A 567,123-nucleotide genomic window follows, 5' to 3' on the forward strand; every position below is an offset into this window, starting at 1 on the left:
GGCACGGCGGGACCGCAGCAGCACTCGGCGCACTCCGCCCTGTGTGCTCCTCTCCATCCATTTACCCTTTTCCAGCACCAGAAATTGAAACTTTTTACCGGATCCTTTACGAATTTTTACGAGCCGGCTGGGCGGGGACTGGGGTGGGCGTGGCTTATTGTAGCCCCGCCCATTCCCCCCCTCGGCGCCCCCCGCCCTCCTCGGTTCCCGTGGTGCCGCGCGCGGGGCTGGCACTGACGTGGCCGCCGAGCGCCGCCATCTTGTGTGCCTGGGCGGAGAGCGGCGGAGAGGCGCGGGGGCAGCCGGCTCCGAGCGGGACAGCCCGAGCACAGCCAGACCCACTGCCCGGGGCAGCAGCCGACGCCGGTGGGTTCGCTGACACTTTCCCCTTCCTTCCCTTCAGCCCTTTGCGCCGCCCCGCTTCCCCCGCCCACACCCTGCGGCCGCCGGGCGTGAGGCGCCGCGGCCTTGGCGTGAGGGGACGGGGCGGCGGGTCGCTTCTTCCCGGGCCCGGCCGCTTCTTCCTGCCCTTCTTTTCCCCCTCACCGCCGCCCTCCCGCTGCAGCTGGCGGCGGGACGAGGAAGCCGCTGCCAGGCCGCGGCGCAGGCCCTGGGGAGCGGCGGGGCTGGCAGGGACGCTGCCCCACCCGCTCCCCCCTCGCAGCTTTGGGGCGGGGTGGCCGGGCCAGGGTCGGGGGTTGGCAGCCCTTTCCCTTCGCTGCTGGGGAGGCACGGGCGGGAGCGGGGGAGCGGCCCAACTCCCCGGCAGCTGCACAAGGCCCCGCGCCGCTCCCCCTACCGGAGGAATTAGGCGGGATGCGGCGGGATGGGCTTCTCCTCCCTTCCCCAAACTCGATCATTCCGGCCTCTGCCCCGCCCGTGAACGGGCCTGAGGAAAGAGGTCCTTCCTCGTTTTCCTCTCCCCTCGAAAACCCTCTCCGGGTGGACCTCGGAGATCTGGTAGCCCGGCGGGGGAAATGGGGCTTGGATGAAGCTGGTAGGAGAGAGGTTCTTTTCCTGTAAGCCCTCGGCTGCTGAGTTGGACTTTCTGCTGGGCCGAGGGGGCGATGGTAAGAAGTTGAGCTTTAGCCTAGAGCAGACTGTTTGCCATCCATGGCCTGGGTTTGATGGTCTAGGAGATCAGTTTTCCTTGGCGTAGCAGCTCCCAGTGGGAGGATATTATATTGTGTCTGAAAATACTATATCCTGTCTCTGTGAGTAGTTAACATGATACTTTGGGCTGATAACCTCTGTCTGATAAAGTGATAGGCCAACGATGCAACCGTTTTTACTGAGGAGTCTGCCCCGGCAAAGAAGAACGACTAAAACTCTGCTGGGTCATAAAACTGCCTAAATGTTGTGTTTGACATTGACCTTGTTGCTTTGCTGCTAGGCTCTTGCCAAACCAAATTCCACAGGTTGATTAGTGCTGTATCCAGCAGTCTTGAAACGTAGCTTTGTCAATAACTAAAATGCGAACTATTTATATAATACTTTGAACTTTGTTTTGCAAGCAGCAAGGCTTACAACACCCTTTTGCAGGATATTCTGTTAACCTTATTTTACAGGCAAAGAAATCAAGTCAAAGTAAATTGTCCAAGGTCGTTTGACAATATAGTTACTACTATTTTTGCTACTGATTTGGAGCAGTTCTGTAGGAAAAAGGAGCTGTAGGTGAACTAGAGGATTGCTTCTTGGGTTTTGTTCATGAGTTTTATAATCAAATTGTCAGTAGAAGTACTCAGGGCCTTACAGATATAGAAGGGGATTCTCTGAAAGGGAAGTTGGCAAGGTTGGTGTGATGCCACTGGATTCCTCTGTTAAAAACACGTCTGCAGTGCTCGAGAACCCTGTTGGACTGCTTTCCCTCTTGTAGTAATTGCATTGGGTGAAAGGGTGAGGAAACTCACCTCACTTGAACCTCTTAAACTCAGTTGCTTTGCCAAGTTTATTGATGCTTCTACTGTGGTAGGGCATCAGGAGTAAAAATGGCCCGAGCAGATGTTGTCCCCACTCAGAACAGCCTTCACTGCTGCGATAGTCTGTGATATACATGATAGTTGCTGGGTCATGTTAAGAGGCAAACACTTAAACATAAATCCGTCCCCAGTGGTCTGAGGCATTTGCTGAATTGTCAGGATTGCCTAGTTGTGAAATACAGTTGGAATCTGAAAAGGGACAGGGCAGGAGCGGTGCGTTTTTGCTCAGTGTGTGTAGTTCCCTCTGTGTGTTAGTCATGCTGACCAAGTCGGGGGCAGGACTAGTCACAGCTTTTCAAGGTGAACAAAGTGTACGTGGGAGTAGGGAGCTGGATTGTAGTCCTTAAAATTCACTGAATTGTGTTTTAGCTCCAGTTACACTTGTTTGAAAATCTGCTTTAAGCAGTAGCATTCGTACATCTTGCCGAGGCACAACTACCAGATAAGCTATTGATTACATTAATTGGTGGAAGGAGGAGAAGCTCCTAACCCAAAATTCCAGCTGAATTTGCAGTGTTGAAGTTTGAAGAACCACCTTTGTTTAAAAATAAAAAATCGCTTTAGAAATAAAAGCTGCCGAGTTGTGTAAAGATGGACTTTCAAACAATATTTTTTTATGGATTTCAACAGCCTTCACAAGCATCTAGGTTGCCTTACAGTGGATAAATTTGGTGAACATAAGTTAACTTTTTCTGATAAGGAACAGTTATGATTCTTTTTTAGAAATCTCTTGAAAGTTTTGCTACTAGAATGCTGTAGAGCTTATTTTAGAGCTAACACTGTCCTCAGCCATTATTCCCTTTCTTTGATGAGTAAAGAAGTTTATAATCAGCTTCCTACTACAGCAGCTGTTTTTCTGTGTTGTTCAGCATTTTTTTTCGTTCTGCTTGTGAGTATCCAATTTTATTTCTTGTTCCTAACACATGCAGACATTGAAGGACTGTGGTACTACTTCTGCTGATGTTTCAATTCTGATAACACTCTTGTGTCTGATATAGCTCTTGTTCCTGTGTGAATCTTGTAGCTCACAACAGGCTGCATAGGCTCAGCTTTGACATTTTCCCCAAACCAAAAGCCAGTTTCATTACCAGTGCTCTCGTGTGAGTTCTTGCCATTTCTAATATGAGTGTAAATGTTGACTTACTGCCCAGCTACTGGGAATGAATAACAGGATATTTGGCTTAAAATGTAGGATTTTGAGTTTGTGAATAGTTCAGCCTCAAAAACCTGCAAGGCTTATCTGAAGAGAAATGCTTTGTGGTAACTGGTTCTCCCAGCAGGATGCCCACTGTTGAACAGGTAAATACAAAGCCACAGTCCAAACTCGGGTGTCACAACTCCGTTGTCTGCACTGCTTTATTTCCTGAGCAGCTACAGGCAGTCTGCAGGGAGGTGATGGATGGGCTTTGTCTCAGAGCATGCACAGTGACACCTGTACTTTTCCACCTGTCAGCCTATCCTTCAAATAAAATATTTTTCAGACCAGATGTGTTTTTTTCCTATGTGTTGGTTTGCATGCTGTTGAGTTGTAACTGCTTAAAATGAGATTTTGCTGTGAAACAGAAGTAGCTTGCTCCTCCTACTTCAAGGTGAGAATGAGGCAATAACTCTGGTTTGGATTTTGAATATCAAGTCAAGCAACCTGACCTCTTTGCTTAATACTGACTCTTTTTTTAAATTCTAATCAGTATTTCAGGACTGAGTTCTTTTGTCTGAGAAATAGGCGTGACGCCAAAGGAAATTTTCCCTCTTTTGCCCTTGTTTTGATCTTGTAAGTGGAAATATTTTCTGTCTTCCTGCCATTCTGAGCCCCATGCTCTCAAGAGAATGTTACAGCGTGCGGAAAATGCACTATCTGGGGGATGTGTATGGGCAGCAAGATGTTCAACCTACTTAGATTGAGTAAAGGTGCTACATAAGGAGCAGGCTCTGTGTTGGATTTTCTCACACCTAGCTTCTTGCCTGCATTTGACATGTCCTTCATCTGCCTGGAACATGGAGTATGCACCTGGGAGCTTTTTAGTTGGTCACGGTGAGCCTTTTGTGGCCAAATCCAGCTAGACCTCTTTAGATGCAAGTGCAGTTATATATCTTTATCTTTTATTTCACTTGAGGCTTCAGTGCCAGTACCTCTCCTCTGACCTCCCCTAAAAGACAAATAACAAGGTCATGATCGTTTAGGGCACCTTTTCCATCTCGTGCTTGGCAGAAACACCTCCAGTGTGAAGTGGGGAAAATGGTTGCAGTGGTAGGTTTTGATCTCCACAGTTACCACTCCCCTAGTTGCAATAGATACAGCTATAACGGAGTTGGGACTTACTAGTAATGAAGAGCTCTGAGAAGATGTTCTTGAGGTGGCCTTTAGTACAATAGTATTTACATCCAAGATAATCCCCTGTTGAAGAAAGAGCCTAGCCTAGTTGTTAGCTACTATTAAATTTTGCGTGCAGTCTATGCCATAGTGATGTCGTATGGTCTCAAGTCTCAGGTAACTGAAATCAAAATTATTTAGGCTAAATTCCACTGTTAAGGCCCCGAAGTTCAAGGACTTGAGGTGATAACGTGGTCATCTTTCACTCAGGTTATCAGATGGGGAAGGCCAGTAAAAAACTTGTAAAAATAGTTGAATATAACTGTACTTGAATAGTCATGTATTGGGCCACCCTGGCCATATATAAAGAAATGCTTTGATCAACAGCGTTTTTCAGAATTTCCTGTAACAGAACACTTTAATCTGCAAAGAAATTCCTTCAAGTTCAAAAGAATGCAGCTGTACTTAACAGGCTGTGCCTGCTGAGTGGTGCTGTGAAATGCTGTGGCCCTGGATTAATCCTGAATTTTAGCAGGGTTCTGTTCTTGTCGGATCACTTCGCACATTCTCTTCTAAATCATGCTTTATATTGTAGAGAAAAAGCTGCCATGGTAGATTTGCACTTTAAATTATTTGCCAGTTGTTCTAGCATGTAACACCAGTAACAGCTGTTGAACTTGATTGCTTTTTTTAAAAAAAAAGCTTTCTCACCTCCTGTTTACATGAGTAGGAATATTTTGCTTCTCTGGACATTTTAACTAAAAACCTTCTAGAATGATGGAAAATAAAAACATGACACAGACTAACTAGCGATAACTGACTGGATTTCAAATCAATGTTTCTGTTAAATAATGAATTAATGAATTTTTGTTCTTTGAGATCAATGTAACTGGTGTGTTAGTACCAGGTTAGGAATTAGGGGTCTGAGGTTTCTCTGATTGTGTTGGAGGTGGAGTTCATGCTTAGGCCAATGTCAAATAGACTTCCCTTTAGATGGAGATGTACTTTTGGTAGTAAATCAGTTGTCTTTGAAAGCTCACCAGTTCTACTTGCCTTAGGTGTCTGAACAAATAGAACAAGATGCAGAATGCTACTAGGAAAAAGCTTTTTGGTAAACCTGCAACTGTTAGTTTTGTGTGTGTTTTTTTTTTTACCCTTGTGCTTTAGCATTAGTATTTTGACTGATATTAACTGTGTAATCCAGTGTGTCATTGGTAGTGGCACCATGTTCATCTGTCCTTGAAATGGGCATTTAAAAAAAGATAGGAACGTCCCAAGGAGACGTAGTGGTTCCCAGAGACAACAAATTCCCTCTGTACCTTGGTGTGCTGTGCAGAGAATGGAGGGAATTAAGCTTTTCCTAACTGATCTTCATCACTGCTGGTGTTTTTCGACTGCGGAGAATGGATTGCCAAAACAATTGTGCCCAGCAAGTTTGGTTGTGCCACTTGAAAAGTTTTAATCGTTTGTTCCCTGTAGGAGCCTTCTGTGATAAGTGTTGGTACATAGAAGTGAAATAAATATATTTCTCTACTGCAGGCATAATTTGACTAATGCATATGGCATGAGCTTCTGATTTTGTCTCCTATGGTATGGTTAAAGAAATGGTGTAAACCTGAAAGAAACCTGGCTCGGTGAAGTTTTTAGTCTCTCCGTGGTCAGAAAGAACTTTTCTGGAGGTTCAAAATAAAGATTATGCAGAGAGTTGAAGGTGTAGCTATACTTTCTGTAACTTACTGCATACCTCTCTGGTCATATTTGTGTGGGATGGCTTGTTAACTAACAGTTCATCCAAGAAGTTTGGAGGTCAAGAAGTGTGTTTGTCTTCTCAGGATAAGCAGCCTGAATGAAATGACATTAAAATGCATTAACGTACGGTTAAATGCCAAATGCTGCAGAAGATGAAATGTTGAATGATCTTTGGCCTGGAGATACTCCCCAGAACTTTTATTCTAACCACCTACAATTAATAAAAGCAAATTCTCGTTCTTACTCACGGGCCATATCGCTTTAACAGACATCAGCCTGCCCGCTGTTGCAGACGCTCATTCATTTTTAACCCATTGCACTGAGGCTTTCTGAAAAAAGGCTGCTCTGCTCCTGGTGGTTTATCTGAATGTGTCACTTACTGGAAAACCGTCTGCTGAAAATACCTCGTTTCCAGAAACAAAACTGCCGTCTTATCCAGGGGATGTCTTTCTCACTGTTTACCAATGGCACATTGTATCTTACCTGAACCTGCCTAACAGGTTCCTACTGCTGTGAGGATCTCGAGGTGGAGTAGATGATGTGCTCCAATGGACCAGGAGAAACACAGGTCAAACAGTTCAGTTTTGGGATGATCCGGGTTTGTTGCGGGGCGGTGAGCTTCCATTTCTAGAAACGGCAGTCCTGCTGAGGGAACGAACTCAGCAAAAATAGTCCGTGCTGTTCATTCAGATTGTCTTTCATACACAAATCTTCTCACTTAGCCCGATGGATATGTCTTCTGAAGATGTGCTGGAGTACTACGAGCAGCTTGCAAGCCACAGCCTTTTATGTTTTCAGGCGTTTTATTGAACTCGTGCTGCTCCGATGATCAGTGGAGGAATTACTGGCAACATTTGAGTGGAGGAAAAGAGAAGAGTAAGCTCCAGTGTGGAATACAGGCAATACCTCAGCAAGTCTTGTATAGACTGGAAATATTGAGGATGTCTGAAAAGCAGCAGGATTGCTTGGTTAACCTAAACGGGCCTTAAATTTCCTTGTGTTTTGAGACTGTGTGTGTTAGTTCTCTAGTTCTCCTAGTCCAGCTAATGGCCTAAAATGAGAGTTGCAGGAAGCAGCTTCGGCTCAGAAGTTTGCTGGAAGTAATCGCGTGATCCCACAGCTGAGCTGTATTAATGGGAGGCAGTTTCTGCTGCTGTAGCGTCTGCACTGGTGGACTGGAATGGTCTGAAAAGCAGAGACCTGATGGCTGGTCACAGCCATGGTGATGGTTTGGTTGAGGATTTTATTGACACTGGGAAAGGAACTTGAGGTGCCTTTGCTTGGATGATAGAAAATAATGGAATACTGGCACGGGCAGTGCAGGCAGAGGAGTGCAATGTGCAAAAATGTGGGAGTGCAATTTCTTTTTCTGTGGCAATAGATGGAGGTGATTCTAGCAGCTGGTCAGAGAATGGTCCTGCAGATGGTGAAGGCAGAGGCCCTCTGTTTTGCCCCAGCAGCATCCAACAATTAACTGGTGAGACCCACAACAGTTTAAAGATTCTGCAGATGGATTTCTCCTAGTATTTTCCTTTTAGACAGCAATGATACTGCTGCTTTCTAGTCAACATCTAAACACACTCATCTTGCAGGGGTGGGCTGTAAACTGCACTTCACTGCCTGTAAAAATAAATTGGATGTTCTGCAGTGTCACCTACCCTGAAGTACCAGATAAGATACAGGAGTGGTTTGGATAGTAGGAGTGTGGAAGGGAACAAGAAGGAAATGGAAACCAAGTGCTTAAATGTATCTTAACTTCTTACTCTTCACAAAAAGTAGAAATAAGGGAGGATGGGTGGTATAAAAGCAGCTTCAGTGGTGAAGGGCAGGCTTGACCTGGAAATAGCTGCCAGAAAAACAAGGATCTAACGGGATTCACTATCATTAGTGCCAAGTATAAGCATCTCTCAGCAGCCTGTGACTTCTCCAGGGTGTAAAAAAACTTCGTGGATGTAAACGCCAAGATTTTCCTGTTACGTGTTACTGCTGTTGATCATTTAATAACCTATTATGCTTTTAAACATGCAGAAACACAAGAAATGCATTCTTTTGCAGGACTCGTACAGTTCTTTTGCTACAAAAGTTCTTACACTCATTCTGGAGGGTTACAGGAGCTCTGGTAAAAGGTTACGGTTCAACCCTGTTGATTGGTTTTCAGGTGAAGTAGAAGACAGTGGTGGCACGAGCAGCCAGAGGAAAGCTTTACAGCCTCCCTCCCCTCCAGCCCAGTAAGAGCTGCTGCTGTGGGCTGGGGAGTGAGATTTCCTGCTGTGTGAGCGATTTGGATAAACAGGGACTCTAGCAAAACTGTTTTTTCTACTTCCTAATTAACTTTCCTGTTTATATAGCTTTCATATATTCACGTGGGAGTTGAAAATTCATGGTCGTCCTTCGGAAATATGAAGGAAATAGTGGAATAACAGAGCTTTTAAACCTTCCCTTTAGTTTTAATCCGCAGGCTGCCTTGTCTGGTTTACAGCAGAGCTTAGTTCTACAGTTTTGATTGCATTGAGCTTCAATCATATAGAATAAATAAATCTTTGACTTGAGTTACTGCAGCAAGTCGAAGTGGTGATTGATGTCATTCAGGAACTCTGGAGTGGACTTTGAACTTCACTGTGGAGCTGCTTGTGCTAAGACATGTGACTTAGTTAATGTTACAGTGCTTCTGGGTTAAAAATCGGATCCAGCCGAGCTTCCTGAGGAGGGCCGGACTGCTCAGACCTTTGACAGTGCCGAGTGAGGAGGCCAGACTCGGTACATCCCTAGTGTGGAGCTAAGCAGAGCAAGGACAAGATTTCTGTTCCGTGGTGTGCTTTGCAGTTACTCTGTAAAGTCTGTTTCCAGAGAGAGTTTTGCTTCAAGCACACAGCTTCATCATGAAAGAATATTTTCAAGAGATGGAGAGGGACTTTTTACAAGGGCGTGTAGTGACAGGACTAGGGGCAATGGCTTTAAACGGAAAGAGGGGAGATTTAGATTGGATCTAAGGAAGAAATTCTTCCCTGTGGGGGTGGTGAGGCACTGGAACAGGTTGCCTGGAGAAGCTGTGGCTGCCCCATCCCTGGAAGTGTTCAAGGCCAGGTTGGATGAGGCTTTGGGCAACCTGGTGTAGTGGAGGATGTCTCTGCCCATGGCAGGGGGGTTGGAACTAGGTGATCTTTGAGGTCCCTCCCAACCCAAACCCTTCTGTGATTCTATGATATGATTCAAAGTTTATGTTGAGCTTTAAATTGAGTGATTTGGTTTACAGGAAGCCCATCCTTTGAATGTTACACGTCTTGGCTGTATGTACTCTCACTGTCTGAAGCTTGTATTTTCAGTTCAGTCTCTTCTTTTTAAACTGACATCTGAGAGCTTCGAGACAAAGCAGCAGTGGAGATGTGTGAATCTTCACTATCACCGTGTAACATCCTCATCTACAATCCACTGTAAAGCTTTTTTTTTTTCACGCCTTGTGTGAGTAGAATAATAGTTCTTGTGGTGATTTCAAACTGGCTGTAAACTGTGTAGTAGGAAGCTTGGAAAAGGGGGAGAAACTTGTGGAAGAAGGGAAGAAGTGGACAAGTTGTGGTAGGGTGGATCCCATCCCAAGGGCGCAGGGAGCGGCTGCAGAGAGGCAGTTTCTCCAGTTCTGAAACAGGAAGCTCCTGATGGTGTTAATTGCTTCTGAGTGTCCAAGCAGAAGTGTTTGCAGTGAAGGAAGAAGCATTCGTTTCTAAACTGGCCTCTTTTAATGTGGCTATTAATTTTTGATAGTTAAGTGTCAGTAAATGTGGATTTGCTTCCTAGAGAAGGTTTCCCTCCAACGTTAATGAAATTAATACTGCTTTGTGTTTACGTTGTGTTTGCAGGCCCCTTCCTCAGGGTTTGGGAGGAAGGAAACTCTTTTGAGTAGGAGAGAATCCAAGCTGTGTTCTGAGTTTCCTTTGCAAAAGGAGTAGGTATTGGTGCACTGAACAGCAGAGAGACGAACACGCTTTTAAAAACTTAACTGCAGGTCGATGAGAAAAAAGTATTTTATGGTGACGCTTCAGGCTGCACATAAATTATCCCTTAACAATGAGGGGGGACGAAGTCCCCGAAGTGGTCAGTGGCATTGAAAGCAAACCACAAATTTTACAAACAAAAGCTTGAGAACAGCATTTAGTACCAAACATCTCTGAAAGCATATTTGAAAGATACAGAGCACTCAAAGCTGTGTCGTTTTACAAGCACTAAGTTTTGGCCCACCTGTTCATCTTTGTGTTGCTTCAGTGTGGGGAAAAGTCGCGTGTGTAAAGGATTCGTGTTATCTGACACTTTTGTGGTGGTTGATTATGACTTGGTAACTCATGAGTGACACTGTGATCTTTTTCTTCTAGACTTAACTGGCCAGTGAGAACATCTCTCAAGCATGGGAAATATTTTTGCTAACCTCTTCAAAGGCCTTTTTGGCAAAAAAGAAATGCGTATTCTAATGGTTGGTCTGGATGCTGCAGGAAAGACGACTATTTTGTACAAACTTAAACTTGGTGAAATAGTAACTACTATTCCTACTATAGGTAAGATTTTTCCGTTTGTGTAGCTCCTTGCTTTGGGATTTGGGTCTTGTTTGCAGCAGTATCTTGTCTCAGCTGCTGCTCTGCTGATTTAAGTGATTTAGTGCTGTGCCCCGACTCGACTGTCAGAACAAACACTTGCTCAAACCCTGGTGTGAAGGCAGCACAGCCAAATGTTCTGGCATGGGAGGAGATTCCATGACACTGTTTTTTCGCTCCATTCCCTGTCTTCAGTCACTTGTGGAACAAGCCACAGAAGGGCTGGCTGGCTGCCCTAAGCGTGTTGTGACATCGAGTAGATTAGACTGAGAAGCAGAGGGTGACACTGGTTGGTTTTTTTTTTTTTTGAGGGTGACTGCAAGAACTATGTGATCAGAGACATACCTTATTTGCAGTCCTTAAAGCCCGGGATTTTTTGATGCAGCATAGTTTGCTGTGCATTTTGTGGCTGCTCAGGTAGCAGTTAGAGCTATTGTTCATTATTTGATGGCAGTGGGGTGGTGGTGGGAGCAGGAGTTCCAGACAGCCCATGTTTGTCTGCTTCGAGGGCTTCAGTGTAGGATTCTGCTTTCAAGTAGATTTAAATTTTAAGATAACTCTTTAATGATGACGTTCTGAGTGTGACTTGGTAAATACAAGAGGTCCAAGGCAAGCTATGTTTAACTGAGATTTTTGCCACCATTTCTATTTTAGGTTTCAATGTGGAAACAGTAGAATACAAGAACATTAGCTTCACGGTCTGGGATGTAGGCGGTCAGGATAAGATCAGACCACTCTGGCGCCATTATTTCCAGAACACACAAGGTGAGTCTGAACGCTTAAATCACAGGTTTCCAGAATCTAGAAAGTTCGTTGGTTTTTTTTTTAATGTCCATACTATGATAATCTTGTGAGTGTCTTGGGAGGCAGGGGAAATATTATTATAAAAGGGTGTGTTTGTGTGCTGGTCTGGCTCTTTTGTTTAGCTAGTGCAGGTTCAAAGAGGGGTGGGAAGAAATCTAGAAACCAGTCTTCCTTGTCTATCTGACTCAGAGCGAGTTGAGAATTTTGCTTTTCTTCTGGAAGCGTCACAGCTCTCTGCCTTCACTTCAAAGCAGAGTCTTTACTACAAGCTCCAGCAGCCCCATGAACTGAGAGCTTGTCACTTCTTCCACTGCTGCACCTTTTGAGTCCTATCACAGGATTTTAAGAGTTGCTACTCACTGGGCAATATTAGTAGTTACGTAGATGAAGCACACAAGTTCCAAAACCACAAAACAACACCTGCTTTCACCAGCTTTCAGCAAGAAAAGACTTTCTCTGAGACATGAGATTACAATAACAAGAAAACTGTATTTTTCTGATGTATACTGAATTGTTTTGCCATCATCTTGTCTTCAAAGCTTAGTTCTGTCCTCCAGAAGTAGTTGTAATTTGTAAATAACTTTTGGTGTATGCTCATTCTCATTGTTTATTTCTAGGTCTGATTTTTGTGGTTGACAGTAATGACAGAGAACGAGTGAACGAGGCCAGAGAAGAGCTTATGAGAATGTTGGCAGAAGATGAGCTCAGAGATGCTGTTTTATTAGTGTTTGCTAACAAACAGGTATGCCCAAGAAAGGTGTCTTTCTGTAAGAACTCTTGAAAACATGCAACGTACTCGTGAGTACTAGATCTTGAACTCGACGTTCGTGTTTTCTGTGTAATAATAGATAAGCTCTCAGTTTATGTCCATTGAGTTTGGCAAAACAGCAAACCCATAGATTAAATTACCCCGTTCTCACCCGAAAGGAGCACCCTTCTAAACAGTCTTGGCTAATAGAAATTCTTGTATTTTCAGTTTTAGGGAGGAGTTCTACTAGTTTTGTTTTTTGAGGTTGACTTGACTCAAGTACGGCACCTGCCCCGGCTTTCTCCAAACAGAGAGGAATGCCAGAACCTTCCTGAATTCTTCAGTGAGGGTGTTTGAGGGCACTGCTGGTGTTGGTGGCAGCACTGGGGTGACTTTTAAATGTCCTTGTGACTCTCCTGGGCCACAAAGCGAGTACTGAGACGAGTAGTACTTTGTGATCAAAGCTGAGCTTGAATCGTAACTGCAGTCGCAGAAAACATTTCCTGAGTGGAAAGTGCATCACTTTCCATGCCCTTTGAGTCGTAAGCAGTTTTGGGTCAGCCCTGAGGGGCTTGATGACTTGATGCCAACGTCAGCAGTCTCATTTCTGTTTTCTGAAGAGAAGTGTCCCATAATACGCGCTTTTGGTCGTGGTGTTAAACCTCTGAGGCTTTTGTCAGTACAGGGGAAGTAGCTCGAATACGTAGAGGTGACTTTCTGAAAGAGAAGCTCCAAGAGCTCTCAACTTTCTTTTAATGGCTTTAAAGCTGATGATCAGAAAGGGTTTAGGGAGGTGGGCGTTTCTTCTCAGCGAGCAGGGGAGAAAATGACTCTTCTTCCTTCCCTCAGGACCTGCCGAACGCCATGAATGCAGCAGAAATCACAGACAAACTCGGACTGCATTCTCTTCGTCACAGGAACTGGTATATCCAGGCAACCTGTGCCACTAGTGGAGACGGTCTCTATGAAGGACTGGACTGGTTGTCCAATCAGCTCCGAAACCAGAAATGAAACCATAAACCTTCCTCTTCCCTCTTTTTCCACCCCTCCCTCTTATTTCCTCCTGTTCGCCCTTCGCTTTACTCTAATGTGGCAAACTGTGCTACTTTGTGGTATCGAGTGCCGGAAGCTGTTTTCATTCCTTTTGTCACAGTATATATTGCATCATGCTGTAAATGTGGCAAATACAAGCCTGAAAACAGTTAGGTTTCTTATTTAATGTAAATAGTTTTTGTTTCCAATGAGGCAGTTTCTGGTACTCCTATGCAATATTACTCAGCTTTTTTATTGTAAAGAATCAACTCACTGTTCAGTACGTGGAAGGGATTTAAGTGGGTTACCATAAGGGTTGCCAGTGGTCCTTGTGCAGTAGAGCTGAACACTATCTCAGCTGGGTTGTGAGATCTGTGAGATCCATTTTGGGGGTTGGTTTTTAACCCAAATTCTGTATTTTTTTTAAATAGTCAAGGAAAAGTAAAAACACTTCAACACGCAGACGTTTGACGCAGCTTCTGCTGTTCTAAGCTCTAACGCGGTGACTTTCGATTCTTTTGAAATGGTGAAGCGATGATCGACACCCAGTTAGCTTCATCTGGTTAAAGAACAGATCATAACTGGTAGATCTTTGGCTCTTTCTGTGGCTCATGGTATGTGCTCATGTATTTGTTCACACTCATTAAAAGATGTGTCGGACCCGGTTTAGATGAGCTTGCAGACTCACGCTAAACTTGTGACCGTTGGTTCAGGTGAGATTTATCGCTTCCGTTGAACTTGAATAATTTCCAGAAGTCACATTTTTAGCCTGTCGTCCTCGTCAAAAGTGTTTTGTACTTTTCTTGTGTGTAAACCACTCCAGAAGGCAAACCTTTCCACAGAAAGCACAGCCTCTACTGGTCCTAAGCTCTATAGGCAGAAAGTACTGTACTTAACGTTAGAATTGCCATGAAAACCACCAAACATCTATGTATAGCATCTAGGAAAAAAAAACAAAACAAAACAAAAAAGCATGAGAGTTTGGAGAGTCATTCCACTCTAGAAGTATTCAATCCCATTCTGGAACAATCCCATATCTGTATATGTGTGAAAACCCTTGGCATCCCTCATACTGCAAGGTTCAGATTTGCCATCAGTAAAAAGACCTCTTTACTTTTCTTTTGTATTTTGATAAACACTGAAGAAGCTGGAGCTGTTCAAACTTTAACTCGAGGAACTATCAGAACTGGTTTATTTAGTGTTGTGGAAACCTTTATTGCTTTCAGTACACGATTAGTAATCAACTGTTTTGTATACTTGTTTTCAGTTTTCATTTCGACAAACAAGCACTGTAATTAAAGCTATTAGAATAAAATCTCTTAACTATTTCATGTTTTTTATGCCTTGCTGTTCATTCGATCATCTTGGCAGAATCATAATGAAATACTTGTTGAATAAAAAGTTTCATGAAACTTGCACTGGTATCGCGTTGTGTATCATCCTTGTGCGGTACCGTCTGGCAGGTTAACGCAAATCCCGCCAGCGTTTTGCCACATCACGATTTTCATGCAAGTTTCAGCATGTCTCCCGTGTTTTCCAAATAATGTATCGTTCCCAGTTGGAGTCCTGCAGGTGAAGAGATGGGCTGGTGAGAGTTGGCTTCTGCTGGAGTCCCTTTTTTGCCTCAAAGGCATCTGTCAAGCTTCTTGAGTAGTCCCACTTCCCACAGTAGATCGTTCTTCCTGCTGATCCCATTTAATAATAGGCTCTGTGAATTAGTGGGGTTTTTTTGAGGGGGTGAAAAAACATGAAGTCTGCCTTCCTAAACACTTTGTTTTGGATTTTTCCATTCTGTAGTTCCCCTCTGGAGCTGGGACAGAGCTACTCCCAGCTGATGGTCCTGCCTTCCCCGGTCAGCTGCCCCTTCTCGTCACTGATGGTCACGCTTGGGCTGCTGGCCAGCTGCTGGCTCTTTTCCTGGCTGGAATTGCAGGAGATTCCCCTGTTAACTGTAAGATGAAAGGTGTATTATGCAGCTTGGAGAGCAACCTCACGGGTGGGGCAACCTGGGACTTTGGGTGGGTATGGGAGGGGACCAGAGCTGTGCCCTTTGTAGGCTGTTGACCTGGCATCTGCTTCAAGTGAGAGCTCTGATGACCTCCTGCTCTCTCTGGTCAGCAGATGACACTTGCCCACACTCCCCAGGTTTTGTTTCCGAATACTTCCGGCAGCTCCCTAATGCGTGTGTGCGGACTGGCCCTTGGCCTGAGCACAGGTTTAGTCCAAGACTTCTGTTATGGAATGAAGCTCATGGAGTGAACTGTGTGTCTTCTCTGCCCTGTCTTCAGCTGGGGGAGCTGCAGGGGGGGCAGGTTTCCCAGCGAGGGCTGCCTGAACCATGTGTCTGCTCCTTGCACCTGGTAGTAACGAGCAGATAGTATTAGGTAAACGATTACAAAACTGTAAGTCAGGTTATTCCTCCGAAGCCGTTCGCCTGGCCTTGAATTTCAGGCTCTGAATCGGGACCTTCGCATGCCTGATGGGGCAGGACATGGATTTACTCCTGTTCCGGGAGGGAATTGAGCTTGAAGAAGAAGCTTGATGAAGAAGACACCATCTCTTACGATGGTGTCACTTTGCACCACTGAAACAAGCAGAGCCCCCCACTCCATTCCCACTCCCTGTCCCTAAAAAGGTGGGTGCCCTGCCAGGACAGCACCCTGACCCCATCGGCAGCAGGAAGGCTCCTCCAAAGCGATGGATTTTACCTGGGGCACGTCAGCGCAGGGGCCGTGCGGTGGCCAGGCTGCCCCGGCCACACCGCAGATCACGGAATTTGCTTCTGGCTGGGGCTGGAAGGAGGAAGAGATGGGGAATGTGCTGATGTTATCTGGGATCAGTGAGCTGTGGGAGCCTGTGCCTCAGCTGCTCTGGGCAGTACAGGCTTTTCTGTTCCAGGGATTTTAGCCACCCGTCCAGCCAGGCAGGAGGCAGCTCACGCCCTGGGGAAAGGGTGAGCACGAAATGGCAGCTCTGGTTGGCAGCCGGTGTGGTTCCTCCTCTGTCCACCCAGGAACCGGTGCAACTGCTCGGCAGGGAGACAGGTGGGATATGTAGCCATGGGGATGGGCAGAGGTTTCCAAGGGGTGAGAGCAGGAGCAGCTCCTGCCTGGGGGATCCGGGGGGGGCATCAGCCCACGGCAGGAACTGCAGCAGCTGGTGGGGAACGGGTGTGAGCTCCGCAGGCGCTGGACCAGACAGCGGGAGGTGCAACTTCCCCACAAAGGAGGCAGGAGAAAGCCTGGGGAGAGGGAGCCCTCCGGGCCAGGCCGAACTGTGCCGGGGCAGCCATTCCACAGCCCCTCCGGCATCGGCCTCGGCAGACGGAACACCCTCCGGCACCCTCCTGGCTGGGCTGTGTGCTGAGAGCCACGGGTGTGAACCACCTCGCCAGATCCCAGCTCTGCCAGCAGCATCCATCCCACCCACTTGGGAAACGAAGGCAGGGGGAAGCGGGAGCCCACGGAGAGGGGAGTGTGGCGCAGAGCAGGATGCTGGGATTTGCGTGGGCTCTGGGTTTTTTCTCTGCTTGGTGCACAAACGTGGTGTTTAAGCTCTCCCGTAGTTCCCTGTTTCAGCCTGGAGCTCCCGACACCGAGTTCCTCTTAAGCACAGCCCTGTTCCACCATCCCCACCGCTGCCCTGCACTGGGACACTCCCAGCAGGCACCAGTCACAGCCTGGACCCCAAAAATCCCCAGGAGGTGACCCCGAGCTTGGTCTGGTGAGTGCCAGCAGGGTCAGAGCCTCCGGCCCAGGAGCGTGCGGGCTCGGGGCCACCCCACTTGTGCCACATGGGGTGCACGTGGGCAGCCGTGCAGGGGGTCCCTGGGCTGGATCTGCATCTGCTCAGGCCAAGAACAGCCCCATCACGCTGCCAAGAAGTTGTCAACCCCCCCCAAAAAAACATCCTGGGGGGCAGGCAGGGGGATCACCAAAGCTTCCAACCGCTCTGGAGTATCTCCCGCTGCTTGAGCGTGCGCTCGCAGCCCGGGAGGGCATCGGGACAGAAAGGCTTTATTTCAGCTCATCGCCCTGATCCCGCCGTGCCGCCCCCCACGATGAATGCTGCCCTTGTTGGACACCGGGCACGCCTGCTCCTACCCCGCACGCCCGTCCCTGAGCCGGGCAGGGCGATGGCACGGCCACCCAGATGGCAGAAGATTCCTCGCTCCGACGCTGCCCAAGTGCAAACCGAGGCTGGTCACCAGCCCCAGGCTTTTGTCTGCCCAGATGCACAAAACTGCCCTGTCTTAAGCAGGAGAAATTGCATCATCAATGACACAAACGAGGCCCTCGTGCTTGGTGCGGCCACTCTGGGAGCCAACCCAGAGCTGCTCGGGACAATCCCTTTCTATTTGGATCAATATTTCTACTTATTGATGGAAAATTCCTCTTTCTCAGGACACCAAGCACATAAATACTCCGAGGTTTTGAGGTTTAAACTCCTGACTGGGAACAGAGCTCGCTGCTCCGTGCCCTGTTGTGGGGTGGACATGACCAGGGCAAACGTCTATAGGAGATGGCCAAACCCCACCTGTCTCCTTCCACCATCATCCAAGAAATTATTCCAGAGGTTCTCCTTGCAGTCCGTAACTAGGGCAGTTTCCTTTTTTTTTAAATCAAAAAAAAAGCTCTTTTTCAACCAAAAGCAACATCCATCACCCTCACTCGCAGCTGCTCGAGTCATAAAGTTCCCGATTTTCCCCAAACTCAGGCTGGGAAAGCACTTGGCCTGGGGGAATGGGCTGCTCCATCCCCACACAGGGGACATGGACACAGGGGGGACGCTGCCAGGGGACCCCATGGCATGGCCATTGCTGCGGTGATCTCTGCCACCCCACAGGAGTTTGGGGGTGATGGGGCCACCTCTGCTTCATGTCCCACCAGGATCTGCCCAAATTAAAAGCTTTTGGAGGACAGGGGTGGTGAACATCACCTCAGGACAGTCCTGCCAGGGCTCTGCCCTCTCCTGGGGGGGGCGGGGGGGATGTCCCGAGTGCTCCCCTGCTCACATATGTACGTGCCCTAGGGAGAGTATGTGATGTCACCCTATGGAGAATGCCCATGACCCCTGGAGAGCACCCATAGCTCCTGGAGGGCATCACTGCTCCACGGTGAGCGCACGTAGCCCCATGGAAAGCACGTGTGGTCCCATGGGGAGCACCCTTGTGACACGACAGCACTCACCACCCCACGGAGAGCAGAGGTGGCCCCGTGGAGAACCCCACAGTCTGGCCATCATAAAGCCATCGGGTCCAAAATGCAAAACCCTCCCCGCGGCGTGCGAGCCCCGGGTTTTATTTTGCAGCTGATGAACTTGGAAGGGCGGGTTTAAGGAAAAAAACTCTCCTCCAGCCTCTTCACCGGCAGTTATTTGAGGGCATTGAAAGAAGATAATTAAAAACCATAATAATAATAATAATAATAATAATAATAACTGCATCCAAAGTCTCTCCACACAAACACGAAGCGTCCACAGCGTTCCCAGCACCGCAGCTGGAACCGTCCCAGCTCCAGCACCCAGCCCACAGCATCCCCCGGGGCTAAATCATGCCTGGGTGGACAGATCCAGGGAGGGAGAAGGGTGCCTGGGTGCCTGCTGCCCCCGCTCCACGGCTGGGATCAACGTTGGGGGAGGCTGCCAGTGCTGCCCCAGGAGCTGTGGGCAGGGAAAGGGCAGCTGGCATCGCAAAAAAACGTCCCCTTGGCCAGACTCAGCCCCAGCAACCGCAGAGCTACAGCTTTTTTTTTAATTTAACAGCTTTAAAAAATATATAACCTGTGTGAGATTTCCCTGGAAAAAACAAAAAAAAACCAACAAAACAAAACAGGCTCCCAGTCAGTCATCCGAATCGGTGTCATGGCGTTGCCTGACCCCACGGGACACGGGGGACCTGCTCCTGCTCCTCTTCCTCCCCTTGCGCCGCGGGGACGGGTGCCGACCGTGGCCGTCTCTGCTGCGGCTCCGCCGCCGGGTGGGATGGCGCGAGGGGCTCCGGCCCGAATCCCGGCCGCTGGCAGAGGAATCCGTGTCGTGTCGCCGCCGTCCACCGTGCCGCGCCATCTCAGGGTGATGTTGGGTTTTCCTTCGGTGGGTTCTATGGGGAGGGAGGAGAAGGTCAGATGGGGAACCTTGGCAATACCAATGAGCCAATTCTGGGATGAAAAATAGGATTTTAGAAAGGCAGAAGATGCCAACAGGGCATCCTGATGCCAACCATGACCATGTGGTTCTCCTAAATCCTTCATTCTGTTTTCCAGTGATGATGCCCTGTGAGCTCTGGTCTTGGGGTCCTCGTGACCTCCCCGGTCCTGGTCCCCCTCCCCAAGACCAGGGCTCAGCCTTCATCCCAACCCAGCTACCTCTCATCCTGGTCCGGAGAAGAATCAGAGGATGATGGAGCAGCATCCCTCTTGTGATGCTTGTCCTTCTTCTTCTCCTTCTTATGTTTCTTCTTTTTCTTCTTCTTTTTCTCCTTTTTGGATTTCTTGTTGCTCTCCGGTCTGCAGGGAAGAGATCAAGCAGTGAGGATCCCTGCCCCACGCATCCCTCCAGCTCCTCCGAAAGCTCATCTCCATCCCCTCCTCCATGTGCATCCCACCACTTCCCTCCTTGGCCAAGGAGAAGCCCCCAGTAAAAAAAAAAAAAAAAAAAAAAAAAATTTAGGGGCAAAGCAAAGGTTTTAGGGAGTGATTGAGGCAGATGCAGAACAAGCCCGATGCCAAACAGAGCCAGAGAAGCGTTTTGCAAAATATCATCCTCCAAAAAAGGCCATTTCTGGTGGTTTCCCACCAAAGCAGTGGTCCCCATCCTCACCGTTTCTCCTCTACCTTCTCCTCCTTTTCTGGCTTCTTCTTGGAGGCAGACGTCTCGGGGCTGCTGGAGACTTTCTGGTGCTGGGGTTGGAAGAGGGAAGGAAAATAGGGATTGAGTCTGTGAGCCCGTCACTTTGAATGACAAGAAAAAGGGACCTTCTCCCTTTAAAAATTTAATTTAGAAAAAAATTTAAAAAAAAATATTAAATTTGGAAAAAAAAATTTAAATACCCGCCAAGAGCTGCTTCCAAATTAAAACTCCACAAATTAACGCTGTGCAAACGGGACACTGGGAGCTCCTGCACTACAACCACCAGCTTTGCTTTGGAATAAAACATTCCGAACGCGAGGCTGGGCTTTTCGCCTTTTTCCATCTTTCTTTCCATCTTTTTTTTTTTTTTATTAAACTTCACGAGGAAGACGTGAGCCGTGCCGGTGCCTTACCGTGAAGACGGAGAGCCCCATCTTGGCCGCTTCCTTGTCCTCCTTGGAGAGCATCACCCGGCCGGCGCTACCGCTGCGGAGAGACGTCGCCGAAATGAAATTAAAAAAAAAAAAAAACAAAACAGAAAAAAAAAAGCAAAAAAAAGCATCAAAACGGTAAAATAATTAAAAAAATAAAATCTAATTGCTGTGAAATGGGGCATTTTGGTACGAGACCCTCCCTGCCCTGTACCTGGAGCTGCCCAAGCCCACCACTCGATCCACGTCCTTCTCGTCCCGCTCGGCGCCGTCCCGCTTGCACACCTCGGCCAGGTCCTGGGGAGGGGGGAGAGCACCCTGTGCATGTCCCCCCCCCCAAAATAAAGCAGGGTACAGGGTACACCTGCATGGGGCACCACGTGCCCCCCTTACCTCCCTGCTGAGGCCGGTGGGCTGCCTCTTCACATTCCTGTAGCCCCTGTGAAACCAGAAAGCGGTTGATGCTGGGGTGGGGGGAGCGATGCTTTGCACCCCCACTTTTTTTTTTTTTTGGGGGGGGGGTGGACTCACAGGGCTGCCATCATGGCCTCCTGCTCGGCCAGGCGGACGGCGGCCAGCTCTTCCTCACGGGACAGCGGCGGGGCCGTCTCCTTCTTGCCCTTGGCGTACCAGGTCAGGTCCTTCCCCTTCTGCCAGCGGCCCACCGGTGCCATCAGGGAGTTCCCTGCGGGGGGAGAGACACCCCCCACCCCCCCAAAAGTGTCACCGCACCCCAAAAACACTCCATCCCCACCCCCACGCCGTGCCCGCCCAGGTCAGCCCTTACCCAGGTAGTTTCCCGTTGTTTGTCCGTTTTGACGTCCTCCCAGCTGAACTGGTCCTGGCCCCCCCGGACCCCCCCTCGGGATGAACCGAACATGGTGCCGGACCCCGCGGCTGGGGCGAGGGGGGGGCGGCTGATGACCTGGAAGAGGGATCAGTGGCGGGATTGTTCCCGCCGACCCCTCTGCGGAACCCTGGGGGGGGGCAAAATGGCCCCCCCAGGTGCCAGGGGGGTAACCAAAGCCCGGGGGGGGCGGGGGGAGGACACAGAGAAGCAGAGCTGCGCTGAGGGGGGGGGGTCGCGCTGCAGCGGGGTGCTGCATGGTCTGGGGGGGCAGGGGGGGACACGATTTAGAGGGGTGGACGGTTTGGGGGGGGGGAGCACGGTTCGGGGGGGCGTGCAGAGTTTAGGGGGGGTGTATGGTTCAGGGGGGTGCACGGTTTGGAGGGGTGCATGGTTTGGGGGGTAGATGGTTCGGGGGGGTGTGCACGGTTTGGGGAGGGGATGCATGGTTCAGGAGGGTGCACGGTTCGGGAGGGTGCACGGTTTGAGGGGGGTGCACGGTTCGGGGGGGGTGCACGGTTCGGGGGGTGCACGGTTCGGGGGGGTGCACGGTTTGGGGAGGGGGTGCACGGTTCGGGGGGGTGCACGGTTTGGGGAGGGGGTGCATGGTTCGGGAGGGTGCACGGTTTGAGGGGGATGCACGGTTTGAGGGGGATGCACGGTTTGGGGGGGTGCACGGTTCGGGGGGGTGCACGGTTTGGGGAGGGGGTGCATGGTTCGGGAGGGTGCACGGTTTGAAGGGGGTGCACGGCTTGGGGGGGTGCACGGTTCGGGGGTGGGTGTGAACGGTTCGGGGTGGGGGGGGACGGACACGGCCATGGACGGGGGGGTGGGAAATGCGCGGCCCGGGGGGGGGCTGCACGGCGCGGGGGTGTGTGAACGCAGCCCGGAGGGGGAACACGGCACGCCCGGCGCTCCGAGACGCAAACGCGGCTGCAAACCGCGGGGCCACACACGCCACCTTCCCCCCCCCCCCCCCCCCCCCCCGCTCCCGCCCCCCCCCTCACCCGCACGCACCTCGCGCGCCGCTCCGGCCCGCGCGCCCTCCCGCCCGCCCCGCCCCGGCCGCTCCCACTGCGCGCAGCCGCGGGGGTGACCCGCGCCGCGGGCGGTACCACCGCGCCAGCGAGCGGGGGGGAGGGGGGGGGGAGCCGCGGCGAAAAAAAACCCCACACTTTCACCACGAAGGCTCATTTCTCGGCTTTATTTATTTATCTATTATTTTAATTTAAATTTCAGCTCCTCACTTCTTCCAGAACTGCCTGTAGGTGTCCAGGTCGACGCCCTCGAAGGTCTCCTCCGTCTCGGCCTTCGGCTTGCTGGGGAAGTGCTGCCGCAGCCGGGCCCGGCGCTCCGCCTCCGGCAGCGCGCTGCTGTCCAGGGGCAGCTGAGGGCGGCGGCGTGCAGCCCCCCCCGCCGCCCCCTCCGCCGGCCCCCCCCCCCGCACCTCCCGCCTTACCATGAGGATCCTCTTGGGCTCCTTGTAGCGCAGGCGGATGGTGGAGCCGTCGGTCTTGACCAGGAGGGTGGGATAGAGGCGGCCGTAGAGCTGTCTGTGGAGGTGCGAGACGGAGGTGCGGTTGGAGTTGCTGCGGCTGGAGGCGGCGATGGTCGGCGGCAGCCTGGGGGCGGCGGCGGGGCGCAGGGCGCTGGGAGGGAAAGGGGACCGCGGTCAGAAGTCACCGTGGCGGGTTAAACCAAACCCAGACCCGCTCCGGCTCCTGCCGAAGGACCCGGCTGCGCTCCCCGGCATCGCAGCCACCGCCGCCGCGCTCACCTCAGCGCCCTGCTAGCGGCCGCCATCCCGCTGCGGGTGAGGGACGCCAGGTCCTGCACGGGCAGCTGCAGCAGGAGGCGAGGCGGCCTCCTGGGGACACCCTGTGGGACAAGGGGCGCTCCTGGGACAGGTGATGGGTGGCGGCCCTGGGGCCCCAGCACAGCGTGGCCCCCCGGGCTCCTCCCCATCATGTATCAGCCCCATGATGGCTCCCCCTGCCACGGTTCAGCCCCACTATACACCCCCTCCCCCGGCCCGTGCCATGGTTCAGCCCCACCGTGGCTCCCCCCGCTGCCCCGCTATGGTTCAGCCCAGCCAGGACTCCCCCCCCATCTCGGTTCGGCCCGACACAGCTCCCCCCCGCCCCGCAATGGTTCAGCCCAGGGTGACTCCACTTCCTCCCCCCCCCACCAGCGCCTCTCTCCGCCGCAGCGCGCCGCCCCCATCATGGCGCGGCCCCAAGCTGACACACCACCCCACACATCCCCCCCCCCCAGCCTCCATGACCCCTCAGGCGCCCCCCCGGCACCACCATGTCCCTCCAACCCCCGTACCGCTCGATCCCGGCGCTGCCGCCCTCCCCCCCGCCCCGCGCTGGTGGTCTGCCCCGCTCACGTGACCGCACCCTCCGGCGCGCGGCGCTCCTCTTCCCCCCGCCCCCCGGCTGACGTCAGGGCGCGCGGCGGCGGCGGGAGCGCGAGGGCTGACGGGAGCGCCGCTCCCCGTCCCGTTCCCCCCCCTCTCCCCCCCCCCCCCCCCCCCCCCGCCGCCCCCTCATGAGTTGGCGGCGGCTGCGCGGCGCCATCGCCCGGGCGGCGGGTGAGCGCGGGGCGGGGGGGGGGGGGGGAGCCGTCCTTCCGCCCTCCCTGAGGGGCCCGGCCCGGCGGGAGGGAGCGGGGTGAGGCGCCGGGACCCTCGGCTGAGGGGGGCCGGCCGGTTCCGGGGCGCCGGTCCCGCCACAGAGGCCCCTTGGCTGAGGGCTGTGGCTGCTAGGGGTGCGGAGCTTCTCCCGCCGCCCCTCCGAGCGACTCCGTGGGTGCTCCGCCCACGCAGGGCGGCCGTGGGTGTGCGCTGGGACGGGCTTGGACCCTACCGGGCCGCTCCCGGGCCAGCGGCGGCCCCTTCCCTCCGGCCGCGCCGGGTCCCCATCGCCGCGCTGCTTGGGGGTGGCCCTGGGGTGTCCCTGTCCCCCCTCTCCGCTCAGAGAAGCCGAACGGGGCTCGCACGCTGGATCCGGTGGGGTTTGTGGGTCCCGTGAGATGGTGAGGTAAGACACGGGTTTTGGGGTGAGCGTCCGTCAGACACTCGAGAGTAAAGCTCTGTGCGTCATGAAACACAGCGTACGAGAGGGGAAGCGGGTGGCAAAACCACGCCTGTCTGAGCATCACCTCTGTAGAAATGTATCCAGCTGGGTGAGCTGGCTCAAGCCAGTTGGATGGTTAAACTGGTCCGATTTTGCAGCAGGACATGGTCTTGGAGTGACTCCTGGCCTCCCTCATCTGTGGCCTGGACCTGGATGATTCCTGCAGTGACCTTGAGCAAGTGGTTTGTGTTCCTCCTGCTGCATCGTTGCTCCCTGCAGAGCGAGGAGTGCAAATCAGTGCAGTGGCTCATTAGTGCTTTTTAGGTAATTGCTTCCAGGGAAAAGGTGGCTGAGTGGTCCCGTCAGCTCTGGCTACCGCAGTGAGGATGCTCTGCTCCTGTTTCATTACTGCAAATAATTCTCTGTTTAAGCGTGATGTCGGATGACACCAAGGTGTGTGGTGTTGTGGACACGCTGGAGGGAAGGGATGCCATCCAGAGGGACCTGGACAGGCTGTAGAGGTGGGCCTGTGAAAACCTCATGAAGTTCAACAAGGCCAAGTGCAGGGTCCTGCACGTGGGTCAGGGCAATCCCAAGCACAAGTCCAGGCTGGGTGGAGAATGGATTGAGAGCAGCCCTGAAGAGACGGACTTGGGAGTGCTGGTGGATGAGAAGCTCAACATGAGCCGGCAATGTGTGCTGGCAGCCCAGAAAGCCAACCATGTGCTGGGCTGCATCCAAAGCAGCGTGGGCAGCAGGGAGAGGGAGGGGATTCTGCCCCTCTGCTCTGCTCTCATGACACCCCACTTGGAATACTGCGTTCAGCTCTGGAGTCCCCAACATCAGAAGGACATGGAGCTGCTGGAGCAGGTCCAGAGGAGGGCCACGGAGATGATGACAGGGCTGGAGCACCTCTGCTATGGAGACAGGCTGAGAGAGTTGGGGCTGTTCAGCCTGTAGAAGAGAAGGCTCTGGGGTGATCTTATAGCAGCTTTCCAGTACCTAAAGGGGGCCTACAGGAAAGCTGGAGAGGGACTTTTTACAAGAGTGTGTAGTGATAGGACACAGGGAAATGGCTTTAAACTGAAAGAGGGGAGATTTAGATTGGATATAACAAATAAATTCTTCCCTCTGAGGGTGGTGAGGCACTGGCACAGGTTGCCCAGAGAAGTTGTGGCTGCCCCATCCCTGGAAGTGTTCAAGGCCAGGTTGGATGAGGCTTTGAGCAACCTGGTGTAGTGGAAGGTGTCCCCGCCTATGGCAGGGGGGTTGGAACTAGATGATTTTGAAGGTCCCTCCCAACCCAAACCATTCTATGATTCTATAAGCAACCCGCTGGCCATCAGGGCAGAACCTCTGAGCCCAGCTGTCCTGCATTGTCTCCGCATGCTGGGACACTGCAGGTGAAGGCCTGGAGCCTTTGCCCACCCGTTCCCTGACCGAGCGAGTGCAGATCTGGGACTGTGGCCTTTGGTTCAGCTAGTGCCATCTTAACTGCCCAGGGGATGTCCTGCCCTTAGGGCTCCTCGCAGATGTGGAGGTGCTGAGTGTTTGCCTTGTCCTCCTTCAGATAATGTTAAACTTTGTTGTGTTACTGTAGCTGGGTTGGATTATCAGAAAGCGGCACAAAACTTAGAAAGCTGAGAGTGGTGGCTTTGTAACGAACCTGCTAAAAATAGGGAATGGGATTATAATCCTAACCAGGAGACCTTTCTTGGCACTCCAGGGAAACTGTCCTTTAATCTTCTTTTCTGCTTTGTAAGGGGGCTTTACCTTCTCTTCAAAGCCTCTCTGCTGATCAGCATCAATTTTGTTTAACTCCTGTGATGTCTGTCCTGCAATTCCCTGGTTGTGTTGCCATCTCCCAGTTAAAATCCAGGGAGACTTTAGCAGGCAGGAGGGGAGCGAGAAACATTCCTTGCCTTAGTGACGACCTCCTGCATCCTCCTTAGACCCCACCGGGCTGCAAAAAGATGAGGTGGACGATGTAGCCACTTGTCCTCAGTCCCAGGTGTGGCACCTCCTCAAACATGAGGGTCTTTGTTAAATAGTCATGCTGCTCTCTTGCTGATTGACTCCAGACTGCTGTGGTTTTGGTGGTGTGTGGTGGTTAGGCTGGATCCAAAACGGTTTCACGAGTATCCCAGTGGAGGTGAAAGACCTTCTGCACTAGATATTTGCAGATTGGCTGCTCTGAAAATCCAAAATCTGAGCAAAGGGGGGAAAAAAATGAGCTTCTGCTCAAAATAAGTATGTACCTGTAATGTTACTGCTACAGACAGCTTGAAAATATGCTCTGTGGGTGCCTTACTGTGCTGGGAACCAAACTGGAGATTTTGAAAGCCCCATATCCACCTTTCTGGAGGAGATGGTGCCCGCTCCCACTCTGTGCTGCTTGTGTCTCGAGGCAGGGATTGTCTCCAGGACATCTTAGTCCTTCGGCTCTCTGGCCCTGAGCAGCTGCCCCCAAAGTCCTGTGCTGGGCTGGGTGGTGGGTGCCTTTGGAAAACGCTTCGTGGGAGCTGGTTTTGCTCCGGGCTGCCACAGATTCCCAGTGTGCCAGCTGGGTGTTTGCCGTTTGCTGCCCACGAGGCCCCAGCCCCTTCATCTGGCAGTGGAAATGCCTTTTTTTTTTTTTCCTCCCCCTCTAAATTATGTCTTGCTTTCCTCTGCAGATCTCCAGCAAAAGAGGAGGGATGTGTTTGGAGGGAGGCAAGGAAGCACCTGCAAGTCTCTTGGTTTATTTTTAGCCTGTTTCCCAAAGAAGCAAGAGCTGTGATCACAACCCACGTGTCTTTTCTTTAGTTCTGAGTATTTTTTTTGGGGGGAAAAAAAAGGGAGTAAGATAAAAGAGAGCATCTCCATCTTCCCCTGACACCCCACCAGTACCCTTTCAGGCAGAAAAGCACCACCAGCACCAGAGTGGTGCAGATCCTGCAGGGTCCCACCCTTTTTTCCAAGGGTGTGTAGTGACAGGACAAGGGGCAATGGCTTTAAACTGAAAGAGGGGAGATTTAGATTGGATATGAGGGAGAAGTTCTTCCCTCTGAGGGTGGTGAGACTCTGGAACAGGTTGCCCAGAGAAGTTGTGGATGCCGCATCCCTGGAAGTGTCCAAGGCCGGGTTGGATGAGGCTTTGGGCAACCTGTTGTAGTGGAGGGCATCCTTGCCCATGGCAGGGGGGTTGGAACTAGATGATCTTTGAAGTCCCTTCCAACCCAAACCATTCCATGATTCTTGGTGTCCACCTGTTAGGGCTGGATGTCTGACTGCAGTTTTGCCAACTGGGAGAGCAGGGAGCGGGGAGAAACCACCGGAGAAGATTAAAGCCCAGCGAGCAGTTTTCATTGGCCATGTAAAATCACAGCTCGGGAATTAAGGCTTCAGGCAGCTCACAAATAGCCCGGCTTTCTGCCGGCGCGCTCGTGTCGCCAGCCCGGCACCGCTGCCAGGAACTGGGCTTGGGAGCTGGGCTGGAAGGGAGGAAAGCAACAGGTAAGGGTGCGGTGTAGCCTGTGCCCAGCTGGCACGCTGCCCATCCCTCTTACCCCTTCCCAGTTTGTCTGGGGTTTGATGAAATGGTTGTAAGGGATTTGGGCAGCTTAAAATTCCCCTTTTCCTACTGGTTCCCGCTAAAGAGCGGATGAAGTTTTGAGGGAGGAGAGGGAGGAAAGCTCTGTTCCCTCGGGCTGGGATCTGCAGGCAGGGGCTGGGATCTGTGCATCCAGAGAGGTTCTTGTTGGCACAGCCAGGCCACGGCAGAGACGGAATTGCGGAACACCCGGTGCTGGTGTCGGAATGCCGTGTGCGGGGACCTTGGGGGCAGCTGAGGAAGCTGACGTATGATGAAGGAGCATCGTTTGGGAGCAGCTGTGTTACGGAGCATGCTGGGATGACTGGAAGGCAGTGGGTGGACTTTGTGTAGCTCCTCTTCTGGATTTTTTTGCAGGCAATTGTTGGGGCCCATCCGTTTGATTTAGGTGGGAAGAGGAACTGGCAGGGGCAGAGGAGAGGGGGGTGCTCTGGGCCCCTCTGCTTCCTCGCTGCGGCACCGAAGAGCATTTCACTGGTGAGGAGATGCAGGAGGAGGTCATGCTCTCCTCTTTGCATCGAACATCTAGGCAAAACCTGGGATAGTTGGAAATTATCAAAGCTCAGTGGCTAAGGGGAAGGTGGGACAGGTCCCCAGAAGGACTCCCTAGAGGTTTGTTCAGCTTTCTTGGGTTTTTTTTGGATGATGGAGCCTAATCCAGCAACGTGGCCGTGCACATACGATGGGACTGATCCTCTGAGGTCCCTGGAGAATGCCTGATCCGGGGAGGTCTGACAAGGAAGAAGCATCCTTGGGGAACGGAAGGAAAACTCGTGTCACTTTCTAGCTGGTAGATGTCTGTGCAGGAGGGATTTAGGGATAAGGAGGTGTCCAGCTTGCCCAGGCTGGGGTCAGGGAGGCAGCCTGGATTAGCCCGCTGCGCGAGCCGCGACTGGCTTTGTAAGAGCCGGCTTTTGGCTTAAGGCTGTTTGAAAAGTGATTTCTGAGGTCAGGGTGACATTGCCATGATCTAATTTCCAATGGAAAGGCGTTTGCTGGCTGGCAGCTGTTTGCTCTTCGGGCCACACCCAGGCCATGAGGGAGAAAAAAGGCATTTCTGGGGCTTTTCTGCTTGGAATAGGAAGAAGAGGCTTGTTGGATTTGTCCTGCTCTCATCAACACCTCTTGTTGAGAAGCTGCTGAGTTGCTGCTGATGGATGAGGGTCCCCAGTGACACCCCCTGCAGTGTTGTACAGGATTTTCTTCTTTATTCCCGTGTTGATAATTAACCTTTCTTCCTCCTCAGAGAGGCAGACACGTGAAAACACGCAGTTTTTCCATCTGGCTGAAGGAACAGCTCCAGAAAGGTCTGTGTGGCCCCAGGCTGCCTGTTGTTGTTGTTTTTTTTTTCCTGTACCAGGAACCAGACCTTTCTCTTGCCACGGGACACTTTGAGCTGTAGTTAGTGCTCCAGGAAATATGGAAATAAACCCCAAAGCATGTTCGTGTCCCAGATCACACCCATGTTCCGACCGCTGCTGCAAGGCTTTGGGGTTTGGTGGTGAAGGACGTGCTGGGCTTCTGGGTCTGGGCTTCAGAACGTTGTCTGCTTGTGGTAAAGGCTTTGCACATGGATATTTGTCCCAGGAATGATAGGAAACATCTAATGGTCTCTGTGGATGTTTCTAGATGCCACCAGGCACAGACAGCGTTTTCCTCCTGTTAGAGAACGTCTTCCACAGGATTTAGGTCCTAGAGACACCCAACCCTGATGACAGAGAACAGAGCTAGGACAGAGCTGGCTTGAATTATCCCAGTTTACTGGCAGCTGGAGCCCAGTTTCCTCCTCCTTTGGGTTATGTCCTATGAGTTTAACCTGAGAGCTGAGTGTTCACGCTGCAGCGATAAATGTCCTTTATTTGTCTGATGTATTTGTTCCCCAGGGAAGAACTGGGACCAGCAGCAAAGCAAGGTGAAGCTGTCCTGCTTGCATTGCTGGTGGCCTCCGCTGTCAGCTTTCCAAAACGGTGTCTGACTCCTCAGGCCTCCCAGCTCAGATCTTCTGCTGTGGTACAGAGGTGGCAGCTCCTGCTGGGTGCTGCCAGTTTGCCAATTTAGTAGCTGTTTGAATTTCCCTGGTGTTTCCTGCACTCCCAGTTACTTTCTGTCCGCTCTAGGTTTGTGGTTTCGCGTGATTTCAGATTTACCTGTAGAAACTTGGAATCGAGAGCAAAGGATAGATGCTGTTTTGTGGGAACCCATAGCTGTGACCTTTTTTTCATGGGTGTTTCTAACCAGACCTGTATTTTTCTGTCTCTCTAGCCATGCAGGGGCCGAGACCAGTGGTTCTGAGTGGCCCATCAGGTGCAGGGAAGAGCACTTTGTTAAAGAAATTGCTTAAAGATTACGAGAACATCTTCGGCTTCAGCGTCTCCCGTGAGTATCTGTGTCTCCCTGAGGAAGGGCAGTGGAGGAGTTCAGGGCCGCTAGCCCAGGGCCTGCTTTAGTGGCTGCATTCTTGCCTCAAACAGTGGGCTTCCATGGCTTGCCTGTGTCCTAGTCTGTCTGTGGGCTCTTTGGGATATTTAAATAAATCAGGACGCCTTTTATTACTGGTGTTGAGTGGTAAGTCTAAGATTTGTCTGGAATAGCACCCTTTCCAGGCTGGTGACTCCCCACACCTCTAAACACAGCTCAGAGATTTTTCTGAGTGATTCTTGACTCTGAAAGTAACAAAATCCACCCCCCACCCACTTGCTTCAAAAGCCAACTCTTTCCATCCACCTGCAGGAACTGGTGGGGATTTTAACATCCCAGGGGCTGCACCCCAGAATCTCAGCCTTAAAATTCAAGTGTTTTGTGAAGCCCTTCTCATTACTGGGTCAGTCAGTTTGCCCCATCACCTGCGTACGTTCCTCCTCTTGCCATTGCTCTGGTGGTTTGCTGACTTATTCTACTCTGGTAACCAAGTGCTGGTCCTTTTTTCCTACCTGGGATGGTTCCCTGGGATATGAAAATAACCTCTGGCCGGCCGGCTCGGACCGCTCACGCCTGCCTGTGACCACAGGAGAGTTAAGTGCAGGGAATTTCTTCAAGCAGCTTGCCTGGTGCAATACTGATTTTGTTTTCTTTTCCTTGGCCAACACCTTAAAGGTTACACATGGAACCTGGGCTGTGTCCACAGCTCACCTGCCTGATTTTCCTTGGAGTTCTGCAAGGTGTTTTTAAGTACATTACCAAAATGTGTTCTACTGTCCCAGCACTTTGGATACTGCGAGTGAAATCCTTGCATCAAGATCTAGATTTTTTCTACCATGAAAGGGCAAATACTGGATGTTTAAAAATTTAATGTTGCTGGAGATGAAAAAAACTTATTGTGTTTTGTCTTGTGCTCTTGATTCGACTGAATCTCTCATCGTTTTCCCCAAGGTTGCCTCTGGATAGATTTTTTTTTTTTTTTTTTTTTTCCTAAATCTCCATAGGCACTTAGACCTTGGCGACTGGTGCTTTATAAAAACTTCCAGGTGATCAGAGCCTCATTGCAGAACTTAACTCCTGCCAGTCCTAAATAATCCGTGATGACCATCAGTTCCTCTCTGGTTTGCAGAGCATGTGCTTAAAATACTACTGGTTTGCACGACTTCCAGCAGGGCTCCAAGGCTGCCAGATGGGTTCACCTGGCTCCGGCAGGAGGTTGCCCATGTTGGTTAAATCTGGCTATTTTAAGCACTGTGTGGGTGCCGCGTGATCTTGTAAAATGAAGGGAGCTGTGAAGCAGGGCACTGCTAATTCCCCTCGGCTGAGGCAGAGCTCTGAATAACTTGTCTAGGATTACACAGGAATGCTGGAGCAGAGCTGAAAACTAAGCCCAGCCTGGTAAGTCATAGAATCATAGAATGGTTAGGGTTGGAAGGGACCTTAAAGATCATCCAGCAGCAGCACTCCCAAGTCCTTTTCCTCAGGGCTGCTCTCCATCCATTCTCCGCCCAGCCTGTACTTGTGCATGGGATTGCCCCGACCCACGTGCAGAACCTGGCACTTGGCCTTGTTGAACTGCATGAGGTTCTCACAGGCCCATCTCTCCAGTCCAGACTAACTGCTCAGCCCCTGACAATCTTAATTGATTGTTTTCAGATTATCTCGGATTCTTCAATTAAAGGCCGAGCCTGCGTGTCATTGTGTGTTACACTGGCTGATTGCAGAAACTTTGATCATTTTAACTAGAGCATCAGCTTACGACGTGATTGGGTTAACCTACTGCATACATGATTTTATTTCTGTGATAATATTACCTCCTCAGGTGATCTACAAAATTTACAGGGCTGTTTTTTTGCTTACAGACACCACGAGGCAGCCAAGACCTGGAGAAGTAAATGGCAAAGGTGAGTCTGTGGTGGTTGGGCCTGTCTCAATCAGACTCAGCAAACAATTCCTCTGAAAAATTTTAAGTTTTTACGTGGAGTGCATGCATGAATCCCCACTAGCAGGTAAGTTAGTCCCACATTTATGTTTATAAGGAGGAGGAGTAGGCATTCAGTAGTGATATATTTGAGTGTGTGTGTGTATACGCGCACACACACAATTTTGTTCTGAATCATAGAATGGTTTGGGTTGGAAGGAACCTCAAAGATCATCTAGTTCCAGCCCCCCTGCCATGGGCAGGGAAACTCTCCACTACACCAGGTTGTCCAAAGCTCCATCCAACCTGGCCTTGAACACTTCCAGGGATGGGGCAGCCACAGCTTCTCTGGGCAGCCTGTTCCAGAGCCTCACCACCCTCAGAGTGAAAAATTTCTTCCTTAGATCTAATCTAAATCTCCCCTCTTTCAGTTTAAATCCATTGCCCCTTGTCCTGTCACTACACACCCTTGGAAAAAGTCCCTCCCCAGCTTTCCTGTAGGCCTCCTTTAACTACTGGAAGGCTGCTTATCTCAGTGGCAATGAGACCACAGCCATTTACTGCTGTTCTACAGCACGTGCCGTGCCTTGGAGAGAAGATAAGAGAGATGGACTTGGCAGAACAAACCCAAAATTGAATGAAGTAGTGAAGCGTTAACAGAGGCAGAGTGTGTGCTGCCAGTTTTGTTTTCTAGACACAGTCTCTGACTTGCTGGCTGAGGTTTTCAGAGTGAGACTCTCAGTTTAAGCACCCTGATCTGTTCTCAGGCATTGAGTGGCTTCATTTTCCAAAGTGCCAGGTAGCCCTGGTGAGATAACTCGGATGCTTTGCGAAATCCGGCTGCTTAGCGAGATGACTTTATCTCTATTAATAGCTCAGCCAGCTGCTTTTCTGCTTTCTGGTTTGTTTGCATATTTTAGAAAATCAAATGATGTTTGCAATTAATTTCCAATGTCAGTTTTCACTCTGAAGTCAAAGGGAGGAATTTCAACAAAAGATAGAGAAACATTCCTTTTTAGTCTGTTTGGTTTTGATGTTCCCTTTTATCTACTTCTCTCTCTCTCTTTTTTTCCCATTCCAGTCTTTAATCATAAGTGCTTTCAAATTAAGGGCCTTGGCGGTCCTGCTGTAATGTGTTCCACACCTGTGAGGAGGTGGGGGAGGTTCCCACTGCACCAGAAAGGGGAAAGGATGTGAGAAAGGGGGTACAGCAGCATTTCTGGCCACACAGAAGGCTCCAAAATAGCTTTGAGCAGGTGTCTGGGCAATTGGGGTGGAGAGGGGATGCCATACATCATACTTGGAAGGTAGATACCTGCAGTCTGCCAACGTGACCCAAAGCAGATTTTAAGGTGCTTCTCCCCTAAGCACCCATGGGTGTCATTTTGACCATCAACTTTACCTTTCAAGCTGCTAATTTCTGGCTATTTTTCCTGTTTTCCCACTACAGATTACCACTTTGTGACCAGAGAGGAAATGCAGAAGGAAATTGCTGCCGGTGAATTCATTGAGCACGCGGAGTTCTCCGGAAACATGTACGGGACGAGGTACGCGGTTGAGACGCTGTTGCTGCTGACCCAGGTGGTGCCGGGAGTCGAGGTGATGGTGAAGGAAGAAATATTTGAACCCAGTGACACTATTTTACCCCAAACCTGCAGAGTCTTGCCGTGAGGAAAGCCTTTTGTTTGGATAGCGGGCTCCTTGTCAGCTTTGTTAAAATGGCAAAATTAACTCTTGCCAAGAGTTAACTCGTCATAATTAAATCATCACTGCATTGTGAGATTCTCTGCAGCCTCCAGTGTTTGAGGGCTGCTGAAGTAGTTCATGTGCTTTTTCTTGTACAGGATTGATTTTCACAGACTATTTATGCTCCTTAGTCATAGAATCCTAGAATGTTTCGGGTTGGAAGGGACCTCAGAGATCATGTAGTTTCAACCCCCCTGTCATGGGCAGGGAAACCCTCCACTACACCAGGTTGCTCAAAGCCTTGTCCAGCCTGACCTTGAACACTTCCAGGGATGGGGCAACCACAACTTCTCTGGGCAACCTGTTCCAGTGCCTCACCACCCTCAGAGGGAAAAATTTCTTCCTTATATCTAATCTAAATCTCCCCTCTTTCAGTTTAAAGCCATTGCCCTGTGTCCTATCACTGCACGCCCTTGTAAAAAGTCCCTCTCCTGCTTTCCTGTAGACCCCCTTTAGGTACTGGAAAGCTGCTATAAGATCACCCCAGAGCCTTCTCTTCTCCAGGCTGAACAGCCCCAACTCTCTCAGCCTGTCTCCATAGCAGAGGTGCTCCAGCCCTCGCATCATCTTTGTGGCCCCCTCTGGACCCGCTCCAGCAGCTCCATGTCCTTCTGCTGTTGGGGACTCCAGAGCTGAACACAGTATTCCAGGTGGGGTCTCACAAGAGCAGAGCAGAGGGGCAGAATCACCTCCCTCGACCTGCTGCCCACGCTGCTTTGGATGCAGCCCAGGACATGGTTGGCTTTCTGGGCTGCCAGTGCACGTTGCTGGCTCACGTTGAGCTTCTCATCCACCAGCACTCCCAAGTCCTGTTCCTCAGGGCTGCTCTCAATCCATTTTCCGCCCAGTCTGTACTTGTGCATGGGATTGCCCCGACCCTCGTGCAGGACCTTGCACTTGGCCCTATTGAACTTCATGAAGTTCTCACAGGCCCACCTCTCCAGCCTGTCAAATGTTTTCCAAGTGCTCGGAGAGAGCAGTGGGCGGAATAGAAACGTGCTCTCGTTATTCCTGTGTTACCTGATGGTCTGAATAGGATGAATTCCGGAGCAGAGGTGATGATGTCTGTGTTGGCTGTTGTGAAACAGGTGTGCATGCTGCTTCGGTAAAGGGGCTGCTTAGGGACAGATAAACTGCACCCTGGACTGGGGTTAAAGAGTTAGGTGGGGTTTAAAATAGCATTGCCCTGGGCGTTGGAGCTGGTGGTCAATAAAACGTTAAGCTGCAATGTTAATTAGAAGTCAGATATAATTACTGTGAGGAAATCGTGGCGCTATGTTAAAGCACCTGCTAAGGAGGGAAGTTGAATGCTTCCTGAGAGATTTTGTGAGTTGCATTGGAAAAATTTGCCTGAAACAGTTTTCAGGAAGACTTAATATTTCTTAGAGTTGAATGTGGGTTTTTTGAGGATTTTTTGGAGATGGCAAAGTTTCTTTCTGAGGATGGTTTCCTTGTGGGAGGTACCTACATAAGGCCCCCAGCCTGAACGTGCTGTAGGTGTACAGCTCTGAAGGAAGGGTTGGTGGTTCTGCATTTCAGCAACATGGCTGTTTTGGTGGGACATGCAGAAGCACCACTGCTGTCCCTGCAGCCTCGCAGGGGTCTGGCTGGGTTCCCTCTGAGGCTGATGGAGAAGCACAGTCCCCTGCCCTGGCCTTGATACTTCCAGTGTCACTCGTTTGGCGAGAGAAAACTTCTGACAGCTCGTCTTGCAAATACCCAGCACCAAGGAGAAATAGAGTTCAAGCTCCTTAATCCCTGGCTCCATCCTGCGTAGGACAGCCGTCCTTCCTTCGTGTGTATCCTCCTTAATCAGGCCAGCCACACCGTGGAGGAGACGGCTGCTTTCTGATGTCTGAGCCACAGGTGGAGTTGGGCTTGGTGCCTTTTCCTCAGGGTGAGTGCTGAGAAGACATCTCAGCAAATTTCCTTGAGATTTGCAGGAATTTGATACTCGAACCAAATTAAATGACGTGCTTGGGTTTGTTTCCGAGGTGCTTTTTTCCCTGGCCCTTGCTTTCTCTGCACGTTGTCCCCTCTGCGTATTCGTGCTGCCTGTGCTCTGTCTGTGGTGGTGGACGTGCAGGGTGGGAGGCCGAAATAAACTCAAACCATCTCAGCAATAAGGACCAGTTTGCAAACAAAGTAAGTACAGAAACTCTCCAAGCCTGTATTTCCTTTATTTCCTCTACCAGTGCCTAAGGATGTTTCTGTTCAGGTGTGTTATAAAATGGAGACAGTCCCTCACGTGTATCTGAGTAGTGGAAGTTTTTGCTGGTCCTTTCGACTACCTGAATGTCACCAGCTAATAATAATGAATAAATAAAAATTAGTTGCTTAATTTAAGAGCCCTGAAAGGGCCTTGTCTGTGAGTTTCTGCCCACAAAAAAAAAAAACAAAACAGGATTTCTTTGAAGTTGCTTTAAATTAGAGGCTGAAGTCAGAGTGCAGGCTTGGAGTTGTCTTCTTGAGGCTCTGAGAGCTGCTGGCTCTTTGTAGGTCGGTTGTAGTGGGAGTCAGTTGATACCTGGTGACACCAGATGAAGCCTGCAGCTTTCACGTGGCAAACCAAGCTGTTTTGGGGAAGTTTTGTGTCTTGGCAGTGGATGGGGCTCAGATCTGGGCTCTCGCTGCTGCCCACCCAGGCAAGGCAGCAAATCTCTGCATGTTGTGTAGGGCGCAGTGCTGATCTCACAGCTTCGCTTCAGCTTTCTCCTTCCTGTTGGGGTTTGTGACCCTGTGGTGGGACTCCCAGGGCAGGAGGAAAGTCACCGGCCACCTCCATCCTCCTTCGTGTCCCCATCACGGCAGTGTCTCGACAGGCAGTAGACCCTGCTGCACGGACTGGGCCAGCTGCCGCACCCAGCTCAACGTTGTGTCGAGCTGCTCCGTTGCTCATCTCTGTTTGCCAGAGCTTTTCTGGGCTTTCAGGCTCCCAGAAATCTTTACAGCTTTCCCCATCTCAGCTTTGCTCCATATCCCTCCAAGAGGCACCTTCTGCTCGTGCTGCCTCTGTCCTTTCCAGCTGTGTTTGCAGAGGGCTGTCAGGAAGCTGTGGTACCCATGAGTTCAGGACTCTCCATCTTCCTCTGCACACCCTGCCAACAGCAGCACTGTGGCCGTGAGCAGCTGCCGTGTGACACCCGTGGGTGCTTTCCCTCTGTGCCAGTGAAGAACCTTGTCTCCTCCAGCAGGCACAGCCAGGAGGGGGGCTGGTGAGAGCTGTGGGAGGAAGGCTGGGGGTCCCAAATCCTGTTTCACTGGAGCTGTGCCTCCTGTTTCCTGGGGTATAGGACAATACAGGAACATTTGTTTAAGGGAGTATGTTTTCAGCACATTTTACAGAAGGCATCAGGGAGCAAACCTTGGTGGTGCATGGTGACGAGGTGAGGTCTAAAGAGATGCCCTAGGTGTGGGCAGGGAACTGAGCAAGTTGGAGGCTGGTTGCAGGGCAGTGTTTTCTCTTAATCTCTGCTGCCATTGTGTGACCTCTGGAATTCATGACCTCAAAACCTGCAGTGCTGCCTCTGAGCTCCTGACAGGGCTTCCCTCCACACTGCCCATCATGCCATGGAGCTCCGGCTTGAAGAACCACCTGTGCCCAGCACCGTGCAAATGCCAACTGAATAATCTCCCAAGAGGGTGGCTACTCAGTAACTACCCCAGGTACCTGCAGCACACTAGGAGAGGGTTGGCATTGCTGCTTTTCAAGGGAGAATTGTAGGTGTTCAGGAAAAAGCTGGAGGCAATTCCCCCATGTTGGGGAAGAGATACGGTCTGTAATGATATACGAGAACCACCACTTAAAAAATATTTTCTTAACTGTGCGTCTTGCGACCCGGGGAGGAGCATCCATCTCCATCAAGCATCCTTCAGGAGAGTGCATAGGTACAGAAATTGATGGATCTCTGGAGAAAGAAAGTTTTCAGTGTTTTTGGTGAAGGTTGCTCCTGTGTTTGTTGAAGGCAGGAGCTTTATGGACTGTCCCTGGGCCACACTGCTCATGGGATAGTTGTGCATTATCCATTTCCACACCTTCCGTCATGGTTTTTCCAGTCTCTCTAGCAGGTGACAGCAGGTCTCTGCTCCACCCCAGGGACCCAGAGGACACTTGAGGAGAGAGAAACTGTTTAGCAAGAGCAGAGCAGGCTCTCCCTTCTCTCCTGCCACAATTTGGGCACTGGGGAGTCCTGTGAGGTGGACAACCGCTGCTGGAGGGAGACTCCGCAGATCCCCACTGCTGTGGCTGGATGCTCTGACCCCTTCCCTCTTTGCTTTTTCCCCAGTAAAGGTGCAGTGCAGGCTGTTCAGGCCCAGAATCAGATCTGCGTCCTCGACATCGACATCCAGGGTGTGAAGAACATCAAGAAGACAGACCTGAACCCCATCTACATCTCCGTGCAGCCTCCGTCCATAGACATCTTGGTGAGCGACCGCCTTCCTTTGCCGTTAGGCCGTTAGAGGTAATCAGCATCTTGCTCTGAAGCCATCTGGGTTCCCCCTCGTTGATTCATATGTGGGTTTTTAAGGGCTGTAGAAGAGGTGGGGAGGATGTTTCTGAGCACAGTTACCTCTGCCCAACCTGACTCCCCAACCTCTGGCTCCCAGAGGGATGCAGATGCGTATATGTGACTTGCTGGAGCCGTGCAAGGAGCACGTGGCAGAGAAGCCCATGGCTCCTGGCTCTCTCCTCTTGTTATCAGCGGATCAGGCATTCTGTGTTTCTCCTTGAGTTTGTGGAGGAAGAAGCCAACAGCACGGGATGCCAGAGCCCAGCAGAAAGATTTAATCTTCCAGCAGTACCTGAAAAAAAAAAAAAAAAAAAAAAAAAAAAGATGCAGAGTGGAGAAAAGAGACTGGGAACTTGAGCTCTGGGCAGGACATCTTGAGCCCAAACTCAGTTTGGCCACTGGTTTGTGCTGGGCTGTAAATGAGGTCATGCACCCTTTGCAAAGTGTTGTTTCACGTGGTCACTGGCAGTAGGAAATCACAGAATCACAGAAGGGTTGGGGCTGGGAGGCACCTTGAAGATCATCTAGTTCCAACCCCCCTGCCATGGGCAGGGACACCCTCTACTACACCAGGTTGCCCAAAGCCTCATCCAGCCTGGCCTTGAACACTTCCAGGGATGGGGCAGCCACAACTTCTCTGGGCAACCTGTGCCAGTGCCTCACCACCCTCAGAGGGAAGAATTTCTTCCTTATATCCAATCTAAATCTGCCCTCTTTCAGTTTAAAGCCATTGCCCCTTGTCCTGTCACTACACACCCTTGGAAAAAGCCCCTCTCCAGATTTCCTGTAGCCCCTTTAGGTACTGGAAGGACAAACAGCGCTGGCTTATGGGGTGGGTGGTGGTTTCTGCATGCTGCATTGGGAACACTCATTTCTTTATGATGTTTGTCGTTGGGTTTAGGAGAAAAGACTACGTGACCGAAAGACTGAGACAGAAGAAAGTTTGCTGAAGCGTTTGACTGCGGCCCGCGTAGATTTGGAGCTCAGTAAGTCCAAGCACCTCTGAGGGGTGTATCCGGGGGAAGCGAGTGCGATGGTGGTTTAGGAGCTGTTTTCTGCATGAACATGGAGCTGGTGTTCCCCGAGGAGCGCTGGCAGTAGCTGGATTTGATCCAAGGACTGTACTGCGTCGTTTCCGCTGCGGTTCTTGTGGGCAGCTGACAGAGCAGTGTGTTAGCAGTGGCTGAAATGACGACATTAAAATGTCACAGGTACTCAGGCTGGGTTGGATGAGGCTTTGGGCAACCTGGTGTAGCGGAGGGTGTCCCTGCCTGTGGCAGGGAGGTTGGAACTGGATGATCCTTGAGGTCCCTTCCAACCCAAACCCTTCCATGATTCTATGAGACGTGACACAGGGAAGAAGCGTGTTCTCCTCTAACTCCTTGTCCTTGTCTCCTTCCCTAGGTAAAGAGCCTGGCCTGTTTGACCTGGTCATTATTAATGACGATTTGGAAAAAGCCTATTCCGAACTGAAGGAGATACTCCTGGAGGTGAGTTGTTGAGGGCTTTTCTGCCTCACTGCCCAGGCAGGGGTGGCACCTACCCTGAGCAGGTCGGCCTCCGTCTGTAGGCAGCCACAGAAACGTGCCCACGTGCCCACACTTGATCTATTTTGAGCTGCTGAGTGACACAGTCGGGCACAGATGGCGTATGAGTGACGATGGGTCAGCAGCCTAAGAGTGGGAAACGGATCCAGCGCAGTACGGAGTTAGGAGCAGAACAAACATACGTCCCTGGCAGTATGGAAGGGTGTGCTCTTCCTGAAGAGCCTTGGAGGCAAACCTTGCCTTGTCCCTCAGGGTTTGTGTGTGAACTCTGGGCGTGGTCCTGCGACACTGCAGAGCTGGTCTGAGATGGTTGCTCCTGGAGCTGTGAAACTCCGAGTTGTTCCCAAAGAGTGGCAGGTACTCAGTCGTTTTCCTGATCTCCTTGCAGGAAATCAAGAAGACCCAAGAATCCAGGAAGTCCTGAGCTGAGCCTGCTTGGACGTTTTAACTTTGCACATCATTCCCGAAGCACGCCGTACCATTTTATTCCGAGAGACATTCCCTTTAGGCTGACCCTCCTCCTGAGTTACTCTAAGATGTTTCTATTAAAAGGAAGGAAAACGAAACGTGGTCACGGGTGTGTTTCTTTTCGCCCCGCGCTCGGCGTGGGCTCTCCCGGGTTTGTACCTCAGGCGGGTGCTTTGGAAGCCAGAGGGCAGAGCCGCTCTGCGGCCCTGGCACGTGGCTTGGGATCCCACTGCAATATTTGTGGAGCTACATGTCGTGCCCAGCTGATGCCACTCTCAGAAGGGGAGCCACTTGGATTGATGTGACCCCCCACTTCCACCTTTACTGGCACCTGATGCCACAAGTGTTGGCATCCGCTTGCTCCCTCTGGTTCCTGCTTTTGCACATCTGGCTACAGCTTTTCCAGGCATTTCCCGTCTTCTGTGCCCGGCAGCCTCCGGGGTGGTTCGCCGCATTGCTGTGGCAGAGCAGCCGACTCGGCTGCTCGAGCCGCGGTCCCTGGGAGCAGATGGGTTTGTTTGATATGCCAGGAGAAGGGAATGGTTGCAGGGTATGATCTGTTCGTTGCCTTTTTTCCTGGGAGAAAAGTACTGTGAGCTTCTCCTCCTCTCTGCCAGCCTGGCAGCAATCTTGGAATTCACGTGTATTTGGTTTTTTTCCACTTGAGTTTAGGTGCAGGTGGATTTTTGGATGCTCTTATACCTACAGGTTGGAGGAGAAAAGATTTCCTTCCTGAGCTGTGCAGCCGTTTTGGATGGCAGGCTTGAGGGCAGCAGTAAATCCCTTTTCCTAGGAGGGAGATCCATTTGATCTGGTCACTGTCCCTGGCACTGCTCTGGCTTGAGATGTGGCGAGCTTTGCCTGGCACATCACTCCGCAGCTCTTCTCAGCTTTCACGTTGATGCTTTCGTGTATCTTCTGAGCCCTTTGGTGCCTCCAGCAGGTCGCTTCCTGAGCCTCCTTGGAGGGGGTGGTTCCTCACTGGGCCCCTGTACTCGGGGCACCCAGCCTTCACCAGAGGTGAGTGTGGGTGGGAGACAAGCCACGGTGCTGCTGGTACCTCCAGGTGGTTAACCTGGTTCGGGGCTGCAGAGAAGGAGCAGTTGCTGTAAACAAGTGGTTTGTGTTTTGTCCGTAAGAAATGGCGAGTCCTGGCAGAGCTGCTGTCCCACAGGTGGTGGCTTCCAGACGTCTCCTCCCAGATCAAGCTGGGACCACGAGCAGCTGGACCGTGCAGTGCTGGGCTGGGATACCTTCTCACCAAAACCATGTCTGATGAGAGCACGATTGTAACTTAAATTCAACTCTTGGATTTCATCCTCTTCTTATCCCATCTCTCCAGTTTATCCAGCTGCTCTGCTCCAGCCCACCTGCAATCCCTCTCAATCCAGCTCACCTCCTAATTTACCAAGCTCCATCCTCTACGTTGTGGACACCAATAAGCAGAACCAGGCCTTGGGCAACCCTTTTAGTATCTCACTTGCTTTTAGAAAGATGAGAGTTGATGGTTATTTTGATCATTTGCCTCTGTTTGGGCGTCTTAAGTATATCTTTTATAAAGCATACTGGGAATTTTATGGATTGTACTGTTACCCCTTCCAGCAACCTTCCAGTACCTAAAGGGGCTACAGGAAAGCTGGAGAGGGCCTTTGGACAAGGGTGTGTAGTGATAGGACAAGGGGCAATGGCTTTAAACTGAAAGAGGGGAGATTTAGATTGGATCTAAGGAAGAAATTCTTCCCTCTGAGGGTGGTGAGGCACTGGAACAGGTTGCCCAGAGAAGCTGTGGCTGCCCCATCCCTGGAAGCGTTCCAGGCCAGGTTGGATGGGGCTTTGGGCAACCTGGTGTAGTGGAGGGTGTCCCTGCCCATGGCAGGGGGGTTGGAACTGGATGATCTTTGAGGTCCCTTCCAACCCAAACCCTTCTAGGATTCTATGAAATCCTCCTTTCTGTTGGCATGAGTCTCATGTGAGGTTCTAGCTTCGGTTAAACAAGCAGGAAAAAATGCTCCCTCAGAATTTCCTGGGGATCTACCTGCTTCACAGCGTCGGGCTCTCCCCACCCTGACAATGTGAATCGCTGCAGCCGGGCTCTTCCTGTGGTGGTGAGCAACAGATTGTGATTTATTTTTTTAATACCTTTTTTTCCTTGAATCGTGGGGTTTCGTTGTCTTTTGAAGGACACATTTGCAATGGGAAAACGTTCCCTCTAGATGGCAGAAACGACAGCAGGAAAGCGCGGAGGCCCGTGCTGCAAGCGCCGAGGTGCAGGACACGGAGCTGGCCTCAGTCTGGTGGTCTCCAGCCGTTGCGTGGGACCTGCAGTGCTGTCACCGGATGGAAATGCCCAGCTGCTGCCCGCTCAACCCCCCTGCCAACGCCCCGAGAGCTGCGCGGCTGCCAGCCCCGAGCCCAGCCTTCCGCTGTCTCTCCGGGAGAGGTGAGCGCTACCCGGGAACGGGAAGGGATGATGCTTCGGCCATACGGCAGCACTGCCAGCGCTTGGGAAATGGGAGAAAAAAGTCATTTAGATCATTTACATCCTCCTTCCCTGGTGGTGACAGCGAGGGAAGTCCTGAATAACCCGCTCTGTGCCGGCTGACCTGTTTTTAGCGGCTGCCGCTGCGTCTGCCGGCGCGGCAAACGGGCGGATGAGCGGCGCTGATGCGAGGTGATGGGGTGGCTGTCAGGATGGCGATGGGTGGTGGAGGGACGGGGAGAGGGCTGCTGGAGCCGGGCTGGTCACCGAGCAGGCGATCACGGCTGCTGAGCATCTCTGGCGGGTCGTTTTCAGGCGCTGTCAGCGGTGCCCCGCTCCGTGTTGGTGCCTTGGAGGGTCCGTGCTGCACATCCAATCTCCTAACTGGGCAGGCAGAAGCACCTGTTGGAATGAGTTTAATTTCTGCGTCCTCAAAACCGAGATGTTTAATTTATTAATTGCATTTGCAAACATAAATACCTCTCTGGATCCGTGTTTTCGGTACTGGCTGGTTGGGGATGCAGCCATCCTGCATCCCTGAGGCAGGTGAGGACCGCGCTGAGCATCGCGGCTGCCGAATTCAGAGTCCTGCACAACCACTCGATGTGGGACTGGGGATGGGATCGAGGGATCCCACTGTAGCAAAGTGAGGGGACAGGAGTCTCCCTGCCCAGGGGATTTCTGTGATTAAAGATGCTGGTCTTGGGCCACCCTATTTCCCACCTAGGAGATCTTTCAGGCAGGAAGGTGCTGAACAAACCCACCAACAGGTTTGGGGCATTTTGGGGTGAAGGCGGGCGAGATGAAGGACAAGAGGGACATAACGCTGTCTAATGTGGTTCTATTTAGATGTCCCAATAGCTGCTAAAAACCTTGTCACCGAGCCCCATGGGACCACAGGGATGAATTTCTGCCCCTAAGCATGGCTGTGACTCCAGCTGGGATGTTGGTCATTCCCTCTCGGGGTACACCCAAGTGAAAGAATGGGCTTGCTCCTGGGTTACTTGCAGAAATTTCAGAAAAAAGGGTTTGATTTATTTTTTTTAATATATATGTACACGTACATATATATATATATATGGCAGGGGGTTTGGAACTAGATGACCTTTAAGGTCCCTTCCAACCCAAACCATTCTGTGATTCTATATATACTCACTATTCCATCAGTCTGGGATAAAATCGAACAGATTTCAGCTTTTCCCAGCTCTGCAAGATGCTTTGGGAAGCATCGCGGCACCTCATCCTAGATCCCCGCAGGAGGAGGATGCTGGGGGAGGAAGGCTAATCCCCCTGAGAAGGGTGCGTGGGATGATACGAGGAGCTCTCCCCAGGGGCTGTGAGGCTATTTTGGAGCTGATGCCAAAAAAAATAATAAATCCTCGTCACACTTTTGCTTCAAAGCTTCTCTGTTTTTTACTGAATCCGGGCTGATGCGCCACTTTGGGGGCAGGAGCTGATCACTTTTCCCACTCTTCCATTCGTTCAAGGTCTTTGGGGATAGAAATACCCTTTCAAGGGGTGAACGTGGGGCTGGGGGCTTGAGGTGGAGAGGTGACCTCTGCTCACCCGCAGCACTGAGATGCTGCCTGGGAAGGACATCCCACAGGGATGCATGAGGGCAGGCAGTCCCTGAAGCCAATGCCCAAATCATCCCGGGGGAAGCCAAGAAAGGCCGGAGCCACATTCCAGGATAGCTTCAAGCAGCCAAAATTAGCCCAAAGCCCATTCACCCATAGCTTCTTCCAGCATCACACCCCCCCACCCCGATGATCCCACGGTCCAGAGACTTGTCCTTGCCGTGGCTTTTCTTGGCATCTGGGTGCTTTTGGAGGCAGCTCTGATTTTCAAGCTTCCTTCCATGCGATTGCAAAAAGGCACCGCGGGGCAGAGCCGGCCTGGGAAATAATTGGGCGACCGGCGTATAAAACAAGCAGAGAGGGGGGTGGAAAAAGAAGCAGGAATAACGGTGGTTTCCTTGCTTGCCCGTCGCTGTCTGGCTCGGTCTGTGCGTGGTTCCTATGGCGATGCTGGGATTTAGCATCCCGGGTGCGAAGGTGTGGTGGGATGTGCTCACGTCAGTGCACAGGGACGGTGTGTGATGGATGGGGTGGTGGCTGCAGTGACCTGGGTGCTGTCAGAAGTAGTTATTGGGGGAGAAAGATCTGGTTGCAGGCCAGCCTGGGCTCCTTGCACTGGTTTAGGACCTTCCAGAGAGAGGTCATTCAGCGTGTCAGGAGGGTCAGTGCTGCCTGGCCTCGGTACCACTGGGGAGTCTGAGGCCACCAGTTACCAGCTCTTCTGGCAAAACCTTTTTTTTTTTTTTTCTTCTGCTATATCCAGTGCCTGTGTTTCCATCGGTATGGAAACAAAGAAGAGGTATGCAAACCTCTTCTAGGAAATCCTCTGGCAGCCTGCATGACCTTAAAACAGGAGCGGAGAGCCTTACTGCAAGGGGTTCAGGGTGTCATCCTTCTCCTTGGGGTCCCCCCTCCACAGTGGAGCTGTGGGATGAGACTTGCTGGGACTCCTCAACCCACCACGGTGTAAAATCACCCAGCATCCCACGAGCCATGTCGGGTTGTGGGCTTTTTTTAGGGGGCTGAAGCTGAGATTGGTCTTATGTTGGGTGACGTGATCCCCACCCGCGGACGCTGATGCCCTTTTTGTGCTCTCCTGCAGGACGCTGAGGTGACCACCACGTCCCGGCTGCTGCCACCTTGCACTGAGACACCTGCCAGCACCACCAACCCTGACAAACAGGTAGGTCCCGTAAAACCACCACAGCTAATAACACTCGTTGGGGCTAACTGACCCCGGTGAGACTTGAGCCGCCCCGTGTTGGCATCCCTCAGCCAAGACATCGCTCCTCCAAGGCTTGATTTCCCTGACTGTGCTGCTGCTGGAAAGCAAATTGTGGGGGAGGATCGAGTTTTCTCTCTAGCACAGGGATTGGGGAGCATCCCGTTGGTACGTGATGCTCCACGGTGCTTGTAGGAGTCATGCCCTCTCCAGCTCTGTTGGCTTGGCAAGGATATGAGCCGTCCTGGCAGCCAGACCAGGAGCTGGGATGTGTCTGCCTTGCTGGGCGCTGTATTTGGGTCACCCTCATCGACTCGATGTGCAACTGTGTCATCCCTGGAGAGCGCGGGACGCCGATCCATAAACCTGACCGGCTCCAGACAGAGTGGCACGCATCACGAGGAGCACCGGCCGGGGCGAAACACTGCCATTGACACCGTGCTCCATGTTTCTTGAGCTCAGTCCTGCTCCCGGGCTCCAAAAATGGAAAAAAAAAAAAAAATGGGGAATCCAGTACAGACTTGGCTTTTTCCAATAATAGAAGCTGTGACTCTGCTTGTCCGGGACGTGGCTCCAGCTCCGTAAATAGCCAGAAGCCATCTGCAATTCAGATTGCGTGCGGCGGCAACTGGTACAACCGGATGCTGGTGGAATCAGGGATGCATCCCCATCCTGACGCCTGATCTCCTTCTCCCCAGGCACAAAAGGAGGAGGGAACAGGATGTTTTCCTAGATTTTACTTTCCCCATCCCATCTGCCAGAGATGTGAGGAGGTGATAAAAGAAGTGAGGCAGAAAAAGCAAAATGTGGATGCCCACATTGAGCTTGAAGAATTTATTTTAGTGAACCCACATAGGGAGAAGATCCTTGGGAGCTGAGACCAACAGGCACAGGGAAGGATGGGGTGACCGTCCCCCCACCATCAGCCCCGCGGTGGCCAAGTCCTCAGTCTGACATTAAGCCATAGATATTCCCTTGAAGCACTGGGATTTTTGGCCCTGTTTGCTATCAATCAAGCCTTGCTGATGGAAAGCAGGTGTCTATGTGGTGGGCATCCAGCTGCAGGGATGTCCCTAATGCAAAGCCAGCACAGAGATGATGGGGACTGAGTCCTGTTGGGAAAACTCTCCAAAAAGCCAAGTGCTGACTTGGGTATAGAAAGAGAAAAAAGGAGAAGGTTATAATTTTTTTTTTGTGATTGGAAGTGCAGGATACTCGAGCTGCATCCTTTGCTTTCAAATGTCATGGTGGTCCCACAGATGCCTTCTGGACATGGTGACGTGGACTGGAGGGAGACAACACTACCCAGGTTCAGGTGGAGAGGGGAGACTGGTGTCACTGCCCATGCCAGGGTGGAATTCGCCCTCCCTGGGGAAGCACGGCTGGTGTCCGTGGGATGAGAGCGCTTGCCAGGCTGTTCCCCTGAGCCAGGAGGATGGTCTCATGAGCTTCATCGATTCAGTGTCTGATTGCCAATTATGACAGTAGCTTGACCTGCGGAGGCCAGCAAACCGTAATGCCTACGGTCATCTCGGCCAGCACGGACATCCTCATGGCTTCAAACCTGGGCTGAACGTCCCTTCTGTTCCCTCCTCCCAGCCCCGGGCTTCCAGGCACTGCCAGCACACCCTGCCTCTTCCAGCATCCCCAGGGAGCAGCCCAGCTCCATCACAGCAGCTTTTCCACATTTAATTTGCCTTTATCTATTTTTTTTTTTAAATGCACTACAGTTGTTTGGGTTTTTTTCACCCCATCTGCCCTCCAAAGCATGGGTGCTCCTGCTCCTTGGGGCCACCAAGCTGCAGCTTCACTCCATTGGCTTTAGGACCTACTCCTAACCTGCAGACAACAGGAACAAAAATAAAGCAGATGGCAGTGAAGCATCTCTGGGCTCTTTGCTGTCTTTATTGCTGAAATCCAACTTGATCCCCCTTGTTCTACCCACTGTGGTCATAGGGAATAAACTTCCCTGGGCTTCTTCTAGCAGCTCCTGGTATTTCTAAAGACAGGCAGGATCTTCCTTTATGCCTTGTCTTGGCTGCAGCAAACTTGCTGCCTCTCTGGTCCCTGGTGCCCCTGAGAAGAGTTCAGCTCTGTTTTCTCACCACCTTCCCATTTAATAGTTGCATTTATCGAGAAGGTCTCCCTTGCTCTTCTCCTTGCTTATCAGACTCAGCTCACCCTCCCCTCGTGCATCCTATCCTGTAGCCCTGACCATCTCGGTGGCCACCACTGCATCTTCTCCAGCTCCTCCATGTGCTCTTCCACTGGATGCAGCATCCAGATGCAAAGTCCCTGGAAAGTTCCCTACAAAATACCACCCAGAGCATCCCTCTGTTTTATCTGTGTGACGGTTTGATGGGGGGGGGGTGGTTCTGGTGGCAGGGTCTGGCCACCAGATCGGACTCCCATCCTGCTTGGGGTTGAGCCAGTCGGCGCCTCTGCGAATTGCCCTATTTACGTTGGGACAAAGGAGCCGGAAAAGGTGCTTTGCCCAGGAGGAGAGGAGAGGGGAGGGGAGCGCTGCCCCCGGCTCCCTGCCGGGCGCTGCCCATGCCGGGGCCACCCGCTGAGGATGGCGGCAGCGGAGCCACTTGGGGAACTCGGGGAGAGCCCCGCTCCTGGGGTGCCCGCTGGGCCAAGTTCACCCAGAGAGACTGAGATCTGGGAGAAACGGCCACAGTGACACCGGGTCAGTGAAGATGGAGCGGGACGAGGTGACAATCCACGAGCAGAACTTCCACAGCCAAGTGTTTTCTCCTATTTGCTGTTCTCTACATAGTTTCCTACTTCATAATCACAAGGTCCAAAAGGAAAGCAGATGAGCAAGAGGATGAAGAGGCCATCGTTACAAGAATATCGCTGTTCTTGAGCACCTTCACTCTAGCAGTTTCAGCTGGTGCAGTCCTGCTTCTACCTTTCTCAATAATCAGCAATGAGATCCTGCTTTCTTTTCCACAGAACTCCTATATTCAGTGGTTAAATGGCTCACTAATTCATGGTTTATGGAATCTTGCTTCTTGTTTTTCAAATTTATGTTTGTTTGCATTGATGCCCTTTGCCTTTTTCTTCCTGGAATCGGAAGGGTTTGCTGGCTTTAAAAAGGGCATCAGAGAGCACATTTTGGAGACCCTTGTAATGCTTATTCTTCTTGCGCTGCTTATCCTTGGAATCGTATGGGTGGCTTCAGCACTCATAGACAATGATGCTGCCAGTATGGAGTCTTTGTATGACCTCTGGGAATTCTACCTCCCTTATTTATATTCCTGTATATCACTGATAGGATGCTTGTTACTTCTGTTGTGCACGACAAGGTAGAGACATTTTAGATGCATCTAGAGTCCGTGGGATGGCCCATGTCGGTGGGGATGTGTTTTGTTTAGAGGAGATGCCTGAGCCTGGTTGTGGAGCATGGGACTCACGACAAGGTAGAGACACATGGGATGACCCACGCCAGAGCAAGTGGCAACAACTCCCTAAGAATCCGGGACTGCGGTAAAGCCCACACTGGAACAATCCGATGGGGAAGGATTGCATCCTGCGGGTAGGACTCACACTGGAGAAGTTTGTGGATTTTCCTCGTGAGTAGGGGATCCACTGGAGCAAGGGAAAAGGGTGTAAGGGCTCCTCCTCCTTTAAGAAAGGAGCAGCAGTAACAACATGGATGAACTGACCTGCACTCCCCCAGTCCCTGTCCCCCTGCACCGCTGGGGGGAGGAGGTAGAGCCGGGAAGAAAAGGAAAGGGGGGTGGAGAGGTGTTGTTTTTAAGATCTGGCCTTGTCTCTTTTTATCCTCTTAAGTAACTGGTTTTGCCTGTCTTTATTCTTTTAAGTAACTGTTAATAAATTGTTTTGCTTTAAAAAAAGCCAAGTCATTTTGCCCGGGACCATGGTCGGTGGGTGCTCCCTCTGTTCTTGTCTCGACCCTCAGCTCTTTTGTTATATTTTTCTCCTCTCCACTTTACTGGAGAAGGAGTGAGAGAGCAGCTGTGTGGAGTTTAGTTGCCGGATTGGCCTAAACCACGACAATCTGTGAGCTGTTAACAGCCATTCTCAGACCACTCTCCCCATCACCTTTCTACCCCTGATGTATTTTATCCAAGATCCTATTTCCTTCCTCTCTCGTAGGAACCTCGCGCCAGGCAATAGCGTTAAGGGTGTTGGCAAGGCAAAACTGAGATCTTCTCCTCTCCCCAGGTCTGTTATCCTCCCCTAGGAGGAAAACAAAGTCTCCTGGTCCTCTCCCGTGGTAGGACGAAGCCTTTGGGAGCTTGCAGAGGAGCAGAAGCTTCACCCTGTGCCACCGCACGCAGGAGCTGCGTCTCCGGAGGGGACAATGACGGCATTGAGCGCGGGCGCTGAAACGCTGCCGTATTGTGCCTGGCAGAGAGATGCCCGGGAATAATCGCCTCCTCCTTGGCTTTGTTGCAGGGCTGCGGCGGGTCGTGCTGCAGGGCTTTCCCCCCCGCCCCAGAGAAGGTCTCCGGTGATGCGGTGAAGACCCGCAGCTCAGACGCACCTTTTTTTCCCGGCTGTGAAAGGTACGGATCGTCTTATCGCCTCCTTGCCCAGCCACGACTCTGGGGGTATCGCTGATGGGGAGAAAATGTGGATTTGGGGACAAAAGGATGCTCTGTTCCTCGGCCTGGGGGGGGTATGTCACTCTTTCATTCATCCATGTAATATATTATATATATATCATATTGTATATATTTTATATAGTATATTTTTACATATTTCATATAGACATATATATATAATGCATATATAAAGTCAATATATATAAAGTCAACATCAAGAGCCATGAATATTGTCTTATTTCTTTTTATGGCCATAAAAAGTTTCGTATTAAATAGATGCTTAAGCTACAGAAATCCAACTCCACTCGGGCTCTGGGCGATCTTTTAAAATTTAGATCCAGGGTTTTGCTCGAAACTGTTTTCGACGAGGCTGAATGAGATTTCGCTCCGGGTCTGAAACAAAGCAAGGCTGAGATTTTTTTTTATTTTTGTTTTAGAAACATATTTAAGGTTGTTTTCAAGCTGGGCGCCTACAAAAGGATTTTCCTAAAGGGTTTGTGTTGAGGGTGTTTTCCTCACTCAAAATCTACTTGAAAAACTTTAATCTGGGCTGAAGTTTCAGCTCGTGACTCCGTCAAGGGCAGCACTGGCTGCAGGAGCACACGCTGCGGTGATGCCTCCCTTCTCCCTCCTCCTCAGAGCATCCTACGAGCTAGTTTCCTCTGGAAAAACCCCTTCTGGGAACGCATCCCCCCCGCACAGCCAGCCAGGCTGTTTCCCAGCTCGTTCCTCCCTGAAAGCAGCTGGAGAGAAGAAACACACTTGAAAAATTCAATCAGAGGATGAAAACTTGGCTGCTTCATCCTAGCTGTGCTGGGAAGCATCCCTTCTCTTTAAATATCCCTTCTCTTTAAAACTGGGAAAAACAAGTTATTCTGAGTAGTTTCACATGGTGGGTGCTGGTTAAGAAACGCCGAGGGATGTGCACTGGGTCCCTGGATGGTTGGGAGATGGAAGAATCACCAGATTTTAAAGGTTTAGAGCCATCTTCATTGTGGGGTTGCCAAGTTTAAGGGGGGGGGGCGTTTCTTTAATTGCAGCAAGCACAACCTTGCGGATTGGAACCCCTGGAAGCCAAATCTCGCCTGGCAGCACCGGGGGCCTTTAAGGAAAACATCAATTTTTGGGAGGTCAGCCAGAAAATCATGCGAGTTGGCAACGCGAAGGAACAGGGAACAGCGCGCCAAAGGTCGCAGCCTCCGGACGGGGGCAATTATTTAATCCCCACTTTTTGTGTTCCCGTGCGGAGCAGCATCGCCCCCTCCTCAAATGGAGACCTGCGTGGTGGGCAAAACCCTCTATCCGAGACCAAGAGGGGCTGGAGGAGGAAGAAAATGTCCTCTCTGTCCCCTTCCAGCTGTTTTTCCCTTCCAGCTGTTGTCCACAGAATGGATGGGAGCAGGGGGATGCTTCCAGCTGTCCCCCCCCCCCCCCCCCCTTGGAAAACAGCTCTGGGAAGGGAGCAAAGGGATGAAAAAGGTCTGGAATGGGGCTGGCAGGGAGCCCCTGGCCAACATAAAATACCAAAAAATACAAAATTTGAGGAAAAGGTGCTGCTTTAGGCTGTTTGTTTTGACATAAAAAGTGGGGCGGGGGGCGGGGAGAGAGGTTTCGGCTGCTGCTGGGACGTGTCACCATCACTGTAAGGACAGGTCGGTTCGCAGCCGGCTTTGCTTTCTGCTTCACCCCTGTTTGAACAGAAAGGAAAAGAAAATCCAAACGAGAAGGAAGCGTTTCTTATCCCATCCCATAGCAGCACGTCCCCTCTGCTGCTCCAAGGAGCATTCTTTTCGCTATTATTAGCCCTAAACCCTTAGACTGTTTGAATTATTTGATTTTTAAATTTTTTTTTCCCCACCTAAGCGTTGCTCTTGGCTCCTGGAAGCATCGCTGCCTTGGTGTTTTTCCCAGACTTTCTTGGGTGCTGATAAGGAAATGAAAAGCTAAAAGGAAGGGAAAGAAACCCTCGGCGTGCCGGGGAACGGCAGGTTTGCAGCGTCAGGCTTGGAGGAGCTCTCCCGTCTCTTCCCCGTGGTGGAGGAGGTCTCCACGTCATCGTCTCCGGGCTGGTGCGGCAGGAAGAGAGCTGGGTTCGAAGGGGTGGGAGGGCGGGAAAAGCGAGGAGCAGGGACGGGGCTCCGCACCACGGCAGGGAAGGATGGGACGTTTTGGCAAAGGACTTGAGCCCAGCGCTTCTCCGTATGTTACTTCTTGGTTTGTCTTTTTTCTTTTTTTTTTTTTTCTTCCCTCCACTTTATTTTGATGTTTTGCCGGATGGTTTTAGCTTGGCTGATTCCTGGCACTTTGCGGTAGCCCCCCCCCAGCTCCCTCTGCTTCCACCTCGCTCTTCCCTGCTCTTTATTTTCCACTCTTTCCCCATCACTTGGGTGGGGAACGTATTTGCCGTGACCTGACTGTTGTGAGCCGCCTTTCCTGCCGGCGGTAAGGGACACAACATCCCTATTTGGCACCAGTTTGCGTGTGCTTTGTCGGCACAAATCACCCCCCCGGCGCGCGGGGCGGTGCGAATCCGTCTCCAGGGAGTTTGGGATTAAAACATCGATGTGTTTAACTTGTTCCTGGTGGAAACCTCCATGTGCTCTGGGACCTTCTGGCTAGTCCCCCGTCCTGAACCACCTCCCCATCTCAGGCCACCAGAGGTGGGGAGAGGAAGATGCTTCAGGATCATAGAATCATGGAATGGTTTGGGTTGGAAGCGACCTCAAAGATCATCCAGTTCCAACCCCCCTGCCATGGGCAGGGACACCCTCTCTGGGATGTGGTTTTCCTGCTAGTCCTGCTCTTGGTCCCTTGGGTTATGTTTCTGAGTCTTCTGCTCATACAGCAAATTTTAGGGTCTGGGGTCTGCTGATGCTTTTGGAGCATCAGCTCAGGTGGTACATGCTCATGCATCATGAGCTGGTCTTTAAAGGCCAGGCATGGGCACACAGACCAGTGCCCGGGGGAGCTCACCCCAGCAGAAGATGCAGTTTTGCAGCTGGTGTCTCTAACGCAGGGACAAAAGGTCCATTGATAAGTTTGTTCTCTGTAAGGTGCTTTTGTGTTGTGTTGGTTTTTAAATAATATCTGAGGATGTGAGCGTGCTCTTCATCCTCGCATCTCAAAGTGCTTCACAAAGGGTGTCTTCTGACGTGCGCAGCTGGGGAAACTGAGGCACAGGGAAGGCAGTGGCTTGGCAGCATCACCACCAGCAGGAGCTGAATCTGCTCCTTGGTGGCCTCATCTTCTCGGCCAATGGGCCTTCCTTGAGAGAAAACTCTCCTGTTGGCTACCAAACACACCGGGTGCTCCTCTGGTGTGGGATCTCTTTCTCCAACTTGTATCCGAGGGCTGGAGCACCTCTCCTATGAAGGCAGGCTGGGGAGATTTAGATTAGATCTAAGGAAGAAATTTTTCCCTCTGAGGGTGGTGAGGCACTGGAACAGGTTGCCCAGAGAAGCTGTGGCTGCCCCATTCCTGGAAGTGTTCAAGGCCAGGTTGGATGAGGCTTTGAGCAACCTGGTGTAGTGGAGGGTGCCCCTGCCCATGGCAGGGGGCTTGGAACTGGATGATCTTGAAGTTCCCTTCCAACCTAAACCATTCCATGATTCCACATCAACATCTCTAGGTCCTTAGATGAATCTTCTTTAGAGATGCTGTTCCATTTCCATAGACTTTATCAAATCCATTTTCATTAAAACACTAAGATCTTCCTTGTGGTTAAAGGATGACCATTAGCTGCATCCCCACTACCTGCAGGTCGCTGATCTAGTCATAGCAAACTTGGTTGCAACCAGCATTTGTCCAAAGGTATCCCCTGCGAGTGGGGCTAGAAGGATCTCCTGAGCTTTCCTGGTCTCTGCCTCATGCATGATAGGAGGCATTTCTTTCTCACACCCTGGGGGATCCATCTCCTCCCATCCCAAAATGCCCTTTCCATCTACACCAAGCACAGGAGCTTGGCTTAATAAATGTATTTAAGTTGTGCCTAATGAGGGAGCCCAGTGTCCTCTCCTGGCAGAGGGTGAGTGAGCACCTCCAAACCCCAACCAGAGGGAAGCAGAGAGTCCCTTGAGTCTCAGAAGGCCACCTTCTCCTTTCACCCAAATTACCTCGAAATGCCACAGGAGGGCAATCCCTCCTCTGTACGAAGCCTCCTTAGAAGGTCAGAGGAAGGAAATCCAATGTAGCCCGGCTCAAGTGAGTCACGGGCGGGTGGGATCCGGGGAAAGGGACACGTCGGTGATGGAGAATCTGCGCCTTGTACTCTTGCAAGCCATGAGAGCTATTTCTGAGACAGTCCTTGGATGTTGTCCAAGAACGAAATACCAGAAGGGTTTTTTTTTTTTGGTGTGTGTTGTAAGGAAACCCCTCCTTCCCCTGTAACGCACCGCGAAGGTGGACCGTGGCGTCCGGCACGCACCGTATTTCTGCCGATCCCAGTGCTGCAGAGGAATCTCCCGTCTCGTAATTTAGGGCTTGTTTGGAGCTCTTCCAGCCAAGGTTCTTCCAACCAGGGCAAGGTTCATTCTTAAGCCTGTGCGGCTCCCTTTGACCCTGTCCGTTGCTCTTGGTGACCGACCACGCAAACTGCCATGGTTTCTGCTCCTGGCTGCCAGGAAAAGGGAAAATAAAGGAGTTTGGAGCGGGTTGCTGCATGCCATCAGTGCAACCCAGGGCTGTGGCAGTAGGGGACAGGGGAAATGGGTAGAAAATGAGGAGCTCTGTCCTATAAGTTAATTAAGACATACGGGGGTAAACTGCTGTTTCTTCGCTAGAGCAATTTGTTCATCTCCCTGCCCTCTGCAGAGGAGCCCAGTGGCATTTTTTGGCTCCGTAGTGTGTCCCATTAGCTCTCTGGCTGCCTCCCCAGAAGGTGCAGACCCTGGGGCTGCCTGCCAGGTGTCCTGGGTTGTCTCTAGGGCTGGAGGTGGCTCTATACAGGGTCCATTTACATCTCGAAGAGTCTCAGAAGACCTCCTCTGACACCTCTTCTGTGGTCTGTCTCTGTGCTCTGAGGGCAGAGCAGTCTCCTGGGGAGGATGCCAACTTCTCCTGGCCACTGGTGGCTGCAGAGGTGTGGGAGATGTTGAGCAAGGGGGGACTGATGGGAATCTCGATGGTGAGTTATGCAATTGCAGGACAACAGAGGCTTGAAGGTACCTCAGGAGGTCATGGAGCAGGACCAAGTTTGATGAAGCTGCCTAGGGCCCTGTCCAGTCGAGTTATCTCCAAGGGTGAAGATGGCACCAGCTGCCTGTGCCAGTGTTTGTCATGGAGACTTTTTATTTCATAGCCAGCCAAAATTTTTCTGGCTGTGACTTGCCCTTTCATTGTGTGTTTTTGAGAAGTATCTGGGCCATCTTCTCTTCTCAACCTCACATAAAGCAGCTGCAAACACCCGTAAGATCTTCTCTTTCTCTTCTCCAGGCTGATCAGACCCAGCTCTCAGCTTCTCTTTGGACATCCCATTCTCCAGCCCACAACCATTTTGGAAGCCTCTGTAGGACTTACTCCAGTACCTTTCTTGTACTGGAGAGCCCCAGACTGGACACGGTATCCAGCTGTGGTGTTACGAGGGCAGAACGGAGGGGATCACAGCAGCACCTTTTATATAGGGTGACAGGGTGGCATCAGCTGCTCCATGGGGGCCAGGATGGTGATGAGGTCACAAGACGTTATTTTCTGGGTGAATTTACATGCAGTGTCCCCATTCTAACTGAGATAAGACCTGTTGTGACACAGCAAGGACTTGAGGGATCTCGGTGTCTCCTGAGGCTGTGTTTCTGCTTTGCTTTGTTATTTTTGACCAGAATTTCTAATACCCACTGAAGCACTCGCTTGGCCAAGAGCTTCACAAGTGTCTGCTTTGTGCAAAGTGCCTTTTGGACATGAGGTGGGGGCCAGCAAGGCAGCGAGCTGCAGATGGCACATCCGAGCCCACCAGCAGGCTGCTGGCAGGACATAAATGGACAAAATCACGGGAAAACAGCCCAGAAACGTGGCTCATCCCCTGTCGCCATTGAGCCACCGGGCTGAAGCATCGCTGCCAGCTCCTGCCCATCCCTGAGCATCTTTGGGTGCTTAAATCCCTTCCCCATCTGACCCTCTGGGTCAACGCAGAGTTAATCCAGAGGTTTTCAGCCCTGGCGAACGCCCTGCCGTGCATCCTTAACCTCTGCTTCTGAAACCTGATGCCGATTCAAACGTGAGCCTGAGCCAAATTCCTCCAGGCACGTTTTTATTATCCCTTTTTTTTTTTTTTTTTTTTTTTTTCCTGCCAGAGACAATGGTATTGCTGGCTGCTCTGCCCAGCCCTTTCCTCTGCCTTCCCAGACAGAAATAGTTAACGGAGTTCACTACAAAATTCATGCCCTCGTTTCCTTTCCAGGGCAGGCAGCTCCCCCGCTGCCTCCCCCCTGCCCGTCTCCCTGCTCCGAGCCCCGGGGAGGAGCTGCTATGGAGCTTCTATCTGGTGTCACGATGCAAGGGCAGCCATCGTCTCCCTTGCCCTGGCAGCGGTTCGGTGACCCAATGGCCTGTGCAAGTGCTGCCAGGTCCCCTGGGGCGTTCTGGGCACGAGAGCAGCCCTCTGCTCTCCTCCTGTGATGGGTGGCATGGTAGCACCTCGCGGCTCCAGGGAAGACGTGAGCCAGCCCCAGCTCTGGAGAGTTTCAAGTCAAAACAGATCAAGTTCATAAAAAGGAAGCGATGCGGGAGAAGAGGAGGGAAGGAGAAGAGTGAGAAAACATGATGCTACGGGCACTGCAAAGCAATCCCTGCTGGAGAATCTCATTTGGTAGTGTGGCTTCTCCTGGGCTTGTGGTTGGGGCCCCCATGGAAGGGGGAAACCACCAGGGTCAGGACCCTGTGCTGACCCCAGCACCCGGACTCCACGGGCTGCATATGGGACACCCCAGGCGGGTTACGGTTGCCCAAATGTTGGTGTTTAGGGTCGTCTGAGATGCCACAACCCGTTAGTTTTACCAGGGCGAGCTGCTGGCTCGTGCGATGCTCCAGCTGCCGGAGTGGCAATATGGGAGTCGGGAGGAGCTGCTCGGTGCTCGTGTAGCCACTTCTCCAAGGGCACCCGGAGGAAGACTGCCTTTCAGTGGGGCTTTGTTGCATCCTTGGCTTGGCTTCGCAGGAGGTGGTCACTCTCCGGCTGCAAACTCCCCAGACAAAGAGTTTTTCATGCCGAAGAGAGACGAGTGGGGAGGTCTTTGCTGAAGGGGTCAGCCGTAGCTTCAGCTCCTGGTTGAACGGACCTAGAGGTTTGGATGGGACAGACACAGCATCTGGTGGGGAACGCTGGTTTGATGGAGCATGAGATCCCACCACCCCGGATGGGGCCTCCTGGAGACCTGCCCAGCAACCCCGTGCGAGCGGAGAGGTGAGTAGCTCCAGCAGGAGAGCAAAGCTCCTCTGGACATCCCCGGGGAGGTGAGATAGATTGTATGCCCCTGTGATTTTGGGAGAAGGGGAGGATGGCTGTGTCTTCCCCTTTGGCCCCAGCCAAAAGACCAGTGCTGCTGGTCTTTCGGCAGGTGGGACCCACAGCAAAGAGACCAGAGCTGGGGCTGGTCCCTGCATGGGGGCTGCTCCAGACCTCTCCAAGCTGCTGCAGGGTTTGACCATGGAGATCGGAGAAAGCTTCAGTGGCAGATGCAGGAGGACAGGACTTGTAGCTGTGATCCAAGGACATCCTTGGGAAGGTTTTGATGTCCTGCTTTGGTCCTCTGGCACTTCTGCAGCTGGTTTGTGAGATAACCGTGCTCCTTGCGGGTATAGCAGAGAGGGATGCCCTGGAAAGTGGGAGGAGATGGATGCAGCCAGGCCAGGAGAGCGGCAGGGAAGAGCAGGCAGCTTTCTGCAAGAAATGCAAACACGTGCGAGGTTTTGCACGCTGGCCAGGACGCGTGTGGGCGTGGAGCTGATTTATTGAGTCCTCCATGAGCAGAGCTCACCCGGAGATCCCGAGGTGGGAGGATGAGGAGGAAGCTCAGCTCTGAGCAGCTGCTTTCTTGCAAGCTTTTGCACCGCAGCTGTCTCTTTCTCCCAGATCTGGTGGCCCGCAGAGCCTCCTGGCAGCCCACGGCGCATTTTTTTTAGCCATTCCAGAGAATTTTAATAGTTCTAGTAAGGGTGAGCCGTGGCGCGTGATTTATAGGGAGCGTCTTTACGGTGTTTACGTTGGCAGGCTGTGGTTTACGTAGGGTTTGAAATGTTTACTGAAACCTCTTGTCGCTGGAGCTTAAAAACAACAGAGCGCTGATGAAAGTCCCGCGCTGATTGAAGAAGAGTTGATTTTAGGGCTCGGGCTGCTCAGCAGCTCTGCAAAATGCCTGGCTCAGAGAGGTGGCTGCAGCTTGCAGTCCTCATGGGGAAGGAGAGACAGGTTCACCCATCAGCGTGGTGGGGGTCATCCAGATTTAGCTGTTATGCTGAGGAAGGCCGTATCTGGCACCGAGAGAGATGGATCGTGATGCCTGAGGCTCCTGTCCGCACTCACATCAACAAGATGATCCTAGATGATCCGAGCCTGGAGAAGAGAGGCTCTGGGGAGATCTTCTAGCAGCCTTCCAGTACCTAAAGGGGCTACAGGAAAGCTGGAGAGGGACTTTGGACAAGGGCGTGTAGTGACAGGACAAGGGGCAATGGCTTTAAACTGAAAGAGGGGAGATTTAGATGAGATCTAAGGAAGAAATTTGTTACCTTGAGGATGGTGAGACACTGGAACAGGTTGCTCAGAGAAGTTGTGGCTGCCCCATCCTTGGAAGTGTTCAAGGCCAGGTTGGATGAGACTTTGAGCAACCTGGTGTAGTGGAGGGTTGGGGGTGGGAACTAGATGATTTTGAAGGTCCCTTCTAACAGAAACCATTCTGTGATTCTATGATCAGCAGATGCAAGAGGCATCAGCTTGGGAAACATCCAAAAGCGATTGCTTAAATGTGCTTTTTTTTTTTTACAGCCCAAACCAGCTTGTCCATGCACTCAGATACAGGGGCAATACCCTGTGCTGGTGTCAAAAACACAGCTGCCTTCCATTCCCATCACTCCTCTCTTTGTGCCTTCGCTAGGATCTCAGTGGCACAACTTATGTTCTAGTACAATCAGTGACTTGAGTGAGATCTCATCAACATCTGTGGGATTTGGAGTAACCTATCTGCACAAAAATCTCACAAAAATCACCTTCCTGCCCTTCTAACATTTTCCACTGAAGGACAGGACTGTCCTTCTCCCATTAGACCTGCAGTCAAGGTCTGAGAGCCTGAAGGTTCTTCTGGTGCCAGCAATGGGTCATCTTGGAGCATAAGGAAGCAATTTATCCATCTGCTGTAAGACACCTACTTTATGGTCAATTCCTGACCCCTTTGGTTGTGTCCACCTTTCCTCCTCCAGCATCACGGCTGCTGAGGAGAAGTGGGTGAACAGAGGGGTGCAAGCAGCACCTTTGCATGGGACAGGTGTTTTTAAGGGTAGTTAAAAATGTGAACTAGCCAGAAAGATTTGCAGGAGGATACTGTGTCTTAGACAAAGGGTGTGCTTCTGGTCTCCTGGCTCCTGAGAGCACATAGGGAGATTTAGAGGAGCAGAGAAAAGAGCTGGAAACTGAGCTGTGTCCCAGACCAGCCCTCGGAGGCCAGGCAGACATTGAGCTTATCACCAAAGAAGGCTAAACACCTAAATTTAGGCAATTAAAGCCCACCCAAGTGCCTTAAAAACAGTCTTGGAGGAGACGATGAGAGATCTTTTCCTTTTGAGGAGAAGCCACCAGGCTGCACATGCTGCTGCCTCCACATTACCCCACGATTGCTCCACACCCCTGCAACCCTTTTCCTAGAAACATCTACTGGGACTCCCCTTCCAGGCAAAGGGCACTTGATTCCTGGCCAGTTGGTTAGGAAAGATCCTGACTTGCTTTAGGCATCCTACTAGGCATATCCGACTAGAAGTATCCTACTAGACATATCCTACTAGGCGTATCCTACTAGGTGTGTCCTACTAGAAAGGGAGGGAGAGGAAGCCACAGCATTATAGGCACATCTACGTGCCTCCAATCTAAATATGTGTACTAGAAAATTGAGCAAATTTGGTTGAAATGGGTTTACTGGAGCAGGCATCCTTCTATTTTGAGAGATTTCTGGTATCTCTGTCTGCACTGCACCACACATTTAAAAAAAAAAAATCAACCAACCAACCAAAAAACCCACCCACTTCTGCTACTGGCAGTAAAATTTTGGCTGGAATGTGTGAACCTCTATTAACCTGTGGCTCCTGCTAATGTGCTGGTACGGAGACAAGCATTACAGTAGGAGAGTCCATCCTGCTGTTATTCCTTGTAATGGGAAGCTTCCAAAAAACCAGAAGCCAAAACAAATATTTGCTGCAAAGGCAGGGGCTGCCTGGAGGAAACCGCGGCATGAAGGAACGCTCCTGCCACTGGGCAGGAGGTGACATCATCTGGATTCCTTTGCTGAGGAATGCAGGATTTGCCTTCTTTGCCAGTAATTGCTTTTCAAAAACAGACCTGCCCAGGGATGCGTGTTGAACCCGTCCCCTTCCACTGCATAGCAGAGAGGCTGAACGTCCTTCATTCCCCTTCTCTTCTGTGGTGTTATCGGGGCTGTTGCATGGACAGGCATGAATCATGGGATGTTTTGGGTTGGAAGGGACCTCAAAGATCATCCAGTTCCAACCCCCCTGCCATGGGCAGGGACACCCTCCACTACACCAGGTTGCCCAAAGCCCCATCCAACCTGGCCTTGAACACTTCCAGGGATGGGGCAGCCACAACTTCTCTGGGCAACCTGTTCCAGTGCCTCACCACCCTCAGAGGGAAAAATTTCTCTCTTAGATCTAACCTAAATCTCCCCTTTTCCAGTTTAAATCCATTGCCCCTTGTCCTATCACTAAACACCCTTGTCAAAAGTCCAGCTTTCTTGTAGCCCCTTTAGGTACTGAAAGGTGCTGGAAGGTCTCCCCAGAGCCTTCTCTTCTCCAACTCCAACAGCCCCAACTCTCTCAGCCTGTCTCCAGAGCAGAGGTGCTCCAGCCCTCGCATCATCTTCGTGGCCTCCTCTGGACCTGCTCCAACAGGTCCATGTCCTTCTTGTGTTGGGGACTCCAGAGCTGAACGCAGCACTGCAGGGGGGGTCTCACAAGAAAAAGGATTAAATTGGTCATTTCCCACATTGCAGGTAAAAGCACTCGAAATTTCAATAAGCGGGAGCTGGACAGAAGTCTGGGCAGGAACTGGAGCTGGTGGGGAAGTGATGACTTCTCCTCTGGGCTGGCCAAGATGGGGCAGATGATGGGCTGAAAATGTCCGTGGACTTCTCTGCTGGGCAGAATTTGCTGAGAGCTGCAAGAGGAGGAGGCCATGTGCACTGCTTGGTCCTATGGAGCCCAGCCGACCACGTCATGTGCTTTTGAATACAGGACTTCAGTGTGATGACTGGGATAGACATGCTGACCTACGGAGTGTCCTGGCTAACCAGCCTACACCTTGCTTAGTTTGGTAGGGCTAACTCTCAAGCAGAGCCATAATTCCCCCTCCACATAGCCCTTGGCTTCTCCGTTGGGTTGAGCATCCCCGTGTCCCACCTCCAGTCCTTTGAGCTTACGTCCCTCCACCCCTGACTCTGCATTGGCTCCAACTTCAGCAAACGCCACTGGAAATTTAATAACGGTCGCTAATGTTCATATGTCATCAGCACTTCCACCAGCATCGGTGACGGTAAAGGGGTCAGTTCCTGTGGGATGGAGACTGTTGCCGTCATTTCAATAGCTGGAACTAGGTGTAGTTCAGCTGCCCCCGTTATGAGTCCAACAAGGTGATTTAATGGTTGGAAAGGCTCAAAGTTTTTTGCTCTCAGTGCCTGAAAGAGGATGGCTGGCAGGAAACGAAAGTGCCGTTCTCCAAGGCAGGTGTGGTTCTGCTCCTGCACTGATTCTTTAATTTTTCCACCAGGTTTTGGAAATTCTTGACTGTTACAACTGGACAATTAAATCAGGAGCAGAAAAGAAGGGCTCCAGCCAAAGGACAAAACCCACTTGGTCAGCTGAATTTTTGAAGCGGGGATGGAGTGAGGACCTTTGAACGGACAGCAGCAGAGCAAGGGCTGTCTGGGGTCTGGATCTACAATCCTGAAGGTGATGAGATGTGACATTGGGTGTGCCAGGAGAAGGCCTGCTCATTTTTGGAGCCAGCAGCATAGATAAAACCGGTGGGGATGGATGCAAATGGGAGCCTGGGATCATGGCAGAGCAATACAATGACATTTTGTCAAGGGTGTAGGCAGGAGAGACACACCCAAGTGAGGGGCCATGATGTAGTTGGTTGGGGGTAAAGTCTCACACAGGACAGGGTGGCAGTGCCGTGGGATAGACCCTCTGTGGGACCTCCCGGACTTGGTTCGGTTGTTCTCTCCCACCAGGCAAGTCCCTTACCTCATCATGTCTCTGCCATCTTCTTTCCTCAGCTTCTGGGAATGGCCAGGTCACTGACAGCAGCTATTCAATCCAGAAAATTTCCAGGGGGTTTCCTGGAATACCAAAATGTGGTGGGCTGGGTGCCCAGCCAGTGACCACCATCAGACCCGCAGCAAAGAGGATGGACCTCAGTTGACCAGCAGCAAACCTGGATGTGTCCCAGTAGCTGCCTGTAGGTCGGAGACCCTGACTTGACGTTTCTAAGGGCTATTTAGTGCAAAATGAAGGAGGATCAGGGTTTTTCTTTTCTTTTGCACCCTCTTTCCGCAGTGTTGTCCATCCTCTTTAAGCTTCTCAATGTTCAAATTAGTAGAGGAGGCTCAACTGGCTCTGGGCTGGCAGAGAGCGTGGAAGAAAAGAAACGTGAGGACAAGACTAGGAGACTGGGGAGGGGGATTTTAGTGTTACTGCGGATCAAACTGTGACTGTAGCATCCTCTGTGTCCCATTTATCCCCAGTAATGTCAGGGGTACCTGCCCTGGCAGCAGGAGCCCACCACATCCCCGTGGGTCGTGGAGGGTTTGGGGTGAGCAGGGTAGCATGTACCCAAGCCACTCCTCAAGCAAAACCATGTGCCTGGTGCTCTCTTGGGAAGATCTCTACCTTCAGGACCAGCGTGTTGTATAAGCAAAGAGAGAAAAACCTCATCCAGCTGCTGCTTGTCTCAGGTTGTGGATCAGCCCCAAGCACTGGAACATCATCGGCTCAGCCCCACGGCCCTGCCTCTCCATGAACTGCAGAGGTTCCCCTGGGTAAAAGGTGTGGAAGGGCTGTCCACCTCTTCCTCCTCCCGCACTTCCTCCCCTTCCCCTTCCACCTCAACGTGCTCATTCATGAAAAAATATCTGTTGGATGGACGTGGGGAGAGGAATTAACATTGGCGCGTTTTTTCCCGCGCGTTGGCCAAGGGAGGTTGTAGGCTCAGAGGGTTTTAATCTTTGTTTTCACAGCTGGACTTGGTGTTACTCTTTCATCTCTCCAACTTTTTATTGCTGCTCGCTCCCCGGAGCAACCTGTTGCAAAGCAGCGTGCGCGCTCACGTTGAAGCACAACCTGCTGCCGGCTTCCCGAGGGGCAGCGAGCGTGGCTGTCCACCTTGGGACCAACAACCTGCAAAACCCCCTGTGTTCGTTAAGGATTGAGACCATAAGAGATTATGGTCTTCTACAGTGGGGGTCACGCAGCAGGTTCTGTGTCCAGGAGGGTAATGCTGCAGCAAGGAAGGTGCCATCCCATGATGGTCTTCTGCACCTGGCTGCAGCCCAGCTCTCCCAGCTCCTTCCAACCTGGCACTGCGTGGGGTGCTGCAGGGTTTGGTGGTGGTGGTGAAGGGTTTGGTGGTAGTGGTGTAAGGTTTGGTCATGCTGGTGTAGGGTTTGGTGGATGTTGTGTAGGGTTTGGTGGAGGTGATGTACAGTTTAGTAGTGGTGGTGTGGGGTTTGGTGGTGGTGATGTAGGCTTTGGTCATGCTGGTGCAGGGTTTGGTGGACGTGGTGTAGGGTTTGGTGGACCTTTTGTAGGGTTTGATGGAGGTGGTGTATGGTTTAGTGACAGTTTGATGATGCTGTTGTAAGGTTTGGTAGTGGTTGTATAAGATTTGCTGGTGCTGGTGTAATGTTTGGTGGTGCTGGTGCAGGGTTTGATGGTGCTGGTGTAGGGTTTGGATAGCTGGATGCCCAGCACAGCAGACAGGCAGGTGTGTGTTCATGCACAGTGTGGTGAAGGGATGGAGAAGGTGCTGCCAGCACCCAATTGGATGCCCAAGGGCTTAGACCTCTAATGCTGCAGATCTCAGAGTCAACCTTTGCTTTGATGCATCAGCATGGCCCAGGGCCAGATAGGACTGGCTCCATTCCCACCTGGACACCAGCCTGATGGCACCTTCTCCACCCCACTATCTACCTCTGGAAGCAAAGGAGGGACACTGATTCAACACCCCTCCAGTCCTGCGAGCTTTGAGGACAAAAAAGACACGTGGTCTCTCTTCTTGGCACGGGGGACCCAGCGGCGTCCAGATGTGAGGCATGAGCTGCTGACCTCTCTGGCATCAGTGGGTGGGGGCCTACCTATGTAAACACGTCCAGGAAGGCTCCCGTGCTTTTCCCACCCTGCGCTCGCCTTCGGATCAGATCGGCCAGTCTTCGCCGATGCTTCCATCCCCAGGGCTCCCAGAGAAGGTACCGTACCGCTCGCCTGGCACCGGGCGCTCCTCCGGGCATTCCTCTCTCATCTTCCTCTTCTCTGCATGTAAACATGATTGTCTAATTATCTCTGTGTATAATTACCGAAGCAGTTATTTAAATATTTACTGGTGATACTGGTATAACAGTAAATCTGGGTGAGCAGAGTAGAAACCTGTCCTGGTCATGCCGGGAACCCAGCCAGAAGGATAGGAAAGCACTTGTTTCCTTTTTTTTTTTCCTTTATTTTCTGTTTTGTCCGTTATCTAAGAACAGTTGGCAAGAGCACGTCGAACCCGTTTGTCTCCTCATTTATCACGTTCGAGTCTTTCTCTCTTCCCTTTTAACGATGTTTGGATCTTATTAGTAATGGAAAAACGGGCCGTAAAGTCGCATCCAAGTGTCTGGCGTTTTCACTTTGCTGTTTGCTTTCTTGTCTTCAATATCCTTGAGCTGACATTGGTTTTTTTTTACTGTGAGGAGGGGTCTGGTGTCCAGGGCTGAGCTCAGGAGGACGTTTTTTGTGATTAAGAGCAGCAGTTTTGCAGCACAGGGTTTATTTGGGGAGAGTGTGGAGATGGCTTTATACAGCGGAGGGAAGGGTTTGGCAGCCGTCCCCAGCCCTTTTCCCCATTTGCACAACACTTGGGTCATGGAGTGGCCTCACTGGTATGGCTCTATCTGACCTAGCAAGTCAGAGGCTCTTCCAAAGCCAAGGGGTTGGGAAATAGATGCTCCAGCGACGAGTGTTGAGATGTTCAGAGAGGTTTAGTATCTTAGATGCACACATCCTGGTTCAGATAAGACTTTGCCTCATCTTCCAAGTCCTGCTCCCTGACCTTAACCTCAGCTCCTGCAACCAGGCCACTTGCTGAGGTGCTGGATGATGGTTTGGGAAACCATCGTTATGTTCTTGGTAGAGCAGAGCGCAGGGTGGGACTCAGCACCCTGAGCAGATGCCACACTAAAGCAAAAGGACTTAAATCTGCTCACGAGCATAGCAGCTCTTCCAAATCACCCGCACGTGGTCTTTAACCACATCATTGTTTCAAGCAGTAAGGCATGAGTTCTGATCAGAGGACAGCATAGGACAGGGCAGTCGCTCAGCAACCATGATTTCATAGATTTCATAGATTGCTAGGTTGGAAAAGACCTTAGAGATCATCCAGTCCAACCGTCCTTAATCTCCCATTAAACCATATCCTTAAGTAGTTCATCCACCCTTTTCTTAAACACATCCAGGGATGGGGACTCAACCACCTCCTTGGGCAGCCTATTCCAGTGGCTGACAACCCTATGCATGGCCAAGGCTGGATGAAGGAGCGTCACGTGAAGACGCTTGGACCAGGTTCACATAGCTGGGCTGGATCCTGTGGGTCCCGTTCCTGCACCGATTTGTGGGGCACTTGCTCACTGCAAGCTCCTGTCCTTGTTAGGGTTGAGACAAGTTCCTCTAACCTGCACTTTGGTTGGCAAATCACAGATATTTTTGGGGTAGTAAAGAAACAAAGATAACTTTGGACCTAGTTCTCATGCTGGGCTTCTCCTGTAGTCAGAGGTGAAAGAAACCTCCAGCAAATCCCCAATCCAGAGCCTTCTTCCCTATTGCACTTGTGGTTTGGGCAGGTGCCTGTCAGCCCAGGATGGAGCTTGAACCTACACAGCTGAGTCTTCACTTCATCAAATGGGGCCGTGGTTCGTGGTGGGTCACACTGTCCTTTACTAGGGGCAAAAGCGCCCTTCAGCCAGGGCAGTGGCAGGGTCTCCTTGGGTTGCTCCAACCCATATGAACCTCATTTTAATCCTGGTGGGAGGGTCTGTCCTGGGGGTTGCTGTGTGTAATGGGGTTGGTTGAACACCAGTGTCCTGGCCAGACTATCAGTTGCGTACAGGTTGTCCCACCTGTTGCAGTGGCTGTTGGACTTCTCCATGTCTGACAGATGAGGCGTGTGATGACAGAGATGACACCATCATTTTTCTCAGTGGAACTGCTGCAAGAAAAGAGTCAAACTCTGAGAGTCAGCAGCCTGCCTGTGTGGTTGCATAGAATTTTCCACAAGAAAATCAAAAACCTTCTCTGTTTGCAGGTATTTGCAAGAGGGGTTTGATGAGGAAAACTGGAGAAGCTCTTGAGCATGTCCCGCTTTGCTTGTGTGGGTCTGCAGATGCACCTTTGCTTTGGGGGGTTGCTCCTCAAGCTGTGTCTGAGATGTTCATCCCTATGCAGAGTTGCTGGCTGCTCCCGTCCCCGTCCCTCTCCCCCCACCGACACTGTGCACATGGTTTTCACGCAGCGGAAAAACAGGGAAACCATTCTTCTGGGCCGCTCGGTGCGAGCCAGGGACCGGGACCTCACCCAGCAGCTCTTGAACGGAGCCCAGAGGCCATGACTTGAGCTTCCAACCTCTGCTCCGCTCCCCTCGCTCCTGCCTCCTTTTCCTGGGGCTCTTCCAAGCTCCTTCCTAACACACCGTCTCTGCCCATCCACAGGTGTTAGGGGGGGGAAAAAAACCACAAAAAAACAACAACCCACCACCTTTCTGGAGCAGCCAAAAGTGTGTCCCCTAATTTTTTTTCCAACGTTCTCCAATCCTTCCCATGCACCCTGACCTTCTTCCTCTGCCCCTGCCTGCAGTAACACACCGCTGCTCGCATCCAAAACGGCGGAGCGGCCACGGGGGCAACGGCAGGAGGAGGTGATGTGCCGGGAACTTTTGCACGGCTGTTTTGTTGGGTTCTTTTTTTGCCAGAGGATGGATTTCCTCTGTTTTTTATTGAATTTTTCAATTTTTTTTTTTTTTTTTTTCACTCTTTTGTATAAATTCAGGAAGGTCTACAGCAAGTCAAGCCTGGCTTGGCTTCACAGGGTTGTGGTGCAGCCCAGCCGGGGCTGGGAATGCTGGCTGGAAAGTTTATTGCTTCCTGTTATGAGAGCTCGGGGAACCACGATGGGTTTGCAGGAGAGACGTGGGTAGCACGAACACCGGGTCCGACCCCAACGGGCGCGGTTGGAGATGTCCTTTCATTCCCATTGCTTCTCTGGCTACTTCAGGAAAGGGAAGCAAATAGAGAAGGGAGTAATTGCTCCATCTGACCTCTGGCTATTGAGGCAGATGCTTTCTTTGGAGTAGGAACAGAGGCAGGGAAAAAAAATGCTATAAAGGGCTTTGCTGAGCCACATCCCTGGGGATTCCCGCGAGTCCCTTCTTGCCACCTTTCCGTACGTCGGCCCGTGTTATCTCACCGGCCTTGAAAACTTCAGCAGAAAGGTTCCTGTCAGAAAAAAGATGTGGTTTGTCAACACTGAAATTTATCTCAAGAATGTGTCCATCACGGTGAAATTTTCTGCTGGGAAGGGTTGGAATAAATCACTTCTGTTCTCCAGCCCGGGCTTTAATGCTTCCTCTGGGCTTTGGTACTTTGTAATTTAAATCTTAGTGTTATTTCATCGTATCAGATCATTTTTTTGGTCATTTTCAAAGTGAAATGCTTTTACCTTTCCACGGTCATGAGCCAGTGATAGCCAATGGAAACATTTTGCTGTTTTTCAGCAGAAATATTATTCATTCTGCTAACATCATTGGCTTTCTGCTCCAATCACAAGCCAATGCAAATTTAACAGAAATTCTGTTTTCTGACCTATCTTCTGAGCTAACTGAGGCACAACCGTGGTCCAAATTTCATGGCAATTCAGAGCTAGAGTTTATAATTTCAGAATGCATGAAGGAAAGCAGCCTTCACCTCGTTTTCAAACATCCTTACATTAGGCAGCCAAAATCCCCACGGGCTTTGGAAAAATGTGTGCGGCCAGATTTTCTCCATTTGGTCCTTGCAAGAGGCAGAGACCAGCTGCAACATTCTGATCCAAATCAAGACCTTCTTGGTCCAACCGCAACATCTTGATCCAGATCAAAACCTTCTTGGGTTCACCCAGCAAGCAGAGATGAATGCAGAAAAAAAATCAACCTGATGATGATTAGGTAGAGACTCTGCCTCTCTGTTGTTCAAATGACACATTTGTGCTAGAGTTGTCATCACCACCGTCCTCAAAAGTCCACACAGAGATTTGTGGTGAAGCAGATTTTAGGAACAAATCACTGGCACAACTTTTTCTGCCGCCTATACGTTTGGTTTTTTTTAAGAGAATTGAGGTTTTGGCTGAGTTTTTACGATGCCAGACCTGATTAGTCCCAAATCTTGGAGAACGCCCAAAGCTCTGGGTGAAAGAGGGAAGTTTGCACAAACGAGACTTTATTTTCTGCGTTAAGCTAGGGAGCATGGTGGGACTGAAAAGGAGCCTGGAGGCCCTTGGCCGGAGTGGTTGAGTTGAGCAGCACTGTGGCCATTCCCACCTGCTCCCTCCTGTCTCTGCATCACAGCTCCCAAACGGGTCCCTGGGATGTCCGCAAGTGGCCCCGATGCCATCAGCCATAAATGGGGGTGTTGGTTCAGTTAATGTTTCATGAGCGAACGGCTGTTTCTGTGACTGGGAACATGTTCCCAAGGCATGGTCCTTCCACCCAGAAACCCAAATCCTACCCCAGTATGTTGCTTCTGCCTTTGCTGGAAGGGGCTGGCCTGTCCCAAAGCACCTTAACACAAGAGACATGGCTCAGCAGGAGTCTCCAACCCAGCCAGCATGTCACCAGGGCAGTGACACAACTTGAGTCCTTGAGTTGCTGAAGCCTCTGGAGACTCTAGGCATGAAGCAGAAGCTCTGATAAGTACTGAAGGCCTCCTTCCCATTAGAAAACGGAAGGCAGCCTTGAAAGTCCCCAGTGAGATACACACTTGGACCTCTCTGCAGCTCTTGGTTTACCTGGTCCTATCAACCAGGCATGTCCCTGGGGCGAGCCATTAGAATCATCAAAGTTGCAATGCTGACCTCAAAAAAACTTGTCAAAAATAAGTCTGAGTCCTCTTCCAAACCCCTCAATCCCCCCACACTTATGTGCTTGAGGACCAGCAGCTCTGAAAACAGCAAGGATACGGGCAGGATGAGGTGGGTCAGAGGTAAGGAGGACACGTTGAGAAAGGAGGTTGCCACTCCCTGAAGCACATCTTTACGTCTAGGGGAAAAAAAAAAATCTCTTGTTTAAAGCCATTTCCAGAACTGTGGTGCTCTGCTAAAAGCATGAGGCTGTGAGTAATGGTCCAGCCAAACCAGGGACACTAATGAAATTAAAACCTGCCTCTTCTTCTGCGTAGCTGCAAAGCTGTAACCCACCCCGATCCCTTTTTATCTCTAACTGCCACCAAATTACTGAATAATATGAATAATAACAAAATTCAGCAGTTTTGCAGTGGACTGATTATGCAAAAGGGGCAGAGTATTTTCCAAGTAGAAATTTCCTTTCAGTCAGTGCCTTTGCCAGCCTCTCCATCACAAACCACTTTCCAAGCGGATGGCACCCGCAGCCTCCAAGGGTGAAGATGTGTCCCGCATCCCACGTCCGAAAGTCAGTGAGAAAAGTTTAGTGAAGTTAGTCGAACAAGAGAAGATACAAATTAAAACTTCAGTCTTTGCCCTCATTTGTGGTATTGAAATGTTTTACCTTCTCAGGCACAAAGTTCTGTAGTCTCCTAACCCCAAATCCAACAATTTCCTGTAAGGTAAAAGCGTGATATTCTGAATTTTTTTCAGTTTTGTGACACTTGTTTCAACAGAGTGATATTGCTTCCTGGGTTTTGTTTTAAAAAGCGAGCTTATCGCTTGGCCAAAGATGTGCATCTTCATTTAGTTTAGTTTTAAAACAGAGGGAATGAAAATCCAAAAGGGGAAAATTCCAGAAGAAAATGAACCGTCAGCACAGCGCAGTACAGAGCCTTGTTGATTTGTGTTCAGAGGGGATAATTATGGTTGCTTCTCATCACTGATGTAGCAGGGAGATGTGATGCCAGGTCTTCTTATCATTAGTGACAGCACCTACTTACTCCAATAGGACATCTAAGAGAAATGTGTGTAGATCACTGCTCTGAAACACGAGCGGTGCCTGGGTGGAGAGGTGGCTTGGGGAGATGACTCCCACCATCAGCCAGAATCATACAAGGCTTCACCACGTCCATTCCCCCTCTGTCTCCACCCTCTCTTTTCTTCCCTTTTCCCAGCGTCAAGCACTAAATCAAGGACATGGGATGCTGCAGGGGTGGGTTGGGAGTGAAAAGGTGCCTGTTGTTACTGTTTTAGCTTGTACGTTCATTTATGGCCAGGAAACCTCTGTTTGCTCTCCAGTGTCTTCCATGGGAGGAAGAAAATACAAACATAGTATTTCTGTGTGCATATTCGTAGAATGGTTTGGGTTGCATCATCTAGTTCCAACCCCCCTGCCATGGGCAGGGACACCTTCCACTACACCAGGTTGCCCAAAGCCTCAACCTGGCCTTGAACACTTCCAGGAATGGAGCAGCCACAACTTCTCTGGGCAACCTGTTCCAGTGCCTCACCACCCTCAGAGTGAAAAATTTCTTCCTTAGATCTAATCTAAATCTCCCCTCTTTCAGTTTAAAGCCATTGCCCCTTGTCCTGTCACTATATATCCTTGTCAAAAGTCCCTCTCCAGCTTTCCTGTAGCCCCTTTAGGTACTGGAAGGCTGCTCTAAGATCTCCCCGGAGCCTTCTCTTCTATGCTACTTCTTTAGACTCAGTGGATACACCTTAAAGTGTCTTTAATCCTCCCTCTGGTTTGTGTCGCCATTCAGATATGGAGCCTCTCTCCTGCTCTTCTCCTTCTCTCTCGTCTCTTTTTTGACTCCTGCCATTCTTTGTTATTACCCACTCAGTGAAGCTTTTGGTGTTCACACACCCTGTTCAGACGGTGAAAAGCCAGATAAAGCGTGCAGGAGAAAATGCACATGTCTGGCTCTGCCTCCAGCCTTCTACCTCCTTCCCTGGGTGATGGCTTGGCCGATGGTTTGGTGATGGGAACCACTGCATCCCGACCGGTGTGATGGCTGGACCTGCCGGGCAGGAGGCTGGAGCAGCAGCAGATGTTGCTCAGCTCGCCTGAAGCACAGATGCCCCAAAAAAACTTCCACCAGGCGAGATTGCTGTGTGTATAAATAACCTGCACAGTTAGAAAGCGAAGGGCCTGGAAAGGCTGCGTGACCCACGGGACAGGGACCGTGCTGAGCTGCCTTTTATCTCCGAGTTGCTGCCCGCAGTCCTGCAGAGCCTGGAAGTTGTTCTCAGCTAGTTATTTTTAAATAACTAATAATACTTCTCCACAGCTTCATCCTGCACCAGCTGGAGCGGGTGGAAGTTTCACCACAGTTCTTTGGTGGGAATGAGATCTTGGTGACCGTCCCTCAGGTCTGATGGATCTCATAGGACTTGTCTTATAGAAATAGATGGTGTGACAGGTGCTGGAAGCTGCAGGGTCCCTGCTTGGGGAGGATGCACCCAAGGACCACGCGGTGGCCCCTGCGGAGGTGACCCACTGCTCTGTCCTCAGATATGAAGGACCATGCAGGAAAGGAGGTTGCTGCTTCAGTACGCTGGAGGTGAAACCTCAACATGCAAGTGGAACGTGGTCTTGGTTCATGGCACGTTTTCTCGTTCTCAGTGGGGTCCCCCTGCAATGAGGTCGTGTCATGCAGCTGAGCTCTGGTGTCCACAGAGGCTCACATGCTCCTGGGCTCTCAAAGAATGACTTTCAGCAGTATGACCAAAGGCTCAGCCAGTGTGGAGCGGTGCAAAAGATGCTGCTGCTTCCAAGAGATGCTCCAGCGAGCAGGAATGGCCCCTTCATGTCCCTTCAGGGTCTTTGGGAAACCAGAGGTCTGACAGCAGAGTGAATTTCCTGCTTTGTCAGGACCAGGGATGAAAGTTCCCAATAAACCATATGGTTTTGAATGTCCCCTTTGAGCAAAATGTACATCTTCCCATGCTTTCTCCCCTCAAGGCTGGGTCTGATCCTTTTCATGACTTGTTGGGTGCTGCTGCTGCCTCCTTCCATCCCCTCCTCACTGACCCTTGAGGAGACTTTCTGCCTTGACTCTCCATTTCCATCTCAGCAGCCACCTGGAGCCCGGACCCCACTGGGGTGGCAATGCCAGAGCTCCCTGCAGACAGAGCAGGGATGAGCTGCAATCCTTGGACCATCAGGATGAAAGTTTTCTTCTCCACTTGCCTGAGGCTTCATGTACATCTCCATACTACTTCTTATTTCTTCTTGCTTCTGCAAAGAAGCCAAAAAACTCCACGTGCGCTCAAAACCCCTCATCCTTCATCTGCTCTCTGCTCCCAGAGCTCACCAGCTCGCAGAGAGGTCCACCACCTCTTTCAGAGAAAGCCATCCCTGGGGGTGCAGCAAAGCAGGAGCTTCAGAGCGGTTTTTTTCTCACTAGTGAGCCTTACCTCTTTTTTTTATTTTTTATTTTTTTTCCTCCCAACGCCCAAGGAACTTTTGCCAAAATGTGTTTTCCACATGTTCCCTATTAGTCATGCTCTCTGTCTTACAAATCTGTTACCAGTGCCACTAGCTGATGCTATTCATTTACTTCCAACCGGCTCAAGAGCTCGGCAGCAAAATTCCAGGCAGCGTTCCTAAAACCAGACCCAGCAGCTTGTTTGGATTTAAAACCAACTCCTCTTTCTTCGCTGGTGTATATATATATATATATATAGCACCTTCCCTCCTTCTCCCAAGGCTGGGCGAGGGAAAGAGGGGCTGGGAACAGTGGTGGGACTGGCCGTAGGGGTGCAGGACCTCCGGCGGTGGGTGCCCAGCAGAGGCGGGGTTTGACAGCACGTTAAATACTTCCCTTGAGCTCCAGTTTCCAAGTGCTGGAGCACGGCTGGACTGAGGCGGCGGGAGTTTATCTAGGGCAAGGCGGAGGGCTGGCGGCACAGGAATGTCGGCGGAGGCGGGAAAGCGGCTGCGAGAAGCACCATGTCTCTGTAAGTAGAGTTTTTTCCTTCCTGCAGCTTAAGCAACGGTGTGGGAACCATGTAGAGAGGAAGGACGTCCACCTCGCACAGATATTTTTTTTTCTATTTATTTTTTTTTCCTTCTTCTGCTCATTTTAGACTCGGGTTTTAACGTTTTCCAGGTTCCAACAGTTGGGCTTGCGATTGCACGGAGGGGGTCAGTGAGTTTCAAGATGTAACTGTGATGAGAACGTGGAGCCGACAGCTCGTTCCTGTCCCTGGCTACACGCAAATTTCCTGATTTTAAGGCTGAGCCAAAGGCACTGGAAATGCTGCTGGCAGGTTGAGAGGTCCGGCCACCCCTTTGTAGCTGTTTTGGAAGGAATCTCGTACCCCGCGTGCATTTCACGCACTGCACATCACGTGGAGGTGATGAAGACAGATGACTTAATGAATGGTTTTCCAAACCAGAGGGATGGTGGGTCCTCCCATACAATCTCTCTGGTAGGTAACTGAGCTACATGAACCATCTAATCTAATCCATCTACCTGCTGTAGATCCACATAGGTGTTTTATTTTTTCCCCCATGGAACTGGACTGTGTAACTTTTCCACTGCACGGAGCAATTAGGTCTGAAGCACACAGAAGATGCAAAAATCCATTTTTTGCGCTTTGGTAGTTGGCATTGTGAGGAGATGAGATGTAGTCTTTTCCTATCCTATTCCTTTTCCATCCTATTTAGCAGCAAAAGTGATAGAATCCTAGGAAAGGAAGGAAGTTGGTGTAAATTTACAGGGTGGCAGTTTCTCTTTGAGTGATGTTTTTTCCAGAAAATCTATGATTCTGTGATTATATGAACTCTTTCCTGATCTTTATCCTTAAACATCTTTGAATGCCTCTCCTTATTTGTACTTCTCTTTCCTGGAAAAACCTTCAAGGAACAAATCCTTCCTTCCAAGTTCGTTTGCTTATAATTGATTCCAAAATATAATGGTGTATTAACCCTCCCAAACAATTAAAGGCATTGAAATCTCCTAGTATAGTCTTTCCAGCCAGTGAGTCACAAAAGTAACTGGAAGTTTAACTGGACTGACTGTAGGAGGGTTTTTGAACTCATTTCCTTCAGCTCCTGCTTTCAAATAGAGTGGGTGGACACACCGGAGTGTAATGTCACGGTGTGGTCACACACAGAGGCAATGGGGGGTCCCGGGGGCGCAGAAGCAGCTCGAGGCTGTTTCCTGCAGATGTTCCTGCAGGTCCAGATGTGCACGGAAGGCTGAGCTGCGGTGTCAATAGCAGGATCAACAGCTCGGGCTGGTGGCTGGTAACAGGAGGTGGTCTTCTCAAAGCAACAACCCACCGCTTCGGTTATTTTGCTCTTTCTTTCCTTTTCCCTGACTCTGGAGGTTTTGTGAGGGCTTTGAACCCACGCTTTATCGGGTGCTCCTTTCCAAAACACGTTTCCCAGAGGAGACAGTGGGTGCTTTGCTGACAACCCTGACAAATATCAGATCAAAACTTGAATATTTACTCCAAAAGCCATCATTACCTTGGTTAGACCCTCCTGGCTCCAGCAAAACTGCCGTTGGGTGGTGACTCCAAGCTTTGGGAACTGTGTCCTTGAGTAACACGCGCAAAATGGTAAATCATCCCCGGTGTAGACTTCATAAACCCTTTAGGTGAGCACCAAAATGATGAATGTTCTACAGGACATTTGAAGCCTGTGTTTTAGAACAATTTGGGGCTTGCAGCTAATTGGGGATGCAGATGGGAGCCAGGAGGTGGTTGAACACCCACGTGGGACCAGCCGACCTGGGGCCGATGTGTGCTCAATCCAAGCCCCAGCCCTGCCTCGGCCAGACCTGGATGCTCCGGAGCCAGATGCGCCGTGTCCCGCAGCGGGCCATGGCTGCACCCAGTGGGGTCTTCCCTTCCCAGCCCCATGTCCGCTGGAGCTTGGCCGAGCACCCAGATTCATCCTGCAAATCATTTAACATCCCATTTTGCCTGTATCCGAGTGGGGACACGAATCAGAGGAAGGGTTAAAGACGCTTTAAGGTGTATCCACTGAGTCTAAAGAAGCAAAAAGGCACTTTCCCATCTCGCCCCTGAATAAATCCAATTTCCTCAATAAATAAAGAACAATTCTGTGGCGATTGCTTTCTGCAGTGGCTGAATTGTACCTGCAGCAGCGTTCCTGTACTGACCGTTGGGTCTAAGGCATCACTTTTGGGGCAGGAGATGGAGATTTTGATCCCAGCAGCCTTGAGGGCTGTTGTTCTTTGCCAGATAAGTTGAGGGCAGAGAGGAGACCTTCCCCACATCCCCTCTGGCTGGAAGAGCCTGGAATGAGCTGTTTCTCTGCTCCCTGCCTCAGTTTCCCCAGCAACAGGAAAAGAATAACACCATCTGCGGAGCACTCCTGCAGTCTCGGTCTGGCGTGTGAAGACTCGGGGGTTTGGGTTCGCAGAGGATTTGTTTGATCTCGAAATAGCAGGGTTAGAAAATTCCATCCGCCTGCTCTCGAGAGCCCTCGACAGCGGAAGAATTTCACTGCATCTCGAGCCTCGGACCACGCTGCTGCCTCCCGGGGCAGCGCCAAGGCGAGCGCTGAGCAAACCAGCCCCGTTTGGCTCCTGTCCTGGGAAGGAGCGTGAGCAAAATCACATTCCAGAAAGGCTCAACGTGGAGGACAGGACAAGGCACTTTCCCTTTCTTGTTCTGGCGTGGGGCCATGCCCACCCTGCGCCTGGCACGGGTGGATGGGCTCAAAGCCCGGCTTGTGCCGTGGAAAACTTGGGGCCTTCCTGAATTTTGTGTCTTCGTGTAAAAGTGGTGCAAAGCCAGTTTGGGACCAGGCTCATGTCTCACGGCATCATTTTCCCTCCTGGACATTTACCTCTGCCCAGCCATGCTTAGCCAACACGGAGGGGGCGGTTGGGTGTCCGTACTCTTTTGGTGGATGGACAACAGCTCCTTTCTCTTGCCGGGCTTGGTCGTGGAGGACCATGGGGCAGTAGCCTGTGCCAGGGCAGCTACTGCCAAGCCATAACACACCACTGCCACGTGCTGCTCCCCACTTACTTGTGCCCGTGCCCATGTGCTTGGCTCCTACATTTGCCACCAGCACATCTGCTCTTTGCTTCTGGGTGCAGTGGTAGGCATCACTTCGTGGGTGGGATTGGGTTCACAGATGCCTGATTTACTGCTTCCAGCAGGTGTCTGCATGCAAACGAGGTGGGTAAACCCCATGACGAGCCTGAGGATGATTCAGAGGAGGATGCAGGGGAGCAGGAAGGATGGTCCCATTCTCCGCTGCCCTGGAGTGAGAGCCCTGCTGTCACCCACCATGGTGCTCTTTGGATCTGGGTGCTTTCCCTATTGCTCTCATCTCTGGGTACCTGTCAGGGCTGCTGCCAGTCAAGCAGTAAAATTTCCACCTGCGTTTACTGATGCCTGGGATCACCCAAGGAGCTCGGGCTGAGGCCCCACTGCAAGTTAAGCTAAATACAAAATGGTTATTACAAGCTCTTCCTCTCCAGCTGTCCAGGTCTTCTAACAAACACATGGTTTTCTCTGAAAGCTTTTCCAGGTTTATTTTTAAAACAGTCTGCATTTGATTAAACGTTTGTTTTGTTTTGCTTTTTCAAAAGGAACTTGAAAGGGCCATCAGCCTGTAAACATAAATATTCCCATTCTTTAGCTGATTCTTTGCATTTTTCTGGGTTTGCTAGTGAAAGACATTTCAGCGGCGCAAGCCTCTGTGATGTGGGCAGCATCCCCTACGCCCGTGGTGTGCAAGCAAGAGACGAGCACGTCGAGCACCTTTTTGGGCCAAGGTGTCTTCCGTGGTGCCTTGCGTTCACTTTTACCGTCACCCAAACCCTCCTCACAGCCGAGCAACGTCTTGAAACAGGCAACGAAGCGGGTAGTGGTGAGTCTAGGAGGTGCTGTGGCTTGCTGTGCCATCAGTCTGTGAGTATCCAGTACCACCAGCTGTCCCTGCCTCCCATGGTGGTGGCACGGCACATCCCAACGTTGGCCATGACTCATTCCCCGATGCTGCGCCCTCATGGTCAGCCCCATGTCATGGTCCTTCCCAGGTCCTTGGGAGACGGCTGCAGCAATGAAGGGTGCCTCTTCGAGATAAGACGACCTCATCTGTCACAGATGTGCTGTTGTCACAGCCGTATCGTTGACTGGAGCCACAGACGTTGACTTACAGCTATGTTTTCTTCTTCTCCCTCTTCCTGCAGGTTATAACTGAGTAGCCCTTATGACCAACATGAGCTGGAGCTTTCTAACCCGCCTGCTAGAAGAGATTCACAATCACTCCACCTTCGTGGGGAAGGTCTGGCTCACCGTGCTCATTGTCTTCCGCATCGTCTTGACGGCCGTGGGGGGGGAGTCCATCTACTCCGATGAGCAGAGCAAGTTCACCTGTAACACCAAGCAGCCCGGCTGCGACAACGTCTGTTACGATGCCTTCGCGCCGCTGTCACACGTCAGGTTCTGGGTCTTCCAGATCATCATGATATCCACCCCTTCGGTCATGTACCTGGGCTATGCCATCCACAGGATCGCCCGGTCAGCGGAGGAGGAGAAGAAGTTCAAGGGGTTCAAGAAGAAGAAGCAGTTTGCTTTGAACTGGCAGGCAGTGCGCAACATGGAGGACCCCATGGAAGCTGACGAAGAGGAGCCCATGATCTCAGATGATGCAGCAGAACGCGAGAAAGCCAAAGCCAAGCCCAAGAGCAAAGAGCAGCAAAAGCACGACGGGAGGAGGCGCATCCAGCAAGAAGGACTGATGAAAATCTATGTCTTCCAGCTACTTACCAGAGCTTCGTTTGAAGTTTGCTTTTTAGTAGGGCAGTATTTGCTCTATGGTTTTGAGGTAGAAGCCTATTATGTCTGCAACAGAGTCCCATGCCCTCACACCGTGGACTGCTTTGTGTCCCGGCCAACAGAGAAAACCATCTTTCTCCTCGTGATGTACGTCGTGAGCTGTCTGTGCTTATTGCTGAACATGTGTGAGATGTTTCACCTGGGGTTTGGGACCATCCGAGATGCCATTCGCAACCGGAAAATCAACAGCTTTAGACAGCCTCCCTACAACTATGCCTACCCAAAGAACATCTCCTGCCCTCCTGAATACAACCTGGTAGTGAAATCAGAGAAGTCCACCAAGATCCCCAACAGCCTGATGGCTCACGAGCAGAACTTGGCCAACGTCGCTCAGGAGCAGCAGTGCACCAGCCCAGATGAGAACGTCCCAGCAGACTTGTCCACCCTTCACAAACACTTGCGAGTGGCCCAGGAGCAGTTAGACATAGCGTTTCAGAGCTACAGCAGCACCCAGGCCAACACGCAACCTTCTCGAACCAGCAGTCCCGCCTCTGGCGGCACGGTGGTAGAGCAGAACAGGGCCAACACTGCCCAGGAGAAACAAGGTGCTAAACCCAAGGCCTGCTTGGAGAAAGGGAGCTCAAGCAGTAAAGATGGAAAGACGTCTGTATGGATATAGCTTCGTCTAAGAAGGAGAGAGGGCGGCGTAAGTGGGGTTTTTATTTTGGTTCGTTTCGGTTTTGCAGTGTTGTCTTGCGTTCGTTTCACAGGGCACAGGCGCCATTTTTGTATGGAAGTCAAGAGAGGAAAGGAGTTTCAGACCAATATAGTGCTGTCTTCCAGTGTGTTAACAAAAAACGTTTCTTCCCTCTTTCCAATACGTTCTCCAGCTGGGAACCTCCAGCAAGCAACAGCAAACCCCCCTGGATCTCCCACCCCTTTGGTCACCACCGGAGCCCCCAACGGAGACTGGACAATGCGCTGTGATGGGAAGCAGAGCTGCTGGTGGCTCAGGAGAGAAGTCAGGTTGACAGCGAGCAGCTCTACTCCTGCATGGCTGGGCTGGAGTGCCGTAGGTCAGGTGGCATTTAATTACTAAATACCCTTAATCAAAATTAATTTCTGATCCCTCGATGGAACAAGAAGACGACTGACCTTCACGACACACTTACAGCCGGTACCTTGCCTGAATTATTAGATGCTCCAGCAGGCATCCTTCGATTCCGCCAGCTGGGACCCATCTCAGGTTATGGGGCAGAAACATCGCGACCATCTTAGAATCACAGAATCATAGAATGGTTTGAGTTAGGAGGGACCTCAAAGATCATTTCCTTCCAACCCCCCTGCTATGGGCAGGGACACTCTCCACTACACCAGGTTGCCCAAAGCCTCATCCAACCTGGCCTTGAACACTTCCAGGGATGGGGCAGCCACAACTTCTCTGGGCAACCTGTTCCAGTGCCCCAAAAGCGCAGCATGGCGCTGAAGGTTTTCGTCTTTTATTCCCCTGCATCGCAGCAAAAAGTAAAATAGAGGAAACGCTACGGAGTGGGAGTGAACAGAGACGTTGTGTCATACCAGTGCCTGCACAGATGTGGTGGGAATCGCCGCAGTTACTGGGTTTATAACAAACTGCTGCTTCACACCGTCAGAAAGTGCCTTTACCCAACCGGGAAAACAAAATCGCGAAGGGTTTAGGCGTCTTTATTCGCCGAATATTAGTAGGGGTTGGAAGACGAGTGTTGGCAAATTTGTTTTCCTGTTTAATCAGACCCTTATAATTAGTGGCAGATGGCGGATCTATGCATAGTGTGTATGTAGGGGGGTGTGTGTACGTATAGATACAGGCACATATGAACGTGTGTGTGAATATAGACATAGAGAGATAGATAGAAATGGAATATCAACCCTCCGGTAATTTTACAGCCTTCCACTTCCCCTGGGAAAACCCGGCTGGTCCAGGACTACGGCTGATCTCCTCCTGAAGCAGTCTTTGGGCTTCCAGCCTCACCTGGAGAACCAGCAGGTTTCACACACTTGCTTGGGGGGATTAGCAGAAGATCTGGCTTCAGTGGGGACAGGACCGGGACAGTAGCAGGAACTTTTTCACTAGATTATGGGTTTTTTTTGGAGCTTGGCTTGGCTTTAGGGTGGTTTCCATGCAGCTACAGGAATCTGGTGGCATGTTGAAACCAAGCTGCTGAGCTCCAAGGCTCCCACTGGTGCTGAGGACGTGCTTTGTCAGGGTGGTTTCATCCCGTGTCTCTCGCACAGCTGCGGGGCTGTGGCTTTGTAACACACAATAGAAAGAAAAACCTCATCACCGGGAGCACACGGAGCATCTCCTGCCGAACAGTAGAAGCTGAAACCAGTCACTGCCCCACTCTGCTGTATCTCAGAGCAGGTCTCATCCCTGAGGTGTTCCCAAGATGCCTGTGTCTTGGCAGACGCTCTCTCAACCTCCCAAGAGTCCAATGGTTGATTTGCCACCATGGAGAACCCAAATAGGCAGAGCCTTCAAGATCAAACCTGATGTGAAAGAAGTAAATCCTCACCGTCCCTGTGCTGAGCTGTTCCCTCAGGGCCATGCCGGCCACCCAAAGTCACATGCCGGTCCCTGTGCCAGTATTTCTCATCCATTGGGTTTACATGGCTTCTTGCTGGGCATCCTTCTCATGTCCTTGAGATCGGTCCCTGAAAGCCTTGAGGATGCTTGTTTGCAAGGTGGCCAGGCCTTTTGGCCAGTCTTGGGAATAGGCAGAGAATGTGAGTATGGCCTTCAGCTCCTGGTATACGAGGTATCCAGCTGCAAATATTCAGTGTGGCTTTGCGTAACAGTCTGGGAACACTTTCAGGCTTGTTCCTGGTCCTGCTGAAGGCATTGGTGAAATGCCTGGAGTCTTCCTGCTCTCGCTGCTGGAGATCTTCTCCTTGAAAATGGACAACTACACCCAGGAGGAGGGTCTGTGCATCCCCTCAGCAGCAACGGTCAGTAGTAACACACGTTTGTTGCGTGGAGGGACAGCCTCCCTGCGGGGACTTTTGGACGAAAGGCTCAGAAAGTTCACACCACAGTGGTGGGGAGACAAACATATCCAACTGCGCTGTTGGTCCTTGTCCCACGTGCGGGAATGTGTCCTCCTCCTGGGCTGGGGCTGCGCTGGGCAATGCAGGAAAGGCTGGTTGCTGCTGGTGGTGCTATCATGAAGATGAGTGCATCCACAGCCCAGGACTGTGGGAAGGAGAACAGAGGTGCTGCTGGGTGGGAATTTGCTCCCTAGTCATTACTGACGTCCAGGGCACAAGCTTGTCCTCCACATCAATGTGACTTCTTGTTTATCGCCAGTCCTGTGTCCCACGGGAAAAATTGTGTTTAAAGTCATGATCCCAAGGGAAGGATGGAAGCTCTGAGGAGAGCGATGGTTGGATGCTGCCTGGGTTCTTCTGATTCCTTTGAGATGAGCAGCAGTATCACTGGATAAACTTATCCAGTTTATCACCGGATAAACTCGTCCTTCCCACACAATGCCGGAAGGCGCTGTCCCATGCAGGAATCTGGATTTTGGATTCCTCCTTCCCACACCAGCAACACCTCCCTCAGCTCTGAAAATGGCCTGAGCATTTTCTGATGACTCAGACCATCCCCTTGGCTCTTCCTGACCTGCAGATTCACCTGCAAGTCGCCAAATGCAGGAATGGGCATGTGCCCCCCTCACTCCTGCTTCAGGAAACCATCCTGGCAAACACCTCACCCTGGGGAAAGCAGAGGGCAGATTTTAAGCCAAAACCCCCAGAACTTGATCACAGGGACCTTACTGACTCGTTGAACCCATTTTAGACACCCTTCCCCAATGATACAGCTGGTCCGTGCTCGATGGGAGGAGATCCCTGGGCTCCACGGCTGCAGGTTCATAAACACTGAGAGCAACAGGGCTGGAAAGGACCACGGATCTTCTCGCCAGCTTGCCACCATCAAATGCTTCCTTAATGGCTAACATGACCCCACCTTGCTGCAATCCCTGGCATCTCCTCTCCTCAGCAGACATGGAGAACATCTCATGCCTTTAATGTCTGCAGAAGCTTTTGGGGTGTTTGAAGATTATTTTCGTAGAATCATAGAACGGTTTGGGTTGGAAGGGACCTTAAAAATCATCTAGTTCCAACCCCCCTGCCAAGGCACGCTTCCAGGGATGGGGCAGCCACAGCTTCTCTGGGCAACCTGTGCCAGTGCCTCACCACCCTCAGAGGGAAAAATTTCTTCCTTAGATCTAATCTAAATCTCCCCTTTCAGTTTAAATCCATTACCCCTTGTCCTATCACTACATGCCCTTGTCAAAAGTCCCTCCCCAGCTTTCTTGTAGCCCCTTTAGGTACTGGAAGGTGCTGGAAGGTCTCCCTGGAGCCTTCTCTTCTCCAGGCTGAACAGCCCCAACTCTCTCAGCCTGTCTCCATAGCAGAGGTGCTCCAGCTCTCGGATCATCTCCGTGGCCTCCTCTGGACCCACTCCAACAGCTCCATGTCCTTCTTGTGTTGGGGACTCCAGAGCTGACTGCAGTACTGCAGAGGGGGTACACTGCATCCACTGCATTAATTCTCCTCAAGTCTGCTTTAAGCTAAACAACTCCAGTCTCATCAACCTTTCTCCAAGGGCTGCTTTTCAGCATGATTTTCCTTGGTGTCTTTGAGCCACCATGAGCCAGTCCATGTCCTCTCAGCGGTGTGGCAGTGCTGGTTCTCGGGCCACTTTTCCACTCTGCTCCTCTTTATGCGCCCATCTGTCACCCTGGTCCTCCCCAAAACCCCATCTGCTGCAGCCATGGGGATTGCTCCCCTCTCCAGATGTGTGCTTGTACAGTCAGGATCCTCCTGCCCTCCTGCAAACTGCCTTTTTATTTTCACACCACAAACCCAGTGCACCGAGGGGGTTTTGAATGACCTGTCGGTCCTGCAGCAGATTTGCAGCCCCCTCCCCGTTGGTGTCACCGTCACATTTAATACGCACACGCTGTTTTCCATAGTGGGAATCAATAATCGCAATATCGATGAGTGCTAGAGCCAGGGCAGACTCTTGGGTGATCAATACAACCTCCTCGTCGGGCAGGGAGACAGGATAACCGCTCTCTCCGCCGTCCTTCCAGCCATCCCTGCTCATCTATCAGGCAGAAATACTTCCTTGCATAAAATATTATATGAATAGGAGCTGATCGTGCTTTCTTATGTTTTCCAAGTGTTTTGACAGGGATAGAAGCACAAGGGCACATTCCCAGCAGGGCTGCTCCAGTGTCGTGGGCTGCCTGGGAGAGAAGCAAAGTTGCCTGCGAGGTCCCAGCCAGCCTGGAGGACACTGCTGACTCCTCTGACCCTGGGGAGGAGGGACCCCAGTTCTCCCAGATCCCGTCTGAGCTGCACACAGCAGCCAGCATGAGTCAGGCAGCCCTAGAAATATAAAGGATTATGATGATGATGATAGTGATGATGTATATTGAGTTGCTCACTTCCCCCCTTCCTCCTCCACTCCTTGGCTTCTAAAGCCTTTAGGATATTGCGTGTTTCCATCGAGTCACACCAAAAAGGTGACCGACAGACATTAACATCTCTGCAGGAGCAATCCCTTTCTGGGCAGGAGCAAAAGTCCCTTCTTTTATCGGGTCAGTTGGGGAAGAAAAAGGATAGAGAGGCAAAATAAGCACAACCACAAGCAAAATTCCCATCACAACTAAACCTGCGTCTCGAGAGATTTCGATGAGACGACAGGCGGCATCGGCCACGGAGGAAACACCAGTAGTGTAATTAATGCTTTGCTTTTTTTCTTTTTGTTTACAGGGTAGTAGTTTTGCTCACACACAAGAGGGGTTTAGCTTTGTAGCTGGACTAATCGTGATCATAAATGTTCACTCTCTCGCTAAACTTGGTCGGATAAAGTGCCCACACTTGTGTTTCTATTCTTACCCTTCAGGGCCAGGAATGTCCCACGTAAAAGCCAGATTACCTTGTTGCTTGCTTTGCATTCCACTGGGAAATACTTGAACTTAACTCAAGGCCATAACCAGTCTGTGCTGTTATGAAGTTTCTGGGATTGTTATTTTTATTTTTTTTTTTAAAATGTACTAACTGTATTTGTACTAGAAATTTTTTGAGGATGAGGTCGAACCTGTAAGTATTTTTCAGTGTAAATGTTACATCTGGACTGTAGTTAGAATATTAAACACTGGTCAAAAGAGAAAGATACATCAGTCCAACTCTTCAACCGGCTGTTCCACATCCATTACTAATAAAACGGAATAAAACTTAGCTTTTGCTACAGTACGTAAAGCGTGTGATGTTTCTCTGAGAAGGGCGCTGAGTGTTGATGACGAGAAGTTCTTCTCAACCTCTCATTTGCCTGTTTTAGCTATGTAAGAGCTCTGTTTTCCCAGATATGGCTATAAATCACTGCAAAACATTTTTGCCTTAAGAAGCAGTTGACCTTCTCGTTGTTTGGGATGCGTTGTCTCTCTGATGAATCACTGCCTGCAGTTCCTTCAGGCGTGGAGCTGAAAGTGCTCAGGAAAGCCTGTCCTTTCGAAAGAGAACTTTGCAGAGTCTGGGAGAAACTGATGGTTCCAGCTGAGCAAACAATGGGAAAGCACTTGTGAGAAAGCCTGCCTTTCCGAACGACCTCAGCGTTTGCTCCTCCCATTAAACCATAGGCACGTTCGCTCACACCCACTGTCCACAGAGTCTTCAAGAAAGGAATTCAGGACAGAAACATGTGGGTTTTCTGTTTCTCTGGCAGTTGTGGTACCTTTACAACTTCTTTGGTATGAGCAGGAGCAGCTCCCATCAAGAGACAGAGAAGAACAGGATCCTCCAACAAGTCCACAAGGAAGGTCAACAGAAGCACTTTAGCCTCATAGGTCACATCCTACATAAAACACCCAAAAGAAAGGAAAACTGCTAAATAAAAAAGCATCCTTCAAACCAGCATGGTCTGAGGAACAGGGTAAACTCGTACTTGCTGTTGGCTGCTGGGTTGGTACCAGACTTACTTGGACACAGAAGCACCCATGGGTGGCTGACCTTAGCTTGACATGGGTGTTAGCCACAGTCATGCAGAAACGACCCCTGTAGTGAGTCTTCCTCGCTAGCAGCCTTCATCCCTTGCCACCAGGCTTGCTCGAGGTCTCTGTGCCCCAACCTACGGGCAGGCACATCCTGCCCCAATGGCTCAGGGGGCTGGCATCAGCGAGGAATAAAAGAGTGAGGAGCAGTGTCACATCTTGTCCCCAAGCCACCTCCAAACTGCTGCTTCTGGAGAACGTGGTGGGGACACTATCCAGAGAGGGACAGCAGAGCCAGAGGGGGACAGGACCCCAAATCTAACGCTCAGTAGAAGGAGGAACGGCAAAAGCAGCCTCCATCTGCCTGGATTTTGGGAAACACGCAGAGCAACAGCAAAGCCCCTCATTTCTTTAGCAAGCCAGGCTGCAAAACACCAGCGACATCCCATTCTCTCCGGGATCATGAGACCCAGAGATGAGCTTTCTCATTCCTGTCAACACCAGCTCGCCTTGTCTTCACTGGCCTTTGCATTGCTCAGGCCGGCCACAAACCGTGTTTTCCTCTCCAAGGTTGTGGGATATTGTCCCCGTGGCAGAAGTGCTGCTCTAGTTTACTGCAGCCCCGTGTCCCGGCTGCTTGGCTGCCTGGGACTGACCTCCTGGAGCGTAGCTTGGGGAGTATTTAACGTGCAGGGTTAGGGTTGAGTGATTGGAGCTCATGTGGGTTTGTGGATGAGAATTCGTGCTTAGCACCCCGAGAGAAAGCTGGAGAAAATGAGTTTATTATAGCAGCAGTAACCCCCAGGGTGCAGTTGAGTTATGGATGAATAAACGGCGAGGATGAGCCCTCGCGGGTGGGAGCCCTGGGCTGTCCTGCTGCTCCAGCAGCCAGCAAGCCCCAGGCACGGCAGAGTTTGGGGCGATGGGAGAGCAGAGAGCGGAAAGCTGAGGGAGCACGAAGCCGCCGGCAGCTTGTGCAACCGCCCAGGGACTGGTGAGGAACACAGAGAGAATCTCTGTCCTTTTTTACCATTTTCTTAGCTGTCAGAAGGGTTTCTGAGTTGCCCCCACACACGTGCCTGGGTGAGAGATGTTCCACCAGAGGAGGGATTTCAGGGAATGTCCCCATTGGGATAGAGTTTAGCCGGGGATGTTGCGTCTTGTCGCCCTGCCACCCTGTGCCACCAGCTCTCCTTCCACAAATGCTGCTGGGAATGACAAAGCTGGTGGGGGACGATTCATGAGGCTGATGTGGGTGCAGTATCATGGATAAGAGGGACCTGCAGCTTTCGTGGTCTCACCATGACATGGAGAGCCTTAGGTACAGAGGAGAGACTGATCTCCACTACCATCAGATCCCTGCATGGAGCTGGGCCCCCAGGACCACCTGGAGTCCATGGGGAGAAGAGGCACGTCTTCGGTGCCACTGAAGTGATTCAGAGGCTTCAGAGTGAAGCGAAGCATCCTGAAAGTGTCTTTTTATCTCATCTCCATCACCTACAAAGGAGCCCAGCCCCCTCGGCTGTGGATGTCCACATTTGGGTAGATGAACCCAATGTAAGAGAGGGCCGTTTTCCCAGTATAACTTTAGATATTTTACGCCAGAGACTCTGGCAGATGTGGACTGAGCATCGCAGAGAATGTGCTTTTCCAAATTCCCTCTGCCTTTGCCAAGCCCACTCAGCACCAGGGCGTTTTGATGCTCCAAAAGTGCCTTCAAAGCATAGAAGCAAAGTGAACTGAGGACACAGACTCCTTTTATCGTGCTTTCCTTTTTGTTCAGTTGCTGAGCTGAGACTGTGGCTTCAGAGGGCAGGGAAGAGAGGATCCATGACCATATCTGGGAGCTTTAAACGCAACAGACAAGTCCCCAAAATGCCATGCTTGCTGCTCAAAGCACAGCAGGTCAGATGCAACCTCTGCACCAAACGCAGGTACCAGCAAGGGAGATGACATTACTCAGTCCCACCATATTAATCCTACAGGAGAGCATCAGCCAAGTGCAATATTGCTCTCATGAGCAAAGGCAGGATGATTTGATCCCACTGGAGACAGATCCTGCTGTGCTAGTGGGCATAAAGTCACCGTAACTTCGTAGAATCAGAATGGTTTGGGATGGAAGGGACCTTAAAGATCATCCAGTTCCAACCCCCCCTGCCATGGGCAGGGACACCCTCAAAGCCTCATCCAACCTGGCCTCGAACACTTCCAGGGATGGACATCCACAAAGAGCATTGAGTGATGGATGTGGATGGGGAAGACTCACCCAATGTATGCCAAATTAATCTTATGGAAAGCTCTGGGAACCACGTTGTCCCTCCAACTGGGTTTCAGGTCTCCTACTTTTGGTTAAGACAGACACACACTCAGCGAGGGCTGGCACCAACCTCCCCCTGACTCTCAGCGTTGCAGGTCTTGACCACACTATGGCTTCCCTCCAAGCATTCCCTGAGCCAATTTAATGCACTAAACTGGCAGAGTTATATTTTCTGACCACTGAAACATTTGAATACTACTAAACTGGCAGCATAACTCTGTGCCAAAAGAAAAGGAAACCCAGAAAAAAGTGAATAAAATTTGTAGGAAGTGAAAAACCAAATAAAGGCTTAAACTGTTTTCATGACTCTTTTCCATTTTCACTTTTCTTTCCATTGCCACCCTTTCAAATTCACTCTGTGGGGCTTCATGCAACACGCATGATGGTGAGGAGGCAGCATGGGAATGGGCGAGATGGCAAAGGGCTGCACGTGGCATGGCCACCGCCTGTCCCTGCATCTTTGTGGGTGCAACCGGGATGTAGCCCTGGGCAAAGAAGGGGCAAAGCTGGAGCCAGATGTGGGTCTACAGTGCCTGTTGGACCCTAGGGTCTCAGCCCAGCTGTGATTCCAGCTATATGACCTTCCCCTTTTTCCCAGATCTCTAAAAAGCAAAGTGTATCTCCTGCTTTTGGCATATTCCAATTTCCAGGGAGAGAAAAACAAAAAAAACACAGCGGGCACAAGCTCTCTGCATCTTCAGCCCTGGTTTAAAGGAAAGCGGGTTTCCTCAGCCCCATTTTTGCCACGCGGCACGTGCCAGCAGCCGGGCAGAGCACGTTCACATGCCAAGGTCATCTGGAATCACATCCGCCGCCTGCTTTTATTTCTGCACCTGCTCTGCTGCCTGACAAGCGTCGCCTCCGAGCAGGGCCAGTGAACACGCCGCATTGCTCGCCACCGCCGGCAGCGGATCCGTGCCCCCACACACGGCACTAGGTGATAAGGTTATCACTGCCAGGGCATGTGGGGACAGCCCGGTCCTGCCCAAGGGCCAGCTGCCGTCACACTCACAGCTCCTGAAAAAAAAATGAGCCCCTCGGTTCATGGTTTTGGGTTCGGTGGGTTTGAGCTGGGACTTGGCACCAGTGCTGCCTGTTGCAGTGTGGGCAGCAGGTTGAGGGAGGGGGTTGTGCCCCTCTGCTCTGCTCTCGGGAGACCCCACCTGGAATATTGCATTCAGCTCTGGAGACCCCAACACAAGAAGGACATGAAGCTGTTGGAGAGGGTCCAGAGGAGGCCACAAAGATGATGCGAGGGCTGGAGCACCTCTGCTATGGAGACAGGCTGAGAGAGTTGGGGCTGCTCAGCCTGGAGAAGAGAAGGCTCCGGGGTGATCTTCTAGCTGCCTTCCAGTACCTAAAGGGGCTACAGGAAAGCTGGAGAGGGACTTTTGACAAGGGCGTGTAGTGATAGGACAAGGGGCAATGGCTTTAAACTGAAAGAGGGGAGATTTAAATTGGATATAAGGAAGATATTTTTCCCTCTGAGGGTGGTGAGGCACTGGCACAGGTTGCCCAGAGAAGCTGTGGCTGCCCCATCCCTGGCAGTGTTCAAGGCCAGGTTGGATGAGGCTTTGAGCAACCTGGTGTAGTGGAGGGTGTCCCTGCCCATGGCAGAGGGGTTGGAACTGGATGATCTTTGAGGTCCCTTCCATCCCAAACCTTTCTACGATTCTATGATTCCCATGAACACTGACGGCTCCTTTTTACAGGGTTCATTTCGGGCCAGCCGAGCCCTCTCCCTGCAGAGCGGCACATGTGCTGGGGTTGGCAGCAACAAGGGGCAGGACGGCCTTAAACCGAGCTGCAGCGACTGGAGAAAAGCAAAATCTCAAATGACAGGCATGACTCACGGCCATTTCTCGAATCGTGGGATGAATTCCAGCATAACGAGCTGCAGCTGAACCCAAGGCCCTTCAGAGCCCTCTTCCCATAGCACTAACAAACATCAAGGAGGCAGGAGAACGGCACCTTCAGCTCCACACTTTTAGCACAGCGACTTTATTTCTGTGTAACTTTGCTTAGTAGAAATTCCCACTGTCAAACACTATCAATTTATTCCGGAACGGAGCTACTGCCCGTTTTTCCAGGAGTGTTAAATGAGGTTGGGGGGTAGCTGAGGGGTCCTACAGACACAGAAGTAGTAACAGAGCATTAAAATCGAGTGGAAAACAGGAACCTTTGGAGCAGCAGCGTTTTCCAGCACGCTAGCCAAAATATTTCTGGAAGAGAACGGGTTCGTCCCCTATCTGCCTGCGGTTTCCAGGGGATTAAAATCTCAGCGGGGGGGTAAAGGAATGACTAAGGGGGCAGGAACGCTGGGAGCAGCCAGGAGAGCAGGGGGGAGGACTCGCACCGCAAAACCGCAGTCGGTGGCTTTGTTTTAGGCTGATTTCTTCCCGCTCCCCACGGCGGGGGCCACTGCCCACCCCCCGCCTTGGCAGGGGCACCCGAGGGCCAGCGGAGTGCCCGGCACCGGCGCTACAACCGCGGCCAGGGGCGGGAGGGGACGGAGCCGGCGGGAGGGGGGCGGAGCCGGCGGGAGAGGGGCGGAGCCCGCGGCTCCTCCCTCCCCGCCCGCAGGTGGCGCCCGCCCCGCCGACACACACAAGATGGCGGCGGCGGTGGCAGTGCGCGGCGGCGGGCCCTGCTGACAGCGATTCGCCTGCCCGCCGCCATGTTGGTGAGGGCGGGCGCGGCGGCGGCGGCGGCGGCGGCGGGAGCAGCAACCACCGGGCTGCGCCGGCTGTGGCGCGGCGGGGGCAGCGCGGCAGCCGCCTGCTTCGCGCTGGGCCGGGCGCTGCTGGGCGTGCGGGGCGCCGAGGCCGCGCTCTTCCTCCAGGGGCTCCTCACCAACGACGTCACGCGGCTGGTGGCGGGGGACGCGCCGTGCGGCGCCGCGGCGCCGCCGCGCGCGCTCTACGCGCATGCGCTGAACGTGCAGGGCCGCTGCCTCTATGACCTGGTGCTGTACAGGTGAGCCCGGGGGGGGGGGGGGGGGGGGGGGGGGGTGTCCTGTTGCCATGGAAACGGGAGCGCGCGGCCTTGGCGGGCTGCTCCGCGTTCGCAGGGCGCTCCTGTCAGCCGCCGTGTCACACAGCAGCGTCTAAGGCGTTTCTGGCTTGTCTTTAGGAATTAATGTGCAAAAAAGCGCTCGCTCTGCGTATCGTTCGTTACCGGCTGCAGTCTGTGGGTTGCCTCGGCAGAAAAGAGTAATGATCGTAATGTTCTTAAAGCGGCCCTCAGGGAGCGCCCCGAGTGCAGCGTCTGTGAGTGTATTCGGGCTGTATCCGAAACGAGCGGTTTGTGCTGTGGTCACTGACGCTGTGGCACACCCGGTGATATTCTCCACCTGGAATACTGCGTTCAGCTCCGGAGTCCCAACACGAGAAGGACATGGAGCTGCTGGAGCGGGTCCAGAGGAGGCCACATAGATGATCCGAGGGCTGGAGTGCCTCTGCTATGGAGACAGGCTGGGAGAGTTGGGGCTGTTCAGCCTGGAGAAGAGAAGGCTCCGGAGTGATCTTATTGCAGCTTTCCAGTACTTAAATGGGCTACAGGAAAGATGAAGAGGGGCTTTTTCCAAGGGCATGTAGTGATAGGACAAGGGGAAATGGCTTTAAACTGAAAGAGGGGAGATTTAGGTTGGATATAAGGAAGAAATTTTTCCTTCTGAGGGCGGTGAGGCACTGGAACAGGTTGCCCAGAGAAGTTGTAGATGCCCCATCCCTGGAAGTGTTCAAGGCCAGGTTGGATGAGGCTTTGGGCAACCTGATGTAGTGGAGGGTGTCCCTGCCCATGGCAGGGGGGTTGGAACTAGATGATCTTTGAGGTCCCTTCCAACCCAAACCATTCTATGATTCTATATGCGATGATGACACCGTATAACCACCTCATGTGGGTGTGATGTCCATGGAAAACAGGGCTTGGGTACACTCATGGATCGGGTTAACAGTGTGATAACTAACAGAAGACACCGCTGAACGAAGCTTCTCCTGCTGAAAGTCACCTGGCTTTAGGTAAGCATGAGCGATGGAGCAGACCTCAAGGCCAGACATGTTTCTGTCCTCGAGGGCAGGATTTGCTAGGAAATAGTGGAAAAGAAGGCAGAAAAAGTTCAGGTATTTCACTACAGGAGGGGCCTGAGCGCTGCTCTCATGTGTGCCAGCAGCCTTCAGTGAAATTCCGCAGATCTCTGGATTCACACCAGGATCAAGATAAAGCGTGTTGGCTTCCGCTGCTGGTGGGGTTTGTTTTTCTGACCTTGTAGGTGTTACTTTTTTTAGGCTACACGAGAGTCCAGAAGAAGAGCCGCACATCCTGCTGGAGTGTGACAGCGGCGTGCTGGATGCCATACAAAAACATCTGAAACTGTACAAGATCCGGAGGAAAGTAAACATCGCCCCTTGCCTTGACCTGTCTTTGTGGGCTGTCGTCCCTGGGGAGCAGGCTGGAGACATTACCAGTTCCTTGGCTAAATGTGCAGGCCAGACTGTGATTTTAACTCCTGACCCCAGAACAGAAGTCATGGGCTGGAGACTGATTACCAAGAAAGGAGCAAATCTATCGGAGATTATCCCTGGGAGTCATATTGGAAATATTCAGGATTACCACAGGCACAGGTATCAACAAGGTAAAGCCAAGTCCTGTTCTGCACTCTGTGTCTCTGAATTTTTGGGAAATGTATTTATGTATGTATTATCATAGTTTCATCTTATCAGAGTCCATACGCTGATGTCAGACAGAGGGAATGATAAAAGCCACATTGGTAGGTCTCGGTGTGTTTAACTTGTTAACAAGTACAGCTATTATTTGCTACTTTGAGGATAAAAAAAAAGTGATCTGGTACTTATAATACTGCCTGGTGGCAGAAGCAATATTTGGGTACAGTTTCCTGTTACGGAGATGATGAGGCAGTGGGTCAGGAACACTAACAGCAAAAGAAAAGCAGGATTATTCATTTTCCTAGAGGGAGACTTGTTTGGTTTGAGTAATTCTGGTTGTTTGGGGATTACGCACAGTCTGTGTGTTTTCCTTGTTGCTAAGGAAGGGAAAGGAAACACCCTAACTTACTTTCCCAAAAATGTGTGACTGGATTCGTGGAGTTAACTCAGAGGCCAAGGGGCGGATGATTGATTTGAGTGGGAACTCGATCAGAGCTCCCATTGATTTTGCTGTGTCCACACTGATAGTGGTTTAAATTAATTGTCAGACTGAAAGTTGATGGTCTTCTGCTTATAAACAGTGACCTGAGTCCATCTGATTGAGAAGAACAAGCTGTTAATGGGTCAGACTGGGCTGGGCTGTGGTGGTGTGCCACCTCCCTGGAACACTGGCACTCGATGTGCCGCCGCAGGAAGCTGGGTGCAAAATTCTGCTTGGAAAAAAAAATACTGTTTTTGTGTCATTGGTCACAAAAAGAAGGGCTAATGATACAGACGTTTGGCATTTGTGCTTTAACAAAGACAGTTGGCCAATTTATGTTCTTTAGCTCTCAAGAAAGTAACTCTTGGTGACATCAAGGTCTTCTTGTGGGGTGTGGGCGAGAAGGATTTTGGCCTTACGGGTACGTTGATGCCTTTGTGTGGGCGTCTGCATCGTTCTGGGTGCTTTGAATTTCCACCGGGGTGCTTGTGAGCTCCTGTGAAATGAGGTTCTAGTGCAGTTTCTGTTTACATCGTTACTGGCTAACGATTTCACTCAGGCCCAAACTGGAGCACTGGGAAGTTCATTATTTCACGCAGCTTCTTGCGGGTTATGACTCACAGAGGAGGCGTATTCCAGAAATCTTAAATACTGGAGATCTTAGCACATTTACCCATTGGTTTTACTTTTTTCCTAGGAATTCCTGAAGGCGTGAAAGATATCCCTCCTGGAGTAGCCCTCCCACTGGAATCAAACCTGGCTTACATGAATGGCATCAGCTTCACCAAAGGCTGTTACATTGGACAGGAGCTGACAGCCAGGACCCACCACGTGGGTGTCATTCGCAAACGTCTGCTGCCAGTCCGCTTTTCAGCTCCTCTTCCCGAGGATGGCATTCCGGAGGGTGCCGAGATCTTAACTGAATCGGGAAAGTCGGCGGGCAAGTTCCGGGCTGGAGGAGGTGAAGTTGGCATAGCTTTGCTGAGGTTGGCGAATATAAACGAGCCACTTTGCCTGAATGTAGCGGGTCACAAAGTGAAGCTCACGGCGAGCATACCCGAGTGGTGGCCAAAATCCACGAGCAAATAAACGAGGAGCCACCACTCGCACGTTTGCCTCGTTCAGATGAAATTTTCCCTGATAAATTTGGGAAGGCGACTCTGCCTTTAGCTGGTGGTGGTGGTGTTTGATGGAGGGTGTTACAGGATTCTTTAAATGTGATCGAAACAGCAAGAGCCCAAACCAGCGGCCGGTTGCTGAGGACAGGAGGATAATCTGGAGTACACAGGGAAAGGCACCTTCTCCTGGGGGTGCCCTGTGTTTGTTTGGGGGGTGCCCCATGTCGGTGGGTTGGGCTCCTGGGGAATTTTCAGTCCACCACTTGCTCAGTCAGACTGTGCTCTGCGTAGGGCGCGATGTGTGCTCGGACTGAGACGAGCCGTGGGAGCAGGAGTTTCCCCGTTGTGTGCACAGAATGTTTCTGTTCAGAATAACCATTCTGTGGTGTTATAATGTTGTGGGTTTTTTTGAAATGGAGAGCATGCAGCTCTTACCTCGCAGAAGATACGTACTCAGGCCAAAGTGTTCACTGCAAATCACTCCTTGCATTGAGCTGCTTCTTCAACTTGCTGTTTTGGGAGGGTGTTTTTTTCCCACCACTCTAGCTGCTAATTGTGTTCAAGAAGCGGAATACCTCGTGCTCCACACTTCAGACCTTGATTTTAGTAAGTCATCCCTGGTGGGAAAGTTTGTGAGCATCTTGGTCCCCGGCTTCAGCGCCAGCAGAGGGGGCAGAGCCAGCAGCAGCTGGCACCTCTGCCCCTCCTGGCCTCGGTTCTGCACAACTTCCTTGGCTCACACCGCCGTTTCAGAGAGGAAAGTGACGTTGTACAGAAATAAAGTGCATTGGAGCGTGCACCATTGTAGTGTGGCTGTTGTACTGGTGTGCTGGTGCTTGGCAGAATAATCTCTTACTGGAAGCACGTGCCCTTCCGTTGCCAACAACAGTTGAAGGGTGGATTTTTTTGGCATCTTCCATCTTTTCCCTGTCATAGAATCATAGAATCATGGAATGGTTTGGGGTGGAAGGGACCTCAGATCATCTAGTTCCAACCCCTCTGCCATGGGCAGGGAAACCCTCCACTACACCAGGTTGCCCAAAGCCTCATCCAACCTGGCCCTGAACACTTCCAGGGATGGGGCAGCCACAGCTTCTCTGGGCAACCTGTTCCAGTGCCTCACCACCCTCTGAGGGAAGAATTTCTTCTTTAGATCTAATCTAAATCTAAATCATCTTGTAGAAAAACCCTGTGCACTTGCCTGAAGCCTTTGGCAGGGGTTACCTCCCTCTCTCCACAAAGCTGGTGGAAGGACAGCGCATCCCCATCTCAGACCTCTGCTCCTTCTCTCAGTGTCAAGCTGCAGTTCCCGGAGAAGAGGTTAATGCCACACGCGCTCTTGGCTTAGCCCAGTGTTCCCGAGGATTTTCACCACCCTTGTTTCTCTGGCTGCTTCACTGCCACACTTGTTCCGAGAGCTCTCTGTACCCCGCACACAAAAACCTGTCCCTGCTGCTGTCTCTAGCCACAGTTTTCTCCATCACCCATCCCTGGGTTTTCAGAGCAGCCCAGTACTTCAGCATTTCTTTGCTGCATTTTCCTGCCTCCCACTGCTCTTCTATCTTGGCATTTTCTTGCTTCTGCAATCAATGTGTTCCTCTTTGCATCCCAAAGCCAACCAGCTCTGTGCCTCCTGACCCTGTCAACCTGCAGTAATTTACAGGAGCCCTCTGTATTTTTGTGTTAAAATAAATCCATTGCACACGTGCTCTTGGAAGGGTGCGTGTGCAGAAGCGCATGATGAGAGAGCTGAGATCCCATTCTGACCCCCCAAAAAAAGGCTCTTGCATGCATGTTTGTAACAAAAACCGTCTAGAGCACATTCTGCCACTGTTTTAGTGTCACTGTGAATGGCATTTGTGAGAAATGCAAATTGGTCAAAACTCTATGCTTGGTGTAAAATGGGCTTGTGGAATACATTAAAAGTTTATTGTGTCAGTAATTTACATGTGACTCGTCTGAAAGAGAAGAGGTGCTGCCTTTTATTCACCTTGTGTGAAGGTACACAACAGAAACTTTTCTGGGTTGCTTGCTGACAAGAAACATGGAATCACAGAATCATGGAATGGTTTGGGTTGGAAGGGATCTCAAAGATTATCCAGTTCCAACCCCCCTGCCATAGGCAGGAACACCCTCCACTACACCAGGTTGCCCAAAGCCTCATCCAACCTGGCCTTGAACACTTCCAGGGATGGGGCAGTCACAGCTTCTCTGGGCAACCTGTTCCAGTGCCTCACCACCCTCAGAGTGAAAAATTTCTTCCTTATATCCAGTCTAAATCTCCCCTCTTTCAATTTAAAGCCATTTCCCCTTGTCCTGTCACTCCATGCCCTTGTAAAAAGCCCCTCTCCAGCTTTCCTGTAGGCCCCCTTTAGGTACTGGAAGGCTGCAATAAGATCACCCCGGAGCCTTCTCTTCTCCAGGCTGAACAGCCCCAAATATGCACCGTTTATCCATCTCTTACACTGTTTGTCACCCCTTTGTCAGGTTCGAGGTTATTAACAAAGTTTTTCTGCTGGAAAAATAAATGAAACCGCAGTGCTTCACCCTTCCTGGATCCTCCGAACGTGACAAAGACGAGACTGTGCTGCCCGTGTTGGTGCCGCTTTGCCAGAAGCAGCTTTTCCTCTGCCACCAGTTGCACAAAGCCTCCTTGGAATAGTTATATTGTACTGGTGCGTGCACAGCCTGGATAAACACCATGTTTCTCCCGCTTGGAGAAGCCCTGCGTCTTTCCTGGTGCACACGCATTTCTTTTGTCTTCTAAACGGCTCTTCTGTTGTCAACAGCTGCAGATGGTGAATGTGGGTGCTTGGACACAAACTGTGCACACAGGTTGATTTTTTTCCAGAGGTACTAGCTCGCTTGCAGAGGAAGGATGCAGCAGAAATTGGAAAGGGCATCCCCAATCCATGCTCTCCTTTTATTTTTTTATTCTCCCTCACGGCCTGCTCCATCATTAATGGCTGGGTGAGCGTGGGCTGGCAGGCCGGGTGTTGGTGCAGGGTTGGTTTTGAAGGGTGTTTGCCTCGCTGGTGATCCGTGATGGCGCACATCTCCTCCAGCCAAGGTGGGACGGCAGCGAGCAGCTCCGCCGCCGAGCGAGGCCACCGCGGAGCCGGGCAGAGAGGGGCGAACAGCCACCCGCCTGTTCCTCACGGCAGCCGAGGGGCTGACATCTCCTCAGCGGCACTTTTAGTGACCGATTTCTGCAGGAAGGAGGAAATGGTGAGAAATAAAACACCGGCACCAGACCCAGGCAGCCCCTCCGCCGCCCCGGGCGGGAAACGAGACACCTTTATGGTGCGATCCTGGCAGGTTTTCCTGCTTTCCTCAGCACGGGGCGATCATGGCGGCGCAGGTGTCAGGTAACCCGCTCAGCTGCCTGTCTCAGACGGAACACAGCCGGAAAATGGGCGCCCCGCTCTCCCGGAGGCCAACCCCTTCCCGATCCTCGTTTTCTCGGTGTTCCCCCTCGCCCTCCCCGCTATGCCGAGTCCCCCCTCCCGCTCGGCGATGGTTCGCCCCCCCCCCCCTTTCCCCCCGCGCAGTGGTTTCTCCCACCGCCGGCCGTTGGCCGGGCGTTCGCTGGCGCGCGGCGGAGCGCGGGGGCGCTCGCGCCCTTCCCGCCTTCGCCCGCTCGCGGGGGTGTGGGGAGGCGGCGCGCGCCGCCGCGGCCCCTCAGGGCGGGAGGCGGGAGGGAGGATAAGATGGTGGCGGGTCGCGTTCAGCCGCCGGCCGTTCGGCCTGGCGGGGCTGCCCGGGCAGAGGTGAGGCGTCGGAGCTGCCGCCCCTCAGCCGCGGCCTGGGAGCTGAGGGGGTGAGGGGGGCGGGAAGGGCGTGGGGCGCCGCGCTGCGCTCCTGTGAGGGGAGGAAGCGGCCTCCGCGCTGTGAGGAGCGGCGGCGAGTGTTGGTGGGGTCCGTGGGAGGGAGGGGAGCCCCTGCGGGTGCTGGCGAAGCAGAGCCGTGTAAATAAAGGACATGTCTGCGAAAGTGCGAGGCTGTCGTCCTCTTCCGCTTGTCTGTCTGTTGGGAATCTGTGCGCGCTCGGAGTTAGAGCCGGGGAGATGGGGAAGGGAGTGAGTACGAGCCTGAAATCCCTGTAGCGGGGCAGGAGTCGCTTTCTGAGGCTGCAGAGGGGAATACATCGGAGTGTTTGGTTTCAGGAAAAAAAAAAAAAAAGAAATTGTAGAAATTGTTCTTCCCCCCACCCCCCCCCCCCCCCCCCCCCCCCCGTTTTTTTCTTTTTTTCCCCTGGAAGCAATGTTCGATTTCACTTTTACGGTTTTTACAATTCCTGCCATACTAAAAAGCTGCAAAAGTTGTCTTGGTGTGGTGTTGGGTCCGGAATAATGGCTGCTAATACTTAAGTCTACTGTTTAAACACATGTTCTACCGAGTGATTAAAATCACTGCAATCTGCTATTTAAAATGCATCACCGAATGAATTCATAGTGCTTTGGCAAGGCTGGCACCAGTATGAGCATCTTCTTCACACTGACTTACCTGAAGTTAACAAGTTTAAAAAAATCCGTACGGATACTGTGGCTTTATTAATGTTTTGAGTGTGTTTGCCCGCTGTTAACACGTCACTGAAACCTTTGGCATCTTCAGGGGGTGTCAGAATACTGCACAGCTGAGAGTCACAAACACAATTAATTCTTCACAGTCTGTGGTGCTCCTGCTTTTCCAAGTTTTTTCAAGCTCGTTTTCTCCAGCGTTTTCAGGGCAGGGGAATTTGGCAGCTTTGGTCTCCCTGTTCGCAGCCGTTGCTGTGGAAGCCACGCTCTGTTTATGTGCACTTGGGGGCATTTTGCGTGTTACTTTGGGACGAGGGTGTAGCTACTGCTTCTAGTGACTTTGTAAGAATATTGTTGAGAGCACAGTTTCTACTGGGTGGCAGCAACAAGATGCGCTGTTTTGACTTCAAACTATTCTTTCACTCTTTTTATCTGTGCAATGATTTGCTTTTGCACAGGCTCTGAGTCCTTCAGAAAAGACTGTCTGGTTGGTTTGTTTGGTTGGTTTTCCTGCAACGCTGTTCTCAAGCTAGTGGAAATAATTTATGCCTAAACTGTTTTTGTGGATTTGTGTCTGGGTTTCCTCTCTTTCTTGCTGTCTTGCCCAGGCCAAACGAGCGTGAAATTCGGATGTCGAACTTCATTCAATGCAATTGGAGGCTACTCATATCACTGAAATTATTGTGTGGACTTTAGTACTGTGCTGCCGTAACGCTAGAAATGTTTGGGCTTTCTCTGTTTTCTTTAATCCCTAGTCAGAGCATGGCTGTGCATTTTTGATGCGGTTTTGTTGTTGTTTTTTTTTTTTTTTTTTCTCGAAACACTGGAATTTGGTGTGTACAATCAGCAGCACTGGTGCAAATAAGCAATTCTAAAAACCTAAATGTGGAAATGGGTATCAAAGCTTCTCGTGTTGTGTTCGTATGTGTTGTCACTCTCAAACTGTGCTTACATCAGGCTGTTGTACGATCCAGAGAACAGTTGCCGTCTCTGACGACTGTTACAGCTTTGCAGAGAGAAAATAGTGATAACGTAAACCAAGGCTTTGCAGAACAAGTTACTGTAACTTAGTGAAAATGCCTTGGGGACAGAGGAAAACTTTGGAGAAAGTCGTTGGATTTTTTTTTTTCCCCCACCGTTTTAGGATGTTTTGCTTGTAGTTTGCCTGCGTTAAGTCGTTGAAGAGCTTCAGACCAAATGTTTTTTTGATTTCCACTGTGACGCTTCTAGTTCTCATAGGAGTTTGCTCATATTACGTAAGATGGATTGTGGGGCAGTTTTATTGTTCAGGGTGAAAAACACGTTTTTTTGGTTTTACTCGGATGACTTAGGTGTGTGTTGAAGGGCAGCTTGAGTTGTTTTTTTTTTAAAAAAATTTAATCAGAACTTGTTAGCGTTCCGCTTTCTGTTTTTTTTTGTAGTCTCAAGACTGCAATTAATCTGATGATGGACTACACTTCCCAACAGCTGAACTGTGTTATATTATACTTGTTTTTTTTCTCTTGCTCTCTTCCAAAGATGAAAATGGCTCTGTTGCATTGTCTCTGGATTTCTTAATTTGCTTAAATTATGAGTCTTCATTCTTTTTGGAGCACTAAAAAGATGATGAAGTGAGGGAAGGGTCAGGGTTGGTTGTCTGAGTCGTGGGAAAATAATTACTTTATTAAGGACAAATGTGTAAAAGGTGATAAAATGTAACGGTTAATGAGATGTTTGACTGTGGGGAGCAGCTAAGTCGAGTGCAACACTTTATCATGAGAGAAAGCCTTTAACTAAAACAACTTTTAGTGCTTGTTATGGAGAGTATAGGGCTTGATTTGCTCACACTGCAAGTCCTTCATAGTTACTTCACTGGGGTGGGCGAAACGGCAGCTTTCAGTGGGGAGACAGGAGTAAAAGTGGCAGGTGCATCATCACTACTGACAAAAACCACTCATTCCAGTAAACTTTTTTCATACCAAAACCCCAGAGGTACAAGAGACAACCAACTTCTCATAAGAATTCTCCTACTGTTAGATACGATGTTGGTATGGATATATTGTATATTACAGCAATTAAAATGTCCTCCCTGGGTCGTGCTTCATGATTGCAACTTACATGGTTCTGGATGTGTGTGATCACCTGAGGATTATTGCTTAGGAATTACTTCTTGTGTGAGTGGGAGGAGAAGGTGCATTTCAAAACCTGCCACGTGCTTTTCTTCTTTCCCACCTGAGATAAAGAAGTTCAGCTGTGTTCCTCTGCGTGAAGGAGACGGTCCCTACGGCTCGTGGTTGCAGCCCTGGATCCTGTGCCTCCTAGCTGTTGCACAAGAGAGGAAAGACTACAATTCCCATAGTACTTCCACATACTGGTACTCCAGTGACATCAGACGTTACATGGCTGAGACTGGTTGTAAAGCAAGAAGAGCAAAAATGTAAGCTTGGTGTTTCTTTCACTTGTGCAGCAAGGCCTTTGGCAGCGCGATGGCTTTGCTGGCTAGGGGAGGGTTTCAGCTGCTGCAGAGATATTTGGAAAAAGGGAGCGTGTCTGAGGAAAACACGAGGTGACGTTTAAGGGCAAGGGGTTCGTGCTGTTTCTCGTAGTGCTGGTGCAGCTGAGAGACTCCTCTGTCTAGGAGTAGCTGCACGGAGTAACTGCTTAACGCCGGCGCTGCTGGTTTGTCTGGAAGGGCCGTTTCCTTCCCGGCGGCCCCAAATCTGTTTTGCTTCTTTTCTGCCGTTGTCGTCCCGCGGCTTGGAGGGGCGGAGGAGAGACGCTATCCATAGCCTGGCAACAGCTTCCGTGTGCGTGTAGTAACGGGGGTGTGTAGCGTGCGTCCCATGGCAGCCACGCTGCGGGGGGAAAGGAGGTGCTGGGTCAGCGCCGCATGGGCTACACCACTGCTCTGAAAGGCTCAGGGATCCGCCTGCCGCAGCGCTCTGGTGGGTACGACTGGCGCGTCTGAGTGCCCCTGCTTCCCCAGTGGCCTGTGCTGGTGGGGGGAACGTGTGCTGGGCACGGCGGGTGGTAACAGCTGTGCGGGTTGGTCTCGGTGCAAGTCTCACAACGGGGTAAGAATCATGTGGGTTTTGTTGTTCAGGAGAGGTGCCGGGTGTCTGGAGTAATACTGGTATTTTAGAAAGCTGGAAAACAATCCAGCAAAGCGATTTTTGCAGTGTAATATTTGCTTAGGTTGCTGTGGTGCTGTAGCTTAAAGAAAGTGTGATGACTTTTTTAAGACAGGCTGAGAGAGCTGGGGCTGTTCAGCCTGGAGAAGAGAAGGCTCCGGGGTGATCTTATAGCAGCCTTCCAGTACCTAAAGGGGCTACAGGAAAGCTGGAGAGGGGCTTTCTACAAGGGCGTGGAGTGATAGGACAAGGGGCAATGGCTTTAAACTGAAAGAGGGCAGATTTAGATTAGATATAAGGAAGAAATTTTTCCCTCTGAGGGTGGTGAGGCACTGGCACAGGTTGCCCAGAGAAGCTGTGGCTGCCCCATCCCTGGAAGTGTTCAAGGCCAGGTTGGATGAGGCTTTGGGCAACCTGGTGTAGTGGAGGGTGTCCCTGCCCATGGCAGGGGGGTTGGAACTAGATGATCTTTGAGGTCCCTTCCAACCCAAACTGTTCTGTGATTTATTCACCTGATAGTGGCCAGCCTTTCCAGTGATCACATATGGTGAGCGCCTGACAAAAACCATAATTCTCCAAACACAAATGTCTCTTCATGTTGACCACCAAAGTCTTCTAATAGAGACGGTGAGGAGAGACTCACAAAGCGGGTGGGAAACTCGGGAACACTTGCTGTCCTCCTTTCTCTGTGAAATTTAACAACTGCTCAAGCATTTAATAGATCCCTTTTGTTTCTCTTTAGAAACAGTTTCAATCTGTTTAATGACGTTGTGACAACGTTTGCTCAGTCTGCGATCTTGAACACATCTGCTTAGTACTTGAATCTCACAAAGTGAGGAGCTGCTCAAGTAGGAAAAGTAGCTTCATATCTAATTGTGGAAGTCTGATGGAATTAATGCGCAAATCTCTGTGTGACCATGTAGAGTGTGTCCAGATCCTCGAGCAGCTCATTTAAAAAATTCTATTTGGCCACGTGTGCTGGTTTGTAACTTCAAAGAGTTTGTTCTGACACACTGAGTAATTGGCAATTTCAGCGTTTTTGTTTGTTTAAAAGTACATTTGGAAAGACGTTTTGATTTAGAGGAGTTTCAGTTGTATTAGATGGTCCATCTGAAAATGAATCTGGAAAAATATTTTGTAGCTTAAGCTGGAATTTTATATTTTGAATGGAAAAGATTTATACTTAGAGTATATTAATGACAATAATCCTGTTTTACAGAAACATGGGTTTGAATGGACATAATCTACAAGTCATGTACTCAAGCTGCCTTTGGATTAGGTGACTCCAAAGCGGGTGCAAGTTCAGCTGGAAACTCTGTACCTGTTTGTTTAACAGTCTCTGCGTTTCCCTGATTTAACAGAGTCGGGGTGTGCCACCTGGTAGGAGTCACAAGTGAAGGTGAATAGATGGAGATGGATGCTCTGAAGTTCTCTTTAATTTCCACGGAGCCTCCACTGAACACAAATATGTTATTCAAACACTCAAAGTGTCTTTGCTGACGAGATATTTTGCACAGTGTGGGCTATTTAGTGATAGATGCATTCAGTAACTGTCTTCCACCACCTGTGGAAAACTTTCCCTTAGCATTCCCAGATTTTAACTTTTGAATAATGACGTGTTGCAGCTTAGTTGCATTTGCAGTTTTTGCAACTTACAAATTTTGTGAAGAGTGTTTTTGCTTTTTTAATTGGGGAGTAGAGTCTTATGGCTTTTATAAACAAAAAAAATCCTCTGAAACTCCAGAGTAAGAGCAGGAGGCTTCAGTCATTTTTGCATGCAAAAGTATTTGGAAATAGTAGGACTGCGGTGTCCGGAGTAATCCTGGCTGTGGACCACAGTTAGAGTGTGCAGATCTATAAAAATCTATCATTAAAACCACTATCAGTAACTTTTGTTGATATTTTAAATGAATTACAGATCAGGACTTTGTTTCTAAGCTGCCTACTGGCAAATTATTCCTTATTTTTTCAGATTAATAAAGCAAGAATTGCAGGGAGTGGGGAGGTTACAAACTGGAATTTCTGAAATTACTGACTTCAGGAAGAGTGGAGTGACGATAACGGCACAGACGTCACCACAATTCCCGCTGGATAAATCTGTATCGCGCGGTTCCCAGAGTGCTTACCGTGCTTAATTGCTTGTCATTGACATTCCAAATTTTAATATACATGTTGCAGAAACATTCTGTGTGTTTGAGGTTTTTCTGGCTCTGGAAGAAGTACCTCACTGTTATACTGGTGTGCTGTTTCGAGGGTAACACTCCGTAAGGGTGGAATTGAGGACTTCAAGACCCAAAACTTGCGACTTACTCTTCCACAATGGCATCAGCGTGTGCACATGTGCATGCTGCATCTCTCTGGAGGTGCAAATAAATCTCCTTGAAGATACTACTGTTTGTTTTACCGTGAAAAGGAGGCATTCAGATTAGAAAAATTCATGTTGATTCCAAGTTAAGTTTCCTATTTACTGTGGCTTCTGTTTCTGTTAAATGAGTGCAAGAAAACTGTGGAAAATGTGCGTGTGTCCATACACATGTACGTATGTATATGGGGAAAACGTTATTCTTGTCTTCACCGAGGGACAGGATACATCCCATGAAGGACCACAGAGACGATGGGAAGGCTGGAGCGCCTCTGCTCTGGAGACAGGCTGAGAGAGTTGGGGCTGTTCAGCCTGGAGAAGAGAAGGCTCTGGGTTGATCTTATTGCAGCCTTCCAGTACCTAAAGGGGCTACAGGAAAGCTGGAGAGGGACTCTCTACAAGGGCATGTAGTGACAGGACAAGGGGAAATGGCTTTAAACTGAAAGAGGGCAGATTTAGATTGGATATAAGGAAGAAGTTCTTCCCTCTGAGGGTGGTGAGGCACTGGAACAGGTTGCCCAGAGAAGCTGTGTCTGCCCCATCCCTAGAAGTGTTCAGGGCCAGGTCGGATGAGGCTTTGACCAAGCTGGTGTAGTGGTGGGTGTCCCTGCCCGTGGCAGGGGGGTTGGAACTAGATGATCTTTGAGGTCCCTTCCAACCCAAACCATTCTATGATTCTATTTGGGGATTGTTTGTCCTGTTGTAATGGGGATGGACGTTCGGTTCTGTGGCACATGTGTGTTGTTGAGCAGGATCAGGGGGTGAGCATGGTAGATGTGGACCTGTGCGATGTATCTGACAGGATAAAGCTGAAGAGAAGTCTTGTCAGGCAACATGCCTCTGCCTGTGTGATCCTAGGTGCAGCAGGGCACAGCTGGCTTCCTCGTTCTGGGATTTGGTGTGAGCTGTGGTCAGCAGCTCTTGTACCTGCTGAGCTGTTCTGTCATGTGGGATCTTCCCGTGATAAAGCAACATCATCATTGTCCTGCCAATGTGTAAGACGTAGGTGGTATTGGAGGAGCTGCGGGTGACGTGATGTGGAGACGTGGTGGGAGGAGCAATGAGGGGTGGCCAGAAATGAGTTTCATGCATAATAAGTACAACTTTGACAAACTTGGTAATGATGGCTTTTTTTTTCTCTTTTTAATTGCTTTTAAACAGGTTGACTCTGTCCTTAAGAATCTAAATTTTTGCTTGCATGGCAATGCTGCGTGCTTCAGAGAAGAGAACTTGTGCACTGATAACAAGGACGTGGTCAACTAAAGCACTGCCTCTGGTCATCACAAGTCACAGGTGAGTCCAAAAAGTGAATTTGCAAAGGTAAACAGAAATAAATACTTGTCTGATGCATGGTCTTTCTCACTAAATGTATTGAATAACCACGTCACAAAAAAAACCAATCCACACGTGTAGAGAATGCTGCACTGCACATGGAGCAGCCGACACTGTGTGAGTAAATCCTCTGCGGGTGGAAATCAGCAGCTCCTCGTTCAGTTGGCTTTGAATGCCTCTTGCCAAGGGCATTTTTGAGACTTATTGCCAAGTCTTCTGAAGAGCAACTGCTGGAGGTTGGCATGGACCAAAAAAAAAAAAAATCTTGTGTTACATGAATGTATTTAGATGGTAGTGTTTAAAACAAACAAACAAAAGATGGCCCAGTAGCCCCTGAGTGTTCTTAATGGAAATTGGGCTATAGAACCCAAATATTGAACCAGCATCTCGTAAATGTGCTGCTTCTCCCTCTGCCTTGCCTTAAGTGGTGCTTTTGGAGATGGTTTTGACTCAACTGTCCAAGAGAGGTCTGACACAATTGAGTCATTTTTCTCAGACAAAAAAGTGTCTTAATTGTTTGACTGCTGTAAAGGAACATGTCCCTTTGCTGCTGCCACAAGCCTTTTTGATGCTATGAAATTGGGATTTAGAATGAAGTCTCCAGTAATCTCCCGTTTTTATGGTTTTGTCTCTGATACTAAGAGGTATCTGAATAACTGACCTATTTTCTCCCCTGGTTTTAGTTGTATACACATCCTGTCACCTGTTTACTTCTGATTAGTTTCCCAGGTAACCCAAGAAGGCCATTTATAGAATTCTGATTTATTTCTTTTTTTTACTCGTAAGTTTCAGAGAATGGAGAGAATGCTACAGGGAGACCTTCTAGCGGCCTTCTGGTACCTAAAGGGGCTGCAGGAAAGCTGGAGAGGGGCTTTCTACAAGGGTGTGTAGTGACAGGACACGGGGCAATGGCTTTAAACTGAAAGAGGGGAGATTTAGATTGGATCTAAGGAAGAAATTCTTCCCTCTGAAGGTAGAGAGGCACTGGACCAGGTTGCCCAGAGAAGCTGTGGCTGCCCCATCCCTGGCCGTGTTCAAGGCCAGGTTGGATGAGGCTTTGGGTAACCTGGTGTAGTGGAAGGTGTCCCTGCCCATGGCAGAGGGGCTGGAACTGGATGATCTTTGAGATCCCTTCCAACCCAAACCATTCTGTGATTCTAAGAACAGGTTAACCAGTTTCAGTGTGCTATAGATTGAGATGGATGTAGGTAAGAGTTATTAAAAGTCTGAAGTCAAAAACCAGAAACAATGCTTTTTCTTATATTTGCTATATCTTGTCAAGAAAAACAAGAAATAAACAGGAAATATTTATCCTGCCAGGAAATCGGAGAATATAGGCAGTGTAGAAGGAACAATATTGTGCAGTGCTGTTGTTCACTGTTGTTAGAACAGATGTTTATGAAAAGCATCTGGGAGCAATGCTCTGCAGCTGTGAGTTCCTGCACTTTTAGGATAACTGACTGTAAAGGTTTTTTTCCTAATTTAGCTCAGATGCTTTTGGAAAATCAAGAACTTTGTCAGGTGGAACTTTATGTCCAGGAAAGTAATTTCTTCTAATTGTATAATGACGCAAATATTTAACTCTGATTGACATTAGTTTTTTAGCTTACAGTATATCTTTTCAGAGAATTGTTGTGCGATATAAGGCAAAGACAGGTCTTACCTCCAAACAGGAGGAGAGTGAAGCCTGTTGAATTTTTTTTTTTAGCCTTTGTTCTCTAATGCTATAGTTCAGCAAGGTACCCCAGATACTGCAAACGTTTCCTGGTCCAGAGGCACTGGCACAGGTTGCCCAGAGAAGCTGTGGCTGCCCCATCCCTGGAAGTGTTCAAGGCCAGGTTGGATGAGGCTTTGGGCAACCTGGTGTAGTGGAGGGTGTCCCTGCCCTTGGCAGAGGGGTTGGAACTAGATGATCTTTGAGATCCCTTCCAACCTGAACCATTCTATAGAATCATAGAATAAAATCTATGATTTTATGATTCAATGATAACGGCCTTCCTCAGGGTCGTTGCCCTCGCTGCTGGAGCAGCGAAACCATCTGTGCAGTAACAGCAAATCCTTAGTGCACAGCCTGGAGCAAGCAGAAGCACAGAGGAGCCAGGTAGCAACAAGTGAGTCCATGTGTCGTAGAACACAGGACTTATGTCACAGGCACCATAATACCTGACAGCTTTGATACTATTTAGTTTCAGATATGTTTATAGTCGAAATATTAATGTTACACTGTCCAAGTTCTACTCGTTTATTTCTCCTCAAATAAAAACTTTGGAAGAGCTTCTAAGTACAAAGAATTGCATGAGGCTTTTGGGAATAGTGCATGGTTTTTGTCAACACTTTAGTTTGCTTCCTCATCAGTTGTGGTGAGCTTCTTGCAGAAGTGAAAAGCCCTCTGTGTGCATGAGAGGTGACTTAATAATGGAATTAGATGTCTTGGAAAAAAGTGTGTTCAGTTTCGTGTGCAGGGAGAGAGTTTAGTACAAGAACGTTTCTGTTTTACAGAAAAGAACAGAAGCTGTGTCTTGTTATGTTTTGGAAAAAAAAAAATCCATCGAGATAAGGTATCTGGGTTTTAGAGGTGTTTTTTTTGTTGTTTTCAGAGGTAATTTAGTGAGAGCAGCAGCTTTCCCATGATTTGATGATAGAAAGAATTAAATAAAAGCCCTGCTGAAAACTGTAGGAGTTGTCAATTGATTTTTTTTTTATTTTAATTCTTTTTTTTTTAAGCCAGCATTTCATCCATTGATTTTGAAGGTTGGAATTCCCAGCAAAACCCATCTCTGCCTCTGCAGGCGGTCCTTTCTCTGCAAAGCCAGTTATGGAGGTTATGACTCTGAAATTCAGTGAAGAATTTGGAACTAAAAAAAGCTATAGGAGACAGCTCAGTGTTTTATCCTTTTCTTTTTTCCTGTAACTTGTTGGTAGCTCACATGTAAACCCCAGGTGAGAGTTTCTTGGTTATTTTGAAATTTTAACTGGGTGGAGGGACAGACTCCAGTGCTGAGTGCCCAGGCTGTGTCTAGGGTACACAAAGTACCTCCTCTACTGATCCTTGGTCACATTGTCCTGTACAACTCCCATTGGCACTGATTAATGGCTCCGAAAAAAAGATAAATCCATTAGTTACAGATCCTATTTTTAATCCATGCAAAAGCATTTTCTGCTCCAGCCAAGGAGCGCGATTTATGTCCGGGTGTTTAAACAGGACCAGGGCCTGGGCACTGGCACCTGCTTGTTGGTGCTGCTAACTCGTTACTGATGTTGTAGCCTTGGGCAGTGCTGCTTTCCAAAATGATACTGTGTGTGGTGCCCGAGTCACCTGTAGCAGGTAATTTGGATACCACCCTCCTCCTCTCCTGCAGGGTAAGACTTCACCTGGGCACTGTGGTGCCATTTCGTCTCTGGGGCAGAAAGTTGTTCTTGTCTCTTGTTTAATGATGTGGATATTGAGTGTGTTTGTGTGGAATGTTACAGAGTACGTGCCTAGCCTCTGCAGGGCTACAGTACCTCGGATTCTGTTGTTTAGTAGGAATTTGGATGTGTGAGGGCAAGTTTATAGCAAGTGATAAGCCTTCAGTGTAAACTTTTTTAATTAAAAAAAAATAAGAATCACTAAGGTTGTTCTGTTCTGCTCGTGGTAAGGGCACCCTTGGCCGGGTAATATTTCTTTACTACCTTTGAAGACAAGACCCAGAAAGGGAGACCTGCTCTGGGACAGCTTTCCCTAACCCAAATCCCGACTGAGGATTTGTAGTAAGCAAGACTTCACTGTTCTGCTTTTGAGAAAAGAGGGGAGAGATAAAAGCCTGAGGCGTGAGAGAGTGAAATGATTGGTGTTGAAGTTTTGTCCTTTTAGTTTATTTAGGTGCGAATCACTTTAAAAGTTTTCTACAGCTAGAGGTTTTTTAAAAGTGGCTCAGACAGACTGAATGCATAGGACATACTGAGACAGCATAAATTTCCCTAAAACCCTCTGTTTTCTGTTGGCGTGTTCAGGTATTTCTCCAATAATTTCTCCAGTCCCACCGAGCTCGCAATATGGTTCCCAGTGACAGTGCAGTCGTTATCTCAGAAGCAATCAAAGGAGATTTTAGTAGGTGGTTTAAATGTTTTTAAGCATGAGGACCCAGTCATCACTGCAGCACCGTTTGTTCCTTTCACACTGTGTTTTTTAGCCTTTTCAGAAATTCAATAAGTATATGGCTGAGATCTTTCTGCAGTTATTCGATAAGGATTTAGCAAATGGTTTCATTTGTTTGATGCAAGGCTAGTTTGACTATCCTGATGGAAGAGCTTTTTTTTTCAGCTGTTTTTTTGTACCTATTCCAGCTGTATTTGCAGTGAACGATGTGACAGAAGTTAATTTCATCTTCCTAGTCCTAAAAAAAATTCTTGCTTTCCATCCTCAGCAGTCAGGTATCCAGAGTTCTGCATGTTAGAGTCATAGAGTAAGCTAACAACTCCTTTTTTTTTTTTTCTGCAGCAACTCTTCCTGCTGCCAGGCTGTATATGCAGGACATCTGCCAGCAGCAGCTCTGCAAATTCCTGTTTATTAGAATCATAGAATCATGGAATGGTTTGGGTTGGAAGGGACCTCAAAGATCATCCAGTTCCAACCCCCCTGCCATGGGCAGGGACACCTTCCACTACACCAGGTTGTCCAAAGCCTCGTCCAACCTGGCCTGGAACACAAGAGGGGTTTGCTAGAGGAGCGACATGCACAGCACCACCTTTTTTTAACCTCTTGCTTTTGTTGAAAATCTTTGACTAACACATCCAAGTGAAGCTGAGGATCATCAGACAACCTCCAGGTTGTCCCACGGCCTCAGATGTGTTATGTGTAAATATACTGGAACTCCCAGTCATTTAGTCTGCAGTTCCTTTCCATTCTCCCAGGCATTGCTGTCAGTATATTAGTAGGCAGTGTGGTGGCAACTCGTTGTGCTCCTTGGGGGCTGAAGATGAAATGTATTTGTAAGGAAGCAATTCCTTTCCTGCCTTTCCCCCTCAAAAAAAAAAAAAAAGCTTATGTTTTGAGTTGGCCTACTAACAATTTTTTTTTCCCAAGAACACAAAACAACTTCAGAAATGGTTTCAGAAAGAGGGACTGAATTACTCAAAGAAACTGAAAGGCAGAAATATGCCTTGAAATAGGAAATCCCCTCAATGGATTCATTTAAACTGCTGTAGTGATGTTTTCCTTTGTGCTTATAGGAACAAGTTCGCTAAGAAATGCTCCTAGAGTTGGGAGGGAACAGATGCTGCTAGATGTTCTCCTTAGGACAATTCTGCTGGTTACTGGCTGCCTCAGGAAGGTGTAAGGCACAGGGCTGTGTGCTACAGTCAGCCCCAGTCTGCATCCGATCTCCTGGCCTCTTGCAGCTACTGATACATCTAGGGTTGTGGGGTATTTGGATTTTGTTTTTTTTTGGGGGGGTGGTTTGGGGTTTTTTGGTGTTTTGTTGAGGGTTTGTGAGTTTCTTGAGTCTCCCAAATGTTATTTTCAGAACCACAAGTACTCCATCTTGACTGGATGTCTTTTCTTATGAGAATTAAACGGCAGCTAGTTCAGTTCTCTGTCATAAAAGGATTGTTTTTGAAGAAAACATGAGGTTTTACTCCTAGAGTCAAAACTTGCCAAAGTTCATCAACAAGGATTGAGAGTCCAGATGGTCAAGTTGGGCATTAATCAGCCGTGTGGGCTTGCGGCAGAGGTGGCCACCCCTGTGCTGGGCTGTCTCAGCACGAGCATGGCCAGAGGGGTGAGCGCTGCTGTGATCCCCTCTGTTCTGCCCTCGTAACACCACAGCTGGATACTGTGTCCAGTTTGGGGCTCCCCAGTACAAGAAAGGTACTGGAGTGAGTCCTGCAGAGGCTTCCAAAATGGTTGTGGGCTGGAGAATGGGATGTCCAAAGAGAAGCTGAGAGCTGGGTCTGATCAGCCTGGAGAAGAGAAAGGGAAGATCTTATGGGTGTTTGCAGCTGCTTTATGGGAGGTTACAGAGGAGGTGGTTCAGACTATTTTTAATTTTATTTTTTTTTTTTTTTTTTTAACCAGGACAGGAGATAGATATTAAAAAATTGCCCAGAGGGGAAGTAGGTTTCTGATATTCTACATAAACCTTTGTCAATCACAAGTTCTGTTGTGGCAATTCCTTGCTGAGAGATCTCATGAGGTACAGCTCCCCATGCTACTGAGATCTCCTGTTTGAATTCAGAATTCTCTCCGTTCTTGGGATGAATTCAGTCATTTATCTATAATAGTCTTTTCTGGACCAGTGCTTGAAGAGACATTCCTTTTCTTACCCACGTTTTGCTCTGTGATGCTTAAAAATGTCTCTTCCTGCTTACTGTGGGCACTTTGTTGGAATATTTTGTTTTCAGGGATAATTGCTGTTCCCTTTGTTTTCTCAGAAGCGATGTGTCTGCCTGTGCCATGCGTGTTTCCAGTCATATAGGCTAGAAGATTCTGAGCTTGTGAACGTGACACGCAAACACCTACAATGTGAAATCTGTAGAGAAGTCCTGTTATTGTATAGTAAGTAATTTTTATTATTTACTTATTTTTAGAAGATGCATAGATTTGTCAGAATTGGATTATTTTAAGGCAGGGGAGGGTTTTAGGCTGTATCCTTTTGTCATAGCTACGTTTCATTTTCCTGAGAAATTATTTAGCTTCAGATAGAAAAGGAAGGGTTTGCTTTGTTGCCTTTACTGCTCACTTACCTAAACATCTAATGTTAAAAATATTTCCTTCCCTTTTCAACGTAGGTAACTAGCAAGAAACAAAACATGGACGCTCAATTATTTTCCCCATTATTAGGAGCAATTACCAGTACGCCACCTCCACTGGAATCTTCCCGTCTGTACAGTGACTGGTCAGCATGTGGAGAGGACATCAGCTCAAAAACTTCTTTTCAAGACTGCACAAAGAAACGGTATGAGCGTTCTCGCTATAATCTTGTGGTAGTGTTCTGGAACACTGACGTTGCTATGGAGCAGAGCAAATGGGATTCTGGATCTTTTTAGGATGAGTTTATGGGATAACTAGAAACTCAATAAATATTCTTTGCTGTATAATAGTTATTACAGAGGTTGTGGAAAAAAAGGTAGGGGCTCTGTGTGTGTCTACATGTAAAAACGTGTTAAAAGTCAAAGAATGCTACATTTAGGGAATTAAATGGGGATCTGCCATATGTAACTGAAAACCCCTTAAGGGAAAAAAAAACACTCTCCTCCTGTGCTTCCCGTCCCTCAGTACCGTAGCTCGACATGATCCTGCTTGATAATGTAGAGTGTTTCCTGGAACACGAACAATGCAGAGAGTGTTAGACACAGGTCGAGTGTAAGTGGTAACTCAGAGCTGATATAACGCCCTTGAGTTTGATTTTGTGTTTAAAAAAAAAATAAAATTATTTTGCAGTTTTGGGTGCTGAATGAATGCAAAGGGTCTGTGTTACTTCAATCATGAAACGTTTCCCTGGAGAAATCCACTCTGCCCTAGTCTTGACTATTGCAGGAACTTCTGATCATCCAGTCTTAATAATGCAGTAAAATTATTAAAGGTGCAGAGAAAGGCAAGGAGTTTCTCCTGTGTGTTCTTTTCATGGATTCTTTTCATGTTGCTTTGGCTTAATAGCCAGTAAGTCATCTTATGGCACTGGAACGTAAAGATTTGACTCCTTGATGCTGCAGAATTGCAGGAATTTACAGTTTTCAGGTACCAAACCAGAAAGGATAATAGCTGCCTAACTTGGACTTGAGAAAATGGAATGCCTGTAACGTTGGGATTTTTGTTTTAAACTTTGGTTGTCCTGATGTTGATAGAGGATATTTCATTTGGAGACCAGAAGACAAGAATGTAGCTGACTTCTTTTCCATATGTGTCAGTGTGTTTCATGGGAAGTGTCTTCCTTTCAGGGTGGATCAGGATTTTACCATACAAGATGCTTCTTGACACGTTGCATTACCAACAATTTTCAGATTGCTCGTGGTGAACAGTACTGGCTCGAGATACCAGGGGTGGGAGATGGGTGGCTCCTGGTCTCCTGTTTGAACACGACTGCATTAAGGAATAGAATTAGTCAAGGATTCGGAGTCTCCTGCCTGGAATTGCATTGTAGTACTTCTGGTGCGTGTGCCTGAAGGAACAGCTGAACATCTCATCTCACTTCTTTCTAAGTCTGTAAAATTTGTTTGGGCAATTTTTAATCTTACTACTGTCCTGTGCTTGTTCTTTCCTAGGACTTTTTTCTTTTGTAGTCTACCCAGCTTCATGCTGACCAGTCTGCAGTTCTAAAATGGCCAGTAATTTTGTTTTTAATTTCTATGCCATGTTGTAAATTGATCTCTCCCTTGCTGAAAATCATCGTCTAGATGCAAGCTTTCATCCTTGATCTCCATTTGGTTGCAGAAATTGGAAGTCTATTTACTTCTCCTCCTTTTCTTCGCCTCCTTAAAAAAAAAAAAGACAAAAGCTTGCCATCTGACAAACACACAGAAGAGATTGAGTTATCAAATTTCAGTTAGAATTCTACACTCCTAAACCATTTTCAAGAATCTTTGCACTTTATATCCTAAACAAAACCACATAGACCATATTCCTACAGAAGAAACTGAACAGTCAGGAAGTAAATGACAGGGGTAGTCAGAAGTCAAAATTTAGGGAGGTCTTAAAAGCCTAGTAAGGCCTAAGTGGCTAATTTTCACTCTGGCAAGAGATTAACAAGGTGACAATCTTAACAGTTTAGCCCAGTTTTACGGTCTTTGTTAGTCTGCACAGTCAGCAGGAGGAGTTGTGTGGCAGCACTAGCAGATGATGTAGTACTTTGGATAAAGTGACACCAGGGAAGACTTGGGAGATCTTCAGGGACACTGGAACAAATCAGCTGAGTCAGAATGGGATGGCGAAAGAAACTTATTGAAGCAAAACACAGCATGTTAAAGGGAAGGAGATCTGAAGTGTGAATTCCCAGTTAACTTGTGAGGAAGAGTTACGTGTCGTTACGGACAGCCCTGTAAAGATCTCGTTTTGTGTCTGAAGTAAACGATAAAAGTTGGGCTTGTGCAAGAGTAGTGATGGTTGAACACCTCTGGTATTTATCAGTAATATTTAATAAAGTTTTGACCAACTCCTTTTGAAAAAGGGATCGAAAAGTGGCTCAATTTAATTCTCTTTGAGATTAAAATAATAGTTATTATTATTAATAATAGTTATTATTATTATTAGTATTTATTTATATTACTTCCATAATTATGGAAGTAGATAAATTAGAATCCTCAAGGTTTTGAGAAAATTTGTCGTATTTACCCTCCAAAGGAGATAGTCAAGATTTGGAGAAATGTCTATAAAATCGTTATGTTGATTGAAAAGAGAGAAAAGACTTTTGCTGGTGAAGCAAGAAGTCAAGAAATTTCTTCTACTTCATTTGGGCTAGAGAATTCACGAATGTAGGAAGAGATTTCTATATATGGGTGCTGAGAATACATTAAATTCAGAACACTTAGCAGATGCTGCTAAAATAAATTAAAGGTTTAATGCTTTCTTTTCCTTTTGCCTGTTTTGTTTAGGAGAAAAAGACTTTTATTTGGGCTTTTTTTTTTTTTTTTTTTTCAGGGCACCAATAAATCTTTCTTATTCTGGCAATGGCCCTGATATGTTCGGACTAGTGTCAAGCATTTTAGAGGAGCCAAGCAAGCCAGAACCAGTCACAGATTGGTAAGCTTGTTCTGAAAGTTCTTATATGTTGCATGTTGGTTTTTACATCCTTTTGTCACACAAGTATGATACACATTTTGAATTATTTCACGCAGTTGAGTTAACAAAGGTCTTATAAATGCCCTTGAAACGTGGAAGTGTTTTTCTTTGCTTCAACTGACTGTTTAAAAAAAAAAAAGGCAACAAACTGCTAGAAATGCAAATTTTCTAAAGTCTTCCATCAGCCTACAGCATTTGGTGGGAGGGAAAGAAATCTCGTTTTAACCAGTAGGGAGCTGACTGAATACTAAAATATTTAATAAATTCAAATTATTCTGCAGTCTCGAATATACATATGAAAAACAGTGTAGAACACTGGAACAGGTTGCCCAGAGAGGTGGTGGATGCTCCATCCCTGGAAACATTCAAGGCCAGGTTGGACGAGGCCCTGAGCAACCTGATCTAGTTGGAGATATCCCTGTTCCTTGCAGGGGGGTTGGACTAGATGACCTTTGAAGGTCCCTTCCAGCCCTAACCATTCTATGATTCTATGATTTAGAGATCAGCACTGGTAGTCAGATTTCACATGACATTTACTAGACTGCAGCAGGAATATTTCTTCCTTCTCCTTATATTTTGGAAGAGGGCTGTGTATGTTTAGCCAAGAACAGGGAAATATGGAGGGAGGGCATATAACCATGAGATGTGGATTGTTTTAATGCAAGAAATGTTTTAAATCATGACAGGAGGTTTGTTGAACTTTGTTACAGGAATTCTCTTTCAAGATTGTTTCCGCCTATGTGGACACCTGATCTTGGAAGCAAGGGTGAGTCCTCGGGGCTCTTATCTAAGCCTTCCGTTGAAAGGAAGGATTTTTCAAACCTGATGGGCACACAGAACTACTATGAGGAACACCTGCAAAAGTCTCACGATGTGGAGATGTTACACAGAGGTTTGGAAGATCTTCATCTCATAGAGTCTTGGCTTCCTCCATCTGGCCCTTGCGTTCAGCCCGATAACAGTCTGAAGAACGGTTATCCTGAAAATTCCTCTTTGCAAAATAATAACACAATTCACCAAGAAGGGTTTTCGTTTCAAAATGGAAACTGTAACCAGCATTTGGGCAGTTACGACCACATGAGGTTAAATGGAGATTATGAAAAAATCAGTTCCAGTTTTAACATTTTTTCTTCTCAGAACAGAATGAAAGAAGGCAGTAGCGTTCAGGAAGACTACTGGAAAGCTGAAAGAGCAAGAGGCAAAGTTATGAAAAATGATGCTCAAGAACAAGCTAAGTATTCCTCTGATCTTTCCAATCAACCCGTTGATGACTCTTGGGATAAAGTGTCCCAGGACAACCAGTTGTTTTTTGAGAGACATGGAAACTTCGCAACTGCTCATAAATCACAGTCGTCTCTTCATCCAGCGCTGTATTTTTTCAGTCATCTCCCTAAAGAGAATAATTTTTCTGGAGGGACAAACAGAAAACCACAGGAAACTCATGTGCAAAATGGTCATCACAGCTTTACTTTGAGGGATGCTTTTAATAATAATGGATGTAAGATCCATATTAGTCCTAAAGAATGCTCTCATAAAGTTTCTCAGTATGATTTATCTGTAAAAAACGTTATGCCAAACGGGAGTTGTTCATCATACCATGGATGTATGTGGCTAGATGGGAAAACTGCAAGTCTGACAGCTGCATTGAATACCACGTATGGAAAGCAAGGGGTAAGGAGTCCCCAGTCATCTTCAGGGGTTTCAACCATGTCTGGTGCTTCTCCCACCCATCAGTCTATGATACAGTCCTCTTACTACTCGCAGGTCTTACCTGTCCTCCCTTCGAGGAAAGATGGAAGGTTACAAATATCAAACAGTGTTTCTGATAATTTGGGAGTTTCTAATTTCCTCTCAGAAAATCAGAAGCAAACGAAGCCCATTGGACAACCACAACCTGATTCATTGACTAATAAGGAGGGGCAGTACCGTAAATTCCCCATTAATTTTTCATCTGACTGGTTAACGCAGCAGAATGCTGCAAGTGAAGACCCTGAAAAATACCACGGATTTCCAAAAAAGCAGACCCAAGAAAACAGTAATAAAGATGATAGAAGGGGCAGAAGGAATTGGATTCCTCATTTTGGGCATACAACCCCAAACCGTCAGCAGTTCAATATGTTCCAAAAAAAGCACGAACAGAACGGTGGTAGCATGTCAGATTTCATTAATCCTTCTTTTCTTCCTTCTTTCCCATTCGTGTCTGATTTTAAGCAAAACCCCAGCTTTCCTCCATTTAATCCCCATCTGTTTTCATCAGCAAATAACTTCAGTTTTCCTCCGTCGCTGTTTCCGTTCTCCGAACTTGTTGACCTTTTACATTACGATGACTTCCACCCCCTGAATCCCTTCATCAGCGATCTGTTTCGGGGGGAAATAGCTGCTCCGTGTTTTGCCTTTCCGACACCATTTAACAAGTCCAGACCTCCAAGAAATCGCAGCGGACCTGCTAACGAGCTTCACCTCCGACTGGAGGAGTGCTATGAGCAGTGGAGAGCTTTGGAGAAAGAGAGAAAGAAGGTGAGACACAGCTGATAGTAACTTTCTATCAAAGCTGGTGATGGCGTGAAATGATTTATAGAGAGTAGATCCTCTGGGCTGTCCCTGAGGAGGTGAGGATTCCGATGTCACGTTGTTAATTTTAAATACCTGGAACATCACCTGCAGCACCTGCTTTGAGTATGATGCTTGTAAAGCACTGAATTATTGTTAGCTTGTATGTTTTTCATTTACGTGAGCAATAAAAGATCATTAGCTAGTTGTCATGAATTCAGTAGACCTTTGTTATGATTCCAGAACCACCAGCCATGTATGATGGGATAGCAGGACCCTCACTACCGCGGGTGGTTCTTAAAGTACTAGTGTTTTATGCACCTCAATACTCCTCTCCAACTAAATCTTTAACTCGAGTATTATACACCCAGACTCTCCTTTTCCCTGCACAGTCATTTAAGCAGAGAAACTTTTGGGGTGTCTCTTGGTTTTTTGGTTTTGTTTTTATTTTTTTTTTTTTACTGCCAGGGATGTAGTGGTGTCTTTCCCTGTTCTTTTGGTTTCTTGTTTTACTGAATCTTTGATAGATTTATGGTAGATTTATTTATGGGTATAAACTGTTCTCAGCCTCACAAGCCAGCTGCCATAGCATGGCTCTCATTCCTACCAAAGGGATTCCTCAAAAAGGGATGACTGCATCCCGACTGCCTGATGGGAATGTGCCTGGACTGCGTTAATCACTGTTTATAGGTTCAGTTTGGGAGAATGCTACAGCTCACCTGTGCATGTGTGTGTAGGAAGGGACTTTCTTTGATGTTCTCACCCTACATTAATTTCTTAAGAGTGTGGACAGAAACTCCCTGCAGCGGGACTTGCATTTAGTTCTGTCTTAGCTTGTCCAAAAGTCAGCCCTTGCAGCTCCCAGAAATCTGTTCGTTGCAGCTTGTTCTTCATGGGCAGCAGGTCAAGGGAGGTGATTCTGCCCCTCTGCTCTGCTCTTGTGAGACTCCACCTGGAATACTGTGTTCAGCTCTGGAGTCCCCAACAGCAGAAGGACATGGAGCTGCTAGAGCGGGTCCAGAGGAGGCCACGAAGATGATGCAAGGACTGGAACACCTCTGCTATGGAGACAGGCTGAGAGAGTTGGGGCTGTTCAGCCTGGAGAAGAGAAGGCTCCGGGGAGACCTTCCAGTACCTAAAGGGGCTACAGGAAAGCTGGAGAGGGACTTTTGACAAGGGTGTGTAGTGACAGGACAAGGGGCAATGGCTTTAAACTGAAAGAGGGCAGATTTAGATTAGATATAAGGAAGAAATTTTTCCCTCTGAGAGTGGTGAGGCACTGGAACAGGTTGCCCAGAGAAGCTGTGGCTGCCCCATCCCTGGAAGTGTTCAAGGCCAGGTTGGATGAGGCTTTGGACAACCTGGTGTAGTGGAGGGTTTCCCTGCCCATGGTAGGGGGGTTGGAACTGGATGATCTTTGACATCCCTTCCAACCCAAACCATTCCATGATTCTATGATTCTTGAGCAGCTGCTTTGGAGTTCAAGGTGACAGTGCGCTTCCTTGTTTCCTTTTATAAATCTCACTTTTCCAGGGACCTCTCATTTAAAAAAGTTGTACGAATTGTCTGTTTGGAATGGCCTGCCATATTAAACGTGCATATTGATTAGTGCTGTGAATTGCTTGTTAGTTGTAATTCTCAAATACCTGGTGTCATCAGATGAATTCATGATCCTTTCTCCATCCATTTTTTTTCTGAGTGGCTTCCAGGCTTCTCAGATGGATGCAAGTGGAGTCAGTCAGCTCTTGTAATTCACTTCAGATGAGGGCAAAGTCTAAGTAATATGATTTTTTTGCAGTAAAGCAAAAAGAAAAGGTCTTAGAATCATAGACTTCAGCACATACTTTCAGTACAAATGTGCATAGTGCTTTCCTGTAGGCCCCGTTAGGTACTGGAAAGCTTTTATATGATCTCCATGGGGCCCTTTCGTCTGCGGGCTGAACAGCCCCAACTCTCTCAGCCTGTCTTCAGAGGGGAGGTGTTCCAGCCCTCGGATCATCTTCATGGCCTCCTCTGGACCCGCTCCAGCAGCTCCATGTCCTTCTTACATTGGGGTCCCCAGAGCTGAACACAGCACTGCAGGAGGGTCTCCCAAGAGCAGAGCAGAGGGGCAGAATCCCCTCCCTCTCCCTGCTGCCCACGCTGCTTTGGATGCAGCCCAGGACACGGTTGGCTTTCTGGGCTGCCAGCGCACATTGCCGGCTCATGTTGAACCTCTCATCCACCAGCACTCCCAAGTCCTTTTCCTCAGGGCTGCTCTCCATCCATTCTCCACCCAGCCTGGACTTGTGCTTGGGATTGCCCCTACCCATGTGCGGGACCTTGCACTTGGCCTTATTGAACTTCATGAGATTCTCACAGGCCCACCTCTCCAGCCTGTCAAGGTCTCTCTGGATGGCATCCCTTCCCTCCAGCGTGTCCACAACACCACCCAACTTGGTGTCATCTGCAAACTTGCTGAGGGTGCACTCAATCCCACTGTCCATGTCTCCAACAAAGATGTTAAATAGCACTGGTCCCAGTACTGACCCCTGAGGAACACCACTCGTCACAGGCCTCCACTCAGACATCAATCCGTTGACCACAACTCTTTCAGTGCGACCATCCAGCCAATTCCTTATCGACTGAGTGGTCCACCCATCAAATCCGTGTCTCTCCAGTTTAGAGACAAGGATGTCGTGTGGGACAGTATCAAATGCTTTGGGTAAGTCCAGGTAGACGACGTCAGTTGCTCTTCCCCTATCCATCAAGGCTGTGACCTCATCATACAAGGCCACCAAATTAGTCAGGTGGGATTTGCCCTTAGTGAAGCCATGTTGGCTGTCACGAGTCACTTCTTTTTTTTCCTGTGTGCCTCAGCATAGTTTCCGGGAGGATCTGCTCCATGATCTTGCCGGGCGCAGAGGTGAGACTGACTGGCCTGCAGTTCCCCAGATCTTCCTTTTTGCCCTTTTTAAAAGTGGGGTTGTGTTTCCCCTTTTCCAGTCAGTGGGAAGTTCACCGGATTGTAATTTACTAATTCCAAACATTTACAGTGGCTGTTTATTTCCCCTCCAGACTGAGGCTGACCTTGCAAGACATTTTCCAGGAAAGCGCGTCTCGAGCTCCAGTAACACTCCTGTGTCCCGACTTCCTGCTAACCCATCCCGAGTTGATCGTTTGGTTGTGGATCAGTTACGAGAACACGCCAGGGTAAGCTTTCCTGAGCTAGAATTGCTGCCTTTCTTTTGGGTTTTGAGCTTGTTTAATGGGAATTTATAAACACTTGGCGATTTTGGTCTTTCCAATGTATCTGGCAGGTGCTCACGTTAATAGGAAAAATGGAAAAGCTGCGTGGTGCCCCTGTGCATGGTAACATATCCACTGTGTTGGAACACCACATGGAAGCCATTCAGGTGACGCAGGCGAGGCGTAAGGATGAGATTGTTCATGCTGCTACTCCTCAGAGACAAGGGGCACCGCGTTACAATCACGAGAAAGGTAACTGCTTCCCGTTTCGGCAGCTCAAAAAGCTTTTTCAAAGATTTAGCTGTGAAAACACGCCGTTTGGAACCCACAAATTCGAAACAGGCAGCCATTCCTGTAACATCAACAAAAAAAGGTTGTAAATCTAAACTTGTTGTCACTTTTTGAACGACTTGAAATTACTGTAAGAGGTCTTTTTTCTTTTCCGTGTTTCTGTTTCTAAACTTTGAAACGTTTCTAAACTTTGAAACGTTTCTAAACTTTGAAACGTTTCTAAACTTTGAAACGTTTCTAAACTTTGAAACGTTTCTAAACTTTGAAACGTTTCTAAACTTTGAAACGTTTCTAAACTTTGAAACGTTTCTAAACTTTGAAACGTTTCTAAACTTTGAAACGTTTCTAAACTTTGAAACGTTTCTAAACTTTGAAACGTTTCTAAACTTTGAAACGTTTCTAAACTTTGAAACGTTTCTAAACTTTGAAACGTTCTCCTCTTGACTAAAAGAGAGGTGTAAAAAACACTTGTTCAGTGCTACTATATAACCATAAGTAGTTGTCCCAATAGTAAAAATGTACTTGTTTTTAAACAAGTTGAACTTTTTTAAATTTTTTTATTTATTTTTAGTTTGTATCCTTTAGTTTGTATCCTCCTTTAGTTTGTATCCTCCTTTAGTTTGTATCCTCCTTTAGTTTGTATCCTCCTTTAGTTTGTATCCTCCTTTAGTTTGTATCCTCCCTTAGTTTGTATCCTTTAGTATCATAGAATGGTTAGGGCTGGAAGGGACCTTCAAAGGTCATCTAGTCCAACCCCCCTGCAAGGAACAGGGATATCTCCAACTAGATCAGGTTGCTCAGGGCCTCCTCCAACCTGGCCTTGAACGTCTCCAGGGATGGAGCATCCACCACCTCTCTGGGCAACCTGTTCCAGTGTTCTACAACTCTCATGGTAAAAAATTTTTTCCTAATATCCAACCTGAATCTACCTCCCTCTATTTTAAAACCATTACCCCTTGTCCTATCACAACAGGCCCTCCTGAACAGCTTTTAGTTTGTATCTTTTAGTTCTACTTTTTTCAATTTTTTATTTTTTTAATTTATTTTTTTATTTGCTAGTTTTACTTTATAAGCTGAAGAGAAAAGAAAAAGAAATATGTTGGTGCCATGTTAATCGATTGTGTCTCTCTACCTTATATAAATCACGAAAACTCTGGAAATTGCATTTCGTGATTCCCAACTTCTGTTGAAGTAAAGTCAGAGTAATTTGTAGCAGAACTATGTACTTCTGTAGAAGTAATGCAAAACTGAGACAAATTGTATTCCCTTCTAACAGCATAGTGTAAGTGGTAACTTGCTATGCAGTATAACATTGTACAGCTCATACATGTAGGAATTTGGGGTTTGGAGGCAAAGATCATATTATTTTTCTTCAGAAAATATCTGTGTCTTGGAAAATGATTTCCAAAGAGGAAAACACTGCCCCTGCCTCACCCCCATCCTCTTTCAGGTCATAGAATCGTAGAATGGTTAGAGTTGGAAGGGACCTCAAAGATCATCCAGTTCCAACCCCCTTGCCATGGGCAGGGACACCCTCCACTACACCAGGTTGCCCAAAGCCTCATCCAACCTGGCCCTGAACACTTCCAGGGATGGGGCATTCACAACTTCTCTGAGTTGTCTTATTTCCTGCAGTGAAGCTGACAGTGTGTGGTTCCTTTGTCTCCCACCAATGTGTATGGGATGGTTCTTCCTTCTAAGAAGGGAAAATAAACTGTAAAGAGTCAAAATGTTTTGCTTTCACAAGTTAGGTGTTTAGCACCTTCCTTCTTAATGATGTCATATACTTAAAAGCAATAGTCCTGTATGCAAACCAACTTCTAAAATTACTCCTAAAATTGTGAAATGTGACATTAGCTCCAAGTATAAGCTAGGAAGCAGGTGGTGATCATCTTACACACATACACAGAAAAAAAAAAAGTCACAAACCATGTTTTTGGTAATTCTTTATAGCAAAAGTCTATGGAAGTATTATTTGAACCATCTTGTATCATACTTGTAGTTAGAAAAATTGCAATTAGTCTTTCATGGTTAGTGGCAACATAGAATCATAGAATGGTTAGGGTTGGAAGGGACCTCAAAGATCATCTAGTTCCAACCCCCCTGCCACGGGCAGGGACACCCTCCACTACACTAGGTTGCTCAAAGCCTCGTCCAGCCTGGCCTTGAACACTTCCAGGGATGGGGCAGCCACAACTTCTCTGGGCAACCTGTTCCAGTACTTCACCACCCTCTGAGTGAAGAAATTCTTCCTTATATCCAATCTAAATCTCCCCTCTTTCAGTTTAAAGCCATTGCCCCTTGTTCTATCAATACGTGCCCTTGTAAAAAGTCCCTCTCCAGCTTTCTTGTAGCCCCTTTAGGTACTGAAAGGTGCTGGAAGGTCTCCCCGGAGTCTTCTCTTCTCCAGGCTGAACAGCCCCAACTCTCTCGGCCTGTCTCCAGAGCAGAGGTGTTCCAGCCCTCGGATCATCTTTATGGCCTGCTCTGGTCCCACTCCAGCATACATTCATAGATTTCATAGATTTCTAGGTTGGAAAAAATCTTAGAGATCATCCAGTCCAACTGTCCCTAATCCCCATTAAACCATATCCCTAAGTAGTTCATCCACCCTTTTCTTAAACACATTCAGGGATGGGGACTCAACCACCTCCCTGGACAGCTCCATGTCCTTCTTGTGCTGGGGACTCCAGAGCTGAACGCAGTATTCCAGGTGGGGTCTCAGGAGAGCAGAGCAGAGGGGCAGAATCCCCTCCCTCGCCCTGCTGCCCATGCTGCTTTGGATGCAGCCCAGGACACGGTTGGCTTTCTGGGCTGCCAGGGCACATTGCCGGCTCATGTTGAGCTTCTCATCCACCAGCACTCCCAAGTCCTTTTCCTCAGGGCTGCTCTCAATCCATTCTCTGCCCAGCCTGTACTTGTGCTTGGGATTGCCCCGACCCACGTGCAGGACCCTGCACTTGGCCTTGTTGAACTTCATGAGGTTCTCACATGCCCACCTCTCCAGCCTGTCCAGGTCCCTCTGGATGGCATCCCTTCCCTCCAGCGTGTCCACAACACCACACACCTTGGTGTCCTCTGCAAACTTGCTGAGGGTGCACTCAATCCCACTGTCCATGTCACCAACATCTGCAGTGCAGTTACATTTTGACGCAGAGCTGTGCTAAGCACAGTCCAAACCACGTGCAGAAAAGCCTTTGGCCTGTTTTCCGCTGTGGAATACGTGTTTCTTTGAGTTCCACTGTTGGTGGTCATTCACCCAAAGGTCAGCAGTGAGCCCTCTCTCCCTGTGAGGCTGGGGGGGGTATCAGTGCCACTGCAAGGAAGACAAAGGAGGAAAGGATTGCATCAAGCTCGTCTGGCTGGAATTGAGTAGGTAGTTTTACTAATCATACTCTTTGAATATCATTATAGATAGTCCCCTTTGATAACGTTAATTAAATGGGCTTAATTGTTATATCTCAGGCCTGATGGTTATGCTGCTGAATTTTGGACACAATTATCAGTGTGAGATGTTATAACTGCTGTTTGCAAGGAAAAAAAAAAAAGCAAACTGATGGAATTCCACCAGTACAGTACCAGGGTACAGCATTAACTGTTTCCTGAGCAAACTTTGCCTGCTGGTGATGGGTTGAACAAATTTGCAGATTCTTTTAGTGTGTTCATGTTGTACAAGGCTCATGTCCTGGTTTAACTTGGGATGTGTTTTTCTGCCGTAGATGTCCTGGCTCTGGCCGCGGCTGTCAGGGAGCTGGCTGCTTCCACGCGCAGGGCTCGCACCGCTTTGTGGTGTGCGCTCCAGACCACTTTGCCCAAAACCTCCCCGAGCAGTCCAGTGAAACCAGGAGCTGTTGAAAAGGCGTTGCAAGAGCTTTCTCCTCCAAACACAAGCATCCAAGAAAAAAGCGACGCGGAGCATGAAAACAAAGGAAGCGCAAAAGAACAACCTGAGGAACCCATGAGGATTCTGGAATAATAGCAACAAATAATAACAACAAAAGAGAGGGAGAAGGCTGAGGAGTGGGAGGGATGGGAAAAGTGTCCCACAAAGTACTGCGGAAGGTTGTCAAGAAGCAGAAGGGGTTGATGTAGCTGGTCAGTGCTGCAATTCTGTTACTGTGGGTCTGGAGTTGAGACACATCTCGTGATGGTGTCAGTGCAATTCTAATATTGCTGCGTCAGGATTTTACCATTCAGAGGAACTAAAGAGTTGCTGAGCGTTTCCTTGTGCGCTTGTCCAAAGCTGTGTCTCAGCTGGGAGTCAAGCCATGACCTGAGAAATGTGGTTGAACTTAATTCTCTGTTTTTTTTTTTTGTTAATGACAAATTTAGTGCACTTTAAAAAAAAATCCATTCAAAAGATATTTCGTAATTGTTCAGGTTTTTCTTTTTTCCACCATCATATAGTTGTTTTACGTGCCAAAGTACTCACTGAGTAGTTTGCATCCCATCGCTCCGTACGGAGCAATCCATGCTCCCGTATTATTTTGGTTTTGACAGGGAGTCAGGTCCTCCAGGTTATCGCTGACAGTTTTGACAAGAATAATCAGTTTAATGCTGGTTGTGTCAGATGCTTCAGCAGTTGTGCTGCCAGTTCAGTTTCTGGCTAAACCAGTGTAAACCGAGCTTTTTCCAGAGCGCAGCCCATTTAAAATTTTCCATTAAAGAAAAAAGATTTTGTGGATTTGCAGTAAGTACTGCACTGAAGTACACGTCAGCAGGTGATGCAAAATTGTCACTCAGGATTAGAAATTGGATTTGTGGATTCCTCAGAGGGTTAAAAACCAGTAACTATGTAACATAGTATGCACTTAATTAAAAAATGATTGTCTGTTGTTAATGTACGGTCATGGTACTATACTTTTCAGAAACATTCCATATTTATTTTAAGGTGTTTATTGAATGTTTATTTAAAATTCTATTTTAGTAATATAAAGTTGGATATTTTGCCAAATCTTCCAAATAATCAGATTGAACGACTTACTCAGGAAATATATATATTATTGTATAAATATACACATGGCATATAGAGATTTTTTTGGGGGGGGAAGGGATGTTTGCAAAATATTTACACAAAGCTAACTATATACTAGATTACCAAAGCTGTTTAACCAATTAATTTTCGCATGGAAGATTTAATATATTTAATTGCTGTTAACTAGTCTCTAATCTGTGGCTTAGACAATCACAAGTTTTACGTATGGGTGTGAATGTTCAGGGTGAGAATTAGAAAAGAATGAGTAATTCCAGTTTTGTTCTTAGGGCACTTATAAATATTTTAATGCTCTAACAACTGTCTTACACAATCTCTTAGCATGTACTAAAACCCAACTGGTGTTATTAAGTACCAGTGTATTAATGACTGGCTTTGACAAGCAGTTCATATTTTAAAAGTGAGTCAACTTGGGGATATGAGCAAAGTTTGCAAGACAAAAATGGAGATTTTTTTTCCGTTCCATAGTGTTCAATGTTGAATTAGACGTTTTGTGGATAATAGATAATCGTTTCCATATACGTGCACTTGCAAGATGTTCCAAATGCAGTTCCATAGTGTTGGATCTGTGGATGTTTCTCGAGCAGATGTTGTCTCAAATTGTTAACTGTAATGAGGCATTAGCTCCATAACTTTGTAAAGATACTTTGGCAAAAGTTACCCAAACCTCATCGTAGTCCACTGAAAAAAGTTTAAAAGCAAGAGTTAATGGAAATCAGAATCTTAGGATAGCAAGATACTTATTTTTTTTTCTCTAAAGAAAGTGAATTCAAATTCAAAGAATATTTTCAGCCTTAGCCTAAAAAGCAGGTAATGGAGAGAGTTATTTCAGTGTGTTTGCTCTGTGTGCACATGCAATTTATTTGCACAAACTGATTTAAGGAGGTTAAATTTGCATTCGCGAAACTAATTAACTGTTCTCCGCGGTTTAAAAAGTGGAGTCTACGAATTTCAGTTAACGAATAGTTTTGGGGTTTAATGACGGTTACTGTGTCGACAGGAAATGAGAATTTGGAAGTTTTCTGTTTACTTGTAGTCCTGCAGGACTGTTTTGTGGTGGTGAATGTACAGGGCATCCTCGTAGTCTCGCTGTGTGTTAATTATTGTGAAGGAGTGTGGTCCTAATCGCTTCCTAATATAGTTCATGTGCCTTTAACAGTCTTATTTTTCAAAAAATGGTATGTATGCTCCCCTCTGTTTCCAACTGCAGTTTAAAAAAGCATTTAAAAAGGGTTAAGTGTGGCTGCGTTTGACTAATTATTAACTAATTGTTAGTTAATCAATCGTTAATGGACTAATGATTAACGTACGCTCATCATGTCGTTCTTGCACACCCTTAGACCGTCCCATTATGGAGCACAAAGCACCACAGCTGTGGAGTCACCACAGCTCAGATGGGTTAAGGTCAGATTTTCCTTGGCATGACCAGCACGCGCTCGTGGTTTCACTTTACCTCGTTCTGTTTTCTTCATAAAAACTCTGGGTCTTCACATCAAAGTGATTTTGTGCCCATTTCTTTAAATGGTGTGATTATGGACAGCATTAGACCTACAGAGACAAAAGTCCTCTCAGAATGCTTCAGTTCTCTTGCTTTATTACACACACTCTTATATTTCAGGGGAAAAAAACGCTGTATTTTGTAAAATAACCACCTGGAGTCGCAGCAGCTCTGTTGAAGTTGTAAAATATTTTTTGCTGCCTGATGTTTCGTTTGACAACAATGTACAAATTGCTTAAGGATTGCACTGAATTGTTGGTTTAAATAAGTATAATGCTGCTGGGTTTAGGGACTAATTCACGTTCTGCTGACTTCAGTGGAAGCAGATTTAAGGTGTTAGGTCACACGTAAGCCAGAGCGGTGGTTTTGGCTTGGAATGTGGTTTGATTCCTACCCCACCCTCCAATTTGTGGAGCAACCAGGTAGAACTTCACTGATACCCCCTCACACCCGTTGATATGTAGTTGGTCTTTTTTCTGTTTTGCTTTTTGCGGTTTAAATTTTTAAACGGGGTGAAGGAGATAGCAGAGTTGTTGCTGGTCGTGGTAGCAGTGGTACTAAATTGCTCCAGTTTAAGAAAAAGGAATACTTAAGAGTTCCCTTCTCAAGTCTAGGTCACTGTTAGGGTGTATGTTTTGATACTAGTGAATCTTTAATGCTTTAAAATCCCAAATTGGTAGTCCAATACAAAATAGATTTAAGAATTACAGTTATTTCTGTATAAATAACTGGAGGCTTCTGGTGATTCAACCTTGATTCCCAGAAGAGAGACCAGCATCAGAGTAAGAACTTGGTTTTTCTGGTTATAGGTTTGGTATCTCGGCTGTTCTGTATCCACAGAGTCCCTCTGGCAATGAAGTTAGTCTGTTGGTATCTATATAAACCAAAACTAAGAAATTGCTATTAGTTGGTCATTTTTTTTATTAGAACAGCATACAGGAGATTCTCCAGGTTCATGGTGCTTGTCTTGCTGTGGCCTTTCCATGACTGTGTATAAACTTTTAGTTCCCAAACTACTGCTACTAGGGTTTTTTTGTTGTTTCCAGACTAAATATTCTTTGTTGTTCTTGATATTTACCACTGCTAGTAATCTTTTTGTCTGTGTCTGGATATGTATAATTTGGAAACAATTTGCCTTACAACTTGGAAACTGATGCTCTGGTCTTCGTAGGAAGTCATCTCTTAAATTTCTGGTGTCTTTTCTCTTTGGTGAAGTAAATGAATAGTAGAAGATGGAGATCGTGCGAGTGAGAGGCTTTGTTGAGGTTCTTACTGGTCATTTCCATTTAGCCTTTTCTGCCTTTTTGGAGAAGTGTGGAGATACTCCACAATCTTGTGGAGACCTTCCTAGCTTTAGCCCTGTGCACTTTTCCAGAAGTGACTGTGGGCACAGCTTCTTGGGGTTATGTTTGATCTGCTACCCAGAGCTGCCTGTATTTCCCCAAACAGAGTGGGGGACAGAAAGGGGAGGACAAGAAGGAAGGAAACCCTGAGCCACAGGAAACTCGACTTCCAGAGAACAGGATCGGTCCTTGTTGTGGCTTGGGCAGTCAGGAGGGTGTAAGCCTGAGGGGCCAGGAGCCTTTCTTTGCTTAAACTGTGTTTCCCTTTTCCCTGGGAAAACCTTTTCTGGTGCTCCCACATGTAGTCCGGGTTCAACTGCTGAGACTTACGGCAGAGTTGACTTGTTCTCGTCCTGCTCTGGTGGCCATCCTCCCACCACTGTATGTTTTCATCACATGGCATCAAGCTGTGTACCTGCTTGAGGGGCTGGAATAGGGCTTGGGAACAGCTGGTTCAAACCAACAGGGTATGGTCTTCCCTTTGGGATTGAGATCACCACCTCTGGCCTCTCAGCTGCTGTCTGTAAGGGAAGAGAATGAAGAAGGATTTAAGCTCTGAAAATGAGAAATGTCAAGGATTACTTGGCATAAAACTTCCGTTGAACTGTTTGGGTTTTAAATCTGTTCTTCCTCAAGCGACAGCAGTCAGCTTTGCTCAGCACGATATTCTCAGATACACGGTTTGTATTAGGTCATAGCTCTGATTCTGTAGGAAGTTGGATTTTTGGGGTTTTTTTTGTTGTTGTTTGTTTGTTTAAATGCTGTGAAGATTATGCAACAAGCAGACTTTAAGCCTACATGTATTTTTAAAAAAGTTATAATGTTACTTTATGCTCTGAAAGCTCTGGGGTTTTTTTCCGTTCTATGTTTGGGAGCTGTGATGACAAAATGCTGCATGTTGGAGCAACCCAAAGCAGTAGGGTTGGGTTTTTTTTTGTTCTTTGCATTTTTATTGCTTTGACAGTGTACCTGGTCGTGGTTGTAAAACGAAATTTTAAATTCTGCTTTATGGCCACAGTCTTATATAGATCCTGCCCTGAACAGAGTCATTGGAGTAGAAACACTTTTTCCTGATTATTTAACTCTTCAGGCTTGTAGATTATGTTGAACAAGAACTAATTCTGCACAGCAGTGAATACGAGAGCGGTTAACTTTGGAATGTGTATTTTCCTAATAATTTTCAAATAGGTGCATTTGCAATTAGGCTACTGAAAAGATGGGTGTGGTCCTGCTTCTGGCTTTGCTTTCCTGGCATGATCTCTCCAATTCAGTAGGCTCTTTGTAAATCCAAGCTCAGTAGTTCACCTTGAACATTTGTCATCAAGAAACTCCCGAAGGATGTGGTCCCTACCTTTTTTTGTAAGGTTTCTTCTCACTGCACTGACAACTTTAAATTAGCAGGATAATTTTGCTTTCTTTTAAAGCTGAGGAATGTACCTACTGCAGAAATTCTGGCTGAATTGGATTTGTGGGTTTCTGAGCATTTTGCACCTTGTTTTATCCTGATCTGCCGTGATGGAAATACAGCCTTAACCATACTAAGACCTTGATTTATTTCCCATGCAGCTTATCCATCTCGGTCACCAGCATTTTTTTTGTTTTGTAGAACATTATATAAACCCCAAGCATCTCTTATTTTTCGGTAGATATTGCTTTCTAAGTTCTTTTTTTTAAAAAAAATAATGTTGCCAATCAATTTTGTCAGTTGTATGGAATGGAAGGTCCTTATTTTTCTTCATTAGCAATACTGTAATCAAAGGTGCAAGAAAAACAGGATGCATTTAATGTATGTAGTCTGTGCTGTTAGAGATTGAAAAATGTATCAGGTTAGGAGCAACTTTTTAAAAAAATGAGCAACTGGAGCTATAAATCCTCTTTGCCAAATGTTAGAGAGAAAGAATAAATCAGAGTGAACTTAAAATTGTTGCCAGACAAAGATTGCTTTACGTTTTTTTTTTACTGTATAAATTACAACAATTTCAAACTTGTTTATGCACAGTAATAACTTAATGAGCATAGTTTTTTCACAGAATTAGGTTATTTCCAGTATATATGGGAAAAAATAAGTTTCCTTTTATTTTTTATGACAGATATACAAAGATTAATAGTGTCTATATTTTAATATACTGTTTGGTGTCTGATGTATCTTTTACATGTTTGTTGGTCAAACTCATTTACTTAAAATAGCAAATTTTTCACTGCTCGTGAGATATTACCGAAGGAGGATTTTGTGAGTTGATCCATTTGGCAAGCCCAACAGAAATATGTGGAAGCATAATTGAGCTTAAAAAAAGAAAAAGTCTAATTGTTGATTATAGAAGATTTTAATCATTAAATCCGTGTAGACGTATTTAAGTATTTCTGTAAAACATCTGTGGATGTTGGAATGAACGCTGCAAAAATCTTACTTCTACCTCTTGTGTAACACTTAAAATTATGCTTTGTGGATCTCTTTGGGATGTACTTTGATATTGCAGGGTGTTGGTGCGCCTTAACTTGTGAATTTCTTCTGCTTTTCCTTTTTTTTTTTTTTTTTTTTTTCCCCGATTAGTTGTTTTCTGTGGCACACCAGGATGCCTTGTGGCTGGGGCCGGATCATGTTCCGTCGCCTAAAGTAGCATCAGGCAAACCGTGCACATGAGCATGTGGTTCCTTTTCAGCAAAAGGTACAACGGTCAAAAGAGGTTGTGAGGTTTATGTTACGTGTGTGAGAGTCTCCGAAATCTGAGAATTCTGTAATAAATCATGGCCAGTGTAATTTTCTGGTATTTTGATGTATGTGATTGATTCCTTTTATTTAAATAATCAGCTGTGTGGTATGTGTGTCCCTAATAAATACTTACAGCTCGATTTGTTCAGTTCAGCTCACAGTTTATCAGCTGCTGTTCTCCACGTGGGATGAATTTGGGTTTGGTAATTCTGCCTTGAAAAGGCATGTTACGTGGTCTGCTTTAATGCAGTTAGAAAAATTAAAATTCTCCTTGTTTTATGACTGTGGTTTTATGACTTTGTGGAATTCTGTGGGAGAAGAGCGGGCGGTTTTGGCTGGCATTTGTTGTCCTTGGGTCTAAGGTTGTGTCCCCAACACAAGAAGGACATGGAGCTGCTGGAGCGGGTCCAGAGGAGGCCACGAAGATGATGTGAGGGCTGGAGCACCTCTGCTCTGGAGACAGGCTGAGAGAGTTGGGGCTGTTCAGCCTGGAGAAGAGAAGGCTCCGGGGTGATCTTATTGCAGCTTTCTAGTACTTAAAGGGGCTACAGGAAAGCTGGAGAGGGGCTTTTTACAAGGGCGTGTAGTGATAGGACAAGGGGCAATGGCTTTAAACTGAAAGAGGGGAGATTTAGATTAGATCTAAGGAAGAAATTCTTCCCTCTGAGGGTGGTGAGGCACTGGAACAGGTTGCCCAGAGAAGTTGTGGCTGCCCCACCCCTGGAGGTGTTCAAGGCCGGGTTGGATGAGGCTTTGAGCAACCTGGTGTAGTGGAGGGTGTGCCTGCCCATGGCAGTGGGGTTGGACCTAGATGATCTTTGAGGTCCCTTCCAACCCAAACCATTCTATGATGTCACCTCTCTTTCAGATTCAGCCTTTGACACAGTCATGGTTGGAATGTGCTCAGATAGCTGCATAATAGGAGTGTTGGAAGAAATTAGAGGTTAGACATCAGTATTAGCTTCTCCAGCATGTCCAAAATAAGTAATAAGACATGCACTCAATTAGGTAATCCCTGGAAAGCAGAACTCGCCTCATCCAATAACAATGTAGTCATGAGAGTTTTATTTTTGAGTAAAACATTAATTGTCATTGATGACAGGGCAGGGTATTAACAAGGAGGATGCTGTTCTCTGCCACTACACGCTCTGCTTGTGATGAAGTACAAGAGACAGGTGAGCTGGAGGGGCAGAAGAGAAGGCTCCGGGGTCATCTTCTAGTAGTCTTCTAGTATCTAAAGGGGCCTACAGGAAAGCTGGAGAGGGACTTTTGACAAGGGCATGGAGCGATAGGACAGGGGGCAATGGCTTTAAACTGAAAGAGGGGAGATTTAGATTGGATATAAGGAAGAAATTTTTTATATTGAGGGTGGTGAGGCACTGGAACAGGTTGCCCAGAGAAGCTGTGGCTGCCCCATTCCTGGAAGTGTTCAAGGCCAGGCTGGATGAGGCTTTGAGCAACCTGGTGTAGTGGAGGGTGTCCCTGCCCATGGCAGGGGGGTTGGAACTGGATGGTCTTTGAGGTCCCTTCCAACCCAAACTGTTCCATGATTCTATAAGAAAACCTGAAGTGATACTCAAGTGTATTTCTCGAGCATTCATCTGTCCATAGCCAGACAGTGGTGATCTGTAGACATTGGGATGAGCTGAGTCACTGGGCAAGGTCTGGAGAATGCTCGGGATGAGGAAAGGAGACAAATTTATACATGCCGACACCTCTCCCTTATCTGAAACCAGTACCAAGGAAGAGGTTTATGCATATGACTAGCTTAGGGCGTCTCTCTCCTCCCTTTGACATCACTGATACTACTTCAGCACCTAAAAGTAGACATTAATTTTAGGGGACTTTCTGAAATGGATAAAACTTCCAGTTTAAAAGACATTCCATAAGGCAAATCAGCTTCTAATTTCTTCTCATGTCCTACTATTGTCTGAATATTTACATATAGAATCTTCTGAGCTGCTTCTCTCTGGTCTTTTCAGTTGGCTGTGTGTGACCCAAGATATTTGGATATTAAATCTTCACCACTCAGCAAAGAAGTTGTCCATAAAAAAAAAAAAAAGTACTTATATCAGGCTTAAATCCAAAAGTATCCAGTATAGCACCTTTTAACCTTGCTATAAAACCTTGCTGAGTAGCCAGGCGATACTAGACAGCTTTCACGGATGGGTTTAAAGAGGAAATCTTCAAGAAACATGTTCTAAGAGAAGAACTGATCAGCTCATAGGATCATAACATAAAATAACTAAGATGGTGAGGAACTTCTGAGGTGTTTACTCCCACCCAGCTCAGAGCAGGGCCAGTGTCACAGCTCGGAGCCTTGTCTGCTCAAATTCTGAGTATCTCCATAGGTGGAGATGCTACTCTCTGGGTCCACGTTCCAGTGCTGCACCACCCTCACGAGGAACTTTCTTCCTCTGTTACACGCAGTTCGGATGTGGGTGAATCTGAGTTGCGCTTGGAGAAATGGCGATACCCCGTGCTGGGCTTTGGGTAGCAGGGGAGGGGCTGCAGAGATGGCCCCTGTAAGAAGCTGCGAGAAGCTTCCCTGGCTCCAAAACTGGTTGGGCTGGTCTCTGACCAGGTCAGACCCCCTCCTCTCAGGCCAGGGCTGAGCCATCAGTGCCTCTGCAAGTGCCCTATTTAAGATGGGGACAAAGGAACATGAATTGGGCTGGACCTGTGCAGTGGAGAGAGGGGAGAGGTGGGGGCTGCCTCTTCCCACCCCCCAGCGGAGGCTGCCCGTGCTGGGCCAGCACCACCTGACTGGACATGGCTGCTGCGGCACGGCTGGGAGACCTCGGAAGCGGCCCGCTGCCGGAGTGCCATTGGGCCGAGTTCATCCAGAAAGGACTGAGGTCTGAGACAAATGGCCACACAGACACCGGGTCAGTGAAGATGGAGCAGGAGGAGGCGTGCCCAAGCTGGGATTGCCCTCAGCCCGTGGTGAGATGGCAGACAGCCCCCTGCAGCCCGTGGAGATTAACGATGGAGCAGACACCCACACTGGAGCAGAGATGCCTGTGCCTAAGGGAGTTTGTAAAGGACTGTTTCCATGGGAAGGACCCTCTACACTGCTGAAGACTGACGACAGAGCAGAGATGCACCGGCAGTCTGTGGGAAGGGACTCCACGCCGGAGCGGGTGGCTGCACCCTAAGAAGCTGGGTCTTTGTGGGAAAAGCCTGCGCTAGAGCAATCTGATGGGTAAGGATTGCATCTCACATCGCAGAAGTTCATGGAGTATTTTCCTATGAGGAGGGGCCCCATTTTGGAGCAGAGAAAGAGTGTGAGGAGTCTTCCCCATTTAAAGAAGAAGCAGCAGAAATAGCGTGTGATTAACTGACCCGTAACACGTCGGGCTGGACCTCACAAACTTTGTGGTAGAGTACTTGTGATAATCCAGATGGTGAGGAGATCTGCAACAGCATTAAAAATGAAGCTCCTGATGGTGGCCAGCACGCCAGGAAACTAATGAAAGACAAGTGCAGTTCTGTCTTTAAAATAGAAAAAAAAAAAAAAAAAGAAGGGGGTGGGGGGGTGCAGAAAAAAAAAGAGAATTATAAATCAGATATTTGAGCTTCAAGTCCCAAAAAGATATTGGGACAAAATGTAAAAACCTACCTTGTAAGTACTGAAAAGATGCTGAAGAGGAGAGTCACAGTGAACCTGTGTGAAGCTTTGTCAGTCCCATCTAATTCCTTCGTGCGACAGTGTTACAGACAGAAAGGAAACGAAGTCATAGAGATTGAATTAAAAAATAAGTTTGGCACGTGTTCTATGACAGTCTTGTAAACAGTTTTGGAATGTGATCTAGAATGAGTGCTGTAGAACGAGTGCAGAGCCTTATTCCATGTGTAGCTATTGAAGATTTGATGTCAAAACAGAAGAATACGTCAAGCAGAACCAAACAGGCTGTGCCATGGACGCACTTGATACTATTTTTACCGAAAATCTGATTTTGGCAAGATGTCTCAAGACTTTGGGAAGTCAAGCTTAAGAGTTCCACAATCACAAATTTGTGAATGAAAAAAATCTATGGAGTTCTCTGAAAGAGTTAAAAAATAACCTAGTGCTCAATGGCAGCTTAGGAAAACGCTGCTCTGGTGCAGTTCTGTGAAGGATTTGGGGATTACTGGGAAGCACGAGTGGATTTGGGATCAACGACATTCTGGATTCTGTTTTGAAAGAGGCAAAAGTCTGTAATGGGATGTACAAAGGCAGCAGTAGGCAGGAAGCATGTCCCAAGTAATCCTTCTGAAATCCTTCTGATCTTCCCTGATAAGGCAGCAGCCGGAGAGCCGTGCATGGCTTTGGTCCTCGCTCCTCAAATCCATGTGGACAACTGGAGTCAGTCCGGCTGAGAGTGATGGAAATGGTCAGCAGGTCGGAAACAAGTTTGGGGCATTTGGGACAGAGGAGACGGGTGGAGACAGTGGTCTTCAAACATCTCCAGGCGTTCTGCCAAACGGAAGAGCACCACGTGGCTTTCCTGTTGGGGGTATGTAGGGTTAAATTACAGGAGGAATTTTCGAATTTTGGAATTTAAGTTAGCTATTTAGGAAAAGTTTTAATGTTAAGGGCAGGAAAGCACTTAACAAGATGTAGGAAGCTTTATAAGCTTTTTAGGAAGCCTTTAATACGAAGCCAGGCAAGCATGGGTCGCTTTGGCCTTTTTGTTGTCCGCAAATCAATTTTTCCTAAAAATCTGAAAAGCTGCCTTTAAAGAAAAAAAATAATCCAACACCTCTGTGTTTTTTTTTTTTTTTAACTCAACATCACATTTAGATTTGCCTTTGTAATATCGTAATTTTCTGTGTCCTCCATGACTCCCTCAATTAATGTTGCCAGACATATATAACCTTTTTTTTGGGAATATGTTCCCCTACGTTAGGAATGCTTTAGGGAACTGCTAGTGATCTAGTGATGTTTAACACAGAATTAGGTGGTTTTACCTCTCAGGATTCGATGTGGTAGGAAAAATGTCTTACTTTGTCTGTGGGTTATTTTTGTGTGAAATTTTTATTAGCATTGATTTTTCTTCTCTTTTCTGAATTATTCTTGATGTTAGATGGGGAGACAAAACACCAGGGATTTTTAATGTTCTGTAAAAACTGAAAAAAAAAAACATACTGAGAAGAGAAAATGACATAAGCTTTTAAATTTTTGTGCAGTATCACATAGGAAAAATATAAAATTAAATTATCCTGTAGAGAGAAGCAGGAATTTTTTTTTTTTTCCAAAACCTGCCTTTGTATGGAAAAAAAATCTAGAACTTAAGAGGAATATTGAAATATGACCTAATGCCTCAGGCCTTGCTAGTCATAGTAATTCAAAGAATTTAATTGATTTCTTGGAGGAAAACCAAGCTTGTTTCAGTGTCTGTGTAATACGGTTATATCAGTTTGGCATCTTTTTACTTTCAACTTCAGAGTTTAGATGAGCAGTTTTGGAGCTCAAAGATAGAGATTTCAAGTGTAAGAAAAGATTTTTCTGTATTTTAAAACTGCTCGAGTATAAGTTGCTATGTGAAGCACATTTCCCTGATGTTTGGAGTGGGAAGAGAACATAATTATGGAAAAGCTGTCTGTCGGCTTTTCAAAGAAGAAGATGGATTTAAACTGGAAAAGGGGAGATTTAGATTAGATATAAGGAAGAAATTCTTCCCTCCGAGGGTGGTGAGGCACTGGAACAGGTAGCCCAGAGAAGTTGCGGATGCCCCATCCCTGGAAGTGTTCAAGGCCAGGTTGGATGAGGCTTTGGGCAACCTGGTGTAGTGGAGGGTGTCCCTGCCCATGGCAGGGGGGTTGGAACTAGATGATCTTTGAGGTCCCTTCCAACCCAAACCATTCTGTGATTCTATAAGGATCCTTTTTCCCATTAGGTAAAAGGATGACAATATGCTGGGACATTAAACCCAGTTTGGGCACTTTCTTCTGCAAGTAGGAAGGATTGTCCTCCCAGTGTGAAAGGATTGCAGAAGTTTGCTGGCTAAAGCACGTTTAACAGCCTTCCTTAAAATAAACACCACCTTTCCCATGTCTCGCTTCCTGCCGACAGACAAAATAAACAGACGTTTCCTGTCCATCTCTCTGGAAGGCACCAGGCGAACCCTGGAAACAAGCTGCACCGCTGGAAGCCCGTCGAAAAAATTATTCCTTCATTCCACAAGTGAGCAGGATCCGAGATGCGGTTTGGAAATCGTAGAGAGGCTTTTGTGTCATCACGGGGCTGCCGAGCGGAGCTGACCCGGTTGTGTTTGTGTTCTCCGGTGCTGGGTCGGTGCGAAGGGGTTCTGGCGGCAGGAGAGGGGATTTGCTCCCTGTGACCTCCCCGGCCCTGGCCGCCAGACCGGACTCCCATCCCCCTCGGGGTTGAGCCGGTCGGCGCCTCTGCGAATTGCCCTATTTACGTCGGGACAAAGGAACCGGAAAAGGTGCTTTGCTCGGGGGTGAGGAGAGGGGAGGGGGGCGCTGCCCCCACTCCCCGGTGCCCGGCCGGGGGCTGCCCGCGCCGGGCAGGTGCCACCCGCTGAGGATGGCGGCGATGGAGCCGCTTGGGGAACTCGGGGAGCGCCCCGCTGCCGGGGTGCCCGCTGGGCTGAGTGCACCCAGAGAGGGCTGAGATCTGGGAGAAACGGCCACAGCGACACCGGGTCAGTGAGGATGGAGCGGGACGAGGTGCTGGAGCTGGGTTTCTCCTGCAGCCCCTCCGCTGCAGCCAGGGATGGACTCGGTGGTGGCACAGACCCACTCGCAACCCGTGGAGAAGCCACGTTGGGGAAGAGATGCCTGAGCCTGAGAGAGGTCGTGGAGCAGGGGATGCACGACGAGTAACTGTTAATAATGGAGCATGGGACACACGACGAGGTCGTGAGGCATCCAGAGTCCATGGGACGACCCACGTCGGAGCGAGTGGCCACAACTCCCTAAGAATCCGTGACTGGTAAGAGCCCACACTAGAGCGATCCGATGGGGAAGGATTGCATCCTGCGGGTAGGATTCATGCTGGAGAAGCCTGTGGATTTTTTCCTCATGAGTAGGGGATCTACTGGAGCAAGGGAAAAGGGTGTAAGGACTCCTCCTCCTTTAAGAAAGGAGCAGCAGTAACATGGGATGAACTGACCTGCACTCCCCCATTCCCTGTCTCCTGCTCCGCTGGGGGGAGGTAGAGCTGGGAGGAAAAGGAAAGGGGGGTGGGGAGGTGTTGTTTTTAAGATCTGGCCTTGTTTTCTCTTTATCCTCTCAAGTAACTGGTTTTGTTTCTCTTTATCCTTTCAAGTAACTGTTAATAAATTGTTTTGCTTTATTCCCAAGCCAAGTCTGTTTTGCCCGGGACCATGGTCGGTGGGTGCTCCCTCTGTTCTTGTCTCGACCCTCAGCCCTTTAATTACATTTTTCTCTTCTCCACTTCACTGAGAAGGAGTGAGAGAGCGGCTGTGTGGGATTTAGTTGCCAGATTGGCCTAAACCACGACATCTCCAAACAGAGATTACCTGCATATTAATTACCTAACCCTTCTTCAGGGTTCTGGTGGTGGAGCCGGCACGGAGTTCATTATTTACATCTGGATGGATGGTGAGGAATTATTTGTTCTGTTTTTCAGAGAAGCATCAGCCGTGTGGGTCCAACAATCAGTTACCAATAGTCATGGAGCTGTTAATTATGACAGTGGTAAAAATGAACTTGTCATGACTTTGTAATTCTAGTACATGCAACTGGCCCCTTGTATGTGTGGTTTTAAAAAAGTGGAGTGCATCAAGTGTGGTTTCTGGGCTCCTCCTTGGAGACAGCAATATGATGAGAGTGAAGGACACTGCTCATTGAATCCCGTAAGAATCCACCTCTTGCCTCTGGCAATTGTTGGGCTCCATGTTTTCTGGATCTCACAGAGCAGGGAAGCATAAGCAAGGTTGCTTCATGGGGGTTGGAGAGCATTTAATTTGCTTTGGTTCGCTTTATCCAAGTTTCAGGTTGGGCGTAGACCTTGAAGTGCAAAGCAGGACTTGATAGGAAATAATTCCTTTTTATATTCAGCTTGTGCGATAGTACAAAGTATCTTATTCAGAAGTGAAATTGTATTGATTCCAAGGTGTGCTGAGTTTTGTTGCTAATGAAGCTTGGGCAACCCTTCTGTGTCATTGGGAGGTTGCTGTAAATTTGTTGGTAGGTATCTGCTGCTCCACCTGCAGCTAAAACTTAAAACCGTCTTCAAAACAGAGGGAGGAACCGAGCAGAATGGCCAACATCTTCATAAAAGGGGAGATGGGTTTCACAAAGCTGTCTCCAAACATCAGATGAAGTTACTTGGCCAATGCACAGACAGTTCAGATGTCAACTGAGATCTAGGTACCTTTGTTCCCCTCAATCCTATAACTTCATGGTCGGTTTTGCCCCACTGGGTAAATTCTGACTATTCTGACTCAAAAAGAGTGTGGAGCAGGAGGCAGCGGCGTGCCACCTTTGTGCAGTGTCTCAGATTTGGTCACTGGTGGGCAGCATATTGCTTATGGTTAGATTTGAGAGGCAGATCCTTCCATCATTGGAGAGTCACTAGTCGACACTACCTTATCTCTTGCCCCTTTGGAAGATGATGGTCCATCTTACACTTGCTGTGGCTTTTTCTCTTCCATCCCTGGGTCAATTTTCCAGCAGGTGACAAGCCTGCTCCCAGCAGGTCACTGCATGGGATGAAACATGATCTGCTTCTACACCAAACCACTGCCTAGATTCTTCCCTGTAGAGAAACCAGCCCTAGGACAGCTTCAGTGTCTCCTGCTGGCCAGTGTCCTTGATGATCCTGTTGCATTAAGTTAATGGAATCCTCCTGTTCTCACCACTTTTCATCCTTGTCACCTTTTCCGTGATCTCTGCTTTCAAGGAGATCCTACTAGCACTCAGGTCACCCTGGATCTCTTCCACGTTTTGTTTTTCGGTAGCCAAGTGCCCTGCAAACCCAATGCAAGACTTGGAGGCATCAAGAGTTGCGATTCCTGCTGTGTGCAAGGCAGAAAGAGCCATTCCTCTGCCCCGACAACAGGTCACTGCAGCTACTGCGATTCCCTGTCTTTGGTCCCTCTGACTCTTTCCAACTCCTGCTTTCAAAATCCTGAATAAAATTCCCTTTTTCTCCCCTGCTGGGGTTTTTGTGCCCTGAAAAATGAGTAAACGCAACATATTGTTGTGTCTTTAGCTGATCCATGCCCTGGGGCTCTGCAGCATGTTATCTGCTTTGTTTACTGCCGAAAATAAGCACCACTCCTGATAGCTGTGCAGAGATGAAGTGGTTGTGGGGCAGCCCACTGGGCTCTGTCCTAGCTCCTCTATCATTAAAAGAAATGGATTTTAAATTCTAAATACTTCGATTGCTAATAAGAGTTGTTGTGAACTCTGTGTTCGGGAAATTGTTAGAAAAATAGCAATTTTACTGGTAAATATAGAAAATATGACCTTGAGCCTCTGAGATGCGATGCAGGTGCAACTCATGCCGTTTTGCAGATGCTTCAGATTCATGTGGCAAAAAGGGAGAAATAACACTTAGGTTACAAAAGGAAGAGAGATATTTCGGTTTATCAACCTGCTGTTTATGCTCCATTGTATCAACTCTTGCCTGGGAGGCTATAAATAAACCTACTATTGATCTGATGCCTTCGGAGAAGAATTCCTCTCGAGTGCGCAACGCTGATAAGCTGGCAGCTGCCTGCTCCTGAGTCCCCACGTCATGGTTGTCACTTGGCTTTGGGATGGACCTTTGAGGAGCAGTTCTGACCCACCCCGTCCCCCACACCACCAAACACACATGCCTCTGATGGTTTTTGTTCCCCCATCCCTCTCCATTGCTGGGCAGTCCCAGCGAATTCCTAAACCGATGCCCTTTCGCCTCTCTCCTGCAAGAAACTTAATCTCCCCGGTAAATGACACCCAGAGCTATTTTGGAGCTGGGCTGCAGGGGCAAAGCAAAGCACGTCAGCAATTTGACTGGAGGAGGACAACCCAGAGGAGGGGTGGGGAGGGAGGGGTGGTGGCACAACCTAACCCCGAGCAGCGAAGCCACTGCCGGGGGACTTGGGGGGACCTTCTACTGCACGTCCCTGCCATCGCTGGGGTTTCTGTTTTATTTTTCTGGAGGGGAAAGGGAGGGGGGAACCAAAACCAACATGGTCTCCCCATGTCCTCTATTCCCCTTTTCCCTCTTCCCTCTCCCATCATCTCAATAGGAATCAGCTTTTTCTTACCCTGCCCAGAGCTTTTTTCCTCCTTGGACTCTGACAAGACTCCAGGTAAGACCTAAACCTTCAGCTAAAGAGAAGTGGACTTGGGGATGTTGGTGACCAGCAGAAAGTGGAGAATGTTGCTCGTAGCTGAGGGAGGGGTGAGGTTATTCCTGTGTCGTGCTGGAGTATGTTTTCCTTTATGAAACGTATTTGAAGACGGAGCTGAAGGTACAGGTATTAAATCTGTCCTTCTGGTCTGAGCCAAATGTAGGTTACTTTGCTTAATTACTTCTGGCCGTGTTATGGTAAGAGCAAAGATCAACCTTGAGAGGAGAAAAGAGTGGAAAAATCAGGTTTAAAGCTGTTGATTCTACTTGATACATTTTTGTCCCCAAACTGGAGATAGCAGTGTGCATGGAGAGCCTGGAAAAAACATGGTTCCTGTGGCGAGGTGGCAGCACAGATTGCTTTTAAAAGTTTTATTTCCATAAAGCATAGTCTCAGTGCTGCTCTTCTCTTCAGAAAGGGCTTTTTTTCTCCTCTGAGCGTCTCTCCGGCGTCAATACTGGTTCCCAGTGCAACCCCCCACCCTCCTTGCGTTTCTGCAAACGGTGAGAGACAGAGCCCGACAGCTGAGGCTATTTTCAGCCCTCCAGCTCAATGGGGTGGGGTGGCTGTACCGACAGTGATGTCCACTTGTGAAAATACAAGGGCTTAGGTCGGAGCCTCGCTGCCGAGTGTCACCGAGGGAATTCTCGGTCCCCGTGGGAGCTGTGATCCTGCGACTCCCTCGCGTAGGGAATCACACGTGCTAAAACCAGAGGCAGCGTTTCCAGCTTGGTATAAGCGAGTTCGTTCTTCTGTTAGTGCAAAGGATTTAGGAGTTGGGGTGATTTGGTTCGGTGCTGGTTTTATTGGTGCGAGGGAGAGAACGGCACCTGCGTCCATGCACGTGTGCGTGCGGAGAGGAAGGATTAGTGCAGCTGTAACGTAGTGCTGCCAACTTCAAGCGTGTCAAAGTCTGCCCTTCTAAACCATGAGACCAGTAAAGTAGAATAAACCAGTGCGAATCCACTGTTTCTCTGACCCTTTAAAGCTCACCTGGCTCAAGCTGCCTGCCATCCGAGCAGACATGGGTGCACCTACAGCTGGGATTTTGTCACAGCCGCATCTCCCCCGGGGCTGGGTGTTTAGCCAAATCCTTTTGGGTGAAATTTGTGATGAAATTGCTAGAATTTACATGGCTCCTTTTCTGTCCCCAGGGTGGCAAACCCAGAATCTTTGTTTTCTCCTGCCCTCTCACCCCCTGCTGTACACCCAAGACCTCCTCTATAGTGTAGCTTTTTCTCACATATTGTCAGAGCATCCTGGGTGCCTTTAGGCTTAGGAAAATAAAAGGAAAAGATGCAGTCGTGGAGTCTTGATTATCAGAGGGGCTGATCTGAGTAGTTTTAGTCCTTTGGAAGTTTCTGGTGTTGTTTTGGAGCTCCATTGAGGGGGGAATCCGAAGTGAAGCCCCTTTGCTGCAGCAAAGACCAGGTAAGAAGAAGTTCCTTCCTTGCATGGAGCTTCTTGAGTTGTACGTGTATTGATGGAAAGTAATTGCTAGCCATATGGTTAAAAGAGGGATGAGTTTTATAAGCAATAGGTCTGTCTCTGTATCAAAGAGGAAAGTTAATATCATGGAGTCACAGAATGGTTCAGGTTGGAAAGGGACCTTAAAGATCATCCAGTTCCAACCCCCCTGCCATGGGCAGGGACACCCTCCACTACACCAGGTTGCTCAGAGCCTCATCCAACCTGGCCTTGAACACTTCCAGGGATGGGGCATCCACAACTTCTCTGGGCAACCTGTTACAGTGTTTCACCACCCTCAGAGTGAAGAATTTCTTCCTTTTATCCAGTCTACATCTCCCCTCTTTTAGTTTAAATCAATTACCCCTTGTACTGTCACTTCACGCCCTTTCAAATGTCCCTCTTCAGCTTTCTTGTAGCCCCTTTAAGTACTGGAAGGCTTATATGTATATATATATATGTGCTTTAACCATATAAATGATCTAAGTGGCTTCATTCTCCCATGGTTTACATGAAGTTTATGCTGACTTACGTGACTGGAAGGTGATCTGACTGCCTTGCTCGGTAGGGTACACAAACCATGCATGTTCTGGTTTCTTGGTGGAATTTTCTGCCAGTCACTGGAAATATTCAGGTTATTGATAAAGGATTAATACCAGAAGCATGAGGTGATGCAGGTCCTTTCCTAGACAGCTGGTGCGTATTTAACCCTATCCTGAAGGTCAGAAATGTAAGACTGTCCTGCCTTCAGCTTACCCATCTTTTTGCTGAGGGCTGCATGAGGACACCATGTTAGTCACTGACCAGGTGTGAAATTTCTCTTCACATCTCCTGTGGGCTTTGGCTTACTATGGAGGCAATAGATGGCAGGGAACACAAACTAGCCTTACTCTGGTTTGAGTTAGAAGCTTATTGCAATAGGCTTAGTTCATTGCAGGTACACGGCTTCCTCTGCGTCTGACATCTCCTGCAGCGCAAGGAGACCAATCCTCCAAACCACGACGGAAAGCTCTACCATCTGCTCATCAAATGACCTTTGAACATGCCAAAATCTGTTGTCCCTCACTGAAGTGGAATTCAGAGTAGCCCAAGCTAAGCCCCGAGTCCAGCTCCTTAGTGACAGGCACCGTTCCTGCTCTGATGAAATGGGCGTCAGATAAACTCTGCCATCTCAGATCAGCACATCAGCGCAAATCTCTACTTACACCTGATCTGGAGACGTAATGTACGTGTAGCACAGGGTGTGCTGGTGTGCATTTCACCCCTAAAGCACCCTGTCTGGTGTAATGGCTTGTAGGTGACCGTCCGTGCCCATCTGATGTCACTAAGCTGGCAGCTGACACTGAATACCTGTGCGATTTCAAAGTTGTCCATTCCCTGGGAGGTTGTTAGAAATAATAGGGCAGCTGGGTTACTGCTATTTTCCCTCAGCAGGACTCTAAACATCAAAGGAAATCCATGCTTCCTGTTTTATGACCCATCAACTTCCTTCCCCACACACAGATGCCTTTTCCTGATGTTTTCAGATGGAACAACACATGTCAATATGTCATGTAAACTACAGTAATAGCAGCGCTGCCTTGGCTTTTATCTAGAGCTTCTGTTTCAGTGATGTTCTTTGAAAGCTGGGGAGTCAGAGATAGGAAGTTCACTGTGAATCTTACCTTTTCCATCAGGAGAGGACGGAGTGCGAGGCTTAGCAGTTTGCATTGTGGAGAAAGACCAGGAAATATGAACTCTAATAGCAAGAAAGAGACCCCAGATCAACAGTTTTCTGCTTGGGCAAAAAAAAAAAAAAGAGTAGAAGATACTTGAGAAAATGATCAAGCAGGCACATGACAAGTCTTAACGTGGTGTCAGAGACAACCTCTGTGTTCCTGATCTGGATTCAAACTTCAGTGTCCTCTTAAGTTGAGGTGTCTGCCCTCACATCTACTTGACATCCTCAGGTTTCTGATTGTGCCCGTGTTTGTCTTGGGAATGTTTTATGAGACGGATTGAATGGTGTCTTTTCTCAAGGTCAGGGTGGACAGGATTCCCTTTCTAACCATCAAGTTGAAGTGAATTGAAAGGCTTGGGCAGAGGGTAACCTGCCACCCCTGTCCTCTCTCACACCAGAGAGCATCGTCTCAGGCTGCGGACTGCTCGGGGGGGCTGTGTGCCATGGTGTGGGACCTCTACCCGAAGCAACCTGAAACCAACCCATCAACCAGTGAATCACAGGAGGTCAAGAGAGTGATGGCATGACCATCAGGATACTCCATCTCCTGATGACCACTACCTCAGACGACTCCAGCAGGAACTGGAGTAGTCCAAGGTCGTTCCCACCCCAGGAGCTTGCTCACTTGTCCATAGGAAAGCAGGTGTAGGACAGAGATGGAAAGCGATGAGGAAAGGAGCGGGTGGGAGGCCTTGACTGGCTGAATGACCACGTGTTGGTTCCTGAACAGTGATTTGATTTGTTTGCATTATCTGACTGGTCTGTGCTTTGTGCCTCTTTCCCCCAAACACAAACCAGTGAAAATTTGAAAGAATAAAGACGAAAGTAAAATTACAAGTGCCGCTGCTTTGCCTTCGGCATGCCCAGAAATACCCAGATGGGAATGTGATCTCTGCTGCAAATGATTAATCACAGAGGGGTTACAAGGAGAAATATGACACTGGTAAATGTCTGAGATTAATTGGAAAGGGCATCTGCATTGACTGGGTTTATTCATGCTTTGTTGTCGGTCCTATCATTTCCCAGGGAGCTGTCCTGGCACTTGCAGAGTTACTATTTTTTTTTTTTTTTTTTTATGTTTGAATGCACATAGAAAGAATCTGAATCAGTGTAATTGCTTGCTAAATATATTAACAAGTTACACTGTAGAAATATTAAATCTTCTCCTTTTAGTACGTCCACCAGACTATCCCCTCCCTCAAAATCCTTAATCTATTTCTCAGCCCAGTCTAATGTGATGCATTTTATCCCATTTAAACTTACACACCGTGGTTTATCTAGTGCAGCCCATCTAAACGGTTTGATCTGTCTGGGTGTGAGTTAGATACTTACTGCAGCTTCATCCTCACTGCACGTTTAGGATTTCATGCCTGTTACAGGATTTCATGCTCTCAACACCCGTAAGGAGAGATTTTTACCCCCTTTTTCAGACAGAGACTGAAAATATAAGAGTTTGAGCGGCTTTCTCATGGTTATAGAAGTAAGCCAGTGTCAGACCAAGGAATAAACCCCGTTTCTCCTTCCTGCCATTTCAGAAATTAAAATCATACTGATGAGCACCCACTGTTTTCACTGATCCATGGATTTTCTTCTGGCATCCTGGCCATTTGTAACGGTGTAAGAAGCATTGAGCTTCAGGGTACGTGGTGAAAGCTGGTAGAGAGTGAGGTGTGTTGTTGGTTACAGCTCACAGTTGGTGAAGACTTGGGGTCTTCACCTTGAACTAGGAGGTCTGTGGACACAGTGGCTTGTACCTGATGGAGAGAAGTGAGTTACAAACACTGGGTGAGGTTTGGGAGCAATGGCAGAGAGAGACTGGATGTTGAGGCTATGGCCACTGGAAATAAGTATCTGCGATGGCTTTGCTGCACCAGTCTGGTTCAGGGACAAGGGCAATAGGCACCTGATGCAGCAGCTTCCATGTGTTTTGACTCTTCTTGTCTATCAGAGATACCAGTGAGCAGCTGTGGCTTGTTTGGGCACTGTTTAGCACAGGAGGGCAGAAGAGGAGGAGGAGGCACAAGAGCTTTAAGGAAGTGAGCAGCATTCCTGTTCTTCCTCTTGTAAGAGCCAGGCTTTGAGAGCGCCCACCACGCTCCCACGGAGCAGAGCTTTGTTCCAGGAGTGGATATGTCTCCTGGAGACTTGGCAAGGAAAACTGCATCCAGGTGGTTTGAGGAAAGGTCTCTGGCTGGCTCCCAACCTGGCATCTCTTGTGATTGTAGCCATCTCTGTGCTTCAGGCACTTCTCCATGTTATGCAGAGCCCACTTTGAAGGAGAAGTGAAGCAACTTTGGTTTTTGCTCTTTTTGAAGCTGGAAATGAGTCAGAGTGACACATCTGTCAGAAACAACTGGGGAGCTGGGAAGGACAAGACATGGCAATGTCTTCTGAAGATGGATCCAAGTGCTTGGATGACACAGTGCAGCCTGAAATTCAAGCTAATGGCTGGGAAAGGTTAGGATGTGAGCTCTGGGTCTGTGTTTTGATTGTTAATTCTTAGTTACCGTAGTGGATGTTACTGCTGGATTCTCCAGAGATGAACTTGAATCCCAGCATCCCCCTCTGAACATTGAAATGGTCCTTCCCCAAATTAGCAGAAGACTCTGATTGTCAATCAATTGACTTCAGTGGAAATTTCCACTGACTTCAATGTACTTTGGCTCAAGCCCAAGGCTCGTATCTGTTGTCTTCTAACCATTCATGCAGCTCCTCTGCTTGCAGCTTTGCAAGTGTTTATGGAAAACACATTTTAAAGCTCAAGTGAGGACAGAAGTTGAAGGCAGTAAAAGGGACTAAAGAACTGCAAACTAGAAACCTGTTCACAGGTTTCTAGACCAGTTTGAGACCAAGGGAAAAATAGTTTGGTATATTCATTGCAACTAGTAGTGAAGGCGACCACGCTGAAAAAGGTCAGTTGGTCTTAGCACTACTGACTGCAAGTCAACCGTTCTCTGCTTTCTTAGTATTTATTAAGAACGATTTTTCCCCATTACTGGCTTTTTTCAGGTTTAAACTTTGAAAGCATTTTCTTTAATTTATAAAGGTTTTTGGTGGAATAGTGAAATTCGCTTGATACCAGAAAGAAACACCAACCAAAAGTGAATTGCTTTGGAACATATCAATTTTCTCTAAAGGGAAAGGTCTTTGATGATTTATTATGAGTTTTGTATGTGCTTTGGAGAGGGAGAGACAGGACAGGCTCGGAAGTGGGATATTTTTCCTGTTAAGTATAGAAAGACGGCTATTATTTCTTTTCTGCCTTAGATGGAAGTGTTCAGGGCCAGGTTGGATGAGGCTTTGGGCAACCTGGTGTAGTGGAGGGTGTCCCTGCCCATGGCAGGGGGGTTGGAACTGGATGATCTTTGAGGTCCCTTCCAACCCTAACCATTCTATGATTCTGTGATCTGTGGCCCAAATGGATTTTGAAGATTAGCTCAGTCATACCGTCTTCAATGCTAATAATGATTACGATGAATACTATTTTGTACTTTTGTGCCACCACTTCCCCAGTATTTGGTTTTAACATCAGTTTGTGTCTTTCAATCTCCAGCAGAGTAAACAGAATGAAAAATTGTAATCTGTTATTAATTTTCATTTACGATTTGTCCTAGACTCCAGCACATACATTGTCACAGGTACACTGTGTGCATAATAATTTGTGAGACCGTCCCTGTCCTGATATGAAGAAGAAACGGGAGGAGAGCCAAGAGGCAGGGAAAATCAGCAATTTCCCCAAGGTCATGCAGCAGGTCAATCCAACCCCCCCCTCCCTGGTGCCATCAGCGATTTGCACGTCAACGTCAATGTACCGCAACAGGAGCTGGAGGAGGAGGATGGAAAAAATATTGAAACCTCTGCTCAGATGGTGACTCAAGAAATGAAAGCAGGTTTTTGGCCTGCTCCTGCTGATTTCTGCTGGAGGTGCAGGGCACGGGGGGAGATTGTGAGAGCATCTGCCATTGGGTGAGAGAGTGGGTGGATTTGTGGCCAGCGGGGAAGCCAAACTGCTGTAGGATTAAGAAGGATATTTCTGTCGCGGTGACTGGTTATTATTTCCTTTCTGAGTTACTTTGAACACGCAGCACCCTGGTCGTTTTGCTTTCTGTGGCACTTTGAAGGTGAAAAAGCCCAGATGTGAGAGCAGCGCTGCAATCACCCCCGAATAGGGGCCCTTGATATAGCTTGGTGAGAACCTCTTTGAACTTGCTAAGACAGGACTGTCTGGCACCATGAGGCCAAAGAGATATAGTAGCTTGGAGAGAAATGGTGCACTTGAGTCTTCTGAGTAGGACTTCCAGAGAGGCTTGGAGCTGGGATGCTTGCTCTCCTTACAGAGCACTATCATCAGGTCTAATCCTGCTCCCGGGGAGTGTCAGCTGGTGCACGGTTACTGGTGCTAATGGGCTTGAGACCAGGCTTTTAGTTGTTCTATACTTATCAAAGTAAATGCTAGCCAATGCACGGAAAAGGGCTTCCTGGAGGATTAGGAGTAGACTCGCTCTAGCAGAAGGGAAAGGACATCCAGGAGTCCATGTAAGGAGCAGTGAAGAAGCAAGAAAAGTTTGTGTGTTTACATGGACCTTGGGGAGGACCCTGAAGGTGGTGATCTGAGAGAGTTGGGGCTGTTCAGCCTGGAGAAGAGAAGGCTCCGGGGTGATCTTATTGCAGCTTTCCAGTGCCTAAAAGGGGCCTGCAGGAAAGCTGGAGAGGGGCTTTTTACAAGGGCGTGTAGTGATAGGACAAGGTGCAATGGCTTTAAACCAAAAGAGGGGAGATTTAGATTGGATATAAGGAAGAAATTCGTCCCTCTGAGGGTGGTGAGGCACTGGAACAGGTTGCCCAGAGAAGCTGTGGCTGCCCCATCCCTGAAAGTGTTCAAGGCCAGGCTGGATGAGGCTTTGGGCAACCTGGTGTAGTGGAAGGTGTCCCTGCCCATGGCAGGGGGGTTGGAACTAGATGATCTTTAAGGTCCCTTCCAACCCAAACCATTCCATGATTCTATGATCTCTGTTGCGTTGCTCTCCAGCTGCACAGGGACGGGTAAACTTTGTGTATGAGTAAATATAGCTGTAAAGATTAGTGCCACTGATTGCTTTTGACTTTCTCGAGACACAAAGGCACCAGAATTGCCACGAGCTTTAGTTTTGAACTCTGCCTAAGCCTCAACCAGTCCCCGTCATCAAACAGCTGCAGGCTGGTGCACAGCTCCCTCCGAGAGCAGCTGAGAATAAGCGGGTGGTGAGACATCTTTCCTGCAAACCCTAAGCCACGTGGGGCTTTTTTGGAGAAGGCTGGCACTGTCTGGATTGCTGGGTGCGTTCCCACGGCGGTTCCTTCTCACAGCTTTGCGCTCCTGTGAACGTGATGCGTGTGCACCCAGCCAGCCATACGTGTGCACAAACGCTCATCCCTGCTGCAGCTGTGTCTGGCCCTGCCACATCTGGATGATGCTGTAGATAAGCCATAGATACCCACTGGCTACCATCGCCGCCAAAGTAGCTGTATCTTGGTGATTGTGTTGAATGGAAGCTGGGAATAAAGAGAAATATCATCAATAGTATGTCAGACATATCTGTGTGTCCTCCCAAAGTCTGGCTCTGGCAGGAAAGGGGTTTACTGTAAGGTCTGTATGAACATGATTCAGAGAGCAAGGCTGAGGGGTGGGTAATGACCAGACGGCAACGGGAGAGATGGAGCACGTTGTATAAACAGAATTTAAAAAAAAAAAAAGAAAGAAAAGGAAAAAAGGCAAGGAGAAAGAAAAATTGAAAAAAGCACAGACAGAAAAAGAGATGAAAAGGAAGAAGAGATGAGCATGAGAGAGAAGGTGGCTTGATGGGCAGACACATCTCTCAGAATTTGCTGTCCATTTGTTTCTCTGTGGCTGCAGAACCAGCCCATATGTTATGTAGCATTAGTGCAGATCACTTTCCCAGTGCCAAAGCTGCAAGGGACCATCATGTTCGTTCTCTATGAACTGACCCAAAGACTCGTGTCTTACCCAGTGACTCCTCTGGGGAGGTGAGCTACCTTCTCTGGCAGCAGTTTCACATTGCTGAGCTCAAATCTAAGATATCTGCAAGACCTTCTCACCCATAATGAGAAGGACAATGAAAACGTGCCCCAACTAGACTGTTCTGGGTGACAAACATCTTGATACCACGGAAGTGCAGCGATTCTTTGCCTGCACCATCTCATTTGCTCTCTCTTGACATGTTTGTGTTTTTTTTTTCCTCACCCTTTAGGAAACCAAGATGGATTACAGCTCGTTCAGCGGAGTCCCACGGTTCTTGACCCGGCCTAAGGCATTCATGGTGTCTGTGGGGAAGGATGCCACCTTGAGCTGCCAGATCATTGGAAACCCCATCCCAGTTGTAAGCTGGGAAAAAGATAAACTTCCAGTTCAGTCTGGGGGAAGGTTTAAAACCACAGAAGATGGGGATCTCTATAGACTAACAATCTACGATCTGAGCCTGGAGGACAGTGGCCAATACATCTGCCGGGCCAAGAACACCATCGGGGAAGCCTTTGCAGCTGTCAGCATCAAAGTTGGAGAGGAGACCACAGTAACGGAGTCAGCCCCGTACTTCATCCAGAAACCCTCCTCCATTAAAGTAACTTTGGGGGAAGATGCCATGTTCAAATGCAAAGTTCAGGGCAGCCCTCCCCTCTCGGTGAACTGGGAGAAGGATGGGAGACACCTGCGGAACCGGGCTGATGCCGGCCGCTTCCAGATTGAGTCTGCCGGGGAGTCAAACGCTCTCACTATCCAGTGTGCCAGGCTGGGGGACAGTGGCACCTACACCTGCCGGGCAGAGAATCCCATTGGCTCTGCCAGCGCTTCGGCCGCGCTGGTGGTGGAAACGCAGGGCTCTTCCAACCCGGGCAGCAGCAGCCACTTTGATACCAGCTGCGGCAAGACGGTGTCCTTGTTGTCTCACTTGCAAAAGAGGCGGGAGGAGATCAGGAAGATGGACATCTCCCATGGGACTCTTGATTCAACATCTGCCCAGTCTTACTCCACAGCAGAAGGGTTGTCCGGCATCGGCTACAGCCTCTCTCGGGATTACGAGAGAGCGGCTGGACTTACCACCAAAGGGGCTCGCAACGCAACTTTTGGGACGCTGACACGCACGTGCAGCGTGACGGAGGGAAAGCACGCCAAGCTGAGCTGCTACGTGACGGGCGAGCCCAAGCCGGAGATTGTGTGGAAGAAGGACAACGAGGTCATTTTGGAAGGGCGGCGGCATGTCATCTATGAGGACGATCAGGAGAACTTTGTGCTGAAGATCCTCTTCTGCAAGCAGGTAGACAACGGGCTGTACACCTGCACGGCCTCCAACCTGGCAGGCCAGACGTACAGCTCCGTGCTCGTCACCGTCAAAGGTGGGTGCTTATGTTTCTCACCGGGGTGGGCACGCCTGTAAGGAGACAGGCAATGCACTTCCAAATTGCTGTGGGAGAGTGAACAAAACTTCTGCCACCAAACTGCTGCAGAGGAGTGTGGGTTAGACATGAATGAAAGCCCTCCAGCTGTAAAGGGGGTTGAGCACTGGAATGGATGACTTGAGGAGAGAGTCCAATCACTGCGGGGTTTTAGGAAGGGCAACAAACAGGTCTCAGTCAGGGATGGATGATGTAGAACTGGCTGGTTGTGGGGCAGCTGGGATAAACCAGATCACTAAAGATCCCATCTGTCCTGGTTTTATGGTAATCTAAGAGATCCATTACCATCCTCTGCATCAGGGCCTGCTAAAGTCCCATCTTACCCTTCTTTATCTTCACTGTAGGTTTAGTCAGACTGGCAGACACATGCCATTTAAGTGGAAGCAGAGGAAACTCCTCCCTGCAAGATGAGTGTTTCAGGCTGCCTTTGATGTCTTGGGGGACCTACTCCAACTCTATTCACAGTCCATCTTGGTTCTTCTGTACAGAGTGACCCACCAGCAGCCTTTTTCTTGCCAGGCCTCATCAGCCTTTTCCCAGCTTGTGTTGCTGGGTAGCCCTATAGCCCTTGTATGCTCCCAGTACTCTACCAGGTCCAGGGTGCCTCTGTTTACTGTGGCTGGGGGTGATGGACTCACCTTCAGAAGGTCCCTCAATGCTGGTGGAGGTCGGATCAAGCTCTTCAGAGCAGTGACAAAAAATGTGACACATGTATTTTCACAAAGGAAGCTCTAAATTTTCAAGCTGCTCTCCCGTTTGGCAAGGTTACAGCAGGCAGTTGGCAACCGAGGCAGCACCTGTAAATTAACTCTCAGATGTAAAAGGCTTTGCCTCTTGAGTAGCAAAATAGGTTTTTTTGACTGGCAGCAAAATAGATTAGAAGTTCAAATGAGTAGGAATGATCTGTGTTTCATACTCGTCTTTAAGACTCTCAGCTCTTATTTGGTTTTCTGGTTTTCCTTTTCTGGACCTCTCCTTTCACATTCACCATCTTTCCCGTCAGTGACTCAGTCTCCGCGTCCATCGGTGACGCCTGATCTGTGGAACCTGCTGGCACTTGTCCAACTCGTTGCCATCCCTTGGAGGTGCTGAGTGGTGTTGGGAAGGGCATTCGTCCTCTTCCATAAAGCTGTGATTACCTCATGAGCCGGGACTCAGAACTGAAGACCGAGCCTGGCTCTTGGGTGGGTGCTCGCTTTGATGATGGCTCAAGCTCCATCACTTGCCCAACACCTGTCTTGCAAAGACAAATATCTTTCCCTCTGCCCATGCTTATTTGATTATTCCAAATGAGAGCAACCTGTTCCAAAGGAGATGGGGAAAGCATGCGAAGCAGCAGGTCTGGGAGCAAGCACCATGGGAAAAAGCTATTTGTCAATGTCCATTGTCAAGAGACAACTGTGAGTCAGAGGGTTTAAGTGCAAATGTTTATGGTCTGTTTCTTTGTTATACTATACCATGCTGGGCTTTCTGACCAGGCCAAGGCTGCCATGGAAAATCTACATGTGTTGGTTATAATTAGGCCCTGAATAATGACTCTCCTCTGTGTCAGCAGAAGTCCTTCTTAGGCCTCCAGAGACAGCTCAGAATGATGCAGCAATGAAGGGAGCTTTTAATTCTGCTGTTTATGCCATTGGTGATGCCATTAGCCCATCTGCCATCGGGTTTAGGGCGGCAGGTCATCTTGCCACACAACCTTCTTCTTGCTCAGTCATGCAGAAGCAGCTAAATTCTCCAAGCAGCCACCCTTGGTAGGCACCAGGCTGCTGTGTTGGTCTTTCTGCAGGTAACAGCATGTTTATAGAGCCTGTGATACTGCAGCTACAGTGTGTGTCTACACACATAGGTACCAGGAAAGAGAAACTTTGTTGAGTTTAAATATACTCTGGCATTTTGATTCACATAATTTCAATGCAAGAATCCGAGTGAGAATATTTCTAGGTCTTTTAAAGGTAATAATAAAAAAAAGACTATCTAACCCAGGATCCTGTCTGTAAAGTGACTTTTGGCAGTCTCTCAGGGCATAGGTCTGGGCACGGGTCAAACTTGTCCTCTAGCTTGGCTCCTATATTCTGCCAATCTAGATCCTAGACCCAGAGGCACAACACATTTGTTAGCATTTGCTGAACCCACGCCCTAAAGATCACTGAGCTGAATAAAAGAGATTTTTGAGCTGTTCCTAAATGAGATATGGTGAGTCAGATGTAAATCTCGAAAGTGAAGCTACGGGGCAGAGTATCACTCTCACAATTAAGGAAAACCAAGAGCTGATTACTCTGATTCAGCAACGTGCTGGATGCTGGTGGCTAGAGCAGGGATAAAACCACAAGCCATATACACTGAAACGTGAGATGCAGAAATAGTTAGGATATACTGCCCAAGAGTAAACCTTTACACTAGGGGAGGTTTAGATTGGATATTAGGAAAAATTTCTTCACCGAAAGGGTTGTCAGGCATTGGAAGAGGCTGCCCAGGGAAGCGGATGAGTCACCATCCCTGGCGGTATTTAAAAGACGTGTAGATGTGTCACTTAGTGGACATGGTTTAGTGGTGGCCTTGGCAGTGTTAGGTTAACGGTTGGACTCGATGATCTTAAGGGCATTTTCCAACCCAAATGATTCTATGAGTTTATGATTTTTGCCAAACCAAAGAGCAGAGAGGATGGGAGGAACACGAATAATTGACTCAGATGTCTTGGAGGGTTTTGGAGATGTCCTGAGGCCATGTGTGAAGTTAGTGAGAACAGTGCATGAAGAGTGTACAGGTCTCTGTCCTTGGACCTGGGCCAAGCAATGTTCATCTGAGCCCCTGAATACAGTAATCAGATACTGTATGAAAAGGTTAAAGGTTGCAAGCCAAACGGGGTAGAGATGGGAAAAACAGGCTGGTGCTGAGGCCACTTTATTCGTCTCTCACCTGAAGTGGTTCTGGATGACTGCTGTCATTGTAGTCACTTTTGAGATCTGAAAGAGAACTTGAGAAATGTGGAGGTAGAAAGGAAAGTTGGAAAGCATAGCAACTAGGAGGGAGACAAAAGGTGCAAGGTGGTGGAAGCTTGTCCATGTGCCTTTAGATCATAGGATCATAGAAGGGTTTGGGTTAGAAAGGACCTTAAAAGTCATCTAGTTCCAACCCCCCTGCCATGGGCAGGGACACCCTCCACTACACCAGGTTGCCCAAAGCCTCATCCAACCTGGCCTTGAACACTTCCAGGGATGGGGCAGCCACAGCTTCTCTGGGCAACCTGTTCCAGTGCCTCACCACCCTCAGAGGGAAGAATTTCTTCCTTGGATCTAATGGAAATCTCCCCTTTTTCAGTTTAAAGCCATTGCTCCTTGTCCTATCACTACGTGCCCTTGTAAAACGTCCCTCTCCAGCTTTCTTGTAGCTCCCTGTGGAAAGATTCTCCATATTCTTACTCTCTCTGGATCATTTTTGTTAGGTAGAGGGAAAACTTGCCTCTGGAATAATAAATGGAGAGCCCGTGAGAAGGCCAGGGATAGGCAAGAGGAAATGCAGGCAAGCGAGAAGATCAGGTCAAGCAGACAGATATGCCTTGAGAAGGTTAAGAAAACATTGGCTTCTTTGCAGGCTGCACCTATTCTTAGCAAAATACGTGTTAGCAGGACCTGCTTTTAAAAAATAACATCATCTCATTGCTAGTTTGGTTGGTATGGACCAAACAAAAAGCCTATGACACTCTGGAGAAATATGTTCTCAAGACAAGCAGCCAAATTCATATCTCATCTAAGCTCTTGCTGTTTCCTGCTGACTCCATGAGCTGCTCTTGCTCCGTGCTCCCTCGGGGTTTTGCTGTGTCTGTCTCATGTTTTTCCCAACAGACAGGTCTTTGTAGATCTCTTATTTCTCCTCCTTTAGAAATATTATTGTCTTCATTATATTCCTTAACGGGTATTTCTGCTCTGGCTAAAAGCAGAGTGATAGAAAAAAAATTGTACAGTCAAAAAAAATTTTTTTAAAAAAGGGTAAAAATCATGCTGATACTAAAGATGAATTTAAATTACCTCTCAGGGCACTTGAACTGCTCTTCCAGCTTCAAGATGGACAGTTCCCATGCCTCTTGCTTCCGCTCCCCCACTGCAGCCTGTGTCAGCTGCATCTAAGTTGTCTCTTCTGTGGTGTCTGGGACTCACGTGTAGGTGGAGCTCTGGTGACTTGAGCAGAGCTGAAAGTGCTTTATTTTGTGGAAAACACAGCCCAGCTGGAAAAGCATCCTTAGGAAAGGATGTGGTCAGGAAACCATCAAACCATGGCCTTCAAAAAGCACCAGAGCAGATCATATTTCTACTCTAGTCATTCTGACACAAGCCACCTAGATTTTCTTGAAGGAGATCTAAATAATTGAGTGTTTTGAGCAAAATCACTGTTTTGCTGTGAAAAGCTGTAAAAGATCAGAAATCACCTTTCTTGCTCAATGTTGAATAATTTTTAATCAGTTCTGGTATTTGTAGGAACTAGAGATGGGAGTTGGCGGCACTTCTTATCTGAAGCAGAGGGTCCCTGGGAGAATTATGTCACATGTAACCTCAACTGAACATACATTTTGCTTATCTTAGAAGGACATTTTCAGATATTATGAACATTTTGGATAATAAGGAAAATAGTTGATAGATAAATGGCTTTATCTTCTGTATTAGAATTATGCTTAACACGAGCTTACATTGAGAATTGCTATCATAGAAGGGTTTGGGTTGGAAGGGACCTCAAAGACCATCCAGTTTCAACCACCCTGCCATGGGCAGGGACACCCTCCACTACACCAGGTTGCTCAAAGCCTCATCCAACCTGGCCTTGAACACTGCCAGGGATGGGGCAGCCACAACTTCTCTGGGCAACCTGTTCCAGTGCCTCACCACCCTCAGAGGGAAAAATTTCTTCCTTAAATCTAACCTAAATCTGCCCTCTTTCAGTTTAAAGCCATTGCCCCTTGTCCTATCACTACACGCCCTTGTAAAAAGTTCCTCTCCAGCTTTCCTGTAGCCCCTTTAAGTACTGGAAGGCTGCAATAAGATCACCCCGGAGCCTTCTCTTCTCCAGGCTGAACAGCCCCAACTCTCTCAGCCTGTCTCCAGAGCAGAGGTATTCCCGCCCTTGGATCATCTTTGTGGCCCTCCTCTGGATTCGCTCCAGCAGCTCCATGTCCTTCTGATGTTGGAGACTCCAGAGCTGAATGCAGCATTCCAGGTGGGGTCTCCTGAGAGCAGAGCAGAGGGGCAGAATCCCCTCCCTCGCCCTGCTGCCCACGCTGCTTTGGATGCAGCCCAGGACACGGTTGGCTTTCTGGGCTTCTCACTCTGTCAAGGGCAGTGCATGACAAACAGGCATCTAGAAATGAACAGCCAATATTTGTGGAGCTCGTCAGACCGAATACGACACAATTATCCGCAGCAGCTCTTCCCGATGTGCCTGCAGCAGTTACAACACAGAATATTTCGGATTTGTGCCGGGTGCTGTACAAACAGGTGGGAGGTGGTGCCCGTGTTGGAGAGTTTGCAATGGAAGGGTTGTAATCTGACAGGCTGCAGGACAACGTGGGGTGAAGGAGATTAATGGGGGTCTCCGCTCAACTCACCACGCTGGCCAGTAGGAGAATAAGTGGATTTATTTGTTTTCACGTTTAACCAGTTAAGTGGAAAGTACACTGAAAGGCAGCTGTAAAGTTTAGTGCTTCCTTCCTCAGAATAAGTCTTCTCCGTGTAAATATTTTATGGTTGCGTACTCAGACTGTGGTGATTAGCCTATTAACAAGGAACATGAGCCACTCGCCTTTCACGGATCTTTCCTTGGGATCTGTGTGGCCTGTTGATCGGCTGGGACACTGTTCCCTCCTGGCCACCTCTCCGAGCATCTCTCAGATGGTTAGATGGATTGTTGGGGATGCCTATCCTAAAGAGACCTGTGGTCCTTCTGTAGTCCCCTGAGCAAAATTAACTCACTTTCTCTGACCAGGTACATGCTACATGATGTAAAGACCGTGGAGATACATTCAGGAAGATGGGGCTGGTGGGTTTTAGAGCCTCTCTCACATCTCCAAAGCAAAAAAAAAGCAGTGGGCTGGGTGAATCCCAGGCTTTGATTCGGTTTATCAGCTGCTGGCTCTCTGAAGCCCCATTCAGAGTGAGATGGGAAGTGTGCGCACATGTCAGTAGGACGAACACAAAGTTGTTTTCAGAGGATATCTGTGACCCCAACCTGTTGAAGATAGCCTTGCACTTACTTTCCCTGGCTGGAAAAACAGTGCTGTTACTGCAACACATGCAAAAGAATCAACCAACTCTTCTGCATTTGTATATTTAAAAGCTTTTCCCTAGAGCAGCTTTTTTTTTGTGTGTGTGTGTGTTGTTTTTTTAAGCTTAGATACTGCTTACTGCCTGTAAAGGGAGAGGGGTTAATGATATGGCCAGTTGCTCCCAGTATGGGAATACACTGGTGTGCTTCCCAGGTGCAGCTCGTATTTCCTTCTGGCCCTTGGGCATGTCTGTGTGTTCTCAGTGTCGGATCCAGACACCCTCCTATCTCACACAGCAGCACCGTATCCGGAGCCTGGCATCCTTCTGGTTAATGGTTTCTTGATCTCATCCTCTTGCTTTTTCCCGTGACGTGAGAATTACAATGTCTTCAAACCCCTTGACTACATGGGATGTTTCCAGAGGTGATGTAGAGGATTGCAGGGCAGGATTCTGAGTTGCCTGTTGGTTAAAGAAAAAACCATGTGGAGCGTGGGCAGAGCAGATCTGTGTAACCACAGCTGAAGACTTTTCAAGACAAGACTTTGACTTGCCTTCAACTGAGATGCATTGAGGCAAAACATTTTTTAAGGAAACAGTCAAGTCAACATGGTGAGCTAAAGTCATCTTCCTGTCCCTAAAGGTTATTGTATGGGTTCCTGTTCAGGTTTAAATCTCAGGATAATGACCAAGGTAGTAGACAGCATCACTCCCTCCAGGTGTCCTGTCAAGCCCTTAGGATCTGGTATCTCCATCCAGGCTGTGCTCAGCTGGAAATAATTGGAAGTGTTTGTGACAGCTGCAATTGTGGCTGTGGCAGAGGTGGAATGAGAGACCTGCAAAACTGAATTCATGAGTTTCTAGGGCTTGAGTTCAGAAAAGGGCAAACCTGATCAAAGACAGCACTGCTCCCATAGCAGCTCCTGTCCTAATGGTGGGGTAGGAGCGGGCAGGTGAGGGACTCAGTTAGACCCTGAGCTACCAGATCTGAATTTTACAAAATGAAGGCTCCTGGACATCAAAGCTTTGATCTGGGATGTTTGAGGGCCTTGATTTGTGTTTCTCCAGCCTATAGAGCATTGTGCCTCTGAACGGGATGTGCCACCATGGCTTACAAATCAAAGACAAGTCTGCTCCTGTTTGACTCTTGGACTAGCACTTGACATTACTGACTGGTAGCGATCACATGAAGTTACCAACCTGAGAGTCTGTTTGTGGTCAGGGAGAGTCACAAATAAAGGCTGGGAGCCGGTGCAGTAGTTATTAGAAGATGAAGGTACATGTCAAGACGTAATCTCTCGCGAAGCATGAGTGGTGATGCATCAGCACGGGCTAATCCAACACTGTGACATGACTGGTTGCCCAGCGAAGCTGTGGATGAGCCATCCCTGGAAGTGTTCAAGGCCAGGTTGGATGAGGCTTTGAGCAACCTTGATCTAGTGGAAGGTGTCCCCGCCATGGCAGGGGGGTTGGAAGTAGGTGATCCTTAAGGTCCCTTCCAACCCAAACCGTTCTATGATTCTATGACTGCGGCACCAGTCCCGTGGCTGTGACCATTGGCTGTCCTCTTCAGTCCAACTCCTCTTTCTCCAGTTTAGTGCTGGGGTATTAGGATGATTTCACAGCGCAGCTGTCACTGGAATTAAACATTGTTCTGTTCACAAAATATCTTCTCTCACTGCCGTGCAGCTGTTTTGCGCGTTTGATCTACACTCTGGCTTCTCCCTAAGCCGGAGCACTGCAGCCCCACTGCTGGAGGAGAGCAGAGGCAGTTGGGAGACGTGGGCTCTTTCTCTAGTTCTTTTGTTGTCATTGACAAAAGCTGTTACAGAGGCTTTGGGATTTGTGGGGAGACCAGAAAACTCCTCCATGAGTTCATAGATTCATAGATTTCTAGGTTGGAAAAGACCTTAGAGATCATCGAGTCCAACCGTCCCTAATCCCCATTAAACCGTATCGTTAAGTAGCTCATCCACCCTATTCTTAAACACATCCAGGGATGGGGACTCAACCACCTCCCTGGGCAGCCTATAAAGCACAGAGTTACTTCTGTGCTTTCCACCACGTCTGACCTTGTGTGTGCAGCTGCCTCTCATCTTTCTATGCCCTTTTGGATCCCTCCACTGAGCTGAAAGATCCCTAAAACATCAATTCCTGCACCAGCTGACCAGCTCAGCTGCTCACGCTCGCCTAGAACTGCTGCCCTGTGCCCTTTCCCTAAGACCAGCTTGTTTCCTATTTACCCACCTGTAGCATCCTTACTTTTAAGGGCTTTTACTCTGATGCGAAGTGACTTCTGCTATGTATGGAGTCAGGCTGGGTGGTCCCTGCCCTTTGTCTTGTTGGCATCACTGAATGGCAGGGTGTAATACAGAGATCTTCATGCTAGAGGACAAGTAGGCCACAAGAGCAGAATTCGTTAGCCTGATGCTTCACCACCTTGTTCACGTTACTTTGGATTAGAGCAAACTCCTCTGTGTGGTGTTGTGGGGCAGGTGCTGCAGTTCAGACTGGTACTGCTTCGTTTTAAATAAGTGTAGAAACAAACTGAGTCCATGGTTGGACTCAACTATCTTAAGGGTCGTTTCCAACCTAAATGATTCTATGATTCTAAGCCCGGAAAAGTACTTCTGCTGGGATCTAAGACCTTTTTTACAGGAGAGCAGAACACCTGCTGCAGTAGGGCTTGCTTATGGATTTGGACAGCAGCTCAGGACAAATCGATATCATTAATAAAGGGTGTTAACATTTAATATTTTTTCTATTGACTTATTTATTTGCACACCTCTTACCCCAGACCATTGCCAACTCTTGTTTCTCCTTTCCGTTTTTATCCTCTTAAGAACCTTCAATACCTTTCAAGGAAAAACTGAAGGACCTTGAAGTGAGGGAGAAGGAATCTGCCACCTTCCAATGCGAAGTGCCCGTTCCTAGTACGGAGACAGCTTGGTTCAAGGAGGAAACCAAACTCAGGCAGAGCAAGAAATACAACATCGAAGAGGAGGGCACGTATCGCCGTCTCACTGTCCAGAACGTCACTACAGATGATGATGCTGTCTACATCTGTGAGATGAAAGAAGGGAGCAGGACCATCGCAGAGTTATCTGTCCAAGGTAAGAAAGAGTCTTGCTATTTCAGATCTGCTCAAGTCTCACCTACTGAGTGTGAGATTCATGCATGGGGGCCCACACTTGACCTTGTGAATGGCATCTACCCCGTGCATGAGTGCAGTGAAGAACAGCAGACTCACCCATGGTGTGAGAGGAGAGCCACGTGTGGTGGGTCAGTGGGTCCCTGGGTCTTCTGCCAGGGTGTATCTGGGACACAGGGTCACAGAGCGGGGGCAGATTGTGTTGCTGCACAAGATATGTCACCCGGTGAGGCCCTGTGCTCAAAGAGGCTTTCTAGAAGGCAAAGTCCTTGAGTGTTGTCTAGCATTGTAGACTTTCCTTAACATGATCTCAAGCATCAGACATGTCCCCTGGCACTGTCTCACACAGGTCTTGTCTGGTGTCCAACGGTGAATCTTGTCTGAGAGTGGTGCTGACCGCACTGGGAAACTGGCTTAGCTGCTGTGGTTTATGGTCCGATGTGTGGTGCAGGCTGTGGTCAGCACCCGTATGGTTTCAGACTCGAAACCAGATCCACGCTCCAGATCTCTGACATCCGGAGCTGTTCTCTGGAGTTTGGAAAGCTGATTAGACAGTGGCCAAACATGGATATAGATTCACATCTAAGTCTTCTGAGTCAAGTGGTTTAGGACCAAAGTGCATGGAGATGTAGAGCCTGGTACGGTGTAGGTGTTTCACAGCCAGTAGACAGGCACATCAGAGACATAGGCATGCCTGCAGAAGGGGCCATTGGTTCTCAACTCCAAGAGTTCTGAACTCCAAGATACTTGTTGGATGAACAAGTATCTACCCATGCAACTCCAGGACCTATAATTTTGGTTTGATGGTGCTTACGCTGGTACCATTGATGTCTCCTGTAGCATGAATTGAAAACCTGTAATAGCAACAGGATTGCACTTGTCCTGTCTCATTTGAAGCCTGACTTTAGTCCCAGTGAAACCAGAAGAAATTCTCCGCTACATAAATTGGTGCAAGACAGTTAGATGCTGTGCATCCTTGTGCAAACTCCTTTTTGCATCACTAGAAAAAAGATAAGAGTCCACATGGCTGGAGGCAGAAGGGGAAATACAGTCCAGAAACATGGGAGAGTTCAGATAGACATCCTTTTGTTGCACCTTCTGTTAGGTCTAGACCAGCCAAACCGCCTGTGTTTGGCCCCAGTAGGACCACTGGTGTTTGTTATACTTGTTTGTGCTGTGGTACTACGACATGTTCCATTAAAAAACAGAGTGACTGAACCAGGAGGAGCTCTCAGGAGGAAAAGGAGGCAAAGCCTTCCTAGGGGAACCCTGTGGCTACCCTGGAGGGAGAAGATTCGAGAGAGCAGGATGTGGTTGGGAGAACACGAGAGCTTGACAGGATGCAAAGGGCTGCAGGGATGGGGACACTGCTGAAGGCAACAAGGAGCAGATACGCTGCCAAGCTTCGGCGAGGATGAGCAGAGAATCAGGGTCTTGAATCCCACTGATGAAACATGTGCCTGATCTGTTGTTTCATGAAGGAGTTCAATATTGCTTCTCCTTAAATAGCTCTAGGTGCTTTGCCTGGATGAAGGCACTTTTGCCTTGCAGGGGCTGTTTCAGGGCTTGAGCCAACTGTCAACAGGGGTGGTGTCCTGATGCTTTGTTCAAGCTTTCCTGTGAACAGTCACATCTTGTAATTTTGAGGTTATTTTAATAAGCCATAATCAGTTTAGCCACTTGGAAAGACCATAACTAAGTGAAGTTTATTGCATGTGAATTTCTGGGTTGACTTGAAAAAGAAATCAGGGATTTTCAGTGCATTTTCTATTAATTCAGGTGACTGGTGTGTTTGCCCTCTTGTTTATGTAACTTACTGCTCATCTGATGGAGGCAAAATCCCCAAAGGCTGGTTTAAGACTGACCTGCTTTAGCAAAGTTTTAATTTGAATTCCCAGTGCATGTGGTCCATGAAAGTCACATCACTGTCAAATCTATTCTTGGCAAGGCCACGCACCTTGTGTTTCTCGACAGCAGACTCTGTTGTTAGACTAAAAACATGAACAACTGTAGCCAAACGAGATTGTTTTTCTCTCTTTAATGACCAAAATGAGTCCTTGGGATTATCTGTTCTGTAGAATTCAGAGCCTAGGAATTCATTCAGGGATGAATGAATAGCATCTACAATGTTTTGATTAAGCAAGAGCTGTTGGCTGGTCCTGTTGTAGTCTGGATGGCCCAGTGTTGCCAGAGACTTTATTATCTGCTGTTTGCTGATCAAAATTAATTTATTATTTAAAGGGAACATCATTAAAAAACTTCCACGAAAGACTGCAGTCTTCATAAATGACACAGCCATCTTCTGCGTGGAGCTGGAAAATGAATGCCAGAACGTCCGATGGCTGAAAAATAAAGAAGAAGTGAAACCCAGTGATCGAATCTCCATCACATGCTCCGGCAAGCAGCACACCATGATCATCCGAGAGTGTAAGATGGAAGATGCTGGCGAGATTGCCTTCCTGGCTGATGAAAGCAGAAGTTCTACCCAGTTCACTGTGACCAGTAAGCTTCACTTTTATTTGGCATTGGTGTTGGGTCTTCCCTAGTAGGCAGGTACTCCCATGTTGGCACTGTGGTTTTAGGTGCTACCATGGTAGGTTTGTTGTCCAAAGACAGCAGAAGGTTTGATGTCTGCCACAAAAGCTGACAGCCTGAATGCTAGTCTTATGAAATGTCACGGAGAGGTCGAAACAGAGAGAAGAAGAGTCCTGGGGAAAGAGCATGGCACAGGGGTGTCTTCTCTGTGCCATTCTCATTTCGTGCTGCAGTGAATGTAAACTGGTAACTGAGTACAACATGGGGACATGTGTGTTCTCCCCATCAGGAGGTGCTTAGAAAACATCATATAAATTGCATACGTTGCAGTCACCTTCATCGTGCACAGAGTGCTGCGGGTGCTCCGTCTACGTGTTGACCTCCATTTTCCAAAATCGTTAGTTTCTTTGAGGGGCGTTTATCAATTCTTGCTATGGGGATAATAACTCTTCTAGCAAATAGGGGCCACTTATCTCTCCCTTTCTCTCTTTGCTGGGTATTTGGAGGGGAGAGTCAGCGAGCATTCAGTTCCTTCCCTAGGTCTTGAGTCCACAGAGTCATGAAGGTAGACTGGGGGTATGCTGGCTGTGATGGGGAAGCAGATAGACACCCTGAACATTTTTGGCAGAGTATTTCCATTCTAGTAAGCAAAAACATCGGTGAAGGAACATCTAGGCACACGCACATGAAGCATTGCAGGGGCAGTCAAGCGTTCACCAAACTTGAAACATCTTATTTTGATTTTTACTTCTTAAGTTGTTTGCATTGAAGTAAAACATATTAAAAAAAAAAAAAAAAAGGCAAGAAAAAGAGGAAATGCTTCCTCCTGAAAATATAGTTTCCTTCCTTTTGTGGAGAGCAACAAAGCCATGTCCTCTCTCCTCCTCTCTTTGACATGACAAAGTTGGGAAGACCCTGTGAATTGATGGTAGCTATGCTGAAAGAAGAGACCTTACTCTTGATTAGCTTTGCCTGGGGAAACTGATCCAATGTGCAGGCTGGAGAATTCCTTCAGCTGGCACATCTGATCCAAGCAAGGGTTTCTGTTGACAGAGCAGTAGGAGCAGGCACATTTTAGAGATCAGACCTGAAATGAAACTTTGGTGGAGCTACCTAATTTTATGATGCTTTATTTTGATGGTGTTGCATTTCCTAGGCAAGAGCTGCTTCTTCTAAGGCAGAGAATTGCACGTGGCTTCTGGCTCTGCTGCAGTTCCAGCTTGCAGGTGGTCAAGTCACCAACTCTTGTCACTATTTGGGAAGAACAATATTTCTTTCCTCCCACCGTCACCTCCTAATTGCAATTACTGAGTAGTAAAAAGAAATCCTTAAATAAAGGTTTATAACCGCTGTGTTATCTAATCTTGGTTGGGGCATTCTGATGCTATTGAGCTAAAATGAGTTGAAAATGGGGTAAAAGTGTCGCACTTAGCATTGTGACAGTCTTTAACATCCAACCAAGCACCTATTCAATGGGAACGGCAAAGTTCACTTTGGTTTTGGACTCTGCTGTTTATGTTCTGAAGCCAATGTTGGTTCGTGGAATAGAACCAGGTAAGCAGCTGCCTTCCCACAAACAGGTATCTCCAAAGAAAATATTCCATTACGACTTCTGGTGGTAAGGTCAGGAGATCTGATTCCAGCATCTAGCATTTGGCTTCATGCTGCACTTGATGAGACCTTTGGCATCTAGCTCTGACCAGCAGTAACTGCCAGGCTGGCAACTGTACACCCCAAAACACTTCTGTGTCTGTTTATGTAATGGAGAAAAATTGTATCACACTGAGATTTCCTATTCTTACACTTGGTGCTTATCTGATTAGCTGCTTGAAGAATCCTGTGTGCTATGTTTGCATCGTTTTCAATTAGCTGGACGAGATCAGTGTTGACTGTTTTAATAGCTTTTACCAGGCAAGCAATGTTTATATATCATTTGTGCAATAGCTTACATTGTTACTATGCCCATTTTACAGATGGGTAAACTGAGGCAGAGAGCTGCTCAGTTGTCTCAGAGCTCAAATTTTAGTCTAGGCTCATCGTACAGGCTCCCTCGACAGTCATGAATACTTGAGTATCTGTAAAGTGTGATTCATTTTAGATGTCTCACCCACCTCTTTTAAGCTGGGATGAATTGCTCCTGAGTGTGCTCCATGGGATCGCAGCTGGAGTCTGGATGACTGACTTAAACCAGACACCTAACTTTCAGATAGCCAGAATTAAATGAAATGAATCTTTTATCATGTCAGCAGATGTGTAATTCGAGCATATCAGGTAATTCCTAGCCTCTTGACCGTGTCAGTGGCAGAACATAGTGAATAACTCTGGGATTTCAGCCTTCTCTAAAGGTTTCAAGAGGAATGAGAGGGTCAACGTAAATCTTCATTATGCAAATACCTGCAAGGATACATTTGTGACCTCAGGTACCGTAAAATAACCGCATCTCATTGAAGGTAGGGTCTCATGGTGGTAACATTTCTTTATCATTTCCTTTTGAATTTAATTCCTGGCTCTGCATAAATTGCTAAAAGAGATCCGCAATGATAGCTATCACTCTTGGGAGACAAAGTTACAAAAGGGTCTCTGAGAGGAGACAGCACAAAATTCCAACGCAGGACGGAGGACAGATGCCCAGATGAAAGTGGCTGCAGAGAACAGCCAAGCCTGTGTAACAAACAACCCAGATCTCCATAACCCTAAAGCCCATGCACTGTTTATTCATATCTATCATCTCTGAAATGTCCCAGTTGTACAGTGTTGAGCTGCTCTTTGTTGAAACCCATTGAAGATCTGGGCAGAAATGTTCAAATGTATGGTTGGAACAGGTTCTTGAGAAGAAATGGAGAGCATAGACTGCTGGCACAGGCTGCTTTTTATGGAGGGGATTCACATGGCTGTGCAGGATGCCACTCTTTGTGTGTAAAGCATTGCAAAATGTCACCACGTTCTTCCTTGATGCAGTGGGACATTGCCACGAGTTGGTTCTCTCGATCCTGACTGTGGGGACACGAATGGTTGAAAATCTGACAGAAGATAAATAATAGCACACTTACAATGTTAGTGCAACTGTCCCTGCACAAGGATGTCTAGTAACCAGGTGGATGAAGGGCAAAGTTCTGCCCCCTCGCCAGACTCATCCCATTGATGCCTTTTATTTTCGTAGCTTGGATTCACACCAGGGAATTGGAACCGGAATTCGGTGCACAGAATTTTGAACAACCTCTGATGGTGGTTTTACCCATCTTCTGAGTGAAAATAACAGGCTGAGTGTCAGTCTGCTTTACCCAGGAGCTGTGCAGGGAGTGGTGTGGGTCTGTATCTAGCACTGAAATCTTAAGCCTATGAATTGTTCATTGTAGACTGTGCAGACAATTGTAATATTGTGTAGAAATCGCATAGGTTTAGCTGTGGAGACAGGAGTCTTGTACATCTTTGTGTAATGCAGCCCAAAAGCATCATCTTTCTTTCATTCATTCCATTTTTCATCCATTCTCTTGCTTTTCCACCTCACATCAATGTTTTACAGAGGATTATTAAGCTAGAGTAGCCTTTAGGCCAGCATAAACTCTAGTATTTTTCAGTGCAGCACAATGTTTTTTCCACTCTGACATAAACTTCTTGCTCCACTTTTTTTTTTTTTTTTTTCCCTTGTGCAGCTCCCAAAAAACCTCCCACACAACCCCCAGCTGACCCTGTGGTGAAAAATAAAACAGAAACCTCAGTGACGCTAGCATGGTCCCCTCCGAAGACGGACCGCCCCATTCCAATCGATGGCTACGTTGTGGAACGCAAGAAACTAACTGGCTTCACCTGGGTGAGGTGCCATGAGTCTCATGTCCCTGTCCCAGAGTTCACCGTGAGCAACCTGTCCGAAGAGGCTGACTACCAGTTCCGAGTGTCTGCAGTCAACACCTACGGACAAAGCCCCTACTTGGAATTCCCAGGGAGCACGCACCTCGGTGAGCACAAAACCATCGTAAGATGGGTCAGTCTGTGCCGTTCTGCCGCGTTGGCAGAAGTGTCTGAACATCTAAAGATGTTTCCCATGACTTTGAGGAGGACAGAGCATTAAGAGAGCAAAACCTCTCTCGTTTCAACCACTGACCATTGCCAACGTGATGGTGGTTGGGTTTCTGTGATAGAGCTGTGAGAAAGCTGATATTCCAATATCAGGCTGTGCGAGAGGCAGAGCTCTCTGCAGTGGACCGTAAGCCTGTAAGTGCTTCTTCTAGAGCTGGTATGAAAAGAAAAATTAAAGTAGGCTTATAGTATAATTTTCAGTGTAAAAATGAGATCTCAAACTTGCGCCTAGAGAATATTTATAGGTGATGATACTGTCATGAAAACCAGGTTCCTGTCAGTCTCTCTTTAATCTTAGAGTTACTAGGAGAACTAGGGGGGTTTACTTTATTTCTAGGGTGCCCATGTATCCATAGAATCAGTGTGAGCAGTGGGATTGCTTCTTCCTTTTATTCTTTGGTGGTTCAGGCTTGTTATGCCTTTATACATCTTAGGGAAAAAGTAAATAAAATATGCCTGTTGTTCTTTCCGTGCAGAAAGAGGACTTACCCTAAAGCCAGAGGTCAGTTACCTGCAGCTATAGATATCAAATCCTGTTGACCCAACTGCACGTCACCTTCAGCGCATGCAAATTGTCTAAGGCTGCAGGATTTTAGTCTCATATCTTGTTTACCCCAAGAGCTTCGTTCTTAGGAAGGACTATTCTCCAGCATGGCAATCTTGTGTTCTTTGGTCTCAGAGATATGTGTTGTTCTTCTTCCCCAGAACCAGTCCTGGCTGTGAAAACCCCCCTGACAACTGTTGAAGCTGCACCTGGAGGGGATGCCCTGTTTACTGTTGACCTTACAACAACCTGTTCTGGCACTTGGTACCTTAATGGTAAAGTCTTACAGGAAAGTGAGACCTGCATCATTAAGAGAACCCAAACCACTCACACCCTAATCATAAAGAATGTCACCACGAACGATGACGGAGCAGAAGTGAAATTTGTTGCCAATAATGTTGAGACCAGCACCAAGATGAGAGTGAAAGGTATTTAATTTGATCACTGTCTTGTCTTCTTCCAGTCAAGGGGCAGTTCTTGTGACCTGATGATTAGAACTGGGTCTGGAGGCTTTCACTGATGCCTGGACTGTAGGATGTACCTGAAATTGCATCATATGAACTAATGTGGGTGCTGGTAATGATGTAACCATGGTAGCACTGAGTTCAGAGTGAATCTGTGGATCTAGGATCTGAACTAGACTGCTTAACATCAGCTCATGAATTTCTATAGTTCACAACCACCGGTGAGTGGATCCTGTCACCAGATCTACCACTGAGTCACCTGGTACTGGTAACTTTAGCTCCAGATTTGGCTAGTCTTTCTGACTGTAGTGGAGTCATTCAAAACTAAAGGAGCACTAATTACTAACAGACATTGTTTCTTGGAGGTTTTTTAGTCTACCACAGACATGTGTGATGTAGAAGGTAGTATCACGTAACTCGATTTAGCATTGAGAGTTGAGTGCTCTGGCTTTTTCCTCCATGAAATGAGGATAACATCTGTTATCTACTCACTTTGCATGGCAAAAGATAGTGAAAAGACATTCATTCTGGAAGGATGTGCTTGAATTTGTGTGAAAACCTCTGCAGAAACATGTTTAGAATATTATTAAACAGTAGAAAAATGTGCTTTTTTTATTTTTTCAGTGAAAAAAAACAGACTAAGTCTTCTGAGCTGGAAAAAAACTGCTTGGTGTTGACATGAGTGTGAGGACAGGAGCAGGACCTAATATTTTTTCAAAGATCTCACAGTCTATAGCAGACACATAGGAGGGACATGTTAGCTCGATATAACTTGAAATAACGAATCTTTGGTCCTGACAGGTGCTGCAGTGAGATTTACCAACAAGAGCAGGGATATAGAAAAGGTCTCTGCTCGGCTGCGGGAGGAAGCCAAACTTCAGGCTGAGCTTTCGGACGCAGAGGCTACTGTGAAGTGGATGAAGGATGGGAAAGAGCTCAAGGCCAGTGAAAAATATGAACTTCAGACTGTGGGGAAGAGGCACATCCTGAAAATTCGCAGCACTGCAGCAGAGGATGCTGGAGCTTATGAGTGTGTTTGTGAAGGGGATAAAATGCTCTATCAGCTTTCAGTGAAAGGTATGTGACTGCCTGGGCTGCTTTCTATTAGTGACCTGTGCCTGCCCTAAGCCAATAAAGTCACCGAGGGACAGAAAGGGAGTGCTCCAGAGGCAGGGCAGGGAGTTGTGGTAACTCCCCATCAACATCTAGCGCTGACGGTACCTGTAGTCCCAGAGTAGGACAGCTTGGGAGTAAACCTGGGATCTCACACCGTCTCAGTGGTAAGAGCTGTGCTTCCACTCAAACTGACATCTTGCTGTTTCATGAGATTGAATGGTGGGTAGTGAAAAGGTGCTCCTGGGATGAAGGAATTCAGCCACAGGGGCAGGACATGATGCACGTGATCCCATGTCTGCCCTGTACTTGCTATATGATATTGGACAAGTCACTGAGGAGCTAGTTCAGCTCTGATTAAAGTCCCGATGGACCAAGATCATCTCGGCATTGTGGGATATTTTCGTTAATCGTTTGTTATTTTGTTTTCTGTCAATATCTTGGTGGATAAGAAGACCTTTCTAGGGCACATTGAGTGGCTTGACTCATATCTGTTTGCAAGGTATTCAGATGGAGGGCTGTACAGAGCAAATAGCAAACCATCATTTTCTTTTAATAATTCCCATTTGCTCGATTTGAACCAGTACTGGTTTATAGCTGTCCCATTGTTCAACTATTCTTCTTTTCATGGCCATTCCTTCCTTCCCACTTGCCTGCTACCTGGCTGTTGGGCACATCCACTCCTAGAGCAAGACATGGAGTCTTGAACATTTGTCAGAGACCAGCAGTGTTAAGCCTCCCTCTTAAAAGCCTTCCTATCTGTGTAAGCTTTTATGAACTAGTTCATGGGAGAGTTTCCTCTGCCTTGAATGGGACCAGTTTTTGGCTGAAAAGCCCCAGTGTATCCCCAGATCGTTCCTTATGGGTATCATCTGGGGGTCTTCTGAGGTTCAGAGTATAAAACCTGACTCCAAGACAGTCTAGCCTATTGTCAGACATTGTCTGGGATGGACCCTGTTGCTATTTTGCTTTGAACTGGCAAGTTCACTTTGTAAAGCCATTTGATTTCTTTGTTCTGTCCTGTAACTCACCCCTCACCTTCTTCCCAGCAATGATCTCACTGTTTCTACACTGAGTACGTATAAGGTGCTTCATCATCTTATTCTGCTGGCTTCTCACCCTCCTTGGTCTCTGTAGAAACAGCAAAGCTCCAGAGTAATGTGTGTGTTTTGCGTTTGACAACTTGCTTGGTTGGTTGTTCTTGAGCAGCAAAGTCAAAAGAGGCACAAAGAGATCTGAAAAGAATAATTTTAAAGTGTGAGCATGTTTATGGAGGGAGGAATTTGCTGTCTACACTTGGCAGCTGTTCTTAAGTTTAATTTTCTTCTCTCTCTCTGCCTCTTTGACATCATTTTTGACACTGGCAGATCTACGCACAGATTTAATTGAATTAGCTGATGGACATTTCCATGTGTTTTTCCCTGCAATGTGGTTATCAAATGAGTCATCAATGCTATTATTTTAGAATCTATGTTGACAAGCTATAACTTAAACATAGGCTGTGTGTAGCTTGATTCATGGAGAATCAGCTCTCATATATCTCATCCTTGTGAAGTGAGACTCACAAATGATCTCCCAGTATTTCACCTTTCAGCATCGCCACCTTTTATCTCTTCCTCCTCTAAATCAGACACAGCTAGCTGGTGAACCCTGCGATGTGCAGGTCAGCTGTGTCTGGCACATGGGCATCACGTGGCTGCTGAGGGGCCACCATGCTGACCCATGGTCAGAGGTGTGTCACTCTCTGGGCCTCCTGCCCAAAAAAGCCCCGCTAGAAAATGCACTTGCCATTTATCGCTGCAGCCCCGCCACTGCCATGAGACTTCACGCGCCAGGCGTCCTCTGACACATGACCTCCCACATCCAAACAGGACATCTGAGAAGTCTCCTTCAGACTGCCGAGGCCGTATTTTTCACTCTGGTTTTCTAAGGAAGTGAAAGGTGCATGAATGAACCCATCTCCCTCTTCTTCCTCCCAAATCTTTTAACCTGTGGGCTGAGTTCCAGTAATGTTGCTGGAGAAGTAGAGGTCTCAGCAGCGTTCGGGCCCTGTAGGCTTCATGGACATAGGCAGTTGGGTGGAGAAGAGGGACTATGGTGTTGTCTTACTGAAGGGAAAGCTCCACCATTGTGAGTCATTAGAAAAACAAGTGGAAACAGAAGCCCCAAGAAAAAATAATAAAATATGAGGCTTTCCTTGGTTTAAATCCTTCTGGTATGACATCTTTACCCATAAATACGGCTTCTAATAAGCAGAAAACAGGGCTGGTAGGGCCTGAAGAGGTGAAATGTAAGCTCCTGTCCCTGCCAGAAGCTGGTGATTGAATGGAGTCCTTTGAGGAGCAGAAGTGGAGAGGCCTTTGGCTGCACCATCACGTCTTTCTCTTTCCTTGTTTATTTGCTCGTTGGGTATTTCTCAGCCTTAGATTGGTGGAGATTTGGAACTGGGATTTTCTTTTTCTTTCTTACCCATGTACTGCTTGGCAAGTCAGTTCACTCTTCATTTTTATGTCTCCAGACTCTGCCACTCTACAAGCTGATGGATATCAGATCCCTACCAAATATTTGTCTGTAATTCAAAACACTACCACAGAATTGGAGAAATCGAATGTAGTTAAAAGCAAGGAAATGAAATGCAAAATCCATCTCTGTGGGGAGGGTCTTTGAGCTAAAGGAGAACCCCCGTGTGTTGCACCAGGACGTAGCACTGATAGTAACACCTTTGGAGTGAAAGTCTGAGAGAATCACACTTGGCAGGTCCAGACCATGGACTGTAACTGCTTGTTGCAGTAGCAGCAGTAAAAGCTAATAACTGCTTTTGCCAGGCGTTCTGCAGGGAGTTTTAAATTTGTATGGTGAAAGCATGTTCTTGAAATTTAGAAAAAAAATGCATTCATCATCAAGGCTTTGATTTTAGTAGCTTTGACTGCAGTCCTAGCAAAGTGACTTGATTGTATGTGTTGTTTCAGAATAATATGTTAATAAGTTTGAAAATTAATTGCCTTATCTAGAGTAAAATGAGACTGCGCTTTTAGGCTCCTATTTTTAGCTAAGATATTGGTGGGGTTTTGAATCTTTGCTTTGAGGCAATTGGTGACTCAATTATTCCGCTGTGTGTCAATCGGGTGCCAGATTTATTATTTACCTTCTATGCTCCAGTTAATTTCCTGGAAGAAATTTCTTTTCATTTCGGTCCTATGTGATATCTGTATAGATTTTTAATTTAATATAATTTAATTTATCTAGATTATATTTTAACTTCTTTTAGAGTAGATTTATTTGCCAGGTGGTCACAATACAATGGTTTGAATAACCTTCATTACTTTTCCTCCTATTTGCTTGTGTCACATCTTTCCTCACTTCTCCCAGATATTTTCTTAAAGCCCTGTTGCCTAGGACTTCCTCTCCTGTTGGTTCAGATTCCTGTGTTGTATATACTCTGGTTTTTGGATGTATGATAATCAGGTATACGGTTTTATAAAGGCTGGATATTGGCTGCTTCTGCATTAGAATCTACTAATTAGATCTATAATTCAACTTGCATATCTGGTCTTAGATAAATTAATATCTAATGTAGATGTAAACGTTGTTTATACTTAATGATGTCCACACAGCTCTTCATCAGTGCTGTGTCTGTTTTGTTTCAGCACTTCCAAACTTCATAAACAAAGAGAAAACTGGAGGAGTTATCAGGGCCGTCGCTGGAAAACAGGCTGAATTTGTTTCTGAGACCTCTGAGGCCAACATCATGGTTAAGTGGTATAAAAGTGGCAAAGAAATCACAGCCAGCAAGAAATTCACCATGGAAGATAAAGGAAAACTGCATAAGCTTGTGGCTTCAGCTGTGACGAAAGAAGATGAAGGGACGTACACGTGCAAAATTGGAGATGACACTCTTATTTTTGATTTAAAAGTCTCAGGTAAGCTCGTGATGCAAGTATGGGATCAGAGTCTGTGTTAGAAACTCAAGATTTGATTCATTATCCTCGTCTTACCTCGTAGATGGCCAGTTTTTTGAGCCATGCTGTTTCAGAGACCCTGACCCCTATTGTGATCTCTATGCAAATCCACAATATGGACAAATAATATAACAACGCTGTTGAGTATTCAAGTCAGCACAAGTTTTTACTAGAGTTGGAGTCAGGACTCAACACCCCATTGGCTGGACAGGCTGAGTGCCACATCCAGCCTTTATCCTTGCTGGATAAAGCTCCGGGATTGCTTCAGCATATACATCATCTTCGAACCTCCTGACCAAGGTGATCCTAAAGTCTTACTGTGAAAGCCTTGTATCTTCCTCTGACAAGTTTAACTCCTAATTTTGAGAGTTAGGCGTCTCCTGCTATTCCCAAAGGACACTGTGATCTCTGAGACATCTCCCTGCGGTGCTGTAAGTGAAGCCATTAGATCGTGGCACATGGCCATCAGCAGAAAGCATGTGATAAAACACGTGGCTGTCAGGTCAAGCCCAGAAGACAAATGTTTGTCATTGATGCCTTCCAGTCCACAATGGAGCTAAAGTCTAAAATGACACAAGAATTTATCTGTGAAATTCAACTGATAGAACTTGCATAGCCTGGTGGGAACCTTTTTTTCTAAAAGTGGTTTTCTGGCTTATGTATTGAGCCTAGTTTTTAACCCAGCCCTAAGTTCCAAATCGAAACTGTACTGAAAGCTTCTCATGGCGTGTCCACATGCTGCAGTACAAAGCAATTTAAGAGAAGTAACAGCTGAGAGCTTGTCACCTCTAACAGTACATCCATGTTACTATGATGCTGTCCATCAGCTAACTAAAATCAGCAGAGCTGGTTGATCTAGCACCACATGGGAGTTGAGGGATTGCTCCAGAGTTTGCTGAGCTGGAAGGATTACTGCCAGTTTACAGCTGGTGTTTGCTCAGGTATTCATGCTGCATCCTGCCTCCAGTTCTCTTTGGTTGAGAATCCAACATTATGCAATTTCACTTTGAGTGTAATTCATAATCCTGGACTCTACACATTGAAAAATTGATCTAAAAGAGCCAACCAGGCTCTGTTTGAACTGACCCCCCAAAGGGCAATTTGTACTGTCTGATTTACACTGTCTGATGAGAGCTGTCATTGACAGATTTAAAAAGTTTTCTGGAGCTGCCTTTGTCTGAACATCAAGTACAGAGGAAGCCTGCGTGATTATAGAATCATAGAATGGTTTGGGTTGGAAGGGACCTCAAAGATCATCTAGTTCCAACCCCCCTGCCATGGGCAGGGACACCCTCCACTACACCAGGTTGCTCAAAGCCTCAGTCAACCTGGCCTTGAACGCCTCCAGGGATGGGGCATCTACAATTTCTCTGGACAACCTTTCCAGTGCTTCACCACACTCAGAGGAAAGAATTTCTTCATTATATTTAATCTAAGTCTCCCCTCTTTCAGTTTAAAGCCATTGCCCTGTGTCCTGTCACTACACGCCCTTGTCAAAAGTCCCTCTCCAGCTTTCCTGTAGCCCCTTTAGGCACTGGAAGGCTGTTAGAAGTTCTCCCCGGAGCCTTCTCTTCTCCAGGCTAAACAACCCCAACTTTCTCAGCCTGTCTTCATAGCAGAGGTGCTCCAGCCCTTGCATCACCTTCTGATCACCAATCTCTGATTACCTGAGACTGGACACCTAACTTTTTGATGACCATGTGTAGGTTAGGTGAATCTCACCTGTAACTCCTATGACAAACTGGCACATGGCTTAGGCAAAGAAAGCTGGTATCTGCTAAGTAACTGTGTATCCCCTTTTTGATGAACAAGGGTTGTGTTACAGCCAGTTAACAAAACCTGAGCCAGGACAACTTCCACCTTGCTTCACGTGTCACCACAGAAAGTTTCCACAGTGCTAAGAAGAAGCACTGCACAGTCAAGGGATGGTTTTAGGACAAGGAATTAATCTCATTTTATGGTAATGAGTTATTGCAATAATCTTGAACTGCAGGGACCCTGGAGGGACTGTCCTTCCATGGTCATCTAATTTTTTAAAAATAGATTAGTCCTAATGATTACAATTTTTAATGAAATACTTATTCTCTGATGCCACAGACGTGCCTGGCATGGGTGTAGCACAGCAATTGTCCTTGGGATACTCGGTGACTGAAAGCAGCAGTTGCTGCTAAAAGAAATGCAATACTAAGCTAAGGTTGGTGATAACTGACAGCCATCAGCTTGCTCTTCAGGCAAGGGCTGGCTCGATGGAATGAAGGGTATGAAATACCTGACATGCTCATCAAATGCTGCTCGTTAGCTTGGGGACAGGGTGTGTTGGATAGGTTTGCTCACATTTTACACGCAAGGTGCCTGTCTCCACTTGCTTAGTTGCCTTCGCTTGTACCTTTACAAATACACTTGCAAAAAGCCTGAGTTGGTAAAAATGCTGCATTGTTGCTGCATACATGACACATGCTCTGTGTGTGTGTGTGCACACACAGCTCATACATGTGGCCACCAGCCTGTGCAGTCAACAGAGTTTGAGCTGAGATAAGGCCAGGTTGGATGAGGCTTTGAGCAACCTGGTGTAGTGGAGGGTGTCCCTGCCCATGGCAGGGGGGTTGGAACTAGATGATCTTGGAGGTCTCTTCCAACCCAAACCATTCTCTGGTTCTGTGATATCAAAGCAGGAACGTCTACCGCTTGAGCTATATGAGTTGTGAGCAGTTCTGAGTTCTCTACTGTGAAGATCCATTTCAGCAGAAAGATGTGGCACTGTTGGCTCATAAATTAACTTATTCATCTTGAAGCTGGAGAGTATCTTATCATTGAGATTGTCCCATACATACTCTGATCTGGTCTGGGGAAGAATTAGTTCAGTGGGACTGATATGGTGAACATGGGGCTGCAGGAATGGGCTCAGAAACATGTAAAAGAAAGCTCCTCATCACTTCTAACAAGACTTTCTGAAACTTCTTAGATCTTTTCAAAGCTGTTTGTGGACCCAGGCATCAATACACACTCCCTAGATCTTGCTTGAGATCAGAAACAAGGAGTGGTGATTAAAGTGTCAGCAACTTGAGCTGAATTTTAAAGTAGCTTGATTTAGAAGATCCAGAAGGATGTAGGAGAGACGAATGAGATTGCTCTGCAACTGAGAGCAATTATCTGAAGATCAGGGGAGGAGTTTGCACTGTCTATCAGTAAGTTGGGCATCAATGTTCATGCATGTGATGAAACAGGAGCTGTGAATTAAAGAACACCTCAGGCTTTATGGTCTCATGACATCAGGGCAGGTTCTGCTCATGGCTCTGTGCACATACAACTCTGGTAATACAAAGCACTGCATCTGTGCTCTGCAGCAGCTTTCATGCCTGACTTCTGAAAGGGGGACAGAAAATGGATGCACATCAGTTAGGCGGATTTTGGTCATGAATCCAGGTAGGCATAGATCCGTGTCTATCTAGAACTTCATCAGACTAGTATTAATGTCACAGTATAGACCTCATAGGCTGATACAGTATAAAGGATTCACCAATATCCAGCTCCTGATCTGGAGACCTTTATATACTGAATCTCTGGATGATTTAAAACTTGGACAATGAGTTCCCCCGTTGAGATGACGCTGCTGTATCTCAGGAGGGCCTTTTCTGACTCGTAACCACAGTTCATCACCATACTGTTAACACTGTCACAGTTACGTTGCAATAGTACCATGCAGACACACCTCCAGAGGTGAAACTTGATGACCCAAGTGTGACTAGCAATGAAATAAGATACAGTAATGACTGATAATTGACATCGTGCTCATGAGCCTGAATGGAGGCATAAACTACTTTCTCTTTTTCTTTTCAGATGAAGCTGTTAATTTTGTCAACAAGCCCAAAACAACTCCAGAAATATCAGTTAGTCCTTCTGAAAACCTTGAGCTGGTGTGTGAGGTGTCAGCTGCGAGCGGCACCGTGGTATGGAAGAAGGATCAAACTGAGGTGAAGCAGGACCAGAGGACAACAGTCATCTCCCAGGGGACACACCGCAAGCTCATCATCAAGAAGGTGACACAGAAAGACCAAGGGAGCTATACCTGTGAAACGAAGGATGACAGAACAACATTCCAAGTCAAAGTCAGAGGTGAGAAAATGCTGGAAGTATCAAAGATAAAAGAATATTTCATTTTGGGTAGTATCTTACATTTGGAGGTTCATCTCACAACCTCTCTGGGGTGAAATTATTCAGCTGTAGGACTTGATTTTCAGCTGACTGTCATACTAACATTTTACATGTACACTTTTGCATCCATTGCTAGTTGTAACCACAAAAAAATGATGGGCAAGGATGATAACTCCTGCACCTCTCACAATTAGCTGGTGTGTCCGCAGAAAAACTCTTGCAGAATCACAGTGTGAGGCCATAACAGAGGTGCAGGGGTAGATAAAAGGGAAGGGGGAGTTGTTGGAAGAGCTCTGATTAGATGGAAAATGACTGAATTTGAGTGACCCAAATAGTCAGAAAAAGAGCAAAGGTTCCTGGGTGTGAGGGTATGAGAGCTGTTCCCTTCGGATTCACTGGAAGCTTGGAGAGACGTAGGAAGAGAAAAAGAGAGAAGAAGGAGGAGGGTTCAGGTAGTGCATGTAGGTGCTCTAAGTTGCAGGTTCAAATCTGTGCACAATTTCTGAGCTTTAAAATTTATCCCAGAAATACCATACACCTACTCACCCGTTATCACCAAAATAGAGATGAAGATGTTTTCTTGTCTTAATGGGCCCTCATGATACTACCTGTCAGGGACCAGTATAGTGAAATTGATAGGAACTTGATTAAGCACCAGAGAAGACAACTGCAAAAAGCTGTGTGTGACTATTGTGGCTTTCTTACAGAGACAGAAGATGTGTTTACAAACAAGGACAAGGTCCAGAAGGAGGTGAAGGCTATACTGACACAAAATGCCACGCTGAGCTGCGAGGTGGCCCAGGAGAAGACCGATGTAAAGTGGTACAAGGAGGGGAAACTGATCACCTCGAGCAAGAAGTTCAAGGTGGAGTCGGAGGGCAAATCGCGTCACCTGGTGGTGGGTCAGGTGGAGAAGAAAGATGCTGGGGAGTACACCTGCGAGGCTGCTGGCCAGAAACTGACCTTCAAAATTGATGTCACAGGTGAGAGAAGATTCTTTGGCCCAGCCTTCTGATTTCTGGATTTTTTAGAAAAACGAATATAGTTATGACATATCTTCCATGTCAAACTTTGTAACATCCTGAAGACAGGGAGCTCCATCCTTGAAAAACTTTAGAAGCTACCCATCTCTATAGGAACAGGGCTATGAAAAGGAAACTGATGATTGCACATCTCCATCCCCATGTGTTGGTGCAACCAGAACAACTCTACAACACAGCTCAGTGTGTTACAGTGGAGAGCAGTTGGGTGTCTGCTTGATGTCTGCACTCTTTTCTTCCTCTTGGAAGAGCTCATTGCAGCCTGGGGTTGACTAGGACAGTAAGGCTGGATGCATGTTAAGATCTTTAAGGCACCAGGTAAATGGCAACTAGGGAAAGAAAATGTCATGGAGACTCGTTTCAGATGCACCACCCTATTGAGGCTGTAGAGTAGGAGAATGGATTCAGCTTTCCAACTCGCTCCCTGCCTCCTCATGCTCTCACAATTGGGATGATTAACATATATCTCTCTCTCTTCAGAGCCAGAAGTTGTGTTTACGAACAAGGACAAGGTCCAGAAGGACGTGAAAGCTGCACTATCAGAAAACGCCACGCTGAGCTGTGAGGTGGCCCAGGAGAAGACCGATGTGAAATGGTACAAGGAGGGGAAACTGATCACCTCGAGCAAGAAGTTCAAGGTGGAGTCGGAGGGCAAATCGCGTTGCCTGGTGGTGGGTCAGGTGGAGAAGAAAGATGCTGGGGAGTACACCTGCGAGGCTGCTGGTCAGAAACTGACCTTCAAGGTTGTCATTACAGGTGGGAGACATATTTCATTGCCTTTTCGTTGTGTCTGAGTGTTTTCTTCTGTTTTCTCTGTCAAAATATTAGAAATGTTGTTACAGTGCTTTCTGACGTTGTTCTAAACTACCATTCCAGTGAGGTCATGTAGGACTGGACAGCCTGCTGGTTACACGTAGGTATCTGGTATCAGCTCCTCAACTCCCTGTATGTGTCCTTAGGCTCAGGTGGTGAATCAGGAGTTTTTGTTAGCAGGCGCAAGAAAGATGGGGAGACGCTGTTCAGGAGGGCCTGTTGTGATAGGACAAGGGGTAATGGTTTTAAAATAGAGGGAGGTAGATTCAGGTTGGATATTAGGAAAAAATTTTTTACCATGAGAGTTGTAGAACACTGGAACAGGTTGCCCAGAGAGGTGGTGGATGCTCCATCCCTGGAGACGTTCAAGGCCAGGTTGGACGAGGCCCTGAGCAACCTGATCTAGTTGGAGATATCCCTGTTTGTTGCAGGGGGGTTGGACTAGATGACCTTTGAAGGGCCCTTCCAGCCCTAACCGTTCTATGATTCTATGAATTTGATCATCAATACTGGTATTCCTACTCTTGCTATTGCTATTCATCCATGAAACTCACTGTTTTCATAGAAAGATTTCTTTCTTTCCTCTTTGTTTCATCTCTTCTCTACACAACGTCCTTCCTCCCAAAACAGAGAATTGCTTCACTTATTCCACGGTCTGGCTGGGCAAACACACGTGTACACACAGCCTCGTAACTCCGTGCACCGTGAAAGTGCTGTGAATGATGAACAGAAATGGGTACAGATATGAGCAACTTAAATCATGATTTGTATTTAACAACTTTTCATCCAGCTGTTCCTCCACCACTTCTTTCATCTGTCATTGGATACCCAATTGTGATTTGGAAAGTTATGAGAAGTGGTACAAATATTTGTCTCCCAAGCAGCATTTAACCAGTAGTATTTAAAAGATCACTGCTTTATAGTGCCTGTATTAAGAGTGTTTGGGAGTTGATTGTAGTGTAATATCCTACAAATTGTGCATCCTCTGCACTGCACATATGTCATCTGCTGAATCCAAAATGATGACTGTTCATTGGAATTTCTACTCTGTAATGAGCAGTCACAAGGAATATTTATTTGTAGTTGCACTTTTCTCCTTACAGACATGATTTGGAGTCTGAGGATTTAATACCGAGGCTGTTCTTTCACTCTGACTACACTAAAGATTTCTTTGGCCTCAGTGCAAGAGGTCCAGTAAATTTTATCTCAGGCTCCAGGCAGCCATGGACATGTGAGATACATTCCGAGTGACCACTTCTGAGTGGATGATAAGAATCATAGAATCACAGAATGGTTTGGGTTGGAAGGGACCTTAAAGATCATCTAGTTCCAACCCCCCTGCCATGGGCAGGGACACCTTCCACTACACCAGGTTGCTCAAAGCCCCATCCAACCTGGCCTTGAACACCTCCAGGGATGGGGCATCTGCAACTTCTCTGGGCAACCTGTGCCAGTGTCTCACCACCCTCATAGTGAAAATTTTTTTTCTTATATCCAATCTAAATCTCCCCTCTTTCAGTTTAAAGCCATTACCCCTTGTCCTGTCACTACACACCCATGTAAAAAGTCCCTCTCCAGCTTTCCTGTAGACCCCCTTTAAGTACTGGAAGGCTGCTATAAGATCACCCTGGAGCCTTCTCTTCTCCAGGCTGAACAGCCCCAACTCTCTCAGCCTGTCTTCATAGCAGAGGTGCTCCAGCCCTCGGATCATCTTCTTGGCCCTCCTCTGGACTCGCTCCAGCAGCTCCATGTCCTTCTTGTGTTGGGGACTCCAGAGCTGAATAAGAAAGGGTTTTGTTTTGTTCTTATTCATAACACTCCACTGTCTTTGCAGCCAAATGCCTCTCTGTTAACATTACAGTTCTTGTCTCATGTTCTGAGCTGATCAGAACAGGGGATCTGTTTTCTCCTCTGCTTTATTACGACATCAAACACACTGGGACCATAATGGTGGTAGAGGTCTGGCATTTGATCAGCTGTGTAGAAGAGCAACTGCGTTGGGAGTCTATTGACTTTCCTGCTCGCTGTCGTGCTGGAGACCTGAAGTCCTTGCAGGGCATAGCTCAACTGCTGTTCCCGTGTAAAGGTTGTGGTCTTTACTGCTCTCCCACCGCCTTGGATCATCCCACTTCCTCCACCTTCTGTGTGCAATGTGCATCTGCTTCTATAGCATAACGATTTGCTACTCCCCATAGCATATATTGGAAACCATCAGCTCTTACGCGTCCCCACTCTGCGTGGGGTACTCGGGGTGTGAGTGGGGGCACTTTGGCTCTTTTTAATGAATTGTGTAGCTCACGCTTTTGTCTCAGGGAACTGCCAGTTTCAGTGAAGGATGGATTACTCTTAAGGTTAGATTTGAGAGGCATCTGTCAGAGAAAATGCAACGTGGACATTGATAGAAAGAGTATTGATGTAAACCAAAGTCACGCTCAGCTGCTGAAACCACTTCATACGTTATTGCAGAGGTGTAGCCAGAGAACACAGAAATTTAGTGCTTTTACACTCGAATTTCTCTAGCTGAGGGCTATTCTTAGCTGTCTGCCTCAGAAACCAAAGGTTTTCAGTTCTCTTTCAAACCGGATGACTTCATGGCTGCACAGGGTAATGTAACACCTTTCCCCCTCTGTCGTAAGCGGCGAGTGCTTGCCTAGCTACCGTTGCTGTATTTCTCATGGGTACAACTGTAACGTGACATGCAAGTCCAGCACTTACTGGAAAATGATCTGGTGTAAAAGTCAGGAGGGATTATGAGTACTCTGAGTGGTTGGCTCTTTCGCTGCAGAAATCCTCATCTTGCTAGATTATCCCGAAGTGCAGTGGCTTTCTGGGTCTTAATTTATCCTGTTGCCATTGCACTCAGAAGGCTTTTCGGGGTTCCTGTACTCTAGGGCTTCACTGGTGGCACAAAACCATCCCTATTTAAGGACAGCTTGAAGGTTAGATGCTCAGTGTTGAATATTGGGAAGCAGCTATAGCTTTTTAGCTGAATATAAAAAGAAGCAGGAGCTGCACACCTTGGGACTGGGCTAGATGTGTAGCCAAAAGAGCTGATTCTGAAATCTCATTGTTTCAAGATTCATGGTACCCAGTGAAATCCTTGTTTGAAGTTGGCAAAAGCTCCATGTCCTGAAAATGGTTTTGCTCAGTTTCAGTGGAACTTCACTAACAAATTTCAGCTGATGTTGGAAATGTCATCTGCACTGAATACTTGTTTAACTTTAAAATAAGTTTCCAAGGCAAATTACTGGATAGTGTAAATCACTTTGTAAGCTGATTAAAAGTTAGTCATGCTTCCTATCACTATAAAAATGGTTTATATCAAAGAGCAAGAATGCAGAGGACAAGTGAGTAACCCATCTGGAATATTCCTGCCCTTCTAACTTGAAATTTTAAATACAGTACCCATTGATACAGGCTGTTTTGTAACCCATTTGCCAAGTTGTAGATGGAAGTCGAAACGTTTATATTTTTGCAACCACTTTTGAATGCAACCCATGGTGTGTGCTCAAGCTCTTTTAGATATCAAAATGCTCCTTAATCTGCAGTGGGCTGATATGTCCCTTTGAGGAGTTTTGCATCACCTGGCGTTGGCCATGTATGCTGCCTCGTTAATGACACCTTAACGACAGTGACATCTCCTTATACCCCTTCTACAGCCAATATAAACCAAGGAGCACAAAATTTAGAGCATATAAGCTGAGTATCTGCTTCGGCTTGCTCCCTGCAGGACCTCTCTCTTTCCATGGACTGTGCAATATTGACGGCAAGCCCATGATGTGGCTCCCAGGACTGCATGTAGTGCCACAGTCAGCAGTGTAAGGACTTGACCTGAACTTACCCCAACACCATACCCTCCCAGGCAGCTGCTGCCACTCAGAATACAGACATGGCAGAGACAGTAGGCAGAGGGGAAAGATGCAAAAGAGGCTGCAGAGAGTGACTGTGGGAAGGAAGGCAGTATCACAGGTTGTGGAAAACGTTCACCATGACTGCCAGGGAGAACCAAGAGCCTTCCAAGTCACCTTAACCAGGTAACCCAGATGCCTGAAGCTGGGTGGATGAAGGCCAAGTGCAAGGTCCTGCACATGGGTCAGGGCAATCCCAAGCACAAATAGAAGCTGGGCAGAGAACGAATGGATGAGAGCAGCCCTGAGGAGAAGGACTTGGGGATGTTGGGTGATGAGAAGCTCAACATGAGCCGGCAACATGTGCTTACAGCCCAGAAAGCCAACCGTGTCCTGGGCTGCATCCAAAGCAGCATGGGCAGCAGGGCGAGGGAGGTAACTCTGCCCCTCTATTCTGCTTTCATGAGACCCTCCTGCAGTGCTGCGTTCAGCTCTGGGGTCCCCAACATAAGAAGGACATGGACCTATTGGAGCAAGTCCAGAGGAGGTCACAAAAGTGATCTGAGGGCTGGAGCACCTCTGCTATAGAGACAGACTGAAAGAGTTGTTGTTGTTCAGCCTGGAGAAGAGAAAGCTCCAGGGAGACCTTCTAGCAGCCTTCCAGTACCTAAAGAATCCTACAGAAAAGCTGGAGAGGGACTTTTTACAATGGCATGTAGTGATGGGACAAGGGGCAATGGCTTTAAACTGAAAGAGGGGTGATTTAGATTAGATCTAAGGAAGAAATTTTTCCCTCTGAGGGTGGTGAGGCACTGGAACAGGTTGCCCAGAGAAGTTGTGGCTGCCCCATCCCTGGAAGTGTTCAAGGCCAGGTTGGATGAGGCTTTGAGCAACCTGACCTAGTGGAAGGTGTCCTTGCCCATGGAACTAGACGATCTGCAAGATCCATTCCAATCCAAACTGTTCTATGATTCTATGAATTATCTTCCGTGCTTGCTCTGCAACTGAAGGACAATGGCAACCCCATACACTTGCTAGTCCAGCATTTATCTTTGGAGCTTGTGCTTCTATAGCAGTGAAATCACGTGTCGGGGGAGTTCCTGGCTGCTACATGGGAAGCACCTGTGCCTTGTCGAGACAGGTGCTGCGAGTCACGTGGTCAGCCGGAGACCACGTGACCTATGGGAGGCTTAAAGACGGGGCACTCCCAAGAGGGAGTGGGGCAGTTCCCTCCTGGAGGTTGGAGTGATAGGAGCTCCTGGAGAGCAGTGAGTCGGAGCTCTCTGTTGGAGATTAGAAGAGCCTTCTGATTGTGAGACACATCGTGGTCGCAACAGCCGTTTGGTTGCGACCCACTGTGGGAAGGTACAGGCGGTCCGCGACATCTGGTGACCCCGACGTGATTCGGTGAAACGTGAACCGTCTGGACTGCAGGGTGAACTGTGGTGGAGATAAAACCCAGCGAAGCTTGAGAGCGGCAGGAGCTGTGGATTGACCAGTTTTGACCTAGACACCTGGAACAAGGTGAGCCGCTGGGAATGGACATGAGACAGAACTTTGTAAAGGAAGGCCAGACTTTTGCATTTCTTGAATCTGCGATAATGGCTGCGGGGGCCAATATAAGAAGCAAGGATCTATATAATTTACTCAACTGGGCGGCGGAGCGTGAAGACCTAGTGAGTCTCAGTGCCTCCTTTAACCTAGAGCTTTGGAAAAAAATGGGGGATAAGTTGCTTTGTGAAGTAGTCTTTGAGAATGAGGACTTAACCAAAACCGACCTATTGCGTACATGGGGGGCCTTGGATAATATAATTCAAGCAACAGATTATGTATCAATGGGCAAAGGTTTTGAAGAAGATGACGAACTGTCTGAGGGAGGACTGGCCTCAGACAGCATGGAGAGTGAATCAGGTCTATCTTCACTGTTCAAGGATATCAAGAAAGTTGTGGGGACTGTGCAGGTTCTCTGCCCCACCCTGCAGGAGGTGTTAAAACGTCCCCCACCCTTTGCCCCAACAGCTCCCCCTTCCCCCGTTATTATGCCTACGGCTCCACCATTTGAGCAATTGGCCCCACCCTTGGCAACTTCATATCCCGCGGTATCTGGTTATCCGGCCCAGGTACGTTTGGAGCAGCCAATAATACTACAGCAAGTTATGACACTATTACAAGGAGTATCCCAGCAGTTAGCAGCTGTAGTGGAGATGCTGCAGCAGGCCATGACCCACCCTGCAGCAAGAGAGACTATAAGAAAGACCTCTGAAGCAAGTGATAGTTCTGCTGGGAAGTTACCAACCGCACCTAGACCGAGGAGAAAGTCGCCAGAATCCGCCTGTTTAGTGCAACCAGACCCCCTGGGAGCGACTACAGGAACAGTTCAACCTCATGACCCAGTTCGCTTCTGGGACGAGGTTAGAACAAAAGCAATAGAGGCCAGGGACTGGGACCTGGCTGAAGCTCTGGGGGTACCAGTTAACAATAAAGAATCATCTATAACAGAAATGGGGGGAGGGCCTAGTGCGTTCCCTGTGGCACTAGCCCTCCCGGGTTCCTTGCGTGTTAGGAAGCAGAAGTGTTATAGATGTGGAAACCTGGGACATATAAAATCGGAATGCCCAGGACGGAAGGGTCAAAGGCGGATAATAAATGCTGAAAAAGTTAATGGCCCAGTTACTCGTCATAAATGTGGGAAACAGAGATGTTACAGGTGCGGAAAGATGGGCCATTTTGCTAAGCAATGCGAGTCAGAGATTTACACTAACGGCTGGCTGAGAAATAAAAGAATGAGAAAGCGTATGCAGATGCATGATGGTCCGGACAAAGCTTTTGCAGGAGCATTACGGCAGCCACAGGTTGATCAACAGAAAAAGCAGCCAGAGCAGCCAGGGTGGATGTATCCATCGTCGCCGGATCAATGGATATATGCACCGTCATAGTATGACAAAAAATGAGAACGATTCCCCCATGATTTCGTTCCAAGGCATCTGACAAACGGTGACGAAAAATGGAATCGGAACATTAGAAACCCCTAAAGGCTATTAGGCCTTTTTTTCAAAAAAGAAAGGGGGAATTGGACAATCATGGACTTCAACGCTAAAGTAGGCTCCTTGGACCCAAACAGGCATAGGCCACCTATGCTAAACGCTGGATGGTAGTTGCTATGTGATGTCCATCACGTAGGCATACCAGAAATGTTTTACACTCCTGCAGTTATTTCTTCAGTAAATCAGTGGAAAAAAGATGTGGCAGCCCATTTATATAGGGTCTATTTGTCTTCCCACATCTCAAAGGTACACTAACATAAAAGGTAATGTTGGCCACACCAGTTGGTTGTAAAAGGAGAACCAAGTAATACAATTATTAAAGTAATCAATAAGAGGTGCAATTCATCAGTCAGTCCTACTTAGCAAGGTGACAACTGAAGCTTTTCAATGCATACCCCTAACGAGCTACTCATTGCTCACCATACTGTTCTGATGCCAACTCCTCTTGTTGAGATGGAAATTCTAAGTGTCACTGTGGAAGAAAGTGATTTTAAATACTTCATTCTTGTTGCTTATGTTAAGTATTAAAAGAAGGTTCCCTACGGCCAGTTTTCCAAAAAATCAGTTTTCCAAGGAAAGAAAAGTATACTTCAAATTTTATAGGCAAGTTTTATGTATAATGTATGCCAAGTTCTTTTCCGTATTAAGAACAGTACCTTTGTCATTCCTTTGGGATTGAGTTACAAGTTATTTTCCTGAACAACACCCAGTCTTAATCTAAAATACTGAGATGTTGATAAATTCCTGTAAATAACGTGATAGTGAAGGCGGCAACTCGTAACTGTGCTACATTTGGGTGTTTCTAAATGTGAGGTGTAGAAATATTGTAAAGACATAAAGGGGGAAATAATCTTTGTCTTTGTTATAAGAAATTTGAAGAGCAGGAGGTCAAGATCTTTGTGAAGACTAGTCAGAGAGGTATGATAATTATATGCACCATGTTCTGAGGGTGCATTGTTCTATGTGATGAAAAGAGCTGCAAAGCAATGTTACTTGCAAGAAATGATCCTGTCGAGCACCTACACAAAATACTAATATCTTCTTGTCACAAGCTATTTATATCTTATGTATTTTCCTTGATGTTTCCCTGTTTCAGAGGCAGAAGATGCATTTGTCAACAAAGAGAAGGTGCAGAAAGAGGTGAAAGCTGCACTATCAGAAAATGCCACGCTGAGCTGCGAGGTGGCCCAGGAGAAGACCGATGTGAAATGGTACAAGGAGGGGAAACTGATCACCTCGAGCAAGAAGTTCAAGGTGGAGTCGGAGGGCAAATCGCGTCGCCTGGTGGTGGGTCAGGTGGAGAAGAAAGATGCTGGGGAGTACACCTGCGAGGCTGCTGGCCAGAAACTGACCTTCAAGGTTGTCATTACAGGTGGGAGATGTTGGTTCTCATCACAGAGTGGTCCTTGACTTCCCCTTATGATTGAGCAAAGTCAATCACTCTCTGGGCTCCAGGGACTGTGTAGTGCAGATATTCATTAAGTAGTGAGGGAGACCAGGTAACCAACTTGCGTGCACCCACTGTCACACAGGCATCTGGAGCCAGTTGTCTTCATCTATGAGATGAATTCCACTCAGCAGTCCTTGCTGTTTTCTGTTGTCAGAGTAAAGAAGAATTAAAGTTTACATATACCGATTTATAGGGACAAAGGTAGGGCCGGCTCCCAGATGTGTAATAAAACAGGTCTGGAATTAGTAGGAACATAGGTCTGCTCAGGAAGTACCTAGAACGGGCAAGGCTTACATATGGGTCCCACTGGCAGATGAGATTGGTTGCTTATTCATGCACTACATTAAAGAACAAAAAGTCAGATTTCTTGTGGATCCATGGAGATCAGAAGAAACTAAACTCCTTAGCTGTGGATCACGTTGCTCAGAAGTGACTGATAGGTTTCCTCAGGCTATACAGAAGGCCATGTCCTGTCTGAATGTATCCTAGCTGTGAGTGGGAATGTTTCAAAATGGCAGAGCTGTGGAAGTTGTCATAAGCAGGATTTTTCATTTGGGTTTGGACACTTTGAACAGCATGAACATACGTTTGATTTTTAAATTGCTTCTCCCACCCTACAGAAGCAGAAGATGCATTTATCAACAAGGACAAAGTGAAGAAAGAGGTGAAAGTTACACCAACAGAAAACGCCACGCTGAGCTGCGAGGTGGCCCAGGAGAAGACCGATGTGAAATGGTACAAGGAGGGGAAACTGATCACCTCGAGCAAGAAGTTCAAGGTGGAGTCGGAGGGCAAATCGCGTCGCCTGGTGGTGGGTCAGGTGGAGAAGAAAGATGCTGGGGAGTACACCTGCGAGGCTGCTGGCCAGAAACTGACCTTCAAGATTGATGTCACAGGTCAGTGAATTTGCTGCATCTCTGTTTTACATCCTGAAAAAACTGATGGAGAGAAAAGTTACTGGCTTGGCAAATTCCATCTCAGCAGCCAGTGATGGAGCCAGTTTTTAAATTCTGCTGGTTTACTCATGCAGCTGTGTTCAAACTATTAGCTCTGCCTCTGTTCTTTGCAAACTAGTAACGCAGCGGATTGCTGTGGCCCAAGAGCAGGGCAGGCTGAAGGTCATTGGGGAATTTCCCTGGGACTCTGGCAGAGATGCACTGGTAGCAAAATGAGAATTCAGTAAGTGCAGGAGAAATTTAAGGACATATAAAGTCTTCTGAGCACAAACGTTCTCTTGTGAATGCTCCTTCAAATAAAGTGTCTATTTATTACGGAGGAAACCTTTTTATTATGGCCTCTGTCAATGAAAAGGAAATACTAGAACTGGTCTGAGAAGCAGTAGCTGAGGAAACCAGGTCTCTTCGCCATGACATTAGCAAGAACATGATTTAACCTTGAGATCCCTCAGTTGGATCTTGACGAGTTTAAAGCAACTTGAGGAGTTTATATGTTAAATTGCTTTTTGATTCCGGCATGGTGCAGTGCTTAGCAAATACCATGGGGGCTGGCTAATTTTCGTTCTGTAGAGAAACATAGTTCTGGGATGATGCAACTTTGGAACATTTGGAAAATAAAGATATAGACACAGAATAGGCTCAACAAGTTTGTTTCCCAAGACTAGCTTTGCTTTTGCTGACAAAGCACATTGCAGATCTTGGGTTGTTTGAACAATTTCATGTTCGTCCACTTACAGCAAACAGATGTCTTACAGACTGCATCCACAGGTGTGCTGCTGGACATTGTGATATGAGAATTTCTTTTCTGCAGTTTTTGGATAATGATGGAAATGAAAGCAACTTTGAGGCCAACTAACCTGTCCTGGACTACCAGTAAAGGTAGTCCTTCACAGGCGTTTGATGTAATTCAAATGTTAGCTTTCACTTCACAGTGTTAGCAGGGAATGTGAATGGGAAATCCATCTTCAGCACACAATCCAAACACTGATGTGTGCATTTGAGATGGGGTGTGTGTCTGGAAGATTAATTTTCTAAATCTGCCCATGTACCCTTAATTCCAGAAGCAGAAGATGCATTTGTCAACAAAGAGAAGGTGCAGAAAGAGGTGAAAGCTGCACTGTCAGAAAACGCCACGCTGAGCTGCGAGGTGGCCCAGGAGAAGACCGATGTGAAATGGTACAAGGAGGGGAAACTGATCACCTCGAGCAAGAAGTTCAAGGTGGAGTCGGAGGGCAAATCGCGTCGCCTGGTGGTGGGTCAGGTGGAGAAGAAAGATGCTGGGGAGTACACCTGCGAGGCTGCTGGCCAGAAACTGACCTTCAAGATTGATGTCACAGGTGAGAGAAGATTCTTTGGCCCAGCCTTCTGATTTCTGGATTTTTTTGAAAAATGAATATTATAGTTATGACATATCTTCTGTGTAAAACTTCATAACATCCTGAAGATAGGGAGCTCCATCCTTGAAAAACTTTAGAAGCTACCCATCTCTGTAGGAACAGGGCCATGAAAAGGAAACTGCTGATTGCACATGTCTATCCCCATGTCTTGGTGCAACCAGAACAACTCTGCAACACAGCTGATCCTCAGTGAATTTCAGAGCAGGGTCATGGTGAAGAGTCGTAGGGTGTCTACCCAATGTCTGCACTCAAAACCTAAAACAAAACACAAAAACTCAACGCAAAGCAGTTTGAATGTGCATAATTTTAGATGTGTATTGTCAAGTGAGAGGCTTGGTTTCCAGTGTTACCTGTAAGCTGTGATAAGGGGATTGGGCAACATCATATCTTGGAGATGCTCTGAATTTCTCTCTTTTCAGAGCCAGAAGTTGTGTTTACAAACAAGGACAAGGTCCAGAAGGAGGTGAAAGCTGCACTATCAGAAAATGCCACGCTGAGCTGCGAGGTGGCCCAGGAGAAGACCGATGTGAAATGGTACAAGGAGGGGAAACTGATCACCTCGAGCAAGAAGTTCAAGGTGGAGTCAGAGGGCAAATCGCGTCGCCTGGTGGTGGGTCAGGTGGAGAAGAAAGATGCTGGGGAGTACACCTGCGAGGCTGCTGGCCAGAAACTGACCTTCAAGGTTGATGTCAAGGGTGAGAGAAGATTCTTTTACGTAGCCTTCTTATTTCTAGAATATTCAGAATAATGAATGTTATTTCATAAGTTATTTTCCTGTTATGCTTCAAATTTTTGGTGAACATCATAGAGATGGCCTGGCTCTGATTGAGAAATAGGACAAAGAGTTACAAATACAGTTCTTTTCGTGTTATCTACGTAAAACTTTATAAAATCCTGAAGATGGGGAGCTCCATCCTTGAAAAACTTTGGGAGCTAACCATCTGTGTAGGAACAGGGCCATGGAAAGTTGGTTGGTACAACCAGAACAACTCTGCAAAGCAACTGATGCTCAGTGTGTTACATTGGAGAGCAGTTGGGTGTCTGCTTCATGTCTGCACTCTTTTTCTTCCTCTTGGAAGAGCTCATTGCAGCCTGGGGTTGACTATGACAGTAAGGCTGGATGCATGTTAAGGTCTTTAAGGCATCAGGTAAATGGCAACGAGGGAAAGAAAATGTCATGGAGACTCATTTCAGATGCACCACCCTACTGAGGCTGCAGAGTAGGAGAATAAATCCAGCTTCTCAACTTGCTCCCTGTCTCCTGAGGCTCTTGCAAATGGGCCGATTCATGTGCCTACTGCAGAACAAGGTGATTTCACCATTCAGATGTAAGAACGTGAGGAGGGCTGGGCTTTTCTCAGGTTTGCATGGGAAATCAGAAGACAGTCCCGAACACGTCAGTCTGGGTCTCACCACCCTTTGCACTGGCCGCAGTTCAGCCCCGCGGCAGCTCTGGCACCGCACGGCCGCTCACTGCTCCCCTCGGTGCGGGGAGAGGAGAAAAACGAAATGAAAGGGCTGAGGGTGAGACAAGAACAGGGAGGGAGCACCCACCAGCCATGGTCCCGGGCAAAATGAACTCAGTTTGGGGACAAGTCAATTTAATTTATTAAGAGTTATTTGAGAGGATAACTAGAAACAAAGCCAGATCTTAAAAACACCTTCCCCCCATCCCTTCCTTTTTCCCCACCTCTCCCTCCTCCCCAGCAGCACAGGGGATGGGAATGGGGGGTGCAGGTCAGTTTGTCACACGCTGTTTCTGCCACTCCTTTCTCAAAGGAGGAGGGCTCCTCACACCCTTTCCCCTGCGCCAGTGGATCCCCTACTGACGGGACAGTCCACAGACTGCTCCACTGTGAGTCCTTCCTGCAGGATGCAATCCTGACCCATGGGATTGCTCCGGTGTGGGCTGTTACCATGGAGTCACGGCTTCTCAGGGAGCTGCCGCTCACTCTGGGGATGGGATCCTGGCCAGAGACCAATCCAACCGCTTTTGGAGGTCGGGAAGTTACAGGAGGTGAAGCCTCTCTCCTGCTGCCAGAACCCTTTCACATCAACCCAGCACAGCACTGGGGAAAGTTACGTAGTGCCAATAGGACAGGAATGGCAGATACTGGGAACGGAAGGAATGAATGGTATGGGGCTGTGACACAGTAAGGGACAGTTCCTCCCAGTAAGAATTCACTACTTTGCTCTCAAATTCAACCAAAATGTATCTTGCCTTGACTGGGGACTGCCGTGCAATACTCTTATAAATGATCCAGACGATCTAGCTTGCTGCCAGAAATACACTAATCTTAGTGTGATTTGTGACAAAGCCACAAAAACCTGCTTCAAAACAAAACAAAACACACACAACAAACTCACCACAAAACAGTTTGCGTGTTCTTCTAACAGCTTTAGATGTGTATTGTCAAGTCAGAAGCTTGGATTCCAGTGTTACCTGTAAGCTGTGATAAGGGGATTGGGCAACATCATATCTTGGAGATGCTCTGAATTTTTCTCTCTTTTCAGAGCCCGAAGTTGTGTTTACGAACAAGGACAAGGTCCAGAAGGAGGTGAAAGCTGCACTATCAGAAAATGCCACGCTGAGCTGCGAGGTGGCCCAGGAGAAGACCGATGTGAAATGGTACAAGGAGGGGAAACTGATCACCTCGAGCAAGAAGTTCAAGGTGGAGTCAGAGGGCAAATCGCGTCGCCTGGTGGTGGGTCAGGTGGAGAAGAAAGATGCTGGGGAGTACACCTGCGAGGCTGCTGGCCAGAAACTGACCTTCAAGATTGATGTCACAGGTGAGTGAATTTGCTGCATCTCTGTTTTACATCCTGAAAAAACTGATGGCGAGAAAAGTTACTGGCTTGGCAAATTCCATCTCAGCAGCCAGTGATGGAGCCAGTTTTTAAATTCTGCTGGTTTACTCATGCAGCTGTGTTCAAACTATTAGCTCTGCCTCTGTTCTTTGCAAACTAGTAACGCAGTGGAATTCACAAGGTGCCCAAGCAGCTTTAAGTATGTGATGCTAAAGGGAGTGTTGATGCTGCAGCCTTGGGTACCTTGCCAGCCATGATCCTGGCCTACCTGAGTACTGTACAGAGAGCATATTTCTTTTGTCCCTTTGAAAGTCACATTTGTGACAGTGGAAGAGACCATGAAGAGTCTGTTCCAGAAGCCCATAGTGCTGTATTTGTGATCTTGAGTTTGGCTCTTAAGTAAAAGGCATTTGGGAGCTTTTGGTGAGATGCAGGACAAGATGTTCTTTGGGAATGTTCGAATTAAGTGTTTTTTGCCTGGTGGCTTGCAACCATAGGATTGATGTCAAGGATCCTCTTGGTCCTCTCTGTTTCTAGACTCTTGCTTCCCTAGTTTCCACATTGCAATTCAGTCACACAGAAGGGTAGATATTGCCCAGTGAAGGCAATTAGTTTTGACAATTGACAACCTAAATATTTTCCAAACACCTCCACAGAAATCTGTAAGACTGATCACGTTTTAATCCCTCAATCAATATTTTCTTCCCTTTCTGCATACAGAGCCAAAACCTGCATTTATAAACCAGGAAAAGGTCCAGAAGGAGGTGAGCGCTGTCCTGACAGAAAGTGCCACCCTCAGCTGTGAGGTAGCACAGGATGCCACCGAAGTGAAGTGGTACAAGGATGGAAGACTGCTCATTTCCTCTAGAAAATTCAAAACAGAAACTGTGGGCAAAACCCGGCGCCTGGTTATAGAGCAGGTGGAGAAGAAAGATGCTGGAGAATACATCTGTGAGGCTGCAGGCCAGAAACTGACCTTCAAGTTGGAAGCAACTGGTGAGGACTCACCTAAGCAGCTCTCTGTTTGGCTTAGAGGAAAACTGGATATTCCCTATCCAGTGGCCACGGTGCGGCCACTATTTTCCCTGGAGCAACATCAGTGAACCACATCACACATTAATTTGACCTTTTTAATCTAGTGGTGTGGAGGTGGGAAATCGGCTGGAGACCTTTTTTTGTCTATGGAAATGCTACATAGTTTTTTGTATAGTGTCTCCTTTGCATGCCCCATCACCCAACTTTTTTAAGTGGTGGGGAGCTGAAAGTGGAAGTGGGAAGTTTTGAAGAGCAGAAATAGAGCTGTGGAGAAAGGTGACTAAGAATAACTGGTCTGCTACAGTGTGTGCCCTCAAACTGCCCAGTTTTGTGGCAAAGCATTGTACAAGACAGAGAAGAAGCCAAGAGAAGGAGAATAGAGCAAGCAAAAAAGAAAATAGGCCACAAGTTCAGGTTTAGCATATTAATGTTTCTTCTTAATTAGATCTAATATCCTAAAAATGGGAGAGGAAATGATTATACAGGTTATTTTACTTCTAAAAACCAAACTTTTTGTGGGCAGCAGATAAAATGTATATTTTCCTTTCCTTTCCTTTGCTTCTCTTCTAAACAGAAGCTCTGGGTTGCCTGATGGATCATTGTCTTTCTTCCTGCTCAGCAAAAGGTTACACCAGCCACAAATAGTCAGCCCTATTCCCTGGGTCGTTACAGATTATGGATGAGCTGGTGTTGTGAGTCATGGAGAGAAGGAAATAGAAAATTGCTGTATTAAGGATTTGAGACTTAAGTTATTAGTTTTCCTATTTTAATGTCTTTCCTAGAACCAGAGGCTAAATTTGAAAAGAAAGTTGTCCAGAAAGAGCCTCTCATAGTTCAAGAACACGAAAGCATCACACTGACTACTTCAGTAACGCCTGAAACTGCTGCAGTAAAGTGGTTCAAGGATGGAACAGAAATCAAGGCGAGCAAGAAATACGGGATCAAGAGTGAGGGAGCATCCAGGACCCTGACGGTGAACCTGGCTGAGAGCACAGACACTGCCGTGTACACTTGCCAGACAAAGAATGACAAGCAGGAATTCAAAGTACAGGTGAAAGGTGAGCAGAGAGCAGCACACAGGTTGTGTCCTAACCCGACAGCTGTGTTTCCCTCGTGGTAGGATGGAGATGAAGTCCAAAATCTCTCTAAAACTGTTCTAACCTCAAGGCTTGAATTGCTGTTGCAGCTGCTGTGGCTGTCCCACCATGGGCCAGCAAAGTTCTCCTGCTTCCAAATACCCAATGTTGTCCTTTGCTGGCTACTCAGGGGGACAAGGAGTCCTACAATGGGGGCATTTTCTGGTGTCTGCTCCCCACTGTCATCATAGAAGCACAGAATGGTTAGAGTTGGAAGGGACCTCAAAGATCATCTAGTTCCAACCCCCCTGCCATGGGCAGAGACACTCACCACTACACCAGGTTGCCCAAAGCCTCATCCAACCTGTCCTTGAACACTTCCAGGGATGGAGCATCTACAACTTCTCTGGGCAACCTGTTCCACTGCCTCACCACCATCATGCTCTTTCTGTCTCCTTCTAACCCCATCTGGGACATGGCAGAGCCTTAGCTCTTCCCCACTCTGCTCATTAGCATGGAAAAGCTGATGAAGATATAGAGAGATGTTTTGTGAGAGGAAGATTTGTTAGTCACATGATGAAACAGGATCTGAATTGTATCCTTCTCTGGTCCTGGGATGCTGCACCTGGGATGCTGCACCTGGGATGCTGCTCCCTAGTCAAGGCCAAGGCTGTAAATTGACAAGAAGGATGAAGTTACAGCTGGTCCACAGATGGAGATGAGAGGGGTGATGTCCCAGAGAAAAGGCCTGCTCCTTTCTCTTCAGACACTCACACTGGAGATGTTCGCAGCTGAGATGAGCGCCTTCAGCTTCCTTTGGAGTCATTGCAGAGCAGCAATTGCTAATAGGTCATGCTACATCTGACCTATTGAAATGTCTTCTTCAGGATGAAAGAAATCACATCCTGGCTTTCTCTGACTCCATTGGCTGTGTTTCCAGTGACAGAAGAGACAAAGGTGCTGGAGCTTGTGCATCCATATGGATTTTTACATTTAGTCAGGCAAATCAAACTCTGATGTAAAAACATCACATAGTCTCACCGGGTATGAAATTAGAAAGGAAGGAAGGCAAAACCCAATCCTCTTTAAAGGCACTGCTATTGCTTCACAGAATGATAATGATATTAAAATTCCGTGTCAAAGCAATCTCCCCAAATTTCCACCTTTCTGGTCTGTTTCTGTCTACTCTGATCCCCAAATCTGTTGGGTTTGGTTTGGCTTGTTTTTTGTTTTATTTTAATGTTGGCCAGAAACTGTTTCTTAGAACAGGTTTCTTATCTTTTCCTTTCTCACCATTTTTTCTTCTTCTGCATCTCAGAAATCCCGGTGAAGTTTGCCAGAAAACTTGAAGCTGTTAACGCTGAGATTGGAGGCAGCGTCACTTTGAGCTGCGACGTCAGCCATGCCAAAGGCAAGGTGGTGTGGCGCAGGAACGGACTTCAGATCAAGCCCAGCAAACGTTTCCAGCTTCATGAGGAAGGGGTCAAGCGAACGCTGACGATAACAGGGATCCGCGCTGAGGATGAGGGGGAGTACTCCTGTGAGTCCAGAGATGACAAGAGCAGCGTTACCATCACCCCCAAAGGTATGTCTCTAGAACTGAATGGTGAGAACGTGGAGGGCTTCCATGGGTTTTGTCCTCAGCCATCACAACGCTGCAAAGTTGAGTTTGTTCATGTGTTTGTGCCATCTCCTGTGTTGACAGCAAAGTACAAAACTCCACTTCCTCTCTCAGTGTTGGTGGAACCACTATTTGTGAAGAACATAATGATTTTGAGACCTGTTGAGCTTAGGTCTTTTAATATGTGGGCAAATTGACCTTCATATTTCACTTCAGGCTGGAATTAAGTATCTCAAATCTAAGATTTTTTTTTTTCTTTCCCCCTCCTTCTTTGCCTGTCTCTTCTGGCATCTTTATACACAAAATTTAACCAGACATGGGAGACATGATGACCCATTACTGTGATCACTTACTGAAAGTAATAAAAATTGATGTTTCCAATAAGATCATTGAAGCTTTTGGCTCTTTGAAGGTGTTTATGCCACGTCTCAAACATATGCTCCTAAATGTTTTATTCCTCTCCATCAGCTCCCAGAGTGGTGAAATTCGTTACGAGCCTCAACAGCGTGGTCTCGGAGGAAGGAAAAGAGGCTGTGTTCAAGTGCACCGTCTCTCCCAGTGATGCCGTGGTCACTTGGCTCAGGAATGGTGTCAAGATTGAAGCCAGCAAGAAGTATGTGATCTCGCAGAAGGACACCAACCACAGCCTCACCATCACCGATCTGACACTGGAAGATGCAGCTGAAATCTGCGCCGATGCTGAGGGTGTAGAAAGCAAAGCCAATCTTAGAGTCCGAGGTAGGAGATGATAATGTCCCTTTGACAGGCTGTCACTGATGCTATGACCCATGCTGTTTTATGTGGCCCTCAGTAGGAAAATTTTGCTTTTGCATCATTAAATATGGATGCTCAGAATGCATTGGGACTGGAGATACATGAGCCACCATTTTAATTCTCTCTGGAAGCCCGTTTTATGGATCCTCTACATTCTCACTAATATTTCTTCTGCTTTGACAGAGGCCTCAATCTCATTCAAGAAGAAACTCGAGCCCAGAACAGTTGAAGAGAGGGACACAGTGACCTTGGAGGTAGAGCTGACCAAGCCTGCAGAGGTGAAGTGGATGAGGAACAGCGTTGTATTGAAGCCCAGTGAAAAAATAGAGATCAAAGCTGAGGGAACAAAGCATACCTTGGTGGTTAAGGACATCTCCTTTGCAGACAGGGGCTTCTACTGCTGTGAGAGTCCTGATGACAAGACCCAAGCCAAGATCAACGTGGAAAGTAAGTTGAATGATCTCCAGATCTATAAATAACCTGGACAGGGTTTGGAGGTGGATTCTGGTTTCTGCCGCTTTCATAATGGTCACTGACACCCCCACCTGCCATGGGGATATGGGGACACAACCATGGGCTTGGCCATCAGTCAAATGACTGAAAGGAGGTGGAAGCAAGAGCAGTAAACAGAACAACTGTCTGAATCTTGTTGCCTCCATCTCATCTCACCTCACCAGGTTTCAGTCATGCTGTTGACCACTAAGCTTCTTAGCTGATTCTTCTCCTTCCTCAGAAATTTCTCTCTCTCTGGTACACTGTTTTTTTTCCTTTGTATGGTTTTTAGCAAACGATTCCCTCTTCATCCACCCATTGCCCTAATTCTTCTCTGTAAACCAACTCTTTCAGAACATTTCTTGATATTTAGTGAGGGTTAAAAAAGCTGTAAAAGCAAATCTTCTATCTGAGGGTGTTGCCCTTTCAAGTGAGCTGATGGTGTCTCAGCTGTAGCCTTGTCCTTCTGTCCTTTTTCCTACATGCTTTTGTCACAATTGTTACAGGATAGATGAAGACAGGATTTAAGCACTTAAGGACTATCTAATTTTGTCTGTAAAGCCCCTGCCACCAACTGGTGTGGTGTAGGTCATAAAGTAAGGAAGGACTTGATAACAGACCAAGGACATAAAAGGCTGTTATAAAGTGAAAGGGAACAGTGTGTTCTCCATGTGGAAATAACGACAGGAAATAATGGACTTCAATTGCAATGAGAGACATCCAGGTTATATAATAAAAAAAGCTCATTAGTGGTTGGATGACTGAATGGATTGTCTGGAGAGGTTTTGGAGCCTCCATCATGGGTTTAAGAAAAAGTTAGTGAAATATCTGTGTGAGATGACATAAAGAACTGAGCATGTCCTAGAGCTGGAAGAGAAAGGCTGGATTATTTTCCTAGGTCGTTCCAGCCTTATAATATTGTGGTCTTCTGATGGTATCAAAGATATAAAAAATTGATGACAGACTGTCTCATACAGAGCAGGGTTTGTCAAATCACTTCCATGCACTGCTAAGACAGCTTCATCTTCAAAGTCTTCCTGGCTGACAGTTGGCAAAACCCCACTGCTTTAGCATCCTGATATGGGGCACTTATCACTTCTATTGACATTTGCTCATCTTTTTTCCAAACTGAACAGCTCTAGAAAAAAATCCCAACAGATACTACCAGTAACCAGCAGCAGGTATATTAGGCTTGGATTCACAGCCTAAATGTAGCACACCACTTTCAGCTCCTTCTGAAGTCAACAGAGAGAAAAAAATACCTCCAGAGAGTGTTTGAGGTCTTAGATGCATTGAGTTACCTTCTGAAGTCTGTCTGACTACTCAAGGAACCATGGGTGACTACTATTCTGGTTTAGAACTAGATTCAGGTTTACTGTCTCAGTTAAATGGGATGAACTGGGTCCACAGAAGATACAGAAATATAGCACTTCTGTGGTGGCAATGTGTTGGAAGAATCCAGTACGGGATGGGGCAGTTTGCTACTCCATCCTCTTTCACACATTGCATGCCATGGCTTTTTTTTTTTTTTTTTTTTTTCCAGATTCTGGGTGATAACTTAGTTTCCTTCCAGGAAGATGTTTCAGCAGTTAGTTGTAGATTCAGTTATACCTGGTTTTAGGCACTGGCTGTTGCTGTAGCCAAGCAGTAAAACCAAAAATGATGGAACAGTGTTCGTATAGGAAATAATTGGGTAGTCCTGACAGCTGCCAACAGTGTTTCATGCAAGGTGAGTCAGGCAAGCATAAATATGTATCTGTCTCTGGTTTACAAACTTCCTAATCTAGTGGAGAGAGAGGATTTTGGTTTGTGTTTCCCAGGCACTCAGCTGCCTTCTCATCACTTATGCTTAGTGTCACTATAAAAAGTAGCTCTGCTGATGAATTGGGTAGTTTCATGTAGTGATGGAAACTCAAATTGATCTGAGAGTGACCATGATCAAAAAGAGGAATTGGCTCACTGTAGCAGGGAATTATTTTTATGTATGATCATCCAGGCCTTTGTTATGAGATGCAGCAGGAAAGAGGCTGCATACAAGAATCTCCGACTAAATGTATTCTGCATCCAAGTCCTCCAGCTGAGATGGCACTGAGCTCTCACACTGCTTTACAGCCAAGGCAAGACTCTAAAAGCAGAAGTCTAAAATCATGCTCCATTTTTTGGCGTTTAAGCAAATGGTCTCTTTTCAGGACAATGTGTTAGAACTTACACTGAGGTCAGCAAAAGTTCTTTAAATGCTTGCAGTATGGGAAATTGAGCTATTACTACTATTTGGTACTCCACTTTAGTTCAGGAAGCCTGATTTTAGAGGACCTTTATTTAAAAAACATGAAGCTGGACTGATACTGTATGGTTTGAAATAGATTGCTTTCAGAGCAAGGTAAATAAGGATTAGCTGTGTGAAAATCTGTTGATTTACATCAGTGTAAAAGTTGCTTCATTAAAAGATAAACATCTGTTCTGATCTTAAGATGCCAGGAGATTCTAAAACCAACTGAGCTGCTCAAACCCAAAACATATCTGGCTGAATATCTATTTTCAGTTTTGACCAGGATAAGATGTTTGTGGAAGACTCAAGTAAGTCATGGGTAAAGTGGTTCTTCCTCTGATACACCTTTAAGCTTTCAGCAGGGAAAAGCATAATTAGGTCAATTAATTATAGCAGAAATTATACTGGGAACACGAGTATGAAATTTGAAATCTCAGGACACAATATATTGTCTATTAAAATAAATCCTGTAAAAATTCTACCATTCCCCAATTGTTGCTGCTTTATGACAAGACCTCCAAAAAAGATATTTTTTTTTTTTAATTCTATGTAGGACACCAGGTGAGGACATATCCAGGAGGCCACTTGCCGAGTTAGAAATGGCTATGCTATTTAGTTAATGTTTTTGCAAGTCCCTTTTGCTATCTCATCAGAAAAATTTCAGTTTGGTCTTCAGTCCATTCACTGTTTGAGAAATAGGGGAATGATGCAACTTCTAGTGAGCAAAGCAGGATAGCTGGGGTCTTAGTTTGGGAAGCAAAGAACAAGCTCCTGGAAGTGACTGTACTTCCCTCATTTGTCTGGTTCAAGATATGTCCTTGGGGCAAATCTGTGTTTAAGTGGTCGTGGCTTTGGAGATGGTCATTAAGAGAGGAATCAGTGTGGTTTCCTTGAGAGAGGAATTAGACAGGATCCTTCAATGGATGCATATGTTCCTCTGTAAACCTGCTGTGAAACAACAGCAGCAGAGGATATAGGAAAAGCATAAGGAACTGGTATTATGTGGAGTCCACCATCACCCTCCTGAGGCAAGCAGTACAGTGCTTCTACACGTTTTCTTAATAAAGTCATGGTCTACTCATATCATCTCTGTGCAACCTTTGGAGAAACAGTTTGTTCTCTGTTGTCCTCCATGTGACATAGGGGCAGATACCATCAGGAGATGCTTAAGCCTCAGAGAGGCCATGGTGTCCCCAGCCCAAGAGCTGGGTCCATGACCAGACCATGTCCACTGAACAGAGCCCTCAGCCCACTCCTGGTCAGGTTTGCATTCAGATCTTGTCTCAATGTGGATTATTTAATGACTTTAAACCGAAAGAGGGCAGATTTAGATTAGATATAAGGAAGAAATTTTTCACTCTGAGGGTGGTGAGGCACTGGAACAGGTTGCCCAGAGAAGCTGTGGATGCCCCATCCCTGGAAGTGTTCAAGGCCAGGTTGGATGAGGCTTTGAGCAACCTGATGTAGGGCAGGGTGTCCCTGCCCATGGCGGGGGGTTTGGAACTAGGTGATCTTTAAGGTTCCTTCCAACCCAAACCATTCCATGATTCTATAATTTTATGAAACATGTGCTAGGAAGGTCGAAATATTCTCAGGGGACTCATAGGGAGTTGAAGGTTTTTGTGAGTATTTTGTGGCTTTGTAGAGGTTTGTGTTTTTTTCAGTTGGCAGCTGAATTTCTTTTAAGAGTGAGACAAGTTTAAATACTAAATCCATTTTACTGGCTGATAGGGCACTGATGTCTTGTAGTGGGAACAGGTAATATCCACCCAAAACACAGATGCTTCATCCCCTAAGCTGTAAGGTGTCAGCACACTTCACACCATGTCATAGATTATTTTTTTTTCTTTTACTAAGAGCTTTCTCCTCTCCTTGCTACTTCCCTCCCTGCCTTCTTTTATCCTAGTTGAAAAGCTGAATAATATTGTTTATTCCTTTATGCTCAATTAATCTCTGTTGATCATCTCCTTTCTCTTGATCATGCCTGAAGAATAAGTATTTTTAGCAACTTCTCTCTTGCTGTACAGCACAAGGAGCCTGGTCCCAGCGTAAATAACAGCGTTATCATCTTCTAGAGTGTTTCTTCCTGATGGTTAATGGTGACCACCTGTCGTGATTTAGGCCAATTCGGCAACTAAACTCCACACAGCCACTCTCTCACTCCTTCTCCAGTCAAGTGGAGAGGAGAAAAATATAATAAAACAACTGAGGGTGAGACAAGAACAGAGGGAGCATCCACCAGCCATGGTCCCGGGCAAAACAGACTCGGCTTGGGAATAAAACAATTCATTTTACTAACAGTTATTTTGAAAAGATAGAGACAAAGAAAACCTGTTAATCGAGAGGATAAAAAGAAAACAAAGCCAGATCTTAAAAACAACATCTCCCCACCCCCCTTTCCTTTTCTTCCCGGCGCTACCTCCCCCAGCGACGCAGGGGACAGGGAATGGGGGAGTGCAGGTCAGTTTATCCATGCTGTTACTGCCGCTCCTCTCTTAAAGGAGGAGGAGCCCTTACACCATTTTCCCTTGCTCCAGTGGATCCCCTACTCACGAGGAAAATCCACAAACTTCTCCAGCGTGAGTCCTACCTACAGGATGCAATCCTTCCCCATCGGATTGCTCCAGTGTGGGCTTTACCACAGTCTCGGATTCTTAGGGAGTTGTGGCCACTTGCTCCAGCGTGGGTTGTCCCACGGACTCTGGATGCCTCTCTGCCTTGTCGTGCGTCCCATGCTTCATGACCGTCCTCAGGTCCAGACATCTATTCTCCAACGTGGCTTCTCCACGGGCTGCGAGTGGGTCTCTGCTCCATTGAGACCGTCCTGGCTGCAGTGGGGGCCACCTGCCATCTCGCCACCGGTTGCAGGTGAAACTCAGCTCCGGCACCTCGTCCCGCTCCATCCTTCACTGACCCGGTGTCTGTGTGACCATTTCTCTCAGATCTCAGCCCTCTCTGGGTGAACTCGGCCCGGTGGGCACCCCGGGAGCAGGGACCTCCCTGAGTTCCCCAAGCGGCTCCGCCGCCACCATCCTCAGCGGGTGGCGCCAGCCCGGCCCGGGCCGCCCCCCTCCCTTCTCCTCACTCCTGGGCACAGGCACACACCTTTCCGGTTCCTTTGTCCCGACATAAATAGGGCAATTCACAGAGGCACCGATTGGCTCAAACCCCGAGGGGGATGGGAGTCCGACCTGGTGGCCAGCTCCTGCCACCAGAACCCCCCACATCAAACCATCACACCACCTCAGCCAGCACAAGAATGTCTCTACTCCTCCGTGTGTGTGCGTGTACAACTTCAGAGCTTATTTCTGGCATAGACTGTGAGTGTGGTGCATCTTGCTAGAAAAAGGGTCAGTTTACTCTTTTTCTGCAATATTTGACTGACTTGTTTGTCCCAGCTGAAAGCAGCCATTTTAAGAATAGCAGCCATGCTGGCAGTATGGTCATGAACATTTTTTGTTTCCTGCAAAGGCGGTTGGTTGATTAGCAGATTTCAATTAATTGGCAGGTACCTGCGTGAGGAATAGGGAAATAATCTATTTTGGAAGTCCTCAGGCTGTTTCAAGGCTGTCAATGTGAGATCTCCAACTTGTCCTTGTTGTTTTTTTCCAGTGAGGCAGATCAAGCTGGTAAAAGGTCTTCAGCCCCTCGAAGTCTCTGAGAAAGGGACCGTCACCTTTGAGGTGGAGGTGTCGCATGAGGACGTGGAAGGGACCTGGCAGAAGGATGGCGTTCGGCTGAAGCCTTCACCAAATATCAGCATTGGTGTCCTGGGGAAGAAACATTCACTGACTCTTTCTTCAGTGACTCTTGAAGATGCAGGACTCATCTCCTTCAAAGCAGACGGCATTCATTCATCAGGGACGCTCACTGTGACAGGTACACAGACCCCAAAGTCTCAGGCCGTGGTTAGTTCGGGACACGGTTGTCTTCTTCTGACTCAGAGAGTGAGCTTTTAAGAGAGGAACAAGCTTTCTGAGTAACTGCAAAGGAAGTTAAGCACTAGACCACCATCAGTAACATATCCTTCTAATGTCAAAAGGATTATTGTAGCATCATTGTTCACAGAACAGCTCATGGTAATGTGCTTAAAACAATAGGATTTTGTTGTCACATGTTTTATTAAGCATTGAAACTAGGCTCTGCCCGGCTCGTGCTGGATGGTCTTGAAGACCTAATTCACCACTAACTGGAGTTTCTCCTTTTTTTGCAGAATTGCCTGTGAGAATCAGCAAACCTTTGGTGGACATCAGTGTAACTCAGAAGGACAAAGCCACATTTGAGTGTGAGCTGTCCAGGCCCAACGTGGATGTTAAGTGGTTCAAGGTACAGCACTTAACAGATAGTGGTATTTTAATTTCCAGCTTCTCTGGAAGGCAATGAGAGCCTTTAATTTCACTCCAAGGGGACACAAGTCTGAACCTTTGCTCTACAGCTCTTAGCATTGCTCTCTTGTCCTTACGTTCATTTACTCACCCAGTTCATCCCTGTTATTTATTTACCGGGTGTGTTTATCAGGTTGCAAGTTAAACTTTTCTTACACATTCTTGAAGAAACACATTCTTGCACAGAATGTGAGTGCTGCTTTTGAGAGCAATGCAGTCTTGTGCTCTACTTCACGCCCAGCAGTTCTCACCCAGGATTTATAGCTTTATTGGGAACTGTGATTTAAGGTGAAGCCTCAATTACTTTTGCACCTGATAGTCATTTTAGGGATCAGCTCAGTTGTTTCATACACTTTCCTTGAGTCTCAGCTGATTCTTCTCTTAAACGAGGATAACAGCGATTCGTCAAGGTGATATCTGAAGGGGCCAACCCTGCACAGTGCCTTAAGCCTTCAAATAGGTGTCTAAGGTCAACCAGAAGTTAAGCATGTTCTTCAGCCATTCCTCCTTCTTGAAAACTTTACACCATGCTGAAGTGTCAGCATATGTTCCAGTAAGCACTGTTCCATTAAATCCAATGAGACAGGTGAATTAAGCACAGATCTGAATGTTTGTTTTGCTTAATGCAGACATAGAAGTGTTGATGGTGATCTGGTTTGGCCTTTTCCCTTCTAGGATGGGAAGGATCTCCGGCAAAGTAAAAAAGTGGGGGTTATTTCCCAGGGAAATAAGAGAAGCCTCATTATTCACAAGTGTGAATATGAAGACCAGGGAACCTATACGTGCGAAGCAGCTGAAGACAAGACATCAGCTACCCTAAAGGTTCATGGTATGTTTGACTGAAGTAGGAAATTAAGTGCAGTATTTTTGACTATACAGCAAGAAATGCCTCACGGACAGTTTGTGTATTTTGCAACTACTCGTTTTGGTTAACTTTCTCTTCCTAGTGAGAAAGCACTGGCAGAGCTGTCCCATCCTTGCCCTATCCTTAGAGGAATATTTTTGGAAGAGGTGCTAACTTAGTTTTCCATTTATCATAAATGACTTTTGTTTTCTGGAATTTGAATGGTGTTTCTAGATTGGCAAGTTAGCAAATACCAAACAGCCAGGCACAAAGCAGGGATTCAATGGCTGATGCTGACCTGGTTTGGTTTAGTTTCTGCCATTGTCACAGGGGAAATTTGCCTAAATAGGGACTGGACAAGCCTTGGGTGTGTTCTCCAGAAGTGCCCTGCTTTTATGCCATAAATGCTAAGGAAAAGGTCATGATTCCTGACTGCACCTCTCCTTTATGCTCAAGACGTTCTTTCCTTCCGTGTGTTGCACCGTGCAACTGGTCAAGCACCAAACGTATTTTGTCACCAGGCTCTGAAGCACCAGAGATAAGCTAATGCTAAAGGCTGGTTACTGAACAGGCTGGTCTACTGTGCCCTGGCAGATGTTATTTTCCAGAAGGACATCTGAATAGACAGACCAGCTCTTTCTTATTGCTTACTCGATGCTGTCCTCATGTGGCCACTTGGGTTCAGCAGTATCTTCATGAACGTCTGTCCTATTCCGTTGCTCTGTTGAACTCCCTCTTTTCTCCCTGATTTTGTGACTGGGATGGGTTGCTATTTGAATGCTGGCTGGTTTGCATTTGAACTTTGCTTCTGAGGCTAATCCAAGGTATATAGAGACCTTCCCTTTCAAAAAGAAAGGGCTGCAGTAGCACAGAAATATGGGTCAGTTCTGACATATTTATGCGCACAGCTGCGGAGTTAGAGGATTATATCTCTGAATAAAAGGTATCTCCCAGGTAAAACATGTGGCTGAGGTCCCTGTGGCTGATACAGTCCATACACACAAGCAGGGGAGTAAGAGAAGAGAAGCACGTGAATGAGACAGGTTTATAGTGACACAAGAGGTTGTAGGTTTGTGTTTAATTTTCCTTGGCAGATTTTCGTCCATTAATATGTTTAACTTCTTTTAAAACCTGCGTAAAGTTCTAGCATCCATAAAATTCTCTTGCAGTGAGTTCCACTGTAGGTGGTAATTCTACCAGCAGGTTCAAGCATAAAACATATCTACTGTGTTGAAGAGAGAAACTACCCAGGAAAGGAGGCTGGTCTGGAATAAAACAAGTCCCATTGTTTTTCCACACAATTATGCAGGAGGTAAACACACCACACTCAGTTATGGAGAAACCCCAAATAAGTATTTGTCTCTATGATTTCACAGCCCGAGATATCAAGATTGTTAAACCACTGGAAGACGTGGAAGTGAATGAATACGAGAGTGCGTCTTTCGTCTGTGAGATTTCACACGATGAGGTCCAAACCCAATGGTACAAAAACGACAACAAGCTGAAGGCTGCCGACAATATTAGAATGCGTCAAGATGGTAGGATGAAAAAGGGGGATCTCATTCTTGAATGGGGATGGGTTGGAGTAGGTGCTGGTGTTGGAGAGTAGGCAGAAGGACCTGCCCTTCAAAATCAAGTTAAGAAGGTTTAGCAGAGAGTTTCCCTTTTGTTTAGGGGCTGCAGCTGGGCTGGGACAGTGACATGGTGGGAACTTAAATAAGGCAAATTTGGTGTCATGCCACCATCCCATGCTGCCAGCAGTGGGGAGCAATTTGAATCATCTGAGAGTGGGTGGGACCCTTCTGTTTCAAGGACTTTCCAGATGATGGGGACCACACTCAGTCAGACCTTGAAGGAGCTGAAGTTAGGTTATCCTTTGACACAGGGAATGGTCGGCCTTGCTGCCGTGAGAGTAGGTGGTGATGCACTGAAATGAGAAGAATGAGAAGGTAGAGAGCAGGTAGTGTGCCTTGGGGAGTGGAGCTGTTTGCTCAGGGGAAGCTATGTCTGGTTGCGTGTCTGTTCTCAGGAAAGACCTACTCGTTGACTTACACATGTGTCCAAGTCGAAGATGCAGCAGAGATCAAATTTGTAGCAGAAAAGGCAGAATCTCGTGCCCAGCTTACCGTGAAAGGTAATGATGCTTTTCATGCCAGTACTGCTTAAGCTCTCTACTGTTACAAACCAACCGACCAACTTACCTCACTTTTCATGTGAAGAAGGTTAAACAACACCTAAAGCTTTCAGGGAAAGAAAAATTCCTGCCTACCTTACTGCATCTGAAATGTCAGTCTGGGAATTTACTTTTGCTAAATAGCACAGTTTATTTTCTCAGACGGTTGGTTTTGTACCTTAAGACGTTAATAGTCGTGTTCAAATCTGAGAGACAAAAAGCTGCAGCTTTACTTTCTCCTGCGTTTTCTCTTTTTGGTGCATGTTTAAAAAGAATAGAACATTTTTTGTGTGTTTAACTTAAACAGTGTGATAGAGGCAGAGAGAAGGAAGACATTTGAATTGACACACTGATGAGGTGCTCAGTGAATCTGAGATCAGTCCCTGGTTTTGCTGTAGCACCACTGTGTAATGTTGAGTAAGTTACCTATTATCTCTGCAGTTTAGCCATCCATGGAGTAAACTAGGGATAAAAAGTTTTCCTTTCATTAGGTTTTCACTTGCTGTGTGTTAGCTGAGAGCTTAGGATCATGGAGGTTCCTGTCATTGTCCACAAAACTGACCATAAAAGAAATATTGTTAATGAGTTTTTTAATTGGCACCTTTCATGAAAACGGTACTGATTATTCTGTCTTTTTTTTTACTCCTTTTAGAGCTGCCTGTAAAAATTGTGAAGCCTTTGCGAGATAAGATTGCTCTGGAAAAACACCGGGGATTCCTGGAATGCCAGGTGTCTCGTGCCAATGCCAAAGTCCGGTGGTACAAAAAGGATGTTGAAATTCACCCTAGTGACAAATACGAAATTGTGAGCGACGGTGTCTATCGGAAACTCATCATCAATGATGCAGACTATGAGGATGAAGACACGTACACTTGTGATGCCTTTGATGACAAAAGCAGTGCTAATTTCTTTGTTGAAGGTAGTAAACCATTTTTTCCCCTTTAGAGTGCATTGGAAAGAGGATTGGTTGGTTTGAAAAGCCCTTGTCATTTACTTTGAAAACACAATGCTACTTAAAAACTATTTTAATTCTGTGCTTATTTCTCCTGAAGTCTGTTGACACTGCTTCCTTTTAGGATTATAAGAGCAGGAACATCCAAGAAAATGAATATATGGTACATTCTCCTAAGGAAATTCATGTTCCAGAGAATTTTATCAGATGTACTGAAGAAAGTTTGTTGTTCAGAGAAAATTTGCTGTAGCTAGCTGGTCTTTCCTATTTTTAACACCTGCATTTCAACAAACCTTCTTTTCCATGTTGTATGGTGCCAAGTGTTTGATATCAGAGTAGGAAGGTGGCTTTAGAAATAGGACTGAGAATCAGGAGATCTGGATTCTCTTGAGGCAGTGTCACAGTCTCACTGTCTGACCTGTGAACAGCAATTGAAGCTTATTTTTATGAAAAAAAAAAAAAGAATGTTTTAAGGCCTTTTGACCAATAAGTGCAGTATCAAAGTGCAGCAAAAATGGCATGAGTGTGCAGGATGCTAACGAAAGAGTTCTTTCATGCCTCCTAAATCCCTGCTTTCCCATTCCGTCTTTCACCCAGAGCAAGCCATTAATATTGTAAAAGAATTGTGTGATGAGGATGTGACTGAGCCTGAAGAAGCCAAGTTCGAATGCGAGATATCCATTCCATCTGTGAAACCCCCCAAATGGTTGCTACGAGGAGAAGTCTTACAGGCTGGCAGAAACATTATCATGCAGCAAGAAGGCACCATCCACAGGCTGACGATACTGAAAACCAGTACTGATATGACAGGCACCGTCCAGTTCTCCATTGGCAAATCAAAATCCACAGCAAACCTGCTTGTCAGAGGTAATGTGGTATGTCCTGGGTTGAATTAGATCACAAGAGATCATTCTTTTCACAGTCTCTAGAAAGTAATTTTGCAGACATGCTGTCTGATGTGCAGACTCCTCTGGCTGGAGTCTTGGAAATGTGTGTGTACCTAGAAGATCTTAGTTCCTGATTACAAGTTGTTGGGTGCAGTGCTGGCTGAACTAAATGAGACAGCAACGTCTCAGGAAGGGATCCAATTCAATGAGTTTGGAGTGCTTGATATTCAAATCTATTGGGCTAAGACTGGGGGATTTTCTCTTGACTTTCCCAAAGAGGACAAAACAGATAAATTTGCCAGGACAGTTTATTTTGTCCCATTTCTGAACTAGACAAGTTTGATAGCTCATTAACTTAATCCACTTTGTCATCGACTTGATGTGGGACAAAGCTTCAAGGCTTTTCATCTTCTGCTGTCACCTTAGTAAACATCTCCAGTCACATCCTGAAGTCCTTGTGTTGTCTTTAATTTGCTCTTATTCGAATAAAAATTTCAATTAGAGAGAAATTCGGTAAGCACTCAACCAGAACTGGACTAAGCATTTGATAGTTAATACACAGTATTATCGTAGAGAAACCAACATTTCCTATGGATCATCACGTTGGTTTAGCTTCAAAGCAAATCAGAAACCTGTAGCATCATCTGAGCAATTCACCAAACAGTTGAGCAACATACATGGAATTAATTGGCATGAAATACACATCGGAAACTTTATTCTCCTTCAGCTTGATCCTTTCTGGTTTCCCAATCCTGCTTTGCAGATTACCACATACAGATCACCAGGAAGATGGAGGACAAGACAGCTCTGGAGCGCCATTCAGTCATCCTCTCCTGCGACTTCAGGCCTTCTCCAAAGGTTGTGAAGTGGTTCAAGGGCCACGCGCCCATCGAGCCCTCCGAGAAGTACAAAATCAAGCGGGAGCAGCATTCGGCGGAGCTCAAGATTTTGAAGGTGAAGCCCGAAGATGCTGGTGTGTACAAGTGCAGGGCTGGAAACGCAGAGACCGAAGCCACGCTGACCGTTGAAGGTACGAGTGGCTTGCAGCAGGACGACTTGCCTGTTGCACGTCTTTATGGTTGAGTACTTCACTCTGGGTTTCTCTTCTTGAGCAGAGGTAGATTCCCAGAGTTTTTTTTCTGCTAATTTTATGTAAATGCAATATCTGAAGTGAACTGACTGTATCATGCACTGTCCTGATATTACACAGCACTGAAATCCAGCGCTTGCCATGACATAGGTAATGCACCTGGAAGGGCACCACCTAGGTAAGGCAGAAATTCCTGTGTCTTTCTCCAGGCACATTATTTTCCATTTAATCTAAGGAAATAGAGCTCTGGTACTTCTATTTAAAAACGTCCTTTTTGTTAAACTGCTGCAGGTCTCTGATTCTGGTGATCTTACTTGTGGTTTTAAGTTCCTGCCCACTCTGTCAGCTTTTATACCTGCTGTGTGTTTCTTATTCCTGATGTTGTTCTACCTCATCCGTGTATGGCACTATTTTTAGCCAGTTCTTCACCTCTGGTGAAACTGTGGGAAAAGATGATCACTGTGTCACTGTCAGCAAGACTTGGAGATGAGCCACGGAATCATTTCCAGAAGTCCAGGGCGCAGCTCTTGGTAACAGTTTGGCCTTGCGAAGGTTCATCCAAACACCAAAATTATTTAATACTCCCAAACTCTCCTCTGAGTTAGCTGGTCCTTGAGAAACAGCTGTTCACGAGTGGAGAAGCTGCAAAGAGAAGCCTCTGGCCAAGGACTGGAAAAGAATTCAATTCCTGTTGCTCCCTAATCCTAAGCAAGTTGTTTAATCTTTTTGTACTTGCTGTTTGTGGCCCAAACCATCACCTTCATCTCATCCTCTGTGTTTCCCTGGCGGTGAGTTAGGGACAATTTAGTTACAGAGTGTACGTGTGCGTGCAGTGACGAACACAGAAGGATTGGTGCTCTGTGGAGTATTTAGGCACCACTGTAACGTTATTACCATTTTAGAAAGACGGACTTATTTTTAAATTGAGAAGAAAAAAAAAGCGAAACAGTTTTATGTGTAAAAAGAGAACTGAGAGCTCTGGATAATATAATCTTTTTAACTGATTTTCTTGTGTTGGATCAAATGCAGAACCAAGTAAATGAAATGTAATCATAGAATGATTTATGTTGGAAGGGACCTCAAAGATCATCTAGTTCCAACCCCCCACCATGGGCAGGGACACCTTTCACTACACCAGGTTGCCCAAAGCCTCATCCAACCTGGCCTTGGTACACTGCCAGGGATGGGGCATCCACAACTTCATGCAAAGGCTACTTTGGGTGACCCATGATGTACAGAAGACCAGACTAAATCATCTAATAAACTCTCTAAACACTATGAAATCTATTTGTGGTAACAGTACGGATTTATGGTAACAGTGGTGATGGTGCACCTTGGTTTCCTACAGCCCGCAACGTAGAAGTACTCAAACATCTGCAGGACGTGGAAATCGAAGAAGAGAGTTCCGCTGTCTTCTCCTGCGAGCTGTCCCACGACGACGAGGATGTGGAATGGTTCCTCAACGGCACCCTCCTTTACACCAACAACTTCAATGACATCAGGAACGTTGGCAGTTGCTACATGCTGACGATGAAGCACGTCAAGCCTGAGGATGCGGGCACAGTGACAATGAAGTCAGACAAGGTGTCAGAGAGCGTGCATCTGAAGGTGATAGGTGAGTTGTGATCATACACCTCCTGAACGTAAATAAGAGATGCAGAGGAGCTCTTATTTACCATAGTCATGCAGCAGTCCTGCTCTTAAGCTTCACCTCTCTGGGGCTGAGTAATCAGTGCATGGGGGCTTTCTTCCAGCCTAAGTTTCTAGTGTAGCTGATGATTTTTCTGTGGAAGACTGTTTTGGTCTCCTGCCAAACTTTCCATAGCTATTTAGCATCCTTTTACTTGTCATCCGCATGGTCTCAACAGCAATTTCATTTACTTGCTCTCTTCAATAGTATATAGTCTACAAACTGTTATTTATAAAGATTTTTGTCTGTAAGGAGATGAGTTTCAGTGTACCTCCAAGGGTAGGGCACACCGTTCAGTACATCAGTTCTGGAGTTGGATTGATTCAGCAGAGAAAGCAGTTTGCTGCTGTCCTTAATATGCCTTAAACTTTGGTCACACATCTGAGTTGCTGTGGTTTAACATGTTCTTGTGCATCAGCTAAGCCACAGTAAGTCATATGAATTATTATAGGCATGTTAGAAACATGAAGTAAAACATTTTCTGCTCCTCCACGATGCAAACAAGGACTTCCTTAGATCTAATCTATCTTGTTGCGTAGCTATTCCACAGAAGCATGAAGATGTCTCTCTGGCCTTCATTAGGGCCCTTCATAGATTTCATAGATTTCATAGATTTCTAGGTTGGAAAAGACCTTAGGGATCATCGAGTCCAACCGTCCCTAACCCCCATTAAACCATGTCGCTAAGTAGATCATCCACCCTATTCTTAAACACATCCAGGTATGGCTTCATGCCTGCTCCAAGCCCCATTCCCTGTGATGGGATCTCCTGTGCTTGACAGATGCCCCAACACAGAGAAAAATGAGTCCTTGCAGCCTCCTAGGTGTGCAGCTGTAAGAGAGGCCACAATTTCAGCACTGAATGTCACTCCCCACCCACTGCAATGCAGGCTGCCTCTCTCTTTCCCTGCCTCCTCCCATTAATAAATTCTAATTTCTCTAAAACTCATTCCAATCATGAGGTGTGAGGCTTCTTTAGATTCTGCATTGGTATCATCAGCATTGCCAAGAGTTTACTTAAACTCTCTTTGAATATTTGGTAGCAACTGAAAATGCCTCAACTTAAATATCCTGGTTGTTCTGTTTTGCCCGTTAACCTTCAGAGAAACCTGCTGTCTTCATGAAGTCCTTGGATGATGTTTTTGGTGAGGAACGAGGTGTGATTAAACTGGAATGTGAAGTCTCCAAAGAGAAGGTCAGACCTATTTGGAAAAAGGATGGTGTGAACCTCACTTCTGGTAACAAGTATGAGCAGATACAGTCCGGGAAGACCCTGTGCCTCCTTATCCATGACCTCGAAAAGACAGATGCAGGTTTATACACATGTGATATTGGCACTGATGTTGCCAAGTCAAAGGTCAGCGTTCAGGGTAAGTATTGTAGATGATGGCCAGCCAAGGGGTGCTGCAAATAGGGGTGGGCTTGGCCACTTTGTCTGGCACCTGTTCCTCCATAAGTCTCATGTAACACAATGATGTCTGAACAATCTCTCTTATTCTTTAATGTAAGTATTATCTGGTGTTTCAATGAAAAATCACGTGTCAGGAATGTAGTGGCAATATTTCCTTCCTGAACATCCCTAAGGTGCAGAAATCCTCCCGGAAGAGCAAATAATTTCTAAAAAATAAACCCAACCAAAGCCACAAAATAAACAAAAAAACCCAAACAGCTTGTGTTTTATATTTTTCAGCTCTTAATTCAGAGTCTGTTGTGGGAACACAAAAGTAGGACAGCGTTGTCTATTGAAGAGCCCAGCAGTTCAGCCTGTCCTCTCATCCTTGTGGCTACTTGAAGGAAAGAGGAGCCTTCATGGCTTTCGAACTCAGATTGATAATGAGTCAAATTTTGAATTTCTCTGATTTGAACACCAGGAGGGGTGGGATGGTAACAAGTTAAGAAATTGGATGTTTGTCTCTTTTACAGCGGCACGGAGAAAAACCTCACGCAACATCCCAGAGGCTTCCTGTCTGACCACTTTTCTCCCCTCTAGCTAATTGAATCTTGACTCTTCTCCACCAAATGAGCTGTTCTTCATGCAGTCCTTCCAGAGCAAAGCCAGATTTACATTTCACTTTTCCTAAAACTTTGTGGTGATTCTGAGTGGATAATATCTGAGAAACCCTTCTCATCTCAAATACATCTGTAAGGGATGCAGTGTTGTCCTTCTAATCCAGTAGATAAACTAGTCTGATGAGCTAAAAATGTCAATACTACTCCTCATGTCAATCATAAAAGCCCTTTCTCCTTTCATTAACCTGCTTTTTGTCTTCCAGAACTGAACATTGGCATCACCAAACGGCTGAAGAACACTGAAATCCAAGAGGGAGAAGATTGCACTTTTGAGTGTATTTTGTCCCATGAAAGCATTGATGACTTTAACTGGACGCTGAACGGGAGCAAAGTGGAAAGTGGTGGGCGATTTAAAGCCTCTAACATGGGTCGGAAATATACACTTAATATCAAAAACGTGATTCCTGATGATGCTGGGGAAGTCCTTTTCACTGCCCGGGGTCTAACCTCCAAGGCTTCTCTGGTTGTGAAAGGTAATGAGATCAAAAAGTTTTCGCGATTTGGTTTCTTGGGCACCATTTCATAACGTATGTCAGTAAACCATGAGGGTAAACTCTTGTTATGGTCAAAGTGAATAGCAGCCTTCTCTGTCAGCCTTGAAACACTGAAATTTTTCCTTAAAAACAAGTGAAAGGCTTAAAATTGTATAAGTATTTTAGAATTGCAGAATGAACGGGGTTGTGTAATTGTACAGACAATTACTACCCAGAATGTGTGCACCTGAGATAATCACCCAAGGCTCCCTGGGTAGTCAATGGAGAGAAGAAATAGGTAGTTTTCAGACATGGTTCATGACCCACAGTTATTGGGATAAAATAAATTGTTCCTTGAAGTCCATTGCTTGTACTTGGCAAATAACTGCTGGTTGTAGAGTGGCCCTGAAGTGAGTGCCTCTGCTATATATCTTTATAGCGTAGATGTCTATATTTAGTGAGATAGATTCCACCATAAGTCATACCTCCAGTAGCTTCAGTCATGACAAAAATCACAGAATCACAGAATGTTAGGGATTGGAAGGGACCTCAAAGGACCATCTAGTCCAATCCCCCTGCCTGAGCAGGACCACCTAGATCAGATCACACAAGAACGCATCCAGGCGGGTTTTGAACATCTCTATAGAAGGAGACTCCACAACCTCTCTGGGCAGCCTGTTCCAGTGTTCTGTTACCCTTACTGGGAAGAAGTTCTTCCTCATGTTTAAGCGGAACCTCCTGTGTTCCAGCTTGTATCCATTTCCCCTTGTCCTACCATTGGATGCCACTGAGAAGAGCCTGACTCCATCCTCATGACAGTCATCCTTTACATATTTATAAACATTAATGAGGTCCCCCCTCAGTCTCCTCTTCTCCAAGCTAAAGAGACCCAGCTCCAAAAATGACATCCCTTGAAATGGATGCCATTACGTCAAGTCCTCAGTTCCTGTAAGCAATCATGAATATTCACTGAGAGCCCATAGCTGCAATTAATATGAACTAAAGAGCAAGACTACATTTTCCCTCTCTTCCCTAACATAATAAGAATCATTCATTGGAGAATGTGAAAACTCACTGGATATTTGAATTGCAAAAACCTCAACCTCAATCATGACCATGATTGGCAACCTGGTGTAGTGGAGGATTTCTCTGCCGATGGTAGGGGGATTGGAACTAGATGATCTTTCAGGTCCCTTCCAACCCTAACCATTCTATGATTCTATTTTTATTCCAAGTTCTGTTTATATTTTTTTCCCCTCTTCAGAAAAACCTACCGAGGTTATGAAACAGCTGGAGGATAAAACATCAGCAGCGGGGCAGGACATCAGCCTGAGCTGTGAGTTGTCGAAACCTGATGTGAGCATCAGGTGGTACAAGGATGGCAAAGCAATCCGAAAAAGCCAGAAATATGACTTGCACCAAGAGGGAACACGGGCCATTCTGATCATCCATGACTCCACGGTCAAGGACAGTGGGGAGTACACCTGTGAGACAGAGGTCTCTAAAACAAAAGCCAGGGTCACAGTGCAAGGTCAGTTGAAGCATGCGTAGGGGCTGGCATGTACAGAAGTTGGGGGTAAATAACTGCAGCCTATGGGAGATGTTTTTTTCTTATATTTCCCTAAACAGAATCAATTTTAGTTTTCAAAAAATGTCATGGATTAACAGCTTTTAAAAAAAAACTCTGAAAAAAACACATCGTAGGTACTAAAGAATCTTATGTGCTACACAATAAGCCAATCAAAATTGGCAGTTTGAATTAATCTTTTGTGAACATGGGTGATCAAAACCATATGCAGTCTGCTGGGTAACATCTCACCAGCACCTGTATAATGGCAGGTACAGGTATCTTCTGGGAATATTTTATCTGATATGTCCTGTGACATGAGGTGGACGTGGTGACCTTAGGTCCTTTCCATCTCTATATTCTGTGATTCTACAAGTGGAGGCAGAGGATATTCAAGACCACTCTGTATGCACAAGACTTGTTTGGGTAACAAATCTCTCTGTCTCTTTTTTCCTTCCAGAAAAACCTAATTATTTTGTCAAGGAACTTTCAGATCTAAAAGTCGATGAAGCTGGAACTGCAGTTTTTATGTGCCAGAGTGAAAAAGCTGCATCCTCTGTGGTCTGGAGGAAAGGCATAGCTGAACTCAGGGCTGGCAGGAAGTACGAGATCACGCAGAAAGGACAAGTCCTGCAGCTGACCATAAATAACTTGGAGAAAAGTGACAGTGACACTTACACCTGCGACATTGGTGACGCCCAGTCCAGAGCCAAGCTAGTCGTGCAAGGTATGCATGAGAGGAATACACTTGTACATCCAGTTTCTCCACCAGGAAACATTTTATGCATAGGCAGAACTGTTTCTGAGCTTACAGATAGCAAATCTTCTGATTTTTGGGTCTGTCTGAGTCACAATATATATACACTGCACAGCACGGGGACAAAAATGTAGCAACATGGAGATGGACATGCAGAACAATTTGTTGAGTTGAAGAAGTTACATCGAGAGTACTTTGGGTATGATTTAAAACCAAAAACGTTGATGTGAGGAGAGGCTGGTGTTCCTGTGTGAACATATGATATATATGATTCAGAGTGATTCACTTTATTAGAAGAGGAATAAAGTGTTCTGCCTCCCGGGCTTTCTCCATATCCTTGATGCCTCTTTCCAGTAGTGGTTTCTAAGAGGGGATGGGTGAATGAGTGGTCCAAGGATCTTTAACTGCTTAATGTCCTTCTACACCTTAGAGATGAAAGGGTACAACCCAATCTCCAGCTGGAGAGTGCAACCCAAACAGCTTTTCTTTGGTGCTCCAGGCAGTACATGAGCTGTGGTGGCCAACACCAACAGCAGAGCCGTGTTTAAGGGGAAGGAGTGATGTCTGGTTGTTACTGCTCCTCACAGTTCTCTCACTGGGACCCTGACTGGGAGAAACTCTTCAGCTGAAATAGATGAAGCAAGGAAGAGAACAGAAGGAACAACTCAAGAATAGTCACATGGAGATGCAGTGGTGGTGTTCACTTATTAATTATTATAGTTAGTTATTAGAGACTAGGAGGTAAAGCCAGACTCCTCCACCTCTGATCACCTATCTGCTAGAGCAGCCTTGAGAAGTGAAGAAGTGTGCTTAATCCTCGTCATGGCCTCAGGATCTGAGCTACCTGAACTCGCTCTGAGGTTTCTAACACCAACTTTTCTGAGTGAAAAAATGCTTCTCTGTTACAAAGCTCAAGATAAAAGTAAAAATTCCCTGTACTGGTTTGTAGGTAGGAGCAGCATCAGGTATATCTTTGTATACAGTGATAACCTTATTTTATTCATTTAGTTATAGATAGATGCGTGTCTATCTATACCTATACAAATGATATGTTTTCAGGGCTGTTGTTTCGAGTTTTTTTACTAAAGCTGTAGTCAGACACTCTCTCCACTTCCCACTGTGTTTATGGTTGGACTAAGCTCAAAGAAGGTAGGGGCTCGGTGGTCCTATCCCATAGGAAACAAGTTATATTTGCTCTAGAAAAACAGAGGGGTTGTCATGAGAGGGATCATCTGCTTAGTGATGTCTAGAGCCCAATGATGCTGTCGGAGTCCTATTCCTTTTGGTCTTTCCATATAATTCCACTAGGAGAAGCTTTATAAAGCTGGATTTGCATTGTACTGGCTACATGTTCTGCTATGTGTTCTGGTGCTTTGAAGTTGCCTTCATCCCACTTTGGTGTGTGTCCTGTACATATTATCTTCCTGTGAATGGTTTTTGTGTTCAATAACAGGGGAATTGTGTTTCAGTCTTCTGTACATGAACATGTTACTTTCTTTAAATACTTACGTGGGAAATCTTGGAGTTTTCCATATCGATTTTCCTGGTAGAAACTATAGATTCCAGTAATCGATGTATCTATGTTCCTTTCAGGCCAGAAAGTGCTAATAACAGAAGACCTGGAAGATGTCACTGTGTTAGAAGGAGAATCTGCCATGTTCAAATGCAGAATCTCTCCTGTAGACTATAGCAAAGTGCAGTGGTTTTTGGATAAAACCCCACTCCATACCAATGAACTTAATGAGATCCAGTCTCAGCCTGGTGGATATCACTTGCTAACGTTGAAAAAACTCTCACTGAAGGACTCGGGGGTCATTACATTTGAAGCTGGTGATAAGAAAACATCTGCCAGTTTGGTTGTTAAAGGTAATTCAAACATAAAAATTGCAGGAGATGAAAGAATGTGTAGAAATAAGTATGATTTCATGTAGGTAGGTGAAAAAAAAAGAACAAAAATGCTACAAATTTGGCCCCATTGTATGTATATCTGTGTATGTTCAAGAATAGCATTACCTGTACGATGAAGCTAGGGCTAGGGCGTGAACAATTTGTAATCCTGGACAGCAATCAGTGTGTTGATTGGATCTTAGATGGGAATGTTATACTGTAGTGATGGTACATTGGATGCCTTGTCCAGTTTTCCCTGAGCTGAGCTGATAAAGAAGGAGAAATCAGTTAGTTCAAGGAAAAATAAAAAAGTGCAACGATAAGTTTTCGATTTAGTTGTCATTGCTTGAAAGGCAACGTTATGTGTGTTCTCTGCTATGTATTGTTGAAAATGAATTGGTTTCTCTGGAAAAGTTAAACCGAGCTAAAACTGCAGTGTTAATCTACTTCAGCGAGGGGAAAAAAGTGAATTCCAGACAGCCCAAGAGTGCAGGATCAGAGAGGTGTTTTCTTACTGGAAACAAAAATATTTCTTCTTACCCAGAGGTGTAAAGCACACTGTGTCAGGTCATAGTCTCATTCTTTTCCGAATCACCACATTTCTTGCAAAGAACTTTTTTTTTTTTCAAAATTTGAAAGTTTGCCCAAATTTGGTCATGCTACAGAAATGCAACCAGATTTTTTTTTTTTTCTTTTTCCTGCAAGCAAATGAAAGGTCTTATTTGCAAAAGGCTGGTTCTTTTTGGTGACACTGATATGTGATGCTATGATACCAAAAGCATTACGCTAGAGGGGATAAGATCTACCTTGGCCAGTTTAGCTACTGATATCTAGCTTAGGCTACTTCTATAAGCTGTGTAGAAAGCCAAGTGCTTCCAGAGAGCAGTATACCTCCTCTGTCCTAACGACTTATTTTGGAAGTGAATATCTGGTCTCTGGAGATGTCTGCCATCTTCCACTGGTTATAGAGACACCCTACACGACCAGTCTGAGCTATCTGCCTCATTTTTAGATGACTCATACCAATGAGATGAGACCTGCTCTAGATGACTGACTGTGAAACCTGTATTGCACCTCACTTCATGTAGAACTAACTTTTCCACATTCACTTAGAAGGTTCAAATTAATCAACTCACATGTAAAAGACCTTAGGAAAAAACGTGTCTCCATTTTGTTCTATTCAGCGAGATGCAAGAGAGGTCTTATGTTCTTCAACAGGTGTATTTTCTTCTCAGTTTCTCCCAGATGACGTTAGTTATTTACTAAACGTTTTACGGCATGACTGGTGCCTTCCTGAGGGCTTTATGTTTGTGAGCATCAAATTATTTGTTACTAATCTTGACCTGTAATTATGATGCAAACAATCTTGGAGGTAAATCTCGCAGACTACTTGTGATCTGAAAATCCACACCTCTTTTGAAACATCTCAGACGTTTTTATGTGATTCTAGAGAAGCCCTGCATCTTCACAAAGGAGCTGGTTGATACTGAAGTCATTGAGGGAGAGGATGTGATCCTTCACTGTGAAACCTCCAAATCAGACAGCCCTGTAAAGTGGTGCAAAGATGGGAAGAGCCTTAGGAATTCTTCCAAGTATAACATCAGCCGGTCGGGATTTGAAGCCAAGCTTGTCATTCACAGGGCAGAAGGAAGAGACAGTGGCAGATATGAGTGTGAGGCTGGAGCAGCTAAAAGTAGTGCGGTTATTGCTGTCAAGGGTAAGAACGTTTGGAGTGATGGTTTGGGTCTTAACTCATCGTCTAATACCGAGGTCAGAGTGATAAATTGAAATGATAAAACCATGAAACTATCCTGAAAAGGAACCTCATGTCTTTGCAGCACAATGCAGGAGAAGTTCTCATCGAGTCATCTAGGACAGCACCCAGAGAGGGGACAGAATGTGAAACAGGAAAATCCTTCATCTTACCTGATTTTAGCTCTGCGGAAGTTAAGTGCCTAAGCTCTCTGGAGCAGAGAGCAATGGGTCAGTAGAGAACAGTGGGCATCTCTGTAGGAGATCCACCCAGTGTAAGAGGTGATCCAGAGGAAGGATGGATCACCTTCTGAAGCTGTCTCCACTGATGGCTTTCTCCAAGGAGTGAGCTCATACACCCACATTTGTCTGGGTAATCGCTTTAGGCAGCCAAATTTCTTGAGTAGTGCATCTAAAGTTTTTATTCCAAAGATGATGAACAGGCAGGAGGTGCTGTCTGAGCTGGAGCAAAAGTTCTCTTCTTAGACACATGAGAATGTACTTCCTTGAGCACATCAAGTAAGCACCACGTAGGTTAGGTAAGTGTTGGGTCTGAGCCATGTCAGAACCAGGCTCACCTGCTACCCATGTTATAACTGCTCAAGTCTGTCTTAAGTCACTGCTCCAGCCTGAGGCTGAGGAGGAGGTTGGCTCCTGTGAGCAAAATTGCCCATTCGAGCAGATACAGGCAGGCTGTTAATGGCACAGGCTGGGTTTAGCCTGACTGGTGGATATAGAATCACAGAATGGTTTGGGTTGGAAGGGACCTTAAAGATCATTTAGTTCCAACCCCCCTGCCATGGGCAGGGACACCCTCCACTACACCAGGTTGCCCAAAGCCTCATCCAACCTGACCATGAACACATCCAGGAATGGGACTTTTACAACTTCTCTGGGCAACCTGTTCCAGGGTTTCACCACCCTCATTGTAAAATACTTCTTCCTATATCTAATCTAAATCTCCCCTCTTTCAATTTAAATCCATTGCCCCTTGTCCTATCACTACACATCCTTGTCAAAAGCCCCTCTCCAGCTTTCCTGTAGGCCCCCTTTAAGTACTGGAAGGCTGCTAGAAGGTCTCCTTGGAGCCTTCTTTTCTCCAGGCTGAAGAGCTGCAACTCTCTCAGCCTGTCTCCATAGCAGAGGTGTTCCAGCCCTCGGATCATCTTCGTGGCCTCCTCTGGACTCGCTCCAACAGCTCCATGTCCTTCTTGTGTTGGGACTCCAGAGCTGAACACAGTATTCCAGGTGGGGTCTAATGAGAGCAGAGCAGAGGGGCAGAATCTCCCTCGACCTGCTGCCCACGCTGCTTTGGATGCAGCCCAGGATACGGTTGGCTTTCTGGGCTGCAAGTTCACGTTGCTGCCTATCCTGCATGCAGTTCCTCTCAACATGCTCTGGCGGGGCTGCTGGGAAGTTGCCACCTGGATTAGTGAAGTCAGTGAGAACAGAAAGCATTTGGATTGTTGGAATAGTCAACCTGAACATCAGAGCATGAAGAGGGAAGGCAAGATGCTCACAATATTTCTCTAGAGCACAAAGAAACAAGCCAACTTAAGGCTGAAATCTGCTGTGCAACAAAAGAGAAGACCTCGACAATGTTATGAAGAAGAGAGGTGGTGGTTGATGGCCCAGATTTGCTGTCTTTCATCAGTACTAGGATGCTTTCCCCATACCTGCTACACAAAAAGGAAGACCTACGTTGACTTTAGTAGGACCTGAATCTCACACATGAGAAGAGGAATGTTTTTGTTAGGAAATAATCCCATTCATAACGAGTGTTAAACAACAACTCCATTTTTCTCTTCACAAAGAAGGATGTGGATGGATGCAGGGTTTAAACATACGGATTCGGATCACCAGTAGATGATCAGAATCAAATCATAAGGATGCCTACAACAAATTATAGTGTTGTAGCTTTCCTTTATCTATTGGGGTCACATCAGAACAGCAGAATGCAAAAATAACAACAACAAAAAAAGCCAGTAGTGAAATGTCCCAAGCTAGAGGTAAAAGAGGAGCGGAAGAATAAGCTGTAGTTTTTCAACAACCACATGACAACTGGATCATGGATCAGTAGGTGACTTGCATGTTTGTAAGAGAGCAGAAGCCAGGAAGAAGTTGTGGTTTTTTTAATGATCTGAAGGGAAAACACTTGAGTTGAGGTTTTTTTTTTGTTCCCCCTAGTAATTGCCTTCTCTACACTGACTTACCTTAAAACCTTGAATCCCAGGCTGTGCTAGAGCCCTCATAGGAATCTCCCCAGGGACCCTTTCACGTGCAGCGGTGCTTTCCTCCCTGTGTATGCTCTGTGCTGTTTCTCAGTCTGTATTCATGTCTGACAAAAATATGTTGTAGGTTTTTTTATAAGGAGCAATCAATACTGCTGGCAATGACAGAAAGGGCTTCGCCGTTTCTTTGTGTCCTCTGTGTTACGTGCGAGTTGACCTCAGTAAAGTTCTACGTTTTTTGTGCCGGTGGTCCAGCTCTGACCACCCATCTGCAGCATTGCTACACGCTGTTTGTGTCATTAATAGCAGGGCAGCATCTGCTACTAATGGTAATAACGACAACTGTAATAGTCACCATGCCTTCAGTAGTACAGATAGTGGTTAAAATAAAAAAAAAAAAAAAAAATGGTCTCAAATATTTTTTGCTGCTCTAGAGTGCTGGCAGCCAGATGTGAGCTGTAAGAATCTATTTACTGTTTGATAAAGCTTTTCCATTCTTATAGTTTTCTAGTTGGATAACAAAGTTTGAAACAAAAGAGGAAAAGTGGTTTCCAATCTCTTCAGTGTTTCCTTAAACATTTGCAATATTCTTTTCCAGAAATACCAGTTCTTTTCAAGAAAGAGCTCCAAAGTGAAGAAGCTAAAGAAGGAAAACAAGTCAAGTTGACTTGTGAGCTCAGTAAACCTGATACCCCAGTGAAATGGATGAAAGGAGACACTGTCCTCCATGCCAGTGAGAAGTATGAATTCAAGCAGCATGGTACTGTGGCAGAGCTCATTATTCGAGATGTCAAATCGATAGATGCTGGGGACTATACCTGCAGCACTGGGGAACTGAAGACAACTGCTCGAGTGAAAGTGAACGGTAGGCACGGTTAGATACATTGCTTGATAGATCTTCTATTTAAAAAACACATAGCACTTCTCTTGTGGCAGTGCCATCTACAAATTCATACGTAAAATTTAAAGGTAATATTGCATACTCGTAACACCTGTGTAATTTCCTTCGTGTAATCTCACATTATGCATCTGGGATTTTAAATCTGTAACTTTCCACCAGGCAAAACATAAATTAGCACAGAGGGGTTCACTTTCTATACCCTACGTGCCAGAGTTCCTGCCCTATCAGCTATTTTGCACGGCTGTGATTAGGACTGGAGTTAGAGATGGAGACCAGGAGCATTGGAGAACAAGAACGTGAAAACATACGTCCTGTCCCTGGGAAATTGCAAGCGGCCATCTGATGAATGCTTAGACCCCTGAACTCCCCAAAACATCCTTTTTAAAGGCTCTTGGATGCCATCTGCACCCTGCAATGCTGTTAAACAAATACAGTACCCTTAGTAGTACAGCAAAAGTAATGTGCTGGAGCAGAAAGCAGGAGAGAGATGTAGGGCAAGAATAGTGTCTCAGAGCCCTGCAGCAATAGGGAGGCTGCCCAGAGAACTCTGAAGGGGTCCTTATAAAAGATGAGAGAAACTTCTGCCATGCTCCTAGGGATCCACAGTAAGATGATAACATCCAGGGGAGATATTTCTTCCAGCTCCCAAGCAGAGTCACTTTGATGCCACGTAGCTAAGGGAGGGTCTAGTGCTCTGCTCATTTGGAGAAGGACTGGTTTTAAGAGGTGACAGCTATCATGAGGCACTTGTTCTACAGCAGATCAAGAGGGCATGTCCTAATCCTTGGTTCTGTGTTCTAGCTGTGCCTGTCCTTTTCAAACAAGCCCTGGAGAACACGGAAATGGAAGAGGGGAAATCTGTTTCCTTGCACTGTGAACTCACAAAAGCTGATGCCACCGTGGTGTGGAAGAAGGGAGGAGCCCCGCTCCAGGCAAGTGCCAAATATGAAATGAAGCAGAAGGGGACAGTGGCAGAGCTGGTGATTCATAATGCAGAGCCAGAAGATGCGGGAAGATACACCTGTGACACTGGAGACCAGCAGACCACAGCTCAAGTCAAAATCCATGGTAGGAATAAGACACCTGCTTGTGACCATTTGTTATTTTTCTTGCAGTGGTCCTGCTAGGTCCTGCACACTTATAGTGAGCATTCAGAGAAAAAAGGGATCAGTAGAAACAGAAGGCAGCTCTGTCTGGGTCAGTTATGTTGACCGTTTTGTAGGACAATACCTTCATGCTAATGGATAACAATCAAATATACCTGATATCAAGATACCTTCTTGTCTTGCCTCTGAAATAACTGTTCTGCTTTCTGCTCTGGACAGAGGTGCTTGTCTGAGCTCTAAGCCAGGAGGTAAGAAGGGTCTCAGCTACACATTTTGTTAAAGAATATGCAATTCTCTTCTGCACTTTCTCAGCGAGTTTGTCACGTGTCCGCGACCGTCGGCATTTGGGCAGCAGAAGGGTAATTACCTGGATTTTCTAATTATTGGGAAATAATTGTTTTGGTTTTATTTCCTCCCAAACTTATAGTGTGCTATTGTAAATGCAAACAGAGTCCTGGAAGTGCAGGTAGGTCAGAGCTTATGAGCTGTGCCAAGAGAATTTGGTTTGAAGTCCCATGTGAGGTCACCAGCTGGTAATGATGCTCCTAAAGTAAAATGAGAATGCTTCGTTCCTCAGCTGTCTCTGCGCTCCTCAAAGAAGAGCTGAAGAGTGTGGAAGCTGTGGAAGGTGGGACCGCCACCCTCCGATGCCAGCTGAGCAGAGAGGTCCCCGTGGAGTGGAGGAAGGGGCACACTCTTCTGCGGCCGAGTCACAAGTACAGGATGAGGCAGGAGGGCACGGTGGCAGAGCTACTGATCCATGATCTGGAACCAAAGGATGCTGGAGACTATACTTGTGTAGTGGGGAATGAAAAAACCACAGCAGCCTTATCAGTGAATGGTAAAAAGCTGGAAATAACCCATGAAACTCTGGAATGTTTTTGTCCATCTCTTCCCTCCTCCTTTTTATATGTTCCCTCACAACATCTGCCTTCATGTCCTGCTTCTACTTTTTTCATCCTTCCGCGTTTTCATGTTCTCCTTCCCCAATCTTCATCCATCATTAGCTTTCATTGTGCCCAATGGGGTGTGTGTGTGTGTTGTGTTGTCTTCTCTTCTCACTTTTCCTCAAGCAAAGGGTGCTGACATGCATGCACGTTTTCCTGAATTAGTATGGAAACGTAAGATTCCTTGGGTTTTCTGTCAAAAAAGGTTCCTCACCTTTAATGCTGAGGGTGAGTTTGTCATTTGTATGATGTTTGCATGATCCCTATCAAGGTCACGCATACTTTGATTCCCACAGAACAATTTACTAGAGGCTTTTTTTTTTATCAGCCACACACACACAAAAAAAACGGGATGTGTTTAAGGATAAGGCTGTTGTTAGAATAAGGTACGATAAATCCCAATTCGGAGATCTGGGTTGCAATCCCTTTTCCTTCTGCATCTCTCAGCCCTGCCAATCCGTTTCAAAAAAGAGCTGAAGAACGAGGAAGGCACGGAGAGCGGGACGGCCACGCTGCAGTGCGAGCTGAGCCGGGCGGGGGGCTCGCTCGAGTGGAGGAAGGACGGGAAGGTGCTGATGCCGAACGGCAAATACAAAATGAGACGGGAAGGGCGTTTCGCTGAGCTGGTAATCCAAGACTTAGACTTGACGGATGCTGGGAGCTACACCTGCGTGTGTGGAGACCAGAAGACAACAGCTGCTTTGAGAGTGAATGGTAACCGTTCCACTCGTGTTTCTCGTTAGAGAATATTCCCTTCTGGTTTTATTTATTTTTGTTTGTTTGTTTGAGACAGTACAACTATGTTGCGTACTGTTTTCTCTAATTTATTTCTCTCTACCATAGGAGTTTTTATCCCCTTTTCAACTCTATCCACCTATCAGTAGTGCGTTTTTGGTTAAATGTGTGCGCTGTAGCCCAGTGACTCACAGCAGAGTCTGGTTCATTTCAATCTAGTCCTGATTCCTTCTCTGTTGGTATTGCATCCTTCAGCCTTGCCTATCCTCTTCCAAGAAGAAATGTTGAACAAGGAAGCTACAGAGGGAGAGGCAGTGACTTTGCACTGTAAACTGAGCAAATCGGCCCCGGTCGAGTGGAGAAAGGGGAATATGGTCCTCAAGCCAAGTAAAAAATACAAAATAGAGCAGGAAGGTCCCTTTGCGGAGCTGACAATCCAGGATTTGGATTTGGCAGATGCTGGTGATTACAGCTGTGTGTGTGGAGATCAACAGACTACGGCTGCTTTGACAGTAAATGGTAAAAAGAAATTCTCAGCACGTGCCCCAAGTAAACCTATGTAATTCCAAACTCTCTTCTTCTTTTTCTCCTGTTTCATCTGGTCTCTGTAAACTTCCTATCCTTCCTCCTGCTGATTAATTTTTCTATTCTGTTTTCCTTCTCTCTCTCCTTTCACCTGATGCCCTCTTGATGTGCTATTTGTCTTCCCAGGTGCTCTGTTCAAATGCCAAGTGTAGTACAGGTCCCCAACTCAACACAATCTCCCCAGTCCAGTGTAGCTGCTCGTTTAAAAGTTTTCCCATAGGGATTGACCTAGAAGTGGAAATAATAGTGATTTTTTTGTAACTTAGACTGTTACACTTGTTGCTTCTAAGAGGAACAAGTTTTCATCAATGTATGTTGCTACACAAGGACTACCTTAATGAGAAATTGCCTTTTTATTCTCCTGCTATTCCCAGTCCTTTTTTACCAATTTTGGCTTAACTCTTCCAAAGCATATACTTTATCTCTGCAGAAAGCTGACAGCATGTTTGTAGCCGCTCTCTTTTAAGGGATTTTATTTGTAAAAATACAGATAGCACCATGAATCAGGCACTTCTGTAGACCTGCTGTTTTTCTCAAAGGAGACAAAATGCTTTGGGTCTCATATTGAAATACAACTTCTAATTTTACTCCTTTGATTTTATGATGTAGAAAGTAAAGGATGGATGGCCTGTCAACTGAGTTTGCAGATGGACAGACTTGCTTTTAAAGCAAGTTCTTAAGTGTGAGGATAAAAAAGTAAAAATCAGACTGAAATATCTTTTGAAATATTAGAGATTAGAACAAAATCCTGGAGTGTGAAGGTCTTATGGCTCCAGTGACATGGAGGTTCAGGGAGCTAGAAGAATCAGTAGATGATGGTCAGGCTTTCTCAGCTTTGATGCTGTGTCCGTATTACATTTACTCTGCAGTCCTGCCTGCTCTTTTCACCAAAGAACTGACAGATGAAGAAGCCACAGAAAGTAAAAGTGTCTCTCTGCACTGTGAGCTGAACAAGGCTGCTGCTAAGGTGGAGTGGAAGAAGGGCTTCAAGACCCTCAAATCAAGTGACAAGTATAAAATGAAACGCGAAGGTGTCGTTGCTGAGCTTATAATCCAAAATCTAGACACGGCGGATGCTGGAAATTATTCCTGCGTGTGCGGAGACCAGCAGACTATGGCAGTTTTAACAGTACATGGTAAAACAAACATAACAAGACACGTACTAAAAGTAACTATCCTGTTTTCTCTGTTCGTTTGGACAGACTTTTGGTTACTCTATCATCTCCTCCTTTCTGCCAGACCCTTATCCGCAGCTCAGTGATGCCAATGAGGTGCTCCCGTAGGCATCAGTGTGGCCGGGGTGCATGGCACAAGAGGGGTATCAGTGGGCAAGCTCCGAGAAACATATAGGCAACCTGGATTGCTGCTGCTGTTTTAATTAGGGTCCATCATTTTGCATTTCCCCTTGAAAGTTCCTTCTTTAGACTCCCTGTTATGCTCATGCCCAATAAAACGAGTTGCCTCAAAGGGACTATGACTTAGGGATTTTCGTGTTTCATAAAATTCCCAAAGGGTAGGTTATTCCCTGGAATCTTATTCGCATACTCCATTCCTGGGACAACAAGGTGCTTTCATACATACGGGTCAGTTGTCATCTCGTTCAGTTACTCTTCTATGTAAAGCAAGCCCAAACCTAAGGGATGGCTGTTCCCAGGGAGAACTTTGATTTTTACTGCAACTGACATGTTTGAAAGGATATGTCAGTTCAGGTGAAAATGCTTTTTTTTTCCCCACCATGTATTGAAATGCACAATTTCATTTCAAACTGACATTTAGAATGAAACTCCAGTGTTTCATTTTTTTAATGAACGATGTGTTTCCATGTGCTTAAGTATGTGAAAACACAGCAAACATCCTCCCATTATGGTTTAAAACAACATATAAGAAAACCAGTTTTTTTCCAGAAATTTCAAATCAGTATTTATTCCTTTTGCTTGAAATTTCCTAGGAAAAAATTGGATTTTCTTCTTTTGTCTGTATTGATTTGTGACTGTGAGTACACGTAAAATATCCCTATGGATTACTGCAAGCATTGAATCCTTTCCTGGTGATGACATTTTTTCCTCATACTGATTTATGAAGACTATTGACAATCTCTGTTCTTGTGTTGAGAAATCAGTTCAAGATGAGAGGGAAAAAAAAAAAATTAAACAGCAATGTTTCATTTTAACTCTTTGGAGCACTACATCTCATTGCTCATATTGCTGTCCTTCAGCTTTGCCTGCATTTTTCAAAGAAGGATTGAAAAACAGAGAAGCCACAGATGGTGCTACAGCCACTCTGCACTGCGAGCTGAGCAAGGTCGGTGTCCCGGTGGAGTGGAAAAAAGGGGACAAGACACTCAAACCGAGTGATAAGTATAGGATGAGACAAGAAGATACCACTGCAGAGCTGTTGATCCGAGATCTGGAGGTAGAAGATACAGGAGAATATACCTGTGTGTGTGGCGATCAGAAGACCTCAGCTGTCTTGACAGTCCATGGTAAAAAAAACATTCTCTTTTATGATAGCACTATTTCAGGGACATCCCTTTTCTCCAAGAGGTCTCTTTCCCACTTGCTTTGATGTTTTGATTCTGCAACGTTTTCTTGCTTTGCTGGCTGTGTTTCATCCCATCTCCCACTGTCTATCAAATTGGAACTGATGGCTTTAGACCAAAGTAAAGAAGAGTTCTGAGAATTTCTCATCTTAGTCTTCACTTTTTTAAAAGCGAAAATGGCACCTGTACGTAAGGCCAAAAGTGCTCAGACCTCCAGCAGAAATCTTGTTCTCAGAGAGTTTTTCCTCGTGTCCCACTCATGTCAGTGGATTTCAGTGCTCAACTTGAAGGACCAATCTTTAAAAACGCTGAGCTCAGGTAGTGAGAGGTTTTCCCATTCAGGAATGAATGACTGTCCTCCTCCTCTGTGGGACTGTGATATATTCTGCTGAGAAAATGGTGCTTTCCAAAAAAATCCCAAACCATTATTCTGCAGGTCCTGATTTAAGGAGTAGTGAGACAAGTTTTATTCCTGTCTCTGCCACGGTGAGCAGTGACAAGCTTTGGTTGCCCCTCCAGCAGAGTTCCAATAGATGAAAGAATAGTTTTTATTTGAGATATATCTTAAGAATAAGCTGGTTCCAAGGACCATGGCAAAACCATGGAGGCAAAACTCTCTTCTCTCAGATTTTCTACATGCTTTTACTTCCTCTTCTTTCTCCCAGCTGGAGGTTCCTCAACTCCTCTGAGCTGACACTTTCTTCCCTCTGCAAGTCATTTCCTTTTTACTTTGGCAACACAGCACAAGGTGACTTGCTGAACGCTACTAGAAAAAAGGTGCACCTGAAGTTATACTATTTTTTTTTTTTTTTTTTCCGAACAAGAAAGATAAATTATGGTGTCAGGAAAGGTAGAGATCTCCAGCCAGCAGTGCCATCGTCAGGGCCAACGACTTTCAATCAAAAGTCAGGTCATTAATGTTCAAGATAGACGAATTCAGACTGAAATAGGTAGAGAACACTGCTGGAATCAACTGGGAAATGATGAGCGTGCTGCATAAGTCAACATCAGAGGCAGGTCATGGTGGCAATTGTCCCTGTGAGATCTTGCAGCGATTTTCTAACAGATGCAGTTTTCAAGACTCTATATGATTTGTTTTCCTGTAATAGTGAAGGGCTGGCCTCAGGACCTCATCCTGATTTCCTCAAGGTCTGGTTAATGGTTTGATGTGCTCTCTGTTTGCATTACATCCCATAGCTTTGCCTGCACTGTTCAAAAAAGAACTGGTCAATACGGAAGCCACAGAAAACGGGACGGCTGTTCTGCAGTGTGAGCTAACTAAACCCACTCCAGTGGAGTGGAGGAAAGGGCAAAAGGTGCTCAAGCCTAGTGAGAAGCACAAAATGAGACTGAAGGATACCATTGCTGAGCTGACAATCCATAGCCTGGAGGAACAAGATGCGGGAGATTACACGTGCGTGTGCGGAGACAAGATGACTACTGCATCCCTGACAGTGCATGGTAAAATACATGAGTTTAAAAGGGGTTTTCTGCTTTGTCATCTGTGATCTCATGCAGGATCACAAACTGATCTCGATCCCCTCTATTATTTTAAATTGCTTTGATGACTGTATCAATCACTGGGAATACCTTTTTCTGAAAGTCCTTCTCCTAGGACTGAGAAATAGCAGATACAGTCTTTTCTGTCCCTGTTCTTTCACGTTGATGGAACCTGGAAGCAGATAATGAAGACCTCGGTAAAGTCTTAAATAACACTTTCCTTATTTCCCTGAATTAATTTCTCTAGGCATATCACAGAGATTTCACTTATTTTTCTTGAATGGAATTGAAAGGTGCTCTGTAATGATAAAAACGGAGAAAGGCAGGTGAGAATGACACATTGCAGCCATAGTGTTCGTTTTCATTGTGCATCTGATCTCAAGACACGTCTATGCATAGTTCCTTGGAATCTTGGGATCAGCTTTCTGTTGTTATATCTTAAAATGTCTTTAAAGCACGCTTTCCAGTACTGAAATAATAGTTTTACAACACTGATTTCCGAATCAGCTGTGACATGCTGAATGTGGTATGTTGCAAAGTACAAGGCAGGGATGCCCCCAAATCATTATTTGCCTCTCAGGTACTGTATATTCTAAAACTTTTAGAGATTAAAGTGTTTTAATCCAGTGGAGCAGTCAAGACACAGTATTTCCTCAGTTTTAAAGTGCTTTCTCTTCACCTGTGACCTTCAGCCCTTCCTCTGCGTTTTAAAAAAGAGTTGAAGAACGTGGAAGGCCCAGAAAATGGCACAGCCACTTTCTGCTGCGAACTGAACAAGCCCGCAGCTGCCGTGGAGTGGAGGAAAGGAGACAGAGCCCTGGAGCCAGACGACAAGTTCACCATGAGATGCCAGGGCACGATTGCCGAGCTGGTGATCCGTGGTTTAGATCTGACAGATGCTGGCGATTACACGTGCTCTTACGGAGATCAGAAAACCACCGCTGCGCTAAAAGTGAATGGTAAAAAAAAAAAGAAAAAAAAAAAAAGAAAAATTTATGTAACAAATCAAACGGATTGTTTTCAATCAGCTGTTTTTTAAAGTGGTTTTTAGTAGCAGCTTCGAAATTACAACCTGGTTTCTGATGAATTTGTCAACAAGTGGTAGGACAAACGCATAAATGTATGAAAGCACGGGGTCAGTGTCAAGCACAGATCAGGTGTTCATCACAAAAATTTCAGATATTCTCTTAGTACTAACTCATTTCTTTGCTCATGTTCAGCAGTAGTTGCTAAAAAAGGAAAATCACATTATTGTGATGTTGGTTGTAAAGATGCTACAGTCAAAGTTGAGAATATTACAATTTGGTGACGAGATGTTTTTGATAGATTTTTCAGCTTTTCAGAATAATTTGACGGTCAAGTTCTGCTAGACCAGTATCTGAGGAGAAATTTCATGGAAAAGTGAGATTGATGCCTCAGATACAGTTTAATTTGTGTATTTTTTTTTCAATAATGATTTGCATTGTGGTAGAACGTAGATGCTGTAGGCTTTATTTTCCATTGTGGTGGGCAATACCCAAAGGAAGGTAGGGCTGAGTCTTGCAGAGTCTGAAGAAGTTGAGATTTGTGTGGGTCTCTATTTCATGCCATAGATAGACCATATCATAAAAAAAGCTCTTACTTATTAATAAGGTGTTTTCCAGCTTTCCAAAGTCACTTTTATGGTTCTCAGAGCGGTTATCAATCCTACTTGATTAGAGAAGGCTTTGCTTGTCACATGGGGTTGACAGACCACAGATAAATTGTTGCTTGAATAGCTGCCATGGTCATACATTCTGCTCATTTTGAACTCCTCAGCCTTGCCTGCACATTTCAAGAACGAGATGAAGAACGAAGAAGCCACAGAAGGTGGAACAGCCACGCTACAATGTGAGCTGTCTAGGGCTGCCTCTGTGGAGTGGAAAAAGAAACACAAAGTGCTCAAATCGAGTGAAAAATATACTATGAGACAGGAAGGTACTACAGCACAACTGCTGATCCATGCTTTAGAAGTCAAGGATGCTGGGGAGTATACCTGTGTGTGTGGAGATGTGAAGACTACTGCAGCACTGACAGTGCACGGTAAAGAAAACAGAAATGAGAAATTTTTGTGTGATGTTTCCCCTGTTTCCTCTGGAAGCCTCAGTACTGACACACAATGAGTTCTTTCTCTAATCTCGCCATCATTAATTCTGTTGGTAATGGATTTTCTTGGGTTTAGTGTGATTTTTGTTGTCTAGTTCTAACTAGAACTGTAGTTCCATTCATTATACTAATGTTTTCCCTGTGGTGTTCTCCTTGCTTTTGTTGGTGCACAGCTATACTGCTTTGCACCACACTGAAGGATTCCATGAGCTTGCGTTTCTTCATAGAATCATAGAAGGGTTTGGGTTGGAAGGGACCTCAAAGATCATCCAGTTCCAACCCCCCTGCCATGGGCAGGGACACCCACCACTACACCAGGTTGCCCAAAGCCTCATCCAACCTGGCCTTGAGCGCTTCCAGGAATGGGGCATTAGTGTTGCAGTTATCTGATTTTCTAGTATAACACACAAATACAAAGCAAAAGTTTAGGCTACAGCCTGTCAGGCTCTTTTTACAGAACCAATTAGGATTAAACATGGAATAAAAATTGCCCTCTCTTGACTTCTTACTCTTTAACAGTCTCCCATGAAAAGTCATTATTTGTTCTGTTTCCTTGCTTTTGACTGGAGCCTAGAGAGATGGAACAGCAGGAACATTCTTGCTTCTTAAAAAGAGAGATCTTGGATTTCAAGTTACATTAGGATTAGCCAGATAATTTTAAATAGTGCAAACAAAACTTGATTCAATGGAACGTTTTTGTGTAACTCTGACCAAGGATCATGTAGATTTGTTTTCTGATATTGCAGAATACTCAGCATTATAGTGTGAGATTATTTCACACTCCTCAAATTCATCTGCTAACTTTCCTTGGAAGAGATGGAAGCTTGATTTCCGTTATTAACATAGGAAAGTGAGAAGTGGTTTCAGCCATCTTTCTCACTGGAAATTCAGTAGGTCAATGAGTTGGTTTCTTTTTACTGCCCAGACTTTTTCATCTTGATATTTACCAATAAAACAAGGATGGCTTTTTTCTTGAACTTCCAGTTTAACCACGGGAAATAGAATTGGACAGGATCTCTATAGGTCATCTAGTCCATCCTTGAGCCTCAAGTCACCATCACGCCTACCTAGCCTCACTCCAGTACTCAAGAATTTGCAGTTCCCCTGGACGCTCATTCCACTGGACACTCATTCCACTGCCTTTTCATCAATACTTCCAGAAAGTTCTTCCTAATTTCAACAAGTCTTTCTTGAGCTGGCTTAAGTCATTACTTCTTGTCCCATATCCTGTAGAAATTGAGAAATATTTGTATTTTCCTGTCTGTGAAAGATTAGAAGACTTATATCATGTCTCCTTTCCTTTTTCTCTTCTCTGGACTAAGCACCTTCAATCCTCTTTCTTCGTAGGTCATGTTTTCTAGACTTCAGGTCTTATTTGTTGCTTTCTGGCCCATCTTCAGTTAATCCGTACCTTTCTGAAAGTGTGGTGGCCAAAAGTAGACTACAGTGCTCCATCTGAGACTTTGACAGACTGGAGCAGGACAGAAGGGCTTCATGTGTCTTGCATATGACCCTTTGTTTATATACTCTTATTAAGATATTTGCTTTATTCACATCAGAATTGCATTTTTTAACTTGCATTTTCTCCGTGATGCCTTGTAACACCAAATCTCTCTCTGCAGATCTGCTGCCTACTGTTCATCATCTTGTATTTGTGTTGTCGATTGTTCCTAAATGTGGTATTTTGCACCTGCTTTTGCTGAATTGTAGCCTATTTTTTCATCACTGCTTCATCAAGACCTTCCATATCCTAATCCTTTTTAGCGAAGTGTTTTCAGCTTCTCTCCCTTCCCAGCTTGAGATCATCTGCAAAGTTAATGACTACTCTGCATTTAATTGTCCAAGTCACTAAAGAAAATGCTGAATAATACTGGACTCTGGAGTATTGAGGAATTCTACTCAACTCATTCTTTCATTGTGAGGATAAATCACAGTTGAATATTCATTCTTTGACTGTGGTTTACAAACTTGTGGTGCTTCCTACCATGGTTCCACCTATACCTAAGGGAGGGTAAGATCTTTCTTGACTGTCCTGGGAACTTAGGTTCTTGATTTACATGGTGAGAACTCAATGTGTGCATTTCAATCTGAGACCTTTTTCACCTCTGAGTGTCTCTTTATTCTATACTTGTGGAACACCACCCATTCTCTTTGACTTCTCCAGTGTATGATATTGTTTGAGCCTGTACTTTAAGTATTTCAGGGCAAATTTCACCACAACAAGGTGCTTTGAGAATATTCAGTTTATTTAAATGTTCTCGAGTCTTTTTTTTTTTTCTTATCCTATCCAGAATTCCTATTACTTTCTTAGCTATCATTAACTCTTAGTATTAAAGAAGAAAAAGGGATTAAACACTTCACTTATTTCTTGCTGGTCAGAGTCAGGAATTGGAGGTCCTCCTCTCCTGTTCTTTATATCTGTTCTATGTCCAAAAGTGGCTGCCACCCCATTCCAAAGACTTAGCAGATATTGTCCCATCTTGCTGCTCCCTCAGTACATATTAGAATCATAGAATCATAGAATGGTTAGGGCTGGAAGGGACCTTCAAAGGTCATCTAGTCCAACCCCCCTGCAAGGAACAGGGATATCTCCAACTATATTACCACCTTACCATCCAGTCTCATGCTCTGAAAGATTCTATTAGTTGTTCCAAAAGGGATGGGGTGTTAGGATGCACCTGAACTTCCTGGTGTGAAGGTCTTATAGCAGATTTCCACAATGGAGACATCATCTTTATTTTCCCTTTTTATTGTTACCCAAGCACTTTCAAGAGGTCTTTCTGATTCTGCTCTTCAGCCTCATCCTGACTCTTGGGCCAGGTCTGTAGGCATCCTTAACATGTAAGGTAAAACCTTTTCATTTTTCCCTTTAGCTTTTGTTCCTGATCATGGTGTAACCTGCTATATCAATTTCCTGGGCTGAATTATACTGAGAAAATTACAGTTTTGACCATATATGAACTTTTCCCATTCTCCATGCATCTCTAAACCAATCAGCAGATTTATCTATGGTATAAGATCCTTTTCTGTCTATGATACGTATTAGTATCTTCCTTCTGTGAGATGATTTTCATGTCAATAACTAGACATGGATAGACATTGGTAGACATCAGGTTCATTTTTTTTGGTGGCCAAGAACTGCTTATCATGAAAATGTTTGCTCCTCTGTTTCTCAGCCCTTCCTGCTCTCTTCAAAGAAGAGTTAAGAAATGAGGAAGCCACGGAGGGTGAAGTAGTCACTCTGCACTGTGAGCTGACCAAGACTGCTTCAGTGGAGTGGAAAAAAGGACACACAGTACTCAAACCTAGCGAGAAATACAAAATGAGGCAGAAGGATGCCACTGCAGAACTGGTGATCCATAATCTAAATGAGAGTGATGCTGGTGATTATACCTGCGTGTGTGGGGATAAGCAGTCCACAGCTTCCTTAGCAGTACATGGTAATAACTAATTTCGTCTACATGTCCTCATTATCAAGTTGATGGTTTGAATTCATTTTTTTCCCTCCGTGTTTGTTGTTAACGCTGCATAATTCCTCTGAGTCTGACTTCGCGTGTCATAGTAATGAGAATTAATTTGCATTGTGTGATTTAAGGGAAAAACCTTTACCCCAAGTCCTTATAAAAAGTGGTTTTAGGACCTGATCCTTAAAGTAGATGTGAGATCAGGCCTGAGGACAGCTCCCCACTGTTGCCCTCAGCTCTCCTTCCCCCAACCCTGCCCTTCACCTGGAGGCTGTGTTTGCTGCTCCGTTTTAACCCTCTGTCCCTTGCATCCTCAGCGCTGCCTGCACGCATCAAGGAAAGCCTGAAGGACAAGGAGGTAACAGAAGGTCAAGCAGTCACTCTGCTCTGTGAGCTGACCAAGGTTGCTCAAGTAGAGTGGAGAAAGGGAAGCAGTTTGCTGAGAGCCAGCGACAAATACAAAATGAGACAGGAGGGCACGGTCGTGAAGCTGCTTATCCATGACGTAGAATTGAAAGATGCTGGAGAATACACTTGTGTGTGTGGAGAACAGGAGACAACAGCTGCCCTGATAGTGCATGGTAAAAAACATATACATGTATCTGTACTATTATGTTTTTCTCTACCAGCTCATCTCTATTGGTTGTGTGTTCACCTGTGGAGGAATTTTGGTTTTTATATTTGCAAACTGTCTCTAAGATCTGGTTGCATCCAGGTTGCTTTTCTGTTTCTGTCTATTGGTTCGTCCCATGTCCCAAAATTATGGGGAAAGGAAACTCTTTCCACCCTAAAATATTCTCTGTTTCTGTACCACTGTGTCCCTGTCATTATCTGTGTGCCACGTGTCATTTTTAATGTCCGTTGTCTGTTTTGTGACCTTCAGCCCTGCCTGCACTTTTCAAAGAAGACCTGAAGGACCTGCAAGCCATGGAAAGCCAAACAGCCACTCTGCGCTGTGAGCTGACCAAGGCTGCAGCTGTGTCATGGAAGAAAGGGAATAAAATACTCAGGACAAGTGAAAAATACATCATGCGGCAGGATAATGCCCTTGCCGAGCTGGAAATTTGTGATCTAGAGCTGCAGGATGCAGGAGATTACACCTGTGTGTGTGGAGACCAACACACCACGGCTTCTCTGACAGTGAATGGTAAATTCATCTTGCAGATGACTGTTCATTTTTTGTTTCTCTGAAATATCCTGTTGCTGTACGAAGTGCTGACCGATCAGCTTTTCCCTTGGAATTAATTTGTGTTCAGGAATGGAGAACTTCTTGTTCTGATGTTAAATTTTGGTCTGATATTCCTGAAAAGGTAGCTGAGGACATGATTATTTCTCCATGCAGACAAACTGCTATGTTATAAGTTTAAGGGAATGGTGCCTAGGAAATGCTCCTGTTAGACCAGGTGAGATGTCCTGCCCCCATGGAGGGTGGCCCTGTGATAAATTCTCTAAATTGCATCTTGAATCCATCCAGCCTGTTGTACTTTGTCCTGTCAGCTCAGCACTTCTTTTGTTACTGTCACTGCTGGATTTAGTTTTCCAGATCATTGTAGTGATAACCTCAACTTTAATGGCCAAAGACCCTGATTTGGCCAGATTTGAGCTTCAGTTGAGAATTCATGATGCTCATGGCATATGCAGAGATCCTAGTTTAAATACACTGTCTATTGACTTTCCATTCCCAGCCCTCCCGGTGCTTTTCAAGGAAGAACTGAAGAATGAAGAAGTCCAAGAAGGAGCATCAGTCTCTCTGCGTTGTGAATTAACCAAAGCAGCTCCAGTGCAGTGGCAAATAGGGTCCAAAGTGCTCAAAGCAGGTGACAAATATCAAATGAGACAGCCTGGCACCACTGCAGAGCTGGTCATTCATAACCTAGAAGTAAAAGATGCTGGAGATTACACCTGTGTGTGTGGTGACCAGAAGACAACAGCAACCTTAACAGTTCATGGTAAAAAGACCTTATTAAAATTGAGAAGTAGCTCTATAGATAGATATCACTCTGAAATTCAGCTGTTTCTGCCCTGGGTCAGTAACTTGCCTTTGTTTTTATCCCTTACTCTTCCTTCATTCTATGTATAACTCATATCTTACTGAGAAAGAATAGTTCAGGGCAAATTTTAGGGTCATTATTAATCTGTCTCCCTTTAAAAGAAGAAAACAAGATGTTGGTTTCTGTCCAAGTTCCCTCTTCTTGGACATTTACATTTTCCAGCTGTTTTTCCCACCTCATGCTCACGATTCACTTCCACCAACCCGTTGTCTCCAAAACACACATGTATGGTCTGTCAAGCCCTCTGCTCTCCAAGCACTGCTCAAAGGAGAAGTGAGGCTTGGGGGAGCAGAAGGAGGTGGAGATGTCACTGACTATGACTTCTGGGGGTACCAAATTCTTTAAACAAGTCAGACATGCAGAATGAGACAAGAGTTACCATTTCAGAGCTTGCTACCCTTAAGTTTGAAGGATGCAGGAGTCTACATCTCCGTTTGTGTGGATCAAGACTACCTTGACAGTTAGATATTAAAAAAAAAAACAACAGCAGCACGGGTTATCAGCAGTTATACTCTTTTTTTTTTAATCCTAGTAGGTCCCAATAAATCAATCCAGAAATAAGTCCTTGTGTTACATTAATAATCTCGTTACCTGGTGTCCTGCTCTGCTCTCATCAAGAAGTATCCATTTTAATGGAATAACAGTCCTTGCCTCAGAGGAACTTACTTGGTCGGAGAAACTCAGTTCTGTCTCCAACTTTTTTCCAAAACTTTTTGATTCCCCTCAGGTTTTGCTGAGACATGGACTTTTTCTGAGTCATTTGGGGAATACTGTTTGTATTTTGTACCCGCTTACAGTAGTGGTGTACAAAGCACAATGTAGATAAATGCTAATACCTAGTTTTCCTGTAGGTTGTTCTGTCTTTGGGTTATGATTTCCAAAATGAGGAATTTTGATAAAAGGAATATTAGATATAAGGAAGAAATTCTTCACTCGGAGGGTGGTGAGGCACTGGAACAAGTTGTCCAGAGAAGTTGTGGCTGCCCCATCCCTGGAAGTATTCAAGGCCAGGTTGGATGAGGATTTGAGCAACCTGGTGTCCCTGGCCATGGCAGGGGAGTTGGAACTAAATGATCTTGATGGTCCCTTCCAACCCAAACCATTCTATGATCCTATAGTAGGCTGAAAATGGAGGCATGAGAGGAAATAATCCCAAGCACAAAAAAGAAATTAGGATTTTTAGTTCTGGTTTTCTGATGACTGTTTGTCCCTGTTGCATCCTTCAGCTCTGCCACCACTCTTTAAGGAAGAGCTAAAGAACAAGGAAGCAGAAGAAGGTGGAGAAGTCGCCCTACGCTGTGAGCTCACCAAGGCTGCTCCGGTGAAGTGGCGGAAGGACCAGAGGATTCTCAAAGCGAGTGAGAAATACAAAATGAGGCAGGAAGGGACCAAGGCAGAGCTGGTGATTCATGAAATAGCTGAGGAGGATGCAGGAGACTACACCTGTGTGTGTGGAGAACACCAGACTACAGCTATCTTAACAGTCCAGGGTAAAAATTATCTTGATCTCCTATTTCCTAACTGGAAATGCCTGTCCTCTACCATAAGGTGTTCAATTTTCCATGTCTGTTTGTTCAACCTTATTAACAGAAGTTCCATTCATTTGAAATAGTATTCCCTGCTTTGATGACCTGCAGGCTGTGTATTGGAAAATACTGGTCTGTATTTTTCTGTGCCATCCTTTTGTCTTTTCCTTTCCTTAAACACAAACCTGCTATGCTTTCATCTTTCCCTTCTAGCATTCCTTTCCTAGCACATAAACCCACTATTCTTTTCTCTTTCCTTTCCTCCATTTCTTTTCTACTCACAACTGTTTATTCTTTGCCAACCCTTTCTGGCATTCTCAATACTTACTGGTTTAATGTAGTACTGGGTACATTAAGCAGCATCCAGAATCAGGCTGTGTTAATTAGAATTTCTTCTGTGCTGACTTACGTTTGTGTTGGGTTTTGTGCCCATAACTGCACAAAGATAAGTTTGGTCTGGGAGTCTGATTTTCTAAGCAGGAAAGAACAAATTCTTTCTGTGACCTCTTTCTGGTCTTATTTTGTTGCAAGAACCAGTTGCTATGCAACCCAAACTGGTGTTTCAGCTTGACACTGCTGGAGATGGGAAGCATGCAAAATCAAGGAGGCTAAACCTGCTTTCTAGCCTGGATGGTTTAACTTAGCTCCACCACTATGGAGTGAGTCATTAAGTTTGAGATCTGAGCTATCCAACCTTGTTAAGGAGGTGGAATATCCCATTATCCCACCTAGTTAATAGAGGGACATACGTTAAGGTCACCAAATTTATTTCAAGGAAATAAAAGTGAGGAAAATATGTTCTGGAATGTGAAAACAGGCTGGGAATTCAGCATCTGGAGACTTTCTTTGGTGTCAAGAGGCATCCGTGAGCCCTGGTTGCACCTTCTTCAAGGAAGAAGGAATGATGATGAGTAAAGGACCTGTGCCAACACTCAGAGGTCAGCAGAGCAGCTCTTTAAGTCAGAAGAGAGAGTACAAAGGCATGAAGTTTGTGGAAGTCATCAACACGTGTGAATTAAGGGGCTCAAAGATTATATTCTTAGTTCCTCTGACATGGAGACTGGTAGAAGGCAGGTGTAAATCTGTGGAGGACAGTGCAGTTTTGCTAGCAGGAAGCCAGCATAAACCCAAAGGTTTAGGGTATATCCCACTAGGATGTTTTCATTTCTCTTTCCTCTCTTTGTTGCTGATTCTCAACCTTCACAACTTTCCCCTGTCATTTCCTACTCTCACCCATCCCTGGAGATGTCCTCAGTTTGTAATACTTTTTACCTGCACCCTTCAGCTGTGCCCCCGTTTTTCCGAGAAGAAATGACCAGCAAGGAAGCAGTAGAAGGTGGAACGGCCACTTTGTGCTGTGAGCTCAGCAAGGCATCTGCCCGTGTTCAGTGGAAGAAGGGCCATCGCGTCCTCTCCTCGGACAACAAGTACAGCATGAGACAGGAAGGCTGTGTTGTGGAGCTGGTAGTTCACGATTTAGACTTGGAAGATGCTGGAGATTATACCTGTGCGTGTGGAGACAAGACCACCACAGCTGCATTAACAGTGCATGGTAAAGTAATCCTTGAGACTAAGATCCTCCAAGCCTTAGACGTTCCCAAGTCTCCATTGCTATGGTCTGTTCCCATTCCCTTTCTCTTTGCTTGGGCTTTTGTTCTCCTTTGGAATTTGCTCATGTTCTTCCTCCTTCTGCTAGAACTGGAAAAAGAATTGCCTGTTGGTGTTTGTCCTCCTCATCTGTGCTGGTCCTCCTCATCTGTGCTGGTCCTTCTCACTTTCCTTGCCCTGATGCAGAGTCCAGGGAAGTCAGGGAAGCTTTTTCTGTTGTGTTCCACTGACCTGGCTCAGGGCTCAGTAGTGCACCATGCATCCTCTCTCCCAGGACCTCATCTAGCTGCTTTTTTAGGAATATTCACGCTCTCTCTGGTAATTCTTTTACTCTTCAGCACTGCCTCCAGAATTCAAAAAAGACCTGAAGGACCTAGAAGCTGTAGAAAATGGGACAGCTACTCTGCACTGTGAGCTAACTAAACCTGCTGTGGTGGAGTGGAAGAAGGGGCAGGAGGTGCTCAAAGCAAGCAGCAAATATAAAATGAGTCAAGACGGTGCTGTTGCAAAACTGATTATCCATGAGCTGGATGTGGAGGACACTGGAGATTACACCTGCGTGTGTGGAGACCAGCAGACAACAGCCACACTGACAGTCAATGGTAAAAAAAAAAAAAAAAAAAAAAAATTAGAAAGAGGGAAAAAAGGGAAAAGGTTATAATATATTCTGAAGATGAGAGCTGTGTGTTAGTGTCACTTATGGAGAAGACTTGGCTGCAATTCCTAAGGAAGGCGTGCAGAATAGCATGGTCTATACAGCCTAATAGTGCAACCAGGTAGAAAATGGGAATTGCAAGGCAGAACTAAATGCATTTTGTCAGTATGTTACTTCCAGGATAATTGGAAACTTTCCTGCAAGCTGTCTGCCTTAAGAGGGAATCTGAACTCTTACAGCTTCCTACTGACCTCCAGAATATCTCCTCTGTGATCAGGGAAATGTGTTGACTACTTTTATAGTAGCAAAAATATTTTGCCATTTTTAGATGATAGATTAGATTATGCTTGTATATACTTCCTAGCAAACATCTTGAAATCAATTTCTTCTTGTTCTGCAAATATTCCTATTACCTCTCTGGGGAAATAGCCTTCTACTTTGAATCTAGAGCACTGAAGTTTAGAGATATCTGCAAAATCTCTTTTAGCACTTTGTTTTTCTTTCTACTTGCTCTTTCCCAACCCCCAATTGCAGCATGTTGCAAGTTATATTTCTATTTTATAGCCCTACCAGCACTTTTTAAACAAGAGCTTCAGAATACCGAGGCAGAAGAAGGTGGTACAGCAACACTGAGGTGTGAGCTTACCAAACCCAAGGCTCCAGTAGAGTGGAGGAAGGGAGATACTACTCTCTACCCTGGTTTGAAATACGAGATGAAGCAGCAGGGCTCCACTGCTGAATTGGTCATTTATGACTTAGAACTGGATGATTCAGGAAAGTACACCTGCGACTCTGGACATCAGCAGACAGCAGCTGTGGTCACCGTACATGGTAGGCAGAGTACCGACCCTTGGCTCAGTAGAGATGAAGTGGAAGGAGCATCTCTCAGTGTTCCCTATGGCCATTTATTTGTTTTCCTGCTGGTCCATGCCAGCAGATATATTCTACTTGAGCATGACACATAGAATCATAGAATGGTTAGGGCTGGAAGGGACCTTCAAAGGTCATCTAGTCCAACCCCCCTGCAAGGAACATGATCAAGTTAGGAAGGTTCTGCTTGTGGTATCTGGAGTGATTAACCAGCATCAAAACAATTAAATGTTGCCATGATGTCAAAATATGATGGACCCTCCTGCCCTCTGAGAGCAGGGAGTGTGGCTGCATATGGGAACGAATAACGGAAAATAAGCCAGGCAGGCTGATGATTATTTTGGGTTGTTGATTGCTTCAGTAGGCATAAGGGATGCCTAATTGGGCATAGTGCCCAGTTGGGATGGTAAGAGATGCAGCACTTGGGGAGAATGGATTTCTGTAGGATGTGAACGTGCTGTGTTATTACTTGAGGCTTTGAGCCTCAACTATAAACTTCGAGCGCAAATAACTGCATCCATATCTGTTTCCTCCACCCCTTCTACCACCCAGAGCAAGACCTTGCCTGAAATCTGAATTTCCTCTTCCATTTATCACTTTATTGTCATCTTTTACTGTACTGCTGCTTCTTGTGTTTTGAATGCTAACTTGATGTTTTATATATTGCTGGAAGCTTTATTTGGGGGGAAAATATTCTTCACTTAATATTGCAAACTCTCAAACCTTTATTAAAGAACAAGGATCAGATCACAGTCCAGGCCATTCTATGGAGCAGATCTAAGATCAGATCTTTCCTAACTTCACCATCTGTCCTCAGCTCTTGGTTCATGCAATGGTTCAAGAAAGTTTATACCAAGACAGACAGCTGCAGCCCAAAGATTGTGGAATAATTAGAATAGGCCATTTCTGAAGAATGATGGTAGGATAAGGTCCTTTCCAGGCTAAAACACTCTTAAAACCTTTTCCTCTCAAATTTTGCAGCACTGCCTGTCACATTTAAGCAACCCCTACAAAATAAGGAATCAGAGGAAGGAAGTACAGCTACATTCTGCTGTGAGCTGTCGAAACCCAATGCTGCAGTGGAATGGAGGAAAAGAGGAGTGGGGCTGCAGCCCAGTCAGAAATATGAAATGAGGCAGAGGGAGTGCCTGGTAGAGCTCTTAATACATAATCTCAAATTAGAAGATACAGGAGAATACAGCTGTGATACTGGGGATCAAGAAACCAAGGCATCTTTAAATGTGAAAGGTAGGTGGTGTGAGCCGACTCCTAAAGCAATAGATTTCATCCAACGTGCAAAGCAAGTTTGAATATGACTATTTTGAAGTATGTGATTTTTTTCCCCGTAAATATTTTCCTTTTCATCTGATATACTAGGATTTCTTTTCTTTTTTTTTTTTTCCAATGAGAATGGAAGATGATACTTCGTTCTCTCAGTGTTGTGTTTGATTCTTGGATTCTAAGGAGAAATACTTTCTGACTTTATGGCTGGAGAGAAATTAAAAAAAGAGCAATACTTTAACATAATGTCTGGACACTTCACGTGATATGTGGCTTAAATATTTTAAAAAAGATTTTCTTCTAAATCCTGGAAGAACACTGACAATAATCTTCCTCACCTGTCAAGGCTGTCCATGAACTTCTTTACTCTTGAGATCTTTGTTAGAACAACTGAAGGATAAATCCATTCAAAGAATTCAACCCTGGGAAGGATTTGAATCAAGGAACAAAGGAAATAAATGTTATAAGTGCTGAGGGCTGCTTCTGATGGAGCAAGATCTAGTAGCTCCAGGCAAATTAGAAAACATGGATCCTGCCTAGGAATATAGTACTTGCAAAGCACAGTATCTTGTTCTCCGAAGTGTCAGCCTAACTGTGTTAACCAGAACTTGACTCAGGTTTCAATAAAAGCTCCTGTTCCTTCTTCTTTTTTTTTTCCCTTTAGCTCTGCCAGTTCTTTTCAAAAAGGAGCTCGAGGACAAGGAGGTGGAAGAAGGAACTGCGGTGAAATTCCAGTGTGAGCTGACAAAGGATAATGCAACAGTGGAATGGAGGAAAGGCACGATGGAGCTCTTCCCATGTGCCAAATATGAAATTAAATTATGTGGTCGCACAGCTGAACTTGTGATTCATAATGTAGAACCAGAAGATACCTCTGATTACACGTGTGATACAGGAGACCAGCAGAGCACAGCAGTCCTCAGAGTGAATGGTTAGCATTGCTTCAAAATGGCACAGAGGATAAAAGGGGCTTGTAAAATTGTGTGAATGATATCCTTTTGTTTCATGTTTTCTATTTCTTCTATTTTTATTTTCAAGGGGTGAATAAGCCACTCCAAAAGTTAAGATAACGAGGAAAGCAGGTGCTCAATCATAAACCAGAATACAGAAAAGTGGATCTTATGGGACAGGATTTGTGGAATGGCTATTTCAGCCTGTAAAGCACACTGTACAGTGTGTTGACCCCTTCCTCTGATATGATAACTCTACATCAAGGGGATTTTGAAATTCTATTAGATCTTTATTTTTGGCACTTTATATTCATTGCTGGCTCGGTTGAATGAATAAGTAATCATAACTCGTTTACAAAAGCATTTTAAAAATCTATCATTTTCAATTTTTGTAATGCCTTCCCAGGAAGATCCTGAGGACACTGTGTTTAAACAAACCAGGAATAATGTCTGTGATTAATCGCCATCTAAGAAATGTTTGTGGTTGTCTCAGAGTGTTGGGTGCAACTTGTGGCTTTGATCTAAGCCACAACCTTTCAAACTACATCCTCTTGGCTGAACGTGACCCATGAAGCAGCCAGTGGGTCAACTATGAGTGAAAGAGCCCCGTCCTTGCTTTACATGTATCACAATAGGATTTGGACAAAAGGACCACGAACGCTGAGGTTCCTGTTTTCACAACTACTCACACATCACACATGATGAATTTTCCCTTCTCGTTTTCATCAGTGGCAAGCTGTTGTCTGAGCTGTTCCGTGCCCTGCTTGAATAAATGTAGTCCATTTGCGTGTGCATTGTCTGGAGGGACTCTCTGTTGGTGGCTTAGGGTCTTGAAAAGACAGCAGAGATGTAAGAGATGTGGTCAAAGCTTTACATCGTTTATGGTGCTGGAAGTCACAAGTATTTCTAGAAAAACTGACAGATTTACACTAGTTTTAATCAGAAAGTACCAGATTTTGTTTAGTAAAATCTTTACATATGTGAGACTTTTCAATATCCAGAGCAAATTTATAAAAGGTGTAATGTGGATGCCCTTGACTTTTTGGGAAACAAACATATTTGGGGAACTTTCTGATCCTCTCCTTTTCTGGATATACAGAACATAGGTCTGTTTCTAGAGAAAAAAGGGTTGTTATTGTCATACAACCACTTAATGCACATTTGTTCTGCAGCATCAGACCCCAGATGCCTTATGGTAAGTTGTCCAGACCTGGCACTCACGCTAATGAATCATGCACTGATTGTTTTCCACTTCGTAGCCATCAAACCCCGGCTGAAGCAGCAGCTGAAGAACGAAGAAGTGGAAGCGGGAGGAACGGCCAGGCTGCGCTGTGAGATTTCCACTAGCGAAGCAGAAGTGGAGTGGAGGAAAGATGGAGTCGTCCTTCACTCGAGTTCCAAGTATGAAATGTGGCAGGACGGCACCCTCCGCGAGCTGCGTGTTCATCGCCTGGAGCCTAGCGATGCTGGAGAGTATTCCTGCAAGGCTGGAGATGAGATGAGCTCTGCAAAACTGACCGTGAAAGGCAAGACCCATTTATTGGGGCAAGGGGATTTTCACTTTAGGATGCTAAGATTTTGCAATGTAATTGTTACTATTGTGATAAACTGTTGTGATTATTGTGATAAACACAGAGCAGCACACAAAAAAAAAATCTTGCAGTCAATGATTTTACTGAAGCAAAGATTCACTTGTTGGGCAGGAGAGGATAAAGCAGCTGTAATTTTGACTCATGGCTTGAAATGTTTGCTTGACATCAGATGCATGTGAGTGAACAGATGGTCCATCCCCACTGTCCAGTCATATGGCAGCTGCATCTGGCCTTAATGTCATTACAGACAGAGCTTGCTGTCAGGTTGGACCACTGGTGTGGAACAATCACTCCCAGCCACTCTACAGGCTACTCCATATTAGAGATGCTCTGTATGCCCTACCCAGCTGCACCATTTTTTGTGCAGAAAGTGACCTTAGTTGTATAAATATGTACTGTGTTTGCTGGGATGAAGACTGTGCTGCTTCTTCTTCAGCGCTCCCCAGCAGATCCAGGGTGCACACAGCTTTTGCCTGTTGCAGGCTGTTTGTGTGATCTCTGCAGAGATCTGTAGGTGCCCCGCTGTCCTAGAAGCAGGACTCAAGCAAACTGAAGCACAGATGCCCTGTGCTCACACTCATCCAGTAAGTCCTGCTGAGAGCACAGAGCCAACGAGATCCCCAGCCAATTTGGAGCACCAGCATGGAGTATATCCAATTCTGTCTGCAAAACGACAGTGGAGAGGATCAGATCCTAATGTTATTCTGTGAAGATATCTTAGTGCCAATGTAATAAGTTTCAAAATCCTGAATTTGATATCTAGCATTCATGTCTTATTCACCTAATTACATTATCAAATGTGTAATTAAAAAACTCAATACTCAATGTAACTCTGAGAAAGGGCAAGGAATAAAACCACTAATGGAAAGATACTGGCCATGTTACCAGTATGCTTAAAGCAGTGAACCAGAACCATTTGAAATGTGATTTGAGAAGTTGTGATGTGATTTGAGAAGGACATGGACTTGTTGGAGCAGGTCCAGAGGAGGGCCATGAAGATGATCTGAGCGCTGGAGCACCTCTCCTGTGAAGACAGGCTTAGAGAGTTGGGATTGTTCAGCCTGGAGAAGAGAAGGCTCTGGGGAGACCTTCTAGCAGCCTTCCAGTACCTAAAGGGGCTACAAGAAAGCTGGAGAGGGACTTTTGACAAGGGCGTGTAGTGATAGGACAAGAGGCAATGGATTTAAACTGAAAGAGGAGAGATTTCGATTAGATACAATGAAAGTACGGAAACAGGCTGCCCAGAGAAGCTGTGGATGCCCCATCCCCAGAAGTGTTCATGACCAGGTTGGATGGGGCTTTGAGCAACCTGGTCTAGTGGAAGATGTTCCTGCCCATGTCAGGGAGGTTGGAGCTAGATGATCTTTAAGGTCCCTTCCAACCTAAATCGTTCTATGATACTATGATCTTCATCCTTGGAGGTACTTAAAGCTTAGCTGGACAGGGTGCTGACTAATCTGCTGTAACCTGGCCCTGCTTTGAGCAGTGGTTGGACCAGATGGCCTCCAGAAGTCTCTTCCAACCTGTAATATTCAATGTTTCTATGATTTGATCCATGTTTTCCCTTTCATGACTTAACGACTGATGAACTGTTTGCAGAGCCTGACGTGACCATCGTGAGTGGCCTAAAGGACATGGTGGTGTTTGAAGGGGACGATGTCACGTTTCGATGCCAAGTTTCTCATGAAAACGCAAGGGATGTTGAATGGAAGCTACAGGATGTTGCTCTGCAAAATAATGAAATGAATGAGATCTCAGTGGAAAAAGGAAAGATTCACACCCTGACGTTAAGGAAGGTGACTGAGCAGGACATTGGCACCATCACTTTCCGAGTGGGACCCCACGTGTCAACGGCGGAGCTCACGGTAAAAGGTAAGGGCTTTCTGTGACGTGGGAGAGGAACAGGATTGGTGAGAACCGGTGATGTTTTGCTTATGCTAAGAGTAAATTCAAGGCCGTCAGCCACCCCTTGTTAGCTCACGTTAGTAGGGCACTTGTGCTTCAGAACCTACGTGATCCTACTGATGTGGTCTCATGTACTGTTGTCACTATGGATAGACAGTGGATATGTCACCGGGGTCCTGAAGCTTTCTAGAGCAATTACTGGGGTAGCTCCAGTAGGTAGATTGACACATCTGTCATTTTCATCGCTTCCACTTCCCCTTTTCTTTTTTTTTTCTTCTTTGGAGTCTTTCTTTCTCTAAATCCTGGATGTGTTTAAGAATAGGGTGGATGATCTACTTGAGGATATGGTTTAATGGGGATTAGGGATGGTTGGACTCGATGATCTCTAAGGTCTTTTCCAACCTAGAAATCTATGAATCTATGAATCTAAACCTTGTGTTGAAGAAATTCTCAGTCAAACATCCTCCTCCTTCCCTCTTTGAAGCCATTGGTCAAAGTCCCCATCCCATCCGAACCAGTTAAAACATCTGTTAAGTTTTTGATTAGTACTTCAGTAACTTCAACAAACGTTCGTGAGTGGGTTTCATCCAAAATCCATTCGCGTGTTTTAACCCCCCAACATATAACACAGAAATTAAAGTATTTTTTAATACTTAACAGTTCGGCTGGAGCTTTAACGCTGCGGGGAAACAAGATAAAGGTGACTGTAAATGCCTCTGCTGTGTTTGCAATTTCAGTGCCACCTCCAGTCTTCAAGGAGAAATTACAGAGCACAGAACTGCGGGAGGAAGACACAGCCATCCTCCGCTGCGAGGTCTCCCAGCCTAACGCTGCGGTGGAGTGGAAGAAGGGCACCCAGGTGATTTCCCCAAGCTCCAAGTATGAAATCAGGCAGGAGGGAACAATCCATACTTTAAAGATTTATCACTTAAAACCAGAAGACTCTGGCAAGTACACCTGTGACAACGGACATGAACAAACGACAGCCACTTTAACTGTTCAAGGTAGGTGCTTTTCTCTTCTTTTTAAAATGAGAAACTTGTTCCATTTCCTTAGCTTAGTACTATCAAGAGGATGTGATCTACTGTTCTTGACTTCAGATGTACTTTGCTGGCATAAAGCAGCTGAGTCCTTTTGCTTTCAGAAGTTAAGTCCTGTGGTGTCCTGAGCAATGCACATGGAGGAACCCAAGTGCAGTAACTGCTTCCACAATCTTCAACCCAAGGGCCTCTTTCTAGTCACTCAGAAAACCAAGACTGGAACTAAAATTAGAATGAGACCATTTTTGATGCTTAACCGTCCTTTGAGCTGTAATTCCACCTGGGAAAATGGTGCTCAAGAGTCAAAGTGCTCAAACTTACCTGGGCACTCAACTCCAGCTAACAAGCAAGGCACCTAAGTACTCCTAGTGCCTAGGACCTTAAAAATAGGTGTGATGTGCCAGTACATAAATTTTTTTAAACCTACTCTGGTACAAATACAATACTAGGGTGACTAGGGCCTTAAAAATAGGTGTAATGTGCCAGTATATCATTTTTTAAAAATCTACTCTCGTACAAATACAATACTAGGGTGACTTTTTCTGAATTACGAGATCAGCTAAAATAAAGAGGAGCCAAGAGATTCTCGTGAAATATCTTTTGAAATATCCCTTGAGGGCTCTCCCATGAAGGGCATGCACCTGCCTGCTATCCCACTAACTCCAGCATCCAGTGATACCAGAATAGTTGTGCTGTAAGTAGATCCTTTGATGGTGGCTGTCCATTTGTGTCTATGTGTGGTCTCAGCCACACCAGCACTCTTTGAAAAAAATCTCCAAAACCAGGAAGCTGAGGAAGGCTCTGCAGTCACCCTTCATGCTGAGCTCTCCAAACACAATGCATCAGTGAAGTGGAAGAAAAAGGTCAGTCTTGCTCCAAGCCAGTAACAAGTATGAGATGAAGCAGATGGGCTCTGCTGTGAAGCTACTCATCCACGATCTACAGCTGAAGGATGCTGGAGACTGCATCTGCGATTCTGGCAATGAGCAAACTGTGGCATCTTTGCTAGTGAAAGGTGACAAAAAGCTTTCACATCACCTTTGAAGTAGCTCTAGGTTAGTTTAGATGTTCCATACATAAGATTTGGGAACACTGTGGCAGAGAGTCTAGTCCTTGTGATAAAGACTTCTGAGTCAACAGTGACACAGTCTGACAGTCTTCGCAAAGACATACATTCTCTCTCCTACTTACTCCTTTGCTGGCTCCTAAAAGCCCTAAAGTTGCAGAACTGAGCTGCACAATGGGGTGACTTCCCTAAAAATGCAACTGTAGAAGAGCCTTGACCCCAGCCATCACCCAGTTGTCCCACAAAATACACCATCCATTTCTACATCATGTGCAAGCACCTTCAGATCTCTCTCCTCTTATACTGAATTCACTGTGACTTCCAGAATCCCGTTTCCTTCCCTTGTAAATACCAGTTCAGCTGTAACTGTGGAGCCACCAAGGTTCTTCTAGGGAACTGGACTTGAGGAACTAAACTTCTACATGTGGCGCGTTGTAAATCAACTCACCAGAACTCCGTCTTGACCCATCAGGGATATACATCAGTGCAGTGACATCCAGAGTTCATCTCTTTTCTGGGTCCAGTTTTCACAAGAGGGATGTTATATAACATGTTTCTCCATGCACCTTCCCAAACACCCAAGAACTTGGGTATCAGGTGTAGCCTTTTGAGTTGTGACTTTGTACCCATTTGGAGATATATGCAATTAGATGCTCAAGAGTCCATGACTGCTCCTACGTATATTCCAAGAGGTGCTTGGTACATGCAGTGTCCAGTGTCTCTTAGGCAGTGGAAATCCTGGAAGTAGATTGGAAATCTCCTGGAAATCATAGAATCATAGAATGGTTTGGGTTGGAAGGGACCTTAAAGATCATCTAGTTCCAACCCCCCTGCCATGGGCAGGGAAACCCTCCACTACACCAGGTTGCCCAAAGCATCATCCAACCTGGCCTTGAACACTGCCAGGGATGGGGGAATCCAGCATTTCCGTCATTCCTTGTTTGAGTTTTAAAGTAATTTTGGAATTGGGTTTGAACCAAATTTGGAATGGCACCACAGTTTCACTAAACACAAGACTTAGTGACACAGTCAGCGATGAAACATAAATTTGTGCTCTGATTTATCTCTGTTTAGCTTTGCCAGTGGTCTTCACACAACCACTTCAGAACCAGCAAGCTGAAGAAGGTGGCACCATTACTTTGAGCTGTGAAATCTCAAAATCAAATGCTGCTGTGCAGTGGAAGAAGGCTGGGACAGCGCTACGGCCAAGTGACAAATACAAGATGCGCCAAGCTGGGTCGGTGGCTGAGCTGACAATTCGCAACCTGAGTGAAGCTGATGCTGGGGAATACACGTGCGACACAGGGGACCAGCAAACCAGTGCAGCCGTGCTGGTGAAAGGTGAGGCTTCGAGTGGGGCAGAGCTGAACCGAGCTTGGTAACATGGCAGGGGCACATGGTTAAGTGATTTGACAGCTAGACGTTGTCCTGTGCCCAAAGAATACCACGGGGAACTCTGAGATGAGCATGATTTCAGAGTGATAAGAACTGGGCCGATTAGGGAAGCAGAAAAAATGGGTCTTTAGTCAATGGTTCTGTGATTTAATGTTAATGCCACCCACTAAAATCCGTTGTCAGTGTTTTCACAACAGGTAGATTGCATTATAAATATATATTTATTATGCACACGATACAGTATAACACGCATGCTTTATAGACTATCAAATATATGTGCATGGTATATATGCAATCATACATACATCATGCATCTGTAAGAACTTAAATTGTTACTACATGTCCTTGTATCTACATTTCCATACGTGTAGCATTTAGTGCCTTGTGGCTGTTCTTTCAAATAATATAGTACTGTCAAGAAAGAGCATAATGAAATGTTTAACCCAGAAAAAATAGGAAGCATCTCTTGAAAGTAGATACCAAACTCTGTTGACCTTTCCATAAAGAACCAGCAGCGACCATAGTGGAGACGCTGAAGGACATCACTTTGTATGAAGGAGAAGACGCAGTGTTTGAATGCAAGCTGTCCCGGGAAACAACTCAGGATGCCCAGTGGTTCCTGGGGGATGTTCCCCTGCAATCCAATGAAATGAATGAGATCAGAGTCCAAGGGACACGTCACACTTTGATCCTGCGGAGGGTGACACTAGACGACTGTGGGCCCATCAGTTTCAAAGTTGGGCAGCATACCTCAGCAGCACAGCTGACGGTCCAAGGTGAGCAACCTTCTCGGAGGAGAGATTGAGGAGGTACTGGTAAGCACTGTCGACATGGATATGGCTTTTGGAGAGGTGTACTGGGAGAGGGGTCCTTGGAAATTTTGAGAGATTCTGTTAACCTAACCTAGGCATTTAAGAGTTAGATATGTACATCTGAACTAGTAGTTTCAGTCCTTTTTATAGTCCATAAAGTGAAGTAAACATCCTTTGCAGACCATCCAACTTATCCTGAAGCACACAGCTAAGATATGTCGGAATCAATGCTGAAGAATGTCAAGAATATGCTCTGAATTAATCTCCCACTTGCGATGTTTATCCAAAAAAAATCCCAAAACGTTGAAAAACTTTTCACTAAGTTATATAGAATGATTTTGAAAGATGGGCCATGTCAGTGCCTTATCTTGTTTGCTCCTCTTTGATCTGGCTCAAAATGTAGCTATAGGCACCCGGTTCCGATCTGGGGGCAATGTTGGATATATCCAAGTGGTTGCAGCAGTGTTGGTACCCTCTTTCCCACAGTTTCTCCAGTCACCTTTGTAAAGACACTCCACAGCTTGGAGCTACAGGAGGGTGGCACGGCTCACTTGTCCTGTGAGGTGTCCAAGCCTGATATCCCAGTGGAGTGGAAAAAAGGCACGTCCGTCATCCGCTCGAGCCAGAAGTGCAGCATCAAGAAGGAGGGGAATGTGCACACGCTGGTCATTCACGATTTGAACCGTGCGGACTCAGGGGAGTACAGCTGCCACACGCCTGATGGGAAGACCACTGCCAAACTAGAGGTTAAAGGTATGATCTCCTCTTTGCTCAGCAGTGGTGAGAAGTGTGCTTGTCAATTTTTGGAGCTCCCCAGTACAAGAGGCCACCAAGTTTTTCAGGAGGCTGTAGCACATCAAGTATAAGGAGAGGCAGGGGTAGCTGGGTTTGTTCAGCCTGGAAGAGAGAAGGTTGAGGGGAGACCTCATTGGTGTTCTGCAGCTTCCTGATGGGGGTCTACAGAGGAGAGAGACAGACTTTCCTTGAGGTGCTTGGTAAACAGATTCATAGATTTCTAGGTTGGAAAAGACCTTAGAGATCATCGAGTCCAACCATCCCTAATCCCCATTAAACCATATCGCTAAGTAGATCATCCACCCTATTCTTAAACACATCCAGGGATGGGGACTCAACCACCTCCCTGGGCAGCCTATTCCAGTGGCTGACAACCCTTTCAGAGAAGAAATACTTCCTAACATCCAACCTGAATCTCCCCTGACTAAGCTTATACCCATTTCCTCTTGTTCTATCACCCAACACTAATGTAAAGAGCCCTTCCCCCACCTCTCCACCATCTTTTCTCAAGTATTTGTAGGCTGTAATCAGGTCTCCCCTCAGCCTCCTCTTCTCCAGGCTAAACAGCCCCAACCACCTCAGCCGCTCCTCATAAGTTTTATTTTAAGATGACAGGCAACGAGTGCAAGATGCAGCAAGAGAGATTCAGATTAGGATAAAACCCAACCTTTCACAACAAAGAGATGGTCAGGCACTGGAATTGGGACCCACAGGGGTGGAGAGTCTCCATCCGTGGAAGATCTCCAGAGGTTCCTTCAGCCTTCATTATGCTGTAATTGATCCCTGGCTGCATGGTCTGAGGTTGTTCATAAAATGGTGCAGCCTCAGGTCTGCAGGTGTGCATCCTTTGAGTGTTTTTATCCTGTATCATGGTTTTATTTTGGGGATGAAAAACCATCTGGGCTTCAGAACTTATTGGTGACATTAGTTGGGAATTCTTTGTGAAAAGTAATCTGGGATATGGGGAGAGAAATGCAGCTCCTATGAAATTATTTTTTTGCTGCTGGTTAACCCCTCTTTCTCCTCCTCCTCTGTCTGGCTTAGACCTGCCCCTGGCAGCTCTCCTTAGGTAAAGCTGGAATTGTGCATGAACATCGTGCATGGCATTATCAGTACCTTAAAACATTCCTTTATATCCTGTTTCTGCTTCACCCATTTTTTTCCCTTCTCGCCATCCCCCCTTTCAAGCCCTGCCCGTGCTTTTCAAACACTGGCTGAAGAACGAGGAGGTGGAGGAAGGGCGCACAGCCGTGCTGCACTGCGAGCTGACGAAAGCCGACGCGCGCGTGGAGTGGAGGAAAGGAGGTACGGTGCTGCAGCCGAGTGACAAGTACGAGATCCGGCAGGAGGGGACACGCGTTGAGCTCTACATCTACGACGCCGAGGCTCAGGACGCTGGCGAGTACACGTGCGACTCGGGGGACCAGCAGACCACTGCATCGTTGCAAGTCAAAGGTAGAAGCCTTGCTTGGAGGCTTTAAGAGCAACAAAACTAGTGAAGGGTTTAGAGAACTTGTCCTATGAGGAGTGGCTGAGGCAGCTGGGACTGTTTAGCCTGGAGAAGAGGAGGCTCAGGGGGGACCTTATTGCTCTCTACAATTACCTGAAAGCAAGTTGTAGGGAGATGGGGGTTGGTCTCTTCTCCCACTTTATGAATGACAGGACAAGAAGGAATGGCCTCAAGTTGCATCAGGGGAAATTTAGGTTGGATATCAGGAAAAATTTCTTTACAGGGAGGGTTGTGAAGTATTGGAACAGGCTGCCCAGGGAGGTGGTGGAGTCCCCATCCCTAGAGGTGTTTAAAAACTGTGTGGATTTGGTGTTGAGGAACATGGTTTAGGGACCCTGACAGTGCAGGGTGAATGGTTGGACTTGATGATCTTGAGGGTCTCTTCCAACCAGATGATGATAAGGCAGAGAAGTTGTGGCTGTGGCTGGCTGCCGTAGGGGTGATAAGGAAGTTTCATCACTGAGTTATCATCAACACTGTCTCTGTGTATTACAGTTGCAAGAAAGGGTTTGAGCAGTAGTCTGTGCCTTTGAAACCCTCCAATTCTATTTCTGCAGCTGCAATTTTGATCTCACTGTGAGAACTGGGAGCAAAACTGCAGCTGCTGCTAATAAGGGGTACGGACAAGAGCATTTAGAAAATTTGGCTGCTGCCTGACAGTAAGAGACTGGAGTATTTCAGTTGCCTTTGGGCAACCTGATGTAGTGGAGGGTGTCCCTGCCCATGGCAGGGGGGTTGGAACTAGATGATCTTTGAGGTCCCTTCCAACCCAAACCATTCTATGATTCAGCGTACCTAGAACAGGCTTATTTTAAATGGAGCCACTATACTTATTTGTGCCCAAGCAGCCCAAGAATCATGGCTCTTTGTCTTCTAGTGGCTACGTTTCTGGATTTTGTGGCTCTATTCATTTTATGCTGAGAGTGCTGTGTCTTTTGACTCAAGCAACAAGATCATGCTTTTAGGTCCTGCATTTAGCACTCATAACCGGTGTCCAGCTCAGAGGGTGTGCTTTTAGTGATTAAATGTCCAAATACTGTGATTGGTACTGTTGTGCCTCTAACTGCTTACACTGAAAATTGTGGGTATGCCCACATGAAGCCCTTTAGAGGTCCTGTAACCCATGGCAATCCTTGATGGAGCAGCAGTGGACACCCTTGCTGGAGCAGCAGCTGATCCCCATGAGTGGCTATGGCCCAACTCAAAAGTCCTGCTCTGGGCTTGGCATTGCCAGCAGGCAAGTCGTGGTTCAGAAAGAGGAGAACTGCCAAGACGAAGGACTTGCAAGCGAGTTTCTCACCTCTGAGCACTGTCACTGATGTGGTTGCTTCTCCACCGCAGTACTACCTGTGCTGTTTAGCGAAGAGCTGAAAAACGTGGAATCTGAAGAAGGAGGAACAGCTGTCTTGCGCTGTGAGATCTCCAAGCCGGGTGCCCCAGTTGAGTGGAGAAAAGGAGGGCTGGTCATTCAGCCCAGTGACAAGTACGAGATGAAACTGAAAGGCAGCATTGCTGAGCTGATCATCCATGGTGTAGAGCCTGATGACTGTGGGGATTACACCTGTAGCACTGGATACGAGATCACCACAGGTTCTGTGTATGTGCAAGGTAAGGCGAAACGTGATGGAAACGCTCTGATTTTCCTGCCTGGATTTCTTATGCCGAAATCTTTGACGGTAACTGGCCAAACTTGCCTCAGATGCAAACAGTTGAAAGTCCATTCGTTTCTTTCCTCATTTCAGTGAAGATATAGACACTTGCATCCAGGCTGAGGTCGGACCAATGCTTATAAATTTCGGTAGTTCAAAGTACTGACCATGTTGTGTGCCATAGCAGAGGATGGTACTGCTGAAAAACTATTTGCTTGGAGTAATAGTCATAGAAAAATACTGAAATTCTTGTTATGACCGATGACAGCTTCTCTCATTGATATTTTTATTACTCTTTGAAAGCACTGTAAGTGAACATCCCCTCTAAACCTGACGCTACCTCTCTGCCTCCCACCTCACACAATGTCAGCGCAGGTGGTTGCAACACAGAGGAGAGGCAGTCATGACCTGGTCATGGCGTAGAGGTTCCTCCTGATGGAACAGTGTTTGGAGACACACACACTTGCTCTTGCAAGCGAGTGAAGGATGGAAGGTGGTGTTTCAATCCCATAAAGAAAATTTAAGCTCTTTTTTCCCTGGGACAGCATTACAACTTTAACTCTCCCGGACAACTTGAGCTGTCACTTGGGCTGGTTCTGCAGGAAAGGACATGTATATGTTCATGATTTGTTTTCCTTTGGCACCTTCTCTTGCTCTGTTATACAGAAGAAGCAGCAGTCATAGTTTCTGGTTTAAAGAACACAGACGTCTTTGTGGGCGAGTCGGCCACGTTCACCTGCGAGCTCTCGCACCCGGGCGTGAAGAACGTGCAGTGGTGGCTCGATGGATCTCCCCTTCACAACAACTTTGTGACTGAAATCTCTGAGCAGGACGGGATGATCCACACTTTAACTCTAAATGACGTGGCGTGCCATGACTCCGGCACTGTCACCTTCAGAGCTGGGTCCCTAATATCTTCGGCTAAATTATTAGTCAAAGGTATTTCGTTGTTAGAAAGAAACACATGGCCACCTCTGGACTTGCTCAGTGCGCTAGTGCTTCTGCCTTTCTGGCTACCCTTACTAAATCCTTCCACAATTCTTCTGTGTCCTGCAACCCTCCACTTCTGCAAGTCACCCATACTCACGTCAGAAGTCTTACAGGTGCGACCGCATTGATTTTTTTATTTGAGTGCTTCCAGTGAGAAAGGGTTGCAGGGTCAGGGCTGCTACTTTCATCTGACATCTAAGTAGAGCTGAACATAAACTGCTGTGGTAGCACGTGATTTTTTTTTTTTATCCCCCTTTCAACTGTTTTTACAATACCACAAAATATTATGTAGCTGGAAATTCACAGCTGGTCCATAGCTACTCTACAGGTGTTGAGCTCTGTATGTTCCCAAAACAAGATTTGGGCTGTTATATTGATGGCTCCGGAGCTTTTTGTGGAAACCAAAGGGTACATGACGTTGCAGTAACACAGCAATAAAATAAAACTCATTTGTTGACTACCAGAATAGTAATGGTCATCACTGCACTAGCAAAGCTTTCTGGTCTGTTGGATGAATATTTTTCTCATTTGGTAAGGGTAGCCACAAGCTGCAAATAACACTGAGCTCCAGACTTGAAGCAAGCTCCTTCACATCCAGTCCTTTTGTAGCCATTGGGAAAAGCTGTTATTTTTCAGACAAAAGTAACACTTATTCCATGCTTGGAAAAGAGATTTGTATATGGAAGTATGAAAGGTTAAGAGCTCTTTATTAAAATCTACCCCCATGCTATAACTGCCTACTGTAACAGGAATCATCCACAATATGGAATTGCAGTCAGTGGTTGATGTCTCCTTCTGTATACCATGTGTCCTTTGTACAGTCAGAAAATTTAACTCTGCAAAGAGAAAATGCCAAATCACTTCTTCCTAATAGCAGAACGGTGCAGGAACAATGTAGTGTGCAAACCCCACAAATCCCGTGTCCGTTTGTATCAATTTTAAGTTTCACATTTTCAGAGACAGAACCTGGTTCTGAGATATCTGGGCAAAGAAATCCAGTGGACCTAAAACATAAACTAAAATTAAATACATCGTTAGTTATTCTACCCAGTCAAATAAAGGGCTGCTGAGAAGTTTTCATTTCACAGAATCACAACATCATTGATGTTGGAAGGGACATCTAGCCCAACCCCACAGCCCATGCTAGTACACATATGTATCTGGAGATTTTCTGCTTCTATTAAGGCAAGATTTCTTTAACGTGAACCTGAATCGCAGTAGTATGTGACTATAATTGGATTAAGATAGAAAGGTATTTAAAAAACACCCCAGTTACACTGTGCTCAGTAACACTTGATTCAACAGGAAAGTAAAACAGTAGTAAAATTCTGACTGTCCTTGTATTAACAGCCAATTTCATGCACTTTATTTTGTCCAGAAATTTAAAAATAGAATCATAGAACAATTTGGATTGGAAGGAACCATAAAGATTATCCAGTTCCAACCCCCCTGCCATGGGCAGGGACACCCTCCACTACACCAGGTTGCTCAAAGCCTCATCCAACGTGGCCTTGAACACTTCCAGGGATGGGGCAGCCACAACTTCTCTGGGCAACCTGTTCCAGTGCCTCACCGCCCTAAGAGGGAAAAATTTCTTCCTTATATCTAATCTAAATCTCCCCTCTTTCAGTTTAAAGCCATTGCCCCGTGTCCTATCACTACATGACCTTGTAAAAACAGATCTATCTTCAAACTAGGTGTATTTCAGTCCAGCTATCCATGGCTTGTTCTTCATCAAGGAACAAATTGTCTTTCTCTTTGTAACACGTGCCCCATTCTCCTGGTGTAAGGCATGCTTCTAACTGGATATATTCTTTAAGTGAGATCTCATGAGAGTTTTCTTGCTGGGCCTTCACAATATTATTGCCCTACAACTGCATTCGTTCTGTGGCCCAGCATGATGGCATCTTCATGTACGAGTTGGGGGAAAATGAAGAAGTCTGAAGGAGCTGCCACCTTCTTCTGACCCTTTTGGACAGTGAGAATTTCAGGCCTCAGTGCACACGTTGACTCCTAAGTCCCAAGGAGCTTTCTGCCATTCTGCATGGGTGAATAGGGCCACCAAGGTTTAGCCTAGCTGTGGCAAAGAGCAATGGGTCAGTGGAACCAGGACACATTTCTTCTCCAAGACCACAGGTGACATTTGCTGTAAGGAGCACATGTCTGCATCTTATGAAAGGAGATGTCATTGTACTCCCTGCACAGATACCTTTCTGCTTCTTCAGACCTGGTGTAACCAGAACTTCTCCATGATCTCCCTTTGAAGCTTCCTCTCCATAAACACACATGCAGACACACGGAGTGGTAGAGGGAGCCTTAGAGAGCAACAAGTTTCCAAAAGACATTTGCAAAACTGTCTTTGCTTCCCAAGGTCTGCTAGCAGCATCCCAAATCCTCAACCTGATGCACCAGTTTCAAGAGGAGCATTCCAGACAGTGGTTTGGTGTAGTTTATTCTAGCTGGATTGTGACCAGAATGACTATTTGAAAGATAAGGACATATATCAGCTTTCTCTGTCATCTTTTTATGTCCCATTGTAGCCTTATCAATTTTTTGGGGAAGTTGACCTAGTTCTGCTGAGAAGGATGCTGCAGACACGCTTCCAGTCTTCCAGATTTTATTGAGATTTTTCTTTTTCACATGTATATTGCAGTTGTGTGATAGTTGTGTCCTAATGTACCAGTTTTGCTTCAATCCTGCTTGATGCTGACTCAAGCACAGACTAAACTGCTAATCCCCGGTGTGCCCAGTCATCTCCCTGCTTGCACTGTCACTCTGCTTGCTCCCCACAGGCTCTGTGCTTGTCAAAGATCTCTAAGTTGCCATTTCCATGAGGATCCACTAATGCATGTCCTTCCTGACGTGTTGGTTAACAGATCCAACCATTGAAGTGGTCAGTCCCATGCAGGATATAACTGTTGATGAAGATGGCACAGCAGAGTTCATATGCCAATATTCTAGGCCAGTACACGCCATATGGAAGAAAAATGATCAGGAAATACATGCAGATGGGCAGCGAGTGATTATCGATCAGGACTGGAATGTAAGCATGCTAAAAATTAAACCTACGGTACCAGAAGACACTGGCATCTATTCTTGTGAAGCTGAAGGCACTAAAGTGATGGCTGCACTTGATGTTCAAGGTGAGGTCTTCCAGCCAAAGAGGAAGACTATCATGGGTTCCGAATAAAAGAGGTGGAAAAATCATGGCAGCATCTCACAATAAGTGACACGTCAGATACCCACTCTTTGGTGTTCACTCCAGTACTGATAACGATGCTAAAAGTAGTTGGGAGTTAATGGGAATTGAATATGGAACTGCAGCATTTCACTGGAGCTTAGTTCTAATTAACGCTCGCTTATGACACCACTTACACATCATACCTCTTCCACAATGAACTGGAGCATCGGTGCAATGGGATGTGTCCTGCTGAATTATTGTAAAATCACAGATGTGATGTTGGTCCAAAGGAATAGTAAGAGTAGTAAAAAAAGTTACTAAAAATAGTCACTTTTTGCTGTTACAGACTGCTTTCTACACACAGCGTGCCTTAAAATCAGTACCTGATGGAGAGTGTGGAATTTAATTTTGTTTCCAGCTAAGCTAAGGTAGCTTGATATTTTATTTACTACAAATATGGATCACTCAGGAATTGCCTTCTCATTTGGTGTCAGCATTTGTGAGGGCCCTGAGAAACAGTAAATAAAAATATCAAGTGTAGGTTTAGGATTTTATATTGATGTTTCTTATATATTCCTGCTGTGTGAGGAATTATTATTTTCAGTCACTGGGTGAATTAGTGTGATCAGCAAGAGCAAAGGTTCTGATTTGATTTCTGAATATTTGTGTTTTGTTGGGCAATTATTCCTTCTTGCTTAACCAGACTTGTGAGTACAGAAGAGCAGGGCATTATTTAATGTAATATTTTCTACATTGAGAAGAGCTTTCTATTTTAGGGATTTAAAAAGATGCTAATGAACATAATCTAAAAGCACCCATGAGGAGGTAGAATTTGCAATGGGCTGCTTTACATGGTTAGGGAAACCAGCTCTCCAAAAGTGCACAAATAAACAGCTCAGATTTGTTCTAACAGAATTATACGCTCTCCAAGGATTTACAATCCTTCATTGCTCTTCATAAGTGTGAATATTATAAAATACCATTAGAATTATAATCCAATACAATTAGAAAATAAATTATAATACAGAATTTTTTTAGTAAGTCATGCTTTTTTGTTGTTGCTGTTGTTATTAAATAAACTGTTCAGCTTTTTTGGTTTCGCTTAGAACAGTTCCAGATAGTGGTTACAGAGATCTGAACAGGAACGTCTCAGGGCATTGGTTTATATTCTAGATCGTAGTGACCATCGCATGGTATTTGTGTCAACTGAATTTACTCAACTGTGTGCTCCCACTGTCGTGCACGTAGTTTGTCCATGTGGCTGTCTAACACGAGTTATATTTGCATGCACCAGCTCACGTTTAATTTTGCATCAGGCTGATGTGGACTACTGCCAACTGATGCCCAACTGCGGGCGAATGGAGTGTGTAGATATGTGCACGTTTCTGACCACACGATTCACCCCACATGCATGAGAAAATAAAGCTAATTCATTATCACAGAGCTTTTGTGATGTTTCAAAAAGACTGTTCTTCTCAACTTTTTGTGTGTTTCCTAGAGGCAAACTTGTGAACTCAGATGGCAGTCGCTATAGCTTTGCCAGCTGTGATGTTCTCTCATATTTGCTTTGCGTGACAGGTAGTTAAGATTTTATCCTGAGCTGTCAGTGGATTCACATCTTCCCAATTATGATGATGATTGTGCTGCCTGGGAGATCGGTGGGAAATGCTTCCAGCTGTGGGACAGAAGGAATTTGATTATCTTCCTGAGCTATCCCTTCCTATCGACTATTGGCCTGACTCATATAAACACCAATATTTTTTTCTTTATTTGTAAAAACAGAAGTCAGGTTTCTGGAGGAAGTCTACATAATCCTAGAGGTTTATCATTATTTTTAAGCTATCTCACTACTAAAAGTGTTTTTAAGTGTAGTGTTGCGTTAGAGCGTGGTTGAAATCAACAACTAAACCTACAAGCACAGTCTATCATGTCCTCATCCTTTCCATCAGCTTTCCAGCAGTGGGAATCATCCAGTGCTCCAAGGCTTGTTAGTATTCAGATATGCGTGGCCAAACAATTCATACTGTTTGTTGTCCTTCTTTGGTAGCCAAGAACAGCATTGTCCAGGGCTTGGAGAATGTGGAAGCTGTGGAAGGAGGAGAAGCTCTGTTTGAATGCTATCTTTCCAAGCCCGAGTGCTACAATTACAACTGGCTGATTGACGATGAACCTGCCAAAACTACAGAAAACACAGAGATGGTTTACTTTGAAAATGGACGCAGGCATCTGCTGCTGCTGAAGAACCTAACTCCCCAGGACAGCTGCAGGGTGACTTTTATGTGCAGCGACGCAGTGACCTCAGCCTTCCTGACGGTGAAAGGTAACTGAAACACTTGTGCATGGGGAGTCTCAAATTTCTGGTTGGAAAGGGCAGATGAACCAGGAAAACATGATGAGTAGCAGAGTGGAAGAGGTGCATCTTACCTAAATCTCCTTCTTACACCATAAATGGATGATGTTTTACAATTTCTTTTTTTCCTTGTTCCGTATGTCACGACACGGACATAAGCAGCATCAGTTGGCAATGAGTTAGCAGCAAATGACTCGTACAGTTGTCATTATTGTGTTCAAGGCCAGGTTGGAGGAGGCTTTGGGCAACCTGGTGTAGTGGAGGGTGTCCCTGCCCATGGCAGGGGGGTTGGAACTAGATGAACTTTGAGGTCCCTTCCAACTCAAACCATTCTATGATTCTACGATTCTATGATTATTCTGATGAGTTGGGTTGTGTTTATAGATACTTCAGGTCTTTAGAGATGAGAGTTATGTCAGCAACAATATTTCTGCATCCTTGTATTTTCTGCTATTGCTGGAGATCCCTGTGCGGATCAGAACCCCTTTCAAAGTACAGGAACAGCCATCCTCTGTCATAGCATGTTATCTCCATGGTGGTTTTCTGCTACTTGGGAAAGAAAGACATTGTCAGGTTGGTTTTTGCTCCTAAAAGTTTTGGAAAGTTTCAGTCCTCAGTGATATCTCCTGTTCTAGAGATATACATAACCTCCCTTTTAATGGTCTCCTTGTTCCCCAAAGCCTGATTGTCCAGAGCTTCAGCATAAATATTCACAAAATCTCTTGCTTGTATTTGTTTCTGTAACTGAGGGCTTGATTACCTATTTTTATCTACAGGGTGGCGCCTACAGATCTTGCAGCCTCTCACAGATGTGGAAGTCCCTCTGGGGGAGAAAGCTACATTTAGCTGCGTTCTAAGTGAAGCTGTGCCAATTACTGAAGTTGCCTGGTATAGTAATGACATAGAGATCCATTCGGATGAGGACTGGGAGATACAAGCAGATGGAAACAAATACAAACTTATTCTGAAAAAAGCCCAACCACATCATTCTGGAGAGGTGACCTTTGCTTCCAGGGAAGCAATTGCTTCAGCCAAGTTATCAGTGATAGGTAAGTGTCTGTCTTTCTAGCCCGGTGGCACTTGAAATCTCAGAATTTGGTATTGAGCTACAACATCGAATTTTCTGATCTTTATACTGATCCTTTTCTCTTTGCCTTGCATGTCCCCAGCTAGTGTTCTTAGTTTGAGAAGATGCTTTGTTCTTTGACCAGAAATAGTCCACCTCAGCAGAGGAAAATTATATCAGGCTAGAGATGGTAGAGATGTTCACCAGCTTTCTTTAGCTGCAGTCTATTGTAAAATGTAGCACAGAGTCTAACGGAAATCAATTTACTCAGAGTTCAACATCACCTTCAGCAAACGTGGACATGAAAGGGAGCTGAACGAGAGTGCACATGGAAAAATTATCCAGGGCAGCAGAGAACCCTTCGAAAACTGTTAATCTACTCAAGTGCAGGACAACCACGTTTCCAGATTAATGAGTTGCATATTAATATCTCCATGTGGCTGAGACTCATGAAACACACACATTATACTTCAGAGATACAAGAGTTAATAGCTCTTGGAGTACTTCACAAGTGGAAAAGATGATAGTTCCCTAATTTCCTTGTGGGACAGGTTAGACCACAGATTCATCACTGTCCATTCCAGCACCCAAGGTCTGGCTCCTTCCCACAGTGGATAGGTGGGTCACCCAGCAGTGGTCACACCAGCGCAACCCCAGTGATGGTTATGAGATAATTGCAATGTGTTTTAGCTGTACTCTGTAGCTGAAATGTTCAAGAACCACTGACTGATCATCCATTCTTGAAATTATTATGAGTAGTCTGTCTGTCTAACGATTTCTGAGACTTGAGAGATCTCTGATATATTCCAGTCACTTCCACAAAAAAAAAAAAAAATAAAAAATTGGTTGTTGTTTTAAAAAAAAATTTAGAACAGCATTCTCTTATTTTGGGCACCCACATTTTAGGAACTGCAAAATACTATCCTCATTAACTGCTCCTGTTGACAGGATTAATGAGTTGCATATTAAAATCTCCATGTGTCCAGAGTTAAAGAACTGGCTGTTGACCTTAATCGCCTTTAATTTGTTGAATTGGTACATTGTGGCAGGTCATTTACCTGCTAAATGCCTTGAACTTAAAGACTAAAAGAATTATTTCTGTCTTCTAAACCAGAGTGTAAAGAAAGAGAGGAACGTTTTCCAATGTACTGAGTATGTTCATCAGGAGCCAATCTAGTAGGACACCAGACCGTTCTCGTTACGTATTTTTTTGTTATCGCCTGATACTGGGACAAATACAGCAATTACACAGAAACTGAGCGACTCACGATTAAATTACTAGAGTTACTCTGTAATCCAACAATAACTTGATTTCCATTAAGACCAGACCTGAAATATATACAATCAAGGCCCAAATGTACTTGAAGTTTTCAGCTAAGTTCTTTGACAATATGGACAGTGTAGGGTCATCTTTCTTTTGAGCTGGGTGGGACAAAGCAGCAGGAAAAAATCCCAATATGTGACATGCAGTATGTGAGATGACAGTTGGAAAATGTGTAGGTCAGGGCAGACAAAGGAACACTCAATGGTGCACAGGTATGTCTCACAGTCATGGTCATGTACCCACTCGACTTTACAATAAGACAAATACTGAATCTGTTGCGTTTCCTTCTCATTGCTTGTAGAAGACTCTTGGTTGTTTTAACATAAAGCATTATTTCTCATGTTGTGCATCACGGGACCTCTGTTGTGCCTTCAGCCCACCCCGATCCACCTGAAGAACCAGAAGTTTTAAGTAAGAACAGCCACTCTGTAACTCTGTCTTGGTACAAGCCGTTGAGTGACGGCGGTTGTGACATCCTAGGCTACAACGTGGAGAGGAAAATCCCAGGTATTGGCTGGCAGTCATGCAGCAAAGGTGTTATTCAAAATACGGAGTTTATAGTGGACAATCTCACCCCAGGGGAACCCTACAGATTCCGCGTCTCAGCTATAAACAAAGTTGGGGCCAGCGAGCCGGTGCACTTCCCTCAGATGGTGCGGCTAGGTGAGAATGGAGAGATGCCCCCATGGAGGACTGCAAGCTGCTGTAGACCTTGTGTTTCGCATGGCATGCCTGCTTCATCCGTTCCAGGCATCTCCTGGAAGAGTTCACTCTGCAACGTCTGCCAATGCTTTGCTGCCGATACAACAGAGGAGAAAGAGCTTGGAAAAATTGTTCTGGGCTGCTGTGACCAAAACTTGTTGCGTTGTTAGTACTCAACACTTATTTTCTCAAAACTGCATCAAGCTGTCTTGCAGCCTGCACTGCATCCATGCGTTGTCCGGTCACCTTGAGTTTCTTTTCTGGTGGAGTTATGATGGAATGAGTCAAAAGGGGCATGATGGAATGCATTCGTGGTAATCAAGTCTCTGGTACCAATGCAGTGGGTGGGTAGTGTTGTCTTCTTCACCCATCTTTCTCCTTCATAATATTATTTGTGTATCTTTTTCAATAACCCCCACAAAGCAATGTTGGAGGACACAGTTCCTTTGCTCTCTGTTGGTGAAACTTTGAAAGCTACAGTTGGATGGAGAGTCACTCCCTCAATCTCTCTTTTCTTGAGACTCTTTCTGTGATAGCCAAGTGCCCAACAAATTCCTCGAAGTGAGAATAATAATAAAAAATCCTCTTTTGCTTAAGGCTGAGACACTCAATGATATTTTTTCAACATAACAACTGCCAGTGCCGGACCCTGGTAATTCTGCACATGCTGACTTTGTCCACAACCAACCCAAGGCATTTTGGGCAGTGGTCTCCTCACCCCAGTGGAATGTGCAGAGGAGCAGATCACGCTCAGAAGCATGCTGCTTTTGGGAACTCAGCTGGGTGCTTTATATCCCAGTCGACATCTCCATTTTTGATGTATTTGTCTTGACTTCATTTCGAGCATCACTGCCGTTCAAAGAGCATGCCATTGGCAGGCCTCCTTCCAAAGTAAAGAAGATACAGAAAATTTTCCTTTTTAAATTCTTTTTGAGAATTTTTACTCTTCCTAAGTTAGTGTAAATATACATATAGATATATGTTTACTTTCAAGATTGACATGAAGGCTGCTTTTAATAATCTCTTTTCTTTTTCATTCTTTTTATTGTTTCTTTCTTGTCTCACTTCAGAACTGCTTCACTTCTAAATATTAAGATCTCCTAGAATCTGTAGGACTGCTTGAATACTGGTGATGGGTAAATGAAGATCAGCAAATAAACACAGAAATGCAAAAAATGCAACTACTTTTGCATGCATATATTTAAATGGAGATGATTTAACTGCTGGGAGAGCTTGTAAAGTTATTTTGATACCATCTTTGTGGATGCTGACAGTCTTTTTTGTTGTTGTTTTCTTTGGTTGTCTACAACAGCTAAAGAATCTACAAATGAAGGATGAGAGGCTTGGATATTTTGTAGAGTGATCTCGAGTGCCTTAAAGCCAAATTATGATGTATTCTTTGTGTTAACTCACTTTTTTTTTCCAATTACAGAGCCTTCAGTCACAGTCACCCATCCTTTGGTGGGAGGATCAGTCTCAGAAGGGGAGGTGGCTCGCTTGGAGTGCAAATTATCAAGTGACACCGAAGAGAAAGTGACTTGGTTCAAAGGAAAAGAACAAATACAAGCTGGAGGGAGATACGAGATCCTCTCCGATGGAAAAAAGCAGATACTCATTATTCATGCATTTAAACCTGAAGATCAGGACACATACACCTGCATGGTTTCTCCAGAAGTCAAATCTGTTGCCACCTTGTGTCTTGAAGGTATAGAGAGTGCATTCCTGTGATGTTAAATCTGTTCTGTTTACGGACATCCAGGGCCATCTCCACAGCTTGGACTGGAATACATTTTCTTTTGCAAGCTGTGATAACAATCCACAAAGAATTGTTATCTTCCTTTTTCGGTATTGTCCAGTAGGTTTCTGAATCCCTGACAGCTTTGAGCTGCTCAGGCAAGATTTTTCTGAGTCAGATATTCAAGGTGTGATGCAGTTGTCTCTATATTGGTTTCTGGTACCTTTTGAGATGCTTTAGAGTATTCTGCCTGGCCTCCAGCTGCCACTTCAGAAACTGAGGGCTTTTTCCTATGTTCTGCATGGTGTCTGCCAGCCTCCTGTCCTAGACATCCCAAATGGCTTTGGGTCACAGTGCTTAGGAAGCTAAATTGTGCCCCTATGGTGGGATTCAGTGGCCCACACACAGGCATCTAGTGCCATTGAGGCACTTCAGGATATCACCCCTGGCCTTCATCTTCTTCTCCAGAGGAACCCAGAGCACTCTTAGGTCCTGCGTTGGATGTCCCAGGCAGACTGGAGCATCTCAAACGTACTGGGCACTAGGCAGAGACAAGTCAGTGTGTCCCAGAGGGTGAGTCACAACCTTAGACACATCTAAGTCGAAGTATCTACAGGCAGATACCTCTATATGAGGTGAGAGTCTCAGCTCCCGCTACAACCAGTGGAGATCTATTCAAGCCAGTCAGTGAAGCCTTGCCTAGCTGTAAAATAGGATGAGCCTGGAATAGCTTTCCAGTCTCCACTGACAGTCTTAATCAGATATTCATGGACTGCAATATTCAGAAAAGGCAGAAATTCATTTATTGGATCCAGATATGTGAGGAAGAAAAAAAAAAAAAAAGTTGTTTGGCTGTGTTTTATGCACATGCATAGAATCACAGGACAGTTGAGGGTGGAAAGGACTTCCAGAGATAATGTAGTCCATCCCTCTGCTCAAAGCAGGGTCATCTAGAACAGGCTGCCCAGGACCATGTCCAGTTATGTTAATTTCAAATTTTGTTCGCAACAGAACGCTTAGTTAAATGCCACTGATACTCTTCTGCCCAGGCTTTAGAATAACATTTCGATGTGCTTTCTCGTAGCTTACTCACAGATCTTTAACATCTTATCAACTTAATTCTCCTCAGTTCCTACAGTGACAATGCTAAAAGAGATCTCCAGGGAAGCACCCCCTGTAAGCCAACCAGAAGAGCTGGTGGATGGCCGTGTCCAGCCCAGCTTGCCCCCTGAGGCTGCTCAGGAGGGAGACCTTCACCTCCTGTGGGAGGCCCTGGCCAAGAAACGCCGGATGAGCCGGGAGCCCACCTTGGATTCTATCAGTGAGTTGCCTGAAGAAGATGAGAAGCTTCAGAAGTTGAAGAAGGAGGAAGCAGAGATGTCTCACTATTACTCAGAGGAATACTCCACATGTGATGAGCTAGCTAGGACAGGAGAAGCAGATTTCTCTTTCACAAGCTCAGATGATGAGTCTAGAGCTGGAACTCCTTCACTGGTGAACTACCTCAAGAAAGCTGGGAAGACAAGTGTCAGTGTTAGTAGCAAGGTTCAGTCCATCTCCACAGGCAAATTATGGAAACAGTGGGAGAAATCCAGCGTGGAGACTGTTGTGGCTGCCCCAGCTGCTAAGCCAGCTGAACCAGAAATGCCAGATTTAGATGATCCTTCCATGAACAAGGCCGCTGTGAAGATCCAGGCTGCTTTCAAAGGCTACAAAGTCAGGAAAGAGATCAAGCAACAGGAGTGTCCAGTGTTTACTGAGACCTTCAAAGATTTCTCTGGTGAGCCTGGAAGCACTCTCCACCTTGAGTGTGTGGCCCACAGCAAAACTGACATGAAGGTCCGTTGGCTGAAAGACGGGGAAGAGCTTTCAGATGGTCGTTACTATCACATAGACAATTACAGTGATGGGACCTGCTCTTTGATTATCACTGGCCTGGACAGGAAAGATGCGGGTAAATACACCTGTGAGGCATCCAATAAATTTGGTAAGGTTGCACACAGTGCTAAGGTGGTTATTGGCACTCAGGAACCTCAAGTTCTTCAGAAGGAGAAGCAGGTTAAACAAAGCACTGACAGTGAGACAGAGAGCTCATCTGGCAGTGAGCTGGATGATGCTTTCCGTAAAGCAGGAAGGAGACTTCATAGACTCTTCAGGGCCAAGATCTCAACAGAGATCTCTGACGTGGAGGAAGAGCTCTTTGTCAGTGCGGATGAAGGAGACATAGAGGTAGTCGACCATCAGACGTATCGTGAGGATGACCAGTACATCTACATCAAGTTTGAAGTCTTGTCTGAGGCAAAATCTGCTGCCACTCGATTCAGAGAGATGTTTGGTGCTCTGGGAATTCCTGTGGAGATTGACATTTTGGAACAAGGCCCTAAAAAAATTGAATTGCGTATTGGGAAAGCAGCACCACCCACCCATGGGAAGTTTGCACCACCAGCAGTGAGACCTCCACCGCCTTTGCTGACTTCTGATACAGGTAGGTGAAGCAAATCCGTTTATTCTTTGGAAATCAGAATGTTATCTTTTCACTCACAAATAACTTCTAAAAATTCTTTGGTTTTCATTTGGTACTGATATTTTTCTGGAAACTTTGCACTTTTGGAAAAACTGATTATTTTTTTAATTCTTTTTCATTTTGAGGCAGAGGAGGGAGGTTAGTGATGAAGGAGGGGGTTGCAAAGTGTCGACTGATCTACAAAGCTGCTTTTCACAATAGAAGTGTCCCCTGCTACAATAATATGGCCATAAATGCTATGATTATTATACTTAAATAAATGAAACCATTTTCAGAACAGTCCTGAGGGAGACAAGACATTTCGGCAAGGAGAGGAACAGAGGCAATGTATAGTTTGCAGCTGTGGTATCATAATGCTTATGGTGTTACGGAACATCTTCGTAGTGTTTCTCAGGGAGGTGGTTCTTGGCTGTTTTCATAGAGAAAAGACATCACTCTGCAATTAAAAAACCTAGAAACCAGAAGTCTTCAGGCACTGGGCAGCAGCGCTTTTAAAATACATCTTTTAACACAACCAAGTTTTTCCTTTCTTCTCTCCCAACTACCCTGACTTCAGCTCCCATGTTCATGACTGAGCTCCAAAACCAAGAGGTACAAGACGGATATCCAGTCAGTTTTGACTGCATGGTCGTTGGCAAACCACTCCCCACGGTTCGCTGGTTCAAGGATGGGAAGGCGATTGAGGAAAACGATCATTACATGATCAACGAGGACCAGGAAGGGTGCCATCAGCTGATCATCACAGCTGTGGTCCCCACTGACATGGGTGTTTACCGTTGCCTTGCTGAAAACAACATGGGAGTGGCTTCAACCAAGGCTGAGCTTCGAGTGGACTGTAAGTCTCAAAATCACTGTAGAAAAAAACAAGGGGAAGGGTCCTGCTGAGAGGTAGATACTTTTTTTTTTTTTTTTTTCCCAAGAAAAACACCATTTACGTTAAGAAAAACATATGCATTGCCCACAAAATGTTTCACTTGCCAACCTCTTGGGTTCAGTTGGGTTTTGCTAACTCCAAAGCAAGGCTCAGGGCAAAGCTTTTCAGAGAAACAGAGGTGTTTTCCATAACCCGGGGACGCGTGAGATCTTGCTGCAACAGCAGTGTGAAATCAACCTGCCTGTCACTCAGATTAGTGGGGAAACTATACTTACAGTAAGAAAAATAGTTTCAAAGCTCAGATTATAGAAAACACTTCTTTTTGCATTTAACAGTGACCAGCACTGACTATGAGACAGCAGCAGATGCAACAGAGACGTCTTCTTACTACAGCGCCAAAGAATATATTTCAAGGTAAAATATGGTTCTCTAACTCTTGTAACTTGAAACTTGGTAAGATCAATGTGTATATTTATGTCAAGCCTGGGTTTTACTGTGTCTAGCAGGGCCAGTTTCATGTCATGAAGGAACAGCCAGACCAGCTGAGATGCAACAGTTGGACATTCATCATCTGTAATCTTGCTCTGGCTGCCTTCATGATATCACTCCACTCTTTTTAGTATGCTGATTCTGTTGCCATGATGACAAAACCCACAGATGGAATTAACCTAAAACAGGCGATTCTGATTCCTAACTCCTTTCTGCCTTGCTGACTTTCTTCTTTCTAATTCTGATTGCTTCTTAGCCGAGAACAGGAGGAATCTACCACTGAGGAGGAGCAATTGCCCCAGATCTTTGATGAGCTTCATGATATTCATGTGGCACCTGGAGCATCACTGGCTAAATTTCACCTGAAGGTGAAAGGTGAGAGGAGTCCACAGAACTGTCAGTTGTTCCAGGTTTGTTGTCAGGTTGAAATGCTGGACGAGGTTTTCCGATGTGCTCTTCTGCAGCTGTGACCCCAGCCCTCGCATCTTGCAGCACGTTTGCGCAAACCAGCAGGAAGAAAGTGTTCATGCTGACCAACATTGACTTCTGCAGCAGACTCAGGCAGACTAAGTGTCTCATTCTGTGTCCATGTCTCCAGGCATAGTTACAGGCAAATGCTTCTGGAAACTGAGTCCTGTAATTCTCTGAGCACATTAGTTATGGAGGAGCAATAAGGAATAATAAAAAAAAAGATAGTGGGGATGTTCTTTATTCTCATTGATAAATGAAACGGTCCTGGACTTCCCTTAATCTGGGAGGGGCTTGCTGCTGCAACCTAAAAACTTCAAAAACATCCTCCTGGTGTTGATTGTCTGTGGTAGGGAGAGGTAGAGATTCTCCTGTTTTCTCTTATTGCTGTAAAAATGATGAGAACTGTTTTGATTTCCACTTTTCTCTTTGTGCATGTTGCAAATCAGACCTAAGCGTTACCTTTCCAAGCTGGAAGGCGTTTGCACACGCAGCCAATGTGGGCAGTGCCAGAAACTGAAGAGACAGGAAAGAACTTTAAGAGATAAATAGAATTTCATGAATTTGTAGCCATTCCTAATTGGGTAAATCCTTGAAACAGCAGCCCTGGGCAGAGCTAAGGATTCCTTGACTCCTGCTCAGAACGATCTGCCTGTTTGGAGATGCTTCCAAATCCATATTGCCAATGTATTCTGTTCTCCTTGTCTGCAACTGCCCCTCACAGGGTACCCACAGCCTCGCCTCTATTGGTTCAAAAATGGACAGCCGTTAAAGGTTTCGGATCGCATCCTGAAGACTGATAAACAGGAATTCCACTCGCTGGAAATTCGTGACGTCACTAAGGCGGACGCTGGCCAGTACTCTATATTTGTCATCAACTCTGCTGGTTCTGCATATTCATCGGCCAGGCTGGTAGTCAAAGGTAGGTATTGGACTATTTTTGGCACCTGCTTTTCTCTCCACAGTGGCTTTTCCCGTTTTATATAGTTATTTTTCTTCAGAAAGCCTACCAAGGTGAGTCAAGTGAGGTGGGGAAGATAAACAATGACATGCTTTAATCTTGGTTCACCTGTAAATGCACTGTGTGTCCCAAAGGTGAGGCATGTCACTTCTCTAGGGTCTGACTGTTGGTTCATAAACATACATTTTATTTCTGCCCAACCTTATAAAATTTAATGGTCTGTTTTATTAAAACTGAGGGCCTCTTATAAATCATACTAACATTTCTGTGTACTATCACCTGTAAGGAGTAATCTCTTGAAGTAATTTTTTTTTTTTCCTTCAACTTATGGACAGAAAGGTATTTATATTTGTCTTTTTTTTTTTTTTTTCTCCTTGTGTTACAGATCCTTATGAGAAAGAAGAGCCATCAGAAGCAGGTGAGAGAAACCGTAGCAGGTGGTGACAGAACCCCCAGGAATTTTTCAGTAGTCTGAACTCCCACAGAATGTGTCACCATGTTTCATCAATCATGTCATTTTCAGATGCCCATGAGCAGCTGATACCACCAAGGTTCCTAGAAAGATTCACTAATAAAAAGGTGAAAAAAGGCGCAAGCATCACGTTATCTGTGAAAGTTGAAGGTAAGTGGATAAATCACCTTGCCTCTGCATAACAAATTGCATAATTTCAAGACACAGTCTAGACTCTCTCTGGCCCAAGTCATCTTCTCATCTTCTGTATCTGAAGTCTGGGACTCTACTCCCAGCTATGTAAGAGATTTTATGTGCTTTACTGAAAAACATCTAACTCATGTCCACCTCCATTTTCCTGTGTGTAAAAACAGGGATAATAACAACACTTGTCAGTCTTATGAAGACGTGTTGCTTAAGAGTTTTGGTTTTACAAAAAGGTTTGCTGTCCTTACGAGTGTGCTGTGGAAAGGTTTGTGTTCCTTTATTGTATATTATGCCTGTTATTGTTGCAAAAGTATCAGGAAACAGATTAAAATAGCATTTATTCACAGCATGGCCCATAATTCTAGGGAAGGAACACCATTAGGAAAATTAAAGCTCATTGCATTGGTTTTCCTTTAGGACATCCACCACCAACTATTACTTGGCTGAAAGAACACTCTCGGGAAGATATCCTGTGGATCAAACCAGACACTCCTGGGTATAAACTTGCCAGTTCAAATATGCATCACAGTCTAATCCTCTTGGATGTTAAAAAGAAGCACAGTGGAGCTTATACCTGCATTGCCACCAACAAGGCTGGCCAGTCCATCTGCACCGCCACCCTGGAAGTTACAGATGGTAAATCTTTGTGACAATACAAACTCATTCTCTATGTTACCTTTTATACAGTGCCTAAGAGAAAAACAAGCAATACTGATAAGGAAATTAATTAAATCATAACTGAAAGTTGCATTTTCCCACGATTAGCCATGACTTCAATTGCCTTGCAAATGATTATACTCTTTACCTCTATAATGTTTTAAATTTCCGACCCTATGTTGAATTAACAGCAGTATCTTCTCTGTATAAACAGAAGACAAGTCTGAGAAACAACCAAATTAAGCACAAAGGAAAAAGGAAGGAAGAAAGGCAATGTAAAGTAATTAGAAAAAGTCACCATCTGAAAAATTATTTTGAGTGCTTCACCCTGCTAAGTTATTTTGCGTTGCAGAATTGCCTTAAGGCAACTAGAGCTATTCAAATCCCCTTTTGCAGAGCTTTCCAGGGCCCCTCCTGGCACGATTTTATCAAAAAGGTGAGGGACAAGCAAATATAGCATGGGAGTAGGGGCAGTGCTGTGAAGGACTCCATTTTTGTTATCCTTCCTTGCATCCCATAGTTTTGCTATACCAAGAGCTATAGGAGCATAGCCTGAGCAGTGTAGAGAAATGGGATAATCATATATCTACGCCATCTATGGATGTAAACTGAAAGAGGGCAGATTTAGGTTAGATATAAGAAAGAAATTCTTTACATTGAGGGTGGTGAGGCAGTGGAACAGGTTGCCCAGAGAAGTTGTAGATGCCCCATCCCTGGGGATGTTCAAGGCCAGGCTGGATGAGGCTTTGGGCAACCTGGTGTAGTGGAGGATTTCCCTGCCATGGCAGGGGGGTTGGAACTAGATGATCTTTGAGGTCCCTTCCAACCCAAACCATTCTATGATTCTATGAATAGGGAGAGGAGCAAACCATTTGCATCATATGAGTGGGAGTATGTATCCCAGTATGTATTCCCAGTAATCCATGTCTAGAAAATGTGCCTATATTAAATACATAAAAAGAACATTCTCTGCCTTCTGTCTCTAATAATAAACCCTAATCTTGCAGTGAAAGAGGCTGAAGTTCTTACCCAGGAGCGTGTGATGGTGTCAGAAGCCATCATGACCACACTGGGGTAAGTGGCTGGCCATCCATGCTGAAGTGGAGCAGTGGGGGTACCACCCTGCAAAAGTTCCCATGAGTCACTTTTAGACAGTGTTCACTTTGGACATCTTATATTCCTGTCTTAGCACCAGAGTTTAAATAGTTTGAGGTCCTAGAATAGAAAGCGCTATAAATACTCTAGTATCAGTATCAGCCATTCGTGCTGGATTATCAGGGAGGATAGGAACAAGGACAAAAAAAAAAATAAATTTGGGTAGCTAGTATAAAACTCTTGCTACTTTTTCATCTCCTAAGCAGAATGCCAAAATTTCACAGAGTCAAGGTCTGACTGTTACTTGCCAACATAGAAATACACTGATCTTTACAGAAAAAGCAATAAATGAAAAGGGTCTGCTCATAAACTTCTTGTTTACAAATGCACCTGAAGAATAACCCCCTCAGTTTTCTATCCCTGGCTTGGATACCAGGCAGACACAGTCTGAAAGAGACATCCACTTGAACACACGTTGGCTTCTAGACTATGTCGAGCCTAAAAGGCTTGGCCAGTCCTTCTCTGAAGTGTGAAGAAACTGAAGAAAGCTGCAGTCTGAATTCAACTATTCCACTGCAGCCTCTCCCAGGGATGTGCCCAGGATCTGCTAGGCATACTTAGTGGTATATGCAGCAAGGATCTCTTTGGACCTCAAAACCACTGCAGTACCAGTAGTCAGCTTGCTTCCCCAACACACGGGCATCCTGATGTGATGGGAGCAGATCTCTTGGCAGGACCACAGTATCTACATGTTCTCCAGTTCTTGGTTTCCTGAGGAAACCACTGGAAATTTCTGAGCACTAGTTCACTGAAAATTGATTGACACTACAGATCCCACTTCACTTAATGTCTCCAGCTGTAATAGTTGTATTTTGGTACTGGCTGGGAATAAAGTCCCAGGAGCATCAGGGAGATGGAGGCTACCCTGCTCTGTAACCCACTCCCTGAGCAGCCAGCTCTTCTCAAGCAATAGTTTGAAATAAGTCAGGAATAAGGAGAATTCTTAGATGGGATTTGGCTCAAAAATTAAGACACCCAAGTGTTTCTGTGCCCTATGAGCCAGATGCCCTAATTTTAATTTAATAGCTCTGGTGAGTATGGGCTACCAGCACAGACTTCTAGTCTAGATATTCCCAGCCTTCACGTGCAAGGTATGAGAAGGAGGGAGTGTTTCTCATTTAGCTCTCCTTACTTCACACTTTATTTTAACTTTTAACTCTACTCTTTCTTTTTCAGAGCTATTCATCCCTCTGAAACGAGAGAAGGTAAGAGAAGCAATTTTCTCACTCCTCCTCCTGCCATTCACACCTACAGCTGAGATTGTCTATATGTTTCATGATTACCACCTACTTTTGTCCTGTTTTCTTGAAACTGTCTGAAAAGTTGGAACTTTTCAGGACCAATCTCTGTTCATGGGTGACTTATTTGGATGAAATGGGAGCAAGTACAGTTTTAAAAGTAGGGGAAGGGAAGAAAATTGGAACTTCCTTTCACAGAAGCTTTTATTACTCAGAAAAGATGACTTTCCGATGACATTGTCTGCTTAATAGAAAACTCCTCCTTTTCCAGGAGACCTTGAAGCTGTTAGAGAAGGTGTACCCAAAAGCCCTATTTCATTAGCTGATGTTGGCTCAGAAGAGTTCTTCCAGAAACTCACTTCTCGTATCTCAGAAATGGTGTCTGCAAAAATAAGCCAGGGTAAGCAACCTGCCAAACATAATTTTATTAGTGTAGAAAAACAGGCAATCTTTTTTTAGGTATAATTTGGACTTTAAATGTCAGTGAGATTCATGAAGCAGGTTTTGAAACAGTCATCCCATATAAAGCATATGAACATTTGTAAGTGCTTAGGACTAAGAATTTTTAGGAGGAGTCCATCCAAACTGCATATCTTAGTCTAGACTTTTGAAAGAGAAAAAAAGTAATTATAGTAAACTGAGATGGTTAGAGTCCATGTTATGCATACAGTGCTTATTTAAATAAACAGGAGTAACTGTAAGCTTTAGAGTGGAGAGCAAGTTGTAAAAATTGAAGTGTATTTTGAACATCTTAGGTGTTTCAACTTCCTCAGATATCATCACTCCTGAGTCTGAAAACAATCTTGTTTTGAAAACTTCCCATATCTTCAAGTTTTAGCTCACGATGGGATTTTAAAATCAAGTTGAGGCTGAAATCTGTGTGCACAGCTGTACAGTAGTTCAATGAGTTGTTGAATTAAATGAAAAGTCCTGATTTGTGTATCCTACACTGATTATCTTGTAGAAAATTTTTAGATTGAAGCAAAAATAGAGGCATTGCCTCTCCTACAAATATTCTTGCAGTGCAGTGGCAATGCATGCAGTAGGCATGAAACCTTAGGTATTAAGGGCGGAAGGAGGATCCGGGGAACTACAGGCCTGTCAGTCTGACCTCGGTGACGGGCAAAGTCATGGAACAGGTTATCTTGAGTGCTATTAATGAGCACATACAGGTTAACCGGGTGATCAGGCCCAGTCAACATGGGTTTATGAAAGGCAGGTCTTGCCAATCAAACCTGATCACCTTCTATGACAGGGTGACCCGCCTGGTTGACGAGGGAAGGGCTGTGGATGTAGTTTTCCCGGACCTCAGTAAAGCCTTTGATACAGTTTCTCATAGTGTTCTGGTGGAGAAACTGGTAACTGCTGGCCTGGATAGGTACACCCTCCTTTGGGTTAAAAACTGGCTGGATGGCCGGGCCCAAAGAGTGGTGGTAAATGGGGCTAAATCCGGCTGGAGGCCTGTCACCAGTGGGGTTCCCCAGGGCTCAGTGCTGGGTCCAGTTCTGTTTAACATCTTTATCAATGACCTCGATGAGGGGATTGAATGTACCCTCAGTAAATTTGCGGATGACACCAAGCTGGGAGGCTGTGTCGATCTGCTCGAGGGTAGGGAGGCTCTTCAGAGGGATTTGAACAGACTGGATCGTTGGGCTGAGGCCAATGGCATGAGCTTTAATAAGGCCAAGTGCAGAGTCCTTCACTTGGGGTATAAAAACCCCAAGCATCGCTATAGGCTCGGGGAGGAGTGGCTGGAGAGCTGCCTGGCGGAGAAGGACCTGGGGGTGTTGGTTGACTACCGGCTTGATATGAGCCAGCAGTGTGCCCAGGTGGCCAAAAAGGCCGATGGGATACTGGCGTGTATCAAGAATAGTGTGACCAGCAGGAGCAGGGAAGTGATCCTGCCCCTGTACTCGGCACTGGTGAGGCCGCACCTGGAATATTGTGTCCAGTTTTGGGCCCCTCGCTTTAAGAGAGATATTGAGCTCCTGGAGCGAGTCCAAAGAAGGGCAACTAAACCGGTCAAGGGGCTGGAAAATAAAACTTATGAGGAGCGGCTGAGGGAGTTGGGGCTGTTCAGCCTGGAGAAGAGGAGGCTGAGGGGAGACCTGATTACGGCCTATAAATACTTGAGAAAAGATGGTGGGGAGGTGGGGGAAGGGCTCTTTACATTAGTGATGGGTGATAGAACAAGAGGAAATGGGCATAAGCTTAGTCAGGGGAGATTCAGGTTGGATGTTAGGAAGTATTTCTTCTCTGAAAGGGTTGTCAGCCACTGGAATAAGCTGCCCAGGGAGGTGGTTGAGTCCCCATCCCTGGATGTGTTTAAGAATAGGGTGGATGAGCTACTTGAGGATATGGTTTAATGGGGATTAGGGATGGTTGGACTCGATGATCTCTAAGGTCTTTTCCAACCTAGAAATCTATGAAATCTATGAAAATATCCCAATTATTTATTTAATTGTAAATATCAATAGGAGATCACACTAAATACTACAAATACTCTTCCTAGGGAATATTTTGCTTATGAAGTTGAAAATGTTTATACATTTGGTTCATGTTCCAATTGAAGATCTTTATTTCACACTTGGCTGTTGCTCTGCTTATTAGCTACACTTAGAGTGCCAGGTGCAGAAAGTGATGATGAATCAAAAACTCCCTCTGCATCTCCTCGCCATGGACGGTCCAGACCTTCATCCATTGCTCAGGAGTCCTCCTCTGAATCTGAAGACGGGGATTCCAGAGGAGAGGTATGATATCTTTATGGACAAGTTTGACACAAGGAGAAACCTTTACTTAAAATGACCAATCTCCTATGGTTTAAGGATCTCCGTCCCCTTTAGGGATGTACTTCACTTTAGTAGGTCTATTTAGTACTTAAATATTTGGTCTGTGATATAGAGCACAGAAAATCAAATTCTGATGCTCACTGTGTGATCTTGAACAAATTGTTCAAGTCAACGTGGTCAATACGTACCCATTATTTGGCTCCTTTTGCTTTCATGGCTGAGCTTCAGAAAGTCAGAGTTTCATTTACTGTAGCCTTGGATAGAATTTGTTAGAAGAATTTTGTCGACAAGTTCTTCCTGAGAAAAATTAGAATTTTGTAAAAATTAGAACTCTTTTGGATGTTCATTTAAAACATTTCCTAAAAAAAAAAAAAAATCCCCAAGTTAAACCTTTGGCAACGTTGACCTATTCTGACATTTACAAAACCACTGTTTGTTTTGCCTTGGGAGCAAAATTCACTGTTTGGTGGTGTAAATCCAAAACACCTCAGTTTTGAAAACACGGCCTGAGCCTCCTTGAGACTTAGTCTTCCACTTGGAAAAAGCAAGTAGTGTACAAGGGCTGGAGAGTAAAACATCAAACACAGATAAGCATTGATGTTCTGCTGATATTGCTGTATTCCTTTTTCAGAGCACAAAATAACTGTCGTTTCTTGCATGCAGATCTTCGACGTCTACATGGTCACAGCTGACTACGTGCCAGCTGCACCTGACAGGGAGACCATCACTTTGAAGGAAGGCCAATATGTGGAAGTCCTTGATTCAGCTCATCCTCTGAAGTGGCTGGTCAGGACTAAACCCACGAAATCTAGCCCCTCTCGACAGGGTTGGGTATCTCCAGCTTATCTGGACAAGAAATTAAAGGTGACTAATTATTTTTCATAGATTCATAGATTTCTAGGTTGGAAAAGACCTTAGAGATCATCGAGTCCAACCATCCCTAATCCCCATTAAACCATATTCTCAAGTAGATCATCCACCCTATTCTTAAACACATCCAGGGATGGGGACTCAACCACCTCCCTGGGCAGCCTATTCCAGTGGCTGACAACCCTTTCAGAGAAGAAATACTTCCTAACATCCAACCTGAATCTCCCCTGACTAAGCTTATGCCCATTTCCTCTTGTTCTATCACCCAACACTAATGTAAAGAGCCCTTCCCCCACCTCCCACCATCTTTTCTCAAGTATTTATAGGCCGTAATCAGGTCTCCCCTCAGCCTCCTCTTCTCCAGGCTGAACAGCCCCAACTCCCTCAGCCTCTCTTCATAAGTTTTGTTTTCCAGCCCCTTGACCAGTTTGGTCGCCCTTCTTTGGACTCGCTCCAGGAGCTCAATATCTCTCTTAAAGCGAGGGGCCCAAAACTGGACACAATATTCCAGGTGCGGCCTCACCAGTGCCGAGTACAGGGGCAGGATCATGCAACGTTACTTGCTCCTGTTGCAGTTTAGAGCCATGGAGTGATGGACAAGGAGGTTGCTGAAGGGGTCTGTAACGCAATTGGGCTTTTTGATGTTTTGATTAGACAACATTTCTGTATGTGTGTAGGGGTGCCTGGGTTTGAAAGACCTAATCATCCTCCAGCAAAAAAAGAAATTTCACACTGGTTTAGGAATTTTTGAAAGGAACTCTTGAAAACACCAGGGATATTCCTCCCCATGCACTGTTAACTTCAAAGAATAATGTTTCTTTTTTTCTTGTATTTTAGTTGTCACCAGAGTGGGGAACAACAGAAGCTCCTGAGTTCCCTGGAGAATTTGTTTCTGAAGATGAATATAAAAGGAAGCTAAGGTGAACTGATGTCTTTTAGTATTTGCACCTTTGAGTTTTTCTGCCTTTTGAACTAACGTGAATGTTGGCATCTAAGTCCCTCCTGTCGGAGTCACTGAATCATATTGGGTGACTTGAAAGAGTTTACATGATGTAATTCTGGAAGCTCTCTGACTTCACAAAAATCCTAAACTTCAGTACCTCTGTACTTTGGGGTGCTCTATATTTGAGGATGATGTCTAAGGAGGGAGTGAAAGCACTGTCAGAAGACCAGCTACAACCTTGTGTTACCTCCTTGCAGTGCAGCACACTACTGAGAGTGCTGTCATAGAGATATTTGTTTCCTTGATTCCATGAAGTGGCATTGAAGTTGCTGCTGTCTACATAAATCCTTTTGTTGCTCATGCTTTGTTTTGTCTGCCCTAACAGCAGATGTCTGTAGGTGTCACTCCATGAGCAGTTCCTGACCTAAGTTCCTCTTATGATCAGAGGGGATCTAGTCAACAGACTCCAAGGAGTGTGTTCCTCTGATCAAGTATCTCTGTTTTAGAGCCTAAAAGTCTTTCAGCATGTCAAGGATAATTGTGGTGATTGTTCTGTGCTTTCTTTTTGCCTGTTCGTTTTCTCTTCAGCGTTCTTATTCAAGAGCTGTTGATCTCAGAAGAGGATTACATTCAAGACCTACAGTTCCTCCAGACTCATCATCTTAAGTACACTGAGACCTGTCCCAACGTCCCGGGAGCTGTCGCCAGCCAGAAATCCACCATCTTCAGAAATATTGATGACATTGCTCGTTTCCATTCCAGGTAGGCATCCCCATGTGCCTTCATTTGAGACCAAAGAGTGGCTCACATACCTGGTGTCAGAGCCATAGTAATTGTTATTACTGTGAAGGATGTGGAGCACTGGCAGTGCTGAGGTGCAAGGGAATTGATGGTCCTTTTGGGATGAGAGATGATGGTAGAGCTTAAGTCAGAGTACAGGGTTGGGACTCCCATAATACCCATCAGAGCCTCAAGGCTCCGTCTGTCCAGCTTATTTCTTACTCTTTTAAGCAAATTTAATTGAGAAACAGTGAATTATTATAAAAAGGCAGCATGGTCTTACTTCAGTGGTGTCTCCATAGAGACACACATCCATCTAAAACTGATGCCGGCGTCCGTGCATTCACAACACACCCAGCTGTAGCAGGCCGCCCAGGTACAACGCCACAGCACAATGCCTCCACCTACCCCAAGAAATGGTTTCCTGCAGATCTGCTGTTCACAAAGTGAATTCCCAGGGTCCAGGCTGAAATACTTCTATTTGCCAGGAAGAGGAGGTGTCATACAATGTCTTGCTTGCCTTAGGCCTTCCATTGCTAGAGGGCTTCGTGCACCTTGATACCCTTGCTCTCATGGGAAATCCCTGCCAACAGCACAAGAATCACCCTTTCTTCCTTGTTTTCCTATCCTGTGGCACTATCTTTTGGTTTCCCTTAGCAAGGGGACAATAATATGCACACACAAAACTCAACAACCAGTGAGCGTGCAACCTCTTCCCCAATGAACATGTGCTCTCATCAGTGCTGGTAGCATCGTAAGCAGAGGCAACCAATAACGAGTTTGAGTAGGTTGCAATTAAAAGTACAGTTACTCTGAGAAAAGCATTATGGGGAGGACCAATTCTGCAAGGGGTAGGATGCTTATGTGGGATATCTGGATCTTTTCCTGGCTGAGCCTTGAGAATAGAATCATAGAATCAATCATAGAATCACAGAATGGTTTGGGTTGGAAGGGACCTCAAAGATCATCTATTTCCAACCCCCTTGCCATGGGCAGGGACACCTTCCACTACACCAGGTTGTCTAAAGCCTCATCCAACCTGGCCTTGAATAGATTTCCCTTCTCTTTCCTCTCTCTGTCTCTTTTCCAGCTCTTTCTGTTTTTCCCCCAAATTCACTTCAACTGCTAGAGCTGATATATGTCATTAGCTGCTGACACTGCTAAAAATCCTTGTCCATCTGAACCTGTTTCAACGTCCTTTGTTGAAACAGTGGAGATCTCTGTCTTCACTCATGTGGATGGCTCATTGATCCTTACACTTGAGGCATAAGGATCTGGAGAGGAGTTAACTTCTCAACTTGAGCTAAGCCCTAGAAAGTTATCCCTACTTTTCTTGCAAGGCATTTCATAAATTCAAGCTGAGGGACAGCATCATGCTGGATAAAGAGGCATTGAGACATTTAATCCTAATGTGGCAACATCCCTCATTTCCCTGTCATTTCCTTTAACCTGTATTAACCTGAAGTCACTTGATTTAAAGGTTGAGCTGCTGGGGCTGTGTTCCAGCCTCATTCCATCACTTTCTCCTCAGATGTCCTTTTTTCTTTGTCTCCACAGTGTCTTCCTCCGAGGCTTGCAGAAATGTGACACTGATGATGACGTGGCCATGTGTTTTATCAAGCACGAAGCAGAGTTTCATAAGTACATCCAGTACCTGGTGGGGCGGATACAGGCTGAGTCAATTGTTGTCAGCAAAGCTGTCCAGGATTTCTACAGGGTAAAACACTAGCCAAAGTACCTGTGGAACTTGCATCCTATAACCCACTGCATCAATAAATGTAGTTAATAATCACAAATGTGATCCTGAACAGGATTATTAAATTTTTTTGTGGATAATCTTTGCTAAATATAGTAATTTTATGTTCACTCTCTACCTCTTCCTGGTAGATAAAATCAATATGGGAACATGTTTACATATTCTAATGCATTTATGAATATTATAAAGACTCTACAGGTATGAATGTGGCTGTGATTATGTAATTGTAATTAAGGGATGTTTTAAGGGCCACCTTAAGACCAAGTTTTAAGGCCACTTTGTAAGACCAAGCGAACTCACATAAAACATAAGCACAGATAGGCAAATCCTATTTCTCTGCTCCAGCTGCTCAGGATTGAAGTTCACTAGTGAAAACACACACACAACGCTCCAGATCCATGAGCATGTTCCATGAGCATGTTCGTGGATCTCTTGAGTAGCAGCGTGGCCCGTCTATTGATCCTATACCTATACCCAGATCCTGAGCACATTTCCCCTCTCCATGAGCCTCCTACTCACCAGCTAGTCCAGCTTGACACTCGCTAGAAAATAAATGCACGTGTTCACCCTCACCCCATGTTCACAGACCCCTCAAATTATCAGTACAAGCTCTCAGTCTCCCTAATGTCCATGCCCAGATCCTGGATCTCCTACTTGTAGCTAGTCCAGCTTGAAGTTTGCTGGTGGTTTGCACACATTTGCACCCACATGCACCAGGTCAGTTGGAAAGGATAAACATCCAGCTCAGTGGCTGATGTCCCAGTCCATGGAACCTGTGACCTGTGCTTCCCACTCCAGGTGCCGGTGTCGAGACCCTCATTCACTCCAGTTGCTGGCACTGCAAACACATGGACTACTCTCAGCCAAGGTCTGGCACCAGTTTCTGGCACTGAGTTCGCTCACTCCTGTCCTCCCACCAGCCAAAAGCACTTTTCCCGTCACACCCTCTGGTTCTGCAAGATTTGGATCACATTTTCCCAGCGTCAGTCCTGCATTGGAAAAGCAGATAAATTCAGCATTTCAGACATCTTGCAGTCTAAAATGACAGACAGATAAAGGATGGGAGAGGGTTACAGATGTCCAAAATATGGGGTGATAAGGTCTGGTAGAGCTATCCAGCTTTGGCTGAGTTATGTCTATGAACCAGCATCACATGAGCATTTTCCAGGGAGTAATCTTTCCTATTGTTCTTTATAACAACATTTCCTCATTCTTATGTATTTTTTCAGAGGTACACGGATGAAATTTTACCTTATGAGGATCCTTCACAGCCACTTATCCCACCACTGCAGCACTACCTGGAAAAACCCATCAACAGGATCCAGCAGTATCAAACTATAATCAAGGTGAAGAGCTTTTGTTATACACTCATATCTGAAAGGTTTTATGTTCTGCTTTGTGCAGCTTGTGTAGAAAAAGATTTTATTTCTTTATTTCTGTTCCGTATTTCTTCGTTTCCCTCTATGCAACTACAATTAAAAGCTGCTTGAGGAAGACAAGACAGTAATCATCATGAGTGAAGGTGGTCTCTAAATAGTTTTGTAAATGTAAATCCAGGTAGAGGTCCACAGTCGCCAATCCCATAAAGTTCAGCCAGCTTTATCTGAGTGATCTTTAAATATATGCATGTACATATATAAAAATATATGCTTATACACATATATATGAATACATGTATGCAGAGCTCCATGACAAGTATGAATTTGCTTCACACTCAGCAACAGGTATGTTTTAAAAATAAGCAGTTTCCAGTGCGTCCGATGTTGACTTACCACTTTTCTTTCCTTGTGTTTTATACTGACATTATAATAAGATGAAATTTTTCTTTTCTGAAGAGCTTTATCCCGTTCTACCATCTTGAAATGTTTCATTTTTCAAGATTTCTTCTGTCCTACTATCTCAGGTTCTAGTCCAGACCACAAAGAAGCATTTCAAAGTAGCATTTTAAATAGTATTTTTTTGTGGGAAATAGCACTAGGATATCCAGGAAGAAGACAGTCGTCCCAAAATATTTTTGTAGTCTGGTGTTACATAAATGAGGAGTTTGAATAATTTGAAGAACATTAACTCTCTAATTTTGAACATATGCCTGCACAGAAACACCAGTTTAAGAGTCTTTTGGAAGAGAGAGCAAACATGGGCACTTTCCATACCTTCATTGCTAAAAGAGAGGAACAGCAACAAATGCGAAAAGAACAGAATAACTGGCATTTTACATTTTTCCCAACCTCTCTTTTTATTAATCTAATATTGACTCTTAGTTTAGCACAGCCACATGAATTGCTTGCCTCCTGGTATCGTCAGGGTAAGCACAAGAGAAATGCAATGGATACCTTCAGGATTGCTTTGGGTGGGCTTGATTTTCGGTCACTGAAATATAGCTGGTATTTTCTTCAACTTTGTCTTCATTTAGGTCGATTGTTGTAAGGAAAAGCCAAACTGTTAGTCATGAAGGCTGCAGAATGGGCAGGAAAGAAGAGACTTTAGCAGCTAAGCAGCGATTAGTGAAAGAATGGAAGGAGATGGAACAGATATTGAGGAACTCTTCGACTATCAAGGAAATGTATTTGTTTTTTTCTGACTGCCCAGTAACATTTTCTTCATTCACCTACAGGAATTAATCCGAAACAAAGCCAGAAATAGCCAAAACTGCACTTTACTGGAGCAGGCTTATGCCATTGTGTCTGCACTCACTCGAAGAGCAGAAAACAACCTCCATGTCTCACTCATTGAGAATTATCCGGGAACTTTGGAAAGCCTTGGTGAACCCATCCGACAGGTAACTGGAATTTCTCAGTCAGTGTTCCTGCTATGCATGCCTCACTAGTTTCCAAGTAGCCTTAAGTCCTACAAGAAACGTCTTTAGAAATCACACCTGAAAGAGGGTATTTGCTTATTACCTTTCTTACTGTTCAGAGACATGGGTCTCCTGACTCAATTCAGGTTTGAAGCACCAGAGCATAAATGCTTATGGAGCAATTCATACATAATGTAGTTATTTGCCTTTCCAACCCGCTCATCAAACAGGAACAGATTTGTTCAGGCCCTTCACGTGATTTTAAAGCATTTTGGTTTTGCCTCCACTTCTTTTATTATTGGCAAACTTCGTGGGCCCACTCCTGAAATTACCAGCATCAGTAGGTTTCTCCTGTTGATTCCTCGGGTGTTGTAAGCTCACTGAACCTTTTCAGCCCACAAATTTTCAAATTTACATGGTTCTTTTGAAAAGTCTAGTTTGCCGGGCAAGTCGGTACAAGGTAGCGTAGCATACATTGCATGTGCTCCATGTGAAAATGTTAGATCAACTGATGGATGTTCTCCCACAGCTGTTAACGTATCTTCAAAAGACCTGCGTGCTCCTCCAGGTCTCTCTCATGAAACAGATGTGTGGTTTAGGACCACAGAGGAAAGATGACCCATAGCGGTCTTCCAGTACCTCAAGGGGGCCTACAAGAAAGATGGGGAGAGGCTGTTCAGGAGGGCCTGTTGTGATAGGACAGGGGTAATAGTTTTAAAATAGAGGGAGGTAGATTTAGGTTGGATATTAGGAAAAAATTTTTTACCATAAGAGTTGTAGAACACTGGAACAGGTTGCCCAGAGAGGTGGTGGATGCTCCATCCCTGGAGACGTTCAAGGCCAGGTTGGACGAGGCCCTGAGCAACCTGATCTAGTTGGAGATATCCCTGTTCCTTGCAGGGGGGTTGGACTAGATGACCTTTGAAGGTCCCTTCCAGCCCTAACCATTCTATGATTCTATGAACTATTAGGACTGTAGTCTAGGACTTTCAAAGCTGTTACTCAAATTCCTGTTTCTTTGTAGACTTACTGTGTCATGCTGGCAAGTCATTTACTCTGCCTGTTTGTATCCTATGTCTTCCTTGGGGAAGTGTGTTGCTGTGTGAAGTTGTAAGGCTAAAATACAGTGTTGCTCTTGTGGGCATTCATCTATCCACGTTTAGACATCCAAAAAAGAGTCAAGTCACACCCCAAGAGTGCTTACTGCCATCTAATGATGCCAAGGTGAACCCATGTCACTAACTAACTGAGCTGCACGTGTCTGAAGGTGCGTGAAATGAATGCTCTGCTCAGGTGAAGAAGACCAAGTGAGCATATAAAGTGTCCAACGTACACACAAAATACAATTTTCCATTAGCATTTCCATTTCCAAGAGCGTGCCTACCTGACAAGAGCTCTGTATTTTTCTGGCAACAAATAATACCGTTTAAAGGACAATGCAATGACAGCCACTGTGTGCATCCCTGTGGGTGCTGTCAGTCTGATTCATCACCTTTAGCATTAGAAACAATCTGCTGTGCTGCAATAAAACAGAGACACATAAGGTGACGATGGAACAGAAAACATTTGTTATCTGTTCAGTGAAATATCATGGTGAGACATCGTTGTGGCAATTATTCCAGAGTTATTGCTATGTGCTCTTCCTTCTTTTTCCTATCAGGGCCACTTCATTGTGTGGGAAGGAGCTCCAGGAGCTAGAATGGCATGGAAAGGACACAAAAGACATGTCTTTCTCTTCAAAAATTATATTGTGATCTGCAAACCAAAGCGAGACACAAAGACAGACACCTACAGTTACATCTTCAAGAACATCATGAAGGTCTGATCACTATATCCTCACTTAGAGCATTCCTCTGCCATTGAGAACTTCATGTTTATATTCAGCTTCTGGTCATCTAAATGGGACATTTCTTGAATCCTTTTGAGCTATTTGTTTTTTTTTTCCAAAAGTTTTTGAAGCACAAGTAGAATCTATCATTTGTAGATCTTTGGTTTTGGTAGCCTGTAGTGTTGGTATTAAATTGGAGGAAATGATGGTTTAGTCATTCATATGCTATGTTCCCAGTGGTTCTCTCTGCTGGTTATGTCCTTTCCTGATACCAATTCCTGTTTAGAAATGAAATATTCGTAGGATTTGTCCATCTTATCTTCACATGTTCAGGGCTCGGATTAAAACTGCAAGAAATTGCAGAAAGAGTTTTCTCAAGGTAGTACATGTTCAACTCCAGTAAAAAAAGAGACAAAAAACTCCATGGAGTTCTTGACCAAGCCCTTTCAGGGCCTTCTAGAAGTCCTTATCTCTCTGCAGATTTTATTTCCCAATAAAAAAGGAAAAAGGATGCTTTGTCTCAAGGGTACCTGCCCTGTAATTTCTTTTCATGTAGTTCTGAATTATGCTGTTTCTTGGTACTAATATCAGCCCAACAGCACTGCACTGTAGCATTGACATGTCCCACCTTGGGATACCCTTTAATGCTGGATGTTATTTTCCTGAAATGTGACAATTACTCCCAGGAAAAAGTCTCTTTGGTAACCAGAAAGTCAAGTATATCAGGGAAAAGATCACAAAATGACTCTGCTGTTCAGCCAAAGCCACGTTGCGTTGCTCACACAGTCTGAAAAATCTTTAAAAGTGATGTAAATTGTCCATTTTGCTGTTGGAGCATCTAATATGGATCTAGTGGGAATGCCACAACTCATGTCCACTGAACAGAATGCACTGGCAGCAGGAGACTTGCTGGCATTTAATAGTTGTTTCCATTTCAAACCTTCGTTGAAGATGGTTCTGGTTCACAAAGGTTAGGTCCAGATCTAAACTGTCCTAAACTCTGGGACTTCAGTTGTTGGAAAGGTTCTGGCTGAAATTCTGCCTTAAGAACGCAGGATGTGTGTTGACTTCCTTGTCCTCCTTCGGTCACGCAGCTGAACAACATAGATGTGAACGACCTTGTGGAAGGAGATGACCGGGCGTTTGAGATCTGGCACGAGCGGGAGGACTTGGTCCGCAAGTACCTCCTTCAGGCACGTACAGTGAATATCAAGAACTCCTGGGTGAAGGAGATCTGTGGCATACAACAGCGGATCAGCGAGCCTGTCTGGAGTGAGTATGGCCCAAGATAGCCCAAAACACCTAGTTTTCTCTTGGGTGATCTCCCTGATTCATGAAGGGGATTAGCAGAAGAGGGAGAGGAACTACCTAGGGTCATCTGCCACGTCTCAAAGTGAACTTGGGTTGGAAGCTTTCCTTTAATCACATCACAGACTACTGTACATAACAACTCAGGTGACTTGACAGCACACAGCAAGCTTGAACTGGAATGATCATTGCAGGTTAGGTCCTCCACCTGAGCTTGGAAAGACACCTTTATCAGGATGGAACAGTGGTGTTCGAATCTCTCCATTTACCATCAAGAGAGCCAAGACTGTGTATCACTGAAGTGATTAAATTTGCACCACAGAGGTCCCAGAGGACCTGTATAGATTTTGAGGGAATACCAGAGCAGATGAGTAACTTTTTAATTAGTTTTCAGTGTCTGTAACCCAAGTGTGGAAAACACAGGCTGATGAGCTGAGAAGAGCTGGCTGTCCCTGGCTGTTTCAGGTGATGTGGATTGCCTTTGGTGGAGGATCAGACTCAGAAGCTGAAGTGGTTGCTCAGCTCCTTGTCTTCGTATTCATACATTTTTGTCAATAAGTAGGGGATATTGTTTTCCAGCAAAACAGCCCATAAAACGTGTCACTGGAAAAGAGAAACACGTTATTGGATCTTCTAAAACACAAATTGCAGAGCTGACACTAGAGATGCATTTCATCTGGCAGGGATTGCAGAAGGGTAGATGACCACATAACTTGGTGACAAAGTTCCTGATCCACTGCATGAAGAGCATCAGACTCCAGTGAGAAAAGTAGTCTCAGGACCTGACCTGGAGTCCTACGATCCCAGTATAAAGCTCCCTGTGACTTTGTTGCCTACCAAATCCTCTGCTCCAGGCTTGTGGCTTACATTGTCGTGTCAGGGCACGTGGATTTGCTTTGGATTTTTACTTTGTCATTCAGGCTGCTTTGTCCTCACTGTCATTTGAGATTCCACCAATTTTCTAGCCATGAAATTTATCAGCAAGGATATTAGATCTTTATTGTCCAGGTATAAGCTAGAAACAGTGTCCTTTACAGCATAAGGAAATTTGGCATCTTAAAATCTCAGAAGAGAATTTAGTTTAGTGCATATACACTGAAAAAAAGTCTGGGCATTTTGGTTTTGTGCTTTTAGAGAGGTGTTTTAATGAGGAAGACTATCAGAATAATTTTACATAGTTTCATATACTAGTAATAAGTTAAAATAGAATTCCCTTTAACAAAGCATAGATTTTATTGTATGGAGATCAACAGAATACAATTTTGGATACTGAGGGTGCATTTAATTGGGGAATTATCGTAACTGTGACAGCTGTGTGGTGTCTGAATAATGGATGTGCTTATTAAAATCATGGCCTAAAATACTTCCAGATCAGCAACAAATCCTTTTTTTTTTTTTTTTTTTTTTCCTTACGGCCCATCTTATAGCCCACAATAAACATTTGACAGCTGAATTTGGTCTGAGATAGGCAAGGACAGCATGCCACCTGGAAAGTCATTAGCTGCTAAAATTTCCTGTTCAGCTTTCTATTCTGAACCTCACAGATTTGCAAAAATTATACCTATTCTTATCTTGCTTTGCAGCAGCTGTCCTATGGAAAAAGCCCCCCTCCTCCGGACTAACGTGTTTATTCTGATGTTTCAGTACCTCCAGATTTTGAGGAAGAACTGGCGGACTGTACAGCTGAGCTGGGAGAGACAGTGAAGCTGGCTTGCAAAGTTACTGGAGCTCCCAAGCCATCTGTCAGCTGGTACAAAGGTATGAGCAGCAAGTCACGAAACGCATCCTCCAAATTTGTTCTCCATTTATATTGCCTTGTGCTAATTGGTTAATGGGTCATCTAAAAGCTGACCTCCTAGAGAAACCCAAGTCTAGTCTTAACCCAAGTAGCGCAGATCTTCCTGTGAGCTAATACACCCTGCTTTTTCAGGCTTGCTTATCAGCTCATATGAATCCACATCTTGTGGCAGTTAGACAACTTCTAGGAAATGAACAACTTGTTTCAACGAGCTCAGATGTTTCCGTGTCACAGCACAGGCAGCTGTGCAGACATACTCTTTTCCCTAGCATTACTCAGTTGCAGAAAAAACAGTTCCCACCTTGTAAAGGTCTGTTTGGAATATTTACAGTCACTTTGGAGGTGTTCCTTTGGCTAGTACATCAGAGCTGTAACTGCACAGCACATACTCTTGGACATTTTCAGTTTTAAATGAGGATTGATATGTATGAGGTCCCTCAACAGTGCTTCGCCCAGAGGATGTTTTGTAGAGAGTTGGAGGAAGATGAAGAGCTCATTCCTCAACTACCAACATCATCTTCAATAAAGAAAATACAGCGCTCAGTCCTCTCAAGCTGAAAAGCTGGATGAAATTCCCAAGGAGAAAATATAATTGGCACTAAAATCTTCACGATGAATTTTTCCCCTTTATCTTTTAAGATGGAAAGCCTGTGGAGGTGGATCCCCATCACATTATCATCGAAGATCCCGACGGTTCCTGCACGTTGATCTTGGACAACCTAACAGGTGTTGACTCAGGACAGTACATGTGCTTTGCTTCTAGCCCTGCTGGAAATGCCAGTACCTTAGGAAAGATCCTTGTTCAAGGTAAAGTCCTGCACAGATGCATTGTTTTAAAGGGGTCTGCTATATAATACCTTAAACATGAATATTAAGACATTCCAGAAGTTCTGTATAACATCTACTGGATAAAATTTAAAAAAAAAAATATTTGAGGTACAGCTGTAGCCAATTGTTCTTAGGTCAAAAAATGTGGTCTTTAAAGTCTTGTTGGTGAATAATGATGAGAATTGTCTGGTCAGGGACACACCCTTCGTGTCTGGTCATATTTCCAGCTACTAGCTACATTTATCCTTGTTTTGCAGTGCCACCACGGTTTGTGAACAAGGTTAGAAATGCTTATTTTGTGGAGGGTGAAGATGCTCAGTTTACTTGTACTATCGAAGGAGCACCTAGGCCTCAAATCAGGTCAGTTCTTCGAGTCACACTGGAACAAATCCTGTTTTCCCATTTTGCATGGTCAGAAGAGCCTTCTACCCTTTCTTCCAAGTTTATTACCCTTTGTTTCTGTCTTCCACTTTAATCTCATCCCAGTGCTGGCTCTTCCCAATCCCAACATTCCTCAGATTCTAGCTAGCATCTAAAAAGAAATACCTGCAGCTGGTATCTGCCATAGGACTGCATCAGATCTAATACTCCGACAACGTTTTACCATTCCTTTATCCTCCCTGCCTTACACTTGCATTTATTTTATCAGCAACTGGTTTGGGGTATTTGGACAAAAGGCTCAGCACGGCATTGCATGATTAGAAGCCCTTTTGCCTACATGAGACTTTTCAAGAATATCATAAACCTGGGCAGTTTAGTGTCCACGTGTGATCTACCCACCTGTAGACCCATCTTCCAGGATCCAAACTTTTATCCAAAGGTTAACTCTTGAGTTGTTTGCCCACTGGTCTGATAGATGGGTCAGTGAGCTGGGGACTTCTTGACGTTACAGATGTTTTTCCTGGCTTAGACTCAGTGTTTTCCACATGCAGGTGGTACAAAGACAGTCTACTGTTGAAAGACACAAGTAAATACCAGACTTTCAGTGAACCACGGAGTGGCATAACAGTCCTGGTGGTCAAGAACCCTTCCAATGAAGATATGGGACACTATGAATGTGAGGTAAGCTCGGAGAGATCTAAAGAGCTGCTGTCTGACACGACGTAGGTAGGAGAATTCATTTTACTGAGAGAGATCCATTGGATGAGAATAGTGGCTGAGTAATTGCTGCCACCTGCCATATCAAAGAAGTTTATACAAAGTCAGGTTCTCCTGAACTAGATCTGGATTATGAACATCCAAAATCTTCAGAATATTCTGATCTGAGAACTTGGTGGCTCAAATAGTAATTGAGTGAGCTTGTTCTGTCGCTTAAATTCAGATCCAGATCTCTAGAGATACTTCTCACAAAGTTTAGGAACATTCTGACATGACGTTTTGTTTCTGGACCGTCTTTAAATTAGACCAGATTAATACATCTGCAAAGAAACCATCTGAAGCCAAAACAAAGAAATGAAATCTAAATGGAAGCATAAACCCTTGAAATGCCAGTTTATTTAGCAAACATATATGGAAGTATCTAATAAATTAAAATGAATGTGCTGCAAAATATTTACTAAAAATTAGTCATAGTCTATGCATCCATTATAATAAAATAGTAATAAGCTCTCAGGGCTCGGCAATAAAACCAGTTGACCTTGATTTAGGAAATTAGCATGGGTCAGCTGACCCATGGTAAAAGACTCATCTCACAGCAACTTCGCAGTTATTCCACAGAAATTTTTAGGAAGTTTGATATAATTTAAGGACTTCTAGTAGAGCTTTAGCAAAATCACATTACCTTGCGTTTGCCATTAGCTAAGATCCCAAGGTCCAGTATTCCCTTAGCTGTGTAAGACTCAGTTGATTAATGGATTACAAACAAAAAAAAGGGCCATTTGTGGTAAAGCATTATCATGAACTCTACCACCGTGTAGCCCTACTGAGGTTTGGGGTCACATTTTCACCCGTTTCTGTTGTCCTGTAATTGCCATGAGTTTGTAATGTGGTATGGGAAGGTTTTATTATACAAAAACATCCTGCATTTCATTCAGTACTCCGTGATTCTCTTTAGCTGGTGAACAGATTAGGGTCTGCAAAAAGTGGAGCAGAACTTTACCATCACAGCGCTGCAGCCCTGACCCAGGAGAGGAGAGGAGACCAAGCCATTACCATAGAAGGTATGGTCCTTGACCAGCTCTGTAAGTATGTCAGTGAATTGCTCTAAAACCATCTCGTTGAGGATCGAATATAATTGCCATCTTATCCATGTTGATTGTTGGTGTTCACGTATCTGTATGTCTATTGAGATGTGCATGGGTATACCGCAGCTCAGCTCTGTACCCATCACCATCTGTTGATTTCCAAACTGGCAAATCAACTTCATCATATAATGCTCATAAATGCATTATATGAAAAAGGAGGAGCAAATGAAGGGTATGTCACACCACCACTAGTGCAAGACAAATGTTTCTGTTCCTGTTGGAATACTTGAAAATGTGTGTCAGCCTGGCAGAACATGAGTTACGTACTGCAGGCATACTGTGATCATTTCTGAAACACCACTGAAGACCATCTGGAACGACTGAGAAAGCAGAACTGACAGCAGTATATCTTGAGCAATATCAGTTCATCCATTATCTAGGACTGGTCAGGTATTACACGCCACATAGTCATAGTCTGTTGCTTTTTTCCGCATTTTCCACCTGAATTGGTAAGGTACTATGGACCAATTTTACAGCCATCCAACAACGCATCTCTTTGTTGACATCTTTAGGATGCAACTGCCTAAGGTTACCTTCTTATCAAAAGGATTTCCACCAGCAGTGTGTTAGACAGGCTTGCTATAAAGCCATCACAACTGAATTTCCATCAGTTGTTACATCTGTGTAAGGAACATTTCCTGGTGTAGGAAACTGATTCTTCTTACATCGTAGAAGTGTCCTTGGCTGGCTGAGCATGGGCGAGCCAGCACTGCCTCTCTCAAACAGTTCTCAACATTGGTTCAGGAGATAATACACCCAGGGGACCATTTCTAATAGGTAACAGATAGCTTACTGGTTTGGAAGGTAAGAGAGATGACTAAGATAGGTCATTCCATGGCAGTGAATCTTGGTGTCAGAGAGCTGTCCCAGATGTGATTAGTGCAGACACAGCCAAACAAAATGTCCATGCCCCATCCCTGGAAGTGTTCAAGGCCGGGCTGGATGAGGCTTTGAGCAACATGGTGTAGTGGAGGCTGTCCCTGCCCATGGCAGGGGGGTTGGAACTAGATGATCTTTTAGATCCCTTCCAACCCAAACCATTCTATGATTCGATGATTCTAAAAGCCAGAAGTTTGCCAACAGCTGTAGGACCTTCTTTCCTCATCTTCAGTGTTTTCACGTTGTCTTGTGATAGTTACATGGGTTCAAGTGTACTTTTGACAAGGGATAATTGTTATTATCAACATTCAAGTGAGAGCCATCAAATACAAAGTCATTCTGACTCAAGAAGCTGCTGAGCAGCAGAAGACTGGAGTCTAGAGAAATATTCAGGAAAAGGTACTCCACACTCATTTTTTTTCATCATTTTCCATAGGTCTCTGCTATTGGCCCTGTCTGAGACAGAGTCCTTGTCTGTATGGACCTTTGGGCCAGTCCTCTGTAGACACTAATGTTATATTATTACATTAAGAAGATCCAGAAATGATATTTAGATTAGTATCCTGATCTGTGTTCTTGCTTTTCTTGTTTTTATGCTTGCTTTCCTTGTAGTCCTTTCCCAGAGTACCATCAACTCATTCAAAAGCTTTACAGGGAAAATGGTATTAGCGTAGCAACACCACAATTGTCTCAGCAGGATAAACCTTGAAGTACTTGAATTCTTTCTCCTTTCTATGCCCTAATGAGAGAAAAATAAGTTGTATGCAGGATGTAGAGGAACACAAACAAATCACTGTTCGGGTGACGTATCTTGATGAAGTTCCCTTGTACCAAGGCAGAAGATGTTACAAAAACAAACAAGGGCTGTCCAACAGTGGTAGGAGCATTGTTCAGCTCCTGAGGCTGCAAATGTATATGTTCAGCCCTGAATTACTCCTGTGCTGTTATTCCTGCAGTCATAAATAAAAAATTCCATGAGCTTGGTTGAAGAAATATAATTGCAGTTTGCCTGGAAGCTTCAGAAATGTTATGAAATAGGTTTTGATTCGTGATGTGCAATTGCTTGAGCTTGGCAATAGGGAAGGAAATAGATCCCTGAGTCACCTCCAGGGAGAAACAGAGAAAGCTGCTTCAGGCCAGCAGAGCAAAGAGCAGGTTCATCCATGGAGCAAGAGGGTTGTTCTCAGCAGAATCACATCAGGGATGCATTTGTGTAGTGCACTTGACCAAGGAGGGAGTTCGTTGTTTTCTTGAGAATCATTACCTGGCTTTGATCTACCTATGGAAAAATCAAGTTCAGCTGGCAAAGAACTGGAGGACGGATGGATCTTATGAAGGCTTTATCTTTCCATCCTTACAATCCTTTCTACTTGTGAAAATGGGATCATTTGTAGCTTCACCAAGAGGACAACATTACTGCTGTGTGGTACAGAAAATAGATACTGCGTTTGTTTCCTAGCTCACCCACACAGTGGGTCTAAGTTTTACCTGATTTATCGTTGGTTCTGTGAAATATTGTCAGTCTTCTGAGGCACCCAAGGGGCATTAGTTGCAACTATTTTAGTTTTTATCCTCCTGCCTTTCTGTACTGTTTATTATACTGAACGAAACCTACTGTCACAGTCTGGGATACCATTAGCACAGTGGTTTATGAGCCCTGACCTGCAGTCAGTGATGGTCCACAGTCCAACACCATGGGTCTCAAAATCCAACTTCTTGTCATTAAGTTTAAATTCACACTATGGAAATTTGCTGATCCGTTGGAAGGACCAAATCCAAAAAGGATGGAAACCACTGGACTAAGGGGGTCCCCTTGCAAGCACCCACAGCTTGGGCTGCAAGCCTGAAACGCTGAGTTGGGTCTTCAGCTACACCTGGTCTCTGGACTGAAGTCAATGGAGAGTTGCTTTAAAAATCCTTTTGCTGTGGATATTCGATGAATTTTAGACACTTTAAAAAAAAAAAAAAGTGTAACCGAAAGAAGATCCTTCTCTTTGACTTCAAGTTGACTGTCTGCTTCGCACCTTGCTGCTTAACCTGCAGATGGCAGATCTGGGCTGACGTGCTCTGGCATCCCTTTTTAACATGTTACTATCGCAGTTCGTTCATCCCAGGCTCACTAACTTGTTCATTTTTTAGGACAAAACCCAGTGTTTTTTAAAAGGTGTTGCATTCCCACCTGGGCAGACAGGTCCAGGACATATAATGAGGTAGTTGATGGTAGGGGAAGGAGTCAGCTACACGAGTGGAGACAAGCAAAACCATAAAGAAAAACAGAGCAGTTACAGCCAGGCAACTGGAAGCTCTTCACAGTTGTGCCTCGGCTCTTGTGCAGAGCTCTGGGCAAGTTATTTGGTCACCTCGTTTGGTAATACCCACCTTGCAGGGAAAAGCTAAATATTCTCAGGCTCTCAAGCAGATTAAAGCACAGAGGAGCATTGGATTTCAGTGCTACCCTTTTACTAGAGAAACAAGGCACAGGAGTTTGTCCCCTGACGTTTTTGAAGTTCCCTAGTTAGGGTGATGGTCAGGATCTTTATCTCACTATTTTTATTTTGTCGTCATCCTCGCTTAGTCTTGTTTTTGGGCTGGCCACGTGGTTTTCAGTGCAAATTCAAGAGAGCACAATCTGCCTTTACAACCCCCAGTCACTACAGGAGTGGAGCCTTTTTTTTTTTTTTTTTTGAGAGAGAGAGTGCAGAACACTTGCATTTTGTTCACACAATTTAGGAAACAATGTTATGTCCATGAAATGCTCGTTTTAAGATTATCTTTAGGAGTTCATGTCAGATTTGTGCATCCCCTGTTGCAGATTAATCTCTGAAGCGTAGCAGAAGAGGGGTGAAAGCAGAGCAGTGCTCCTGTGGTTTTTCCAGCAGCGTGTACTGTGCAGGAAAAATAGGTTTATGCTTCTGTGAGTAGAGAAAGCAGACTTAAAGTTTGTCATAAAGGCCATAAACCACCTTTCGTCCATTCAGAGCAACAAAACCTGACTTTTCCTAAATGTTTCATCACTTGTAAGTCAATGATTTAATGTATTAACCAAAGAGGAGTCTAGTCCTATAGAAGCACTGGCTGATCCTAATGCTTACAGCTTTTAACCTGCTTATCAGGGGCTCCTGCTTTGCAAAGCTGTTTTCCTAAAATGCTCTTGAACAAGTTGAAATGATAAATCCGATGCTGAAACGGATGCAGAATATTTTCCTCTCGGAAACAAAACAAAACAAAACAAAAAAACCACCCAAATTCTCTCATCCTACTTTCATGTGGTTCTATCCTTCGTATAGGATTGCTTAAATCCTCCCTCACACCTCAGATAGCACACGTGAAATCAATCTGTCACGCACTAAACTGCGAGTTGTCAGGACCCAGGTACCATATGCCATTTACAGCTTTCTCATCCCAGGCCTGCTGGACTTGTGAATACTGAATCCCACCTGCTACATATGGAAATATTGCAGTGGTGTCATTTGGGAGTACTGCAAGAACAGGCATTAATAAATTAAATATTAAAGAGACTCCCTCTTACAGACGTTGGGGGATTTCATTAAAGACATATTTAATTATCACGTAAATACAGTCATTAAAATAACTGTAAAAACCATCCATGTTTAGGTGTATAAACAAATTAATTCCTATTTACATCAGAACTTAGACTCTTGCTGCTTATGGATTAATCTCGTGATATTATCGGATGAGATTTTTCTGAAAGTTATGTAAAAATTTCACAATATTGATTTAAGAGTTTAAAAACTCAGTGGAAATTTCTAACCTGGGTGCAGCAAATGGTTGGATCACTCAGTTCATCTTTCATCATTGTATAGTTATCATTCCACCATTGAAAAAAAGGTTTTGAATTATTTAAAAAATATTAACTAAGGATAGGTAAGTTGTTATCTTGTAATTGTGTTCAGAGATAAATAATTGAAAGGAATTTTGCCCTTTACTTACCTGGTAAGCTATACATTCTAATTTTCAAACAGATTTTGTTTAAATCTACCTAATTCTGCAGTAACTCTTTTGACTCCATTGGAAATTATTCCAGATTTTTACATGCATAAATGAGACAAGGCTCTGCAAAGAAAACATAGAGCTCCAGGTCAGATATTAACATTGACAGTTGCACAAAATTCTTTTTCATTATGGTGGGATTTGTTGTTTTACCTGGAGGCAGAAGAGAGCCCTTCGAAGTTAAGTGGAAGGAAAATTAGGTTAAACTATTCCATCTAATATTGCAAATGTATTTTTAATTTTCAGTAAGTGCAGTTTTGGGACACTATTGGAAACATCAGCACTAATCATAAGTTATTAAACAAATAACTCAGACACTACAAGTTCCCTGGGCAAGAACTGTTTCTGATTTTATAGACATATTTTTAAGTTGCAGTTCACTTTCAGTTTTGCCAACTGAAAATTACCAGAGCTTATTTATTATAGACTGGCTGGAAGATTGCAAACCAATTGCTAGAAAAATTACTTTGAGATTAAACTAAGATTTTTTAGAAACTTTACTAGTTTATTAAATAAAAAGTGGGACTTGCTGTTGTTTTTTCTACATCCCAAATAGGTCCAGCAGTTCAGAGCATGTTCAAGAGAGTCTGGTTCAAACAGTGTCTTAATTTTAGTTCAGTAGATAGGATGGGAACCTGCTGAAAATCTCTATTAGCTCTTCAAATGGTATCTTTCATATTTCTAAAAATGTCCATGTTGAGAAATATTTGCAAAATCACTAAATCATTACTTTTCTTTTGATCTTGGTATGTACCAACAGCTTCGAGTTTGTTAAGGGGCAAGGGTCAGGAAAAATTGCAAATTAGAGCAAAAAAGAGATGGAGTAAACATAGCTGTATTACAGGGCTCTCCTGGGTTTCCTAGGGTTTTTTTTTAAGCTAATTTTCTGTACTGATGATAATGATTCTCCTTTTCATTGTTATCAGCTTGGATTTTGTATCTAGTCCACAAAAGCTCGAAAATTGTTCAGTGTTTGGGGAAACTTTTTCTAGTAAGTGAAATCACAGTTTAAAGCATTTCACCTCTCCAGAATTTTCCAGATCAAGACATTTTCAGGTTTCTCACACCATCACTACCTTATTATAGGGAAAAAATTAAAAAAAAAGGACCTTGTTTTCTAGTTTTGACCTGCCAAACAAAAATGTCAGAATCTCATGGTAGAATAAGCAGATTTTGCAATATTGTTCTCCACAAAATATTTAATTTCTAAACTGAATCATTCACTGTTCAGAGAGCACTCTGAATTCTCATTCTTGGTCAGAAACACTAAAGATGATGCTGGAAATAACCACAGAAAGCATGGATGGGATGGTACTAGTTGATTTTTTTTCACTCCAGTTTATTTTGATTAACTGAGCAAAGTTAATTTAATCATTTCAGCTTTTGCCTTTCTTTAACCCCATGCTGTTCATACTGTTTTCTTTGTAGTCACTGAACAAGAGACTAAAGTGCCCAAGAAAACCATCATCATGTAAGTGCTGATTATTTATTTTTTTCATAACATTCGTGTTTTGCCTTGCTGCCTATGCATGATCCAATAACAAGCTTGTCTTTATTGGCCATGCAAGTGTGTTCATTCCCATCCCACCAGATCTCATGGTATTCTGTGCTATGCAAAGTGACCACCAGGGAAAAAAAATAATCTTACCATCCCTTTCAAAAAAATAGCAGCACTGGTGTTAGACACAGCCTGGGTCAGTTTATTAGGATATTACGTGTGGAAAAAATTCCACTGAAATACTGCCCGAGTTGCACAAGAGTTCAAGAAGGTAGAGTCTGACTCTCGGTGTTGAAAATAAACCAGCTCTGAGAACTATTTGAAAAATATGTACAAACATAACAACTATCTCATAGCTTACAGTGATTTCTCCTGGCTTTCTGTTTTAAAATTTTCAGACAACCCTTTTATGATGAAGCAGAAGGAAGATGCACATTTCTGTTCCCTTCTGTCTCTATATTTCTAATATGAAATTTTGCCCTGATAATGACTTGGGTTTTTTGGATGCTTTGAGCCTGGTTTATATTGGGTGTCTATTACTTGTAAAGATTAACTGCAGCAAAAAGCAATACTTTCTCAGTCATATGGAGACCAGAAGCCATTACAATCTTAAAGTTTCTTCTTGGTTTTAAGTATCATAAACAAATACATAATGAAATTGTTTCATGCACTGGAAGGGGGACATTGTCCTTCTGTGGCAGGCCTTCAGAGCATCTCTAAGCTATTCAAATCATGTCCTAATGCTACTATGTGACTATACAATGGATATTTTTGGGAAATGCACTCCCTCAACAGTTGTAATATTGCTAAAATCGGTCCTTGACTTGGACGTGATGCTAAAATGGACTTTTTTTACTTTCGTTACATGGTGAGAAGGATGGGCGAAATGACAGCTAAAATAGAGTTAAAAGTTGCTTGCCTTTTATCTCTTTTCTTATTTCCTGTGATGACTGTTAGCTACGATCCATGCACTTAGCCCATTTGGAGCCAATGGCTAATCAGAAGACATGTCCCCCCTCCTAGCAACTTCCACCTTGAGTAGGCAAAGAGCAGACAGGAGAGGCAGGAAGGGGTTCTGCCTTTGCCCCTCTCTCTTCAGCACATCAGTTCAGTTAACAACTCCAGTCATTAGACTTTTTTACCCTACAAAGACCAGAAAACAAAGACGTTTCTGCCTATACCATCTCAAGGACCCCCCGGGTAGCTGGGGTAGCTAAACAGAGAAATGGCTTTTTTTTATAGTTCAGAAACATCCCAAGAAAGTCATGAGCAGGAAGGAAACACCCAGAGCCAGACCATATCTAAAGCTTAGTAAATCTCATCTTTCTACATCTCTGTGCCTGTAAATCACCTGGAAAGAGGCTTTTATTTTACATCTCTCCTCAGTCAGCTAATAGCCCTCCTTTTCCCTTCATGATCTCAGATCACAAGCAGCAGCATTAATATTGGTTGATTAAATAACATTAAATTATTAAAGAAAATTAAAATACAAAATATCAGCAGTTAAGCTGATTTTTAAATTTCTGACATGTAAATTGCAGAGACTCTTGCTTTGGACAGCTCAAGTGATTCCTAAATTAAGGGCTGCAGCCCCAAAGGAGGTTGGTACATTTACGAGTGGGATCTCAGAACAACAGAAATTCCCTTCCTTTTGCTAGTGGATGTGGTCATGAACTCATTAGAGTGGACCTCGGCTAGAATTGGGATAGTGATGGGATAAAGTTTGGGAACAACTCTCTAAGGGCACATTCCAGCTCTCCTTAATGCGTAGCGAGCTGAGGAACAGAAGCAGCTTTGAAACTACCAGCAGAAAGTAGCAGGTTATTTAGAGACGGGATTAAGCAATGTCTGTGTATGCAAATCCCAGACCCAAAGCAGCATTTTAACTTTGCAATGTAGAGCAAAGCCTAGTGCAAGCACATGTGGATTCATCCTCCTCTTTGTCTAAAATGATTTAGTTTAGTGTAATTCAGAAAGGCATCATGGCCATTGTGAAGGCTCTGTGTAGACCTTAAAGCTCTCCAGCAAAACTTCAGAAAACCTGGGGCAAAGAGTAAGGCAGTGGAAATTTGAGGGTTTCCCTGCCCATGGCAGGGAGGTTGGAACTAGATGATCTTTGAGGTCCCTTCCAACCCTAACCATTCCATAATTCTGTGAAATGAGCAAGAGAAGAGAGGGTGCTCTTGAAGAAAGTAAATCTCACTGTAGCTGATCCAGTCCTGGACTTCACTGCATCCTCAAAGGGAGAGATCGATGGCGGAAAAAAATCCGACCTCCACAGGAGAAGGCAATACCTGTCTCCAAAAACTAGACCCATAGATGAGAAAAGCTATGATGACTAATCTAAGAGGATTAGTCTTCCATCATGGCTAGACAAATGCAATAGGAGAAATGGGCTCTCCTTTCACAAGGACTCCTTCTACCCTTCTCCGTATCTCAGTGTAAAAGCCAGAGCAGAGATGGCTGGAGAGTAGAGCTGTTGGCTTTCAGCCCCATGTGGCTGTGACTAGAGGCTGGTGAGGAGAAAAAGAGACACAAAAAAGCTATTGTCTTGATTCACAATCATTCCTTCCCACTTCGAGTCATTGTCTTTACCCTTCAGTTGATTCTTTTTTTATCACATTGCTTGGAGGTGAAGACAGAATTTCAACACAGAAACAAAATCAACTTTGCCTGTTAGTTCCACTGAGCCAGCTACCTCTGCTGTAGAGCATCAGCTTCCTTGTGCTTCCAAAGCAAAACACTGTCTTTACCTTCAAGTTTTCCCATGTTAAGAAATGCCACTGAAAAATCTGCAGGAAAAACTCCTTGTTAAACATATAAACTAAGAGCATTGAAGTCTGGATTTAGGTGTTCCTGTCCCCAGATTTTGAAGCTATTTGATCCAGTTTTGTCTGTAGCTCATTTAAAGTCAAAGTTTGTCCTATGATGGGAGCAGAAAATTCTTTTGATACAAGCTATGTATTTGTACAGGGGATGCTGAGAAGTTCCAACTGTTTTGACTATGTCAAAAAATCTAAAGTAAGGCCAGCAGAAATATGTTGAGAAATTATAATCATGCATCCCAGATGTCGATCGGTGGTAGTAAGATCAGGCTGTGTCTGCAATAATGATATTATGAAGAGAAAAAATAAGTACATTTTGGCATAGATGACTTGTGCAGGAAATGTTCTAACTTTGTTTTCCAGGTCTCCAAATGCTTAATTCCCTTTTAATGTAACTGTTCTGCATGTGAAAATGCAGATCTCTGGTCTCAAAAGAGTCTTTAATAAAAAACACAGAGATATGTTATATTTAGTATAAAAGAGGAAGCTGCTGACCCTGCTGTAATAAAGAGCATTTTGCCATTGAGTTGTTTGAATCCAAGATTTGAGCCAAGGATACTCAGGAAAAGGTTCATAGGTTCATCTCCTTGAATGTTTAAAATCTTTGGGTGAAACTGCTATGTGGGTCCAAAGTAGCATAGTAGGTGGTCAACACAAGGACATGAAATATAGCAGCATCCAGAAGAACGTATCTCAGCTGGACATACTCATTGTGTGTTCATGCATTCAAAGAGGTTAATGGAGCTAGGGTCCACCTGGGGGAAAGGGCACTGAGGTTTTCCCTGGATCAGCAAGTAAGTGGAGATGGGCATGTGGATGTGTGCATTGCGTGTGTATCCCTTCCAAAATGGCACGCTTCACCAAAAGCTGGAGTGCTCACAAAACTAACCCCACTGTAGCGCCTTGACCAACAATGGCATGTGCTGATGGAGTGTGGCTCCCCGAAAAGTCTCGTCTTCCTGCCAACTCCGTTCCAACCCTTTCTGTCATCAGAGAGGAAACGATAACCACTGTGGTGAAGAGCTCAAGACAAAGGGGAAGGGTTTCTCCTGCACGTTCCTCTTCAGGTCATTCACCTTCCCGCTCTCCGAGAGCGGAGCCAACTCCAGAGCCAGTTTATGTTTCAAAGATCAGGCAGCCTGTCCACAGACATGAGCAGGAGGCAACACCAACGTCTGCTGTTCCCATGCTTTTTGTCACAGAACCAGAGGACAGGCAAGGAGCAGCAGCTGGAGATGTTGTCATAGAGGCTAAGGGGGAAGAGAAAAAGCCCAAATGGGTTGAAGTGGAAGAAATAATAGAATTCAAGGTGAAAAAATCACCAAAACCTGCAAGGAAAAGAGGATCTTCCCCAGCAAAACAAGAAAAAGATGACTCGGGGGTGTTAACATTCACTTTTCCCAGCCCAAGGCCTAGGCGTTCCCCAGAAGATGATCCAAACACAAACAACTCCAACAATAAATTGGTGGAACAGTCAAAATCTTTGCCTGATGATGGTCTCCCCGAAGATGATACCCAGCCCCTGGTGTATGCAACCGAGCAGGAAGGGCCTCAAGTCAGCAGCGAAGACAGAAGCTCCCCGTGTGGGTCTGATCAACTAGGAAATAATTCATTTATGGATTGCGGAACCGAAGGAAAGAGCTTCCCGCAGGTAACAAGTCCTCACTACAGGTCAGACGTTGCTTCCCCGCTGCTTGCCTGCGGGGGTGAGCCTTTGACCTTCAGTTTTGAGACAGCTGCTGCAGACCAGCATGAACTTCTCTTCTCACCAGTGAGTCCAGAGGTTAAGGAAGAGGTAGATGAATTAGACGTATCTTGGCCTGTTGAAGAGGGGGTACCCGAAGTAATGCCAGATATCCTTCCAGAAGAGGATAATGTCGTTATAGTTGATGAACCAGAGGAACTACAGCCAGATGACATTAGCACCCGGGACCGCAAGATCTTAACCCACAATGGCAAAGTACTAACTTTGGAGGATCTTGAAGATTATGTTCCTGAAGAAGGTGAGACTTATGGGTGTGATGATCAGAACCACAAGGCAGAGAAACCCTGCGAGATCTCCGTGCTCCAGACAGAGATTAACGAGCCAACAATTGGGAAGCCAGTGCTGCTGAACCTGGTGAGACCTGTGGTGCCCAAGCCCAGGCAAAGATTTTTCAGCCAGTTGGAGGAGCACGTTCCTGGGGGCATGTTCATGTCAGCGTCTAGAGTAACCGGTGTGCAGACTGTAGGTCCCTCAAACATCTCTTTCCATGTGAGTGATACCTGCATGGGAGTGACACCCGGCGTGCATGCGGCAACAGCAGCAGCTTCTCCTGGTCCCTCCTTCACAGTGAAACCGTCTTTCTGCACAGAAGTCCAGCTCTCACCAGACAACGGACAGTCAAGCTTTAAAACTGAAGTTTCCACAAGAACCCTCAGCTATGGGACTGTTGGCGAGCCTGTTACCTTGCACATCAGCACAGAAGATCTCTCCCAAAGCTGAGTAGATGCAAGCATAATTTTAAACACAGAAGAAAGCAGCATTTTAGAAAAAAGAAAAAATTAAAATCGTTGTAGGTGAGGGGAATTGGTGGCAAAGATTACAAGGTAACATGTATGGGGAATACCTTTGAGGAAAATATATTTAAATACAATATGTTGAGCTTTTCCAGTCTTAAAGGGAACATGTCTGTCAGAACAGTGTGTGATCTTAAAAGCTTTGATCAAGGTGAACATATATCATTCCATAGTGGAGCAGTGATGGTAGGTTTAGGAAAAGCCTGATTCTCCTGCCTATGACAGAAATATAAATGAATAAGTGTGTTTTCATCCATGAACTTATAAATTATTTCAAGTGCCAATTTGTACATTGTGGTGTGGCAAGGAGGTGAAAGTATCTAAGCTTTTCAGCATCCTTCAGCAGCCCAGGATAGGAGGACTGTTTCCAGCCAAAGCGATCTCCTGTCACTGTGTGTGCCCGAAGGTCATGAAGCTTCACACTGTTTTGACTCTGCTGTACACTTTTGACACCAATTAGCTCCATCACAATTTCTTCATAAACCTTTTGACATGCACAGTCTCGTTGCATTGGTATTAAACTTCTGCCATGGAATGAAATATATAGAAAATACTGCATTTACTAGGGATGCAAAGGGCTGCTCAGACCTTTTGGATAAGATCCTTATTTGACTAAAGTCAAGGGTGAAAGTTCCACTGACTTGAGGAAGCAAGGATTTAGTTGTTCTCTTCTGCTTTAAGTAAAAAAAGACCATGTTTTTTAGATGATTGCTGTTTTCAAGTCCACTTCCCAGTTGTCTAAAGATGTAGGTTTCATTAATCTGCATTAATGTAGTGGATTTATAAACCATATCTTTTAAATTATAGATTTACTTAATGTGCACCAAAATATTAGTGCTGCACAAAACGACTTCTGCATCTATAATCAAGCACTAACACATGCAAAGAACCACAAATGTGCTTTTTGGCAATAAATATTACCGGAAGGATATTTGGTCTCCTGTCCATGCTAGTGGTGCAACATTACTGTTAATGGATGGATAATGTCTCCTATACGTGCTAAGAGGAATTCACCACTGAGCTACAGCAAAGGCACAGGAGCACAAAGACAGTTCTAAAAAAAAAAAAAAATAAAGAAAAGAGATCTTTATCATAAATGCCTGGTTGAAAAATAAATCTGTTCAAAACATTTTGGGCTGCTTGGAAGCAGCAGTTGCAATTGCATCGTATTACTGTAACCATGGAGCCGTCTTGTAGAGGTACTGCCTTCTGTTGAGTTTCTCTGGAGCTTTGCAGCGGCAGCGCTGATTGAGAGGAAGGCTCCGATGCACTGAGCATGGCCCATTCCTCTTGGCTTCACCAAAAAATGCATGTTGCACAGACCTTCGACAAGTTGCTCAGCTCTGGAAAGAAATGGCCCAACATACCAGTCCCAGTTGAAGTCAGCTGGAGTTTGTCATTGACCTCAGTAGGACCAAGCACTGGCCCTCTCCACCTGACAGAGATCTGGGGTGAAAAGTCCCAATACCAGTCCCAGCTGAGTTGTGTAGAAGTGTTGCAACAGAAAATGTTTTCACGTAGAGGGTGTAGGGCAGCCAGAAACGCTCAGGCACCGCTGAATTTCTAACTAGCACGACGAGAGAGGGTTGAGTGAGTTTCTGCCTTGGAAATGTGTGTGTGATGTTGTCTCGGTGTTTGCCAGCTGGGTGACATTGTGAAGCTTCTTCTGGAGTCCTCCGGGCGATGTTCCCGCTAACAGGGACTGGATTCACCAACGGTGCTTGTAGAAAAGAAAATATTATTTTTTTCCTTCTGTGGCTGCGCCTTGATCATGTGCTGACGAAAACGAACGTAGTGATTTCACAGCCTTTCACTTTCGATATCCAAACAGGATGTTATGTGTAATATCATGTGCTCTACCCTCATGATACAGGATGCTTTTCGAGTGGTTACATGTGGGGAAAGAAATCAAGCCTCTTTTATGTTACTCTCCTGTTTTTTATAACATCTCCTTGGTTTATACTGTTTGTTTTATAATTAAGCAATACAATGGGTATATATTCGTGCTTTTTTCATATATTGCACTGTACGTTGGAAAGTAACAGGCATACAACAGGGAAATCCTTTCGAAACTGAAAACATTTATTTTCTGTTGGGCCTGATTCTCTTCTCAGTTATTCCAGTATCAGTCTAGAATAACTCCACAGAAGAAAGTGGATTTGATTCAGATTTACAAAGATACTGCTGAGAAAAGAATTTGCCCTGTGATGGTCTTCAAAAATATAATATTCATCCCAAAGGTTATAAAGATGTGTAAAGGAATGTGGAGGTTTCTTCCTGTTGTGGTTCATGCTCAGGTTTTTGAAAGAAGCTAAAAGGTTGCAGTTCAGACGGTTGTAGAAGAAATAACTGTACTTTGATTCATTAGCTCAAAGCAATTAACATCTGTTTACATTTTCTTTTGAAATTTAAGCAATGGAGAATCAGTTGAGATCCTGTGCAGGACTCTGTTCAAAAAGTGAAATGTTTATGAGAAGTTCATTACATATACTTTCAAAATATTTTCCTAGAGGTTAAAAATTATGCTTGTAAGTGATTAAACTATGTAGATAACTGATGAGATATGTGTGGGGGTTTATTTCTTGTTGATGAAAACGTAGAGCTGTATTAAAAATTTTAATACAACAAATGTTCTACCAAAATTCCTGCGGGTAAATGGGTATTAATAAAGTGGAAACTTCAGTTTGCTTGAGGTGCAAAAAGAAAAAAAAACAAACCACATAAAAAACTCAAATGCAAGATATGCTGTTAGATGCTGAGTTTATGTCAATAAACGTCTTGCATCAGCTGTCACTGAACTCGCTGGGTTTCTCTGTTCTTCTCCGTTCATGGCACTGGATGGTCCATCAGCTCATCCATTTCTCCCGTTGACTTCAGCGGGAGCTCGTTGCAACCCAAGAACATTAATGCACTTGGGCTCTGGCTTTTTTTTTTTTTTTTTTGGACAGTTTCAGAAGTGTTGAAGTGAAAGAACCTGTTTTTACAGATATTTCCAACTCAGACCTATGAGTCAATAATTTTGAACGACGCTTCTGCTCTTGGGTCTTTCTATGAGGCTGAATTGGAACTTCAAAATACGTGTCAGTCGTGTGTTCCTGGTTTGAAGACGAACTCCTTTGGCTGAAGGAGATGTGGAACAGAAAGGTTCACGGTTGAGATTTTAGAATTGGTAAACAAGCTGTCTGTCACAGGTGTGTCATCACTGTAGCGTTAGTTTGACATACCTCAGCTAATCTTAAAGTTCCTCAGGTCAGCAGCTTGAATCATAGTGTGTAACACTGTGATTGTGTTTCCTCCTAAACACGGAGGAAAGTGGTGGTATTAGCAGCAGGGGGGGTACTTGTGGTTACGTATAACCTGTATATAGATACTGTGAATATATTTTCTCATCGAGAAATGAGCAATCGAGAAATTGAGCAATGAGCAAATGAGAAAAAGGCAATGGCTTTAAACCAAAAGAGGAGAGATTTTGATTAGATATTGGCAAGAAATGTTTTACAGTGAGGATGGTAAAACACTGGAACAGATTTCCCAGAGAAGTTGTGGCTGCCCCATCCCTGGAAGTGTTCAAGGCCAGCTTGGATGAGGCTTTGAGCAACCTGGTCTAGTGGAAGGTGTCCCTGGCCATGGCAGGGGGGTTGGAACTAGATGATCTTTAAGGTCCCTTCCAACCCAAACCATTCTATAATTGAGAGATACTAGGAGCGTTTCATGCCTTTCTGAACAGTTCACTTGTTGACAGCTGCCCAGCTTGTAGGACAGCACCAGTTGGCAGCAATCACAATGGGGACATCGGAGAATCAAAATATTTATCTAGGAAAATATTTAAAGATCTTCTACCCAGCCCAGTGCTGATGAACACTGATGGGCAGTCTGGGACATTGTGTGAGCAAAGCTTGCTTTTCCCATCAACAAACCCAGAACCGAAATATTTCATAACCACTGTGCTGATGGAGAGGACATATTGAAAACAAAAATCAAGTGAGATGTCTTCAAAGGAGGCTGATCCAAACGTAGCCTTCAGCTTTTCCTCTTAAGGTCTGTTATGGGAATTTACTTTCTTAAGGCTGGAAAGGAGCAGAATCAAAACAGCTACAGGACATGCTCCTGTGTCAATGACATTAAACAAGTCAGAGCTGTTTGTGTGCAAGTGCTCTTAGTTTTTCTTGAACCACACGATGGTTCGAGTTTGCATTCTTGCTTGGCAAGTAATCACACCATGAACATGATGAATTGTCTTAATCTGACATGCATTTTGTCTGTATTTATGGTTATTTGAGGGTTTCCCTCGATATCATCTGTCCCTTTCTTGTGCCTCTTCAGGATTTGTGGCAGGTGTATTGGGCAGGAGACAGGATGAGATGAGCTCCTGAGGTCCTATGATCCCATCCTAGCCTAGCTTCTTCTGCCAGCACTGACTGGGAACGAGACCATGGTATTTGTCTCCTGGGTGGTCATTTTGCAAAGATGTAGGCTTGAAAATCCATTTTTCTGTGTGGAAAGATTTTGTCTTCTCTCTGCCTTCAAGACCATGAGTTTCTTGAGGCAGGAGTTGTATCTTCCACTGTGTAATGCTTCCCTATACACAACTGCTGTGCATTATTGCAAACCAGGTGACTTTGCTTCTAGATTATCTTGCAAAGGCATAGTCTAGTGCAAATTTTAAAATCTCAGATACCTTCTAGTGCAAAGCCCAGCAAAAACATTCAGATATTGTAAAGTAGGACAAATATATTACTCTAGAGCAAGGACTAGCTTTTCTGTCATCCTCTCAGACTTACAGGCTCGTGAAGCAGAACAGCTCTCCATTCATTCCCCTGCCCTTCTCCAGAGTCACCGAGGAGGCTGGTACCTGCTCGCTGCTCCTTCCCTGGGAGAAAAATATTGTTCTTTCATGTAGGGTCTGTATCAGTGCAATGGGTCACTGCTGGGTTCATCTCATTGATCTTAATAAAGGTGGTTTTGACTGACCAGCCAACGTAAAGTTGAGTTGGGAGATGGATCCTTTGTTCTGCTGTCTGGGGAGAGGCTGGGGGGGTGTGTGTAGTGTGGCACAGTGTCCTCAACCTGGTGAGATACGTCTTTCCAAAGCATATTGTGCCAGCCTTCTTATTTTAAGTCTTAGCTACATTCCCTCTTGCTGGAATAAGCATTTCTGCATCGGCTCTCTGCTCTAGAAGGGGAGAACGATACAATTGCAAATATTTCCATGGGTTGAATGGTGCTGCTATTTCCTTTTTACCCTGAAGAGAGAAAAGCTGTTCTTCTTGTCTGTAGGAATGACTTCCCCACAGTCAGAGATGGAGACCTCTGTCCAGGCCTCACTTCAGCGTGCTGATAAGGAGATCAAGACAGCTCTAAAGAAACTCGTGGACTCGGCATCACTGCTGGTGACTCTTCCACCGGGTATGCGAGGAGGAACCGGTGCGCTTGGCCTTCCTGGGTCTGTTCATTCAGACCACTCAGAAACAGCAGCCGGGCCCTCGGTGCCTGTTCATGAAGTCAGCACCCAAACCCAGACTGCTGGAGAGCATGGTAGGTTTGGCATGAATCTGGAAAATGTCCCATGGGAATCAAGAGACAAAAATATTGAACATGCCAATAATGATATTTTTTCCTTAATTTCTCTGTTTCGTTGTGTTTTGAGCAGTTGAAGATTCTGTGATTCTATGAATTAAGAGAGGATGTTCAGCCCCAAATAATTTTGGGGTTGTGGGTTGGGGTCAGATTGGACACAAGTTTGGGGCAGATCTTTCTGGAAACAGGAGGTGTTTGAAAACTGTGTCTGAAGTAGAGCTTGGTTCATCACTTGCCCAAAATGGAGGGATAGGGGATTTTTTTCACCTTTGGGCTTTTGACACTAGACTTGCTTCAAGTTTTTTTTAGGGGAGAAGGGAGAATGGGATCCCTCCTTTACATTTATACAAGTCTTTTTTTTTTTGATTTGGTGGGGTGAGTAAGGGAGGTTGCTTTTCTTTTATTGTTTGCCATAAATGAGCTGGAAATGTGTTTAACACCACTGTATCAACTGTCAGAGACTTCCTAGGATGTTGAGTGCATCAAGTTCACCTGCATTTCACTGGCCATGGGGTCTTGATAGACTCATTAGCAGTTTCTGTGTGATTAAAACCAATGATGTGTGTGACTGTGTCTTGCCAGGAGAACAAGTCTTTGTCTTTGTGTTGGGTTTTTTTATAAAAAAAAAACAAAAACAACACATGAATAAGTGGCAACCCTTCCATTCTTCCTTCTACTTCTGCCATATCAACTTGTCTAAGCTGTCTCTGTGTCAAGTCAGAGTAACTATCCTCCACCAGTGTTAACTTAAAAAGACAACATCAAGTAGTCTTCAGCCCTCAAACTCCAGATGCTCTTCAAAAAAAAAGATATTCCTGTCTAAAACTTAACAAGGATAGAAGTGTTTCATGAAATCAGACCCAAAATAACTGTATTAAAAAATGACAGGGCTTTAAAACCTTTTTCCTTATCTAGTAGGAAATCATCCGTGAAAATAACCCTCTGGTGAAGCAGGATGACTCAAAAATCATAAGTAAAATATCAACTAGCAGATTATTTCCTTAGTCGTAACTACAGAGATAATAAGGTAGCGAATGAGATGGTTTTCCAATCCTTTCATCTGAGAAAACTACACTTGTTACTAACGTGGGAAATTATTTTATAAGATGAAGACTCGCCAACTGTCCCTGTGATGACGTGCTTTGAATAAAAAGGAAGCAAACATCTCAATAGTGCTAGCAATAGGAAAGCACAATCCCACCAACCCGGGATCTCTGACCCTGCCAGTAATGCCTTGAATAACCATGTTTTCCATCCCAATAGAGCTGGTTTATGTGATTTCTAAAAACTGCTGCTTTTCTCCAAAACCAGCCAGCACCAAACATCCCCAGTACACTCCCCAAAAAGGCCCTTCCTGCTGGGGAGAAGACTGCTCTTGATTTAACCTTTTCTCCTCAGATGAAAACGGAGATGACGCACTTTGTCCTGTGGGTAGCTCCAATAGTCAATATCAAAAGACAATATGGTACTTTTGGGATGGAAAATCAAACCAGTTTTTGAAGATATATCTGATAAAATAATAAACAATAAAGGAAGAACAATGATTTCATCATAGCCATGAGCTGGAACTCAAACACAGTTAAATTATCTCCTCTAAAGGATGTGTTGAACTCACGCTATCCTTCCGGTCATCCTATTCCTTCTCATCCCTACTGACTGCCTTTCCTATTTTCCCCTGTATGTGTTTCCTTACAGAAAAGTTAGTTTCAACCAGTAAGCAATGTGCCACCATTCTGTCTCTCTGATGTTATTCAATCCCTTTGCTTCATGTGGTCTTCTCAAAAGGGCCAAATTCTCCTCTTGCTTCAGTGATTGCACTCAGCTGAAGTCAAACAGATTTGGTTGTGACACAAGGCAGGCTAGACATGGCTCCAAAGGTTTGCCCTGGGTTTCAGGTGTGCCATCATAGGTGATGTGTCTAACTTGCCCTATTTCTGCTGCCAGACAAAGCACAAAGGCAGATTCCAGCTGAAGAACCAAGGGTGCCAAGGCCCAGCCCCAGTCCTTCCCATGAAGAGACAGTAGATGGGGATGAAAGGACTCAGGAGCGCACTGTTCCTATTACCAGGTAAATATTCATCTCAATATACAGCTTTCCAAATGTGGCAGACTTTGTTGGAAGAAAAGCAAGTCCTCTATGGTGGAGGAAGCAGGTGGTGATTCTTGTAGGTCTGTTACTGTTTATAGAATCCTATTCAGACATGTATTGTGCAAGAAGGGCAGAAAAGGCTGGAGAAAAATTAATTCCCTCCAAACAATATTCTTCTTGTATTAATTTTAAGTAAATAATTATTTGTCTGGTGGTTAAACACACAGATCAATGGCAGAGTGTAATCTTGTATCTGGAACAGGTTGCCCAGAGAAGCTGTGGCTGCCCCATCCCTGGCAGTGTTCAAGGCCAGGTTGGATGAGGCTTTGGGCAACCTGGTGTGGTGGAAGGTGTCCCTGCCCATGGCAGGGGAATTGGAACTAGATGATCTTTGAGGTCCCTTCCAACCCAAACCATTCTATGATTCTATGATTCTATCTCTGTGGCTGTATGTGACTATGTAACGATCTTTTCTCTTGGGCTTCGTGAAAGAACATCCCCAGCCACGGGGGCAGGAGACTGGTACAGAAGAGAAGGAGACGTGGTCTGGGATGTACACAGTGAAGTTTATATTGAGACCACAGAAAGAACTTGTGTGTACAAGACTGAGGAGAAGACCCCAACAAGTAAGTAAGAAGCTCGTTTCCCTTTCCTACATCTCAAGATTGACATTGTCTTCTCTTTTAGTAATAACTCCCAATGGCCTTTTTTTTTTTTAATATTTCAATTTCTTGAGCAGTAACTATTTATTAAACAAAAAGTAACAGATAAGCATGAAGATAAGAAGCCTAAAAATAATGGCAGTATAAAGAAAGACAAATATATGGCTGTGACATCTCTTGATCTGACATTAAGCTACAGTTATATCCTAAATGGCCAGTCCTATAAATCCCATTTGAGTAACTCAGCCCACGTCAGCACACTGTGAGTAAAGTTACGGTGTTGTGCCTGCAGCGAACCCTTGTGTCTCACCAGGTCCTCCCTATATGCAAGTGACAATAGAGGATGTGCAGGTGAATTCTGGGGAGCGTGCCAAGTTTCAGGCAGTCATCGAAGGAACCCCTCAGCCTACCGTTTTGTGGTTTAAGGTAAGTGCAGATTTTTCTCCAGCTGAGAGTGAGGACCACAAAAGGACTGTAGTGCAGTACTTCTGTGAGGAATTTCTTTTGCTCTTTCATCATACACCTCTTACACTGATTCTGGGTCATATCTGTAGACTTTGTTGAACCAGCTGCAGTTCTCACTGGAACCACCAACCATGGATCTCACCCTGCGTCATCTCCAGTGTCACTGTGGCTCCTTTCACAGAGAGGGCAACCAAGATGGTTTTGGGGACCAAGATGGGCAGGAAGAGAGATTGGTTCCTGCCTGAGAGCCACCAAGATGTGTGCTGTAGTTTTGGGGTCAGAGTTGGGATTAAGAGTGGTTTATTCCAGTAGTCAGCGTGACTTCTGGGTTCTGTATCTTTTCTGCAGCTAATTGGTAAAATAAGTGTGACTAGAAACAATGAATATCTCACAGAAAGGAGGGAGAAATAATTTATTATTCCTCAGAATATTGTCATGCCCCTGAAATAAGCCAGTGTTGCTCTATAATGATTGTAACTCTTCTGTCCAGCTAAGTGTTTTGTACACACGAGTTTTATTTCATTTCTTTTTCTGTATGGGAAATGCAAGGATGAGCTACTCAAGCAAATAAAATAACCTTAAAAAACAAACAAATACGCAAAGAACACCCTCTGATGCAGACATGCACATGCACACAGCTGAACACCTTGAAAAGAATCAGAAGAAGGCAAGAACATATGAGACACCCTGTTAATACTCTACCAATCTCTGACATTTTCAGCTCAGAGTTACCACAAGATAGCTGAACTTCTATCTACTTACTAACCCACAGTAAAGCTCTCCAGGTGCTTGTCGAGCCTCCTCCTGCACTCGTGCAGACATCTTGCATGTACAGTGTCCTTTGCCAACAGTTGAGTTGAGTTCAGAACTTTGAGTTCAACCCAAAGAACTTTGAGTTCAACCCAACGGCAGCTGCCAGAAGTGCCACCTCTTTTTGGCTGTTCTGTACAAGCGTCGTGTGTTGACTCTTACATCTCGCACCAGGAAAAGTTAACCCCTGCCCACTCACTGGCCTATCCATAATTCCGTACAGCTCTATCGTGCTGCTTTGCTAGAGCCTCCCTTCCAGGCTGAAGAGCCCCAACTTGCTTTGTCAATCCTCATCTGGAAGCTGTTACAGAAAGGACGTTGCTGCAACAGTACCACACCCCGTGCAAACCGAGGATTCAAAAGATGATGAGGGTGGTGAGGGACTGGAACAGGTTGCCCAGAGAAGTTGTGGATGCCCCATCCCTGGAAGTGTTCAAGGCCAGGTTGGATGAGGCTTTGAGCAACCTGATCTAGTGGAAGGTGTCCCTGGCCGTGGCAGGGGAGTTGGAACTAGGTGATCTTTGAGGTCCCTTCCAACCCAAACCATTCTATGATTCTATGATGCTTTCTGCCTTATTCTTCATTTCTTCCCTAATAATTTCTAACATAGAATCATAGAATCATAGAATGGTTAGGGCTGGAAGAGACCTTCAAAGGTCATCTAGTCCAACCCCCCTGCAAGGAACAGGGATATTTCCAACTAGATCAGGTTGCTCAGGGCCTCGTCCAACCTGGCCTTGAACGTCTCCAGGGATGGAGCATCCACCACCTCTCTGGGCAACCTGTTCCAGTGTTCTACAACTCTCATGGTAAAAATTTTTTTCCTAATATCCAGTCTGAATCTACCTCCCTCTATTTTAAAACCACTACCCCTTGTCCTATCACAACTGGCCCTCCTGAACAGCCTCTCCCCATCTTTCTTGTAGGCCCCCTTGAGGTACTGGAAGACCGCTATAAGGTCACCCTGGAGCCTCCTCTTCTCCAGGCTGAACAGCCCCAACTCTTTCAGCCTGTCCTCATAGGAAACATCTGGTGCTTTTTGACTGCTGCCAAGCACTGAGCTGGTGCTGCCATGGAGTGATCTACTGTAACTCAAAGTTTTGCTCCAGCATAAGAAGGAACAGCTCAGAGAGCAACGTTTCATGTCAGGGAACAGGGTTGCATCACTTTACATTTATTGAATCATATACATTTATCTGGCATTTTACTGCCCAGACAGGCCATCTCATAAGGTTCTTTTGCAGTTCTTCATAATCTGCTCCCTGTTTCACACACGCTCCCTCCTGTCCCTTTTTTCGTAGCATTTATGAATATATTAAGCAGCACATGTGCCAGCACAAACTGGAGACCAGGCAGGGGCAAAGCAGCTGATCCTCGTGCTCCCTGGGCTGACTGCTCAGGCATGGTGTGCTGGGAGAGCTGAAGAACAAACCACATTGCCCTGGTGACCCCTCCCAAGCCTGTATTATGAAACAAAAATGTTATTGGGTCATGTGGGAGCAGAGAAACCATTAGACATGGGGGACTTCTTCAGCCAGAATTTTGCTCGTGAGATTTGCTAGCCTGAATGGTCTGTGTTGTAGCTCTGCTCCTGTATCTCGTTTCATGAAGACATCTCGTTTCATTGAAAACATCTTTTTCCACCATGGTTTCTCCAGTGCCAAAATGTCATTTCTTTCTTTCAGGGCACTTCGTTGCTGACAGACAGCAACAGGCTCCATCAAGGGAAGGAAGGAACCACATATTTCTTAGTCGTGGACAATGCCGTCTTGGAAGATGGTGGTGTTTATACCTGTGTTGCCAAAAATGCAGGAGGGGAGGTTTTGTGCAAAGCAGAACTTGTTGTACTTGAAGGTAATGTTGTTCTTCTAGAGACATTGCAATGTGTGCTCTGTTGCAGTAGTCTTCTGGTGCCCACATGGTATCTGCTCTGTATTCCTGCGTAGCATTTGTATATTACCAGTATGGAAGGATCCAGTATAACAGCAAATGATCTAATGACCTACACATATATATGCAAATGAGATTTTTTTATTTTTTTTTTTGCCTGCTTCAGACTACGTGGCCCATGGAACTGATACAATGGGCCACAGAAGTACGTGGGGCCATGACCCTGGTGGTGTTCTGCTCTTTAGCCTGGCTCTTCTGTCCTACGTCAGGTGAAGATGCAGCCCCAAAGTTCATACTGACAGGTTCTGTCATCAAACAGCTCCACTTAACTCTGTGCAGAAATTTAGAGGATGCCTCTAATTTTTCCTGCCTTAAATTGTCCTGTAATAACTTTGCACGCTATTAGCAAGGCACTGTCTGAATATTAACACTTCTATTTTCCTTCATTTCCAAAGCTAAGAAGGACCAAGCAGCAAAGAAAGTGGCCACCAGGAGAAAGCTCCATTCCCTTTATGAGGTTAAGCAGGAGATTGGAAGGTAAATGAATTTTCCAACCTTATAGCATCACTGCTGGAGAATATCTAATTGCCCATCTGAGCTGCTGAGCAGGTGTAACCAGAGGCAGAGCTGTGGAAAAGTCTGAAAAGGTGAAAATACTGACAGAAGTAGGAGTTGCACGTGTGCTGGAAACACTTTCCTGCAGTTTCTGACAGAGGATGGGAGAGTCCATACAGCCCATAGGTCCAGGTAGCTCCAATCAGAAAAAATAGGAGCCAGAGGCTGGCAGGATAGGTGCCCAGGGATGGCTTCTTGGTGACACTAGCATCACAAGCCCAGACAAGCACCACATCCATCCAAGGGATCCAAGAGCATCAGCCTTTGTCAGCACAAGGCTGTGCCACCTGAAGCAGCTTTTTTTGCTGGATGTGAACTCGTTGCTCAGTTTGGAGGCAGCCGGGAGAGGGCAACAGCACCTCACACACGGGAAAATGAGCTTTTTGTGTTGGAGGATTTAAGCCCCGAGCAGCAGGGAGCTGTCAAAGGTTGGGACGTGGAAAGGTCTCCACCTGCTGTGCAGAGGGCTTTGAACCGAGTCTGAGCAGGGCTTGTCCTTGGATTTTCCACAGGGGCTGCTTCAGCTTCGTGAAACGAGTTGTACACAAAGGGAACAGGGTGTCTTGCGCTGCCAAATTCATACCCCTCCGAAGCAAAACGAAGGCTCGAGCTCATCAGGAGAGGGATATTCTTGCCTCGCTGTCCCACGACAGAATTACCAGGCTCCTGGATCAGTTCGAAACGCGGAAAACACTCATTTTGATTCTGGAGCTGTATCCTTTTCTGTGCTGCTTTTCTGAGGAGGCTGGGAAGTTCTGGGTAGAGCTCATTTATTAAATAACTAAGCAATTAACCATTTTTAGGTTTTGCCTCAGATGAAAGGACACGCACAGTCTTTCCCTGCACTGCAACACAGCATAGCCCTGTGAGATCTTCACTGAAGTACTAAGTTTCTGCCGTTTTAGGAAAAATCATGATACTTGTCTATACAAGCATGAAGGAGTTGTGAAGCACCAAAACTCTTTTCTGAAATGTCTGGAAGTGAAGGGCTCTGTTTCTGTGAGATCCAGCCTGGGTGAGCACTGGGAAAACACAGTGCAGAGCAGAAAAGCCCATTGCCAGCAGGTGGATTTCAGCCCAAGGGATGCCACGCTCCTGCTTGTAGGGTGCACAGGTTTAGAGCAGCCCCATTCTGCAAGAAGGACACTGCTGCCATGGAGACTTTAATGAATCACATGCACATCACGTTGCCTGAGATCACCTCGTGAATTCTGCTGATAGCTGGATAGAGGTGGTTGCAAAGTAAAAATAAGCAATTAACTGTAGTTCTATTTTCCTTAAATGCTGTTGTCAGATGCTCCAGCGAAGAGCTGCTTGACCGTTTATTCAAGAAGAGTGTCGTCACTGAAGCAGAGGTAATCTTTCTCTCTCATTTGAAAGCCCAGAGTTGGTAGGTACCACCAGAGTAGCTTCCAGCTGCATTTTCCTTTTTGAATATAAAGAACATCTTTGAATCAGTGATGGTCTGTCAAAACAGAATCAGCCCTTAAAGTGCGTTCCCATCAACTTTCATTACTAAGTTGAATTTCTTCAGGGAATAACTAGAAACAGCCAGTGGTTTTGACCACCAGCATTGCATTCAGCCTAATACAGATGCCCCATCCCTGGAAGTGTTCAAGGCCAGGTTGGATGAGGCTTTGGGCAACCCAGTGTAGTGAAAGGTGTCCCTGCCCATGGCAGTGGGGTTGGAACTAGATGGTCTTTGAGGTCCCTTTCAACCCAAACCATTCTGTTATTCTATGATTCTATGATATTTGCTCTGTTATAATGGTTTATTTGCTACCTGTCACCTGGAGCTCCTGTATCTTCCCTTGCTTAATAATGCTTTATCCCCTCACAATTTCATTTCTATCCTCTCCCTTTCAGTCTCCAGACCAAGGGCTGAAATTGCAGTGTCCAAAGGTTTTTTTGAGATCCTTGGCTCTCAAAGTTCAAAAGGTTTCACATCTCCCATCTAGCAGCCAGATGTCCCGTATTTATTCATAAAATTATTTTTTTTTATAAATACTCAAGAGGGAAATATCATAAAAATCATAGAATGGTCTGGGTTGGAAGAGATCTTTAAAGATCAAACATCAGCTGACGCTACAAAATGTCAAAGATAGAGGACTTCCAAAGCCAAAGCTAGCTGTAAACCTTCACTCCTTGTTCAGTCACTCAGATTTGATCTACATATGGTCAAGAAAATAGGTTTATGACATACTTTTAAAATTTATTTGTGTTTTAAATGTGTTTGCCTGGTTTACACCAAGCCAAAGACAACTTTGAGTCAGATAAAGTTAGACAATTGATAAGGTTCATCACACCTGAGGATTTCTGTATCTTCTCTTTTCTGCGTGTTTGTAGGGTTTGGGCTTTTTTAAGTAAGGACTTTTTCACGTATAGAAGACTCCAGCAGGGTAATGTAGTCTTACACGAGGCACAGCTTCATTCCACAGGGTAATGTTTGGTGCACATCTTATTTCAACTGCAAGACCAGCATAAGAAGTTCATTCTAGTTTTAAAAGTATTTCTAGTTCAATCTCTCCCTCTCTCATGTATTAAAAATGTTGGTGGAATCAGAGACCCTCTTATTTACTATTAACGTTTAATAATTGTTTTATAATGGATTTAATTTTTAGGTCAAATTGTATATCAAGCAAATTTTGGAAGGAATCAAATATCTTCATGACAACAACGTCCTTCATTTGGACATTAAGGTAATGTGCAATGACAGGTCTAGCTTGTCATAGCCTCTTGTTGGTCAGGGAATGGGCATTCTCTATTCGAATTATTCTTACTTACAACTGAAAATATTGCCTGCTTTCACGAAAAGTTTCTCCTTTTTATTTTATTTCATTTACTAGCCGCTGAATATCCTCATGGTTTACCCTGAAAGGGAAGACCTTAAGCTCTGTGACTTTGGATTTGCTCAGAAGATCACGCCCTTTGAACCTCAGTTCAGCAAATATGGGTCTCCGGAGTTTGTCGCCCCAGAAATTGTTTCTCAGTCACCAGTGTCAAAAGCAACTGATATCTGGTAACCTGTCATCTTTCTAAAAAGCTTTTGCCCTAGATGGCCTGAGTTTCCATTTATTGTTAATAAGTAACTGACGTAGTGATAATAACACAGGAAAGTGAAAGTGAACACTGAGAATCCAAAACCCATTAGGGCTCTTTAAAGCTCCTTCTGTCTATTTTGTTCAACCATAATTGAACTCTGACAGCTAATTAATGCAAAGGAGCATCTTAGAGAAGATAATCTTTATTAGAGGCAGCAACTAGGGAGGATGATCCTAAGGGGCTTTCTAGAAAAGGCAAACAAACTCGAAAAAAAAAGTATTTTAAGTCTTCTCCTCTGTCTGTGCTTTAAAAATGGAGGATTACTTGAGAAGAATTTTAAAAAATGTTGAAGGGAGAAAAATTGAAGAGTGAAAACATTATCTTTTAGGATTTATTTTCCCTGGAAAGGTGAGGAGAAGGTGATCTTACTGTGCCAGGGTGTCTAGTGGCAGGAAGAAGGGCTGTGTGCTTGAAACAGATGGAGAAATATATAGTGATGAATATGTGACATTTGTCTTCCCTCTCTCTTCAGGGCTGTTGGAGTCATCACATACTTAAGGTAAATAAATCTTCTTGGAAACACTCATTCAATATCCCTTTGTCAGTCAGAGCCCTCCAGTACCTTCACGTGAGGGATCTGAGTGAAGCATTGAGTCCTTCTACAACGAGGGCAATTTCTTTTGTGGTTTTCTCCTTTACTCACTCTTTCCTGGTTGCCCAGGGCTTCGCTCATTGTCCCTGCTTGAAGACCTGGCCGCCGCTCTCCTTGCAGTTAGCGATGAGAGCGGTGGATGAGGTTCAGTCTTCCCCTTGCCTGTTTTGCCTACTGTAGCTTAATTCCTTATCTGTGGAACAGGGATAAATAATTCAGTTAAGTGCCACGTAACGCTGGGGTGAAAGATGCTCTGTTAGTGGACACGCTGCCCACAAGCATCGCCAAGTCCCACGCACGGAGTCCCTCAAGCGTTGTAAAGCCCCACGTAACCATTTGTGCTTCTGTCATTTGAACAGCAAATAAAAGTCTAAAGTCCATCTCCTTTTCTTTTCTGGTGTTCCATAAATAAGCCTAACGTGCAAGTCTCCGTTTGCTGGGGAGAACGACAGAGGAACCCTTCTAAATATCCAGAACGGGGAAATTTCATGGACCATTCCTGATTTTGTTCACCTGAGTGAAGACGCAAAGGACTTTATAAAAGGGATCCTACAGCAGCACCCCACGTGAGTGCCCTTTGGCTTTTCCTACAGCCACTGTGCAAAGATGTTGGTGTCTCAGCGGGCAGATCTCAGCTCATCAGAGCCGTGCTTGATTTGAAAAAGCAGAGAGCTGAGTGAGACGTGGTGCGTTATGCCCTAATTCTTCTTTATTATTCCCCATTACCCAAGACACAACTTGGCAATTGGTCAAATTGGCCTGCTCGTGGTATGGTGATGTCCTCACTCCCTGACTCCTCCAGGCAGATGAGTTTCTGAAGCGACAGAGAGAAATGGGAAGAGCAAGGACTGGTATAGAGGGAGTTATGCGAGAATTAAATCATATTAACCACATTCATTAAGCGATTTCAAGTACAAAAGGCGGCTCGAAGGCATGTTTGCAGATGCTTGCTTTTTAATTTCATTTCTCTTCTTTCTGCCTGCTACCAAAGCTATTTTTGCTTTGGCCACCTAAAGAGTCAAAGTCACTCCTAGGGCTGCTCTCGACACCTTTGAACAGGCTCCCTGCAGAGTGCCATGGGGTCGTGCTGAGGATCTGCAGGGAGTCTCAGGCTGGAAAAGGAAGATCGTTTCACCTCAAGGGAAGGAAACCTTGGGTTGAAGGCCTCTGCCTGCCTGTTTGGCTTCTCAGCTCTGAAACAGCAGCCGAGGGACATACACAAAAGTGTATGTGCGTGCCCATGTGAAGCAGGCACCTTGAGGAAGGTCTTGTGGTTGCTGTTGGAAGTGACTTGCTGCTAAAATGATGATCTTTTCTCTTATCAGAGCCAGACCTAGTGCTTTGGACTGTCTTTCTCACAAGTGGTTCATGGTAAGTTTGTCCTGGTTCTTTATCAGAGTCATTAAAAATACTGAGGTTGGAAGAGACCTTTGGAGAGGCACCTCTTAAAGGTGCTTGATATTATGTGCTGGTTTATTTTTTCTCTTGGTCTCCTACTTTCTGTCCTACAGAGGAGCTCAGGCACAGAAGAAAGAGGAGACACATTGGTGTTTACATGCCAAGATATCTTTCCTTTCAAAAGATAAAGATTACTACTGACATGAGCAGATATAACATGTCTGTATAGAAAGGAAACTCTGGCTTTGTAGAGCAAAATTATGGTTTATATTCCAATGCCTTAAATCGCTAAGGAGAAGAGCTAAAAATTAACACATTAAAAAAAAAAGGAATTTAATGACATGCATTGAACAGGGCTTGCTTTTATCATTGAAAAGCTGAGATCGTCTACAATTCAGCCATGAGGGGATTGTAGCATTTGGTCTTTTGTAACTTTCCTAAATTAAACAATTCTGGAAGGAGGGAATCCTAAAAAAAAACTTCTCGGGAAAGGAAGTCACGACTTTTTAACTAACGTTTTTCCTCTAATTCCACCTGGCAGCATAATCTCCCCCTCGAAGCAGCTCATTTCATTAATACCAAGCAGCTTAAATTCATTGTGGCTCGGAGCAAGTGGCAGGTGAGTTGGCCTTAATCTATGTTGGTTCTTTTTAGTTATATATATTTTTAATTACATTTGCATCTTTTAAAGCCTATCAGGCGAGGACAGTGAGCACAGCAGAGATCTCAGCTTGGCTGTGAATGGGGAATAAGCCCAGGAGAGAATGGTTGGTGGATGTGGCAGAAATAAATTATCTAGGCTTTTACTGCCTGGAAATCATCTGGTCTAATGAAGGTGCCTGTAAGACACGTGGTTGTGTACGAGTTAGGTACCCTCAGCTGCCTTTGCAGTTGGTACTGAATTAATTAAAAGACAGGTCCCAAGAAGATTCCTCTTTTCCTGAAGTTCTCTAAAATAATCAGATTGATTGCCTCCTGAAGATGGCTGTTTCTCCCTGTTGGCTGTAAGGGGAGGACAGCTGCTCAACTTCAACCGACATGTCTCACATGGCAGAAGTTAGAGCAGATGAATCTTGCCTCCTACAGTATGGCAGGTCTTCTGTTGGCCAAAGTCACTGTAGGTTGTACTGCAGTCGACGGATTTAAGGCCATTACTCCAACTAGGCTCTCATCTAATGTGTTCTGCTAAAAACTCCTTTTCCATCTGCTTTGAGTGACCAGATTGTCTTTGAAAATCTCAAGCAGGGTCCTGCATTCGTGTTCACAAGAGCAAGCCAATATAGCTTCACCTCTGTGAATGAGAGAAGAGGAAGACATGGAGATATCCCTGTTTGTTGCAGGGGGGTTGGACTAGATGACCTTTGAAGGTCCCTTCCAGCCCTAACCATTCTATGATTCTATGATTCTATGATTCTAAGACTTGGAGAGCAAATGAAGCCAGACTGATGATACGAACACCATGTGTTATTAAACTAGTATGTGTGGTGTATGTGTGGTGTATAAGAGTGCAGAATTTCATTCTGGTATGCTTGCTTTACCATACTGCCACCATGTTTCCATCTCATTGTGCTATATTTTGTTTTGCTTTTCAGCGGTCTCTGATGTGCTATAAATCCATCCTGGTAATGCGGTCTATCCCAGAAATCCTAGAAAGGACTCATGACAACACCTCCTTGGCTATCTCCCGACATCTTATTGAGGAAAGCACTTCGTCTAGTACCAGCGGCTCCTCTTCAGACAATGAGAACTCACATTTCCCCAAGAAGAGGCATTTTGGCTCTACACCTGAACTGCACTTGTCCATATTTGATGCACCAAGCCATCAGGAGCCTCCAAAACGTGCAGGGGAAGAGAAGCACTCCAAAATCTCAGTCCCTCCAGTAAAACCGATGAGAAGGAAGTATGCTTCAATGAAAGCTGAGGTGGGGGACAAATCACCTCCAGAAAGCAAAGAGCTCATGGCAAGTATCTTAAAGGAGAAAGAAGAGGGGCTCCATCCCAGACTTCAAGATGAAAGAGCAGAGCCGTCTCAAAGAAGCAGTGCTGCTGAGCCCTCATCAGTGGGGACTTCCACAGAAAGCACATCGAATCTCTGTCAGAAAGAAAAACCAGAAACAGCTTTGTCTGATAAGGACAGAATCGAAAAGGCTGGGGATGGGACAGAAAAGCCACCTGTCTGTGTTCCTAGACAGAGTGTCATTAAAAGCACTTTCTACAGCCAAGCAGCAGAGCTACCTGCAAGGGGGCCTTCCTCACCAGGCAGGGAGTTCAGAAGGCACCTGGACAGAGCCAGAAGGACTTTCCGGAAAGCTGGATATTCAAAGGTGCCTCTCAGTGGTCTCCGTGAACCTCTTCTGGAGCAGTTTGAACTGGAAGAAGAAGAAGGAAAGTCTGATGATGGAGATGATCACAGGGAAAGTCTGCTTGGTTCCTTGACCAAATCAGCTTCATTTGACACTGCAAGGAAACCACCACATCCTGCCATTGCTGGCGCTAGCCGAAGCCGTTCGCTCGACGACTACAGGCTGAGAGCCTCAAGATCAGTGAGGGAACAAGATATTTTGGAAGAAGACTGTGACATAATGTCACAGGAAAGTTGCCCTGAAGGCAGTGACCACTGCGACGTTTCTGCAGGGCCTGGCAAGGGATGTTCTGTAGACACTTCAAAGCAAGAGGACTTTAGGAGAGCCAGCAAGGATTGTTCAGAAGAGCAGCACCCTCCCTCTACACAGTGTGAGGGTGATGGGTGCCTTGCTATTTCTGTGCAACAGCTAGAGAGACTTCCAGTGTCACCTCATAGGAGCGAGAGTAGGAAGCATTTACTGAAGAAGTCAAAAGCTACTGACGTTGAGGAGGAGGTTAAAGATTTGGAAGGCAAAAGGCCTATTCTAACTGCCCAGTCCTCAGATGTAGCTGCACCGTCAGCTCAAAAACACGAAAGCATGGAGGGTAAATCTTTCTCTGGCGATGCCTCTGACACTGCTTTTCAGGAGGGCAAACTGTCCACTGCAACTCTCAGACAGTCCGAGCCCACCTCCAAGTCAGCCCCTACCAGTAAGGGAGGCATGTATCTGCCCCAGCAGTCTGCTCATGGTACCGACACCCATCCTGATCTGAAAGCTGGAAGCCTCCTTATCAAAAGGACAGCCTCAGTTCCGCCTTGGAAAGACAAAAGGCAGAAACATTCACATGAGAAGCCTTCTGCTCACAGCGTTGCCAGATCGGGTCTCATGGAGCATGAAAGCTCTGCTGTTTTAACAGGCCCACAAATGGAAACTGATTCACTTCTAGTATGTAAAGACAAAATTCAGGAGCTTCCTGATCAAAGCGTCCCAGCAACTACTGCCTTGGAGGGCGAGCGGCCAGGAACCCTAACGGCTCTGCAAACAGCTGATGAAGGTGCTCATCAGAAGCTGAAGACCTATAAAGAGGTGAGATCCACTGTCCTGGAGGATGAAAGACCAGGCATTGCAGGAATCACTCCACTGTCGGCCCATGATGGTGAAAGCCAAGCACACAAGAGGGCTCCTCTTCACACAGACACAGCATCAGCCGTCCCGAAGGGAGAGCGTCCCAGTGTTCCGAAAGTCCCACCACCAAAACCAATGCCAACTGTGGTCTCTGACGGAATGTGGCAGGCTGAAAGGGAACGACCAGCTCCTAGCAAGGAGAGGCTTGCTGCTCTGAGGAGTGAAAGCTCAACTGTTGCAGAGGTTGTTCCCAGCTTGGTCCATGAAGCTGAAATCAAGGGAGCTGAACCCCAGAAGGTTTCTAAAGTCAGTGACACAGTGCCTTCTGTTCTGAAGAGCGGACACCCAACTAGAACTGTTTCCTCCCAAAATACTGGCCTCCCCTCAGTCTGTGAGAGTGAAAAGCAAAAATATCCAAAGGCATCACTTCACAGTGAGGTGACATCTGTTGTGACAGCAAGTGGAAGCCCAGCAGCTGGACAGACTACGCCTGCTCCTTTCCCCAAGCCTGGACATCAGGTGTTTGAGCAACACAGGGCTGTCTATCCCAGTGGCAGAGTTTCTGCTGCTTTGGAGGGTCGACCTCCAGGTGTCTCAACTGCTTCACAACCAGCAGTTGTTCCAGCTTCAGTCTATGAGCTAGAATATGAGGAACATCCAAAGGTTCATGGTGAAGGTAGAGGTGTTGCCTTAGAAAGTGGAAGCCGCGATGCTGGAAAAACTGTCCCACCATCACTCCGCAGGGATCAAAGTCAGGAGCTCTCACATCACAGGTCATCTTTTTACAGTGATGAGGAGTCTGCTGTGCTGGAGGGCTTAGTGGATGAGATGGTTTCCCTCTCTGAAGAGATGAATGTTTGGGCAGAGTCCGTTTCTGGTGAGGAGGAATACAGAAAGGACATCTCTTCTCCCACAGAAATGTTCTACAAAGGCCCAGGTAGCCAAGCATCCACAGACACCTCCTTCCCTTCTGTACAAGGGGGTAAAAGAGCAGAGGTCTCTGAGCTGGATGACGATGCAGAACTCTATCTTGTCGTGAGTGAGGAGTCAGTGGCACTGGAAGGGCAGGGAGCACAGACAGTTCCTCATGAGTGTGAGCACCTGGAGGACTTAGCGTTTGAAAGCCCCACTTCTAGCCAAGTGAGCGTTTCCTCAACAGATAGCTTGGACACTGGAAAAAGACCCAGTCAAGTGTCAGTGAGCAAGGACACTGGTAAACACCCAGAAGTTTCTTTAGTGAAAATCAAAGACCTGTCAGACGAAACACCCAGTCTTGGCAGCGGAACTCCAAAATTTGACATATCGGAGGTAGAGCCTGCCTATTTGAATTTCTCTGACTTGTATGACATTGTCTATTTCCCGTTTGAATTTCTGAACTATAGGAAGCCTCCACCCAAGCCAACTGGTAGACGGTTCATACCTTTTGGTGAAAGGGCAAGGTCACCTCCGGCAGGACATCTGCATAAGGAGAAAAGACTGTGCATCAGAGAAGGGGCAGAGGACAAGAACAGGAAGAACCGTTTGGAAACATCTGAGGATTCAAAAGCAACTAACTTATTAGCCACGGGGAAAGGGTCAGAGAGTCATAAGGAAATGTACGGCACCCAAAAGGACTCCAGTGGTAAGCAGAAAAGCTCCTTCTACAACAAGCCAGGACTCTTTAAGCCGTATGCAAGGTCTCATTCAGTGGAGCAATCAATGGAGCAGAGTCTGAAGAAGAAAGTAAAAGCTTCTGTTGCCCATATTTCAAGAATCCTAAAAGGAAAGACATCTCCCGAGCCAGAGGAAGGTAAGTCTTTTACTCTGGGCCTTCACAGGTTTGCTGCTATGACTGAGCTCTGCTGAATCTGCCTTTTCCTTTTGCCCAGCCCATCCGAGGCCGTGGTTAGACACTCATTGCAAAACTGGTGGCGGGAGGTTATGGAATGAGCTGTGGTCACCACTAGCCCTCTGTTACTGGCCCACTTCAGTGCAGAGTCAGCTGGGTTAATCTGCTGATGGAAGTGGCTTAAATTCCCCTGCCTGAGTTGGCACAAAAGCAGGTCAGGGCTGGATGGTGCTCTCCTTGCTGCAGTTTCTTCTGCAGTTGTCATCTGCCCATGGTAAATCTTTAACGCTAAAGTGACTGGGAGAAGTTGGTGAAGTCACCCTGGCTGCCTAAGGCGATGACACTGGAAAACAGAATCCAATCCATCCTTTCTTCTCTGCCATCCCTAGATATGCCCTGTTCTTCCAGGACATCATTCTGTTTGTAAATAGCTGTCATAGCCTCACCTGTTGTCTGAAGGCTCGTTGATAAGGAAACCTGTGACTGCTGAGCTGTTTATGTGCGAACGGCAGAACTGCCTGCTGTAAATCATAGAATCATGGAATGGTTTGGGTTGGAAGGAATCTTAAAGATCATCTAGTTCCAACCCCCCTGCCACGGGCAGGGACACCTTCCACTACACCAGGTTGCCCAAAGCCTCATCCAACTTGGCCTTGAACACTTCCAGGGATGGGGCAGCCACAACTTATGATCCCACCAGGAGAAGGATGGCCTTGAATGACTTCTCATCCTTTCTTCGAAACAGAGTTTGGCGAGCTGGGAAATGAGGCAGTAGAAAAAGAGCTGTTGGCAGGGGCTGAAGGATCTCTGAAGAGGAAATCGGGACTCCCTTCATTCAAGTTACCAAGCCTCATGCCAAAGGAGAAAGGTATTGCTCTTGCGTAAGGCATCAGTCGGTTTTATCATGAAGTGTCACTAACGAATACGACAGCGCTGATGGAGGGTGGTTTCTCAGGGTGGATCTGCAATGAGTGTCATGAGATGACCTGGACCAACTCATGCAATATGAGGCAGCCTCCTCTGTTTACTTCTTAACTACTGTCCTTGCTAAAACTCTCTTGTCTTGGCATTGCTGGCAAGTTGGAGCAATTCTAGGAAGCCACTTCAGAGGAATAAAATCTAGTTGTAAGCTAGAAAGAGAAGAAATGGAGTATCCAAGGGTGGGATAGCAGAAGCAGGGAATTGTGAATTCTTACGCTCCAGCCCTGCATGCGTGTGCAAGGGCCAGACTTGCTGCTATAGAGCTACGAGACGAAAAATGGTGAGGCAGCCAAAACCAGCATGTCAGCAAAGCAAAACTTGCTTTTTCCCAGGTGAGTTTCCCCTTGACCCTAGCAGGAGCATTTTCTAGGTCAGGTTAATGCCCCAGTATTCAGCAGAGCCCAGCCAAGCACTGGGAAGGGCAGGTGTGTGAGGCTGGCACCTCCTGGCCACTGCAGAGAAAAAACACTGGAGAAACACAGAAGAAAACCTGAGCTCCCCCTTTCCCATGGAGACAGCAGCAGATTTAGTCCTCTATAGTTTTGTTCCTCCTTCCATATCCATCTTTTATCTCTTCTTCTCTCTTCTTGTGTTGTCTCGATCTGATCCCTCATCCTTGAAACACCATCATTTAGTTTTGCCCCTAAATTGAAGCTAGGCCAGAAGAAAACTCTTGCTGTGACGTGCTCGCTCTCTCCTCTGAGCTGCCTTGGCCGTAGCAGCAGGGCTGGGCAATGCAGATGTTCCCCACGGACCTGCCAAGATCCATCTGGATTACCATGTATGAGCAGTGACACTGCATCCATGGGGCTGAACAGGGCTCCTGCACTTGTGTTGCCCAATGCCCAAGGGATTCTCCAAATGGTGGTCAAAGGGATGCCAGAGCATGAACCAAAGCATGAACCAGAAATGTTCTTGAACCAATTAAAAATGCTTTCTGATGTCCTGCGTGCCCTTATTTTCCACACAGCCCTCCAGGCCGCTCTGAATCACTGTTTTTCCTCTTCTTTGCAGCACCTTTGTTTGTCGAGGAGCTCATCGATCAGGCTGCTGCCGTCGGACAGTGCGTGACGTTGTCGTGCCGGACGGCAGCTCACTCCTCCCTGCACATCGACTGGTTCAGAGGTGACATTGGCATCCTCCTGGGGAGTCCCTAAACTCTGGGACAGGGGTGCAGGGAGGGTTTTAGACATCTTGGTATAAATTTGCAGGGTACTTATCTCTCCTGTCTTCTGCTTTTCAGATGGGATTCCTGTCCGCAGCAGCAGCCGGATTCTCATCTCAGCCACGCTCAAGAACTTCCAGCTGTTAACTATCCTCTCCGTTAGTGCTGAGGATTTTGGTATTTACACCTGTGTGGCCACAAACTCCCTGGGCTCAGCATCCACCTCTTGCATCATAAGAAGAGCAGGTGAGAGAAGAAGTAGCTACAGAAGGAGGTATGATAAGTACTTCTGCCCAAAAACGTGACCTGGAAATACCTGTGAGGTGAGATTTGCACAGATGGGTTGAGAGGACAACCTCTCCTGTGCCCACTCCAGTCCACAGCCACAGCCCTTGCTGTCTGGTGGCGTGGCGTATTTTGCAGGATTCATTCCCTCTTCTTCGCTCTTTAGTCTGTCTCCTGGATTCAGAACCAATCCAGTAACCATGTAGTTCTAGAGTTAGACTTCCAAATCTTAATACTGAGTTTAAATTAGGCAAGGTTAAATTGCTATTCCACTAGGAGTGTTTATTTTTTTTTTTTTTTCAAAAAAAACCCACATATACATATATAAAAAGAATATCTGTGCGAAATGCTGGGTGTAGAGGTGTGTATCACAGCAGTGCTATTACTAACAGTTGCTGGCTTTTGTCCTTCCTCTCATTAGAGGTTCCTCCCAGCCCTCCACCCCCCGACATCGTGGAGGTCTACGAGGACGGAGTGCAGGTGGTCTGGAAACCTGTGGAAACCAACACCCCTGTCCATTACACTGTCCAGTGCAAGAGTGAAGGTAAAGTGGAGTGCTGCCCCTATGCCTTGCAGGGAACATCTCCTGAACATTCATATGATGTCTTCACCAGCTGGATGGTTTATTTTTATTCAGAAACAGCCTGGTTTTAGCTCCCTAGGTTAGAGTTAGGAATGAAATTCGTACAGCCATCATTTAGCCATCTAAAAGTTGGATGTCGTGCTGGCTAAACCAGCCTGGAATATGCACACTCATACAAAGGCTTTGCTAAAGTGTGAATCAAACCAGGTGGCATGGAAGCTGCGACCAGAAAGTGAGCAGCTACAGAGGAATGTGCCTGGCTGGTGCCAGATACACAGTCATAGAATCACAGAATGGTTTGGGTTGGAAGGGACCTCAAAGATCATCTCGTTCCAACCCCACTGCCATGGGCAGACTGACTAATCCCAGTCCTGAGTAACCCTCTCAAATCACAGTTCTGACAACATTCTGCACTAATAATACAACATTATACACTAATAATGCCCACAACAACGATCAGCAGGAAACATCATCCTACAGCCAGGCTTTCTGTAGAGTCTGTGGAGAAGACAGCCTATCAGAAAGGCAATTCAGCCTCTGCTCCACAGCCAGGCTTTCTTTTTCCATTGATTATGCAGGAAGCTTAGGGCAAACCACCAGGCCAAGATGACAAAAGTTTGGCAAAACTGCATCATCCCTTCAATGTTCTCTTCCAAGGCTTGGTCCAGAGCTCGATGAAGTTCAGTGGATGTTTTCTCATTTAATTCCACGAACTTTGAATCAAATCCCTGTTCCGTCTCTCCTGGGACTGCTTTTGCTGTTGTTATTGTGAATGCTACGCCTGCCAGTAATTTCTGCTGCAGTCACACATACACAGCCCTTTGGATTCAACTCCTCCGTGTTCCTTCTTTTAATTCTCCAAACACACAAGCATTTCTTTCTGGATTAGCATGCTCAGGGGCAGCAGCTTTCCATCTTTTCACTCCGGAGCTGCTGGAGTGAAAAGTGAAAAACTTTTCCCCCAACACAGCTTTTTTTATTGTTATTTTGACCCAGCTGTAGGCGAGGCTTTGCAGACAACACAAAATGCAAGTTATTCCCATTCAGAAAAAAAAACAGGAAACAGCATCTACTATCTCCCATCACATTCTGTGTGTTTGGCAGGAACATGCAAAGTCCTGCTTTCCCGAACACAGGAGGATGAAGATAACCAGAAAAAAAAATAAATCTTTGTTTTATTTGTTATTTGACAGCAAGTTTTTGCACGCTGCTTCTGCAGACACTTTTCTCTGGTTCGAAGCTGTATCTGCTCCTTCTTACACATACACACACCCTAATTCAAGCAGTACCCTGCAAAGTCATTGATACCTTTGTTTTGGATGGTGAATTATTGTGTGTCCTGTGGTTTGAGGCTCTCTACCAGTGTTTATTTGAATTAAAAGGATGAATCCAATCTTGGGCAGTCTCAGGGAGTTTAAATCCAGCCTTGAGCACTGCAGCAATGACAAAATATGGGACACAGCATCATGTGAAATGAAGGATCACTAAATGTTTGCCAGTGATTTTCTAACTTTTCACCTTAGTCCCATGAATAATGAGTCCAGAACAGACCTACTATTGCAGTTCCCTGAGAAATCATCTGAGTTTCATAAAAGCTGGGTAAACCTGCCCAAGTGTCAAACACTGGGTTTGCTAGGAGGGTGTTAGGGGACAGTTCTGTCCTGAAATCCTGCACCTCGTGGTTTCAAGACAGACCAAAGGGAAAAAAACGGTGATTTTGCTAGACTTTTGTTTGGAGTTCTTGATGTATATTTGCGTTAGAGACTGGTGGCACAAATTAGATAAACAGAAACTATATGGAAAAGTTTCACCATTCCTCTGAAACAATATTGACACACTTTGGGCTGATTAGATATAAACCAGCTGACCTCAGAAAAGATGAGTTTAGCAGATGTACAGCAAGTGGCACCACGCACAAGAGTTGGCCATAGCAAGTCAGTTTTCCTTCACTCTACAAGATGCCACTGTTCCTCCATATTCCCAGCACATAAGTAAGAGTGATGAAAAAAAACCCAAAAACCAACAAAAGCCCAAAATGCAAAAAAAACACCCCAACCCTGCTGTGATCATCTTAAATGAATCCTAATTTCTTTTCTGTCTTTCCTTGGTTAAGATGGGGAGTGGACGACTCTTGCTTCTGACATCACTGACTGCTGCTACTATGCCAAAAATCTCTCCGAGGGGTTTATCTACTGCTTCAGGACAGCCTGCACCAGTAAAGCAGGAATGGGCCCTTACAGCGACCCGTCTGCCCAAGTGAAAATCGCTGCGAAGGATCAAAGGGGTAAGAGCAAATGCCAAGGAAGCATTGTGGTTTTCCTGCATCGAAACAATTCCGTCCTTGCGGATGCGGGTCCAGAAGTCAAGAGCAAGTGAATCAAGACCACTTGGCTCCGGGTGGTTTAGGGCTTCCTCCTCTTTGGCTTTCTTATTTAAAAGTAAATTATTTTCTAATTCTGGACATAGTTAGGGGAATATATGTAAATATATAACAAATAAATAATAAAATATTAACTATATGTAAATATAGTTAAAAATACTATAATAAAATCAAAATCAGGAAACTTACCCACTGAAGACACACTCAGTTTTTGAGGTGAGATCACGAGGAAACAGATCAGGGACAACGAATGTGTTACTGGGGGCATTGATCTACTGGGATAGATCAGCCACTGGTGAAAGCCCTGGACCTGCTGTTTGTGAGGATGCAGTCCTAGGTTCAACCATTAATTTATGTGTTCTGGTGGGCGCTACTGGGAATTATGGCCTTACTGTGGTGCATTTTTTCAGCTGTATTTTGTCTCTGAAGTAAAGAAAGGTTGATTTACTATTTTTTTCCACCTGTTTGAATACTTTGTACTATTAACATGTTTTTAAAATTAAGAAATCCACAACCCGACAACAAATATATCCTTGTAGCAAAGGAAGTATCCTTTCTGCCAAGAAGTGGAGGGATGGTCTAACTGGAATTTCCTCCCAGTGGAGAGGATTATTCTGTAAAAATCAGTTCACAGAGATATTTTTAACTCACCCTAAATCCTCTGGTTTCCCTTGGCCCAGGATGCATTAACATATCTTAATGTGACCAGCATTTCCAAGCAGATGCTTTAATGTGTCAAGGGATACTTTAGTATTTCAGGAACCACTCAGACACAACCACATGCCAGAACCATGAGCGTGTAGTGATAGGACAAGGGCCAATGGTTTTAAACTGGAAGAGGGGAGATTTCGATTAGATCTAAGGAAGAAATTTTTTACCATGAGACTGGTGAGGCACTGGAACAGGTTGCCCAGAGGACTTGTGGCTGCCCCATCCCTGGCAGTGTTCAAGGCCAGGTTGGATGAGGCTTTGGGCAACTTGGTGTAGCGGAAGGTGTCCCTGCCCATGGCAGGGGGTTTGGAACTAGATGATCTTTGAAGTCGCTTCCAACCCAAGCCATTCTATGATTCTATGATCCTATGATTAATGCGTAACCAGAGCAAAAAGTTTCAGCTGCTGCCCTGAAATATCGAACTAAAATAAGTTTCTAATTCTTTGTCAGTGTCTTGCCATGCCCTGATGACTTGTTATGTGAGAAGATGAGAACCGGTGGGTGAGGTGTTTGATGTCATAGCACACAACGTACAATCCACCTCGTAGTCTGGAGTGGTCACACCAGGGAATTACTGAGTGGACAGTCCAGAGTCTGTTGCAATCAAATAGCATTGGGTGTCACAGCTGGGAGACAACCTGCAGACTTGTCCAGAGGAAGTTCTGCTGTCACCTTTGCTGTTGTTCATAGATAGCAGAGCGTGGCTCAGAGAGGCTCTGGTTTCCAGACAGAGGTGTTTTCCCATGTAATCCCTGTCGCTTTTTTTTCTGCAGAGCTTCATGCTGCAATGCAGTACTTCCCATCAGCTGCTACTGAAGAAGAGAGTGAGATAATCACACCATCCGAGCCTTTTCCAACCTACCAAACCTACGCCTTCCAAACAGAGATCAAAAGGTAATGAATCCAACTGAGCACTCAACCAGCCAGAGGGCTGACCAGAGAAGCTGTGGCTGCCCCATCCCTGGAAGTGTTCCAGGTCAGGTTGGATGAGGCTTTGAGCAACCTGGTGTAGTGGAGGGTGTCCCTGCCCATTGCAGGGGGGTTGGAACTAGGTGATCTTGGAGGTCCCTTCCAACCCAAACCATTCCGTGATTCTATGAAATGCCACATGTGGCTGGAGTTTAGAAAAGTCCCTGTTATATAAATGCGCTGCTCACCTAGTGTCACGGTGTTTTGTTGAAAACACCTCCACAGCAATACATATAAACCTCAGATCGTTGGCTCAGTGATCTTCATCTTGGTTTGGTAGGATTCAGGTTTGGATTTTCTGGGACACCAAAAGAATCTGTGCTGGGCACCAGGACAGCCCCTTAGTATACTGTGAAGTGAGCCCAGGGCTAGCAAAGGCTCCTCTCCTGGCTGCTTCAGCCTTTGCAGCTACCAGACATGGGGTTGGGATTCGACTTTCTCTGCCTAGAAGATGGGCACCAAGTTCTGTTGCCAACAGTGGGTAGCTCTCTTGCTGAAGACAAGATGAGCCACCTTCTCTCCCTCCACAGGAGTTCAGCTCTCCCTCCTGCAATTTAAAGTGACTGTATGATTTAGAGACACAGGAGGATGTGCAGGCAGTGACAATGGATGCAATAACTCCACATCGGGCATGGATGAAAAACACAGCATGAGATCCTGGTGGTTTTAAAGAACAGAAGCTCTTGGCTCTTCCAGGAGTAGCGATGAAGCCTAACTTGCCTTTGTGTTCCATTGTGTCAGGGGGCGTTTCAGCATCGTCCGACAGTGCAGGGAAAAAGTAAGCGGCAAGACTTTAGCTGCTAAAATTATCCCTTACTGGCAAGAGGACAAGCAGACGGTTCTCCTCGAGTACCAAGTCCTGAGGAAGCTTCACCACATGAACATAGCTCAGTTGAAGGGAGCCTACGTCAGCCCACGGCACTTGGTGTTGATCCAGGAGATGTGCGTGGGACCAGAGCTACTCCACTCTTTGGCATTACGGTAATAACAAGTGGAGGGGAGGGTATTCCAGTGTAGGGAGCAAAACAACGGTGTAGGGACCTGGTGTAAGGAGCAAAACATCTGTTGCTTCCCTGTGACAAATTGGATCATCTCTCCCCATATGTTCCAGTGTGCTGTCATTGCACACGGGATTTGGGGCAGGGGTTATCATGGCTCAGGAAGCCTCATTTCTCCTCCTGTTTCTCACAACAGCAGAAAATTCATCTGCTGAAAACCACCGATTAAAGGAGAGGGAACGGTGTGCATCAAATCTGCATTTTGATTTCTGCACAACCACTGCTTTCTCTGATGTGCAGCTCTACAACTTCCTGAACCTCTTGCTTCTGTCGACCTGACTCACAGTCTGGACCAGCCTCTCCATATGCAATAGATTTGCTAAATGAGTAGAGTTGTTTCTTCTTGATTCTCAAGTGCCCCATGAGATTAGACAACCAGGGGAGGACAATAGTGGGTGTAGAATGGTGCCCTTGGTCATGCAGATAGTACACCTCTGGTTTCTATCTCCTTTCTTCTGCCAGGACATCATACTCAGAAGTGGAGGTCCGAGATTACTTGTGGCAAATCCTCAGTGCCATTGAGTATCTCCACGCACACAACATCCTGCACTTGGATCTCAGATCTGAAAACATGATCATCACCGAGCCCAACCTGCTGAAACTCCTGGATTTTGGCAATGCACAGTTCTACACGCAAGACAAAGTCATTACCATGGACAAGTGCACGGACTATGTTGAAACCATGGGTGAGTACAGAGTTCAGTCACAGCAACCTTGGCCTTGTGTGCAACCTGTGTGTCATGGTTTAATCCCAGCTGGCAACTAAGCCCCACACAGCCCCTCGCTCCCCCCCGGTGAGATGGGTGAGAAGAATCCGAAGAGTGAAAGTGAGAAAGCTCGTGGCTTCAGATAGAGACAGTTTAATAGGGAAAGCTAAAGCCATGGACACATGCAAAGCAGACAAGGAATTCATTCCCCACCTCCCATCAGCAGGCAGGTGTTCAGCCATCTCCAGGAAAGCAGGGCTCCATCACACATATCGGTGACTTGCGAAGACAAACAGCATCACTGTGAGTGTCCCCGCACCTTCCTTCTTCTTCCCCCAGCTTTATATGCTGAGCATGACATCATATGGTATGGAATATCCCTTTGGTCAGCTGGGGTGAGCCATGTCGTGGTTTTAGGCTGATCCAGCAACTAAAACTCACACAGTCTCTCCTTCTCCAGTAAAGTAGAGAGGAGAGGAAAAAAAAAAACAAACAAAGGGACTGAGGGTTGAGACAAGAACAGAGGGAGCACCCACCAACCATGGGCCCGGGCAAACCAGACGGGGCTTTCTCAAAGCAAAAGAGTTTATTAATGATTACTTAGAAGGACAAAGGGAAACAAAAACCGATTACTCGAGAGGACAGAAAGAAACAAAACCAGATCTTAAAACCGACACCTTCCACCCCCCTTTCCTTCTCCTCCCGGCTCTACCTCCTCCCCCCAGCAGCACAGGGGCAGGGACTGGGGGAGTGCAGGTCAGTTCATTCCGTGCTGTTACTGCTGCTTCTTTCTTAAAGGAGAAGGAGTCCTTACACCCTTTTCCCCTGCTCCAATGGATCCCCTACCCACGAGGAAAAATCCACAAACTTCTCCAGCGTGAGTCCAGCCCACAGGAAACAATCCTTCCACACAGATTGCTCCGGTGTGGGCTTTACCACAGTCTCGGGTACTTAGGGAGCTGTAGCCACTCGCTCCGGCGTGGGTCGTCACGCAGACTCCAGATGCCTCTCTGCCTTGTCGTGCACCCCAACACGACCATCCTCAGGCTCAGGCATCTTCTCCCCACGGGCTGCGAGTGGGTCTCTGCTCCACCGAGGCCGTCCTGGTTGCAGGGGGGCCGCCTGCCATCTCGCCACCAGCCACAGGGCAAACTCGGCTCCGGCACCTCCTCCCGCTCCATCCTCACTGACCTGCTGTCGATGCGGCTGTTTCTCTCAGATCTCAGTCCTCTCCAGGTGAACTCAGCCCAGTGGGCACCCCGGGAGTGGGGTGCCCCCGAGTTCCCCAGCTGGCTCCGCCACTGCCATTCTCCGTGGGCGGCGCCAGCCCGACGCAGGCAGCCGCCCGGCCGGGAGCCAGGGAGCGGGGGCAGTGCCCTCCTCCCTTCTCTGCTTGATCCTGGGCGAAGCACCTTTTCCGGTTCCTTTGTCCTGACTTAAATAGGGCAATTCGCAGAGGTGCCCTATTGGCTCAACCCCGAGGGGATGGCAGTCTGATCTGGTGCCAGAACTAAGCCTAACCCGGTTCCAAAACCGGGGAGGTCACAGGGACCAAAACCCCTCTCCTGCCACCAGCACCACCCCCCCCTCCACATCAAACCGTGACAGCCATCAGAGCTGTGTCCTCTCCCAGCTTCTTGTTGCCTGCTTGTTGGTGGGGTGGGATGAGAAGCAGAAAAGGCTTTGACTCTGCACTAAGCACTGCTCAGCAATAATGAAAATATCTCTGTACTATCAACGCTGTTTTCAGCACAAATCCAAAACACAGCCCCCTACCAGCTACAAGGAAGACAACTAACTGTCCCAGCCAAAACCAGCACATTGGGGTAAACAGAAAGACAGACAGAGTCAGTGGTCAAGGCAGCAGGTGGCCCCAGCAAGCAAAGTCTCCCAGGTGCTGCCCTCCAGTAACAGTATGAGTTTGCAGGAGCAGCCATTCCACTTGCAGACCACAGAGGACAAAGCCAGAGGCCACGGCCAACTCTGCTCTGGCTGACCTCCATGTGTCCAGAGCTCAGGCGTGTAGTATTGCTGCTGTTTGGCCTGATATTCTCAAAGTTTCATTGCAGCCATCACCCACCAGGGTGTCTTATCTCACTCAGCTCCCTCTACTAGAAGCTTTTTCTTCTTCACTTTTGGGAAGGTAGCAAGTCATAAAGTACCCGCTGGTTTTGTCCTGGTCTCTACATTGGAGGGGAGCTTGGCTCATACTGGTTTGCTTTTTCAGCTCCAGAACTGCTGACAGAGCAAGGAGCCCTCCCGCAGACTGATATCTGGTCCATCGGAATCACAGCCTTCATCATGTAAGTCAGTCTGTCTTCCCCTGCCCTACGAGCAGCTTTAAAAGTGCAGTTTCATAGTCATCAACCAGGAGACCATCAACCACATTGACTCAGAGAGTTACCTCAGTTGTGCCCCCTCTCCTTGGCAATGCTGCAGAAGTCCGTGTGATGGAGAGTATGGAGCTGGCTGCACCATGCAAGGATGCCCAGTCCCAGTGATGTCTCCAAGTAGAGTAAGGCTGTTATACAACACAGTTTCTCACTCAGCCTCTGTCATGGTTTTAGGCTGATCCAGCAACTAAAACTCACACAGTCGCTCCTTCTCCAGTAAAGTAGAGAGGAGGAAAATATAATAAAGGGACTGAGGGATGAGACAAGAACAGAGGGAGCACCCACCGACCACGGTCCCAGGCAAAACAGACTGGGCTTTCTTAAAAGCAAAACAATTTATTAACGGTTACTTAAAAGGACAAAGGGAAACAAAACCGGTTGCTTGAGAGGATAAAAAGAAACAAAACCAGATCTTAAAACTGACACCTTCCTTCTCCCCACCCCCCCTTTCCTTTTCCTCCTGGCTCTACCTCCTCCCCCCAGCAGCACAGGGGGCAGGGACTGGGGGAGTGCAGGTCAGTTCATTCCGTGCTGTTACTGCTGCTTCTTTCTTAAAGGAGGAGGAGTCTTTACATCCTTTTCCCCTGCTCCAGTGGATCCCCTACTCACGAGGAAAAATCCATGAACTTTTCCAGCGTGAGTCCAGCCCACAGGAAACAATCCTTCCCCATGGATTGCCCCAGTGTAGGCTTTACCACAGTCTCGGATACTTAGGGAGCTGTAGCCACTCGCTCCGGCGTGGGTCGTCACGCAGACTCCAGATGCCTCTCTGCCTTGCCGTGCACCCCAACACGACCATCCTCAGGCTCAGGCATCTTCTCCCCACGGGCTGCGAGTGGGTCTCTGCTCCACCGAGGCCGTCCTGGTTGCAGGGGGGCCACCTGCCATCTCACCACCAGCCGCAGGGGAAACTCGGCTCCGGCACCTCCTCCCACTCCATCCTCACTGACCTGCTGTCGATGCGGCTGTTTCTCTCAGATCTCAGTCCTCTCCGGGTGAACTCAGCCCAGTGGGCACCCCGGGAGTGGGGCACTCCCCGAGTTCCCCAGCTGGCTCCACCGCCACCATCCTCAGTGGGCGGCGCCGGCCCGACACAGGCAGCCTCCCGGCCAGGAGCCAGGGAGCAGGGGCAGTGCCCTCCTCCCTTCTCTGCTTGATCCTGGGCAAAGCACCTTTTCCAGTCCCTTTGTCCCAACTTAAATAGGGCAATTCGCAGAGGTGCCCTATTGGCTCAACCCTGAGGGGGATGGCAGTCCGGTCTGGTGGCCAGAATCAAGTCTAACCGGGTTCCAAAACCAGGGAGGTCACAGGGACCAAAACCCCTCTCCTGTCACCAGAACCCCCAACACATCAAACCATGACAGCCTCGCATGAAAAGCCTTGACTTTAACAAGAAAATTCAGATTATGCCAAGTGGAAAAGCAGCCAAGATCATGAAACCCACAGAAGAACAGCAGCCTTCAGGATTTTGTTTTCCCATATGATGTTTCTTTACATCGTCATGATGCTCCTCTCACTGCTGGGTGGGGATTCCTGGAAGAAGGAGCATCTTGAGCGATGCCTTTCATGCTGATCAGTTCTCTTTTTCGGGGGCAGGTTGAGTGCCAACTACCCCGTCAGCTCCGACGTAGCCTGCGAGTTTCTGAGAATGACCAGGAAGGGGAAAGTGAAGCTCACGCGGTGCTACGCGGGTCTCTCCGGGGGAGCAGTGTCGTTTCTCCAGAGCACGCTGTGTGCAAATCCCTGGTAAGATGGTGTCTGGTCTCCCAACAGCACAGTTGGTGCAGGTCCTGGCTATTGCTCCTTCTTTCTCTCCATTTCCAAGGAGCCTCCACACCCAGCATGAATCTGGACTCAACTGACCTTCTCGCCTTTGTCTGTCCTAGGGGAAGGCCTACAGCCTCGGAGTGCCTTCAGAGCCCATGGCTCCAGGAGACAGGTTTGGACAACAGGCAGCAAGCACTGGTTACCTTCCCTACCATCAAACTGAGGAATTTCCTCACCGAACGGGAAAAGAAAAGGGGCCTGTTGTGCTCCAAGTACGGCCTCATGATTGCACAGTGACGCGGATGTAACGACAGACATGAATTGTCTCCCTCTCCCCTTCTCCACTCCATGTTTGGTACCACATTGTCCTTCCAAGTTGCTGTGCATCAGCTGAGCTGGGGTAATGTGATTTAGCATAACCGAGCAAATCAATCCATGTTATGGTAAGAACAGAAATATCGACCTAACATGGCTCAGCTGACTAACGGTAACTTGACAGCATGTGTGTCCCTTGGCTGCACGTTTCCTGGGATAACCAGGAGAGATTTGCGTAGCCGTTTCTGAGTGGGACTACCCACCAGCCCCAAGCAGCTTTGCAAATCCTTCCCTGAGGTCAGAAAGACTCCATGCGTGCAATCGCTGGGCACCGACTTCTGCCCCTGGGCCCAGGAGGTCACATCCAGACACACTTTCAGATGTTACTACACTGCTCATCCCACAGTGACAACCACAGCAAGGTGTCAGCATCTGGTGGGTTTCTCACCTGCCTCCAATCCCAAAGAATTCAATGACTAGTTATGACAGGAAAATAGGGAAGAGTGAAGCACTTTATTTGGGCTGATGTTAGACAGCAGGCATTGGATGTAGGTAAAGTCCTGAGCAACCTGGCCGGAGCCGACAGCTGACCTTGCTTTGAGCAGAAGCTTGGTCTAGAGATCTCCCAAGCTCCCTCCCGACCTGACTTGTCCTGTGATCCCATGTCTTTGCCAAGTACCAGACACAAGGCTGGAGTGGTGGGGCTCTGCTAGCACGCATCGCAGCCAGGCTCAGCACATCGCTTCCTTGGCCAAGTTCTCCACCATCCCATGGGGCCTGACCTGAGATTAAACGTGGGGCTCTTCTAGCTGTGGTGCAACAAGAGGCTGGGAAGGAAGGAGCTGTGTGTTGCCTGTGTGGCAGTGGTACTACAGAGGAGATTTTAACCAGGGCTTTTCATACTCTCTGAGGAAACTCTTCCCTGCCCAAGAAACAAGAAGAGCCAGTCTCCATGAAAGCAGCCTTGTAGATCGACCCTGTAGCAAAAGGTGTGTACAGGGAGGGCGGCAGCGATGGGGCTTTCCAGTAACTGATTCATTGCACATCTTCCTCATCCTACTCCTGCAAGAGGCCATAGCTTGCTTAGCTTTGAGAAGAGTCACTGTTCTCCCTGGGGCCCAAGATGACCCTCCGTATGCCACTCCAGTTGGGCAGCCCAGCTCCCGCTCTCTTAGAGCCCAGCCTGCTGCTCAGTGAGCTGCGTGGCTCCAGGGAAGGTCAACAGCTCTCCGTGGGCACCTGCACTGTCATGCCTGCAGAGCTGACCGAGCTCCTCAAAGGTTTCAAGGTTTGAAAACACCACTAAACTTGGTTTTGGGGCATGTATTTGAAGTCTCCTGTTAGACCTAGACAACAGACTTGCCCATCACATAGGATCTTACAGTAACCCCTCACCTGACCATATCTGCATCAGTTATCTCAAAAACATGTTAAAGAGCAAACACACAGAAACAACTCTTGAAGAAATCAAGCCATGACTCGGTGTACGGGCGTCTCTGGGAAAGACATTCCCTATGACCAGGATGTTGGCACATGGAACATTTAGTTGTAAGACTTTCCTTGCAAGTGGGGCTAAAATAGGCTTGGGCAGAAAACCTTTTCTGAGCACGTCCAAGGCTGTCAGGTGGTGGTGTGAGGGCTTCCTTGCAGCCTTGCTTTGCTCCCCATCAAAAACGTTCCCTCATCCTGCCTGGCTTCACTGCGTTGGTATCGGAGTGTCCTGCCTGCCACAGGGTACTCCTGCATCTGCTGTGACTTGGTGGGAATAACTTGGCCACCGGGCAGAAAGGCAGCAAAAGCAACAGTGACCATGACCTCGTTAGGTGCAGATGTTGTGCCACTAAGAGACTTGGCCACTTTGAAGCCAGGCTGGTCTTCTCTGGGAAGTGCATCTACCAGGAGACGTGGCAGCAGTGTCACCAGTAAATCTTGCACGTTTTGGTTCGTTGGAAAAATCCTGAACTTTCATGTTCTTTCCCCTTCAAAATCTGCTTTCTTTTGTGATGGATGGTGTTCGCTGTGTCCTTGCTTTGTACTTGTGACCTCAGTGTTCCTTTGAGTTTCTCCGATTTTCCTTACGAGCAGCAGTATGCGGAGTTGTAACTGGCTGTGCTTAGAGGAAGAAGGATGGGAAATCAGTTTCTAATGTGTTAGAACCATCTAGAAGTGATGCTGTTTAACCAGGGATGGTCTTTTCCCACATGTTTAACCCATCATTTTCCCAACCTGAAGCCTGCAGCATCCTCACTCCTTCCCTTGCGCGATGTGCAGAGCAAGAACTGTAACTGGGAGCAGCTTCCGCTGTGCTGTGGAGAGCAGATGCTGATTCAATTTAAACATCAAAGTGATATTGTCTTCACCACGCACTACAGAAGAGAAAACCAAGGGTTTAGGGCCAGACTCCACGCTCGGGTCTCTCAGGGGACAGGGGAGTTACACAAGACAGACACTGGGATGAGGTCTGCTTCCCCCAGTAAACTTTTCAAGGCCCTGGTTTCCTCCCAATTTAACTTCTTTTACAAGTCTTATCTGGTTTCTGTTGGCAGTTCTCTACTCTTGCAGGTACACTTTGGGATGGAAAGCTCAGTGCCAGGGGACAACCCATCTAAGTACAAAACTTAATTGCAGATTAACTCATTTGGAGCTTTCACACTCTTCCATATATGACTCAAATGAAGTGATTTATTTTTCTTTTTTTTTTTTTTTTTTTGCTTCTCACAACTGCATGCATTTGAGCATGTCTGAAGTCTTTCGTAGACTCAACACTGTTTAGTTACAGTATTCTGAACCATTCTGAAAAGGAAGTAAAGCCAGATCTTTCTGCTGAATCATTGTCCTTGTCATTATTTTTACAGCCCTTTCCCAGGCCCAGTCCATGTTTGTGCAGCACCCATCCCTCACCCCTCAACTCTGACCTGGAGTCTCTACAAGTGATAAACACAAACATTCACTGTGCATTAGGAGAGAACAAACTTCATGCAAACCATCCACACACAACAAAAATAATCCTCTTGCTAGAGCCCTGGAGTGAGGATGTCACCTGGCCAGGATGTCACTATGGCTCTGACCTGCTGGGCATCGTTTAGAGCTTGCAAAGATCAAACCATTGGCCGGAATGTGGGAAGAGCTCCAGCTTAATAGTAGCAGAGTAAATAAAAGAATGCACGGGTGACAAAAAAGAGGGGAGAGCTGTAGAGGGAATGTGGAAATCATGAAAAGTTGCTGGATTTATTGGGAAGATTAACTGTCACAGTTAAGCCTTGTGCAGTCACAGGTAGTTTTGGTTGTCCTTGGCTCTGCCACAGCTGCCTGACAGTTTCTACCTGAATTTCTACCACCACAATGCCCAGTCTGGTCATACGGGATATTTTGCCCTCGCCATGCGGTTACAACATCACCCTGTCCTTAGCAGAACTAAGCAGAATCTGGCTTTGATGTTTGGACGCACACGAAAATGTTTGAGTTTCATTCCTGGGTCATATATCATCTCCAAAGTCCAAGGTTAACGCTGGCATTAAAATCAATCCACTGTCCTCCGCACAGGTGAGGCGGTGATTTAACATCTGGAAAGGCTGATGGCATCAGAGCCCTCATTATTGACGGAAAAAGCAAAGCAGAGCTTGCAGAGAAAAGTTTCATCCTGCATCGGATCCAGGGGATAAAGCAGAGATGTTTGGGGGCTCGTAAGGTCACAGGGACCGTAGCCCATAAGCAACTGCAGTTTTCTCATGCCCCACTTTGGTTTTCTAGCCCCTTCCCATCTCCCCACCCCATTCCTTACAGCCTCCTTGGGGCTCTGCAGAGGATGGGGTCTGAATTTGGAGACAGAGGTGGCGATTTCCCATAGGTATCTTTTGGGAACACCACCGGCCCATGCGGCTTGAGGGGAGGGTGGAGGACCACCAAGACGTTAGGAGCTCACCCCCCCCCAAGCCAGCCCTCCCCTCGCAGGAGGGCAGACCTGTTCCCAGCCCAAATTCTGGGCTTGTGCAATGATTTGGGTTAAAGCAGGGAGCTGGTGTGGTGCTGCGTGGGATCCCGGCTCAGCTGTACGTACCCACCACATTCCAGCTGTGTTACAGTTGGTGGGATGAATCCGGACACACACACACAGGCAGCTTTTTTATCCTCAGAAACTTTACAGAAGACACAGAGCTTGAACACACACCCTCCTGCAGCCCTGGAAAGGCAGGTAACCACATGGATTCCTAAGCCTGTTATTATTCCTGACGTTTGCAACTCCCTCCTCCTCCCACAGACATGGTAAATGGGATTTCTTAAACATGAGCAGGTAACGAGCTGTCGGTGTGGCCTTGCTCGGTACATCCCACCTCTGCTCCCTTTAGGGACCTCCCAGGAGAACATTTTAACCAGACACGAGAGGAGGACTGTAGACATGACAATTGGGAAACCTCGAGGAAATCCTTATGTTCAAGGCCACGCTGGATGAGGCTTTGGGCAACGTGGTGTAGTGGAAGGTGTCCCTGCCCATGGCAGGGGGGTTGGAACTAGATGATCTTTGAGGTCCCTTCCAACCCAAACCATTCCATGATTCTATGATTGTCTCTGGAGAGGATATTCGTTGCCCTCTCACCTTTCAGGGGTTCGCTATGAGCTGATGCCATCCTGCCGATGACACCTCATGCAGGAAATAAGCATGTTGTTAAGGAGCTGGTAACGGAATAATCCAGTCCCGATGCCGGAGTGCAGCTGGGCTCCCTCCCACTGGCCACTTCAGCTATTTGCCTGCTCATCCGACCTGATCTCTGTTTGCACACCCGCTCACACACTTGGGTAAGGTGCCGGCACCACGGACACACAGGCCTCCAACTCATAGGCGTGAGTTTAACAATAGGACAGACCGTGCAGATCGGGCACAGGGTGTGACCAGACAAGTGTATGGAACCATCAGCCTTTCTTATCCCCTTACCCCTCAATTTTCCTCCCCAAATCACCTAAATCCCTCCTTCTTCCCACCTTTGGTTCCTCCCCTAAACATCCCACTGTAAGTCCCGTATAATCCCAAAATACTCTTCCCCTGCATGCCATAAGATGTGCCCCCTCCCTTGACAGCGACCCCTTTTAGTCCAGATGGTGATCCGGAGAGCTGCTCTGGATGACACATCTCAATGGGTCTCATGCCGGCACCGTGGGGCTGATGGCTTTGCTGGGACAGCCCTGGGAGGGACCTGGAGAAAATACTCGTTCCTCAGAAGTCCTTAATTTGGGTTCCCACCTGCCAATATGCCCCTGTGCCCCTCTGGGCTTGCACGGATGGGCTTTTGATGGTCTGATAGCCACCAGGATGGGGCTGGGAGTAGTGCAGCAGGGTATTATTTGTCTCCTTGTGCTCCTTGGTGGGCATGCGGATGAGTTTTGATGACAAAACCCAACACAACAACCGGAGCGATACATGTGAAGGAGGTAAAGAGAAAAGCCACGATAACTGGTAAGCAACCAAGATCATACCAGTGTTAGTGCTGCACGGATCTGATAACCATGGGATCGTGCAATTTATTCCACAGAGAAAACCAGAACAAACAATACAACGAGGACGTCCCACATTAAAAACGCAGCCGGTATCTGAACCGAACATCACGAACAGGCTGCATCGTCCCAAATCCCCAGCGGCTGATGTCTATCCCTGGGATCTCCTCTTCTCCGTCGACCAGCTCCAGGTCGTAGTTACTCAGCATCAAGAACACAAACAGTTTCATTTCGGTGACAGCAAAGAACCGTCCAGGACAGATGGATATTCCTGCTCCCCAAGGCATGTTGAAGTATTTCAGCTTTTTCCCATCTTTGTAGAAATCTTTCTTGGTGCCATCTGGGTTCACGAAACGGTCGTACTTAAATTCCTGAGGCTCAGGGTGGATTTCTGGGTTCATCTGCACAGAGAGGTGCGGGAACAGAGCCACCCTGTCTCCTTTGCGGAGGGTGTACGCTATCCCGCTGCTTGTCTTAAGGCTGGTGTCCTGGAGGACATCTCTGATCAGTATTGGGGCCGCGACCAGCCTCAGGGTCTCCTCCAGAGCACTGTCCAGAGTAGGAGTCTGGTTTAACATGTCCCTAGTGACGTTAATTAGTGGGCTCCCTGGCTTGGCTTCCCAGCCGTTCTCCCTTGAGACTTTATCCACCTCTTCCTTCACAGCCTTCATAGCTTCTGGATGTTTCATTAGATACAAGAGGAGCCAGAAGGCAGTTGGGCCCGTATTGCCTTGGGATGCCCAGAGGAGCACAAACATGAAGCGATCCCGCATGTACTCGGGGACACCGTTTTCTGCCAGAAGCTGGTCTTGATCAGTTATCCACCCACTGATATTGTCCTTCTGCCACCTCTTCTTCACGGACAGCATGCTCCAGAAGTGCCTTTTAAGCCGTTCAGCCTCTATTTTGTCCTTGGGAGGTAACACAGCATAGGCCAGCCGAGGGAAGAGACGGTCGTACTTCCGAAACTCATGGAACAGCTGGTTGGAGTGGATGCGATCTTGCTCATTAGCTTTCTCCTTGCTATCTGCCCCTTGGTGTGGCTCGGTGCCATACAGAGCCAGGTACCCAGCTCTGAAGACGATGTTGTAGCAGTAGTGGAAGAGGCTGTCCTCTTGCCACACTTGCTTCTCCTCTCCTGAGCTCAAATTGAAAAACATCAGCTTCTGAAAATTCTCCATGGTGGCCTGTGTCATGACAGTGAGTCCGTCTCCCATCAGATGCTTCGTGCTTGATGCCTGAACTATGCTATGGTTGTCTTCGGTGGGCTTGTAGCCAAAAACCTGCATGACCAGTTTAGATGCAAAAGTGACAAAGTCCAGTTTAGATCGTGACTCCTTCACGATGGCTCCGAAGCAGAAGGGGTCCATCACAAAGGTGAAGTAACAACCTCCGATCAGCACCGTGAAAACATCCCCGTGTTTTTCCTGCATCCTTTTCAGAAACTCCGAACTGTCCTTTCTGAACTCCAGCGCGTAACCCAGCCAGGGAATAGTACCTTTGTCCAGAGGTGGCTCCCCAGCTCTCCGTCTCCGAAATACGCCCAGGAGGTAGAGTCCACCCAGCAGCGACGCTATCAAGGTACAGAGGAGAGTCACCCCGAGCGCCATGAGAGCTCTGAACCCGTCCAGGAGCTTGGACTGGAGCTGGGTTAGGGCAGGAACGTGGGTTTTATTCCCATCCAGCGGCTGATATGCAGACACACAGCTGACAACCTCTGTCCCCATTGGCAGCGAGTGTTTGCCTTTCCCGTGCGGAGCGCTCCGGTGTGTCCTTCTCCACCGATGAACAGACGGAGATTTTTAAGGTGGAAGGTACATGGTAATCACGTCGGAGTTACCGGGCTGCTGGGTAAGGCGGATGGGTTTTGCCGTGTGCTCTGCAGCAGCTTGAGCAAATTCTCTTTCCCAGGCTGCATGGAGCCCAGTTTTTGGAAAAGAGGGTTCAGGGAATTTCACTCAGTGATTTCTGCCTTTGAGACGAGGCTACAGACAGCCACGGCAGGCTGAAAAAACGAGAGGAAGAGTGGCTGTTGGAAATGCTACTGGAAATGAGCTGAGGAGCGAGGGGAGGGGGTTACAACTGAGCTAATCTGGACTCCAAAGCCAAGAGAAGGAAAGATCTCCAACATTCCGACGTTCTCCAGCGTAGAGTGCCCCTTAAGAGCTTTGCCAAGGAACGGTGCAAGCACAGCTAACCTGTGTGGGGGCGAAGCAAAGCAGCTCTGCTTTCCTCTCCGGTGACGAGGGCTTGACCAGCCGCGTTTGCTCGGCATCGGGTGCGTCCAACATCCGTGTGTGGCCAAGTCTGCCTCCCGGCTGGAGAGCCGTGGCGCCCCAAAGGACGACAGCACTTTCTTCTGTGCACATCACACCTGATGCTCGATAGCCACAAACCAGTCATGTCCCCTCCAGCCAGCGGAGAACACCCAGCCCTCTGCCCTCCTGCTCCCACCCCCAGGGCTGGCATTTTTCCCCATTTTTCCCTTCTGCTTCTTGATCTCTCCTGCTCCTCACTCTCCAGATGGGCTTCGAGGATGGTGCCAGGGACCCCGTGCCCCAGCCAGCACTATGCCTCCGGGTGCTGCCACCCTGATCTGCGCACCCAGTGACAGCAGCCCCTGCTCCGACTGCTGAGCTCGGACCTCTCAGCACCCTCACGTAGGATAGAGAGTGACATGAGGAAAGAGAGTCAGGAAAAAGAATTTAATAGAGGGATAGGACAGAGTGCTTGTTCCTCCTCAATCCCTGATACCCCCCTACCTCCCCCACCTTTGCCCTTCCCCTAAGCATCCCATCATAAGATTTGCACCGTCCCACAAGCCCTCCTCTGTATGGGATCACAACCATCTTCTTAGTTTTTGCTTCCCAGCTGCTCTCTCCTTCCACGTTCCTTCCCAGTGACCTGACCCATGGAGTGAAGGCCGTATCAGCTAAATATTTATTCTGTGTTTGTGGTTTTTTTTAAGCAAAGCTCCCAGCCTTTCCATTTTGGAAACACACTGTATCAATGCTGGCAAGAAAAATAACATCAGTGAAAACAAATCCACCTTTCCAGATCAACTCAAAGCCCTTCTTGGTCCAGTCACCTTGTCTAGTAACAGAACCAAGGTGATGAGTGTTTTCTCTTAAATTATTAATTTTATTTGTACAATTCCAGGTAACTCCCATGCTAAATAGGTTTCCAGGCTGGAAAGAGCCCATTTAAGGTTCAAGAGTATTAGAATTGAGTAGTATCTGTAAATAAAGTTCAGCAAACTGATAACCTTGAACTTCAAAGCCACACGTTTAGGATTGGCTGGCTGCTATCCGTGTTCTTCTGTTGAAGGCCATGCTCTCACTCCGTGGAACTGCAAAGCCAATATTTATGTTAAAGACAGTATCCACGGATCGATTTTATCTTGTCAAAATGGATCTTCAGGAAGGCAAATACCTTCACCACCGCTCTGCTGAGCCTATTTTTTTTCCTCTTTGTCATTGGTTGTCACTGGTTTGAACTTTGTTGCTGATTGAACTGATCTCTACCCAAGGATCCGTCCTTTGGAAAGACACAGTTTCCTGCTCAGCGGACCCGAGTGTGTTACAGCTTATTGTGACAAAGGAAGCCATAATTGGTCAGACAACTCAGTTTAAAGGTGCCTAATTCCTCCTGTCGTCTCTCCTGGTAGACACAGGAATGAGCCCAGTTGAACACATCTACCTGGCAGATGGCAAAAACTAGGAGAAGCAAAGCCACCTCCTGGGCTGGCCTTCTGGCCACCCATGTCTGGCCTGATGGATGAGCGTGGCAAGTCCATTCCCCAGCCTACATCACGAGCTGGAGGGATAATGGGATCACTCTCCTCCATCAGACCCTTTGGGATCTACGGGGGAGAAGCTCTGCACAAGTTTCAGTTTGCATTTTTAAGGGCACAGCATCTAGATAAGTTGTTCCTTCATCCACTAATGCCTCACATAGTCCAGACAGGAGCTGGGCTTCTTCCATGAGCATAAACCCATAATGTTATATTATTATATAATTTTAATAATTCCAGTTACAACAGAAACAAATCACCAAGCATACTTCTCCAATCCCAATGTGGAAAACTCTCATCTCAGTGCTGGTGCCAGGATGAAATATCCGGTTACACAGTGCCGTGGACTCACACCGACTCCACTGCACGGCCAGGACCAGTAAAACACAGCACAGAGGACACACACATCACGTAAATAATGGAAATATTTATCATGCAGTCGTGATGCTCAACATTTCCACCTCAGCTGCGTATCTGCTGCAAGACTGGCTTGTCTCTGAGGGCTGGATGTCAAAGAAAGCGCTTCTCCTGAAAATAGCCTGAGGGATCTTCCGTAAATAGAACCGGAATTGTTTTTTCACAAAAGCGTAGAGCAAGGGGTTGAGACAGCAGTGGACAAAGGACAAGCTCTCCGTGATCTGCATGGCATAGTCCAGTCGCCTGCTGCTTTCACAGCTGCTGATCACACCGGCGTCTTGCAGGGAGTGGAGGATGAGGACAACGTTGTAAGGGCACCAGAGGACAAAGAAGACACTCACCAGAGTAAAGACAAAGCAGAGAGCTCTCTGTGAGCCAGGCATCTGAGACATGGTGAGGACACACACAATGCGGGAATAGCAGAACACCATGAAGAGGAAGGGAAAAAGGAAACCCAGGATGTTCTGAATGACCCGAAAGACAACTTTCCAAAATAAGTGTTTCTGGCCATAATCATGGGTGCACACAATGGTTTTGTTGTGGATTTGCCTCGTGCTGGTGAAGAGGCCATCAGGAACGGAGAGGAGTATGGAAAGGACCCATACCACCACTAAGACGAGGATGGACTTCCTCCGTGTCACGGAGCTGCGAGTAGAGCAAGCATGAACTATCTGCAGATACATGTCCAGACTCATGCAGCTCACAACAAAGACACCACTGTAGAAATTCACAGTGTATGTAGCGTTTAAGACGGGGCACAGCTTGTCCCAGACCACCCCCTGAGAAACGTACAGAGCCCAAAAAGGAAGGGTTAGTAGCAAGAAGAAGTCTGAAACCACCAGGTTCAGCAGATACACCTCAGTCATCTTCTTCTTCTTCTTGATGTACATAATGAGGACAACAAACAGGAGAAGATTCCCGGCCAACCCGATCAGGAAGATCACAGTGTAAAAAGATGGCAAGAATACCCTGCTGAAGGTGAGCACCTCCTCTTTCGTGCAGAGACCATACTGTGCGTACTCCTCCTCATCCAAGTACTCATACAGGTAGTCGCTCGAATTGGCAGCATCCAGCAAGGTGGCAGAAGTTGTTGTTGCCGCCTTTGAAGTTGCATTTGCCAAGTAGCTGCCTAGGAGCAAAAGTGAAAGGGATGACAATGATGTTCCAACCCACCATGGGAAAGGCAAATGTCACTTCACAAAGGGTTTTCCTCTAGTTCATAGGTCCAAATTTGTGCCACCTTCTGAGAAGTGTTTTGTGTCCTGCACTCCTTGGCCTTTGCCTACGGCATGGGGACAGCTGTTTACACATACATACAAAAAAAAAAAAAAAAAATTCTAGTTTCTTTACTTCAACACATTAAAAGAGCATGGTCTCCTCTGACATAACTCACCACTTCCTCCTGACACCACTGTGAGCTTTTGAGGAAGTTCCTGCTCTAAATTATGGGAAATCCACCACCACCACCCTGTGAGCTGCTTTATATTCACCCAGGTGGCTACTGAGAAAGCAGCATCTCAGTTCTCAGTGAAGCAGAACCTGCCACCAGCACCATTATGTTGGCAGGGCTGCTCCCAGAGGTGAAAACATTTCACGGCTCCTGGTAGGACATGGACCACTCCCCATGCCAATTCTAGGAAAGCCATGGATTCCTGTAAAAAGTGTTAGTAAGTGGAAAATATAGAATCATGGAATGGTTTGGGTTGGAAGGGATTTTAAAGATCATCTGGTTCCAACCTCCCCACCATGGGCTGGGACACCTTCCACTAGACCAGATTGCTCAAAGCCTCATCCAAGGCAAGGACATGTAGGCACCAGAATCAACTCCTGAATGAAGGTGAGAGGTTGAAATTTAGCTGGACAGATGTTGCTGGAGCTGATCTTGCAAGAGATGAGGTGCATGTTGAACCCCGCTGACTGAGGAGGGCGAGGGCCGTGTGGTCAGCCACTCCCCAGGACTGCAGGCTGGCGTCAGTGGTTAGACAGCTGCAGCCCAGATTTCAGGAAACAGCAACAGATTTGAAGAGCTTCCTATTTTTGGAGTCTGTTTTTCATAAAAAAGAAAAAAAAAACACATCCAAGAACACTACCTGGGTTTCATCTTCCAAAAGCCACCCGAACTGGGCAACAGCAGTCGCTGAAAAGCCCATTGCCTGAAGTGGGAGACGGGATCTGCCTGAGCCACCTCCTAGTAATATCATGAAGGTTCATGTGGATTTTAAAAGCCACAATTAATCTGCAGGCTTTGACAACAACTCAGGGCTCCCACAGGGAAAAACAACGCAAATACTCCTCCACCCCTAAAACACATTGGTTTTCAGCCATGGCCAAAGCAGCTCGCCATTCCCCCAGGACTTATTTTTCCAGCAATCCCAAAACAGGCATGGTTGTGTAGTTCCCTGCTTCAGCCACTCCGGCCTTGCTCTCCTCCTGGACCTGTGTCTCCCACTACCCAAGAGACCTGCAATGAAGTGGTTGGTCCTCGGTTGTGCTACACATCCCAAGGAGGACATAGCCCATGGTGGCCCTGCACCTTCTGGGGACGGCTCCCTCCCCATGAACGCCCCAGGAAGGGGGAGCCCCCCCACCCCACGTGGGTTAAGCAAAGCACCCAGAGCAGCCATAAGGGTGAAGCTGTGGGCATACTTGCTGTGGTCTCGTGTCTAAAACCGCTTAAATACCCATTCCAGGCAATTCCAGGCGCCTGAAAAGAAAAGAAAATTTGGGTTGGATTGGATTGAAATGTTTTCTTGCTGTCTTGTGTCACAGGGCACTTCAGACAGAGAAGACATGGAGAACAGAGATCTGCCACAGAAGAGTGCCAGAAAAGGACTTTTCTGGGAATTAGCTTTTTTTAATTTTTCTTTCATATTTCAAAAGAAACTCATCCTTCGCCACATGTCGTCTGACTGTACGCCTTCGAGAGGAAACCAAAGCCGCCCACCCTTCTCATCGCAGCAAGCCCCAGTGAGACTCCTAAACACCTTCTCCCATACACATACCCCATCACCCACATCAGGACAAGCCATCCCCAAAATTTCCGAGTCTCTTCCAACCCACTGAGATTCCTTTTCTCCCTCTGCTGGGCCTTGCTCCCTCTGTTTCACGCTGGCACCGATGTTCACGCCCCCATCCCGGAGCTCATAGCAGAGAGCTGACGAATGCAACGTAGGCTGAGCTCAGAAATTAATCCCTGGAGGGCTGGCACTTCCAAGCTGGCCAACTTTCAGGAAGAAAAGAGAACCTCCCCAGGTTTCTTGCGCAGTTTTGTCTACAACCAAGAAGCAGAAAACACACTTACAGGAGCTTCTTCTCCACTGTGGGCAGTTGCCATCATGCCGGAGGCTTGAATCAGGCTTCTAGGAACCTCTTGTGTGAGAGTGTGGGCAGGAAATGTGAGCTCAGTGTGACCTCCCGGCTGTTGTTTCGCTTTTCCTGGTGTTGATGACTGGGCAACAGCACTGGAGTCCTCTCGGTGCCGTGGCTGAGCACGCGTCCCTCTACAACATCTACAACTGGTGCCTGCACCCAGAGTTGGGTTTTGCCACTTGAGACACCCAGCAGGACCACAGTGCTTCCTGCCACAGGTGCCGTGGGGACCCAGCATCCCTCCTTGAGAAACACAACCTGCTCTCCTATGGCTCAAGGCAGGCACCACACCGGGGACAGCCAGAGCTGCTGGGACCAAGGACCCAGGTCAGCACAACATGGAGACCACTGGTGGATCCCGTGCACCCCAGCATGCACAGGCTGAGTGGTCTGAACTAGGTTTTTCTGGGATGTGTTAGACCAGGATCACCCAGACAAGTACCCAGACCAGCCACTCGCTCACAGATAATCAGTTCCTTTTGCCCTTCTCTCCGTTTTTCCATGCATGCTTTTCCACGTCCACCGCGACCCTTCCTTTTTTCTCCACCCTGTCTCCTCCCAGACAAGCAATCTGTCCCTAATCCTTTTTTCCCTATTGGTCCTGGGTTTGCTGCATCCCAACCCCAGATGTGTCAACAAGCTCCCTTTTGTTATTTTGTTTTCTAAAAGCTTTAATTAGTAGAAACATCTGCCATTGCCTGACAGATGGATATTAAGATGATGTCCACACTGTCCAGCTCCCAGCTCCTCCAGGCAGGACTGGACCTGCTTGGTCTCGGCACTGAGAGGTTTCCTGGGGTTGAGACCTTGGTGTAGAAATCTGCATTTTTTTCAAGGAAATCTGAATAAGCCATGTGGGTGCTGCAAGATCCTCATCCCCTGCAAAAGCAGAACCAGCTACTGGCAGGGACACGGCTGGGGCCAGTGGCACTGGCAGCTCCATGGAGACAATTCCACATCTTTGAAGGCAGCGGAAAAGCTTTGCAAGTCATACCAGAATAAGGAGCTTATTGCCATGGTTGAACAAGCAAACAGTGATCAGCCACAGCGGAGATGTGCCAGGCTCCTGGCACTGCCACAGGGATGCTTTGGGGACAGTTTCCCGGCACGACCCTTCGCTCGCCTGTCAAAGGTGTCTCTGATTAAGTGGTTTGTTGGAGAGGCTTTAGAGCACCACCATCGGCGAGTGGTCACCCTTTGGCTCGTTTCCCTTGTCTCACCACGAATCAGGGCCGTGGCAAACACCCTGACCATGCCACGGTCATCTCCTGTACCAGCCCTGCTGAGCTTTATAAACCCCAAACCAATGTGGTGAAAACAAGAGAACAGAGCAGCAGCACTGGCCACAGCTCCACATCCAACCTGCCCGGTGGTAGGTGGATTTGCAGAGAGAAATACATTATTTTTATCCATTTCCATTTTTGCCACCATCAGGCAGTGTCCACACACGCCTGCATTTAAGAGATACCCCATAATAAATATATATGGGCAAGGTATACATGAGCAGAGCAAGAAGCCGAGGCGCCAGACACGCACGCAGGGACGCTACAGGCAGCAGCAGTTTCATTAGCCCAGCAATTAAAATGAAATAAGTTTTTGTTTTCAATTGAGTTTCGCCCCTGAAGCACACATCACGCGGACTTGCAGGGAATTAAATGTGCCTCCAAGAGTCACTGGGGAAAGTAGCCTTCACTGTAATTTATTACAAGATTTTAACTCATTTCAGGAGCTGGTAATTGCATGGATTTTATTTTTTTTTTTTCTTTCAGACTGCTGAGCTTTAATGGCTTTGGCAATTAAAGTAACAAGATTATCCATGATGGGAAGCACACTTAAAGAGGTACAGCGGTACTAACAAAAGGTTATCTGAGCTACTTTCTTTCAGGCTGCCGAAAATGCTGCACCTCAGCAGCGGAGCGGCCCCGCGGGACCTGCAGCTCTTTCCCTCCGTGCTCGGAGATGGGGAGTCACAAATGTCCACCGGAGCACTGCAAAACAGAGCGGGGTTCTGGAGAAAAAGACATTTCTTTGCTGTTTCACTCCGACAAGCCACTCCTAGGTTTAGGGGAGGGTTCTAGGCACCTTTGGGATCCCAGGGGAATTTCCCTCCTGTTCCGGAGTCCGGTTTGCTGCTAAAATCAGGAGCAATTTCTAAGTTGTCTTTGGGCTTTAATATCCGCTGCCTGGCGCGCAGCGGGGGCAAAGCGAGCTCTGCTTGGAAGCTGAAATTCGGGAAAACATAGTCAGTAAGTCAATTCAGTGGCGGGAAAAAGAAAAATCAGGCTGAGGGAAAGGCGGACTCCGACTTCGCCCTCTGCTAAAGAGCTTCCACCTGATGTCAAAGCGATGTTTACACCGACGCGCGAAGTGCTTTGAAGCCACAAGCCGCCGCGTTGCAGAAGCAGCCGCAGCCCGCTGCGCCGCCACTTTTGGAGGCGAAACGCGTCGCCAAGCTCAACCCGAAGGCTGTGGGTTTGCCAAACCCGAGTTATTCGTGCCCTGCCGCGCCCGGGAGAGGGGAACCGCGCTCCGCTTCGGGCACGGCCGCGCCACCCCCCTGACAGGATCGGGGGGCGGGAAGCGGCGGACGGGAGGGGTGAGCTGCGGGCGCGAGCCGCGGGCGGGAACCGCGGGCGCGAGCCCGCCCCGCAGCGCCCCCTAGCGGCAGGGCGGTGCCGCCGCTTCTCCCCGTCACTCCGCAATGCGGAGAGCCACCCCGCCTCCCTCCGCGCGGTGACGTCACGGCCTGCCCCGCCTCCCCGCCCGTATAAGGACGCGGCGTCAGCGGCCGCGCTCCGGATTGGCTGGTGGCGGGCGGGCTTGCCGCGCGGCACGCTGGGAGCTGTAGTTCTCGGCTCCTACGGCGGAGGGGGCGGGCCGGAGCCGGCCTATAAGAGCCGGGGGGCGGGGCTGCGCGCGGCAGACGCCGGCCGGTATCGGGATCTGCGGCGGGGAGCGGCGCGGCTGCGGCGTGGTGAGGGCCGGGGCCGCCCGGGTGGGGGGAGAGAGCACCGGGGTGGAGGCGCCCGGGGCACGGGCCCCGTGTGGGGTGGAGGCTCCCGGGCCTGGAGTAGAGAAGAAGCGGGGCGTGAGGGCCTGGAGTACGGCAGAAGCCTGGGGCGGGCCATGGGGCCGGGCAGGGCAAGGGCTCGGTGCGGGCCATGGGGCCGGGCCGGGCAGGGGCTCGCTGCGGGCCATGGGGCCGGGCAGGGCAGGGCAGGGGCTCGGTGCGGGCCATGGGGCCGGGCAGGGGCTCGGTGCGGGCCATGGGGCCGGGCAGGGCAGGGGCTCGGTGCGGGCCATGGGGCCGGGCAGGGCAGGGGCTCGGTGCGGGCCGTGGGGCCGGGCAGGGCAGGGGCTCGGTGCGTGGCTGGGCAGGAGGAAGGCAGCCTGGCGGTGCCCGGGCTGCCCCTCGCCAGGAGGGGCACTGGGAACCGTTCCTTTTCCCACCCGTGTCAGAGCTGTGCCCCGTGGGGAGCTGCTGGGGTGGCAGCAAGGGCAGGGCAGCCAGGGCGTGTGTTTCGCCCGGCTTCCTCTGCCCTGTGCCCAGCCCGGCCTCCGTGCCAGCTGAAGGTCGCGGAAACCTCTTACTCTGGACAAACTGATTCGCTTCTCGAAATGCTTTTCCTGGGTAAATCTCACCTCTGGCTATCCCCACCTCTCCCGAGTGATGGCTGCTCTCGTGTTTCCCTCTCCGAATGAGGCAGGCTAAAATGTAATTTATATTTAGCAAATAAGGGTAGTTGTAGCGGGCACAGAGAGACCATCACCTTCAGCCTGCGGAGGAAATGGTTTGCGTGCCCAGTTTAAAAAAGAGTCCACTGAAACGGATGTGCACAAAATGCTGCGTATCCAGGGAGTACAGCCATGTTTGAAATGTGTCTTCTGGATTTGTTTGCTAGCTCATGCTTAAATTAAATTCCTGTTGGCTTTTTCCAAGAGCTCAGAGTACTCCTCTGTGAGGGCAGGCTGTGTTTTGCTGCTGAGCGTGTTGATGGCAACCACTGGAACAATACCAGTAGGGATTTTTCTAGCAGAGACCTCCATGATGTTGCTGAGCTAATTGTGCTGGCAGAAGTAGGCACTGGTTGGAGAATGATGCTTATGCCCAGCCCTGAAGGAGGAACAGGTCTTGGTGTAACCTGTGACGGGGACAGCACGAGCTGGCAGGTTTTGGTGGATGGTCTCACTGGGTGGGTGGTGATGGCTCAGTGAGTTGAGCCCTTCTGGCTGCTGTTGGTTTTTTGTTGTGTTTTTAATTCCTTGTGGGCAGGTGAGAAATCACCTGTGCTGCAACGGAAACCCTGCTCATCTTCCTCATGCATCCCACCATAAGTCTGTGCCTGTCGAGGGCTTCAAGACTTGCTCCGTCTCCTCAGCAGCTGCTGTTTTCCACTCGTGTTCTCCAGCATGAGTGTGAAACTGTTGAAGTGGTGAACAAGGTGGGACAGGCTGTTGGGCTGACCTTCCACAGCAGCTCCGCACTTTCCGCTCGGTGAGCTGCGGTTGTTGTTCTTGGCAGGGAGTGGAAGGGGAGGAATGAACTTTCTGAGGTCAGAGCAGCTACTGAGGAACAGCCCGTGAAAGCGCAGCGGTGCGGTGCCGGACGGAAGTCCTCAAAGGAAACGCAGGCAGTGACCAAAGGTTTCAGTGGCTTCTCGCTGCCTGTGGCCATGGAGGGAGGTGCTGGGATGTGTAATGGTGTGAAACGGGATGGCGGAAATAAAATGCTTTTTTTTTTTTGTCCCGTCCTCACCTGTTCTAGCATGCAACAGTCTTGCTTCCCGAGATTTCACTTTAATTAAACGTAGCTCATCAGCTCAAGTCTAGCTCTTGTGCTTGTACCTCACTACATTGACATTTGTGACTGATGGAATATGGAAGGGATTTTCTTTTTCTAAAAGTTCTCTTAACTTGGTGTTTCTAAAATCTGAAGAGAGATTTTGATCTCTTTGTCTTCGCAGCCACCATGTCATCCGGTCAGGAATCTGTTTTCCCTGAGTATGAGACTGACACCAGCCAGACATCGAAGCTGTTAAGAAAATTCAAAGAGACACCATTTGTCCCCATTGGTAAGTTGAAAGATGAAGAAATGTTAAAAAGATCTTTCTCTCCACGGGCAATCGTTCTGGTAAACACCATCACTGCTCACCATTTTCCTGTCAATACAAGATGGCTTTTAAATTACTTCCTCATGTGGGCTTTTCGTGTGGCGACAGCAGTGCTCCTGCCTGGAATAGTGTTTGTTCTGGGAGAAAGAGGGAAATTAATGAGGCCTCTTATCTTCAATAGAAAGCTCAGAACCTACACGAGAAAAATGAAACCAGCAAACCCTGAAAGACTTTAGGTGAGCTTAAAACCATGATTAGGTGATCCCATCAGGTGGTGAGGATTTTGTGGTGTGTTCCGCAGCCTTTCTGGGAACGGTGAGCACTACGAAGTGACTGTAAAGGTAACAAAATACAAACCAGAAGGATCTAAAATACAGCCCGCTGGCCCAATGTTTCACCCTTCTCTGCTGCCATCCCATATTTTAAAATGCATTTTCTTCGTGGGTTTGTTGGTACCCCAGCCTGAGGAGGGTGGGAAAGTTCCCACCAAAAAAGCCTCTGAGCAGAGAGAGGAGGAGCCGTGTTCATCCCGAGAGCTCTGCCCTCATCAGGAGCTGCCTCTGCTGTGAGACACGTTTCGATTTCCAGCTGCCTTAAACGGAGAGCGGTCGGGTCACTCGGGGTGAACCGTTCCAGGCGTTTGCCAACAGATATCCGTCACTGGTTCCCCGTGCTCACAGGACTTTGCTCTCCAGCTCCCTGGAGTGTACGACGAACTCCACGAGCTTGGGCTCTCCCAAGCAGATGGGCAGAACTTACCTTCAGCCTGTGTCAGAGGTAATTTGAAGGCCCTAAAACCCTTAATTAGTATTTAATGAAGCTCCCACGGGGGTCGTGCACCAGTGAAGTAAGGGTTTGCAGCTTCACAAGTGGATCTGGTAATGCTCCTGTTCTGGGAGACAAAAATATACACAACACTTAAAACTTGGCAGCCTCCTTTGAGCTATGTAAATAATCCCCCCAAATACGGAATAAAGTGGGTGGAATTGGGGAATTTTTTACATTCCTGCTTTGTGTTGTGTGAGAGCATCAGTGGTTGGAGCTGGCACAGCTGGGGCTATGTTTGGTCTGTTGAAGGACCAAAAGTGAACTCCAGGCCTCGGAAAGACCTTGCTGAACCTCTCCCCTGTCCCAGCACGGGAGAAGGTAACATATATAGAATCATGGAGTGGTTTGGGTTGGAAGGGACCTCAAAGATCATCTAGTTCCATCCCCCCTGCCATGGGCAGGGAAATCCTCCACAGGTTGCCCAAAGCCTCATCCAACCTGGCCTTGAACACTTCCAGGGATGGGGCATCTACACCTTCTCTAGGAAACCTATTCCAGTGCCTCACCACCCTCAGAGGGAAGAATTTCTTCCTTAGATCCAATCTAAATCTCCCCTCTTTCAGTTTAAATCCATTGCCCCTTGTCCTGTCACTACACACCCTCGTAAAAAGTCTCTCTCCAGCTTTCCTGTAGGCCCCTTTAGGTACTGGAAGGCTGCAGTAAGATCACCCGGAGCCTTCTCTTCTCCAGGCTGAACAGCCCCAACTCTCTCAGCCTATATGACTTGTCCTGTCCCAGTGAAAGCTGGCCAAACGTGACAACACCCAAACCAGCAGAATCAGCAGGCCGGTGGGTACATCAGGGTGCATCCATGCACTGAGTGTTCCAGCTGCAGCCAAGCAATGTTCTTGGCTGTGAGCTTCCATCCAGGAAAGAGGGTGCAAGCAGCACATGTGCTTTCTGAAAAATATCCAAGAAACTCTGACGCCTTGAGCTACTGCCGTGGCATTCTAACAGTAGTGGAAATTTCCCGCTTTTTTCTGCACTGACTTGTGCGTTGAATGAGGAGGCACCATCTGCACAAAACCAGAGCGATTGGATCAAAACATGATTATTCCCAGGATATTTTGTTTAAGTGGGTCACTTCCCCCTGACTTGGATCTTGACTCACAGGGGTGCTCTCCTTGCCTTGCAGGGATGGCTGGCTTCGCCGCGGTGGTTGGCTACGGGCTCTACAGGCTGAAGCACAGAGGTGACATGAAAATGTCGCTTCACCTGATTCACATGCGCGTGGCAGCCCAGGGCTTCGTTGTGGGAGCCATAACATGTGGTATGTACCCAGCGGGAGGCCACCCTCTGCACTGGTGAGCCGTGGAGAACCTCTCGTGTCTCTTCTAGTGGATCATATACACTGTGGGTGAAATGTCCTTGGGGTGAAAGTGTCCAGGCTGTTGTATTTCAGGATGTTTATGGTGGTTACTGGTGCTTGCTCAGCCTTTCTAGAGCAATGTGATGTTTAAGTTCACATATTTAATGTTCACCTGCCAACTGGATCGAGAGCAGCCCTGAGGAGAAGGACTTGGGAGTGCTGGTGGATGAGAAGCTCACCATGAGCCGGCACCATGCGCTGGCAGCCCAGAAAGCCAACCATGTCCTGGCTGCATCCAAAGGATCGTGGGCAGCAGGTTGAGGGAGGTGATTTTGCCCCTCTGCTCTGCTCTCGTGAGACCCCACGTGGAATACTGTGTTCAGCTCTGGAGTCCCCAACACAAGAAGGACATGATGCTGCTGGAGCGGGTCCAGAGGAGGCCACGAAGATGATCCAAGGGCTGGAGCACCTCTGCTCTGGAGACAGACTGGGAGAGTTGGGGCTGTTCAGCCTGGAGAAGAGAAGGCTCCGGGGAGACCTTCCAGTACCTAAAGGGGCTACAAGAAAGCTGGAGAGGGACTTTTTACAAGAGCATGTAGTGATGGGACACGGGGCAATGGCTTTAAAATGAAAGAGGGGAGATTTCGATTAGATCTAAGGAAGAAATTTTTCCCTCTGAGAGTGGTGAAGGACTGGAACAGGTTGCCCAGAGGAGTTGAGGATGCCCCATCCCTGGAGGTGTTCAAGGCCAGGTTGGATGAGGCTTTGAGCAACCTGGTCTGGTGGAAGGTGTTGGTCTGGTGGCTGGAACTAGATGATCTTTAAGGTCCCCTCCAACCCAAACCATTCCATGATTCTATAAATTTGAGAGTAGAAGTTTTGGCTACTTTTAGATATGGGAAGTATGTGCGGTTCGCAGGTTTTGAAATTAGAGGCAAAAAAACCCCAAAACCTGACATCAGTATTTTCCCTTGTAAATAGAAACATAGAATCATTGAATCATGGAATGGTTTGGGTTGGAAGGGACCTCAAAGGTCATCTAGTTCCAACCCCCCTGCCATGGGCAGGGACACCCTCCACTACACCAGGTTGCTCAAAGCCTCATCCAACCTGGCCTTGAACACTTCCAGGGATGGAATATGTTGCTGTTTCTGCGTTTAATGCATTGAAAATCAGCTTGCGTAGACTGTGATATTATATATTTTTATATATATATTTTCAGGACTGGAATTGTGTCCCTGAATGTACTGAATGATTTGTGCTTCCCAGGTCTCCTCTGAGTGTTGCAGCTGTGTACGTGTCTAAATGTATATCCAGTGAAAATACACTATTTTCCAGTCTATACTCTCTTCCTGGAAGGTACAACAGAAAAGTTTGACTTTGGCTGCAAAGAAAGCTAGATTTGGCTGGGGATCTGCATGTTCATATCCAGTATATTTTCATATCCAGCTTCTCTGTATTTGAAGAATGTTGTAGTGTTCATCACTGCTATTAAAAATACAGACAGCAGAAGAGGAACATTATTTCTGAGAATTTTTCTTACTGTTCAGATCTTGAAACCTGTTTCTAACTGTGCTTGTATTTCTGTCTTGTAGGTGTGCTGTATTCCATGTTTCGGGATTACATAGGGAAGCCCAAGGAGTAATAGAAAGCTGACGGAAATCTCTTTCCTGGTGGTGGCCTGTGTAAGAAAAAAAAAAAGGGGGAAAAAAAAAAAGAAATAATACCTGGCATTAGAGAATTGCCCTAGATCTGTTTTGTGTATGGTACACTGTCTTGAAGCTGGCAGCCTAAATGATTGTGCACTGGGGGAGTGGGTGTGATAGTCCGTTTCTTTCTGATTGACACTACCATATCCCGGTTTTCAGGGGATATAGTAGAGTACAATCCCTCTATCTTCCCCTGGACTGTCAACTCAGTCTTGAAATGGGTGACTTTTTTGCTGCCATTGCCCAAACCCACAAAGTGTGAAGTAGCTTCTGTTGGGCCTCAGGCAGAACGCAGAGGCTGCATCTTTGCGATAGCGTCGTGACTGCTTTCCTGTCATTTTCTCTCCTGTGTGTTTGTCAGCCTCCAGCTTCGTAATGTAGAATCCTCCAGTAGCACTAAATGATTTCTAAAATATTGAGAGATATAAACATCTATTTTATTTAAGGCCCGAGATAAGTATTTGCTATATTGCAGCTATTTAAATGTTATATTTATTCATTGTTAATGAAGACACAGACTCCCTATTTTTAGTATAGATTTTCAGCTTCTTGGATTACTGTATTTTGTAACTTTATTTACAGTGTTCTTCTGAATAACATTTAAATGTAACATTTAAAATACAGATTGTGAAAACTAAACCTTGATTTGGTGTTCTCATGCTTTTACTTAATGATCTAGCTCTAACTTCTGCAGTATCATTCCCTACAGAAATTTTAAACCATTTAAATCTGAAAAGCCCTCATCATCCTCGGTGAGGCATTAAAACCCTTCTCTGTAGATTGCCACTGTGATTTTATGCTCAACCCCCTTGTATCTCCAACTGCAGTCACAAAAATAAATGCGTTGATAAAGCCAATTTGTAAAAAAACTTTTTCTCCTATTAGCTTACATTCCACGGTGACAGCATGATGGCTCTTTGTAACAAATACTGCAAGGTGCATACAGCACCTCTGTCTGTGACCTATTGTACAGAGCAGCGGGAGATAAAATATGAGTAAATGTGTGAGCGCTGGAGATAACGTGTTACTTTTGGACTTGGGGGCGAGGTAATTCCCCCTCTGCACTCATCCTCTTGCAGAGGGATGGGCTGAGCTGGTGTACCTGGATAAAAATCATGGAATGGTTTGGGTTGGAAGGGACCTCAAAGATCATCCAGTTCCAACCCCCCTGCCATGGGCAGGGACACCCTCCACTACACCAGGTTGCTCAAAGCCTCATCCAACCTGGCCTTGAACACCGCCAGGGATGGGGCAGCCACAACTTCTCTGAGAAGGTCACCTGAGGAAAAATCACCTAAGAGGGCTCAGTGCTACGGGAGAGCCCGTTCCCAGCCGGTACAACGTTGCTGCCCTTGCCTGCTCTCACAGGCCTCCCTCACCGGGGGGAGCTGGGGAGGGAGCGAGGCGCCGCCCCTCCACGGCGCAGAGGCCTTTTCCTGTAACTGCCCTCCTCCCGCCCAGCACGGCGCGGGGTAACGCCCAGCTCCGTTCCCGTCACCTCCGTGACTCCCGAGGGGCCGCGCTTCCTGCGGGAAGGGAGGCGCGTCAGCCGGGGCGCGTTCCCGGGCAGGAGGCGCTGAGGGGAACTGTCATGGCGGCCGGGCTGAGGGGAAGGGCGGTGCCACGAGCACTGCGCATGCGCGGCCTCGCCCTTCCCTTGGCGCCGGGGCGCCGTTGCTATGGGAACCGCGTGGGGCCGGGAGCCGGAGCAGCTGGGCCCGGGCCTGCCCAGGAGCGCAGCAGGCGGGAGAGGGCGGCCGAGCGGACCCTCCCGCTGCCTGCGGGGCCGGGGAAGGCCGTTCCGGTAGGCAGCGGGGTGGGAGAGGCGGTGCGGCTCGGTCAGGCCGCAGGACAAGGCGGGCTTTGGGCCGGGGAGACAGGGAACCCCCGCTCCACACAGCAGCTCTGTGGCACATCCCTCTACTCCAGCTTTGGGGCCGGTATCCAGGGAGGCTGGAGGGCTAAAGGTTGCCTCCAGGCCGTCACTTGTAGCCACGTTGTGTGTGTGGAAGCAGGTGTGGAGGTAGAGCTGCTTGCGGTGCATCTCTGCCCATACCATGCGTACCGGGACACAGCACGTGTTCCGGCACTTTCTGAGGATGATTGCTGCCCCAGTGTGAGGCCCTGCGTTAATTACTCAATGCAGGGTGTGCCTTCGAAAGTTTTCCCTGGTTGTTTTTGCTAGACCAGAGGTGCACTAGATCTTCTGCTGATGGTAAATGTCAAACAGAAGGAGAAGGGGGCTGGAATACATCAGAAAACTGATTGTCTTTAGTCATACTAAGTAAAGCTCTAGACATTTAAATGGGGAGCAATGTTATCACTTTAATGTTATCACTTAATGCTTAGAAATTTGGGGAAAAGATGTAAGCCACACTCTTGGTGTCTGGTGCCCAAAGGGCATAAAGGATAAACAGAAATCTTTCTTCCTCTTTCAGTTCCACATTAACCCCAAAACTGGAGGATCTGCACCTTTCTTTGAAACACGGGAAGGAGGCTGGATGGACCTGGGTTGCAGTCCATCTGTGTTCCCTTTAGTCGGTGTAATGTGGTTGCCACATTCGCGTGGATTTGACCCCAACTTGCTCTTCTGTAAAAATGTTTATTTAAACAGATCTGTTTCAAACCACTTTAACACATTGCTTTTTGAATGCTAGAGTGAAAAAGACTTGAATTTTGGGTTTTTTTGAAGACTGTTTGAAAGCCATTTATGGAAAAAGGCATTTGAAGTAGGGCAGTGGGGCTGAGGAACTCAGTGGCTGGGATGAGGAGGTGGCAGGGAGACCGTGCAGAGGTCAGGGAGGAAAAAACTGCGAAGCAGCTGCCAGAAGAGGATGTTTTTCAAAGCGATGTTGATCTCTGTTCTCTGTTGCTTTTTTTCTTCTTGTTATGCTTTTAGTAAACGATGGAATCAGACATAAAAGTGAATGAACATTTAAAAAGCCAGTTTAAGGCTTATCAAGAACAGCAGCAAAGACGGCTGCAAAATCTAATGGAGAAGAAGAAGGAAAAGCAGAACAGTCAGAAGGGTGATAATGGCAATACAAAGGAGACTTCCAGCATCTCGAGTGATCTAAACCTGGTTGAAACAGGACAACCTGTAAATGAAGATGACAGCAAAAGGTAAATGTGTAGCAGCACTGTTCCTTTAGGGAGTCACAGAAGTATATTTTGCATATGATCTTCTGAAACTTGTAGTAAGTTGACAGAGCACTTGCTGTCTTCACATAACGGGCTTTCATTGTCCTGAGAAGGCTCTTGCTGCCCCTGACATGTTTCTCCTCAGAGCATTGGGATGTGCTCTCTATTAGCAGTGTTCCACAAAGAAAGAGCAGAAGAACAGAGGGGTTAAGGGTGACATGCTAAGTGCTCGCTGAGGAAATCCAGTCATTCAGGATCACTAATGTCCTCTGAACTGTTGGTTAGTTCCTGCCTAGCCTTGTAAACAAACAGATTCCCTACATGAATAATTTCCAAAGACAGGTAAGGGCAAAGCAACTAGTGGGTGCAAGCCAAAGGGCTGCAGCACCAACAAGTGTTCCCCTGGACAGTCACCTCGTGGTTAAGATACTTGGCAGGGTTATACAAGGTAGAGTTTTAAATCTTACTGGGGACAAGGGTTTGGGTCTTACCTCACCCATTGGGATGGTATCTGGATTACCAGGACATTGGACGTTCTGGTGTGGATCTCCCTTGATATTGTTTCTGGAGCTGAGTGCATAATTCAATTTACTGGAGCAGAGGTTTGAAACCCCAGCTCAGATTATTCATCTGCCTCCTAGGGTACAGTCAATCTCTCTTTCTGACCCAATTAATATTTTTTTGTACAAACTAGAACAGGTCTAAAGTTGGACAGATCCCAAAGATGTCTGCTGTTACTACAGCGTTGGCTGTTTAGGGATTTGCTCCCTGTTAGTGGTGAAGCCAGCTGAAAAAAATTCCTGCTTCTCCTCCCCTCTTGCAACTGTGCTGACACAGCTGTTTGCTGGAAACTAGATTCACTTTCTAGGGGAAGGGTACTTTGATTCTGAAATCGTTTCAGTCATCCAGTTTACAGCTTTAGTCCCACAGACTGTTTTACTGGTGCCATGGTGGAGTGATGTACGGTGATACAGGGGCAGGAAGGAGGAGCTGGTCACGGGTGGAAAACCACAGTTAGGCACGTACATTTGGGACAGTTTCCCCTCTTTGAATCCCAAGTGGGGAAGGGCACTTCTTCCAAAGTTTATGATGCCACTGACCAGGGTTTATTAAGCCTTAAATGCTGATCTTCCCTATATGTTATTCTGGGCAACTCCTTGCTCAGTTTGTCTCCGGAAATTGCTTCCTTCAACACCCAAGTGCATAAGCTGCAGCAGAGCTCGTGTGAAGATGCAGGGAGCCCAGAGGTGAACCACTGAAACTTTCAGGTGCTTCTGGGAATGTGATGTTCATGCTGCAAGGGAAGTCTGTGTGGAAACAGGGAGCTGACCTTCTAGAAACGAATGCTCTCTCCTTTGCATCGTACGATCTTTTTTTACACGTGGGTCCCTCACCACGGCTGTCTGATTTGCCAAATTACGCTTCTGATCTGACCCCTACCAGCTGTCCTCTTCCCTTCAATGTTTTGTTCTGATAGTACATAGGAGATTACTATGGAGATCTGATTTGGTTTTTTTTTAAAGGGAGGGGGAGATTGCTTCCCACAGCTCGGATGTGTGTTTGTCTGGTGGAGGAGAGGGGCTCAGGCGCTCCGATAGCGCATCCTGGCGCAGCGTGCATGCTCTGAGGTGCAGAGTACCGCAGAGTCCCAGCAGTTCTCTGCCATTTACAGTTCAGTGGCTTGGGTCTGAGCGATTCAAGAGCTACTCCTTACCTCTGTTTTCAGTGGATTGACTGGTAGAAGTCCCCATTTGACATGGTGGGTGTAGCAGATTTACCTGGATTGTCCTTTGCTTATGTTCAGCAGAAGAATGGTTATAAGTGTATTAAATCTAGGCAGGATTTGCTTCTGGAAGGGATTCACCAGGATGTACTTTGCAGTATTCCCATGACAACACATTAGAAACTTGTTCCAGAATAACAGGACTCCATATGGTCTGCAGTGGCAGTGATTTCAGGACGTCAGTGTTGTTTATAGCAGCACTTGGAAAACATTCTCCTCTCAGAAGTCTCCCTTCCTCTGAGCCTTGGGACTTCATTTTTCCTTCCTCCCATCTTACTCCCAAATTTTGTTTAGGCGAGTGTTTAGCTGACATGTCTGTCTTTCTGTTTTGTTCTTTCTGTAACTTTAGCCTTCCTGTTCTGTTTGGTGTATTTAAGATTAAGGGATTCTCCCCGTCACATGGAGAATCTGTAACAGAGTTGGGAAAGACACTTACCTGAATTTCAGTCGTAAGCTTTGCTTCCAAGTTTCCCTTGCCTCTGTTTCCTTGAACTAGAGTGAAAAGGGTTACCTTTCTGCAGCCTGTTTCTTTTGGTGAGTTTCCATTGCTGAGCCATTGGGTGGAACCTGCTACGTCCTCTGTGACATGCAGGGATGGGATGGGATGGGATGGGATGGGATGGGATGGGATGGGATGGGATGGGATGGGATGAAGAAGGTTCTCAAAGGAGACTCCAGTTCTGTGCAGTCAGAATTTCTGTCCGTCCTACTGTAAGTGCTTTTTGTCCAGACTTGGAAGCTAGCTCTGAGGAAGACATCGCTCATCAGGTGTGTTAAGAGCTCAGAACCCTTTTTACATGTTAATTCCCTAACTGTTAAAAATCTTTTTGTCCATGTGTCTCTAATTAAATCTGCACAGTTTTGTCGCTCACTTCTGAGTACTACATGTGGGAATAACTTAGTTCTGCTGTTTGTCTGCTCAGATTGCTGTTTCTTTCTTCTCCTTTGTAACCAGCTGCCTTTGATCTCCCTTGGATTTGCAGCTTTGAAACAGAAGTGCATTTCTTAATTATGGATAGTGAATCGTGTCATAAATTGACTGTGCTGTTTATGGCAGTGCTCTCAGGGGTCATTTATTCTGACATGTACATATGGAGTATGCACTTAAAAGCTCCGAAGTCAAGTTGGAGCAAAAACCTTGGCAAAACTTTTGAACAGAAAAGGCTTAGGTGACTATTGAGATAGCTGACTTGTCTGGCTGTGGATATGTCAGTAGCCACAGGTATATACTGTGACAACTGGGCTTTATCCCAGTCTCTGTGATCATCCAAGCTACCTGCTTCTATTGTAGTCTGGAGCAATCAGTCTGTAGGCCAAAGGGGTGGGACACTATGCCAGATTAAGTCACCAAAATGTAGACAGTCAGGGTCCCACTGTAGATAATGAGAATCTAGAGCTTAATTCATATGCCCATCATAGGTGTCTAAGGACATCTGAGATGCCCTAGGGTATTGGGAACCTCCACGTGGGAATGGTAGACAGGACACAGGAGACCTGCACTCTTCAGCAGCAGCAGCAGCTGGGGGACGGGTGGGCAGCTCAAATGGCACCTGTGTGTGGGTAAGTGAATTAAGTCCCTTCATCAGAGCACTTAGTGGCAGTCAGAGAGCCATTCACATCCCCCTGCAGTGGCAGCTGGTCTGTAAGCAGCACTGGTTGTATTGATTAGACCTCCTATGACTTTCCTCTGCATTTGGGCTTGCTGCTCACAGAGAGACACCCGAAACTCAGATGGAAGGAGATAAGAAACGCGGATGGGAGGAGATGAGGAAACTCAGAGGCAGGCAGAATGGGAACCGCTGACTTGAGCCAGCAGGGTCTCAACCACAAACATATTTACCAAAGGCAGTGTCAGTACAGCTTCTCTTAGCACAGTTGGTTTTCTCTCTGGGGAACGGAGGGAGGTTCATTTCTGTTCTGAAATGCTGCTGTCTGGAGGGGTCTAGCTAAAAGGTATGTCCGAAGTTGGAGGATGTGAGTAATTCCTGGGGTTGGTTCTTATGTCCGCACGTGGGTGGCGAGTGCTCTCTGAGATGCTTTCTGTTCTCTGACTGGGCCCCAGAAGTTTTCCCAAGAACCCTGCGTCATGGCTGCTGGCCTCGCCTAGAGGGCTCAGATGATCCTGGCATCTCAAATAGAATTCTGAGTGCCCACGACTGAATGGAGCCCCCGAGGCCTCAGCTTCTAGATTTTTCCACTGGGAGGAAACCATTGTGTAAGGACAGCAAAGAGATTAAAGTTATTAATTCTCTGGATGTCTTGGAGAGATGAAACCCATCAATGTTACTAAATGCACTGAAGAATAGGAGAAGCAAGACCATTTCCTTCAAAGGGCTTTTTTACATTCTTTGTTTCTAAATGAATTCCAAAAAGCAGCATTAACAATACGAACTGATGCCAGTCCGTCCTGGTGGGGTTCCGAGAAAATCGGATGAGGACACAGGAAACTGGGTTTTTGTGAATTGCTGTGGGGCATTTGTTTTTAAAGAAAGAACCTCAGTAGCAGCTTTTGTAGTCGATGCTCCGTTGGCTTCTGTTGGCTTCAGTAAGTGCAGAAAGTAAAGCCTGAAAGTCACGAATGCTGAATGGTGAGCTTGCCTGGTTTCCTCTGAAGAGCCACATAAGTAAGATTGAGATGAGACTGTTTGGTGACCTCAAGAGCACTGAAAAGATACCTGTGCTGTGATGTTTGGCCCCAGACAGCACAAGGAAGTGCAGAATTTTTTAAGAAGAAATCAGTTAACTGAATAGATCAGGTCATCAGCTTGTTTTCTGATCTGAGGTTTGGAATATTCTACTTAATTCAGTAAATTCACCTCTGGTAAGCTCAGCTCATCTGGCATACAGTGACATCTGGCATTGTGGCTTGTTTTTTCACAGGTTGCTTGAGGCTGAGAATGAGCAGCTGCGGGATCAGCTTCGAGAGGTCCGAGATGAGAACTGCAGACTGTACAAACTGATGACAGAGAAAGATTTTGAAATAAAGCAACTCCAGAAAAAAATACAGGAGGACAGATTGGCTTTGTCAGGTAAACAGTAACTTTGTATCCTCATCATGTTGGTTCCAGTGTTTGCCTGATGCTGGTGACAATAGAGGTAGGATAACAGAATCATTGTGAGCCCCTGGCAGTGAAACATTCATGTGACATCTCTTTACCTGCTTTATGCTAAAAAGCAGTATTTCAGTCATATTATGTCTGCCTCTGTTTCCACTCCTGTAATAAGTATCTGCTGTGAAGAATCAAAATTCAGCTCTCAGCTGAGACTTAGAATCCTAGAATCACAGAACAGTTTGGGTTGGAAGGGACCTCAAAGATCATCCAGTTCCAAGCCCCCCTGCCATGGGCAGGGACATCCTCCACTACACCAGGTTGCCCAAAGCCTCCTCCAGCCTGGCCTTGAATACTTCCAGGGATGGGGCAGCCACAGCTTCTCTGGGCAACCTGTTCCACTGCCTCACCACCCTCTGAGTGAAAAATTTCTTCCTTATATCTCATCTAAATCTCCCCTCTTTCAGTTTAAAGCCATTGCCCCTTGTCCTGTCACTACACACCCTTGTAAAAAGCCCCTCTCACTTGTTCTCTGTTGAGCTTGCAGTAATTTGCAATAGCACTGAAACCACTTGGCTTTGAACTTGGAAAATACTTAAACACCTGGGTACAGATTCAGTCAACACTTAGAGCTGCTGCCTGAACTTGCCAGGGTCTAAGCTGACACCCTTTTGCATTTGCAGAGTTTACACCAATGTCCCTCCTATGGTAAGGAGTCTCATTGCTTTATTTGCAGAGGGAAGTTCCTCTTGATGGTTTGACGTGATGTCCCTTATGTGTGGAATGGCATGTGTGCCGAAAGATCTGTGCCTCACTCTCTCCTTCAGCTTCATGAGCTGCGAAATACGAATACTACTCCCCATTTTAGAGAGCTATTGAAAGTCCAAATGACATCTGGTAGTCAGGTCAGACCTAAGGCACTGAATATTGTTATTGGTAATTATATGTCCCTTAATATGTACAGTGCTCTTTTGGGGTGATCTCTGTTCCTCACAGATCTTCTGCAAACTTACTATTATTGGCACCAAAAATGATGATTCATAAAAATCATATTTTGGCAAACTTTCTGTTAATGTCAAAGAGGAGTGTTGCAGCTTTCTCTGCTTCGTTGTGTTAAAATCCTTATTCAGAATCCTTTTGTTTGCCTCAATAGGGCACATGAAGGATGCTGGCTGATTGCAAAGTCCAGCTTCTGAAGTGGCTTGGGTGTCCTTTGAAAACGGAACTGTGCAGGCTGCACCTCCTCCACTGGGTGCCACTGTTGTTCAGGACAGCAGAGGTGACCAGGCTAGTAGAGGAAAGGGGAACCACCAGTAAGCAGAACTAAATAACACTTAAATTACACCTTAATTCTTAAAAACTGTCCGTAGCTTGCATGTACGAGAAATGATAAGCTACTACTGGGTCAGGACCAGGAGGCTGATGTGCTGTTGCAGGTTCTTTGGCTGCCTCACATGGCGGCTGGTGGCAGTTTGCCCCATGCCTCTGTCTTCCCTGTCTTCATCGTGACAAGAGACTCACCTGCATTGCATGGGAATTAAAAGCTTTGATTAAATGTGTGCAGTGCATTTGAAGACCCCAACACAAGAAGGACATGGAGCTGCTGGAGCAGGTCCAGAGGAGGCCACAAAGATGATCCGAGGGCTGGAGCACCTCTGCTCTGGAGACAGGCTGAGAGAGTTGGGGCTGTTCAGCCTGGAGAAGAGAAGGTTCCGGGGTGATCTCATAGCAGCTTTCCAGTACCTAAAGGGGGCCTACAGGAAAGCTGGAGAGAGACTTTTTACAAGGGCGTGTAGTGACAGGACAAGGGGAAATGGCTTTAAACTGAAAGAGGGGAGATTTAGATTAGATAAAAGGAAGAAATTTTTCCCTCTGAGGGTGGTGAGGCACTGGAACAGGTTGCCCAGAGAAGTTGTGGCTGCCCCATCCCTGGAAGTGTTCAAGGCCAGGTTGGATGAGGCTTTGGGCAACCTGGTGTAGTGGAGGATTTCCCTGCCCATGGCAGGGGGGTTGGAACTGGATGATCTTTGAGGTCCCTTCCAACCCAAACCATTCTATGATTCTATGACTAGCCTGGCTTTTGGTTAGTTTAATATTTGCTATGATCCTTAGCAGTTGTTATTTGCATAATAGCAAACTAAGGAAAAAATAATTTCTAAACAAGAGGGAAAACACACGTCAGCTAGAGGAGTAAGAACAGTGGAAACGCTTTTAAAAATAATGAAATTATTATTTTCTCTACAACATTTTTAAATAGTGACATGGGGTCGTATTCTATTCTCACCTATATTCTGCATAGTCCCCTTAGCATCTCTAGGGGTTTTATGGGACTCAGAATTCACTGGAGAGTGATCTGTCATCCTTGCATGTCACTCCTGTTCTTGAATGTGGCCTTCACAGATGTCAGCAGAAAAGTCATTGCTTCAGATCACTGAAAGAGGATGAAAGAGTTAAAAAGAATGACAACAGTTGAGTTCAATCTTCATCTATCCCACCAAGGGTTTGTTGTTGCAGGCTGATATTCACCGTCGAGCTAGAGGTTTCCGTGGACGTTGTGTGCAATTATATTGAGTTTGCACTTGTACAAGAGCTTTGCTTCAAGCTCCGTGATGTTAACGGAAGCCAGGTGACACACCAGCCAGTCCTGGGGATTACTTTATCCGTGACACTAACCAAACCCTCCCTGATGAGGAGGTGAATGAGGTGTCTGTTCAAAAGGGTAACACAGGAAGGCTCCACGTATAATCTCAAGGGACATATAAATAGGCACAATGAAATTTCCTGGACGTTATCTGGGACTCGACTGTAATAGTGTGCCTGACCTTTTAGGACAGATGTCTAGAAAAGTTCATACCTCTGTTTCAGCCACTCCTCCAGTAGTAAACAACCAGTGTAGAACAGAGCGTTGTCTTTTTCTGTAACATGCTGCAAAAACCTCTTCGTAACCGTCCTTCCCAGTGGTCAGCAGAAAACACCTCTACCTATTCTACATGCTGATGTTGCTACGACCACTGTTGTGGCCTTCTGGCACGTGGCTGTTGCTGAGGTTTGAAATGTGGCTTTGCTAGCCCCAATGTGATGCTGACTCAAAGGACCAAGCAATCCAGCTGGAATAACTGACGCCTCTTTCCCCTCGCTTGTTCGTTTAAGTGCCTGGCACAGCCCTGAGAGGGATGGATTAGACAATAAAAGTACATTGTGCACTGAACAGAGAACAAAAGCATCTTCTGTTCTGAATCTTGCCTGTAAGATATGTCCTTTGCTTTCATGTATCTTTTTCAGGGGCGTTTGGTTTAGCCGGAGATGTTGCAGCTACTAAAATAGTTGAACTGGCCAAAAAGAATCGTGAGATAACTGCCGAGACTGAGAGTGAAAAAGCCAAAGTGAAGCAACTGAATAACAAAGTCAAAGAGCTGGAGAAAGAAGTGAGACGTTTTTCTTGTTCTCTTTTTGCAGGCTAAAACATAGAAATGCAGCCTTTGGGATAGAGAAGCTGTAGAAACTGGGTTGAATTCATGTTCCCATTTTGAATTTGCCCTTGCCTCCATGCTTGCTTTGAGTTCCTTTATTTTCTGTCCTTGATAGGAGAGAGGGATGTGTGCCCTCAGCTGCTTCCAGCTTTGCGGAGAGGAGATAAGAAAGGATATCAGGAAGTGATAATGAGAGAAAGATTTATGAAATACCAATTAGGAGTGTTCACTTGTATTTGAAGCACAGAGGCCTTTCTAGCAGTATGGCAATGATATTTTTCTGATTTTTTTTTTTGTGTGTGCGTGTGTGAGGTGGAGCAAATTTCATACCATTATGTCTTACATTCCTACCTCGTTAATACCAGTCATGAATTAGTGCTCTATTCTTTTATGCTTTATTCATCCACATAATGAAAGCTGTTTTCTGGCAGAAGTGCTTCCAGAGCTGAGGCAGCAAAAAAAGGTATCACTTAAGACAGCAAATCTTCAGTCAAATTAATTTCTGTGATTTAGTTTGACTTTTTTGTATGTGCTAACCTTTCACAGGAATAATTTTACTCAGGTGACTGCTGAAATGAAAATTAGATGCCCTGATGTCAATGTTTATTTTGTTAATTGGCTACTACTGCACTCCCTTGCACAGTACTGGTAAAATTTTAGATCATTTTCAATGCTTTGCTTCCTTAGAAGATGTCATTTAAATGGATCAATAACGCGTATCATGCTGTCTGACAAATGCATTTTGACTCCGTCTTTCACTATCACTCATTATCGTGAATCATTTTTTGAAAAATCAAGAAATGGTAGATTACATTTTTGAGAACTCCTGCATAAATCCAGGGTGTTCTGGTCAGAGAGGTCAAACAGTTGGCGGGCTGGCTAAGAAATATTAGGTGTAACTGGGGACCTACAAAATTACACAAGTAGGGGAGCAAGCCGTGAATAATTTCAAGAAAAATCAACTGGGTTACAATCCCCTGCTGCAGAAGTGTAATGACCATTATTCAAACAGAAATTTAAAATATTGTCAGACATTGACCCAAAAGAAAGGACCACAGGCGTTTCAGGAAGGGAAATCAAACTCAAAGCAAACAGAAATTTTCAAGAAACAATAATTTCTGGTCAAATCAGGGATAGACACTTTAGATATAAACTAATCTGTCCTTAGACACCGGCACCATCAAAATCAAAACCAAACACAGCAACTTGTCTCACTTGATGTGAAGGTGAACCACAATGTGACCCCCACTGAAACCATGCCCTGGTCAATGGTTTTTCTCACAACTTCATTTGGGGTGGCTCTTCTTCCAGGGGGGTTGGAACTGGATGATCTTTGAGGTCCTTTCCAACCCAAACCCTTCCATGATTCTATGATTCTCTAAACTAATGGTCACTAGTTGAGTTTGTGGGTTGCGCTTGTTCAGGAGAACTATATGAAGACATAAAAAATGGGAAAAATCAAAGCAATGTTCGACAGTGGGAGGTATCTATGAAAAGTGTTGAGTGATGAATGACAAGAGCTGTCCCAGGCAGGAACCCACAGTGATTCCCATCTCTTTAGTAACTCTTACTAAGCTGGATCACTCTCTAGACACACTCATCTTTTTCCATTGACTGTAGAAAGAACCAAGACAACTAAAGGGCAGTTCAGTTGCCCACGCATAAGCTTGAAAGTACAACCCAAGATGCCACTTGACCTCTGAGACATCCCTGCAGAGCAGTTAGATGTGACAGGACTGGCAGTCCTGGTGCAGCAGCTGAAGGCCTGTGGGATACCCTGGGATGCCTCAAATGGGACTAGACAGCTGCGTGTGGGCAACAAAACTGAGTCCACAGTCGGTGCATCCACTTGATCTGATGTAGGTGCCTACTGTAGACTTCTCTGGTTGTATTGATCAGATTCTGTTCTTTGTAGAGACACCCACGCTGAAAACAGGGCAAGTGTTGATCTGTGAGTTGAGTCTCATCTTGTGTGCCTACTTATAGATGCCTTCAACTCTGCTGAATGAACTGTGGTGATGGTACCTTCCAAGTGCCTTTACAATATGTACTTTCACCACTGGAAAACACTGTTATTTTAAATAGATGTTAAGGCTTTGCTTGTGTTAAAACTGAAAAATATGTAAATCATAAGTGTTTTAACGTGACTGTGTTCCCACCAACGCAATGGAAGGTGTGGCCATTGAGCAACCACTTAGCAAAGAGTGGTACGTGTAAACAAAGACTGCAAACAGATGTTTGGTGAAAATTTCCTTAGAATTTGACCTAGCAGCTGCCAACACTAGCTGAAATTTCTCATTCTCAGTCCGTTGACTAAAAGTCGATGAACTGAGTAGAAGGGGTGGCCTAATCATTAATTTACTTGAGAGGAGTAAACGTTAGAGCTGTGTCTGAATTACATTCTCAGTTTCCCAGGTATCACTTTAATGAAGAAGCTATTCCTTAGAGCCTTCTTCCATTCAGGCAAATACTCAAGATATTCTGACCACCTCAAAGAATGAAGTCTCAGCCCTGTAAAGCAACACTTTGCAGCCTTTCCAGCTCCAAATTCGCTCCAGTCCAGTAAGAAATCTTTGCCACCTCAACGTAGGACGTGATTCGGAGGAGGAGGGACGATGTGCCTGCCTTCCTAAACTGTGGCAAGCAGTGAGAGATGTTTTCTTCACAGTTTGAGAAACGCTACCTTAGAGCTATCCCAGCTAAAGAAAAGAGCATTAACATCATTGCTAAATAGTCATTTCTCCTTTTAAATTCATCTGGTAGATAGAACTATGTGCTGTTTATGAAATATCCTATGATTTTCCTGAAAAGTGGGTAAACAGGCAACCAGAATCCAGAGGCAACATCCTGATCTATACTCTACTGTATTTACATTTATATATATAAACATTTATTTTATGAACCTGTGATGATAAAACCTCACAGAAGTCTCCATACTCGATAACTGATCCCATCTCAACAAGTCAGAGACATTTTCACCGAAGTTTTTCCACAGTAAAATAACATGTGCTTCTTCGGAAAGCATTTCAGGAAAAGTTGTATGCTTTCCTACTGATTATGTTCAAAACACAAGGGGAAATGAAGTTTTGTGTTTTTTTTTCTAGAGTACATAAACATTCAAGATCATCAGAATTGCTGTTGTACTTTTTCCTAATTAATCTTCCATGGAGGTATGCTCTTCACTGTATCTACTCTATAATAACTGCTTTTTTTGTTGTTTTTTTTTCCAGCTACAGACAGCTGTGGAAAAAATACATTCTCTTGGTGGTGATGCAGGAATCAAGCAATCAACTCTGAAGATGATAGAAGGAAACTTGGTACGAATTGTAACTGAAGAGAGGAAATCAGAAGCTGATACTTAGTTCTATCGTGCGTTTTTTTCCTTATGACAAGGATGTATCCCTGTCACCAGTTTTGTGACCAGTTTGCTCTGTTTGTACCTTCTCTATGATCCCAAAAATTAGAGAAGGCATTTGCATGGGTTTGGGAAAAAAAGATTCTGTGATCCTGATGGATCTGTGGATCTTAATCACTTCAGTTTTTCCCTGAGGATTCTGTTCTTACCACGTACGTTCTCCTCTTCAAAGGCTGAAAGTCCAGAAGTGAAAGCACTGCAAGAAAAGTTGACCACAGCCAACTTTAAAGTGATGGAGTATCGTAACCAACTCCAATCTGCAAAGCAGGAACTGAAGATGACTCACAAGGTATTGTTGCAGGACACAGCCTGTGGCTGGGATCATTCTTGTATGTTCTTGTGAAACTAGGAGGCTTCTTTCCCTTTGAGCTTTGATTAGCCCCCCTGAAGTATTCCAGTGAAGTGTAAGGAGGTAAGAAAAGACAGGGGTGTGGTGGTTGCCTTGGAAAGATATGCACATGGACACACAGATGTCATGCTCTGCCACCACAGCTGGATGACTGTGTCCACTGTTTCTATTGCTGCGATGGCTACAGATTCCTTAAGGTTTGAAAGTCCCAGTTCAGCAAAATAGGATCATGATTGACTTGAAGCATATGTTCAGGCCCATTCCTCCTTTCCAAAACTTTTAATTATGTATTGACTTTTGATGTAGGCTTCAGTCCTGTGGAAGTCAGTGGGATTAAAGACCATGCTTGAACTAAAGCATGTATTAAGCAGTTTGTTGGAGTGACATCCAGAGTAGCCTTTTCCTCTTTGATTCCTGATGGATTTTAAGGCGTTACTATGTGCTCTGCTTCTTTTGGTTTCATTACTTTGCGTAAGAGACCTGCAATGCAGATCAGAGTAGAGAATATGGTCCTAAAAATAGAACTCTGCTGACCTTTTTATAAATAATTTAAATGCTCTTCATACTAACTTTAGCTCTTGTTAATGTGGCGGTGTTGGAATTGTGCAAGAGAGATTGGCTCAATCCCTGATTGCAAGGAGGTGTGTTAAGACATCTCTCTGCTCTGTTCCTATTTAGTTCTGGTTAAGTATTTATTGTATCAAAAATAATTGTATATATCGAAAATTGTTAGTAATGCTTAGTAAATGTTGGTGATGAATTTGAAATCCTCGTTTTACAGAAGTGGCACAGTTTAACACCCAGCTATGCAGCTAGATGGTACAATTTGTCACTCTCCGTAGGCAGGCAGCAGAACAGAGGTTCTGTTTTTAAAAAAGCAAGGGATGTTAGTCAAACATCAAAATACTGAATTACACACCTGACAAAGTGGAATAATTCATGATAGCCAAACCCCTCCTCAGCACCAACAGTCTGTGTTGTGATAATGATCGGAACGAGCTTACATCACACGGGTTACTGGGTATCAGACCCGGGCGATAAAGGCCACTGGGTGTAGATACAGTGCTTTGTGTTTGCTGCTAGAGAGAGCAGCTTCTCTCCCCTCTCCCCAGCACACGTACTTTTTATTGATGTTAATCCCTTTTTCTTAGCTTTTAGCAAACGAGGTTGGTGAAGATGTGAATATTCAAAGTCTCTTGACCAATTCTGGCAGCTGGCGTGGACGAGCCCAGCAAATTCTTGTTCTTCAAAGCAAGGTGAGTTAAACCCCTGCATAGTGCCATGTCAGCTGGGTGCTGGGGTGCTCTTTCTAAGTGTAAATATTACCTCAGTTCAAGGTAGAGATACTATTAGTTCTTCATTAAGCAATTCTTAAAATCTATATTGTTTATAAATAAGTCCCAGTACAAACAATGTTTACTGCAAATACATGGCCAGTCTTCTCCTGTGTTGAGGAAAGCAACTGTTAGAATAAAACACTTTGTGGTAACTTTTGTAATAGTTTTTGCTATGTTTGTGTTCATGTGTGTGCGTGTGCACACGTGTGCGTACGGTGGTGGGGTGTTAAATTTTAGATATGTGCTGGTGTGTGCAGGGTTTTTCAGAGTTCCTGCAAACCATATTAATTAGTCTGTTGCAAACGTGCAGGTTTCAGTATTTTAAGCCAGGAATGTCTTGCATCTGTGTCAAAGGAGAGAGTTCAGTGACCTTGGAGAGCTGAGGCGGCCTAGTTGAAATCCCAGGATGTTTTGAAGGTGCCTCTCTCCACTGAGGACAGAGTGAGCCCTGCCAGTGTCTGTGCTCTCACTGAGACACCTCTGCTCAGTGCCTAAAGTCAGGTGGGAAGAATTGAGGCCAGAGAAGATTTTGAAGTTGTTCCCCCAGGAGCTTCAGTAAAATCCTTAATTCTTGAATCTTCTGAAGGGCACAGTCTAGCTGAAATGTCAGCTTGGAACAGGGAGGCAGTTTTGTCTGCGTCTTAAATAAAACTTCTCTCAGGTGTTTTGATACATATTCTTCCTACTTTTCTGCTATTTAATTCTGTGCCAACAAGCTATGATTTTTACACTCTGATTGACTGAAATTGTTAACTTCTACTTTCCCTTGAGCAAACTACATTTTTCTTCTTTAGACCCCCTGGCTGGGATTCATCTGAAGACTATGTGCGGTACTCTACTGTAATGTAGAAAGATCTTTCTGAGGCGGTCTCCTCAGGCCCCTTCTGGGTCATCATAGAATCACAGAATAGTTTGGGTTGGAAGGGACCTTTTAAGATCATTTACTCCAACCCCCCTTGCAGTGAGCAGGGACATCTTCCCCTAGATCAGGTTGCTCAAAGCCTCATCAACCTGGCCTTGAACACTTCCAGGGATGGGGCAGCCACAGCTTCTCTGGGCAACCTGGTCCAGTGCCTCACCACCCTCAGAGGGAAGAATTGCTTTCTTAGGTCTAATCTAAATCTCTCCTCTTTCAGTTTAAATCCATTGGCCCTTGTCCTGTCACTACACAACCTTGTAAAAAGTCCCTCTCCAGCTTTCCTGTAGCCCCTTTAGGTACTGGAAGGCTGCTAGAAAGCCTCCCCGGAGCCTTCTCTTCTCCAGACTGAAGAACCCCAACTCAGCCTCTCTTCATAGCAGAGGTGCTCCAGCCCTTGGATCATCTTCATGGCCCTCCTCTGGACTCGTTCCAACAGCTCCATGTCTTTCTTGTGTTGGGGACCCCAGAGCTGAACACAGCACTGCAGGGGGGTATCATGAGAGCAGAGCAGAGGGGCAGAATCCCCACCCTCGACCTGCTGCCCACGCTGCTTTGGATACAGCCCAGAACACGGTTGGCTTTCTGGGCTGCCAGCACACAGTGCCAGTTCATGTTGAGCTTCTCATCCACCAACACCCCCAAGTCTATCTCAGGGCTGCTTTCAATCTGTTCTCTGCCCAGCCTGTACTTGTGCTTTGGATTGCCCTGACTGATGTGCAGGACCTTGCACTTGGCCTTGTTGAACCTCATGATGTTCACACAGGCCCACTTCTTGAGCTTATCCTGGTCCCTCTGGATGGCATCCCTTCCCTCATGCATGTCAACTGCGCCACTCAGCTTGGTGGAGTCAGTGAAGATCTTGTCAATATAGTCACTGGATCGAAAGTGAGGTAGGTGCATCTTATCTTAGAAGACACTTCCAGAACAGGGCAGAGGAACTGTGGGAGTATGGATGTCTTATAAATCTGCGTCATACATGTCTCCAGTATCCCAGGGCATCTAAAGCAGTGCTAGGTACGTATGGTCAGGCTAGTGAACTGTGCCTTAGATGTTTACATTGTGGACATCCTGGATGGTGATTCTGCTGAAGACTAAGATGCTTAAATGTATATGGGTGAGAGGATGTCTGCCCTTACAGAGGAGATCTAAGGTATTATTCTGTTGCCCACACATTCAGGATGCTTTGGAGTGTCTACCTGGCCTCCACATGTGGCTCCAATAAGGTGCAGATCTCCCATGTGTCTTGAGTCTCCTGTAGGTCTGGTGTCATATCTCCTCCCTGCACAGATGCCCTAGACATCTGCATGTTTGTTAGCAGCTAACAAATGGAAATTTAATTGAGTTTAACAGAGGCTGCTCTGTGTTAGTTAACCACGATAATGTCAAGAAGTAATATGATGCTACACTCTTGAGCTCCCTTTGGTTATGTCCTCTTCAATGCCGGACCATTGTACTCCTTGTAATGGCTCTGGATGTGTTGTCGTTATTGTCCCCTAGGTTCGAGAGCTGGAGACTCAATTGGGTCAAAACAAGACCAGAACATCATTGAATGAGATTGATGAGGAATTGCTGGCACTTACTGATCCAAGGAAGTTGTCGGCCCAAGAGAAGAACTTGTTGAAGATTCGCATCTTGGAAAAAGAAAAGAAAGAAACCTTGGAGGTAAAAACCTGTGAGCCGACAAGAGTCCTGGTTGGGTGTATAGTGTGTAATAACTTGCCTTGCCTTCAGGGTGTATGTTAAACCCTACCAGGAGACTATTTCAGAAACCCACCCAATCTGCTGGAGGAAGTCCTGCCACTGTTCACAGACAGAGCAAAAAACTTCCACACTTATTTTCTGGCCAGGCACGCTTCTGCAGTGCAAGATTTGGTCTTCCCCTCTGCTGCATGATTTATATGTCAGATGCACCCACTTGACCTGAAATGTGGCCGCCTGACAATTGTGCATTATGGATGATGTTAGAAAGAGGGAGAGAGGCCGTGGGGTTGCAGTGCAGCTGGTACTGGCTTTATATTGAAGGCATGTGTAGAAAGAAGCCCTGCTACAGCTGCATCCAAACTCTCTAGCATCCCCCTCACCCTGGCCAGATGTGCATTCTTCATGCAGTGTTGAGTACAGGCATCCCTCTCACACCTCATACATCTGTATGGCTATGAGCTTCTACATTTGAACAGAACAAAGTTAAGAACGACACCAGACATCCTCTTAAGAGGCATTCTGAAAAAGGGTCTTACCCTCCATCTGTCACATGTATTTGCTACAAAAATAAACAGACTTCCAGTGTTCAGGGTTGATAGAGGCTATAGCTAGTGACACATGTAGTAAACTGGGAGGTGGAAAGGAATGTAGGCCTGTGTCCAGAAGAAACACGGGGGGTGTGGGTCCACTATACATATTCAGGTTAGCAGAGAACATCTCCCTGTGCTCTTTCCCTGGATTCGCTGCTGTAGAGGCCATCTGGCACCATCCCAGAACTTGATTACCTGAAATTCTTCTCACCACGATTTAACCGTGCAACAGAACGAGCAATGGGGTGATACACACCTTTTACTCTTGGCCGTAGGAATGAAAGAGAAGACTTACAGCTACAGGCACACAGCACAGGGAAGGCTCTCTTCAGTATCTGTAATCTGCATTCCTGGTTCCTGTAATCTGTAATCTGGTTCCACTTCTGCCTTTGTGTTTCAGGCTCCGTTGACAATAACTTCCTCTATACTTGTCCGTTACTACTTAGCTGCTAGCATGCTCCTGGGACAATTTCCTCTAGGTAAAGGCATGACACGGGAGGCAGCATATGCCATAGGACAACTTCTAGTAGATAGTGTGGCATCACCACCCTGTATCTGGAAGGAAGAGAGTTTCCCCGTGGAGAACGATGAGGCGAATGAAAAAGCAGGAGCATACAGAATTGGGTTTTAACACAAAATTGTTTCAAAATTCCTGGCATGTACTGAATCAACCTAGTCCGCTTGTATTCCTGAGCAGACAGACCTTTTTTGATGCTGGCAAGCAGGCAGTGAGTAGTAGCATTTATAATTTCTGCTTCCTTAGGGCTGATATGGTATGCTAGTTCCATTTTTTGGATTCTACCAGACAATGTGTGATTTCTTTAGCTCACCAAAGCACCTGGGGCTTAGTGATAGGCTATAACTGTCATTTCCTATGATGTGTTTGCATCCCTGCAGAAACTCACTGGGGAATATGATGCTCTCCAAAAAAGTCATGAGGAAGTGAAAAAAAGACTTGACGCGTCCAAAGCCAGGAACAAAGTACTGTGCAGCGAAGTGAAAACCCTGAAGGGACAGATCATAACCTTGCTGGAGAAAGGAAAACACGACGATGAGCTCATAGATGCCTTACTGGTACAGTCTGACTATTACTGTTGGTCCCAGCCCCTTCAGATCCGCCCTCTTTCTATAAGGGGTGAAACATGATGTCATTTAATGACACGATGGCACCAGCAACCTTAGGGTGTACAGGGGCCTGATGAATCAAACCGTGACAGCCAGAGGTGTCGTAGTCAGCTAAAGCCCTTCGGTTTGGATCAGATCACGGAAAGGCTGCCAGACAGCACCAGTGATACAGTTGCAGTCAAGTGGCTCTAAGCTGCAAGTGTTGTAAGGAACATTTTGCAGGCTTGAAATAGGATTGTCTAGTAGGCAGAGGAAGGGTTTTATTCCTGACCCATGACACTGGACTCTGTTCTCTGTTCTGCTTTCAGCTCCACTGGTAAGATTTTTTTTTTTCTAGGAATGCCTGTAAGCTTGCACTTTAACTTTTTGTGTTACACAGCCCAAAACATACAAGCCGAGCTCTAAGTACTAAACGATGTGCACGTTCCCTCGCAGTAGCTGGAGCTGAGAGGACTTGGCCCTTTCAAAACCAAGAGTATTAGCGGAGACTCAAGGCGCAGTTACGCGGAAAGAAATGGCTGCTGTGATGGTCTGGCAGGATCCTTTTGTCCTGCCATGCTTCTAAGTACTCTTCCCCAATGACAATAATAAAAATTATTAGCAAATAATTTTTATTAGCAAATATGCCACTGCTTAGTAGGGTTAGTTCTGTGTTTCCTGATCCAGCTCCTCATAAGTTTCAAATCACATTTCCTTGCTTCTGTACGTAGGTTTTAGCCAAGACAGGCTTATGACTCAGCTGGCATTCACCTTTCTGCACACCAGCCGGCCGTGGGGAGTATCAGTACTGACCAGCCATCAGGCAGGTTACAGAGGAGCCACATCACAGTTGGCACTTTGCTAAGTCTGAGCATTCTCACTAAAATTATTACAGAAAGACGTGAGTTTCCTTGGGAAGGAACGGTTAACCTGTTTTATCTCTTACGTCAAAGGAGCACCTTGTTTGCAGTTTGTTAGCTGGGCAGAACAAACTGGCAAGTATTATATTTGTCGGTGTGAGAAAAGCTTCCAAACCCACTGGTGAAACAGCCTGGTCTCATAGCTGTCATCTCATACTAGCCTCATCTTTTCATGTCACTATCACACAATCTGATCGCATTCTAATTTCACAAAAAGCACATTGAAATATCTTTACTTTTATCCAATATATGAAAAAATCACACTCTTTGTCAAAAGCCAGCCTTTCTTGCTCTCTTTTCTGCTACACTGAGTAACAAAGCTGCCAGCAAACTGAATCTCTCAGTTGCTCAGATCTTTTCTACTTGTCACCATCCAGTCACTCAAGTCTTGATGTGACCAGCAAGGGCCAGCGAGGACAAACTGTCCTTACTCAGCCACGTGTGTCCGGGCGTTGCACGTAGATGTGCTATGTGGTCTTTTCAATGGATAAATGCTGACAACAAGACAAGGTGATCTCACACTTGAGACACAACGGACGAAATTCTTGGAGTAGCACTAGTGACATCAGTGTGCTTGTACCGAGGAATGGGTTTGGCAGCAGGTGGCTTGCCCTAGTATTCCTAAATGGGTGTTTGTCTCAGAGGGTGTAAAACATTGTGTGCAAAAGTGAAGGTCTCACTCATTGTTTCCATTTTATCAGAGTCAGCAGAAGCAAATGCAGGAGATCTTGAAGCACCTGAGCCAGCAGGACGAGAAGAACAAGGAGTCCCAGCAGATGCTAGGACAGCACTTGAACAGTGAGGTTCAGAAACAAAACTGCCTTATAGAGCAGCTCAGACAGATGGTGGCTGAACGAGAAGCAAAGGTTAAAGAGCTGGAAGAGGAGATCGAGCAACTCACGCTTCAGGTAGGCAGTCAGAAGAAACTAACTAGAGGAGCACACTTTGAAATCATTTTAGATCTGCTCTTCCACTTCCTTCTCCCATGTTACCTGAGATGGTTGCTAGCTCAGACACTAATACCTGTCCTACTGACAGTCTCTTCTGCTGGAATGATAAAGCAGGAATTCTCTCTTGTAACTCTTAAATTTCTTTCCTGTTTATACTAACTTTTCGTCAAGCTGTTTAAGCAGCAGAAAGCATAGAAATATCAGTCAAATCCGTATGTGGCTTCATGTCAAGACTGTCACATGACTGACAGCAAGGGTTGGGCTGCAATGGGGACTTCTCAGTATTCAGCATCCTTGGCACCTGAAGGAAACAAGCAAATGCAGGTGAGGCCAACATCAGCAGGCTGCCATGGTACCCAGCTACATCCCCTCATGGAGTGATGGGACCCCTAGTAAGTTATTCTTATCTCCCGTGGTAAATCACTTCAAAAAATTCCTCTCCCTCAGATCTCCGAGCTATTGATATGAGTCTGATGGGTCTCAGGCATATGGAAATTTCATTGTACAGGCGAAAAAATTGGGAAAGTTGGCTCCTTATGGACTAGTATGTTAAAAATGTTTTCAACTTTTATGGTCTGGTGTTGCAAACCCACATAAGCAAGGTGGTATTGTTGCCAGAGCACAGGCATAGGAATTGAGAGGCAGTCCAGTGACCTGCCAAAGGCTTCTGGTGTGGTCTGGTAGCTTACAGTCAGGTTTTGTTAGAGTATTTATCCACCCAATTCCCGTTGATGTAAAACCCTTGCAGGGTTATGGGGAGATTGTGAATCCATCAGATACCACAGTAATGGGGGCTAGAGCATTGAACCCAAGATAGAACTTGGGTTAGGGACACAAGCCAACCGTGCAGGTGCTCGTAGTGGTGGTGCTGTGCTGAGGGTTCTCTAGAGACATCCAGTGCACCCTGTGATTTCATATGAAACTGCACTTTTTACTGGCTTAGGCTTTGTTTCCATCCTGCGATGGATACAAACTAAAGAAAAGTTTCTGAGGACATCCTGCGAATCAGAAGTTCTGGCGTGCTTGTAGCAATAATTGTAAGCTGCTGATTAGGCATTGATGCAGATATTTTCCTTTAAACTGTGTGATTGGTTTTATAACCTGCTCCAATATTAACAGACGAAATCTGCCCATCAAGGGGACGATTCAGGAGCTGCTGATACATCGCTTTCTGAGCACTCAGAAGACGCAGGTTTCACTCTGTTTAAGCCTCTGGCATCAAGCAGCAGTCAGGATGGAAGGATTGGATCTGCTCGGTAAGAAGACCCTAATGTCAATGTTTAAAATTGTTGTGAGTTGCTCAGGAGCATGGTTTTCCCAGTTAACTGTATCAAACCACAAACACTGTGTGCCAACAGCTGTGGCAGCCTGTTTACACTATATGGTGATCTCTAATCACATTATCTCTTGGACTTTCATCCTGGAACAGAGAAAGATATACAGACTTGCAGACATTACTACATTTGGCATGATGATGGTGGAGCTAATTCTCTTTCTCCAGCACAGATAATGTTTATGTGGTTAGCTTAAGTGCCTCTGATTCTTCTCCCTTATGAGAAACGGGGCTTCTAATGAGCAGACTTCTGAAAGCAGAGTAGCAAATTAATACATCACGCCATTTTAGGTAAGCACTAAATCACTGGTGCATTATTTAAATCAATAAATATGCTTTGAGTAGGATTTACTTGCAGAACTGGTGAAAACATCCCACATGATTTGTTCTTAACAAACACCCTTTTTAAAGCCTCACTGAGGACCATGTAAATTACACTAATCTTAATACAGCGGTAAATCTGGGTTTTGTTTGCATTGATGTGACTCTGGGTCACTCTGGCTGTGTAAAAGGGACCATAACACCAGAGCAAGTTATATCTTTTCCTGTTAAATGCTGGTTTTGTTGCTAAAGAGTTCACGGTCTAATTGACAACGAGGGTTTGATACTGGTCTTCTGAGGAAGGAGGAAATTTTTCATCAAGTTAAAGTTGCAACTGATTTCTTCTATGTAATTTTAATGCACATATCGCATTACTTTAGACACTGAGTTTGGCTTTAAACTTGTCAGATGTATCCCTGAGTCTAAGCAGAACATTACTACAAAATTTAATAAAGCTTCTTCTCAGTGTTTCCGAGTTAGAGTTAAAACATCCTTAATTTGAAAGTTTCTGCATCTCCATTGTTATACCCTTCTGACTGACTGTATTCTCCCACCTCCAACTCTGCAGAAGTTGTGGTCTCATGGAGCATATCTACATTTTCCCCACTTTTTTCCCCTCATACACCTGCTGATGGTGAGCAGGAAGGCAAGCAGGAAAACAAGGTTGGGTAATGGCTTTGTAGAAGCCACTGAGTGCAATGCATAAATTATTGCCTGTATCCATGGCTAACATAGCTCCGTCATGAAAATAGCTGCCATGTCAAGTGGGCAATGAACGAGCCTGAAAACTGCAAGAGCCATTAATAACTTGGTCAGCAGGGCTCAGTCATTCCATTAACTTTAATATGCTGATGAACACTCTATTCCATTTTACTTTGGTGAATCATCTTTTCCTATCTGGAAAGATGAAATGAGAAATGCTATAAATAGGAACTAGAGCCCCTTGGAGATGTCGAAGTAAAAATCTGCATTATTAGACTGGGCCAATTCTGTCCTTATCAACCTTAACTTGATTTTAGGATTAACCACTCCTAGCCACGAAGGCAGCTCTGCCTATTCCACAGTATTAAGGCTTTATCCTCTGTTAGCTGCAGCCTAAAGACAAGGAAACGTGGGCTAAGCCTACAGGGGCTTCCCTTTAGGCAGCTGAGCTCAAGTTTGGAAAACAAACACGCGCTAGAATTTTATGTCCCAGACACACATATCATTAATGCATAAAACTCATCCAGACTGGAAGTGATCATAGAACCATGGAATGGTTTGGGTTGGAAGGGACCTTAAAGATCATTGAGTTCCAACCTCCCCTGCCATGGGCAGGGACACCTTCCACCAGACCACATTGCTCAAAGCCTCATCCAACCTGGCCTACTCTAGTGTTATCAGTTGACTCCTCCTCTTACGACAGTAAGCTTGACAGGTCTTCCTGAAGGTCTCCACACAGTAGAAGGGTTCAGGAAACCATATAAAGTGTATTTTTAAAAGGCATTTGGAAATAAAAGTTGTGCGCCTTGTTGCAGAACAGGAGTTCCCTTGGTTATGAAAGCGTGCAACATGCGAACACCATCAAACACACACAGTAACCTGTGCTTATCTCTCACCCCAGTGTGTGAAGGTGTAAGATGAGAGTGCTCTGTGCGAGGGTCCAAGGAAACAGCAGCAGTGGCTGCGTGCTCAGCTTGAGCCAAGCAGGATCGAGAGCTGTTCCTGCTCTCGAGTCGCTCTGTGGCTGCTCTGTGCCATGGAGCTCCACAGTGCTGGCCTGGAGCGTCAGCAAAGCATCCTTGGAAGCACAGAGATCAAACACTGAGCTATAGTTTTTGCATACCAGAGACACAAAGTGGTTTTGCAGCATGTTTTGGAGTCAGGGAGCAAGCTGAGCTATGGCGTACGCAGAGCCTGTGCGATACCAACTTAAGAGGCTCTGGGAGTCTTTTCCCTACAAGGCAGTGATAAACACAGGCATTGGAGAACGACTGGAGTTCTTGGAGGACTGCCCTCCATAGAGCTTAGAGCCTAACAAAGCTTTCTTCCTTCTCAGCACAGTGTCCGCGATGGGCCACACGCTTGTGGAGTCGGCAGCTACTGAGCCTTCCCTTCTCAGGAACAGCATCCCACCTGGAAGGTGGGTATATAAAGTCCATCATAAACAAGGCAGGTGTCCTGCCACGCACCGCAAGCTGCTGGCAAGCCATATCCTCGTCTGCCTTGTTCCTGCAACAAACAACTCCTGACCATCCTTTCTACCCGCTACTGCCAACGGGCTCTGACACAGGCTCTAGGGTCTTCTCACTGTCTTAATTTTCTAATTGATTGCTAGTTCTACGCTCCGTAAATCCCATTTTTCCCTTTTCTACCCCAACCGCCCAGATTTCTCCTGCTTTTTGCTCTAAAGGAGATATTCCTGTTCAGAGAGGTCGGAGAGGTAATGAAGTACCTAATAATGGGATACATGGGAAAACTGCTCCTTCCTTTCATCACGTATTAGGCACAAGAACGGCCATTGTCCTAATGCTGCCTGAAGCCTTTCAGTGGGAGAAAATCAATAACGTGCCATTTAAGAGCTCAGCGTAGCACTTTGGAGAATCCATGAATAGGCTGCTTTTCCTTTGGCAACGGGAGGAGAGCCAGTGATAGTGAATTGATCAGAGGTGGAAGTTTCTTTTCCGGGGGGATGGGAAGGGAGGGCATCCTTGCGACAGAAAAACCTTTTCTGATGAAACTCATGGTGGCTTTATTTCCAAATATTTCTATTCCATTTATTACAGTATAGCAAGTGGTGCTGGGAGGAGGGAGCGAGCCTGGCTCTGCATTCTGGTTTAGTCTTGAGACAAGCATATTTTGATATGTTTTTCAAATCCAGTCTTTGCTTCATTTCTCTCATTTGTGGAATGAGAAACAGACTCTCTACGCTTCTGCTGCTTTCAGGCTGGCTGGCACTGACAGCCCGGGTTTGAAAGCGCCGCAGACACAGCTCGCAGAGCACCAGGCACTCTGCCAGGCTGCTGAAGTGGAAAGAGACGGGCTCCTGGAACTGGTCACTGTGCTGCAGAAAAGGTAGCGGCCGATTCCGCCCGCATCCTTTGTGGGATGCTGCGATGAAGGAGCGCTTGAGACGCGTGAGAGCCTGTAGCGTGCAGAACAGCACACCATACGCTGCCAGTGGGATCCTTGCCTTGAATAGGGGCTTTTAGAATTTTTCTGCTCGATTTCATTGCCTAGTTGATGATTCATTTCTCCTATTATCCTTTTAGAACAAAGGGCAGAAAAAATGGAGTCGTCTTCAAGCTTGCTGCACCTAGATAAAACTAGAATTCGTGTATTTATGTATCTGTGGTGTTATTTAGGCAGCAATATTATTCATCAGTAGTAAATACTGTAATTATAGTTATAATCTGACTTCTGTTCCAAAAGCTTTTCTCATTCTTTCAAGTTTCACTGTATCCTCTTCTAAATGAATTTCTTCTGGCTTAACTGAAGCATAGCAGTGATTTTTTGTTCTATTATTCAGTTCAATTTGAGATGATGTTGAAAGCCAGCTGTATTTTAGGAGTGCAGAGGAAGCAAAGACTTTTCTCTTTAGACACCTTTTAGCTTTTTTTCCCAAAGAATGTGTATGATTTGATTCCCAAATCTGTATTCCAGCTTATGGGAAGATAAACTTTTATCTGTGTGCTGTTGAATGCAATAGGCACTATTTGCTTGCTTGCTGTATTTGACACTGGTTATCATTTCTCACTTGTCTAACTTTTGTCCCGTACAATTAATCACAGTCAGAAAAATGTGCTTTTTGTAACTGTGGTAAAGGTATCATCCCCTGTGCTTTTAAGGGCTAAATCCTGGGAATTCATGCTGGGAGAGGTTTATTCATGTTCGTAAGCCCGGTGACTTTAACAGAGCTGTGCAATTAGAGAAGGATGGAGGTGTGAGCGATAGCTGAAACGGGGCCATCACGAATATGGGATAATGAAGAACACGGAGCTAATGAAATGCACAGTTGCTTATAAAACGTACCAGAGACTGATGATTCAGCAGCTCCATGGTTATCACACATTTATGAAGAGCTCCTGCAGGTAAAGTAAATTTTGTGAGATTGTGTGCAATAACTCTTGGAAGACCTCAAGATAATATAGCACCCAGTCGTATTTCGACATGGATATATGTAAAAAAGTCAGGCATTCCTCCTCTTCCCCTGTTGGAGTGCGGGTCAGCAAAGCTCAAGTAACACATACAGCGCTTAAGTCAGGAGAAGAGCCCTGGAAATGATTACATGAGTGGGATTTTTCGACAGCAGCTGCCAGAATTTAGGACTGTGTTTCACAATCAGTTACTGCGGAGCGGAACATACTGTCAGAAGATGCTCCATTGTAAACGGTTTGTAGGATTGAGCCCTGCTGGGGGAAGGGGAAGAACTAGAGGAACGTTTATGTTATTCACATTGGCAGAAGATGTAATAAAAAACGACTAGTTTGTCGTTTTTCCTCCGCCGTTTGTCTAACGCGGATGCTAGGGGAACACCTGGTCAAATGGAAGTTTAGTGAATCCAGAACCACTGAGAGAAATATAATTTCTCATAGCATGTCACCAGCCTGGTAATTCTAAAGACACACGGGAGGTCAGAGTCTTGCCTGTAGCTAGATTTTTAAGGCAGTGATATAATTTTATTATAGTTGTAATTTTTTTTGGTTATGCCAGCTAGGAGGGAAATAAGACTAATCAAGTCTCTTGATTCAGGGAGTAATCAGCTATCACCCGTGGGGTCAAGAAGGATATTCTTTTATTCTGCACTAAGGAAATCCTTTTATTCTGCACTATACAATACAGTGAGTCACTTCAGGTTTCTCTCTAGCTTTAAACTTCTTTAAATCATTTGGTATCAGGTGCTGCCCCCCATGAGATGGACCATGACTGCATCTGTGGGTGCACATCAGATTTTTTTTTTAGTTAATTTTCTAGAATGTTGTTTGGGGTGAATAAAGAGGCACTTTGCTCTTCCGTAGGGTACTGCAGAGTGAACCATCACTTTCTTTTCCACTCGCTTCCTTCCACGGTAGTGTCTCATGGCCAAGTTTATTAAAAGCAACATCCAGTTTCTTTTCTTACTTGCAGATAACTGACGCACAACAGCTAAATGCTAGGCAGTGTTTTTATAAACTATTTTCCTTCCAAATTTTCCCAGTGTGTTTAAAAAAAAAAAAAGTAGTTTATTATTCCTGTGATAAAAGATCTCTCTTCAGGAATCTGCAGTTTTCCTGCTCATCTGAGTGATAAATTCCCTCAAATAGGCAGTGTTAAGGGATCTAGGCAACTTCCATTAATGAACCCGCTATTTCCAACTGTACTCATTAGTTAATTCTGTTTTGCAAATTTGGAGGATGTCATCTGGATCAATTGCACTGGGATTTCTGCCTTCAGGTATATGGAAAATTCTCCTTTCTCCTCTGTTGGGAGCTATGCAGCATGAAGGAGGATTCAGTATCAGGACTGACTGATCCTTAATAGTCATGACATAAATAAGATGAACTTCCTTATTTTTTGCCTATCAGAGTGGAAGAAGGCAGCGACAAAGTCATGGAAGCTGAGAAGAGGCTTCAGGAAGAGCGGCAGCAATGTATCCTTTTGGAACAGCAGCTTGAAAAACTGCGGACGGATCCAGGGAGGAACACAAGTGCACAGAAACCTCCCCTGAGGAGCAAAACAGGTGAGGTGGTTGTAGGATAGTTATCTACAACTGTGTCCCCCATCCCACCTCTGTGGTTCATAGACAGCAACGTTTGGACTTTCAGCTGTCAAACCTACACAAGTTCTTGACCTTACACATGCGATTTGGACCTACTCGGACCAGTGGACCATTACAGAAGATAAAATCCTGGCCCCACTTAATTCAACAGGATTTTGCCACAGATTTAAGTGGGACCAGGACTTCTGCAGTGTGTTGTTTTCATGGGATGACAGTCTACAGAAAAAACTTGACACTGCTCTGTGTCACCACCATGCCCACAGCCATGTTCTCTTTGCTCTTCTGCCTGAGAGATTCATCTGAAGGTTAAGAGCAGAATTAAAGGACGCATCCCAATTTAAGGCCTGTCAGTGTCTATGAAAAACTATTGCTGGTGATGAAGTAATTAGATCTGGTGTAATTTATTATCCCATGAACATGATAATCTCCTGCTATAAATATGAAAGCCTCACTAGCATAGTTAAAGGAGAAGAATTCATGGTGGATGTTAAATTTTTATTTCCCTGATCAGATCCTTTTATTGCTTAAGGACTCTGATTCTGTAAAGTGTCTAAACCAATAAAATGACACATATTCTTAAGGAAGCTTTTCCAGTGGTTTCCCTTTTTATGTGTATTTTCATAAAGTAAAAAGATTTTAAATGCCAGGAGATGAACAGTAGGAACGGGAATTTCAATTTGGCAAATACTGGGATGGCGTCAGGTTGAGTTACGGTGATGAGAGAGATCACAAGCCTCATCAGAGACCTTGTATGAGCTCTTGGCCTTCCCCACGCTGAAACACATGATCTTGGGCTGTAGTGGGGCTGCCCTGCAGCTCAGCAGATGCGTGGCGTGGCTTTCCATCATGACTACGGCGTGTACTAGTGCTGCCTCATCAGCCTCTTAGAGCTGATCTCTACTGAGCACCTGTGACCTGTATAAGCAGTCACCTCCATTTCCACCTGTACTGGTGTCTTGTTCCTCCTTAGGTGTGGGTCAGACTGAGGTAAGAAACGCTGCTGTAACTGCATTGCATTTCTTTGCATCTCCCATTATAGTGCTCTTGTTCATATTCGTGTTTGGCAATACAATCTCTCTGAAGCAGGACTGTGGTGCAAGTAATCATAGAATCATAGAATGGTTTGGGTTGGAAGGGACCTTAAAGATCATCCAGTACCAACCCCCCTGCCATGGGCAGGGAAACCCTCCACTACACCAGGTTGCCCAAAGCCTCATCCAACCTGGCCTTGAACACTGCCAGGGATGGGGCAGCCACAACTTCTCTGGGCAACCTGTTCCACTGCCTCACCACCCTCTGAGTGAAAAATTTCTTTCTTATATCTAATCTAAATCTCCCCTCTTTCAGTTTAAAGCCATTGCCCCTTGTCCCATCACTACATGCCCTTGTAAAAAGTCCCTCTCCAGCTTTCCTGTAGGCCCCTTTTAGGTACTGGAAAGCTGCTATAAGATCACCCCGGAGCCTTCTCTTCTCCAGGCTGAACAGCCCCAACTCTCTCAGCCTGTCTTCATAGCAGAGGTGCTCCAGCCCTCGGATCATCTTTGTTGCCCTCCTCTGGACTTGTTCCAGTAGCTCCATGTCGTTCTTTTGTTGGGGACTCCAGAGCTAAACACAGTATTCCAGGTGATAATCACATGTTGTTGTTCACTGTGATCTTGATTCATGCAGGAGAGCTGGGATCTCCAGTTGTAACATTTACACAGTGTTCAGGACCTCAAAGGAAGCGCTGCCATTCACCCACCCAGCATATAGAGAGAATTAGATACGAGGAACCAGGATTCAGAGGAGACTTTATCCTGAATGGGGACTGAATGATTGCTTGAAACCCACTCCCCTCTGTAAAATACAGATTCTTTCCTTAGAGCAGAACTGTCCTGTCCTTAGAAAGGGCTCCAGCCAACACTGACTCATTCTCATGTGTTTTTCTGTGAGCACTGATTTTTTTAGAGCTGTCTTACCTGTATTAACCGAGAGCCTGACAGCAGAAAATGTACTGCAGAAAAACTTAGATAGTAATAGAAAACTAGTGCTTAGAAACAAAGTGCTGCAACTTTTGGCCTTTAAAATATAGGACATTCATCTTGATAGGAGAGGGGGGCTGGGCCTCACAGAAGTGGTATCATGGGATGCTGTTTGTGATTCCCAGGAGAGTTTAGAGGTGAGAGGCTTTGAAGCCCTTACATAGTTCTGCAGGTGCCCAGAGGAAGAAATTCGTGTGTGTGTAAGGATGGGTAGTAGCCAGGTGAGAGTTGTGGGAATACAGCTCTCGATGGTACACTTTTTACTGGCTCCATGCCTTAAATAGTATGGGAACGTTTTGGTGCTGTCTTCTGGAGGATAATTTAACGGAATTTTTGAGTGCTTAGACTTTTCTACAAGCTGGTAGTGTAAAGTGTCCATGTGTTTGCTCTGTTATCATACATGTGCTCCACTTACATTTTCCTTGCGACCTCAAAGAGGTACAGTGATAAACTCTCCAGGTCCTGAGCCCTTTTTGGTCAAGTCGTTGTGCTGTAGTAACAGTTTGGTAACTCACCTCTGGGACATCATTGGCATTTCATAGCCAAACGAAGCAGGTTGTTCTTCACCGTGTTGACAGGTTCCTTCTTGCTAAATAGTTATTTCATTAGTCTTGCCTGCTTAAAGACTAAAAGCAAATGAAGAAGAGGATTGGCAGTAAGACTAATCAGAAGAAATCCTTTCTAAGTCCATAAGACAAGTAAGTAACAATCTATTTCACCTCCCTTCTTTGAAGAGAGCTCAGCCCCTTGTGATGTGCCAAAAATCTCTGGAGTTTCTACAAGAAACGAGTCTACAAGTCTGTAATATACCTCTTCAGCAGAGCATGTAGGTTATCCAAATGCTTTCATGCCAGATAGTTGAGGAAATAAGAAGGAATGAAAAGCTTGAATATAAAACAGAGACTAGAGAACCCACTAATTAACATAATATTTTCTTTTCTTTCTGAAAGTGCAAAATTGGCGAGAGCTGATCTAATTGCTAATCTGATGTTTCTAGTCTGTTCAATTCAAGGGAAGTAGATAATGATGCTGAGTAGCTAGAAACAACCCAGTCGTGTTTTAAAATTATTCGTGCTTTTCAGGTTTTTTTCTATCTTCTCCAAATTTCTAATTAGCAAAGAATAATCCCAGAGGGGATCAGGTAAGTAACAGCAGGTTTTCCTCAGTCCTGTAAAACACAACCTCGAGATCAAAAGCATTTCTTGGTTATACAACATAGCCTTTTCTTCTCACATGTTTTTGTCAGAGTCCAATACTCTCTGACCAGGTTCTTTCAGATATTCCACATGATGAGGATTTAGTGTTTTAATACCAAATTTCCTTATTTGGAGATATTTGATGTTTATCTTGTCATTGTGTTTCACTTCAGATTATGACAACTGTTGCTTCCTGAATGCCTGCGATAAAGTTTGTGTGTGGCACACACTGAAACAGCTTTGTAAAGCCCTGAAATGCAAACTCACCATATTTTCATTTTGCTGAAAGGAGATTAAAATAAAAGTCTGTCCTATATATTTACAAGATCTTCACGTATATACATAGAACTTAGCAGATTCCTTAATATTTATTTACTGTTTCCTGAGACTTACTCAGTGTGCTACCAAGTGAAAATAGTTGGTTGTTTTACTAAAAGTCCACTTTGTGATTAAACCTACAGGCCCGTCTGCGAGTCACTCAAGACTCACCTTGAATGTGAGTGGTAGGAAGGAGCTCTCTGCAGCCCAGCGCTCCAAGTTGCCTCTGGAATCGCAGATAGAGGAGCTGAGCACAAGGTAGAGTTTCCCTTCCTCCACGCTGTCTTACTCACAGTAGCTGAAGTTCATTGCTGTCTTTTTCATAGAGTCATAGAGTCAGGGAATGGTTTGAGTTGGAAGGGACCTCAAAGATCATCCAGTTCCAACCCCCCTGCCATGGGCAGGGACACCCTCCACTACACCAGGTTGCCCAAAGCCTCATCCAACCTGGCCTTGAACACTGCCAGGGATGGGGCAGCCACTGCTTCTCTGGGAAACCTGTTCCAGAGCCTCACCACCTTCAGAGTGAAAATTTTTTTTCTTATATCCAATCTAAATCTCCCCTCTTTCAGTTTAAAGCCATTGCCCCTTGTCCTATCACTACATGCCCTTGTAAAAAGTCCTTCTCCACCTGCACCCACTGCTCAGCAGATAAAACCTAACAAACTGTAGAAATCACAGATCCTCTGGTTTGACCTTGTCTATGTCATTCTTACACAAATTTCCTAATAATTATACAAATACCCAGAAATGTTAAGCAACACAAACCACATGCAAATAAGACACCTTTTTGTTTTCTCTTTTTCTTTCCTTATGCATTGATTGCAAGCTTATTAGTGAAAATAAAATTAGAATCTTTAACAAAGCAGGTCTGAAAAGTATCTTGGTCATCTAATACTCTTTTCTATCTCAAAGAGAGAAGGAACAAGTGTTGAATCTGCTCTTTCTCATGCCTGTCATAAAATCACTGGAGAGCATGTGTTTCAGAGTTTCCTTCCCCAGAGCTGAAGCACTGTTCTAACTTGCTTTGAAGCTCCACAGCTCACATGAAAAGTTTTCCTTTTGTTTCCTCATAGGCTTGTGATCCAGCTGGATGAGAACGAAGCTCTGAAGGCTGCTTTGGAGACTACTGTGAGAAAAAAAGAGGAAGACTTTAAACTCTATCAAGACACAATGGATCAAGTGAAGGATATCTTTTTACAGGCCATTCGGCAGCGGAAACAAGAGAAGAGTTAAGCGAGATATTCAGAGTCCTTCGGGCTGCAGAGCAGGGAGAGAGCCCAGGCATCGTGCCCAGGAATTGAAACACAGTGGCAGTGTAGTTTTGCAGCCTCAGATCATGTCATTTCTTGAGCATTTGCAGAAGAGGATGAGAAATGGAGATGAAATACAAAAAAAAAAAAAAAAAAAGTGAAGGTTTTACGTGTCAGCAAATTCTGTCTGTAAGAGTTTGCACCCAGCTGGTGCTCAGACCGCACACGCCGTAGGTTGGTGCAGCTTGGGAAGCTGCAACTCTGCAGTGTGACTTTGGGCAAAACCTCCCTAGTTTCAGCAGAATTTTCCAAGAGAGGGCTTGATATTCAATACGCTGCTGCCTTTATCAGCTCATGAAGGAATTCACTATACCAAAGTTATGCCAGCCCTCTCCCAAAGTCATGCCAGGAAAAAAAGGAGTTCTGTTTTTCTCTGATACCTGTCTGTCTCAGGCTTTCTGTAGTTCTTAGGTGCTGGGGGATTGGATTGGCCTGTCCTGTGAATATCTGCAAGTGAACTTTGGGAGGGCTCCACTCACCATTCCAACCTGTTTCTTTCCTTGAACATATTGGCAGCAGAGTTTTCTGAAACTCAGTGTGAGTTCCCACTGAAAAGGTAGGCTCTGCAGATTACCCCTGCAACCAGCCAGACCTAAAATTCAACTCATTCCATACCAAACTTGCCATCCTGGTTACGAATTCCCTATTTCAGCGTCTCTGCGTTCATCCTTCAGGCAGCTCTTTTTCTCGCTAGGAAGAAATGCTACGGAAAGGCAGGCAGGTTCTCACTGCAGTAGTGGAGGGACTTTTGGAGATGCTGAAAACCTTTGCATCTCCGTCCTTTCCTCTTGCAGGACGGTGAGAGCACCAAGTGCAAGCTAATAAGGCATTAACATGCAGCGAGCCAGCCTGGGGGATTACAAGCAAACGGAGAGCTGGTCATTTTTGTACAGTGCCGCTTTGTTTCTCGGTTGAAAGTCTTGAAAGCTCTTCTTTTTTTCTGCTTTGCTTTGTCAGCCTCTCTTTGCGACTGTGAAGTTTGGCAGACTTTAACCCCAGCCACCACCAGTGGGTTTGCGGACAGGCAAATGGCTGCTCCTGGCACTGGGACTGTGTCCTGACTCCACTTGTGCTGAGATAAGGCAAAGGGAAAAAGAGAGCAGAGTGGGAGTTACTCAGAGAGGTGGTGAGGGTGGTGTGGTTTTCCTGATTAGGTTCAGAGATGTCTCTCTTCAAATAGTCCATGGAGTCCCTGATGGAGGAGGTCACGGAGCTGAGGGTGAGCTCAGCGCCCGAGATTTAACCCTCCCTGTTAAGAGCCCTATAGCTCAGCAAAGCTGTCAGATGTCTTTCTTGCTTGAAAAAAGCAGGACCAAAACAGCTTATTGCCAGATTCCTCCTGCTCACCTTGCCAGGGGAAAAGGCATCTCGCAACCCCTCAATCCTCCCGACAACTTGAGGAATCGTAAATCCTGGATCAAGAGACAGACTCGTCCAAGCAAGCTGTGGTTTGTTTCTGTCCAACCCCATCCTGATGATCATGTAGCATGGGCTACAGCGAGCAGACCAAAGAGAAGAATTCAGCCTACCTCTGACAGATGTTTTCAGGACCTGCAGTAGTGGGAGGATCACTCCGAAAAGCTGCCTGAGCTGTGACAAGAGGTGTGGAGATCCCACTATGTGGTGGCTGCTAAATTCAAGCCGGTAGCTTGCAGCTGGAGATTCCGATTTCGCTTAGGCAGAAGTGTGAACCAGTAATATTTTCACTGGTACAGGAGAGGCAATCCAACGTCCTTTCTAATACACAGTCAGCGTTCATCCTGTCCCGTGACACAGCGGTGAAGATCCCACCACTCTCCAGCCAAATCCTGCCCGGGGTGGCCGTGAGTCAAGCCATGAGCTGCAGATAAGGCGGGAGTGCTGTGTGCGACAGAACACGTATGGCTCACGTGGTGCAAACCTCATCTCAAGTGCTGCAGCACCCCTTTCTTTGAACATATGCTTGTTTGGGGTTGCACAGAAGCATTTCCTCGTTTTTTTTCCCTGCACAAACACGCACAGAGCACCACCGGATGCCTTGACCAAGAAGGAACTAAGACACTATAAAATAGTTTATTTAGAGAGCCCATACCTGTAACAGTTTCTCATGGAAATGTGCAATCTGTCTCCCATCGCAGAGCAGTGGGGGGGTCTGAACACAGGCCAAATTGTCCAGATCTTCTCAGTTTTTACTTTAGTTTTGAAATAAGTTCCCTCTGCACTCCCACAGAGTGATCCCCTTCCAATTCCCCCTGTGCTGACTCTTGCAGCAACGGATTCCCAGTTTTCAAGGAATGAGATGGATTTTAAAATCATAGAATCACAGAATGGTTTGGGTTGGAAGGGACCTCAAACATCATCTAGTTCCAACCCCCCTGCCATGGGCAGGGACACCCTCCGCTACACCAGGTTGCCCAAAGCCTCATCCAACCCGGCCTTGAACACTTCCAGGGTTGGGGCATCTACAATTTTCTTGCAGCACATGTTGTTTTGTTGCTGAACATAAGAAACCCTGACAGATCTTGGAAGCAGCAGCCCCATGGCCCCCAACCCATCGCCCAGAGAATAAAAACAGTGAAAATATTTTTCTCACTGCCTGCAAAAACTCCTCACCACTGGTCCTCAGCCACAGAATCTCTCCAGCTCGCTTGACGTGCCGTTTGAGCGACAACATTTCCTTTAGAGATGGAGCTGGGCTTGATCCAAAGCCTTGGCAACCCCCTACTTCTCCTTGGAAGTTTGTCCTCATGGATAAGTACCAGCCTGTTAAAATCGTGTGATTCTCATTTGAATTTATCTGGCTTCAGTTTGCAGCTGGTCATGGTTAATGCCTTTCTCCACCAGATTGAAGCAGTGTGAGTACCCGGAGTTTCCTTGCTGGAACAGCCTTCATCCGGTGTAAAGTCGTGTCACAGGCTGGTTTTTGATAAGCTCTGAGTTTTTTTGGTCTCGTTCTAGCTAGTGGTGGTGACACGCCAGCGTGACAGGGCTCGGCATCGCTGGCACAGGCTGGTGGATATGTTTAAGCTGCAAGAAACAGGGTAAGGTTAATTGTGCTGGAAGTATTTGAGGCTGTGGACACTCTTCAGGAGGGTTCAGCCAGCTTTTAGCTCATTTATGCCAAATTACGAATTTTCCAAACTTTGGCTGAGCCAAAGGTTGTCTCCTACCCTGGAGCTGGGCAGAGCACTTGCACAAAGCAACCAGAAAGTGCCTGACGGATGCATTGGATTTTAAAAGTCCAGCTGAACCGCTGGGAATAAATGACCTTTGATGAATTGTCACTGGTTTCCTTTCAGCCTTGTGAGCAGGCACCGCCGGAGCGCCGCTTTCCAAACTGGCTGTAACGTGAATTAAGTTGCATTAGTGTGGTTGAAAACAGACGGTGTCGACGCGGGAGAGCCCTCCCTGCCCCTGGGCTCCGCTCGCGGAGTGGCAGAGGATCAACCACCAGGTCGGAGCCAATCCCACCATAACGGCTCCAGTTTAGAGCCGTGGATTGGAGCTGCGGGTGGCTTGTGCCCTCCCCACGGCTCCGAAGCGGGATGGAGGTGTGAGGAGGAGACGGATTTCTCTCCTTCACGTGGATGAAACGAGGAGGAAGCTGGAGGCAAAGGAGAGCTAAGTTGGAAATTGCCTTGCCAACCCCTCCAGCAGCCACAGCCAGCAGCTGCTGCTGCCCTGCAAGCCACAGGGCCGTCGCCCCGTGCGTGACAAAAGGAATGAGGTTGGGCTTTAAATGGAAAAACACTCTAGCAGAGCCCCCGTGCTCTAAATTAAGCCACGAGTGAGCCAAGAGGGGTATTGGGTTTCTCCCCCCCGTCCTCTCCCAGCCCAGCTCTGAGCCGGCTGCTCCCGTGGGACAGGGCAGCCTCGCTCCACAAATGTCACCTCGATCCCCACGCGTCTCCACTTACAGCTCCGAAATCCATCTGCAGGCAGGGGGTGAAGCCCTGGGCTTCAGAGCAGCTCATTTGTCAGCTGGAATAGTTATCTGTGGGGTGGCAGCAAGAGGAGAGGGGGGTCATTCCACCACGTCGTTGACCTAATTGGGACATTTTTTCAGGAATGGGAGGGGATCATGAGAAGGGGAGGTGAAGTGGTGGGCTTTGAGCTGATGCTGAGTTGTCTCTGCCAAGTGCTGGGTGGGAGCCTTCTTCAGAGTCCTTCCCCAAGGGCAGCAGGAGGTCCTGGGAGGAGAGAGGGGCTTTGGTGGGGTCGGTGTGTGCCATGAGGGACAGGCAGGGCCATTTCAGGGGTGCTGAGAGGGGTCCTGGGGGTGACCATGGATGGATGGAAGGAAGGATGGATGCATTCCCCCACATCCCCCTCTCCTGAGCCGTCCTGCTAGCAGGGAGGTGCCTGCTGATGTCCTGGTGGGGTTGGCAAGTTCCCAGCGACATGTTTGCACGGGGAACTCGATGCGGCAACCTAAGCCAGTATAAAACAATCCATGTGGGTTATTATAACCCTCTCTCCTTCCAGTTCAACCCAAAAAGAGCTGCTCCAGCAGCAGGGAGACAGCAGCGTAAGGCAGGAGCAAGCAGCCTGGAGGAGGCTCCTTTGGTGACCCCATCAAACATCTCCAGTTTGTGCTGTGCCTCTCTGGGATGGAGCTGAGAGCCTTTCACTGAACCCCACCACCTTCCAGCCACCCGCCAGATGTTTGACCAAAGCTCTCATTAAAATCAGCTCGAAGCCATAAACAGCCCTTTGTCATAAAGCAGCAGCACTGGGGCAATAAAACACAGAGGCGTCCCCCGAGCTGGTCACATTAAAAATAAATCTTATTATGTTAGAAATCAAGAGCGGGGTTTTTTTTTTCCCCCTAATCTTTTTATAATATCTATAAATTAAAGCTAAATGATTTTTATCACCGCAGTTCCCAGAGCCTCATGAAAAAACACCGCCCAGCCCTCCACCTATGTTGCGCTTTCAATCCAACGAGATCACAAATTACTCAGGATTCAAAAAAATACAGGGAAAATAAAAATCTATCATAGGCCTGAAACTCTCTGGATGCCAATGCCTGGAGAGAGCAGCTGGATCGGGCCAGGACCCTCCTGACCCCACTCGCTGGAGCACACCCAGCATCCCACACATCCCCAAATGAGACATCCCCATCGCCTCCAGCCCTGCAGCCGCACAATGGATGCTCGGAGAGAAGGATTTGGGGGCTGGTTTTGGTTTCTGCATGGAACAGGATGGGGGGTGAGTGGGTTTGGGAGCCAGGGAAGGTGACGGGGACCTGTCAGTCCCTCGGTGCCCCTTTGCTCGTTGCCTTCCTATACCACCCTGCCACCGCAGCGAGCTGATGTCTGTCTGCATCCAATGCCGAGGAGGGATGGACACAATTTTCCCTCCTGCTGAGCCTCCTTGACGTATGGCCGTGGCTGGCCATAAACCCCTGCCCTCCGAGCATGACGAATTGCGTGGCTGGGCTTATCTACACCGTGCTCTTAATTACTTCTCCTCTAAGCACCCAGTCAATTATGCCAAGGGCTGAAGTCCCCTGGCAGAGACCCAGCTGCGGCAGCAGGACGAAGGCTCGGGGGCATCCAAGGGGCAGGCAGCCAAATCCTGCCCCAGCTCCTGCAAACTGAAGTGGCTCATTAGGCACTTAAAGTGTTGGCCGTACAGCCATGGCCAAGGCTCTCTACGGAGAGCCTCTCTCTGTGCACAAAGAGTTAAAACTGCTGCTAAAAAGCCTTTTGGTTCATTTCCAGTGCAAGGGCAAAGCTGGGCTGACCTGAGGGGTGCCCATCCTGGAGATCCTCCTTCCAGAGCCCAGAATATGGCTCATCTCACCCCAAAGCAGACAGCCCATGGAGGTATTTATAAAATCCAAGGTCGTCTGCCTTGCTGCTCTCCCCTGACCCTACAGGCAGCCCAGGAGATGCTTGGGGACATCAGCCCAAGCGTGAGCTCTCCCCAGATCTCGCAGGGGTTCGGTAGAAAGAGCTTGGTGCAGGACATGGAGATGAGTCTCACGCTGTGCTGACTTATTCTTGGCTGACTTGTATTTGCACATCCCATAATAACGGAGACTACAAGCCCTTCCTATCCCCTGATTCGGTTGCAGATGTTGAAAGCAGAGAAGGAAACCCTGAAGATGGTTTGTAGAGGTGGCACAACCTCCGAACCCTGCGCTGATCGAAACACTGCCCGAGCCAGGGAGCAATCGCACCTTTTGGCTCCGTGCCTCAGTTTCCCCATCCCCACACAACAATAGCTGCCTCCCCTCCTGCACGAAGCGACGGGGGCTACAACTTCCCTTGCAGGGCTCAAAGTGGGGCACTGGAACACCCCTGTGAGGGTCCCAGTCCCTGCGTGGGGGTTGCCATGTCCCGGGACTCCCGTGGCCACCCCCCGGGCCTTGCTCCCTGGCCCGGGGTGAGCTTTGGCAGCCAGCACGGGTCCTCTCCAGCAGCTGCCGTGACAGACAGCTCCTGAACCAGCCCCCCTCTGCAGTGCTGCTCTAAAATAAAAATACCTCCCGCCTGCTCCGCTCCACTCCCGGCCAAACTTCCTCCAGGGGCAAGGTGGGGGACGGCAGCCCAAAAATACACCCGCCCCCCCGCTTCCCCCCAAACCGGGCTGAGAGATGCCGTAGGGCAGGTCGACGGCCCCCCAAAACCTTCCATCGCTCCCCACACCCCTTTCCCCCCCCCCCCCCCCATCCTGCCCCCACTCCCGTCGCGGTACCGGACGCTGGATCCCCGCACCCGCGCCCACCTCCACCCGCGGCCCCGGGGGCTCAAGGTCAGTAGCGGGGAGCGATGCGGGGCTGGGGGGGGGACACACACGCTTCTCCCGCAGCTCCAGGGCTTTTTGTCACCTCTGCCCTCTCCCACCGCCCGGCCAGGGGTGCGGGGGCGGCGGGGGAAAGGGGGAGGGGGGTGAGGATGCTGCTGCCCCGCGGTGGGTCGGAGCTGGGGGGGGGGCGAGGGCTGTGCTGGGAGCCCCCCGATGCACCTGACTTTGCAGCCCGGGAGCGATCAGGAGTTAAATTCGTCCGAGGGGTCCCCCGCCAGCACCCCTCGCCCACCGCAGGGTCCCCAGCCACAACCGGGGGCCGTTAAGTCTCTCCCCCATCCCGGCTCATTTGCGGGGTGGCCTTACTCCTCCCCTCAAAAAAAAAAAAAAAAAAATTAAAAGAAAATTGAAAAGATTGGAAAGGAGAAAAAAGAAGCTTTGGAAAGCCACCTCCGTGAGTGCCCTCCCGCCGCAGGGCGACCGCAGGGAGGTGGCAGCGCGCCCGTCCGCAGCGGCCCCGCACCGGGGAGCGGCCGCGGGGCGACCCCCGCACCCCCCGGGGCTGTGCCCAGCCCGGGAGAGAGCCCTTCCCACCGGGAAAAGGGTTTCCTCCAGCGCTGGGGAAGATGGGGGTCACCCCGCATCGCTTCCAACGACACCCCCTCTTAAAAAACTCAGTGACCAAAAAAAAAAAAAAAATTAAAAATAAAAAGTAGTTCAAATGAGCCCCCACGGCAAAAGCTTTGCGATGCAGGCGCGGAAGCCGAGAGTGACCGAGTCGCCTTTTCTCGCTGCCTAAAAGCCGAGTTATTCCCTCCAAATATTCCGAGCCGCCGCAGGGGTCGCGCCCCCCGGGTTCCCCCCACCCGCGGGGGATGCTCGCGAGTGGGTAGCAGCACGACGGAGGAGGAGGAGGATGCCCGCCGGAGGGGCTGTTGCTGTCGCTGTCCGTCTCCCCATCCCCTCTCCCCCCCCGCACACCCCCTGCTCCAGCCCTGAATCGCGTTTCCAGCAGCTGCCGGACGGGCGGTGCGGAGGCTGCAGAGCTCGGGGCGGGGTTAATTAGCCTTGGCAGGAGTAATTAGCCCGGGGCTAATTGCAGGCTTGAACGACGGCATGCCCCGAGCCCTGCTGATGCTGCAGGGCAGAGCGGCCGGGGGGTCAGCCATGCCTGCAGGGTCCTAAGGGAGGTTTAGGGACCTCTAAGAGCTCGAGGTTGGGCAGAACCCCGGCAGAAGGTGAGCGGCAGCTCATGGTGGGGAGCAGGGACATCCCATCGTGTCCCCTCCAGCACGGATGTCTTTATGCTCTATCCTGGATCCCCTCCAAGGATCCAATGAGGAAGTAGGGGGGAGATCAGAGGCACGCTGGAGGAACCCCCATCCTGGGCAACTGGCATCCCAAAGCATCCCAGAACATTGGGATGGATGCAACTTGCTGGGAAGATCCCTGTGTTAGGGCCACCTGGCTGAGCTGCCCCCAAAGCCCGGCTCCTGGGGGGGAAGGGGGTGCAGCAGGACTCAGCAGCAGCCTGGTCCCCCTGCCCCACACACACGCGAGTTGTGTCCCAGGGTTCAGCCCCAGCTGACACCATCTTCTCCTTCTCTTCACCTTCCAGCCTTCAAGGGAACCCACGAAGCAGAGCTGCTCAGGACCAGCAGTTTAGACTGTTAGAGGGGTGGGAGGGCAGCTGAGCCCTCACCTCTCAATTTTTTTCCCCCCCCCTCTCCTTTCCCAGATCTGGATCCCCTGCACCAGCTGGGGCGGTAGCCTACCACCATGGGGGTTAAAACGATGCTCCCCAGCTACGAACTGGGGTTTTACGCCCTCGCCGTGACGTGTGCCGTGGTGTACAGCGGCAGTGGGATCTTCGAAGCGTCTAGAGGTAACACTGCCCATCGCATCCCTCTGGAGACAACCCTGGGAGGGAGGGAGGATGGATGGATGTAAGGTGGCTGCTTTACAGCTGCCGATACCAGCAGCAGATCCCTGGCTTTTTTTTTTTTTTTTTTCAGAGAACAGCTTGGGAATCCTTTGCAAGGTTCAAAAAGAGTTTTTGCCTTTTTGCCTGGTTGTTCCCTTGTCCCCATTTCCATGGCTCAGGGCAAGAGGCTGTGGCACGTCGCAGCTCTCCAGCCAGTGCCCGAAACAGGCAACCACCCTGCCTTATGTAGGGCTTGTCCCTAAATTTTTCTGTCTGGAAGCCCAAAAACCCTACAAACGGGCTTTTTGACAGGGGGGTTGGAACTGGATGATCTTTGAGGTCCCTTCCAACCCAACCCATTCTATGATTCCATGATCTTAAATTGCATGGAATCAACCAGGGGTCCCTGGGATGAGCACGGCAAAAAGGCTTTTGCTGGAAAGTCACGCAGAAATAATTGAGGTTCCTGACTCCTGTGGTTGTCTGCGGGAATCAGGCACTTTTGGGAGGGGGTGTTTGAGCCCTGATGAGGGTGAGGAAGGCTCCCTGCCTTGCCAAAACCCGGGATCTCTTGCCCGGAGCTGTTTTTCTGCCCATAACTCTGGTTCTTTTGCAGACAGCATGAACAGAAAGGCCTTTCGGGACGGGATAAAGCCGGGCTGGCACTACTTCGGCAGGAAGATGGTAAGTGGAGGAAGGACTTGGGCTTTTCCAGCCACTGGGGACACTGGTCAGTGCTGGCCACTGGTGAAGCAGAGCTGTTTTTTCTGCTGCTGAGACACTTTTGCAAAGTCCATGTGACTCGTGTTTTCCTCCCTAAGGAAGTAGTCAGGAAAACATCAGCCCTGCGGCACGGCAGGTGCTTTGTGCGCAGCGAGACGAGCGACCTCCGCGCGTCTCCCCTGGGGTTTTATGACCAAGCTAAAGAGCTCAGGAGCCCTTGGGTGGAAAACAGGAAGAAAAGGCTTTGAAAGTTGTGTGGTTCCCCCTCTGGATGGGTGTTGGGGTAGGGGTGCGAGGGCTGAGGGCAGTGAGGTGACTGGTGCTGCTCCTGCAGGACGTGGCCGATTTCGAGTGGGTGATGTGGTTCACCTCGTTCAGGAACGTCATCATCTTCGCCCTCTCGGGACACGTCCTCTTCGGCAAGATCTGCTCCATGACGGTGCCACAGGTGAGCCAGGGATGTGGTGGAATGGATTTGAAAGCACTAGGGTGATCTGGGAGCTGTGGAGGGGACGTGAGGGATGCTCTTGGAAGGGGGGGCAGGGTGAGGGATGCTCTTGGAGGGGGCTTGAGGGATGCTCTTGGATAGAGGGAGCAGGGCTGGCACTTTCACCAAGCTGACCATGGGTCAGGGCTGCTCTCTTCTCGCAGCACCGTGCTGTGGTGTACATGGTCTATGGGATCCTTGCTGTGCTGGGCAGCATGGGGCTCGTCTACCTGATGATCATCCTCTCCCACTGCCTTGTCCTCTACTCCGTTGCGATGGCCAAGCAGAAGTGGCTCTGCTATGCGGCCGGGCTTTGCTGTCTTGCCTCCTTCAAGGTGGAACCATTCAGCTCCTGGCAGGTAGGTGCTGTCTTGGAACACCCATCTACCCCTTTTCTAGCCCACTTGTGTTCCTCTCCTTGGGTTTATCTCCAAGGAGGGATTTTGGGGCATCCCCAAACCTCCTGGCTGTGTCAGAGCTCCCACAGGGATTGAGAGGGAGGGGACTGTTGTGCCGCTGAGCTTAGGAATAATCATGCAGGGCCTATGTCATGTTTTGGTGGCTTCATTCTGAGCCAGAGCTCAGGACACCTGAGTCCTTGCTGCTCAGGCAACAGCTTGTCAACCAGGCAAGATGTGTTCCTGCCCCGTGCCTCAGTTTCCCCACTTATGACATGGTGCTAGGATGGGTTCAGTGCTGCCTGTGCCTACCTCTTAGGTTTCTGCCCAGCTAAGACTTCTCTTACTGATGGGTGGAGAAAAGCCCAGAAAGGACCTTAGAAAGCTCTTCAGTCCCTCTGAAGGACACAGCTGCCTGTCCTTGCCTGCTGCTTATCTCCTGAAGTGCATCCCGCCCTCCATCAGGCTTGTGCTGGCTTTCCTTCACCTCCTGGGGAGGGTTATGTCCCTGCGACAGTGTGACATTCCCACCCAGACCAAAGCCTCCGTGGCCTTCAGCAGCTTGGTGAAGACATGGCCAGGAGGATCTACCACTTCCCAGCTCCTCTGGGATGCAGGAGCTACCTAGGAAATTGAGTCCCAGTTTTCTCCTTCCAACAGCAAGGCTCATTAGCTGCGGGGACAATTGGGTATGGAGCATAATTAGAGGCTTTGCCTACTGCCCTGGGAGTGATGTCTTCCACAAAGTCACCAGGAGCACAGAAGTGTCACCACATCCCTGGCGGTAACTCTTTGTTTTTCATCCAGAGCGGGTTTGTAACAGGAGCTTTTGATCTTCAAGATGTCCTCTTCTATGGAGGAAGCTGCTTCACCATCATGCGCTGCATGAGCTTTGCCCTCGAGAGCTCTGAGAGGAAAGAGGGCATCTACTCCATCTTCGACCTCCTCAAGTACAACTTCTACCTCCCCTTCTTCTTCTTCGGGCCTGTCATGACGTTTGACCAGTTCCATGCACAGGTGAGTGCTCCTGAGGCTAGGCTGGAGGTGGTCCTCTCCTTGCATTTATTTGGTTGGGTTTAATGCCTACAAAAAAACCCACTCTGTGCCACCGTGAAGGTGCAAATAGTTGTAGAGCTTCTTGTGGTCACGTAAAGTTTGTGACCATACTCTGGGCTGCACAAAGATGCTGTGATTTTGGGGGAGAGGGGCATAAACTGATGGGTTTTGAACCTTCCCTTTTGGGTTTTTTGGCTTTCCATGGATTTCCATGGATCAATACAGGAGGGAAGACATTGCTGTGGTGAAAACACCATGCTGGGCTGAGAAGGGGAGGGCTCAGCTCATGTCTGTCTCGCTGGGCACCTGCACTGCTCAGTGCCTCGGTTTCCATGCACTGTCACCCCAGCAGCTCTGTGCTGCCCCATGGTGCGGTGCTGGGAGGCCATGGTGAGAACCCACCCATGGGACCTCTGCATCATGGTGGCTGTGAGAGCAAGGGAAGTCTCATGTTTCCATCCAGCTGGTTCACCCAAGGAGGATGAATGTCTGAAGATAATCTGTGTCTCTTAAGATGAAGTTATTTCTCTAGAAATAAGTAAGATTGGGTGGAAGACTCTGTTTCAGCAACCAGGGGCTTCCTCTGCTCCCCATGAAATACTCTGGTGCCTCAGGTCTTTGCCTGTATCACACACAACCAAGGGGACCCTGGAGCCTCCAACATCAGAAGGACGTGGAGCTGTTGCAGCAGGTCCAGAGGAGGGCCATGAAGATGATCCGAGGGCTGGAGCAATTCTCCTATGAAGACAGGCTGAGAGAGTTGGGGCTGTTCAGCCTGGAGAAGAGAAGGCTCCGGCGAGATCTTCCAGCAGCCTTTCAGTACCTAAAGGGACTACAGGAAAGCTGGAGAGGGACTTTTTACAAGGGCGTGTAGTGATGGGACAAGAGGAAATGGCTTTAAATTGAAAGAGGAGAGATTTAGAGTAGATCTAAGGAAGAAATTCTTCACTCTGAGAGTGATGAGACACTGGAACAGGTTACCCTGAGGAGCTGTGACTGCCCCGTTCCTGGAGGTTTCCCAGGCCAGGTTGGATGAGGCTTTGAGAAACCTGGTGTAGTGGAGGGTGTCCCTGCCCATGGCAGGGGGTTGGAACTAGATGATCTTTGAGGTCTCCTCCAACTCAAACCATTCTATGATCATGTTCATGATCTGATTGCTTGCCAAGCAAAAGTGCAAACTCAAACCATATGATTCTACAACTTTTTGAAAACCAGACTCCGAACAGCACTGGAAAACGTCAGCAGAGGCCTAGGCTAGGATCACCTGAACTCTGGGACTGTTTTGCATCCAAAGATCAAGAAAACAACAGTGTGGTCTTCCTCCTCACTCTTCCCATCCCAACGTCCTTTTGCAACAATAATCAACCTCGGTCATCAAACCAAACTGGTACTGTTTGCTAAGGGAGGGACTTCTTGCTTGGTCAGCAAGGGCGCTGCAAAGGATTGCCACCACCTATTTGTTTCCTTTTAAAGAAGAGCAGCTACATGGAATTTTTGGACCCCAATTGACATCTGGGTGCAAGAGTGTTTTGGAAAAACATCTGTGAATTCAGAAGAAAAACCAGCCCAGAGCAGGGAAGAGCAGCCAGAGCCTCCCTAGTGAGGAGGAGGTCAAAGACCCATCCAGCCCAGCACCTTCTCTCCAATGTTGGACTGCTAGTGGTTGCCTAAGAGAGGGTCTGCACTGGTCTTGTTTCCTCCAGTGAGCAGGATGAGCCCTAATCAAAGTCCTACTCCTTGTTAATTTGTTCACCTTGGGCATTAACAACCTCATGCTGTATGCTGAAAGGATGAGAGTACAGGGCTGAGATCCCTTGGGTCTTGCAGGATCTGTTTAAAAGGACTTCTACAGCATTTGACCCTGGAGATCATAAGGTCAGCTCTGGTGTCCCCCATGAAGGACATTCATGGTGCGTTGAGTCTACCACCAGACCATTCTCAGCAGACAAGCACCAGGGATGACCAGATCCCAGCCAGGATCTTCTCCTCCAGCTGCTGGGAGAAATGTTTCATCCTGAGGTTTCGTCCTTCCAGTTGTGTCTAACGTGTTGGGCTGAAGTCCAGGCAAGAATGTCTCCAGCAGCCCCACTGTCCAAGCCCCTCTGGAGGGGATGCAGTGCCTTGAGGTGCCCTCCTCACCCAATGTTCCTCTTCCCCAGTTTCCATCAGCCTTTCCTATGAGATGGGCAGCCCTGGCTTCTCCTAACGCCGCAGCCAGGTATCTGTAAATCAGGGCATTGAACTGCTGGTGTCTCCAGGACCTGAACTCCCACCACCCCTACAAGGCTTGATCGGGAGGGTCTTGTTCCTTTTGCACAGCCCCAAACCACGATATTTATAGACACTCCATGGGCAATTCTCCCCTCTGCTGCTTCGAACCCTCACCCCAAAGGCATGAGAAATCAGTCCCCAACCCCTTTCCCATGCCTGACCAGGGGTCCTGTCTTGGCCTGGCCACCACTGCCATCTCCTGGCTAGTTCCCCCCTGCACGGCTGGATCTGCAGCTAATTGCAGAGGTGAGTTCATAATTACCCAACAGCAACTATGGGGGCAGGCAGATGGAGTCCCTTCCCCAGGGTGGGATCTGTGGCCCAGTTAGGGAATGGAGCTGTCTCTCCAGCTCCTGCTGGTGCTATGTCCTGGTGGAGCCCTTGCACCTCGGTGTGTGGTGGGAACTCATCTCTACCAGGGCTTGGCCAGCCCCATTCCAGCTGAAAAGTATCTTCCTTCCTAGGATTAGGGGAACTATTTAACTTCTGGGAATGTGGGGAACACATCCTTGATCCCAAAGAGATGGTGGCAGGATGCTGCCACCATGGACAGACGTGAGGATGGGTGGGAATCATAGAATCATAGAATGGTTAGGGTTGGAAGAGACCTTAAAGATCATCTAGTTCCAACCCCCCTGCCATGGGTAGGGACACCCTCCACTACACCAGGTTGCCCAAAGCCTCATCCATAGAAACATGGGCTCCACACCCTCTGACGTGTCTCCATGCCAGATCCCATCCTCCCTCTGGTTGTCCTCTAGCTCAGAGTCCAGCAGCCTCTTTGTGTCCTTAAAGCACTTGGCATACAACAGACAAGAAAAAAAATCTGACGAAGGCTTTAATTCTCGGCAATCATCTGGATTTGACGACGGGGCTGGTGCAGCAGCCTGCGGATTACGTTGGGAGAGCTCCCACCTCTCGCAGGGAATAAAGGCAAAGTAATAAACATAAGAGGATTTTGGAATACAGCAGCAATTTCTACAGCGGTGCGGGGAAGCGAGGACATCGGTCTACGAGGACATAATCCTGACAGCTTGCTCTGATGATTTTTATATCACAACAGCTGGAGATGTGACAGCTCCTGGAGGCAAAGCCCAGCCCCTGTTTGTACAAGACACAGCAGAGATGAAATCCCATCAATCAGGTCCCAACCGATTCAGGATGGCTCCTGGAGCAGCTCTCCATCTTGTTTATAGCAGGTGTCTGCAGCAGAAGCTTCAGAGACCATCAGCCATCCTCTTCCTCCTCCTCCTCCCAAATGACCTATGCATCTGGCCCTGGCAGAGCTGTCAGGTGGGATTGCAGCCCTGTTCCCAGCCTCTCCTGGGCATGCAGATGTCCTTCCCTACAGGCTGTGGCATCCTGTAGATGTGATGGGTGTGGGCGTTTGCTCCCCTGTAGTGACCTGTGCAAGGGGCCGCCCTTAAGCAAAGTTGACTTTCTGAACATGTCCCTGCAGAAAGAGCATAAACCTCATCTCCCTGGTTGGATTTGACCCCACCTAAGGTCCCTTAGATACATCCAGATCTGTTGCTGCTGTGTTACACCATGCTCCTGCTCTGCTGGAAACCCCAGTGATGGGAGCAGCCTTTGCTAAGACCCAGGAGGCACATTGCTGCTGTGCTCAGCACTGAGGTGGGGGTGTTGGAGAGATGCTGTGGGTGGTACGTGTCTTCCTCCTTGTGCATGTGTACACGTGAGCTGGTCCCTTGGGTCTTCCTGAATCAGTGGAGATTTGGGCCACATAGTCCATGGTATGATTTCTAAAGGACAGCGTTGAATTCGGACCTTGAGTGTTTCTCTGGATGAAGGAACACGCAGCCCATCCTGCCTCTCAGTTCAGCCTTTTCCTGGTTTGCCATCCCGGCAGGTGAGCACCCGAGAGCTGAGACGCAAAGACGACGAGATGAGGAACATCCGGATCCATGCCCTCCTCCACTTGGGGGCCATCGTTGCTGTGGATATCTTCTTCCACTTCTTCTACATCCTCACCCTTCCTTCTGACCTGAAGTTCATGAACCGACTCTCAGACTGGTCCTTGGGTGAGTGGCCGTGCAGGGACATACCCACATCTGTACTCAGCTTCAAGGCAGTGGTGAGTGATTCAGATCTCCATCTAACCCCATTGAGAGGTCTTGGCAATCCCCGTGTTGGACAGGTTTGAGTAAAGCCCCTCTTCTTCTCATTGATAGTGTGCAGAGCTGGGGTCTGTCAGATGATGTTGGTTTGACACCCTCATAGCATCCTGGAGTAAATTGTTTGGCTCAGGGTTTAAGAGACTGAGCACCAAACTATTCCCATTGCCTTTGTCTGGACTGGAAGGGAGCTCGGGACCTAAAAAATCAGCCCCATGCTGTCACAAGAGACACATCTGGTGCTTTAGATGCCTTCACAGGTGGCCACCCATTCCGGGTGTCAAAGCTGGTGTTAGTGAGTCACTGAAATGGCCCCAGGGCATAGGGCAGCAGCTCGGGACAGTTGTAGCTGCTGTCTTCAACTGCCTAACGGAGGGTTGTGGAGAAGGTGGGCTCTTCTTGGAGGCTGGCAGGGAAGAAGCAGGACACAATGGACAAGGTGCAGCAAGACAAATTCTGATTGCAAGTAAGGGTTTTTTTTGGTTTTTTTTTCTTAAAGTGGCCAAACATTGAAATAGGGACCCAGAGGGGATAGAGATTCTCCAAAACCAGAGATAATCAACACTTAAATGGACAAGGTCCAGAGTGACCTGATCTCTATTTGATGTTGCTTGTGCTCTGAGCAGGGCTGGACAAGGGACCTCCAGAAGCCAAAACTCCCGGAATGAGTAGTGGTAGCAGCACTGGCGTTCAGCTGGATGGAGGATTTCAGCTGACCAAATACATGTCTGATGGCAGCATTTGAGATGCCATAGAGTGTCTGACATCCACATGGGGCTGGCACAGGGCAAACGAGGGGCTAGAGAAGCCCCATGCCTCTGCAGAGTGGCAGCTGGAAGCCAGGAGAAAATCCTAATGCAGCTAGAATGGCATTAACATTACTTTAGGGTGTCCTAAGAGACCTGGGAGGACTCACCAAGCATGTGTTCCTCCAGAGGGAGCTGAGCTCCTCTGCAGGCTCTGCTGACTGTGGCCTTTAATCTGTGAGCTGAATCCCACCAAGATAGGGCATTTTAGCTTCTGTTTGCATAGGAATTTGAAATCTTTAGTGTTTGTTCCTGCAGGAATCACCTTCCAGTGTCAGACACATCTCCGAGACAGAGGTTCTGGCCCTGGGTCTGCCATAGCATCAATGTTTACATCTACAGTCACAAGGAGATGAGGTCGGGGTGTTTTGATGGAGGTTTCAATAAAGTCTCAGAGGTCAGCATCGAGAACCATGATGAGTTTTTTGTAGGTTAACAAGTCTTAGAGGGGAGGAAAGATCTGGTGCTGGAAGAAATCAGGTCTATATGACTTTCTTCAACTACCAGACCAATAAACAGTTTGCTCCCAGATATCCCAAGAAGATACTGTCCTTTGGTTCAAGCTGCTTTAAAAGATGCTTAGTTTTAAAAACTTTGCTGGTCCAAGTAGAGTTAGACTGTCCTCTTGATGTTAACGTTTGTTGCAACAGACTACATGCTTCCACAGGACATGATGTTGCAACAAGTTGCCCAGAGAAGTTGCAGATGTCCCATCCCTGGAAGTGTTCAAGGTCAGGTTGGATGAGGCTTTGAGCATCCTGATCTAGTGGGTGTCCCTGGCCATGGCAGGGAGGTTGGAACTAGATGATCTTTAAGGTCCTTTCCAACCCAAACTGTTCTATGATTCTATGTCCCTTAAAGTCCTGAAAGTGGTACATTCTGTTCTCCTCTTCACCTGTTTGACTCTCATTTTTGCTCCAGCTGGCTTGGCCTACTCCAATTTGGTGTATGACTGGGTGAAAGCAGCTGTCATGTTTGGGGTCATCAACACTATTGCCAGACTGGACCACTTGGACCCACCCCAGCCCCCGAAATGCATCACCATGCTCTACGTCTTCGCAGAAACGTGAGTACCCCACATACATTGATGAAGAGAGACAGCATGTTTGACCTGAATGAAACGTGCATGGTGGGGAGAAGGTCCGGGCTGTGCTTCTAAGCAGCTGGCCTGTAAGTTGGAGACTACCTGCGTTGAACAGTCTATACTGCATCTCTAGTCTAGACTTGTCCATAGCTCAGGGAAATATTCTCGGGCAGGAAGAAATGGATGAGATAAGTTACAGCCACATCGGTAGCAGGACCTGTTCAAGGAAGGAGCATGGAGAACTGCTGTGAACAAGGTTCAAGAAGTAGCTCACCAGGGGACTGGGTGCCTTCCCTGGCTGACTGCTGCGTGGGAGGGTGTCGTTACACCACGTGTTTTAACGTGCTTTTTATCATCTGCATTTTAGGCACTTTGACAGAGGGATTAATGACTGGCTGTGCAAGTAAGTGTCTAACCAACCATCTCTAGTCTTGTTTAGGTTCTTCCCTTTCATCACATAGCAATGAAGCATTAAATGCTGTTCATCCCAAAGCTGAGGTGCCCTCTCTTCTGGGTGAATCCCACTATGGCATGAAGTCATATTTGGTCTGTTTATCCCTAAGACCATTGAATTAATCACCACAAAGTGCAACAGCCCCTCCCAAAGTTGGGAATAAGAGAGTCCTGTCCCAGAAAACCCTTTGAGTCTGGTGGGTTTAGTATTCCTTCAAGGGAGGAAGAGACAGGTTCATATTCCGCCAAGAGGAAAGGAGAATTGAGCCCAGGTCTTCCATATCCTGGCTAACAAGGGTGGCCTGAGCTCCATCTACATCTCCCTTCAGCCTTTCAGCTCTCTTCAGCCATGAGTACACACCAGCAAACCTGTACCGAAGGTGGTGGCTCCTCTGTGCTGAAATCCTATGCATCAGCAAGCATGAGATGGCCTGCAGCTCTACAGATCCCCACATTTTAACAACCCTTTACCTACACGAGGGGGAAAGAGTGGTATTTTGTCCTTAAGGAGCTATAGGTTTGTGAGGAACACAAACCACAAGCAGTTGGGCTGCAGCTAAAATCAGTTTATTGTTAGAACACGTCAGTGAAAACATCCTTCTCTTCTTACTGGGGTGCTCTGGCTTGACCTGCCTGTAAGAAGCTTGTGGTGGGCGAGTAGGGGATAAGGGACTCCAGAGGGGTCTCCTTGATGATGAGGAGCACTGACCACTTTCCTTGGCCTTTAGGTATGTGTATGACCACATTGGAGAAAACCACGACAACATCATGAAGGAGCTTGTGGCCACCATCGCCACCTTTGCCGTCACCACCCTGTGGCTGGGGCCCTGTGAGATCGTTTACATCTGGTCTGTCTTCAACTGCTTTGGCCTCAACTTTGAGCTCTGGGTGCAGAAGTTCTTCCAACAGGAACCCTTTGCCAAACTGGAGGTGAGGAGTTGGGCTGCAAGTGGAGGGGGGAAGATCACTGGGTCTGGGGCCAAACTCTGCTGCTGGAAAACATCCATGACTGTACAGAGCTCAAACCTGTTTATACAAGTCAGATCCATTTTCAGCTGAGACTGAAGAGCAACATCCTTGATGATTCCATGCAGTTCCATGTCCAGGCCTGAGTGGAGACCTGAAGCCCTTTCTTGTGGCCTTTAGCATCCTTGTGCTCAGCTACTCAGCTGTGCAAGGGAAGCACAGACCTGGTGCTCTGTATCCCTTAATTTTATGCACAGTGTCACCCACCCACAGCAAATTCCCACCCACGTCTATGATGCTTCATGGGAAATTTAAGTTGGCTGTGGAGACTTCAGATGGAAAATGGGGATCCAAGAGAACCAGGAATGCAGTCTCAACGAGGCATCAGCGTACCACAGATGGACACAAAATCTGAGCTCTGTCCATGGGGAAATGTTTATACATTTCCATATGGAAATAATTTGTTCGTGTTCTGCAAAACATCTTGGCATTCTGAGTGGTTTTGATTCAATTTCTGATAAAAGTGAATGTTTAGGTACTAGAATGAACTATTTTCCAACCACTTCAAAACTTAATGCCCTGTCTTTGTTTGGGTCCAAAGGTGCCTTGGAGACACGTTGAAAGAAAAACTTAGGAAACTCCATCCTGGAAACTATTCTGTTGCTTATTTGTTTTGCCCAACCTAAAGTCTGAATGTGCTAAACCAGTTCAGTGAAGACCTCTTCTGAAGAAAATCTTTGGAGAGCAATCCTCCCGTTCGCTCTCCTCGTCGAACTTCTGATCAGATTATTGCACTCGCAGGCGATGAAATCCCCTTCCCGCAGCACCGCGGTCCTCGGCACTCGCTGGCCTGGGAATTCATCGTGGTCTTTGAAGAAATTTTTCACTCAGAGGGTGGTGAGGCACTGGCACAGGTTGCCCAGAGAAGTTGTAGATGCCCCATGCCTGGAAGTGTTCAAGGCCAGGTTGGATGAGGCTTTGGGCAACCTGGTGTAGTGGAGGGTGTCCCTGCCCATGGCAGGGGGGTTGGAACTGGATGATCTTTGAGGTCCCTTCCAACTCTAACCATTCTAACCAAGATTGCTACAAACCGCTTCCCCGCTCCGCTCGCAGCAGCTGCTCCTGAGGCTTACGTGCCAGTGACAATTTCACTCTGCTGCTGTCACTACTTTTCAGCTCTTTTTTCTCTTTTTTTCTGTAATTCCTAAGAAATGGTTTCTACCAGGAGCTGGGAGCGATTTGCACGTTGGGCTAATGATAATCCTGGTATACAACAGCGTTCCGTCTCGAGGAATGGCTTACCCAAGGCAAGAGATGAAGAAAGCAGTATTCAACCATTACAATGAGCATGAAAGTGTAGAACATCTTGTCCCTACCCACAGGACCTTGAAACACCAGTCCAGAGTCTCAAAAACATTTAAGTCCAGCAGCAGAGCAGATGTTTTACCTTGTCCTTATGTTTCTTCATGCCACAGGCACTCATTTTCACCCACCCCTCTGCGATCCCAGCTGGAGTTGGACCATTACATCGCCTTTCCTTACAGCCCTATTTTTCCTCACTCTCTGCTCCTCTTCACTCCACAGGCCAAAATGTCAGGGGCCATGTCTCGGCGGATTAGGGCAGTTTTTGGGGCGGCAAATTTCTGGGCCATCGTCCTCTACAACATCCTAGCCCTCAACAGCCTGGAGTTTGCACTGCTTGTCACCAAGAGACTCCTTCTGACGGGTAAGATGCTACCAGCCTTCCCCATTGAGTCACCCTTGTCTTCATGGGGGGGGACACTGCTAGAGGAAATGAGGACTGGGACTTCTGAGTCCTCTTGGCGGCCTGGCCGTTGGCTTGTTATGTGGCTGCTCCCAATGTGCTTAATTATTGTTCAAGAGGTGCATGAAGCTGTCTCTCAGCTCACATCCTTCTTGTGTGCGGTCTGTGGGGTGTGAGGTGCCTTCCAGGTGTGCTCGTACAGCTCCTAGCACAGCTGGAATTTAGACTCCTTGCAGCAACGTAAAGGTCACATTCACCCCACCAAGGTGAGCTGTGAAATGGTCTCCTTGCTGGAGAAAGGAGTCTACTGGTCCTACCTAATCTCCTTTTGCTTTAGCAGTTGCTCCTGCGTCAACCTGAGAGTGACAGGTAGAAATCCTCATCCCAGGCTCCTAATGAACAGTCTCATCCGTACATTTCTAACCAGCGGATGGTGACACTATTTTGAAGTCTTCTGGAGCAGCACAGGGTATAAATAGCCATGGGCAGCCCATGTCCTCCAGCTCTTTCTGGGACAGGGCTGGCGCAGGAAATGGATAATGTGACGCTCTGGGCTCAGTGTGCCAGAAGTGCCTGCCCGCTGAGCTAGCTGCCTTTTGCTGGTTGTGTTATTCATGTCAGAGGTTCTGTTTTAGGATCCTCTGCTGTGGATACCAGACTCGTGGTTACAAATGCCATCAGGCCCTTCCTAAGAGGAGGGAGAACTCCTGGCTTTCAATCACTTACCTAGGTGACAAAGACGTGCTTCCTGGAAAGACACTGTGTCTCCACCAGGACAAAGCTGGGGTTGATCCTCAGCATCAGTGGGGCACAAAGCTTCCAGAAGGTCATAGTGCTGAAAAACAATGGATGTGGACAGATTGAATGGGCAGAAAGTCAACCACCAAGTCCGAGCTTAGGGCAGAAGAAGTTTTGGAGGTAGGGGAGTGCTCAAAGCCACTCCAGCATGTTCCCACCTTAATCGTGGGTGGACTCAGGCACCAGTTGATCTAAAATCCAATCCTGGGAATTTCTGTCTTCTTGCACTGAAGCTGTAGGGCTGGATCCACAATGGGAAATGTTGTTGGCTATCATGAACTTGTGGGACCTCCCAAACCCATCTGAGGCAGCAGTGCTGGAGAAGAGCCGGCCCCACTGGGCAAGCAGCTACACCAAGATGACCATGTTTCTCTCCATCTTCTAGGTTTCCCTGTCAGCACCTTGTCCATCTGGTTCATCACATACTGCGGAGTGCAGCTTATCAAAGAGCGTGAGCGCATCCTGGCCATTGAGGAGGAGAAGTATGACAAAGCAAAGGTGGAGTAGAGGGAGGCATCAGTGGACTTGTCCCAAAGCCTTATCTCCCCTCCAGCCACCGCTGCCAGGCCAGCCGCTGGCAGGGGCTCTCCAAGCACTCCTGACAATCAAACTGCTGTAGCTCACCTGTGTAGAAGTCACCTGGAAGGTGAAGGTCACCCCCTTGCTGCAGGAAAGATTTTCTGTAAGACACAGTGGGTGTCTCGCAGGCTCCCCATGCATGGCAGACTGCTGAGGTAGGCTCCCAGGACATTTCTTTAATACCAGCAAGAGCCATCCCCATCATTTTTCTGACCCTCTGGCATTGTACAGGCCTAGAGGTTTCACTCCCTTCTTCCTGTAATACTTGGTCCACCACCACTCAGCTCTCCTGCAGGACCTGTAGCCCATGTCTCCTGGAGGAGACTCTCTAAGTTCGATGGCTGGAGGCTTTAGGGTGGGCCAGACAAACAGATATGAGAAAGAGATCAGCTGGAGCTGAGCCTGCTCTGAGCAGACCTTCTCCAGGTCGCTTCCAGCCAAAGCATCCCATGTTTCTTTCACTACAAGAAATGGTCAGTGCCCACTGTCAAGTGTTCAGCGTCAATGGTTGTGCAGTAAGGACTGTGAAATGGCTCAGCACAATCTATGCCTACCAAGAGACTAACAAATAAATAGTACAGTCTTTATAGCAAAGGGTAGGAGGACCAGGAACGGCACATCGAAGAGTCACATCGCTGTCAGCAGCACGGTGATAGCTGTTATGACCCCTGCAAGGCAGGTCCCTTCAGTGCCAAGTGATTTAGTGCCAACATCAGGCGTAGTTAATGACAGCGTGGGAGCCATACCTGCTTCACAGCCATTGCACATTGTGCACAGGTCATCTGGGGAGCTGGCATGCCAAAGAAACACAACACATGGCTCACAACTGTTTGGTCCCCAGACCCCAACTCAGACCCAAAGGGCCCTCCGCTGCTGAGTCTGAGACCAACGTGGCCACCATGACCATCCTGCCATGATACATGTCCTGAGACTCAAACTGAATCCCACTTGCATTTTTGACGTGCCATGGACGAAGGTTTAAGCTCGCATTCTTGCCAATGGCTGAGGAGTAGAAGATGCTGTAGCCAACTCTTGCTCATCTCCATCCACCCATCCCTTTACTCAACTGACGTCGGTGCACACAGCCTAAGCCCGTGACTGCACGGCTGAATGAGCGCACACACATATGGACAATCAAAGGAGAAAGACCCTGAATGAAAGGCAGTGATTTGGGACTCTGGCAGGAGGGAAGCCCATGATGGACTCCTTGGAGAAGCAGACTTTGGGACACTGGATAGTGAGTGCGTTGAATAAATGTATGTGTGTGAAACGTGGTGCCTTGGGGAAAAGATGGGTTAATCATCGAAAAATAGCTCTGTCTGTCCTGCACTTTAGAGCAACTTTCGGTGGCCTTATGTCTGAGTCGTGTTGATGTTTGGTGAGGGCAGAATCTGGACCACTCTGTGACGTGCGTTGAGACGCTTGGTGCTGGTGTGTTCTGGCTTCCCTGTGGATGAAACAGGATTGGTTCCCAGACAGCTTTCAGCTCTGCCAAAGTAATTTGTGAAGTTCCTGATAAGTGTTGTTTATTTATGTAGTAAATAAACGTTGGAAATCTGTGGCACCCGTTATGCCGCTGTAATGCAGGTGATGCCCTGGGTAACGCGCTGCCATCAGAGCTGAGAGACACAAGGATCTGTTTGCAAGTCCTCACCTCCCACCCCTAATCGTGACACAAGGTAAGACATTGTTGAGTTTGATAGAAACCCACTGTAGCGGCATCACCAGATTGGAGGTTTGGCTGCAGCTTGATTCATATTCACCTTTATTTTGACTCCACCTCCATCCTGGTGAAACATCACGAGCCTACTGCCATCAAACTTTCATCCATGTAGATTTTATTTCTGGGAGCCCAACCCAAAGTGCTGGAAGTAGCAGCAGGTATTGTGCCTTGGTGGCATCTCTAGTCACATCCCCAAAACCCCTTCAGCTACCAGGCACATCTCTTTTTAGCACAGATCTGCTGCAGGACCTTTCATAGATGTTTCTTGGCATCTCCATTATTTCAAATTTACTCATCACCAAAACAGCTATGACATGATGTGCTTCCTCCCAACGTAAAATTCAGCTCTTCACCTCCTTATGGGTGTCCTTGCACAGCTGAAGCCACCTTGAGCTGCTGAGACCAAGGGCTCTGGCTCTGTGGGTGGCTCAGTTCAGGTCCCTGGCTGTCTGGAAGGACAAACAAGAGTCACCCACCTCCCGCTGTCAAAGTGGGTGACTCACATGGCAAAGCTCAGTGACTCTGCACTGCCCTCCTGACTTGGATACTCTGGGAGAAAAAAATAACCCATTCACTAAGGATCTAAATTTACCCAGCAGCTGCATCTTCTGCAGCTGCCAGAAGGAGCTAATCTTAGTCATCAACTGAGTGATTCGTTAGAGAGATGGTTCATGGGAGAATGTGGGCTTTGCCCCTCCTTTGCCTGAAGTTATCTCCCCGTTTATCACTGCTGTTAGAAGCCCAGGGGGTCTGGTGGGCCAGGGGTGCCCAAGTGGTGCTATCTCAACCATGTCTTTCTGTTCAGCATTGTGCAGAAGATCCTCAGCCTGTGCCTCCATGGATCAGGGTTTATCAACTGCTCATCTCTCTCCTGGAGAAGGGTGTCTCATCTGATCTGGTTATTACCTGCCTCTTCGTAAAGCTTGCCTGAGAAGCTGAGAAAAACAATTATTTATTGCAACTGCAAATCCAAATTAACAGCCCTACGCTGGACACTTTCGTGTTCAGCCTGACAAGGCTCTAACTCCTGCTTTCACCTTTCTTGTTCTAAAACTTCACATGGGAGGGAGTGATCCTGCTGCATCGCATCCCCTTGGGATGCTTTCCGTGTATCCGCACCAATTCCCATCTTGTGGAGAGACTATTGCCCACTTAGAGACACACTTAACTGACTTAGTCCATCAGTCATTGGAAATCACTAGTGATCATCCCATTAGACCTGGGGCCAACTAGCTGAGGGCTATCTTGGACCAGCCCACCTCATTCAGGGCTGTGCTGTCTATTACACAGCAGCTGGCACTCTCAGGGGAGTACCCTGGGAGAGATGATTTGCCCATTCCTGTGTTTGCAGAGGTACCCAATGGTAGCTATGGTCACTGCTCACCCTTATCGCATCCACACGTGCCGTCTCATCTGCTTTTAGATGCTAAATTCCTTTGGGCTTGACTGATAATTGTTTGGAGACCAGCTTACCTTAGTGGTGACACTTTGTACCCAGCAAATGGAAAATGGATGGAACAAGTCTGCTGTGATCAAAGCCTCCACAAGAGATCATTGTTGCTGAGAGCTCAGAATCGATGATTGCCTCAAATTCCACTGCTATCATCAGAGAATAAGTCTCCTGTAGCAATCAGATGTGGCCTTGGATCTCCAGTCCAGCAAGGCTCAGACCAAGCCCCTCAAAAAATCCTATTGACTTCCCTGAGCATAATGGCAATGACCAACCAGAGTGAACAAATGAAAACCAGGAATGAGGGAAGACACACAGGTGAGGAAAAAATACTCTGCTTGACATCCAGAGTGGAAGCACGTAACCTAAAATGTAAGAAGGAAAAGAAATCTGAACACCAAATACTCAGTGGATGAGAGGATCTGAAGCTTGTGGATCTCAGATGCAAAAGCATGGAATCATAGAACGGTTTGGGTTGGAAGGGACCTTAAAGATCATCTAGTTCCAATCCCCCTGCCATGGGCAAGGACACCTTCCATTAGATCAGATTGCTCAAAACCCCATCCAAGCTGGCCTTGAACACTTCCAGCACTGCTGGCTTTTCACGCCCAGCCCCAGGAGGGTTCAGGAGAGGTGCACAGTGGCTCTGAGAGCACCTCAGGTCTCCCCATTAGTGCCATGTGAGCCTCCCCATGGTGCAGATCTGTTCAGAGGGTTTGAGCCCACCAGGTCAACCCTCTGTCCCACCAGGCTGTGGTAGAAACTTATCTGGGGAGGAATCAGTCTTATTTGAGATGAATGCACCCGTGCTCAGGAGCCAGGGAGGTTCACAGAGCATTTGAGGTCAGGGTTAACACTTAGGGGACAGACTGTGTGTTCAGCCTGGGCCATATATGTGATCATCTACATCTGTTTTGATGACAGGACTTAGGATGGATGCTGCTGTATTGACCTTATAGCAAAAAATGGTGGAAATATAAGGCAGGGGGATCACACTTCTAGGTGTTGCCATAAGCCATGGTGAGGAGATCATCCCAGCACTGTTGGTGTTAGGAGTCACTGGGAACAGTTACAGGTGTCTGGCCTGAATTAATGATTTAAACTCTCTCTAGAGTGAATGGGGACAGATGGACATCACTGGAGTACTCTCATCTCAGGGAAGTGTCTAACTGAGGTGCAGTGAGCCAGCTCTCAGAGATACCTGTCTTTCCCATGGCTGTAGGGAGCCTAAATGACACAGTGCACCAAGGAGATGGTGACTCCAGGACTGCTTCTCCAAACCTTGGAGCCGGTCCAGCCGCTGTGCAAAGCCACTGAAGCTGATGAAGACCCCAGAGCAGGTTTGGGACCGGCATGGTGGTCTTTCCCTGGGTGGACCACAAATGTGGGAGAAGCCACAGAGCCACTGATCAGTCGAGAGCAGATCTGGGAAGGGATGGGCTGTAGCTGCCATTTTAGCAGCAGCACATCGTGACATGGGGAATGTGGAAGCGAACCTCGGGTGGGAGCAGATGCCGAGCAGCACAGCGAAAAGGAAAACAAGCCAGAGCTCAAGGGAGATTAAAGGCAGAAGGGGAAAAATCCCAGCCGGTAGCACGACAACGCAGGATTAAACTTGGGAAAGTGCAGAGCTAATGCAGAGGGAAAGGAGAGAGGAGGACGGGGTTGTCCAGCCCCAGAGGTCTGGGAGCAGAGGAATGTTTCTGAAACTCGACTCAGTTCAAAGATCAATGTTTGTCGTCTGACCCCGTCACAGATGAGCAGCACAGCAGAAGGGCTTATGATGTGAGCTCCGAAAACAGCTTGTGATTATTTCCCTGCTATATCAGTACCTCGCAGATGCTGCTGGAACCTCACCAGTGCAAAAGGGCTTCGTACCAGTATAGCTCCCTCCCTCGTCCCACTTATGTAGATAACCATCATGGCACAAAGCACTTTTATAAGTATATCCATGCCAGGGTAAGGGGTTATGTGGCTCTAAATAAACCAAGAAGAGTGGCTAATATCTTTGCAAAGACTTCATTAAATCGTTAATTAAATCTGTGCCATCGCTGAGTGCCAGCCAGCCCAAAGGGTCCATAGTAAGGGAGATAAAAAAAAACAGATTTATGTGTAAGTTTTGCCATAGGTTTAAATAATTATAGCTACTCTGCTCATCCATGTCTGTCAAAACTAATTTGCTTCTTCATGAGCTCCATGAGAAGAGCTGGACCTGGACCTTTTGATGGCATTTGAGGCCCTCTGGGGCTTCCTAGACATCCACGGGCATGCAAGCAGAACACAAGACCTGCTGGAGACCTCAGCCTTTCTGAAACATCAGCTCAAGGCCAGGCAAGTTGTCCTGCTGCAGCTCTAGACTTTGACATGAGGTTGTTGAATCTCAGTAGACCTTAATAAGAGACCCTCGACTCACAAGAAGATAGCTGTGTTTGGATGTCTTAATCTGTGAGTTTGAAGCCCACCGTTGTCGCCTCTTTACTTCTGTTCTGCCTCAGACCCTCTCTCGGTCAGCAAGACGTGGAGAAGATGGATTTATTAATGACAAGATGTTCAGAGACTGTGCCACTGGGGCTCTTGCACGGATTGCAGACAAAGCAGATCCATCCCTCCCCCAGGCTCCTCGAGCCTCCTCCTTCAGTGAGACTTTTTAAGTAACTTCCAGCATGGGTCTCATAGCCCTTACAGGGGAGTAAATAAATCGCTCTATCTTCGTTTTCCACCCCCTTCCAGACCTCTGAAAACTGACTCCAGAGGAGAATAAAGGACAAACCTGTGCAGAAGAGCAGCCCTGGGAGCGAGCTGGCTGGAGTCAGGGATGCCACGAAGCCCACATAAGACGCTCCCTTATTGCATCTTTCCAGCTTTGACTTCACGGTCTATTTTTAGCACAGCAAAAGGTTTAGTAGTTTCGGAGCAGCTGGTTTAGCGGCGTCAGGAGAAGGTCCCAGCCCAGCCATTCATGACCCAGAAGGCAGATTCGGATGTTTGCTTCATCGGGAGGCTCTTTCCCAAGCACGGCGGCTGAGCCGATGGGTCGCACGCGTCTCCCGTCATGGGATGGTAGCAGAAGCTCCTGCTCCCCCCGCGGTGACTCAGGGGCTGACAGACCCTTCCTGAAGCATCGAGGCTGGAAGTACAGCTGTTCCCCCGTCCCCCTCCCTTCCTCCTTGTCCCATGTGTCATATTAAAGGGTGATCGGCTTACACATGCTCCAGTATGGATTCCTTAAGCTTTGTAACGCTGTGGCTATATATAAAGCCCTACGCTGGAAACTGAAGTACACAGACAGCTGCCAGAGTAGCAAGCGTTTCACATTCCCAGTGTGCTGACGGTCTGGAAGCAAGGGAGACCCACGAGTCCTGCTTTGAGCAAGTTTCTTTACCAGGGACTCAGATATAGATATATTCATAAATTTATATTCAAGAAGGATCGGGGAAAAAAGGAGCGGTTACTCTTCACCATGGGTTTGCCTTTTGATCAAGTGGAAGAACTGCGTCTCTACCAGCAAACTCTCCTCCAGGATGGACTCAAAGACATGTTGGACCACAATAAGTTTCTGGACTGTGTCTTAAAAGTCAAGGGGAAGGAGTTTCCCTGCCATCGGCTGGTGCTGGCAGCTTGCAGCCCGTATTTTCGAGCAATGTTCCTCTCAGATATGGAAGAGAGCAAGAAGAGGGAGGTTAGTTTGGAAGATGTTGATCCAGACGTCATGGGCAAGATCCTCCATTACATCTACACCTCTGAGCTGGAGATCACAGAGCAGAACGTGCAGGACATCTTCTCTGTGGCTAACATGTTCCAGATCCCCTCCATCTTCACTGTCTGCGTGTCCTTCTTGCAGAAGCGGCTCTGCCTCAGCAACTGCTTGGCTATCTTCAGGCTGGGCTTGATGCTGGATTGTGCCCGGCTAGCTGTGGCAGCTCGGGATTTCATCTGCGATCGCTTTGCTCTGGTCTCTCGAGACGAGGAGTTCTACCAGCTTTCACCCGATGAGCTTATTGCAGTCATCTCCAGTGACTCCCTCAACATCGAGAAAGAGGAGACTGTCTTCGAAGTAGTGATGAAGTGGGTGGGGACCAAGGACCATGAGAGCCGGCGGAAGGCCTTGCCTGTCATCTTTGAAAGCATCCGCTTCCGCCTCATGCCCAACGACTACATCAAGGACCACGTGGAGAAGCACGCCATGGTGAAGTCCAGCCCGGAGCTGCTCAAGAAACTTCAGATGGTGAAAGATGCCCAGAAAGGCAAATTCACTGTGGTGAAGAAGAAGAAAGTGAAGAAAAGCAGTGAAAAGGAAGCGAAAGACAATGTTGTCAATGGAGCAGTAGAAGAGGAGGAGGATACAGAGGAGGATGCTCTCCCAGGGATCTTAAATGACACAATGCGCTTTGGGATGTTCCTCCAGGACCTTATTTTCATGGTGAGCGACAGTGGAGCAGTGGCCTATGATCCCACTGCCAATGAGTGCTATTTTGCCTCCATGTCTACCCAAATCCCAAAGAACCACATCAGTCTGGTGACCAAAGAGAATCAGATCTTCATTGTCGGAGGACTGTACTACAACGAGGACAGCAAAGAAGATCCCATGAGTTCCTACTTCCTACAGGTACTCACTTTGTCTTTCTTTTGGTTCTTTGACCACTTCGGAGCATCACCAGTCTTTAGCTTCCACGTGATGCCTGTAATATACATTGTCATGTGATGTTAGAAAGTTGTAAATGAAGGTGAAACATCTGAGCTGTTTTACTACAGGTTCTTCTCCCTATATTTTTAGGGCAGTTCCCACTGAGGGGGGGGGTGGTTCTAGCCATTGAGGAAGGAAGCTTGAAGGGGTAGGTATGGGAATAACCCCTCCTGATCCAAGTCATGAATAGGGGGCCATGCTGAACAGTGTATTTGATCCAGCCCTGGCTGCCATAGGGCACACTAACTGGAAGGTTAGTGGCATCAGGTCTGGGTTCAGCTTTGAACCTTTTATGTTCCCTGGATATGAACCCCCCAGCAAAACCCAAGGGTGACTGCCAGGTGCTGAGAAAGGGAACGAGAGCATCTACAGCCACAGGGCAAACACTCCGAGGGCAGAGGCTATGTCCTTGCCTACCACGTCCAGTGCTGTTCTTGCCCCTGGAGGTGTGCTGGGTCCAGCTCAGAGACTCTGGCTATTTCCATCATGTGCAGGGGAAACCTTGGTGTGAAATCTTTTGGGATCCTCCACAAGAAAAGTGGCTGTTCTAACTGAGCAGTAACCAAAGCTGTGATCAAATCGGGCTGTGCACAGGCAATCTGAGCCCTGCCCTAGGCTGTAACCCAAGTGCACCTTCCCTGTAGACAGCTAAGGCAAGAATCCCACCCTTCCTGCTGACCTCGTAGGAAACCAGTAAATCCTCTGTCCTTCACCCCCTACCCAGAAATCCTTTTGTTCTTCTCCCACAGCTCACATATATTCCAGGAGGAAACACTAACATGCCCAGGCAGAAAGGATAAAGTAAGAGTAGTTCTCAAGCTGAGATATAGAGCCTTGATCCCTCCGTTGCCTCACTGCATGGGTAGATCTGTACATCTGTGCAGGAACCATGCTTGTCCTTGTCTGGAAAGGGTCAGGCTTTGGAGTCTATGCAGCCCGTGTAGAGCCTGTGAAATGAGGAGACAGCAGGAAGAAATCGCAGCCCTAGAAAGGAGGATGGAGGGAGAAGGCAGTGGGGGTGCCAGGGGGAAATGCTGTTTGAGATACAGCCCTTCACTCTGGGCAACGGCTCCGGCCAGCTCCACCACTTACGTAGACACGCTGCTTTGTATTCAGCGAAAACCTATGTCTGGAGATCAAGGCTCCACCAGTCTTTTTGCTGGCTGGGCAAGGTAATTCCTTGAGAAGCAATGAAGGTCCACCATGTCCTGGGCTGTTTCAGCACGGCTGCAGCAAGCAGGTCAAGGGAAGTGAGTTTTCTTCCCCTTTGATCGTACACTTGTGAGACCACATCTGGATGCTGAGTCCAGTTTGGGGCTCCCCAGTACAAGGGAGACATCGAGGAACTATGAGTCTGTGTCATATGAGTCATAAGAGGTACTAATGAGTCTAGCAGAGGCCACCAAGATGGTCAGGGCTGGAGAACAGGAGGTACAAGAGGAGGCTGAGCTCACTCTGATCAGCCTGGAGAAAGGGAAGGGAAGATCTCGTTGGTGTCTGCAGCTCCCTAATAGGAGGGGACGCAAAAGAGGGATCCAGATTCTTCTTGTATTTATGCAAAGATGGGACAAGAAGCAATGGCCAGGAGTTGCAGTAAAGGAAATTTCAGTTAGCTACATGGAAAACCTTCTCAACAGAGGTGGTGGAGTACTGGAGCAGAGGTCCAGAGAGGTCACAAAACCTCCATCCTTGGAGACATTTAATATTTGACTGCAGAAAGCCCTGGCAACCTGCTCTAACTCTGACCCTGCACCTGCTTGAGCATGGGAGCTGGATGAAAGACCTTTGGAGGTCCCTTCAACCTAGATTATTCTGAGATTCTAAGCTGCAAACAGCAAGATTTCTATATTCAGCTCCTAATTTGCCACTGACTCAGTAGCAAATGCCCTGGGCATCGTGTGACCGTTTTTAGCTCCTTCCCCACAAGAAGAGGACAGTGGTCCCTTTCTGGCTCGCTGTGGCACTCATGCATGGGAGGTGCAGACAAGTCCCAGGGCTGGAAGGTGCCATCCATTTGCAAAGGTGTCATTTATTGCCATCAGTGCCATTACATAGCTCACGATTTCCACATGTCTAAGAGTTTTTTGAGCCTTTTTTGAGCTGAAACTTCACGCAGATGTAGACAGGCAGGTGTATGATGGACCCTTGAATCGCTGTCTCAGTGCAGCAGCATCTTGCACCTTCTGACTCTTGTTTCTGGCCTCCCTGGTTTCACATTGCTCCTGCTGAAGCCAGGGGAGTTAGGTCAGAGATAGTTTAGACTCAAGAACAGGCACCAAAATACAAAAATGCTGATAAATCCCAGAGGCCTTGCAAAGTTTGTCAGGAACAAAATGACTCCATTGACATTTCAGATGGAAAAGGGTATCCTTTATTTGTCACTTCAGAGATTTATGACTCGAAAAAAATGCTGAATCCATCAAGAAGCAGGAACTATCCTGGCAACTGAGCTGCTCAGGCTTGCACTATAAATAACACGTATGTGGACCACAGCTTACAAAGAGACAATAACCACCGGCACCCAGCTGAGGCCGAGTCTTTGGAGGCAACCCAGCAAGCTGAAGCTCTTTGGCCCGAGCCCATAGCAAACAGTGCTTCAGGCGATGATGCATCACAGTTTCATCTTGCAGAGTCCCACCAAACTGCCTGCAAGACATCACTCCAGACTTAACCCATGAAGTCCCACCAAGCTACATTAAATTTTTTTGCCCAGTTTACAGTTCCCATCAAGCCATGGTGTCCAGAGAGTCTTCAGCCTCATAACCTTTCATATCTCTTTCTCTGGTGGGAGGTGAGGCAATGCCGTGAGCTATGGATGTCCAAGGATCTGCAAGGATTTGGCCATCTGATCTAGTAGTGCTGTATGGATCAGTTTTCCCATCTGTCAGATGGGTCTGGCACACCTTGGTCAGAAAGAAGAGCTCAACAACACCTCCTCAGTTGTGTTGTACCATATGGGGTAGATAAATATTGCGTAAATAACCCTTGTGCAGATAGACACACAGACATTTCATCTCATGAACTCTCACATGCACTGAGGTGAATAAGGGCATCAATATCTCGAGAAACAGAGGAAGGACAAGGCAACAGATCATTTGCCAGAAAAAAGAAGAACTGGAGGGAGAAGAAGGGGCTCTGGAGGGTGAGATCCGTAGCCAACATCGCCAACACCCCGCTGTTACCTGGCAGAGATGGAAAATATCAGGATGAAATACTGCGGTGTGGGCTACGGCTGAAGAGGGTCAGGTAAAATTTCTAAAACTGAAGTGCTTCAGCTCCTCCAGTCCCAGGAACTATCTGTTACAGGTCCAACATGGATCAAGCTTGTTCCAAGTCAAGGCTTTGATGCACAGAGCAGAATATGTTCCTGCTGGTGCCTCTCTGCTCTCATGCCTTATCATAAAACATATGTCATGTGATACATGACTTGGATTTGCACTAAGATCCCTCATCCTGCACCAGATGGTAAGGCACAGGCAGAGGCTGATGTTGCAAAAAGTGCCTCCTGGGCTGATCAAGCTTGCCCTCAGCCTCTGGACTCCGATTTCTGCTACGCAAACGGGGCGGGTGAGCAGATACTAATGACCATGTGTTTCCTTTCAGTACGACCATCTGGACGCAGACTGGCTGGGGATGCCCCCCCTGCCCTCCCCTCGCTGCCTCTTTGGCCTAGGAGAGGCAGAAAACTCCATTTTTGTGGTCGGAGGGAAAGAACTGAAAGAGGGAGAAAAGACCTTGGACTCGGTCCTGTGCTATGACCGGCTGTAAGTGTCCACACGAGCGCGGGGCGGGAGGTGGGTGACAGGAGAAGGTGAAGCAGCTGGGGTGCAAAGCGACTCCAGCTCTCCAGGGATTGAAAGGTTTTGGAGACAGGGCTTGAACTCTACATCTCAGTGCTGGGACCACTGGGACAGTCTCAAGCTGTACCCTGGGGCTCTGAGCTGTCTCTCTCCAGCTGCTTCGTTTATTGTAATTGAACCTCCAGGAGATGGAAGCCGTAACGGGGATATTATGTTATCAGAGACCAAACTTAGCAGATGCTCACATGGGGCCAGTACAGAAAAGGAAGGGGAGTTTTTCCTTCTGCTCTCACCCATCGGTTTGGAGGTTTGATGACCTTCACCGTGGTCTCACCAGGAGTGGCTTTGGACAGGAAAGTTTCTTTTGAAAGTATTCAGATGTGGCACTGAATGGTCCACTCTGAAACAGATCAGGCTTAATATGCAATTATTTTTGCACGATGGGCTCTGACCCGTGTTGTGTCATGACCTTTATAAAAAGCCACCATCCTGTTCTGCTCACAGGAGGTAGAAACATCCAGAGACTGCTCCTCTCCGTCTCAAAGAGGTGGAACAGGAGGTGTTAAACAAGTCCTTGCTGTCTATATTTAGATGTGTGTGCGTCGAGGTCTGTTTCGTAGGCAGAGATTTGAAACCAGTGCCGTTCCCACAGAACTGGCCATTCACTGCCCCTGCAGACTCTGGGAAAGGACGTGTCTGTCCCTGCTAAGTGCTTAGGGGTTGCTTTGAATATTGATTTGAAGCTGGTAGAGATGTGATCAGCATGCCTTGTATTTCCATTACTATTTAGGTCAAAACTTCAACGGTAACAACCTGGAGAAGGTAAACTGCTGGTCCATGGGATCAAATATTTGCCCAGAGTAGTTGGCCAACTAGAAAGCACTCAGAGCCCAGGCACCTCAGTTCTTAGGTAAAATAAAGTGCAGGTCTTGGGGGCTACAGCCTACATGTGTGAAAACTGGGGACGAGTCTAATCTACATGGACACGAACAGACATCTCTTGAGAAACTGGTCAGCCCTATTTGGGTACCAGTTAGGGGTTTCCAAAGCCTTATAGCTACGTACATCCTCTGCTTAGTTGTCCTGGAGCTAACTCAGAGTCTTCAACAAGCCCTGCACTGCAAAATGTGGACATGCCCACTGCGTGTCCTTTCTGAGTGTTGGCCAACCATTGCACCTCGAAGTGGAAGGTGATGGCCAAACCCAAAATTCGTCCTCATGACCTTGCACGCCTACGTCACATCAGTTTCAATTTTTTTACATAATGCAGAAATCTCTGTCTCGTCTGTGTCTAGCTTGTAACGCTTGTAAATGAGGTGAGGTCCTGGGAGAAGAGAGCCTGCATATGCGCAAAGCCCAGAAGTAGAGGATGCTGCAGATAAGGATGAGCATTAGCATAAACATCCTGTGTGTTTTGTTATCCTTTTTTTTTTTTTAGGATCACAAAATTTACTGGTTGAGCACTATCTCATTGGAAACCGTATATTTTTGAGATTGAGTTTTGTTTGTCAGGGTCTGGCTCACCTCTAGGTCTGCAAAGTGCCATGTACTCTGGGCCTCACCTAGCAACCTACAAATCCTTTCATTTCCCATCTTTCCCTGATCCAGGTCCTTCAAGTGGGGTGAAGCCGATTCCCTTCCCTATGCAGTCTACGGCCACGCGGTGGTATCACACAAGGACCTCGTCTATGTCATTGGGGGCAAAGGAAGTGACAAGTAAGTCAAAAAGCAAGAGAAACTGAGTCATCCCCCAAACTAGTGGGAGTGCAGAGCATGAGTTGGTACCTCCCCAACCTGGATGCTATGGGTTAAGGAGGGTTGGATGGGGTGTGAGATGTGGATCGTTCCCTCTCACCTCTGTGACTGCAGCCCTTCCCAATCGGTTAGATGTCTTGCAGGGACATGAGGGTGATGGCACTGTTCTTGCAGGAGAGGGAATGTATCACCCTAGTGATAGGACAAGGGGCAATGGCTTTAAACTGAAAGAGGGGAGATTTAGATTAGATATAAGGAAAAAATTCTTCCCTCTGAGGGTGGTGAGGCACTGGAACAGGTTGCCCAGAGAAGCTGTGGCTGCCCCATCCCTGGAAGTGTTCAAGGCCAGGTTGGATGAGGCTTTGACCAAGCTGGTATAGTGGAAGGTGTCCCTGCCCATGGCAGGGGGGTTGGAACTAGATGATCTTTGAGGTCCCTTCCAACCCAAACCATTCCATGATTCTATCCCCTTTACTTACAATAAATATCACACAGAATGGGAGAGGCACTGAAGAGCAAGAAGCCCATTCACATTGAGGGTCTCCTGTCTTGGACTTGTGGAGCAGAGTGGTCCTAGTAGTCAAATCCAGATGGGTATTGGTAATAGAGGTGACAAACTTCATCAAAACTGACCATCGTCCTGCCCTCCTGCAGGAGATGAGCTCAGTAGAAAAAGCCTCTCTCGGGGAGCATTGCGGCGAATTCTTTGCGAGCCCGAAGCGTGACAGTTTGCAGAGAAAACCTGCCATAATCCAGCAAAGACAGGTCCTTCTCTGAAAGGATAATGGTCTGAAAAGTGTGAGCGTGCATACGTTCACGCACCTTACCCTGCCGTCCCGGGGAACAAGGGTGTTACTGATGACATTTCACAGCGTCAAGTTGGACCAGCAGCACCGAAACACTGTCTGATGGCCATGTGCGAGGTCCTGAGAGGCAGGTAGCTACATGGACCTGTTATCCAGCTGTGTCAGAACAATTTCGAGTTTTTAGGACTCCTATCCAAAGCGAGCACAGCAGGAGGGAATACGTTATACACTCAAATGATGTCTCGAGGCATGGGCATCCTTGGGTGCACACCCAAGCAAAGGCACTCATGCCAATGTGGAGGAGCAACATCCTTTCTAGAGCCCCCCACGTTCTTCCCAGCAGGCATCTCCCAACTCCTGCAGTGCCGAGCTGCTCCTCGGCAGGCAATCCAGGCTCTTTCTCTCTCTCATCTTTCTCTAGGAAGTGCCTGAAGAAGATGTGTGTCTACAACCCAGCCAAGTTTGAGTGGAAGGAGCTGGCTCCCATGAAAACTGCCCGGTCCCTGTTCGGAGCCACTGTGCACAAGGACAAAATCTATGTGGCTGCTGGTGTGACCGACTCCGGCTTGACCAACTCGGTGGAAGTGTATGACATTGCCACCAACAAGTAGGTACCTGAGCACAGCTTCGTGGCGTAGTTACACAAGGAGCAGCTGTAGGTGTACATTAAGCAACTTCCAACCATTCTGGAGTTTCCTTGCAACTCCCGATACCAGTTCCTCCCAGGCTGTATTCCTCAGACAGCTGGGCATCACCGAGGCCACTGCAGTTGGGCTGTGGATCATCTCAGGCTCACCTTCACAGAAGTTTCACCAACTGGTGCAGCCCTTCGGTTCCCTGCAGGGCTGTAGCCTTCATCTTGGCAGCTTCACCCAACACAACAGACTCTCTGACTGGTCCTTGCAGCCGCAGTCCCACCACTGGGACCTGCTGGTCCATGCTAGGTGTGCTTCACAGCTCATCTACTCAATGCAAAATGAAGTTTAACTATGATGATGGAGACAGATATCTCTAACAGCCAATGTATGTCCCCATCCCATATAGACCTAGACAAGTTAAACTGTCACTAGTTAATAATTCCGTTGTTGGCTCCTGATTCGAGGCCAGCCTCGGCGTGGGGTTAAGGCAGGGTGCCCTAATGTGTCCCCTCTCTCAACATGGCAGGTGGGACACCTTCACTGAGTTCCCACAGGAGCGCAGCTCGGTCAGCCTGGTGAGCTTGGCTGGAGTGCTCTACCTGCTCGGAGGGTTCGCCACGGTGGAGACGGAGTCAGGAGAGCTGGTGCCAACGGAGCTGAACGATGTTTGGAGGTGACGATCTTCCCCAGGGCTGTCCAAGGGAGCATGGGAGAGATGTTAGTGAGATCCACTGAGGGAACAGATAGTTTCTGTCTTTCTTGATGCCTTCAATGTGGGATGGATGCTGTTACCCCAGCACAAGGCTGCAGGCTCGGTGTAGGGTCTCTGGGTGAGAAGTTTGCCCTGTGTTGTGCTGGAGGCCACATTAGGAGATTCAGTGACCTCTCCTAGCCTCATATAGCAACGTACCAGGGAAAATCTGCTCCTTCAGCTTTGTTGCTGCATTGACATTTTGCCTGGAGCTGGTTCCAGACCTCCCCTTTGGTGGGAAGCAGCACGTGTGCAGTGCAGCCGCTTCCTGGGAAACGCCAGTGCTTGGACTGGAAATCAGATAGTCTTATGTGTCAGCAGAGAAGAGGGCAGAAAGCACTTTCTGATGGCTTCTAACAGCATTAACTGCTCCTGGCCTTCATATCTGTGGCTCTAGAGCACCCTCAACAGGCACCTGCTGGCCTTCACCATGGATGTTCAGTCTTGGTGCCATCAACCCATTTCCTCATGGAAAAATACACCCTCCCCTGCAAGACCACTGCTGGTATCCATGCCCCCTACCCTGGTGCTGCAAACCAGAGCACGCCAGGACTGAAAGTCCCCATGCGGCTCCCACAGATCCCTTGTGGCCAAATAACATCTGTGGGACATCACGCCATGCACCAGGGCTCCCACCACTACAAAGAGCAGCGGAAGCGAGGGAGAGGAGACGCTTTCCTCGCCGTAACTGTCTGTCTGTCTGTCTCTCCCCAGATATGACGAAGAGCAGAAGAAGTGGGAAGGGGTTCTCCGGGAGATCCAGTACGCCTCCGGTGCCACTTTCCTACCTGTGCGCCTCAATGTTTTGCGCCTAACGAAGATGTAGTGGGGAGCAATTTGGTTTTTTTCCATGGGGGTCCGGGGCAAGGAGGGATGGGAGGGAAAGTGAGGCCACGGTTATCGGAGCAGAGATGTGGCATCTGGATACTGTGTAGGACATTGCATCTGTGATTGGGATTGTTTTACTTAGTCAAATGGGAAAGGGAGGAAATCATCTTGAAGCCCTATGGAAACTGGAAGGTGCTCACAAGATAACTAGAGAGGGATCTGGAGCCTGCGAGGAGCTGGGGTAGATTGAGAAGCATGGAGCAATGAGCTATTGCTGTCTCAGTAGACAGGACAAGAAGATCATGCTCTAGTTACGCTGCTTTCTCCGTGTTTTTCCCCATCTTCTCAACTGCTGTTGAGCCTCTCAAACAAACAATGGAGGCAGAAAGTGGGAACCAAGGGACTAAGCTGACATTTCCCAGGGAAGGGGGTCTATAAAGTAGTTCCCCACCTAAGATAGCTGTGAGCATGGTGCTAGAGCCCACCTTGGTGAGAAGAAGGAAGGGTCAAAGTCAACTGGTACAGGAGAGACCTGGGGGGACTTTTATGAGTTCCTGGTTGATGAGGGTTGTTGGGATGTGACAGCTAAAAGAAAAGAGCATGTGAGTGTGGACAGCAGAAACACTTTGGAAGCTGCAATGAAAAGAAATATTCTTAGTTCTTTGCCTCCACCTTGACTTTGGACTGAAGAGACGCCAGGAGCTAAGGTCTGCGGGAGGGGAAGAGTCATGTGAGTAGTAGGGTGGGAAAGTGGGGGAGAGACAGGCAGGGGGGCCATGTGCATTCATCTCCAGTCTTGATTTCCTCATCTTCAATCACAGATCACAATGTCCTCACCTATGGTTGGACAAGTGCTGTTTTTCAGGGAAAGGTTTTATATTTATGCTGTTTCTTTTATTTTTAATGTTCTGACCTTGGTTTTTTTTTTTTAAAGAGTATTCTAGTTTGCTAAGTACATGGAGATCTCAGATGTGTTTGGCTCAAAGAGAGCTTCCTACTGAGGGAAAAATGCGTATTTTTTTTTAAGTTATCCATAATGATGTTTTGATAGAAACACAACTGTACTGGCAGCGGGACAAAGATCTGCTAGAGCAAAAATCTCCTGATGGCCACACCATCTGAGCAGTGGTTTGTTTAAAAATAAATTATCAGGCTATTTCAAAAGAAACCCCCTGTGCTTGCATGTTGATAGAGCTGCAACTGAACGGCCACAGCAACCACACACAAGGACCAAGCAAAAGCTGCAGTGAACGTACGCAGCAAACCAGCCCCATGGAGAGCCTGAGCTCAGCACCTTTTATCCTTATTTTCCCCCATTTGGGAGACGAAACTTTAGCTTCCCTACCCTTACAGCTATTCTCCATAGATATGAGGACTAGAAGCTCACCTAATACTAGAAGGAAGCTGGATGCCTACATGGTCTCATGATACCATGAACAGGGGGGATCATGAATAACAAAAAAGAACAAATGCAAATCTTGTAAAATAATATCCTCAAAGTGGCATGAAAATTACAGTATTATAAATCATATCGTGCTGATTCCTCCAGCTCAAAATGCAGTCGTGGAGAAACTAGAACATATTTTGAAGGAAAGACAATTTGGCATGGGTAAAGGAACCAGAGTCTTGTCCCAGTTTCATTTTAAGGATTTAAAAAGTTACAGGATAATCTCCTTAGAGGACAATCACATCAGAACAGTAATGAAAACATTTTTCACAAGGAAAATAAATCCGAGGTGACTGGCTGGCACAAAATAGCTGAAAAAAAAAAAAGGCAACAAAACCTTCTGAAACAATTTAATGTGAAAAATGCACTGCAAAAAAAAAAAATCACCTTCCTTCTACCTAGTTCTGCAGAAATTCTCATGGATGAATCCCAAGGTAATTGAAGATGAACCTACCAAATGCAGAATAGCTTGTGGTAGGAAAGAAAAATGAAGAAGAACAAAAATGACCCATGCATAGAAAAGTAAATTGAAATTTTTGAAGTCATTTATTGCGTTGGCAGGATACCACCTCCTGCCTGGGATTGCACACTGACATCTTTGCTTCAGCTTTTCCTGCTGGACGCAGAATGGAAAGCTGTTGACACTCGGTCCTAAGAGAGAGTTAATCCCCATCCACCCCCTGCCATGGTGCCTGGCTCTTCTCAGGGAAATTTGGGCCCTTTGAAGTCAACAGGAATGCTGCTGAGGCTCAATGAGTTGTTATGGTGTGGTCCCTTGGTGAGGGCTTGAGAAGCAGCAATCAAGACTGATGCCCATCCTTGCTCACTCACCTCACAACTGTCCATCAGGAATACAGTTATTAGGAGCTTCCTGATCCCACGTGGCTCGCATCCGTCATAAAGCTGTGGGAGATGCCACCTCTGGCACAGGGCAAGAAACCATAAAAGGAAAAATAGCTGCTGTATAAAAGGACCCAGAAGAGCTTGAAATATCTCACCGCTTGAGCAACAAGGGCCAAATCTCAGCGCACACAAGCCAGCCTTGGCCCAAGAAACGCGGCAAAGTTGCACATCGCCAAGCGAATGTCTGGCCCAGAGATGTTCACCACCTTCTCGCCAAGAGGCTGCTTCAGTCCTAAGGCAATCACAGATAAGAACCAGAACATGAGCAGGAATACTCAGGGAGACATCACTCCTGGCTGCTGCCGATGTTTTCCCAGCTCAGATGCACAGGGCTCCACCAGCACAGGTCTCCCTGCAGGTATCTTCTCCAGGCAATGCCAGCAGCAAAGGAGCAGGTATATCCCAAGGGTGGGGAAAACCATCTCTTCTTCCATTTGCTTCCCAATATCAGCACTGACATCAGCTGGCAAGGTTCCCACCACTCCATCTTACATCAGGGAGCCCCAGCTTACACAAATCTCATGGAGCCAGTAGGACCCAGCAGCTCAGCCCTCACCGAGCCCCTTCTTCCACCCACTCATCACCCTTCCCTGAAAAGCTGGTTTTGGTTGCCCCACAGCAGTCCAGTTGTCTCACACACCTCCTACCAAACCCAACGCAAAGGCTACACGTGAAGCAACAGCAGCAGTGAACATGCCACAGGAAGCCCATCCTGCCAGGTTCCGACTCCTCAAGCAAGCTCCTGAAAAGAGACTTTAAAATAAAACAAACAAAAAAACAAACAAACAAAAAATCTAAGGTAACAAAGAAAGTGGTGGAGCTTTAGGTTTTCTTTTATAAAAGACAAATCGTTTATTGATTCAGTCCTTCCACTTGCAACCTCTTTGGTAACAGTCATAACACTTCCAGACTGGGAGAACGCAGTGGAAAAGCCCAATTCTGACCTCTCACCACTTTCAGAGCTCAGCGACCCCTGATGTGCCTTGGTGAGAAGCCAAGAGCAGGTTTCAAAGCATGGCCAAGGACAACCCAGAACAGCCTACCGTGACTCGTCTTGCTCGTGGGTGGCCCAGAGAGCAGCCCCACCACCCGCAGGCAAAAGATGGCTCGGGATGGGGATACACGTTGGGCCCTTGGTGCCAAGGCTGACGGTGAGCTGTGCCCTGGAAGGCAGCTTTGATGCATCTCTTGGGACCTCCAGGACATGACCAACGGGGCTGTCAATAAAGCACGACCCATCCCTTCCTGCAGTAGGCAATGACCTGCCCCAGCTGGCCCCATGCAGATGCACTAACCCAACCACTTCAACCTCCCCCTCATCCCACCATCCCAAAGAGAGTAACTGCTGTACTTGGAGTTAAAGATAAACATATATTGATTACACATGGTCATAAAAAAAAAAAAGTAATAATAATAATAATAATACATTTCCTAGAACATTACTTAAGACGCTTCCGAAAAGCATCCAAGCTTCCCCACCCCTCCCCTCCCCGCCTTCCCTTATCTATACAGAATAAAGTGCTTCGTTTAGTTTGTTCACACTCGTAGAGCCACCGATACTCCTCACTTGGCATGTTTGGGCAACCGATACTGAACGCCAGAAAATAATACAGAGCCCAACACCAGGCTTGAGAAACTAGTTTTGAGGCAAGTGCTTGGGGTTTCATTCGTTTCCTTCAAGTTCCATGCTACTGAGGTTGTTCTTATTCCTATTTTTTTTTTTTTTCCTTTCTTTATTATTATTATTTTCTTCCTTCGCAAGTTCGACCCAACTGCCGTCGTGGTTACGTGCCACTCGGCAGGGCTGCGTGCGGGGAAGCTCTCCCGGTCCATGTGAACAAAGGGCGTCCGTCCGTCCGTCCTTCCCTTTCAACTTCGGGCAAACCAAGAGTTTAATCAACGGAGTTGTCTAGCAGCAGATGCTCATCTCTATTGCACTGTCACAGCCGTTCCCACCCACCGGCCGTCCATCCATCCATCCATCCATCTATCCATCATCACCTTCCCACCGCGCTGGGGTTATGGCTGTGGTCCGAAGGGGCCAGCCGTGCCTCACAGATGTGATGAGGCTAACTGGTCTCTGCTACCAGGCTCCTGGGATATATAAACCAAAAACGACCCTCCCCACATGACTCCCTCCCTCCCCAGAGTTCAAAGGAAAGGGGAAAAAGCAAAATTCAAACCCGGATAAGGTCTGGGGTTAGGCGCGTGGGCAGAGTCGTCAGCTGAACGTTGCGTTGCGGCGTATTCATGAACTGCGTAATGGAAATTAAGCCCCTCTCCACCCTCGCGGTCTGTCGAAGAAGGGATGTGAGAGATTAAGGTGCAAGAGTTAAACAATTAAAAAAAAAAAAAAAATTTAAAACAAAATAAAATACAAAAAGCTTGAAAACAACGGACCCAACGATCCGGCCTCCTGCCCCATCTAACCCAACGGGTGCCAACGGGGTCTGACCAGGATCGACGCAGGACAAGACGCTGCGGGAGCGACTCTTAGTACATTAACGAAAACCAGACATGGAAGAGAGACATTGGGGCCTAATAAGGGTGTAGACAAAAGGGCTCAGAGGGCACGTAGGACTCCTGGGAACTGCCCAGGCCTTGGAGAGGGGAGGGAGCAGCAAGGATCTGGTTCTCCAAAGTGCTGTGTGCATGGTCACATCTCGACGTCTCCAAGCGGCTCTCCGGGTAGGCTCTTGAAGGGGATCGGACGCGGCTGGGATCACTCGCTGGGCTTTCTGATGGGCTTCTAGCCTCATCTCACAGTGACATCCAAGCAGGACAGGTCCTCACCAGGAGAGGATGAACTGGGACAGGGACAGGGAAAGCCACTTCCAGGTACAAGGGAGCACATGTTGGTGTGGGGGTTTGCTTGGGGAGAGAAGTCTACCAGCCAGGTAGGCTGATAGGCTCCATCACAGAGGATCCTACAGGCAAGGTGAGTCCTTCTCAGACTGCAGTACTCCCATCCCATGTCAAGGCTGTGTAAGGGGAAAGAAATGTAAGGGAGCCCAAGGAATGGGGTCCGGGAGGCAGCGGAGGAGGAGACAGCATGGACCACTCTACTGAGACCTTCCAACACCTACAAGGGTATCACTGAAGGCTTCTCCAAAGCAACTGTCTTCCAGTCTGGTTCATGGTCCCTTCAGAAAGCCCCAAGAGCTGAGTGCCCACATCTCTCACAGGTGTGTGTTTGAGAAGCTTTGCACCATCTCAATAAGCCCCAGAGTCATGGAGGAAGGAGAGTGGAGAAGCCTTTGGTACCCATCTGAGAAGGTCAATATGGCAAGGCAGCTTTGCCATAGCACCCTCCCTTTGCTCAAAGCAGATGGAGATGAAGGTGAGCTCACTGGTACTGACTGTGGTGCTGGGGGTCCATAGGATCCCAGCCAACACAAGGATGAAAAGCAATTTGTTGCTCCATCATGCCCACATCCACAAGAGCGGCCAGCTTTCCATGGGGAGGCACCACTGAAGCAGGAGGGGACACCAGTTACCTAACCCATCACCTCAAAGAGCAATCAGGAGAACAGCAGGTGTTCTCCTGGCCCATCCCTGTCAGGATAACGCTCCTGGATGTCCCCCGTCAGCAAACCCCTCGAGGATGTGGCTGAATCCTCCTTTGCTGATTTGGTCGAGGAGACGAAGCACCAAGACTTCTTACAGAGCCAGATGTGGCTCACTCTCCCCAGCACCCCGCTACCACCCAGACTGAGACGCAAATGAGAAAGGGCTCCTGCAGACTGCTCAGTGTCCTCTCTTCCTTCCTGCCTACCAACAGCCCTTCTCACCACCTCCTCCATGACCTAACCCATGTCTGCAGGCATCCGTAGCACTGGTCTTAGGAGCAAGGCATTGGCAGGAACACACCTCATCTCTTGGCCAGCACCTCTCTGCCCATAATGGATGCTCTGCAGCTCCTGCAGCTCTCCTCGACCCCAAAGGGGACACTTCCCTGGGCAGGGGGACCACACAGCCAGGGTCAGGCCAACGCACGACACGTTGGAGCAGAGCATAGCAGTGAGAGACCCAGCTTGGACCCCAACGTCCAACAAGACGGAAACAGCAAAGCCTTTCTCTTCTCCTCTGCCAGCATGAAGCCAAAGACCAGCTCAACTTCAACAAACACAATGTGGCCAGAGAAGCACTAACCAACATCGTGGGGCATCACTAAACCAGCCACAGCTCTCACTGGTCTCAGGGCAGGGCAACGGCTGCCAAGCCCGTGGGGGATAAAGCTTGGGAGGGTGACACGGGCAACAAGCTGGCGGATGGGACATCATCATCAGGCTGAACCTGGTCTTGCTTTAGCTCTAAACCTTGCAACGGGACCCACCCTGGAGCTCACCCACTGGTCAGGGGTTTATTCGAATTGTTAAGGCACTATTCTGGGCTGATTCTGCCGAAAAACAGCAGCATCCCGCTCCTCCGTCCCAGGTTGCCGCGGAGCCACCCTCCCACCGGTCCCGAGGCCATCTGAGCTCTCCCAGAGACCCTCACCAACTCCTGAGCATCCCTGGGAGCTCGGTTCCTGCTGGGATAAGCAGAAAGGGCACACCAGAGCCCAGATCCCTCAGGGCACCCTAAAAACGAGCTGGCAGCGCCGCCCCGAGACGCGATGCCGCCGGTGTTTGTGCTTTCGCCTATGGAGGAGGAAAACCTGGCACGAGGAAGGAAGACGCGGGAAGGGCTGCTAACGAGAGCGGGCTGACGGCTTTCCAACGGGGACATCTGCTCACTCGCCGCGGGCCACCAGGGCCAGCAGACGGGACCGGCGGGGGCTCCTCCATGGTACCCACCTCTCCGCCTTTTGGGAAAAGAGCCTGAATTGAAAGACCAGCTTTACAGTACAGGGATTCAAGCACCACTAGCTAGATTTCGGCTTCTTATAAATATCGGAGCGCCGGCAGGTGGCCATTCGGCTAGCGGGCGGGCACGCGATGCCGGCGAGCTCAACTCGGACAGCGCGGTGTCCTGCTGCTCCGAGCCCTGCCGGCATCCCGGCACGGAGATGAAGCCGACGCGCGGGAAGATGAAACGGAGAGCGACGCCTTTTACCTACACCCTTACGGACGGACGGCGGTCCCCCCGCAACATCCATGCTCCTCGGCTGGGGGACTTCCTCCTGCTCCCCCCTCTCCGTGGAGAATGACGGGTGAGAAAAAGGAAAAAAAAAACAAAACAAAACAACAAAACAACCCCAAAATGAGGAGGAAGCGGGGAAGACAGCAAGCAAAGCCTTGGCTCCCCGGAGGGGAGGCGTTCCCGAAGGGCAGAGCAGTCCGTGCGGGCGCACGGCCGGGATGGGGGTACCTAGTTGTTGTTCGAATTTATCCTCCCCGCGGGAAACAGGGGAGGGGGTGGTGGTAGGTGAGGAGGAGGAGGGAGGGTCTGTGGAAGGGGATGAAGCAGCGGCAGGGGCAGGGGGGAGATGCCGGGGCCGGGGGGCAGTGAGGCCGGGCTGGAGGCGGGTTGAGGGGCAGCCGTGTCCGAAGCCAAGGGGTTGCTGACGCGGAAACATTTCTCCTTGTGGGCTTTGAGCATGTTGGAGAAGCGGAAGCGTTGGCCGCAGACGTCGCAGGGGTACGGCTTCTCGCCCGTGTGGGTCCGGCGATGCCGCTTCATGTTGGGGCGGCTGGTGAAGCTCTTCCCGCAGATCTCGCAGATGTAGGGCTTCTCGCCTGAGGATGGGGGAAGACGGATGAGAAGCCGGGCAGCTGGACCATCCACTCCCTCCAAAACCCCATCCTGCCATCCACCCAAAGATGCTACCCGCCATCCCATCGCTCTTTCCCTGCAGGGGCTGGGGGCAAGGTGAGGAGCTCTCACCCGTGTGCGTCTTCATGTGCTCGTCGAAGTACTGCTTCATGTTGAAGTCCTTGCCACACCACTGGCACATAAACTGCTTGTGGCCGATGTGGATGCTCATGTGGGAGCGCAGCTGGTACTTGTACTGGAAGCGCTCGTTGCAGTTCTATGGGGTGAGAGGGGGATGAGCTGTTGATGAGCACCCAAAAAACCTCCCGTATCCCCCCCCCCCCAGTCACCAGCATGTCGGAGCAGCGCAGAAATCACTTTTCCCCCTCCTCAAAAGAACCCAAATAAATGGCTTTTTGGGACATAGCCAGCCAAGTTCGCAGGCTGGATGGGCTTGGGGTGGGATGCAAGGTCCAGGCGCTGGGTTTGGGATGCAAGGTCCAATCATAGGGTTGGTGGAACCCTCAAACCAGGAAGGGACGCAAAGTTTGGGAGAGGGAGGAGTATCCCTACAGCTGCGCTGGCAAAAAGCCCAGGGGAAGCCCCAAGAAGTGGAAGATCTTTCCCCAGATCAGTGTTTTTGTGCCCATTTGAGAGGACACAGGGTGGAGGGGGACGCACAGGACCTTACCTCACATTTAAAAGGCTTTTCCCCGGAGTGCTGGAGCGAATGGACCTTGAGGGACATGCTGCGCTTGAAGGACTTCCCGCAGGTCTCGCAGGTGAATGGCATGTCCTTGGTGTGAGCTGCAGTGGAGAGGGGTGGGTCAGGTGACCTCCCTGCACCCCAAGCACCCATCTCCCCACGTCCCAGCTGCCGCTCCCAGCCCCGGCAAACCCAAAGCCATCTCGGGAGGATGCGCAGCAGCAATGTAGCAGGTACTTTCCTAATTGCCTGCCAAATCCTCCTTTTTTTTGGATCTCTTTGGTGCCTGCAAGCCCCAGGGATTCAACTGCTGTTGCCATCTGCAATTTGCTTTTCAAAGACTGGCGCTCGTGCAGTCTGGTCCTCTTTTACCAAGGAAGGATGGTTACACTTCAAACCCTTCTTTGATCACTTCTGAAGGCTCTTTTTTCCTTGTTAAATAAAACAAATGAGCTTCCCCAGCACCATGCCTTAGTGCTCCAAACCCAGCACTGGGCAGACATACACTGGGAGAACAATTGCCAGTGGGAAGATTGAATACATTCAGCATTAAATACTGGGCCAAATTTCAAGCCCTCTGGTTGATACTCACTCAAGACTAAGTCCAACCTTAAACTCTCAACACAACATTGACAAAAAAAATCACCCTTCATGGCCAAAAGGATGGAGGAACCCCCCTAACAAGACCTCCTCCATGGCACGAGCGCCTCCCGCACTCACCAACCATGTGTTTGCGCACGTGGGCCATGGTGTAGAACTTCTTCTCGCAGATCTCACAGGAGAACTTCTTCTCAGCGTAGCCATGGACGATCTTGTTGTGCTCATGGAGGGACCAGAGCTTCTTGAACCCCTTCCCGCACGTCACGCACTGCAAGGAGAGAGGGGATGGGCAGGGAAGCAGAGGAACGTGCCCTGACACCACCAGCATTTTGGTTTTGCCAGGCTATCAGCTTCGCCCACTGAAAGGGAACATCACTACGAGACCTAAACTTGAGACATCAAAAATTGTAACAACCAGCAAGTCTGCTACAGAGCTTGTCACTTCAAAACCTCCGAAACGCAAACCTCTATCCACTGGATGGGGAAAGGGTGATGCCTTCCAAGGGAAGGACATGGCCTCTCCATCAATGGATGTACAGGACTTGCACAAACAGCAGCTCACGCACCAAGGCCGTATTCCCAACTGAGGATTTTATTCTTGCACAAAGTTAAGCAAAAAAAACCCCATTTTTACCATTAAAAAAAAAAACAACCCAACTCTCTGTGCATTGGAAGGCTGCAAAGAACATAGGAACGAGGAGAAGCCCCAGCCAGGGCAGCGCAATCTCAGTCTTCAGCAGATATTATGGATACTTGACCACTAAATGAGCTTTCCAAACGGATCACAATGGGTCCAAAAACCAGTCCATCAGCACAAGCAGAACAACGTGACACGCAAAGTCTCCCCCAAGAAGTTATGGTAGAGATTTGCTTCAGCTCCAGCAAGTTCAATGTTTCTCAGATAGTTCCCAGGAAAAGCTCTAGCTTCAGCACGAGATCAGTTCAAGGTGACTGAGATCAGTTTGGTGCTCAGGGAAACACAGGAGAGCGAGGTCCACACAGGAAACCACTGCCAGGAGCACTCCTTCATTTCTCCATGACTCATCTTCCTCTTGGCCAACAGTGATAAAATCATCTCTTCTTCTCACAGATGCACTGAGAAAATAATTCATGTCTTGGAGGCATCTAGCGACAGCACGGCTGAGTGGTACCAGTAAGCCCGGGGGAATTTCCCAGCAGGGCTTGAAGCAGTGCAGGCAGCACAGGCTCCACCTTCTCCTACCCAGAGGAACAGATGCTTGTTGATGGGCTTCAATCAAACTTGGCACCAAACGAGGCTGTGATACCATGGAAAATATACCGTTATGTCATGCAGTCACAGCATCTTGCTCTATATATCCATACTTAGGTGCCTGGGAGGCAAAATTAGGGCCAGAGAGGTGTTCCCAACGCTCGTCGTCTTCATCTTGCCATGCTTGAATATCACCATGAGTAGTCCTCTGAGTTCCACTGTTCCTAAGCAAATACTTCCACAGATCAGAACAGTTTTATTTCTGCTTTAAGAGACATTTCGGGATAAATTCAGGACCAGAGCCTGTTATCAAAGACGCAGCAATATCCATTTTCTCCACTTAAAATGAGGCCTCAGGGGAATTTTAAAATTAAAGGTGGAGGGAAAGCAGCAGATGTAGGAAAGCCCCTGGGCTGGGACCAGGAGGGCTGAGCTCTGCGTCCTCAGTCATCGCAAAAATGCAGCACTCGAAACCGTGGAAGTAACATCCAAACAAGGGGAAAAAAAATGAGGAGAAATTCTCGTAGGTTAAGAGGAAAATCATTCTGAAGCTGGACAAGAAAAGTTTGAGAAACAATCTGGACGAATCGTTTTTTGGGCAGCAGAGGCAGGATGACCGTTATGGTGTCCACAGGGCTGCGGGTGGAGATGGGAGATGATCACAGGGAGCGAGATGGAGCCTACACCTAAAGCATTACGGATGAAATTTGGGAACAAAACAGGGAAAAAAAGCAGCAGACCAAACGGGTAAGAGGGATGGTCCCTCCATGGATCTGCTTAAAAACCAAGAAATAAAGACTGTCCGTTATAGGTATGGAGTTGAAAAAAATCCCTTTTCCATCCCGCTATAATTCCATGACACATTTATAATATTCACTCCATCACAGCAACCAGAGTGAATTTGGCTATTTGTAAATTTAAAAACGCTCAACTGAGAGGTAATGATCCATGTTTTCCACGGGAGGAGGTCACTGCACGGGCAGTTGTGCTTCATCCTATTCAGAAATGACCTGGAAAAGGGATAAAAAGAGGGGAAAACAAAAAAAGGAACGAGGTGACAGCCCCATGTATCCATCAGGAAAGCAGATGAGGCTGAAGAAACGCACTGGGAAAACCCATTTTTAATTGGACAGGCTTTACGATAGACACCAAAACAGCCACCACCACGCAGGTATCGGAGCTGCACTTGCTCCATTCTGGGAAAAAGCATCCAAAAAAAAAAAAAAGCAACCTCAGCACTGTGAAGTTCTCAGGAAGATGCCCCACAGGGTCAGTGCAGGACGATGGGCGAAGCTCTCCAGAAGTATTTTTCCAATTAGTCGTGCCAAACAGCTCGTCGGGGACTAAGAGACGGGTTGGAGGGGTCTGCAGGAACGCAGGTGTTGGCTGCTCCGATGGGATGACTACGTATCCCCCCCAAAATTGCACCCATTAAACGGTGTCGATTTGCAAACGCGGGATCTCGTTAGCATTAGGCGGAGGACACGGCAAGCCCCAGCCGCGCACGGATGTCACACCCATTCGGAAATTTGCTAATACGCAAGCTAAAAAGCACAAAAGGCAGATTAAAACCATTTCAACTGGTGTCAGCGCATCTTTGAATCAAGCTAAATTGGTTTCAGCCTGGGTGGGAACGGCTGGAGTGTGTCTCCATCAAGGGCTCGCAATGTTTTATCCAGATTAACTGAATAAACTCAAAGCAAAATTACTCCTCAAAGCTCCTCCGTGTTTCCACCCAGTTGGCCAAGGGGAAGCCACAGTCCCCCAGCACAAATCCTCTGGTCTCATGGCGCCGTGGGACCCTCCTGAGCCTGAATACAAGTCACGGGTGAAATAAGGTTCCCTCCCGTCTGCCATGTGCCAACCACATCAAAAATATTATTTGAGCACGAGCCCGTCCCATGGCATAGCTGGGTGGGATGTCCTCCATGGTGGGTGGGATGTCCCTCCCCTATTGGGATGTCCCATGATGGTGGGACGCTCCTCCTTTGGTGGGATGTCTCCACCTTGGTGGGACGCCCATCCCCAGCAGGATGCTCCACTCATTGGTGGGATGTTCCCCCCTTGGTGGGATGTCCATCCCTGGTGGGATGTCTCCGGGGCTGGCTCACCTGGATGTTCTTCTCACAGTCGGTCTGGTGGTGCAGCAGCAGTTCGCTCTCGAGCAGGAAGCGTTTGCCACACTTGTCGCAGATCTGCATGCGGCTGTGCGTGACGTTCATGTGCTTCTCCAGGTACCAGCGGTTGTTGAAGACCCGGGGGCACTTCTTGCATGGGTAGTGCTGCTTCTCCTCCAGCTTCACCTTCTGGCCCAAACCGTCCTGTTCCTTTTTCCTTTTCCTCCCTCGCTGGCCTTCCTCTTCCTCCTCCTCCTCCTCCTCTTCCGCCTTGGCCATCTCCTGGGACCTGGTCGCCATGGCAGGTTTGGTGGCTTTGGATGCCCGGCTGCCTCTGCGGGTCTGCCCACCCTTTTCCCTTTTCACCTCTGACGCGTCTTCATCATCGTCATCATCGTCCTCTTCTTCCGTCGTCTCCTCCAGGTCTTCCTCCTCACTGTGTTCCTCCTCTTCCTCTTCGCCCACCTCTGCATCCTCCTCCTCTTCCTCCTCCTCCTCTCCTTCCTCGTTCTCCTCCTCCCCATCCTCCTCTGTGTCGCGTCCGTCACCGTCAGGCCGCCCCATCACGGCCGCCTCGCTGGCGGCTGCCTTCCCCTCCATGCCCTTGGAGACATTGAGGGTCTGGTTGTTGAGGTTCACCTCCACGATGATCTGCTCCCGGTTGTACGAGCCCTGGCTGTCCAGGTCCTCCTCGGACTCTTCGCCTTCCATCTTACAGACAGCACCTGGACCACCATCCTTCTCCTCCTTGTAGTACTGCTTGGCTGGACCAGGGGGGAGCGTCCCACCACCTGCTCCATCCTCCACTCGCACCGAGTAGGGGTCGTTGCCCTCTCGGGCGTAGATCTTCGGATGGGGCGAGTCCACCTCCTGCTTGATCTCGCAGTAGTAGGGCGGGGGTCCGGCGCAGCCCTCGGCGGGCAGGGCCATGTCGGCGGCCAGGCTGAGCGAACGGGTGTCCAGGAGGTCCTGGCAGGAGGAGGCGATGTTGTTCATCTGCAGCACGGCGGCCGCGTTCAGCACGTCCTGCACATTGCAGGAGTTGACGAGGAGCTTGGAGGTGTAGATGAAGTTGAGGATCTGCTGGAGGCCCTGCGAGGTGAGGGCCTCCAGAGAGAGCTCCACGCGCTGCAGCTGCTTGTTTTGGGTGAAGAGGGAGTGGAAGAACTGGCTGTAGGCTGCCAGGACCCCCTTGTGCGCCGGGAAGATGCTCTTGTGCTGCACCAGCACGATGTCCACGTCGCACAGGTCCGGCTGAAAGAGGCGCTGCTCGTTCAGTCTGTCCATCAAACACGTGAAGTGGAGGGCTACATCCTCCACCAGAGAGTACTCAGCCGAAGGGTAGTCAGTCGTTTTTTCGACTATCAGCTGTGGGGAGGAAGGAAATAAAATCGTTTAAGAGGGCTCTTTCCCCAGGGAAACACCCACCTGGCCATGCCACCCATCCCTGGCCATGCATCCCAGGTCAGTGATGCCAATCACAAATCTCCACCACCAGACACAGCTTGGAGGTGCCAACCACAAAGATCCACCACCAGACCCAGCTTGGAGGTGCCAACCACAAAGATCTACCACCAGACCCAGCTTGGAGATTTGGAGATGCCAACCACAAAGATCCACCACCAGATCCAGCTTGGAGGTGCCAACCACAAAGATCTACCACCAGACCCAGCTTGGAGATTTGGAGATGCCAACCACAAAGATCCACCACCAGATCCAGCTTGGAGGTGCCAACCACAAAGATCCACCACCAGACCCAGCTTGGAGGTGCCAACCACAAAGATCTACCACCAGACCCAGCTTTGAAACACCAAGAAGCTCTACCACTGGGCCCAGCTTGGAGACACCAACCAAGAAGCTCTGCCAACAACTTGAGTTTGGGAGACTCAACCAAGGAGGACAAAGCTCAGTGAAAGGACAGGCCAAGGTCATACATGCACCCACTGACATCTCTTCGTACTGGGTAGGAGGCACCATGACCACCGGACCACCAAGGAGGTCCAAAGTCTGGCTCAGCTGTCCACAATCATGTGGAAAAGATGTCACGCAGGAGAGCAGAGCCTGAACCAGATGGTGACCTCAGGGGCACATCTGCCCCATGCAGGAAGCCAATTTTGGGCACCAGCTGAGATTTAACCCCCTAAACAGAAGAAAAATAGGATTCCAAACCTCCCTGCTTCTACAGAAATGACATAATAATTACATAAACCACAATATCCTCTAATATTTGCCGAATTACGCCACATGCTCCAACTCACATCAGCAGGTAACCCACCAGGATGGATTCACCAGGATGACTTACGTGCTTTTTTAATGCCCATTTTAAATCCCGGGGAAAGGCACTACCTGGCCAAATTCAAATCAGGGAGCAGCATCCCCAGGCTGGGAAATGCTGCGCCTGCCAATGCTCCCCGGGCTGCGTTTCCTGGACGTTTAATTTAGCTCACATGTTCTTCCCGTGGTGCACACCACACCTGGACGTTCATCAGCTCTCTTGGGGATGGATACCTGAGCCCCAGGATGGGTTTGCCAGCTGCATCCCAAATCCAAGGGATATCCCACGCCCCAAATCCCGCGCCCTGTATTAGAAGCAGGTGGGATATCCACTCTCCCTCTGCTTCCCTTTGGCTTTCCATGCTGAACACCCAATTCAGGGATGGAGATGGATCCGACCACATCAACGCCCTCTTTCCCCATCATTGTGGGATGTGACCATGGACACGGTGGAGAACAGTGGCGGAGAGAGAGGGTTCAACCTGCCGGTTTATCCCACATCTCCTGCTCCAACAAGAGTTTGTCAGCTCCTGTTTTTTTTCTGGGACAAATGGCAGCTCTTGATCAACACATGAATTCCAGCAAGACACGTTTTGTTTGTCTTTTTTTTTTTCTTGAGAGCCACAGGCAAAAGCACACACAGACGAAAATGTTTAAATAATAAAAAAAATGGGTGTTTTTTTCTGTTTTCTCAACAAGCAAAAAAAAAAATCCCCTTCCCTCTCCCTGCCAAAATTTTTCATTTTCACTGAATTTCTGCTCCACAACCAACTCGTCCAACCAACGGGGTTGTCAGGCTCCCATGGTCCCGACGGCCCTGGAGAGCCCCTGCAAACGCTCACACCCGGAGAAATCAGGGAAAAACCAGCTCTTCTCCAAACTCTTGGCTCTGCAGCCTGGAGAGGGGCAAAGAGGTAGTGAAAGAGGGTGTTTTATAGATATTTTTATATATTTTATATATATATATATATATAAAAAACATTCATATATATTTAAACTCTTTCTATATATAAATATACAAACACACACATATAAAACTATTATATAAACACTCTTTATATATATATTTGTTATACAACGCTGCATCCCAGCTGGAATGTCCATCCACCACCATTTTCCAAGCCTCATGACTGCCAAGGACATTTCAACAAGAGGAACTCGGATGGCTCAGCCCCCTCCCACCCCAGGCACACAGCAAATAAATAATGATATAATAAATATCAAACGCCGAAGAGACGGCAAGCTTTCAGCGGATGTCTTTGCCAGGGACTCTCCTGCTTTGCTTTGGTTATGAAAAAAAAATCCTGAATTCAGGTTTTTCCTCCTGGGATCCATCCCACCTCACTCTATGGGATGCCCCAAGTTGGTACGGCCACAGCCGTGGAGAAACGGGTGAAAAACAAGGGGAATTGGGTCCGCTGGGTGGCATCACCTCCACACAGCCCAGTTTGGAAAACAAAAACTGGTGGGTTTGGGTTTTTTTTTTGCTCCGGATCGAGGTTTTTTTGGCAAAAGGGGCTGACCCCTCACCCAGCGCCGGGCTTGCCAGGCGGCTCTAATCAGTCCCAGCAGCGAGGACAATGCGTGTCTTGGCCACGTCCCGTCGGTGACTTCAGCCCCGGCTTGTCAGCGGGAGGTTTTTGCTCTTTATTGCTATCAGATGCTTTCCCTGAGCTCGCCCGGAGCTGGAGCCGGAGCCTCAGCTAAGACGAGAGGCGCCCGCCGGGGTGAGATCGCAAGAAAGACCCCGTCTTGCCCCAAAATACCCCTCCGGCAGCTCCTGTTCCTGCATCCCCATCGGAGCGGAAAAGCTTGATTAATTGGGATTAATGGGAGAGTTAAACTCATTACCCCTTCCCCCAGGAAAACACAAATATTTAAAAAAAATGTTATTTTTTTAAATACTTTTTTTTAAAAAAAATTAAAAATCGCAGTTTTTCTCTTTTCCACCACCACCACCTTGGCCCACTGCTTCGGTTTGGTCCCGCAAGCAGCGTGACATGGAATCACAGATCACCCATCCCATCTCCATCCCAATCCCAGGCTTGGGGTGCTCGCTGGGTACCCCCCAGATATCCAACTGAAACAAACCCCCAAACCGCCAGCCCCCACCAAATCCCACCAACCTCCAGGCAGGGTCCTGGCATCGTCGGCACCAGAAAAAAAAAAATAACCAACATAAAAATTATTCGAAAGCAGCGTGGCTGCAAAGTCCCCACCCCGAGGGGACGGCGGTGCCTCCAGACAGCCCTCCCCACCCTGACGCTGCCCTCCGGCTCTATTTTAAGAGCATTTTCAAGCGGTGCTGCCAAAATCCCATCCCAAAACGGCTGTTGAGGTGGGAGGGCAGCCGGAGGATGGGGAGGATGCTCCGGGCGACAGGGTACCGAGGGATGCGGGTCAGCTGCGCCCCGACACAAAGAAGAGATAAGGGTGATACAGGAATGATGGCTGGAGGAGATGCTGATGCTCGCTGGACTGGGGTAGCCTCTCCCTGAAGAATCCACCAAAAATCCTGCTATAGGAGACGGAGCCCAAGCACAGCCCCGCTCCCACCCGCATCCCCCACCGTGCCTCAGTTTCCCACGCCAACACCCGATCACCTCCCTCGAGAAGAGGCTGCTGCTGGGTTTCAATCGCTGTGCTACGATAAAACGCTATTTATCTTAGCAGGTATTAAGAGCCAGATCCCTAAAATGCTCCTGCAGCACTAAAACCCTCCGAGGGACCAGTAGGTCAGGTCATCCTGGATATATTTAAATACCCAAATCTGCAGCCCTTCAGAAGACCATCTCCGGCATCCACCAGCCTCTCTATAGCCACATCTCTCACCCTCATCACCGGAGCACCGAGGACCACGAGTACCTCTCCTGTATTAGCCCAAGGACAGGGTTTTTGGGGCATAAAAAGCACATTTAGGCAGCCACAAGCTCCCAGTTCGCTCCAGGCAGAGCAGTTAGACCCGCTGTCCGCAAACCAGATTCTGTCAGGCACAAAATTTGGGGATTTCCTTAAAATTTTTCAAGCCACGAAAAACAGCAATCTGTTTTCCCCTACCATTGGCAACCACCGAAACGTTCACCGCTGACCTTCGGCATTAAATTGCATTAAGGAAAACCGCTTTAATAAGTAGCTGAATACGATGTTTGCATTTATCTCCTCTAGGAAAAAAAAAAACAACACCCACGTCCTATTCCCAGTTGGAACGCCGCTGCGTTGTGGGGAGAAAGAACTTGGTTGAAACTATTTAATGCCACAACTTGACTCTTGCTAAAGAAAGAAAGGGCGTTAAAACCCTATTTTTACAGATTAATTCAAATGATACGAAAGCGTAACGCTAGAAATCCCAAAGAATCCCGCACTTCGGGTTTTAATCCTCAAGCTCCTATAATTTGCCTTCTGCTTTCAAGACCCACGGCTGAGACCTTCAGCCTTTTCTCTATTTTAGAGGCCATATAGGTTTGGGTTTTTAAGGGTGATGAGCTGCTCACATCTTCCCATGACTCCCAAAGTCAGGACGCAGCGGGATGAAGCCGCCCCTGAACCAACAGCACTGCCCAGACCATATATATCCCCAAAAGCCCCAAAAGCACCCAGTTTTGGACCATGGCCATGCACGGAAACCTGGAAGTGGGGTAAAACACATACCTTCACCGTTCTGCTTGCCCATCGCCCCCCTCCCCGGAGATCTCTCCCGTGGGCACTTCGCCCTCCCACGGCACGGGACTGTGCCGGGGTGGGGTTTGTTCGCTTCTCCGACGGGTGTTTTTATTTAATTAGGGGAGGGTTGTCCGGAAAAAACAAGCAGGAAGGGAAAACAATAGCTCGGCCGCAGCCTCGCCTGGCGAGGCGCCGGCCAACACGGCCCCAAGCGCCCACCGCCAGCATCCTGCCCACCGGGATGCTGCTGGGGCTGGACCGGGTGCTCGCCGGGGATGGTCCCATCCCAGATCCAGAGGTCGGGGATGGTCACGTCCTTTAGGATGGTGGTGACACCATCTAAAGTGGTGGTTTTCCCCCTACGTGCTGTCTAAAAGGCTTAAGGCTGCCCAAAACAGAGCCATACGCAGACTTCAGGGAGAGGAAGCGATGGGAAGGGGCTCAGCGATGCTCCCAGAGATTGTCCCACTCCGAAAAACACCTCCCAGCCTCTGCACAAGTGAAGAAGAGCATCAGCCTGGCTGGGGGACAGTCAGCTGCTTCCCAGGCTTCCTTGGTTGTTCTTTTTTTTTTTCTTTTAATAGCATCCAGCATTTACAGGCTTCGCCTCAAAGATGCTTTTCCAGGCCCAGTGGGACCATCCTCAGCACAAGGGAACGGGGGACAAATCCTTCCCCCCATCCCAGTCCCCCTGTAGCCAAGAAGCCACCACTGCAAACGGGGAAAAGATTCATTTGGGCTTTTTTTTTGAAGTGCCACGGCCGCTTGTGGCTTGGGGAGAGCCGGGGGACAAGGTATCCGAAGCTTCGCCCCGTTGGGAGCAGGCACTGGCTTCCCAGCAGCCCAGCCCACAGAGGGTTAATGGCTGGTTGCTTTCTTATTTATTTTGTATTTTTTAATTTTTTTAAACCCTGTCAGCCACTCTGGGCATCTTTCTCCTTTTCTTTCTCGCACACAGAGCTGCAAAGCCACAATGATGCTTTGCAAGGACGGACGGACGGACAGGCCAACGCTGCCATCACTCCCCTGTCCCCAAACTGGTCCAAGGAGGTGACGCTGCAAAGCTGCTCCTGGGGGATGCCACCGCCACCGTGATGGCATCAGGGACGCCATCCCTCTGTCCCACCAAGGGCATCGCCAAGCCCTGAGATCTGCTCAGTAACCTCGGCAGCTGTCCCGACGCGCGCAAAGGCGAGCACCTGCGCAAACACAGCCCCCCTGCTGCAAAAATACTGACACTTCAGCTCAGCGCCGTGTTATTTCCAGCCCAGGGACAAGTCCCGAGCCCTCTGCACTGAAGCCAGGCTGGATGCACCCATCCATCTGTCCGTGTCCTCTTGGTCGGGACCACAAGGGGTTTCTTCGGGTGCAGCTCAGGCCAAGCCCGACACGCGGTGCAAAACCTCTCCAGGTAATTCAAGATCTGCGCTAAGCCCATGGCGAGGTCTGGGGTTAAACCCCAAACGGATGCTGCTGGATTTCGGCAGAGCCGGAATCCTCCTGGAAAACGTTGAACGCAGCCGGGCCATGGGGTCCCCGCCAGCACCTGGCACAGCCAGTGACACTCAGCTGATGGAGATGTCCCCAAGCCACCGTCCTGGCACGGGAGCAGGCAGCGGGACGGGATGCTGCCCTCCTGTTCGGGGGATGCAGGACCTCCCGCAGAGCCACTGCTGGGGTGGAAGATCCTGGGACACACACACACACACAAAGCCACCGCCCCCTCCCTCCCCTGCCCGAGAAAAACAAGCGGAGGAAAGATCGAGGGAGGAAACAAGGACAAAACCCAACGCTGACCTCCCCAGCCGGGCTGTCGGCCAAGCGGCTGCGCCAGGGGCCAGCTCCGGACCGCTGCCCAGCCCGGCGCGAGCCACGCGAGGCCAGGGAAGAGGCGAGCATCATCCCTTCAGAACTCTATGGATGTCCTCAGTGCCACCAACAGAGGGGATGGATGCAGCAGGGCAGGCAGTGCACTGAGCCCCCCGTGGCTCACAGGATGCCCAGGGACCCCAAATTCAGTGCAGGGAGCATGGATGGGTGCAACAGGGCAGCCACGTGCTTGTGCACGGCCTGAAGCCATTGTGTCCCCCAGGCAGTCCCACACCCAGGTGCTGCCACAAAACGGCAAAGAGGCTGAGATCCCTGGGAAGCAAGGTGGATGGATGCAGGAAGCCTTCTCCTACGCGTTGCTGAATTGGGCTGGCACCAGATGGCAGCATCTCCTTGCCCAGCACTATGGTGTCCATCCCTGGGAAAGCCACCATGACCTTCCAGGTGGGTCAACAAGATGGAATATGACACCTCCAAGGTTGGCCCCACACCTGGCTCCCATCAGACCCTAAAACCATGGCATTTTCTAACCCAGCTCCAGACCTCAAAGTTGCCAGAGAGGTCCAAGGTTGAGCCTCTCATAGAATTGTTAAGATTGAAAGAGATCTTGAAGATCATTGAGTCCAACCATTAACCTAACACTGCCAAGTCCCCACTAAACCATGTCCCTAAGCACATCTACACATCTCTCCCAGCATCCCGGACAGGGCTTCCCACCCTGGAACATCCTCTCCAAACCCTGGCACTGACCCCAGAGATGGTCCCCATCTCCAGCTCCATCCTAAACCCAACCTTGACCAGGGGTCTTCGGGAAGCACCAGCCACGCTCCTCTGGTTCAGCCATCCTTCCTGTCCAACACTTCAGCGTTTTTATGAACGTGCATTAAAAGGGCTTATTTTTATCACAGCTATCCAGCAAATTCAGCAGCTCCGGGAGCAGGGCTTTAACTCCGACAGGGTGTTAGTACCCTGGCTCCAGGCAAAAGATAAAATCATAAAAATAATAATAAAAAATACAATTTATTGTAATTAAGTCCTCTACTCATCATATCTGCCTCGCCATGGCCAGTCTTTCCCCATATCCAAAGTCATCCCACGTTTCAGAATCAGCAAAGGCAGCGGAAGCACCGAGGGTGGCTGAAGAGGGGACAGCAGCCCCGAAGGACACAGGGATAAGTCCTCAGGTGTCCCCACGCGGGAAACCCAACGGGGTGAGTTCTGCCCTGCAAACACTGCTCCAGCAACACAACGTTTCCTTTCAAAACAAGAGAGGAACAATTAGGGGCAGACGACACAAAGCCTGATCCTGAGCTCGTCCTCCCCACCGGCATCCGCTCCTCCAGCATCCCAGGGACCGCAGATCCCATGGGATGTCAGGGGACATCTAGGACGCAAACCACGTGGGGAACCAGGAATCCCCTTTTTCAGGGCCACGCAAACGTGGTGGCAGCAAAATAAAAACTTCAGCTCTCGCTCTTCCCGGAGAGCACTTTGTCCCGGCCATCGTCGCGTCCCCATCTAAAGAAGGATGAAACGCAGCAGCGTGGGGAAAGCCCTTCGTTTCTTCCTCCAGCCGAAACGAGGAGGGAGGATGGGGAAATCAGCGATTCCCCCGAAAACCTTCAAAGACCTTCTGATGTTTTGACACAATCGGTTCATCCGCAAAACATTTTTCCGCAGTTTTCCCCAAGCGAGGAAATCTGCATCTTAAAAAATAACCAATATTTAATCGACTCGCCGGCAACCTCCTGCTTCTCCCTCTCTTTTACGACAGGAGACGTCTCCGAAGGCAGCAGAGGGTTCTTTTCACGCAGGGGGTGACATGCCTCTCCTCCAGACATGAGACACAAATACAAGGCCATTTATCCCACCCGACTCCGGCGTTTGCCTGGCAATAACCTAACGCGCCGTTAATTCCTCATGAGGAGAACAAAGCTCCGCCGTGAAGCCCAGCCGGGTGGCGAAGGGGACCCTCCGGCCACCCCAGCAAAGCCCCCGGAGCAGCATTTAGCCCAGCAAGCATCCTCAGGGAAACTCCGCGGGCAGAGCCGAAACGTTTGCACCCAGCAAGGTTTCACCCCAGATCCAGAAAAAAAAAAAAAAAAAAAAAAAGAAAAAAAAAATCCCTCAGTATCTTTCCAAGGAGGATTTTTGCTCCACAAAGCCAATTTTCCTCTGGTTCTTGCTGAGGCCGGGTGTGGAGGACAGGTTTTAATTCCCAACTTTTCCCCTTCTTCCTCGCAGGGCTGCCTGCCCGGGTGGGCTCTGGGCATCTCCATCCCCACCTTGAAGCACCAAACGCTCCCAAAAACCACCCTGGTGCCTCCCCGGGTCCATCAGCATCTCCCTCCGGAGGGGATGCAGGGGCGGTTTCAGCAGCCGACTTAACGCCAGCAGGAATTCCGCAGGCCGAGCGCGGCCGGGGTGCAAGAACCCAAACCCAGCTCCAGTTACCCCCAATTTCGGGGCTGGGGGATGCCGAGCCCCAGCCCAGCATCCCAGCCATCACCTCACGCGCCGGATCAGCGTTGGTTTTTTGTATTTCCCAAAGCTTGCACTTTCTTCCCCTTTCCGTAAAGCCGCTCCAGCGCCTGCCGGGGTGTTATTCCAGGCGCAGAGCCACGGCTGGGGCAATCACAACCCCACACTTTTAGGGATGGGGGAGGTACCAAGGTACCGGGAACCGCCATCCTTGGCCATGGCACATCCCAAGGGATTTCCCTGTGCATCTTCCCGGCTCAGGCCTGCTCCCTGCAAGTCAAACTATCCCCTCCCCCCAAAAAAAAACCCCAAAAAACTCCTCCGGCTGCTAAAATAGGTCACTGCCGCGAGCGAGAGCCGCGGCTGCAGGGCTCCGGGTGCAACCAGCCTCCCTGTTTTTATTAGTATTATTATTATTTTTGGAGCATGCATGGAAAATCCCTCTGCGGAGCGGGAGCGGGGTGGGATGCTGCGCCCTCCCCGCCACGCTCGCGGCCTCGCTCCTCCGGGGTACCGGGGTGAGCCGAGCACCCGCACCCCCCCCCCCCCCGGGTAAAACGGGGCCCCGTGGCCGGGCGGGAGCGAGCGGGGGGCGGCGGGGGGGGGGGGGGCGGCTGGGAATTAGCAAAATGCAGGAGTCATCCGGGGAACAAAAAGGGCCGAGGAAGCGGCGGCTCCAGCGAAGCCTCCGGCCTGGGCGACCGGGCGGCTCGAAAAGTTTCCCCCCCGCCGCGTCCCCAAATTCCGCCCCCCCCGAGGTGGACTGAGGACCGGGGGGGGGAGCCCCTTCCCCCCCAAAAAAAAATAATCTTGGGGGTGCTGAGCCGCACGCCCCCCCCCCCATCACCCTTCACGGCACCTCGGGGGCGAGCGCAGTCCCCGCGCAGCCCCTCACCCCACGCAAAAAGGGCCCCGTGCGGGGGGGGGGGGACGGACACATTATTTTTTTTACCATTTTGACCAAACGCAAAACCTCTTCCCCTCCTTCCCCACCAAGGGGGAGGCCCCACTCAGCCCCCCCCCCCCCCCCGCAAAGCGGTCACGGGTGGGTTTGCGCTATCCGCCCCCCCCCCGCGCGGGGATGCAGCGCGCCGCGGACTCGCCCCATGCAAACGCCAACCCCCCCCCCCCCAGGCAAATCCCCGACCCCCCCCCCCGCGTCCACCTCCGCCTCCGCCGCCCTCGCAGGGATTCGGGCAAGTTGGAGAGGCCTCTGCAAAGTCAGCGAAGGCCCGGGAGCGCGAGGAAGCGGGGAGGGGGGGTGGGGGGGAGGGGGAAATAATAAAAAAAAAAAAAAAAAAAAGAAGAGAAAAGGGAAAAAAGGGGGGGGGGGGGGTTGCGAGCTCTACCATTTTGATGCAAAGGTCTCCGCGCAAAGGAGTCCCGGTCCTCCTCCGCTTGCCTGGGGTTTTTGCTCTCCATGAAAAAAAAAGAAATGTTGGGTTGGGTGGTTTGCTGGGTTGGTTGCTTGCTTTTTCTTTTTTTTTTTTTTTTTTTTTGGCTGGCTTTTTTGCCTTTTTTTTTTTTTTTTTTTTTTTCCCTTTTGGAGAATGGGGGAGAGGAAATTACCGCGCCGCCGCCGCCAGCCTTGCTCTCATCCCCTCTCCCTCTTTTCCTTTTTTTTTTTGCCTTCCTTTTTTTTTTCCTCCTCGCTCCCCCTCTTTTTTCCTTTTTTTTTTCTTTTTTTTTTTCTTTCTTTTCCTCTCCTCCTCCTCCTCTCCTTCACCTCATCCTGCCCATCGCCATGTTAGCCGCTTTTCGGAAGACGGAGGAATGCGGAGCGGCGGCGGCTCCGGCTGCCAAGAGCCCCGGGGGCCGCTGATTGGAGCCGCCGCATCAGCTGCGGCCGCCGCTGCCCCTTTAAAGGGACAGGCTCGCGCCGCCGCCGTCACGCCGCCCGCGACCCCCCCACCCCTCACCCCCCCCCACCCACCCCCCCGCTTCCCTCATCCCATCCCAGCATCGTCCCCCGCACACCCCCCCCCCCACAACGGGAGCATCCTCCGGACCCCATTGTGAGGGGAAACTGAGGCACGCGGCGAGCTCCCCTCCTCCTCGTCCTCCCCCCCCCCCGCCCCCCCGAAATAAAAGGCTTTTTTTAGGAAAAGGCTTTTTTGGGGGTATAAAAGCCAATTTGGGGAGTGGTGGGATGACATCGGGGTGAGTAAAAGTGGGGAGGAAATGGCGACCCCCCACAGGAGGAGATAGATGGGGGGGGGGTGTTCAAGGTACGTTTGGGTTTAGGAGGGGGGGGCTGATGCGCGGCCGTGCTGAGGCCCCCCCCAGAACCCCCTCAGGCCCTGGGACGTGACCTGTGGGGCACAGCCGGCCCCAAAACACCCCAAAAAAATAAAGCAGGGCTTCATTATTTTGCCCCCAGCGCTGCTTGGATCTCCCGGAGGCTGAGGGGGGGGTTGAGCATCCCAGCGCCCCCCAGGCTCGGCCGGGAGCCGGGTCCCCCCAAAACCCTCATGCTGGGCACCAGGGGGGCGAAGCTGGAGCAGCCCCAGGGTGTCCAGGGCGGCACCACGCAGATTCCCACGGTGCCCCCATGCTTCTGGCACCGGGACAGGCTCTGCCCATCAGTGCTGGGCTCCACCAAGGCAGGAGAAGACCCACGAGGCTTCTCCTCGACCAAGCGAGGTTCATCGGGACGGTGACCACCTCCGAGCCCCCCACCATTCGTGCAGCCGCCATCCGCAACGTCAAGGGCACACCAGTTCCCTGCTCCCACCCTAAAGGCAGAGAAACGGGACGGCTCCGAAGGGCATCGGCGGCCACGATGGGGGCTTGGGGGTGTCCCTGGAACCCCTGGGCTGCTCCATCTTCATCCCACCTTCCCGGCTCTCTTCCTTTTCCTCACCACTCCCTTTCGCAGACATAGACGTGGTCACGTCTTGCACTTGTTGAGACTCTGCGCCGGTTGCCGTGCGCAATAACGCCTTCCAGATGTGGACGGCGAACGTCCTGCCTGCGTTGGGTTTATTTAAATTTTTTTTTTTATTTTTTTTTTTAAAATGCCCTTTCTTGCTCTCAACCCTACTCCGCTCTACAGGAAAAAATCCTGGCCAGCGCCACCAGCACGTCTCCTCCATCAGAAAGTTTTTTGTGAGATGAGTCTTTGGCCCATCCAGCGTGTCTTCTACCTTGGAAACTTTTCCAAAAGCTCCTGGAGAACACACGGCTGATACGCAACCAGTGCCAAGGTGAGGGTGAGATGAGGCCAGAGGTGGGAGACACGGATTTAAGCTCTGCTCCGGAGCCCAAATCCCTGCGGCACCTTTGTGGACATGGCAGAGGGGACCAGGGAGCTTCAGAGCTTGGAGCACTTTTAGCTCTGAAGCGTGCAGGGACAGGCAGGGATGGTCAAAGCCCTGATGCCACTCTGGTGGGCTCACCATGATGTCTTTGCCTTTTGGGAGGGTGCTGAGCCCACCTCTCGCGTGGAGACCTGGTCTTTGCTCGACGAGTTTTTTCCTTCCTGGTGTGGGAGAAGCTGTTCCCACAGTGGCCATTGCCACCAGCACAAGGGCCAATGTCCTTCTGGAAGGGGCACAACCAGTGACACATTTGGGCGAAACATTTTATTTGACAACAGTGGCTACAGCAACGTTCCTAAGAGGCGAAACACACGGGGTTTCGTTGACCACAACTACTCATGGGCTCACGTAGAATTTGCTGAAAGAACTTCCTGAAGCTCCTAGAAAATCCCACCCAACCCAATTTGGTGGGATCTCACCCAACCTGGTTTGGTGGCTTTGCTGTGGACAGGCAAATTGGTCTTATGTGTGACGGATGCAGTGCAGGGGCTGTCCTAACCCTCTTAGGCCACTTCTGCTCCTCGTCCCACCGTGCCAGGGCCGAGCAGAGTGAGACGTAAGATGCTTCCACATAGGTTAAGGTTAATGGGGTACATGGACAACTGATCTCTTGTGAGACCTTTTTTTCTTTCACTGCTGGGATTTCTGAAAGGGGGTAACTCCAAGCTCTCGGTGTCTTCATGCAAAGATCTGGAAGGTCTGGAGTCTTCCTGGGAGATGGCTCTGCCGTATCTTGCATAGACTCGTCATTGAGGAGAATGGCCAACGAAAGTGTAATGGGGGTCCAGCTCACCATAGAGGGATCCTAGGATCCAGAGTTCAGTTCAGTAACCATTAGGGAACAGATTCTCTAGCAAGAGGGAAGCTCTGGAGAAACTGGTAAACGAGGAGCACACGGAGAGAGGCCCTGGTGATACGGGAGAAGGGTTAAATCTCCTCCCTGCCTCTTTCCAGCAGTGTGGTGCCCACAAAAGTGACGTCTCCTGTAGCTTTCCTTTCTTCTTTCTCTCGCTGGGCCATGAGATAGCAACCCAGTGACTCCATAAAGTCATGAGGGATCTTAAAAAGAAGGACCAGCCACAACAATTTGGGGACTGGAAAACGTTTAGGGAAACAGGAGAGGTTCCTTGATTTAACTGATCCCTGATGTTTCAATTTGTATTTCCACAGTTTCAATCTTCTCCAAGAGAAGCGTCAGCAAGGACAAGGGCCAAGAAGACAGCTAATACCCTGTGGTAGCTCAGACAGCTTCAAGTTTGTGAGGGCCCACAAAAGAGCCTGGAGGTATTTAGATGTGTAGACATGGCGCTTAGGGACATGGTTTAATGGTGGACTTGGTACTGTTAGGTCAGTGGTGATCTTTTGGATCTTTTCCAACCTACATGATCCTATGATTCCATGAAGAACCAAGTGGACCTGGAAGGATGTCTCTGAGGTGGTACCATGTTCCCTCACTGGATCTGCCTGCTTGGGCTGGATTCACTGCTTTAAGTGCAACAATCGTGCTCTGCTGAGCATCTTCTGTAGGCTGGAAGTCCCACAGACAGATGCTCCAGGAGATGGTGAGATGCGCTTCCTTGGTGACCACCTTTCCTGAGCCAGCGCTGAGCCTCCAGCATGCACGTCCTTGGGTAGTGCAGGAGGTGGAAGAGCCCTCCAGATTGCCACGACCTCACCCAGGGGACATAGGGCAGAGGCTGGGGACATGGTCAACCCTTTGGGGACGTATCATGGGCTTGGCAACTGGTTTCCACTCAGCAGCTGGTTTTCTGAGCAAGCATACGGCTCATGGAAAAGAAGGGATCAAATCAGGCCAAGAGAGAGAGAAAGGAATAAAAAAATAGGGAAAGCAAGAACATTCCTGGAGGCTCTCTGGCCTCGCTCCCTCCAACCTCCAGAGAGGAGGAGGAGGAGAGAGACAAAACAAAAGGCACAAGAGAAGAATGAGCCAAAGCAGCATTAACACGAGGCTTGCAGGGTCCAAAGCGAGCGGCGGCGTGATGTAACAGGGCAGGCCCCTTCCCAAAAACCCGTCAGCTTTGGAGGACCCGGGGGTCCTGCAGAAAACGCTGCCCTTTTATGGCCAAGCGAGGAGGGCCGTGGCGCGGGATCCTGCCCTACTAAGGGCAAACGTGTCCCGCGTGGCGCTCGCAAGGAGAACACCCACCGCGCGAGCGCAGACGGGCTCTCAAGGGACGTCCGAAACGCTGCTGCTTCGTGTCGACCCCGATTCTGCTTTTATTCCCCGAGTTCCTTTTTCCCCTCCTTCGATTTTTCACTTCTGCCTCCAAACCGGGGAAAAAATAACAAATCTAAAAAAAAAAAAAACCAAAAAGCCATTATTCAGGCAGGGCTGGCTGGTTTCAGGTGACACCCTCGCATCACCGGGATCAGGTTCAGGAGGGTCATCCAAGGACACTGGTGAAGCCCCAGGAGCAGGCAGACCTCGGCGGGGAGGATGGTCTCCCTCCCGCAGGCAGCTGCTGGCAGCCGAGGGGCGGCCGCTCCGTGTTTATCCTCCCCGATCCGAACCGGGGAAGACGTTGTTGGACTCTACTCTTCAACGCAACGGCGCGTGCCAAGTTCAGCCGTCCGCCGCTGCACGCCGCAGCCCGGGCATCTCGCTGCCACCACCTCCCAGCGCTGCAGAAGACACCCTGTCCCAAGGCAGATGGTGTTTTAATTTTGAGGAATCGCAACGCCACCAGGAAGAGCTTATTCTCTTTGGTTGGTGGAGGCGGGGAGGGGAATCCACCTTGCAAGTAAGACCTTGACCCATTGGACAGTAGGGTGAAGGTCCTGAATTTGTATTTTCTCCATTTGTCATGCCCCCAGCAATTTGCCCACCCACAGCTATCTGCTGGATCCAGCAGCAGCCAGGTTTTATTTCTCAGAGGAGCTCTTGTTGGATTCAAATTATTATTCAGATTTTGGAGTAATCGGGTTTGCTTTTTATATGCAGCAACGCCAATATTGAGAAGTTTACTTACAACCCTTGAATTATAGCACAGTGTTGAGAAGATCATAGAATCACAGAACCAGGTTTGGGTTGGAAGGGACCTCAAAGATCATCTAGTTCCAACCCCCCTGCCACGGCCAGGGACACCCTCCTCTACACCAGGTTGCTCAAAGCCTCATCCAGCCTGGCCTTGAACCCTGCCAGAGATGGGGCAGCCACAACTTCTCTGGGCAACCTGTTCCAGTGCCTCACCACCCTCGTTTTAACAAATTTCTTCCTTAGATCTAATCTAAATCCGTCCTCTTTCAGTTTAAAGCCATTGCCCCTTGTCCTGTCACTACACGTCCTTGCAAAAAGTCCCTTCTCCAGCTTTCTTGTAGGCCCCTTTAGGTACTGGAAGGCTGCTAGAAGATCTCCCTGGAGCCTTCTAAGGTCTAGGTATTAAAGAAAAATAGCTTGGAGGAGGAAGGCGGAGACCCCTCCACATGCTTCCAGATTCCCTGCAAACCATGTAGCCTATTTTACCCCTAGAAAAGAAATTGTAGGATCGTGGATTTATGTTACAAGGGGTCTCCAGAGCTCACGTGGTTCAATGTCTTGCTCAAAGCAGGGAGTTTCTCATCTTTTGAGTTCCTCGCTGCTCTCTCAGTGCTCAGTCTAAGGATGTGGACCAAAGAGGAGTGCCTTAACCTGTATCCTTCACAGCCCAAACATCTGCCCTGCTGCTGAACGTCAAAAAATGCTTCTTGGGTACCAAAACCCAGAGCAAGGTGAGGCTGTGACGTTTCTCCTCTTGCTGCCTGGCTCCACGTGGCTTTGGCATCTTTGCATCCCTTGCATGGTGTCAACTTGTTAGTGGTGGGACTCGTTAGAACCAGTGCTGCAAAAAACACAGCACCAGAACTGGTGCCTTGGGGTATTTTTTCCAGGTGGGTCACCTGAATGTGTTATAAGGGTGGAGAACATGGTGCAGTTGACGTTATTCTGCTTTTTGAGCTGGTCTTCCTTGTCCCTGGGATGAGTTACAGCAGAGGAACAGAGTATTGCCAGGTCTTCATTTTGGGGGAAAAGGGCTTATTTTGAGCGTTACTTAACAGCAGGTTTTAAGATCGAGGCCTCCGCGCTGGATGCATCAAGCCAGCCAAGCCAAGCAACCCAAGCCAAGTTGTCCTCGCTGCTGTTGCGTTGGAGAAATAATCTCTATTAACAACTTGTCTTGGCAGTTTCAACATTTTGGGGAAAGAAATATTTTTATTCTCCCACCAGGCCTTTCTCCAGTCGTTATTGGCCACTGCTTTCCTGCATCAACGATTTAACTCCTGTTATGTTCAGGGCACTGGACAAAAGTAAATTCAATAAAATTTTCCATGAAAAAGCACGTGGATTCTATGTTCTAGGTGGGAAAACCACAGGATTTTATACGTGTGTTTGCTTTTTTTTTAAAGCCCTTGACAAGACTATTAAAGAAACTAAGTTGCCGCTGGAGAAAAGGTCCTTTTATTGCTCGAAAGCAATTTAAAAGACAAGAAGCAAAAGGTGAGGCTTTAATGGTCACTTTTCAGGATGGGAAAGAGGCCGTGGTGTGGTTCACCAGAGACCAAGTCCAGGTTTCTCAACATCCTCATCAGCAATCTGGAGGATTAAGAGCAGACCCGCATCTCCGCGTTGGCAGGTGAGCTCTTCCAAGGTCATCAAGTGCCACACTGATGGCAAGAAACTCCAAAAGGCTCTCAAAAAAAAAAAACAAACAAGAAAAAGCAGAGAAGAAAGTTTCAAATGAGCTTTGGTATAGGAATACCTGAAGTAAAGCGGCTGGAGGAAACATGTCTAAACCACACTTGTGCTCTGCTGAGGTTGGAACCGGCAGCTAGAGCTGAGATCTTGGATTGCCACCAGCAGCTCTCTCAAATCGCTGGCTCAACGCGCAGCCAAGGTGTGTTCAATGTGGCAGCCAAAAAAAGCCAAGTAATTGTTATTTCTCTGCCTTCCCTGAGCACGTCCAACACTCAGGGCACCACTTTGCTACTGCAGAAAACCCTGATGCATCCACGTTTCGACTACCGTGTGTAGTCCTGATCTCCAAGAGGAGCATGATTGTGTTGGAGAAGCAGAGAAAAGAACAACTAAAATAACTAGTGGGATGGGGCAGCTGCTTTACAAGGTGAGATAACAACATTGGGACCCTTCAACCTGGAGAAGAGAAGGCTGTTGGGAGCTTGTGAGCAAGAGGCAGCAAATCATGAAGGCAATGAGTACAGTAAATGCAAAACTATGACTCAAACGAATAGCAGATCAGCTCAAAACCAAGAACAAAGTCCTTCTTCAGTCGGCAGGTTGCTGTAAGAGGCAAATCCATTAATGGATTCAAAGAAGGGCTTAAGATATTCGTGGGCAATAGGTCTGCCAATAGATACTGGAGGGAATGGGCAGGCTGGTTCCCACCATCACCCATGATACAATGACTGCTGATAGTGGGAGAGCGGAGAGGAATGAATCGAAGATGTTGCCATGCATGTTTTCTTGAAATATCATCTCCTGACGCTGCTGGAAAAAACTATTAGGCTAGATAAACTTGCAGGAAAATGGGGCAGTTTACTGGACCAGATTCTCCCAAACCCAGTGAGATGCTCTTAGATTACTTGAGAAAAGATGGTGGGGAGGTGGGGGAAGGGCTCTTTACATTAGTGATGGGTGATAGAACAAGAGGAAATGGGTATAAGCTTAGTCAGGGGAGATTCAGGTTGGATGTTAGGAAGTATTTCTTCTCTGAAAGGGTTGTCAGCCACTGGAATAGGCTGCCCAGGGAGGTGGTTGAGTCCCCACCCCTGGATGTGTTTAAGACTAGGGTGGATGGTCTACTTAACGATATGGTTTAATGGGGATTAGGGATGGTTGGACTCGATGATCTCTAAGGTCTTTTCCAACCTAGAAATCTATGAAATGAAATGAAATCTATGAAAATTACTACTTCTCAGCTCTAGACTTTATCAAGAACAAACAATAAGCTTCAGTCCTTAACCAGCCCATAGCTGAACTGTACATTAAGTGGTTCCTGCATTGCATCATGCAAACTTAAGGACAAGAGGAAACGGCCTTAAGTTGTGCCAGGGGAGGTTTAGATTGGATATGAGGAAAAATTTCTTCACTGAAAGGGTTGTCAGGCATTGGAAGAGGCTGCCCAGGGAAGCGGTGGAGTCACCATCCCTGGAGGGATTTAAAAGACATGTAGATGCTTAGGGACATGGTTTAGTGGTGGACTTGGCAGTGCAGGTTAACGGTTGGAGTCAATGATCTTCAAGGTCTTTTCCAACCCGAATGATTCGATGAATTTCTGTGACAGCTCAGGGATGCTTTGGTGTCACCTAGGAGTCACGTTCGCAGCAGCGATGGGTTTGCTCGTTGACGAGCCAGGTGTGAAAGCTGCGTGGCTCTTCCCAGCACGGGGCTTGCAGTTCAAAGGCATCTTTACATATCAAACGATAACGCGGCAAGAAACGGCATTTCATTAGTCAGGAAGTGATAAATTGATATCTTGATTGAAATAATTATCAAGGATTACAGGAAATACCTGGAGATGCATTTATATTCAAGAGAATCTTCAGGGAGTAGGGGGAAACTTTGCCCCAAATAACAGTTTATGCTCAGGAATGCAGCACATCAAAATAAAGTCTCACCCTTCGGACCCACCACATCAATCCTGTGTTTTAACTGTTTTCTTACAACAAACCAGATTCTTATTTTTTTTTCCCTTAGATAATCTCGTGTAGGGAGTGATTTCTAAGATGGTTGGGGAAACGCTGGTACTTGGTGGAGCTGCAAAGCAGATACGTGTGAACTGCAATAATTTCAAAGCCCCTTTGCTCCCCTCTGGCTTTTAGGTCCCTGGAATCTATGGGGAACTTTTCCATCCTGATGGGGGTATAAATCAGTAATGTGATAGACAAGAAATCATCTCATTCAGTGAATACTCATATACAGAAAAAAACCATGAATTTTCCTCCCCTGCCTAAGCCATGGAAAATAATCTCCCCCCCCCAAAAAAAAAATAATTCCAGGATGAAGATCACATAGAAATAGTCTGGTTTCTACTAGTGTTAAAGAAAAATATTAAATGCTGGTATCTGTTCTGGAACCCTTGATTCAAGGAGGGTGCAGAAAGATGTTCAGCAGAGAAGGAAGGTCACAAGGGTGAAGCAGAGGCCTGGAAAAGATGTCTTGGGGTGAAAAGCTCAGAGAGTGAGCACCATCACTCAGTTTTTCAAAGATAAAGTTACAGGGGGGATTAGAAACACAGACTCCGAGGGTGACTATGGAAAACAAGCAATGGGCACCTTCAAGCAAGGATTTGTAAGACCTAACATCCAGAAGCTCAAGTCAGACAAACTGAATTGAATCATAGAATGGTTTGAGTTGGAAGAAACCTTGAAGATCATCCAGTTCCAACCCCCCTGCCGTGGGCAGGGACACCCTCCACTAGATCAGGTTGCCCAAAGCCTCATCCAGCCTGGCCTTGAACACTGCCAGGGATGGGGCAGCCACAGCTTCTCTGGGCAACCTGTGCCAGTGCCTCACCACTCTCAGAGTGAAAAATTTCTTCCTTGTATCTAATCTAAATCTCCCCTCTTTCAGTTTAAATCCATTGCCCCGTGTCCTATCACTACATATCCTTGTCAAAAGTCCCTTCTCCAGCTTTCTTGTAGGCCTCTTTATGTCCTGGAAGGCTGCTAGAAGGTCTCTCCATTTGAAGTTCAAATTAAATTAAGATGCCAGCCCCTGCTCACATCCCCACGTCCCCAGCGTGCTGCGCTGGCGTGGCTGGAAGAGGAGAGACGGCAGGGACAGATGACACGAAGCCAGAGGAAAGCAGTGCTGGAAGGAGGGAACATTGCTCAGAGGAGTTATTTATGATCTGCCGAGAAACCAAAGAGATACACAGCCTGAGAGTCCCTGGGGATCTGTCCCAGGCCTGGTACTGCTCAAAATATTTTTTTAATAATTACTTGCATGAATAGAAAATTTGCTTCTTACAGCTGCAAATGATACCAAGCCGGGAGGGACTTCAAGTACTTTGGGAGGATGGGCTGGAACTTCAAAACAATCTTGACACATTGGAGAAATAGCCTGGAAAAAAAAAAAAAAAAAAAAGGCTGCAATTTAGTGGAAACAAAGGGAAAATCTTGCTGCTTGTGTAAGAATAGTTGAGCTGCAGAGCACAGCCCGGGCCGGGAGCGGGCGAGCCGGGATGCGGCAGCGCATCCCTGCCTGGACCGAGCAGCCCTCCTCACACTGTGACCAAAGCAGTAAATCACAGGCAGGGACACATCAATGTTGCCTGTGGGACACGTGGAGCGACGCTTTAGGTCCGTGTGGCACCATGAAACCTCGGCTGGAGGACGTTGTCCACCTGGGTATGGTGATTTGGGGAAGTTATGGGCTAGTGGAAGAGTCCAGGAGATGGCCAGATATAAGAAGTCGCCAAAAAAAAACCTCAGAAAAAAACCCCAAACAAACCCCAACCCCCCCAAAAAAAAACCAAAGGACATGGAGCTATTTAGTCCAGAAAAGAGCAGATTTGGGCAAGAGCTAGTACAACCCTTTTACAAATATTTAAGACGGACTTTTTCCTTCTTCTTAAATATTAAGGAGAAGGAAAAAGGTCATTCTCTTCCTCTCTGACTGCAAGAAGTAGCGATGGGCTTAAGTGGCAGCGAAGGAGCTTTAGTTTAGACGCCAGAAAATGTATTTATTTTTTGTATAATGTGCATAGTTCAGGCAATTTTGGTTTTGGCACTTGAACTGCTGAATCTCAGTGCTGGCCATTTTTTATGGATAGGTTGGGTAAGAAGCCATTTATACAGATAAGAGTTGATCCTGCCTCTGGGAAGGAGGAAACGGTGCTGAAAAGGTCCCTTTTTTGCTACGTTCTCCAATAAAAATGTTTCTGAAAGGTGTTGGTTCGAAGTTATTGATAGAAATGAAAAACGATCATGGAATCTGTGCCACATCCTGCAGGATGTCTATAGGAACTCTGTCACTAAAGCTGGATTTCACCACCAGTATGGGGTTGTTGGGTTGTTTTTTTTTTTTGCAGATAGGGCTGTTTCAATTAAAAAAAAAAAATATTTTTTGGCTTTGTTTCCCTGTTAGTTTAATGGAAAAAGGAGAGAGGTGTCCATCGCGCTGCGCATTGCTGCGCTCAGGAAATCTAAAAATCACACCGAGTAGCAGAGGCACAACTGGGCGGGCTGAGTTTTGGCTGTTTTTAGCTCATGTTCCCAGATTTGCTACTGTTTGGCCAAATTACCCGTTAGACAGCTCTCCTTCCTCTCCTAACCCATCCGGATGAGCTCAGTAGGGAATCGCGTCTTCGCAGCACACTCAAGAGGGCAGAATTGCCCCAGATGACACAAGGCAGCTTTGGTGGTACGGAGAAGCCAACATCCAATGGTGCAGTAGAGGGTGTCTCTGCCCATGGCAGCGGGGTTGGAACTAGATGATCTTTGAGGTTCCTTCCAACCCAAACCATTCCATGATTCTATCTCAAAAGTCTTAGGTAAGGCTCTACTCACCAGGCCGTCTTCCCACAGACTAGAACATCAAATACTTGATATCCTCCCTCCCCCTTGTTTTTTTGACTCCTTAAAACGAACAACTGTTTGTCACAAGGAAGAGATTTAGTCTTTGAAGAAGGGAGAGGTGATGTCCAAGGTCAAGAGCTCATGGGCTGAAGGTTGTTGCTATTCAGCTGGAGTTGCAGCTCCTAGAAAAGTCAATGGAATATGAGATATCTAGCGTGTTCCTCAAAATGATGTGCCAAATAGCAATGCTGCTCTGTCCTTTGGGCCAGTGACTATGGGGGACGTTAGCAGCCCACATGTAGGACCCCTAGGCAGCATCAGTCACGGGACACAATAGGGACCAACCGATCCCTATATAGAAGACATTGAAAATAAGTGAAATGAAGTGACCAAGGAAAAATTGCTCACTATTTCTTTCAAAATCATAGAATCTTAGAACGATTTGGGTTGAAAGGGACCTTCAAGACCATCTAGTTCCACGGGCAGGGAGGCTCTCCACTACACCAGGTTGCTCAAAGCCTCATCCAACCTGGCCTTGGACACTTCCAGGGATTGGGCAGCCACAGCTTCTCTGGGCAACCTGTTCCAGTGTCTCACCACCCTCAGAGGGAAGAATTTCTTCCTTATATCTAATCTAAATCTCCCCTCTTTCAGTTGAAAGCCATCGCCCCTTGTCCTATCACCACACACCCCTGTCAAAAGCTCCTCTCCAGCTTTCTTGTAGGCCTCTCTACATCCTGGAAGGCTGCTGGAAGGTTTCCCTGGAGCCTTCTCTTCTCCAGGCTGGACAACCCCAACTCTTTCAGCCTGTCTCCAGAGCAGAGGTGTTCTAAAATGAGAGCTAAAGACGCTCGATGGAATTATGAAACTGCACATGACGGTAGGAAAAAAAATAAAATAATTCCCCAGCCCCAGTGCTATTTCTTTAAAAGGTGGCAGCCATCCCGCTGCAGACCTCGGAAGCACAAAGGGATTAAAAAAGATTAAAAAAATTCCACCACTGCTTTCTATAGCCGTTAAACAGAGCGGCTCACACGCCGCCGCTGCAAACGCCTGCGAAGTTTACCGAGAAAAGGTCACATCTTTGTCCTCTTGCTCTTTTCCCTTTCCTTTCCGCACCGTGGCTGTAACCACTTTTCCTCCAGGACCTCCCTCCTTTTCCATGAGGAAAGCTTTGCTGCTGGCTCTGCCGGAACCTGCGGAGAACCTGCAACACCAGCCCTCCATATCTGAGGCTGCCCTCCAACTGGGGACGTATTTCCCGATACTGGGGCACGTCCGGTGGCCGATTGCTTTGATGTGACATGGGTGGCATTTGGTTTGGCCACGTCGGGCGGGCAAGGGGTGGGGGGGGTTTGCCAGGGAAGCACTCGCTGCCCTTTCCCTTGAAGTTCTGTGACAGCGAGTCTAAACGTGTCAAATTGACATAGAATCATTGAATGGTTTGGGTTGGAAGGGACCTCAAAGATCATCCAGTTCCAACCCCCCTGCCATGGGCAGGGACACCCTCCACTACACCAGGTTGCCCAAAGTCTCATCCAACCTGGCCTGGAACACTTCCAGAGATGGGGCAGCCACAACTTCTCTGGACAACCAGTAGCTACACCGATTTTTAACAAGCCGCTTGCTTTATGCCAAATACCTCACCCGCTCAATAGAACGGGCTTTCCTTTGTTCCTTAAACATACTTCAACCTGCACTCAAAGATCGATTCGTCTCACTGGGACGTTCCCGAAAGAGTCAGCTGTTTCTCCTGGAATTGCAGCAACCAGCTCCTTTTACCCTCTCCCATTCCTGAGGACTTTTCCCAATCCTCTTCCTTTTCACAGCTTGTTTTCCAAAGTGCACCAGGAAGAAGTTACGCAGAGGCTGCCCGAGCAATGGGATGGGTGACGAAGGCTTTAGGAGAGGGGGGAGAACTTTTCCTTGGCCTCTAACACAGGGTGCATGATGAGTTGGAAGAAAAAGCAAGCCCAAGAGGAGCCCTTTCCTGGATGAATTAAGGAATGAATTAAGGAATTTAGCAGCCTAAAGCCAGGACATCGAGGCAGGGCGGGAGCTACAAGTGTTCACAGGCTGCGCTGAGGTCAGCGCTCTCCATCAGCCCATCCTTTGGGAAAGGATGTTGGGTTTCTTGGGTGGCACCACGTTCTCCTTCAAGGACAGCAGAAATATCACTTAAAGGCGAATTCCTGCCCACCCCCTTTGTGTATCCACTGGGACTCTGAAACATTCCTTCATTAAAAATAAAAAAAAAAGCCCCAAAACTGCCACGGATTGACGATTCCACACAGGCAATCCCGTCTACTTCAGAGGGATTGCATGGCTTTTCTTGGATACGAGACTGGGTCCCTTTAATTGTTTATAGGATTTTTAAACAGTTTTAAAACTTCCCACAGTTCAGCAGCTAAAACCAGGTTTTACAATTACCAAGTTACCAGGTTTTACAATTTTAAAACCAGGTTTTACAATTAAAAAAAAAAACCACTAAAATCCTTTATTATTTTAAATCCTTTAACTTATTAAAGAGTAATTAAAAATATTTTTAGAATGTTAAAATAATTAGTTCCACAATAATATATATAAAAAAATACAAATACATTTATATGGCTATTAAGCAGGGGTGGAGCATGCAAAGCTTTATCTCCTGCCGATGTCAATCCCGGGCAGCGTTCAGTTTGGAAATGCCACCAGATGGATTCCCTGAACACCGTGTTGTGCTCCGATCCGTCAGCGTGATGGGCACCAACCCCACAGTTCCATCCATGGAAATTTAATACAACTCTTTTTTTTTTTTTTGATGAAACCACTTTACTTGAGTCATAATTTTACTACGTTGCAGGATTTCAGAGTTATTTTACTAGAAAAACGTCACTAATGAGTAACACACACCGGGCGCCAGCCGCTCTATTTTTAACGCCGCGTGCTCCGGCACAGGGCCGTGCCTCCAGCCTCCTGCCGGCACTCCGGCTCGCTGCCGGAGTCAGCTCGACCTCTACGGCAGCAGGTCCTGAGAGCAGCCCCATGATCCTCATGTTCAACATCTGCACAGAACGTGGCTTTCCAAGCACAAAAAAAGAAATATCAGATGTTTAAAAGGAAAGGTCGTTGACCACCTCTCTCTAACAGCAGGCTGGAGGCTGTCTAACATTTCTAGTTATTGTTTTTGCCTGCTGTCTTTCATGGTATCATGGAATGGTTTGGAAGGGACCTCAAAGATAATCTAGTTTGAACCCTCCTGCCATGGGCAGGGACACCCTCCACTACACCAGGTTGCCCAAAGCCTCATCCAAGCTGGCCTTGAACACCTCCAGGGATGGGGCAGCCACAACTTCTCTGGGCAACCTGTGCCAATGCCTCACCACCCTCAGAGGGAAGAATTTCTTCCTTATATCCAACCTAAATCTCCCCTCTTTCAGTTTAAAGTCATTGTCCCTTGTCGCCATTCTCCCTTCCCTTACCTTAATATATATATATTTATTTTATTTTTTTTTTAATACATCTTTCATCACTGTAACTCATATCACCTACAGTTCCTACTTTTCCTGCCTAGGATTTCTTGTGCCTCCTTCTCAAAGACAGCACTCCGAAGTTTAGGAAACCCCACGTTGACCAGATCACACTAAGTCTAAATCAAATAAGGAAACGTTTCTGCTTGTCCTTTTCACCCTAGACCACGGCAATTAGCCTTTCCGTTAGAGCAAAGCCTGTATTTCCAAAGAAATCCAGTTTTTCTGGAGCAGAAGGTCTAAAAGACTAATGGATTAGTCCACTGAGCCACTACATCTGCTGACTTGAACCAATACCACATTTCCAATATGCTACGGAAACCAAGTGGGAATGTATCTGGGAAAGAACATTTAGCAAAGTAAACTCGGCCCATGTAGAGATTTCCGCGTGGATCCGCTCAGTGTATGTTTTCACAACGGCTGGGAACCTTTTCTGTATCTTGAAGGAAATGCTGAGACTTCAAATCACTTGGAAATTTCAAAATATTTGTTCCTCCGATGACTATTATGTAAACCCAGTACAGAGTTGTGCTGAGGAGTCATTCTCTATGTAGGTCAGGAGAAGGAAAGGCAGCTTGGATGCAGTCTTACAAGAGCGGATACAGAAACTGAAGTATATTTTTAATTTTCCCGCATGTTTCCCTCAAGCAGCAAGGGATTTTTCCAGATGTAGAGAAAACAGCATTTGCAGATCTGTACAAAAGTTTATTTTACAAACAGCAACTACATTTGAATAACAAAACTGCAAAAAACATAGACCGACGTTAGAAAAACCAACTCAGGGGAACATTTTCTGTTGGGAGCACAATTTAAACAGACTTCACCAAGTAGAAATACTCCCCTTCCCCTTCCCTCACACCCCTCCCCATCCACCAGATGGAATTTCTTTATAAAGTTTTAATCCCAGATATGTACTAGACACTGGTGACACTGCAGTCATTTTAGTCAACTGCAATTAACTGATTGACCAGATTGGTATTACCTTTTCCTGGCCTTAAAAATAAAAAAAAACCTGAAATACGCCAAAGTCTGACTCTGGAGCAGTTTTTTCTCTACTAAGTATGGAACAGCAATGTTTATATTGGTATATTTTGTTACACCACTGGCCCACCAGTTCTAATTTCTCAGTAACGGAGGAAATTAGTTACTTCTGTACTTAGAAGTGTGAAACTGCAACAACCATTCTTCTCCAGTCAGCGAGGAGAGATTTGTTCAGGACACTGAAAAGGCTGCTGCTCTCTTCGAAACGTGTCTGTCCATGTCCACTGACTCGAGTAACAAGTAGACTTGATGTTAAAAAGCATAAGAAGCTTCCAAAATACTGATCCGAAAGGATCACATGCACACGCTTTTTCATTGAGCTACACGAGTACGAAGGGTGTAAGTCCAGAATTTTAGGTTCTTCTAGAAAGTGAAGCAGCTGTATGCCAAATTCAGTTTTATTTACTCAGACGTGGACAGAAATGGAGGGCGTCATTATGGTCTTCAAACTTCCCTTGGAGTTTTCTTCTCACGTTTCAGAAAGGTACCAAAAGCTCATTTTGGATAGCTGGTATCAAAGAGACAGCACGAACTGATGTCTAAGCAAGAAATTACCACGTTTCATTTTCAAAGCTGTTAGGTCTTGATGAGATTTAAAAAAAAAAAAATATCATTTTCAATATTTGAAAACATTTGAGAAAATGAGAAGTGTCTCAAGGGTTACAGAAAGTCAGTAATGAAAACTATTGTAGTACAACAGTACTCAGTAGCTCCAAGAAAGCTACGTCAGTCTGTTTTTTCACTACAGACCCCACTTTTCGGGTCACATTGTGCCATTAAAAAAAGTGTTTCTTAGTACACAACTCTCTAAACACTGAAAAACTTTACAAATTATTTTCAATCAACTCAGAATATTGCAAAAATTGCTCAATGCTCTTCGGCTTAGATCTATGGTTTTCTTTGCAAACCATTTACCTGTAACGCAGAGTCGTTTTTGGTATTCAACTTCACTTTGAAAGTATTGTCCATGCTTTTCTGTCAGGCAGACCAGTATTTTTGCAGTCATATCACTTTAATAATATATAGCTTATAGCTGCAGTATCAGTATCTGATATTCCCTATGGCAAATGGGATATTTTATAAAGGAACCATTTTATAAAGGAACCATTATGGTTTGTTTTCTCAAAAAATCATCATCACGTAAGTTTTTTTTAAAAAAGTGTTTTGAACAACCACATGAAATACTCAACAGTTTACAACATACTACTTCGAAATGTGGCGCAGTATGCCAAGCACTGCAATAGGAACTGCAAGGAAATTCAAAAAGTGTTTAGGAACACTTTTTTTTTAGGCTCTTAGGAACATTGCTGTTTAGCACAAAGTTCACTTTTCAACGTAAAAGTTTTGATCTCAATATCCAACTCGTCTAAACTCATTCATTGCTCACTCCTTGCCGGTTCGACAGTCCCCATCGCGTGTGATCTCACCCTTTCCAGCAGATTCCTGGAATATCACAGTACAGCAAGGACTAAGACAGAGCGGCAGTCTTTGTTTTCATCACCTAGCTGCTGTAAATATACTGTACATAATGCAATAAACAAGGCAGTATGGAACCCATCCTCCAGCATAAAAAAAATAATTAATAAACTACAAATGGCAGCCTTCATAAGAAGTTTTCTTCACAGTTTTATAGTTGCTAGTACGTATTTTATAGTAACAGGCAGAGAGCCCTATGGTTTTTATGTTTACTTGAAGACAGTACTGATTGCTGCACCCAGAAAAGTGGAGGAAAATTCACTTTAGTGTCATTCATGGCTTGGAAAATCCAATTCAAGGGAATACAACTTTTTTTTTTCTGTTGTAGAAGTAGCATTTGACAGTAAAAAAAAAAAAGAAAAAATCAGTTGAGTTGAGCTCAGTACTTCTCTCTGTAACTATACAGTCAGTCGAGTTCACTGACACCCTTCAGCTTCATTTGTGACACTGTCAAAACAGTGGTTTTTTTTTAACATAACACTGAAAAAATTATTAGATAGTTTCCATCACCAAAGAAACATTTTCAGCTGTATCTGCTGCTTTCACTGGGACTTCGATTGTTAGAGTAACTGCGATCACTTTCACTGTCAGAGCCATAAGATCTACAAAGAAAAGATTAAAATGACTCAAAATTGTGTTTTGAGCTTTGAATTCAAAATTGCATCACGTAAAAAATTTGTCTAGACAGGCACACACGAGGCAAGAAGAAAACATACCCGAGTCGTTTACAGGTTCATATTTTATATAACTGAAATATTAATTAAGGGACAATCAAAAGGTAATACTGATTTCACACGATGAAAACCCCGTGTAACTCCAGTCAGACTGTTTTCATAACCACAAAATTTCTTTCTTTCTCTGATGCAGCTAAGAAATCATCCAAAATAACAATTTTTCTAAATGCTAATAGCTGAGCAGTGTATTCTGGCAAATATAATTTTATATTGCAAGTGTTTCTCAGCTAATAGAATCCCACAAATCCTCACGTCTCATATTGCAGTTTTTTGTCTGAAGAAGGGTCTAAAGAATCAGGCCCTGTAACAGCAACAGGAGCGTGTGAGTGCCTGCAGAGTAAAAGCTGCAGATCAAACTGTTCTGGCTTATCCAGAAGAATTCCAAGCTCAGCACCTGGCCAAGCACCACAACAGAGTCCAGATGGCTTCAGACAAGCCACAGGACATATTTAAATTACACAGAATAAACTTGCATTAGAAATTTTCTAGCCTTGTGCCTGTAAGGAAAGCTTTCTAGACGAGAGATGGGCATATCCTAACCCAATGTTGTTTCTCTGAAGGTTCCCAACATACTAACCCAATGATTTTGTAAGTCTATTTTCACATCCTTTGTTAATCTCATTAATTTCTACTCAAAACACGTGACAAAAGTTGCCTTACTGTCAAAACTACACGGGGAAACGGGTGAGAGCAAAGTCCACTCAAAGTTGTTACCAACTTATGAAAAAATGACTCCGAGGACAGCAGAGGATGAAACTCTGCAAAGGTCTCAGAGATCCACGTGATTTACCCCTGATAAATATGGGAGTTGTGAAAGGTATCCAACAAAGTATCACTGAAATTTATTTGCTATATAGAGACGGTGCTCCACTTCTGATCTCTGTGAAACGTGCCCACTCACAGCTGGGTAATTCCCCTGGGCCAAGCAGGAGCATTTATTTTAAATTCATTTAGTGCAAACAGTGACATCAGAAGCACACTGGATTGCAGGTAAAAATATTCTTTCAGAACACGTTCTTGGAAGTTAAAAGTTAATTCTGGATAGCAGTATAGTTTTTAATTTCCCTTCCAGATTTTTTTTTTTAATTCACTTTTACAGCGTAACTGAAAAAAACCCCAACTTTACCATCCAACAGTGTTTCCTGCATACCAGGTGGCTTTTAATCTGTAACTGGGAACTTGATGAAAATCCTGAAAGCTAGTTCATTCTAGCTTAAGAAACATTTAAAATTATTAAGGAAAAAAATAAATCACGTGCTAATTTTGAATGCATGTGGACAAACACAATAAACTGGAGCCTTCTCAAATCCTTCTGATCCTCGTTTCTTCCCCATCCCAATTGAGTGTCATAAATTCTGATCCTCGCTCAAACGCTCGCTCTAATTTTATTTGTTTTGAATTACAGCTTTTAGTTACAATATATTTTTTTATGCTTAGGGTAAAAAAACATTAGCCTTGGTGAAGCTTTGAACTAATATTTAGGAAATTCTTTGGCATAAATGCAGTATCAAGGTCGTGCTTGGCAAAACCGTACCTGGATCGTCTGTCGTAACTTCTGGATCTTCGATAGCTGTCGCTCCTTTTGCTTCTGCTCCGACTTCTGCTGTAGTAGCTATCGTACGTGTACGACCTACTTCAGAGGGAAAAGCCATAGTAAATTTACACATTCCTTGCCTAAAACACCATTTATTTTAAATACCAGTTTTAAAGACATGTATACAAAGAGATGAAAGGAGATGAGTTGCTCTACAGGAATTATGCTTGAAGGATGAAGCTTTATTTTTCAAGCTAAATATTTATTTTGTACTTGCTAAATGGTACAGTGCTGTTTAAAAGAAAAACGTGAGTTGAAGAAGAAAAACAGGATAATTCTACGTTTTAAAGACGTTTAAATACAAGATTAAGTATCTTCAAAACAACAGCTCAAATAATCTCAAATATTTTAAGCTAGGAAAGACTTACTAAGCATATAAGTAGTTTTGTATGTTCTCTACAAATTGTAGATGAAGTCGAAATCTTGTTTGCTAATACTTCTGAAAACAAGGAACGAAGTGATTCCACTTAGAACTCAATTTTATTGTAACAATAAAGGGAAACGTGTTCAATATTATTTAACTCATATCATCACCTATTGCTGTAATGCCAGGATGATTTGGTGATTTTCAGCTTTCAAAAGTGTCTCACTTATGTTGCTTTTGCTTTGATTCAAGTTGTTGACATGATATTTTTCAGTATCATAGATAAAGGGCATTTTTATAGCAAGTACATTTATTGCAGAGATTTTAGAAAACTGTAATCCATACCTGGATCGACTGTGATGACCGTAAGAACTACTTCTGGATCTACTTCTACTATAGGTTCGACTGAAACACAAAAACACACAGAGACGTTTTACATTAATCAACAAGTGCTGAAGAGAGTGGGGGGAGAGGGGGAGTGAGAAGAGAGCAACATGTTTCGCTCAGAACTCCTCAGCAATACAACAAAACTTTAAACAAAGTATTTTTGGAGAAGAGAAGGCTCCAGGGTGATCTTATAGCAGCCTTCCAGTACTTAAAGGGGGCCTACAGGAAAGCAGGAGAGGGACTTTTTCCAAGGGTGTGTACTGACAGGACATGGAGCAATGGCTTTAAACTGAAAGAGGGGAAATTTATATTAGACCTAAGAAAGCAATTCCTCCCTCTGAGGGTGGTGAGGCACTGGGACAGGTTGCCCAGAGAAGCTGTGGATGCCCCATCCCTGGAGGTGTTCAAGGCCAGGCTGGATGAGGCTTTGAGCAACCTGATCTAGTGGAGGGTGTCCCTGGCCATGGCAGGGGGGTTGGAACTAGATGATCTTGGAGGTCCCTTCCAACCCAAACTGTTCTATGATTCTATAATTTTTCAGGAACAGGAAATTTTGAAATCTGAAAATTCTGACTTGCACGTTGCAAACAGACACTTCAGACTGCAGCGCGCAGAGCTAAGCACGTTTCCAACAGGCTCAGGAACACCAGACTGTGGTGCCTGATTTATTGGTTTTCTAATACACCCCAACACTACCTCCATTTAGAGGAACTTACCTACGACTCTTGTAGCTGTGGTAAGAACTACTTCGGCTTCTTGACCGATCTCTACTGTACCATCCTCTGCTTCGGCTTCTCGTGTAGCTTCGTGACCTACAGTCAATGAACAATGAGCTTTGAAAAGCACAGAACAGGCTATAAACCAAAAACAGGAAGCAGAAGTATTATAAAGCTTTATTTTTCAAGCTAAATATTTATTTTGTACTTGCTAAATGGTACAGTGCTGTTTAAAAGAAAAACGTGAGTTGAAGAAGCAAAACATGCCTTAAAACCATCACAACTTTCAGGTTAACGTGGTAGGCTGTGGGAGCAGCACAAACACCTTACCTGGATGAATATGTAGAACTTCGGGATCGACTTCTCGAGTGACTGTAAGACACAGACCTCGTTCTGTGTCTGGATTTGGATTCAGATTTACTTCGTGACCTACTGAGACTCCTGGAGGGGCTGTTGTCATCTCGACTTGGAGATTCTTCCTCACTGGAACTTTCTTGGTTCCTCGGCCTTCGATTCAGCCGCGCTGTTTTTCTGACTTCATCAAACAAGGACCCAGGCCTGACTTTGTTTTTAGCTTTTATTTCAATTCTTAAACCTGCCGGTTTCGGCTCTGGTACTGAAGCTACGTTCTTAACTTCTGCAGCAATACTAATGGTTGCTGGTTGTAAGTTACCAACACCTTGCAAAGGCTTCCATTTATTATCTGTCATGTTGCTTTGTGTATTTTCAGGGATTTCACTTTTTGAACTACAGTCTTTAGCACTAGGCGTGGGGACAGAGCTACTTTCTTGCCTTCCCGTTTCTTTTTCTTCTTTAATATTAACGAAATCTGTAATATTGTTTCCTAGTTTGACAGCATCTGGTTCAGGGGTCTCAACCTGTAACTCTTGGTTTATGCTATCACTTAAAGCCTGAGGATTAGCAGAGAGAATTACAGGAGACAAAATGTCCACATCAACCTTCCCTGGAGAGTTACGATCCGGAGTACAAATCTCCATGTTGTCATCTGTCTGAATAACATCTTCGAATTCGTTGTTCTGGGTAGTTTCTTCATCTTGTTTCATCTCCTTCTTGCCAGCAGCCACATTTATTCCCGAGTTCAAAACGCTGGTTGAAGAGTTTGTTTCAATGCTGTCTTTATTAAGGTTACTGTGACCTGGTGAGGCGTCACATGCAGTGGTTTTACCTAAAAGGTTTTCCTCCGCACAAGACTCTTCACCGTTTCTCATTTTATCTTTGACTGTTTCATCCTTTTCATAAACTTGTTTATCTTTTACGTCTCTGGTAAGTTGCTTTTCTTTTTTGTCATCCTTGGTAACCGGCTTTTCATTTATCTCATCATCATCTTCTTCACCAAACTCCAGGGGGGGCTGCCAATGAAACATTTCTTTTCTTTTCTGAACTTTGTGTTTCTTCTCCTTTTTCCCTTTTGACTTTTCTTTTGCCTTTTTTGAATGGGATTTTTTAAGATTTTTTTTCGATCCATGTTTGTGTTTTTTTGTCTTTCCTCTACCGTTTGTTGAGCTACAACAAGAACTGTCAGATTCAGAAGACGACAACTGTTTGTTTGTCTTCCATGTACCATCGGAATCCAGAAAGCCTTCGGAAGAATTTGATTGTTTTTTTATCCTTTTAGTAACACTAAGCTCTGTATCAGATCCTGATGTGGCCTCTCCTTCTTCTTTACTAGATGCAGGTCTGGAACCTGCCCTGTTATGCCTTGCCTCTCCTCTTTCGGAATTTGATTCAGAGTCCCATTTACTACCTGAGTAGGATTTGCGTTTTGTTTTTGCACCACCTCTAGGATCCTCAGAAGATTTCTCATTAGCTGCTTTCCTTTTAGCACGATCAGAATCCTGCTCACGCTTGGATTTCTCCTCCCCTCTCTCTGAACTTAAGCTATTTTTATCCTGAGTGTCTCCTCCTAACTGAAAATGGCCTTCTTTTCCTTGGACTACTTTCATTTTGGCAGAACGCTCACTATCAGTAGAGAAGTCTGAAGATGATAAGCTGTCACTCTCTTTCAATCCTTGAGAAGACTCCTCGTAGTCTTTTGTATGCTTATAAGGGAGGGTACTTTCAGAGCTCGTTTCTTGCCTCAGTTTAAGAGATGGAGCGTTCTGATCACTTGGTGCACATTTTCTTTTGCTTCTGTGTCTACCGTCATCACTAAGGGAATAAGAAGATGTCGACTCACTATAACCTGACCTGTCACTGCGGTATTTACTCAGTGATGGTGATCTACCAGAAGAACGAGATTTTGTCCTAGAGCTAGATGGACTTCTAGATCTCGTAGAAGACCTTGAGTATGACCTGCTCCGAGAGGATCTGCTTCTTGATCTTAGCCAACTATCTGAGCTTCTGTCACTATGATATTTGGAATAATCGCTTCGGTCACTGTCTGAACTCCTTTGGCGCTTACGGTGTGAGGACGAAGCGTTCGTCTCTTTAACAGCTACTAAACTGTAATTAGTTTGTGCGGGTATTAAATGGGTTGTTTTAGCTTTCATCTCCTGAATTCGCTCGTAAGATGGCTTCCACGGTTTCTGCCCGGGTTTCCACCTTGAAGGTGGTGGGCTATCGCTTAAGGGTATAACAGGGAGGTTTTCCGGGACAACTGGTGGTACGACAACTTTATCACTCGGGAGTATAACTGCTCTTACAGGTTCAGCAGTCTTGTTCAACTTACTTTCATTTAATCGTGTTGAAATATTTCGTGGAGAACTAGAAACTGTCTTCTGATGCCTAGGGTTAGAACTTGACCTACTTCGAGAGTGTGATGATTTAGAGGCTGATCTTGACCTAGAACTTCTTCGAGAGTAAGATCTTGATTTTGACCTAGATCTGGATCTGGACCTTGACCTGTAGTATGATCGAGTCCCTCTGCTTGATAAAGTCGACGAACTCTGGTCCTCCTTATCAGATTTGGACCAGCCTCTTCTAGATGAGTGTCTAGAAGACAATGAAGAAGAACGAGATTTCCTCTCACGATTGCAAGATGATTTTGTCCTCCTGAGGAAAGAGTGAGAGGATTCTACATCTGATGAGGCTGATGTTTTCTTTTTTTTTGTTTGCTTGTGCTTCTTGAAATGCTTCTGCTTTTTAGATTTCTTTTTATGTTTCACCTTCTTTTTCTCTTTTCTGTGCTTTTTGTGATGGCTGGAATATCTCACCGTGCTTACATCAGAATAACCGTTGTGTGACCAAGATCTTGATCTCCGGGATGCACTTCTTTCATCCCATCTGCTTGTGCATGGATCACTCAACCTTAAAAACAAACAAATAAGCCCCACATTAAGCGGAAAATCTTTTTAAAAAATTCTGATGAATTAAGTACTTCCCCCTCCTCCAGGGCAATTAATGAAGTTTAAAAACAATTAACAGCATCCCTGCTTTACTCCCAGACAACCATGTTTTGACTGAGCTTGTTACACTCATTCTAAGATGTGGAATTACACCACCATCAAGAGAGCTACTTCTACGAAATGAATTAGCCAACGTCAGCAAGTTTTGCATACTGTAGAACCTATGTAAAGAGATTTAATGTTTAATGTTAAAGTCCATAGGACTTATCAACCTTTGACTATTCAGTAATGATTACATAAATATCCTTCAGTTTTGCTTTTGGGGTTTATCTATTGTCATTTGAAACAAGCTTATGTTTAGTATCGAGCAATTAGAAATTCTGCAGAGTTGGGCTTCCATCACAGAGTTTGCACCTGCAGAAAGAACATGTAACTAAACCAATACAGGATTGGTGGATTTGATTGTCGTCTTTGGTATCCAAAAGAAACCGTATAACCAAGTTAGAGGCTGAAGAAAATCTGAGATGACTACCTCTATGGAAAGCAACAGGAAAGTGGACACGTCAATTAATTATTTCTTAAATAAGTATCCAAGATGGCACCACCAGAAACAACTCTTCTGACGCTTTTCAGCATGTGTTCATCCGGTGTCACGTCAGCGAAGCAGAAAGGTTTTAAGAAAAGTTTTCCACTTCTAATTTTCAGAATTTATGGAATGTGTTAACCAAAGATATTTACATTTTTTATTCAAACATGAACGACATAGCACATCTACACGATCTATTAATGCTTGTGTAAAACACCAAGACGTTTTAAATTCGTAGTAAGGATCTTACTTATCGCCTTTACTCCACTTTTCTCCACTCGGTGGTCTGTATGTTCGTAATCTCTGCATTTCCTCTTTCCAGTGAGGAGGGGTCTCACTGCTCTCATCATCATCAGATTCAGAACACGATCGTGATCGAGGCGGGGTGTGATATCGCTATGAAAACAAAAAAAGATAGTTGCATAATGTGTTTTTATTTAAAAGAGACTAGATAACACAGAAAATACACCGTTACACAGATTTTGCATGCATCTTCATAACACAGACAACATCACTCATACAAAGTCCACGAATAACACACAAATTCCACGTTTCCTGTCAAAAATATCCAATTTTGCTATGCATATATCCCACATGTGAGTCTGGATTACATAACTATCTTTTCATAGTCTGAGAGCATTTCTCTAAGACTGAGAGGGACCAGCTAAGCCATTTTTCCAAAACATAGAAGGAAGAATTGAGGAACAGCTCACGGATACTCTTTACACAGCACCTGCTGAAATAACACAATTACTGCAGACAACTAACTTTTTTTTCAGGATCCTACAGCACAGGTGTTTCACTTCAGTTGGCAGACACTTAGCTGCTTGTATGGGTAAAGACAGGTCCTATTTCAAAAGCAACTGCTGTTCAGCCCTTTAGAAACGGGAATTCAGTTTAAGACCCTTTCCAAACAAAGAAAAAATAAAAATAAACCCAACCATAAATCTTTCACAGAATTGTAATGAAGCTTCATAATTAAAAAATTATGCTTAGGCACAGCATTTAAGCAGGCAATAAGACCTACTTGTACAGCAGAGAAATTCTAATATTGCTAACTCATTATTTTCCATTACCCAGTTGGATAAACACGTATGTAAATTCCGTGAAGAAACTAGATGCTCCTTGACTCAATAAAGAGCAACATCTGGATTTTACTCAATTATCTTGAGCCGCTTACAAAATCAAGTAATATGTGGGGGGGGGGGTGGGGGGTGGAACATTGTCCCTCAGAATAAAGCCAGAAAGATGCATGTATTGGTTTATTCAGTTAATTACAGGCAGAAGACTTTAAGATATCCTGTTTAAATAAAAAAATAAAGATAACCTGCTGTGAAGATTTTGAACTGAAGCAATGACTACTTAAAAAAAAGCTTTTACAGATGAATGGCATATAATGGGTTACTAAGGTTTCATGGATCTCCCCGACTCTCTCATATTATACCCAGGAGTCTCTCAGCACCTGAGGATTCAAAACTACTAACGAGGATCTTGAGAAACATCAACCAAGGTCACCCTGGATAGAAACTGTTGCTCATCAGACTATTAGAGATGGCAGAAAAATGTGTTTCTCCAGCTAATGGCTAGCCCTAAATTATTTCTGAAATTACTGGTTTTCATTCTTCATTTCGCTAAGAGGGTGCCAAACTACGAAAAACAAGACAGACACCCAAATCCCTGGCAAAGCCAATTCAACTCAGCTTTAAGCTCTTTTTCCAGAAGTCTTTTATTTGCATAAATATTTCAAAGCATTCCACCTAAAAGGCTTCCTTTAGTGGACATCACGAGTGTCAGAAAGAAATGAAAACCGATGCAGCAAGGCCAGCTATCAGATTTAATGTCAAGGCTGGCAAATAAGGTCTGGTTGCCAGGCGAGGCCCAAACACTCCAATACCTTGATCCATGCTGAGGCCACCTAAGCCCTTAATTTTGTGGCTTAAAATAATTGCATCATGGGGATCAGTAGAGAAGTACTTCTCAAATCACATAAGAAACATGCTCAGAGGAGTCTCAGTTAAGACCATCCTAACGAAAAGGGTCTTCAGCTATACAGCTACTGGTCTCTCTCTATAGAAAGTTGTTCTTTTTCTTTGAGGACTTCCCCTTGCACAAAAATTTGGCAGGACCAAGCCTTGGTTTGGTTTATGGTTACACAAATGCTGCCTTCTAAATTGATCCGGGAAAACATTCTAAAGGGGAAGAATATCCTTAGTCATGCTATGTTACAAGCTGAAACACAGAATCAAATGAACAATTACAAAAGCTTTTCTTACTTTATCCCTCATCCACTGACTGAAAGACAACAGTGTAGCTGTGCAGCGCTTTGGACTCTGTATTGTGGTTATTAAAGAAGAGAGAAGAAAACTTTTGCTTGAGCACAGTAGCACTAAGGCAAAAGCAAAAGTCTTCAGGATACTGGAGACTTGACGTAGAAGTGAAATCTGGGTCAACAGTGGCAGTCTTCAGAGAAGAAGGCAGGGGAAAAAAAAAAAAATGGGCCAAGTCTGTGCATCTCTAAAATTGCTTCCCTACCAGCACCGCAAAAAAGTAACTTCTTGCCCATGCGGTATCATCTATGAAATTGCACGGACTTGATCTCAGCCAGGACAGATGAAGTCTGACAACCTACATTAAGCAGCTAAGAAAAGGAAACAAAAGGTTGACTTAGAACATCAAAAAGTAGAACAATGTAAGTGATTCTGTCAAAGTTGCCAACAAAACTGTTGTTTCTCAGCAATGTACTGACCACCACCAGAAGATGCAAACAGCAGGACACAGGAGGACAAGCAATATACACCAGAAAGGGCTGTACAGACTTAGGACACGGTGGAACAGCTTTGTCTACTGTTACGTGTTAACAGTCCCAAGGCTTAACAGAAACAGCAAGGAAATCCACTGACTGGAGAAGAGTAAAAGCTCTTGTCACTGCTCCTTACTTGAGATCTTATGGCTTGCGTGGGATGAACCTGGCTGAATTCATTTCAGTCTTTTAAAAGAAATATTTTTATTCTTATTCTTGAAGATTTTTTGGATCTACGGAGTAAATATTTCTTTTCCCAAAAAATCTTTAAGTAAAAAGACATTAACAAGAAGGATGGGAAAAAAAAAAGCATTACAAAATGAACTACCTGATAGCAATATTTCAACCTTCTAAGCTAGAATCTACAACATATCAACAACAGTTAAAAGCATCATACAATGCTTTCAAGGAAATTTAAAGCTTAAGGTCACAGAAGATACCCTGGGTGAGAGGAAAAATAAAAATAATTAATTGTCACATACTATTGTGCCTCTTCCTTTGATTTTTCGTCCGGATTTAGAGACTGATGGTTTCTGGTCAGTCAGAACTGGCGTAGCATCAAGAAGCTTCCTATATAAATTAATAAAATATGAGCTTACATGGTAAAACCCCAAACATTAACTTAAACTAGATGTAAGTTAATAATGCACAATATTCATCTGATTTATTCTGAGATATGGCAGAACTGAGAATTCAGTGAATTCTCCAAGAAATACAACAGGCCACACACAGTTCTGCAAGGAAAAGCCAATCAACACACACTTGTTTCCAACCAAACCTGCAGCCTGACCTCTCTCTGTGTCAATAAATGCGAACAATGAACTCGGAAACTGCTCTGTTAAAGCAGTCCGTGGCTTTTCTAAAGAAGTAAACTTGTGTTTGGTGGACACATCATGAAGATAACATGGACACAACAGTTTCAGCATCTCAGCAATTACACAACAATGTCTTGGCATAGGGAATGGCAACTCATGATAGTCCACAGGTTCTAAAGCCTTGCTTCTTTCCTAAGCAGTATGAGGTAATTCAGCACTCCTTTTTACAGTTCGTGTAATATCCTCAAAAGAAGTGGTTACTAAGGCTTTGGAAACATGAGTAAAGTCATGCTTCAAGAAAAGGCTTACAGGAGACTATACCATTAATTAAAATGTAAAAAAAAAACCCAACAAACCACAAACTGATTTTAGCAATATCTGGTAACATAATGTACTAGCTCATCTCAGTCCAAAAGCAAAGAAATTCGATAGAAAAAGAACGTAACTGCAATTTAGTAGAGGTGCAAAAGATAAATGGAAAGTAACTTGTGAACTCAGGACCTCCTTTGTATGAAGAGAAGAGTATTTTCTCTTATTCTCAAAGTCATAGGTAACTCATAAAATCCTGATTGACTGACTTTGAACCAAAGTTTCCTCTTCAGTCCAAGAAAGATGAAAACTCACTTCTCCAAATCCTAAGCCTCCCCTGAAAATCAAATATTTGCTGTGGTTTACATTGCAAAATTTCTTCTGGAATTATTCCTTTTTTTTTTTTTCATCATCTGTAATTGAGTCCAAGGCTCCTTAAGGACCAATGAAATTAGCTCATTAGATTTCGCTGAAAAACCCTGACACAGTTTGTAGGGAATATTACAGAGAAAATTGTAAAAAGGACAATTAAATTACCTCATTTAGAAATTCTGATGCTAGAGCCATCATTTGCTATCAGCACGAGTAACAGAACACGGGCAGGAAAATTTTATGCATCGTTTCCACCAAGTCAACATAGTAAGAAAGCTCAATGATTCTTACGGTTCGGGTTCTACACTGACAACAGGCACATCTCTTCTGAGCAAAAATCTATTTTCAGGCACTGGGGGAATTTCTTCAGGACGTACCACAGGCTTGTCCCTCTTTGTGCTAACATCGACTGCTTTTTCTGTTACATCACTCTTGTCAGAAAGGCTGCTATGGGGAAAAATAAGTTGATAAATAAAAAAATAACTGTCAATTGACAAAAAATGCTTTTCAAAGTGAATTCCAAAACAAGCCCACATGATGCATCAAACCTTAAGATGGTTTAACAACCAAAAAGTGTTTCATTAACAATCCATTTTAGGTTAAGGAAGTAAAAAAAAAAAATAATTGCTTCTTTAGAAAGGCTTAACAATCAAAAAGTGTTTCATTAACAACTCATTTTAGGCTAAATGAAGGATGGTGCACTATTATTGGAAAGACCATTCAGTTTTTTCTTTATGGCAATTAATTTTGCTTTTAATTTGCCATTTGTCACAAAACATATTTTAAATATAATCAAATATAAATTAAAAAAATCTCTTATTGGCCTAAAGTCTCGCTATACCACAGGCATAGTGAGTCCTAAATACTTTAATGTGCTGAAATTTACTTCGAAGTCACTCTACCTTCTATGTATCTACAAAAATCTTCAACTGTTTCATAGAAGCTCAGCTTTTTATTTTTGTTTGCTTGGTTCTGTTTATAAAAATCAACCACCAAAATCCAAACTTAAAAATAAATAAAAGCATTTTCATACTCATTGCTTGAGTATTTCATGAAAACAAAGCAGAATTTCTCAGATTTCTCCAGTATTCTTAAATTTAAGAGACTAGTCACCGTCTTTGGTTTGAGGTTCGCTTGCACCTTGGATCCTCTTTCTTCCTCTCCTCCTTTCTTCGTTTCCTTAATTGTTTGGTTTTAGCTCTTCTTTTACGCTTTCTTCTTCTGCTTCTTTCATTTTCAGCCTCACTTTCAGATGAAGTTTCTGAAGAGCTCGACGCACTGGAGGAGGAGTCTGAACCTTCTGAGGCAGAACATACTTTCTTCTTCTTCTCCAAAGCTTAAAACAGATATTTTAAATTTATGATGTGTTCATGTGCATGTATGTTTATTGTGTATATGCACAGCACAAAACAGACAACTTCATATACCAATAAATACACACACACTCTGCTCTGGAGGAGCTCTGTGCATAAACTATGAACTTTTTTCCACAATTAAAGTACAATAATAAAGAGTTGCATAATTGTGTCCAGCCTAAACCACTATCAATAGAATGATACAAACATTCTCCAGCAAAGACAGCTGTAAAAAAATTTCTTCATGAAGCGAATTGTTAGAACTTCCATGTACAAATTCCACCAAAACATTAAGTGATACACAGTAGCTCTACAACTGAATTGAACATTAACCTGTGCCAAGCTAATGTAAAGCAAGGCTGAGAAATGAGTATAATTTTAAGAAGGAGGGTTCTCCCTCTTTTCTCCTTTGAAAATGTATTTTCAGTTATAACACTGAATCCACACCTTTGGGTTAGAATAGAACACACAGAAAAGTAAAGACCATTTACAGTAAAAAAAAAAAAGAATAATTGCTTCTTTAGAAAGCAATGCACAGGTTACAAAAAGTTGAAGAAAGTTAGTTGCAGTCTCAGTTGTATGCTTCTTATTTCTAAAACTTTGTCATTCTCTCCTTTCTGTAGCCTCATGCTTTTACATTATCCACCCTCCGGACTTTCTCTAAAGGGCATAAATAATCACATTATCCTTAAGGAAAGTCAGAAGTGGAACAGAAAACTCAAACTTGCAACACTCTACTACTTTACAGCAACTGTCTAAACATATATTTAAGATCATTTATTCCCCATGAATTCTCATGAAAAGGAAAATTACACTGACTACACATACCACGTATATTAAACACTACAATATCCTAAAATAAACCTCTGGAAACTGCACAAAATTCAACTTCAAGAAAAGCTTGTGTTTGGATCTTTCAAACTTAGAAAAAAATCAGTTCTGATTACTTTTTGAGTATGCCACATTAACCTCAAACGTGAATTAAGGAGAACAGGAAGCAGGTGTACGTTTTCCAAGGTCAGAAAACCTTTTCCCTTCCTTGGTGTAAACCTACACCAAGGTTTGCCTTTTAAAGGCTTGTAAGAATTGAGATTCTAGAGATTTAGCACAACAATTTTCAGACATTGGCTTGATTTTTATACTCTCTGAAAACAAAGTCAACATTCAGTTAGGGCCACTTACCATCTTTTGCTGGCTTTGTAACGAGCACCCCACAGTCAATAACTCGGACATCTGCATAGGGCCTACTTGCAGTATCAGTTTTCAGATTTTCTATTTGTTCGATCACTTCAAAACCAGAAATAACCAGTCCAAAGACAACATGAACACTGCAGAAATAAAATATTTGGGAAGTACAAACATTTATATATCGCTCTAATTATTTCCAACAAATTTCAGATTTAAAAAGTCATTCTGAAACAGAAACAGGCAGCTTCAATGGCATTATCTGGCTCTTAAAATGAATCAAACTTCAGGTTTTTATTAATTTTACGTTTACAACAATGCTAAGATTTCATGCAATATGAAACAGAGGTCCGCTCCAGTTCAATTTGAGAGAAATACTTGATGCCACTCTCTTCTACATGGGCAGGGCAGACAGATCATCGTTTCTAATCCACCCTTCTATTTTTGAAATGTCATGCAATAGAGAGATAAAGATCCAGAAACACAAATGACAAAGTGCAGTTTTCCCCAGAGAAGAAGCAGTTATAGGTCTACACAAACTCAGCACACAAGTTCCCACTGGCATTGCAGGAACAGTTATAATTAAGGACTTCTCAGCTTTGTTCTACCATACCACATTTCTCTGTCCTTCTTCCATTTGCCCCAGAACTTATACTTCCAGGAACTAACACATTTCAGGGATAAAAACATGCCACAGAAAAGAGTACTACCCAAATGTATTAAACTTGTCACTTTAACTCACTGATTTATGGACTGAGAGCAGCAACCAGTTTTAAAGAACTGAATGTTAGGATTTAAGACCTTCCAAGTTTTTGACCAGCTTCAGGAAATAAGTTGCAACTTGAAATTTTTATAGAAGTGAAACCTTTGTTTTCCATCTTGTTCTATTGTATCATCTTTCACAGAATTAAGAATTTGTTTCCTCATTGTTGTCTACTTTCAATACAACATGTGAAGACTTACAACTTGCAAATTTTAGCCATCATTGGAGAAACTATAAAGGATTCTTACCCATCGAGATGAGGAGCAGGTTTTGTTGTTCTGTTTGACAAACAGCAAGATGGTAAGATGGTAAAAAGAAATAATCAGGGATTCAGATGAAGTAAGAGGAGAATGGCACAGAAAAAAAAAGGTGAAGGTAAGACAAAAAATAGTGAAAAAATTCAGTTACACACATGGAATTAAAAAAACCGAACACTTTACAGATTATACATTCAGGCTTTTTTTAAAGTTTGACATGAAGTTTGTTTGAACTTTAGCTAACTGTGCATACTTGAAAGCTGTACCAAGTATCATTTTATGCATGCAATATACCATTTTCAATTAAGTGTCTTTAAATACACGTTCAGATATAACTCACTAATGTTTTTAATCGCAGAGAAGATACAATTTGGCAATAAATATTGGGTAACTAATGGAATTTAAATGTCTCTGGAATTGTTATGTTATTACAAGGTCATTTTAAAGTCAGTTTATTTAAAAAAAAGAAGAGAATTATGTGTGATAGATTCTTTGCTTCTTCCTCCCCCCACCCCCTGCTACTTTTTTTACTCTCCATTTACTTGACTGGCCTCACGACTCAGAATTCAAAGCAATATTTCTGTCTTTGACCACCAAGACAATAGCACTTGAGCTCATAAGCCCCCAGGCTTCCCAAAAGCAACAGCAGCACAAAGCAAGCAGACATTATATGCTACCCTGCAGTTCACTTCTGTTTCCTCCTCAGTTTTCACCTTCCCACCTTTAGCTGTTTTCAGCCTGAAGGAGAAGTGCAACTGCATTACATTTCGTCCACTATCCTAAAAGGATATATCCTTTTTGATGATAACGCTATGACCTGGTATCTCTCTATATCCTTCTCCAAAACAGGAAAGAAAATTACTCCTACAGGTAAGCCTGCATTGATGTTGTGCAGGGAACCTTGCCATGCAGAGAAATTCAGTGAACAACATGAGAATGTGCTTATGTATTAGGGGACAAAAAAATAGAAATCAAGATAATTTGCATTTGAAGTTATTTTCATATTTGAGAACATTCTTCCTCTCCTCCTCAGGCACCGTTTTGCCTTTCTAGCCTTCTTCCAATGAACTCCCCTCTCTCAAAATAAATAATCAATCATAGATGCTTTTTCTAAATTTACAACACCACAGATGTGATACAATTAAGTTAGTTTTTCACTGCTATGACAAAATATTACTTTTTCAGCACGTATCTTCACTCGAGTTTTGAACTACGAGGTCACGAAACACTGCAGTGCTGGGACGTATGCCGAAAGATGGAACTGTCAATCAGGAGTGTTTACACTCTGATATTTTTGTTTTAAGCTCCAAATGCCAACTAGAATTCCCACTTCTGTAATACTAAATAATACAGAAAACTTCTTGGGTTTAACACAGGGAAAGAAATGCTATCAAGACAACATTTAATTTCTCAGAAACGGGGTGTTGGTTTTTCCCTTGCTAGTACAGCACATTGCTACAAACAGGAAAATTCTTACAGCTTTTGAGGTTCTTTAAGCAAAAGTTAACTGCATTAACAGCTTGCTGTTAAGCAAACATTTAAAGTGGGCTTAATTATAAAGCTGATTTAAAGTAGTGAAAAAAATAGAAGTGGGTTACTTCAATGCAACCAATACTAAACAAGACTTAGTGCTTACACTAAGTCAGGAATTACACTTAGTTAATTACAATTAGTTAGGAACAGTGCTCCTGCCACACTGCTGCAGCACTTTAGACCAATCAAGCAAATTAACTAATTGTTTTCTTTAGACTAGTCCTCAAGTAAGCAAGGAAAGGGAGAGGTGGTACATTAAAACCCATGCAGAGGTTTCTTCTATTACACTGGCAATTTGATAGATAAAATGGGTAAGATTTTTCTCATTTTACTTGTTCACGAAGTAAAAACACAAGGAAAAGCGATATCCAAAAAGAAAACTTTTCAGATGCCTGACAAGGAGTTAGGTAACTTCCTATGGGAAGCAGAAACTCAACTCCTCATTGTGCTTTTGACAGCTTTCTTATCTCAATGTCAGGTTTGTGACGTGACAATTTATTCTGCAAATGTGCACTATGAAAGACAACTTCAAAGTTTTCTGCACGTGTTCTGCCTGTCAGTCCTTGAACATTTGCTTTGGCTTCAAAACTGAATCGGGAGAAAACCTACTTACTGCCTTTGCACTACAGAAACCCAGAGTCATGACAAGGTCCTCCCCCAACATATTTTATTAAAATAACTTTTATAATCTAAAAGATTCAAAATCTGCCTTACGATATATACTATTATCCAAGTTATTTACAGAAGGACAAATACCCTGTCTTCACTCAAGTTTAAAGTAAATTGGTTTAAGATACTGCTGAAGAGAAAAGCATCTTTTTGATCAAAGCATGTTATCGCTCACCCCACCCCCCCAAGAACCTCAGTCCTAACAAAGGATTCAATGCACACAACAACATGATCAGAAAAACAAGATAAAAACAGAAAGAAGAAAAGGAAAGGACACAGCCTTAGAGGAATGAGACATTACCTTTGGAGCGCACGATGTAACACTGTTTCTGTAAATTTTACACAAAAACGGCAGAAATAAATTGTAATACATTTTCAGACAAAACTGAGTCTATGTTTTATTAAACACAAGGTTAAAATTAATATTAATCAAGTTGTATGCAGAACAAGGATGCCTAAAAGAGGGCTCTAAATTTTCTTTGGAATACAAGGTACTTTGAAAACTACAGTAAGTTCTCCTTAAAAAAATAAAAAGAAACCTATAGACATAACCTGCTTGCATACACCATTACACAGATAAATGTTAGAAAAGAGAATCCTCCCACTCCCCTCTAAGTCCCAATCCAGTGTCAGAACACATGCACAACTTTAAGCAGATGAATAACTGCTTTAAATGGGTTTATTCACATGCTTGCAGTTCCATAAGTGTCCAAATGCTCTACTGAATACCAGTCCCAAGTACATCCTTCGAAGGATGGCACGCTGTAACTTAAATGTTTTGATTTACAAATGAAACGTGTTGAGTCAGTAAGTCTACAACATCACACACTTCCTAAGTCGCTGACATCTTCCTTGTGTTATGAAGCTTTTCTAAAAGTAAGAAAAACAGGGGTTTTCTCTAAAATATGGGTGTTGCTATCAGATTACTTGTGTTCAGAAGTAGAGAAAAACCAAATGCATTGCAGATGCTAAAAAGACAAGAACACGTGCACCAAGTAAAACATACTTTTGCTCTGGTGCAACTCTGAACAGCAGCAACGTTTTAAAACCGTAGGATCAGTTGAGCTTATTCGTATTTTTTTCCTCCCCCCCAAAAAAATCTGTTAGTTCTTAATGATGTCTCTGCATATCTGAGCCTTGAAGTGATCTGTTTGTTACTTATCACACAAAAACATCCTGTGAATGTTTTCACACAGGCTGTGCTTTTACATTTAAAGTTTTTAGGTTTTTATATTACTATCGACTGTTTAAAATTTAGCTCGAAGGCATTTCACTCAGAAAAAAAAAGTAATTGTTGATTAGAAAAATACCTGTTTTGGGACACCAAAAAGACTTAGAAATGAACCATTTTTAATAAGCTGGTAACATTCAGAAATCATTTGTAAAATCAAAACAAAAAAGTCCTCACGATTTACTGTATCCTTATTTAGCAGATCAAAGTCGTTAGTTTGTTTGAATTTAGTAACCGGGCATGGCACCACGCATTAAAAACATTTTTAAAAACAAAAGCAGCTATTTAGTTTTGAGCAAGAAAGCAAAGCTTGAGAGACACATTAAACCAACAATACCCTCAACATGGAAAAAAATTAATCCATAAATCTAGCAGTAATAGCAAGACAGCCTCGAGTTTTAAGTAGATTTTGAACACAGAAGCAAGAACTCAAAGCATCTGAACTGCTAAAGAGCACAACGGAGGACTCCTCTTTAAATTGTAATAAGGATGCATTCCTCGGGAAACTACTCGGCTAAATAACAAGGTAATAAATTAACCGTTACACAAAACTTCCCAGTAACAGCAAAGAGGTTGGTTACTTTTTTCCTTCCTCCTATTGTTTATGCTTCATTCCTGTACAATCATTTCCATTTTTCTAGTAAGTGTAGACAGCTTTTTGTATGACAATGGAAGCAAAGTTAAGCCCATGCAAGCGTCTGTAGGATCAGGAGTCTCATCGTTCCACCAGTAATCCAGACACCGAGCTGGAACATCCCAGAACAGGACAACTATCCTCTCTGACTCTATATGAGGGACCATCCTGCACCACCAGTGATGTCTGTGCAACGCCCTAAACACACTCCCTCAATAACAGTAATATTTTTGGCAGCAGCCCAAAACAGATATTGGAGTGTACAGAAACAGGAAGGTAATTCTAGAGTGGGTCCTGTCAACCTCTACCTCGTTTGAGGGATTCCATACCTGAGCATCCACATGGAAATAACAATTAGGGGATTAACACACTCGGGTAGCGTTCAGAACACTTGCTGAATAACTTTTGGTTCTAAAAGAAGTTATTTACAAAATGGAAGTAAATTAATAGTGGTGCTATCTGAAAATACAAAGAGCTAATTTATAAACTGGTACCTTACAACTGTCTTCAACACAAGTCTGCAATAAAATGCTACAACAGAGCCCTCTGGGCACAGAAAATGGAAATTCCAGCACTTCACAAATCTGAACATCATATGCACACTTCTGACTCTTTATTCTATTTTTCCATCTCACAAGTTTCTACCAGTGCTTGAATTTACATTATTCTTTTTCCACTGGCCTCACTGGAGCTTCCTAACAATACTTACAGTCTTTTCCATGCCCACTTCTCTATTGCCGCTTCCAAATGCTTCAAATTCATTCAGGCCAGAGAAAACCCCCGAGGAATCAAAGCAAGCTGATGATATTTTAGGATCAGTCAGACGTTTGTTTACATTAAGATTAGCCTGGAGCTTCCGCTTCAAGTAAAACTGACCACTGCTGCTCAACTTTTAACAATTTTTGGGCATTGCACAGTCTTGCTGTGACCAGTTTGTTAGTGCAGTTTGTCAAAAAGAAATATTTGCTGCCTAATTACTCTCTGTAAAGCCTGGTTATTCCAAATGGCACTTCTCTGTGGTAAGCAGGGAAAGCACTTCTGCTGAGCAGCAAAACAGCCCTACTTGGACAAATACTTACATAAAAGAAAATAACTTATTTGCACTCCCTATCTGCTACAGTAGACACACGTACAATAGAGAAACAGAGACTTCTCATCCCTGAAGTTACCTATGAAAAACTGCAAACATCTCAAGAAGTTCAGGTGGAGATGAACTATTTCCCTTTCTATAAACCTAATCAATAAACTCAAACATGTTGAGGTCATTAAAAAAGAAAATCTCAAGACTGCCACTGAAGACTGTCTTTCACACAATTTTCAAGTTACACCTTTGAAGAACATTTTTCCTCATGATAAACTACGGAATAACTGAGTATTCTTTCGAGTATAAGAAAACACATTTTAATTTCAGCTTAAAGTATATCACTAAAGGAAACAGATATACTTTACTAGAGAAAAGCTGTATGGATGCACAGCACATTCCCTGAAGTAATCAGGCAAACGTCACCCAGCAAAACTGGTTTAACATATTGCATTTTAAAGCAAAGTCTGAAACTGCCTAAAGTCTTCAGCAATTGTTTCCTACTTTGAATCTCGAAATTTAAACTCTCCATGTTATGAAGGACAAGGACATCCCCAACACAAGAAGGACGTGGAGCTGCTGGAGCGGGTCCAGAGGAGGCCACGAAGATGATCCGAGGGCTGGTGCACCTCTGCTCTGGAGACAGACTGGGAGAGTTGGGGCTGTTCAGCCTGGAGAAGAGAAGGCTCCGGGGTGATCTTATTGCAGCTTTCCAGTACCTAAAGGGGGCCTACAGGAAAGCTGGAGAGGGGCTTTTGACAAGGGTGTGTAGTGATAGGACAAGGGGCAATGGCTTTAAACTGAAAGAGGGGAGATTTAGATTAGATCTAAGGAAGAAATATTTCACTGAGAGGGTGATGAGGCACTGGAACAGGTTGCCCAGAGAAGTTGTGGATGCCCCATCCCTGGAAGTGCTCAAGGCCAGGTTGGATGAGGCTTTGAGCAACCTGGTGTAGTGGAGGGTGTCCCTGCCCATGGCAGGGGGTTTGGAACTAGATGATCTCTGAGGTCCCTTCCAACCCAAACCATTCTGTGATTCTATGAAGCAGAAACCAAGTTCCACCATTAAAAAACTACACAAAAAGACAGACTGTGGAACTATGCGATTCACCATCCGTCCCTGTCTACTCATAAACTGAGTTATCAAACAAGAACCTGACTTTACACACATACGCACAGTTGTAGGTATACAACTGGCTGTATACATACATCCCCCTGCCTTTACGAGCAGCCTCAGTGGCTCCTGCATGCATGCTATAACCGTAAATACTCATTCCCAAGATCAGCTGCACTACTGGAGGTTAAAGGTGGGATTGAACTTCAAGGCATTACCTTGAATGCAGTAAAGGCATCTGCAAGGGAGCTAGATGTAGGGAGAACACTCTTTTGCCAACATCCAGGCATCCCGAGCTGCCCTCCTGTATCCTGCCTGGCTTCCAGCTGCTATTCCAGGAGCGCAGGGTGTCCTGCAGGTGCTACATCATGTTTGCACACCCTGCCTTGGAGTTCCCAATGGTGTCCCAAACAGCATTAGATGCCTGCGTGCGGAAAAAGGAAAAAAGCCCCAGACAAGAAGGTCACAGAAGTCTGGAGCATTAGAGCATCTTTGAAGACTTCGACAGCAGCCCACCTAAACCTCATCAATTATACTGGGAGTTCACTCCTGGGCTTGATTCACTTGCCTGACTCCAGGGAAAGCTGGTGTCATTTCAGACACTACAGGATATCCAAGAAATCTGTGCGGGCAGGCAGGTAAGACTTGAGACCTTCGGAACATCCACACCCTTCTCTCCCAGCAGCTGAAGGCCAGATAGGACACCTGAGGATCCTAAAAACGGCTTCAGATTCCTATAGGCAGCTGAGGTGGATCTGGCTTACGTGGAGACGATTATGTTCAGGCATCTTACACTGCCTGAATTCCCACCAAACTAACACTTTCTCTTTACAGTGATTTTATGAAAAAACAGGATTTTTGAAGAAATCTCCATTCTTCAAAATACTTCTATATTTCAAGAAAGTGATCTTAAATACTCTTCATTTTACTGTCCCATGTAAATTATGATTTAGCATCTAACAACCCTGGATTGTTCTGGTGTGTGGCAGAGGCAAGGTGTTTGTCTGTTAAATGTCACAGAACAAATAAGCTGAGTCTACTGAGCATAAGGGAAAGAAGACAATTTCTGAAACAAATGCAGGAGAGAAAAGAAACTTTAGAGCCCTCAAATGACAGCTTCTTGACGATGTGGCGTCATGTAAGTTTTCACGTATATTGTTCAGATAAGCTTAAAAATGGAAAATCATGACAAGAGAACCAAAAGATAAGCCAGAAAGTCATAAATAGTAAACCAATGTCTTGCAGAGAGCTTGTTAAACCACTAGGTTGTTGGTTTTTTTTTTATATACATAGATTGTTTTCCATTTTATATATATCCATTCAGATTTACTGTAACATGTTGAGGTGTGTTTGTTTTGTTTTTTTGTAGGTTGGGGTTTTGTTTGTTTGTTTGTTGTTTTGGTTTTTTACATTTATGATTTTATCTCTAGGGAAAGTCAGAAGAGCAGTAACTGAAAGATTTCCTCTTAGAAATAATCTTCAAAAAATGATTTTCCTATTCATTTTCCATTTTTAGGACATTCTTTAGGAAAAGACCTAAAAATGTCTCTTATCTGAACTTCACTGTATCATACTGAAAATCTTTTTCAGGCAAAGAAAAAAAAGAAAGTGTCTTGAGGACAATTTACTCCTTTACTGAAGACAGTGAAGCGCCATTCATTCTTATCCCCCAAGAAAGATGGCAAAGAAAAAGGTTTTTCTATGCAAGTAGCTACACTAAAATTTACTTTGTGAAATAACACTGGTGTTTTCAAAAGTTCTTCTCAGCACAAGCCCAAAGTTATAATTCAGATCTTTCCAAATACAAACCATTAAATAGAAGGCAATTTTTGAAAGGGAGTTAACAGGAGGAATAACCACATAAAAATTAACAAATTTAAAAATACTGAACCTAGAATACAACTACTTTAACCAGAAGACCCTGACACATCAGACCTGAGGATTTATTTACGGTAGAGTCTTGTGTTTTCTACAATTTAACAGAATATGACTACATACTAGAATGGATTTTTTTTTTTTTAAGGTAATGAAGAAAAAAATCTTATTATCAGCACATAATTTTTACATAGTGTTGGTATCAAAGTAGTTGGCATATGCACAAGTGAACAGAACTATGCAGCAGTACAGAAGAAAAGCATGTCAGGAACCAACACTCCAAAATAAAAAAAAAATAATTTTAAAACACACACCAAAACAACAAAATCCCCACTCATCCTCCCCTCTGAAAAAAAAAATCCCCCCCAAACTAAATCATAAATCATCATATTTTAAAGAGCACATGCAAAACCAGACAAAGCCCCTCTAGATCTCACTCCCTTTCGCATACAATGCTCGACACTGTAATTTGCAGATAAGCTGTGAAGATTTGCTCAGTGCACACACAAAGCCAAAGAATCTATTTTCTGGACACTAAGAACTTGCTGCAGAAGCTATATTTTTTAGGGTAAAAAGCAACGAACAAGGAACATCCATGTAGTACCAGCTTTTAATCCAATGAATGCCGTGAGTAAATTGCAATAACTAAAGTTTCCTACTACAGTTTAAACCCTACTCAAAAGAAGGCAGAGAACATTGTCACAGATAATTTAGCAATACCATCTTTCTCATGAACAGCGCTTCTCTGTTGAAGAAAAGCTCAACTGTCGTGGTACAACTACTCACATGAAAAATTGGGAACCATTGGTATGTTTCCCTCGGTTTGCCATTGACAAAAGGAACGCTCTGTCATGTTTGAGAATAAAGTTTTCATCTGTTTGAAGAAAAAATATGTTTGTCAGATTTTCCCTGACAAGGAACGCAAGTCTAATCGTCTTAGTAACTTATGGATGCTATAAGGAGAAATTCTGCTGCTGCTGAAGAAACATGAACAAAACCAAAGTTTAAACCAGCCTCTCAGATGTTACAGTAGAAGCAGTTACGAGACAGAAAGCATTCTTAAAGAAAAGTTTCAGATATAGTGCAAACATTTCTAATGAAAAAAAAAAAATTAAAGTCATCATTAGTGTCTTCAATAAACATTAGATTCTCAGAGACTTGGATTTAAATCCAGCATTTTCTGGGCAGACTTACTGACATCCTAAAGTAGGACTTAACACTAACACAGATATTTACAGAGCATGCACACCTCAGGTAGAAAGATCTAGAGGAAAAAGTCATTTCCCTGGCATGGCACATTAGAAAACAGCCCCCTATCAACTCAAAACTGGGAGTCTCAAAACATACAAGGGAAAAAAAAAAAAAACAAACAGATACTTGAATGAGAAACTGAAGAACATATTTCTTCCTGCAATCTAAGCATATCATCAATTCAGACTAAACTAAACACGCATTTTATACTCCAGTGAATTAAAGAGGCCTTCTGGTTGTACAGAATATAATATAGAATAAACCGAGATCTTCTGAAGTTTGTTTTCAAAGCTAAAAATAATAATTTGCGTGCACAAAGCTGTTATTTTTAAGATTACATCTCCAAACACAGTGCTATGTGTTCAGCACTCGCTGCCTTTAGAAACACCCCCTAGTAACTTCGTAGCAAATGGATCTATTCAAGATTTCTTTTGCCTCGAGGCTGCAATCCTCCAACACCAACCCATGTCTGTGTTTAGGACAAATTTAATGGCACGCACTTAACCACCAGAGCTGCTTGCAAAACAGACAGAACCAGAGGCTGTTATACATAAGTCCATACAATGCCTTCATTAACACTTAATGTCACAATAACTATTGGTTTTTTGCAAGAAAGAATTGCATGTCTTTAAAGGAATACTTTATAAACTCACCATTTTCCTTCCAACAACAGATTTTAAGAGGTAAATGTCCATTTATTTACAAATTCCTTGCAAGTAAAATAACTTGTGTAGCATATCAACAAAGCCAAACACTTTTAGAAAGGAACACTAAGCATACAAACCTTGAACAGGGAAAGGGAGGAAAGGGACGTGAACAAAAGAAGAAATAACTGTTTAGAGTTGGAAATTACGCCAGTATTCTTTCTCAGAATAAGTCATTAACCCTCAGAAAGGTTAGACACAGAACTCCTCACTTCTCCAAGCAACACAGATATCCATCTACAAACGGACGTACCAGTTGTCTATATATTTACTAGGGAGGGTACAAGGGAACAGAGTTTGAATTTGTGTTACTGAGCTTTTGTCTCTTACCTTTTCATTTTGCAAAAGACCACATTCTCTATAAACAAAAGAATATGTTGACAGTTTTAGGCAGGAAGATAGGAGTTTATTCATGAATAAAGTTGCCTAACCTCCATGCTGAAAGTCACGTTTAACCAATAATGTTAGCCTTAATTAATTGTCAGTTAAAGTTAAATATTACCAAAAAAAAATTATCTGAAAGTCATGCATATAAAAATAATTCTCATGCAACATTAGTTTCATGCAAAAGGTGATCTATAAGTAGACCTGTTTTCATTAAGTAGCTTGGGAATCAAGACTTATCTCAGACAAAGAATCTGCAGAGACATACTTCCTCTTACCTTTAAAATAGCCACCATAAATAGATTCACCTCCTTTTCCATTACCTACGCATTAAAAAGCACGAGTTAAACCTTTTGTTTATGAAAAAAAACCTTTCTTAAACACTTCCTAGTTCATTTACTAAAAATAATTTAAAAAAGTAAACTTATTCAAACAGTGAGGTCCTTCTGTCAATAGAGCATCGTTAGTGTTGCCTCTGCTGCAGACACAAAAGTGAAAAGCAGTAAGACTAATTTTGGATGTGAAGTCTGTTTTAATAAGAGAGATGTTAACTCCAGCAAGGGTTTTTTTTTTTCTTCTTCTTTAACTTCACACATTTTCTAAATAAATATTACTTCAGTCGAAACATTTTAGAATTTCAAAGATTAACAAAGAAACAGGTGATCTAAGCTACGAATAAAATATTTTTATGGCATTGTGATGCTTCCATGGTATTTTCTAAAAGTATATTATAACCACGTAAGTTGTAACATTTCTGTTCCACTTAAAACATTTCAGTTTTAAGAGTGTATTTTACCTTCGCTGAAGTCCCCACCCTGAATCATGAAGTTTTTAACTACACGATGGAACGTAGTGCCTTTGTAACACAGCTTCTTTCCAGTTGTTTTGCCAATTCCTTTTTCACCTGCAAGAAGGTTAAACAAAAACAATCTCCAGACTGTGACTGAACAAATTCCAAGGGTTTTATATCCACTAGCACTAGGGAGGTAAGGCAGCCATCAGAATAGCACAACCATAAAAGATAACACCATCCTACCTGTTGCCTTTTCACCCATCATTAACAGCAGAAGGACCCATTTACGAGGGGACTCTCAAGTGAAAATTAGGTTTCTTAAAGAAAAAATTTCCTCCCCTCCCAAGGAGTGTACTTATTAGCAACCCACTGGGAAAAATTTATAGGAAAACAAGAGTTCATGATACTGAGAGGTTAACTATTTTCTGTGGTAGTATCTACGTCGCTTTGTTGGCTGAAGTTTACACCGGAGTCCTCTTCAAACCAGTTACACATCTGGATGTGCCAGATGAATCCCAGGACAGAAATCTGAACTCAAAACAGGCTTCAGCTCGGTTTCAATGCCATCCACTCTTGCAAAAGTGGGATTAAGCTACTCTAAGCACATGGCACATCCTGACCAATCCACCCACAGCGTCAGACCACCCCTTAAAACGATCTGCCCAGCACCAACCTCCATCATCTCGGTACGAAACTGGCACAAAACAGACTTGTGTATACAAGAACCATTCCAGGATAAATGGAACGAGAATCATAACGGGGAAAAAAAAAATTAGAATCCCCCAATTCTGAACTGGTACCAGGGCCATTCTCACCCAGCAGCAGAAGCCAAGCCAGCTCATGGTACCTGTTAACCCTGTCTGAGCCTGAGGTCTCCTAAGTGGCACTCGGTGGACTCCCAGAGCAGCTGTAGTTCGAGCCCACTGCTGATTTTTGAGACAGACATCCCAGAACCTCAAGCTTCATTAACATTTCTTCCAAAATTCAGAAGAAAAACTGCACTGGGTGGATGAGGGTACTACAACTGAGAGAGCAGAGGTCCTATGTAGTAGGTTCATGAGGGATTGACACTAGTCCAGTCAGGGAACATACAAGAGGCCCTGACTTTAGCTTCCAAGGAGAGGGGAGCTGGCAGAACATGGCAATTAATAGGTATATTATCTCCTGTGCAACAGCTAAATTCCCATGTAAGCCACACGTGTGGGAGATATTCTGCAATGAGACAGGACAAACAACCCAACATTCAGTTTTGTCCCACCACTAGTTGTGGAACAGGCATTTGGCACTTGGTCAGAGGACATTTACCATGTACTGCCCTCGGAAGCATGTGTACTTGTTACTCGGAGTCAATACTCCCCTTTTGCCATCTGTTGTGTTCCTCCACCCAAAATCCCCCCAAATTAGCCATTTCAAACAGCCCATTGCTGCCAAGATGAGGCTAAAGAGCAGTTTGTGGCACAAAAATCATTCGTGGTGTTGCTGTTTATTGTACTTGTAGAAGCCCCCGCTCAGAGAATACAATTTATTTTCCATTACGCTGACTCCTCATACCCATAACTCATGTCTCCTCCTACCCCATTTTGATTTTCCGCAGAAGTTATCCAAGCAAAGATATTTCTTACAGGGATGGACACACCTCCCTTCCCCCTAAAACATGGCCTTCTTTGCTACAGCATTGCAAACTCCACATCGATGCATATCAAGGAGTACCTGCCTGCATTTCTGGTCATGTTTCAGCACATCTCAGGCTACGGATAATCCCCTTACAGAATGGGATCCTGCGCTGCACTGGACCACATCATTGAGATGGTACATTAAAGTTGTAGTCCCTTTTTTTTTTTTTTTTTTTAACTCTCCTTTATGGTATCACCAAGACAGCTTAGTCCCTATCATAATGAGTGGCAATACCTGTGATGTTCCCTTCCTTTCACACACAACACAACCGTGGGCAAAGTCATAACTCCACGATGTTCCCACAAGTCACAGCCACTTTACACAACGCCCTTGAACCCTCCACCATCTGGCCAGCAGCTAAGTTCCTGCAAGAACTAAGTCACGCTGATTTTCAAAACCAATCCTTGGACTGCCAGTCAGGCAAGGGACAGAGACCAGTTGTTCCACTGGTTAGAGCTGCAGCACTTCCCTAACTTCAGACACTTTTCTGCAACAGTCAGTACAAAGCCCGTGGGCTGGGCTTCTTTTTTGTTTATGGTCAAACACTTGCCGTATTCTTTTTGCCCTAAGTATGTCTGAATTTTGTCTGAAAAAGAAAAAAAAAAAATACATCTTTGAGCCTCATCTACTTGCACCCTTCCTGCCTAAGCAGTTCTCTCCAGGTGCTGCGAATCACTTGGAAGTGGGATGGTGGAGAAGAACGTACACAGTTCGTACACTGCAAAGGACGACCCATTAGAAGAAGAGGGCACAGCACAAGGGCCTTTATCAAAGTGTCCTTCTGCCTTTGGCTGGTAAACTTTGCTCTCGTGCCCTATTAACACCCTGCGCTGTCAACCCAACCTGAGATATTTGGAATTAGACACCCAACAGCAGTCTCCTTTGAGATTATGAGAAGGGAAGCTCCAGACAAAGCACCGAAGAGGAAATGGGCTTGTGCTTATCCAACAGGTGGGCTGACTGAAGGACCTGCAGATGCCAGTTTGCAAGTCCAGACGTTTTAATTTAAATTCCATGAGCCTCATTCCAGAGGTCAATGCAATCTTACCAGTACATCTTTATCTCCCATCACAGAACTGCTGCTCTTCTGAGACAGGCTTTGTAGGTCCCCTAACATAATCTTGGCAAGCACAGAAGCAGTACCCACCTGGAACACTACATCGGTCCACGAGGACAGGGAGAAAGTACCAGAGAACTGCTGGATCCTATTGTGAAGGGTGTGGATCATAGAATCATAGAACGGTTCGGGTTGGAAGGGACCTCAAAGACGATTCAGCTCTAAACCCCCTGCCATGGGCAGGGACACCCTCCACTACACTAGGTTGCTCAAAGCCTCATCCAACCTGGCCTTGAACACTTCCAGGGATGGGGCAGCCACAACTTCTCTGGGCAACCTGTTCCAGTGCCTCATCACCCTCTCAGTGAAATATTTCTTCCTTAGATCTAATCTAAATCTCCCCTCTTTCAGTTTAAAGCCATTGCCCCTTGTCCTATCACTACACGCCCTTGTCAAAAGCCCCTCTCCAGCTTTCCTGTAGGCCCCCTTTAGGTACTGGAAAGCTGCTATAAGATCACCCCGGAGCCTTCTCTTCTCCAGGCTGAACAGCCCCAACTCTCTCAGCCTGTCTTCATAGCAGAGGTGCTCCAGCCCTCGGATCATCTTCGTGGCCTCCTCTGGACCCGCTCCAGCAGCTCCACGTCCTTCTTGTGTTGGGGACTCCAGAGCTGAACGCAGTATTCCAGGTGGGGTCTCACGAGAGCAGAATCACCTCCCTTGACCTGCTGCCCACGCAGACCCTAAGCCTGACCTGCTGCTCCTGGCCACAGTTCTCATCTGTAGTACCATGCAGGAGGCAGCATCCTTCTGTAAGGTTCAGTTTAGGTGCCGAGGCAATCAAGGTTCTGACAGGACAAGGCAGGAGGGCAGGGAAAATGGCATGTACAATGCAGAAAAAATAGCAGTAACAGGAGCACTGGAAGAACTCGTCAAGGAGAAGCAGAAAGGCAGACAGAACAGCTGACAGGAAAAAAAACCTCAGGCAAACTGAATGGTAACACAAGTGTAATTAGTGTAAATAAGAAGAATTAGCCTTAGCCATGCAAGCCTAGCCTCCAACCCAGCCATCCCAATTTCAAGTTTAAGAACTACCACAGCAGAAGAGAGATGGCTTCTACCAGCAAAAGAAATGCACATAACTTAATTCTCTTAAACATCACATTCACCAAAATAAAGGCAATTACTTCAGGTTCTTCTAAATGCCTTTCTTTCCCCTGCAGAAGTTAATTATCGTGTGTTTATTAGCAAATTATTAAAGATATTTGTCAAATGATCATTCTATCCTATGAATATGCAGTGACAAACACAATTTGCAAGAACAATACAAATGTTTCAGATTTTAAATATTCTAGTCTGATCTGAAGAGTAGACCTGCTAAATCTGTGTTTACTTTCAAATAATCAAATATTGTTGCAATTACAGACAGGTTCCAGCTGAAGACATCAATGAAACCTGTACAGCCAGCTGTAGAACAGAATTCAAACAGGGATGCAATACAAAGAAGTCAGACTTTTTTTTAACAAAAAAAAAAGTTGTTCTTTTTTCTGCTTGTTTGTTTCATTCCTCACTAAAGCCAGATGTTAAAACGCTGCCTGGAAAGTCCTGCTGGACTGTTTTAATGATTTGGAAAAGTTATTTCATATACAAGGTAGAGGCTTCACTGGTGCAGTTAATTCAAGGTATATCACAAGTCTCACCAAGAGACACAGAGTGCATTCTTTGCATAAATATCAGACACCAATTCCTATAATAACCTAATCAAGATTAATCTTCAACTTACAGCCGAAAAATCCCTGAGGAACAGTGCAGACAAACCCACAAAACTCTCACTACCCATACATACTCTGCCAACCATTAGAAACCATTTTTAAAAAGTTAAGACCTGCTTAAAAAAAAAAAATAATTGGTTGAAGGGTGCTACATTATACCCAGACGTTCTTTTGCCAAGGCTGTCTCTCTAATATCACAGATTTCTTCTCTCCTTTCTCGCACCAAACAATCCCAGGATTTCTCAGGCACCATCATATTCCCTTTTAGTCCTTCATTTAGCTAAAAATGAAAACATTTTCTCAGATTTAACAGATGCTCCTGTCCTCTGATCCCTGTGCAGCACTTCTATGAACTTGAAATACACTAAAAATCTTATTATATATTTTTATACAAGAAAATATCTATATATATTCAAAGTTTTATATAGTGTTCCACGACAAGTGTCACCATTTTACTGTGCAGTGACATTACTACTTAATGTCTCTCCTGATAAATCCTAAAGAACTGCTTGCCCTTATCACATTTGTGTAACTTCAGTGATCAATAATTCCACCAGTCTCAGCCTTCTACCTACAGGAGCCTCACATTAGGAACAACAAAAAAAGTTTTGTTCCATAAATTCACAGTTTTGCATTCTGTAGTCACATATTATCTCCACCACTCTAACTCTGTCACAGTTACAGAATACCACACTATTTCCTGCTCTGCATTATTCAAATCCTTCTCAGTGCTAAAAAGATTCAGTTTTGTTTTTATCAGAAAAAAAATCGATCAGCACTATTATTATGCTGTGGTTTATACTTGCATGAACAAAAAATAATTGTAAAAAACATTAAAAATCTTAAATATAAGTATGCTACTTACCTGAGCACAAGCAAAGGAAGTTTTTGCACGTCTTTGGACATATGTCTGAGAAGAGCTGAAACATAATTCGACCAACTAGAAAACAAATAAAAAAATATTTAAGAGTTTTATAACTCGTTCTAATGATGTAAGAAAATCTGCGCATAAATAAATCAGCATGTTTGGAAAATATAGTTTTCTGAGAAAAAGTTATTTTATCAAGCAGAATAAGAAAGCATCTCAAATATGCACATATTAAAACACGTGGCAGGAAAGAACAATACCATAATTGTAACGGTATTACGTAATCTTCATTTTGTTTACATCTAATATATTAAAAATTCTAACAATTCCATTTGGATTTGAACCTGGAAAGCCAAATTGATTTACTAAAATAGTTCATCTTGTCAATTCGCTGCTGGTTTGAGAAAGAAAAAGATTTGCCATAAATACAGGTCCTCAGAGAGCTGGAATAATTTCCCCCCAACCCACCCTCCCTCCCCCAGTACTATGTTTATACAAATACATTAGTAATTACATTTCCATGGTTCTCCCTGTGATCATTACCTAAAAAAACCAACTTACTGTGTTAAGGATTACAGACACGTTCGCACTCTTTGCCTAAAATCCCTTAGTTTAAAAAATAAAAAGAATAGATGAACTAAAGAGGAAAGATAAAAGGCAGGCAAGCCTTTTCCAAGTGCTATTTTCCAAGATACTGGGATGCATATTACTAAAGGAAAAAAAAAACACCAAACAACAAACCAAGCCCCAAATACATGAAAACTTTCCAAAAATACACAATTAGCAATGAAAAAGTTATCCCTATAGGTTGTGAAAGAAGCCATCAAAGCCACACTGTCAGCCAGCATTACAAGGGACCAGTAACAATCTGTCAATGAGCACTACCCTCTAGTGGTATACACTGGTAAGGCTTCAAAAATAATTTTAAAAGTAACTACCCCAGGAATTAATTCTTTTCTCTCAAAGAGGAAAAAAGAAAATGACATTCAAATGTATTTTATTCAGTACTTCATCACGAAGAAAAATTCTGAGAGGCTCTTAAGAAACTGAGCTCAGTTTTGGGGCTTTGTCCAAACGTTTACAGCAGCCAGCGAGGGGAACTGTTGGTTCAAAAAGGGGAGGAATAAAAAAAAAATAACAGACCACCCGCATTTTGTACTCTTAGATAAAAAATTCAAGATGTCTTCAGGCGTTAAAATGCCTGCATTTCATTTCTCTGAGCATTCATCATTACAGCATCGAAATCCAAAGGAAGTGAGTAGGGACAAACTCCAAAGAATGAAGAAGCAGCGACTACTCAAAGGTCCCACTTTAAACAGTGGTAGGAAAAGGCAACTTTTTGGAGGTGGAGACACCATTGTAAGTTACGTGGATTGAAGAGTCAAGCAGAGAACACAAAAGAATCATAGAAACATGGAATGGTTTGGGTTGGAAAGGACCTCAAAGATCATCCAGTTCCAACCCCCCTGCCATGGGCAGGGACACCCTCCACTACACCAGGTTGCCCAAAGCCTCATCCAACCTGGCCTTGAACACTTCCAGGGATGGGGCAGCCACAGCTTCTCTGGGCAACCCGTGCCAGTGCCTCACCACCCTCAGAGGGAAAAATTTTTTCCTTATACCTAATCTAAATCTGCCCTCTTTCAGTTTAAAGCCATTGTCCCTTGTCCCATCACTACATGCCCTTGTAAAAAGTCCCTCTCAGTACCTGCTGATCAACCAGCTTTACAAGCACAGCACTTCAGAAGAGCAGAAATCCCATTCCTCTGCTGCCAAAAAGCGCCAGCCTGAACAGGAACCAAGTGCTTTAGAAAGCCACGGACAGATCTCCTCTCTGTGAAATGACATGATGCCATTCAGAGAAAAAGTTGTCCAGAGCAGAGAAACACAGAACAGCTACTGCTTTCACCAGGGTGTCAGCTGCCTAGGTGTGCTAACTCCTAGGTGTTACTGCCTGTGGGCTCCAGAAGGGACTTCTGCCCTCAGGCAGAAATTGCAGAAGTCTTCTGGTTGTAAGTTTCTGTCCTTGTGGTTTAATCCAGACACTGTCCCACTCCCAGGGAATAGGGAAGAGTGTTAAAATGGAAATCTCATGGGCTGAGATAAGAACAATTTAATAACTGAAATAAAATTAAAAGTAATAATGATAAAAATAGCAATAAAAATTACAATAATGATAATATATAAAATTATACTAATATATACAAATAAGTGAGCAGTGCAATTGCTCAGTACCTGCTGATCAATGTCCAACCCATCCCAGTTAGCGACTCCAAAACCAGCCAAGTCCCAAAATTGCAATCTCAGAAGAGCGAGAGGCCCAAAAAGGGATCCGAAAAGAGAATGGGAGAGAAACAGAACTCCAGAACCCCAACTTCCTGGGGCCAACCGTTGTCTATACACTGGGCATAACATGGAACATTCCATTGGCCAATCTGGCCTTCAATCCTAATTCTAATCTCAAATCCTCAACCAGGAGTTGTGGGCTCTTTGTCCCAGCCACCCTCTCCCCCACCTGTTGTGCTCCTGTACACTGGCAAAACACGGGAAGCTGGAAAGCCCTTGATGTCTCAGCACCAGCTATAAACATCAGCGGGTTATCAGCGTTCTTCTCATAACAAATCCCAGACTAAATCCAAAACACAGAGCTTTTCTAGCGACTAAAAGAAAAGTAACTCTGTCTCAGCCAAAACTGGGACAGTCCCACATACAAACCCCACCACATTTCGCACCTTAAGCGGCAGACATCACCACTTCTGCCTTCTGGTGGAAGAATGCCATGATAAGCTCTTGAAGATGTCAAGGTAGAAGATGGCAAAAGACATTCCTAACTAAGGCATCACCATTTCAACAGCATCTTTCTCTAGTGCTTTGTCAATAATAACGTCTGCCAGTTTCCCATGCCTTTCAGCTCCTACAAACCAACTGTAGATCCAGTTTAAAAGATGAGGTTATACAGGGGAGAGAGATCCTGAAGTACTGCTTACCCTGTTATATCCAGCTCTATAAAAAGTTGCCATATGCTTATAACACACAAACCACATACTGTGCATCCATCTGGTGGGTTAGTGTCTGTATTTTACCTAAGCTGCACGAATACCGTTATCACTGCAAGATAATATTTTCCACTGACAAACAATTAAATGTGTCAGAGAAAGACCAAACACATTTTCACACCTTGCTCAGATAAATATGGATGAAGTAACAGCTGTTAATAAAAAAAAAAACTAAATAAAAAGTATTTATACAAAGCATGTTTAGAACCTATGAATCTTTCTCTTACCTCTTCTCTCAAAAAGAAAAAAAAAAGGAAACACCTCATTTTAAACTTGGAGTTGAGGTATATGCTGACATCACACAGATAGAAAAAAACATTTGAAATGCAACTAATTTCCTCAGATTTAAACACCTCTTCTCTGAAATGATCCATCTTCACTGTATAGAGAAAATTCCCAATACTTTCTTCAGCTCCATGTCCCTGATACAAAGGTTATCTGATTAGAGAAGTTTTGTGTGACTAACCGTAAGGCTCGATTAGCACCTTAAGGCAAACAAACAAAAAAATTGCTAAGAAGAGTAACTCAAGGAGGTGAACTCTGCTCACAAACCTACCCAAGCCCCTCCGTCGGCCTTGGCCAAGAAACGAGCCCCCAGGGACACCTCACTTCTTCACTAAACCCCAAAATGCTGAGATTCTAACAACGAAACTCTCCCCTAACTTGAGATGCAAATCTTCCAGTACCACCAGAAATTTATACAAACCTTGAAAATCCTGATTTGAACACCTCAGCAGGTAGGACATGTCTATAATTTTAATTTAGTGTTGCTCTCAAGAGAGGACTGTTTCTCCCCAGCTCATAGCTAGGAAGACACGCTGGTCCGTACCACAGTGCAGATCTGACAGTGCCGTACTTTTTGTGCAAGCCAACACCACGGGAATTTATCCAACCACAACCTAACACTTACCTTTTATTTGTAAAACAAACTTTGTAAAGTATTCTTATTTGTTAGCAGGCTTTTAACTTGTTTTACAAAGATGTTTTTTGATAGAAATTAAGTGACAAAAGTAGTATTTACATCACTGGTAATTACATACAGCAAGTGATGCACATGTAAAGTCTCAGATGTTTTGAAGCTTGATTTCATCGTGCTATCTGTAGCTAATGAGCGATATCAATTAGAGAAATCAGAAGGCATAACAACCAGAAATAATCCAATTCCAGAACTCTAGTTTCAAATTGAAAGATGAAAACCTCTTCTCTTATTTTTGAACCCTTCATCAATTTTTCAGCCAAGGAAGAACTTGATTCAAATTAGAAAGGTAAAAATTCAGGGTAGGAATATCCATGGTATATTGTAATAAGGGCTCCTGCTAGCAAAGTTCATTAAAATGATTATTGATTTCAAATGTTTACCCAATTATTTCCTCCAATTTAGCTGCTAAGCTTTTTAGAAACAACCTCTGGAGCAAAACACACATTGCTTAAACTTGTTTTCCATGGAAAACAAACTGTTTTGCTAGATTATGTTATGTTCAGGTCATAAAGCTGTCTGTTTCAGACAGACAGTCTCAAAATAAACCTAAATATATTGGTTTTGTCTTTCCCCAATTTCTTAGAGCAAACCAAGCAAGCGGCCACTGCAGCACTTCTCCCAGTACATCAACAGGAACATCCTGCTGAAGGAGAAAACATGGATTACAATCAGTAAGACAGTGATGCATATCCCTTACAGATGGAGTCTGCCAGAGGCCCAAAGGCTTAGATAGATTTGCGGGCAAGTTTAAATAACAGCTCACTAAAACGGCTGTATTTTAATTTTATTAATTTCTTTATCCCTAAATTTGTGAACACGAAGTCATATAAATTTAAAAAGACTCCCTTAAAGTAGAAATGAGGCTGCAGTTTCTAGAAAAATAAACCTTACCATTGAAAAAGAACAGATTTCATTTAAAACATCACTTAAAACATGGATGTCCCAATTCTCCTGAGTCTTGACACATTAACACTTTGTTAATGCCTCCTCACCCCACCTCAGACTCTTTCCAAGGAACGCCTCCATAAACTTCTTTCCCCAGCTCTCTATAAGCCTCATCTCCCACAAATACTACCCGAAGCTCCCTCCATTCTAATCTTCCACCATCTCCACAAAAGTAAACATACTCCAGTACTGCACACAACAAAAATTGACCATCTCCAGTTTCACAGAGAAACACAAGTGAGAGGCTACACTTGGTCTTCTCCCAGCAGAAGCGGCTGGTCAGTCTGGTCTTCCATTTACTAATCCAATTTGTTCTAGACCTCAAGGTAAGTCCTCAGGGTACTTCATTCTGCACTGACAACAACAATCCCAAAATACACCAAACTTCAGGCAAAAGTGACCAGAAGGAAAGAGGTAATGGAAGAACAGAGTGACTGATAAGGGAAGGGGCATACCGCAGGAAGGAAAGAAATTGAAGGGGAGTGAAGAAGTGAGCAAAGGGTCAAAAAGTAACAGAAGATGGAAGAAAGAAGTAAAAAAAGAGGAGAAGGAGGAAAATTCTTCTGTGCATAAGAATGAAAGCAAGCAAGAATGAGCAAATAGAACATACTTTATGAAGGACAAAGCCAGTGAGTGGGGCAGGGAGGAGAGGTGTGTGTAAAAAATCCTGGATGGCCACACCAACTATGTGACATCCTCATCAGACATCTGTTCTAATCATCACGGTACCTGAAAGACTGAAGCTCCACACATATTCTGCACCACAGAGTAAATACAGAATTATTTACATAGGCATCTGCTGCCACCCCAAAATTCTTGGCGTACTGGAAGTAGCTTACTCCTACATGCATGCTGCAGGTGTCCAAATCCATCGGTCAGGGGGTAGCCAGAAGAAGGGAGAGGTGCTGTCTGTGATAGTATCAAAATAAATGCTTAGTCCTGATATATTCTCCATTTGCTCTTTAAAAATTATGAACCACGATGTACATTCATTAAAAAATGCTTAACAAGCAACTTACCAAAAGCAGCCCAAGTTTAGACTTAAACACCAGCACAAAGCCTACAAAGTTTGCCCCGCTGCTAGAGGCACATACAAGCAGACACCAAGTTTTGTTCCAAGATTCTGTAGCTAAAATTAAAATGTGGACACAGAAGCTGTAATAAAGCTTCTGAAAGCACAACCAAAGCTATGATATCCACTGCTGTATTTTCTAAAGGATCTAGTTACAGAGTAAAACGGATCTGAACTCTGCAGTCACCTCCCCTCTCACATATGCATGCACACACAGCACCTTTTGCAGCTCCTCGTCATCTAGTCTGTGCACTGCTCTCTTCTTTTTAATTGCTACAGGTATCTTGACAAACGTTGGGTAAGGAAAGTCTGTGAGGGGAAAGCTAAGAGTTGGCAGCTGCGTGGGGGAACGTTTTTGGACTCCAAGCAACCTACACTGCTAAAAATGACACGGTTTTGTATTCTGCAGGCAAAGGGATGTCTCCAGTACTGTCAGAGGCGCGTCCTCTCACTCTGCATTTTGCAGAGAGATATTAGTTCAGCTTTTCAGTATAGACAGGGCAAGGGCAATGTCTTAACTCCTAGCTAGCAAGAAAACACAGAACTGTTCTTTCCCCGGTTCTTCTCCCTACGTCTAACTAAAATGTACAAAACATTAAAATGAACACACACATTAAAATGAACAAACAAATCAGCTTACTGTATTAAAGTCGAATAAGAAAAACATTTTTAAAATCTGCTGGCAGTTTAAAAGTTAAAATTAAAACCTCGCTAGTGCCAGCAGGAGAGTACATCTCTCAGAGTTAGCGCTTCGTGTCATCTGCTTTATCATTCACACTCGATTCAGCTTTTGAAGGTCATCTTACAGCTAAAAGAGCAATGTTTCAGCTTTTAAAATACCACCTCAAGTCCCAAGAAATAGTTGCACATAAAGTAGTAATTACATGCAAGTCCTGACACCAACATTTAACAAATCGGCACGTTTTCCTGCAAAAATACAAGTCATTAATCAGCTGTAATAAAAATTCAGAGCAGGGCTCTGAATTCGATATACAGCTGTGAGATTCCTGTTCCTTTAAAGAGAAAATAAATATAGACAGCCACGAACAGAGCCAAAGTCCCTGCATCTGCTCCAAGTAACGAAAGCCCTGCACCACCAAGAACACTAACGCTGCAATTCCTCTCTGGCACCGCTATCAGTCATCAAACCCAAGTAGATGTGAGGGAAAACAAGGTAATCCACTTTCACTCGTGATGAACGGCACCAGGCTGAGGAGGGGACGAGGCAGGCAACAAGACGTATTATGAAACGGGAGCAGGAACGTGCACAAAGAGAAAGAGCAGAAGAAAACAGCACAGGGAGAGGTTTCTTCAGATGCAGAGTCAAAATAAAAAACCCTACAAAGATAAAAAGCAAACGGGATGAAGAATGAGCTGTCTTTGATATAAACCAATCCCAAATTACCATTCCTGAACTGCAAACTTACCCAACCCGACATATTTTTTGTAGTCTCATTCCAAAGTAAATTTCAATTTAAAGCAAGAGGAAATGTTAAGCTCCATTCACATTAAGATTTTTCTCTTCAAAAAAAGGTATTCAGAAAAGGCACTGTTCATAACCCAAATAGGAGTTGCAACAGCAACAGATTTATAGATATGCCCCATATCAGGTCACTGAAGTAAGAACTGAATCTTTCTTTTGAAGTTTTGGTGAAAATAAAAAGCAAGCCAAATGGGTTACAGCTACATTTGAATGCAACCGAAATTTGAAAATGCAGAGATATAAACTCTTATTTCAAAGGTTTTCAGAGAAACATTGAAGCAGAAAATGAAAGTGAAAGCATAATGAAGCCATCATTTATTCATTTTTCTAAGAGACAAACAGTAGCAATATAAAGCACTGGGTATACCTGAGACAACTAACATGCATCGATTAATTTGTGCTCAAAAAGATGGGCAAGTAAATCCATCCAACCATTTTTACAGAGCGATGAAAACAGAGGAGGGAATCAAGTAGCTATTCCAGGATTAAAACTCAGTCTATTGCTTACAGGCGATTACACTTCCCATAGGGAAAATATGAGTTAAAAGAGGGATTATTTCATTGTTATTAAAAGGGTCACCTGACGAATTCTTCATTTACATTCAGAAGACTCAATTTAAGCAGGGGAGGAAAGGTTTAGATCAGATGATCTCCTCGGGTCCCTTCCCAACTTTAATAAATGTATGATTAAAAACAATTCTAGGAGTACCTCTCCAGTTTCCTCACAACTTGTCCCAATTTCCCACAGTTTATACAACTGCAATGAATAATACACATCCAGAGAGCGCTTCTAACACACAATGCTTTTTATCTTCCAAAATAGCGTGCGTTAGCCTTACCGAACCTATGGACGCGAACAAAAACCTACCTCAAAGGGGAATAAAAAGCATCCAGCACCACAGTAAACACCAAAAGTTACTAAAAACTAACTCAGAAAATAACACATCGACGGCCAAACTCATTGCTAACGGCTCGAGTCAGTCATTAAGGGAAAAAACGTGGAAAAAAACCACAAACCAACAGAAACAAAAAACAACAAACAGCAGTTGGGCCGAGTGTCAGAGCCGCGAACCTCACCTGGCTCCCGGTTGATTTCGATCTCGAAGAAGCACTGGGGCCGGTCCTGCACGCCCATGGCCGCGGGCGGCCCCTCGGCCCCGCCACCTGCGCACAAAGGAGAGGAGCCCTGAGGGGACCAGCCGCGCACCGCCCGCGCCCGCCCCGCGGCCCCCCGCCCGCCCCCCTCCTTCTCCGCCGCCGGGTAAAATGACACCGCCGCGCCGCTGCCAGAGGCTCCGAGCGACACCGTCCACCCCTACACCGCCCTCAGCCCCGGCGGAGGGGCCGCGGGAGCGTGAGGGCGGCGGCGGGGCGCCGGCGAGAGGCCGGCGGGGGGAAATTCACCCTGAGGAGAATCTGCTCCTCTCACGACCAGGGTTGGAGTGGTGGTGGGGGGGGGAAGCCCTGTCAGCGCTGCCCGCCCTGCCCGGCCTCTCCCCGGGCAGGCAGCGGCCGCGGCCTTACCTGGCAGCTCCGGAGCTTTGTTCCTTCGCCGCGCCGCGCCCCCGCTACCCCCACCCCCTCCTGCCGGGAGGCTCCGCCGGCCCCGAGCGCCATTAACCCACGGACTCCATGGCCCGTCCGCCCGCCCCGCCCCGCCCCGCCGCGGCCCCGCCTCCCCCGCCGCGCCTCGCTCCTCCCCGCCCCCGCCGCGCTTTCCCGCCGCCCGCGCGGGGCTGTGAGGGGAGGCGGCTTCCCGTGAATGGCGGGAGAGGGAAGGCGCTTTATGGAATAAATAACGCGCTGAGCCCCCGTCGGGGGCACCCCTCTCGCTGCCCCGACCCCAGCCGTCATGCAGGGCCGTGGAGCTGAGCGGCTGCTCATCCCCCCGGTGCTTCACCTCTTTAATGTGAGAAGCCTGAGCGGTTTTGCAGAGATCTCTCTCTCTCTCTCTGACGGGAAGATATTTTTGCGAGCACAAAAAAGCCTCAGAAGATTTTATACGGGAGAGCGTTTGCCGCAATGCATTCGTCAGGGCTGTGGTGGGGCCGCTCCGGTTCTCCTTCGGCATGGAAACACGGCCGCTCCAAGGGGCAGCCTGCGGTGATCCTGTCCCTTTTCCAGCATCAGCCCTGCGTAAGCTTACCCAGCTGTGGCTTAGGAGCCCAAGGAAATGTAAACCAAAGGAATTGTAATTATTGCAGCAGGCCATAGGGTGGTTTTTTTTTCTGAGTTTGGGATGTTGGACCATCCCAGAGTGTGGAAGTGGTAACTTTGGCGATCGCTGAAGTGTCAAACTGTTCAGGAACAAGTATTAAATCTATAAATCATAGAATCATAGAATGGTTTGGGTTGGAAATGACCTCAGAGATCATCCAGTTTCATCCTCCCTGCCATGGGCAGGGACACCCTCTGCTACACCAGGTTGCCCAAAGCCTCATCCAACCTGGCCTGGAACACTTCCAGGGATGGGGCAGCCACAGCTTCTCTGGGCAACCTGTTCCAGTGCCTCACCGCCCTCAGAGTGAAGAATTTCTTCCTTAGATCTAATCTAAATCTCCCCTCTTTCAGTTTAAAGCCATTTCTTTCAGTTTCAAACCATTAAATCCTCATCCTTCAGGCCAAGTTACTTCACCCCGAGGATGTCCAGCAGCTTAAAGCAGCCTCTTCGTATTCCATTAATTTACATATTTACTCCTGTAAGTGTAACTTTGTTCTCGTCCTTACAGAGATGGGTTTTTCCGGGAAGGCAGAGGAAGGCAGCACCTCCTAACACGATGTACACCCTGCACACACTGTGGCATTCCTACAACTCTGACTTAGTCTCCACCTAAACCACAGCCTCATCGCTTTGTGCAAAAAATGTCTCTTACTGCTTCCAGAAAGCAGTTTTGCAGCTTTCTCAGCAGTGAGGACACTCTTATTAAGTCCTCACCACCTGAGAAGCAAACCGTTTCCGAATGTCTTCCAAACGTTGTACGAACCAGAACTCATTGCAGTAATTTTATCCGACAGCAGTACCTGTAACCGTGTCCTTGTCCGAGAAGAAATTCAGAGGTCTTCAATAAAAAAAGATGCCGAGAATAAAACAGAGCAATACTAAAATCAAAGGATATTTTAGAAGTCAGGAATGCAATAAAGTGGGATTGTTTTCAATGTAATTTATCTGTAGCTGTAATGGCTGCTGTCATTGAGCACCTCGTGAGGTTTTAGTGGCTGGATTCTGTCATTCCTTATTATGTCTAATAGCACATGATTGTGCAAGTAGTCTCTAAGGAAGCCTGTCTCTGGAGCTGTCACATGAGCTTGCTGGTCCTTTGAGGATATTTGCATGGTGAGATATCACACAACATAAAAAAATGTAGCACAGTCTGGCCCTAAATTATTTAGCTGTGAAATGCTCTGATAAAATAGAAGGGTATTATTTGCCTCACTTTAAAATGGTAAGCTGAGAAACAAAGCTATGAGAAATGAAGTGAGCTAAAGTAAGTCCAAAGGAATTCCTTTCCAAAGTTAAAATTTGAAAACACATCTCCTTGATTTCCTTGTTTTTCTCAAACAATAAATATCGTATGTTTGGGGTTTTATGGTGGTTTGTTGGTTGTTATTTTTTTTTCCTGAGCTGAAATAAACTATTAATTTCCTTTTACCTGCAGTCTCTTGCTTTTCTGTTTTCAGAACATGAAATTTCTAAAGGCAGAGGAGCAAAGAAATAAGCAAAAGACTCCAAAAAAAAAAAAAAAGACATGGAAATGTGCTACTTGCTTTTCATGCAGGTAGCAAAGATTGCGAACAATAAAAAAAAAAAAGTTAATTTCAATTTATTTTAATAAGGAAGCAAATTAGAAAGAAGTTCTGATCCCCTGGGAGATGAGCTCTTAAGATCATCTCTAGGACTAGAGCTGATAAATATGCAGTTTGTGGAAGAAAGACATACTCCCCCAAAAAAGTTTCCAAAGCACATCTGAGGTCAGTCTTTTGAAACATGAATCTTTTAGTTTCAAATGAAGATTTTTTTTTTTTCCCCTAATGTTCCTCTCTGGGAACTGCTGCAGACGCTGCTCTGTGCCCATTGAAACCAGCGACAAAGTCCCCATTGATTCCAGTGACTATGGATGAAGGCTGTTTGAGGGGGATTAAGGCTCGTGTGGCAGAGCAGGATAGTGATGGATGAATAATTGCTTCTGTACGATGCTAGTTTTTGATAAGCCATAAATTTGTGAAACTAAAGGCTAAAATTTTTCCCAATCCTATAAACTTTTGAACGCACCCAGATCAGAGGATCCAACTTTGTTCTACCTCAAATCCATTTCAGAGATTTCTTAGTGGTGCATTTTATGCCCAAGAATTCCCGTTGACAAATCTTGGCTAAAAGTTGCATTCTTTGCTGAGATAAAGCGTGCCTGGCTACAGGAGTTTGAAACGTTGGAGGGGGCAAAAGCCACTGCTCAACGGTTACACAACCTACGTGCACATTGGGGTAAAACTGCTTAAATGAGGACACAGTCTTTATTTTCCAAAATGCCTTTGATTGCTCTAATAATTATTAGTGTACATGTGGCTATAAAAGCTTGAACTAACCAGCTTTTGCTTGGGTATTTATGGAGGTTTTCCTTATCTTTTTGCAAATTCCACACACAGAACCTGAGTCTGAAATCGCAAAGGAGCTTTTTTTTACCAGCAACAGGTTGTTGGTCAGTTCTTTCTCATGGTATTTTAGATGTTGCCGTTGCAGTTACAACTTTGTTTGTCAACTGCAAGACTTGCACAGGGCCCAGTGTCTGAAGAACCTCTGGTCTGCTCCTGGAATCTTGCCTAGTTTGTGATTTGCATGCACAGCAGTTAGATAAGGAAGAGAAGTGAGATAAGTCAGAGGAGGAATTTTCAACACAGCTTTTCATTATCCGGGGCGCTTTGGTTGAAGGGGGTGGTACTCAAAGTACTTCTGTGAGACAAATCCACGACTGCTTATTCCAGATCTCGCTCTGTAGCTGCTCTGTGCAGATTCTCATCTGGTGCGAACGGATGCGGAGTGTTGACACCAGGAGAAGAAGGAACTTGGAGCTGCTCATGGGAGTCACTGAAGTTCTGAACATTGAGACATGATGGATAAAAGAGCCAGAAAATTCTACAGTTAAATTTAAAACCTTACGTTACGGAAGAACGGACAAGCACCTGAACTGTTTCCTTCAATCATTCGGTCGTGCAAAACCATTTCTTTGGTGTTTTTTTCTGAAGAATAAATATTGCAGACAAGAATAACTGAAAAAAAAAGGCTTTAATTATGAAAAGCCTCACTGCTGAGCAAACAAGAAGCTAAAAGTGAAAAGCCGACAGGCAGGTTATCTGTTAAGAAAACTTAAACAGTGAAAAGGTGCTTAATTAAAAATACCCATGTCAGCGTTAGAGTGCGGAGTTTCGAGTGTTAAAGGGAAGTGAACGGCTTGGGGATAAGTAATGAACAATAAAATCTGTCAGCTCTGGGCTGATGATCAAAATCCACACCAGGGCAGTAATATCTGACATTTTTCCACCCATTGAATGCCAAGATGTTGAAGATCATAGAGTCATAGAATCAGAGAATGGTTTGTGTTGGAAGGGACCTCAAAGATCGTCTAGTTCCAACTCCCCTGCCATGGGCAGGGACACCCTCCACTACACCAGGTTGCCCAAAGCCTCATCCAACCTGGCCTTGAACACTGCCAGGGATGGGGCATCCACAGCTTCTCTGGGCAACACCGTCAGAGTGAAGAATTTCTTCCTTAGATCCAATCTAAATCTGCCCTCTTTCAGTTTAAATCCATTGCCCCTTGTCCTATCACTCCATGCCCTTGTAAAAAGTCCCTCTCCAGCTTTCTTGTAGCCCCTTTAGGTACTGGAAAGCTGCTAGAAGATCACCCCGGAGCCTTCTCTGCTCCAGGCTGAACAACCCCAACTCTCTCAGCCTGTCTCCATAGCAGAGGTGCTCCAGCCCTCGGATCATCTTCTTGGCCTCCTCTGGATCCACTCCAGCAAATTGCATAATGGGGCAGGGTACATTCCGGTACGTACAGTGTCTTTGGGCCCTTACACCCGTATCTCACATGAACTAGTATGTGGGACGTAAAACGGACACGATGTATACAGATTACTATGAGAAATAAAGTCAGCCAGTTGCTACGGGGCAGGTGAGGTCTGGGAGATTTGAGGTCTCCTCCTCGAGCTGCCTGTGCTCTCCCTGGATAAATAAACTGCTTCATTCTCTCCGGCTGATATGGCATAAATTTCAACAGTGCCAACATTTCGTGCAGAAAATATTTAAAAGCAAATGCTGTCAAGAAACCTGAATACGAGTGAGTTCAGAGGCTGGAATATCATTTAATGGAGTTTCTATATAATTCTCCCAGCTGCTTCAGACTGATTCCTTCCTCCACAATCATCCCATCTACCCAGCTTATTTGTTCCCCTTCGTTAGTATCTGTGTTCTCCCTAAATAATTTTAAAAAAATATCTCCATTTCACTCTTATTTCACTGCTGGTAGAGAAAAGGGTTGATGATTTTATAGTTCCTTAATCAATAAACGCCGCATGACTGACGTGTGGGTTGGTCTATTGTGTAGGTCTCAAGATGACATTTGACCTGATCTAAACCCTAATGCAATTAATTTTTTGTTTTCCATTTAATTTATGGGATTATAACTCAGGGCTACTGAAAGAAAAGGAAGTCTTGCTAGTAATCAAAACTATTCTTTATCCAAAAGATGAAGCCCACTTTGTATCAGACTTGATCTACCCATACAATAATACTCAAATTAGGTAAAAAAAAATTGATTCTTGCATATAGCACATAATTAACCACTGAAACTTGGTGCCACAGGAGAACACAGAGGTTAATGAGACGATGTCTGGTTTTGTACGTGGAGTCTTGCGTGGAAAGCAATGAGTGGGGCACCCTACGTAGCAGCACCACAAGTGAGTTTTTACCCTCACAATAAAATTAGACTGTTTGTGTTGCCGTGTTCTTGCAATCTCCCATCTGCTTCTCTGTGCCTGTTGTCTCTTGTCGTGTATTAAATGATGAGCTCTTGGAATGGATGACAACAAAGGTCTTCTGGTAGGTATTTTGACAGCCTATATCGGTCTTGTGTCAGTGAAAGAAATAAGGCAATTTTGCCTAAAAGCCTACCCTTAGTCAGAAGTGATACTGAGGTAGGGATTAGAAATAAAAAATGGTGCTGAACAGGTAGAAAAAAAAAAGGAAAAAAATCATACCTACTGCTGAAGGCAGCTAACTGACCCTGGAAGAAGCTTGGTATGAAATGTAGTATCCCCAGGATCACTCTGATTTAAACTAATATTTAATTAATAGCTTTTTGAGGGGGAAACGGCATGATGATTCCTTTCCTCCAGGTTTTTTTCCTTTCTTTTATTTTCTCCAGAGTGTAGCTTACCTTTTCACCTTTGCATGAAAGATGTATAAACCCCAGCTCCACGTTCTCACGAAGCACCATCTGGGAACACTGTTATGCGGCACGATATGCTCGAAATGCTTGAAACCGAGTCAGCTCAGGTTCTTCAGAGCTTGTTAGTTTTAGCTCAGACAGTTTGGATGTTTCTGAGCCACGGATGCCAGCGCCGTGGATTGCAGGAGGGTTTGTTAATTCAGCTGTGATGCAAATCTGCGCTTCCAGGAGAGGTTAAGGGCAATGCCCGTGTTGGGGACCATGGGGCAGAGACATGGAAGTAGCTCTGCAGAGCAGTCTGCCACCAGCAGAGATTCATCGGAGACAATTTGCTGTGCTGAGCAAGAAATGACTTCATGTAGTGCTGGTGAGACACCTTATCACTGTCCTCCCAAAGTTACTGCTTCCAGGAGTGTGAGACATGGCACGGAGATGCCTGAGCTGGTCCCAGCAGAGCCAGCTGAGCTCTGGCAGGGGTTTACTAGTCCCAGCTCAGCATCATTTCAAGGCCGGGTTGGAGGAGGCTTTGGGCAACCTGGTGTAGTGGAGGGTGTCCCTGCCCATGGCAGGGGGGTTGGAACTAGATGATCTTTGAGGTTCCTTCCAACCCAAACCATTCTGTGATTCTATGATTCCATAACTGCATCGCTTCTAGACCCAAACTGGCCCAGAACAAGTACAGCTCCGTTTGTGTGCACTGCAATTCCTGAAACAGTAAATCATTGTGAAGCCCAGCTGACTCCACACAAAGCCATCCCAGGTACATCTAATTCCAGACAGCTGGCAGTGCTTTAGAAATAAAAAATTCAAGTCACAACGCAAAGGTAACTGGGTGAGATGTGGTGGCCCCGGTGAGCTCGGAGGTCAAACTAATTGATCCAGCACTTTGTTCTTGGTGTTAAATCTGTGAATCTGCAGCTGAGGCTCCGAAGCAGGATGATAATAATAGCAAGAACAATGCCAATAAGGAAAAAAGCTGAGCAGTTGGCAGAGCCACGGCTGCAGCAAGGCAGATCTGAGCAGGCAAAAGGGAACAGTCACCTGCTCCTGAAACTGGAGAATCCCGTTAACAGAAGAGGACGCAGGGAAATTCTGGCTTGTGGATATGGGCAGAATCACTGGGACGAGGGAGAGGGATGGATTCATGCAGGGAGTTCCTGCAAAGAAGCGGGAGGTTTTTATAGGAGGAACTTGCTGGGGAACGAAGAATTGCCAGAGGTCCTCGATGGGCACAGTGAGTTTAGAGAAGAATATTAATAAAATATGCAGTGCTTCCTGGTAACAGTGTTTGTAATAACCATCGAGATTAATGTTAATGTTGATATAAATAAAGCTATATGCAATTATCATCAGCTAAGGTCAGGAAGACATTATTTTTCTGGACTGAACAATTAAGTGCATTGTGTGCACTTATGGGCAGAAAAGGTCGGAGGGGGAGGGTTTGTATTGTCTTCTGAAAGATTCAACACAGACCACTGTCAGAAACAGGATACTACATCGATCTGTTTGGGAATGACTCTCTTCTCTGCAACAACCGCAAAATATTCGTGCTGGGAGTTCAGAGCTTTGGCCTTACTTAATTCGATACTAAAAGATCTTGGCAGACAGAGATAATAAATAAAACTGCCAGTGTGACCTAGTGAGAATCTTGTTTATGCCTCTGCGTAGGAAGAGTTTGTCTTATCATAAGGCAGGAGCTTAAAGCAAAACCCTACTGTAAACATATAAATAAAAGGGTTTGGTATTTAGATTTTCAATTCCAGCTCCCAAAATATAAATAAAATGGCTTGGTTTTCTAGCTCCCACTTGAAATGCAGGTTAGAACACTGTAGGTTTGTTCCAGTTTAGCTGCATGCTAATGATTGCAGATATGCCATCGACTGTGCTGGCATATTCGTTTAATGGATTGCAGTTGTGGCTATAAACACATGGGAATTGCTCAGGATTTAAAATATACCGTAATTGCACTTTTAATATTGAACTTCTGCGATATAAAGATGGTACCTGCGGCATCTTTCAGTTTGATCCCTTTAAAATAAGAGGGCAAAGGCAGTTTTGCAAGGAAGACCAAGAGAAACAGGAGAATGCTTTAGGTCAGGGAGCAGCCAGCCTCCAGTCCTGCTTCCCTTACGGTGCACACCAAAACTTCCATCTCAGGGCAAGAAATCAGAACTGGCCATGTATGAAACCACATGGAGATTTCCAAAATGGAACCTTCAAGTTTCTGTACATACAGCAAGATTTCTTTTGGTATAACCAAAAGTGGATTTGCTGGCAGCGGGGGGAAAAGAGAAGAGGAGAAGGCTATTAATCTTGATGCCAAGTTTGCATGATGGGAGTGTGGGAGAGGCTGCCAACCCCATCCTACTGCATGGCTCCAGCTGCAGTGAAAATACAGGCAGAAATCTCCCCGAGCACTAACCTTTCCACTGCTCAGCCTAGGATTTATGTGAATAAATAGCCTTTGCTATTTATATATTATTTATAAATAGCCTATACCTTTTGGTTTAATACATTTCAATATCCATCCTTCTAACTCTAGGCACTGAACTGAACTCTCATTTCATCGTAAGGTTTCCTAAAAAAGGTGAGCCCATCTCTTGACTCTTTGCCTTTCCGAGTCCCAACCTCCCACCACTTCTCCTGCTCTATCTGTGGCATCTATCCGACCCTGAATAAACAACCTAAACCAGCAAAAAACTGGCTCAACCAAAGGAAAAGAAAAAAAAAAAAATAAAAAAAAACAAATCCACAAACCTAAGACTCCCTCCAAACAAATATTTTTTTGCCGATCTAACAAGCCGAGGGTGAAGGAGGAGGGAGCAGGACCGTCACTTTTGGCAGCAGCAAGCTGCTAGAGGCTCTGGAATTTCACAAAACTTCACTTATAGGGGCCTCAGGCAGGTTAAGTTGGATGAACTCAAACCACCAAGGTGGCATCTAGATGCAATATGCTGTACCTACGGCTTGGCAAAGGCATCCTGATGGACTTGGGGGCATCTGTCAGTCAAACAGAACTAAATGTTGGTGTTCTGATGGAGGATTATAGATCAGATGGGAAATCAGTTGTGTTGTGTTCTGCTGCACTCTATTAGTTTTAGTCCTGATGCTCAAATCTGTCAAGCATTTATCTGGAGTAACTGCCTGGCCTTTGTGAGAGCAATAATGAATAACTAAGCTTTTTACTATCACAATAATAATGAAGTATTAATGGTGAATTAAGGAACAGAAGGAGAGAAAAGCCAGCCCTGCAGCTGTTGCTGCCAGTGAGCGTCTAACTAGATAGTCAGATGTGGAAGCGTTAATGGATCTGAGCAAATGAAGGAGTGATGTAATCACACAGTGTCTATAAACATAAATCAAGATCAATAAAAACGCTGGCTGCATAGATTCTGAGGGTGGATTCAGCAGTTTTAAGGCTACAAAACTTAATTTCCTGATCACCTGTGCCTTTCACATCCTACTTGTATCCTAAAAATGCTTCAGTATCTTCCTGTGCCAGTGGTTGCACTGAATTCCTGAAAGCACAAACATGGATTTTATAAGAAGAAACATTTAACTGCATGCAAGATGGAGGAGAAAGGAGAAAATAACACTTTACAAGCAAAAAACCCTCCAACTCGAAATTATCTAATTAATGTTCAATTTATAATGGAAAGCTACTGAAAAATCTATAAATCTAGTTGTTATAAGCTAATCTAGAAACAGCTATAAACTTATATTCCTGGGTTTTTAGATGTTGGCTGCAGTAGAAAATGTTTCTTTGACATTCTGTAAAGTTGAGCTTTGGTAGTTCTGGCCAAGATCTGCAGAGCTGGTCAAATCAGGGTCCATGCAGTAAAAGGTTTTGAATATGATTTCTGACCCAAGCATTGGATACACTCGACTCTGGTTAAAAAAATATGAGCCAAGGAAAATGATGGGAAAGCTTCATTAGAGAGGCAGGATAACAAAAGGATCAGCCTTCATTAGAGGCGATTTAATCGCAGAGGAGGCCACGAAGATGATACAAGGGCTGGAGCACCTCTGCTCTGGAGACAGACTGGGAGAGTTGGGGCTGTTCAGCCTGGAGAAGAGAAGGCTCCGGGGTGATCTTCTAGCAGCCTTCCAGTACTTAAAGGGGGCCTGCAGGAAAGCTGGAGAGGGACTTTTTCCAAGGGCATGTAGTGATAGGACAAGGGGAAATGGCTTTAAACTGAAAGAGGGCAGATTTAGATTAGATGTAAGGAAGAAATTTTTTACAATGAGGGTGGTGAGGCACTGGAACAGGTTTCCCAGAGAAGCTGTAGGTGCCCCATTCCTGGAAGTGTTCAAGGCCAGGTGGGATGAGGCTTTGAACAACCTGGTGTAGTGGAAAGTGTCCCTGCCCATGGCAGGGGTGTTGGAACTAGATGATCTTTGAGGTCCCTTCCAACCCAAACCATTCCACGATTCTGTGATCTCTTAAACACGGCCACGTTTTCCCATGTGTACCCTTCTGGCATTGACAAGACACAGTCAAATTCTCCTGGCACTGCGTCCCCTAATTCTCAGGTGAAAACAATTCATTTCTTGAAAGAAAACTGTGTCTCTGCCTCTCACTTGGACCATCTCTCTCTTCATTTTCTTCCTATTTTCCTGTCTGCCAGCGCACTGCATCAATCATTTTCCTTCACTAAAGCCAACCTCGGCTGTTGACTTGTCTCAAACAATTGTAGGTTGAACTCGCTGTCAGAAAACACCTTCTGATGTTAGGCTTTGACTGAACTGTCACTGACCCATAGCAGGAACTTTGCACCCTCTCTCTACACTGTTTTTTGGTTGTCCTGCTTATCAGGAAACGAAGGGGAAAACCATAAAAATAATGAGCATGTGAGAAACACTGCTGGGGAACAAACAGCTCAGAAGAAGAGCGGTGGAAAATCAGACAGAGCAGAGAAGGTCTCCTGAGATAAATGCAAAGATTTAGGGCAGCCAGACAGTAATTGCAGTGTTTGCAAAAGTCAGCGTGCAGGCACCGCGTTATTGACAGCAAACACCGCGTTCCGTCGACCCAGACCGTTCTCTGTTCTTCAGGCCGGTGGTTTATTCTCCTCCTTTTTGATCAGACTTTCCAAATAACTTTCCCAACTCTTTGGCCTCTCGTTTGCAGTTGTGTAGGCTGTTACAAGCACTGTTGATGGCTGATGTTCTAAAACTGAGACGAGTTAATTTGGATTCGTCAGGTCAGGAGTGCCGCAGTGCCACGGTCGGATAAGCTTTGCCCTAGAAGGCAGGTTTCTGGGACAAACAATGTTTATGAGCACAGGCATCGTTTGCTGAGGGCAGTGAAATGTGGGCTCTTGGAAGGGAGACTGAGAAAACAAAATTGAAACCACTTCTGAGCCTGGCTGCCCGACTTCTGGCATTTGTATAAATGCGAGCGTGTTGTCATTTTCTGCGTTCTTCCCTGCTTGATACCCGCCCAGCATCCTCCTGCTTGGCCAGTGTTTGTTCTTGCAGCATGGAGGCGATGTGTGGGTATCAGACAGGAGGCAGCTCTCTTGATCAGACGATGCAGAGGTCTGGACTGCTGCAGAAGCCAAGATGGGAAAGTTTCACTTTCTGTTCGTACTCAGATTTTGGGTTGCAGAAGCAAGTCTTGGCAGAAAAGATACAGTGAAGTATCCGTGTGGAATAACAGTACTTTTGCAGGAAATCAAGAGTCCCATCTAGTTTCTGTACTAAAGTCATTTTTTTTTCCAAGAGAATCTATTTGTGAGTGGTTTAACCTGTGTTATCTCATTGTTCAGGGCATATTTCTCATGCATTCTTTCACATAGAATCATAGAATCATAGAATGGTTTGGGTTGAAAGAGACCTCAACGATCATCTAGTTCCAACTCTGCTGCCATGGGCAGGGACACCCTCCACTACACCAGGTTGCCCAAAGCCTCATCCAACCTGGCCTTGAACACTTCCAGGGATGGGGCAGCCACAACTTCTCTGGGCAACCTGTTCCAGTACCTCACCACATGACTTCCTTAAGACGAGTCACTCCATAAACTCAACGCAAGGCTGCTCCTTTTCCCCATCAGCAAAGGTATTAACTGGGTAGCAGGTGACTCACCTTCTCCTGATGCACCACTCCCAGTGGACATCTGTGACACCGTCATCGCCAGATGCTCATCTCCTGAGTCCAGCCCCAAATAATCCTAAAATTGAATTAAAGTCTATAAGATTTTTACAGGAAAGAAAGTTGGGGTGCTTTAATTTTATGTTTTTAAGGATTTATATTTTTGCTCTAGTCTGAGATCTAGAAATTACCTTTGTTTTAGAAAGCAAGCTGGGATTTCCCCAGGTTTCCCATTATTCCAGAATTTCAAACCTTAAAACTTCATATATTTCACAGGTCATGGTAAAATTGATGTGAAGATGATCACAGTGCTCAAAATCAGCTATGTAAGCTCTTTTCTTCTCTCTAAATACTGGTGAAGAACTGTCTAATTTTCAGACCACCCCTCATGTAACTGAAAAGGCGAAGAAAAATCGAAAGACTGTTTGACAGAATGGATCTTTCTGATAAGGACTGCCTGGGATTTAGGTTTTATGGACTGAAATGGATTGGGCTATGTGAACAACACACAGGTTGGGACGAGAGCTGGGCTGGAAAGGGATGCTGCTGGAGGGAAGGCATCCTCACCTCTCATCCCTCCCACCCCCATAAACTCTGCCTGGGGATCACAGAATCATCGAATGGTTTGGGTTGGAAGAGACCTCAAAGATCATCTAGTTCCAACCCCCCTGCCATGGGCAGGGACACCTTCCACTACACCAGGTTGCCCAAAGCCTCATCCAACCTGGCCTTGAACACTTCCAGGGATGGGGCATCCACAACTTCTCTGGGAAACTTGTTCCAGTGTTTTACCATCCTCATTGTAAAAAATTTCTTCCTTATATCTAACCTAAATCTCCCCTCTTTCAGTTTAAATCCATTGCCCCTTGTCCTTTCACTACACGCCCTTGTAAAAAGTCCCTCTCCAGCTTTCCTGTAGCCCCTTAGGTACTGGAAGGCTGCTAGAAGATCACCCCGGAGCCTTCTCTTCTCCAGGCTGAACAGCCCCAACTCTCTCAGCCTGTCTTCATAGTAGAGGTGCTCCAGCCTCTCCTGGCTGCACAGGATGTATGTGCATGCGCTGTAGCTCCTTAAACGCACTGTATTATCCTTCATGGTAAAGTACACAGATGCTTCTTATAGGCAAGTGCTCCAGGGACACGTCTCATCGGTGAAGGCCTGTAGGTGCCTGCAAATGGGTGCGTGCCCGAAACCCGTAGGCGTGCTTGGGACAGGTTCAATCTAGCTACGTGAAGTATGAGAGTAAAGGTGGTTTGGTGGCACAGCCTTGCGGCGCGATACGGCAACCGGAGGATACACCCAGAGTCCCCAGTGGGTTTAGGTGGTCTGTACCGAGGGCAACATTACTCTGTTCCCAGGGTAAACTCAAGCTGTGTTGGAAGACACACACTTCACCTACGTGTGTTGCAATCCAGCCTCTGACTGCCGTGAAGCCACGCTCCGGGTATGCACCGAATGTCCCAACACGCTCTCGACACCTGTGTGTATCTGGTGTGTACCTAGTGTGTATCTGGTGACATGTGCTATTTGCCAGGAGGAAGAGATGACATCTCAGAACGTTGCATCCCTCGGGACTGGATGCAGACACACGGGCATGAAGCAGAGGTGGGGTGTGCAGTAACACCACTGCTACACCAGGTAGGATCGCTGTAGGTGCCACTGTCCCTCCTCCTGTGTTAAACTTGTCCCTGGGATTCATTAAACAGAGGTATATTAGAAAGGATGCTAATTCTGGTGTTCCTAGCTGATGCTGCCAGACTTAAATTCCCCTTGTAATTATAACTGGCCACTTTTGATATGCTTTTGTGTGTTTTTTTTTTTAATTTGCAGTTCACCATTCCTGTGCGTTCAGCATGACTGTGCTACAGGCAGGGTGTATTTATGTGGGGGATGACATTGTTTCTCTAAAGGGCTCATCCTAGAGATCCTCAGGGGAAAAAGGTTCTTTGAACATTTTATATACCTGCACATTTGCCTGCTGCTAATTAGGCAAATATAACCTCCCGTTTGAATCTTCTTGAAGACTGGGAAGAAGAAAAATAGTCTGAAAGCAGGTGGGAAAGGGTTAACAAGTGAAACACAGGCTGTGAAATTGAAATACGCTTCCTGGCTGGGAGATGGTAGGCAAAAGCGCTCATAAAACACAGAGTCTCTTTATCTGCTGTCTGATAGTGCCACAGGGGACAGCGAGATGCCTTCAAACCAAGGTCGTTACCTCCCGCTTTGAAGTAACAAATTATCTACATACCAGCACAGAGGTAAAAGCTGGGACCTCCAGCACAGCCAGACACATCGAGTGACACGAGTCAGGCAAAAAAACGTGGAAAAAGGCAGAAGAATCAGCACCCAAATCCTCAGATACTGCTAGCTAAAAGGGATGAGGAAATTATCCAGTCTGACCTCGTTTGCGGTTGGATTTTTTCCCAATTATTTCTCCATAAAGTCTGATAATTTTTCATTTAAAGGGGAACTAAAAGTCAGTAACCTATGGGTGGCAGGGAAATTAAAACTCCCCCTTTTTGAGTTGGGAATCAGAGGAGAAAATGCAACATTTTTTAGGATCAAATCCTGCAAAGAATTATGCACGTACTTACCCAAAGGATTAGATGGATATGTACAAACCAGTAAAGAGGTCCAGATGCTGGTGTGAACATTTTTCCATGGGTGTCTATACTGTTCAGTTGTTGGCATTGCTCTTGGTATGGCATTGGCTTCTGCTGACTGACCCAGGTGTGGCCTGAGAAGGTCATGGGCCATCAGCTCTTCCTGGCCAGCAGAAGGAAGAAACCACCCTGTGCTGGGGAAGAAGAACAGGAGCCCAGTTCAGCTGTATCAACAGGAGTCCTGACATGGCATTTGATCTCAGGTCAGAGGATGAGCCCTGACCTTCTTTATTTACAGGTAGAGATATAGCCAGTTAGCTTATCTGTGAGCCGAAAAAATGCCCGAGCTTTTCAACTACCTCCTGTCAATGCTTTTTAGATGCCACGGCATCACCTGAGGGAGAGGAGGAGGAGCAATGAGGCCTCTTTGGAGGAAGAGCTGTCCTAACATTTATCCAGAGCTGAACATCCTGTATAGCAAAGCTCTCCAACATTAAGAAGATGTCATCTTTTAAAGTCTGAAGATGCTGTCACTTACAACGAAGAGGGAGAGGGAACAGAGAGAGGGAGGCTCTGCATGAAGGAACACAAAGCTGCAACCAGCTCCCTTGCAGCCTCCACTAACTCCTGGACACCTTGAGAGTCTCCTAGCCTAAATGTCTGGTCTTAAATAACAAAGCATGACAAGAGGATGCAAAAAACAAGAGGAGGCTTTTATCAGGGTCTTGCTTTAACCACTAAGCTCTACAAGCTCCATCCTTCCTCTCATGAAGGGGCTTTAGCTGCCTGTGCTGGAGGAAGCTCTGATAACGGTTCAGCTGTAGCCTTGGGTCAGCCTGCTGTGACATGAGTGTGCATGAGGAGCTGCTGAAATACGGGAAGGGGTCTCCTTCTTGTATTTAAGCTGCATTCAAGCTCATGCCCTTGCCTGAGCGATGCTTGAGGTTTGACCATGCTCTGCCTTGTACCTTGCTAATCCTGACCGTCTGACTTGGCTTCCTAGACCTGTCTTGGTGTTACAGACTTATCTGGCATCTGCTGGACTCTTGGCTGGACTTGGTCACTCTCACTGGACCTGCTTTGCTCCACTTGCTTGGGTGCTGCCCATTGGGAGGCTGCCGCCACCCTCGGCTCTTGGCTTCCCTTCTGCTGTGGGGCAGCCCCATTCCAGCTGCCTCTCCACAGCTCCTGGCTGACCTCCAAGCTCTGTGGGGGACTCTGGCCAGGCAGGTCTGGACCTTGCAGGTTCCTCTGACACCTCTGCAGCCATTGTGGTGCCTATCTCTCAACCCTGAACTGTTCAATGGGGATTAGGCAAGGGTACAGGTTTACTGGTCAGATGCGACTAATCTTGGCCACCTATTCAGCAGATTTCAGTTATTCAATGAAAAAAAATGTCCCAGATCTCAGAGAGGGCCTTGGATCGTGTCATGTGCTATACTGAATGTCAAAACTCCATACGAAAAGGCCCTGACACTGGTCACTGCTCTGGGTCATTTTTTGGAGGTGTCACAACCTACATGGCTGTGGCTAAGGCTGGAGCCCCACCTCACAGTATCCCTCACTATCACCCCATGGGCTGGGTGCACCACCCAAACCGTTGCTCTGGTGGACCTGGGGCATCCCATGATTTTGTTGACTCTGAGTTTGCCAACAAAGCCTGGATGTCTACCCAGCCCTGAGTCACCCCAATGACTTCCACTGCTCTTGGTGGGAGGAGCACACAAAGGATGCCCATGAGACCATTCCTCTCCAGGTCACTGCAGCACCGGAATGCTCAGACTCTGTTCCTGCTCCAGCTCTCTGATCATCTTCGTGGCCTTGCTCTGGACCTGCTCCAACAGGTCCATGTCCTTCTTATGTTGGAGGCCCCAAAGCTGATGGCCCTTGAACACCTGAAGGTGAATCTGGCATGTGGGAGATGGTGTCTGCACACTGGCCATTTCACAACACCTGCCTCTCGAAAGCTGGACCTTTGCAAGGTGTGGGGACAAACAGTGATGGGAAGAGAAGTGGCTGTCACAGCGCAGAGTGCACCAACAGGTTCTGCAACCTCTTCCCTGCCCCTCCTAGGGCTATAGCTGCTGGTGCTCAAGGTCAGCCCTGACGTAAGGCAGCTGTAACCTCGGATCAGGCTGCTGTGGAAACAGCGAAGTTGGAAGAAAGAGCTATGAGAAGTCCTATCTGCTGTCTTTGCCCATGAACTCTCCAGCCCTGGGCTTGAGAGCTGTGCTTCAACATGAGCCCTTGCCCTTGGTCCTTGCCTGAGCTGGGGTGCAGGTGTGGCTCTGCCCTACCCTGCCTTGCCGAGCAGTTCTTTCAGCTTCCTGGCAGAGGGAAGGAGGAAGACGGAGGTCAGAGTAACATAATAAAAGTAAAGGCTTATTCCCACTCTGCTCATTTAAGTAAGTGTTAAAATGGTGGGATTCTTTGCCAGTATAAATGCATAACTGATTATTAATTCCCTTTGCAGAGGCATTGTGTCCCTTAGTCCCTCTTCACGTGGACCACGAATGGAGCATGGAATGAAACCACGTTGACGGGGCTACGTTTAGCAGAAAGCACATCTGGCTTGTTGCTTCTGCTGTTCAGGCTTTTGGAAGTCAAAGTACGTAGGGCTCCCTGCTGATAAAAACATTCCAAGTTGCTGCTTGACTCAAGGGTGAAGGCAAGGTGAAACCTCCTCAAAGTGGTCGGCGGTATCGGCTTAAAACACTCTCACCATCCTGCACCACTCCTCTGGTTGCATCAGCGTGCCTGTGGGGCTCTGCTCTGAACTGGAGCAGCGAGCTGGCAGAGCTTTTGCAGAGGAGAAGTAGGTGCATCACCTCTTTTTGTCTTGCTCCATTCTCTGATCTTTCTCACGGCTGTCCTCACCAAAACCATCACGTCAGAGCAGGGCAGGAATGAAGAGCGGGTGTGGGAAGACTTCAAGCCAGTTGTGTCACTTTTACATCACGTGAAACCTGGGCAGAAAGTTAAAAGCTACTGCGAGCTGCCTCGAGGATTAAGCTGCTTTCTTTGTCCTTGGCATATTAGCTTGGGAGCAAAAGAAAGAAGAGGGAGCACAGAGTTGGACTCACTCAGGGAACAGCAGACAGTGGTAGTGAGACACTCCGCGCAGCTCGTGCCTTCACGGTGTGGTGTCCTCGTGCCTTCCCCTGATGTGACATTCCTGGTTATTGATGAAGTCAGGCTGTTCCTCTGCACGGGCTGAGCTGATCTTACCTGAGGATGTTTCTGAGTAACAAAACAAGCTGTGAAGTGTGCAGTGAGGACACACCAATGGCACTTCTGTGCCAAGGCTCCAAGCTGTGCTACACCCAGTCAGTATTTTCCACGAACCATTCAGTTTTAAAGCATTGGTTTGAAATGAACGATTATGATCAATCATTCAGTGATTATTTGGTGAGGCACTGGAACAGGTTGCCCAGAGAAGCTGTGGCTGCCCCATCCCTGGAAGTGTTCAAGGCCAGGTTGGATGAGGCTTTGGGCAACCTGGTGTAGTGGAGGGTGTCTCTGCCCATGGCAGGGGGGTTGGAACTGGATGATCTTTGAGGTCCCTTCCTACCCAAACCATTCCATGATTCTATGATTCTATGATTCCCTAATTATTTATTTGATGCTTTTCAAAGCTCGCTGTATGTCACTTTGAACGCTTTGCTACAAGCAATGTAAAAACGAGATGGGGCTGGATCTACAGAATTAATTTATCCGATGCTTATTATTCTTGTGGGAATAAAACCAATTTGTTAAACTGGGAGGTAGTTGTTGTAGGCTATGTAGGAGCAACGGAAATAATCCGTATGTAAATCATCATAACATCAGAAACACACATGAGAAACTCAGATTAAATTCATAAGTAAAAAACCCACCAAAACATATGCAAGAAGGTCAGTATGTATTTCCATATTTCAGTGTAAATACAGAGGAAGAAGAGGTGGTTTTTCATGCCATGGACAGCTGAACTGTAGAACTCCTCTGCAGAGGTTGAGGATGCAGAAAGTTTACCTGGGTTAAAGGGAAATTAAGACAGGATTTTAGAGAGATCTGTTGAGGATTACCAAGTATACCAACCACATCAGGTTCATGAAGTTCTTTGAGATTAAAGTAGTTGGAAACTGTAGTTGGTGGGGAAGTATCACTTATTCTTTGACAGCTGCTTCAGGACACTTCTGGAAACAGGGCAGTGGACTACTTGTGCATTCTGTCTCAATCAGGAGACCTGTTCCTTTGCTTTCATCAAATCATCATTTATTTATTAACATTAAACCATTAACATGAATATGACAAAGCTGAAAAATCGTTTTATTGACTCTTCTCATACGATGTTTGAAACAAACCCTACACCCTGAGAACGTGTACTCAAACCAGCGTTACGTTTCTCAAACACACATGATGGGATGCCTTCAGTTCAGTGAGAGTAGTCAGACAAATAAACCTTTCATGTGCTCATCAAATGCTCTCAAAACCGTGCATTTAGATTGCAAATTCTGACAGTTCTTCTACAATAATGTAGAGAAAATAGGAGGCTTTATCTCCTGTTACAATAATAAATAAGCTTTTCTAGAAGTTAACAAATCTACTTTCCAAATCCCTAGGAAATGAAAATTTAAGGCTTTGCTTCTTATGTTCCTCCATCACGGGTGTTTTGGGAAGTAATGAAAGGAGCATTACAGTGTGATTCAGAGACTGGCTTTACTATGTGTTTATACTGGTCTGAACATAGGGCTCAGCCAGTGTCTTGTGCTGATACTCCCACAAAGTGTTTAATGATGTCTCTCATGACAGCCTGGCACCCTGCTGACAGTGTCGGAGAGAAATGGGGCAGCTACAGAAGAAACACTGGCTACAGACAAGGCTCTTAAGCGACCTTGCCCTGCCAGCCATTGTCAGAGGAGCATCATGATCCACCATCCTGGGTAAGACATCAAATCTCCAGTTAAAAAAATGACTAATCTCCTCAAGCTTGTTTTCACTGAGGCTGCGACTACTGGACATGTGTAAAATTGAGCGCGCTGAGAAGGTTTGAATCTCACACATACTTCCCCGTTTGGCAAATGGTTTGGATTCCCTATTTGTGTATTTAAGGTCTACAACAGGGGTCGAGCTGCATTATTCACACACACACACGGTGTATCACATACCATAAATAAGTGGCTGGGAAAGGTGTAAAGACTGTAATAGCCTTCTCTTCCAGATTAGGGTACACCTTTCTTTTTAAGCAGAGCTGTGGGCTGTCAGTTGGATAATTCAGTTGTTTACCTTGGAACCAGTATTGTGGCCTTCTAAAAGCAGGATTTGTGTCCAGCACTCCTGCTCACTCAGGAAGCATTAGTGAAGACATTTGAGCTCTAACAAGCCATTACGTCTATTTTGTTTTTAACATCACTGTCAAATGCCAACTTGTGTTCATCCGGAAAGCTGTTGAGGGTTTTGCATGTCAGTGCGTTTTCTTCCATTTTAATTTAAACCACTCAGTGAAAGTTCCAATATTTGCCATGCTCTGTTCTTTCCCAGTCATGGCTAGGATCATGAAATCACAAGACAATCCCAAAGGCAAACAATCTAATAGAGCTGTCCTTTGTTTTGTGCCTGGCATGGTAATTCAAACAGGTGGTCAGTCAAAAAATCACGCTTTCCTGAATGCCGTGGGGAAACGAGTGGTTGAGCACCCTGCCTCTTTCTAACCCCCATGCCACAGCAGTAAGAAGTGAATTTGCATTTAATGCGAGAGATCAAAGTGTAAAAACTCATTCAGTGAAATAACAGCAAGTTATTTTCACAGCCAAGAACAGCCTCTGTTGGAGGGCACTTCCACAGCTTCCTGGGGATTTAGGGACTACTGCACGATTTAGTATAATCCACTTGGCTCGGCTGCCTGACCCTGAATGTGCCGTGTCTAATGTGTGCTAACCCCACTCCACATCACCTTGTGGAAGGAAACCTTGAAATATATTCAATTTACCTGCTTTGTCACCTATTATTGATGTGACCATCTTCCATCATCTTGCATTCAGTATTGGCAAACTGGCTACACAGCAAACTAGGACCTGCCCTGATTTCAGACTGTGCCCTGGGTGTGGTTGTTTTGCTGTTGGGATTTTTTTTTTATACTATCAGTTGCTTCACATGTGAAGTGGAAGAAACTGAATAGTCAGTAGCAGTAAGTACTTTTCTGTCTGGTTTGGTTGTGCTAAACGTTGGTATCAACACCTCTCAGCGGGTAAAACAGCTCTTCAGCAACTGAGGTTTCTGTGTTCAGCTCTGGAGTCTCCAGCCTAAGAAGGACATGGAGCTGCTGGAGCGGGTCCAGAGGAGGCCACGAAGATGATCCGAGGGCTGGAGCACCTCTGCTATGGAGACAGGCTGAGAGAGTTGGGGCTGTTCAGCCTGGAGAAGAGAAGGCTCCGGGGTGATCTTCTAGCAGCCTTCCAGTACCTAAAGGGGGCCTACAGGAAAGCTGGAGAGGGGCTTTTTACAAGGGCGTGTAGTGACAGGGCACGGGGCAATGGCTTTAAACTGAAAGAGGGGAGATTTAGATTGGATATAAGGAAGAAATTTTTCCCTCAGAGGGTGGTGAGGCAGTGGAACAGGTTGCCCAGAGAAGCTGTGGCTGCCCCATCCCTGGCAGTGTTCAGGGCCAGGTTGGATGAGGCTTTGAGCAACCTGGTGTAGTGGAGGGTGTCCCTGCCCATGGCAGGGGGGTTGGAACTAGATGATCTTTGAGGTCCTTTCCAACCCAAACCATTCTGTGATTCTATGATTCCGTGGCTTGGTGTCCAGGCCCATCCGCATGGCATCACTGTGGAAATCCCCCAGTTTCCCCTTCTCCCTTGGTTCCTGCACGGGCTCCAGCGCGGCTCCCACAGCCGAGCGCTCCCACCGAGACGATGGCACCCACAGCCGGCTTCTCCCAGCGCTGCTGGGCTCTTCACCGGGCCCGTGCAGGAACCACCGCAGCCCCGCGGCTCGGCTCCAGCCGCCCCCGGCAGCCGCCCCCGGTCCCCCGCGGCCTCCGGGCCTGACCGCGGCGTCCCGCCCCGGGCCCGAGTAACGGGCCGGGCTCCCAGAGAGACCCCGCGCCGCCCGCCCCGGCCTCCTCCGTCCCGGCGTGCCCCGCGCCGGCCGCGCTACCCGCCGCCTCTGTGGGCGGAAGCGGGCGGGGCGAGGGGTGTTGTGGTGCCGCCGTCGCGGTGAGGGTGAGCGGCGGAGGGGTCCCGGCCGTGTGTGAGGGCCTCGCCTTCTCTTCCTCCTCCTCTTCCGTCCCTTCTGGGACTCCGGGGGCGGGCGGGGCTGAGTCGCGCCGCTCCGGGCGGTGTGTGGTGCCTGAGGGGGTGCGGGGGAGGGACGGGCCCTGAGGGGTGAGCCGGGGTAATGGCGGGGTGTGGGGTCCTCTGGCAGGGAAATAAGGCTTGGGGTGCTTGAGGGGGGTGTGGGGAGGCAGTGAGGGGAGGGAGGATCGTGGGGGCGAGCAGGGGTGGTGTGTGGGTGTTGTGGTGGGGATCCTGCCCTATGGATGTAGGATTCGATGGTTCCTTGGGCTGCTGGAGGGGTGTAGGGGGAGGAAGAGTTGGGGCTCTGAGGAAGGCTCGGGTTGGGCTGGGGGGCGCTCAGGTGAGGTGGGATAATGTGAGGGTTTGGGACCTGTGGGATGGGACTGAGATTTGGGGGTGTCTGGGTTGCTTGAGTGGTGTATGGGGATACTTGTCAGTGTGAAAGAGTGCCCTGATGAGGGGGATGGCTTTCAAGGTGTCTGGGTTTATTGAGTGTCCCTTAGAGAAGAGGTGAATATGTAATGTGGTGAGGGGAACAGGGTGGGTGTGGGAAGAGCCCGTCGTTGTGTGGGCTGGTGAAAGTGTGGGGATGAGCTGGTGGGCTCTTAGGAGGGTACAAGGTAGTGGGAGTGGGTGTGTGTGTGTGTGGGAGCCGGTAAAGTGGGTGATGTTTCTGAGAGATTGATGTAGGGGGAGAGCTTCAGAGCCTGACAGAGTTGTTATGGTGTGATTTGGGCAGGGGTTAGGAGGACTGTCCGTTGAGGCAGTGCAGTTGATGGAGAAGCTGAATGTTGGGGTTTGAGTTTTGTGTAACACACATGATTTCTGGTGCTTCATAGACAGGAGATTCGTTGTGGTAAGGGTTTTCTACTTGCTGCCCTTTGGGGGTAAGAATAAAGCCTGCAGGGTTTATAGGAGCCTATAGGCTTTTGATATTCACAAATTCAAAAGTTGGGATAGCATCATGCTTTCAAATTGTGTGTGTTTGCTGTGAGATCTGGAGAGTGGCTTGTGTTGCACTGTGGGCCTGTGATGTCTGTAGCTTGGTCAGCACTGCTGTGAGCACTGAGGGGAAGCAGCTGGGAGGAAGCAGATGGATACCGTTACTGCAGTCTTAGAAGATGAGAGACTTAACAGCATTTCACATTTGCTTTTTGATCTATGTGAGAAGAAGATAAAATCCACCTTGTGATCCTGCAGAGTAGTAGTAACTCTCCCTCATGAACCATGTCTCATTCATTTTCTCTCCTTGTTGGTTGAGACTGAAACCAGACAGTGAGGTAGGAGTTTGTCCAGCATTTGGAGAAGCGTGGTGCTTGTGAATTGGGTCTAATCTTATTTGAAGGAGCTTGTGTAACAGTGTAGTAAAGTGTCAGAGCTCTGATTAAGGCTGCTTTAATAATCCCTACGTAGTCACTGGAGAGAGTTGGCTGCTGATTAGGAAGGAAGGGATAGAGGGGCTGTGTGTCAGGTCACTTCTTAGATGCCTGTTGTGGGAGTACCTAGAGAGTCTTGTTTGTTGTAAGACTGGTAAATTTGTGCTGTTTGTGAGTCCCACACCATACTGTGTTCTTCTGAAGTGGTGTTAGATGGATTGAGAGCTGCCCTGAGGAGAAGGACTTGGGAGTGCCGATTGATGAGAAGCTCACCATGAGCCAGCACTGTGCACTGGCAGCCCAGAAAGCCAACCGTGTCCTGGGCTGTATCCAAAGCAGCGTGGGCAACAGGTCGAGGGAGGGGATTCTGCCCCTCTGCTCTGCTCTCATGAGACTCCACCTGGAATACTGTGTTCAGCTCTGGAGTCCCCGACACAAGAAGGACATGGAGCTGCTGGAGCGGGTCCAGAGGAGGCCATGAAGATGATCCAAGGGCTGGAGCACCTCTGCTCTGGAGACAGGCTGAGAGAGTTGGGGCTGTTCAGCCTGGAGAAGAGAAGGCTCCGGGGTGATCTTCTAGCAGCCTTCCAGTACTTAAAGGGGGCCTACAGGAAAGCTGGAGAGGGGCTTTTTACAAGGGTGTGTAGTGATAGGACAAGGGGCAATGGATTTAAACTGAAAGAGGGCAGATTTAGATTGGATAAAAGGAAGAAATTTTTCCCTCTGAGGGTGGTGAGGCGCTGGAACAGGTTGCCCAGAGAAGTTGTGACTGCCCCATTCCTGGAAGTGTTCAAGGCCAGGTTGGATGAGGCTTTGGGCAACCTGGTGTAGTGGAAAGTGTCCCTGGCCATGGCAGGGGGATTGGAACTGGATGATCTTTGAGATCCCTTCCAACCCAAACCATTCCATGATTCTGTGATTCTATGTACAGGTGCTTCAAATAATGAGCAAACAAGCTGTGTTCACTTCAGTCGTAAATTGTAATGTGTGTTCTTCTGGAACAGTCACTTAAAATCTTTCCCAAGGTTTTGCCTGCTTTAGGGTAGTGACATAGCTGGGCTGGCACGATGTCACTCGTTCTGAACAGCACCAGATTTGGGAGCTGCTTAATCCAAAGGCACAAGCACGGTGTCAGAGCTCAGGACCTGGGTTCAAAGGTCTGCCACGTGAAATCAGTTGCAGATACTCTGGGCTGCTAGTCATATGCAAAGAGAAAGAGAGTGGAGGAGGAAAGGGCAGACGGATCTGAAGCAGGAAGAGCGTAGATTCACTTGGTTGGGTGCACACCGTGATCCATCCAGCACGTTCTGATGACTTGCAGTCACTTACAGGTGACGTGGCAAAGCTGGTGTGCAGGGAATTAAACTGTCGAGGGAGGTTGTTTGCCATGGGCACGGAACGCCTGCCAGTGTGCAAGTTACAAGAGGCTTGTGAAAAAGAAAACCCAAAGCCTTGTTGAGGTGCAGGGCCAGAATAGGTGGGCTGGGGGAATGTGGGAAAGGAAAGGAGGGGGCTGGATGAATTCCAGGGATACGTGGCTGGTGATAAGAGTTAGACAGAAGACAGGTGAACCTGTTGTGTGGATTTTTTTTTTTTTCTAATTTTTTTTTTTTACAGGTTGCCCAGAGAAGTTGTGGCTGCCCCATCCCTGGAAGTGTTCCAGGCCAGGTTGGATGAGGCTTTGGGCAACCTGGTGTAGTGGAGGGTGTCCCCTCCCATGGCAGGGGGGTTGGAACTGGATGATCTTTGAGGTCCCTTCCAACCCTAACCATTCTATGATTCTATGATTTTTAGGCTTTGCCCTCTTCTGTAGGGTTATGTTGTCCCTCACATCTTTTAGCAAAGCCTGTGCTACGTTTGAAATAAAACTCTGAATTATGGAAAACCTGTATATTTTTTTTTTAGCTCCTCATAAGTCTTTACAGGTACTGTCCTCACACCTTTTTGCTCTTTTGGCGAGTAGGATGTTATGTATGCAAACCTTCCTTTACACCGTGTGAGAGGGAGCTCTGGAAGAAGCAGAACCAGTGAACATGTTTCCAGTTGCTTTGCCCAGAGGCATCATTTTGCATCATTTCCTTAGGCAGCAACACTAAAAATTCACAGGCAGGTAGAGTTAAAAAAAAAAAAAAATCAAGCCTTTTGGATGAGCACAGCAGTGACAGTCTGATAGTACATTTCAGCAGGTGTATTCCCCAAGGAGGAAATGTTGACTCACTACTCGAGTGCAGTCTGACATTTAGTTTGGAAGTGTGACTGATACCAGATCTTTCACAGGAGAGCAGAGAATCCCTCTGATGGGCACCTGATGTTAACGTCTAATTTTTCTTCAATCTCCCTTTTCAAAGTTCAAAATAACACTTTTCAAGTGATGTGTAGTCTTCTGTAGTTTTAATTTCCTTTTCTAAGGAAACAAGTTATGTGCAATTAGGTTTTCTGTCGATTCCACTGACAATTTTTAGTTGCTTTAACGTGCTGGCAAATTGCAGCCACCCTGGACAGGGGATAGTTCCTACAAGTCTTGTGGAAATGATTCCTCTAGAGCAGAAACAAGACTTTTAGTACCACTTGTAGTAAGAACTCGACCCTTATTAGAACAGATCTACAGGCAGGAGAGTTTATGAATGCCTGAACTAGAAGAGGCTTTGTTCTCTTAACCTTCTTAGGCAGGAAAAACACTTGATAATGAGACATGTTTCAAAGAAGCTTTGAGTGTTGTAGTGAATTGTTTGATACAGGGCTGTTAAAGCAGTCATTCCCTCTATCGGAAGTTGGAGTTCACAGTGTGGTTTTTAGTTTTTTTTTTTTTTTCCTTTTTTCTTTGTTTTGTTTCCTTGACTTGTTTGCAATAATGACCTAAAGTCTGCTGATTTTATCCCAGCTTCCTGTAAAATGGCAGCTCAACTTAAAAACAGTGATTGGGGCATCAGAAATATTCTGCATTTCATTTCCTAGTGTCTTTGAACGCATCTGGGATTTGATATATTGGATTAAAAAAAAAGAAGAGTTGTTTGTTTTCATTTAGGCAAAACGCTTTCTAGGTGATGTTTATACCCACTGCACAGGAGATTTTGCATTGTACATCCATATAGGTCATTAGTTAGTGTTCAAAAATGTTCGTTGTGGTTCTCTTTCAGAGATTGGGAGCTGCTGCATTAGTCTTCTAACATCTGGTGCTGAATACTTGTGGTATGTCTGAAGGACGGATCTCTTGTGCCTTCTGAATGCACCAGGTAAATCCCAATCATAACTTTTTATGGGAGACTGTTAAAGTGTAAGAAGTCAAGAGAGGGAAACTTTTATTCTGTATTTAATCCTAACTGTTTCTGTAAAAAGAGTCTGACAGAGCGTAGCCTAAACTTGATTTTTGTATTTGTATTTTGTATATTGTTGTACTAGAAAATCAGATAACTACTAATGCAACTAATGCCCCATCCCTGGAAGTGTTCAAGGCCAGGTTGGATGAGGCTTTGAGCAACCTGGTGTAGTGGAAGGTGTCCCTGCCCGTGGCAGGGGTTTGGAACTAGATGATCTTTAAGGTCTCTTCCAACCCAAACCATTCCGTGATTCCATGGTCTAACGATTGGCAACACAAGCGAAGATGCAGCATGTCAGTGGGAGTTAGCCAGTTTCCATAGACACCTTTAAGAACTTAACTCAGCATTTCTGATGCTTAAGGTAAAGTAGGAAGGAGGGAAAATAGTGGTATTTTTCAGGTAGTTAATTCCCCTGTGGAATTCCCTGCCTCACCTTTTTGTCTGAGAGGCAAAAAATGGATGCAGCCATGACCTTTGATAACGGTTTGATTGCGTTTCAGTGGCAGTGGTGTTACCAGAGGTTCTGTTCAGCAGCAGTGGTGAATAAACTCTGACTTTATGTCTACGTTGAGCCTGTGTCTGGGGCTAAACAATAGCCAGCTATTCTATTACTTAGTGACCCCTCCCCACTCAAGAAACGGGATTGGGAAAAGCGAGAAAGATCCATTGTGGTGAGACCGATTTAATAACCGAAATAAAATAAAATGAAAAGTAATAATGATAATAATATATATAGACAAGTGTTGTATGGTGCAATTGCTCACCACCCACTGACCAATGTCCAGCCTCTTCCCAGCTAGTGATCCTGGAGCAGAAAAGTCCTGAAACCGCGATTCCAGAAGGGAGAGAGTAGGCCTTGGGAGCAGCGTGGTGGGCAAGACCCTTCAGGGACGGCAACCATTGAGAAAGAGAGAGAGATCTTCCCTAACAAACTTTCCAGTTTATGGCGAGCCTGACGTTGCATGGTATGGCATGCCCATTTGCCAGTTTAGAAAGCAGTTGCCCTGGTCGCAATGCCCTCAGTTCTTGGACATCTGGGTCATTGGCAAGAACTAGTTGTCAAGTCCTTGATTGCTCTGGCTACCTGCATACCATGGCTGGCTACAAACTAAACCCAAGTGTCTTATCAACTTTGTTCTTACCCAGTCAGGTGCTGCAGTCTTAAAAATGCAGCTGGCTTTAGAAATGTAGCTTTTTCTGCACAGAAAATGGATTCTGTGATTCTATCCCAGCGAAAGCAGGACACCTTACCATGTTTCTAACTAATATCACATCCATCAATGTGCCGTTAACCTAATGGACTGTTTCATTTTCAGGTTGTCCTCATGAATACTCCAGTGGAGAATGTCCATGATCTTCTTTGCCTGTGTGGTGCGGGTGAAGGATGGACTTCCCCTCTCAGCCTCCACAGATTTTCATTTCAGCCAGGACTTTCTGGAATGCAGAAAGAGATTAAAGGCATTATCCTCAATTCTGGCGCAGTATCCAAGTCGAGGCACAGCAAGAGGACGTGACCTTAGCATACAGTAAGTCCCTGCTTTTGTTTGGTTGGTTTTTTTACTTTAATTTTTGCAATGGTTGTCTTGAGGATGACTTAAACTTTAAGGTGTATTCTGTAGTGCCTGACTCCAATGTGAAATCCCACCATGCGTGGCTAGGTTGTAACCTCCAAGCAGTATTCCGAAACCTGATGTGTCAGCACCACAGCCACACAGCTCCTACTCGGTTTAGTAAGCACGTGGTAAGAATTGCTTAGTTTAATTGTCATTTTTGTAGCAAATGCTTTCTGCTCGATGGGCAGTACCCGTTACTATTAGCAGTTGGAGTATCTTGGACTTCTACAAATACCTTCTAAGACGGCATCCTGGTGCCGAGGAATTACTTGGTTTGCTCTAAACCCCAAACCCTTTTCTTCAGTGACTGTCAGGTCTCTTAGGATGCCTTCTCTCAGGTCCCTACAGTTCTGATTCTGGCTTGCACAGAGCTGCCCTGACTCCCTCCTACATACTGCCCACTCCATTTTCTGAATACCAGCAGGGTTCAAGTGTCTGGAAGCTGTGGCTGATGGGTGTGTTTTGAGAAGGCCTGAAGTATATTGACAACAGCCACTATGGAGAAATTTATAAATATTTGCTTTTGTTTATTGGAGAAGGATCTGTTAGTCTTTATTTTAAAGACTGTCATTCAGAGATGAGAATTTTTGTTTACTATTGATTTTAGTTTAGTTCTAAAAGACGAGTTTCAGCTTGTGATTGCGTTTCTGCTTAGCAAATGGCAGAAAACTTAAAGTGACCCTGAGCTAAAACTAAGTATGCTTTTTTGGTGGAGTGGTTGGAGAAAGGAGATACATGGACTTACAGTGAATCAATTGGAAAAGCAGAGATTAGCATTTTAATTCCTTTCACCTCAAAGTGAACTTTTGCCCTTTAATGCTAACTTGGCCTGCTGCTTTTAATCTTCTGCAGCCTCTAGCTGTTCATCTGCACTGAAATGAGAGGAGTGCAAACAGATACGTGGCCAAAAGGCTATAAATTACTTGGAAGAGGTAGTTTTATGCAGGCATGGTGTTGATCCTCAGCCAGGAGCTGGGGACAAGAGGAATTGAGGGAACCTACTCAGTGTAAGTAGGCTGCCACAGAGCCCATCAAAACCATAAATCCCAAGAACATAGTCTAACAAATAAATAAAAATGTGATAAAATAGAAACCACAAGTATTCCTGTATGAGAAGGATGAAATAGATAAATGATACAAAAGAGAGAAAAAATAGAGAGTGATTGTTCAGCTTCAAAACTTTGGGTTTTATGCTGAATTATTGCTAACAAGTGGCTAACCTGTAAGGGAAGATTTCGTCCGTCTCCTTACAGGGATAGTTACAAATCTGGAATTATGGTGGAGACTGTGGAATTTTCACTGCCTACATTGTGAGTGCTGACACCTGAACTGGGTGTCCCAACTCCCACCCAATTTAATGAAGACCAGACAAGAGTGATTTCTCTCATCCTGATCTACACACCTACGTTTTGGCCAGATGAATCCCCTGTTAAGTTTCCTAGGCAGCTTTGGGCCATTTGTGAGTGGAAATCTCTGCATAAATATGGCTTCAGTGTTAGAGGGACCCCTTTTGGAGTCAAATTTTTCTTGTGCTGTTTCTGACACAGACTCATCTTTGTTTGGTACAGATGACTTAGCAGTAACAGTGTTCGAATACGTTGGTTTGTGCAAGGTAACGAGTGTCTCTTGCTGTTAACGTGGAGTTGTCATGTTCAAGGAGAACAAGGAATACATCTTGCTTCTAGGAACAGCTTGCTTGTTTTTACTTTTGTTTGTGGAAAGCCACTGGGTTTTCTTCCCAAATCTTGCCTGTGATGTTTTCTGGCCGTTTCTTTTCTTGTTAACATGATTTAAAGCCAGCCTGGGAAAATGATGTCCTCAATTTTAACTGCTGTAGCAATTGAATAAAATCCATGCTGTGATTTTAGTGTGCGAAGGCAGACAACAGGATTTGAGTGTTGGACCTGCAGGGGCTGCAGGACTGTTGCAGCAGTGGGAACAAGGTATTTTTTGCAGTCTGCCCTTTCAGCTCAGTCTGTCCATTTTGTTTTGACAGAAAGCACAGTTTACTTCTGGTTTTCAGCATGACTGTTTTACCTTTTCATGTTAATGTTACTTTCCTCCCCCCCCTCTCTCTGTTTCAGTTTCCTTTCTTCTGGGGATATCGCCTGCATGGCAATCTGTTCCAGCAGTTACTCAACTATCATGGCGTTTTGCTTCCTGGAAGAGCTTCAGTGGGAATTTGCTGCTTCCTACGATACAACCAGCATCAGTTTAGCTTCCAGACCATATGCTTTTCTTGAATTTGGTTTGTAACTTTGTTCTCTAACAGTAAGAATTCTGTGTCTGCTGCTTTTATGATGTTAAACAATATCTCCTGGCCAAAGCCTGATCATAACCATGAACCTGTACATGTGTAGGAGAAGGGGGAGATCTTCTAACTTCCTTAAACTATCAGATTGTAGGTTTTGCAGGTCCTGAGAGCCTCTGTAACAGATGAACAAAATGCTGTGGTGATTAATAAACAAAAGAAAAAGAAATCCACATCGTGGACACTTTTTAACTTAAATTAAAAAATCTGACAAGGGGAAACAGATGGGTCCTGTAGAAAAGGGACACAGAATAGATTACTATGGGCAGCTTTACTTCTGGCATGACTTAGATTCACACAATACTTCATAATCATGCTCAGTATTTTTTTTTGACCTGCTATAAGTGGTTTTCTTGCCAAGTAGCAGCTGCTCTACTGAACCTTGCACCTTTGTAAAACACAATTCTCTTGCAGTGAGAAGCTCTTTTCTGGGAAAGGAAAAGATATTGCAGTGGGTTAGCACACTTCTGTCCAGATTTTGGTAACAGTATTAAGCTCATGCTTAAAAGATTGAGAAATCCACAAGGAAAACATATTATACAGCCATCTTGTACTTTGGATGGATTCCCTGCAGGGCATATTCCAGGCATGATGTAATTTCATACTGAGATCCAAATTACTCCTTTTTTTAACTTGAGTAGGAATTTGGGAATTTCTAGCCTCTTTTAATTGCATAAGGCTCTTCTTAAAGAAAAAAAATATTTTGTTCTTTTTTTATTTTCACTATTATACTGTATTTTGTTACTGAGCCTACCTAATGTTGCTGTGGGATGGGGTTTTTTTTGGTGGGTTTTTGTTTGGTGGGTTTTTTTTCATTCTTTCCTGTGTTGGATCTAAGATGCACTTGATGCTTGAGATTTTAGCCTTTTACCTGGTAGTTCCTGATAATTATAGCAGGCTGACTTAAGGTAAAATACAGGATTTTTCTCTAAGGAATGCTTATGGCCCTGTGTATTCTAGCACAACATAAAGTCCTCCTGTGTGATCTCAAAACTCATGCCTAACCTGTTACGTAGGTATCGTATCCAGTAGTAGCTGTGGTCAACCTGTGCAAGTCTTCTAGTGTAACAATATCTTCAGATACAGATTTTACTTATAGGATATCTCAGCAAAATAAATGTTTCTGTGTTTAATTTGCATAAGCATTTGAAATAGCTGGGATTTGCCAGTGTCTTTGCACAATTAAGTAGGAAGCAGCAGCATCCACAGTGAGGTACTTCAGCTCTGGAGGTGTGAGCGATTCGTACCTGGACAAATTCTCTGCTTAGTCTCAGTGCAGCTCCTGTCAAACCGGCAGCCACGTTTGTGGAGAGATATTCACTTGCAAATGGTATTAAATTTAAAGTGTGAGAGGTGAAGCAGAGTGATCTGGACGTAGATCTGTGGCTTGGACGTTGGTGGGATCACTGAAGTTGCCTCTGCCAGTCAGAGTTGTTTCAAATATAAGTTGAATTACATTTCTCTCTCTGCTGGAAAAAAGCTAATCCTCGACATTGTTAAAACACAATGTGGAGTTGCTTCTCATGGTTGTTCATGGGTAGCTTAACATATTCCCAAAAGAAGCGTGGGCAGCAGGTCAAGGGAGGTGATTCTGCCCCTCTGCTCTGCTCTCGTGAGACCCCACCTGGAATACTGTGTTCAGCTCTGGAGTCCCCAACACAAGAAGGACATGGAGCTGCTGGAGCGGGTCCAGAGGAGGCCACAAAGATCATCCGAGGGCTGGAGCACCTCTGCTCTGGAGACAGGCTGAGAGAATTGGGGCTGTTCAGCCTGGAGAAGAGAAGGCTCCGGGGTGATCTTATTGCAGCTTTCCAGTACCTGAAGGGGGCCTACAGGAAAGCTTGAGAGGGACTTTTTCCAAGGGCGTGTAGTGATAGGACAAGGGGCAATGGCTTTAAACTGAAAGAGGGGAGATTTAGATTGGATCTAAGGAAGAAATTCTTCACTGAGAGGGTGGTGAGGCACTGGAACAGGTTGCCCAGAGAAGTTGTGGCTGCCCCATCCCTGGAAGTGTTCAAGGCCAGGTTGGATGAGGCTTTGGGCAACCTGGTGTAGTGGAGGGTGTCCCTGCCCATGGCAGGGGGAATGGAACTGGATGATCTCTGAGGTCGCTTCCAACCCAAACCATTCTGTGATTTTATATGTGTTATATCTGCCCTGGAATATAAAAGCTTGTTTTCAGCCCACTGGCAGGCAGGATGTGGAGATTTAAAGTATCCAAAAAGGAGTGCATGTGATATAAAATACCTAGAGAGGTATTTTTGTTCCCCAAGCAGCGGGGGGATTTTATACCTGAAACTAGTAAGAAAAGAAATGAAAAACAATCAAGAAAGAACACCATGACTTGATTAGTAATTGCCTGAAGCACTTAACTTTTGCAGAGCTAATCGAAGCATGTTTTTCTATCGTTTCAGATAACATTATTCAGAAAGTGAAATGCCATTTTAACTGTGCACGTGGCCCTCCAATGAAGACCAACTGGGAGAAGGTGGAGGAGGAGCTGAAGTTCCGGCCTCCGGTTCAGCTGCAACTGGAGGATACAGAGCTGATGAATGGGATGACCAACGGTGGGCACGCAGATGTTCATGTGGAGGTTGGTAAGTTACTACTACACACAGGTGACACAGACTTCCTGAACCTGACTTTGCAAACGGCAGAGAAGCGTGGAACAGCAGTGGTTCCTCTTGTACTGAGAAATACATACACCATGGGTGTGACACCCAAGAAAAAAGGCTGCCTTTCTGTCATAGTAGACAACATGGTCTTTAGATGGTAGCAGGTATGCACCAGAGCCTTTTCTAGCCTTAGATCAGCTTCTCCATATGGACAGTTGGTTGTAACTGGACTTGGTGTTTTCCCTGTTAAATTCTCCTGCTTTTAAAGTAGTTGTTTGTTAAATTTTCCATGCCAAAAGAAGCTCCACTAATTCGTTACTTGTTGCGAACTCTAGTAGAAGATCTGTAATTACAGTCTGAATGAGTTGCTTCAACCTTGAGGAAAGAAAAGGTAAGAAGAATATGAGCTGAGGATAAAACTCTCTTTCCCAGACTGTCTGTCGTGGGTTGTTCTCCCCTCCTTGCTTTCTCCTTTTACCTTATTCTTTAAAATTCAGTTCTTTTGGCTAAACTTCTGAAAGACAATAATCTGTGTCAACAACACATAGAGGCTGGACAAGGGACCTTTTTGTAACAAACACTGACATTTTACCTGCTTTTAGAAGTACTGACCTCTACTTATTTATTGTAAAATCAGTATTAGTTGCGTAGTCCTGCTTACTTCCTCTATGAAGTGAAATGCTTTTAATCTTATTAGCCTGACAGCTTAAAATGCAGATGGAGTGCCATGAGCCTGTATTTCCTCTTTTTTTTGTTGTTGTTATTGGCTTGTGAAACACTAATAAAATTAAGTTTGAGTTGCTCAGTCTTATTACTTCTGATGGATGAGCTGGAATCTTAATTTGACGTAGGTATTATAAGTTAAAATAGAGAGGCAGTGGCCAGGAGGAAACAAAAATAGAATTGAAAACATTTTAGTTGCCAGTTAGATTTGTGAGTGCTCCTCAGAACTGTGCTTGAAGGTTAAATATTTTCATGATGTGACAGGGCTTAGAAATTTTTGGCACTAGGGTGAGCAGTTTCAGAGCTAATAAACGTTTGCAAGCTAGTCTGTGTTCACAGATGAGAAATACATTTTCAGTTCCCTCATATTCTTAATTTCTTTCTTTTGCTTTCCATCTGGCTTTGTATTTCTGGCTGTTCCCTCTGGTCTAACCCAAATACTCTTAAAGATTGCTCTGCCTTTATTTTAAGGATCACGTTTATGATCATCTGTTTCCTTCAGCTGGAGTCAGCTTTCCCGGCTTATGTCTCTCTCCTCTCATCATTACCTACCAGCTGAATCCCAGTTTACTGCTCGAAGTTTAGCCTTGTGGATGGTGTTTGTTCCCATTTTAATGTTAATTATGTTATGGCTCTGCTGTACAGGAGACTTCCTGAGTGTACATTGAAGTGTAATGGCTGCAGGAGAGCAGAATTTAATTGTGTCTGCATTCTGTAGTGAAGATAGATCAATCAATGGATTGATCAAAGCTTCAGTCTCCTTACATGATTGTAGCTGATTCCTGTCTGCTTTTGAGCTGTGTGGTCACATCCCCTGGCTCTTCATTTTAGTGTGAAAGGAGTCTGAGAAGTCTGGGCAGTTTTGTCCTTGTTAGTATATATGGGAACAAGACTTTTTTTTTTTTTTCTCATTCTTTCTTCTCTTTGTTCCTTTAACTAAACCCAGCCCAGTTCTTGCTAGAAAGACACAAGGATTATATCCTTGATCAACATTTACACAAGCTCAGCTGCTGTTGCAAAATACTCAGCTTGTGTCTCGATACGGGGACAGCCGATAAAGCTCCGGAGGATAGTGGGGGGGGTGTACAGAAGAAATGTGAACTGTAGGCAGCTTTATCTGAAGAGGGAGAGTTTTCACATCAGAACTGGCTCTGTGAAGCAGAAGAACAACTCGTGCTGTTCGTTGAGTAGGCATGCTGTTCAGTTATGCAGCGTTGTGCTCCCCTTGATGAATGTTCTTAGTCTTCTGTAGACACAGAGGGAGTCCTTCACAGAGTCCTTTTTAAGGTGTTTTTTGAAGATGTCTCATATCTGTCTTTTGTGTGCTTGTATTTTATTTTAAAATGTTTGAGTGTGATTTCATTTTTTACTCCTGGTGCTGTCGTTACCTGGAGCTTTGAGTATGTGACTCATTGTCAAACCCTTGTTGTGCTGTGCCTTGAAGAGGCAGAACGGAGCATGGCACAGGCATTTATGTCAGTCTCCAGTTAAGCAGCCAGAGGCCTCTGCTCAGAAAACCTTTTATAGGCAGAAGTTTCAATTTCTTCATTTTGTGAGGGTGTTTGCACAGAATTGTTCTGTACATGCTCAATCCTGCAGAGGAATTTTTCCTGGGTTTTAGATAATCCGTGCTCTCCAGAACATCATCTGCGTGGTTCTTGCACGCTGAAGCGCACAACTTTTTCTACTGGAAGAGTCAAATTGGTTTGAAACCTCATTAGCATTTAATTATGCTGTCTTGGACTAAGACCACTGGTACTCTCTCGTTCCCTTATTTAATACAATAAGCAATTCTAGTAGGAATTTCTGTTTATGAAAAATATGATTAAATTCACACGAGGCAGTGTAATAGTTTTTTTCCTAGTAGTACCCATCTCGCTTATTCTGTACAATTTCAGTTTGTGAATTAAACCTCAGAATGATACAGCAGAAATAAAGCTCCACAGCAAACAATTTTCACAGAATCTGGATCCTGAGCAACTGGATGTTGTAATCTCCCCTGCATCTGTGACAGAAATCCTTTTTATCCTACTGGGCAAAAAAAAAAAATTAAAAAAATTTAACTTTTACAAAATATTCTATGCTGCAGAAGCAATAAATTGAGACTTGCATTGTTCTTCCCTGGGGACTGGGAACTCTTGACATGTTTTAGTTTGCAGGATCCTGCACAAGGAATGACACTTGATAATTTTTGTTCGTTTGAGAGACACTGTATGCTTCTGAAGTGAAACTGAGGAGGAAGAAACAGTGATCTTTATTAGGAAATTTGTGAGAGAGAGGGGTACGTAGCTGCAACATTATTCAGTCTCCTATTAGTTTTGATAAATTAAATACTCAGCTCAGTGAATGGACAGACATGCTTCTGTTCAGTGTGCAGTTTGGAACTTGAATTTCACTGCGTAGCATAAAAGCCAAATTGCCTGTGAATGGTAGGGTTACTTAGAATCATGGAATGGTTTGGGTTGGAAGGGACCTCGAAGATCATCTAGTTCCAACCCCCCTGCCATGGGCAGGGACACCTTCCACTGCACCAGGTTGCCCAAAGCCTCATTCAACCTGGCCTTGAACACTTCCAGGGATGGGGAAGCCACAACTTCTCTGGGCAACCTGCTCCAGTGCCTCACCACCCTCTGAGGGAAGAATTTTTTCCTTATATCCAATCTAAATCTCCCCTCTTTCAGTTTAAAGCCATTGCCCCTTGTCCCATCACTACACACCCTTGTCAAAAGCCCCTCTCCAGCTTTCCTGTAGGCCCCCTTTAGGTACTGGAAGGCTGCTAGAAGGTCTCCCTGGAGCCTTCTCCAGGCTGAACAGCCCCAACTCTCTCAGCCTGTCTTCATAGCAGAGATGCTTCAGCCCTCGGATCATCTTTGTGGCCTCCTCTGGACCTGCTCCAGCAGCTCCATGTCTTTCTTGTGTTGGGGACTCCAGAGCTGAACACAGTATTCCAGGTGAGGTCTCACGAGAGCAGAGCAGAGGGGCAGAATCACCCCCCTTCACCTGCTGGCCACACTTGCACCATTTATTTCCGTGAGCGTGTGTATGACGATAATATTCAGTAATGCTACATAATTTGACATATATCAGATGGAATTAAGGCACTTCCTTTTGCAGCCGCTTTGGAGATGAAATTACGGATGTGTGAATGCATGCCAGACAAATTAATTACGTAGACACTGTCGCGGACTACTGGTGTCTCACTCTTCGGGGATCACAACCCAGAAGGTTGTTGTGATCTCCCTCGTATATCAGAAGGCTCTATCACACTCCAAAGGTCCTTGTCACAACCAAAGGCTTCCAACAGAGAGCTTCAAGATGCTGCTCTCCAGGGGCTCCTATCACTCCAGTCTCCAGGAGGGAACTGCCCCACCTTTATTCATCCATGAGTCACGTGGTTTCCGGTTGACCAACGTGACTCACAGCACCTGTCCTAACGAGGCACAGGTGCTTTCTATTGTAGTAGCCAGGAACTCCCCCAACAATTCCCCCTTTTTTTTTTTTTTTTGAAAAAATACCTAATAGCATTTAGGGCTTTCTAATGTTCCAATTCCATTTTTCATCGCCATTTGTCAGATGCCTTGGAACAAAACCATGGGGGAGTCGTTCTTATGTTTTCCTGTCATACCACGTCGGTGGTGGATATATCCACTGTTCTGATGAAGTTGGATACATCCACCCTGGTTGTTCTGGCTGCTTAATCTGCGGCTGCCATAACATTCCTTCAGGGGTCTTTTCCAGATTAGTTTGTGGCTGTTGCAGTGTTCCCGCAAAGGGCTTGCCTGGACTATAAGACATCTGTGCATACTTTCTCTTTCTGCTGCTTCCCGGCCGGCCATTGGATTTGCAGTTTTTGGCGAGATGCCCTATTCTCCCACACTTATGACACTTCAGTTTCTTATTATCTGAGGTCATCAAGGTGGTGGCTAGTGCAGTCATTTCATGTTCTACAGACCCGACCTTAGCACATGCAATGACCATCTCCTCTAGGGAGGGGTCCCCTGGGAGTACTTCAATAACTCTTCGGCAATCAGCGTTGGCGTTATCCCTTGCGAGTTGTTTTGTCAACAGGGCCCGTAGATTGCCGTCATAAACTTGTTTTTCTATAGCCCCTTGCAATCTTTCTACAAATTGTAAGAAAGGCTCCTTGATTCCTTGTTTAATTGTGGAATACCTCGCTTGGGGTTTCGCCATTTCTGTGGTCCGCATGAGGGCCTGCATTCCTATTTGTTTGATCTGCCCAAGAATTTGGGGATGCCATTGGGCTTGTACTGCCGGGTTGCTAAATACTTGACCCGTTCCCATCAGGACATCTGCACCTACAGCATAACATGGGTCACCTTGAGGTAGCTGTATATTTTGTAGTGCCTGACGATCAGCCAACTGCCTCCACGTGCTCATAAAAATGGAGCGTTGTACCGGCTGGAACATAATCTGAGCCAGATGTTGAAAGTCATACGGCACCAATATTTCCAGGTTTAGTAATCGTAATAATTGTGTTACTGCTGGGGAGTTTGGCCCATACTGTGCTACTGCCTTTTGTATGTCTTGTACGACTTTCCATGACCAGCCCAGGTATTGATTGGGCTGGTTAGAACCCGGGAGGGTCAATTCCACAGGGAATACACTTGGCCTTCCCCCTATTTCCATCATGGATAATTTTTCGTTATTGACTGGCAACCCCAAGACCTGAGCCAAGTCCCAATCCCCAGCCTCTATTGCTTTTATTTTTATCTCGTTCCAAAAACGGACCGGGTCACGGCATTGAACTGTCGCTGTAGGGGTTCCCAAGGGGTTTGGATTTAATAAACAGACAGATTCTAGTGACTTTTCCCTTGGTGGAGAAACCGGTGGTAACTCCTTACCTGAGCTGTCACTTGTCTTGGAGGTTTCTCCTGAAATTTCTTTTGCTACAGGGGGGGTCATAGCCTGATGCAGTATCTCCACTACAGCTGCTAACTGCTGAGATACTCCTTGCAGCATTGTCACAGCCTGGTGCACTAGAGCTGGCTGCATAGCTTGTACCTGTGTCATATTTGCTGAATATGAAGCTGCCGGGGGTGGGGCCATTAGATTGAGCGGCGGGGCCATAGGCATGACACATCCTGAGGAGGAAGGGGGGTTGCTGGGACAAAGGGTGGGGGACGCTCCAATATTTCCTGCAGGGTGGGGCAGAGTCCCTGCATCGTCCCCGCAACTTTATTGATCTCTGTGAACAGCAAGGATACATCTAACTCGCTGTCCACGCTGTCTGGGGTTAGTCTTTCTTCAGACAGTTCGTTGTTCCCTTCATACCCCTCGCTTGCAGATACATAATCTGTTAATTCCTCTTCCTCCTCTTCTGCTGACCCCTTTTGAATTATATTATCTAGGGCCTCCCATGTACGCAGCAGGTCGGTCCGGCCCTTTTGCTTAACCACAGCTTCATAGAGTAACTTATCCCCCAACCTTTTCCAAAGTTCTAGATTAAAGGTAAAGGTGAGGTTGACTAGATCTTCATGTCCCGCTGCCCAGTTGAGTAGGTAATATAAATCCTCATTACTTATACTGAGCCCCGCAGCCATCCCTGCAGATTTGAGAAAGGTGAAGGTCTGACTTTCCTTTACAAAATTCTGACCCATGTTCACTCCCAGCGGCTCACCTTGTTCCAGGTGTCTAAGTCAAAACTGGTCAGTCCGCAGCTCCTGCCGCTCTCAAGCTTCGTTCTGCAGTCCCAGTAGTTCCTGTTCCGACGAATCACGTCGGGGTCACCAATTGTCGCGGACTACTGGTGTCTCACTCTTCGGGGATCACAACCCAGAAGGTTGTTGTCATCTCCCTCATATATCAGAAGGCTCTATCACACTCCAAAGGTCCTTGTCACAACCAAAGGCTTCCAACAGAGAGCTTCAAGATGCTGCTCTCCAGGGGCTCCTATCACTCCAGTCTCCAGGAGGGAACTGCCCCACCTTTATTCATCCATGAGTCACGTGGTTTCCGGTTGACCAACGTGACTCACAGCACCTGTCCTAACGAGGCACAGGTGCTTTCTATTGTAGTAGCCAGGAACTTCCCCCAACAGACACTTACAGAAGATACTTTATATCCCTGTGTTAATTTGGCACCAAACTTTTTTACATCCATCTATCAAAATAATCTCTCTTGAAGAAGACAAATGTGTTTTCCTATCTTAAACCGTGCAGTAGTGCAATATTTAAGCTGTTTTGGTGTTTCACTGAAACACAGCTAGAGATGATCTCTGCTGTGTTGCTTAGTTTATCTGCAGTAGTCAGGAGCTGGAAAGAAGGCAGAAGGTCCTGATTGCTGGTGAGACTTCTTAGGGGCTCATCTTACGGATGTTGCTGCAGGAGAGGATCTGGATTTGGTACCCAAGGTGCGAATTACCCCTATTGTTACGCTGACAGTGTTCCACTTGTGGTGGTGCAAGGGCAGGGATGATGGGTAGGTGAGTACCTGGGTGTGGTGTCTGTTGTTGAGCTGGCTATTATAGCTGGGGAAAAAAATAGGCAAGCTTTTGGACATCCTAAACTTTGCATTAGAAGTGGCAGATTCCCAAGTTAAATACATCTTCATAATAATTGCTTTGACCTTCCTTAGGTATGTATCAATTAGATCATCCTGAAAGAAATGGTATTTGAGGGTGTGAGTGTTAGTAGTAGTGGAGAAGGTGAAAAAGGAAGGATAATCATAGAATCATGGAATGGTTTGGGTCAGAAGGGACCTTAAAGATCATCTAGTTCCAACCCCCCTGTGATAGGCAGGGACACCCTTCACTAGACCAGGTTGCCCAAAGCCTCATCCAACCTGGCCTTGAACACTTCCAGGGATGGGGCAGCCACAGCTTCTCTGGGCAACCTGTTCCAGGGCCAAGGAGACAGGTGATTCACTACCTGTGAAACGTGGACAGGTTGGGAGAAAGGGAATTGCAGGGCACTGTAAATGTGACTCCAAGGCCAAAGACTGCAGCATCCAGCTGCATTCCTGGGCCCCGGTGTTGGCCGTGTTTTGTCAGTCTGACAGGCCCAGAGGTAGGAGCTGCAGTCCTGTGGCAGACATTTCCCTGCTGTGATGGGGTGGTACCGTCCTGGCAGCTCCTACGACAACTCTTCTAGCAGCTGGGCATCAAAGTCCATGGCTCTTACAGTTGTTTTCTGGCAACTGCTTGCTTAGGGCACCAAACGCTGTGTGGACACCGCGCAGGTGAAACTGAACTGCTGTATGTGAGACTGAACCCTCAGACTGTCAGTGGGAAGAAACACGTGATTACCAGTTAAGGAAGAGATGAATCGCTGTCCTGCTTTTACTGGTGTCAGAAATCTAAACTCTTTCCCAGACCTTTGGGTGCTCAAAGCCTTTCTGCTGACCTGTGAAGAGTGTCAAGTATGCTCATCTGCTGAAATCACTTGAAAAATACCTACGTGCACCATGAAAGACGACGTTCATGCCTCAAGAACAAATTCTATTGCTTAATCTGTTTAAAAAATACTCCAGAGCTCTTACTGATTTCTGGATGTCTGAAGACCTGAACTGTGTAACGCAATAAAAAAAAAAAAAGGTTTTTCTATTCATAATTGGTCTTCTCTGGAGCAAACATGAAAGGGTTTGAAAATGTTTAGAACCTGCATAAGCTAATTGGAGTCACTTTATGTTAAAAGATTCAAAGCAATAGTGCAAACTTTCACTGATGTATCTTTTTCTTTTTCAGTCCCTACTTACAGAATGCAGCGTGTGACTCCCCTGGGGATTCTGTCGCTTGTCCTGAACATCATGTGTGGAGCTTTGAATCTCATTCGAGGAGTTCACCTGGCAGAGTATTCATTTCAGGTAACCCTGGTTGAATTGAAACCTGTGAATGAGTCAAAGGGAGAGAGTTATTTGGGGAACCAGATTAAGGAGAGCTGTTCTGCTTAGTGGAGCATACATCTTTCCACCAGAAGTGTTTTGTTTCTCCAGGGAATGTCTAATTGATTGCTCACCTGCTAGACTTCATGTGTTTTGCATATCACAGCACACTGCATTTTGTTTTTTTTTCTAGGGAGATTAAAATTTGGAGAGACGTTTTAGTCTTGCCAAGCTGGATGGATTTTTTTTTTTTTCTTTTTTCCGTTCTTGTATTCTGTTCTAGAAGCTTTTGTGTAAATTTTTTTTTAACAAATGTAGAACTGTTGGCTTTTAAAAAGGTTAAAAAAAAGTGTCCGGATTGTATGGTGGCACAATTTTATTTAGCAGGAATTGTCACATAGGCCTCAGTTCTTGGTATCTTGTTCAGTGATATTGATCTTGCTGTTTAACACTCTTATAGCCATTCAACATAAACTAGGATGAAATATAATGTTCTAAAATACCAAGCAGTACTTGCTAAAAACTGTAGCTGATGTAGTTGTTTGTCACTTCTTTTTATCCAAACAGGAGGACCATGAAGGCATTGGAAATGTGATAGCTTTTTTCCTACCTTTTCTAGCCTGTGTTTTTCAGGTACGTTAAATCAGAAAGCATTTTATTTACGGTTATTTTTCTATTACCATATACAAGACAAAATAAATTTCAGCTAAGCAGAGGAACCATTTGGTTTTTAGTATCCTACCTGGGTGATTCCACTGAGGTATTCCAGGGAAGTGGCACAAAGACAGTTAAATTTGACCCTTGGCAAGTTGCAGTTGCAAGCTTTTTCAGTCTTTCCTTGTTTTGGCATGCCAAATGAGACCAAGTGTGATAAATAAGTGCTAGCCCAAAGGTGATTTGTTTCCCAAAGGGATAGACACAGTGTCTTTCTGACAGTGGCAGACCTAGCGATGGGCTTTTGTGGCATAACTACCTTGAAAGGCTAAGCAAATATAGGATAGCAACCTTATTGAAAATGTTCTAATTTACATTAAAAATATTACTTTAAATTCTTGAGATGAATGTGGTTCCTGACTCCCTTAGATTTTATTTTTTTTTCCCTAATGGAGTATTTTCTCTGACCTCCTTATGCAGAAGAGTTTGAATGAGGAAAACATTATATATTCCAAATGGGTGGTTCTTGAAAGGTTCCTTAAATGCCTAAAAACAGTGGTGCACAACCTTTAACTTGAGGGCAATATGTTGTCTGTAAAAATCTTCAGTTTTTATCCTGTCATCACAGGAACTGGCAGTAGTTGAATTACTAGTTGACAGAAGGAATAATGTAATTCCTACAGTGTGTTAATTGCTTCGAACTGTTGCATTTGGCTAATAATTTGAGGACCACTGTTTAAAACTTGCAGAGAGGCAATTTATTGTATTGTAATAGATACAATTCAGTGTGTTACACCTCTGCTTTAAGATGGAGATATTAATTTGGATCTAAATACTTGATGCAAGTCTTTCCTCACA

General features: G+C 46.3%; 17 protein-coding genes and 1 pseudogene across 33 annotated transcripts in view; 12 read left to right on the forward strand and 6 right to left on the reverse strand.

Moving 5' to 3' along the window:
• Window positions 1-286: 286 nt before the first annotated feature.
• On the forward strand, window positions 287-14,619 carry ARF1 (ARF GTPase 1). Of its 2 annotated transcripts, none has more exons than XM_086615077.1 (5): window positions 287-366; window positions 10,404-10,583; window positions 11,274-11,384; window positions 12,041-12,165; window positions 13,021-14,619. In XM_086615077.1, exons 2-5 carry the CDS (start codon window positions 10,436-10,438, stop codon window positions 13,180-13,182), a joined length of 546 nt encoding a protein of 181 aa, XP_086471203.1. In that variant the 5' UTR covers window positions 287-366; window positions 10,404-10,435; the 3' UTR covers window positions 13,183-14,619. The 2 variants fall into 2 exon arrangements, with proteins under 2 accessions (XP_086471203.1, XP_086471204.1); XM_086615078.1 differs by lacking the exon at window positions 287-366 and adding an exon at window positions 6,979-7,516.
• Window positions 14,620-19,044: 4,425 nt separating this feature from the next.
• Window positions 19,045-21,373, reverse strand: C7H1orf35 (chromosome 7 C1orf35 homolog). Its single transcript, XM_086614937.1, has 8 exons — window positions 21,255-21,373; window positions 21,015-21,168; window positions 20,877-20,922; window positions 20,698-20,780; window positions 20,466-20,538; window positions 20,023-20,102; window positions 19,569-19,709; window positions 19,045-19,303 (listed from the first exon to the last, which is right to left on the reverse strand). Exons 1-8 carry the CDS (start codon window positions 21,361-21,363, stop codon window positions 19,045-19,047), a joined length of 945 nt encoding a protein of 314 aa, XP_086471063.1. The 5' UTR covers window positions 21,364-21,373.
• A 1,169-nt stretch (window positions 21,374-22,542) lies between these two features.
• MRPL55 (mitochondrial ribosomal protein L55) lies at window positions 22,543-23,133 on the reverse strand. The gene is made up of 3 exons (XM_086615020.1): window positions 23,108-23,133; window positions 22,790-22,952; window positions 22,543-22,717 (listed from the first exon to the last, which is right to left on the reverse strand). Exons 1-3 carry the CDS (start codon window positions 23,131-23,133, stop codon window positions 22,574-22,576), a joined length of 333 nt encoding a protein of 110 aa, XP_086471146.1. The 3' UTR covers window positions 22,543-22,573.
• Window positions 23,134-23,883: 750 nt separating this feature from the next.
• On the forward strand, window positions 23,884-40,711 carry GUK1 (guanylate kinase 1). 5 transcript variants are annotated; one of them, XM_086614571.1, is made up of 10 exons: window positions 23,884-23,937; window positions 23,998-24,005; window positions 29,310-29,332; window positions 30,265-30,378; window positions 32,283-32,324; window positions 33,792-33,888; window positions 38,374-38,512; window positions 39,500-39,584; window positions 40,003-40,088; window positions 40,534-40,711. In XM_086614571.1, the coding sequence occupies exons 1-10, from the start codon at window positions 23,884-23,886 to the stop codon at window positions 40,567-40,569; spliced, it is 684 nt and encodes a 227-aa protein (XP_086470697.1). In that variant the 3' UTR covers window positions 40,570-40,711. The 5 variants fall into 5 exon arrangements, with proteins under 5 accessions (XP_086470697.1, XP_086470693.1, XP_086470694.1 ...); XM_086614567.1 differs by lacking the exons at window positions 23,998-24,005; window positions 29,310-29,332 and having other exon boundaries at window positions 23,884-23,926; XM_086614568.1 differs by lacking the exons at window positions 23,884-23,937; window positions 23,998-24,005; window positions 29,310-29,332 and adding an exon at window positions 24,216-24,374 and having other exon boundaries at window positions 38,379-38,550.
• A 7,882-nt stretch (window positions 40,712-48,593) lies between these two features.
• LOC104372760 (limb region 1 protein homolog pseudogene) lies at window positions 48,594-49,209 on the forward strand (annotated as a pseudogene).
• A 29,082-nt stretch (window positions 49,210-78,291) lies between these two features.
• On the forward strand, window positions 78,292-79,539 carry GJC2 (gap junction protein gamma 2). Of its 2 annotated transcripts, XM_086614629.1 has the most exons (2): window positions 78,292-79,366; window positions 79,430-79,539. In XM_086614629.1, the coding sequence occupies exons 1-2, from the start codon at window positions 78,292-78,294 to the stop codon at window positions 79,537-79,539; spliced, it is 1,185 nt and encodes a 394-aa protein (XP_086470755.1). The 2 variants fall into 2 exon arrangements, with proteins under 2 accessions (XP_086470755.1, XP_009980342.1); XM_009982040.2 differs by having other exon boundaries at window positions 78,292-79,539.
• An 11,355-nt stretch (window positions 79,540-90,894) lies between these two features.
• Window positions 90,895-95,277, forward strand: IBA57 (iron-sulfur cluster assembly factor IBA57). The gene is made up of 3 exons (XM_086614697.1): window positions 90,895-91,193; window positions 92,504-92,850; window positions 94,060-95,277. Exons 1-3 carry the CDS (start codon window positions 90,895-90,897, stop codon window positions 94,449-94,451), a joined length of 1,038 nt encoding a protein of 345 aa, XP_086470823.1. The 3' UTR covers window positions 94,452-95,277.
• A 10,476-nt stretch (window positions 95,278-105,753) lies between these two features.
• On the forward strand, window positions 105,754-125,603 carry LOC104382681 (uncharacterized). The gene is made up of 7 exons (XM_086614982.1): window positions 105,754-105,765; window positions 112,573-112,739; window positions 115,418-115,519; window positions 116,269-118,075; window positions 121,166-121,300; window positions 121,408-121,588; window positions 125,347-125,603. Exons 2-7 carry the CDS (start codon window positions 112,594-112,596, stop codon window positions 125,601-125,603), a joined length of 2,628 nt encoding a protein of 875 aa, XP_086471108.1. The 5' UTR covers window positions 105,754-105,765; window positions 112,573-112,593.
• A 26,331-nt stretch (window positions 125,604-151,934) lies between these two features.
• OBSCN (obscurin, cytoskeletal calmodulin and titin-interacting RhoGEF) lies at window positions 151,935-345,234 on the forward strand. Its single transcript, XM_086614829.1, has 120 exons — window positions 151,935-153,066; window positions 162,218-162,487; window positions 164,767-165,027; window positions 168,714-169,016; window positions 169,843-170,109; window positions 170,947-171,222; window positions 174,906-175,178; window positions 179,055-179,330; window positions 180,077-180,352; window positions 180,890-181,165; window positions 189,205-189,486; window positions 190,185-190,460; window positions 191,582-191,857; window positions 192,337-192,612; window positions 194,405-194,707; window positions 195,446-195,721; window positions 196,543-196,818; window positions 198,155-198,421; window positions 198,926-199,195; window positions 199,415-199,678; window positions 205,605-205,871; window positions 206,206-206,318; window positions 207,053-207,206; window positions 208,598-208,759; window positions 209,251-209,355; window positions 210,047-210,313; window positions 210,944-211,213; window positions 211,997-212,263; window positions 213,672-213,938; window positions 215,116-215,382; window positions 216,286-216,555; window positions 217,820-218,086; window positions 218,583-218,849; window positions 220,473-220,745; window positions 222,217-222,483; window positions 225,348-225,614; window positions 226,452-226,718; window positions 227,334-227,597; window positions 228,151-228,417; window positions 228,694-228,957; window positions 229,893-230,159; window positions 231,239-231,505; window positions 232,760-233,023; window positions 233,755-234,021; window positions 234,860-235,123; window positions 238,363-238,626; window positions 238,968-239,231; window positions 239,534-239,797; window positions 240,336-240,599; window positions 241,928-242,191; window positions 243,513-243,779; window positions 244,174-244,437; window positions 245,055-245,321; window positions 246,342-246,608; window positions 247,306-247,572; window positions 248,851-249,117; window positions 250,783-251,055; window positions 251,826-252,092; window positions 254,269-254,535; window positions 255,096-255,365; window positions 255,888-256,154; window positions 257,385-257,651; window positions 259,048-259,314; window positions 260,022-260,294; window positions 263,222-263,488; window positions 265,574-265,846; window positions 266,653-266,925; window positions 268,642-268,929; window positions 270,401-270,673; window positions 271,833-273,188; window positions 273,784-274,062; window positions 274,437-274,515; window positions 274,847-274,965; window positions 275,783-275,980; window positions 276,405-276,437; window positions 276,543-276,641; window positions 277,095-277,313; window positions 278,342-278,408; window positions 279,666-279,694; window positions 279,999-280,127; window positions 282,338-282,477; window positions 283,180-283,380; window positions 284,224-284,306; window positions 284,918-285,091; window positions 286,667-286,826; window positions 288,095-288,211; window positions 289,480-289,644; window positions 291,323-291,481; window positions 292,585-292,762; window positions 294,443-294,556; window positions 295,236-295,403; window positions 295,682-295,784; window positions 296,357-296,486; window positions 297,478-297,583; window positions 314,717-314,974; window positions 316,961-317,084; window positions 317,598-317,731; window positions 318,081-318,193; window positions 320,728-320,896; window positions 321,388-321,469; window positions 322,060-322,260; window positions 322,842-322,902; window positions 324,169-324,246; window positions 324,394-324,566; window positions 325,122-325,148; window positions 325,655-325,807; window positions 326,567-326,612; window positions 327,181-327,258; window positions 328,232-331,898; window positions 332,683-332,805; window positions 333,933-334,043; window positions 334,162-334,329; window positions 334,790-334,912; window positions 337,065-337,235; window positions 338,817-338,937; window positions 339,754-339,993; window positions 340,533-340,756; window positions 343,005-343,080; window positions 344,767-344,916; window positions 345,057-345,234. Exons 1-120 carry the CDS (start codon window positions 151,935-151,937, stop codon window positions 345,232-345,234), a joined length of 30,615 nt encoding a protein of 10,204 aa, XP_086470955.1.
• A 5,582-nt stretch (window positions 345,235-350,816) lies between these two features.
• CYP8B1 (cytochrome P450 family 8 subfamily B member 1) lies at window positions 350,817-352,349 on the reverse strand. Its single transcript, XM_009983637.2, has one exon. The coding sequence runs from the start codon at window positions 352,347-352,349 to the stop codon at window positions 350,817-350,819; it is 1,533 nt and encodes a 510-aa protein (XP_009981939.2).
• Window positions 352,350-354,963: 2,614 nt separating this feature from the next.
• ACKR2 (atypical chemokine receptor 2) lies at window positions 354,964-358,316 on the reverse strand. The gene is made up of 3 exons (XM_086615059.1): window positions 358,251-358,316; window positions 357,596-357,653; window positions 354,964-356,078 (listed from the first exon to the last, which is right to left on the reverse strand). The coding sequence occupies exons 1-3, from the start codon at window positions 358,284-358,286 to the stop codon at window positions 354,964-354,966; spliced, it is 1,209 nt and encodes a 402-aa protein (XP_086471185.1). The 5' UTR covers window positions 358,287-358,316.
• Window positions 358,317-361,248: 2,932 nt separating this feature from the next.
• HIGD1A (HIG1 hypoxia inducible domain family member 1A) lies at window positions 361,249-368,132 on the forward strand. 3 transcript variants are annotated; one of them, XM_086614590.1, is made up of 4 exons: window positions 361,249-361,292; window positions 363,283-363,390; window positions 365,393-365,527; window positions 367,162-368,132. In XM_086614590.1, exons 2-4 carry the CDS (start codon window positions 363,288-363,290, stop codon window positions 367,209-367,211), a joined length of 288 nt encoding a protein of 95 aa, XP_086470716.1. In that variant the 5' UTR covers window positions 361,249-361,292; window positions 363,283-363,287; the 3' UTR covers window positions 367,212-368,132. The 3 variants fall into 3 exon arrangements, with proteins under 3 accessions (XP_086470716.1, XP_086470718.1, XP_086470717.1); XM_086614592.1 differs by lacking the exon at window positions 367,162-368,132 and adding an exon at window positions 366,836-367,155; XM_086614591.1 differs by lacking the exon at window positions 361,249-361,292 and adding an exon at window positions 362,940-362,962.
• Window positions 368,133-370,180: 2,048 nt separating this feature from the next.
• CCDC13 (coiled-coil domain containing 13) lies at window positions 370,181-402,166 on the forward strand. Of its 2 annotated transcripts, XM_086614775.1 has the most exons (16): window positions 370,181-370,398; window positions 375,080-375,228; window positions 377,789-377,794; window positions 378,547-378,674; window positions 381,950-382,036; window positions 382,307-382,423; window positions 383,635-383,739; window positions 386,237-386,401; window positions 387,928-388,104; window positions 389,756-389,962; window positions 391,124-391,260; window positions 393,697-393,780; window positions 394,584-394,712; window positions 397,202-397,356; window positions 401,074-401,188; window positions 402,007-402,166. In XM_086614775.1, exons 1-16 carry the CDS (start codon window positions 370,181-370,183, stop codon window positions 402,164-402,166), a joined length of 2,139 nt encoding a protein of 712 aa, XP_086470901.1. The 2 variants fall into 2 exon arrangements, with proteins under 2 accessions (XP_086470901.1, XP_009981185.2); XM_009982883.2 differs by lacking the exon at window positions 377,789-377,794 and having other exon boundaries at window positions 378,532-378,674.
• Window positions 402,167-410,757: 8,591 nt separating this feature from the next.
• On the forward strand, window positions 410,758-424,351 carry HHATL (hedgehog acyltransferase like). 2 transcript variants are annotated; one of them, XM_086614759.1, is made up of 12 exons: window positions 410,758-410,863; window positions 411,519-411,586; window positions 411,960-412,073; window positions 412,277-412,471; window positions 413,318-413,531; window positions 416,925-416,940; window positions 417,728-417,879; window positions 419,700-419,844; window positions 420,230-420,265; window positions 421,044-421,245; window positions 422,866-423,007; window positions 424,230-424,351. In XM_086614759.1, the coding sequence occupies exons 1-12, from the start codon at window positions 410,758-410,760 to the stop codon at window positions 424,349-424,351; spliced, it is 1,512 nt and encodes a 503-aa protein (XP_086470885.1). The 2 variants fall into 2 exon arrangements, with proteins under 2 accessions (XP_086470885.1, XP_086470884.1); XM_086614758.1 differs by lacking the exon at window positions 416,925-416,940 and having other exon boundaries at window positions 413,318-413,527; window positions 417,708-417,879.
• A 6,705-nt stretch (window positions 424,352-431,056) lies between these two features.
• KLHL40 (kelch like family member 40) lies at window positions 431,057-440,856 on the forward strand. Its single transcript, XM_009984992.2, has 6 exons — window positions 431,057-432,202; window positions 435,884-436,044; window positions 437,689-437,796; window positions 439,063-439,248; window positions 439,806-439,952; window positions 440,745-440,856. The coding sequence occupies exons 1-6, from the start codon at window positions 431,057-431,059 to the stop codon at window positions 440,854-440,856; spliced, it is 1,860 nt and encodes a 619-aa protein (XP_009983294.1).
• Window positions 440,857-448,521: 7,665 nt separating this feature from the next.
• Window positions 448,522-465,402, reverse strand: ZBTB47 (zinc finger and BTB domain containing 47). 2 transcript variants are annotated; one of them, XM_086614983.1, is made up of 7 exons: window positions 465,374-465,402; window positions 465,154-465,220; window positions 453,554-454,927; window positions 450,332-450,479; window positions 449,597-449,712; window positions 449,038-449,182; window positions 448,522-448,889 (listed from the first exon to the last, which is right to left on the reverse strand). In XM_086614983.1, exons 1-7 carry the CDS (start codon window positions 465,400-465,402, stop codon window positions 448,522-448,524), a joined length of 2,247 nt encoding a protein of 748 aa, XP_086471109.1. The 2 variants fall into 2 exon arrangements, with proteins under 2 accessions (XP_086471109.1, XP_086471110.1); XM_086614984.1 differs by lacking the exons at window positions 465,154-465,220; window positions 465,374-465,402 and adding an exon at window positions 459,482-459,544.
• A 17,334-nt stretch (window positions 465,403-482,736) lies between these two features.
• Window positions 482,737-523,943, reverse strand: NKTR (natural killer cell triggering receptor). 6 transcript variants are annotated; one of them, XM_086614235.1, is made up of 17 exons: window positions 523,926-523,943; window positions 523,479-523,565; window positions 514,864-514,938; window positions 509,502-509,609; window positions 508,984-509,028; window positions 507,153-507,240; window positions 498,221-498,250; window positions 497,207-497,352; window positions 495,783-496,005; window positions 494,961-495,116; window positions 493,656-493,743; window positions 490,624-490,769; window positions 486,813-489,749; window positions 486,483-486,578; window positions 485,725-485,784; window positions 484,956-485,054; window positions 482,737-483,289 (listed from the first exon to the last, which is right to left on the reverse strand). In XM_086614235.1, exons 2-17 carry the CDS (start codon window positions 523,534-523,536, stop codon window positions 483,211-483,213), a joined length of 4,434 nt encoding a protein of 1,477 aa, XP_086470361.1. In that variant the 5' UTR covers window positions 523,537-523,565; window positions 523,926-523,943; the 3' UTR covers window positions 482,737-483,210. The 6 variants fall into 6 exon arrangements, with proteins under 6 accessions (XP_086470361.1, XP_086470360.1, XP_086470357.1 ...); XM_086614234.1 differs by lacking the exon at window positions 523,926-523,943 and having other exon boundaries at window positions 482,737-483,297; window positions 484,955-485,051; window positions 494,961-495,113; window positions 523,479-523,542; XM_086614231.1 differs by lacking the exon at window positions 523,926-523,943 and having other exon boundaries at window positions 494,961-495,113; window positions 523,479-523,542.
• Window positions 523,944-545,712: 21,769 nt separating this feature from the next.
• The window catches only part of SEC22C (SEC22 homolog C, vesicle trafficking protein), a 22,815-nt gene continuing 1,404 nt past the window's right edge, over window positions 545,713-567,123 (forward strand). The window contains exons 1-7 of the mRNA XM_086614448.1: window positions 545,713-545,742; window positions 550,331-550,426; window positions 551,827-552,036; window positions 554,208-554,371; window positions 556,849-557,031; window positions 565,475-565,593; window positions 566,179-566,244. Of these exons, the coding sequence (XP_086470574.1) occupies window positions 551,855-552,036; window positions 554,208-554,371; window positions 556,849-557,031; window positions 565,475-565,593; window positions 566,179-566,244 (714 nt within the window). The 5' untranslated portion in view covers window positions 545,713-545,742; window positions 550,331-550,426; window positions 551,827-551,854. The remainder of the gene's footprint in view (window positions 545,743-550,330; window positions 550,427-551,826; window positions 552,037-554,207; window positions 554,372-556,848; window positions 557,032-565,474; window positions 565,594-566,178; window positions 566,245-567,123) is intronic.

Source organism: Tauraco erythrolophus, chromosome 7 (genome assembly GCF_009769465.1).
Source record: "Tauraco erythrolophus isolate bTauEry1 chromosome 7, bTauEry1.pri, whole genome shotgun sequence".
In the NCBI taxonomy this organism is placed as follows: domain Eukaryota; kingdom Metazoa; phylum Chordata; class Aves; order Musophagiformes; family Musophagidae; genus Tauraco; species Tauraco erythrolophus.

Excerpts from the sequence above, each read along its gene's own strand:
- HIGD1A (XM_086614590.1), top strand. The coding sequence starts at position 363,288 with ATGTCATCCGGTCAGGAATCTGTTTTCCCTGAGTATGAGACTGACACC. Across the intron at positions 363,391-365,392 it reads GACACCATTTGTCCCCATTG|GGATGGCTGGCTTCGCCGCG; the intron begins GTAAGTTGAAAG and ends CTTGCCTTGCAG. Across the intron at positions 365,528-367,161 it reads TGTGGGAGCCATAACATGTG|GTGTGCTGTATTCCATGTTT; the intron begins GTATGTACCCAG and ends TCTGTCTTGTAG.
- CYP8B1 (XM_009983637.2), bottom strand. The coding sequence starts at position 352,349 with ATGGCGCTCGGGGTGACTCTCCTCTGTACCTTGATAGCGTCGCTGCTG.
- GUK1 (XM_086614571.1), top strand. The coding sequence starts at position 23,884 with ATGAGTTGGCGGCGGCTGCGCGGCGCCATCGCCCGGGCGGCGGGTGAG. Across the intron at positions 29,333-30,264 it reads TGTGTGGCCCCAGGCTGCCT|CCATGCAGGGGCCGAGACCA; the intron begins GTTGTTGTTGTT and ends CTGTCTCTCTAG. Across the intron at positions 38,513-39,499 it reads CTCCGTCCATAGACATCTTG|GAGAAAAGACTACGTGACCG; the intron begins GTGAGCGACCGC and ends CGTTGGGTTTAG.
- CCDC13 (XM_009982883.2), top strand. The coding sequence starts at position 370,181 with ATGGAATCAGACATAAAAGTGAATGAACATTTAAAAAGCCAGTTTAAG. Across the intron at positions 388,105-389,755 it reads AGCTCATAGATGCCTTACTG|AGTCAGCAGAAGCAAATGCA; the intron begins GTACAGTCTGAC and ends CCATTTTATCAG. Across the intron at positions 394,713-397,201 it reads GTCACTGTGCTGCAGAAAAG|AGTGGAAGAAGGCAGCGACA; the intron begins GTAGCGGCCGAT and ends TTTGCCTATCAG.
- KLHL40 (XM_009984992.2), top strand. The coding sequence starts at position 431,057 with ATGGGTTTGCCTTTTGATCAAGTGGAAGAACTGCGTCTCTACCAGCAA. Across the intron at positions 432,203-435,883 it reads TGAGTTCCTACTTCCTACAG|TACGACCATCTGGACGCAGA; the intron begins GTACTCACTTTG and ends GTTTCCTTTCAG. Across the intron at positions 436,045-437,688 it reads GTCCTGTGCTATGACCGGCT|GTCCTTCAAGTGGGGTGAAG; the intron begins GTAAGTGTCCAC and ends TCCCTGATCCAG.
- OBSCN (XM_086614829.1), top strand. The coding sequence starts at position 151,935 with ATGGATTACAGCTCGTTCAGCGGAGTCCCACGGTTCTTGACCCGGCCT. Across the intron at positions 276,642-277,094 it reads GTTATCTGTGAAAGTTGAAG|GACATCCACCACCAACTATT; the intron begins GTAAGTGGATAA and ends GTTTTCCTTTAG. Across the intron at positions 343,081-344,766 it reads GGAATCACAGCCTTCATCAT|GTTGAGTGCCAACTACCCCG; the intron begins GTAAGTCAGTCT and ends TTTCGGGGGCAG.
- ACKR2 (XM_086615059.1), bottom strand. The coding sequence starts at position 358,286 with ATGATGGCAACTGCCCACAGTGGAGAAGAAGCTCCT. Across the intron at positions 357,654-358,250 it reads ACAGTGGAGAAGAAGCTCCT|GCGCCTGGAATTGCCTGGAA; the intron begins GTAAGTGTGTTT and ends TTTTCTTTTCAG. Across the intron at positions 356,079-357,595 it reads TAGACACGAGACCACAGCAA|GCAGCTACTTGGCAAATGCA; the intron begins GTATGCCCACAG and ends TTTTGCTCCTAG.
- C7H1orf35 (XM_086614937.1), bottom strand. The coding sequence starts at position 21,363 with ATGTTCGGTTCATCCCGAGGGGGGGTCCGGGGGGGCCAGGACCAGTTC. Across the intron at positions 20,539-20,697 it reads GTGGGCTTGGGCAGCTCCAG|CGGTAGCGCCGGCCGGGTGA; the intron begins GTACAGGGCAGG and ends GTCTCTCCGCAG. Across the intron at positions 19,304-19,568 it reads TCTCCGGACCAGGATGAGAG|AACCCACCGAAGGAAAACCC; the intron begins GTAGCTGGGTTG and ends CCCTCCCCATAG.
- ZBTB47 (XM_086614983.1), bottom strand. The coding sequence starts at position 465,402 with ATGAGAGCAAGGCTGGCGGCGGCGGCGCG. Across the intron at positions 454,928-465,153 it reads GAGACCTTTGCATCAAAATG|CTGATAGTCGAAAAAACGAC; the intron begins GTAGAGCTCGCA and ends TCCTCCCCACAG. Across the intron at positions 449,183-449,596 it reads AAAAGCCTTTTAAATGTGAG|AACTGCAACGAGCGCTTCCA; the intron begins GTAAGGTCCTGT and ends CTCACCCCATAG.
- HHATL (XM_086614759.1), top strand. The coding sequence starts at position 410,758 with ATGGGGGTTAAAACGATGCTCCCCAGCTACGAACTGGGGTTTTACGCC. Across the intron at positions 419,845-420,229 it reads CTCTACGTCTTCGCAGAAAC|GCACTTTGACAGAGGGATTA; the intron begins GTGAGTACCCCA and ends TCTGCATTTTAG. Across the intron at positions 420,266-421,043 it reads ATTAATGACTGGCTGTGCAA|GTATGTGTATGACCACATTG; the intron begins GTAAGTGTCTAA and ends CTTGGCCTTTAG.
- MRPL55 (XM_086615020.1), bottom strand. The coding sequence starts at position 23,133 with ATGGCGGCCGCTAGCAGGGCGCTGAG. Across the intron at positions 22,953-23,107 it reads GCCGCTAGCAGGGCGCTGAG|GCTGCCGCCGACCATCGCCG; the intron begins GTGAGCGCGGCG and ends CGCCGCCCCCAG. Across the intron at positions 22,718-22,789 it reads AGCCCAAGAGGATCCTCATG|CTGCCCCTGGACAGCAGCGC; the intron begins GTAAGGCGGGAG and ends CGCCGCCCTCAG.
- GJC2 (XM_009982040.2), top strand. The coding sequence starts at position 78,292 with ATGACCAACATGAGCTGGAGCTTTCTAACCCGCCTGCTAGAAGAGATT.
- IBA57 (XM_086614697.1), top strand. The coding sequence starts at position 90,895 with ATGTTGGTGAGGGCGGGCGCGGCGGCGGCGGCGGCGGCGGCGGGAGCA. Across the intron at positions 91,194-92,503 it reads TATGACCTGGTGCTGTACAG|GCTACACGAGAGTCCAGAAG; the intron begins GTGAGCCCGGGG and ends TACTTTTTTTAG. Across the intron at positions 92,851-94,059 it reads CAGGCACAGGTATCAACAAG|GAATTCCTGAAGGCGTGAAA; the intron begins GTAAAGCCAAGT and ends CTTTTTTCCTAG.
- ARF1 (XM_086615077.1), top strand. The coding sequence starts at position 10,436 with ATGGGAAATATTTTTGCTAACCTCTTCAAAGGCCTTTTTGGCAAAAAA. Across the intron at positions 10,584-11,273 it reads AACTACTATTCCTACTATAG|GTTTCAATGTGGAAACAGTA; the intron begins GTAAGATTTTTC and ends TTTCTATTTTAG. Across the intron at positions 12,166-13,020 it reads TAGTGTTTGCTAACAAACAG|GACCTGCCGAACGCCATGAA; the intron begins GTATGCCCAAGA and ends TCCTTCCCTCAG.
- NKTR (XM_086614232.1), bottom strand. The coding sequence starts at position 523,536 with ATGGGCGTGCAGGACCGGCCCCAGTGCTTCTTCGAGATCGAAATCAAC. Across the intron at positions 498,251-507,152 it reads AATGGTTCCCAATTTTTCAT|AACAACAAAACCTGCTCCTC; the intron begins GTGAGTAGTTGT and ends TTTGTCAAACAG. Across the intron at positions 496,006-497,206 it reads TACAAAGCCAGCAAAAGATG|CTTTGGAGAAGAAGAAGAAA; the intron begins GTAAGTGGCCCT and ends ATCTGTTTTAAG.
- LOC104382681 (XM_086614982.1), top strand. The coding sequence starts at position 112,594 with ATGGACGCTCAATTATTTTCCCCATTATTAGGAGCAATTACCAGTACG. Across the intron at positions 121,301-121,407 it reads AGTTACGAGAACACGCCAGG|GTGCTCACGTTAATAGGAAA; the intron begins GTAAGCTTTCCT and ends TGTATCTGGCAG. Across the intron at positions 121,589-125,346 it reads GCGTTACAATCACGAGAAAG|ATGTCCTGGCTCTGGCCGCG; the intron begins GTAACTGCTTCC and ends TTTCTGCCGTAG.